Source organism: Calonectris borealis, chromosome 6, assembly GCF_964195595.1.
Source record: "Calonectris borealis chromosome 6, bCalBor7.hap1.2, whole genome shotgun sequence".
Taxonomy (NCBI): domain Eukaryota; kingdom Metazoa; phylum Chordata; class Aves; order Procellariiformes; family Procellariidae; genus Calonectris; species Calonectris borealis.
Window position 1 is genome coordinate 39,286,005 of NC_134317.1, and position 576,716 is coordinate 39,862,720.

At 43.1% G+C, this 576,716-nt stretch overlaps 1 protein-coding gene across 1 annotated transcript; it reads right to left on the reverse strand.

Annotated features, from left to right (window-relative positions):
- Positions 1-56,943: 56,943 nt before the first annotated feature.
- Positions 56,944-452,607, reverse strand: ERBB4 (erb-b2 receptor tyrosine kinase 4). The gene is made up of 29 exons (XM_075153901.1): positions 452,587-452,607; positions 451,815-451,896; positions 444,997-445,148; positions 356,065-356,251; positions 267,495-267,629; positions 245,827-245,892; positions 237,325-237,443; positions 233,450-233,591; positions 231,828-231,941; positions 230,067-230,193; positions 225,312-225,385; positions 223,744-223,834; positions 222,090-222,289; positions 214,296-214,428; positions 211,728-211,821; positions 210,020-210,174; positions 204,203-204,277; positions 183,152-183,284; positions 180,430-180,552; positions 179,195-179,293; positions 157,387-157,572; positions 90,471-90,626; positions 87,630-87,705; positions 85,546-85,692; positions 83,513-83,610; positions 81,006-81,176; positions 64,022-64,069; positions 62,710-63,001; positions 56,944-60,221 (listed from the first exon to the last, which is right to left on the reverse strand). The coding sequence occupies exons 1-29, from the start codon at positions 452,605-452,607 to the stop codon at positions 59,785-59,787; spliced, it is 3,933 nt and encodes a 1,310-aa protein (XP_075010002.1). The 3' UTR covers positions 56,944-59,784.
- Between the last annotated feature and the right edge of the window lie 124,109 nt (positions 452,608-576,716).

A 576,716-nucleotide genomic window follows, 5' to 3' on the forward strand; every position in this document is an offset into this window, starting at 1 on the left:
CAGTGTCTGAAGAGCAGTGCCTGTTTCAGCAGGTCATCCTTTCCAGGTCAATATTGGGACTCACAGAAAAACGTATTAAAAGAAAAATTACTGATCCTTTCTACTTCTGGACTTTTGAGTGAAAATTGAGGTCATTTACAAATTAATCTGATGTCTTGCATCCAGGTGTCCTCCTCAAAGAGAAGCAAATGGCTTTCCCCCTGCTCAGTGAAATGTGTCCATGTTGAATGTACAGAAGCAATGCATCATCCTAATTTGTGCCTCGAAGGAAAGAACACAGATGCTTTTCCAGTGTGGAAGGTTCAAAGGCCATGTACACGCATATGAATACATTGGGATCAAATTTAAGGCTCCAGTCTTTGCTGCGTTAATGAATAGTCATGCCCTGGTGGTAATGGCACCACTTATTAATGCACAGTGTAAATGCTGAGAAAGGGTATTGCTGGAGGAGAGGGCAGTGGCACTGCTGGAGGATGTTTGTAGGCTGACGGCTTCTGCCTAGAAGTCTCAGGGTGATGCGTGGTTTATTTTGCTGATTTGGAAGACATGAGTTTGAATGGTATGCTATCAGAGGAAGGGGTGGAATTATTCTGAATGCAGGTTAAATAGACAAGTGCTCCCTTGCCACTCAGTGCTCTCTTCCTTGCTTTTCTTTCTTTGCCCACGTTTCTCTCCCTCTGCCTCCTGAGCGAGTCTGGTGTTGTAGAAGTGGTTTGATAGAGCAGCCATGCAGTTTGTGAAGAACAGTAGGGTTTCTGGAGTGTCTTTCTTCTTGGAATATTACAAATTAATCACCACAAGATTCAATTGTTTCAGCTGAACTTCACATCTTTCCACCTGATGGGATAGCAAATAGTGGTCAAAACAGGAATAAAAAGATTAATTTACATCGCACTGGAGTTTCTCCTACGTTCCTTGACCTAGAATTTAATTGGGGCTCTGATAGAAAACTGAGTGAGCTAAAATGAAACAGACTTACCTGGACCTTGTCTCAAGCCCTGGCAATATTACACCCTAGGAAAAGAAATTTGAAGCCTGAGTGTGAGGACAACGCGGAGGAGTGCTGTAGAAATTGGAGAGTAGGCCACTTAGTGTCTGTGCCATGATTATTTCTTATTACAAAGTTCATAGTTTTCCCTCATTCCTGCAGTCTTGGTTAACTGACCCACCTTTTTTTCAGTATTATATTAGTCTCTTCTGTCCCCAGATTTAAAAAAAAAAGTGTTTTTTTTTTTCAGTTGTCCCTTTGGTCTGAAGGTAGGGTGGATAGGCAGGCATCATTGATCTAGGGAAGGGATAGACACTGAAGGCTACAGAAAGCTCCAAGCATCTTTTTCTCTGCAGAAGTGTAAATATATTGCATCTCTACATTCCGCGTCCCGGAACTCTTAAAAGCCTTTATAGCCCCTCTTTTTTGCCATCCCTTTCTCTTGACCTTCGCTCTTGCCCAGGGCTTCCTGCCTGCTCCTGGGAGTGCATGGAGAAATGATGCCTGCTTGGAGGTTGCTGCAGCTGGGGAGCCAAGTGGGGGCCCATGGGGGGATCAGTCACCCTAGGACATCTTGCATGGTCCGTATTGGCTCTAGGAGGGCTGTGGTGCTTGTGTCTCACGGGGCAGCGCCCATCTCCCCTATCCTCCCCTTCTCTACAAACCCAAAGTCGGTGTAACCGCAGCAAACACGAGCAAGTTTTATCAGCTGCGGCCAGCTGGAAATCTGGCTTTGTACCAGACAACCACGGTATATATCTCAGACTGGTTTCCGTTCTCCCCTGCCTCTCCCTCCATGAATTAGTAGCCATAAAGCACAGCTATGGGCAGCAGCAAATCTTTCCATAATTTGTGCCTTCCAGAGCCAGGTAACAGTTCAGGTTTCTCATCATCTCTCTCTCCCCCCCTTTCTTGCTCTCTTTTAGGGACAGGTAACAATAATACTACACATTACATGTCCTCCTTACAGCTAGATAACTAATGATTGCCATTATATCTCTGCCAGAACTAGGTAACTGCAATACTCTTCATTATGTATCTGTCTTAAAGCCAGTAACAGCAGTACTCTAAATTATGTACCTTTCTTCCTTTTTCTCTGCCAGGCAGGTAATTGTTGTGCTCATCTTTATGTGTCTTTCCTGGAGCTGTAATAGTTTTCATTGTATCTCCTCAGAGCTTATTATGGTAATGTTCCTTACTGTATATTTCAGAGTCATAAGCTGATACTTTTTAGAGTCACCTCTGTAGTATTTTGCCTTCTATATTTCTTACAATTTGAGTAATTAAAATACTGTCCTTATAGGTTAACAGCTTTCAGAAGGATTGTGCTTTTCCTCTCAGGAGCTCTCTGTGGGCTGTCTTGGGGTTGGAAGTGTCCTATAAAGTGGCCTCTGCCCACTCTTGGTCCCAGGGCTGGCTGGTGCCATTCGTCTTTTGGATTTTAGCAGTGCTTTCCTGCCAAGCCACCACGACTGTGGGTTCAGCCGTGGAAGATACCGAGAGGGGCTTGGCCTCCCCTGGTACTCGGGGCCCACCTTCAGCAATCAAGTTGTCCTACAAGTCTGCATTTTCATGTCCAGCATTTTGCAAATTGAGATGCTGAGTTATTCAGAGGAACGGGCTGCTCCTTTACAGTGCCAAGCACCATTACTCCTGATTTTGATTTCCGTCTTCTTTCGTATCTCATAATGTAAAATCTGCTGTGCATGGATAACTGAGGCAAGTTTCACGAACTTGGCTATGACTCCTTGATTATTATTAAGAATTATCTTTCTGGGATTTCAGTGTTTGCTCTTCATTTTTTTTCTGACAGTACAATGTCTTCTGTGAGGCCCTGGCGGAGCAGAAGTAGTACTGTGTGTTTTAGGTGATCTTCCTCCTGGCAGCATGTACACTAAACAGGTTAATAAACCAGTAGTTGGTGATCAATTTATGTAAAGTAACTCCAAGCAGCAAACCCAATCTGAAAATCACTTGATAAACTATTCAGTAATAGTATCTGCATAAATAACACACAGGAATAAATTGGAACTGGTTTGAGAGCAGAAAAGGAGGGCTACGTTTGCAGCATGGTTCAGTAAATCAAATCAAACCAATTTTGTCTCCTGTTCCAGCTTTTATTAAAGAATCAAAATTCAGATCAGTCTCATGAAAAGATTTCCTTGTACTGCTTGAATCTCATAAGTAAGCCTGACTCCACTTGCAAGTGAACACGGCCTCTAAAAAAAAAATGGAAACGCTGCCTGCCCATATCCCCAACATGAAATAGCTGAAAAGTAAAATACGTTTCAAGAAACATTTTGTTTGAATTTTGAGATGAACTGGAGTAGAAGCTGCTTAGAAAAGCAATGTGACGTGGTTCCAGGTTAGGGGCATAACATATGGAGATCTCTTAAACTTCATGGGAAGTTAATAGGTATAGCTGAAGTGAGTAATTTCAAGAGCGCAGCCATAGAAGTTGATGCAGACCTGTGAATAACATTACATCCAAGAATTGTGTTATTAAAATTACCACTTTATTGACTGGCATGGAAAAAAATCATAGAGGAAATCAGTCAGCAGTATTAAGGTCTAATCACGACAAGCCAGCAAAAATGGAGGGTATTCTGCAACTTAGAAAGAAGCTGCAAAGTTCATTGCAAAGAGCACTGCATTTAGGAGAAGGGCTTCTAGCAAAGCCAATCTAAGTGAAGTTACCTCCAGCTTAGATGAGAAAGAGATGCTGGCAATATTTTTTCATATAAAAGAAAATTGAATTCTTAGCCAGAATAAGGAGAAAAAAAAAAATTGGAATCTAGTGTGATTGTGAAATTCCCTCTGTGGTAATCTGATCTGGAGATCATCAGCCAGGGGAGGCTTTATCTGTCATTGCCTGACAAGGAGAATTTCCAAAGCAAAATTTCCAAAGGAGTCAGCAGAGGTGATTGCTGTCAGCAGCAAAAGTCCATCAGCTGTTGTAAGAGCAGAGCTGGGGTAATGCTGAGCACCTCCTGTGGCAATAGTTCATGCATAAGCTAATGTCATGAGGTATCTGGTGTAAATTGCTGTTGATTTCAGTGGCTGTAAAACCAGACCTCATAAAGAGCTTGAAAATAATAGATAAGTACGTGCTGCCCGAAGTGCTTCACTTCTCTGCGCCTCTGTTTCTTAGATGAAATGTTTTTATGTCTCATTTCCCCATCTGTAAAACAGGTATGTGGGCACTCCTGCCTTTCCCTTACATAGAGAGGGTGATGGGCGGTGAAAGGCTACCAGATTGCATCATAACTCTAAATGTTCAATTTATCAAATTGAACCAAGGTATGAGTATTAATGTAGTACCTGCAATACAGCTTTGCACAGCCCATCCCAGGCTGGTTTTATGCTCCCCAGAAACTCAGCAGACCATGAGTTCACTGGTACTGGCGGCTTCTAAGATCTGTGGTGTACACAGCACCAAACAAGCAGGCTCCCTGTCTCAGATGAAGTCTTTTTATGTTACACACACCCCCTAAAAAAACCTGCTTAGTACTTGTTATGTTGCATTGACTAAGTTAAAGGAATGATTTCTATCTACCTGCTAATATAAGGAAAAATAAAATGAGCCATACTGTGTGTCTACCAAGGTGTACCAGTCTCAGATAATAACAAGACAGCATAGGCAGCTGAAAAAAAGCCAAGCAACTTATTGACGAGGAGCTGAAGGAGTCAAATTCTGATAAAAAGAAATAATTTACAGTGAGGCGTTTCTTTAATTTGTTTCAAATGAGGTCAAATCACTTGAATCTTTCTTTAAACAACTGGAAAGTTTTTACCGATTTCATAATGTGTTCAAGGTAGCTTATGCTTTTGCAAGAGAGCTGCTTTCAGAGAGCTGCAAATACTTATGTTCTGATGGAGGTGGTACTAAACAAAGAAGAGTTACATAAATGCCTTGTAGCATAGGCGTCGTGTGTTAGGAATATTAAAAATAACTCCTCAATGCTCACAGGGTCTTATTTCAGTAAAGCGTGCTACATTGTCCATGCATGACTTCAACTATAAAACCATTATGGAATTGAAATGTATCTGGCTATCCAATATACAATGCCCCTTGGCAAAACCCATGTGAAAATAAGAGGGCTAAAGAGGGAAAACATAGTTAATATTCATATATGAATTGACTATATAGTCAATACACTGCCTTGCCTTTTTGCTTAGTCTTCAGTTAAGTGTAACTGTTTTGTGTCCAGTTTCTATCAAGCTTCAATGAAGCAGCATGCAAAAAAGAAAAACAACCTATTCCAGAGAAGAGGTCCCAAATGTAAATTTGACTTCCCCACATTTGTGATAGGTAAGATCCACGGTTTGGGGCTTTCTGTTAGGAGACGGGCCCAACTTTGAACACCTAGATCCAGATTTGCTAAGGATTCAGGGAGGGTCTTGAAGCCAGACTCTCATAACTCTGCTTTCCAGTTTTATATGAATCCATACCAAATCTCTTCCTGCTCTTTTAGCCTGGCTTCTCATATGAAATGTCTATCTGGATGGGACAGTCTGTCATTTTTTCCCCAATAACTTTTGAAGTTGTTCAGTTTCCCAAGGGATCAAAAGCCTCAAAACATAATATTCCTACAAGCATAATGAATATGAACAGCTGGATAAAGGAGAAAGAGTGTAGAACTGTTCCCCACTACAAAAAAGAGGTTGCAGTGGACCCCTCCTCATAGCCATCCAGGAGCTGCGAACCACGAGGAAAGCTCAGAATAGAGCCCTTTTCTCCTTAGACTTTTTGAAGTCTAAGGACAAGACACGGACTCATAGTGAAACAGGCTCTAGTTCAGCTATATGGGAACTCTCACCTGTTTTCTTTGCTAGTCTGGGAAAATATTTTTAGGCTTTTAGCATAAGTATTGCTGCTATTTGAGACTGGCAAACAGGATTTGCCAGGGTGGGATAGGAACCTATTACCTTTGAAAATTAATGTGCATATGCAAACCAGTTCCTCAAACACACACTTGACACCTGATACACAGAGCATGCAAGAGCGATTGCAACCAGATTGTAGTCCTGAAGAAAATGAAATAATTTTGTGAAGAGTTAGGGTTTGGTTTTTTGTTTTTCTTTTTTTTTTTTAAAAAATCTAATTAATTGGGAGGAAGAGAACAGGGAATGAGATCTCTCAGGGCCTTTCAGCCCTCTCTGGAGAAGAGAAAAAAAAAACCCAAGCAAATAAAAAATCTTGATTATTAAAGCCATTTTTAGGAGTTGCCAGGAAATTTGAATACCATAAATTACTGACGTGCAACACAAATTCCCATGTTTTTATATTCACAAAGACCTTAAAACTAATGCAGGAAACTAATTTTTCTTAATCTCACATACAATATGTAAATCAAAGAAAGACCTCTTTTAACAGAAGCAGTATTTCTAGCATTTACAAAACCTGTAATAACTTTTGACTGTGTAGAATTTCCCAAGTGCATGTACATCTGCTTTCCTAGGAGGGCCTGTTATCTGTCTCCTGCTAATGGCAAATACCGGGTGTGAGTTTCCAGTTTTCATCAGGTATCTCTGAGCCAAATTGCACTGGGCAGCTGTCAGATTAGATGGTTGGCTCACGTTTAACGTACCAGCAGAAACTGTAATTATATTAATGTTGAAGTTTTAGAAATACAAGGCAGTGTTAATGGGTGTTTCATCTTAATCCCTGCCAGGACATGCAAAAGGATGAAGAATATTGGGGGAAGGATCAAGGGAGTAGCTTTGGGACAGTTTTGGTGGAGGTAGCACTGGGCTGGCATAGTTTACTCTCCATTCAAGCTGGGTTTCAGAAAAAAGTTCCACTGTATCATATAGGTCCAGCAACCTAAAATAAGGCTGAATCTGTGTAAGGGGAAATCTTTCAAGATTAGTGTTGCAATTGAAAATAGATCATCAAGATCTTAGGCATGGTGCATTTAGGATTTCAGAAGGGAAGGAATGAAGAGAGTAGTTCTCTTCTGAGCATGTCGTGGCACACAGAGAATAAGAGACAGGCTTTTTCTAGGGTTACAGTAGACACCAGTTTCCCATGTGTCTGTTATGGTAAGGCTAGGCTTTTTGAAAGGAAGTAATTGGACAAAAAATTTCCAATAATTTTTTTTGTGACCCTAAAAACTAAGCTGGGAAATGGCATTTGTGAGAGAAAATGGCTTTACATGAAGTAAATTGTCATACGGCACTGTTCACTTAGGCTTCGTTTACCTAGCGTTAAGGGTTAGGGATAGGATTTCTAAAAGAAAGAAGGACTTTTTTTCCACATATGTATATATATGTATATATATTTCTGTATGTATCTCCATATATTATACATATATATAAAACCACATATATTTTAAACATATATAAATATATATTTCTAGGTATGTGTTTAGTCTTCAGAATTGTAATAGGAAGGACTGTTTTTCTGGAAAATTTTTCTTGCTATTGATTCAGAGACTGGTTATCATGGTGTAGTTGAAGGTGAGGGTGAAGGGTAGAGCTACCCCTCCAGAAAGGCAAACACAGGGAGGGAACGTTTCTGGTGATGAGTTTACTGGCTATAAAGATAGCATGAGAAACACCCTATGGAAGTGAATGACTACTTGTATGTTTTTGTAGAGGCACTGCCAACCCAGATGTAGTTTTTCCTGGGGTTGTGGTTAGAATGGAAGCAGATGAGATTGTTTTCTACATACTCTTTTATGGCCAAACAAGATCAAATCATTTTCCATTGGTTTAGATACAGATATTCCCATTGTGGCTATGGTTTTGTAGGTAATTAGAAACAAGGTTTTTAAAAGAAAGTGATTTGCAGAGCAGTACATGCATGGTACTGTTTAGAGGAAGAACAGTCCTTGTAGAAGCAGATGCATTTATATATTTTTTTTGTGTAGACACTCCTTACCTGGATGTGGTTTTTGCCAGCGATTTAGAAAGAAAGCAATGAGGTGTGCAGTTTCCTCCTTTTTATTTTATGGCCCTTGGGATTAGTAAGAAGAATGGTGTTTGGTAGGAGCAAGCGGCCTCAGATTCGTTTGGATGCATGAGCTGCTTAACTGGGTGTGGTTTTCTGCCCCCCCAGCGATCGCAGGGACACGTGGCTTTCTGGAAGAAAGCCCTCAGGAGGGTGATCCTCCTCGGCTTCTGCTTTGCCCAGGGAGCTGAGTAGAGGAGTGGGATTTATACGAGCTTTGTTGGTGTAGGGCAGGGGTTTCCAAAGAAGCAGTTTTCTTCTGATTCTGCTGGATTTGGAGCAAGAGGGTTTCTAGGAGCAAATGCTGAATTGCCCTGTCGGTTAGGGAAGGGAGGGGAGGGGAGGGGAGGGGAAGGCCTGCTGTCAGCTTAGGGTCGGCTATGGGAAGGGTTTCATGGTTCTGGTGGGGCAAAAGCTGGTTTGGGTTTTGTTTGATTGTTTTGCTAGTGTTAGATCTATGGTCTTAGAAAGGGAGCTCTAAGTGTGGTAAGTGCTCTCAAATTCTTTCATGGTCTACAGGTTTAGAAAGGGGGAACATGTCTTCAGGAGTGCATGGCTTTGTATTAGTATTGGTGTAGACTCTGGATTGCTTTCATTAAGTTCCATACTCATCAGGTTAGGGTTTCAGAAAGGTGATGTCATGAGGAGTACACTTAAGATTCTTGTTTTCTTTACCCTGATGTTAGAATGTGGAACAATGTTTTATAGAATTTGATAAATACTTTTTATTTTTATAGATACTATTCATGCTGGTACGTTTTGGTCAAAGTTCATGATAGAGATCAGGTTTCAGAAAAGAAGCAAGTAGGAGAATGGTTTTCCACTGAAACTTTGTTTGGCCCACAGCAGGGACCAATTTTGAATGAGACCATGATCTTTATTTTTTGCACACAATGGTTACCCAAGTGCTGTTTTCCTCAGAATTTAGGTTACATGCATTAACCTGTAACATTTTGAAAAGCAAATATTAAGGAAAGACATAGGTCTGGGTGAAGAATCATATTGGAAGGAACAAGTAGTTTTGATTCAGCTGTGAGCAATATACGTTTTACACTGGGTTTATGATTAATTTTAGAGTTTCAGAGAGGGAGCAGGGAGGACTTCATTTTTCTATTGATTGTTGAATGTTCCACCGAGTTATGATAAGAACCATGGTTCACAGGGTAAACAGCATTTGTTTAGTTTGAAGTAAATATCAGCCACTCAGGTTTAGAATTAGTGTAAGATTAAAGTTCTAAAAAGAAAAAAACAAAACTGGTTTCCTACTGCTTCTTTATTGGGTAGGGCATTTGGAAGAAACCTCCTCCCAAAAAATTGTCTTGAGTATATGCTCGAGGATTTTGGGATATTTGGGATTGTTCATGAATTTTACTTTTTTCTAAGTGTTTTTCTTCTTTTAGTGAGAAGGATTAAGGGAATGCAGAGCTGTTGTGCAAGTCTCGTGATTGCACTGCAGTTTGCTGGACGGTCTGTCTAACTGAGGCAGATCACTTCTGAGGAAAAAAGCAAAAGTTAAAACAGGCTGATATGTTTCCAAGGAAAGGCGTTGTGCTTGAGACTTTCTGGCATCGTTGTAGGCTGGGCAGCCAAGGCACATGGAGAACGAGAAACGCTGGTCCAGAGAATGATCTCCTCTCCCCAAAATTCCAAGTCATACTCTCTAAATGAGACACAGGGGTCAGATTAAACGTGTTTGCCCTGTGTCTTTCTTAAAACTGGCTGGAGGGGATTGCACTGCTATCGAGGAGTCCTATGCAGGTGAGCTCTGTGTGCCCTGTCAACCTTGGCAGCGTGCTGAAGGAAAGCAGGAGCACATAGCATCCAAAAATTTTGTGGATGGAGAAGATGTTATCAAGAGTCACTAAGATACTCTGGCTTGTGCCAGAGGTAAAGGCCAGAGAACAGAAAGATGCAAACGTGTTAGGGTCATGGCATGGCTGGACACAGGAGTTGTTTGTTATTAGGACTCTTATTAGATTATTAATTGGCTCTTGGCTTATTAACATGGGCAGTGTGGCTCAGTAAATCCCATCCCATTTATGCAGAGGCTCTCTGAGACCTTGCAAACTGTGTTGCCATCATGCTTAAAAGTGTAGAGGTAGTGAAACTTTCACATTGGCAGTAGGTTTCAAAAAGTACATCAATAAACAAATTCAGCAAAAAACCTGAGTTTACCCCCGTGATTATAGTAGAGTAGCATCAAGATGTGCTGGAGTGAAATGAGATCATAAAAAAATAGCAGTAACTGAGCAGCAGCAGATTTGTCAGCCTGGGGGGGTTGCAAGAACTACAGTAAAGATGGGCAGGGTGATCTGGGGACAAAGCCTGTGATATCTGGAGCTCTCACAAATGGTAGTGATCTTTAATGGGAGCTGCTGGAGCTCGGTAGCACTACAGCTTGTCATTTCAAAAAAATGTTGTAAAGGTAATGTTATACCCTGTTTCTGAAGGAAATGACAAGTTTCCCCTTTGGAAAAGACTCCCCAGAGCCAAGTTGATGATTGAGTTTTGCATAAATTAAAGCATATACAGACTCATTCAGAGGGGTCGCTGTACCAGTGAAGGGGAGGAATAAATCCCTCAGAGACAGAAAATAGCAGAGACAGATGTGGTGTGTGTGAGATTGGCAGCCCTATACAGTGCAGTACAGGCATGTGGCCTGCCCAGAAACGTACAGTCTGAGTCGGAAAGCTATCAGCACAGTCCTCGTCATCCCTTGGAGGTCAGAGAGGCTCTTAAGGATGGAGCTAGGCAGTGGACTGCCTGCCAGCAACATCCTGCCAAAAATGCTATACTACACCGGCTGGCAAGGGTCAAGTAGCATAGCAAAAATATCTCCAAGGGGGAACATCTGAGTAAGGAGTTGAGAGACAAAATATGTCGAACATATAGGCTGTGTCTGAAAGAGCCCTCGGTGGCAGCACGCTGCTGCCAAAGCATGGGGCTGGGATCTGCCTGGCTCAGGGCTCCCTGCTGCCAAGGCAAAGGATGGTGACACTATGTGCCATGGAGGCTCTTGATCCTCCACAGTGGGAAATCGCATGCCAAAGGACCTGCATTTCTGCTTCCTGCTGCACGAGACTTCCTAGGTTGTGCAGAAGGTAATGTGCTCCTGCTGGAGACCGGCAATGATTGTGCCAGGCAGAGTCGGACCCTCAGTGCCAGAGGGAAACACAGTCTGTCCTGCAGTGTGCTTCTCACCCCAGTAAAACCAGGAATTCTGCCTCCTTTCATATTATACTGGGAAATTCCTGTTAGAGATAGCCCTACTGTGTAGATCACTTAGGTGTTTAAAAAAGTGCTGAATACAACTGCGGTCTTTAATACAACAACGTTCCTTTCCTCTCTTTTTATGCATTTTAATGGGAATTTGCAAGGACTGTTCTAACAACACATGAGCAAGGCAGATAAATGTGTCTATGATTACGTGTAGTTGGTTTTCTATAGAGGTTGGATGTTATTTTGGCTAATATTGATTGGCGTTATTTTGCTTTGTGGACTGGCCAGGGTTTTGTAAAATCATGCCTGTGTGAAATGAAGTCCCTCCTTTAAGGCTATGAAGGGCTGGAAGAAATGAGGGAAGAAAAGACATTTGTGCTTTTACTTTCTCCACAGATCTGGAAAGCACCTTGTGCTTTTCTGAGTGGAAAGCTCTTATAAGAGAAGTGCTTTTTGGGGCAAAAGACAAGCCTGGAGGGCAATGACCCAGCAGCCCGGCTGGCTGCTCCGTGGGCTGGTAAACTCCAAGGGGAGCTTTCCCTGAGCAAAGCTGTCCACTGTCCCCAGTGCGGGGCACTCAGGGACACTTCCCCCCTGTGTTGTTCCCCACCCTGCATCTAGTTTGTCTTTTTGCTCTGTGCCTTCTTCAGGACAGGCATAGATGAGGCTCTGTTTTGTTAGACACTCCACGTCCTGTTTCAGCATATACCATCTCAGCCTGTCTTTGTGGACAGGTAAGTATTTTTTACTTCTGGATGGAGAACTCTTTTAGATGTTTTTTGAATTACTGGAAGCTGGTATTTACAGATAATACTAAATGTATTATACCTACAGCCAGTCTATTTCAGAGATGTCTCATTTGGCTATGATCATTTGAGTAACCGCTCTGCGATGTGTACCTAAAGAGTCCTAGAAAATCTTTTATTGGCAAATAAGACATAGCTCTAACCTCCAGCAATTGGGAAAAATGGAGAAAAGAACTTAACAAATATGTATCTTTGTGTTTTTTTCAGTGGTTCTCTTTTTATTAACTCGGCAAAGCAATTTTCAAAATTACATTTCAGGGCTTTTAAATGGCCACAGTCTCTGGACATAGCGTTATCTTTAGGCTATTCAATAAATTTGTACTGTATTTTCTGCACAGTACACATTTTTAGCTCTTTTTTTTTCTTGTTGAGAATATTGATTTATCCAATGAAAGCTAATTAATTTACGGGGAAAAAGTGTCATCCACAAGGGAAAGATAGAGAGCAGGAATATTTGGACAATGCATATATAGTAGAAAACATTCTTTGTGTAGTTGACTGCATTGAGGTTAAAGGGAATATAGTTCCTCGCTGCTCTGGAGATTAATTTCATTGCTGACTGAAGATAGGTGTCCTGAATCTTTTTATACACGGGCAGTGATACGGACATTGAAATGCTGCTGATCTCCTGATGTTGAGCTGTATGTCACAAAGGCACTATACAAAGGTGCCAGATCCAGTCAGTTGCGTCCTTCAATGTGTTTCAGACAGGATTTTAGCAAATATCTTGCGAAGGAAGGAGTGGAAGAAATCTTTCCTATGCAGCTCCTTTGCAGGCTCATGACGTGAAAAGTCGTGACATGCTGACTCCCAGTGCCTGGTCCAGGGTGAGAGATCAGCCACTCTTCTGCACGTTGCACCCACCCAAGCCCCCTTGGGTGGTCTTGCATCCTGCGGGTTGAGACTGCTGGTTTGAGGTTATTCTTTGGAGTATTGTGCCTTCTAGTGGTTTGGGGTGGAATTGATGTAGGCAGGGAGGCGCTGGGAAGGAAGGTTGAAATGGGCTGAAAGCTTGTTCTTGCCTACAGGAGCTGGATGTTGATGCCTAAGACATGGTGGGTGCAGGCAGATGGCTGAATTTAAGATGGCAATGAGGTGTTATTAATCTGAATTATTTATAATGCAAAATTGAGCAAAAAATTTATGGATTTATATACATATGTATTTTAACATACATATATATTTTAAATGTGTATTCTCAAATTTGTATCCAGCTTGGAGCTCGCAAAATAGCCAAAAAGATCTCAGGTGGGACCCACCCCCTGAACTTTAAGGCCTTGTAAACGTCCGTCTCCTACATGGCTCTTGACATGCCTCTCCAACTGGGAGATGACCTCTTCATCTGCATGCAGGAAAGCTGCAGTTCCAGCAAAACTTCAGCACAATTCCTGTTTGTTTGTATCAGTATAACTGGGATTGGCACTGGAGTCAGTATTACCTGTCTGCTTTGGAGGTGTGCATGCTTCCCACTGATGGAATCTGGGAGAAGGATATGAAGAAGGGTCATGAGGTCATGAAAAATCCTGTCTTGAGGCAACTGGGTGTTGGATCCTGAGGCTCACTCTGGTTTGAAGGCAGTAACTGGGTCTACGAGTGCTTTGGGCACAGACTGCCCTTGCACGGTGGTGTGCCTGCCACGCAGCCTGCAGCCCGCCTTGCTGGGCTGGGAGCAGAGGGTGATGTTCTGTCAGGTAAATCCCCTGATCTGCTCCCTCATGGAGTCAGTCTGCACAGCAGGCTGACTGGCAGCTGGAGGCCAGGAGGAAAAATATTCCCCCTGCCCTCCTGTGCCAATGCCCCTGTCTTTACAAGCCATTTCCCCAAATCCCTGCATCCGAGCTACGCAGGTACCTTAGCCGTAACAGACAGTGCTGAGAAAGGAGATTTGTCTTTCATTTTGTGTGTGTGTTTTTTTCTTTTTTTAAAGTATTAATGTTTGTTCTGGTTTTCCTTTTTGAGGGGGGAAATTTTGTCTCATGGAGAGATGAAACTTGACATGCTGCAATAAACAGCCAGTGGGCTAGCTATATATTTAGACAATTTTGAAAACTTGTCATATCGCTTGTTTTTTGGAGTTGTGCTATCTATCGCATCGGGTTAGCAGAGAGCTGAAAGAAGTGCTAACCACACACCAGGTGATCAGATTAAAATTACCACAGTGCCAATGGACACCAAAAAATTTTCAAATGCAGTGTTTTGTGTCTTATTTTAAGGTGACCTCCAAACCAAGCCAGTCTAAAGGAGCATATGGGTTTAATGCGAAGTGCGACTGAAATCAGCAGCTGTTTGAGTGGCTCCTTAGCCATGCCTGGAGGCACCTTAGTGCCCAGCAGTTATATGGGCAAGCTCATCTTCTTCATCTCAGTCACTGCTCTTGAATCTGTTTAGTTTTGGTCCACAGAAAAATAGCAGCCTAAGGGGACTATCTCTGGGATATATTTCATTTTTCTTTCTGAATCCAGACGTATGACCTCTGGAGCACAGTACAAAGATGGGGATAAATTTTCTCTTCTAAAAGATGAGTTATACGGTCTTCATTTGTGATAGGAACAGTTCTTCCTACACTTATCACAGTCCTGTGGAAATATTGTCAACAGCTGGCTTGTATACTGATACCCAGTATTTTGGTGGTGTGCAGAGGATTGTGTTTTACCTGCATTCTCCTGACTCCAAAACAGCACCATGAGTGCCCCACATTCTTCTGCCAAAGTGTGGCTTGGAAAGAAAAAACCTTTTTCATTCCCTTACTGAGATTTCTTTATAGCGCCTTTCTCCAAATGGCTCCCACTTAACATCCCTACAAATAATGAAAATAAAAAGAAAACTAGTTTTGAAACACAAAGGCTAAGGAAAATGAAACAAAACCCATCTGCTTATGCAAAGTAGCCTTGACTAAAGCACATACTTTCTTATGAAGTGTAATTTACCAAATACTTAGATAAACAGCAATAGTTAGTTTATTTTGCAACATCAAAGGCTTTCCTACATTTCTTGATCTTATTTCGGCTAGTACCAACTCCTCTCATTAATTTAAACTTCAAGGGAGTACTTCTCTTCAGTGTCTAGGAATAAGCTTAAAATATTTTAAAATAAATGCAGTAGATCCACTTTTCTTTTTAGCTTTGTGTATATAAGAGATATCCAGTAGCAAGTACCATCCTCCAGATGTGTCTGACCTGATGAATCCATGCGCCAGGTTGAATGCAGCAGCCGAAGAATGGGCAGGGTGCAGTGGACTGGAAATGGTACTAGTAGGAACAACAGTAGTAATGATGCCCAGGGTTTCTTCAGCCTTTTCAGCAGGAAGCTTCAGTGTGCCTCACGGTGCCAGAAGCATCCCCATTTCACGAGGGAAGAATCCAGTCTGTGGAGAGGGGAAGTGGCTTGTCCTGGAGAGCCAGCAACCGAGCCCAGGCCTCCTCTGCTGCTTCCAGTGAAGTTTAAATACTCAACTACTTCCCAGGGGAGAGAGGAGAATGCGCTGGGAAAATAAGTAATTTTGATGCATATTGAGAATAATAATATTTTTCTTCTCTGTGGGTCTAGGCAGCTTGGATAATAGGGAGGAATTGGTGGTCTAGAGCCTAGCTGATGTAAATAACGGTGGCTCTCTTGACTTCAGTCACAGTGGTTCATGCCAGCTGAGAATTAGGGCTGTGTTTGCAGAGCGCTCTGAACAATAAACCAGCCGTCTTCTCTCCATACCGTTTCCCTCTGATGAGAAGCTGTCTCCCAGAGAAGAGCTGGGAAAATCAAAAAAAGTCAATGTATAGCAGGGTGACAGCAGAGAAGGCTGTTTTGCCATCAGTGCAGAGGAGCTGCTCTGTCCTCAGGGGTGGCCGTGCAAGGAACGGGGTTTCTCCAAGGTGAAACATGGTCAAGCCCTTTTTGCCATGCAGGAAAGGGAGGCACAGTCGAAGCCTTTCTCCACATGTTCTTGTGATACAGATAAGTTGAGCTTTAAAAGAATAAGAGGGGTAATAAGTACGTTCAGTTACTTGCAGCAGCCAGCAGCACAGGGGAAGCAGCGGGAGATGAAGCACGCAGATTTGAGTGTATTGTCACCGAATACTCTGCCCTCAATTATGTATGGAGTGGAGAAGGGAAAGCAAGTCTGGGATTTTTTTCTCCTTAGCATGATGAGAGCCTTGGACTCCAGTAATGCTGTTCACCATGCCTTAACATGGTGATGTCAGCACCAGTCTACGCATTAAGATTTCAAGTTTTATTAGGACATCAAGCAAAGACAATAACCCAAACAATTTTTTTTTTTTTTAGTTTAAAAACTAGATGCAAATACCTTTATGGCAGTATCAAAATGTGTTGCAACTATGGTATTTCCAAAGTGGAGGGTGGAAGTTATTTACAAAAGCTTTTTTCAAGGGCTAGGGGCTCTGCACCTATTATCCTGTAAGGTTTCTTAGATGACAAAAATAAAAAAGGACAGTCTGCTTTGTTCAGCAGCAACCTGTAAATGGAATGAATTCAGGAGAGATGCTTTGCTAAGGCAGCAAAGTCCTCAGATGTTACAGGCAATGTGCCAAGTTCAGTAGAGCAATTGCATTCACAAAGCCTACTAGGGAACAAAGATAAATGATCACTTAGTGCACTAGAAGTGCTTATTTTCTCTCTTTCTCCTTCCCTCTCTTTCCTGTGAAGTGTGAAGAAATGCACTCATTTTGTAGCATGGCTTTGAGACACACTTCTCAAAGAGCATGGCGACGTCCTTCTGATGCAGCTTGGGCACTATCAGGCTGAAAACCCTCTGGTTTCAGTATGGGGGAGATGCTAGAAAACTCAGAAGCATTTTGAACTGTCATACGCTTTCTCCCTTGAACCCATAGATTCTGTATGTTCAATCCTTCAGCATGCGGCAAAAGCTATTTCCTCTCCTAGGCAGGTAGAAAGATGGGCCATGAGGCTTGAAAATGTAGATGGCAATTGATTAGGACTGGCAGAAATTATTTTAATTTCTCAGCTTTTGTTGGGTTGGACTAGTGAGTTTTGGTTTTGACCATTAGCAATGAAAGATCATGAGGATTTCAAAAGACAGTAGTTGGGTGTTTGACGCTTTTTGTTTCAGCCCTCCTTTGCAATTACCATCAGGGATTGGTCCATATCGGAGCATGTCTGGTTTGGAGGCTGCAAGAGAGATGCTGACAAGCTGGAGCGAGTCCAGTGGAGGACCATGATGGTGTTTGGAGCACACAAGCCAGCGAAGTGGGGGACAGGCTTGTTCAGCCTGGAGGAGGGAAGGCTTTGGGTATGGGGGGAACTAACTGCAGGCTGTCACTACTGAAGGGGGATCATTATAGAGGCGCTAGGCCATTCCCAAGGGTGCACAGCGACAGGACAAGAGGCAGCAGGCACAGGTTGCACCAAGAGCAATTTTTGTTGGGTAGAAGGTTTGGTCTTGGTTGTCCCCGTTTGGTGCAATTTCCATTCTTGCAGGTTTTGAGAATTTGAGTGGAAGAGGTGCTGAGCAATCAGATCAAGGTTGGAAGTGAGCCCTGCTCTGAACAGGGGATGGACTAGAGATGTCCAGAGGCCCCTTCCCACTTGGATTATTCTGTTATCGCATGATTGCATGCAGTGGATGCATTGCACGTTGCACACATTACAGTTATGTGTGCTTTAGCCTATGGTTACAGACCTTTAGCAAAAGGGAATAAAATCTTAAAACAATATCACCATCATTCCTATTGAATTCAGTTGTATAAATATTTATAAATATTCAGTTTCCACTATGCAGTGTTGTATTTTCCTGAAGATCTCTGATTAGAAACAAAAGCATTAAGAGCTCCCTGCTTAACATGGCACTCTTGGCTTGAAAGCAAAACCTGTCCGTTGAGTGCCCATCTGTATTCGTTCTGTCCTCCTGAAGTGCTAATCCTGTTTGTCCTGTTGCCATAACCTCACTAAGTCTATTTATTTGCTGATTAGCTCTAAGCTTGATTATTCCCTTTAAGCAGTGACAAAACATGCTGAAAACAAGGGGTACACATGGCAAAATTTGGATAAACAGAAGTATCAAGGAAATACTAGAGAAAGTCCAGAACACAGTGCTGAAGACGCAGAGATGTCTGTTCACAGCCATTAGTCTTAGATGGAAATCAAGGGGAGATTTAGGTGAGTAGTGTGGGAAAACTGAGAAATATATAGGTGCCCAACTCAGATTTTTCATCTCATGACAGCTGATCAAACTCCACTTACTTCAGTGGAACTGCACTGATTTATTCTAGCTAAGGATCTGGCCTTGTGGTTTGTAAAATCAGCTGCAAATATGCAATGGGGATGGTTTGGGTTTCTTCAGAAAATCTGAGACCTTTTAAATAAATATTGAACACACTTAATATGTTGCTAGAGGAGGACCAGTTGCAGAGAGGAGAACCAAAGGACTTCGTACAGTCTCATACATTACAGCTCGTAACAATGGTGCCCCGTGGTTTTAGACTGACCTCATGAATAAAACAGCCCATAGTATTTTGTCCTGTGCTCGTTCCTGTGTTAAGCTGATAACCTTTTTTGAGTTACCACAGGGCTTTTAAAAGGCAGATGTCCTGCCTAGTTTTAAAGACATCAGGTGCTTCAATCAAGTCCCTAGGCCAATTGTTTCTGTGGTTGATTACTCCTCACTATTAAAGGAAAATAATGCTTAATGTGGCCCGAATTTATGTAGCCTTATCCCCTGGCCACTGGATCTTTTTATGTCTTTGTGTGCTAGGTTAAGGAATTGCTGGTAACTAAAATGTTCTCCCTGGGTGTTTGGTTAGAGACTGGCAAGAATTGCTTAAACTTTTAGATTTCAGTTCTGGCTTTCTTACCAAAGTTTATGTTTCCCAAGACAAGAGGCTGAACAGCTTTAAAGGAGACCATGCAGCCCGTATTTATCTGGCTAGCTTCCACCTGAACCCTTGTTCCTGCTGGCTTCAGCCACCTCCAGTCCTGCAGAAGTGTCTGATTAATAACAACCACAGACATGGTTGGAGATGGAGTTTAGACTCACTACATCTGAGAATATCTTTAAAGAAGGGTATCAGGGTCTACTCCAAACAGGGTTATCGTAACAGGTTCTGGGATTTCATTTGCCTGTTATTGCTAATTTAGTTACAAATAACAATGCATAAAATCAGTTCATGAGAATATATACAGATGCTGTGCAGTAGTAACGAATTCATATCATTAGTGTGATGAAAATAGCAATTGTGTTAATGAATATGGAAAGAAACGCATTTATTTAATGCAGACTTGGGGTGTCAGACCTCTGAACTTTTTAGAAGTAAATAATACATGTGGGTTATCTGCCCAACACGGTCTTCCATTTTCCGCTCTTCTGGTTTCTTTGGTAACTTTATGGCATTCAATGATTGGAACAGCTTCAGTCTGTCCCGTAGAGCAAAGCTGAACCTTGCAGGTGTTCTGCGTTGCCAGCACCCTGCAAACCTGTCCAAGGGTATCAGTGCATCTCTCCTCCTACACTCATGTTGTATTGTCTGCTAATGCAGTTAACAAACTTTGAAGGATGGTCCCTGTACATGGTCCCACCTCTGGAGTTAGCACTCAAGTCTGTTCCTATTCAGATATTCTTATTTACTGAGTTTTACCTCTGGCTCCATTGAGAGAAGGTTTGAGCTTGTCTTTGTGGGGGCTTACCTTTCATATGATTTCCAAAGTACCATTTTTAAAGTGCTTTTTCTCCACTTTTATGATTTTAAAATGGCCAGATAGATTAAAATTTGGGCACACAAAAATATATCACCTTCAAAGTTCGTCTCTTAGGAAATATAGCTTGGTGCTGGACACGGAGGAGTCAGGCAAATTTTAGATCACATCCAATTATTCACCTTCATGTTCCTGCATGTTCCCTGCACAGAACCAGAGTCCAGGCGCATAGCAAAATTGCTATGAGTAAGGAGCAGAGACAGGCAGGGAATAAATGAGGATTTGCTCCTGTTCCCTCTCATGCTGCATGCTGCCTCCTGAAGATACTGATTTACCATGAGCGTAAGCCAGTGTTGCAAGAGCTAAATAGAGGAAGGAGGTTGTTTTGCACTCTGGAGTTCACTGGACCTTATGTGGGCCATCTCTTATTTGCAGAAGACCAGCTGATAAATACACAATGTATTTTTAGCATCCTGGCACATCGTTCTTCTCCTGTCATGAGTATGAGGCAGGAGAATGCCGATCTGCTCTCTGCACAGCAGTAATTCCCCCCCGTGAATGTTAGGAGTAATTAAAACGGCTTCTCCACGATGAAAAACACATTGTAATACCTAATTAGGAGAACTTTTTAAACAGAAAAAATAAAATGCCTGATGCTGCCCATCTCCCTCTGATAAAGGTGTTACTGTGGGACAGACTTTGCTGCTTTTAAACTTGCATGGGGAAGTCTTTATTTTAATTGTCCAAAGTGTACAGCAGTGTTTTCCATGTGGGAAGCAGCTTCATGCCTTTATTTTGTTTGGGGTCAGTAGGAACCTCTTGCAGCTGAGGAAGCGCTAAGCGTGTGAGTCGTCCACATCCCCTTCCCGGGTGTCCGTCAGTCCAGGAGGCCAGCACTACCACTCACTTTCTCTGCTGGCCTCTATTCCAGCCTGGCAAATCAGGCAGCAGTCTGGCTGCCTGCAACACACAACTTCCTCTAACTCGTAAAAAATGTAGCACAGCGCTATAACTTTGAGTGCTAATTGCTGACACAACCTAAATTATGGAGTCATAAACAAAGAACTTCTACTGTTGCATGGGGAATTATTTACAGTAGAGAAGTATGTGAATACCGAATTCTCTGAGTGATTTCTGGGTGGATTTCACATTCGACTTATGATAACTACCTTGATAAAAGCCCTGGGAGAATAATTCCATCTTGTAGCTTTTTCATGATTGCTATTGTACGGGTTATAGATCTTACACTTTTCATTTAGATATGCTAAATAGGTTTTTTCTTCTATTAATAATGAGAAAATTTCCCCTTTTTTGTATGCTTTTCAGAATTAAAATTAGTATTAACATTATTTGGCTATCTGGTCGTGAAGGGAATTTCAATGATGTGAGCAAGAAAGTTAATTTCATTTTTAGAAGAATATTACTGAGTAGAGAAGAGCCACACAAAGGAGAATTTTTGGGATCAGTCTTCTCTCTAGCAGATTAACGAGTGGTCTGTAATAAAATTATTTTCTTTTTGCAGAAGAAAAGTTTTGGAAACCCCAGCAAGCTCCTCCCTGCCTTAAAAGTAACATCCTTATTCTGTTCAACTCCAAAATTTGGGCTGCCAATGTAAACATATTTTTGTAGACTCTTCAGAGACCTCAGATCAATGGTGATGGAAGCCCTGCCCTGCCCCAGTTTCTCCTGCGCCACAGCAGAAATGAGTGCAGCAGCTTGCAGTGCTGGATGGTAGCATCTCTGCTCCCGGGGCTTTCCAGACTGACTGGGCGTCTTGTTTTGCTGTTCATGTCGTTTGTGTCCCTGTCCTCAGTGCTCTCAACAGGTGCCTGGCTTCCTGTGACGTGCCTGGCAATTGGTTTTAACTAAAACAACAGTTAGCAAATATGGCACATTATGGAGTTTGGATTTCTGGCATAAAACAACTGACACCATCCCCCTGCTCTTTGTTGCCTGGATTCTCCCTTCAACTCCCATATGGGAGCTGCAATTCTCCCTTCTTTTTGAACCTTTTTTGGTCCTATCACAAGCCTGCTGGCTTTTTTTCCTCCAACACCAGCCCTACCGCAGGCCCAAATGAGCTTACAGATATAACACAGGGGAATTATTTCTAAAGGCCACCTTTAGCTTAATAAGGCTGATCTCACTAGGTGCCCTGAATAGACCATGGAGAGAAACTTAGACTCTCCCCAGGGAGCCCAGAGGGGAATGGGTTGTTGGGTTAATAGTTACTGTGTTAGTCCAATGCAAGAGCATCTCTTGTCCGTTCTGAACCCTCCTCTGAAAGGCCTTATCCCATCCATCGCAGAAGTAGAAAACAGAATTTTTACCATAGCTGAAGACTGTTTTCGGGTCCTGTCTTAGTTTTCCCTTTTTAGGGTAAACTATGGAAATTCTTGCAGTCCTTTCCACATAAATTTTGTTTTCTGTACCTCTGATCCTGTTCAGTGCTTGGGTCTAAACTCTTCCCAGATGATATCTGATTTTCTAGAAGTGCAGAGCCCAAATGTGGTGCTTCACCAAGGCCTTCTCCCTGCTGAAGAGAGCAGGAGGATTGTTCCATGTACCTCACAGGCAAAATGAGCCCTCAGTCCCGTTAAAGAGCATTCTGGTGGTTGGGGCTAGAGTTCTCATTTGTTACATCATTTTCAATTCCAGGTCTGTTCTCCAAAGGATCTGGTGCTCTTCCTTATTGGCATCATCTGCAGACTTAGTAAGCGTGCTTTCTGTTTTATCATTCAGATCATTAGTGCAAGTATTGAATAGTCCTAGACCCAGGGCAGCTGCCTGTGGAACAGACGTGTCCATATCGCTATTTTGATGCTGAAACGTTGATAACTGCTTTCCAAGTACTGCTTTGCAACCACTTTTGCGTTCTCCCTGCAATGTGAAACCCCATGCTTCCTTAATTCAGTGATGAGACTCCTATAAGAAACAATGTCGGAAGTCAGAATATGTGACATCTACTGCTGTTCTTCTACCTACAAAACCTATCACCCTCTTACAGGAAGAAATTATATTGGTTTGACACAATTTGTTCTTTAGAAATCCATGGTGGCTGCTACTCAAGCCCTGCTTTCTCCTAGGTGCATACATGCGATGCGTTCAACTATTTGTTCCAGTTTGTTGTTTCTTTTCTTTTCTCAGGGTTTCATGTTGCTTCTGTTTCATTTTTGCTTTCAGAGAAGGAGCCAAACCAAGAGCTGTGGATTTGGAGAAGTGGACACTGATAACACTCATCCCACGTGTGAGTACTGTTTGAGGTAGGGGGAGGGATGGTTTTGTGTGAGGACCCGAGGCAGAAGCTCTCTCCTTGAGGCTGCCACGTTTCCAAGGTGATAAATTTCAGTGACCCAAAGCTCTTCGCAGAAGCTCTGCAGATAGGCCTTCCCTGCTCACACAATTCTCACTTTTTGGGTTGGTTTTTTTGCACTCGTACTGTGAGTCAAGGACTACTACTGGCTGAAGAGCTCAGAACTGACCCTGATTTTTAAGTGTGATTTAGTTTCAGGTATAAACTTTACAGGCAGTTACAAAATGAAAGCTATCTGTTACAGAAAATGGTGTTGTTTTCTCTCTTTTCCTCAATTCCCTCCCCTATAAATGAGGTCAGGAATGTTATGAAGCTAACATCATTAATGGTTGCAAAGTGTTTTGAGATCCCTGAATAGAAGGGCTTATATAAGCAGGAAAGTCTTATTAGGATAATTATAATTGCCAACTATACTGGCACAATATAGATCACTTAATGAATTATTTGGCTTTTCCTTTCTCTCTCTCTCTCCCCCTCAGCTCCCCAAAGCAACATAAACACGCTGATTTTAATTGGCAACTTTCATTTCTAGCAAATGGATTTTTCACTGAAGTTCAAACTCAGCAGCAACATTTAGAAAATGCAAGTTGGTTTCAGATCAATTGGAATTTGCCAGGCCACGGTAAAGAGGAAAGTCTCTACGTTCTTTGAACTAGAGAAGCACACACTGAACCTGCCTTTTGAATTATGAGCACTTCTCTCTCCGTTACCTTGCAGTGTGTTCCCTGCAAGAGCTGTGCTCAGCTGTTGACAGATGCTTGTGACTAATATGATGAAGGTGAATTGATGACTTAGGCTGGTGACTAACATTTTATTGCTAATGGTCTCTGTGGAGGGAAAGAAATCCCCTTTGTAGTTTGATCTCCCACTGCTGTGATTTACTCTTTTGGTTTTGCCAGCATTTCACCTGTGTTGGTTTGAATGTGTGGTCTTCTGGAACTGACCCAGAGATGGGATGAGGAAACCAGCTCTTGCTGTTTCATTAGGACTTAAAGGACTATTGATAATCAGCTACCTTCCTTCCCGTAAGACTTTTTCTCTCAGCTGCAGTAACCACTCATGTTCGTCCCTGTGAGTGAGAAGTGGCTACTTAATGCTCTATAAAAATGGCTTAAGAAGGCTATTAAGATTTAGGAAATTATGATCTCTTTGTAGGTATTACTACCTTACACTCAGTAATATCAATGCTTAAAGCAGTAGGGGGTTACTTCTTGTTGAGCCCTGAAAATTGTATCTAATATGCAGTGTGGACCCATTTGGAAATGGCAAGTGTGTGACTGAGCATATAGAGCATATATGCCCCTTCTTTCCTTTCTTATTTCTTGTGGGTTCCTTAGAAGTGATCCCAGAGGTTGTTTGCCCGTGCATTGAAATACCATGCATTTAATTTATACAATTGCCATAATAAGTAATGCAATACTTTATTATTATTACTGCTATACAATATTTAGCTGGAACTCGTACCTACAGATCTGTCCCTTTCTGCTAAATGTTTTTCAAATATACAAGGAGTGAAATCTCCACCCTATAAAACAAATAATGTAGTACAAAAGGTTGTTCCCCAGCTTTTCAAGTTCGCCTTCACTCCTGCTGTCAGCATGGGGGAGAGACAGCTCTTACAATACAAACCAGGGGCTCCTGAATCCTAGTGTCGAGGAGAAAGTGCCTTTGCTCAGCTGTGAAACCAGGGAGGGATTGGTTACTTGGTTAGCCGTCACCTATCTGGGCTTAATGCTGAAGGGGCTGTGAAAGAAATCCTCAGTGAACAAGAGCAGCCCAGAGGACTGTGCAGCTCTGCTCTGCCCATGTTCAGCTGCCAAGCTGAGAAACCCCCATGGAATACCACAAAGTGAGATGACATGCAAATGGGCATATTTATGGCAATGTCAAAGGGTGGTGATGATAGTTTTTTACATCATGAGTGAGTGGTGTGGCATAGCCCTGCGGCACTGTATTCAGTTGGGAGGAAGACAAGTCCCAGTATGTATTTGCTGCTTCATCAGTATTTTGTTCTGCATAGTGCTGATGTCCATACTACTTAGCAACAAAACAAAGCCACAGCTACTACTAAGTTCAGCTTTCGAGAGCAGCTGAAGTTTTTCGTGCGCTATTCTTTAGGATGCTGTGTTTACCTCTGGATAAATCACCGTGGGCTGGATCATCCTTTTAAAACACGGGAGAAGTCAGGTGCGTAAATCCTGAATTGTATCTCAGCATCCTTCTGAAGCAGCAAAACAGGCTGGGTTCTGCCTGTTCCCCTTCCCACCCCCCCACATGCCTGGTGGAGAGAACCGCTATACTGTAGGGCTGCTGTCAGGTTTTTCCTAGGACAAGTTAAAAATTTAAATGTCACTGCCATCCTTACTAAAGATAATGCTGATATTTACAGCCCCTGGAAGCACTTAGATACATGTACTATGTCCATATTGCCTGTCTTGAATCCAAAATGTTACGGCAGGAATCGCATCCCATACAAGACTATCAGCTATAGTCTTGCAACAGCAGAGCCCTGTTCTGCGTCTAATTAGCTTTGTATCTCACCTGTATATATGTGCGCACGCGCGTGTCTGTGTGTCAAAAACCACTCTGACATTAAAGTGCCAGAACATCACCGGGTCTCTGAGGGCATGTTGCCTCATCTCTGCTCTCTGTTCAGCCTCAGACTTCCCACCTTGTGCATAATACTCAGTATAATGTTCTTGGTCCTGTTGAGCTTCACCCTTTGGCAGAGTCTAGCTGAACATTTCAGGTACAGCTCTGGGGACTCTTGCTTTGTGTGCCTGTTTCTTCAGTTAGCTGTTGTGCCGTCTAAGCCCGGGGCTGGGGAGATGCCACGCACTGCAGCATGCTGCTCTGCACCATGGCTCTGCAGAAAGCCCTAGTCTTAGTTGGTGCTGCCCCAAGAGCATCCCTCTAGACCTCCGCAGCTCTGTACAGGTACGTGCATCCGCATGGCAGCCCGAGGAAGAGTTTAGGTATCTTGAGATACCCAATCTGAGATGCCCTTGTTCTGGCCAACCATGCCAAAGAACAGGAGGAAAACTAAGACTAAAAACTCCAGTTCTGTTTGCCTCTCGGAGGTGTGATCTCAGTATGCACAACATGGCTTTACCTTCGCTAGGACAACCAGCCCAGCACCCGGCTCACTTCTAGGGGAGCTTCAGCCACTGCTTCATCTTCTGTTACTAGTCAGCCTGTTTCCATACAGACTGGGAGTATCAAGGTGGGATGCAATGCCATAAAAGCATCAATAGCAACACTGTGCTTGGCACAAGGAGCATTTCTTTGTGTGAGAAGTTGCTAGTTGTGGTGACAGCTCTCATTTTTTCTCAGGGAAAGGTTATTTTTAAAGGCCTTTCCCTTCATTTAAAATAGAAATTGTTGATATTGAAGGTACGTTACAGGTTTTAGAAGCAGAGGGAGAAAATGCTCAGAATGGCCAGCAGTGACATTTTCCACTGTAACCAGTGCCACCAGTCTCCGCGTTGAGCAAGTTTCCATTAAACGCTTCATCTCACGCTACCTGACAGCTCAGCATCGTGGGGACTTGTGTGGTGGAGCGGATTGTGTGGTTACAGGCTCAGTGCCATTCCTGAGGGCTCTGGGTGCTGTGAGTGAGAACGAGGAGGCATTTATATCATTTTGGGAACATTCTGCCTTTCCTTGGCATGAAATATTCCCATGCACTTAATATACTTTTTTTTTTTTTGTACACCATAGTTCTTTCACTGAGAACTCTAACACTTTGAACGGAAGATTTGGTTTCTGCTATTCTGCGGAGGGGATGTGTTTATAGCATCCCTCCTCACTTCTTTCTCCCAGCTTTTGCGGCTTTTAAAGAAGGAATTGGACCAGGACTGTGCATCAGCTGTGGGTGAGAAGGGTGCTGGCGGGTGGCAGGTCCAGGCAGTCCTGCCTGCTGCTGGCTGGAGACTGCCCAGAGTAGCAGTGGGAAAAGCTCTTGACAAATAGTGAATATATCAGAAAATGGAAGAGAACTGACATCACTTACTGGTTCAGTGGGGACCCGGCAAGTCCTAATAGCCCCAAAAGGGGAAAAGAAAAGTTCTGAAATTTAAAATCTTTCTGATTTTCCCCTTTTTATTTATTAATGTTAAAGAAATAGGAAATTCTTGACTAGTTCATTCCTGTGGTTTGCAAACTTGTTCATTGTTTTGCTTTCCTTTCAAAAAGGCATTTCTTTATTTAAATATTGACCTACTGATTTAAAAGGAGAAGAGGTTTAGAAAAAGGATCAATAATCTGAAAATGAGGTGAAGGATTTTGTGTTGGACTGAATGGAGCATTTTACCCAAAATGACATTTTGAGGGTTTTTTCTTTTTGTTGGCTGAAAGGTATTTTTATTTGGACTGGAGTTAATTGTTTTGTTTCAGCATTACAAACTGCTGCATAATTCCAGAGAGACACAAGCAGGGGAGACTTCAATAATTGTTTGTTAGCTATGGACAGTGAAGCTAAGGGAATTAATTCTTGGACTTGGGATTTTTTCTGCTATTTTCCCATGCTTTATGCGTTTGGCTAATCTTTGCTTCTTGCTCCCTTGCCTTAACCCTCCTTCTTTAAGCATCTCTTTAATTGTGAATCTCGCAGCAATTTTTTGTTTTCTCTGTGTGTGTCTGTTTTATTTTAATTGCTCCACCTACAAACTGTTGAAACTCTTCAGGTGTCACCAAAGAGCGGGAAGTGTGGATTGGGACTGGGCCAGCAAGCGCTGCAGGCTCAGCTGCGGTGTTCCTGAAGGCATAGCAAACAGGAGACATGGGCTTTTAAAGTAAGAGAAATGATGATCAATAGGTGTATTGCCAGGACACTTAGGTGCCAAAATTCAGTTCAGGGCAGTAGTATGCCAACCACTAGTGCAAGAACTAATCCCTGCTGAGAACATCTCGTAGTCTAGGTAGATACGCTGGGATTAATAGGTAAAAGCAGCATATTCAACAGGTCTCAGGTGGAGTTGCAGTACCAGGAGATGGAGGCGCTTGCTGGGAATTAGGGGACCGTTGGCAGTGCGACACTGGCTGCAGGGACCCGAGTGTGTACCTGTGCCATCAGGAGGGATGTGGCACCGGGAAGGAGCTGTGGGAGATCCCCGCTGTCCTCACCGGTTGTGAGCAAAAAAGCCAGAAGGCAGCGTGCCATTTCATACAGTCAGCCTGCTGTTATCCTGATCTAGCATGACAAATTGGTGTTCCCAGAGTGGCAGCAGAGTAATCAGACTGTGACAAATGGTTTACTTAAAGCAATTTGTTTTCATTTTACTGAAAATTTCCGCAGTCTTAACAAAAGGTTCCCCCCTGCCTCCTCACTCCCACCGCCTCCTTCTTCCTTTAATGGCACTTGCATGACATTGAGAGAGGGACTTGGACCTGACCTGTGGCCGAGAGGGCAGCGTGGCAGCTGGGAGATGGCGTTTCTGGGGACCTTGGGCTTTTTGCGGCTGGAAGCGGTTGCTGGAGGCAATGCGCTGGCGGGTGTGAAGCTCCCTGTCCATTAGCCGTAGGGCTCTACACGTGCTTTTGCCTGCGTTTCTCATACGGGAGCTGAGCTACCTCTCACCTTTTGCAGGTTGGTTCCTGGTAGATGAAGGGTGTGTGGGAGCATGGGTTTTGCTGAGGGTCCGAAAAGGGTGTCTGTCAGTCTGGCACCTTTCAACAAGCACTAAAAACCAAGCACAGCACTATAGCAGTGATGCAGCTGGGAAAGGGGAGCTGTGTCTACCTGAAGCACTGCCAGCCGTGTCTGCCCCGTGGGTGACAGGGCAGCTGTGCAGCCCCATCCCCATTCATGGCACAGCTGGATCCGTCTGCTGTGGCACACTTGCAAAAGCCAAAGGATTCAGAGAGAAAGGAAAAACTGCTAAAAATGAACCAACACCAAAACCTGCTATTTCAACTGCTTAGTTAAAATAGCTGCCTAGGAATTTGGGAGCGTTCATGTCCCTGTCATGATGGTGCCTCCAGCTGGCGCTGGGATAGGGACCTCGCTGCCTTTCCCTGCTGGAATATCAGCCCAGTCTTGCACGGGGCTTCTGAGTACCGCAGTGCCACTGCAAGGTAAAACTTGGGTGGATTCACCTGCTTGGCTTTCCTGGCAGAGAGATGAGAAATGGGTAAACTGCATGGCTTGTTTAGCAGAGCTCCGCCCTGCCCTACCACAGGGCAGCAGCCAGTGCTTTCCATGGGCTGCAGAAAAGGGAGATGGGCACCTTGTGTAAAATAAAAGGGTAGTGGTATGCGGGGGTTGGAGCCAGGGGCTCTGTGCTGTGGGGAGGAGGGTGGGAGCGCAGGGAAGAGTCAGGCTGGTGGCAGGGGAGTCTGCGGCAGTTGGCCAGCAGGCCTGTGCCATCCAGCACATTTTGGAAAAGGCCAGTCATGAAAGAAGCCAGAACTGAAAAAGAGCTGGATGGGCTTCTTTCATGACTTGTCTTTTCCAGAAATGTATCGCTGCCCAGGGCAGAGTACCTGGGGCTCTACAGATGTGACACATGCTGCTGCACTCCTTTGAACCCACACCAAAGCCAGAAAAAAATTATTTGGGGCCTTCTGGAGTGCAAGACTTGCTTCTGGACAAATGGTGGGCCTGGAGCGTTAGAGGGTGAAGTGATGGAGTCAGGGATTTTCTCCGTCATGCTGCCTGTGGCTGCTACTTTTTTATATCTGCATGCAGTTGTTTAAAGATTGCATCAGTACAGGCTAACGGGATGAAATGCTCAGGCCACTCTCATATGGAAGGTTGGACGTGACAGTCTATAATGCTCTCCTTTGACTCCGAGGTCTGCCCATTGCCTCAAGGGCTTGATTTGGCAAGCTGCTGCATTAGGTGCTGGTACTACATCTTGCATCCTTTGTGCTATTGCACAAATACTCATCAATGTGATGCAATTTACTGCTGTGTCCCCCATCCAGCCACCAGAGACGTCCATCAAGGTCTGGGGAGCAGCCAGCCCAGCCCTCTTCCTGCACTTTGTTGCAACGGCAGTTGTGTCTGAAAATAGCGCAGTGCCACTTGGAGAGCCTGGCAGTGTAATGGTTTTCCTTAAATGAAATTCCCACTCTGTTGGCAACTTTGCTCTTTGCAGAAGCCCTTGGAAATAGCAGAGCAGTGTGTAACTAACTGATGCCCGCTGGAACATATCCCTGGCCTTGTGTGGAACGAGCTTTCTGGTATATGCTCATACAACAAAATTACTTAAGTAAGACCATTATCACAACATGGTTTTCATAATGTATTAGCAAACATAATAAAGCGATGGAAAATTACTTGCACTAATCGGACATCCATAAATAGACTCAAATAGTATGTTTGACTCTCAATTGGAGTGAATAATTTATCAGCTGATTAAATCTGATCATTTTGTACAACCTGCCAGTAGTTTTCCAGTGCATGTTTTTACTGCCCATATATCTCCATTAGATTGATGGATTTGGGTGGTTCAGAATGGTAATAGTCAGGGAAATGCCATGTGTAAGTAAATAAAGCCAGATTTACAGCATTGGGGCACCACTCTCAGATAGCTAACACCAAAATGGGGTGCTGTCACATATTTAAATAGTAGCTGCTCTGTGCCTCACAGATGATTTCTTAAGACCTAGGGAGAAAGAAGAAAAAAAACCAAATCCTCAACCGCCAAATATAACCCTCTGGATGTTGCAGGTAGGGCAGGAAAGCTGCCCAGAGCCCCCGCAGCACCTTCTGGGGTTGCTCAAGGAGAGCGGTGAGGTGCGATGGCAAGCGGAGGAGATCACAGCACTCAGTGTTTCAGTCCTGCTTTGTCAGGGGTGGTAAGTCCCAGTGGTGACCGCCCTTCAGACACCATCTTACCGTCTCCCCGCTCCTCTGTCCATGTTTCCTCTCGCTGTACCCGCTTCCATCCACACTTGCATGCTGTCTGCACCCGCATGGGGATTTTCTGAATGTTTTGGTGTTTGCTTTTCTACCTTGATGTTAAATACTAGTTCTCTTTTGCTGTTTGGATACGAGACATTTCCCTTGATGACACAGTAAAGTCTATATTTGGGTGCAGAATCCCACATGGCTGCAAAACTTCCAAAGAGATACGCTTAAAAAGAAATTACAGTTGTGCATAAAATGAATATTAGATGGCTGCGGAGGTCTTAGGCAAAGTCTTCCGGGAAGCGCGGTATTACTGAAGGCCAAGCCTGAGAGCCTGTGCTCTGGCTTGCTCTGCACAGTCACCTCGTCCTGTGCCACACAGGCCTGAAGTCGCTGCGTCCCACGCCTTTGGAGGCTGGTGCAGGATCCCAGGGTGCCGCTCTGGTGCCCTACGGCAGGCAGTCCGGAGCTGGCATCACACCCTGGCCCCGTTGGAGCCAGGAACTGGGCCGCCACAGGGCCAGCAAGGGAAGATGGATTCCCACTTCTCCAATAAGTGCAGGTCGCATTTAATCTGTGGAAGTCAGAGGACAGTCAGTCGAAAAGGGTGAGCTTAATTGCTCTTTACTCTGCAAACAGGATAGGTGTGCAGAAACGCAAATACAGATACTCTGGGTTTGTTTGGCTGCTTCTTTTGCACGAAGGGAACATGCCAACAACCTGTCGTGAACCAAGCACCGGTTTCAGTGCTTAGCGTGATAGTCCCAATTCTGCTCCCCTTTGAGAACCGTCCCAGTGAAACTCCTGCTAACTTCCCTAGGAGGAAAGGGAGGAACTTGGCATCAGATGATTTGCAGGGTTGCTTAGCAGTAATTTAAAGGAATTAAAATGAAAAGCACCGAGGGGATGAACCAGTCAGCCAGGGAGTGTTCGTAGGGCTAGCTGTGTGTGAAGCAGGGATAATAACTGTTGCCTTTTCCCTTCAAATTCGTAGCTGAAATGTCCCTGTTATCCCCAAAGACCATCAGTGCATTTCCTGACTAAGGAAGAAGGACAATTGAGAGAAAGAGGCAGATTTTCAGTACCGGCTCAATACTTCGGGCAGATAGAGGTGTAAGTGTAGAATAAGTATAAAAAATTACTATATAGCAGCATATAAAAGTAAGCATATGAAATATATACCTTTGGCAAGTCAATAAAGTTAGTATTAGTGGTGTTACTTTGAACTGGAAATATTTCCTGTGTCTGTCTCAGAGTGGTGGCAGGTTAGGATGCATAATTAGCAGCAACTTATAGGAAAAAATGCATTTTTTTTCTGTATTAAATTGCTGCAAAATTAGATCCCAGCCTGGATTGGCACAGAGCAGTGAAACCTGGAGAGTGCCTAAGAAGACGTAGTGGTTTTTTGAAAGGAGAGAGGGTCTACATACACCAGGAACACAATCGTTGTTTTTCACTCAATGACAGCGTTGCTTGTAATTTAGAAAACTAAAGCAGTTTCTGAAGCATGTCCTCTTGTCACTCTTCAGGCCAGCCTGGGCTCAGCACAGCGTGGGTGAGGGATGTGGCCCAACAAGGAAAGAATGGCCAAAGCTTTGGATTTGGCAGGGCTTTCTACTGCTTGCATTTCTTGAGCTCAGTCCTAGCCGCGGCGTGTCTGTGGGAGTACTGCCGCTGCCTTCTGTGGGACTAGCTTTTGTCCAAGCCTCTGGATAATCAGCACCGCTGGCAGCATTACTCTCCTCAGATACACTCAGCCAAATAACACTGTTGTACGGCACTGGGCTGGCAAGCTGGGACATGCTGGGGGTGTCGTTCGGAGGCTGGAGCTGTGTCTTGCCTCTTGCCAGCCCTTGCACAAGAAGAATTTGCTTAAACCCAGGTTCACTGGTTCAGGTCTTCTGGGAAGGCACAGAAATGCTGATCTACAGCAGTTTCTGTTCTAGCTTCTTCAGGTCTGTTTACACTAACGAAGCTGGTGATGATGTTGGCCCTAGCAAACACCTCTGTGTCTTGTAGCGCTGGCCACGATCACTGTGATACAAGGACTGGTTCTTCCAAAATGTCTTTCTCGGCTTGGACTGGGCAGTGTGATTCATCTCTTCCCTCTCCCTTGGGGATAAAACCCAAGTTATTCTTGTACAACTTGTTGAATGGAATGGTGTATGGGAGTACATGCCAAGCTTGTCTTGAAGGATGGCATCAATATTCAGGACTGGGGTTCACAAAATCCAACATTTTCTTTGCATCGAGTATCGGTCTTGAGGACGCTCCCTGGGTTTTGTTGTTTATGCATTGCTAAGGTGACATTTTGGCACTTCAAGTAGGAAAGACAAATTGCAGTGTTTGGCAAAGCTGCTAAATGTTCATCAGTTAGTGATGAACTAGTTAGTGATAAGAAATTGATGTTCAGGTATTTGGGTAATATCCAAAGCAAACAGATAGGGTCAAATCCTTTACCCATCTGCATCAGCATCCCTCTGTTGACTTAAGTGGGGTTAAGACAATTTACCAGCTATGTACCTCAAAAGAGTACTTATTTCCTGGTGTATTAGCAGCAAGATCAGAGCCTAGGAGAGTTGTTTAGCTGTGAATATGCAGTATGTTCAGTGCCGATTCCCTGCAGGCTCCCTCGTGCGTGCAGGCAGAGCTCACTGCTTGCTTGCTCGCTCACGGTCAGCCTGCTCGCCCTTTTGGACCCGGCATGCGTTTCAGTATTTGTTGTGTGCTTTTCTCTTTCAAGCCTAACATGGCCACTGATGATTTTGTGTGCCCCTTCTCTTCCTACCCCAAATAAGGAGACCAGGAGCTTCTTAATCAACAGTGTTTCATTGTCATAATTTTGAAAACAGAGAGTAGCTGCCGGTAATGCCACAGAACTTTCTGACATCATTTTATATGACACCATTTGCAACTGGAACGGAAGAGCGTGACGTAAGGGAAAGCACTAGGTTTTACTTTTCTGCATCATCTCACCCAAGGAAGATATTCCTTTTGAAACTCGAGGAAAATGTTGCAAATTACTACAGCCGTAGAGCACAAAACCTGAGCCATTTAGCAAGGCCAAAATAACAAACTCTCAGGCCTGAGACAGAGGAGGCGGAGTGCAACCCGTCTCCCCTCCCCGGGGCTGTCTAGGGATTGTAGAGAGGTGGACCAGGGAATGGGGATATGGAAAAACGTATCTCATCCCAGTTACACCCCAGTTATCTCTGACCCGAGAGCTGCAGCAGTGCACAAATGTGTTTGTTCCAGGGACAAAAAGAAAAGCTACGTTTTCGGAGAGCAGCATCAGTGCTTTTGCCCAGCGTTTGCTACGGCAGGGCTCTGGCCTGCCTCTGATATAGTAATAGCAGGAAAAGGAGATTGATGTTTATTTTCATTCGTGACCTGAAGCTTAAACTGTTTTCTTCAGCCTTGTACGTTTGTCCAGTGTATGATCTACACCCTGACCCCGCCAGTGACCTGTTGATGGCATATTGGCTTTAGCGCAGCATTGCCATCTTTTAACATTGTCTGACGTTCATGGCTGCACGAAGCAGGGATGGGGGATCACAGGAAAGCCTGATTTCCAAAAACTGAAACAATATATTATTGGAGAGCTCTGGAGGTAACCCTGGTAATGATCAAGTCTGTGAGTTTGCTGTTTGAGCCTTTACCCACCGAGATGTTTGAGTATTCCCAGCAGGCAAAAGCAGCAGCTGGGTATGCAGTCGGGGTTTTGTGTCTCCTAAAGATTCATGAACAAACCAACCATCAAATCCAGAGGAGTATAAGTAACGCTGGAAAATCCAGACAGATATTCACCTTCATTCCCTCTAAAGTGGGGAGGACTGACTGTGTGAAATTCCATCTGAAAGAAAAAACCTTCATTTTTACTATTTATTACAATAAAGCTGAAAGCAGCCCACATTGTCTCTGAAATGGGAAGCATGACACAGTCAGTATTACATTTTTCTTTCTGGATGCAAGAAAATGACCTTCATAGCTCACTTGAGGCTTTGTCTCTTTAGAGTTATGGGCCATTCCCTTGTTAGTGGTAATAAACTGCATTATATTCCACTTCACACTGATGGGGTTTTTCTACATAATGCCAGGGAACTTAAAAAAAAAAAAAAGGAAAGAAAAAAGGTCAGTGAGTTTCAAAATGTGCTTTATTAAAAAGGATATAAAAGGGAAAGAGCTCATATAACTTCTCAAATGGTATGTGTTATATTAATAAGCCATTATGTTTTAAGCACTATTTGTAAGTGTTGTGCACATGTAGTTTGGGATGTTATTATACCGTACAGGAGGGCGCCAGGTGCTCAGCACAGAGAATGGACTGGGACGAGAATCAGAGGGAGCCTCGGAGAGGGTGGCTCCTCCGCTGCTGAGCACGGCTGAGGAGCTTCACCTTGGCCATCTGAGCCAATGGCAGGTCCCAATACCTCAAACCCTCCCAAAGTTTTGGCTGTGTTCTGAAATAACCCTACCTGAATAACAGAGACCAGGACACTGTGTTAGTGCAAGTCAGAAACCCCGTTGACGTTGATGCTGTGCCTTTAAGTAATGCTCAGAAATCCCCTTATCTCCCCTCTGCACTTTTGGCCTCCCGACAGGCCTGTAATTAGCACAGATTTTTCGCATTCGTGGATAGATTGGAAATTTGGAAGCACTTAATGAAAAAGGTCAGTTACCTTGACCAGGCTGAAATTGCAGTTAGAGGACATTTGCTTGCTCCCAAGGCTGGCAGCATACAAATACATGAATATTAACGTACTGCACGCAAAAATGCAAACACCGTGTGTAATGTTTGCAAGGGTAGGACCTTGTATTCAGTGTGAGTGCAGCCCCGAAGGCTTTCTCGTGTTTTGGGGGCATCTCCTCCTAGACTTACTAAGGCAGGGTTTGCACACAATCCCCGTGTCTAGGGCTGGATTGGGACATGACTCCAGGTTAACTAGCAATCCAGATTACCACCCTCCCATATAATTTGAGCCAAAGGCTAGGTCCAAGCCATGTATTTCTTTCATGGTAAGTCCAGCACCTCACCCACCGCAGCTATTGCATTTGGTGGTGGTGCCAAAGCCTGTGTTTCCAATAGGTTTTGTCTTGGGGAGCTAGTTTCGATAGGAAACTGGGTGGTGTTTTGGTTTAGGGTCAGGACCAGGGCCTCAAAGGTCACTGCCCATTTTGGTTTTGTATTCCTGAAACAAGGAAGTGCAGGAAACACCCCACCTGCAATCTTGTGGGCTTTGGGGTGAGTTAAAAAAATAACATGAATAAAATAACACCCTCTGGATACAGGAAGGGAGTGCCCCTGCGGCAGGGGACTGGCTGGTTTTGCTCCCATGGCATCTTTCAGGGACATGGTTTAGTGGGCCTGGTGGTGTTGGGTTGACGGTTGGACTCGATAATCTTAGAGGTCTTTTCCGACCCGAATGATTCTATGATTCTGTGATGCCTCCTGTTCGATATTTGTGGGCTGGAGGATGACAGCGGAGGTCAGAGGAGGCTGCCTCCAAAACCTTACATACAGGCTGGGAAGTGATTAAAGGAGTCCTGTGGAAATAGAAAAAGATATGTGAAGCATAATATGATTTTCTGTCTTTTTCTGTAGTTCGTGATTTCTAAGACACTGGGCAGTAAGTGCATAATGCATTTTTATTTATCTGTTTTAATCTCTCAGACTAGGGTAAATTATGACAAAAGTAAAATAAGAAACTCACACAGCAAATCCTCCAAACAACTGTTAAGTTAGGAAAGCTCAGATCCTTTCATTTCTGGATCTCTTAGGTGCAGCTAATACATAATGGGAGGAGAAGAAAGTCCCTGGTAATAATTACACAGTTTGAATTGAAGCTTATGGTCGGTAGCAGCAAGGATTCTTACAATAATGTGCAAAGCAACATGTCCTATACTCATAAAAAAAACCATGTGCCTTTTAAACATTTATTTTTACTGTGTGTGTTTAATACTAAAAGTGATTATAGCACATTGCTCTTCACCTTAATTGTTTGGCAAATGTCAGAATGTAAAAGCAAATCCCTCTCTTGTACTTACAGAGTACCATGGCAGTCTCATGCTGCCAAGAAGCCCCTGCAAGATGCTTACGAGAGCATCCTCCCAGTAGCACAGTTTGTGAGCATTTCATAAACCTTTCTACACAGAGCATCCCTCAGAGATGAGGAAATTATTTTATTCCTACTTCTTTACACCTGGGGAATTGAAGTACAGAAAAAGCCCTAGATCCCCTATGGTGCTCAGATGCATAAATCCCCCTGTGACCGAGTTCTAAGTTCATGCCAACACCTGACTTTCAGCATGTGGCTGACAGGAGGGTTGTGCTGGAAGTTTAGTTACCCTTAAAAATCAGTCCTCAACCACCAGCCCACTTTGTTGGTCCCCTTCCATCTCTCTGCATCCCTAAAGCTGGCTTGCCCACCAAGTGCAGAGCTGGATCTCCAGCAATGTGTGGCCAGATTTCCAAAGGACGTCAGCGCCGATTATTTGATCTGGCACCATTTGGATCTAGTGTTTGTTTGGTTTTGTTTTTAAAAGAAACTGGGCCCTAGCATGTGCACCATGTGTTCATCAGCATTGAAGACAGACAAGTGTGATGAGTTACTCTTACCTAGGAGTAAAGCAGAGCAGAGTAAGACTCGCAGCTCAGCACAGCCAGGGCTGTCAGGGCAGAACTGGCGCCTCTGTGATAAGCTGGATGGACAAGGCAGGGACAGTTGGGTCTTCTCCAGGACCGGCTTCTCCTCTGACTGCCCGTGAAGGTGCCAGTGGTGAGACTGCAGTGGTACGGCTAGATCACCACTAGGAAAGGAAATTCAGGACCTTCAAACTTGTTGCATGTGTGAAAGTTAGTGCCTGGCTGCTGGTGCTCTTTGCTGCTGTTTGCTGGTTGTCATTTATAGAATAGAGCAAATAGAGCTATCGGCATCTCAGGAGATGCCTGATGCCTTGCAAGATCGGATTCTGGAAATAAGGAATCTACTTTCTATCACAGTGACTGTCACCTGCACTCTCTGCTCCACTAACTGGATTTATTTTAGGCTGCTTCAAATAAATGGAGTCATAAGCTGCACTGTCCCCAGGGCAACTGGATGAATTAAAACATCCAAGACAATGACGAATGCTGCCAAAGGGTGTTGATATTGGGCTGCTGGACCTGTGGTCTCTGGCAAAGCCCAAGAAACAGTCTTGTTGCAGGGAGAGTCCAGAGTTATCGTTCCCAGCAACAGAGGGGAATTGGGTTCCTCTTTCCTCTGTCTTTGCTATCAAAGGGGCGGCCAGGCTCTGTGATAAAGCATGCTGACTCTCCACACTTTTGAGAATGAAAAGCTTCGTATCTTCAAATTTAGCTTTCACAGGTCTCATCACCTCCTTCCCTCCACTGCTCCAAAATTCAGCTAAATAAAATATAGATCAAAACATGCAGCAAAATATTGTGGGCCCTGTGCAGCTCCCGCTGAAATCAGCAGCGGCAAAACTCCTTGTCATTTCAATGACGTGAGATCAGGCGTATGGTTATACATTTTGGCTGTGCATTGTTACAACATTCTTTGCGTGTGTCCATGCACACGTGTTTTATGTTACATATGCTTATACAGGTATGTAGGAGAGATGAGCGCCTACAGGCAGCAAATATGTGGCTATGTACGTGTATATGTCTGTGTGTGTGCTGCTAACATATGTTTAAACTGGCATAAGATCAGGACTGTGTGTCTTTGTAAAGTGTGTATCCCCATATGTGTATGCAAAAAGCTAGTCTGCTTTCAAATTGCAGAAGCCAGTTCTAGATGTAAGCTGTAGTGGAGACCTTTGATTTATAAGACCTTCTCTCTTGGTGGCTCTTTGTGTAGGATACCCGTGTGATGCAAAATCTGAAGTTGGTGATGGATTGTTATCTGCTGGGCTGCAAGGAGAAAGCTCCACATGTAACCCTGTCAGGTACAAGCTCCTTATACGACGCCGTTTTATTTTACAGGTGGGCAGCCATCCGAGGGGAAACTTTAATTTGAGAGACTCTGCAGTCCAGAGCCCTGCCATGTCCTTTCCATCAACCCCTTTTGTTCCTTTCTAAAAAAAAATGATCGGGAGGCCCTTCACAGGGGAGGAGAAGTCAAGGAGGGTAACAGTATATCTGCTTGCGGTAGCGATGGCCAGCCCAGCTCTTGGCTGACTGCAGCCTTGTGCTGACAGCCGGGCAAATGATCCCCTGCTGGGAAACATGACAAAGGAGAGGGTTTTTTGGCAATGGCACCCTCGGGCACTCCGCTCCCACAGAGGAACTGTGACCCTGGGGAAGGCCAGGAGCGGGCTGTCTGCTTGGGGGAGGAACAGGGGTTGTGCATGGGCCCCGGCGCTTGGAGGGTGACTCAAAATCAGAGCAAGGTACGCGGTGCATCTGTTCATAGCCGAAGAAATCCATCCATTGCACCTACGTCAGCTGTACCGAATCAGTCACGCAGCCGCAGCGACCCGGGGCTGCATGCTCATACGCAGAAATTATACAGCCCCATCTCCAGCAACCCCCTTCTCACCTGGTGCACATCTTCCCTTTCTCCAGCGCCATCCTCCCGTTTGCATATTTCTGTCTCCAAAGAAATCACTAAGGGAGAGATACATTTCTTTTCAGCATCATGCTGACCCCCTTTCTCCTCCCCCCAAGCCCTGAAATTAATTAAATGATGTCACGCTTGATTTTATCTGATTTGGAAGCAATTCATCACCCTTTTGCTGGTTCTATTAGTCCAAGCGATCAGCACATTAATTCATTTGTGAGACTAAGCTCAAGGGTAATTACAGTGAGGAAGCTTAATGCCTAAACGTGTTAATGTCTGTAATCAGAACTATTTTCTCAGTGCGGAACAATTGTTAGACAATTACACTTGGATATGATTGCCCTGGTAGGCAACAGACGCTGTGTCAAAAGGGGAATAGCAGAAGCTTGTTTGCAAGTAGTGTATTATCAGCAAATTCGACTCTGCAATCTCTCTTTTTCTGGATTCTGCGCAACTCACCCCTTCCTCAGGTTTTGCATTATTAATTAAGTTGAAAAGTCATCTCTCTCTCTTTTTCAGGCTGGGTAGTGTGGGGCACAGAGGAAAATAGATTCCTCTGCTTTTTTCTGACATAAATGTCAGAGGCTTTTGCTTTAGTGTCCTGGTTTATGTCCATGGAGAGAAATTATGAATTTAATAGGTGGCCTTTTGCTTCCCAGTAGACCCAATTTTTTTTCTGTCCAACAATCAGTGCTTTCCAGTCAAAAGATGTCTAGGACCACATGGACTTTAGGATTGAAATTCTCCCTCTTTTGCGCATCTGGAGGACTCTTTGTTGACCTCACGGTGGGGAAGTGTCCTGCCAGGGTGATTCTGGACTTATTTTAAAGGAAAAGTAGCTGCTGATCAAGGGACCCATATGGGCACAGTGGGAGCACACAAGCATAGCAGGGGGGCACAAAATCTGGGCAAGTTTGTTTCCTCTTGCTCTCTCCTCTTCTGACTGAGCTGTCAGTGCCCTTGGGTGACCAGAAAGCTTCTAGTTTTATGTCAGGTATCCTAAATATGTCTATTTTCTTCATGCCTAGCTCCAGAAGGAAGTGAGAGAACTTACAGCTAAATGTACAAAGTTCGGCTTTTAATAAAAAGGCACCTGCCCACAGAATGTCAGGAAATATCCCGTCCGTGCGATCGCCCTGCTTAACGCTCAGCAATAATCCCACCTGCGCTGCACAGCATGTATGATATGCAGTGGTGACGTCTGCTAACACACGGTGACGTGGGCTGAGCAGGCATGCCGCAGACTGCCTGGATGCCGTCTCTCAAAGGGGTTTCGGGGAAGGATATACCTCTGGCTCCCGCCTGCGCGGGGTGGGCTGTGCTGGAAACCAGTGTTGCTCAGCCATACGGAGGCTGTTGCCTCCATGCAGCAGGAAAAGGACGGGGACACAGCTAGGGGTAAGGACCAGGAGTGTAGTGGTGAGCACGACGCTATGGGAGAAGCAATCACGCCCGCAGTGTGGACCAAGGGAGGATGAGGGCCGCCCAGCACCTGAACCCAGTGCTGCTGGTTCAAGGCAATTCAGCCTTATGCGACTGCTGATCCCTGCCCGCCTTATCCCTTCCTCCAGCTGGCGTGTGGCATTTGCAGGCAGGTTTTGTTCAGCCTCTTCCCTCCAGATATCTAAGCCCTCTCAAAGTGAGGATGGATTTGCTGCAGTCTCTGTGAGCTGGATGGTGCGTCCAGACAGAGGGACGGCCGGGAACCCCGCAAAGCCATTCCTCTTCCTCCCCGGGCGGCCACAGTGACCTCTGCTGTTGCCGAGCGAGTCCAAGCGCTTGTGCTTTTCAGCTGTGGAGAGATTTTATTCCAGCTCAGCCTGGAGGTCCTCCAATGCGCAAGGCACTGTACCTTGCAGAAATTCTCATTTGGGGTAATGTCCCATACACCGCTGGTCTTGAAAAATGCATTTCTTGGTATTTGAAGAAAAGCCTCTAGCTCTGCTGGATTGGCAGTGTCCTCAGAGGCCCCTGTGTTAGTCCTCAGCAGCAATCCCAGCCTCCTGCCACAAATGAGGCAGGGGAGGAAATGAGTTTGCAATGATGTGTTTTGCAGACACGGTGAAGCTTGCGCCAGTGACAACCACAAGAAGAGCTGTCTGCTCGGATGGTTTCAGAAGGCTGTCTACACCCAGAGGAAGGTAAGAATAAATCTAAAATTTCTGTTGTCATTAGCGGTATAGATGAAGAACAAATTATTTCTTTTCCTTAAGAAAGCTATCCTCTCTGGTCTCCAGCTGGACTTGCAAAAGGAGCTGTGGCAGTGACCTTCTCCTGCCTCCACATCTGTTTCAGCGGGACTGGTATCTGCACCTCCCTGCTTTCTGCAAAACCAACAAAACCCTGCTGGGGTGCCCCGGAAAGGTCTAAGCCCTCTCTTAACACCACAAGAGCAGGGAGGCTCTGCAGGTGGGAAAGACAACGTGGCCTGGGCAATTGTGAACCAAGTGCTGTCCCAGCCACTGACTTGGTTCAGTGCGACCCTTTGCCTGTTCGGCTTGTTCCTATGCCAGTCCTCGGGTTGTTTCGCTTGGGAGCTTCTCAGGAGAGAAAGCCAGCATGTGCCGAGGGTTTCGTACAGTGCCCAGCATGCCAGCGAGAGCAGCTTCACGGCGGCAGGGTGGGAAACCTGCCCAAAGGGCTATGAGGGCAGGGGAGCGGCTAGGGCTGGGCAGGCTACCTGGCGACAAGACAGGCAAATTTCTCCTGCTGAGGCAGCCCGGGGCATGGCGATGGCTGGGTTTGCTGTCTGTCACCCCAGTGCGGTCTTCCGAGGTCTTGCTGCAGGTTTGCCAAGAAGCGTGGCACGGCAGGTGGATTTTGACAAAATGGTGTGAAAACCAACAAGATATCTCCACTATTGAATGAATTAAAAAATAATGAAATTCAGGGTAATCTCACATCTGTTCTCACCCAGCTATCAGGTCTGACAATGGGGAATGTAAGCACAATAGGATGTTATGTGAAGAGGTCTGAATTTTGCTTTGTTTCTTCTCCTTTATGCTGGAATACCTTCTTAGCAGCGTAGAAAACCGACTTCTCACCCTTTCGCTTTCTCCTGGCAGATCTTCGAACATCAATGCTCTCACCGGCTTCTGTAAGTTGAAGCGATCCGTGCTGGGTTGATGAGGGTTGTAGGACGCGAGTGGTGTTCCTCTGCCTCCCCCTCTCCCATGCAGGCAGCAAGCAAAGCCCCGGGGCTGCAGTGGCATGCCGTGCCGCAATACAGGGCGCTCGCCTGCTCGGCAGGGACCCTGACCTGGGAACCAGGAGGTTGGGATTTATTTGGCGGCTGTGGCACTGGCTTGCAGGGAAGCTTAGGCAAGGCGTCTCCTCCCATCTTTTGCCTGCCTCGTGATTTTAATCCGAAGTCCCTCCGGTCCTTGCTCCGCTGATGAGGTCGAAAGCACGTTAACTGTGTTATTCAGAAAGGCACTGAAGCCTGGGATGGCTGAGCCCATTGTACCGTCCAAGGCCCCCGAATTTTCCCTCTGCTGTCCAAGCTGCAAGGAGCAGCAGGAGGCATAGCCCATCTGTGGTGTTATGGATGTTACTCCTCAAAATTAGTCCCAAGTTACTGTAGATATCATTTGAAACTATGCTATTTGAACAATAGCTTCTAAAATATTCACCTACTCCTCCTTTTTTTATCTTTATTAAAAGCTATAGAATATTTCTAATGTGACAGGAAACATGCTCCATTGTTTCTCCACTATATTTGACTGAAATGAAGCTGCTTCCCTGCACAAAGGTACCCACCTCTGAATAGTTCGCTATTCTGAGCCCTGTTAAATTTGGAATCTAACTTATTTTAACTATTGCAGTCTCAGAGAGCCACCTTGTAAAGTTCTTCCACACCATTAAAGCTTGATGGGGTTTTACCCATCAAAGAAGGAGACCCAGAACAATACGTGGATTCCAATGAAATACAAAATACAATCAGTTGAATCAATTAGGAGATAATTTCTCCATCCTCTCTCCTGTGTTTGGTGGTTGGATGCTTTGAGATCCTTTCTGCCCACTGGTATGCAGTCTCCTTAGCCATGGGTGATGGGATAACAGATGCAGTAAGAAGAAAAAATTAAATTGCCCAGGAGATCCCAGACCCCGGGATCAGATCCCAGTGCTCCCAGCGAAGCCTGCCGAGCCCCGCTGTGCTCCGTGAGGCTGGCGGCAGGGCTGGGGTGCGAGGCTCGTGCCACAGCCCCGTCCACAGACACCGCTCGTGCACCAGCATCCCCCCACGGGCAGGGAGGTCTCCCCGTGCATCACTGCGGCAGCGCTGTGCAAATGCTTTTGGACCTCTCCGTCCCATCTGCAGTGTTAAGGGACGGCTGCCTGACGCTTTTCCCACAGACATGCCGGTCAGGGAGGCAATGGACAGGTAAAAGCCAAGCTGCTGTGTGGGTATAGGTGACTTGGAGCAGCGAGTTTTTGCTGAGAACGAACTGGTGCATGTCACCATGATTGAAGAGGTGAACACTTGCTGTTGGTGTTACCTCTCTGTTGAGATCGAGGGGGTAGAGGCAGACCTCCACAGCGCCGGGGGTATTGCAGCTTCACAGCCGCAGGTGTTTCAGCCTCTGCGCTGCAAAGCAAATAGCTGCCTGTATTGATTCACATTGCAAATGCACAACTATAAGCCACCAGCAAACTTCTTTGCAAATTTGTCTGATTGCAAAACCCATCAGAAGAACAAAACTCCTTGCTCACAGATTTTGGTTCCTTTGCCCCTGGTTATGGCTTACAGAACCAAAGAAAACAGCCTTTTATGATGCAGGAACAGTAAAGTTACTGAGACTGAATTATTTTTCATTGTCACACAGCTGCGAGTGCTGGAGGACTCCACCGGCATCAGTACAGAAACACCGCTGGGCCAAAAATCGCTGCAGATCACAGGGCTGTGGGGAGAGGAGCAGCGCTCAGCAGGACGCCTGAGGTCTCCTCCAGCCAAAATGATCCATCACTCCTGGCCTCTCCGGTATGCACACCTTCGCACTCACCGAAGCTGCCTTAATGCATCTGTCCACATACCGTTCGGTGTGACATAGCGACGTGTCTGCCTGCACCTGCGCCCTGTTCCCTGAAGTCACTGAGCAAATGTGGGTGCGTTGGTCTGGGCAAGCCAGGGCTTGCCAGGGTTAGCTCATAGTTCTTCTGCTGCCCTTGAGGACTTGGGGGCCAGCTCAGCCATGGTAGCTGTGCTGTGGACCAGCACTGGAAAATTACTCAGTTGTTACTCCTACCTTCCATGCATGATCATTTTCTCCCTTACGGTTATAAATACGTTCAATCAAAATGAGCATGTTTTACTCTTCTCTGTAAACAATGCAAATGCAATGCAAACATTTCACTGTCTGCTGCTCGGTATTTCTGCATAATCTAGCAATCCTGCACAGAGCAGATAAAACGGTAGAGAAAGAAAGTTCTTGCCTCATTTCTCTCTTCTGGCCAAGACAATACATCTAATGGCAGGACACGCAACCTGTCTGCCCCAGATACACAAACATTTCATGTCTAAGTCTGGCTGATATCACCTCTGCTGGGGTCCTGGGAGGCATTGTGGTCCCCCGTTCCTGCCACAACTCCTGGTTCCTGGGTGGAAGCCATCATCGCCCCATCAAACGCTCTCATACTAGCAAATCAGCAAATTCAGACAAGAAAATATTTCTTGAACAATTTCTCCTTTCCTGCTCCCTCCTCGGGTCATACGGGCCACGTTGCAGAGCATGACAGTGTTTCGGCAGATGGCTTTGCTCGTGGGCTGGTGCCCACGTGTGTGTACGTGTGTGCATTTGTTTGCTCAGGCCCTCCCGAAACGCCTCCTTCGGCTAAGTGAATCACTCTGCTGCTGGGTGGCTGTAGCGTGCTCAGCGCATCTTAGGAAGCGCAAACTTACCTGCCTGCAAACTTGCAGCAGAGAGGAAGCACCCTGACAGAGACAGGCTGGGGTTTCTGCTGGGTTTCTCTGGACGGTCAGCGCAGCACATTTGTAAATGACGTTTTATAGACAACTGTGCAGGTGGGGTGGCCTTTGGGTAAGACCGGTGTCACTATTCAGCGTTAAGTCATATTAAGTACATATTCATTAACTATAGTTTCTTTTCCTTGGTTTGGCAGGATTCGGGGGTGCCGCAGCTCCTTTGAAACATAAAGCAATGAGGTGGCATTCGGGGCAGCTATCAACCTGCCCTCTGCTGTGTTAGAAAGTAATAGAAGAAGGAAACAACTCCTCATCTGTGGAAAGCTGCTCCCATACATAGGAAAGGAGGAGCAAAGGGCAGGTCCTTTCCATCCCCAGGTGCTGCTTTGTGCTCCTCCGAGCCGACGGTGCGCAGGACGGCTCGCTGCTGACCGACGTGGTGCTTGAGTAGTTGGGGCCCATTGCCGCAAGCAGGATTTTGCTGGAGCTGTGTCCGTGTTTGCTTTCCAGGTTGCCCTCCCTGTGCCGTGCTGCAGCGTGTGATGCCTTCGGCCATGGTTCAGCTGCCGAGGAAGGCGGGGGGAGTCCTGCAGTCCCCAGCCCCAACCGGACCAGCAAGGTAAGAGGGAGAGAGGCAGAGAAACAGAGAAAGACACAGGTGCCAAAGCAGCAGGTCACGAAAGAGATCAGTTTGCTTTTCATGCAGTACAGTCGTTTCTTCATCCCTCCCGCCCTCCCCTGTTCCCATCCCCTCCCCAGTCCTGGTCCCTGCCTTGCCAGCAGCACACTTCGGTACAAAGGTCTGAAAATTCAGGACCGTTTTTATTCTGTGGGAACAAAAGGTTTCCTTTGTTGTAATTTCTCTGTTCAGCTCTGCACAAGGCTCTCGCGTGGGGCACAGCAACACGCACCCTGTATGACAGGGACAAAAGCAGATTACTGTGGGGATGCTGAAAGGAAACCATGACTCGTTCCGTTGTTGCTACAATCTTGTTGACTTGCCGGTGCTTTGCAGGAAGCAATTCATGCAGATTTTCTTTGCATGATAATAGTAAAGGCTTTTCTTGGCAGGAAAAAAGCAGGGTGTAGGGGGAGGATTTATCACAGGGACAAACACATCCTTGCCAGAAACATTTTATACCATTTATGCAAAATGAAATGATCACTTTCTGCTTCCCAAATGTTGCCTCTCAGTGTCGTGGCCCTGATTCAGCATGGTGGAGAGGGTGACGTGAAGGGCTGGGGCCTCAAAGGCCGTGTTAAACTCTTATTTCACTGCTGGCCCATGACAGGAGAGTAGAGAGCTGCAGAGAGAGAGGACAGCAGCTGGGCTTTGCTAAGACTTGGTGTTGGTGTTTGTCTTTTTTTTTAACAACTTCTTTTTGCATATATTTGGAAAAAAGTAGGCCTGTGTTGAAGGTCATGATTAACATGCACTTGACACCTCTTGGACTTCTGCAGCCCGCTCCTGCTATCTGCGTCTCAGCCTGCTGTCCCGGTGCCTCTGCGGCCACTCTGGTGCCCTCCAGCATCGGCTGCTGGGGGGCGTGGATATAGCAACAGAAACACCCACGCTACAGGTGTTCTTTTTTCTGAGGTGAGGAAAGGAGGCTTTTGCAGTTGTGCTGGCTGTTTGTCAGCCCTTCCTTCTGGAGAGGTGAGCAGGCACGACAGGTTGGGGCCACGGAGCGGGTGTCCCTTTTGGAGGGGTGGCTGTCCCCTTGAACAAGGACTTTGGCAGGGCTTCAACGGTCGGGGTTAAACCCAACGATGCCCTGCGCTGGTGTATGCTACAGCCTTGCAAAAGTGAGGGGGGAAGATGGGTTTGAATGGAGGGTTGCAGACAGCATGGAAACAGTCTTCTCAGTATAATCACTTAATTTTTTTTTTAATAGTGACATGTAAAGACTCATGCCAGCTCCCTGAGTTGGGTTGCGGGGTGCCGGAGGACTTCACCCACCTGCCTGTTCCCAGCAGTGTCATCTCTCGGAGGACGTGGAGGCTCCCTGCGGTCTCAGGGGCTCTTCCAGGGGCAAATTGCTCTCACAGGCATTCACGACTCTGCCCACACAATTGGCCTTTATCTCCCCTGTCCCCCATCACGTCATAACCCCCCTCTCCCGTGTCATTTTTCTCTGTGGCTGCTGAGACAGTCTAGGTGTTACATGGTGGCCCACAGACTGGGACATCGCCTTGGTGGCTACGCTGGAGGCTGGAGGGGGCTCAGGCTCAGAAACAGAGTCCCTGGGTGAGTGAGGAATGAAGGCCTGAGCTGTTTGATGTTTTTGCCTCCTTTCTAGCCAATCTTCAAAATCAGTTTTGCCCTGGGAAGGAACGAGGTGTGCCTGCAGGAGAACAACAGATTACCCCCTCAGGGCAGGCGGGAGGGAGCAGGGAACGCGCTAGGGCTGCACCAGCGCTCCAGAGTGTTCCCAGGAACCTGCCTGGGGGATCTGTGTCGGGAGCTTAAAAAAACCATAAAAACCCCACAAACAACACTCTCCCCCCCCCAAACCCAAACAGAAGCCAAACAAAAAACCCCCTACCCCTACACCCCCCACACCAAATTTTCAAAAGGCTCAAGCAAATGTTTCAGTTGACTTAAGCCAAAATGCTCCCAGCTTTTCAGCAGGCAAACATTTAGTGAAGCGGTCTTAAAATGTCTCGGGAGGACATGTTTCACGCTCAGCCTTCCTGTGCAGTGAGAGGACTTACAATACGAAGCGCTCAGGCAACAAATCCACCTTTTCAGGTAAGATCCCCACCCCCAGCACTGTTCCCAGCTCTCTCTTACAATTCCATGTGTCCAGTCCCTTTTTTCACCCATCTCCACACAAGCTAGTCCAAGGATGGTCAAAAGCTTGAGCGCCGCGGTGTTTCCGGGCTGAGCTCCTTGCGCAGTCGGTGTGAATGCTTTGTGCAGCCTGTACCTGCTGGTGTGATGAGCGCTTTGTATTCCTGGCAGGGAAATTAAGTTGAGCAACATTAAAGGAGCCAAAGGGAAGGTCATTTGTTGGGCTTTACCTTTCTGTTTTGACTTTTTCTAGCTTCTGGCAGCAATTTCCAAAACATTTGCTGGCCCAGTTTGAGATGCGGTATAGGAAACACGTTCAGCTACTGCGTCTTTGCAATAGTCACAGCCGCATCAGTGGAGCTGAGCTGAGTTTTATCTGCTGATGGTTTTTACTTGATACATTCTTTAATGCGTGGGGGGTTGTTTTAAATGAGGTGTTCACTGGGCCTCTTTAGTAGCTTTACAATCCTAGTATGGTTTGCAAACTGAGTGGAAGCTTTAATTTGTTTGACTTTTGGGGCTCATCCAGTATTACTGGAACTGGTAAACCAGCCTCTCCTGCCTGGAAGGTCCCAGGCCCTAACGGAGGTGTTGCAGTGCCAGCAGCGGCTGTGTATTTTGCTTTTGGAGAGAGCAAAAACCATCCCCCCTGCGCTCACTGCACAGGGTTGTAGCGGTGGGACAAAAATGTGCTTCTGGTGGTGCGAGCTGGCCAGTTTTACCACTGCAAAGCCAAATAGTGTGCAGTCGTGGGCCAGTTTGTAAAGTCTGGTGTTGGTGTGTTAGGCCCTACCATCCCTGTAAGGTTTTTTTTTTTAGTGCAAGATCAACTTTCTTCAGAAATGAGTCCTCAGGTTTGAATAATTTCATATGCGCGTGCCCATCTGGTTCACGAGTGACACAGAGCTGCAGAGAACTTCATCGCCATTAGTGCAGCATGAAACTGCTCGCTGAAGCTAAATTGTGCTTTTCAGTAGCACCTGAAGTCACTGGCCTCTGCTGAGCTTTTCTGAATGAGCAGCAGAGGGCTTTAAATTTATAGTGTTTTACTGGAAAATAGTTGGTTGATGAATCTTTTCTTGGCCAGGTAAGTAAAACCCACTTGGGATGGAGTGGAGGGGAGAGGGGTGTTTAGTGTCAGTCGTCTCTGTCATGTCTCTGGATTTTATTTGTTCTGAAGCATTGCTGAAGTTCTACTGTGACCCTGTCACTAGTTTCTATGTCAAATTGCTGCCTTTGCATCAGACACCATTTTCTTTGTGCCGTATTAAATTAGCTGCAGCCTTTTGCGGTGTGCGCGTCCCTGAGTGCAGGCCAGCCGTGGTGCGGAGGTGGAGGAGGCTTCACCGCCGCCCTGATGGGTGCTGGGTGCCCTGCTGCGAACGCCTTCCTGCAGAGCCCGTCGCCCTCCAGGGAGAGGTGGGCTTGCAGCAGCGCTTGGGTTTGCTACTGACCAGTGCTTCGCCCCCTATGGAAAATATAGTTTATAATACATACAGTTGTAAAGCGTGATATTGCTTAATAATGTAAAACTAAGAGCTTTGCAGCAAGCAGGGCTGTTACAAACAGCTCGTGCTCCTGGCACTCGCTGGCTGAAGGCCGGCTGCTGTCGTAGCACTACCCGAAACTAGGAGGAAAAGTTAACAGCGAGGCTCCAAGCGAGCACCGCACAGGGCCGTTAGGAGAATTGTATATATCTGTGCAATGACCTTTCCAGACTACTGGGTATAAAATGTTGAGGTCATTCGTGAAACAAATAGTTGCAATCCAGGGAGATTGGAGTGTTTTAAAATGCGCCTCAAAGAGCCAAATGACCTTTACTGTTTCTCGCTAAATTTAAAATGCTCTCCGGAGTCCTGGTAATGCGGTTAGCCAAAGAGGCAGATTGGGGGCGGTGAGAACATTTTGATTTAGGGTGCATGCCAGACCCCATGGGAATAACCGCGGCTTTTGAAGTGACTGCCGTGCTGGGGAAGGGGCCACGTGCTCCGGCTGGAGCTGTCCGTCCTGAGGTTGCGGGACTGTGTGCAGGTCACAGGCTGAGGGTACGTGGTAGCACCTAGAGGCTTATTCAGCCCTTTTGGGGGGTGGGGGAGGTGGGCAGCAGCTGCACATTTTCTAACTGGATTTAAAGGTGCATCTGCCAACGCCTGAGTAACAACTGGCCAGGTTATGGTGATGGGGGTGTTAGGGTGAAGGCACGAAAGCTTGGAGAGCATGAGTGCTTGTGCAGCCTGGAGGATGCATGCTTGCATATTGGGCGTTTTGGTTCTTTTGTTTAAAGTTTATTTATGGCATTGAATTTTTGTGTCTTAATAAATGTTTCCCCTCCCGCCATGCCCTACCCAATATCCCCTCCAGCAACGAAGCTGTAAATCATAACCTGGCTCGGGCTGGGGCTGCCATGGGTGAGTGTGGGTTAATGAGCTGCAGCGTCACCAGGTGAGTGAGTCGTGGGGGGGCACAGGGCGATGGGACTGAAACTGTTCATGGCCTTTTTGTTAAAAGAATAAAAGCTCAGAATTGCACAACCCTGCGACATAACAAGTTATGGGGAGTACGACACACAGAGGTGTGGGGATGTCAGTGTTCAGAAGAGAAGGTGTTGCTGAAGGCGCTAACTTCAGTGCACTTTAGTATGGAGCATTGCTGCCCATGGGAGCAGGGCAGTCCTGGGGTGCCAGAATTGGGGGTTCGGCTAAGCTGTGCTCCCAGGCTGCCATGGCTTTGGGGTCTGCTCAGCCTTTGCCCTCCCCTCGTTGACTCTTCTGGTGACGCCCAGCTGTGGGACAGCTGGAGCAAACCTCCAAGAGCTGACGAGCGACACCCGCGTGCCAGCGGGATGCTCTGATGTGCGCTGTCCCCCAAAGGCGCTCCCCGCCTGCAGCGAGGGGGCCGCCCAATGGCTTGATGGCCTTTCCCTGGCTCGGGGCCACCCCGGGGGTGCGGGGCGCTGCGGCTGTAGCGGTGGGGTGGGGAAAAGGGGAGGGGCTTGGGGTGATCTCCCCGCAGACCCCAGGGGCACTGCGGGGCCAGGGCATGGGTAGATATGGGTCAGGCTGTCCCCCCGGCCCAGCCGAGGCGCCCAGCCGAGCCTTCCCTGAGCAGGGTCCGGGGCCACTCGCTCTGCCAGGATACAGGGAGCCCGTGTGGCTGAAGTGCTCGAGCCCTGGCAAGAAATTTCACACGTACGCAGAGACTTTGTTTCATATTTTATTGAATTTCATTTATATTAAATTAAAAATATATTTCTGACAGATTCATGTAACAAAAAGGCAGAACAGTTCTCAAATTGTTCAGCTGGGATGAGCGTGGGTTGATGCAAGGTGGGTCGCAGTCTACATTTGCCTTAACAAACAGATAAAGCTCTACCCCAAGGACCATGAGGAGAAACTCGGGACTGCACACGGGGGGAAAATATAACCACACAAAGAGAAGATCCACAGGTTCTCCCCAGCCTCCAAACAAGACAAAAGGGGAGGGAAGGAAAAAAAGAAAAAACAAGAAACCGTGAAAAGAAGGGAAATCAGGCTAGGCTAAATTATGTACCTAATATTAACCCAGGTTGGTAAGCATTTTAACAGTGCATAATCCTCAATAGCTAAAATATGAGAAACGAAAGGTTAAAGTAACGTTACGCCACACACAATTGGCATACCCTACTGTGTAAGCAAGTGCAGAAAGTCTGAACACACCACAATAGTGCTAAAACACAGAATCACACAGAATGCCAAAAATGGGACTTCTAACCAAAACCAGAGGGTGGGAAGGGAGAGAAAGAAAAGGGGAGGAGCGGCTTAAATCACAAGCAAATTACCTATATACAAATCAACCCTAAGGACAATTATGTTCCAAATAATGGTGTCCACAAGGAAAATAAAAGCAACATTATCCTTATTTACAAATGCAACTAGCTGTGTCTTTAACAAGCTATAAAAATACTATTCACATTTTCAAAGTAACATACAGTAGTTTTTGTATTTTTTTTATTTTTTGTTTCAGAAAGGCAGCTAACTCTGAATGCATCACTTTGCAAGAAATGAGTGTCTTCCCCAACGTGCTGATGCTTCTCTTCTTCTGAAGGTACTTCGTAAGGCAGAAGTGTTGTTGTGTCTCTCTGCACTTCGAGAACACGGAGAACTGGCTAAAACCCAGACCCTCCCTGTCTCTCCCCGGCCGGGCTGGTTCCTCTGGGCCGGGCTGGCTGCAGTGAGCGCGGCCCATGGAGGTGGCCGCTCCCGCGCATCTTGCAGGAGCTCGGTGCTCTTCCTGCGTCACCTCCCAGATGGGGCTCGGCCTTTGGTTTTGAGGGGACAGTAATGTCATCTGCCGGGCCTGGGAATTTGAGCCTCATTGGAAAAGACAAAGTCGATAGTTCAAGACTGCTGGGTCAGGAAATACATTTTGGATATCTCTGTTTTCAGAAAGAGATTGCTTTTCCCTCTCAATTTCCCCAGCCTACTAGGGCTGCTACCTCTTTAGAAATTCCAGTTTACGATGTTGGGGAAATTGCAAAAACTGGGTAAAAAAAAAAGGATTAAAACCATAGTGACTAATGTATCGATTATGTCCCATTTCCAACATTAAAATGCTATAAAAAATTCACGTGTTTCATTGACCTGCGTCTTCCTCTTAACATAACATACCCCACCACGAACAGACAAGTACCCAGTAACTACCTTCAGTCCCTGCCTTCAAAGAAACAGTGGCTTCGTGCATTCAAAGTTAGCTACCCCTTACACAGCTGCTCAGTTAATAATCGACCCATTTAACAGCAGTACCAGTTTATGCTACATATGTCATAGTACCTTACCTCAAAAGAACGGCATACATATCTACACTTACTTATAAAATACCAGTCACAGTTTATTACTGTGGTTATCCCAAAAGGGTTCAGTCTTCGGAGTGCTATGGACAATGCAGTGTTCTCCCTAAGAGGGCTCAGAGGTTGGGCAGGGCACAGGGACGGTGGCGCCGCTGGAACCAAACTGCTGGCGAATGGTGCAACGGCCAGCGCATGGCAGCGACAGCGATGGCTCAATGTACGTGTGCGCCCTGGTCACACCTGAGCCATCAGCGAGAGGTGCTGTGCGGGACGCACCTTTGCCCTGGTGGGTTCATCCACGACGCGTCTGGAGCACGATTTCATGGCTTTTTTATTGGGGAGGGGAGCAGAACTGGGACATAGTTACTCACACTGTGTAACACCCTACAAATCTCCCCTTAAAGCCCCTCTCTACCAAGGTCCACAAAGTTCTCTCTCAAAATTAAATTAAAAAAATAAGGGAAGAAAAGCAGCTTTGACTCCTCGTTTCCTAATCGGGATAATGGCCTTGGGTTCCCCTCACACCTTTTCCTGGCTTGTGGGCACAGACCCCAGCTGGAGGATCCTCGGGTGGCAGCACCTCTTCAGTCTGGCTCCGGTTGGGAGATGGGCTTGGCTGCAGTCCAAGCTAAGTCCCACCACCACCACTCAGACCTGAGCACCCACACGCTCCCCCGACAGGCGCTCTGCGTCGTCCAGATCCCAGCCATCACTGCCGCACCACCGACAACAGCCTTACCTGGCAGTAACTTCCCCAAGAGCAATGAGCTACCAGCACAACAACGTACTAATCCACGCACCGGTACAGGAATATGACCTTGTGCTAAAATAAAATTAAAACAAAGGTGAAGATGTGATGTTTTTGGACATTTTAGAGTGGTGCTTCTAACCACAGAGCCTTATTTTTGTTATTTATTCCCAGTTTGAAAGCCCCATCTGTACCAGTGACCTTTTCTACCTGTGTAACGCTTAGCAAGAGCCAGAAAATAAAAAAAAAAACACGAGGGACGCTTGCAAACACAGCGAGACTGCACACAGGCTGCCCTGTGGGACGACCGCGGCTCCTCGCCCATGATGGAGTGTGGGTACTACAGCCAGCCAACCCCGCCCACGCAGCCTTGGCTTCCTAAAAAAAGATTTGAACCCAAATCCAAGGTTTTACGTAACACCAGACGAGCTGTTTTGTCAGTCAGCAGCAGAGGTCTAAGATCCATGGGAATGAGAGTACTGCAAGTGACAGAGCTGGAAATGACCGGGCACGCAGGCTTCACGTAACTGCCAGTCCCACCAGTCCCACCACCTTCTGAGAAGTATTTGCCGAAGGGAACTCGAGGCAACGCTGTCCCCTTTGAGGTGCTCTTTAAGAGCCAAAGAGGTGACTGATAACCAGCAGCCCCGCTCTGGTTCATGCTAAGGACCCTTCAAAGCAGGGCAATACCTACCTGAGCTTGGTAGTTCCAAAATGCGATTGGGAAATGGGGGTGGAAGCCCCGATACGCCAGTTGTGCAAAGTGAGGGAAAATCCATCCCGACAAGTGAGCGACGCCCCAGCGGTCACTCCCTGGGGCATTTACGTTACTCCCATTCCCTCCCCCTAAAAGGGTGGGTAGACAGAGGGTGCGGTGCCCGTGTGCGTGTGCAGGTGGGTGCTGCAGCGCTGCCACCCTTCCCACAAAGAGACGCTGCCCAGGGTGCACAGGGCTCCCGGGGAAGCAAGGCTGACCGGGACACCTTCAGTTATCCTGGGGAATTACATGACCAACAGCCTAATCCTGACTTGTGCCAAAGTCTCCTCATCTCCCGGGCATATAAAGGAGCCCAAATAATCCCTTCATTCCTTTAGCTGCCACCATGACGCAGGACACTGCACAGACACCCCATCGGGGAAGGAAAGAAAAAAAAGAAAAAAAAAAGATTTTTTTTCTTTGATATCCAAGTTTCCCATATAGGTCCATCCTCAAAAAAACCCCCAGCCCAAGCTATATTTCTGGCCTGACTCACCTCACAGCTCGTACTTCTCACCATACTGCCCAGCTCTATCTATAGCTATGGAAAGAATGGATCCCCAGGGAGTCGGGGCCAAGCTGGTCTTTCAGAGTTGCCATTTTCTTTGCTTTTAGGCTGGGACTGGTCGGGGTGGGGGGTGGGGGGTGCGGGGAACGCTCCCCTGTAACGCCCTCTCAAATCTTTAGTGCAAACAGATATCGGAGCTTTGGGGCCCGTGTACCCCAGCACCACATCTGCACAAGTGCCCTTCACACACAGCCTCTGGGCTTCCCAGCTGTGGGACAGGAAGGGAAAGCTATTTCCCCATTAATCCAGGAAATAAATGGAATGAGATCATTGCATACAATTCCTGCAGTCAAGAAATGCATTTTCTACCAAATAAGTGGTACAACCAGGGTTAACGCAACCTTTCTCTGTAAAAAGGAAAGGATTTCTGGGCTGAGCTTAAGGTACCTGAAACAGACCCACACGGTGGCTCCTACTGCTGATACTCGCTCGGATTTATTTCCATTGCTTGCTACCTGTGAGAGATGACCTGTTTGAAAGCAAGTTGTAAATACTCTGCTACATCTGAGCGAACGGACATGTAAGAACCCCTCCTGGCTATTTTGCAGAAAAAGAAGAATTTGAAAAGAGCTGAAGAAGGAAACTTAAAAGTAGCTGGTTTCAGTCAATTACATTACAGCAAGTCAATCAGATCCAGCATCCGCATCTGTTTGAAATAACCTGCAGGTAGATAATAACATCTAAGACAAGTATCGCTGAAAGAGATTAGGAAAAAATAAGCCGTTGTTCTCTTTCATTCAGCGCGTTGCTTTGTGCCTTGGACAATGGCTGATACACACTCGGGTATCTGCTCTTGAGAAGTTAGTCACTGCTCTTCCGTCATGCAGGCTATGATGAGGGAAAGGAAAACATTTACAAATAGGAGACCGCATTATAATATCCATAAAAACTGACAGATACCATTGTAGAACTAGAGAATTAACTACAGCCAGACAAAATACTTGTGCTGATGCTCTCACCTGCTGCTTTGTGCTGACAAAATGCAGTTTGTGTGTGGAAATACTTGCTTTTCTCCCAAACCTGAACTCATTCGTTAAAAACCCCGACCCTCATCTTCCCCAGCATAATCAGTTGAATATGTGCATTTGCCCAACTTCTTTCACCACGCCAGCAGCTGCACCCACTAAGGCAAATCTGCGAGTTAGGGCCAGCCAGGTAGTTCTGCTGATCAGATTAAAGCAGCCAAACTGAGTTCTGCTCTCAGTTTTGCTTTTTTTAACCATGGTTAAACTTTCCTTGGCAAAGAGACAAAAATCTGCCAAAGTAGCTCAGAGGCACTACTCTTCCAGAGGAAGCGCGCACATTTTGGGGCTGTGTTCACAGGACTGCTATTCTTACGGGGAAAAGGAGCTGGTTAACCAGGCGCTCAGCACCACGCAGGCCCGTACACTGCAACAAAGGTCAACTACTGGCACAGCAGGAAACATAAGGGCCATCTTTGGCAATGGCAACTCAAACCAGCAGCTCAGAAAAAAAAAAATGCCCATTTGTGAAGCTGCAGTCTGCTGAGCTTGCCATCATCACAAATTACTGTGTTCGTTAACCCTTGGTTTGCCCTCTGCTATTCAAGACACAGGTCACACGGCTCAGCACGGCTGCGTGTCAGAGCCCCAGCGTAAGGTAGCTTCTGTTCTGGCCTTCATGTGCCTCACTTCAAGGAACCTCTGCATTTCCACGCTACTTAATATATTATATCACACCCACAATCAACAATTAAAATTAATAAATAATTCAAGTTTTGTAAGAAATAAAATGTTAAATTGTTAAAAACCACAATTATTTACATGTTGATTATTTGACGGGCTTGTTTCCAACACCGGTACTACTTAATTACCAGAGAAACAAACAGGCCTCACCTTTCGTTAGCAGCTACATCCCACCTGGGTTTGGAGGTGTGCGTGCTTCTGCCCCAGCAGCCTTTGAGTGCACCTCTTTGAAGCTGTACCAGGGTTTTATTTTATTTTTTCTCCATTAGGAGTTACTCTGTTACAAGACTTGCTCAGGGACAAATCAACCCCTTTCTCCACCTACCTATGTAACCCGAGCTGCTCCTGCGCTGAAACAGGACATCCACAATCCTGTGCCGGTCTTTGTCCCCAGGCAGCTTGGCAACTGGATCCCAACCTGGCAGACCTTTGCCCGTGCTTCAGTGCTTTGCCCTGTGAGCACTACCGCTGGCAAACCTGCTCTGCAGAGGCGTCTCCAGGACCTCAGGCCACCCCTTTGCGCCCCCAGCCCCTGCCCCGTGCCTGCCTCTGTCTCCTGCCAAGATCATGAGGACTTACGGGAGGGCACCAGGAAGAGACAAGGCCTCTCAGGTGCGCGATGTTTTTGTAACCATCTATCCCACTTCAGTGACCTGCTGGTCATTTCGTTCTGCCACCACAAATCACCTTGGTACCACCTGACCCAACATCTCCTATTAATAGCTTCAAAGGTCTGTACTTGTTCTTGCTGTTTTCTGACTCCTCAGCTACGTCCTCTGTTCACAGGTTTCATACCCGCCCCGCGGCTGGTCCGAGCTGGCCTGAACACCTGATGCAGAACCAGGTGTTGGCTGAACCAACCTTGACCTAGTGGTCATATACAATTTGTTTCCCATCTACACGCATACCAACCAACCCAGGTTTGAAACCTCTTCATACCTTTATCAAGCTGACTCTCAGCCACCAAGATCTGGGTAACTATTGCTTGTTTCTTACTCCTTCCTCCGCTTCCCTACAGTTAAAGGTGGCGAGCTGTTGAGATGGCAGGAATTTGGAGGAGCTTGATGCCATTTCCAGACCACTGGTTGCTGCTGGTTTTGTGGCCAGCTTAGCTCGCCCCAAAGATTTCGACTTTTACCAGTACTGAAGCGCATAAACTGAAATACTGTTGTATCACCTAAGATTGCCAACCACCAGGTATTGTTTCTTCCCCTTTAAAAGCCTTGATGGATAGAGACATAGGCAGATCTTCAAAGGTACTTAACCTTAACAGTTCCTTAAGATTTTTGGTGGGAACTAGGTACACAAATGCTCTTACACACACGGGTCTTGGCGTGTTGGGAGCAAGCCATCAGCGTCTCTGGCCCTTAGGCCTCCCTTCCCAGCTCCATCTGCCTCAGGTTGCTAAAAACGTCCAGAACTCTGGCTGAAAGATATTTCCAAAGAGGAGCAGGCCAGGAGGTGGGGTGGGGGTGTCTGCCTAAAAATTGAGGTTGATGAAAGCAGAACTAAGTGCAGGGAGACTGACTCATACTTATTTACATTTTTGACGGGAAGCTCTGCAAGTCATGCACATTTTGACTTCTCAAACCTCATATGCATCGTCTTCTGTGCCAGAGTAATCCTCCTTTTAGAAGAAAGTATTCCGTACTGTGCCACAAGCCAGAGCAAGACATTTGTCTCCTCCGATCCCTTTCAGGGCTTGCTCTGCTGTCCTTCACATGGCAGCAGTAAGAGCTGGTTGCTCTGCCACTGTATTCTCTGAAGCAGCCAACGCAACGGCCTCTCAGAACTGGCAGACATTGTTCCAAAGACTTGATTGGCTTCATTTTGGCATTTCCACAGTCATCCTTTACATATAATTCATTTTTTTTAACTTAAAATTATTATTTTGTATTTTGCTGGTCACTTCCATATTGCTTCATTCAAAATCCAGAAAACAGTTCAAATAAAATCGGAGCTTAAGTGCAAACTAACTTTCCAGTGAACCACTACGTGCGTTTTCTCCAGTCCAGTGCCTGTCTTCCAGTTTAAAGGACCCTTCCCACCACCACCCGCAGAACACCAGCAAGACTTCATGACCCATATCAAACTCTCCAGTCCTCCATCTTGTCCTCAGTGTTGCCTGACAGCATCCCCAACTCCCTTCATGATCACGAAGAAGAAAAAGAGGGAAGAATGTCTTTGGGTCTTTTCATGTATCTATAGTCAGCAGGTATAAAACAGGAAAGGAAAGCAAAGCTTTTTGCTTACAAATCTTGGGTTTCTTGGCCTGTCTTTTAGCTTCAAAAAGAACACGTTGGAGGTGTGGTTTTGTTACTCTCTCCTGAAAGGGTTTTTGTGTTTAAAGCGTTTGTCATGCTGGCACATACACAAAAATGGTCGCATCATGTACCAGTTGTGAGCTGGAGTCTCTGCGGTTAGGAATTGGCACAAAATCATGGTGTGGCTCAGAAAAAGGGTTTAGCCGTACATTAGAGTCACATCATCATTTCTTGGAAAGCCACGATGAAGATCTGAACGATTATGAAAAGCCAGGTTAGCCATTTTCAGTTGCTGGGATAGAAAGTGTTAGAGAAAGAAATTGGATTCTCAATCTCAATTACTATGCTATCACACATGATATAAAAATTGTCCATTTTTCCCCCTAATGGAAACTGCACTGAGATTTCCAGGAATGCTGTACAGACTGTCATCAGCTCCTGCTGAAAGAAACAGCCGCTCTGTGGCTTCCCTACAGCGTCTGGGTTGAATCACTGAGAACTAGCTCGACAGCAGGCTACACTGCCACTGGCCTTTACTGGTACTGACTGGCCTCTCTGACCGTCCGACCCTCCGGATCTGCGGAAAGTGAGAAACGCCAGGTTGTACACACACCTCCTTTCAGTCCTTTCCTTCCTTCCGTCCAGGTTCCCAACCCAATCTGCAAACGACTCCAAGACATTCTTTCACTTGGAAATATCAAAAATGAGCGAACTGGCAAGAAGAGGAAGCTCATGGGAGAAAGAAAGGGAGGGAGGGAGGGGAGAGAGAGAAAAGGACAGCGAGAGAGAAAGAGTGAGGCAGCTAGAAGGGGTTGCCTTTCCACTTCCGCAAGACCGCAGTCACTACACCACTGTATTTCGGTGTCTGTAGGGTGGCGGGGGCAGCACAGTGCCAGGCTTCAGGGAGAACTCGGAGAGGTATTCAGGATTCTCTGCCACAATGGGCCGGATCCGTCCATTCTGTTTGTAAAAGTATTTTGTGCTGTACTCTTGCAGGTAGTCCGGGTGCTGGAGGGTGCTTCGTGGCGGCAGGCTGTGATTCCAGTAGTCTGGGTTGTCAAAGGCCTTCTTGGCTTTCTCCGGCAAATTGTTCTTCAGGTACTCGGCATTTTCCAAGGTGTTTGCAAAAGTGTTGAGGTACAATGGCTCGTTCACGTACTCATCCTCTGCTTTGGGCTGCCCGTTCGGAGCGTTGTGATACTCTGGGTTGTCCACAGCTTGGAGATCTCCATTCTTTCGTCGGGAAACAAATGGGTTCTCTTCCACTGGGTTTAGGTAATCTAAGGAAAGATTAAAAATAAATCGGCAATGAGAGGGAGCAATTCATCCATGTAGCAAGCATCGTGGGTGCGTTACTGCCAGGCTGTGCCAGAAGCAGTACTCGGACTTGTGCATCCTTCCACCCCAGCCACACATTCCAGCAAAGCTGGAAACTAAACTACAGCTCTCGCTGAGCCATAGCCCGTGCGCCTTGTTTGATCCCGAACTTCCTCTCCGAGTATGACCTACAGAGCCAAACGTGCCGAGTGACTTCTGCCTCTGCTGCTGGCTCTCTCGGCAACCTTGGACATATCAGTCAAACCCTCTGCTCCGCAGTCTTTCCACCCAGAAAGCTCTACAGAAATCTCAGTTAAGCCTCTCTGCACAAAAGCCATCCCCAAGGGCTAACTTCTAAGACAGCTTCATTTCTAACAGAACAATTTGACTGATTAAAAACCTTCCATCCCTGAAGGACAAAGGGCCTCGAAGCATTATGAAAAAAATGATTCAAATGAGCCCCGGAAAGAGTACAAGAGAGTCTTACATCAGCTCCAAAACAGGACTTGGAGCAGGTTACAGTTGCTTCAAATCCCTTCCTGTGGATTAACACCACAAAAAATTGTAGATGAATTGCAGAAAGGTTTTAAGGCATATGGAGCTTGCATGGAAAGCTGGACAGGGGGTGGGGAGGGAAGAGAAAGACGAAGAGACTGGCTGTCCCAGGTTAAAAACCTTAGTAAGCTCCCTCCCACGGTCACACACAGGCGATGGATCCGTTGGGTGTCATGTCCTGGCTTGCTCTGTGTGTCATGAGGTCTCGCTGCAACACACAAAGCCCATCGGCCGGGGCAGGAAGGAGGCTGCCGACACCGCAAGTGGGCTGCAAAGGAAATGGCTTGGAGGTGGGCTGGGGACAAAGGGAACTGGGGCTGGGACCCCTGCAGCAAGATAGTCAAAAGCATCCAGTTCAAGGCTGGAAATGATCAGATCAAACCCACTTCCAGTATTAATTCTGCCTTTCATCTCCCTACAAAACAGGGTCTCCAAGCCACTGCCATCAGTGAGGGACGACCTCTCAGCCTGCCTGCGCTGCTCAGGGCTGCTAACACAAGACCTCCATCTCCAGTAGCATGGCCCTGGTCATGGGCTCTGAGGACACTTCCACACAGAGTCCTGCCCGCAAGGAAACAGATCCCACAGCCACAGAGTGGCTGTGGTCCTCGCTTCAACTCCGGTTTTATCCAGGAAGGGGCCAAAACTATTAAATGCAAAAGGTCAAGACTTCGTGAGTGCCTTTGACCACTTAGCTACAACTTTGCTGAATCTGAGAGGTGGAACAGGCACATGTGCCTGCACCAAGAGCATAGTGGAAGCATTTTTTTTAAGGAATGACAACCAAGTAGTGCTTTGATTTGAGACCCCCCCCGAGCTGACAGAGAGCGCGCAGCATCGTGGCCACACTGTGACACCCCTGCATCCGTGCCCAGTGAGACAGGAAGGCGGTGCTTTCTCCTGAGCTGCTACTACCGCATCCCCGAGGGCTCAGGTAGCACCTGAGAAGTGCTAAGCTCCTGCAGAACTCCGAGGCTCCCCAGGGTGAACCTGTATGTGAAGATATGTGTGGGCTCACACTGAAGCAAATTCACAGCATCAAACCTCTTCTGGAAAGGGCTGCTGCTGAAGAGTAGGGCCACGAGTGCACTCCCACAATTGCTACTGCCATGGGTCAAGCACCAGGACTCCCTCCATTTCCACCATGTAACACAAAGGGTAAGTGCCTTCCAAATTCTGAAGCAAACCCAGTAGTTCCTTGGCATTTACATTTGCATTAATTAATTTCTCCAAAGCTAATGCAAAGGTTTGAAAGCAAATTACTAATGACACATCCCCTTACATCAAAATGACTGCTGTCACTATTTAAAAAAGGAAGAAACGAATGACGGCAAACTGGGAAGTGTAGCACTCCGAGCTGGCACAGATCTAGGCAAACTTCACCTTGCGGTGATGGTCTCTCTGAAGCACATCTTGTTCTTTCAATCCTAAACTTCTCTTGGGTATAAAATGCCAACTGTGTCTATCAGTTCTGTGATATGTTCGACATGACATTTACCAAGCACAATGCCATGAAGATAAAGAAAATCAATAAACAAAGCAAAGTGGAGACTATGGCTGGCCAAAGATAGATCCTTTTCTTGGAAATAACTGAAGATTTGTGTTTGGATAAGAAGGCCGTTTGGGTTTTTTCATTCCTCTCTCGTTATCTCCCAGAAAGAAAAGTTAAAGGGGGAATTACCAAACTTCACATTTTGGCACATTTGAGCTTTTCTAAGTGGCAAATTAAGCAAAGAAAAATGAATCTCCATGCAAAGAAATATTAACCAAGTCAGAATGTTTCAACCTTACTGGGTTATTCAATAAAGTCATTTCTGGTGAAAAGCTGCTTGTGTAGAGAAAGAGAGAATGCAGTTAGACTAGAGCAGGAGCTTCTCCAGAAAGACAATTTTTTACCTGTTTTAGGTTTGTCTCGCATCGGCGTCATGTACCCGTCCTCATCCAGCTCTCCCCGGATGACCCGCTCAGGTATGAAGACCGTGGGATCGGCGCTGTACCTCTGGGTGCTGCTGTCCTCTTTTGCCAGGGTTGCCACCTGCTTTCGTAGTGTGCCATTACAGCAAGTATCTTCAAAGATCTCTGCTGTGGCCCCTTGAGCAACCGGGGCTTCTGGTATTATGCAGCCAGGAGCTCTATATGGCATCGGCACTTCTGCAGCATAGCCGCCATCTCTATAAACAAACTGGTTCTGTCGGAAAAAAAAAGGCAGCATGAGAAAGGAGGCTCTGAAGGGAGGTAAGATTCAACAGCAAGTCAGCTCTGCGGCTCCTGTGCTTTTCCTGCCACACTTGCTCAATGATGCATTTCACCGGGCAGGTGAAGCCTTGTCCATCCTGCAGACTACTGCGTTTCCAGCGCTGTGGGATGGGCAGCAGAACAGGCTCTGTTGTGGACCGGCAAAGCATCCGTCTGCCTGGTGGTGCTGAGCCAGCTTCCCCTCCCAGGGAGGCACCATCGGTGCAGCGAGGGGAGCAGGGAAGCAAGCTGGCTGCTCAGGGCTGGAAATGGGGCTAGAAATGGGGCAGGAAAACTTGTCTCCTACCTAGACATGTGGAGGTTGGATATACACAGCTGCAAGAGGCAAACACGGTATCTCCTCTTCTATTAGTTTGGCAATCTCCCCTGATTTCTGAACAAAACCCTTAAACCTCCGACCTGTTAGGGAAATCCTCCTCCCTACCTGTTAGGGACATCTCCTTCTGCAAAGGGGACTGGGGACAAAGGACATCATCCTCTCTGAACTCTGTTTATTCCTGGGGGGTCTACTTTTAGGGTGTCCTGCAGTGACAATCACACGGTCACCCAAACACTATGTAATTCCATCAGGTAGCGCATTTCAGGCTGGTGACCTGTGTTTGTACTGGTACCTCAACTCTATGGTTCAACTCAACCTACTATTTTGCTCGTCAGCAAGGGCGTGCAAGGAAATTTCGACATCACGACCTATAAATAGGAAGGAAAGCCTGTTACCTAAATGCTTTTTCAAGAAAAGTTGGCAGTTGGCAGAATTTTGGGTGTAGGTCCATAGAGCTTGTACACGAATCCAGGCTGAATGTAGAGATCCTGACTATTTGATTGCTTACATATACACTTCATTCACTGTAGGCTTTTGGGCCATTTACGTAGGAAAAAGGGGTTTGAAACAGAAAATACGTAGTGAAGGAAGGAGGAAAACCTAAAGGATGAAGGTTGAATGTGAAATACTTACTCCTGACATAGGGGTGTAGGCAGGAGGAGGGCTGTGTCCAATTTCACTCTAATAGGAAAGAAAAATGGAATGATGGATACGTAATAAGAGGTCACATGAATGAAACAAGTCACATGAGCTGTATGAGCTAATGGGGAGAAACATGCACATCAGTAAGATCTCCTAACTGAATCCAAAATTCAAAGAATTCAATCATGGCAAACGTCTCAGCAACGTCAACAAGCTGTGTGCCAGTCTTAGGGAGGGCTACCGAGTTCCTCTTGCTGGGTAAGGGCAAGTGCCCCGTTACACCTGCTGACAGCCGTATATCCTGCAAATGTCTCGTGTCTAATTTTTGGAAAGGCAGATTGTACAGAAAGAATGACAGCCGGTGCACTCAACTTCAGAGGAAATACAGGGTAGGAGAAGTGCAGAAAGCATCCAGCTCCAAGGCAAGGCTTCCTTTCCCAGGGACAAAGCAGGAGAGGGATAACTGGGGGGGCAGGAGGGTGCAGGACGGTCATTAGACTGTCACAGCTAGCTGAAGTAGAAAAACAGTCCCTGGGCTTTGGCAAACCCAAATAGCACAGCAGCTGTGGGGGAAAACAAAAAAAGTAAAAAAATTAAAAGCAAAGACAACACGCATCCTCACATAGTGAGGATTGGATGTACTACAGCCAATCTTTCCCTTATAAACTTCTTGCCAAAACATCAGGATGGAGATGATGGTCGCTGTCAAATATCTTACTTTATAATGGATTGTTCTGTGTTTAAGCAAAATACCTGCATCAGGAAAAACATTAAAAACAAACATAAACTCTTTCTAAATGCATGCTGCCTGTCTGAAGACCCTTTTCTGGCGATCAAAAATATGCCCATTTCCTTCTATTTGAAATATCCCGGCAGCCATTTTGTTACTCAGACCTAGTGCCTTGTGTTTGAGGTGTAAGTGTGGTGATGAGCCAATAGTTAGAGATACACTTTTCTCCAGCCCCATGAAAATTCACCCATATTTAGCCAAGTTATGACCTAAAAAAGCCTCCAGGTCGCAAATTACAAAAGTGCAGGAAAACCTTTGTTAGCTGAATTGTCTATCTGCACCATCCGTTAGCGAGGCTTGAGCAGGACTCTGTAGCTGTTTTTCCCCAGGGAAACTAGGTGCTGGAAGGAACCACGGGAGAGGATCTACCCCACGGTCCCAGCGACCCCCCTGCCGGCGGGGGGAGGAGGAGGAGGAAACGGCAGTCTGAGCAGACTCAAAGGAGTTGAGAGGCTTGCAGGGGAAGGGGTGCTGGAGGAGCTGGCAGCAGGGACGGTCAGGAGCCAGGGAACGGTGGCTCTCAAAGGAAGAGAGGACAACGGCGAGTGAGAGAGACTGGGAGGTGCAGGGAGGGAGAAGGGGCTGGCGTGTGACAGGAGGCTGAGTAGGAAGGGAGAAGTGGTAATAAGACCTAAACCTGACAGAGAGAAACGGGAGGCACAGGGACAATAAACAGTCTGAAAGCACTGAAACAGCAGCTTCTCTAGAGGCTGGAGCTGAACTCGAAGCTCCTCTGCTGTCAGCAAATCGCTGACAAATCAAATGGCCAAATGCAGGCCTGCTTCAGCTGGTGCGGAGGGAGCCGAGCAGCCGCCGGTCCACCCTTAGCACAGAGCTCTGCCCTGTGCAGGCAGCGGGAGCTCCGACGCTCTGCGCACCGGTACGAGGGCTGAGACACCACTGAAGTCTAGGCCAACCGCGACTGATTTCACTAAGCGTTCGCCAAAGAGCTCGTTATGTTTGAAAAGCAGAGCTTAAACTTAAGCCCTAGGCCTGGGAGCAGCTTCGGCCCCTCTGACCCAGCTGTGGCTGCTGACAGCCGGAGAAGCGAGGATGATGCCAACTGCAACGAAAGTCCTGTCTAAGGCAGTACAGAAAGAGATGGCAGAGGGCTTGGCTGGGTCAGCCTGGAAACTTCCGTGCTGCCCCACCTGTGCGTGGTCTCTCTCTTACTCAAGACAAGTGTACTCGTATCCAAAAGAACAACAGCCAAGAAAGGTTCACAAGCAAGGGAAGGAAAAACCTGTCAGCAGTTGCCTGGCTGAGATGATCACACTTGAGAGAGAGGATCTTAACAGAAGAGGGAACAGAACACATTACTTCTTTTTTTTTTTAAAGGGAGCAGGCATCATGGTCCTCAATACACATCTGGATACAGACTATGCAGCAAGCTTGTAACTTGGCAGTCTTCTGCAAGAGGCTTTTTGGGGACAACTAGAAAGGTCCCTTTAAACAGGGAACACCGTGGAAACCGGAGATGCTCTGATTGCGGAGGTCAGATCCTCTCTGCACCCCCCCACCTTTCTTTTGTACCACAGATTTACTGTCACCTTGTAATGACACGTGGACAGGTTACAACCCAGAACGTGTTAGACAAATGCATAAAAAACATCCCCTGAGCCTGCCAGATGCTACTTTGAAGTCCTGCTGATGGCCATAGGATGTTGCACTGCAGGAGACTTAATCTGCCTTCTCCTTGCCCTCTGATCTCGTATTTACTTGCATTCAGGGAAGCTTTCTGTATACTCCAAAAAGACAGAGAAGGAAAGACTGAAGACAGGTAAGTAGTAAACTATGGTCCATGCAGGGTGGTGAAGATTTAGGCAAACTGATGATTACAGGTAGGATGCAGAGAAGAAACACAAAGTGGTGACTAAAGAGAGTCAACTCTCTTAACAGAGAGGAATCCAAAGCTCTGCTGGGAATCCTCTACCTCCTGGTGAAGCTCCCCAGCTTCCTTCCCTCCTGCCTGCAGGCTGCGAGACTCCAAAGAGGGGGTTCACTTCTTTTGGTTTCCAAGGTGGCTACAGCCCTCCAGATTGCACGAGAGTGAAAAGACCTGCAGCAATACTGTGTTAGTATTATATGCAGGGAACTGGAGTTTGCTGCCGTCTGCTTTTCACAGACACTAAACCAGTGACTGTAACCACTCCTTTTCTATTCGGTACTACACCGTGCTATATCACACGCCTTTACTTTACATCTTTCTATTTTCACAGAGGCACTCCCATGAATTTCAACTTGTGGTTCATTGATTCTGAGTGAATAAGGGGAGAGCTGTCTTGAACTACTTTTAGTTCACAGCCCACGGTGATCTCTTAAGGGTAACTTAGAAAAGCAAGTCTTTTGTCAACAGGCTTGGCTTCAGTTCACAGGGCTACGCTCCTCTGCCTGTAAACGTTTAGATGATTAGCAACTTAAGAAAATATTGCTCTAGGATGGCCACATTATCTATCCGTGGGCATGCTTTGCTCCACCCTCATCACTAAAGGCTAAACCCACTATCCTATCTTTAGACCTTCTCGGCCGTGACTAACATTTAAATACATACTATGCAACTATAACAACATAATAACAGGCCCTCTTAGAATAGCCCTGTCCCATGACGTCAGGAAAGAATGGACTAGCATTAATGCATTTATTGCTATTTTTGCTGACAAGACCCTTCCCAGTCAGTGACTTGCCAGCTAAGATCACAGTAACAGTATTTTCTTCATGCCTCTCCTTTAGCTCTGTACTAAACATAGCTGTCTTGCAACACCCTTAACACAGAACCTTACAGCTTGGCTCTTCTCCAAACCACTGGTGTCTGCACACTTTTTAAATTATTTACTGTTTTTCCCCATGAGTTAATACCCTGTGGCCACTGTTCCAAAAAAAGGAAGCAAAGAAAACAGCTGTGGTGCCAATTAGTGAGGCTGAAAATGTGATATAATTGTTTAAATGTCTTTAAATTGCCTGCTAATTGCAATGTGATGTCATCATTTTGTAGGTTTCCAAGACAAGTAATGAAAGCCCCTGCCAACTCTTATTGGTCAGGACATGAATCACACTGTGAGCAGAAAATACATTTGGACCTTACCAAGTAAAACTTAAATAGCTTGATTTGTATGTGTGATCCAATTTACTTTGCTGATTTTTTTTTTGGTTGTTGTTTTTGCATCTTAAATAATATCTTGGAAAAAAGAGCTGATGTTCCTTTACTGAGAAGGTCTAATTTCTGATCCTGAAATTCTGACCTGAATGATCAAGATCTCTAGCTTGTTGAGATGGACAGAGACTTCAAAGGCTGGTTGCTCAAAGACCTCACTACATAAACCTACTGAAAAAGTCTCAACTTGCATACTAAAAAAAAATTTATCAATAATCACCCCCTTTTGATAGTGTAACATGCATTATACCCATTAGCTCTGGAGTGCACACATCCATCGACATTTAAACTCTAAGCATCCTCCAGAAGGAGCCTAGCCTTTTTAACTGCCATGAGCAGCCCTAACCAGAAATGCCTGAGATTTCATTCTTTATACCACACGATTGAATTTTAGGCACAAACATGACATCAGGGAGAAAAGATAAAAAACAAGCAAATGTCCCCTAAAACCTTTTTAGAGGCCCTTTGGTATTAAACACTAGTGACATATCAGCTATTATAACCGCTAACGTTTGTGTAAAATGAGCCTTGATAGAAGAGAGGTAAATAACACTTTTGTGAATATTGGCTCATGTTATTGCTTTCTATTCATTAATTTCATTTTCCAATTCCTTGCTTCTAAAATCTCCCAAAGGTAAGTATATCCTCCTTTATAGCAGGGACGTAATATTTTCTGGCTGCATGTTAAACTGTAATGAAATCAAAGCCTTGTTGGGTTCTGTTGCTCATATTTATGTAGTTGTGTGAATATGCCTCTGCCTTGCCTCTTTTCATTTGACTCTTTTCATTAGCGTCACGCCTGCAGTATGGCACCCAGAGCTGTGTTCCTCCCCTGCCTGCGCTACAGCTCATCCCACACCAGCCCTATGGTGACCACAGCTGCCTTCAAAGCTGCACTCACAGCAGATTCCAGGTGGAAGAAATGCTGAAGGTACTCAGTGATGCGATCTTGCTGTGGGACTATGGGTGGTACAGGACTATCACCAAATAGGAAATAAATAAAACTTTATTCTACAGCATGATCCAGTAGCCCCATGCTTTGTTTGCTAGCCCAGCATCCCGACAGCACCCTCGCTGCTGCAGGGTGGTTTTCCTTGTCACCCGAGACGTGCACACACATTTGAGGGTTGCATAATTATTACTGTTTCTTGTTCTTAAGCACCCTGCTAAGCTCATGGGACTGAAAGATTTTTCTTTACTACAGGCAAGGCCCTGCCAACATCAATGTACACACACACGCGCACACACGTTCGAACCCACTCTGATACTGCTCCTATCCACATGAAAACCCAATTCCCTTTCACTCTCCTCCTGCTCTTGTACACAAAAAGCACCAAATCATAAAGCGGGAGTAAAACACTCCCACCTTCTCACTGGGATGCTCCTCACACGTCTGGTACAGGGGCGTCTCATGGTCCATGCTTCAGGCAACTCAGTGATTATCTGTTTTGATCAAGCTCTGCAACACTTTTTTGTACCAGGTCAGTCCTGGGCTGTGTGCCCCCAGAAATAACTCACTTTTCCTCCTTCCCCTAGAAACCGTTTGAAACCAAGTCAGTATCCAGGCTTGAGTCACCAAACCGCAGCCTCCTAACATCCCAGGCTGAGCAGATCTTGCTGCAGGCACCAAGATTTCAGCAGTTCTCTAGGAAGAACGGCTGATTTATGCGAGTCGATCTGAATAATAAGTTTGGGATGCTCTGGTGGGGCTGCAGGCAGAGCACACAACACAGAGCTGTCCCACCAGCCCCGAGCAAACTCCAGCTACATTTCAAGGGAGCAGCCTGGTATTTACAACTGATCTGAACTGAAATTCAAATAGGAAAGACCACCCCAGGAGAGCAGCCACCTCTGCTCAGCAGCAGCCCTGCTTGCCTCTGACCACGGAGCTAACCGCTTACTCTGCCCTGCTTCAGCGAGCCCACAGCAAACATGTCTGAGACGAAAATCAAAGGAAAGAAAAAACGTGTACTATGAGATTGCTGTGTAATGTTAAATAGAAATGAAATGCTGTTTGTATAGTAATAGCTAGAAGGCTTTGCAGACCTCTGGAGGTTTCTGGTCCTAGCCCCTGCTCAGAGCAGGGCCATATATAAAAAGAAAGGATTAGACGCCCCTCTATGCCATTACAGTTAAAGCATATCCATCCCTACAGCTCGCAGCACCTGACACAAGTCTGGCATTCCTCACACTCTCTCTTCTGTTCAGCCTGGGCTCCTGACCCTGCTTAAGAAAACTCCATTCCCCACCAGGCACTTTCCTCTAGGGCTATGAAGAAAAGTTCCCATCAGCATCACTGCCAAGTGTCATGGCTCGGCACTAGGTACGGGTCATTGCTGGCACCCTGCATCATTTCAGCACTCAGAAAAACAATCATAGCATACTGGAGATGTACATCCTCCGCAATTGGTTTGGGATATGTGTGTGTGTGTCTTTTACATCACCTATTTCAGGCACACAAACAGCAGTGTGGCCCACCTGAGTTAATGTAGCAAGACAGGACATATTTTTCCAGTGAGAGGAAAGGGGAGCCTATTATTCAACAACAAAAATAAAAGGTAGGAATAATACACACAGTATTATTCCTGTGGACAGTAGCTGTGCAACAATTTACAATGCCCTTAGTTCAACGGCCATAAAGTTCCACTGGGGATCGATGAATCTTTATGGGAAATGATGAAGTCCAGTCCCTTTTCCAGCATTACCCTTTCTCAGAATGTGTGTAAACATTTTAACTTGAATGTTGATACACAAGTATAGAAAAGAATGCAACCACCATCCTGTGTTAGCTAAAGAGTTTGCTCCAGTCACTGATGACTGCTCCTTCCACAATCAAGACACAAAACACCCAGTTTAGATCAGTGAGGGGAAAAAGAAACATAGATGAAACTAGGAATAAGTCTTTTCTGCATGCAAGTTTTTTCTGCATCTAAGTGTTTTCTGGTCGCTGTTTGTCAGAAGAGAGGTAAGATTTGCAGGCAGCCTGAGCTCTAACTCGGTTCACAAAGGCTGCCTGTATCTTCTGGATGCGCCAGATCTCGTCCTGGCAGTATGGTGGGTTTAAGACATCCCTGAACTTGTTCAATATCAGTATGGACGTTTCACTGGTGACCGGGGTTCAGGTCAGTACTGACTTACTTCTTAGCTTCAGATGAGTCATTTAAGCTTTTCTCTTGCATGATTTTCTCTCCTAACAGCTGTCTGGGTTTAAACTTACAAACTCTTTTAGAGCAGTCCATACGCAGTGGGATGCCCAAATCTGAATACTGCCTTCTAAGAGTAATTTAATCTGGACTGTGAACAATAAATGGCATATATCACAAACAAAACATGCCTAACAATCTTGGCAGAGTGGTATAGGAAACGACAGACCTAAATATTGCACAGAATATTTCCTGTGCTGTTACTGGAAAATACCAGACATATACCATATATTTTCAGTCTAACACTTCACCAAGTAGAAGAGTCGAAGATTACAAGACGACCAATGAAAATAACCTGTTAAGAGATGCACGATGTGGCCACAAAACTCAGTATCCAGGCACGCTGACAGGGAAACGTAGGTGAAATGCTTTTCCATAGACTCATCTCCTATATCTGGGCTGGGAATAAAAGCATTCTCCTGCTGTATGGCATCAAAAACTCCCTGGAAACCCCCCTGTCCTCTAGACCTCAGAAACCTTTGTCCTTCCAACTTCAGAACGGCTGGCAAACAGACTTCAGCTGGCACAATATGTAATTTGGTCCAAGCGTGACACAAGAATGAAGATGCAAGAATTCCTTTTCCCTATTATTTTGTGTTAACGCACTGTGAGTGTCAGACAGGAGAGCAGGAAGAGAGAGCTTGCATGCGGCTATCTTTTCCTTTCAATCTCTTTTACTCCCATATCATTCCTGTCACCCATGACTAGCTTTCTGTCACTCCTTTTTTAATACACTCTCCAAGACGTTTTATAGTAAATGGCACCTTCTAACACTGGACCAATTCCCCATAGTTTGGAAGAGACAACATACCATTTCCTAGCTACTCTAACAGTTCCCTGGGGGAGAGAAGGGTCAAGGTGCTGCTCCTGCTCATATGCTGCAGCATCTGTCCAAAACACAGGAGCAGCAGCAGCTCCTTTTCTGTACAAACCTTGAGCTTCAAATCCCAAAACAGGGAAAGGATGGGAAACGGGACCAAAACCACAACAGGGTCATGATTTGTGATTGCGACATGGCAGACAAAAAAAAAAGCACAAAAGAAAGTTGATGAGCAACATGCGGAGCAGCAGCCCCCTCCTATGCCGCACACTGCATTGCCATCTTCCCCACTCTGTTTTATACAGTAATCAAAGGATATTCTGAGCCTCTCAAAATGCCATCAACCCTCATTGAGAATGAAATAGAGCACATCTCCACTGAAGCCTTTACAGCAGTAATCATTACAGCATGCTGGCCTGAACAGGGAGCTCTTACAGACAAAGATGGGTTTTAAAAATAAAATAAAAAAGCCTTCCTAAAATCTGAATAGAAACTTGATGATAATCTCCCAATTTTATTATGCAAGGGGGAAAAGAAACCCATAATTGTGCACTCTTGGTCTCTTATAGCAAAGAATAGGCTTCTTGATGAAATGCTGAGTTGATTTAGAGCAGGGCAGGTTCTGGTGGCAATAATAGGCTAAAAGAAATAACTATCCAGCTGATTTGGATAAAATAATCATTTTTTAACATTCTAAATCTAAACTTCATCTGTGCCTCCTCCCACTTCTCCCCACCGCGTCTTTTGGAGAGTCTTTTTATAGCTTTGGGAATTTTTTTCCCCTCCCCTACCACAGCATTTAACAAGACCGACAGACTCTTTACTCTGGCTAACAAAGGACATTTTAGGCTGTGCTGGCATTTATCCCCATTGCATGTGTGTTTAGAAAGTACAGTATTTGGCACAGGATGCTCCAGAGCCCTCCCGTCACCTTACGTGCGAAGCATTATCACATTGCTAGGCTGGAAGCATTACACCATTGCCAAGAGACACTGTGGACGGCACCCTCCGGCTCGTGAGCCCCAACCGTCGCGGGCAGACGGATCTTCAAGTGACAACTCCTTGGAGCCCTGCCAGGTGCATTTCCAAATCACGGCCCCTTGTATTTTCAGGTGCTCTTATTATTTTAAGAAAATTACAAGTATGATTCCTCAGAAACGGACATTTTTCACTAACAATTTCTATTTCAAATCTAGTCACTGAAGGAAAATTTTCTCCCAGCTCTCATAATTATTTCCTGACTCTTAGTCCACTTTTCCATCTACTGAATTATGTAGAGTTGTTTAGCTTGCTGTTTTCCAAGAATGCCTCATCAGTGCAGTGTAGAAATATTTATTACTTACTCTCTTTATATCTATTGACTTTTTTTCTTTTCAGGAGAAAAAAGAAAATGGATCAGCTGTGAGCTCTCTTGACTGTTAACACAGCCAGCAGCTATTCATGGATTAAGCAGATGCTGCCTGATTTTAAACCAGTTTACATTACAGCTCAATAATTTTACATGTCACGCATCGAGGTTTGAAGCAATATACAGCTACAGACTCTCCCACCGATACCACTGAGCGTTAACTTGCAGTAGGTCTCACCAGGAAGTACTGTGAGCTGGTGATTTGTAATTAAATACATATTACGTTTGTAGAAACCAAAATGCCATAAAACACTTCTGGAAAGCCTGACTCTAAATCTACATGCCTGAATTCAAGAGCCTGAAGATGACAGAAAACAGCTAATGCATTAAAAAATTCCTGTTTTAAGGCACTTGACCTGCAAAACCATGAGGCAATTTGACAAGTCGGTCCTGATAATCTATTCAGGCTGAGAAGGGCTTACTCCTTGAGAAACACCACTGATTTCACCTGGCCTGGCTGCAAAGCAAGAGACTAATTGCCATAAAGCACTTTCAAAGAATTCTCTGTGAAGAGCAGGGCATCATCTATTCTGTTTGAGTCCTCCATATGAATTTTCTTCCTTTTTCCTCTGGCAAACTCGGCACATTTTAAAAAGGTATTTAAATACTCATATTCTAAATATACATATTTTGTGAGACGCTTTCCTTTTTCATGTAAATTAATAAGACTGAAATAATTTTTCGTCTAATGTATTTTACAGTGTAGTTTTGCATGTTTATTCTTCCTACTTCAATCACCCTGAGTAATGAAATTAGGCTGACTATTATCAGTCTGGGTTCACCTCCTGCTTTTCATGGACAAAGATGGCCTTATGCTGTCTACATTACCAACAAGGACTAGAAACAGACACAGAAGAATTTCCCAGAATTGAAAAGTTACAGCAGGTAAAATATTTGTGGTGGTCGACTAGATACCAACAAAACACTAACAGCTGCTGAGAACTGCTTCCTGTAAAAGGCAGAGCAGAACAGAAAGGAGCCTCCTACCACCAGGACGTCATTAAAACTTAGGGAAGCAGAAAATGGGAATTTGAGATCTTGAAAGAGAGCTTGGTGGGACTTCCAGAATTACCCTGAAGGTTTGATGGCAGCAACTGCAGTATCCGGTACACTGCTGCCTAGACACTACCAGGAAAATACACAAAATGTAGTATTCAATGAAAGACATATAGAATGGATTCATACAAACCTTCCTAACTAATCAAGCAGTTTTTCAAGAAGCAAGAGAGCTAATATAGAGATAGTGTCAGTGTAATCTTCTGAAATGTTATGAAACCCTTTGATACAATGTCTGGTTAATTTACAAGTTCATCTGTTCTGGCATTGGAGATTTCATTGCAACACTTGCATGAGGAAGCGACAGAGTCCAATAGAAAGGCAAAAAATTACTACTAAGATTTTCAGAAAGTTTTTGATCACCTTTTAAGGAGAAGGAATTAAAGAAATGGGATAGAAATAAATAAAGAAGTCCACAACCTGACAGGCTGCAGTAATAAGCATCAAATTTATGGAAAGATTTGGTCATATTATTTTTGGGAAGATAAGTGCTGAAGCAGAAGGGTGGCAAACACCACAAATAAACCAAATAAAAAGAAGACATCAGTGTTGTCCTTCTGTAACAACAAACACGTACAAATGGTACTATCCTACTCAGCCCCTTAAGAAGAAGAGATTTCTGATAACTGGCAGCTCCTTAATCTAGCACAAAAAAGGGTGCGTGGCGGACAGTAATAGGATCCAAACCCTGCTAAAGAGTCAGCATTAACTGCCCAGTGAGACTTTTTCTACACTGTGATGTATTTTCCATCCCACCTGATAGAATCAAGATAATATTTCTAAAAGACAAACTCCACCTCAAACAGAATTTCTGCACTTGATGCAGAAATTAAGAGACAAGAGACTCTGGCCTATGTTATGCCAGAAGGTTAGACAAAATGCTTGCAATGGCCCCATCTAGCCTTGATCTCTCTTCACACAAATTATCTACTGACTTTAGAATGAAGTAGTTTTACTGCCATCAGCCCCACATGGCCAGGACACACCTGGAAAAATAACCAGCTTGAGAGCTTGGGCAGGAACAGTTAACTGCCTTTTCTTCCAGAAAAAGACATGGGGACCAGGAAGGCACCGACTGCTACTCAGGCAAGGACACAAGGAGAATCATGGACAAATCATGACTCCCTCCTGCTGCCGTCTTTGCCAAGAGGAAAGGATGCTGTAACCAACGGCTAGCTCTCCCCGCCTGCCATGACAGTACCTCTCATACCAGCTCAGCTGCACTGACCCACTGGGAAGTGCCCCTCCAAATTCTGACTGCTCTCCAAAATCCCTCCTTCCAGCTGTAACTGAAGACGGCAGTGCTTACAGTCCCCCACCTTCCAAGTCTGCTGTATTTCAGTATGTAAAGGAGGTCATATTAGACCTCAGATCTGATCTTCTACCACTAGAGCACTGCAGGTGCCTAAGAAATTCAGCCCTGTTACTTAAAAATCTAATAAAAGTCACTTAATTGTGGTAGCGATCCCACTGGATGAATAGCCCCCATTGTCCATGATAAGCTTTGGAAGGAAAGACGCCATACGCCACACTGATGTGAAACATCTGAAAATCACTAACAGCCATCTCCTTTGTAATCCTGTGATTTGAAAATGGCTACCGTTCAAATTTAGAAACCAGGATAAATGAATCATAAAGATAACTTCTTGCCTGGTTTCCCTCTGGAATAATCTTGTTATATGCAGACATATACAGTTGTTCAGCCATGAAACACTACCAGGCCTAACGCCGCACCAGGACTGCTGCAATGGCAAAACAGCCACTACTCAGGGAACTGAAAACTGGCTTTTGGCGTACCTGAGTCTGCTTTAGCCACGCAGAATAGTCTCCCTGGACACATGAATTAGACATCTCTGAAAAAAAAAGCTTGATATTTAATTGCAGGGTTGGCAGGTGCTTCCATGATATATAGCATATGGAATAAAATTACAGGGACAGTATCACCAAGTAATAAAGACTATAGACAGTTTTTAGCAGGAATTAGCCAAAGAATTAGAGCAAAAAGCATCACGGGGTACACGGAGTGCTTTCTGTATTAGTATTATCTCTGTGCACACAGGACAGTACTCGTTACAAATACCTGAATGAATCATCTAATGGCTGTGAATGTAGGACACTTGAGCACTAGCTGGGGTCCTGTGCTCATGGAAACACTGTCGGGGATTCAGCTTATCTCTCCAAAGCACAGAGCTTCTAAAACTCCGTATTTCTAGAATATCTCTAAACAACGGAAAATAAAAGCTGGAAAAAGCTAAAGAGCTGAAATTGCAACTGAAGAGTTTCAGATGCAATGAAAGAATTCAATTTAGCTTAGGATGCTAATTTTTATTTAAAAGCTGCATCAGTCTCAGGCTGGACTTCGTAACAGAGGGCACTGTTATGGGCTAGAGCGTGTGCAGGCTTCTGCTCCTGGCAGTACAGGTCCCAAAGACGTGCTAGTATGAAGCCAGTGTGGGTGTGATGGAAATGATGAAGCTGTGTCCGAGCCTCGCAGCTTCATAAATCTCGGTAATCCCTGGAGGAAGAAGGATGTGACACTTCCCGGGGAGTTGGAAAGTCCCGGAAGGCTTCCCTCTTTCCAGGCTTCTTTCCATGGGCTGCAGCCCTGTGCTATTAACTCATATCCAAATAGCTTTTTTCTTCACATGGGAGGGAGAAGGCAGGTAGTCCTTTACGCAAACCTCATCCAGTGGTGCCTCTCCCCAGCAACAAGCTGCAAGGATTTAGGACCGAGAGCAGCCTAGAGAAACTTCAGAGCTTTCCTTAGAAAGTAAAAGCTCTTGCTTTTCTTTAATTCCCTGACTTCAAAGGCTAAGTGTGAGGAGGCTCACAATCTCCCTGCTTTCTTCCAGCAAACTTTTGTCCCCAGTAGAGCTGCGCTGCTGGAACATTCAACTAAAGCTGTCAGTACAACACGCCCAGAGAAGGAGCGCAATACTCTGCCATCACATAACCGACCCTTTCTTCCCTAAAACTACAATCAGAACAACTTAGATGGGAAATACGGTATCTTTCATGCCTCTGATCTCTGAAAATCACATGAAGTTCATGTAGCTCTTTTCTGTGTGTTTTACTTCACCAAATTGCCTGGCAATCTCCCCATAAAATTTAATTTGCCAGACACAGTGAACACAAACTACCTTAGCTGTATCAATTCATTTGGCATCTATGGCTGTGGCAGCACCATCATGAGTTGTGTAATATTAATATTCACTACACCAAACAAGCATAAATCACAAACTATCCAAAGGAAACACAAAGACAGAATCAGACAAGTGCAGATAGAGAGCTCTGACAGCATTTCAGTTCTGTGTGATTCTTGTAGCTGACATCCATCTGTACTGAACTATGCACAGCAGATGCATTATTACCTTAAAGGAGCTACTGTGTATTTTGTTTTAAATCAATACGAATCTTCACTGGAAGAATAGTTAATGTACCAAGAACCTGTGTGCTTCAGAAAAACAACAGACAAGCATGTAGCTTTCTGCACAGAGAGGAAACAAATGTACTACATCCAGAAAAAACCTCTCTGCAAAGGAAACCAGGAATGCTAAGATGCTATGGGGCTTTCAACTTGGCCCCAAGCCCCTCCAGCAATAAGGTGCTGTGGCCTTCCTGCAATCTAGATGTACTCGCCTATATGGCAGTACTAGCAGTACATTTAGGAGATGAAGAATTGTTAGCAAACAAAGCTGAGACTGAAGCTAAGCTGAGACGCTGGACAAGCCTCAAAATTCTACCGGTAATCCTGTTAAGGGACAGGAGTCAGTCTCCAACGATACCAGCAAGTGCTATTATAAATCAGTTGGTTGTTCAATGGCAACTTCTTTGCCCATCTCTTCTTTTGGCCTTAAAAATGACCCCTCCATAAAGACGCTCCTACAATAAAGAAAAACACTATGAAGATGGAAGGGGTGCAAAAATACAGAGCTGGGTGCAAGAGCTTTCTATCCCCCAGCTGCCCTCTCCGAGGTTACCTGGGTCAGGAAACTTGCTCAGAATCTGAAAACTTTTGACAAAGGGTAATTCCAGATTTAAGTGTTAGATTGTCATATGATGCCAGAAAAAAATCCCAGCAACAGGCGTTGCTGAAAGAAGGATAGTCTCGCTACTGTCATGAAGTTGAATTGTAAAGCAAAGCTCCCACTGACTTCAGTGGTACAAGATCACAGTCTCAAACCAAGACGGGAAATTGTGAGCTGCGGAGAGGAGACATCGCATCAAGAATGTGACGGAGCCTCTGTGTGGCAAAAATAAAGGCACGGGGTCTCTTTCTGCAGCTCTGCTGACTTCGAGGGGATCACATGTGTGCAAGCAGCTGCAACAGTGTGGTTTAAAATTGGGCAAAGGCTGTGAGAAAGTTACTTGAATTTTCATATAATAATAATAATTATAGTAATAATAATAAATGCCTGTGTTTGCTTTCTGTGAATATTCCAGTGAGCATGTTGGCTGCCCAAACAGCACATTTTAAATAAATAACTCTTTCAGAATATTTACTCTAGGATTTTTGTTGGAATTAATTCCCTCAGCTCTAGCGGACTCCTCTGCTCGGCTGGCACTAAAGACAAAGAGCAAAAGGCACTGTTGAAAAGGCAAGTACATTTTCCTACTAATCCTTTCTCCATTAAGTGTGCCCCAGTGTTTCCAGCAAATATGGGAGTGAGATGAATACAGCAAACCTTATGGGTCTGACTCTGCCCTCTCAACCCTATGTTGGTGTAAATGGTAGTACTCCACTGTGTAAAACTAAGCTACAGTGATTTACATCAGCGTGACAGTGAGCACCGTTCAAAGATAACTATTGTCGTTTCCTTCGTTTCTCAGAAGTTGGCAGCAAAGGGAACAGAACCTTTCCAGAGACAGCTAGGAGTAAAACTGACTTATTTCAGATCAGCATCAACAGTAAAAATTAACTCTTGTTGCCATGAAGAGTAAGTTTCTTGCTTATTGCTAAATCATGCATCATCCCCCCTTCACTGCCTTTCAGTGATACAGCAGAATCGCTATATGAATCCAGCTTAGCCAGCGGCACTACAAGCCAGCCTCTTCCAAGGACCTCGCCAGTCTCCTTGCCTTCAAAAACAGTAGCAATTTCCTTATGAATTGACTGGGTATTATTTAAGATCAGATTTTGTCTTCCTTATTCCAGAAAAGCACTGCTTTACTCAGGAGCGGCGAACGAACTTCTTGCGGTGTACGGTCAGAGCAAGAATATACACATCCCTGGTTTATACACTCTTAGCTCCTTCGCTTACCTCTTCCCTGCCTCACATGGTGTAACCAGTTCAGACCAGGATATTCATTTGGAACTACCTCGGCTAAGGACAAATGTCCAAAAGGTTTCTAAAGCATGAGAAATAAACACCAACATTTCAATGAGACTCCACTTAGTATTTAAAATGTGACTTTCCACTAAAAGGAGCATGGAGAGAAGACAAACAAACAAACAAACAAACGAAGTCCCTAATTACTAAATACATCTGATGCTTGCGCGAATGTCCTCACATTAGTAAAGCATTTCACCATCTCTTAGTTTTGTGAGAAGGGGTGGCGCCTACACTGTTAAAAAGACAGAGCTAAGTGGAGGAACAGGCACAGGTCAGAGCTGCGGAGAGGGAGCTCAGGAGTGAAAAGGAATTCCGGAAACCTGAACTCAGGTCCCCACCTGCAGCAGGGCTCCTGTGGCACTGAGGCTGAGGCATTTAGGACAGGATTCAATTCACCAGAGCTCACGCACCACGTCTGAGACTGCTCTGGAGCTGTCCGTAGTCAGCGGATAGAGAAAGACACCTCCAGAAAGTAACTTATCCCACTGTAAACGTCCAAGGCGGGCAGCAATAATCACCCACTGGACGCACCTACTCTTCTCCAATGACACGAAATGAAGTCTAGATGAAGAGCTTAGATTATATCCCTATCCTTTTGATGGTTAGAGTTATGTGACTGAATTCCACCTGCACACTCTCTGTTCAGAGCCTCAGCTCCCCCTGTAAAATGAACAGCATTTCCTCCCCTGACAGGGATGTTATGAAGATCAACATGCTAACATCTGTGACGTGCTCAGCAAAAACACATGCTTGTGAAGGAGCATCACATACAAACAGGAAAAGGGGCTGGGTCAGAAATCTGGCTCCAGGCACAAAAGCAGCATTATCTATGTATTCCAGCTGCCCTCAGTTACATCAGTGCCAACCCCGTCAAGACAACAGGATTGCAGGGATGGGAGAATCAGAGCTATGCACTTCCTGGCCAGGATGGTACGCAACTGGAAACAACACTGCTTGACTTCACAAGCCTCAGCTGTGCTTTCAGGACAGGCAGTTCAAGTCGAGCCTTTGTTCACTCAAGGCTGAGCTATTAATTTAGAATTCACTGAGGCACAATGAACAGGGAACCCAGTGACAACATTTTTATAGTCACTCTCCTTACAATGGGAGCCTGTAATTCCCAAGGCAACTCTGGCCTGTGTTTGATTAGTGTACTTAAATCTCCACCTGTGCTTTTATAATAGCCAGTATTTTCTGTCAGAGCTTGCTCTTACCCTGTTGGAATCAATTCTTGTCCTGGAGGTGTAGATGGGAGGAGGGATGTTGAAGGCTTGAGGAACAAGATACTCTTCAGCATCCATCATATCTTCCAGGTCTTCCTCATCGAGAAGGTTTTGGAAGAACTTGCTGTCATTTGGGCTTGGGAGCTTCATACGATCATCTCCCTAAATAGGTTGTATTGAGAGAGGAAAATGGATTAATTTCCCAAACAGGGAACGTCAGCCTTCTTCACGCCCTGGCAGCCAGGCTGCAGGGACCACACACGCTGCTTTGTTTGTTCTAAAACACCACATCCACATCATTTGTTTAGATTTCTTTACTGGGAATATGATGACAGAAAGGGAAGAACTGCATAAATCAAGCAAAGTCATTTTTTTGGCGTTCTTGTGATCGAGTTTTTATTCTTTCTTCTCTCTTTTTCCCATGGGAGTTCAGTTTCTGACCCAAGTTCTGTCAAGGCCTGATGTATTTTGTGAAATATCTCAGCTATTTAGGCTCACGTGGAGGTGGGGAGGGGATAACATAGAAACCGCTGTGTCTGGGTGTTTGCTTTATTTTCATTTGTATTTTTAGGGACTTAGAGGCTAAATTTCCCTCACATCCATATGGAAAGTTCTGCAGAACGTAACAGAGCTGAAAGCAATAAAAATCAAACCAGGGAACAACAGCAACAACAATGATATGTATTTTATTGAATTAGCATCTACAAGCTGCAGAGGCAAATCAGGGCTGCACTTTGCTGGGTGCCACAAAACATCACAAAAGGCAGCCCATGCCCCAGACACCTAACAGCCCACAGAAATGATGCTAAACTTAACTGCATGGCTAAAGAATGGCCTCCCAACTCTGCAAGAATTATCATGCCACGTGTGGAATCCAGCAGGGAATGATGGCTGTGCTATGGGGTGCATACAGACCGGTTTGAAAGCTCAACAGCAAGTTTGTCATTCTTGATTGCATCGGTGGGGAATGGGGAGTCATAATGGCAGAGATACCACTGCAATGGAGTTACCCTGGTTTCTGCTCAAGAAGCACATGGCCTATATTGTCTGCAAGGATCACTGGAGAAGAAGCCTCACAGGATGAAATACCCACCAGACCATACAAAGGGGAGGGAAGAGGTATTTGGAATGGGGAAACATGTCCTATCTAACGAAGTAATTTAATCAGACTGATTTTTCCAGAATCACTTGTATAAGCTGAACTTACAATTTAACACAGCGGGGAACACTGCAAGAGAAATTCCACATTCAGCACCACAAATCCTCTTGACGAGTATTTTATTTTTCAAATATATTTTACTTCTCCTCAGGCTGAAGGAGAGTAGCGTACGTTCACACTGTGCAGTAATACACCATCAGTAGGCTAGCATGTCTACACGGCGACATGAAACACCATACGGTGAGACTAGCACTAGACCCAAAAGCAATCAGCAGTGACTGTACTTCTGGAGGCTCTTCAGCTAGGAATTCTGGAATTCTTACATCAGTGTGAAGCTAAGGACCAGCTGGATGTATCCCTGCCCTGTACTCCATGATGTGGAGCAGATATAGCACGAGATACAGCATGAGAGTATCGTTACCTGGATCAAACTAACTCCATGTTTTGGTCTTTGGTGTTTCAACATCACCTTACTTCTTTTAATTTTTCATTTTCATTTGAACTGCTCACACACTGGGACCATCTAAGGGCCTTACCAAATAGCCGGATTCATTTTCTGTGGCTTGAGTCTGAGTTGTAATAAACACATAGTTGTAATAAACACAATTCTAGGCTTCTGCAGAATGTAGGAGTGAAAGGACAAAAATTTCCACGTACGCCTGTACTCAGGGCGCACACAGCTCCAGTTAGATATAGTCAACGGATACGGCTATCCTGGTATTGCCCTGCTGCCACAGTGTAGTTTCACGTGATGAATCACGCTGGTGTGGCTCCATCGCAGGGACTGTGAAGCACTACAGAGCCTACACAGCCTAAGGAGAACACAGAGGGAAGCTCCTCTCTACCGTGAGAGGTACCAATGTGACACAACTCCCTGTCTTCTGAGAAACCTTTATGTTTAGGCTATGAAAAGAAACTTTCTTATGATCTCAGCAGTGCAGGGAGAGTCTCTTCAGGATAGTCCCCTGAGATTCAGCCTAAGCAACTGTAGAACCAAGCAAGTCCTTGGTCTAAAGTAGGTCCACTGTCCACTGACAGACAAATCTTGTCCCCAGTTGCATGAGAGAATGCAAAGTACTGAGCAGCTTGCAAAGCCAGATCTTGTGTATGTGCTCATAATTACAAGCTTAGGAAGTGAATTTCAGATTATTTTTTTATTATTATTTTTGAGATACTGACACTGACCATTCTACTTCATTCTTGTGTAGTACTGTGGTCACTGTTTGCTTTAAGTTCAAGAGCACCTTGAACTTACGAGATTCAAAGGCAACCCCCTTAACAGTCAGATTTGGCAGACAGAATTCTTCTTTTTTTCCCCTGATGTTGCAGAGTTGCTTACCTGAATTACTAGGTATCTCTGAGGGTCTCGAGCCATTCTAGAGAATTCAGCAGCCAGCTCCTTAAATTTTGGCCGACTGTCAGCATCAATCATCCAGCCTGAGGACAGATGAAAGATGAGAAAGAAAACAGTTAATTGTCAAGGGAAGAAATCATTCAGTTTTTAAAAATGCACAAGTTTGAAGTCCTTGATGTCCTTGATAGCTCTGGCCTAAAGAAAAGTTGCAATAAAGAGCCCAGAAGAATGGAAAGCTATGACGCGTCTAAAATAAAAAACAACTGGTCTTGGCCAGAGAAGACGAGATTGTTCCACACTGCATGGATTTCTTCTTAATTTGCTCTGAGCTCCTGTTCCCCATCCCCAAAACAGAGACAGTAACAATGCCTTGCAATTTTCTGTGTCTATCTTGCCCATTTAGATGTCAGCTCTGACTGTCTTCTATTATGCATGCGTCCAACCTCTAATATAACGAATCTGTTCTCAACTGAGTCTAGTGGGTTTATTACAAAGTTACTACTAAATACAATTTTACTTTAACTGACCTACTGTTCCACAGTGACTTAGATTAAAAAGAGCTATTCAACAGATCTACAGGATGACTGACCTCGCAGCTGCCTTTCAGGTAATTCTGCATTCACGTGTCTGCGTCATTAACACAGACCTCACACAAGGCATTAGATGCTATTTTAATTGAGTAAGGGTGATTCTTTTGTCCTTCGCTCTCCAAGAAACATTCATTAGGAACAACAGTTCTCAATCCCTGCTAATGCTTTCTGCAAAACAAGCAAGTAGTATAGGCAGTCACCACCAGCAACTAGTTTATCTCAGTGTCAGCTGTTTCTAATGGAAGATCCTATCAGCATTTTCCCAAGTACATGTTCTCATTTGCCAGGGTGGCTAAACGAAGCAGGCCTTATCTCCTTCATGCTGTTTAACTGAAGAAGCAACCAACGCAGGAAAAACAAAGCTACTCCAGCTTATAAAGAATTTCACACAAACATTACAGGACTAAGTCTGTATGTCTAGCTGTAACTTTCCATCTTCCAGAAAACCCCATCTACGAGGACTTCCTTCTGTCCACTGAGATTCGCCTCATACTCATTAGAAATCCTACCAGATGGAACATTTTTGCACTCAACCAACATGAACCCCTTGCACTATTCAGACAATTTCCATACCTGCATGCACAGTACAACTGTTTTCAGAAGATACGTTATTTACCCCTTCCAGTTTTATTTTCTTTCTTTCAGTGTTTTTGTGTACAAAGCAAAAGGGAAATGACTATATAAGATGGATGAGATGTCTGTATGTTAATCTCACTTAAATTAAGTCAGAAACACCAGAAAGATGTTCCTAATTCTTTTTAAATTAGAAGCATAGCCTTGGAGGATACTGTCACTAGTGTGGGTATCTTGGAGATAAAAGGGTAGGAAGAAACCACGTGCAGACTGTTTTCCTTTTTTGCTAAAGTAAAAATATTCATAAATTATGGTACTGGACTAAGAATGATAAAAAATATCCTCTCTGTAGCACTTCTTGTATTAATTTAATTTTACTTTTTATTTCTACTATTGCAATCATCATTCTTGTTACTAACAATAAAACATTCATGCTTTCTTTCCTCAATATTTGGAACCAGCATTTCTCCTCACAACCTTCACTGGCTGGGTATCCATGTACCATAATTATGTTTAATACTATCTTTTTTAACATCAGAATCAATTGTCATGGAAATGACAAGGGTTTTACAATAACAATCACACAATTTTGACTCACAGCAAGAATATGAGATCCAATCTGACAGTAATAAGAAGCTGAGCTAACTGAACCCTTCATGGCTAAATTCATATCTTTCGCAATTGCAAAAAATGTGCATACAGTATTTAAATGGAATTTACAGTATCTTGGGAAGCTTTTGTTTTGAAGCAGCCTGCCCTATTACCCAGCCCTGTCAGAGACTATAGATGCAAATGTTCTAAAACAGTGTCCCTCTTGCACTGAGCATAGGGATATTAAAAGCGACAATTACTTACACTTCACCATCACCATATAAACATCAATAGTGCAGATTGGAGGTTGGGGCAACCGCTCTCCCTTCTCCAAGAGGTCAGGGATCTCTCGAGTTGGGATTCCATCGTATGGCTTCCCACCAAAGGTCATAAGCTCCCAGATAGTGACTCCTAGACAGAAGAAAAGAGTTAATATTTGAGGTCATACTACTCAGATTCCTTCACAATTTCTTACAACGCAGGTATTCTGGCCCAGTTCTGGACTGCAATCTCTTCTTCATTACCAGTGCCTGTAAAAACACTGAAGTTTGGTCTGCCATTTAAAAAGCTCCAGAAAATGGTGAAACAGCACTTTGTGTTAATCTTCAAAGCAACTTCCCTCATTTTTATTGGTGTAAGAAGCAGCATGATAGATCTGAGGCACAAGAGAGAGGTCTAAGACAAATAAATGGTGGTAAAGTAAATGGATGCAATAACAAAAGAATGCATCGCACTCTTTTATCATATCAAAAGGGAAAATGAATGGCTGATATACTCTATTATTTTAAGGGGAAAAAACGCAGATGTTCCCTAACTTAGAGCATCAATTTCCCACAAAGGTACAGCAGTGAGTAACATTATGTCATTGTCTTTGCTTTCTAAGTCATTCACAGCCACTTGTATTATTTTTTTCCTTAAATCACCTATGGATTTGAGTTATGAGAGTGCTGTGCTTCAAAACCAAGATTCTCTTTTTGAATAGCCATAGGATTTGTTTTGGCATCGGAGCTGGAAATAAAGATCATTTATCATAACTTACAGAATTCATCCCCCAACAAAATCTTAAATATTGAAAATGCTGCTCTCACATCAGTTTAACTTTTATTTTTATGGCAAAGGTCATTTTAAACACACCTCCAGATCAGTAACCATATTTTGCCAGCTGTCACGCTAATGTGAAAGGTGATGGGCAAAATTACCATATGTATAAAACGCATATTTATTTTGCCCTCATTCACCTCTTTGTTACTTGTTCAGTAACTATAACTTGCCAATTGTTTTTGGTCTTGTCCTTTCTGATTATAGATACTCTGGGCTTCCTGCATTTAAAATGAATTTCATAAATGGAGGCATATTTTTTCCTAAGTGATACGGGGTATACAGAATTTGAGGACAAACAGCAGCTTTACATGATTGATTTAACCTTCCTATGTTTTTCTCAGCTGAATAGAAGAGGGCAGCTAACCAGTCACAGCAAACAGTGTCTTTTGCTGCTACCCACAGGTAAAAGTGAGTAATGAATAGAATTGTATACCTTTTTGTTTCAAAATGATATGGCAACAGGAAATGCACATAGGAGTCCACAGCCCTAGATACTGCTGAAAAATTCCACTTACAAAGGTATGTATGATTTTATTAGTAATAGCTATACTAGATGAACAGGCAGACAGCTCAGCAGATGTGGCACAATAGCTCATCTGGGTAACAGAATTAACAACAGTAAATGAACATCTCATTTCTCAAATGCGACTTTTTTTTTTGGTGTGGGGAGTCCACATGCGCTGACCTGTCTAACCAATTCCCAAGTTATCTGTGAAATTAAACGGATGCTTGTTTTAGTTAACTTGGAGAACTCATCTCTTTCTCTTCTTTCTCTTGCTCTGTATTACGACAAATTCTGTTTTATGTGACTGGAGGTACAGAAAGTCCCATAAGCCTGAAAATGTTTTTTGACATTCATGGCTTTTAGAGTTAAGATTTTCAAAGGACTGCTGAAAATTATGACCTGCAGCTGTATTTTTATGAATCTGTGGCTGAGCTGAAAGAGGCCTTCTTCTGTCATAATAATCAGCCAAACTGCTACCAGCCCAGACCTTACGGCAGTCATCCCAGCAGGGACATCATGATAATGTATTTTAGTGAGCAGGGAAGAAACACAGGAGACAAGTAACAATTGCTGTTTAGAGTTACACATTTAAAAAAAAAAAAAAGACGAAAGGAAAAAAAGGAAGAGCAAAATCCACTATTAACTTCTTTAGGAAAAGAAGGTATCTTTAACATAGTAACAAACAACTTGGTTTAATGTTTTACAAGAGACAATTTTTTAAACTAATCACATGAAGAGTTACCATAGCTCCAAACATCACTCTGATGGGTAAATTTCCTGTAGTGTATGCACTCCAGAGCCATCCACTTAATTGGCATCTAGGGACAGATGAAAGAAATGTAACCTTAGAACTTAGAAAAATAATATTAGAACAATACAGATAGATCCTGTATGTAGACATCAGCTTCCTCCCTGTTTCCTTTTTTAACTGCAAGCTTAAAAAAAAGCAGCAGTACCCAGCAAAAGAAATGGTTCTTCCTGCCTTCTAGAATGGGGCTTTGCCTCATAAAAGATACGGAGGTGAGAAATACGAATCAGTTATCTGCAGAACTTCTCAGACCACCCAAATTTTACAGATTCAGATGTAGTGGAACAACTCACTTTTTCATCATACCTGTGTAAAGATGGGACCAACACAATTACATCCAATCTGAAGTGCAGCAGAGAAGGTGGAATACAGCAGCTCTTTTGCTTCAATAGTTTGCCAAACCAGACACTGCTATCTTGATTGCTCTCTAATGAGGCTAGCTAATAATGCAGTGTCCATAATACCTCACAGTCCACATAATTATCATCAGAGTAAACAGGCAATGGGGAGAATTTACAGTGCTTAATTTCTAACTCCTAATATTCGTTAGGAACTTGGCCTTCCCAGTTCTCTGTATCATTACTGCGGTGAGAAAAGTTGCTCCTGAAAGCAAGTCAAAAGTCCCAACACAGCCTTTGGCTCTGAATCACCCTTGGGGAGAGCTCATCTCTTCTGACAGAAAAGGCTGTGTTGCAAACCTAGGTTTGGCATCAGGGTTCGCCCTCTTGAGTTCGTGTTAAAATGAGATTCACGGTGTTTCCTATGCCTGAGCTGGGCCTGTGAGGTACAGTCTTGCAGTCCATTAATTTCTAATGGACAGACGTTAAAAACAGATTTTTACCTGGCATGGAGGTGTATGGGTCGCCTCTAATTTGGAACTACGGAAGATGTACTGGAATAAACCAGAGAGATACGCAACTGCACGCAAAATCTGAACAGATGGTGGGTGTAAAAGCAGAGGATGTGTCTTCATTCGAACCCTTTTGAAAATACCTTCCATGAAGTTGACTAATGAATATAACCTATACAGTTATAGCAAAAATAGCACTCTCTATTAAAGGTTGGCTTAGCACTTGCAAAGACAGTTCATCCTCCTCCACTAAACTCTGCAGAAGCGTATCACTTTCATTCCATTAAATACGACTGGGTCGTTCCAAACTTGAACAATTGCTGAAGTAGCAAAGCTGCATTGCTCATCATGGGATAACTCAGACTGGAAGGGACCTCAGGAGGCCTTTAGTCCAAACTCAGGCTCAAAGGAGGTTCAGCTATGAGCTGAGCTCAGACCAAGTTACTCAGGACTTTATCCAGTCTCGACTTGAAAATCTCCAAGGATGGAAACTGCACCACCTCCCAGGGCAACCTGATCAACCGCTTGATTGTCCTCACAGTGAAAAAGTTTTTCCTTTTATCCAGTCTGAATCTGTCTCAGCATGCTCTCAATACAACTTCAAGCTGCAAACGTCTTCTGGATTTCACAGGACGCTTCTCTGAGAACTGGGAAGTGCACATATGACGTGCAAATCCTGCTCCAGAAGTCCCAGCAGTGTGATTGGCCTCACAAGTCCAAGACACCATCTAACAGCTGCCAGGGAACAGCCGGTTTGCAAGGACCAGCTCATTTTCTGTCATTCACTGACTGATGGAGGGAAGAGACAGAGGGGTTACTGAAGAGGCGATTAGAGAACTGAAGGAATCGGGGAAGACTGCCAAAACTCCACCTTCCCTGCCAGGAGGTCTCTTTACTGGGGAAGTGGGAAAGCACCGGTGACTCCTTTCAAGCTCTTCACCTCATCGACTGAAATGCCGATGCAATCCATGCAACAGCTGCCAAGGGCAGCAGCCACACAAATAAAGCAGCGGCCCATCCAGGAGAAAAGCACGCACGGGCAACAGCTGTTTGTCCCAGACAAGGGCATGAGTGAGCACAGAAGAACACAGATAGGAAGTAGACAGAAAGCAAACTGAACATTCAGGAAAAGGAATGACAGGAGAGGCAGAATCCCTTGGGATTTTGTGACAGGTTGAAATGTGGAATTTCAAGATGTTTAGGGAGCAGCCAGCAGCAGTATGTACTTACAGCCTTTACCTACAGTCTTCTGAATTTTATAATGCATTAAGCTGAAGGCATTAGAAATGAGGTGAGGCACTACATGGATGTTGTGCAGTATGCTGAAAAGCAATATGGGAAAATGTCTGGTTTCAAAATTACCCTCAAGCTAGCTTTTTCTGTGGCCTGGCATTCAGCATGGTATTGGAGACTTGGATGCAAGAAATAGCATACGCAGGCTCTTCCAATGTGATAGAAGAGGTGGCTCTTTGCTGAGCGTATGTAAACTCTCATATGCTACAAATACAAACATGTTCTGTGGCCTTCCTTTTTGTTTTCTGGAAAATTACTTGTCTGGGAAAATGGGACTGCAAGTCATTGAGGTCCATACTGACCAGAGAAAGGGGCTTGGCAGAAATGCCTTAGAACATCCATCACTCGTTGAACTGACTTCAGAAGTCTTTGAAACAAGACACAAAACGGAGCATGTGAACAAAACCTAGTTCCGAATGTGAAAACTGTTCAGACAATTACATCTTGGCACCTGGAGAAGCTCACTGAGCAAAAAATGAGCAGCTTGTATGTGTGCTGTCACAACACAGTTTGCTAAGTCACTGACAGACTTTCTTACATAGATAAGTCCCAAAGGGATAACTGCCCTGAAGAGTGACTTCAGGAGGTTTGTCACAGTGGTATATTTACTTCCAGACATGTACAGCACTCACCTTCCCTCCATCAGCATTATACTCCTTCTCATCCCCTTCCAAAAGTCGGGCCAAACCAAAGTCAGTGATCTTCACATGGTTTGGTGATTTCACCAAGACATTACGGGCTGCCAAGTCCCGGTGGACAAGTCTCCTCTCTTCCAGGTACATCATTCCCTGAAGGACAAAGAACAGTAAAATAATCTTAATGAGTCTTACATGATTTTTTAGAACTACTTTTCACTGATGACATGTAAAATTTCTGGTTCCCTTATTAGTATTCACAACAAGAAAATGGCTTAGAGGGCAGAAGTTCAACACTGCCCTTGCTCTGAGCAGGAGGTGGGATTAGATGACCTTAGGTTCCTTCCAATGTGAACGATTCTATAAGATTCTGTGGTAACTGCCAACGGGAAAAAACCAACAAAAACCCACACAGATATCTCCTTTGCTCCAGCAAGTTTAAAATCTGGAAATGTGAGACAAAGAAAAGAAATAGTACAGCCCTCATTTTTCAGACAGGAAATCTGAAGACCATAAAAAATAATCAATTTAGCCAGAGCCCCACAGAAATTACGCCAGATTGGGAAACAATCCCAGCTCTTCTACGTTCCAGGCAAGTGTCTTCAATTCAAGATGAAGCTTCTTATCCATCTCCAAACGCTTTTAAGTTGGACACAAATTTTCACTCCCCTCAGTGGATTAGAAGGAAAACAATTCTTTATTCCAAGTGCTGCAACCCACTTGCCTTTTCACTCCCTCAAAATTTTGCATTATAGTATTATAATATAATGTAGTATTATAATAAGACACTAGATCAATGGCCGTTTTTTTTATGAGCGTGTATATTCTGTTAGAAGTACTTTTGTTAACAAGCCCATCCAGCTGCCGTTAAAGATAAGGTAACATATACTCAAGCTGCCTGGCCTTAACCTTATTCTTACTCTGATGAGAGACTAACCATCTACCATCATTTGGAAGTTTACATGATGCTTTGTGACACTGAGATGAACACCAAAGCTTGGTCTTATTAATTATATGACACACAAAGGATAGTCAGGCAGGGTTACAAGCCTATAATTTCATTAAAAGGCATTTATGACATTAACCATCATTATAAGAAACTACAGATGAAATTACACACTTGATAATTACCCTTAAGGTATCTCTTAATATATTAGCTCTGTATAATATATATGGTAATTTTTAAAAAGTCATTGTTGAATACCGAAGAGATCATATTATCCCATAATACAGATGATAATTCAGAGCGTCACAGGTAGTGATAAAAATAACCAGATTACTCAGTGTCATGGACAAGATTTTATTCCCTTTCACAGCATAAGAAGCTCACACATACCGATCCCCATACATACCAGGAGGACAATGTGTATGGGTAGCCACCACTCATGGTCACTGGGCCAGATGTAGCCCTTTCTTGTAGCCCTTGAAGACAAAGTGGATGTCTTTACAAAAAGCGTCAAGTGGAGCTCTGAACTGCTGTGGGTTTTAGGCAAAAAATTTCAGTGGTAACACCGCTAAAAGGTTTGAAAATATGTGGGAGAACATTTGGCCTAAACACTACTTCATTTTGCATGTGGTAGGCTTTGCTGCAGTCAACACGAAGGTGGTTTGAAAGGGGACACAGGGACTCTTTGGCATAAAGCAAATGGAATTAATTTTTAAAAGCACTGCTGGTTGAAGCAAACGCACCCTCCTGCCAATTGCAAATCAATACTTTTGGCTGTTGAACATCAGAACTGTAAGCTTTGAAAGCATAATGGTTTTGACATCAAATTAAAATCTGTAGGAAAAGGACAAATAAATCTCATGGGTCAAACAATTGTGAGTCACACAACAAACACACCATGAAACCAGAGGCACCATGACTTAGCACAAGAATTAACATCTGAAGAAATCCAACCACAAAAAGACAACACAGTCAATAGCAACGACACTGTGTAATAGAGGAAGAACAACCACAAAAGTGGCCCCGTAAAATTCAGACAGATTGGGAATTCATAGAAATCCTGTTTCACGTCTCTAACACTGAACAGGAACCAGAAAGCACTTCAAGGCAGTGTCAACACTGCTCACACCAAGTACTCTGGGATGCAGGTGGACTACAGCAACCTCCCAGTCTCATGTCCCTGCCTTTCACCTGGGGGTCTTGCAGCCAATCTGATGAGATGGCTGCAGGTAGGTGTCAACCAACCTGTCTGGACGTGCCTCAGAAAGCCACTGAGAGAGCACCATGCCTGTGCTGTGTTGGGCTGAACAGCGCGTGCAGGCACGCAGGGCTCTGCATGCTTTGCGGAGCAGCCTCTGGCTCACAATCACACGTCCAGCTTTGCTGCTCTTACAGATAGCGAATCTGAGCCTAAGGGTGGCTTCAGGCTGCCCTTAAATATACCGCGGAGTCATTCCTCACACATCCAAAATTGCACTGGTTCTTTGCAGTTCCTGAAAGTGCTGCCCTTGAAGCCAGGCCTGCAGTCACATGCAAACAGACAGGCGCCTTGTGCTTCCCCCAAACACTTCTCTCCTGCAGCTCACACTCTCCTCCTCCAGCTTCCACGGGAATAAGCACCTCTCTTCAGCCTTGCATCTCGCACTGCAAAACAGCTCCTCCCTGAACAAAAAGTCTCAAGGTGCTGCTTACACTTCCTTTCTATTTAGTTTAGGAAATATCTCAAATTTTTAGAATGAACAGAAATACTTCTAAAACTTCATAGATTTGACGTAACTTCCAATAGCCTTATTTGCTCAAAATTCTCATACCTCAGAATACGGGGGGGAGAAAAGAAAGGTCCAAACCTGCAAACAGATGTTTGTGGGCAGAACCTGACGAGGACACAAGAACCCAGAAAATCTGATGAGAGAGTTCTGTTGGTATCAGAACACATTAGGCCCAAATAAAATTGTTATTTTTAATAGATTAATTTGCACCTATCGGTGCAGATTTCTTTTGGCAGAAATGAAGAAATAGAATTTCTGTCTTGTTAAAATCAAAACAGATGACCTGTACCAAGGCTTTAGCCTCCCTTCTTCAGCTAACGATGGTAGGAATGGATGGTAAGATGTCCAGAAACATCCTTCACTGAAAGAGTTAAACAATCAAACCCTTAACTGTGCCTCCTTGGTCTTATTTTATCTTCTCTACATATTTAATTTCCAAGCATTTTTTACACATGAAGGCTAACACTTTAGGATGTTTCACTGTTTATTCTACTCATTCATTTCCATTTATTTCAATCTTGTGCTATGATTTAATATCGTCTAAGTAAGGTTATAATTTATTCAATCTAACCTCATACTCTCTTATGAACTAGAAAGATGTCTAATCACCAACTTGAACACTGCTCCTAACCAATACCACACCTGGTTTTCTTTTCTATCCAGAAAGAGGGTAGAAATAGCTGTCGGTGTACCATTGTACTTACAGTTTACTTCACCTCTGTCAAACAAGCTTCTCGGGGCTTCTTCCCACCTGTGTCATCTGCAAAGCTAAAAACAACCCACGTAGGGTTGACAGCTACAAAATCCTCTGCAGGTCCATGACCTGCAGAAATGTAAATCCTCTTAGGAATACCCAGTGTAAACACGTTTGATTTTCCTGATATCCTACCAACAAGTTTTAAAGGTGGATGGTGGAAGTATAAGAGAAAAGGTATATATATGTATATGTTTTCAGTAAATGAGATTATACATGCAGAATGAAAACAACCTAAAAATGGGAATCCTACAGTATTCACTGCAGCAATACTGTCTAAACATATACTATGCCAAGAATCATCATTTGAAGGCATTTTTGAACCTGGCAGGAAAAGTGCTCTATATGCATCTCTAATCTTTTTACATGACACAGAAGTATGATAACAAAAAAATACCGTCTGCATTACACAGCTGGTGCCATCACCACCCAATAAGCCCATGATTAAATACCAAGAGGACATTTTATGAGAGCTACAAGACAGAATTACAAGTGACCCTAGACCCTGACAATGGAAAGGGATCTGTTTGTAAAAATGACACTTTAAAGCTTGATCCAAAAGACACTATGCTGTGCCATTGGAGGTGAGGCTGGGGAAATGAAGCGGCCTTCAGGACTTGTCCAAATTAGAGCTATGCAGATGCCATATAATTATCGAAGCATAAGATGTCCAGATAATAAGAAACCCCACACTTTGTATATGTATTAGAACATCCACAATAGGCTGGGACTTTTATGCTGAAATCATTGAGAGGAAAAAGTTCAACATTAAGCCATTATGGATCAGTTGTCCCATTATCTCTGAGCCCAGAGTCATCTCACACAAACACAAGAATCAGCCATGACCTACCCGTCACTGATACTTCCTCATCCCAGTCATGGCAGAGGTTTCCTCACAGAGAATGTCATTAGAAATGCAATTACTGCTAGGATCCCTTAACATAAAATCACTCCCTGAATCAGCGCCTAATGCTATTAAGAATTCAAACAGCCACTGCAAACAGCTATAACACAAATAAGTTGAGGAAGTCCCTTTGGAACTTCAGGACGAGTGAGGAATAGCCTTTTATCTTTCACAACTGTGTCCCTTATCCTCACCCAGTACCAGAGTCACGCACGAAGACAAACATGGATCTTTACCTAGACATACACAGCCGTAAAACTGCCCGTAGCCTAGATCCCTTCTACCCGTAGCAGTAAAACTGCCCGTAGCCTAGATCCCTTCTACCCGTAGCAGTAAAACTGCCCGTAGCCTAGATCCCTTCTACCCGTAGCAGTAAAACTGCCCGTAGCCTAGATCCCTTCTACCCGTAGCAGTAAAACTGCCCGTAGCCTAGATCCCTTCTACCCGTAGCAGTAAAACTGCCCGTAGCCTAGATCCCTTCTACCCGTAGCAGTAAAACTGCCCGTAGCCTAGATCCCTTCTACCCGTGTGATTACGCAACCACAAAAATGTAAATTCTCCTTTCAGAAGCAGACACAAATGCCCTTGCCAGGACTTCGGTAAGTGTTAAAGGTCTTTTATCCTTGCCTACACAATTAGTAGGCTGACCTGCCCACGTGTTTATACATTTCACAAAAGGCTTGCAACAGACCAGGGAAACTAATAGCAATGCTGAGGGTAGAAGAATAGGCTTGTAATAAGCCAAGACAGCTTTGTTCAAAGAAGGGAGGTGGACAGGAAAGATGCAAATGGCCAATGGCCACTAGGAGCTTAACTCCAGTAAGAATTTCCTACCCGTCACTTTTCAGCCTTGATAATTTTCTATGTAATAACTCGGGGGTGGAAAAAAATCAGCAGTTTTACTAGCTGAGGTGAATTCTGCTCTCTACTCACCAGTTTACTCTTGGAGCTGGCTAGAAATAACAGAGAACAAAAATTATCTTGTTGAATAAACTAAAAGTTAGTCATTAAGAGCTATAAAAGAAGAAAGTCTTTTCCAATTTTATTATGGAGCGTTTGTGAAGTCTCCAGGACTGTGGATGGACAGATTCGGTATGGTCATTTCAGGTACGGTCAGGTATGCTCATGCTCTTTTCACAAGAAAAATGACAGACCTGAAAATTAGATAACATGTGCTGGCAACAAACTGACGTGGGACAGTGGAAAGGAGACTTTGTGTCAAAAAATCCATGGGAGGAGAGAAGACAATGAGATGGGACAGCTTTCTGATCTTTCCAAGTGCTGAACTGCAGTAGAAAGTATCAAATTAGGTTCATAAAATATTAGGACTTTCAGTGCTGCCAACATCTACAGAGAAGTAGCATCAAAGGCGGGCTGGTGGTGGAAATAAAAGAATAAAGCATTTTTTTTAAAAAGCAAAATGAAACTTTTCTAGAAAGTTATGGGTTTGACCCCTGAAATCTCCTGCCTTTAAGACGTGGTCGCAATTTGCTGCTTTCTTACTTTACTACCAGCGTTACTTTCTGCTGCTGTCATTTGTCTCCCAGTTCCTGAGGGCAGTTTTTGAGCACAGCCTCCATTTGTACAGCTCAGAGTCTAAGAGTTGCAAGCACAGACTGTTTCAGATGCTATTATTTGATATCCTTCACTTTTCTGGACTTTTCAGAGTCCCACCTCCCCGCCGAGGATGCTTCTGGGTTCATTTCAAAGGTGGCTGCTGCTGTTCAGGGAATATCTAACTCTGAATTGCATGAGTCTTGTCTGAGTGCCTGCACCTCATTTCCAGAAAAAAGGTATTCAGTACTCAGGACAGAATTTAAGCAGGTATGTACATTTCATTAAATGCAAAGCCCCTTTGGGATGATTACCAGAGATGAACTGAAGTGTGTTGAATCACTAACTGAAGTATATACTCATGTCTTTGCAAGATGAAAGACATCATTCTGCAAGACTATTCAAATTAAAAAAATAAGATAAAGACCTTCACCTGCCCCAAGAATTTCAGCAGTACCAGCAGACGGCAGATGTACTATAAACACTTTTTTTTCCCTGTGTGACTTTTTGCTGTTTTCTATAATAAACATTATTTTCTCCCTAAATAGAGGGAATGTTGATCTTAACCCAAGAAATTAAGAGTAGCCTGCCTTTCTTCGATAACTTCCACCCACCAAAGCCAGCACACATGGCAGATTCATCAAACAGGTATGTGAAGGAAGAAAATTTCAAGCCCAACTCAAATCTCATGGACATTAATCTCCAGCCTTGGAGACTGCCCTCTTTTCATCCGAATAACTGGAGGCTAGCTTAATAACAGGAATCACTACAGAAAGCTTGAAATGATCATCTTTTCCCCTGCTTACCCCACGGAAAAAGTGTAATTTTACCTGGGGCTAAATACGCTTTCAAGGAAAACGCAGTGCCCTTTGTTGTCAGGAGCAACCAGAATCATCTAAGTAGCTGTTACTCCAAGGAGAGCTGTGGGAGGGAAAAACCGACGCTGCTCTGAAATACACTGACTCAGCTGCAGAGGTGTGATTTGTTAGGTAGGTCTGCTTGGGAGCGAGGACTGGAGGTCATCCTCACAGCCGAGGGGGAGCGGAGGATGCTAACAATTTCAGTCCAAAGCTGCCAGACTGAGCTGGGGACTCACACCTTGTGCTATGCACACCCCCACCAGGTTAGTTGCCAAGGGCTTCCGAAAATGTCTGGAGTTCATCCAACTCCAGTAAAGCTGGCAAGGGAGGTCCATTCCTGCATCCTGGGCTGGGTGCGATCCCAAATATTTAGGAGTTCAATTACTTCAGATTTATATGGGGCAAGTTATTAACTCTCTCTTTGGTACAAGTAGACAAAGAAAGCCTATGTGATAGCAATGTACTTCTTCCCATCTCCTGTTCCCTTGAATGGGCTATTCACACTAACAAGCCATATCTTGGGGTAACGGTGCTTTTATCTCAAGCTGGCTGTCTTTAAATGCAGCCTTGGGATACAAAGCTGACATAACTAGCTGGATTTTCCTACGGCTGCTTTGGGCCTGTCCACCTGACCAAGACAGGCACTCCAAGCTGGTGTGATGGGAGCAGTGTGGATGCTGTATTCATGACTGCTAATAAATCCTTTTTCTCATAGTCCTGTTGTGACGTTGCTAAATGGCTTCGGACTAAACAGTTCAGAGTACACAGAAGCAAGCCCAAGACTATCTGTATGTGACTTAAGAGGCAGGATCCCAGTGCAGTTGGATTCATACCCCTATGGAAGGACAACCAGTGCAAATACAACTCCTGCACAGGTAACTCAAGCTAGTTTTGTTGTGAAAAGAGTTAGTGGTGATGTTTTACACACAGGTTAGACCCACATCTCTCCACTTGTGGGTCACCCAGAAGTACAAATGCTGTCTGCTCACACATGGGAGAGCGATCTCACATTAGCTGACTCAGCTGAAGCACAAAATCGAGATGAGCTGGCTTCATACCAACCACCGGAGGACACAGGCTACCTGTGGCAGTATAAAAATGCCAGTTACCGTCAAAAGAACAAGTCTGGGGGAAAAAAGTCTACACCAGATCTTTGCTCTGCATCATGCGGCTGCTGCAGTATATTTGTTCCAGTAATAGGAGTCCTAAAGCCTGATTTACTGCGTTGCTGAGCTATGGCCCAAGACACAAAATAAAAAAGACGCTAAAGCATAACAGGTCAAAACAAAGTCAGGAAGCAAAAGGGAAGGGAAAGAGGCTATGAGGCTAAAGTTTAGATGAGAATTACAGGAAAAATGCAGGCTACTCCAAAATGACAGTGATTCATAAAGGGAGAAAGAGTAGAAAGAAATGAGAGGAGAAGCAAGTTCATAGGATTATGACATTTCAAGACTTAATTGACTGGACTGAACAGACATTTTGATGGGCCCAGACCCACCGCAATCCTAAATTAAAATCTCAGGAGTGCCTTCTCACCCCTTCAAAGCACAGATAAACGGGTCACTGCTGAACTGACTGGTTCACGGTTCTTAGGTTGTGGGGTCCTTAAAACGATGCTCTCTATCTTGGGTGGGTGTTGAAGTTCCTCAGGCATCACCAGATGGGGAGTTTGTTCCACCGTCATCATCAAACATGTCCTTTGTCTGAACTACTGCAAAAAGCATGAGTTGTCTCCCTGGCTCCCTCAAATTATGCAGATATCTAGATTAGGTGGTGCTGAATGTAAAGAGTCTGTGAAGCACTTCATGTTCTTCTGATGAAAGATGTTACATAAATATATTTAGTAGCATAAGCAATGAGATGCAAAACAGGTATTTCAATACTGCCCATGTATATTGTGCGTGCCTCCAAGTTGTGGTCCCACCTCCAGGCACACCTGTGCAGCTGCTACATGGGCTGTTTAGGACGGGAGAAAAAAAATAAAGTTCATTCCTATGCATGACATTCCCGAGGGAGGGAGCTGTGGAGTTGTATCTAATCTCCATTTTGCAATTAACTCAGACTCTTGCCACAGTGCTTCCTTAAGACAGCTGGACGCAAGGTGCTCTCCTATGCCAGCTTTAGTGCCTTCAATGGGCAAACTGGCTCATATTGGCTGTGTTACCACTTACTTGGGCCAGGTGTCCCAGCCTCCCAGACTGTGTGGACAGAGGCTACATCAGTCTCCTGCAGTACCTTCTCCCTATTCCTGAAGTGCTCAAAAGGACAGGGATGTTCTCCTATCATCTCTGACGAAAATCACAGCTCAGCTTACAGTACTGCAGCCCAAAGAAGCGAGAGAAATTGTAGCTTGTAGCTGTGCTTATAATAAGCATATCACCAGTAAGGACACCATAACCTGGATACCGCTTTGCAGCTCCTCTCATAGCCTCACTAGGCCAAGACAGATGCGATGCACAAATACACGCTGCAGCAGAGACACACCAAGAGAGTTTCTGACCCTCCAATTACTGAAGAGGACCAAGAGCTGTAATAGGAAAAACTTAATAAAGTCAGGGACTCATGGGTAAAGGGTCACCCCCAACACTTTGATAAAGTACTTCGCATCCGATGCCTCCCTGCTAGCTCTGCAGTATCTGCTTCTCACAAGGGCTTCTGAAGGTGAGCGCACAAACAGTCAGGTGTTTTCAAGAGACTGTCTTTTGGGTGCATTGCCCCACGTAGGAAGAGAAAAAAGCAAGGCAGAAATCTACTGACGGTGCCTGTGTGAGAAAAAGACTGACTGTTCAGACGCAGATTTCTGTTCCACCGCAGGGATGCCCTTCGCCAGATGTACCACGGGGCTCTGCGAGTCAGAATGTAATGCTTGCTCTGTCCGCTAATGCTAACACAACTCACCTTTGTCCAGGAAGCACAGAAGTACTTAGCACTGTTTTGGCTGCAACCATGGCTACGTGTTGTCGGTATCTTTTTCTGTAAAAGAAGCCTTTACATAAGAAGTAACTGCCTAAATAACAAACTTATTACTGCAAAACTCTCCTTGCTGGGCAATAAACACTCATTGCCAAGTAACTACAGTTAAGAGGCTGGCAGGAACACAGTCCTTATGACAAAGACTGTGAATTATTATTTCAAAAGCAAATCCTAGTAACCTGTGCTACACATGCCAGCAGGAGGAATGTACCTACCCTCTGATTTGGGGAGTGCTCAGAGACTCAGGTTTCAGCTCCCAGTGGATCACAAACTCCTGGAAAGTGTTTGATGCTTTTCAAAGTGGCAACCAAAGAGAGAGGTATCAGCGCATTAATGATTTGAAAGGGCTTTTTGAATGCTATTCTCTCTTAGATTAATTGCTACAGTTAGACAAGCTCCAGCTCCTTCCTCTGAAGGGGCAGGCAGGCTAAATGTGTCCTATAAAAGAGCTCCCAGTGCAACTTTAACAGTGGAGCTGTGACCAGTGCTTTCTTAATACTCTGTAGTTATAAACTGCCCATAAGGGAGATAACTTGGCTTTCTTGAAACAAAGCCTGCAGAGAAGCCTGCGCTCGGAGGGCCAGCAGCATACTAAACAACGGGCTACCCTTCCTCACCCCAGCCACTGACCTCCTGCCAATACAATTACAATCGGGAGAGTATATTGGGGAGTGCATTCACTCTCTCCAAGAAAGTGTATTTAAAATGGATTACTTCTGCTCCTTAGGCAGGCGATCAATAGAGATATGGACTGCAGTAAGTACAGAGATGTCTGTGGGCTGCAGCACTTATCCTCTGTGTCTCTTCAGAAATTAATTAAAAATCAATGAAGTGTGCAGCCTATTAATAAGGAACCTCCAGATTAACAGATACAAGCACAGCCTTCCCTCAGTTTCAGAACGAACGCAGCCACAGCGCAAACACATTAGAAATTCTCCACCACTTCAAACAATACCTTTGTATAACTGTGACCTTTCACGGCTATGCCCTGCATCTGACTGAACTGCAATATTCTCAACTTTATGCACCCTTAATAAATTATATGCTATTTGTTTCAAGTTCGTTAAACAGGAGGACTTGGGGTAAGCATTTAGAGCCTTCAGAGTTACTGCGCTGGCTTTCTAGAAAATGGTCTTATGACAAAGCAAAATCACCAGCATGAAGATCGGATCCAGCAAACATCTAACAGAGGGATAAGTGCACTTCGTAACTCCGGGAGGTCACTCTCGGGATTCAGCAATAACTGACATTCAGTTATCTGACTTCTCCTCCAACAACCTGAAGACTACACCTTGCAACCTGACGAATGCTTAGTTCCTGTGAAAGATTGAATTTGCCTGGGTTTAGAAGCAGCTGGGCAGGCGCTGGAGAAAGGCATTTTTGTTGCTGGTTTCTGTCAGTCAGGACCCCCATCCCTACTACCCTTCCGCAGCCCAGTAGTGTTAGCGTGCAATGCACAAAATACAGAGCAGCTTATAACACACCTAGAGCTGCCAGCCCAGGTCAGGGCCCCTGCTGAGCAAAGAACAGCACGTACCCATAGCAAGAGCATTCCCCTGCTTCCAAGAGATGAGATCCTAATAAAAAACCCCACTCTGTGTTAATAGACATAGTAATATAATAAACAAATAGAACATTTAATAAACAAAGCTGTGTTTTAGAAGGAGAAAGATGAAATGACTTGCCCAAGATCATTGGTGTCGGGACAGAGGCAGGGACCGCTCCTAGGTCTCAGCAATCCCTGGTCCAATACACCACCTAACTTCCCTTAGTTAAAACCCCACCTTTTTCAGAAAGCTTTCGTGAGAAATGAGTACTGACCCAGTAGCAGATAATAATTTTCCACTGGAAGTGCACTGATAAACTGACATGTCATGCACTGGATGCAAGGTTTTCCAGTATTCACCTTATGTTGCATGTTATGATAATAAAATACGTGACAAAACAGGTCTTTCCTGTACTCTGTGTACTTGGCTGGTTCAGATGAGACAATGTTTTTGGACAGCTGAACTTCCTATTCTCCCCTTCTCCTGGGCAGTGCCCACCGCGCATACTGGGAACACTGCGGTGGCTACTACCTTGTGCGTTCAGATGAAAATCCTACAAAAGCACACAGCAGCTCCCTGCTTTGCAAAAGGCAGATATGTACGTAATCCACTGATCCCCCTGAAACACTTGAGAGGGGAAGATTTTGACCTCAAGACACATAGGGCACTTTTGGTCCAATCGAAAGCTCTTAACATTATCCTGTGTTCTCATTAAATTAAGCGTGGATGATTTTAGTTTTTTTCTCAGCAGACAGCATGATTGGGGCTGAATTTCTGAGGTAGGCACCTTTACTTGAAAGATGCCCCTGAAGCACACACAGCCTCAGGGCTCTGTATGACCACTTTTAAAATCATCGTATCAGTGTAAATAGGAATACAACAGGACAATGGAAGCACCGCTTCTCCTAGAAACCACTGCTTTCACAAGCTACTCCACTGCCAGGGCCACCGGGCTCCGCAGGAGAAAAGTCAAAGAAGGGCGTATTTACCCTCTCCCGCTCCTATTTTCTTCTCACGTGAGCAGAGCAAGCAGTCGGTCTGTATGATGGCTTCTGCTTAGGACTGCAATATTGTTCTACAAAAGAAAATGTTCTAAATTTATTCTAAAGGCTTTTGATACTCTGATTCAAGAGAGTTCTTGAATAAATTAAAGCTTTGAACTTCCAAACTCTGTTGCCACTAGGTTTCTGAGCACTTCTTAAAAACCCACATCACAGGTAACCATAGTTACCTATTTCATACTTTTTTTTCCCCCTTTTCTAATTGAGAAGCTTATGACAGCTGACAGAACAGAAGAGGCCAGCCACATAAACCGAGTGTGCTAGATGATAATGGCTGGAGAAACCTGCTAAATAATCCATTAACCTTATTCAATAAATCCAGATGAATGCTAGAGTGGGGTGGGTGGAAAACAGAAATCTGGTTTCAAGAGACACATATTTCTCCCCAGCTAAAACGTCACATTATTATTAATGGTTCAGAGCATCGCTGTGTTGACAGTGAGAGCCCACAGAGTGTGAGTCAAACCACCACCGTGCCCCACTAGCTACGTGCATTCAGACTGAATAGCCTTCAGTGTGTGTGGGGGGGTTAATCATTAAATACAGCCTGTCACTTTTTTCTTTTCGCTTCATGATGCTGAGGAGGATGTTTAGAACACAGATAATTTATCCAAGAATATCTGAAAGGTCCATATGCCCCTTGAGTGTATGGAAACAACAGCCAGTGACTTTGCACTGGCAAAGTAAGGGAGAGCTGAGCGGTGCCCGCTGCACTGGAGTGCACGACCCGTCCCCTTCCCTGCTCCTCTGCGCCTCAGCTCAGCCCGATCTAGAAGTAACACCGACTCCACGGAGACGTGGGGATAACGCATCCCAGGCAAGTTTAGACAAGCCCTTGCATTACTTCATTACAGGTTACTCACACAAAATAAAGTATAATTCTACCCTTTCAGGATATGGACTCAGATAATTATGGAGCACTGACTGCAGTAATATTTTGTGCTGTACATCGGTTCAGTTGTCCTGCAAAGCGGTTCCACAGTTTTACCAAGGGACCACAATCGTACACAGAGAAGCTAGTTCTGAAGTTGTAAATGCCTAAAAAGAAACCTTCATTATGTCCTCAAAACAAAACCGATTCTTCTTTTTGCCTAGATCCCAGAAATATCTAAATGTGGTTTGGCTCAAGCTTTCAAAAGCCATTAACTTTTAAGGTGAATCCCAGTGCTGGAGGTTTCAGTTCCCAAACCTGAGAAACTTCTCAGCGAGTGAGAATGGCTGTTTTAATTGATCTCTGTACACTTCCCAGCTACAGCAAATACTTCAGTTACAGCTACATTTTTGTCAAGCTGTCTCCGGAGCCATGGATGCCATGATTTATTCGAAAAGAAAGAAAAAGACTCATGACTTTGACATCTCAAGATTTGAGTATGTAGGTGGGTGAATACATTGGAAATTTTGAGAGCTGCTGAGCTGAAACAGGTGACCTGAGTAGAACAAAGAGGAATCGGGGCAGGTGTATTTCCACTGATAGTAACATCTCAAGCGTCTTAACACTCAACTCCTGAGTCACTAAACTTAAAGGGAGTTTTTCCATTAATTACAACTGAGACAGTTTCAAGCCTTGGGTCAGTGCTGCTGCCACTGCAGAGCACCCAGCTGGAACCTCCAAAGTGGCTGAAATGGTTTTTAACCATTGGCAAAGTAATTCACCAGGGAAGGACAGGAACCTAACACCCTTGGGCTCCCCTAAAATCCCAAGTCTTCTTTGAGAAGACTCACATTTGACCTTTCTCCCCAGCTATGAACCCATGCCTTTTTGCCTTTAAACCACAGCCATGAATTTTTCTATGATTTACAATGACAAACTGCTAGCCCTGGCTATGGAATATGCGTGGGGCATTGCCTGGAGCAGCCAAAGGCCTTTTAGCAGGAATCAACTTCTTCCTCTAACCTGTGACCAAGACCTTCCGGGGACTGGCTGCTAATACCCTGCCTAAGAAGTTGTCCCCGTTCCTCCTGTGGTTCTGCAGCAGCATTTCCATGCTCAGACTATTGTTCCAGCACTGCTGATTTGCCATATAGGCCAATTGTATTTGCAACATGAACCTTCTTCTCCTTAGTATTGAAATGAGATCCATAAAAGAAAGAGTCTGCTAATAGGAAAATCATTGCAGTGAGTAGAAAAGTCTCCTGTTGATTTTGATTCATTTGGATCAGATCCAAACATATGAGAAATCTCCGAGCACAGCTTCCACATGTCTCTCCGCTGGAATTTTTCAGCCATACCTCCATCTCTTGGCTGCTTCATTCACAGTTACTTCCCTCTCTCTTTTAAACTGCCTAGATATTTCAAGGGCTCAGTTGTAGAAACTCACCATTTCCCTAAGGACCCAATCATGCTGTGTTTTTTCTCTCCTCTTCAATTAAAACTAACTGGCACCAGGCTTAAAATGTTTCTGTATCTTGACTGAAACACACTGATTAAAACATAGGCAAAGGCACAACATGACCCCCAAGCAGACATACCTTTAAAAAGGTCTTTACAGTAAGGGTTCTTTAGAAACATGCCAAGGAGAATCAAGCTGTCACTGAGGAAAGCATAAAAAAACCAGGTCAATAAATGCTGCACAGTCGTCAGGTGGTATGGACTGTAATGGAAAGAACTTTTCTAGAGGCACTGAGATAATTGAGGATGCTTGGGATCACATATGGACACCTATCAACTGGCTTCTGGCCCAGAGATTATTGCTAGAACATAACACATCCATATATAATTCTGGCTCTGCCTCTCCGGAAAACTCACACAACTCCTCCAAATTGCACCGCTATGAAAATTACTTTTAGCACGTCAGCACACACAGCACAGGTCATGTGTGCAGCTCCAATCCCAGATTCTAGAAATACTAGAATTCATTTATAAATTTCTAGCCAAGCACATACAGAATGTACAAAATCTATACTGCATCTGCTAAGGGTCACGCCAATGGGTTGGGATGGGATGCAGTGGCTGCAATTCTTTTCTATCACAAGAGCTCAGAAGTGACCATCCTCTGTTTTCGTTTGAATTGACATTTACTTCCCGCCCCCTTTAATGTATTTTTAACTTGGCTCCCTAAGGAATCAGGCTGGTGCAATCATGATGTGTGCATAGTTATCTTTCCATCCTTCTCTAGTAATTTTTGATGCTTTTGATTGTTTTCAGCCCAATTTGGCACTACACTTGTCTCAAAAGTTTTGCATTCTTATGAGTTTCCTGAAAGCAGGTAGGCAAGGAGAGGAGAAAGACTGTAACAGTTTTCCTGCTATTGTGATCGCAGTCTGTCTTGGGCACTAGAGACTCCACGTAAGAGAGAGACATTATTGAGGATACTTTAACTAGCACTAGGAACATATTAAATTCCAGATAACCTAATCACTAGACATAAATCATAGGCAACCAGCTCTCAGCAGCTCTACTACTCATAAAACTGCTTTTCTAAAGAGCTCCAGGGGGCCTCATTGATCACAAATTCCATGAAGTTCTACCGAAGGAAAAAACGCAGCCCTATTTACATACACTTATCTAGACCAAAACTAGGGCTTGGTGCACCCAATCTGGGGAGCTACAGACCAGCACACAACTACCCATGGGATGCTGAACCCTCTTTGCCTTGAGTTGCTAAATGACACTAAAGGGCAGCTACAGAGATGCTGGTAACGGGGTCAGAGAGACCTTCAGGAAAACTACTGAAAGTTTTGTCCTTCACGTGGAAATTTCTGTGACATAGCCTCATCCAACTTAGCCCACGAGGGGCTGAAGACCACCTGGCCTCAAACTTACAATAGCCATGGTCCCCTCTGTGGAGGAGTACCCTATGGACCCCTATTTTCCTATGGTGTTCAGGGATGGGAAAGACACAACCAAGCACAAGTTTCCCCTCGCTAACTCTGGGGCTGGAAGCATAGGGTGGGAGATGCAGCTCAGGAAACCCTAAGCTGTCTGCACGTTGCAAAGGCCAAGGTTGGATGCACTGCAACTGTTTTACCCTCACATTGCATGTAGGTATGGAGGGAGCCCAGGTTTTCTCAACCTGGAAACGCCACGGCAGCAAGCCAGGACATCGCATCTGGACCAAGCTGCTAAGCCCTGTGTGGTGCCCTACTGCACCGCATAGTCCCGCTTGCAGGTCACAGGCTCCCACTGACTTGTACATTTCTGCCCTGTCTTCCAGTCTGCAGTGGGGCTATGACCTGTAGAGCTTGCCTTGTAGCAATGACGACATCCCCAGACCACAAAAAGGCTTCATGAAGCTTAACACAGACTAATTTACTCCTCCTCAAGGACCTTGAAGCCTCTTCCAATACCAACTGAAAGCCCGCTCTGAACTTTAGAGGGCTTGAGATCAGCTAGTTTTGACGGAATTAGGCAGTTTTCCACACTGAGCTCTCTCTAAAGGTCCTGATGTGTTCTGCTGATGCCGCAGGTGCACTGGTATCCTGCTCTAACAAAAAGGCAATCCTACTATAGATACGCACAGAAAAAAGACATGGGTTCATTTTACTTAGCTGCTCTCACCACTGGGATGCTGGGCAATCTGAGTGGCAAAAGCAATGGAAACAGGAGCAGGCAAGACTCTCTGAGACAGCCTGAAGGCAGGTTTTCTACGGCAGTCTCCCACATGGACTCTCGGCTGTTTAATAACGTGGTTGAGCCTGCAGTGCCTTTTTTTCCTTTAGCGGGAGTACTAATCACAGTCTCATCTATCTAGACGCCTATTTTTATGAAACTCATACAAAGATAATATCTTTGAGACCTTTTCTCCCCTGTCAAATCTGAATAAATTCAACCAACATTTTGAAAAGTTATTGCAAGGGAAACTGAAGACAGACACAGAGATTGCAATAAGGCTAATTTCCATAGAAAACCAGGCTAAGTCCAAAAAGTTTTAAGAAAACTCAAGCTCTTACACGCTCCTTTCTTTTAAAGGAAAATAGCTTCCCTTCCATTTTTTAAAGGAGATTTAAAATAACCATCCAGCCCTGTCCTGAGGGGGAAAAAGCCTGAACTACATAAATACCCTTTGGGCCTTACTTTATGGATGGCAAACCTCACGTAGCTCTGATAACTACCATCTGCTTCACCTGAACTGTGAGCTTTTGTTCAGGAGAGAGACCATACCGGAGCATCTTTGTATCACAAACTGGACCACCAGCGCCCTGCCACATCTAGGCCAGCAAGCTTGGGCAGCATTCAGGGTTTTTTTTGCCAGGGATATCTTTCTGATCTTTCCTGTAAGTGCAGCAATACTGTAATTCCCCAGCAGCCAGGCCGTCATAGAAGTCAGTCCCTCAGTACTCCAAAAGGTTCACCAATACACGTATCATATGGACAAATTTCATGTCTCGGTAGGCAGTGGAATTACAGCCAACATAACAGACGCAATACTGCCAACCTTAAACACTGGAAAATCAAGGCCAGAGCATCTAAAAACCCCAGATGTTTACTTACAAAATTCTGAAATTAAAAATACTTAGGGAGTTCTGTTCTTTTTTACCCTTTGGCCTCTGAGACGTTAGGGTCTACTTCAACCCTGTTTTCAGGCTCATCCATTCTTTGATTTTGATTTAAATGAAAGTAGAAAATCTCATAGTCTGACTGGAGCTGGAGTTTCCAGAATATCCTGAGGAATGTGGTTTACAACACAACCGATGGCAAGAGTGTGGATGTGCAAGAAGACTTGGACAGCGAAAGACATCCCCCAAACAACTGACTCTCAAAGGTCTAAAAGTTTAGTTCATCTTTTAAATCTATTATAATTTATACTGCAGTATTCATATTATCAACTTATAATTTATATCTCCTAGACCCTCCGTGCTAGGCAGCCTTCTTCTGCCAACAAAAATAGAATCCCAAGCCAATATCAGTGCATGTGTTTACATTTTCAACACCCAAACAGCAGAGTCTTGGTATGTGTTGAACAAACAACAGGTGAATCACAATAAGCAGCTGACCTAGCAAACACCAAATGTTTTGGAAACATCATGCTGTGTGTATTTTAAGAAGGAAGTTGGTTTTGCACATTTCTTATGAGAGAGTTAAGAATGGCAAAGGAAAATGGATAATATCATCCCAGGAGTTGTGTGAAACAACACAGAACCAGGCGGGAGTGAAAAACAGCTTTCATTCAGTACGAGTGCAAAAAGGGCTTCAGTCTGCTGAATGGATCAGATGGCTGAAGCAAGAGAGGCACCCCCAGGAGCCCAGCCAGGAAGCTCAGATGTCTCCTGTGGGGTCAAGAAACAGCCGTGGAGAAAGGGAACTGCCTGAAGCCAGCTGGGTGTCCATGTGAGACTAAGGGATGCTACAGGACGACACGCAGAAAGAAGGACAAAGAAAGTTAGAACAAGACTTTTAGCACAACCTGAAGGAAAACCTGAGAATGACGGCTTCTGCATTGAATTCAGGCAGGGGGAAGTCAGGGGCTGTCTCCAGGGAAGGAGGGCTTTTCCATATATTCCTAAATTAACTAAAATTCATTAAGGAAAAACTTGAACACATTTTCTCTCTGCTTTGCTCATGGAAACAGCATAACAGATCTCAATTTTTGGCCGATTTAGGGTAAATCAGTAATTACTGGTGTTCAATCTTTGCATGTCCCTGTGGTTCCAAGGCACCAAGACACAACAGGAGACACTTTCTTGGGAGAGGGGACAGGAACATCTTTCAGAGACAAAAGGAACAAACAGTTGAATACAAACAGCCTGAGCTGCCAAAATTTATGGGATTTCTCAAATGCAAACCCCAACTTCACAGTGAGCTGCTATTCCCTGTTCTGATGACACGAGCGGGGCAATCCTAGCCCCTTTCCCCCAGCTTCACTGACTCTCCCGCCCTGGGCACCTAGACTCCTCCGGGTCCTGCCATACTGCTGTATCTTCTGCTGCAGGCAGCCCCAGCTTGCTTACCCTGCGAGGTGCATCAGCCCTTTGGAAATGGTGAGAGCTAAAGAACTGGCAAACAAAAGGAGGGGGGAGAGTTCACTGTTTCGGGCAGAACTGATTTGGCTAGAGAGATGTGGTTCAGTAAAGCCAGCAGAAGAGATTGTAACTTTTACTTAAAAGTTCCTAGGTGAAAAGAGAAACAGACGAAAATGGGAAGGGAGACAGAAGAAGATGAATTTACAAGGGCGGTGCCCTCAGTTTTCCAAGGACCTCAGGTAAGGTCATATTTAATGTTTGCCATTTTGAAGGAAATTATCATATTTTCTCTTATAATTAGCCGAGCATTAGAATCAAAGCTATACTACTTAGACAGTTGCAATGTGTTTACTATTCTGGGTTGCAGGTTTTTTATACGTCTAATGCAATTTTAATACTTTTATCTTTTATGGCAGGACTTGGTTCAGACCAAAATAATCACTGTATTAACATTTTCTTCTCACCCACTCAAAGTAGTTCAGTTCATTACTGCAGAAACAGCAAGTCTCCCCAGTCCATCATTAATTCCTACTGTTTTAATTATGAGAAAGAAAAAAAATTCTCTGTGGAAGACTTTGTGCATAATGACACTGTAAATACAAATCTTAATGCAAAGCCATAAAGTATAAACCAGACAAGTCAGTTGCTAAAGTAAGATTCTGGTAAAGATCACATTTTATTTGGTAGGAACTTAATTTTTCACTCTGCCAAGCCATTCTTATGTTGCTCTAAACCCACTGAAATTAACTGCATCACATCTGCCTGGAGAAGAATGAAGCCCTTAAAACTGTCCTAACAATGAGTTCAAACCATCTTAATTTGACAAAGTTCAGGGAAATGTCAGCTCTGAATGGTGTAGAAAAGACCTATTTCTATAATGAGCGTGAATTGGGATTCTAATTCCAAACAGCTCTTCAACGTGGGGAAAGTTTTGATGAAGATCTGAACCTGGACACATTTCTAGTTTGGGCTAGTTTCTTCAGCTACTTTTGCAACAGAAGCCGAATCGATAAACCCACTGCTTGCAGACAACATATATAATAATACAGATAAGCTACCCATCTAAGATGGATGGGATTTTCAAAGGTATGAACAGACTTAATTAGGACCACTTTGACCTCAGGGCTTTTGGATCTCAAACTGAAGTGTGAGACAAGTGCCACTGTGGTGGTGCATTCACACACCCCCTCTCCTGGGCCGCTTGTTGATCTCAGAAATTTCCATGAGACCTCGGCCTTGGTGTACCGAGTCTGGCAGTGGAGCGCTCCTTGAGCGCATCAGAAACCCTGCATAGCTGAGGCTGGGAACATACTTCTACCGCCTGGCCCAGATCTCATCTTATCTGAGTCGTAGCTCAAGTAGAACACCACTGAAACCTTGAGAATTTTTAGTAATTACCACCTGGGACTGTGGCCAGGATGGACATTTATGGATGACCAAAGCCAATCATCTTGCGAACCTATAAATGGTGGTCCTAAGTGAGACCCTTTGAGCTCTCTGGGACCGCAGCGGGCTGCGCCCTGTATCTCCCTCTGAGTGGGACGCCTCTGAGAGCTCGCAACGTCTTGCGCTAACAATATCCGGAGGCCCGTCGTCTGACGGGACCTGGGCTGAAACTCTTCACTCCTCGAGGCTCAACCCTTATCGTTGAGAAATGCCGAGACATTTTATGTGAATATTTCTTCACCGAACTCGAGGGGAATTTTTAACAGGTACCTTTTGTACATTTGTGCATATATATATATATTTTTTTTTTTCCTGTCTGTGCGTGTGAACTAATAGTAAGCATAATCTGTAATTAAGTCATGATTATAGTAGACTCTACTAACACTTACTTCATAAATATTAAACTAATGATTAAGTGCTGCTAAAACTGTGAATGAACCCTAGACTGCTGCTAAACACATAGAATCCCTAAGATATAAACCCTTAGACATAACATGATTTTTCTTCATATGTTTCAGCCGTGTAGTAAGTAATAGAGTGAACCTTGCCATCGAACTCTGTTAAGTCGCACTTTTATAAATCACTATTAAAATCACTTTTTGCTAATACCTTTGACAGTGATTCCTTAAGCGGCCTCTAAACCACTCATTTGTGACAGCCACAACTCGGAAACTGCATGTCTGCATTTCCAGAATGGAATATTTAAAGTTCAGTACATACATACGTGGCACCTCAGAGACAAGTTTGCTTCCAAACTAGGAAATTCAGGAAGCTTAAGGTGATGTGGATGAATGCACTATACATATATATCCAAATGTGAAAAGCTGGACCTTTTTTTTTTTGAGAGTAAGTGGCATAAACACTGTGATATTTCACATTCAAAGTGGTGAGAACTAGCTAAAAGAAGCTAATGTGAGGAAGAAACTAAATGTAAAACACAATGTTACGCTGAAGTCTAACAATTCCTCCAGGTCGAGATTTCGATAAATACTGTTCTCTTTTTGAATCTTGGAAGAGGTAACATGAATGACCCTAATTAACATGCAAGCCCACAAGATAAAGATGCAAACTGAAAGGATTTTTGTGTCCGTTCCTAATCCAGCCCAGAGACTTTCTGGCTGAGAGTTACACCTGACTCAAATTCATTTGCTTCCAACCACCAAGTCCTCCAATACTGGGAAATAGATGTGGTTAGACAAATAGATAAAAAACTCTAGGGATCTTGTTAATGGTCAAAGTTTCCTGCTTTCTCCTGACTATTTTAAAAGAATACCAATAGAAGCAAAGAGAACAAGAACACCTGACATTCATGCTAATAATAAATTCAAGCAAAATCAAATCACAAATTAAAGCAAAACCAGGACCAGAGAAATAGATTCTTCTATTAAAAGAAACAAAATTTTCTTCTACTAACCCACAAAAGTTAATTACTTTTTACAACTAACAACTGCTTTCACATCCTCATTACATTATATTCAGTTCAACTACTGAATGATCTAGCAAGCATATTATTAGATGTAGTAGAATCTTCTTCAGGTGACAGAAAGGGAAAAGCTTCTTGCATGTATCTTTGCTGATTAACAGATTCTAGCAGTAATATCTGGAGCAACAGTGACCATTCCCAATAACTCACTGAATAATTATCTTCATATATATACACGTGCAAAAAAGCAAATATGCAATGTTTACTGTGATACAGAAAATCTCTTGAGAACCTGACCTGACATCAATAAAAAGACTTTTCAACTCCCACGGCCTTTGGATTAAAGTGAAAAAGCTAGAGAGCGGCTGAGAAAAAGCATAATGTACGTTCACAATGACCTTCAAATACTGCATAATCATCAGGTTCAGCTTTGACAGATCAATATTTGAAAATAAAAAAATCCTCAAATTCTGCATTGCTGCTGGATACTTGCTGTCAAGTCCACAACAGATTTTACCTTGGGGCTTTACCCCTCATAAAAATCATCATCAAGCTTGATTGTAACACCAGTGACCAAAACCATTAATAGGAATTGCTGCGTAAGGAAATGAGCATCTTCACTGCTTTTGGCATCTTTGCTGGCTATCCAAATTGCATTTGGACTGTCTGTACTCTGCCTCTACCCCTTTGGCAAACCCTTCAGGAACATGGGCATCAAGACACTTAAATCCCTACTGGACAGGTGCAAGAGCTCCAGATATCGATCATGTCTGCCAATTACCGCAGTGGTACCACAGGTCCTTCCTTTGGCTGCACGGAACAGAGCCAAATTAGACCTCAAGCCACTTCTGCTTCTACATAAAGCCCAACTGGAGATCACTAACGGACTGAAGATGATGCATAAAGAGTTTCATTGAAAAAATGGGGCAGAATTAAGGTCACGTATGCAACTTTTCCCCGTATCAGTTAAATATTTATGTTTTCTCAACATATTTTTCTTAATGAAATCTCAATATATATTAACATATTTTAGTATGGATATGCATATGCATTGCATACAGCAAAAGACAACATGGGGACAGAGAGGGTAAGGAGGTATATGACTTGCAGAGAGAACATTGTTTGCGATGTCTTAAGCAAGAAGTGACGAGCTGACCTGAGTTTCACTTCAGGCCTCAGGCAACTCTGAGCAGTAGGGCAAGGTCTGGCAAGCACTGAAGGGCTACGATCTGCACGGAGGCTGGCTGGTGTTGGGCAGGATAACAGCTTAGCCTGGCAGGACTGCAGTGGGATCTGCTAGTAAGGACCTCAGAAAGCATGTCATGAAATGGATGTTTTGTAACAAAAACCAATTTCTACAGAAACGTGAGCCCTGCTAGGGCTGGCCGCCTTTGGTTGGAGCATTACTCTCCTTCCTGATCCCAATTCCCTGTAGTTATTCTACGATCAAGAGGCTGATCAGACCCAACACCCAAGACTTGGAAGACACGCGACTGCATTTCCAGCACGGATATAAGACCAACTGAAATCATGGAACAAAATCCATCCCCTACTGGACAGAAAACACAATTCCGCAGCCCAGACTGATTTCTGGACATTACTTTTTGTGGAAAGTGGATGATAGAGTTAGTATAGAGACTTACTACAGAAACAGCAAGAGTTTGTAGAGTGAGACTTGGTGAGAAGCAATTTCTTTTTAAAAAAACTGTTCTGGCCTTCAGCTGTCTCTGCCTGCCTGCCTTTCAAACAGCTGCCCACCTCTTTCCATGGGCACCCTGTTTCACAAAATCTAGTGAGGCTGTTCACAAATAAGCAGTGACTGGGAACGCTGGTGTGGAACAAAACTTGAAAGAGACTACTTCAGAAACCCTGAAGCCTGAGGTATCAATAGAAAAGGACCTTTTTTTTTTTTAAGACAGTTACAAACAGCCCACAGTTTTTCAGCCACAGAGAAAATTAGCAAAGAGAGCCTTCCATGGCCTTATTTATGAGTACATTTACTAAGGTACAACAGTTAGAAAAAGATGTAGACTTTCTTTTCATCTTTCTCCTGTAAAGTAGGTTTTTCTTTCTTACTTTGTATTTAACACCTCAGGGCTTATGACCGATTTTCAGCAATGTGAAGAACATTGGCTTCCCTTGTGGCTGTCTACTCCTTCCCTTTTCTAACAGTAGCACACAGCTATTGTGAAGATACACCAGACTAAGGACTATCACAGACATTTAAAATGTGACACACTGCTCATTTCAGCCAAGGACGCCCTTTCACATGGAGTGGGATTATGTGTAAAATAAGCAAACTGGACACGTGCTGGTAGGCTATGGGTGTTAGACTGCTCAGGGGACACCCTGCACATGGCTCTGAACAAACAAGGCACCAGGCACCTGCCTTATGCTAGATCCAACCGCAGCAAGTACCGCCTGACAAGTATTTCCCTGCCCATTTCCATTTCACATGGGTTTTTTTTTGTAGGTTTTTGTTTGTTTGTTTGTTTGTTTTTTTCTGGTTTTGAGCTGCCATTCACAAATGAACATGGGAACAGAGAATTTAAAGGCTGAATAAGCCAGCAGGAAAGGTAACAGACCAGGATTTGCTTATTCATCTCAAACGAGCTCCTCTTCTCCCCTTGCCCCGGTTCTGATTGGGACCATGGTAATTGCTACCATTTAGTGGGGAGGGGTCCTCAGGAGCCCCCTTAGCTTTCTTAGGATGAATGGCAAAAGTAATCACTTTAGCTATTAGGCAAACAAAAAGAGCTGCCAGTTCTCACAGGGCTTGTGAGACCCACTCGAGCTGCTCTGCCCCTTTCCCTTGCTTAAGTTATTTGCTGGCTGGCTGGCAGAAGAATGCCATCAATTTTTGCTAGCTGCTTATAAGACATTTTTCCAAAGGGAAAAAGTGTGATCCCTTCACCTCTTCCCTGCCACTGCCACCCCCGCACCCCCGCCAGCCATTCAGCTGCTCAGCTGCCTGCTCTCCTCCCTCCCGCCCCTCTGTCTGCCTCTCTTTGACTGTATTTTAAATCCCCTTTAGTGTGTTTCCTTAATGCACTGCCACACATTCTAATTCCAGTTCTTAGCCTGTCAACAATGAACTCTGCCAGCTAAACAGAGCTGAAACTGCTTGCAGTTGGCGGCAAAGATCTATTGAAGTGGGGGGTAACATTTTTTCAATAGCAGGCTTTCATGTAAAATACTAAACTGTAGTGCAGTCTTTCTACTATAGACTGCGATTAAACTGTAATTCCCTGATAGACTTATAACCATGATTTCCTACCAGCTGGCCTGGGAAATTATTTCTGTACTTCACCCAACAGAGCTGTTATTTAGATGGCACACACAAAAAATGCACATTCAGATTTGCAGGGCTTGGAAGGGAGGAACGCGGCGCAGCTCCAGCCGGGGCAGGCCTCTACAGTAGATGGCAGCACTCAGGAGCTCTGAAGCTTTCCAGCTGGCCAGGCTACTCCAGCGGCCCCCTCCTTCTGCGGTCTTACTTAATTTCCACACATTACCCACAACAGGGATGTCCTCCTCCTTCCCCGCCCTGCCCCGGTGTAGTAACCGCAGCTTTCCTTCCAAAAGCCTGTCTTTACCTCCCCCCTTTTGGAACAGGTGCTGCTCAGCTTGTTCTGCTAAAACGACTTCCAAGCTAACTCTCTTATTTGACAGTTTTATTTCACCCCATAAAAACAAAATAATATGACATAATCTTCAGGGCACAAAACTTAAATGGGCTTTGTACTTCACTTGCAGCATTTGTGGAGTGAAAGCAGAGGAGCCGTAACAGGTAATGCTAACAGATTACAGGCCAAAGGAAATGAGATGCGGAGAAGGAATGAGCTCCAAGCAACCGTTCTTAGGTTTGCAAACTGAGAGCACAGCATATGTTGTCTTTATTATTCTCCCACTCCGGCAGAGAGGCACCCTGCTACTTGTTTGTGCCAGGAACGGGGCACGTTTCCCTCTGTACCAGCTCCGGGTCTTTTCACATGCTTCCCTCCCGGCAGCGGCTGTGCACACCGAGGCCTCTGCTCCAGCCTGCCTTCAGCGGCTTGTTACACCTGCGTGACTCGCACAAACGCTCCTGGATTTCTCTTGGGCAGAGGAACAGTAACCACCACCTTTCTAAACTCCTCCAGCCAGCTTAGCTGATTTAGACTAAACCAGGTCTGATTTAAGACTGAAGCCAGCACAAGCACCACAGTGACAACCCCAGGGGAGTGACCTCTTCAGACAGCACAAGCACAGCCGAAGGGGACAGTGTCCCCCAACACCCACACCTTGGCCGTTGTGGCTGGCATGTCAAGGGGCAGGGCAACCGCTCCGGGTACTGCATGTCCGCTACCACCTACAGCAACACCACGGATGCTGCCCTACGCGCTCCGCAAGTGGCAGTAGTACAAGGGGTCATCACATTCCCCCAGAACATCACTTGTACGTCTTTAATATGGAGACAGGAGTACTCAGGTCCTCCGAAAAAGAAAGGGATGGAAGAAAAATCTGCAGAAAACATGAAGATGAGCTCACGCTTCTCATGAGAGAGAAATGACAAGCTATGTTGCTGCAGAGCAATTGTCTGTTGGATGCCTCTGCACAGGCAAGGGGCTATAAATCCAAACCTACAATGAACCATGGCATAGCGAACAATGGCCCCTACGTGAGGCAGACTTAGTCTTAACCAGAGAATAAAAAGACCCAAAACTGCAATTTAAAAAAATTAATACTTACTTATCCTGAACTTTTCCTAATACTTCCTTTTCAAACCTTGCTGCCTTAGTTCATGCTGATTTGGCCACAAAAGTGTTAAGGAGATCTGCAGTGGCCCTGATACGTGTGTGGAGCAACACAGGCTGTTTTCTTTTTCCTCCAGATTTCTGTGGTGGCACAATGCACTTGAGGAAAGTATAGTACGAAAATATGAATGGGGAGAGGGTTAGTACGACCTCTAGTACTATCTTGCAATCACATTTCAGTGTGTGTAAGCTGATTTCGTAGTACAAATGCAGAAGCCATTGCTCCTGCAAATAAAGACCTGGGATTGTTTTCACACTGGCCACCTGATGATTTAATTTTAGGCCTTATATTTTGTGGGGTGCATTTCTAAGCCTTTTTTTAAGTGCCCAGACCTCTCTGTTTTGCCTCCTGCATTCAGGGGTGGTACAGTAGAGACCGAGGACAAGGAAGAAAGGGACGTTAGCACTGTTTGCTGAGGCTTTCATTCTGCTCCATTCCCTTTCCCAGATGAATGCAATAACTTTCACTGCCACTTTGTCAGTGAGACAGAAATATGCAGTATCAAACATGCCATGTTAAAGTGCTGTCTGGGATATGAGCTGAGGGAGCTTGAGCCTTTGCTTGTGTCAACAGCATCTTTCACATCTCACAGGCATAGGGAGATGAAGGTCACTGAGGAAGAGCACTTGAATCAACACAAACCCAACTGACAGTGTTAAGCTTGAAAGAAAAAATTGCTCCTGACTTTTCTTCTCATTTTTGATCAAAAATAATAGGAGGAAAAAGTCTGCTTAAAAATATCATATTGCTAACAGCCACTCACCCCCAAACCACCTGCACCTTTAAGATAACTATAGTACTGTGCCTCCCCAGGACCTTAGCAATGTGAACGCTCCCGACGCACTTGCCATTTCTGGCTTTGTCCAGAACTGAGTTCTGGGACTGGAATTGGCTGTTCCCTCTCTTTAAAGCCACCTTGCCAGACAGACATTCGTTGCCACTGGGAAAAGCCCCTGCATGAAATACCAAGTGGATGAGCAGTAAGTGACAGAGGGAGAGAGAAATGCACATTGTAAGTCTGATCCATGCACCATACCAACAGTGAGGGGCAATCTGAATGAACTGGGGATCAAGCTCTAGCCTTTTTCTTTTCCTGTGTGCATGGAGGTGAGTTTTGTTTTGAGATGAGGCTCCAAATACATTAAAATACACAGCAGATGATTTCATTTGGCAGCAATACTATGCTCCCACATAGTCTTCCACAAATGAGTTCGGAGAACATGAAAAAACCCACCTAATGAATCACTTTCATCATGCCTATATATTAAGTAGGTAAGGACTTCCACTGGCATTGCACAGAGGAGAATATGAAACGCAGGAGGGATTAGGAGGCCTGCAAAAGGTGAGACAGAAAGTCCACGAGTTAATCAGAAACACTGCTCCCAATCTTGTGCTGTTGTCACTGAAGACATCCCGTGCTTGCAGGACACTACTATCTGCTCTTGATAGAGCATGCTGTTAACAACATCAAATCAACATCAGGGATATCAGACTTCTAAAAGATCGGGAGTTTAGTCCCCTACCTTAAAAAAATCAACACAATAGCTACTTGAACGTAGCTGCAGACACATTGAAAAGATGGTGAACCCTGCCACGCTATTTCAGGAGAAGGCGAGATCAAGGCTAATAAAGAAACAATCCAGGACATTGATTTTTCAGACAGAGCTGGCTCTCTGGAATTTGGCATCTTGTAAGACTTCAACATGGAAATAATGTACAGCCTCTGCCACATATTCAACTTCAGTCTCCATGGTAAATTTTTATGATGGGAGTGGGAGTTTGCATTTTTTTGCATTATGAAATTCTTCATTTATCACAAAACCAGAAAGAATGAAATAAACTCTATATAATGTTGCCCACAGCTGGCAGTTTCCTTTTTGTCCTATACTGCATTCTCCTGCAAGATTCGCGCTGACTGGGAATCCAACACTGGAGAAGGCATCTGAACTGGACAGACGGCCAGGGGTCCCCAACCAGAATCACAGGCGCTCCTGTACCACTAGACAGAGGATGAATAGCAATTCCAAACCCCCTGGCTTTTCGCTCCCTTTGCCGTAGGAATACGTGCCAAAGTACAGTTAATCTTACTTTTCCCTTTTGTGTTCCTTAGCTAAGTAGTAGCTGGAGACAGGAAGACAGAAAGGAATATACTGCCAAGCCAGTTTCATCATCAGGGCTGTGTCCCAACACTATTTATGCCTCATCGTTATGGTTTGTCTCCCCTCCAGATGACAGGAAAGCACAAACAGCCTCCAGGCATGAACTCACAGCCCCTTTGTGCATTCTCACCTGAAGGAAAATTCCCATTGCAAAGAAATGCCAAGTTGCAAAATAGTGGGAGTTTGGAAAAATACTTGGTTCAGATAGTGGGAATCTGTAGCGTCCATTTGAGCGCGACATTGAACAGCAGTCAGCAGTGCACCACTGTAGTCATGAAGACTAACCAGATACTGAGCTGTACAAGCAAGAAATAGCCAGCAGCTCACGAGAAGAGATTATTCCCCTCTACTTACTTGAAACTGCATATGAAACCTCATGTACAAGAGACATGTCAACAGACCAGAGAGAGTCCAGCAGAGGACTGCTAAGATGGTTAGGAGAATGGACTAAGTAAAATACAAGGAGAGGCGGTGGAAACTGGGTTTTGTTTACCCTGGAGAGGAGGTGGCCAGTGGGGACATCTATGTGCACACTTCCACTACCCACAGGGAGGTTACAGAGGCAAGAAGGCAAGTGTCCCGAGGCAAGAGGCACAAGTTGCAAGAAGGGGAATTTCAAGCGGGTAGAAGGAGGCAGGCAGGTTGTTCGCATTTTCTGCGTTCGCTACCTTTCCCTTGCAGATTGCCTTACTGGTGAGAGGAGGGGGGTTGAAATGTTTAATCCAGTCACTTAATCCCATTTTCTCATCAACAGAATGTCCACCAAAAAATGAGAGGGAAAAAAAGAAAAACAGCACATGGCCCTCTAAACTTCCTTCGTGTGTGATTAACGTGGAGTGGGGAAAAAACCTGTCCCTCGTTTCTGGGACTAGCTGTGCGTATTGGTCCCCTACAGTCAGTGTGAACCGGTGTGGCACGGTGCTGTCAATCTGCAGAAGACCCCTGAAGAGGGATTCTTCTCACCTGCAGGGCTACCTATTTTTAACAAGTTTATCAGGTAATTTAAAAGAAGATATTATCTACCCCACCCCTCTCACCGCCCATTCTTTCTCTTTGTAATTTGAGTCATTACGGACACTTCCCCTGAAATATCACAGGCTGTCCTAGCTGCAAAACAAGGAGGCTGAAGGCTATCGTGGACAAGGAACCAAGCAGGCTTCTTTCTGCTCAACCCAGCCTCAGTATTCTGCTTCTACCCCCCACCCGGCATTAAAACAGGACATCACACTTAAGCCGCAACACCAAGCTGACTTTGATATCACTTGAATTACAAAAAGAGCAATACTGCAATGCCCAAGTTATTGCAAGTGAGGAAATTGCAGATAAACAATAGCTTCTGACACAAAGGAGTGATAGTCAACATGTGAACCTTTAAAAGTATCAGCTTAACATTCTTATTATGAACCAAGCACCCACTTTCCACTTCTATGTAGTACGCTTGTGCATGCTACTATCAAAAACGAACACAAGCATTACACTTAAATCAGCAAACGGTAATGAAATACTCCGCAGAGAGAACCTGTTAGAAAGTCGGACCTGTTAGAGTTACCAGACTGGTCAAATGATAGCCTACGCCAAGAAAATGTGAACTCGGCAGTGCACTTCAGCTTTCCGCCTCTGAGGAAGGATATTTCTTTGAAATACGAATATTCTGAAAAGCAACGGGGACCCCCAAAAAGCAACAACAAATGAAGATTTTTTAGTGACAATTTCAGACTTCCCTGTTTACAAATGCAGCTTCAGACAGTAAAGGTCAATCCCCTTTTCCTGGGAACCCTGCCCTGCACAAGTACTGACCTGTGCAAAAGTGTTTTCATGACATTTGGCTAAAGACTGAAAGCTGCAAGGTTGACTCATATGCAAGAGGATGGGTGATCGTAAAAGTTTGTGGGGGTTTCTTCCCATCTTTCCATGAATAAAAAAAACCCAAACCATGAATAAAAAAAAACCCAAACCACTTCTCAAGGGCTTAGCAGCCCTTGAGAAAGATGTATAAAACCTTTACACAGAATTGCTTTCCTGTTATAAGCTGGCATTGTTGTTCAACACAATAGCCTTCACTTAGCAGGAGGCAAGGGTCAGCAGTCATTTTGTGATAGGTAAAAAACGTGCCTCACGGCACTACAAGGAGTTAAGTAGATAAAACGTTTTAGCTGAAAGAGAAAATACCTGCTTGCAATGACATATGAATGGTTTTATGCCCTGCACTTCACGTGCAGCTGTAATGCAACTCCGAGGTCTTCTGAACAAACCCATTCAGAGCTTAAGAGAAGGGAAACGGTGGGTCTGTAGCTTCCTCGACTTCATAGGCTCATCTCAGCTGGGTCTGAGGTTACAGAGTCAATGCACGGTAACTCTGCGAATGCAACCAGGTTCGCCTTTGCCGGCTCCTCCACTGGGTCCCTACAGTTTCTGGGGTATAACTAATCATCTCCTTGTCAGTAAGTGCGAGATTTGACAAGGCCTTGATTTCACCTTCTATTTTTGAGCAATTTAAGTTTTGTTCTGTTTCCACTTACAAAATCCCTCAGTTCTCAGAATCAGGAAAAGGAGAGGCTGAGGCCATTATCACAATTACACTTTGGGGGAGAAGACATAGCTTTTTTAGCTGATATCCCCTTATGTAAGCTTCCTCTGGCTTTCCGCAAAAATGCACTAATGCATTGAAATAGCATTATACCGGGTATGCTTGTCCCTTTCCTAGGCAGAAGATGGCTATCAACAGGCTCCCTGAACAGCTGACTAACCTGAAACAGTTTCTGAGTTTTGCTTCTACAAATCTGAGCAATCTAAGTAGCCAGTTCTGCAAAGAGTTACAGCATGGAACAGCATCTTCATTTCAGCATTTTCCCCTCCCTTCTCTTCTTAATTATTATACTCTGGTCCCAAGCATCTGAACTTTGTAAACACCCCACAAAACGACTTGCCTAGACAAGAGTTTGCATTACCCACATAAATGTCTATTAGCAACTGAAGTGACGCACCAGCAGACAAGAGACTTCCCAGAGACAAAAGGCCATTAATTCTATTTAGTTGCACGTATAAAATATGCAGCAAATAACAAACATGCGCACGTATATAGCCCTCCCAGAGGACACAACTCAGAAGTAAAAACCAGGAATGACAGAAAAAAAGATAGTATTGCTGAAAAACATCAAGCTTTAGAAATAAAGATCAAATGTTTGCCTGTGAGAACAGGAAAAAAAACCACAACAGGATCAGAGAATGCCCTGTGTGCATGGGATTCCTGCCATGATATGGAGCAGGGAGAAGATGTTCAAATAATATGGTTATTTTGACAATAAGGAGTATTGTGCTAGTAAGCGTTTCATGTGAAAAGCAGGAAGTACTCCCCAAATAACAACAATAATAATAACTTCAGGTGTCTGGTTGATAGCACTAGCATTTTCCCAGATGCGAAAGAGCACATGGATGTCTGCTTTTATGGTTATTTGTTGAGCAGGAGGGGTGTCTATGATATTCACGGATAAAAAAAAGTATCCTGTAAGAAGTTATCATTATACACCAAATGACTAGGAAGGTTAATGATATTGACTAACTGATTAAAAATGAGATTTATAAAAAAAGAATGAGATTAATAGCTTGTATACATGAAATACTGCAAACAACAGATAGTGCACCAGAGGATTTATTACTAAAACCAATTTGATTTTCTAAGCCATAGGTAATTTAGAACCTGCAAGTGAGTAAGAAAAAGGCTGTTCTCTAGCAAATATTTCTTCTGGAAAAAATAGAAAAAAAAAAAAGACAAGGAAAAACCTGCTAAACGTTCTCCCCCAAAAAAACAAAACAGAAAAGGAAATAGGAAAAAAAACCCCAACCCTTAAGGTAGCAGAGCTCTATGCTTCATAACTTCATGTACTGCATTGTCAACCAGACTGGCAGATATGAGAAAGCTGACAGCTCTCCAGAGGACCCCGGCTGAAGCCGCTGTGCAGAAGTCTGGAACGCACAGACCTGATCCCGCATGTAATGAGACTGAAGAGAGCTGGAAGGTAAACTCCCTCCCCCGGCTGCAGGGAAGGAGCAGACAGGCTGTCTGCCAAGCCTCACGTGTGCCCCTCCGCGTGCACAAAGGCACACAGACAGGCGTGGGCCTTCCTTCCCGGGTGGCTTTGCTCGGGGGAGGCATCCTCCTGGGGAGGGGGAACCGAAAAGTAGTAAAGGTTCTGTTTGCCATAAACGCACTGCAAAAAGGCATTAAATAATATTACATTTAAAAAAACCAGCTTGCGCTCAAAGTGTCTCACTCATGAATCTAGACAATATACAGTCAAATCAAGGAAATACTGACATATCTGTGCTCCTCTTTCATGCCTCAGGTTAAGCACACTGGAAAAGCCTCATTAACTGGTGACAGTTTTAGCTGAAGGTCTTGTGCACCAGGCTGGCTGAGAATATTAGGCCTCATTAAATTAAAAAAAAAAAAAAGGAAAAAAAAGGAACAAACATAGCTGCTCTAATACTCCATTCAGTTTGTCTAATTCCACTTTAATTGGTATCCATGTAACTGATCTCTTGCTTTCCTCATGGAGCCGTCCCAGACACATGCACTTCACACAACTGAACACAGCAAAAACAACCGATCTGTTATTTTGCTCCCACCGATACCAGCCCAAAAAGGCTCTGGAGGAACACAGAGACTTTTTACAATCTCCGAGCAGGTGAGGCAATCCAAAAAACATGGCTGTGGTGGCAACTTGGAAAGTGCATGGCTCAATGTGAGATGCTGGAGGAGCGGTGGCCCGTCAGCAGCTAGTAACTTACCGTGATCATTGTATGAGACAACGAACCAGTGCTTCCCCATTTACTGCAAATTCATCATCACCTACAATGAACAATCAACTGCTAGCAACTCTACGTGACTTCTCTTATTGAACGTATACCACTACCATGTTGAGGTCAGCTCTCAGCAAGTTGAGGCTCTCTTTGATCTGTATTTAAAATAGATGCCCTGCCTCTACAGGCCATTTACTCTGAAAACCCAGAGTAAACCTGCTGAAGAGATTGAGGATAGGACTCACGGCAAGCTAAAGAGATAGCAAGCCCAAAGATGACACTGACAGTTGTGTCTTTGCTGCCTATGGCAGGAGCTATCCTGTTGTATCATCACATCATTTACGACTTAACAGGATGAAGGCTCAACAAAAGAGACTGCAAAGGACAACCGCCATCCTAATGCAATGCAGATGTCAGATTATTCCTACTTCAGTAAAGCATTCTGTATTACCGGTGGTATGCTGGTGTAAAAGTGCAGAATGGGAATGGGTTTGCAATCTTCACGTTCCTTTCCGACAGTAATGCAGAACAGAGCTTGTTTTGCAGGATGGTCGTACCGCCTCCACATATGATGAAATTAATAAACACACAGGTGTACATTAATACACACATATATGTATATACACAGACCCGGAGAGCACCAACACAAGACAGAAAGAGAAAGAGCAGGAACACACATCTTGCTCTTTCCATAATATTCACAGATGTGACTTTGGGTTGTACCTGCTCTGACATGCAATCTCTCTGATTGCATTACCAAGTAGCGGTAGTTTCCTTCAAGGTGTGTGAATTCCTTAGGAAAGGCAGTTGTGACAATAAGAAGTCTAAGTTGTCAGCATCAAATGGAGATGCTGCTGGCTTGCAGATTTTTAAAGGAAAGTATCTCATTGGCATTCCTTTGTGTCCAGTATACTTCAATTAAAATCAGTCACTGTGCAACAATAAAAAAAGAATAGAAAAAAGAATGATTTTATAGCCTGATGCCTATGGTGAGTAGGATATGTATGAGGATTATGATAATTCTGACAAAATTAATAGGTATCATCACGCTATAATTTGCGGAAAGACAACGTACTACGGAAGTATAACGCACGTGACACTAATAGACCATGCTGGCATCTTTTAACAACAGACAGAAAGATTATGGCCAGGTCTCTGCTTCACCATCAAACGCCTGCGGCTGCACTGCAGGACAGCTGCTCTGACCTCGCTGACGTGGGCTGCCAAACCCCCGGCACCTTCTCACCCCAGGCACCTTCTCGTGAGGTTCATCTATCAAAAGTCTTTAAAGGCAGTGGGAGAAAGAGTCCTTTTATTCATCAAGAGTTTAAGTTAGTAAAGAAACGCTTGAGAAAGAGAAAGGATGCAGAGCTTCACTTTTCAAAGTGAGACCCTTTTATTCCCTTTGAAGAGAGCTTTAGCAGCATTGCAGGATGACTTGGAATAGGGGAGGGAATGGGAATTTTCACTTTTTGCTCAGCCTGAAAAAGACCTGAAAGACCTAAGGCAGGTGACCCAGCACACACTTTTTACTGCATGTCATGAAACTAAACCCCACCGCTTCCATTCACATGTCCATTCTTGCTCTGCTCATTTTTGCTAACGTACCATGTTCTCTTTTTCTGCCCTGCTGTTCTAATGTGGTGGTGTTTCCTTTTCCAGGAGATACTTAATGCATGAACTATAGCAATCAGAATACAAACTAAGAAGGAACAGTGCGTTGGAGAGATATTAGTTATTCCTTTTAAACATCAACCTGCATACTAATGTAACTTTCACTGGTCAGAACCAGTCTGGCCCCTGGAACTTGTTCCAAGAGGACACTCCTCTAGAACACATGTTCCCTGGGGGGCTCTACATGGGAGAATGTGCCAATGGTGATGACAATGTTTTGACAAAGAAAACGCTTCCGTGATGTCACCATCCCCTATGGTCACGAGATCTCAGGCACTCACCCTCAGCATCCCCCAAACCGATCACAGAAGTTGTAATATGCTCGTCCTCTTCTCACTTCCATGGCATCCAACCAGACCACCTCTTCCACACAGGAGTGTTTGGGCCACGATGAGTGAAATTCCCGGCCTGTGGAGATCATGGCTTATTCCTCACCTCCACCACATGGTTCTCTGCCTTCCCTTGACTTAGCAGGTCACTCACAAACGCAGACAGTTTTTTAAGCTGATTTCTCTCTCTTTGCTTTCCTCAAAGCCAGCAGAGACAGGCACTTCCAAAGGACTGCTCAGAGCACGCCTCTGCTTTCTGTTCCTACTGCCCCTCTGGAAGTATTGCCTTTCTCCACTAACTAAAGAGGGGCAAGAGAGCTATAGGCCTCGACGTGAGTTACCTTTTCTGACACCCTCCTGTAATCTTCGGGAACCTGCACAGCTGCGTACGCTGTGATGTGCCTCTCCCTTCCCCACTCCTCCATAGGCAGGCATGGACGCACAGACACACATGCAAGCGTTCCCAAGGCTTCCTTGCTGCAGTTTAGGCTGATGAAAAGAGCAGCTTTATGCAAAACCCCTCTGGGATTGACTGTACATTCTGCAAAACTGCCTCTACAGCAAGTAAATAAATAAATAATGTAATCCTCGTTTTTGATTTAGACTGTAATTTCCTTTTTAATAACTATCTGCTTTCACAGCACACTCACCAACTCAACGGTATTTAAAGGAGGCTTATACTATTTTCAGGGGACTTCGGTTATGAATTAGACTGTAAACTTCTTCCTCTTTTTGTTTTTTATTTCCTCTAACACTTTACTAAGTGGCAGTGTATTCAAATTCCTCTTCAAACAGATGTATTGCTTCAAGTTTTTACATTAGGGAATAGGGCTATTCTCTTCCTGCCTGACTCTACTGTTCTGCTCATGGCCATCGGATTAAAAAAAAACAAAACAAAACAAACAGAACAAAACAGCATGCTAAAAAAGCCCAGGCACCAAACAAACATTGTCCAAGATGAATCCTGTGTTTCAATTACTCGATGTTCCTTGATCTTGCTACATACAGCATATTTGGTTGAAATAAATAGAAACACTTAAATCTCACAGTCACCTCTGTCCATTTTAAACAAACACATTTGACTTTGTAATGAACTGCAGAGCTGTTTATATAGCCTCTATGTTTTAGAATTAAGCAATAGTCCCCATGAAATCACTCATTACCATCAAGTTTGCTTATTAGAGCCTCAGGCAAGTGTAAGGGCAGTTAACTCTCTAACACAATTGCCAAGTCCAGTAATGACTTATTCCCTGGTCTTTCTTCTATTGGATACGCCACTCCTTACAGAGCAGAGTCTTTACAAAATGCTTTAAAAGATACATCTCTGACTGATCATTCATTAATAAACGTCAAAAGTAGATACGTGGGGTAAAGTTACTGGGAGGGGGCCAAACAACAGGACAACCTTGGTTTAGAAGTCGGAGTCACAGCCTCTAGGCCAGTAACAACAAGCCTGGGAAAGGGGAAACGCTGTCAAAGAGAACCAACCACGACACATTCGAGTTTGGCAAGAGAGGTCAGGAACAAAGTGATGCTCTCAGACCACTGCCAACGAGAACCGGCTAGGCATGATGGGGAGGCAGCCAAATCTTCTGGCTTTCCACTCTTCCACTCTGTCAACAGCAGACACAGAAAGCAAAGAAATTCCCAGCCATTTCTGCTCCTCTGCATTGCTCGCATGTCAATGGTGATGGTGTTCCGCCGATTGTCACTTTGGAGGTCAAAGTAATAACTCTTACTCTCAGCTTAGGAAGAGGGCAGAGATGTATTCTGATAATGAAAATGAAGCAGAGTTGAGTTATGCTTCAGGAACTCATACACCATGTGGTCCAAGCTTTGAGAAGGAGGGAAATGTGAGAGGGCGTCCAGCAGCATCCAGATGATTAAAAGGGACTCCGTCATCATGAGCCACGTGGTTGGACCTGACTGCATCTAACAGGCCAAATTCAGACTGGATTTTTGAGGATGAGAGTCATACAAGACAAACAGAGATGTTTCTGGTTGAAGTCAGTCTGAATTGAGTCCCAACTCTTCCGGAATCATAGGAATTTTGATGGCAACAAAGGATGCTGGCTTCCTTGCAAAGGGCAATTGCATCTATTGTACCACTTAACTGAAGGGAAGGGCTGGGTTTCCCACGGCCCTGAACTTCAGTCAGTCATTGACAAGACTGCAAAACTGTATCCCAGTGTGGCAGGATACTCTAAATAAATCAAATATGCCTTGATTTATCGGCCTATATTTATTAATATATCTGATTAGCCTGTGAAAATGATACTGCAATATGCTAGGAAAGGGGGGTATGTCCTGAAGTCTACTGGACTGTGAAGTGGAGGGGGAGAGGCCATTCGTGTCTTCAAGAATGGAGGACAGAGACTGCTGACTTAACTGTAAAGCAAACTCCTGCACCACAGATTTACAAGATTACCTCCAGAAAAGGATCACAGGCTACTTCAACATGGTTCTAAGCAGTGAATACATTCAATAAACAATTTTTCTCATTTTATGTTTAAGTTTGTAAGTATAATTATACCCTGTTATGTAAATATTTGGGTATTTATATACTCTGTATATTTTGTTCACAAATCTGTTACAAAAACACTCTGGCTTAAGTTTATTTAAATCAGGAAGGAAGACTGGCTTTTCTACATATTCAAAATTATTCTTCTATTAACATAGTGTCTGAATGACTCTGATGGAGAATGCTACAACTGGCAAGCTCTTAAGACCCTGGTTCTATGTCTGCAACTACCAAGCTGTTAAGACCATGGCTCGACGTAAGTCTACTTTTGGTTTTTCTGTTATACACCCAGAATCAACCATATTTCACACAGTCCTGATACAAGCGTTCAGACTTCTTATCAGCTGAAAGTTTAATATCACACGATAACATCACTGAGTGCTGTCAATGGAGTCAAAATATGAATATATTGCTAGACAGCAGTAGGATTTATTTTCATCCTCTCTAAACAAACACAGGCACAGATACATGTATCTGTGGTACAGGGAGGGAGGGAGGGAAGTGAGCTTTCCGAAGATACAAAGAGAAATTAGTTGCCCAGTACTTTTCCATTATACATATACACATATATATTATACATATGGTAAAAACATACCTGTGCACTTAACTGCTTTAGAAAGAAAAAAATATATATCATTGCAAAAAAAAAAAAAAGTTATCTGTAACACCTGCATTGTACTAGCACTTTCAAACTTCTCTGCTAGGAAATGAAGCTGAGGTAGTGGGAAGTTGAAAAAATTGCCTATTTTTACTCTGCAACTGACATGGAGAAGAACCACTGAGAGCAGAAATGAACCCACACATACATGTATACTTCAAGGCAGAGACAGAAACAAAATTCCTTGAAGATGTCTTTTTGGTACACCGCAACTTCAAGGAGTCAGCAGTATTAACTGATGTTCATACCTTTTTCCCAGTTAGGAGCACAGGTTGCCACTCAGGCGTATGCTGTTGGTCTGGCAGCCGAGCTTGATAAAAGAACAACGGCGCCTCTTAATTCCACGTGGGCCAAGCTGGAGCAGTAAGAGAGCGTTATGCTATTACTGTAAATTACACTGACAGTGGAGGGCTGCTGGGGTTACGTGGGATAAGCAATGCTGCACAGCCACCAGTAGTAGAAGTAATTAGCTGGTGTAATGAAGAGCGAGAAAAAGGAGAAGAGCGTTGGACAGCAGAGTGTTGTCAGCATTATCATTCTCCAAGGCTTCGGCAGAACAATGCAGTGCTGAGCCTCTGGTAATCTCTACACATGGCTACCCATGAAGACAGTAATTAAGAAATGTCATTGCCTCCTTGGGAAAATACCGTTGCGTCTCAAAAGAATGATGATAATCTCCATAACAGCCCTGTTCTCTCTCTCTCTTCTCTTTGTTTTGGTGGGGAGTAAAAATGCGTGACAACGCACTCTAAGCTAAATGCGCTTCTGTTCTTCCTTTTGTTACACATCAACCCAAATAAAGCGCTGTCGGCTGAGCCAAAACAAAGCTAGATTTAGAAGCAAGTGCATGCACTCCCAAAGTCCGTATTACCAGGCAAAGCCAGATCTGCGTTGGGCATCCCTACTAAAAAGAGTATTTAAAATTCAAGTGTCTGGCACAAGAGAGGCAAAACCTTACAAAGTAAAGTTCGCAAAGAGCAAGGCTTTTACAGGAGCCTCTGGATCTGACAAGCACTGAATGATTCGGTGAAAGAGGCAGTGCTACAGCCCTCGTCCAAGGGCCAGGGAAGTCAATGCAGGACTGCTGTTGCAGGTCCAGCTCCAACTGAAGAGCAGCATTCCTGCAGTGGTGTGCAGCTGTGTTACCTAGGACAAAGATCGATACTTCCAGGCCAACAAGACAATGGCTGTTTTTCCAACACTGGGCCAGACTCATGTCACCCTTCACTAGGTGACCTTTGTATCATACTCATTCTTTGTCAATCAGCCATAAAAGACTGGCCCTGTTAATTGACACCGTCCCTGAAAATATATACATAAAACTGACCTTAAAGATTACTACCTACAGTTCTCTAATAAAGATTTTTCAGAGAACTCCATAATGCTGGGGAGCAAAGCAGGACACACTGCCAGAGAGCAATGCAAAGGCCATTGCCAGGAGCCACTGAGGAAGCTAGAAACATCTCTGCCATTCTTCTTCTCCCTGCCTACTAGATGTGTATCACTGGAAATGCACGAGAGCTGAAAGATACCTTGCTTGTCACAGCTGTACCTGCGTAAATACCAGAAATCCCCTTACAAAAGGCGCGATTAATTACACAAGCAAGGATTTCAGAGAAAGAGGGCTAGTGCAGCAGTCTGCTAATGAGGCTGATCAATTCAAATACTTTTTTCCTTCCCCAAAATTTCATTCCAGGTTGTTTACTCTGCTCTCTGAAATTAAGCAGTTGTGTCTACACAGCTAACATACCTTTGATTCTCCAATTCACCGCACACTTGGATTGTACTGGAGGTAAATATTTGCAGCTGGAAAGTAGACCACTGAGAGTTTAAATGTAACAATTGCTATTTCTGTTTATTCCAGCCTATTTCTCTGATAAAATGGAAAGAATGAGATGAGAAACTTCCATGTAAAAGGTGTCTTTTGGGTTCTGTGTTACACAGCGCAAAAGGCCCAGGTTTCCAACTTGGGGTTCTCAGAGACAAATACAACTCATAGTCACTACTACTACTCACATGTTTTACTCTGGAAACCTTTAGGCAGAAATACAGCATTGATTAGTGTGTTCTGAGAGTCTGAGCAATTTTTTCTGCAAGCACAATTACATACAGAATGCTGATGCCATGCTGAAGGAATAAATGAGGGGAAAATTAAAAAAAAAAAAAAAATTTTCTTTTCCAGCCTCCACTGATTATGGTAACTGCCATTCTCCAAAGGAGCCTGATGGGTCCCTGTTAGCTATCTCTAGCTTCCCAATTTCAAGACATTATCTAGTGACACTGCTGGTTTAGTCTGGCATTCCCCCTCAGGATACAGCTGAAACCAATCAGGTAAGTAACTAGGCAAAAGATAATCACAGCAAGGTTAAAAATATAATGGAATAATGAATATTTAAAAAGAGCTGAATACACAGTTTGGAGAAAATGGAAATGATGCAAAAGTGACAACTCCTCACGGGCAGATTCAGAAAGCAGGGGTAGAAAAAAAGTAAGGCTTTTTTAACGGCTACTGGAAGAGGGACTAAGTATTTTTAATTTTGACATTGAACTATTGCAAGAATAGCAAACAAAGACTAAAATCTGTTAAAAGTCCAAATGGAGAATTACCTCTGCAGTAGACACATAACCTTGCCTGATAGAGTTGCAATCCCTGCAAAGGCTGTATTAAGAGTTTTGGCTTTTCTTTGCCTCTATCTACACCAATAGACATTTTTTTTTCAGCTATGGATTGGTGGGTTTGTACAAATACAGAAGGCATTTTCTACGTGATTCCTATACATTCAGTAATGATGTCCCTAAGTCTTTTGAATGAAAGTTGCAGAAAATATAGGTATGACAGGGACGTATTCAACTGATACAGCCTGAAAAAGCTGCAAGGAACCTAAATCTCCTTTTGATTTCATGTACAATATAAATTCTGAAGCAGTGGGCTATGTTCCTTTCTGCCCATTTATGTTGGTCTCAGTTGTTCTGTCATTGACTTCAATAGATCCCTAATCTTAATCCACAAACATCCAAATATGACAAAAAGATGACCAATTCTCCTTGGTTTATCAAGCCTGAAAGTGAAAAATCTTACCAAGAATTCTTGTGTATAAGGTCCTGAACCAGGTGCTGACAGCCAGCCTGGATAATTTGGATGAATACTTATGAAGTACATCTGATCAGGAATCGTTTTCAAGAGCAGCGTTCTTCATAATAAGCAAAATGATTTAACGCCATTGATATGGCTAACCTCCCAGATTATTTTTATTTAGCTTAAACAAATCCCCATAGATCCTTTGACTTCAATGGATTTGCACCTAGAGGGAATTCGCTTATGTATTTTCAAAGGGATTTAGAATAAAATGTAAAGCTCTGAGTCTATACTATTTTGACTAATACCTGACTGAATGGGAAGATACCACTTCCTTCTTATCTTTCTCTGAAGCCACTGCATTTTCTAAGATGGCTCCCAAAGAGCACAGACCTTCAAAGCAATGGAGAAACACTTGGCTGAACACTCGGGGCCCCAGTAAAACAGACTTATTTTGTGGGCTACTTTGCTATGATGCTGTAAAATGGAAAAAGAGAGAAGGGTAAAAAATGCACGTGGTGGAGGGAAGTGGAAATTACATTTAATAGGGCTATAAAATTCTGCCTGACTCAGATCAAATGCTTCTGTCATTGCTGTCAGGCAAAATTATGGCAGATCAGTATTAACGGTGTGTTCTTTTGAATCTGTAGTCCTGCTTCTCATATTGATTTGTGGCAATGGGTCAATGCAGAATCCTTAAAAAAGTACACATATATGCGTGCATATATGAGTGGCAGCTAGCGATGCTAAATTTGTGTGTGCACGCATGTGTGCATTTCATTTCATTTTGCTCCCATTTGCCACATGAACGTCTTTTCAAACACATTCATTATTGTGACAACAGGTTGAATCTGCAATTCACCATCTGCCTAAACAACATTAACCTTCATGCAACCTCATATTATTATTGTTAGGCTTTGTCTGAAATTTAAAATCTTCCTAATATAGGCTGGGGGGACAACCCTTAAACTTAACATCATCTCTTCTGTTACACCCACAACCATCCTTCTCCAGGGCAGTGGGAAACTTGTATTTGAGATTGATTATTTACTGAAACACACTAGACTCTTTTAAATCAGCACTAGTGTGTTAGTAACTGCCTTGTACCACTGGACAGTCTTCAGACCTACACCCACCCCTCCGCACCCCTGCCCTTCAGCAGCTGCAACTTCTGAACAGCGCTGCGGAAGTACAGCGCCAAATTCCCTTTTCTCTGCTTCTAGAGACACAGGTACAAGATTTGCCAACCACTTTAAATACCACAATGCTATTCCTACAGAATCCTTTCAAAGGACTGCAAGTAGTTCGGGATGTTGAATTTCCACTGAAAAACACAGCAATGTCCCTCTAGTGGGAGTATTAACACAGCTTGCTATTGCAACATAAGCACTGAAAGGCAGCGGCACCACATTCCAGCACTTGCTTCTTGACAGCAAAAGTATGGAATGAGACTAAGAAAGTTCAGTGAATGCTGAATATAGTGCACATTCATCCTACCGTTTTCACGAGAGCACAAAGCCTTTCCATACACCCAAATCTAACCCTCCTGACAGAAAGCTGATTATACATACACTTATAGCACATGCACAGCTGAATAAAGGATCAGCTTTATTACTTTAAAAAAATACCTTGTATTAGAGAGAGTATTTTAAATCAAAATCCAATTCAAAAACTCTCTCCTGAAAGTATGTCACAGTTTAATAACCTAGGTTACAGCATCTCTCCGTTGCTCTTCCAGAGAAGGAGGTAGGTGTCTTCCTCATTTCAAACTACCAGCATGTGTTTGGCTCAGACCACAGCTGGCACATCTGTTTGCAACTGGCATTCACTCCAAGCACCAGTCAGTCAGGAGAGACTCCAGTTCAGGAAAACTTCCCTGAGTGTGAAGGGGCATATTAAGCACATGCTTAAGGCCCTTTCCTCAGTCATCCAAAGTCAAAACTCATTTTTCAATTACCTGATTTAGAGGTGCCTGAGGTAGGAGCAGAGCTTTCACTGACTTTCAGTCAGCTAGAGGGTTCAGAGCCCCACCTTCATGATTCAGGGGCTGTGCACAATCAGACGGTGACGGCCCTGCACACCGCTATCTGCTACTGTCCACTTATTTCCAACTCAAGTTTCTTAATGTCATTTGGGCAATGTGTCTCAAACAGGACCACAGAAGGCACAAGAAAAGAAGCCCATTAACCACTCACGGTTCATTTCATGGTTTCACTCTTGAAACCGCCAACAGGAAACTGAAGCAGTTTTTCTGAGATTTAGATTTTTCTGCAATATTAAAGGTATCTATATAAAATATATACTTTTATACTTTAAATTGTTCCTTTCCTAGTGGCATTAACTTGCATTGTCTGTCAATTAGATACTCAGCTATACTTAGATCCAGAAAGGAGAAATCTAGTTTTGCAGCTAAAAGCATTTTGAAAGATAATACTTTGCTATTTTTCTTTTTATTATTTCTGAGAACATGCTGGTTCCCTGGCTTTCCAGAAATGTACAGTCTTTACCTTCCTATGTTTCCCCTCCTTACAGACCACACTGCTCTATATTGTTAGTCCTCTGCTCAGTTCTGAACAGACCTTTCCACTGTCGCTACCAATATCCATTAGCAAAATATTTTTATATACGCTGTACAATTTACTTTCATTGTCCACTACCACTCTGTACTTAACATTCAGAAATTAAGTTGGCAGTGACTGGCCGCCATGCCTACCACCTTTCAAATCTAATTTTCAGCATTTTTTTTTAAATCCTTGGATGGATTTTTTGCAGTGATGAGGTGTGAGCCCAGTTGCTCCCATTTTACCCTTTTTCCCCCTGTGTAATTGCATTGGCACAAGAGAAAACTGGTATGGAATGAAAAGAAAAGGTAGCTACTAGAATCAAGCCCCCAGACATCCTTGCATCTCTGGGAAAGATGCGTCTGAATTCTGAAATTTCTGCTTCTCTCTGGTCATGACCAGGGCTAAGTCTTCCTGCACTCGAAGTCATCACACCTACCAGCAATAAGTGCTGCACTGGGAATGCTGGGGTGCCATTCCTGCAGAGGCTGAATGACGTACCTGAGGATTTAGATGCCAAGGATGGCAAAGATGCGTCACTTTGAAAATAAACATCTTTGTTCTGTTTCTGCATGCTTGTTTGCTATAAATGCTTTAGCTAAGCGTCAGTAGCTATATTTCACTGGGAGAATATTATCTGTTGACAATTATGCAATTCTATTAACATCATTGCCTTTTTAATCTATGAAAGGTTACATTAAACAGAAAGAAGGCTCACAGGAGACTACAGAAAGGAAAGTACCTACCCTTTTAGGAAAAAAAAAAGATTATTCAAATGATCATGCTGACATTTATTTTTATACGAAGGAAAATAGAACAAGAAACATAACAGGGTATTTTTGTGACCTGAATACCAACAGAAAGTAAATTAAAACTCACACAATAAATGCAAATGACAGGACAGATTCTTCCCTCTGCTCAGATATGTTTACAAGGGTGGGGTGAGTAAGATTAACTGGGAAATGGTTATTTCGTGGACTTGTCTGCACCAGCCATTGCTGGACTGCCTGACAAAGCACAGTGAATATTGAAGAGCATGATCTAATGTATGCTACCTTCCTATAGACGCTTAGCTGTCTAAAGAATCTAGGAAAACCAAAAGCAACCACTACTTTTGAAATATTAGTAGCATATGAAGCCATAGGATGAAACACATCTGCCAACTGACATTTACGCTCAGCCCTGGATGAAAATTCCAGCACAATTTCCAGAAGCCAAGCTATTCCTGTTGCAGGGGCCTTGTGGAAAGCAGAGCCGCCCCAAACTCACCCCTTCCCACGGGCACAGCCCCGGGAATGTGCATTCCAAACCCGCGCACCCAACGGAGCCGCCTGGAGCAAAAAGGAACTGCAGGCTTTCTCTGCATCTGGAGGTGGAGTATTACAGTGTCGATGAAAACATGACAGGTGGACAGAATATGCTTATTTTTCTTAATTCACAAAGGGGAGGGAGGGGGAGAGGCCCTAATTAATCTAATAGGTTATACACTCTGAATACTGTGCTCAGTTCTACCCAGAAGGCTCCCTCCAAATCAGGACTACAACTCAAAATTGTCTCTGTGTCCAAACGTACCACTGCTTTAGTTGCTTCCAGAGTGTCACCTTCTGCCGGAGTCGCTGGCCAGCAGCATACTAAACTCTGGAAGTTGGTAAATGCTGCTCTCACTTACTGAGTACTTGCAGCTTGTGGTTTTTAATTAACTCTGGGAGAAGGGTGGGCAAATACGGGGGGAAGAACCGTGCATTCTTCTTTTCAAACTGAAATTAATGCGCATATACATTTTTCATCAAGCATAGGTAAAGGACAGTTGAGACAGCAGAGAATTTACTGATGCTTAGGACACTGCAATTGACTGACTTTCCTACCTTAGAGAGCCCATTAGTTATTAGTTAGGAGATTTCAGAAAACCTGTTTACAACCTGTTATCTGTTCAAGTACATCTGGATGGGCTTGTGACCTATAGTTAACTGGCTCTTTGCATGACTCACGTACTCTTCCCTTTCCAACGCTATGCTGCCTACTGCATATAGTGTAGGAGGGATCTGTAATCACAACCCAGAAAGTAGAGAGAAGGAGATTATTTTTTCTAAGTTCTGTTAGTGCTTGAAAGGTTGTACATTGAATGGAGGGGGCACCTGAAGCAGAAGAGAAACATGAGGGCATCTTTCTTGGCAGCTGACGCTGTGTTTTACAGAAGTTGAACGATGGCAAAATTGCTAAAGAATTCTAGCAATTGCACCCCTATTTGACATTAGGGCAAAATCACTAAGAGCCAGATTATGACTTCCTATGATGGACAGCACTTTGCTCCACATGTATGAGTAGAGGTATTATGAGCTGGTCCTTGGAATTCAAACTGCTACTAAGGAAATCACATTTCCTATGAAAATGTGCGTATTCAGCCCTTAGATTTTTCACTGTTCCGCACTTGCTCTTTTCCTAATTTTCATCTTGAGACTTATGCTCTGCACATGATTGCTGTCAGAGGTAAAGAAAGATTAGTAGTTCAGTATGCAGAGCCAATGTAAAGTATGAAAGTACAGGAATACTTTTTATACTTTATTTTGTAGCTATGATAATATGCATTTGTAGTATTTGAAGTATTTGCTTGCCCTTTACTAAACAGTCAGAATTACTCAGTCTGGAACTGCACTTTCTTACCTGTCTTTACCTTAAGTGAAATGACCGATTAGAAAACTGTATTTATAATAGAAGTAATGGGTAATGCCTGCCACCACTCTGTATCTACAAGGACTTAACACTCAGAAAAAGCCTGTACAGAATCTTATTTCATTTGTGACTGGAAGGGATTTGGGCTTAGAATAAGGCAATTACACAACTGAGAAATTTACACCAGCCCACGTGTTCTCTGCGAAGAGCTGTGAACAGACATAGAAACGTTAGTTACAAGGGACCTCTGGAGGTCACCTAGTCCAACCTCCTTCTCAAAGCAAGACTATCACCAGTCCTGATTCTAATTCTCCAAGTATTTTAAAAACAAACTGGTACTTTGCAAACACTGTGTTTTCTAAACAATTCATTTCTTCATATGCAATGAGTAAAAGATCTATAAATAAAATCATCCCTGCAGATAGAAAAGATCACACTTCTCTGTCTAGCTAGAGAAGGCCTTTCACCGGATCTGTGAGTTGACCAATGGTTACTATTACTTTAACTTACACTGAGCTCAAACCATAAACCAGCCTCCAGCTGGCCTCCTTTAATCACAGGGAAAGCTGGTCATGGCGCACAACTGCGTTCGTGAGAAGACAATCCGCATTTCTCCATGAAGAAAGACAAGGCTACGCCACTGAGAATTTCATATGTTCTGCTCGATCGCTACCAAGCAGATCCCCAGTAAGTGGTTCAATACATAGTGGGCTGTTTCTATGAACTTAAGCACGATCTCTATGAAAAACAACGCTCCCACTTGCAGTCATGTTATTTCTACCAAAGTCTGCTCAAAATAAAACTGAGGACTGAAACAACTGGTTGCACCAGGACGACAGAGCAACATTTAAGTTCAGAATGCCACATTTTCTGTTACTCTAGGCTGAGATTAAGTCTAAGCTATTTAGGCACTAAAATTTTGTTGAAATCCCAACAATTGTGTTAGAGCAGTGTCACTAACTCACTAGCATCACCTATACATGCCAATGGCCAATAATGATACACTTAGGCAACATTAATACAGCCAGTAACTGCAGTAAAGATAAATTAGTCCCTGTGGGGGTATTATGGGCTGTAATTTCAGTTCAAGTTTCTATGACAATACAAGCCAAGACACTGAAGTCCGAATCACACTGAACCTAATTAGAAATGGCAAGCTTTGGAAAGCCATCTATAACTTTCCTTTTAAATGGCATGCTGTACTAATAAATGAAATGGTTTTACACGCCTTTTACCAATTTCCACTAAGGCTAGTTCAGTTTCAGAGCTCATTCTTTAATTGTGATGTTATCTGAGAAGAAGCCTTTCCAAATGCCAAGGTAAATCAGCATCAGCAAGGTGATGGATGAAAAAAGGAATGTGCTCTGTAGATAGATATCAGTATATAGATAGAGGTTCAGTTAAATGACATTCACCTGGGCTTTTACGTTCCAGTCCTGTTATTAGATCACCATACTTAAGCCCAGACACCTTCAAAAGATTGTAGCTGGCCAGGAAAATCCACTTCCTGGAATGGGAAAAGCTTTGGATACATAAACATTCGGATTAAGTTTTCCTCTGATTGCTAACTAGAATGAAGAGAAGTGCCATCCAGCTCCATATGGTACCCAAGCACATCAGCAGCCTTGAAGTAGGATTACCAGACTCATTATATGGCATAGCAGAAAGTGTGACTCTTCTGGAGATTGCTGATGTTAAAAATGAAGGGCTGTCTTTCCTTTGTTTTTTTGCTTGTTGTATTTTTTTTTTCCTTTCTTCCTAAAGAATCACAAGAAGTACCTGGCAATAAGTCAGGGATTCCGTTTTAGAAACTGTACAGAAGATGCCTAGAGAGAGATGTGTTTTCCATTATTGAACCTGTACTGACTATTAGAAACTTTAGAAAAAGTAGTGCGTTACAGATCTGTGGAAGCTAAAATACCTGCTGTTCCTAACAATCTCCAATTTGCTGTTGGGCTCAAAATACCCGTTAGCTGTCTCTCTTCAGGCCAGTGAAAGATTAGATTATCAATTATAAAACAGACTGCTTATGAGTCTCTGCTATCCATGTCTGGTAAGTATGTTTCTTTGGCTTCATAAACTAACAATAGGCCATAAATGATGTGTTGTTGTCTGTGTCAGCTGCATCTGGAAAGCCAGAGGATTTAAATTAGATGGTGTAACTCCACAGATACGTATCTGTGTTCCTAATCATTCTTACTCACAGCATTTGTGAGTATTGCAACTGGCTCAAACACTTTTGACTTTGCCAAGCAATGCTCCTGGTGGGAATAGAGAGATAATGAGATTTTTAAAAATGGTTAAGATGGAAATAAAAGTATGTCCACGTAACTTGAGAAAACCAGCCATGTGGCACATTCAACGCAAAGATTTCATCCTGGCTTTTATGCATATTCCACATTTATTTAACGAAATGTTACCACATCTCAGACTTACCACCTGTCAGCTCTGATTTGATAAAACATTGTGAGTGCATGCTACAATCCACTGAGAATGCACAGTAAAACTGGTTAACATAAACCACATTTATCTAAAAGTTACCTAAAAGGGACCTCACATAATCACATTATTGTGCAAGTAAAGAAAGCTGTAACATATAGTTGGTTACTGTATGTCAGCTGGCAGGTGGAAATGTATTAAGATATGCCAATTCGCATACTTTTAGATAACCACAAAAGTGAATGCTTTGTCTGAAAATCGGAATCTAACTATTGCACTTATCTTCAGGTTAACGTAAATACACAAACCTGTGACAGGTTGGCATATGTAATCTTAGGAAATTCTCTCAATTTGAAGCAGTCGAGCAATAACACTTGGCACTTGTATAGTGCCTTTCATTAGAAGACCTCCAAATGCTTTATTTCATCAAGGGCTGCAAGCCCATTTGCTGAAAAGTGTTTAAGTGATGTATCAAAACCTCATTTAAAAAAAAGAAAAAAAAATCTATGAAAGAGCCAGGAATAGCATCCAGCAGCCCTTTCTAACCCCGCATCTTGTCTTCTACTATAAAAACAGGGACTCCCATTTGAATCACTGCCTTCTGAACTAACGTGGAGTGCAGGCGCCACTGAAGAAAGAATGCTAGCAACTGGCTAGAGTAGGTTTTTGCTTAAGAGTCAATGGCATTTTGTCATCTACTGCTTTAAATCGTAAGTGATCTTTTCCTCACCTTAATTTATTCTGGGGCAAACATGTTCACGTTCAAGATTAAAAGTGTATCTCTTCTCACTGCATGCAGCCTGGATGAAATGAAAGATTATCATTCGTGAAAATGATGAGAAACCAGAAAGCACCTCCTGACAGGTTCTGCACACAGACTGACTATGAAATAAAAAAAATGGTCTGAGGTTACCTTTACTGTAAGTCCCAGATGACTTCACATGGTTGACTCTTCAGTTGCAAGCCACTATCCACGCTTCTTTAGCATAATTCCTACCCTGCATAAGCAGGAGGCACGCACTTGGCACTTACGCAAATTTCTCTGCAGTGCACCTGCTTTTCTGCTTCTCATTTTGCAGATTTCCAGTTTAGATATATTCATCATATCAAGCAGCAGAACATTGGACCTTACCAAGAAAATAAATTCATGAATGTCATGTATAACTTCTCTCTTTCTTTGCTGGGCAAAATACCAAGAGGCCTAACACTTTGCTGCCGGTACAGAAATGTGCATGTACATGCACTTAAAAAGGAAAAGGTAAATGAATGCACCAGAAAAAACCCACAGGTTGATATGTACAGCTAATTAGAAAGTTATAAAAGGATATGAAGATAAGCTACATCAAAATAGCTCCTGGAATCTACCGCAAGCATTTTAATGCACTTGGACTCCCATGTGTCCATCAGGATTTCCAGGACAAAAATACAAGCAAGTGTGCTCTGGAGCACATTTATGGTAAATCCAATGGGTCTCGCGTGAATTGTGCATCATCTGTGCATGCTCAGATCATCAACACCGTTGGTTTGACGTCCTGAATATGTTGCAGCTTTGGGCATGTTGCACAGTGTGCACGTGCACTGAAGTGCAGGATTTCTGGTCTCCCAGAAGGTGGAGATGAGCGAGCCCCGCAGAGCATCAGTCTGCACAGCATCTGAGCACTTCAGCCTCCCCCAAAACACAAATGCAGGTTGTTTTGTTTCTCCAAGCAGCTTTTGATGTAATTATTACAACTGTTCTGGAACATGTTACATCAGTGGTAAAATCCTGATATTAGTCCTTCATACAGTAGAGCTTCTAACTTTTTTTTTTATTTCTCTCCCTTTCCTCAAATAATTGTATATTATTTTATATTGTTATGACACATCTACTCCTGTAATGTGTCATAATGTGACACTATATCATGATAAAATACATAGTGAAGGTATCAATTTCTTTTTTATAAACTTTTACAATATTAACAAGCATTAAAAGCAGCTATTACTTAAAGAACACTGCAACAGCTTATTTCTTTGATAAAAGCATCTCCTCCTTCATGTTGCAATGAAATAGGCACTAATCAGAAGTATCTTCAAAAGTTTTTCAATTACTGAAATTCAGGTAACTGAACGTTTTCCTCAGCTTGCTTCTGAAGGACTGTATTACAACAGTTTTCCATGAAGACAAAATAAAATTTCCTAAAAACTTTCACCTCAAGATTAGTTAAAACACAGTGAGAAAGACTACAGTAAGGAGTGATTCAAAGGTAAGTAAAGACTAAAAAGAGATTAACATGATTTAACTAACACACTGAAATGGAGTCTGTGATTTAACTAACATAATCATGAAAGGAAGCTATGATGAATGAAATTAAAATAACAAGACAACACTTTTTGAATAAATGCACTGTTGCTCTTTAATGATCAATTTGGAAAAAGGGAAGAGCTTAAAGGAGGCTGAAGATCTCACAATGCCTGCTTTACAGCAGAAGGTTGATGAGAAAAAGCTTCTTAATCTGTCACAAATCTCCGATTCAAGTTGGAATGTGCTCCTAAATAAAGCATAATACCTTTGCATAGGTACCAAACATTCCTTCCTGTTCGTTAATGTCCTTCTGCTTTTTTTTCTTCTTTTTATGTTTATAGGAACAGATTTAAAGAAAAAGTGGCTTAGTTAACTAACATGCATAGGAAAAAACCCTGAATCCCAGCCCTTCAGGTAGCACCACTCAGCGCAGCTCCATTAACTTCAAAGCCAATCTGCCCCAGCTAAAAGCCTTCAGAACCACGTGGACGACAAATGCAACAAACAGAAGCAATGACCACTTAAACTCAACCCCAAACAAACCAAAAACCCCCTCAGGTGTAGGAAGCCCATTCTAGATGTCCCACCTTGCACAGAAGCATAATCCTGTGTAAAGATTGCCAAGAACTGAAACCTCCATGGGCAAGAGAACACACAGCTGCAAGCAACATCTCCTCAGCTGGGAACACCGATGGGGAGCAGGAAGGAGAAGGCCGGGCAACGAGAGCCGTCTGGCTCTGCGCACCTCATGGGCTTGCTGGCCAGAAAAGGGAGAGCAGCCCTGAAGTACAATAACAGCTCATGCACTGCTCAACAACTGCCTGGGACACTACTGAATACAACACACGGCAGCGTCCCCGACGTGATCCATACAAATGTCGGAACCTAGCCCCTCGGCAGCAACTTCAAGTAACAAGACCAAGTCAGTGTAAGCTACTACGGGATCTGAAATACCTTCTCAACTGTTAAGATCTGCTTCAGAAGCACAGGACTCGATTCATAGTGGGTTGTTTTGCTTTGTTTATCATAGTGAGGACTACAAATGCCTTTGCAATTTTCTATGAAAAAAATGCCACAAATTAAATCTATGCTTACCTCAGTCTGGGAGGCAAAGCAAAAAAAAACCACAACAGAGTACCAATATAGAGCTGTCAAAACAAAGTTTTTCTACCGTTTCTATGATTAAATTTCCTTTCTTTCTGACATTCATGGTTTTAAAATGAGATGTAAAAGAATTATTATTAGTCTTACAATTCAGGATACACAGAACTGTATAGAGCATAACACCATTATTAAGATTTTAGACTTAAAAAGACAGAACAGTATATGGGAAAGAAAGTCAAGTAAAAGCAAAATTGGAAAGATTACAGAGAGGGAGGTAACAAGCTGTACTTGTAAGAAGCAGAGTAGAAAAGAATTCGTAACTCGTGGGAGAGACGCAAGAACCGTGGCAGACAAAATATGAGATATTAGTCTGTGAATTCTGGTAGTCCAAAAAGACGTGTAGGTCTGAATATCTCATGAGCAACAAAGAGAGTTGGAAGGCAAGATAGATAGGAAAAGACTGGGAGAACATGGAATAAATTCCCTCTTCAATGAAATATTGTCCAGGGAGGTGAGCTCTGAACTATAATGAAGTATTTTTAAATGTAGCCAAAATCAAAGATACTGTTATTTCATCTTTTCCTTGAACCATCAGTTTTGCAAAAGAAATGTTGCGGGTCATTAGTCTCCAACACAAACTAGAACATTTATGTTTAAATGTAATAAGGTCTTCATTAAATAATTCCATTATGTGTGTTTTCCATCTACTGTACACATACCATGAATTTCTGATAGCAAGCCCAAGGCAAAGGCAAGAGGAAAAAAGAGAGCTGAAGTGAAAACTTCGTTTTTTTTTTTTTTTTTCTTAGGGTGAAGCAGGCTGAATACACGAGATTGATTCTGATATGTTTACTCACAAGAATAGCATCATCATTGCATGAATAGGCTTGCTGATTTCAATGAAAACTCAGAGTAATGCATTATTCAGTTCAGCTAATGGAATCAGAATCTGATTTAATTTGAATTAAGAATGAGTAAGGTGAGCAAGTAAGAAACAGAAAAACAAAAAACAATCTAAAGTGCAAAACACAACTCGATCTCTATCTGCAGAAGCTCCAAATTTCAGACCTGGGCTGTCTCCCAGCAAAGCGTGGGAACGCTTCCTTTCATTGTTTATTCTTGCCTTGTTACTCAGCTTTGAAACAGGGAACTAAAAGCAACCATGTCATCAAATTTTGCCCCTTGAAAGCAACCATACCATTCAGTCCAAATCTGCTTCATAAACTTATCAAGCTCCATCTTAAAAGTCATTCATTATTTTACCTCCATTACTTCTAGTTGAAGGTTTGAGAACCTTACCACTTATAGTGGCTAATAACCTTCTTCTAATCTCCACTCTAAATTTATTCATAGCCAGTTAAGACTCACTCATTCTCATGCCAGTGTTGTCCTTTACCTTACATACTTGTTTTCCTCTTGGGTATTTAACCATGCTAAATTTATAGCTAACACTCAGCATACAAAGCTTCATTTAGCTAAACTAAATACACCCAAACATTTAATCTCTTCTCATACGATGAACTTTGCATACCTCCAAACCACTACATCTGTTGCAATTTGATTTCACTTTTTGGGTACAAGTGGATGCTTTTCACTGTTATCTAGAGGAGGTAAAGTCAGAGCTTCACATAGTGATAACGACACATCCTGTCTCTAATGAAAGTGACCTGGCTTGTTTAGACTTATTCTTATCTTTATGTGGGACTACAAAGTTTGTATTTAAATCTGAAAATGTGCAAAAAAAACCCCCAAAACAGACCAATTGCAGAAAGAGTCATCTATGTTCCTTCCAATTCAGAAACACCAAATCTTCTATTCCTCTTGTGTATATAAATAGCGTTTATGCCTTACGGAAAGAAAAGATTGTTCAAATGTTAGGAAACGAACCCTAAATTTTGGAAAATAAAGACATCTGCTCCAACCTCAGAGTCCTGACACATCACCTGGTCTTTTGTCTCTGCAGTTCCTCATCTACTAGGACAATGATATTCCCCTGCTTAGCAGACATTAGGAGTCTTAGGACTGCAAGGTGGGAAGATAGTACCATTTTGAGGGTGCCCGAGTACGACAGGGGAGTGCAACAATGACAATGTAAAGCACAGAGTGAGATGATTTCAAGCTGCCTTAAGTGCAACATTCAGAAATGCTTGCAGCTGAGTCCCAGCGGCTTCACATCACAGACCTGCAAAGTTCTTTTGTGACTTAACATGCACATGTGTGTAGGCAGCAACATACCAGCAAACACAAAACAGGACTCCACACCCAGCTTTCTCACCAACAGAACCAGTGGGGCACCTAAAGGTAATGCACCAGGATCCCAGCATCCCCCACTCTCAGGGAGCGCGGAAGATGTAGTACTACGTGCTACACCACGCATGCCCGCAGCCTGAGCTGACGTAGTAATTCCCAGGAGTCAGTGAGGCATGGCAGCATACTCTTATTTGTGCCACCTCCAAAAGCCTTAACTTAAAATCACTGTCACCTATCATTCACAGTGCGGCACTGTACTGTTCCAGTCTACTCACAATGTCAAACTCCTCCTTCAGTGACGCCTAGCTCTTAAACTATCTCCACTCCCAAACATACGGAAATTCATGTACTTTCTGCCTTTTCAAGTCCCCTTCTGATAGCTTATGTTTCATTTCTTTCTCCCCATCCACTATATCATGGTATCATGCAATTTGGATTGGTTCACTGAATGCTGACGTGGGAGACATTGCTGTAGGCCAGTCCCTACGTAAAGGAATTCATGATGCACGTAATGAGCCTAAACACAAAACCAAATTGTATTACAGTGTAGCATTTTAGTTATATACACAGGTTCCTAGGAAATGTTAGTCAAAACAGTTTTTTTTGAAAAATAAAGTTGCCTTCTCTAAAACTGACTTTGGTTATTTATATGTGTGAAACAACCTGACAAAATACCATTTTGAAAAAAAAAACAGAATAAAAATGTTTATGCAAGTCTGCTGTATTTTTTTTGTTTCAAAACAATTTTAACAGTTTTAAAATTGATTTAAAAAAAAAAAAGGTAGTATAAATCCAAAGACATTTCAAAGGTCTTGGAAAAATGTCTTCATTTGGAAAATTCAGAACTCTTCAGAACTGGTTCAGTTCAGGGCAATGCATTCTTTTAATGCTCAATATTTTTCATGGTAGATAACCCAATCCTGTCTCCCCTCTAATCAGAAGATATTAACGTGTTGCAGGACTTCAGATTTAAGTCATGCACTGTGCAGAATATGATCCCCTCTGTTTGCTATCATGGACAGTTAGTAAATAAAAATAGAAGCAGCGAGGATTTTACTCTGGCCCACAGACAAGGGTAAAGTTTAAGGAAGCACGAAGGTCACAGGATGAAGAAAGAAAACCAAACTACAGTGAGAACTGCTGCATACTGAGAGCCAATTTGCACAAACAGGCTAGACAGAAACAGATGGGATGTGGGAAAGCGGGAGAGTGTTGACTAATGGCACCTGACTGCCAGATGACCCTGTAGGTTTGAGGGCTGGCACGGCACCTGAATCGGTGCCAGCAGCCACTTGGAACTGCCCTCTCCCCTCTCACATTTCATTAAGCAGACTCACCTTGGTCGCCTGCACGGCACAGGAGCGTACACAGAGATTACACAGCATCCCCGCGAAGTGCATTCTTTCAGCTATACTGCCCTTCTATGCCCAGTTTATCGAGGAGCTGTTTATAACTGACTCTGTTCACTGCTGCGGGTGTATTCATGGCTGCGGCTCAGGGGAATTCAGTTCCGGTAGATTTTCTGTATCCCATTCTGGTGTTTCTGTAAAACTTTATTTCGGGATGGAAAGAATGTATCAGCAAAGCACCAGGATGTAAGGTGCTATCTTCAAGTCTCGTTTATGGCTTGAGCTATACCTCAGCAAGGTTTCATAAAGGGGTATCAAGTGACTGCTGTTCTTGTACTTTTTTCATGGGCCCCTGATACAGCAAGTCACGCTAGGACAGGGAGACAACAGGCTTCAGTCCACTGCTACTCCTGGCTCCCACTTGGACACAGAAGCAGTTACACATGGAGAGCGGACAGTTTTGTTTAAGATACATCTGGATGTGGGACACGGTCAGTAGCTCTTCTGCTAACAGACGTCTGCTAGGTTTGATCTCATACTCATGGACCACAGCCCTCATGTGGAACAGCTTCTGCCGAGCATCTCCCTTCTCTTTCAACAGGCCAGTTCTTTTTTCCTGTGCAAAAGGCTACTGGATTTATGCCTGAGCATTGGATTGCACAGGAGAGTTTGGGGATCTAGCTAATTGCAAAAGCTAAGCTCTGTTCAAATATGGGCACATTCTTTACAGCCCCACAGCCTTTTGCAAATGGCCTTGCAGAGCTTCCTGAAGAATCTTATGTAGTTTTAGGAGCCGGTTTTTGTGGGGCATGTGCATACTGCGGTACTCTGCAAAAATGTGGGGGTCTTAACTTTAAACATCAATGCCTTGGTCATCCTTTTTTTTTTTTTTAGTTATCCAAGCAGGATAAGTTACATTATAAAATAAAATGTTGAAAGAAAGGCATTCACTAGGGAAAAAAGCATTTTAATTTATGGGTATATATAGAGAGAAATCCAGCTTTTGTTTCTGAACTCCAGCAACTTAAAAATAGCCAAATACATATATTTCTTGAATAATATTTAAAAAAAATGCTTTGGGCTGAGACATTTTATGCCAAGTCACAGTCCAGAGCAGAATTTTATGGTCGAGTTATAAACCTGAAAAATATGGGCTTATAATGGAAATCCTGACAGACTCTAGTAGGTGCTCCTATAATATCTTGAATTTGATTTAGGAGTGGTTTTCAATAATGCTTTCCCAAGCCAGTCTGTTGGGGACTGCTAGGAAAAATCGAATGTTTTTGCCCCCCCCCCCCCCAGCGCAGCTCAGTGTACTTGATGAGAATGCTGGTATGTTCAGGCAAAGCCAGCCTTTGGGGCTTTCGTAGCCTGCGGCTGTCAGGCCCCTAATATCAGAGACCCTATAAATGTCAATGCTAAGTGCACCTTTCATTTAACGAAACAATAAATTGTCTATCTCTGTGCAATAAATTGCTTATTTCTGTGCCTTTGCAAAGGCCGATGTAAATGGCTGAAAAATCTGCCTCTTCCTGTTTAACAACCAGGAACCATGGAACTGTTTTGAGAACACTGGATTTTTGGGGGGAAGGGAAGAAGAAGCCTAGATAGTCCAGGAGGAGTCAGATTGAGACTGGAGAAAGAGTGATTACTACTCACTATAAATCTGTCCTGGTCACTGACAAGCTGAAAGCAAGTTTACATCCCTGCCAACAGGACCTTACGCAGTACAGAAGGGTACAGCTCGCTAACGCAATGTGTACCATACTGTGCAGAAAAGAAATCCAACCACACTTGTGTTAGTAGTTCCGACCTTAGCTTAGTCCTCCAGTACCTGCTTGTTCCAGATTCCCTGTGTGTCCTTGTCATCACCTGCACCCTTCACATTTATTCCCCTGTAAATTAAGCTGTCAGAAAGCTACAAGGTTAGTCTACGCTTGTCTTCTAGACAGCGTAGTCAGTGGAGAGAGATAGTCACCTTCAAAGGCTGAGTCATTCCACCCAGTTCGAGCTAATGACCAAATACATATATACACACACACACACTGAAGACCATAAACAACGCAAATACTATCATACTGAGGTTATTATAGCATGCAGAAAAGCCTTAGAGAATCAGAGGTCAGAGCACAAAGCTGGAAGACAGATATCTCTATAATTCTTATATAAACCTAATCTTACATTTTTTTTCCTGTGGTTCTGATGCAATCTTCCAGATTCAAATATCCCTCCACCACAAACTAGAACAGCACATGGGGTTCATTCAGTCATCAGCCAGCAGGTATTAAAACCCTCGAAACCAAACGCATTATTATGAGAGAAAGGAGGAAACTGAGGTCCTCTCCAAACCCTGTAATGAGACACAACAACATAAAAGCTCTGGTGGGTGGCAGGCATGATGCTCCTGTGCTCTTTCAGAGCACTGAACAGGTACCAGCTAGAGGGAGCCAAGCAGCCGGAGAATGAAGGAGAAATGATGACATTGAAGAAAGAGCAAGAGGAAACAGAGGTTGATGCAAAACAATGTGAAAGTAGGGGAAAGACAGAAGTAAAGCAAGCAAAGGACAAAATTACAGAGAAAGAAAGAGTGTGAATTTGGTGAGCAGACAGTCAGTCTGAGATGAAAGGAGAAAGAAAGAAGGGAAAGAAAGGAAAAAATACTTGTTCAACATTTAAGTTGATTAATTTTATCGTGCGTTCCTTCATTTTAATGCTTTTCACAGGAAAATTGTGTGGACAACTGGGTTTGGTAGAAAAGATAAAGAAGTTACTATACCAGTATAATACTCCAGATGAAACGACTGGTGAAGAAAGGAGGGGAACTGCATGAAAGTCTCCATAAATAGGTACGTAACTATGCAGGAAAGCGTGGAATACTGTGCCCGCCAAGGAAACATGCAAAGCACGGAGATACTGTAATTATTTTTAATAGGATCCAATTCCCTGATTTATTTAGAGAATTATTTCCAGCGACGGCAACTAACAGCCAAGGGAAGAGTCGCCAGGTCCCGATCCTATGTCTAAGCATACTAGCAATGGCTGCACTCAACGTGCCCATATTCATCTGGGCATGGCAGATCAGACACAATGACCAAAGTCCTAACATTTATTTCCTGCCCTGCCTTTGATGGAAGAAAAACCTTAATAACCAAGGTGATGAGAAGAAACTTCTTCAGTGTCTCACAAAAGCCGAAGACAGTCCAGTTAACCACAGCAGGAAAGAAATGTGTCCCCTTCCACCACTTAAAAGTTAGGATGCAGAATTCTACAGGATCCACCTGAATTTTGTTGCAAGGGCTTTTCAATGCAACCCTGGGAGCTGCCCAGCAGAGTACCAAAAAAGTCCTTGGGTTTGGACAAGGTGGGGTAATCCCCCTCTGAGACTTGATGGCATACCCTCTTTCAGGGAGAGCTCTCCAGAAAAATGGTCCTTCATTTCAATCTGCCATCTGTGGATATCCAAGCTTTCCAGGAGAGGGAGAAAAATAGTCATGATGAATTGGAGTAAGTAAAGAAAACTACACAGAGGGATTCAGGAGAGTAAAATGATATTTTCCCCACCTATTTCAATTTTGCTCCTCCACACAATTTAAGTCTTGTTTCAATATGGCTTTAATTTCATAGTCCTTGGTTTAGATCCTACTCTTCTATACACTGCACTTCCGAATAGAGCAGCCCCATTAGTAAACTACATTTATGCTAACGTACTTGCTTACAGCAATAATTATCACAGCCCTTAGCCCTGGTCCTTGCCAGTGTGAGCACGTCAGGAGGGGTTGGTATAGCATTATAATTATACAATTAGCCTTGTCACAGCAAGGAGCTCTGGGAATAGAGACATCTTGAAGCTTAAAATGTGGACAGCTGATAGATGACTGTCATTAAACTCCTTTGTTCACTCCATGATGGAATAGTCACTGAGCTATAGGGTAGGCTTCTTTAATGAAAAAGAAAGACCTTGAACCACAGCCACTATCCTCCACCTCTTCCCAACCTCTCCAGTTTCCTCCCACTGTACACAGCTTCTCTCTCATCCCATCTGCAGCAGAACAACAAAAGCTGTCTCTAAGAAGACATTCCTAATCCATCAAGTCTTGATGGAGGAGAAAGGCTCCTCACCTCACAGTGCAGCCAAGGGGACCTCACTCGCCTCCGGCCCTCCCTGCTCAGAGCCTCCCTCACTCCGTACATGAGGAGCGCAGGCCGAAACCCATTTACTTTAGGATGTGAGGTGAGCATTGTACCAGCTTCTGGGGCAGCTTCTCAGTGGCATAAATCAACACAGATCCTTTGAATTTCACAGAGCCTGCGAATTTACATCCAGTTGAGAAGCACTGCCCTAGGCAATAACAAAATACACCTTTCTAGAAAGCTTGGCATGGAGAGAGGCTTCGGGAGCAGGCCGCGGACGGGCCCTCCTTTTTGCCAAGAGAACTGCAGAAGGGCACTGAGCCCTGTAACGTGAACCAGCTAAAAGGGAGGCAGAAAGAAGCAGTAAGGAGGCTTTGCAAGCACCTTTGGCTTGATGGCTCCTGGAGACTCCCAGCTGCAGATCTACACTGCTGGCAGAGAATCCTTAGAGAGAGCAATGACTGCAAGTGTGCTGGAATAATACTCAACAGACTTGAAGATGTGCATCTGCTTCATTAAAATGCGATCCCCAAGTTCCTATCTCTTTTTCTTTCCTAGAGTGTTTTCAAACGCTGTTTTCCTGCATACCTGGATAACTGATGCTGTGCAGGGCTTCAGTTAAGGTAATTTGAGAATTCTTTTATATTGAAAAGGTATAAAAAGTAATCCCCTGAAGTACTTGATTTTCCTTCCATGACATTCCACTGTATCAACCTACTTCTGCTTTACCTCGTTAGTATTCTGAGGGGTTGTGAATGAATTATTATAGTTCAGAACGCAAAAACCAGATCTGGCAGCCCCTGGGGGATACAGGGCAGAACAGAATGGGGCACTGGCTATGACTCAGGAGAGCTGAGCTCTCCTCCACAGGCTAGGTGATCGCAGGCAAGCTCCTTTTTTTTTAGGAAGATTGCTTTCTCTCTCACTCTTCCTCTGCCTTGTCTTCTTCGGGGCAGGAAAAGTTCCTCTGCATTCCAACACTGCTCAACAGAATTGGTGCAGATGTAATGCAAATTGACAGTAGCAGAATGAAACCATAATTGTACCAGAAAGAACAGTAAAACAGTAGATGGGGCTGCCTGGGTTGAACTTCTGTGTTGAATTTAGCATGTGTTGTATGCAAAGTTACAGAAGCAAAAATGCATTTCTATATGCCCTTGAGAGAGACAGAGCCTAGCACAGCACAAATAATTCCAACAGAACTCAGGCTAATTTTTTCCACTAGAGTAACAGTGAGAGGATACAGCCTCACATACAGGTGCCTTACAGTTAACCTCACCTAGTGGCAGAGTGTAACCAACTCTTTCTGACTAGAAACCTCAAGATGTTTTTTCTCTTCTTGAATGCATTTCCATAAGAATGTCCTCACCCTCACACCTCCAGGTTGCCAGGGAGTGTGTTTGGGCAGCCCTTGCTACGAAAAATTACATCAAACACATTGAAATACCAATGCACACTGTATCTTTTTTTTTTTTTTTGTTAAATCTTCGTGATTTACATGTATCTGTCATACACTGGCTGACAAGGATGTAATTCATCTACCGAGAATTCACTTCCAGGCTTGTGCTAACCTTACAAAATTTGATTCTCAATCCGTTTCTCAAGTAGCCAACACTATGGACGTTCATGAAGTATTATTCCATCCTTCTATACCCTAAGGTCACCAAGCTTGTCACTCTTGCTCCCACTCTAGGAAGTATCTTGATACGTCAGCATAGTTTACTACGTTACTGGACATCAAACCCCACAAAAAATTGCTGTGCTGAACTCAGAGCTAAAAGGTGACACATTCAGTCCCTAAGTGAGACAGTACACATCGAAGTGAGACACAAGGAGATGCCTCGTGTATCTAAAAAGCAGAAGGGAAGAACCCCCTTAGACACAGCTGCTGTCTAACAACCATGTTTTATGCAGAACGCTTGGGGGCTACTCTATTTTTGTAACTTTCATCCATAAAATAAGAAGCTAAAGCTTCTGGAAAGACAACACAATTACCCTATGATGATATAACAGTCAGAATAAACTCAACACAATCTGTATAAGCAAAATAAAAAGCATCCAAGCTTTTTTTCATTTGGCAGTAGATAATATTTAATAACTGCCCTATTGTCAACCTTCAGAAATGATCTCCAGAGCCATATGCAGGTTGGCAACCAGGCATAGCACCTAACTAGATTTTGCATCTAGTTGTACAGAAGTAGAGACATATGGAAATGAACAGCCTGGCAGAACAAGTGAACTCTGAAGCAATGACTTCGATAAATAAATGCCTGCATGTTGGCAGATGGAGAAAAGCGCAGTAGGGAGGAACTGTATTGCAGCAGCAACTTGATTTTAAATGATTCGTAAAAATCAGCCTGAACTTTGGAATCGACGCATTTCCAGTGCCTTCAGTTCTCTTCTTGTTGGGGAAAATTCTCACCGTAAAAAGAGGGAAGGTGAGGGTAGAAAGATGTATCTAACTGAAGATACCAGAAGCTGCTTCTGGGAGCTGAGAATAGGACTGGAAGGTCACTGATCATTTTTACCTCTTATTACGTTACCAATCATGTTTTTAGTAGCTTTCAGAGAGAAAGAAATTATTCCCAAAAGTCTAGAAAAGCAAGATGTGGAGAGACATTCTCAAGCTGTATGGCAGAGCCTGAAACGTGAGCACAGCGGATACACGTACGTGGGATACACAGACCTTTCCTGCTGTGAATGGAAACTCGTGCTTGATACAATAGCCACCTTCTGCAGTCATTCCTCTGGACACGATCTATTTGTAGGCAAATTGAATCTTTCCTATTTGCAGGCTGCAGACTGATTCCTAGTCACTGTTAAATGTGACAGATGAGTGGAAAACAAGTATTACTACTGCCCTGCTGCTAGCAGAGGACCAGCACGTTTATTCCACTTTTTGGGATAAGGGGACTCCTTGTCTGGCGATCCCAAAGATTCTTCTTCCTACCAGTTCTGAAACATTTTCCTGTGTAGGTCCTCTAACACCAACTGACATTAGAGTCTGAGAGACAGCAAAGGAATAGGCATTCCTGTATCCCATCAGAAAGCACAACGCAATGCAGAAAATTCTGTGCAAAATTTGTGTAACTCTTATACATTACGTGGTGTGCACAGCCTCGTATGTCCCTACCTCTTTCCTCTCTTCACTGATAGCCTCCTATATAATAATTAAGATATGTATCTTTATGCATAGATGCAACCTGACGGTAAGATTTTTAACACACAACTGTCATTCAAGCTCTCCAAAGACAAGAAGAAAATAAAGAGTTAAAGGTACATTTTAGTTCTTTGGAGCCTACTTCTGCAATAGAATTGCACCATACTGGCATGGTATGCAAGTAGTCAGCACCTGTGGCGACCTGCTCAGTTATAACAAACGATCCCCTACTAAATACTACTGATATGCACGCAAACACAGCAAAACCCAGAACTCCCTGTCAGACACGTACTGATTCTCTCCACGCCCAGTACCAACCACTGCAGTAAATATAAGAGAGAGGAAAGAGACACATGAAGAAACCGAGGAGAAAATAATCCAGACAGACTGTGATGGCCCAGAGTTCACAGGTCAGCCCTACGTGCCAAGTACTGCACTTTCCCAAGAAAACAGTCGCTTGCTGCTGTCCCCTTTGTGGGTAGCCAAGTGGATGAGCTTCATGCTGTAACGTGAGGCCAATGCAAAATTAATCTAAATATTATTGTGATGCAGAAGAAGATGAATTTAATTAAACTTTAATAAACTAAACTTCACTAAACTTCCCCTCAATAATAGGCCACCTTTTGTTATAAAGAATCTCCCTTTCTCTTCCTCACACTTCATCAGTTAATATTACACATATGATCTCACTTCTTTGCACTGCTTGGTTACTCAGAACTCAAATATCTGTAATACCTCATCTTCTCCTCCCACATCACATGGTGATCAAGAAAACCTGCAGGCAATGTTTTTCAAATGAGTGTACCTAAATCCAATCCCCACATTATGCTGAAACCATTCACAATGGAAATCAGTTTAGAACCCGTTTCACTTTGATAAGAATCCCCATGGGAAAACCGTGACGTGACTTGCCTTCCACAGACCCTCCCACAGATCTGTCAGCTCTGTAAGCCTCTACTACGGACCAGGCTATTTGCTTCACTAAATCAGCTGCCCACATGAAGCCCATAGCAAAGCAAGTACAGCTATTAGTCCAATGAGTCAACGGCCATATGCACGCATAAAGTGAAAATAAAGGTGTATTATCTTTTCACGTATGCCACTGTGTAAATGTTTTGTAATAAATAATAACGGCCACTATCAATCAAGGGAGTGGAGAACAGATGGGAAGGAGGTTGTGTTGAGAGAAAGGACTCGAACAGGAATATGTATTTTCTCCCCCACCTTCCCTGGTCTGTTAACAGCCCTAAATAAACCCTTGCAGTTACAAGCAATCCCCATCAGTATGTTCCAATATTCTATGCAACTCTGGCTGCTTTACCACCACAGCACAGACGAATCACAGATATTAACACATCTACAAAATGCTGCAACGTCAGAATGTGGGTCTGAGATTCCCCCCACGCCTTCTATGGATCAACCCCTCTACCCAGCATTATGGTCATTTCAACTACTGTCACCTTCAGGCAGGTTTGACAACGGATCTGACCCTGGAAAAAAAAGTCGCTATTAATGATGAACCTCAAACTCCTCCTCTTCTTGAACAAAAACTCAGGGCTAGCTGAATTTCGCAGTTTTCTTACTTTTGTAAGAAAATATTTTGCATTTAAGTTTTTAAAAGAAGCGGATGTTTACTTGATGGCTGCTATTCTGTCCAGCAAAACAATTGCTGAATCTCCAGGTTTCTCTCCAGTTTAACATTACAACTTGAATTAAGATATCTTAATGGATGTTGTGGCAAATTCACTTAAGGTTGCAGATTTAATATAAGAGGGCAGTCTGTGGCACACATTTGTACATAACAAGCATTCTCACCAAAATAATTTAAAACTTTAAATAACTTCTAAATAACTCCAAATAAAAAGTGGGTTCCAGATTCTCATTCGTAGTACCATCATTGTACACAACTCTGGTTGCAAGAGCCTTTAAAATGGAAAAAACCTATGGTCCCCTACACTCCCAGATCTTGTTAGTCTTTGCAACTAATTATCAATAACTTGGTCTTAGGACAGCACTGAATATCGAAACATACCTAAAAATACATGTAAAACCTTGTGCAAGGATTACATTAGGGCTGCATTTATGACCTATACTGTGTTCCACCTCAGCTGAAGTGCAGTCTGTATCTGAACGATAATGGCTTCGCTCTTGTTCCTAAAACCCCACAGGAAGGCAGAGAGCATTACACCATGGCAAGCAAAGCAGGATCCAGCCCTTGAGATTTCCCATTCTGCAGAGATGAGCGGTATTACCCTCCAGCCTCAGCTGTTGTGATAGGTCTTAAACACAGCAGAACCGCGGTGGTTCCCAAAGGAGTGACATGAAGTGAATATTTATCTTCTTGGCAGTGTGGGGGCAGACAATTGATGGCATATCAGAATTTAACTGGCAATGCAGATTCGGAACGGCTGAAAACTACAAGCAGGTTAAATCAGTATCTATGAATAGTGAACAGTAGGAAGAGGCTGAAAAATCATTCTGTGCTCAGCTCCGGATGTCACACAGAGGGCTTCTTCCCCCACTTCCCCCTGCTCTCCCCCTCCGAAAGACCCCCCATTAACACTGAGTTGGAAAAACAGTCAAGAAAAACACTTTGGTTTACATATTAACAACTAATCTATAATAGTGTAAGCAGCCAAAATAGTGTGTTATTTCCAGAACTACTCAACCTTCTTGAAAACAAAAACACGCCTGAAAAAAACAAACACAAACAAAATCCAAAAAACCCGAACAATTTTTTTGTATCTTTTTTTTTGCACAGCATGTTTTTCAGTTAGTTATGAAAATGACAAAAAAAGAACAGCATGAACTACATACCTTAGCTATTTGGACACACCAGTTTAGCAGAAGCTGGGAGCCAATATTATCCTTATGTTCATGAACATAATCCAGCAGGCAGCCATGGGGCATCAGCTGAGTGACTAGTTGAATGGTCGGGCTCAAGCAGACACCCAGGAGCCTCACCAGGTGCGGGTGGTCCATGCTGGCCATGATAAGAGCTTCCTGTAACAACAAAAGTGACCCAGTCACTCCAGTGTGCTCAAAGAGTCTATGCATAGGTTTCCCATGTCCCATAGGGCACCTAAAGGGGATCAGTGTCCCCTAAGTACCATGAATTCCTGTGTTGTCTATCCAGTGCTAGGCATACCTAGGCCAAATCCAGTTGGATGTAACATATGCTTGATGTAATGAGCCCCAAGCAATGGGTCAGACTATCTAAACAGATCCAGAGAAGGCTCAGATCAGAAATTTTGAACTGCCCTATATTCCCTGAACTGTTACAGCCACGGAAACGAAGATGTAAGTGTGACACACTTGACTTTGCTTAAAGGTCTCATTGGTCCTGTTTTACTTCCCTTAATTTTGTTTCTTGAATATATTTTACCAATTTGTGGTCAATCCATTGGGCATCAGCTTTTTTTTATGCAAGCGAACTATGCCACTCATGTGTAGTTAGGTGGTCAGTTAGGCCTCATTTGGCAAGATATTTGATTAAGCTGTGCTAAAATGCCTTACTAGATCAGAGATTTTATGCTTAGTATTTTACAGGCTTAAGCATGTAACATTTATATGTCAATTGAAGCCTTCCCCCAAAGTTCAACCTGCAAAGGGTTAAGAATCAGGAGGTTTAGTGTGGGCTTCTCAAATGTGTCTGATGCTCACAAGTCCTACTGAACATCAGATTTGTTAAGCCATTAGGATATGTCCATGCTACCATCTGTATGGCTGTTGTACAGCAATAGCCTAAACTAGTAGTAACAGTACAGCCCAGCTCCAGTAGCAGTCCTGCCTGTCTCCTGATGTTGCCCCAAGCAGACCACCACACAAAGCAGCAGCCTTCTGAGCTGAGCCTCTTGGCTCAACTCCTGATTCTTCCAAAGTCCTCTACCAATAGATCTTGGGTGAGTTATTTCGTTTTTTCCATGCTTCAGCTTCCCACACAACGAACAGGAGATAATATTTCTTTCTTTCTTCTATACTTGATTTACCTTTTCCAGATTATAAGTTTTCAGAGGTTTTCAGCTAGCAAACTAGGTTGTCCCATACCAAGGACCAGAATCTTGGCTATGCTATTCGGCCCTAAAGTTCGTATCACTGACAAGTAGCACAGGAGCTCCTTATAAAAAACCTACAGATCTGTTCTTAGAGGTAATGCTGCCATCACAAGCAACTGGCATTCAAAAAAGGCAGGCAGAAAGCTTTTCTCTCTCATTCACTAAGCTGAGTCCTCCATTTCAAGACCACTTCATCATGGCAATGGAACAATGAAAAGTGAGATGAAACTGCGGCTTCGTAAAGCTATTTTGGTTCTCTCTTTTTCTTAAAAAACCTATATGACATCTTTCTGACAACTTAAAGAATAACAACTGTAATAGTGCCAAAGAAAGAAAGAGAGAAAAAAAGGATGAGAAAAAGTTGGCGTCAGAGGAACATAGCATGCCCCCCTAACTCATAGAAGTTTTTTTTTTTTTCTTTTCCTATATTAAGGCAAAAAAACCATCCTGGCAAGTAGGCTGAGTTTGTGTTAAAGGAAATAGCTCTTCATAGTACAAAGAATATTTGAAACCAAATTGCAGAGTATTTGCATAATAGTGCTCTCTCTTTCTTTCCCCCTCTTTTTTTGTTAAAACGAAAAGATGAACAAGACACTAATTGTAGGGTTCCCCCCCCCAAATAAGAAAAGAGCAGATGGCCTCCGTTGGGGGGAGTATCTCCTTCCTTTTTCTTCCTAAACATATGTGAACAAATAAAATAAATAAATGAACAAATAGCGGCTATTTGATGGGATGACTGGAGGAGGAGCTCTGAGGAAGATTCCAATGTAACAAATTAGAAAAGGGATCTTAACTGAAGTAGTTTTGCTCACATTCAAATTAATATAGTTCGCACTCACTCAACTCGTATGTACGGGGTCTCCTTGAAACAATTTTAGCCTCTCTTCTGCTGTCACTAGAAAATGCCACTGAAGGCCACCAGAATAAATACCTGTTGACAAGTGCATTATCCAGTTTCAGAGCACAAAATTACTCTGCCTCATTTTTTCTTTTTACCCCATTCATTTTTCTTCTGTAGATGCATAAGGGGATAGTACTTGTTGCCCTCTCCCTCTCTGAGTAAAGGTAAGAGTTTCTCCAGGAACTTGGAGCGCAAGTACTTTTCTTTATAATGAGGACTGATTAGAACATAGACAATATATTCTTTTTGCTCACCAAGGGACCAGATGGAAAGCTTTGAAGCATGTGCTCCATTAGTCTCCAGCTACTTGCCATTTACAAGTCTATCTGAGTCCAAAGGAAAGACACTTCTGTACAATAATGAAAGCAAGCAGTGCCATTTGTCTCATTCTGATGTTATGGGAAAGAACATATTCTTCCAATAGTTTTGGGCAATGGTTCCAGAAAAAAATAAAAATGTTGTTAATAAAGTATTATGGACTGCTCTGTAATGAATTGGGACACACAACAGAGAGCAAGGAAACCTTCATTATAGATCTAAGTCACTAATGGATACTAATTTAGCACGAATCCTGGCTTCACATAGTTATTCTCATTAGTAAAAGTATTGTTATTTTTATTGAACTCACATCTACAGGAGAACTAAATTCAGGGTTATGTCTACCCGGCGCAGCACAAACACAAAGTAAAAGAGATTGCAATTGTTCTGCCAGAGCCTAATTAGACAAAACAGACAAACAACAACAACAGAAACATTATGACTTAGTAGCATTTTAAAAATCTGTTCAGCAAATAAGGAATACTAGTCCCCATTGTAAAATCTGTTTGGACACGAAAGACCCTAGAGCTACAATCTCCATGGCACTTAGGCACTCTGCAGCCTGGTTCCCAATTAAATTTTCTAAAACATTTAATCAGGTAAGGCACCTAAACTCACACACTTGGCTGTCTGACACTGGCATCTTTCAAAACCGGCCTCTGCAGTTTCCCATATCTTTTGGTAGCCTTATGTCTGCAGATCTTGTCTCTATACTCAACAATTACACAAATTATTTTAAAATTCTGCCTTTTCTAACTTAACGGAGAGGAAACTGAGGTACAGAAAAGCACAACCTACTATCCTAATCACATAGGAAGCCTAGAGCAGAAGTGGGAACTGGGTTCCAGATCACTTTATCTTTCTCTCCTGAAAAAAATCCTTTGAAGGTTGAAATAAAAAAGGGGAGGAGGGGAGAGAAATTACTAAGTTACAGTACTTTATCTTTCCCCCAGGAGTCAGAGTCTTTGTAACATCATGTGCTCATACCAGCATCTGAGAAATGACAGGAGTGGTGACAGTTTTGAAAGGCTGGACATCAGACACCCTCCTTCATCTATCTGCAGGAGCAAGAAGTCTTATCACAAGAGTAACTCCCCAGCCAAACCAAATCTCTTCCTGGAGTTTGCTCATGCTACTGTCGCTGCTCAGGCATGAATTATCCAGCAGTGCGTGGCAGCCATACATAAGACAGCTATAGGCCAGCCAGCTTAGACACAGGTAGCAGTTGTGGAGCTCAGCTTGCCCTTTCCTCTGAGATGTATTTTGCAGTCTACCGTAAGCCCTGACCAGCTGAGGCTAGGATACCACAAGATCTCAAATGAGTTACTTAAAACCAAGGCTGTGTGTGTATATTCTATTCACAGCACTGCTTACAGTGTTAATATATCCGAGGGGAAGGCTGGTGAAGAAAGACCGTGATGCAGCTAATCCCACAGGTAGCTTGGCAGGGCCATTGTTGTGTCCCCCCAGCCTCGTCACAGAGAGAACAGCAAGTGACTTTAATTGAGCCTTCCATGTTCAACTCAGTGTTATACTTCTCAGATATGCTATTTTGCATAAAGAAATCATATCACGTTGATCATTCCTCTCTTCTGCCCCTTTTGAATGTGGCTGAATTACTGCCACATTAAGCTCAACTCCCATGATTGATATATACAACCCTATATTAAACTATTATATTAAACAATGACATAAATGTTATTTCAATGCTTTACGCTGATCTGTCTGTTGTGCATTTAGTAACACAACAGCATACCCAAGAAGAAGAGTGAGTCTGTAGGTCCCAGTGAGCCGTCACCAGACCTATGACTGGGGTTTCTGTCAGCAGAGCTATGTCAATAGGGGTCTGAGGAGGTGCAATTGCTAACCCACAGCCAGAGGCCAGAAGAAGCCCTCAGAGCACCTGCTGTTAGACTGCCAAAACATGCTTAGACAGGTAGAGCGTATTTAAGTCACGAGAGCTGGCCGCCACTGTAATGATACAGCACATAGTTACATCCAGGCTAAAAGCACTTGTCAACACAGATGACAAAGGGAACTAGCCACTCACTTCTCACAGGTCACTTAAGTCACCTTTATTCCTTAGATGGCTTCGAAAATCCCACTTAAAACTGTTTCCTGACCTATCCATACTCTGCAGTTATGTTTGAAATGCCTTTAATTTGACTGCTGTTTCTGAAAAGTAACTTAAAATCCAACTAAAGCAGGATTTTCATTTCGGCCTTCCGGGATGAGGAAGAAAAAACAATTCTCAAGACTGGGAGAAGAAAGGGTGCTCTGAATAACACCTACATCTTATAACATGGTGTTTAACTTCCCCCTTTCCTACTTTGATGTGTTATTGCTAACAATCACAACTGAACATAAATATTAGCCAGCATGATGGTCCCTGAAGATCATCCTTTGACACTGGTTTTGTTTCTCTGACCATTCAGTTTGTAAACCAGTGGACTCAGCAAGGTGCATGTGCCACTAACAGTAAAATAATGCCATTCTTATGTCCATGTTGAAAATTCATTCTCCACCCAGAGTGGCCCAGGACACAATTCCCTTCCAGCACATGTCATCGTTAATTAGTACACCAGTTCAGTACATGGTCAAGCATCCCTGGCCACACTGTTCCTGAGATGCTAGAGATGGCATACAGGCAGCTCCTGAGACCCATGGGGTCCTGGAACCGGGCACAGCTGTCAGCAAACCATCACCCTGCCAAGTCCAAAACCATGCTCTAAAGGAAATCTGAACATCAGAATCGGAGACCTCCCCTCAGCTGCTTACAGAGGCTCTGAAACACGGTAACAGGTTGTGTCATTAAGAGTCCTGTACCGGATCCCAGGACCTTCTAATGCAGTGCTAGATAACCTCATCATCTTGTTGCTGAGGATTTCACCTAACAAGAGAATTAGCATTTGAAGCAATATTAATTATCTCCTTATATCAGATTTAAATATCTGGCAGAGGGGAAAAGATACTCCTTCTGAAGGCTTGTTCTTTAACACGTGAGTTTCCTGAGCGCCAATGGCCATACCACACAGAGCACCGGGAGAAGCTCACGTAGCCCATGTCCCCTTCCAGTGCTCCACACACACGTGCTATCCCTCAGAGCCAGGGCAGGAGAAACACGCTGCCTGTTCCAGAGAAGTATCACAGATTTGCTGCCCCAATTCAGCAAGCCCTGGTTAAATCTTACTGCTCCAGTTAAGCCAGATGGACTGGGGGACAAAGTTTGAAAAATCTTCGGTTTCCTAACCTTCTGCTTCTAACAGTTCTTGCCATAAAACGAACTCAAACAAAACAAAAGAAGCCAGGAAAGAACAATCCACCTGTTTTTCCTAATCATTGTCAAGTAAATAAATGTACTTAAAAGCTGACTTCATACTGTGCTGTGCATTTTTCAGAAAGCACAAGCTGTGCTGTGGTAACAGGAGAAATACTACAGTGAATACACTGCTTTTTACATTAATTTTACAATGCTTCTAATGGCTTGGGCAAACACCTGTCTGGAATGCGTGTCTGACCTGCTTCAGAGCAGATCCAATTACAGTCCAACATATTTTCAATGCCTTTTGTTTGTCTGCTAGGTCTCACCAATTTTTTAGGTTATAGCCGACTTAGCCTACGCAGCCTCCACAATTAGTTAAGCTGAGAGACAGCACAACATGTATACTCAACAACATACTGCTCACATTTATCGTATGACAATGATACCCGGTGTTACATTTCCCCTGTACTTCCTATGCAAGATGCTGTTTTCAATTGCTTTACAGCATTGCTATACTTCCAACCCTTGGGCTGCAATTTTTCACCACGCGGGCAGATACTCTCTGGAAAGCTTCTGTTGAAATGTCTCAGCCATTTCTGAAAATGAAATGAGAGATGCAGCTATAGGGACCAACAAAGGATATCAGAGTCCCACAGTGGGACAGTAGCAAACAGAGGGAGGACAGTAATATCATAAACTGCCACAGATGTTTTTCCAGGAACCGTTTTATAGTCATTAGGAGCAGACACATTTAACAGGGCACTTTCAGGCAAAAGTCTTATTTGGGACTTGGCAACAGCTTCTATAACCAATTTTACTGCTCTGTAATACAGTGAACAACACTTGAATGCTGCAAGGGCAGATTCAACCCTGAGGTTACTACTGCAGGACTGAGCTACACGCTTTAATTTGGCTCATGTGAGTATGGTAGCATATCCCATGTCCTGTGACGAAACAGGTTTCTGTCACTGTACCCTCCTGAGAGACGGTGACAACACCTAGGTTGTGTATAACAAATTCTCTCAACTTCTCACTGGAGAAGCACGACTCAGGACCAAATGAAGAAAGGTATTTAAAAAAAATAATAATCTTTCTATACATCCACATCCATACTCCAAGCATAAAGCAAGACGAATACTTACAGAAGGTACAGTTTCATCAATGGTTGTTGCACAGAAGTGTAACAGTGCACATACAGGTCCAAATCCTATATGCACTCTCACACAACCAATCGCTTTTTCTTTGGGGAAACACTCGAGTTTGGTGGGCACAGCAAGAAATAACTAGAGGTCTAAATCAAGGCCCTGTTATTAAGGAAGTCTAACGGGCTGTTAGCCAGAGTTTTGCACTAATCACCATCTCCTTGAAACTCCCTCCATGCTTGTTTTGCTTTAGGAAGCCGTGTTAAGGAAGCTATACGTGGCCAAACAGAGAAGATAACAGTATGAGTCTTGTTAACATATGTTTCCTCAGAGCCAGGACAAACTTTTATGATTAAAGAGATTACAGGATTTGAATGGGTGGTTTTGGACTTTATCTCTTTTGGACATAAGAGATTTGAGCTTTTTTGAGTTCAGTTTCCAATGAGGAGTTTGGCCAGAGGTCCATTGGTTAGTAAGTGGAGTCACTGCATACCTAGACTGGAGTACAAGTGTGCTGCACCATTAAATGGTGAGATTAACTTATGCCTTCAGAAAGTTCTGGAAATCCAGATGCTAGGAGTGCCACTATACCCAGAACTTTCTAGGATAAAAACTAAGAATGAAAAAGAAAAGAAAATAAAATTCCACAGCAGGGACCACACACTGTGGTCTCTCGTGTACAAATGTGATGCAAACAGCATCAGGCAAGTACCGCTCACTTGGGTCTGACCAAGCTAGTGCCACTGGGAGAACCTGGCTCCAGGTCAGTGTCCCACCCTGCACCCAGGCTGCAGCCCGGTGACGAGCGAGGCATGGTACAACACTAGAGTAATGTGCCCTCCACTGTCCAGGAGCAGAGCTGGTCTCCGGTTAGGCCACTGCTAAGCGGGTGCACAGCCTTTTCTGGAGGTGGTATGTGTCTTTAAATGTGCTGCATTTCTCAGAGCGGGCATACCCTTTGCTTGTCACAGCACTTGCACACAGCAGAGGGTATGTAGTCTTACTGACTCAACACTGCAGAGGCACAGCCTGCATTGTTGACACTGAATTCAAATGCATACGATTGCCCCATGCGATTCAAATGCATGAGAGAGATGCCCCACTTTCCTCCAAACACGTACTAGAAACTAGCACCATTCAGGCATTTGAAAGCTCTCCCTCTCAAAGGTGATGCTTACAGACTGCTGGGTCAAACATTCCGTGCTCACCTTAGGGAAGTAGTAGGTCCTATTCATGCAGGAATAGATACCTTCATGCGCTTATAGAAGCAAATCTGGCTCATTATATATTCTGGAGCAACCTAAAATAAATTTAAAAACAAAAAAACCAAAAAAAAACCAAAAAAAGCAGTACTGTGATCCCTGTCCTGCAAACACTGAGGGCATGGGTAACCATGCTGACTCCAACAGGGTTGAAGTGCTTAGAGTTAAGCACAGGCTTAAATGTTTGAAAGTGTAGGAGACAGATTTTGTAGAACCCACATACCATATGCTTCTTACTTCTTCCTGCTGACTTTGTACCAATTAAGTCTCCCAATTCATCAGAGCCTGTGTTAGACAGCTGAGGAGGAATCTCAAGTCTAAAGGATCAGACCTCTAGTGCACAACAAGCTAAGTGAAGATTTTCCCTCAAACATCCAGACAGGGGACAACTCCCACCGCCTTTCTGTGAACCTTGCCTGAAAACATTGATTCTGCTGACGAGAAAGCAAAATCTAGCCCATTTTCAGTTCACTTTTATGCATAAATGGCCAAGAGTTCAGGACCTCCGTAACCAGAAATGTTTCCACTGAAAGCCATCAAGAGAAGTAACTGGGTTTCAGACTGGCCATCCCCCCTTGCAGATCAGTTGTAAGTGGTTTAACAGCGTGCACACCTCATTGTGAAAATATCGTATCATTCTGACAAATGTTTTACTTACGATTTGCGACACGCATCATTATTTCAGAATAGTCTGTCAAAAGTGATTTGTTTCTTACTATTTTGATGCAACTAGCAAAAATGTTTGAAGTTTTAAACGTACAGTCTAAAAAAGCAATCATTTCAGCATTATGTGAACAGGAGGGCAAACAGACCCTACCACTGACCAGTTTCTAAACATTTTCAGCCTTAGCTGCAGATTCCTTTCAGAAGGAGGGAGTTATTGCTTTGATTTTTGATTTAAGATGAGTGATGGCAAGGTCTCAAAAATGAGTGACAGAGGAAAAAAAAAGCCATCAAGTTCTCACTTCTTTCTCAAGAGTCTTAGGGCATTGCTTTGAAATGTTCTGGTATCACAGAAAAGGTTGACTTTATAATCACACACTCAAAGCTCTCTCCTCCTTCAGGATCAATTTAAAGGGACAGCATCAGATTGAAACCTAATTTCATCAAGCGTACTATCAACATTAAGAGTTGTTTTAATCAAAGATACATTTTGCCCATAACCCAGGTATTTCATCTCTCACAACTGAGAATTCAAAATAGACTCATCTCCATGTTTCCCTCATCTGTATTCAGCTGCGTAAGAGCATCACACTCAGGACTCAAGTACTGCAAAGGGATGATGATATTTAAACAAAAAAGGTTTCATTGGACTGTTTGGTTCACTGTTAGATTTTTTGTTTTTTGACCAAGCTGGCATCAGTGAACCACAAAGTCATCAAAAGCTGCCACACATCTCCCGTGTTACAGCGCTTTCTTCCTTTCAACATTACTCTACCTGCTATTTTCTCCTGAGTTTCTACAGTTCTTCCTCCACCCTTTTCTCCTCTACTTTCTTTGTTCTTTCTTTTACCATCCTGTTGACCTACTCTTATCCTGAAGATAAAATTAAAAACCTCTTAAAAAAAAAAAATTGAAAGAAAATCACCGCCACCACCAAAATCCATACACCTCCCGTCTTCTGCGCACTGCATCGCCTCTCCCAGCTGCTGGGAGGCCGGGCTCTGCCCCGCGCTTCCCCTGCCACGGCAGAACCTCGATCCTGGCCGAGTCCCTCTGCGTCCAGCGACGTGGCCCTTACCCCTGCGGCGGGGCAGATACCGCCCGGCTTTAGGATGCTCCTAGAACGGCCAATCTTGGGAGCACTGGGTGCGGATGGCAGGGCTGCGGCAGCAGGGGTGCAGCAGGGGAGGCCCTGTGGAAGAGGCGGGGGCTGCCCGAACCGGACGCAGCCGGCTCCAGCCAGCCCTCGCCAGCAGCGACCAGCTGGGAGCAGAGCTGTCGGGAGCTGGGCCAGCGAAGGGGGAGGGAAGGTGGGGATTTTCCACAAATGTTTTAATGTGGGGTGGTTTTTTTGTTTGCTGATACCAAATCAGCTATTAAATATTTATGTTAATTGGCAATAAATTAAGTTCCCCAAGTCGAGTCTGTTTTGCCTGTGACAGTAATTGGCGAGCGATTTCCCTACCTTATTTTGACCCAGGAGTTTTCTCTCCTGTTCCCCCCGTCTTCTCCCAGTCCTGCTGGGTGCGGGGGGCAGCGAGTGGCTGTGAGGGGACTTGGCTGCGTGGCTGAGAGCCGGGGGCGGCTCCTCCGCCCCCTTCCATGGCCGTCCGTGAGATGATGCCCACCCAGTTCAGTAACCTGGCTCTGAAATGTGGCCAGAATTTAGGAAGTCAACGCAAAGGAGAGCAAAGGTAGCTCATATCCCTAGCCTGTCTATAGGTAGGTTTCGGGGGGTTCTTATAAACCTTAAGACTGGCAGCTTGTCTTATGCTCTAATCATAATGTTTCATATCCCTCCCTACACTTTCACAAGATTTGAGCATGTCCTACTGTCAGGGTAATACACACACATACATATATATAAAATATAATATATATAACATATTTATTATAATATAACAATAATGAATCTTTTTTTCATGTTGATAAAATCTTGACATCTGCAATAACCCCCACATCAAATACTATGTCTGATCTTCAGTGCGTGGGCGTATTCAGGTCCAGACTTCTGTCAGGGAGAGCCAAGCAACTCCAAGAACAAACCAGCATGAATGAGTGGCCAACTGTCTGCTACCAATTCAAAAGCCTTGCTCAAATCAATCAATACAACTGCATTTATTAGTTTGCATTTAGAATGGCTGTGTAGACATTCTCATAAAGACAAGATCTCACTGATGTATAGGAACCAAGAACATAAAGTTACGGGCAAACACCACTTAAACTCGCAGTACTGCAGGAGGGAATGCCTATTGTATAAGTAACCTGTAATTGAGAGTGGTATGAACAGGGCAAAATAATAATTTATGTTACACTTTCATCCTCTTTTGTGAGTTACCACAATCCCAAGAACATTTAACTATGCTAGTATGATGGCATGGTATCATAGATCCAGAATTTCCAAAGGACCATTCAACTAGAAGAACTCTACAAGTCAAAACCCAAACCTCTTTTCCTAGCATTTCCCACAGCAAACTGCAACAAGGCTGACCGGGGTAAATCTGCTTTTCAACAGCCAGCCGTACCTTGCAGCTGTCTAGGAAAGAAAGTGAAAAAGGCTCTTTCTAAGCGACACTGCCTGGGAAACTTCAGGCAAAGGAAGCACAATTAGAAAACCTGGAACCCCAAGGCACTACCGCTGTGCCAAAGTTACTGCTAGAGACATATTCACAGCAGCTCTATGGATGTGACATACCAAGAGCAAGCTTGCTTTCAGATCTGAAGCACAGTCAATTTGCACCCTGATTATAAAGCAGTAACCCCATCCACACTGCAGAGAGTTTTGACAGCTAGCACCTATTTTGCATCTTACTGCGAAGCTCGGTAAGTCAAGGAGTTGACATTTAATAAAAAGCAGGAAAAGGCATCCATAGCTGTTACACCATCAGCCTTTCTAACCAGCACAATTACCTATTTGGGATGACTTCTTTATAAAACAGAAGTAGAGTTACACATAATTAATCCATCCTTTCTATTCCTTGTTGCATGCGTTTACATTTTCATTTTCTAAAAGTTGTTTTTAAAGACCTACACTACCACGACAGGACATCTTACTGGGATCAAAGAATATGCTGTGCCTCTGAGAGGCGCACCGTGAAGCTCAAAATGACACCAAGTTGCCGGTTCTTTGGTCATCCTCCGCAGACTTCTGTGCCAGTGACATGCCAAAGCCACAGCAAGCTGTTGAACATCACGGGAGGCCTTAGAGGAGTGTTCCCTGAAGGGAGGTTTTGGAAGTAGATAAAGACAGCGTGTTTAGACTGTGCTGTGACTATGTAGAAAAGGAGAAAATGGGTATCAGTCACCAGCTATGGGCAGGCCAATATGAATTTGAAAGTGACCTGGAATTTCATCTCATTTATACAGGCAGGGGAGTGAGACAGACATCCCTGTACATTAATGCGTCTTTCAGGGCTGGGCTACATAAGGATATTACATGATAAGAAAATGCTCTCTCTGTGTGACACTTTTTATGTCCACATGGAGCAGTGAGTGCCACTCACTTTTTCAGCACCAGCTCAACTGCAGACTGGAGAGCTGATCTATAAGTTTTAGTTGAGCTAGAAACATTTATATGGTGACACAACATGGTTTAAGACACTTTCTGGAGCTCTAGGACACTTTGAGAGCTTGCCAAGCTGTCACGTAAACATTGACAGCAATAACCTTCGGTAGTCTAGAGTTTCACTCAGATCTATGTTCTCATCTGAATGACAGCACTGTCAAGAAGATAAATTGTGCGCTCACCTGATAGAAGAGATTAGTCACAAAGGGACCAGAAGCACCTCCCCGCTCTGCTTAAAATCAGACAGGACACAGCGTTCAGATCCTCAGAAAAGACCTCACACTGGAGAATCCTTTACTCAGCTAAAGAAAAAATTCCCCAGTCCTCCCACTCTTCTCTCCGCAACTTAATCACAGAGGAAAAAAGTTTAATATTCCAATTTGAATTTGACAACATTCCTGTCTAATAAACATAGTCTGACTTTTGAAACAACCAATGACTTGAAAAAAACAAAAATCCAAAACAGAAAAAACCCCAAAAAACCAAACAAACAAAAAAATAAAAATCCAAAACATAAATCCACCAGAGTTCATTCAGAAAATGACAAAACAGGTATTTCAATCACTAACATATTTCTAAAACATCTTCTAGCTGAGGAATTCATTGGAATTTATCTCCCACTGAAAAGTTTCAGCAGAAACTCTTCCTTTTAGTTCTAAAGTTGCCAAGAAAACATTTCACCAAGGAAACTCACTTTCCTTCCCCATTTCAAACACTGTTTCTTTCCAAACCTCCTCCAAACACTTTCATTACTAAAATAACTTCTCAGAGGACTTGTATTTTTAGCAGATGACTCTAGCCACCGACCTAAACCAACAATACTTCATTTTTTAAAAAAACAATTTGCTTGGCTTCAGAAAATATACAAAGAGCTACATTCTGCTTTATATGCATATACAAATCATCCCACTGAACTCCACCAAAGGGCACTGCCTAGCCAGCAAAAGCATCCTCAACACCGGACGACGTTTCCAAATAGATTCAACCTGGGGCTTGCCTATCCACTGACATTACCTCCACTCAGTAAATCGAAGCCTGAGGAACTGCCCATAGCTACTCCCTGTGCCACGTGCCCCTACTTTATTCAGGTCTTACATTTCCATCAGATAAACTGTTATTTGACTGTACCTCAGCCATTTCCTACCTTTGCACCGATCCAGCTCCATATCTCAGGATTTACCTAAGCAAGTCAGTAAATTAATGCCTTTGAAGCTAGTATTAAGCAAATGCAACACTGCTGCCGTTTGTCAACATAGCTCAACAATCTACATAACTGTATTTTCTTAAACGTTTTTATATCATTTGTCATGTAAAGCATTAAGATAACAACAGGCTGTGGTCCATCTGAAACCTATTTAGTTGTATTTCGTACAACGCATGTTTGTCTATGCAATTAAAAACATGACATTCTATATAAAGCAGAAACCTTCGGGACACAACTGCAATCACCTTATAAGTAACTAAGAGGTAAGAATACCTGTTGTCTCTCTTCTGTTGCTAATACACAATTTGCCTTATATCAAGTGTCACCCGCCCTCTTTAAAATACCTGACTTGGGGGCAAGCACTGACTGATAACAAGAGGTGTTTGAAAAGAACATTTTAGACACATTCTCAGTGGGTAATTAGATAAAACAGCTTTGTCTGAAAACAAACCTCGCATAGTATCTGCTTTTCTAAGTAAACATTCCACGCCAATTTAAAACCAGAACATAATTAAAAATAAAAATTAATAAAAAACATTAAATAATTTGCTTAGAGTTTATGAGATCTATATTGCCATTAACAGAGTCCCATCTATAAATGGGTATAACAATAATCATTCCTCTAGCCTTGATCTGTTGTGTCTATCTTGATTGAAAGCCTTTCAGGGCAGGGACAAGCTCACCATGTTTTCACAGCACAAAGGTTTTCTATTCTTAATAGGTCCAAGAGATGCCATATATTACAATGAGAAGCAACACCAAAGTTAATATGGAAAATATTGCTCTGCAAAATCTTGTTTATTTTTGGAATTACAGTTTCAGTATTGAAGAACCAAGCATTTCAAACCAGCAATTACTGCTCCGTGGACTGCCAGCCACACTGTGACCTCAGCTCTATCTCTGTTTATCCTAGTTATTGCACTGAAGTCGAAAAGGTATTGGCAGAATATTACAAAGATTATCAGCAAGCCAGTCATGTACCAGATTTCCCTGTCTTATTTCTTCCATTACAACTATGTGACAAGCAGCGATAGGGACAGTTGACTATCACTTGTAAATAGTATGTAGACTATTAATACAAACAGATGCTAATTATATCATTTTTATAAGCCTGTGACAGTTGCTGATGTAGCAGAGGTGTCTGGACCAGCACTGAGACATGGAATACACTTAATTTTTGAAGGCTTATCTGCAACAAAGCACTAAGGGAGAAGTATTCCAAACCACAGTTTCTCAAAAGACTTGAAGATAAAATATATTTCCACCGTGATACTTCAAGTTCAGCTTCCATAAGCCTGTGCTTCTGTACCCTTAAATTTCTATTAAAAATGGACACAGTGTGAGTATTTGTATGTGGAAAACCGTCTTGGAGTTTTTTTCCTAAAACAACACAAAAACCCTTGTTGTCCCTTAACTTTAAGTTGACTTGGCACTCTGGCAGTGTAAAAACAAGTATGACAAATACAATGCATTGATCCTCCAGGGCCCTTTGCCCTTGCTCACTTTCTGCATTGTTGCTGATCTGTGAGTTGCAACATGTGCTGGAGCTCACACACAGCCCCATCAGCCTGCTTTCATGAAAAATCTGATCTGTAATAGCCTACCCATCTGGCACTGAACTAAATCACAGACAAGCGTACTTCAAAAATGATCAGCCAGCACATACATACAGTCTTACAGCCAGCTCCTCTGACTTAAATATCAAGACATTTCTTCTTCAGTCTTTCCCTCAAACCTCACTAGATGCACTGTTAACCTCAAACTACTGATGGCTTGTTTGGATACATTACAGTTAAGCCTGTGGAAACAGCACCTCTTTTTTATTAACAGAGGTCCCATAAAAACCCGCATTTTTTATCAGTGTGGCAACATTCTGGCATACGCATTGCCCTTTAGGAACTTAAACATTAACGTGTGCCTATTTTATATTGCTAACGTGAGCTGGAGGCACAAAGCAAAAATGCAAAGCAATAGGAAGTTTCTTAAATACAGGCCCTCAGTTTCTTTTAGTGGTAAGTCAGCACTAGTTGCCCAGTTCTTGGTGCCGAAGTTTGCTTTAAAACCGGGTATCTGTGTCAGCTTCTTCTCGTAACATATCAAGCATTACTCAATAATCTTATCTTCCATTTCACTGAGCTTCGTCAGGTTTTTTTTTGCACTTTGCATGTGAATGTCAGAAAGACTCTGCAAAGAATGCCAGTGTTCCCAGTCACTCTGCTAATGTTTAAGGAAGGTTGTTCCTCATGTCTGTAATTACAAGTCTGTCAGCTATAGCCTACCACTCCAGCAAGATCTGTTCCTAATCAGATAACATCTTCCCCTCTGCCTTAAACCACACCATCCACTGGTTGTGCAGATGAAAAGACTAGCATCTGCAGGCACTACCACACTGGGAGGTGAGTCCCCAAAATTCATGGCCTTACAGTATCCAGTAGAAAATTTTATTGGAGTGCATAAGATCGCTGTCCTAAAAGCCCACATCCAGATACAAAGTACGTAAGTCCCGGCAAAATACGAAGCTGGAGGAGAGCATTCTGGCTCAAGTCCAGATCTAACATATAGTAAAGGGTGGCAACATATAGCGCAATGCCAAGAACTAGAGACCCACGGTACTGTAAGCAACAGAAAGCTCATCATGGAAATACAAATCCCAAGAGCTTCTGATTAAGTCTCCTAACTATACTCATAGCACCACTTCTCTGCCGTTTTAATTTGTTTTAAAATTCTCATCCTTTGCCTGTTCAATTTCTAAACACTTTTTCAAAAAAGCGCTCTCCTACTGTGTCCTGATAAAACAGTGGTAACTACGGGATCCTGACCTTCATAACAATAACACATACAGCTAAGCAAATAACTGACTTCATATTTCAGTTACCAACCTCAAACGTACACTCCAAAGCAGTAAGTATCAACCATGTTATTGGTGTACCTCATACCTTTAAAAAGAAATCATAATACAAGACATCAGTTCAAAATGTTTCCTTCACAGACACGCTCTTTACAGCCAAAACTGCTTCTTGAATTTGATTAGAATTTTTTAATAGTTTCAATTAATCCACAGTTATGTTTCCCAGTTGAATAAACTAACACTCCTTCCTGATCTTCTCCCCACACACAGATTTACCCAACCTTATGCAGGGTTTCCAAGTCATAATGCAATACAAATTTTAAATAAGGAGTTCTGCCATTGCCATCAACAAAAAGCTTCTGAATATACTTCCTAACTCATTCAGGAATAACTCGTAACATCAGTCACTCACTAAAGCATGGGATTCTCCCTTAAACCTGTGGCAGACTTCTTGGAAGGATGACTCCAGAGGTGAAGTCCTGGCCCTGCTGAATTCACTGGCAAGTTCACAGCTCCCATGGATTTCAGTGGGGCTCAGATTTCCCCCATTACCGGTAGCAGGCAAACTCTCTTTCCCTCACTGTACTTTCCAGTTAGAGTGTTATGCCAGCAGAACTGTTTCCAAACAGCCTGGCTTGTCTGTCTGTGCTTGTACTTCATCCTTTCTCTGTATATACTTTCTCCGTACAGCCACATGCTCTTGCATATGGAAAATTAACACCCCCCTGCACATACACACACATCTTACCCTCGCACACTATGGAAAGAAAAATTACTGAAGTAAGCAAGCATTTAAAGAGAAAATTATTACTTAAGATGGAAATATCAGAAATGTGGCCTTGCAACAGTTAATCTTCAGATGACTAAAAGCAGTTAACCTTCAGTAGTGATCAGATTTCCAGCTTCTGTAGAGGCTGATGACTCTTGGGCTTGTGCATGGTATGCAGAGTTCTCAAGGACAGCTTGATTTCTGGCATCTCTGGACAAGTTGGAAATTGTAATTGCAATCACAGTGAGCTTCTGTGCCTGGAACTGACAGGCAAACAGTTCCCCCTCCTAAGTGGCTGTACTTACAGTGTGCATAAGTGGGAGGAAAAGGGGAGACTGCACAAAAAGGAGTCTACAATCAGATGAGTTAGGTCACCCCCTGCCCCCCACCCCCAGCAACTTAACTTGATGGAGTGAAGACCTGTTTGAATCGCAGCTGAAGCACACTGCCAGGCAGCGCAGCAACACTGCTGTTCATTATCAGCTCTTCTTACAGAGACCCCTTATGCCAGTTGGAAAGGGGGATGTTTACATAAATGACAGGAGACGAGGATAAGGAAAAATGTCTTACTGCTGCCATAAAGGATTTCACTTGATTCTAAAGCTGCTCTTTAAACTGAGGTTCAAGATTAACTCGGTTGTATTTCCCAAGCAGCCATGTAGTCAGTGGAATGACTGTGGGGTGCCTGGATGTACTATCCAACTACTGCCAGCAGTAACGTCTTTTCAGACTTTCAGAAGCATCTACATGGACTGTTGAAGACTTGGGTCAAACACGTGGCTAGGTAGCATTAGATGTGTACCCGGAATTAAAAATAATTCAAGGGACAGACAAAAAGATTTCTCCAGTCACCTACACAGTCGTATAAGGCAGGATCTTACAAGGAGACTCAGTGTAAATGCATCTGTGTTACTGAGAAACTGAACATCACAGAGTGTTCCACAGGGAGCCCCAAGGGCTCCATGAAAGCTGCTGTGTGCCAGGGAAGGAACCCAAAAACTTGAGCTTAGAACCTTCCTATATCTAACGCCAATGGTGGAAACCAAGAAAAGGTAAGTCTTCTCTCACCTTCCCCACCTGACTAGCTAGTGGTATCTCCAGCGTACCTTCCACAATGGCATCTAGACATATCTGAAGAAACAAAGAAAGCATCTAGACCTACCCAGATCTCTTTGAGTTTTCAGCTGAACAGGAGATAAAATTCTCTTTTGCTGATCAGCTACATGATTTTTTTCCTCTTGAAACTTCCGAACCAAAGGTAAGTTCGATACGTCTTGAGGACCTGTCTTTATTGTAAGACAGGCTTACAATTTAGGGAAAGCTGTTTCTCTTTCTTTTTGCAGTACAAGACAACTGACTGCTTTATTAATTTAGTTAATTAGGCCAGACATAAATAAAAGATGTGGGTATCAGCCCCCTATACGCAGCTTTAATTCGTTTGCTGCATGCCTGGTGGAGGTCATTGTCACTTACTACCTTTACACTTCACTTGACAAATGCTCTCCTGCACACTGAACGCTGCTCCTAGAGACAGCAGGGAACTACAGTAAGCCCAGGCGAAGTCAAGAAGCCCCCTAGATCTTAATTATAAAACCATAAAAGAAACCAACTGCCTCTGAAGCTCTCTTACCAGGAAACAAATGAGAATGGGAAATTTATTTCCAACCATAAATCCCAAACCTTTCAGTTTAATTTTTCCCAAGTTAACTTTCTCACCTAGCTAAGCAGCACTGCCTTCTATTATTAGCTTCTGGCCCAATATCAGCTGACCACCATCAGTCAAACTGTCTTCATCTCAATGAGCTCAGGGACTCCCAAGGAACTCTGTGTATGCAGACTTGTGCTTGCAGCCTCTAATTATTTTCTAACAGATAATGGAGCATTTAAGTTCAGAGAGGATAGATTAAACTTGTAAGTGGATGAAAACCCTGGCCAGAATCACAGCTCACAGGATTACTTCCTGGAAACACCAAGCTTAGAGGGCTAGAGAGGAAAGGACCTCATCAATTGTCTGTTTCCCCATGACACATTAGTTTAAAGATACATTTTATTAGCCTCAAAGATGGTTTGCTCTGCTTTCCGACTGCAGCATGACTTTGGAATGTATTACATTATCAGTCGAGCAACTCGTTTGATGTTAAGCCATCTGATCAGGCCAATGCTACTTGACTTATCAACAATCATAATAGTCAAATAATTTGAGGCTGAAGAGGGGAAACTGTTTTCACAAGTGAAATTGTAAGTCCCTGTTCTACTATCAAGTAGCCTCTTAGCTGCGTAGTTGCCTTTTTTCCTCACAACAAGCCTCCCTTCCCTCCCTAAAACTCAGGACCCTCATATATTCTGTCACCAGCCTTAGGGTGAGGAGCAGGATACCCTTCCCTCCTGACACCCGCTGTGTCCGCTGGTGACTCCCTTCCCAGACACGCTTGCAGGCAGACCAGTAGCAAGAAAGCCTGCACTCTGAATTCAAATTCCAGCACCCTTCTGGGGACGATGAAGTGTGACCAGCCAAGCAGGGAGGAGAAACTATGCCCCATGACTTAAGCACCTAACCATTTCAACACCTGAGGGGAAATTCTTTAGACTGTGAATTCATTCCAGAGATAATACATATTCAGAAATAGATGGAAAAAAGGTAAATCCACATTTTACAAAACAGTAGCAACAACCTCAGCCGGGTGAAAGCAAATCCACAGCAGTCCACATGGATTCTGCTTCTGCCCTGGAGAAGGCGGTACGCGTTACTTAGTAGACTTCGTCTTGCACTGTTGTAACAGACACGGACTACTGCAGTAATAAAAACCATGTAAGAAAGCAGGGAGCAGAGTAAACGGAAAAGAGCTAGCTGGGAATGTGTGGAGAAAGCCCGGAAAATAGACTCTGCTGCAAGTCCCCGAAGAAAAATTCTAAACAGGAGATGTACTTTTTGATGATAGCCAATTCTTCATCCCCTGATGGGAGGAGGGTGGGAGGTGTTTGGCCATAGCAGGTGCTAACATCATGCATTATATCATTACAGTCATTACAGATCCATTAGTAGGTCTTCAAGGTGCTGAAATGACAGCCGGTAGCCAAATGGTTGTTCTTTACTCTTTTAGCATAACACTTAGCAGAATTTCAGGAGCTTGCAGAGCACTTTTAGGCTTACACTCTCCCAACATTAGAAGCTTTAATCAGAGCCTATGGACAATGTCACTAACATCTATACCAGGTATTTCTGTAGACACTGAAGTGTCCCAAGTACTCTCTCTGTACACAAACTGCTATTTACAAGAGGCTTTACGTTTTCCAGAGCCTCTCTAAAAGGAATGCTGGGTTTTACTTGCAAGTACAAGGACATACACAATCAAATAAGAAGTAATTGCTGACAAAAGCACACCTGTACTTGACAAGTACAAAAAAATGAAAGTCAAGTGTGACTCATATAATGACACATCCTTTCCACCAACCTCCTCTTCCCATTCATAACCAACATGTCAGACACTTATTTAAGAAGAGTTAACCCCCACTATATTCGTAATGGCACTTAGCCACCTATATACCTTTAAAAAATCTGATACAACTGCTTTTAACCAACAACTATTCATAATACTCTTTTTACTGAAATCACAACTGATGCATTTTGCTTTCATATGTACACTTAAATTTTCCTCATAAAATAACACCAGTAAACAGTATCAAGTTTTATCAGGATAGTTATACTGACCAAAGCCTTGGAGTGAGAATGAGTAAAACGCTTTTCTGCGATAACTTACTCTTTGATGAAAGGTATTTATCTCCTCATAATAGCTTAAAATTTTAAAAAGTTTAAAACTATGTCCTTTCTGGGACAGAGAGGAGCGATCACATTAAAACCATAAACAATGCCTGGGTTAGGAGGTGAGGATGGCAGGAACATCTGTACGATTGCATGAGCAATTATTTCAAAAGAATTAAATCTTCTTCTTCATCAATGCAGTACAGCAAAGGATGTTACAGACCACTGCACATACATCAAATGCAGCATTGATACAAAACATCTTATATCTCCTTATTGTCACGTACATCAACTGATGATGAAGTCCAATTCTTTTTTATTATGATTAAAAATAACCTTTAAGTTATTATTAACCTCTAGGACTAAAAATAACCTTCACTCTTCTCTCACCTTGTTACCACTGTTACTCATGGGTCAGAGACTCATGAGCAACAGTTATTTTAAACTAGTGTGGCTGTACCTTACATAGTTAAAATCTCTGCAGTTTCCAAAAAACCTTCATAATTTCTGAGCCATTTATCAGATGTTACGATGCATACACTGGAGGGAAATGTGGTCCAGTGAATTAAGTCAGTGGATCAAGCTGAGCTATGAGACCTCAGAGAAGTAACTTTGTCTTTTAACAAGGACCTTATGTTTTTTGCGTAGGAGGGCAATGGCCTACATACAAAATCTCAACAGCTGAGTTTTTCTAGGGACATGATACTGTGGCACTTGCTGAACATCAGCACAATATCAGTTCTGTGTACAAGCCTCCTTCTACTATTTAAATATAAGGAAAGAAAACTGTCAGAAATTCCTCTTCATGATCTCTGTGGACTGCAGAAAGACACCCCCCCTCCTAAGACTCACAGATGCTGATCATCTCTTACTTACATCCATAAACTCCACATTGGCTTTCGGACCAGTGGTCTCATTAAGGATCTTAATGGCCACAGGAATCTTTACAGTTTCTCCCTCGGGGACCCAAATGCCCTAGAAAGATAAAAAAAAGTGACATAAGACAACAATCATAGAAACTTCATTCAGAGTTAGAGTTCTTTTTGATGCATTTTGTCACATTATGCAGTTCAGTTACAAACCTCAGAACTGAGTATACACAAAATTATAAAATAATAAAAATTCCACAAAACTACTTCTTAACTGATATCGGAGAATTAAAAGCTGAGATGGCTAAAAAGTACACTTTAAATTTAAAATTCACAAACCCTGTGTCTCTTGGGCTACTTTTCCATCCTTCTTGATTATTGCTGTGTTCTTGGCAACCTCATGGTACCCATCTCTATCACTTTATTATTGTCTAAGTATATTCAAACTGATTATTCAAAAATGTATTCCCATGACTTTGTAGCTGTAGTAACCTGGTCTGTACTTCCTCCATTTCCTCCCCAGTTTGAAGACAGATGCAGTATCTATCCTCCTCCACTGCTTTGACCTACCACTTTAATTTGGCAGGTTCGCACTGCTCCCAAAGGGTTGGGTGATTGGTTTGACTTGCTCGTTAAGCCCTACACTTCATGCCTTTGAGATCTGGACATGGCCAACAGATCTTAAACAAATCTTTAACTGAAGTATTTTTTCCCTTGTGGGTTTGGCTCTTACATCCTGGTTGTTAAAGGGTGCGTTGACATAACTCATCTCTCCTATTTAAATGGAAGAAACAAAAAGTATTACGGTTTAGCTAATGACAATACTGTTTTACAAGATACGATTACTATTTCAAGACCCATGTGACACTTGCGAAATGAGGGACAAAATTTATCTAGCGTTCCAAAAGTGTACTGTAAACCCATTATGTGAAAACAGAATGCAAACTTAGATACTGCATTTTAATATCAAGACAGCCCAGCTTGTGTAGTCCTCTGGTGTACAGGAATGCTTGTGGCTGACACTCCTTTTCACCAAGAAATAACATCTGCATGTCTGATCAAAACTGAAGTTAACATTTGAGCCTGAAGATGTGCTCCTCCCACACAATTCCACTATCCTATGAGTTTCCCAGACACGTAGGGCTCATGAACTTATCCACAGTATGGGATGCTTTGCTGCAATGCAGAACTTGACTGTTCAAAAGTTAAATGAGGGAACTCACTGGTATTCAAGACTCTTACCTTGTATACAGTTCCAAAGGCTCCAGAGCCTAGAACCTTGACTCTTTTCAGCTCAGTTTCCTTCAGGATACGAAGCTGTGCTTGGTTGGGTGCTGTGCCACTTGGAGTCAAGGGTTCCACAAGCTATGAAGGAAAATCCAACAGTCTTAAATTTTTGAAAATGTGAAGACCCGTCAGAAGTTGAAAACAACCAATCCACCTAAATACTGGAATGAGACAGTGGTGGAATCTATTGACCATCGACCTGCCAACTTGTGCAGCAAATGAGCAATGCTAAGAGATCTAATAAAGAAAATCCTCACTCAACATGTAGTAATTTCCACCAGGAATTGCATGATGGAATTATGAACTGGAAATTGAATTGGTGTCACCATAACATACCCAAGGACTTTTGCTAATGGAGGCAGTATAAATATTTTCTACATGACAGAAATACAGCATTTATTATCAGTGCACCACATTCTATTTTTTCCCATTTTGGTGCCTTTTAAGTTGGCCATATTTCTTTTTAATAGCCCTGATTTAATGGCTCATCACGTTCTTATTCTGTTTTGGGGAAGGGACTATTTTTCTGAATTTCTGTTATACCACACAGGAGGACACCTTTATGGAGAAAACATAGCAGACCGCTAATTTATAACAGCCACTGATTTACTGCAAAAAAGGCACAATTAAACAATTTGCTCAAGATGTCCCAAGAAACTTTGTAAATGAGCCACAACGGCACATTCAGTTAAAAATGCTCTCAGATCTCAATGTTACAACGTCTCTGCCAGAAAAAAACAATGCTTCTTTAAAAATAAATTAAAAATACATGAAAAGGACAATACTCTAAACAATGAAAAATAATCTGTTCCTTTACAGGATGAGGAAAATAATTCAGCACTACTCCTACTCAAATTGGTTTGAAACCACTGCAGTATTTCAAAGTTGTCTGTTTACAAGGTTAAATGCATGATGCTCTGCAGTTTGAGAACTACTTCTATGGCTCTTTGAGCATCATGAACTACTTAATTAGTTGACCAGACTACTTTGGTTCAGGTAAAAAAAAAAAAAAAAGTATCTGGAAATTACTGGAGTAAGAAAACATAACAAAACCAAACAGCAACAAGTCAGGTTATCACAGAAATAATTTGTGAGCTGTACTTTTTTTTAGAGTGATTTCTCTTTCCTCCTTCCCACTTTAGATGTCCAGTACTTACATGGTGAAAGAAAGAAGGTTTACTGTAAAAGAAAACTGGACAGACTGGCGGTACACTTCTGTATTTTCAGTTTGTGAAGCGTGAAAACAGCTTCTGTGCCACAGTCCACCAACACAGGTATGGCAGGGAGAGGTGTTGTGGGCGTCTAAAAACTGCTTGTAGAGTTTTACTGAGAATGATCTACAGAAAAAATAGGCCTGTTACAGCCTCCAGCTAGAAACAGAGACGTTAGCTGAAGCTATAGTCGCTTGCGTGTTTATCTTGGGATGCTCCTGATTTAATCTTCAGTATCTAAGCCAAGACAACAGCTTCCCCACATGTTCAGTAGATGACCTTGGTCCCTCGGGAACTGCTGTCAGCCACAGCTTCTATCTGACCAAATGGAGAATGAGAGCTGGACTTCATCTCTCACATACAATGAAAACTACCTGCTTAAAACCATCTATGCTTAAGTAGGGGCTGATACAATGGCAAGATTTACCTATCTAAAGGCACTGAGTATTGTTAAGCTTTCTATACAACTGAACAGTATTTAAGAAGCAACACAAATTCTAGCCAAGCATAAAGATACTTAGGCAAACAGATTGGGGATGCACGTATCATTTGCTCCCAGGCTCTAGAGTGGAGATGAGTGGGAGCAGGACTCTTGGAACAGAACAGAAAACAGCATTGTCAAAAATCACTAGCTAACAATATTCCCAATCTTTATTATCTTACAAGGGAGACCCTAATTTAAAAACATCATCACTTGCAAAGTGCCTCAAGCATAGGACTGAGGAGATGGTAGTAATCACCTTTGCTGTAGCTGACAGGTAAAGATTTAATGTTATGTTTAAATATACTTCCTGGATTGCCCCCTCCACTACTGGCATTTCAAAGAGGAGGACGGAGTGGGCACAGCACTCCATCCTATAGCTCCACTACATATTTTTGCCAGTAGAACTGTGAACCTCATTTGGTTAAGCTCTGGGAGGTATCTTGGCTTAATAGAATACATCATTATTACTGATCATGACTACAAACTGATAAAATCTGGACCACAAAGCCAATACAGGCACTGGGAACAACAGTAAGTGACAATCTCTGCATTTAAGCATTCCTGACGAGCTTAAGTTTGCATCAGAGCTTGCTGAACTTACTTCAGTCTTAAAAGTTGAGCCCAGTATGCACTGGATGAAAACCTGTAATATTTAAGCATGAGAGCTGCTAAATGTGATGAACTGAGATAGAAGTTCAGTTGAGAGCAGGATGGGAGTTCAAAAATCTGGTGGAACATGACTTTGTGATCATGTGGATCTTTTTTGGTCTTCAAAAGCCATGAATCTATACAAGTACAGAAAACTAGTATCTTGAAATAGCTTCACTCATTCCATCAGTTCAGTCCTGCAGAAGTTAGCAAAAGGATTTCTACCTTCGGTAGACCTCTCTGGTAACTGGATTGAAGACCTGAACATCTTTAATATAAAAGCAGAACAGCTCTGCATATCTCTTCAAATATTCTGTGGGAAGCACACTCTCACCTCAGTCTCCAGGAATCTTCGCAACGCTCTCTTCTTTTTAATGCTTTTGCGCCGAACATACACGGCAAATGTCAGGCCGACAATGACGATGATGAAGAGGCCACCAATAACTCCCGCAGCAATCAGAGGGGTTCTAGCAATCAGAATCAGAGACTTTATTTTTAGGTCGAGTGAGAGACCAAAGAATGGTTGGGTACATAAAACACAATCACTTGGAAACTTTATTAACTGTCTTATGACTAGAATTTCTAAGTCAGTCCAAATGGGAAGTCAGGGGAAACACATTAACATATGGTATGACTTTTCTTGTTTTTAACCAATATACCAATTCTACTTTTTTCAAACTGCCATGCACATGTGAGGAGTTGTGTGGACAAGGAGATACAACATGCACTTTGATGGCAAACGCAAATCTGCAATGGCAAAATGAGGATACAGGTATCTGCAGTTTTCCTGCAAGAGCTTTAACTATGCTTACTCTTTGGCTCCATCTAGATTAACTCATGGGCTTGCGCATTTAGAGGAAAACAAACTAATGAAAAATTCCCAAACTACCAATATGATGTGCCTTCCTGAGTGGAGGAAGTGAGAGGCAACTTCAAACATGGTGTTTCACAGACAAATCTGAAGGCATCATACTTATACGCCTTCCTCAAGCGGAGGATATTTATATATGAACAATGTAATTCATGACTAGAACCACGCACCCTCTTGGAATTCCTGGTTCATTACTATTACACACAAACATTTTGGTCAGGGGTTATCGTTGCACCCATCTGGTTTTGCTTTGGCTTTTCAGCACAGTCAAACCCCAGACCAAGAGGCAAAAAACTCCTGTGAACAATGCCAAGCGAGGCTCAGCTTTTGCACAAGGCCTGTTGTCCCCCCAGTACTCCTGTAACTCCTTCCAGCTTTCCAGGATCTTGAGCAACGTGAGCTACAATTACTAATTTGTTTTTCCATAGTGATAAGATAGAGTAGGCTGGCATCACAGTAGATACTATACAAGGACAAAAAAGGACCGTCTCAGAGAGTCACTCTGTTTGACTCAGGTGCCCACATTTGGAGATCGCCTACACGGTCAGAGGAGAGAAACAGGCTCCCTCTGAAGAAAAAGTCAAAGCGATAGGTGCTCTGACTCAGTTTTCTTTCTCTCCCTGCTCCGTCTCTGAAGGGTGGGTAGCAGCCTCCAACCCCAAACCTTAAATTAGGCATTTTCACAGAATACCAACAACTTTATAGCATAAACACACTCAACAGCATTTAACATCCCTCCAACAATGGCTGGACAGTAGCTGGAAAGAGGGGTAAAAAGAGACAGCATGACAACTGCAGAGTATAAACGGTGCTGAAACCACTGCCTGGTAACTACAAGAAATAGGTTAACTATTGTCAAGATTGTGGAAGTACCACTGCTATGCTTTAACTGCCTTCCTCATGTCTGAATGATAATGAAAGACACATTATGGCCTATTATAAAAATGTACCACACAGCTATTGAAAATTTAAAGGAGCCTCCCACAGAAGTATTAATTGTTTTATCTGACCCTTTACTCTTCTTTTTATGTCCTACCACAAAGCTGAGCAGTGGGAAGCAGTGCCATCTAACCTGGTTTGGTATATTAAGGTGTGTCTATATTACCGCTGAGTACCATTTTGAAGCCCATCTCTAAACTGTCCTAACTGTCCCTTGTCACGGTCTCAAAGCACACAACCTGGATTCATGTCAGATACCAACCAGAAGATGTGTTTCTGAAGTGCACTTAATGTGCTCCAACCTCTAACTGGCACTAAGGTCCACAGGATCAAACTAGAGCTAACCCAAAGAAAAATCCCTTGCAGCAAACACAGCCTAGACATTAGGACCATTACCTATTTCATCCTCCAGATCCAATCCTATTGTGTCACTCGCTTCATGTTAACAGAGACAAAGCCTCATACTCCCACACCTAGTTATTAAAGCACGGTGTTTAAAGCACCGCTATCATATTTGCCCAGGGAAAACACATTAACATTACACAACACTGTAAGGCCTATTATAGCTCAAAGACTTTACGATGGAAACAATAAAGCCTGCAAATAAAGGAAGCTGAATGTTGTCTGGCTGTGAAATGGATTATGATGTTTGGGAAATACAAGTCCAGTACCCCCCACTCCTCAGGCAGAGACACTCCTTCATCTAGCTTGGCCTTAAGACACATTCCCCTTTCTAATCCCATTGGTTACTCTGTCGATTTTGAGTGCAGAGCTCAGATTGAAGGACCTGGCGAATCCAGCCAAAACAACGCTCCTCTTCATTTGTGTGTGCTTTCCATGATGCTGATGCCAGAAACTCTTTAATAGGCAATTATGAAAAACACTGGACATCAAAAGACTTCTATGGAGCTAGTACTGACTAACGTTCTTGAGCAGAGGAATTTTTTTTTTTATGCCGTATGAACAATCATATATTTTTTAACAAACACCACCAAACCACAGACTGACAAAACAGGCCCGAGATCTCTCAGCTTTAAAGTGCATATTAATAACTATCATAACAGCTGTTAAAATAAATAATTATAGTTTTATGGTACTGCGTACACTAAAAATGGCCCAAACAATATTTACATGATAGACCATAACAAGGAAACAGTTCCAAAGGAGACATAACGACTAGTGAAGAAAATAAAATGAAGTTACAAATTCCTTGCAGCCCTTTTATTGTGTAGAGTACAGGGCTTGAAAATGAATCTTTATGATCCATTTTGTCAACTCTCATTGACTTTAAAAGAAAGTCCTCATCATTTTTAGGAGTGAATTGGAAAAAAGCAAATAATTTTCAAAAACTTCACCAAACAAGCATTTAGTCATCCATGTGAAATATGCTGTAATCGCATATTATATCTGAATTTTCAGGAGATACCATCTAAACACACTATTTAAGCAAGCTTAAAAAGGGAGTCCAAGAGGAATAATATAACATGTGAGGGGAAAAAAACATATTTAAATGCTGAACAAATAACTGTAATGCAGAAAAAGTTTTATTTTGAACTCAAATAGTGATCAGCTTCCTTCACTCATAAATCCACTATCCTCGCATAAAAATCATGACAGACACAAACATCACAGACCTACACGGATGCTGTTATATACTGTACAGCTTCTCCTCACTCTGCTACCGAGCTAAACCCCAAAGTCAACAATTGTGTTTTATTCGCTACAGTACCAAATGACAAGTCACTGCCTTCAGTGCTTTCTGGTATCATCAGTGCAGTTCACTGTTGTTTCCAACCACACGTAGATTATTTTCTAAGCCCAGTTTTCTGGGCGTCACCTACTTCATTTGGGTTATTTTTACTTATGTTCGTTAGGCTGAGTTTGCTTTTCTATCTATTCTGCTAACATCTTCAAGTCTCCTGTATCATTTCTCTACTATTTCCATGTTTCTAGTGCCTTATATTTAATACCCTAGTGAATTTCATTAACATGTTGTTTACCTTTCTTTTCTTTAAGGTTGTTTAACATGGATCCCTGCAAGGTAGTGCTGATCAGAGATGCTGCTGAAGACACACAACCTTTCTCCCATTTTGTTTTTTTTAATCCAATCCTTTTTTTGCATATGCACCTAACCAACAGTTCAGCTTCACATACACATGGACACACAAATCGCCTTATCTCCAGTGGCATTAAGGGCTTAATCCACTTACATTTTTGTTACATTGATGTCCCACAACCACCTCTGTGAATGCAATTCTCTACATTTGACCACCTCAGACTACTGCCCACTTAAAACTAATTCCATGAAAGTCAACAAGAGCAGTGTTGATGCACAGACAAAAATTTCACTACCAAAAAACCCCATTTTGTTAAAGTCATTTTTAAAAGTGTGGAGGCCCTATTCTTCTCTTAGAGCTCAGAAAGGCTAAAGTCGCGCAAAGAGAGGTAGTTCCATGTCAGTCCTGCCTGTCCAGCATAAATAATGGACAGCCAAAAGTCGACCCTAGCTCACATTTCTTTCAGCTCCACTACGAACCTACCAACCGGAAACTCCTGATACAACCACTACTTTCCTTTACACACTGAAAATCTACTACAGAGGGCGAAAAAATCTCTGCTAGGTGTTTCTGGACTTTTATGCTCATCAAATTAGACTTAGCAGTCCAAGAAATATGGCCCTGAATCATAATTCAACCCCATATAACTAATTTGCTCTCCCTCACCCCTCCCTCAGCTGAGGACAGAATACCCAATTAATGATTGGAAAAGGCAGCAGCAAGGGAGGCAGTGGGAGGGAAAAAAATCACAACATGTGAAAAATCCTGCCTTTTAAACTGGAAACTGTGTATCTGTGGCTAAAAGTTGAAAGTAAGATTGTAGTATTCCCTTAGGAGAAATGAATAATACATATTTCTTTTTAAATGTGTACGGTGTTTTCATATTTAGAAGCACGTAACACCCACTCCCACACACCAAAACTGAGACAAAAAGTTCAAAGTCAGTACTCCAAGATGGACAAGGATGCTCAAGAGGGGGGCTCGTATCATTCCATCCACTCCAAAACATCAAAACATCTGCAATTCCCACAGTGCTTTGAGACCAGGTATTAAAGCCTAATTACTGATTTAGATGAGTACACGGTCTCATGCTCTTGACTGGAGAGTGCAGCAGAAGGGTGAAAGGAAATAGAATTGTGGTCCATGGACTAAAGCTGAGAAAGAACACCTGTTTTTCTATCTTTGGCATTAACCCACCTAATACAATATGTAAATAAATTGAGCTTTGAAGCCGAGCTGTTAGAAGGCTTTAAGTTCCTGCCTCAACCTTCCCCACCTTCCCCTCCTTTGAGTTTTATTTATATATCCAAACAGGATTCATTACAACCTTGAATACTCTAAGTAACTACTTGTAAATTTTCATTATCAAGGCATTATTTTTTCCTGATGGACAATTCATACATTCTGCATTCCTTGCCCCTTCCATCAGTGGAGAGTTCAACCAACTTTGAAGCTGCACTTTTAGAGATCTAACAGATTCTGCTAATCCTAGAATGATAATCTTAGTATTTAAAATATACAAGATAAACAACCAGACTGGGAAGCAAATTTGCGTATATTTTAATAGCTTTTCTCTGCTGTGAAGCACTCCCCTGGCAGAGCTCTACAACCACAACTTCCAGAGTGCCTGGTGTTCACGAAATGGTGCTCCAGGAGGGTGGGAAGAATTCATCTAATGTTATTCACATTAAGACGTGCTTTGCTTTGTATTTTTCTTTTTCAAGAACAAGACTCCCTTTCCCCTCTCCTCACCTAATCTGAGGGTGTTTGAACACTGACAACAAACACTAACAATATCACCATTTATGTACAGATTAGGAGTTTTTATCACGCGTAAACACAAATTTTAACTCACAGCTGATCTCACAATTACTACCAATTCCGCATTTAATCTAGATATGGGCAAACTGCATTCCAATATACTGTCAGCTAGCTGTAGTTAAACTGTGGTGGCAGGTAGTTCTAGCCACAACTTTTCAATATGCAAAATGACCACAGTGTTTCAGTCTACGTCCATTTAGCAGCTGAACATCAAACACAGTTTTCCCTTTGGACAAGGCTAATGCTAACAAACAGATATCTATAGTCAAAATTGCTTTCTCCTTACCCCCACTGGTTCCTATACTGAAGCCTTCCTCAAGCAAGTATTTAAGGACGTTTCTAGATCACTATAATCAAGTTATCTGTATACTCAGAGCTTTTTCACCAGCTTTGCCAAATGAGAAGAACATGTGCAGAACAGTGTACACCCTTTCCTCCTCTCGTATACTGCTAACCAAGATGTGTTGTTGAGAGCAACTGTGCTGTTAGGATATATCAAAATGTTTAACATATGGTGACATCATTTACTGAAGGTTGGCACATATTTTGGTTATCAGAGTGTTTACTGAAAACGAAACACCAACAAGACGCAAACAGATATATTATGTGCATTCATTCCTTAAATTGTAAAAGTGTGTCCTACTCATGCCTCATTTTTTTTTAAAAGGTAGGATTCCTCATTTCACTCTGCAAAATAAATGAGGACAAAATAAAAAATATTAAGTATAACTTTGAAAATGAATATAACCTAGAATTCTAGACATTAATATGTATTGATTATAAATTTATGACATCTTTATTATCATTAAGCACACATAGTGCACAATGGATTTCTTTAAAACTAGTTTTAAATCTGAATGGCATAATTTAGGTGAACAACCACATTTCTGTTACGTTTTCACCATAAATTACTAGGGACTCTCAATTTTAACTCCCTGTTAACACAGTTGACTGGAAATAAACACTGAAATCTCTGGGATTATAGTATCATACAGAGGCTTTTCATGGGCTTCTCTCCCTATAAAACTGAAAAGCCCATCTGACATCTCTTGCACCCCTGGTATTTTTAGGCTGAGATTTTTCTTTTCTGCCACAACATAAAAAAGGAATGCTATTATTAAGAACTTGCACAGTGACTTTGTTTTGAGGCTTGTGCTTTAAGTAAACAGATTAATGTTCCTTGTAAAATATGCCAAGTCAGGCCCCATATAATGTAGATTGATTTATCTGTGACAGAAAGCCAGTTAAATTCACTAGATTGGACACACAGGTGAAGCCAGTTCATCAAGTAAAAGAACCACCCTCTTTATAAACTTGTCCATATTTCCCATTTTCTTTAGGAATAGTAATATTTTGCTTTAAATAAAGAAAACTAGATCTGTAATGACCGTGGGCGCTGATGGATTGCTCTGAAACTAAAACCATCAACGTTAGCTCAAAGAGCTTCTCTCCGCATAAAGCATTCCTGTTAGAAGCAATAAACTCAGCCTGCTTCTCTGCAACCAGTTGCAGTAACTGGCTCTACGATTATGTCTGTGTACATGAAATTATTAGTAAGAAAACATGCTTTTCTCAAATGGAAACATAAAGTGCATTTTCCTGTATGACATTATATTATTCTGAGAGACTACTTCGTCTGGTAGCACTGCTTTCTACTCATTAACTGTCAAATCCAAAAGTACCAGAGCGCAGCACAGTCTGAGGCAGAGCGCGTTACATCGCCTGAGGAGCTGGAGAAATACAAGGTAGTGCCCATATTAAATCAGTAGGTAGCTAAAACGTTCAATGGGAGCTGGCTCATATAGAGAATACAAATCCTAGCATAAAATTGGCCATTGAAACTGAGCAAGAACATTCCTTCACTCTGCAACAAGTGTTCAGGGCAGGTTTTTATAACCTTTTCTTCAGTGCTACATTTTGGTTCTAGCAGACGTGGGCAGGGCCATTACCTTCACCCTACATCCTGTACAACTTCTCAAGCAGAAGGCTGAACTCAAGCCTAAATGGCTCAGAAATTATTTCAACCTGCCTGCAGCTTTGCTCCACCAGTGATTGTACAGACGAGTGAATACTGCAGTCAGTATTAATAGGAATTCATTAACATTTCAGGTGGCAGCTTGATTCAGTCTAATGCATGCCATTTTTTCTTTATGGTTAACAAACAATTATGTAGATAGGCGTATGCGCCAGAGTTTGGAAAAACAATCAGATCTCTGAGGACACGTATTCATGATGAATTAGACATTCACTACTTTGTTCTCTAAAATTTTTGGTACCCAATATTTGGTACAGGACACAGAGGGAAATTCACTTCAGTTGGGTGATAAATCAAACCATAAAGAATAGAGAACAGGAAGGAATGTTCGGGAGTATTTTAAATAACCAACAGAAGGAAACCTGTTTGAATACTGTGCTCTTCCTTCTGCTAACTTTTTTAAGCACTTTCCAAATTCCACTGGTGGGAAATGCTTGTAAGTCACTTAAGTTCCAGTTAAGTGTTTGCTGAAATTGAGCTATTCAACATACGAAATATCCAACCCCATATGTGGCTAAGCAAAATCTTGCCTGTAGGACTGCACAGGTGGTTTGCCTGCCTTTAAAGGAGCTGCAAGAGGAAGGTTTCTCTACCCCGTGCCCTTCATTTTTACTTTACTTCACAAATCACCATCTTTCTTTTGAAAATGCATTGATCTCTCTTTTTATACCTGCCCCTTTTGATTGTTTTTTGGAATGCCAGTCTTTCCTGAGAGTAATCGTTCAGAAGATTTAAGGAGCACAGAGCACATTTTTTGTCTAAGCGGTTGTGAACGCTGGACTCTTTCCTGTAACAGCTTTGAATCACACGGGGCAGCGAGCGTTTGCTTTCACAAGCTCCAGGAGTATTTCACAGCTGGAAACCTTCAGGGCCTGTATTTGGGGACCAAGTCTGAGATTCTGTCTCCGTCTCCCTCCTTCTGAATTCTTTATGACTTTACGTTTCTCCTTTGTGAGAACAGATTCTGCACATCAGAGCGCCTTAACTTCTATCAGACCACTTCTGGTCCAGCTCTGCATCTGCACTCCCACGAGCCATCTCACCAAGGTGAACAAGCCTCCTCACCTGCGTGAGCGGTCAGACGAAGGTTCAGCACTGGACACTGGCAGAGGGGAAGAAAACCCCCATCAAAACAAAATGAGACATGACAAACTGATGAGAACAGAACTGTCACGCTATGTTCTCGATCTTCAAGTTTCTTGCCATATCCAATCATTTGTTTTGTGGTAAATATAAAGCTTACATGGGTTTCATCTCATTTTTTTTAACAAGTGGTGGCATTAAAGCATCTTTTGGATCTATGAGATTAAAGCTAGAGTGCATGGAGGATTTGTGGAAGAATGCGTTTGGAAATATGCACCCATATATTGTGCATATTGTATTACATACATTCATACATATATATACACATACGATTAAATTTTTTTCCTTGAAGGAAAAAGGAAAAAAAATCAAAATCGTAACACTTCATTCTATGCTGGTATAAATATATATATAAATATAGCATTTGAGACATTTATTAGAATAGTAGTAATGGCTATGATGCTGTTAACTTCACCATACATTTTAGCTACTCCTCATTTGAGTTCTAAATATGCAGAATTTATATTTGTGGAGCATAGCAGGGAATAAATGTGGCCAATGCTCATAAATATCGAGGAAAATCCAAGGCAAATAAACAGCAGAGTATAAGGAATTTATTTCTGAGTATGTCTGATGCTGCTTTCGGATTTATCACTATTATTTTACAAGGATAGCATTCTGTCTAAACGCCCTACACGAATTATATGAATCATTAGAAAACCCCGTTTGATTATGGGGAAAAACTCACATAAAATTGAGATCCTCCTTCTGACACAAGACTTATACAGGATCATCTCCTATACGATAATATGCCCAAAAATTCTTCTATGTCCTTATCAGTCATCTCCCAGCAGTTCTTGTATTACCAAGCAGAGCAGAGAGAAACTCTGGTGTATCTTGCAACTCCTCTTAATTCTAGTCATCATCCCACTGCCAGCATTTCCCCAGAAGCCATTCAGAAAAAAGAAGTTCAACTTTGAAGCTCCAAACCCACCCACCTTCACTCCTCTCCTCCCTGTCCACAGCCACCCAAAGGGAATCTATTTCACTTCACTGGCTATAAAGCAAGCCAAGGGAAACCAGTCTTTGTGAGTATTACCCTCATCTTCTATTCTCAGCTCTACTGATGATTTTCTTTGCGTCTATGTACACAGCAACCTCCTATCATCTTGATAGTCACAGATGTGACTTGATTAGAAAAACAGCTTGTGTCCACGGTAAGGATACTGCTCAGACTAACCTAGATTCTGCAACAGCTGTTTTATTATAATTATTTGGCAGTACAGTATGGCCCACAGAAAGGCAAATGATAATTTAGTAAAACAGCTCTTCCTTCTCCCAAATTTCAGTATGATAGAACATTCCAGAATTTACTGCAGATATCGCCTTATCTATGCATCTTCCAAATAGTTAAAAACACTCCTCTTCCAATAGCTGCTAAACTCCCGCAACAGAGCAGGCCAAGCATCTGGGGAAACGGTGATCCAAAAAATCTCTTTTTCCTCTTTCAGCCACAAAGCCCTTCCTCTCCCCCCGCCACCGAACCCCCAAACCTAAGTACCAGCCTCTCTGGCAGACAGTGGATCCTGCTGACTTTTTGTGCCTTTTAGGTCTCACAGCTTCTGAAGCTCATTAGGGCTCAAGAAAACAAAGAGAGAAGGCTCAAACATCATTTTTTCCTGCCTCTATCATACGGGAAAGAGGGACTGCCTCTCATTCCACTTCAAAAATATATGTATTTGAAGTATTTAAGTGAGAAGAGGACAAAAAGGTTGATGAACCCAGCTAGAGGGAATACACACAAACATACTGCTACAGGTATGGGTTTTGGCTTGCTTTCTTAGTAATTGCCTTTTTCTCACTGGAATTTTCCTGGAAAGGGAAAGAGCTCCCTTATTTTAAAAATCCGTTGATTAAAAGGTGACTCAGGTATCCCAAAGTTTGGAATTTGGAGCCTGATCCACTGGTTGATCCAGGAAATCAAAGCAGAGAGAGTTCATGCAAAGCTGAAGTGGTGAGACAGCAGCGAACTTAGCCTGCATCCAAGTCATTTACATGCAGAGGATATCGCTGCCTCAAGGGAGGGAAAAACATATCTACAGGAGATGGGACTATTTTAAAGCTAGAATATTATCTCTTCAATCTGTTCTTTGTCTATTATCCTTACTGTGATTGAGACTACGCATATTAACAACTAGTGGTCCATTTTTAATGCAGGAATACTTTTTACTTGCCCCCTGCCCCCCACCAGACCATGAGGGGCAGGGAAGGACGTACTTTATTTCTGAAATTTACACATTTTCAACCAAACAAAGCAATGCCCACTGATACAGAGCCCACTGAAATGAACTGAAAATTTCCCAATGGCTGACTCAAGCCTACTGGGAACTCAGAAGAGATCAGTTTGGCCGCTGCCATACTGGTGAATTGCCCAACTAGAATTAGTCCTCTTCCCTCCAGTCTACCAGGTCGTCGCTGATTCTTTGCTTCTAACCAACCAACCTACAGGATCCATATATCATGGTCCATGCTCCCAGCATTATTTTCCGATTAATTTGCAGATTAACATGTGATATTGCCAAAAGTAGGGATCACAGTGTCTTATCTCCTCTTCAGCATGACCTGTAAGACTATACTCAGCAACACTGACATCAAGCCTACGGGTTCTAACTTGGCTGAACCTTAACAGCATTAACCGGAGCAAAACAAATGGTAACAAATAATTAAAAACACATCCTCTGTCCTTTTGTTTGCTTCTACTTTTCCACTGTTACCTCTTCTTTTCACCTGCCTTACGTTGCTTTACAGCTTCTGTGCCTTCTAAGAAATATCTATGCTATTTAATTTCAGTGACGTATCTAAACGTCATTAGGTTTACTACAAGTACACAGCTATGACTTAAAATGGAACAGTGAGTAAAATAAGAACATGTAATGAAAATCCAAGCGAGCATTTTAAGAGGCAAGTAACACCTTGGTGTATTGCTTTGACGGCCTATGTTTCTAATGGACAGACTACGTCACAGGCGGGGTATTGGGAGTCTAATACAAATTATTTGAGGAAACAGTTCACACTTTGTACTTAAAAGGTTGATTGCATTTCAGACAATTTTCCTGCACGTACTACAAGAAAAGTTTCATGTAATTTACAAATCAGGGATTACATCATGACTAGACCATGTTTAACCAAAATTTGGCCTTTGTCCTGACGACAAGGTTTAATTTGTTCTCAAATTTCTTCATCAATGCCACAAGTCTTCAGGATGAGGGATTACCAGATCTGACGAGAGATGTACCAGAACAGGCAAATACACAGTAAGCGCCTCACAACTCTCTGCCAATGAAAAGCTCAGTAAGAACTAGCCAGCACCTGTTTTTCACATTATCCCACAATCTTTCCTTGCCTATTTGATCATTTGCTCAACCTCAGATAACTACAGAAATTATCTGCATTATCTTCTATTGATTAAACAGCCAATACGTCTGCAAAAGAGCTTGTTCACCAGTGTGTGAAGATGGTGCCATTAAAAATTTACATGAAATTTTTTGACAGAAGTACTGTCATCCCTAAAGAAAACTTCACTTTCAGAGGCTACATACAAATAAAAAAAACATCCAACATCTAGATACCACACTTTCTAAAACTTCATGGTACCGAAGACACACCTCTACCAAAGCATCTTCCAGGAAAGGAAGGGAGGGACGATAAGAAGAGGGAGAGGAAAAAAAAGAAAAAGAGAAGAAAAGGAAGAGTCTGCACTGCAGAACAATGTAAGATACTTGGTACCTCACTAGCATCTAAGGCTTACAAAACCTGATAGAGATGGCTGAATTAGACCTTCAAATTTATGTCATTAGTGGAGAAACTTAGTCATGGGAAACAATTTGCCTTCATTTGTGTGACATCAAATAAAAATGCTGAAACACTAACACACGAAAATGCTACTATATTTATTCAAAATAAATCTCTCATTCAAGTGAATACAGGCATGATGCAAGAGAGTTCAGTCAAACAGGTAACATCCGAACGAGCTTCTCCTCTCCCCTAGCAATGGCCAGTCTGAAAACTCAGAAGTTTAACGGACCTAACTGCTAATGAACAAGAATATGTCAGCGTAACAGAAACCTTGTGTAAAGTCACAAGCTCTCACTGCCTGCCTCACCAAAGCTGACAGGAACCAAAACCCAGTATTCAGCAGCTAGATTTGCTTGTCTGTGTCCAACTTGATACCAGCAATCAAAATTCAAAGGAGGAACACTGGGTCCTAATCTTAGAGCATGAGCCAAGAGCTGATCGTAGCTGGGAACTATCATCACAGACATGAAAGTGTCACGTCACACACTGTGAACAATGACAGGAGGAACCAGTGAAATCCTCTGGCCTCAGTACCCGTATAGCACAGCCCACAGGCTTGGCACAAATTCATTGTGCCTGCAGGAAACAGTTCCAGTCTTGACTTTACTAGTCTCATGCTGGAGAATTGAACATTATCAGGGAAAATCATTCCAGGGATTATTAATCCTCATTAGAAATGCACTAGCATTTTGCTGCTTTGAATGTGTCTTTCTTCAGATTTCATCCATTTAATTATCTCACAGACACTCATCCCACCCTCCTTTTCAGTCTGCTAGACTAGCGCCATCTTTAAGCAAATTTTTTTCCCTTACTTATGTACTTTTAGATGATAATCAGGCTCTACACTTTAACCTTCAGCCAAAATAAGCTTTAGCTGTTTGAGCTCCCGAACTTTTACACTACAAGGCACAATGCACAAAGCTTTAACTATTCCTGGTGGCTCTTCTCCAAAGCCTCTTTAACACACAGTCCTGAGAAAAGGCAGTCCTTCTGAAGGTACAGGGTCTACATTCTTGTTCAACTCTATCCACTACCATTATAACGAGGTAGAAAAGAGGCAAAATAACCTCTGCTTTACAGAAAAGAGATGCAAAGTAAGCTGAACTAACAGAGAGAGGGCATTGCATGGAAAATGAGTTTAGTATTAGGCCCCCTTTCCCACTACAATTTGAATGTACTTATTTGAAACTCTTCATACAAAAAGCCCAAAGGTACAGGTAATTTATGTGACATTTTCCCACCCTGTTACTTCACTTTACAGCATGACAGGAAAAAAATTACAGTAAGATAAAGTAATTTGGTCTGATGGCTTGATTTACTAATGCTCTATTCCTGCATGGTTGCTGGTATTTGTGGTAGTGCTTCCGCCTTTGCTAACTGCTGCAGTACAAGTTTCCACACGTAGCACCAAAGGACAGAAGCTTGCTAGTTCCTGCAAGCTTATAGCTTGTTTTATTAGTTTATCATTGTGTGTTTGCAGGCTACACACTGGTAAAACTGGAAAAGTCTTATCAAATTCAAAGTTGGTATTTCCATTTCTGCAAAAATAAATGAAAAAGATCGTGTGTGAATGGTGTTACCATCATTAACAAGTTATCCACTATTTTCGATCTAATGCTAGAAAAGCTGTTGCAAATTAACTGAGAAGTAGGACGTACACTTTTGTATGTAAACCAAAAAAAGGTAACGTCATTTGCAGACTTCAAATACAAATCCTCATCCGTATCAAGTGTTCTACACTTGATCATTCCAGCAAATATTTAACTAGTTTTAAATAGGCAATGGAAAAGTGTCCATGGGGGGAAATTCTTGCCAGATTACTTTATAGATACCAGAAAGGAATAAATCTATCCCAAACCCAAACGCAGACCTCACGTACAGTAGATTACATGCCTTGAGATACTAACTTTGATCTGAAGAGATCTAATTAAGCAGACTTGACTGTATACATGCTTACAACACAAGCACACCACTACCAATGTACTGTTCTAAAGAACCCCAACCAAGAGCTTCCCATTTTATGCAACAACTGCAGCTCCTTTATCGCCTGACAGGTCACGGTAAGTAAGCCAGAATGCAGAGAATTAAGTCTTGGCTGGACTCTAAACTGAATTACATTTGTCATGTAAATTGTCTAAATATGAAAGAGCGACAAATCCTGCATTACGCAGGTAGATTGGATGTAAGACCGCAAGCTTTAGTTCTGATTTATTATATGTTAAATATTAATGAATTATTAAGAAACCATTCACTGAGGTTTAAACAAGTCTACATCTTACATATTTCTAAAGCTCTACAACTGTATTTTTAATAACAGATAATTAATTTATAACAACATTAAATCTAAATTAAATCCTCATTTCAAGCCATAAAAGAAACCCATTGGAGAGTGGTGAGATATATACTGTTGCTCTATAATAAGGTCACTTCTTCATGGCACAATTTTATTTCTGCATCATATATTATTTGCATAGCCAAACCAGTACAGACACACAGCACAAGGCTTATGTAGCCTGACGAGAAATAAAAGCAGTGACCTCTGCAATAGGGCTGTGTGTTGTTTTCCATTCTAACAAACCATTTTTGGTTTGGAATTTCCTAATGCTTCTTGTCTTTCAGCAGTGACCTATCGTGTTCAGCTTAATCACTTATTTTTTCTGCTCACAGTTTCAGTAAAAATAACGTAGTCAGTTTTCTGAACAAAGAATTTTCTTATTTTAAATGTATTTGAAAATTTATTTTGCAATTTGTGGTAACAAAGCATAAAAACCCCCAGCTTTTATTGAGAAGTCTCTGCAAAGAAATTTGGTTATGACCTGACAAAACTCCAGTGCTTGGTAAATATTATGTTTAGTGCATTCTGTATGTTTTCCACGACACTCTTCATAAAACCGAGAAGCTTGCTGTTAAGGTGGGGCTGAACATGTGCATACAGCTCACCAAGCTGGACCTCGCACTCAAGCCACAGAGGGGTAGGACTTAATGAACACTTGGCATGAAGTTCAGGGGTAACAGAGGTACTACGAATTTGTGCTAAGCAGACCAAATCCAAGTCCCCGCACATTCTGGGACAATACCGAATGAGACAATAGGGACTGCCACACTTACCCACAAGGAGACATGCTAAGCCAACTTCTATAACCTTGTTTTGGCATTTCTCTGTTTGGCGTGCACCACTGTGCAATCATGAATATTACCCAAAACCATCAAACGAGCACAGCTGCTGAGAAACTTGGTCTATGAGTATCAGCAATCTCAATATACTGCAAGAGCATTTCGCTTGTATTCCTCTCTTTGTATAATAAATCACTAGAAACATCAGATTTCTGGCCTTATTCTACCCTGTGATCCTCAAACTACTAGAGCCACAGAACAGATTTTAAAAAGCACTTGCATGACAATTGTTTCTAGTTCCTTCACTCTTCCAACTTTCTTTATTTCTCTTTATAGTAGCAGATCCTACCAAATCCTTCCATGCTATGAGACCAGACCAGTCAACCCTGCCGAGAAAAGTAGGGTTGACTAGATGAACTAGAACTCCCCGCAGACCCCAGACAAATCTTTTTGAACGTGTTATAGAACAGAAGTTTTAATACAATGAGAGCTTTTTTACTGTGGTCAGATCTGTAAAGCAGAAAAGAAGGAAACTCCCCCTAACCCCTTTCCTAAGTAGACCAGTCTTACTAAGTGGGAGTGGTAAAAAGTGGGGGAGCTCAAGACATGACTGCAGTGACTTTCATTCATGTCACAGGAGTACTCAATGTATTCCTCCTAAAGCTCTAGGCAGTGAAGTGTTCTTGTGACAATAAAAGTGCCCACAGCATATGTCTGTTCGAGAACCAGTGCAGTAGTAGCAAGTTCTCACACAGAACAGGGATTTCTCTATCAGTCTGTCCTAAACAGATCAAGCGTAAGCTCTATCCAACCCACAGAGGCAGGACAAGAAACTGCCTGTTTTTCTAGACTTGATTCTTAAAAGATAAAAATAAATCTGTTTCTTCAACTGCTCTGTTCTGATACAGCATCAGAAAGCTCCATATTAAAAGTCTCTCAAGAGTAGCATCTTTTACCAGTCAAGTAACGTAGCTTAGTTTGTACTCACAGATCCTATTTTTCCTCTTATTTTATACAGAGATTCTCTTCCTCTTCCCCTCCAAAATGACTATAATTATTCTATAAAAATACAGAGCATATGGAATGCTTTCCTCCAAGCAATGGAACAGAGTGCCATAAAAGCAATGAACATCAGTAGTTTATTAGAGGTGGTTTCCCTTCCCCATCATCTACTCAGAGCTGCTGTGAAATTCTATTGAAGCCATACTGTTCAGGGGTACAAAACAGCTATGAAAGGATTTGCCTGCATTACATAGGGTTTACTGTTAATTAGCTCTTGTATACACACGCAGTACATAAAACCAGCTTTTTTGTTTAGGAAGTGATGATTTGTTGAGAGGATGTCCTCTGTTGATATAAAGCTAGCATTAGGATTGTAATTTGAGTTAACATCTACACATCATTTTATGTAACCCCTTGACAACCGTGGTCCTGGCTAATCAGCTTCTGTTAGTTAAACGGGAAATGTGAATGAAATTTTCTTAGGGCATAAATAGAGATATCGGCTTACTCAGACCAGTAACACCACGGTGCTATTTCTTTCCTATCACATCCACCACATGCTTCTGATCACATCTTCAGATTTGCAATCTCTCACGCACCGGAAAACAGAAACTTCGCTCCTCCTTTGATGATCTCTTCTCTCTTAGTATTAAAGTGAATGAACCATAGGAAGGATAAACACATTTAAAATTCATACTTTGAGTAAAAACTTTGTTTGCAGCCTAGCTTCAACAGCTGAGTTAGCCAAACTTTTCTGGTGGACTTGGGAGCAGGGGAGCTTAGAAGAACCAGCCTTCCGTGACTGCCTACAGTAATTTTCTTAATGGGCGGCAGAGTATCATTTTTACAGTTTTTTCAACCTTGCTGTTAGGCAATGGTTTAAGCAGGCATACTCCTCTTTTCGCTCTTTGTTCCACAGCTAACAAGTATGCTATTCCACTCAAAGAAACCACCACCACCAATTGTCAGAAGGTATTGAAAGCAGGAGTGTCATTCTAGTAAGGGGTGGGAAAAGAGGACAGCTAGCTCCTTTGGGCCCCCTGGGACATTCCAGCCTCCATCTGCTTTCCATCTTTGCTTTGGTGATTTCTAGGGAAGGTTGACGTAGAAGGGGGAACCCAAACTGAAGCCTTACAGTAATAATCTAGTACCTACTCCCCCCACCCCCAAACGGGAGAGAACAACAGGAAGAGCTACGAGCAGCTGAGAAAAGCTGGGACACAAGGCTCTTGTCTCCTCTCTGTTCCTGGGGCTGAGATTCTCAGCACGGCAGGGAAGGAAGGAAGACAGAAAGGAGGACAAAGAAGCAGTGATGTTAGTTACATGCCAGCTAAGGACTCCACCTTGCATGGGGAATTCTCTGCTGGCAAGGCCTGTCCCGTTCCTTTGGGCCTCTGTGTGATCTGAGCAGCCCGAAGAAGTCAGCCAGAAGATCTGCTCAGCAAACTGACTCTGAATCATACGAATTACAATCAGACAACGTTGTGATAGGGACACTATGAATTCAACATGATATAAATACAGACAGAATATGCCTGAGAATATTCCTCACAAATGTGAGGAAAGGTTTTCCCTGCCATATGATTTCAACTACAGTAAATCACGAGCTATAATGACAATAACCAGAATTTGCAACTAACCACAAGCAGAAGAGGAGCTCACTTGTCCTGTGACTTCTAGCTCCTTTAGAGTTTGAATTTTTCCTGGCAGTTAAGAATACAGTGAAAGCCTTTGTGAGGATAAACTGAACACACTGAAAATAAACATGGGTCCTCACAGGGGAAAAAAAAAAGGCACATGAGATCCAGAAAGTAACCCAACAGTCATTTGAAAAATCTATCAAGTAGTCTAGAGGAAAAGGGCTAAAATAACCCTTATACATGGCACTGAGCTAGAAACGGGAAAAGAAAAGAGTTTCTTGCATCCTTTTGGACAGAACTCTATTGAAGGTAAAAGTTTTAAAAAACCCAAACACCTATGCAGAAAGACATGCAATGCCAAAAGTAAGAATTTTTTCCACAGAATTTAAGGGACCAAACATAAGCAGAAGAACCTGAAGTTTCACCGGTCATCTGGAAAACAAGCCACGTGATGCACATCTGATTCATCTTTATCAAACACGACAGTAAGAATTCTTTTGCTATTCTACCAGACTCTTACAAAAGCCCTCAAGTCAATGGATCATGGCAAAACCAATTTGCAAACTGCAAAACTGGAAAAAAAAGCAACACTGGTATGAAAATGGAAATAGATGAAGATGAGAAATATCTCGTTGTTCGTGGTTAGAGCCCTGCTCTCACTTTCAGCTGCCTGAACAGCAGAGAACCCTGCCCTTCAACTCACTGCTAATTCACATCAATGGAAGAATCTCAAGTCAATGGATAAGGGTAAAACTGATTATTATTTATTTTAAGGTCTGTAAGTCTAAGGAGGGCATGCAATTGCTAAAGGGACACAAAGAAGGTTCTATCTAAAGTGAAACACATCCATTTTTGATTTGCACCCCTACTGTAATAAAAAGTATCACTTTTGCCAGTGCAGTTTTGCCCATTTTTAGCCCAAAGAAATTGAACCATTTTCACCAAAAAAAAAAAAGAGCACAATTTCACTATCTAATAAATATAAAGGTATGAAATGTCCTTCTTTGGCTTGAAAGTGAAAGAATACATACATACTGACATTTAAACACAGTGCAGTAATTTTCCTAAAATAAATTCAGCAAAGTTGGAACAAAAAAAAAAAAATTCCATCAGCTCTAAAGGAAACATTTGAGGGTCTTCCCCCTCAGACTGAATGGAGCAGGAAATTATTCACTTGAGCAGAGTAAAATAATTGCTTTAATTTCCACTCCCCTTGATAATTTGCTTTACCACCTTGATTCAAGGAGACAAACCCTATGATTTACACAACATAAAAAACAAAATAAGCATTGGCTGCTAACACATGGCTTAAACCTGGCGCCTTACTAGACAACACTTTCTTTAGTGATGTGTCATCACATTCGAGGTTCCACTCCTTTAATTCCCCTTTTAAATACAGGGTCCAATCTAATACCCACTGTGATTAACAGGAGTCTTCCCATTAAATTCAGTGCGTATTTGGCAGTACCTCCAGAGACTTTGCTACTACCTGAACTTTTTCAATGCAAAGGTAAGTTTTGGAGTTACACCACTTGAATTAAACAGTGAACAAGGTCTGACTGGGCTAACAGAGGAAGTTAAAGCGAGCAGCCTGTAACACTGTAAGAGAGTTACACTACAGCCAACAAGCTGTCTTCCTACTATAAAGCTCTTAATGTTCCCTCAAAAACTGATTAAAAATCCAATTGATGAAATACATGTTATTTTTACATTGGTTACTAAAGCAAAGAACTTCAGCATGGCCTTCACTCTCTCTAGCTTGGTAAGCCCCTTAAACTTATGCAAATAATAATACATTTTCTATATTTGAGCTTTGTGTAAAGTTGACAAAATGGAGACCTTTAAAACTGATTGCTTGTTTTGGGCAACTCAGTTTGGATGAGTACATGTGAAAATGAGTCCCCCACAGAAGTATCTCAAACTGGATACCCCAGCTCAGAAAGATTAAAAAAAAAAAAAAAAATTGAAATATTGAAAAACTCAAGTCTTCTTCTGTTGCTTATTCATTGGTCCATGAATTAAGTCAGAACTGATATGGATTTAATTAAACAAGTATACTATTTGACAGCATTTATAGAGTACTGTTTTTCAAGTCTAAACATGTTCTCCCTCAGCAGCTAGAAATAGGAATATTCACATTAGGTACACAACTAGGAAGGAAAGGAAACCTTAAAATCTTTTTTTAAAGACAAGGAAAAAAACCAAAGTAAAATCCTCAATGAGGTGAAGTTGATTGAAATGAACATTTTTCATCCAGCCTTAGCTCATGACAGCAATCCCAAAGCCTGGAATTCATACTAACCAGTTTGAACTTAAAAATAAACAAACTCAATGGCAATGAAGGGCTTTCATGAAAAAGAATGCAGAGTATAACCGGAATGCTTTGGGAGTCTTCCTGCATTGATTTGTTTTGATCGTCATTACTGAAAAATAAAATTGCTGCAAGGTTACAATTTTTTTTTTAAAACAGAAAATGGAAAAAAAAAATCAACTAATAGTGTTATGTGAATTAAGGAAGAAATTCAGTTTTGCTGAAACATTTACTTTTTTCCACAGAGATGATGTATGAAAGAAAAAGCTTCATTTGCTTTTAAGATCTGTCTTAAACAAAAACCCCAACAAACAGAAAAAAATCAAATTCCAATTAAACCACAGTTTTCACCATGTTTCACTAGCAAAATTTCATCAAGAAACACGTATTTCTGCAGAAAATTTCAGAATTGAGCCCTTACTGATTTAACCTAGAAATAATAAAAAAAAGGCATCTTCTAATCAGCCTAAACGAGTAACATATTTAATTGGCTTTCAAATGGAAAAGTAAATTTGGATGTTCAGAGGCATATCTTACTTAAGGACAAATTATATTCTCCCCATAATTTGTGTTTCTGAACAAACTGGATAGTACAGCATTCCTATGGCAACCAGGGAAGGACCTTGTGTATAACAATGGAAAAGTGGTGGATGTTACCTAGCATGTTGTGGTAAAGTGGACTGTCGTGTCCATGGATAGTAAATGCAGTCATGACTAGCGGGACCTCTACACCTGCAGGCAATTACAGAACAAAAGACGTCATTTGCCATTCACAAGGACATGCACACGCATGCGCCCTTGTCCACACGTGGAGGATGGAAGACACACAGGGAACGATCACTCAGCAAGTACCTATCCATCAGGCCGATGCAGTCCTCAATACGTGGCCCTATGCACCTGCAGCAAATCCAAATTGAAAATAGGGAGAGAAAGAGAGAAATCTGTTATTTACAGATCCAAGAAGCAGGAATCCCCTCTTTGTGCTACATTCTTAATTATAATTCTCAAGAGAGACCTGAGTCACCACAGAATTATAGCTTGTGACAAAAACAAGCTTGCAATGGGAACAATAATAGCAACATAAACAGCACTCCAAGGTTGGACATATCTTGGCTCAAACAACACTTACGGCAGGTTTCACCTGCATACGTGGGAGTCCTGACAATAGAGTTGCTTTTTCTGGATGTTGATCATCAAACCAGTGATTACTGCACAAAAGCTGTTCATTTGCAAGATGAGACCTCAAGGAGGACAATGCAAAACTTTTTTTCTTTCTGTAATTGATGCAATTGTTCATTCTGTTCTAAGTTTCTAGCTAGGGCAACTGCAGAAATATTTTGGAAGCTGACTATACTTTTATCAGGGAAATTCAAGGATGAATTTCCATCAACAAAAAAACAGTGCAAAACATTGTCTGCCGATTCAGGCATTTTATTCTGCTTTCCTTAGATGCTGCCAAAAGTCCTCCACCTGCAAAATCAGCAGGTGCTCACCAAAGGCAATGGAAATACAGGAAATCACTTTATAAAGCAGCACTAAAGCACAACCATGGGGAAAGAGTCTGTTTGCAAAACATGGGTATGTGTGGGTTTTCCTTGCCCTCATGAAGAGCAGTAGGTGAAGTGGCATCCTAGGTCCTCTGCATTCAAATAGCAAGTCAACTACACATTCACATAGCAGTCAGGATTCTCAGAGACAGATACCTAAAGTTAAGCTTTTAGGGGTTAAGACGACCTGACACCCCTTAGTGCTGAATGCCCAGCTAGTCCCTCTGTAGCCATGGGGAGTATCTAGCTCTCAGCATTTTAAAGAAACCAAACGACTTATTCCAACTCTTTAACAAGATCTCAGAACCATTTTATTAACAGGCTCTTTGGCCGCACGTCTACTTGAGGAGCAGATGATCTGACACATCGGTAGACTGAAACTCACTTCTGTTGAGGCATTTTAAATTTAAGGTATGATCCCCAACTCTCTTTTAAGTCTTCTGCTTTCAGTTTGGCTTTGATAGAGGAATATGCATGTCAAAAATCTCAAAGAGTTCAAACATGCTCCCATGAGATCTTCCTTCCACTTCACCATCGCTTGCCACTCATCAGCTTTTGCTGCATTTAAATTAGCTATCACTCTGCCATTATAAAATAAATTCAGCAAATTCAATTTCCCCTTACCTGCCCATCAGGGAGAGCAGAGAGATAGTGAACCTTACCTCTTGTTTGTTTGCTTTAATTTTTATTTTTACATAAAAACTGTGACATGCAAACACAAATTGTAAGGATTTCCTCAAGAATGGTTTCCTTCAGCAAATGGACAGACATAAAAAGGATTCATTAAATACCCAGGTGGCCAGATAATGCATAAATGGAAAGGGTAAATTTAAATGCAGTTCAAAAACTTATTAGAGAGAGCTCTTGATGGGTATTTTTTGAAATTTCAGCGGTCCTGGGCTTCAGGACTTCAGAATTCAGGACTGTCTGAAATCTAACCAGCCTCAAACATACCCAACATTTCTTCCTTTCATGGCATTCTTAGCAACTTGCAGAAAACCAGTTCAGTAATGAAGGAGGCTGAAAAAAAGTTGTTCAGCTCTTCCATTTCCTAGCATGTCAAGAGAAGCTGAGCTCAGACTTTTGCTATAAATAAAAAGAAGGCCCTCTTCAAATTAGAGGTCCGAGAGCCCATTACTAGTTCAGATAACTGGCAGACTAACATAAAGAGCCTATTGTCTTGGAGTCACTTCACATCTGTACATTTATTCTCTCAGACTTTTGGAGAATAGGACTTGAATCCAAGAAGAGAGCGCTGTTTGGACCTCACCCACTCCAAGTTGAAATACCATTGATTTTTATTTAAACCTGTAATCTTCTTCAGTGGATTTCCCAGCCCCAAACAGAAAACTCTGTCCAGGTGCAATTTCTATTACTCCTAGTCACGTTGAACAGTTTCCTACCCTCTGACTGGCTGTCCTGATTACATGCAGTAAAGTACAATACTGTGTGAGTAATGGCAATATCTATTAACAAGTTATTTTGCATGACCAAGTTATTAGTTATTTTTCCTCTGGAAGTAACTTCCTTGGTTTCAGGCGTTTTGACACATATAAGTACAAGCATGACACAATCATACATCACACTGGTACTCCATTCACCCCCAGGGTTCCTTCTTCTGCTTGGAGTCTGGATGATATTTTCATTTCCAAGTTCACTCTGTAAAATGAACTGGTTAACTGATACATGCCAATTTATTAATGATATATTCAGTACTTTACAACAGTCCAATACAGCTTACACAGAAAATTACACTTGGAGCTCATCCTAGCTTTACAGATAATCATCCTCTGGAAGAAAATGACGAGTTAAAACAGTTTTGAAAATTGGATTAACAACTGTTTTTTCCTGAAACAATCCTTTTTCCCTCTGTCACAAATATTGTCTTTCATCAATTTTCCTTAAGATTGAAAGGTGGGGTCTTAACTGTTCACAGGTGTGGAGTAGCAAAGCCATTTCTAGTCAGATGAATTCTCAAAAATCTTTGTCATTGGAAACAAACAAAACTGATTATACAATGGCATAGATGGATTAACTCTGGACAGGAGAAAACCTTAGTTGTGGCGATGACCTGGTCATCCAACCATTGCTATGGAAAAAGCCAGATAACTCAAAACCAGGGGGTTACTTCGCTAACAGGAAGTGCGTACTGATGGTGATAGTAAGAAAGTTGAACGGGGGCAGGGGGTAAGAGGAAATTTTGCATCAACAAAATAATAACAGTTTCTTATTCAGAGTTTGTTACCATTGAATTTGCACTATCGTTTCATCTAGAATTCATAACGCCTTCCTAAAAATATACCTAAGCTTTAGGGGCAAGACAGTCCTTCTGCCTTCAAATCCCTTCTGGTCCACACACATGTTGATAAGGCTCCCATGACTTCTCTGGTCTTGGCTTAGAAGGAAAATAAGGTTTTGGTGAAGAGTAATACACTTCCTTCAAAAAGTTGTGTGAGAAAATGCCTTTCTATGATGAGGGGAGGTGTCCAGTGAGATCTCCCATTTGCGTCTTGCCCTAAGAGGAAGCAGACTGTCAAATGCTATTATATAATTAGTATTTCATGACTGTGAAAGTGTTCCATTTTGGCTAGCTCTGCAAGAAGAGGTGCCAAATGCTTTCTGGCTTTCTTGAATTAAGTGGGATAGCTGTTCCACGAGCCTCAGACCTGCTCCAACCTGGCTTCAAGTAGCTGATGTTTATCATGGGGATGCAAAGCCAAGAGCACAGTTGTTGCATCCAAGGAAGTCACTCCTTGATAGTTCTCTTAGTCAATGTAAGATCATTAACAGGGCTGGATAATTACACACCTATTAACAGAAGCAGTCATTATACTTGAAAAAGGGAGGAGAATGGTGTTACCAAATCTCACGCTCTGGGGTGTAAAGCAATCATCTGCAAGTGCCATGACAAAATTGTGGCAAAGTGCTCAAGGAAACCCAGAAGTGAGACGGATATCTTTTTTGGTGACAGCAACAGGTGGGGATGACTAGAAACAACATATGAGAACTAAGAATCCATTTTAGCAAGCACCCTGATTCAAAGAGAGCAGCACTGCAGGAATGAGATAATACCACACTGGGAACACTGCTTTGCAGCAGCTCAACACTTTTTGATGAGTATCCAAGCTGTACTGCGAGAGCATCAGTTTTATTCCAGCAATTGATCTGAGAGAGAGGAGAACAGACATGCCAGATGAAGTAGAATTACGGTTTCTCTGTACCATTCTGTCGTGAGCCAAATATCAAGATGTGTTCCCTCCACAATCTATTTCACTGAAGAATCCTGACTGAGCGGAATTTAAATATTAATTTCTAAAGGAAGGGTATGAAACTAGAGAATTCAGTATTGAAAGAGAAAAGGAGAGAGTGTAACTGATCCCCCTTCTCTCTGTGGGCATATTTAACCCTTGACAACATTGGCAAGAAGATGGACAACCCATAAACCCCAAACATCTGGGGCACTCATTAACAGTTTCATTAACATAATCACATGCCAGAAAGTCTTTAGGAACACTAGAAAAGAATACCCATACTTACCCAGATTTGGGGAGTGGTGGGGTGTTGTTTTTATGAAGGGTAACAAAATACCTAAGAATAGACACATTAACTCTTTAATAAGAGGATGAGGATTTCTATGAGGAATAGTACTTGACTCATGGCAAAGGGATAGCTCCTCATCTGGGAGATAACCATACCTTTGCGTATGTAACCCCAGAAAAGAGGAGGGAATGGGAAGAGGGAATGTCGCATCCTGGTCTTCTGAGAGGCCAGCAAAGCTGCAAGGCACTTCTTATACAGGGCAGACAGTAAATCTATCATCCATAGCTGGGCTGGTCAGATTCGATTAGAATCGGCACCTTCACCATCTATTAAAGCCAGGAGCAGAGCTCCTGCAGTGAGTTCATCTTTTCATATTGTTTCTTCTTACACTCTTCTTCCACAGGAGCAGCATTTTTCTTATTGTGTAACTGATTTAAAGGGTCTGAGGGGAAGACAAATCTGTAACAGATCCTGGCTGTGTCTTTGCGATCTCACTTTCATTTCCCTAATGGCTCTATTGTAATTAGATTTGCAAAACCAGCAAAAGGTCTCATTTTGAATGGCAACAGCTGTTGACATCAAGATTACATTGAATAATTTACTGGTTTAATTTTAGCTGCTAAACAATAAAAGCCTCTTGTCAAAAATTATTTCACTGGCTGAAGTTTTCTCTTTTTTCCCCTGGCTGCCTCTCCATTCCTTTGTATGCTGGACACCACCAACCGTCTCACTGAAAGACATTTATAACTTACGTGGCCCATGCAAAACAATAGTTGTGTATGCGACTACTATTATTTTGTTGCAAAGATTCTTAATTCTGGCTCAGATACATTGGCTGTATATTTCCAAATGTTACAAGTGATTTTGGGCACTTAGACAGGACTTGAGAAATTCATGCTCAGACTCAGTCTGATTTCAGACAAACCCTTTGCATCAGTTCCCATATGAAAAAGAGGGCAGTAACACTTTTGTCTCATGGTAGTGCTGCCAGGTTAGTTTGTCAATACCAAGGAGCAGAGATGAAAATTCTGTCAACAAGTAAATACTAAAAATAAAGTCATTGTACAGGCCTACACTTATATAAGTGTCAATGGCAGCATTTGCTACAAACTAGTGCTAGCAAGAAGGAAAGCTAAGAGCACTGCTGTGAAAAGTTGCTCTGTATGGTTTTCAAAAGGGGTGTAAGCTGTTTTTCTGATAAGCTGCTGGACATTCATGACTGGAACCTGAATGTCATGAGAGACCTGGAAATCAAAAGTTACATTACTGCTGCACACACCCTGTTTTCAGGAGTGGGACAAGTGCTTTACCAAACCAAAGTGTATTTAAGTCATGATGTGCTATAAACAGTAAATAGGATGGCTCAGTCCACAGAATTTGCACTTACCCTTGGGTGCAGTTTGGATGACATGGATGGCACTCACGATCCTCATCAGCGTATTTGAAAATGAAGCTGTTGGCCCCCTGTAAGCCATCAGGACATTTTTCCACACAATTTGGACCATCCTTAAAATGGAAACACTTCGTGCAGTGGTCAGGTCCCTGGAGAGCATAGAAGAAAGTTCAATTGAATGAAAGAAAATTCAATTCATGAAAGAAATTCAAGTTACTCTGTCTTTTCCTGCTGCACTAGAATTGCAGGTCCTAGCACGACAGCACACTCAGCAATAACTGTAGTAGCATTTCTTTCCCAACAAACAGAGAGTGAGCTGCATGGTTCCAGTCTCTGGTAGAGCAGCACACATGTAAATCCTGGTGCTTTTGGCCATAAACTTACTCTGTAGAGCTTAAGACTAAATTCCAGCTTCTAAATAGGTTTCTCAGTATCATTGGTGTGCTTAACCCAAAGGACTTCATGCCCACCTGAGAAATTTCCGGCAACACTGTTCAATACTGAACCGTATTTGAAAAGCAACTGCAATGGCCTTTCGGTGGGATCCCCTACCTCTGCACTCCAGAATTACTTTCCACACTATGTTTTCCCTATGGTATCTGGTCACAACGATACTGAAGAACTGCAAGGTCTACTTCTTCTTAATACATATGTAGACTAGACTGTTAAGAACTATAAACCAAGGTTCCTGAACAATGTAAAAATAAAATTTTAAAGCTGTGATGAAAAGCCAGCATATAACCAAATCTGGTGTTCAGGTTGGGCACTGGTCTAGGATTTTATGTCCATGAGCCCTGCTACAAATCGAAATTTCCCTCATGGGCTGAGCACTTGAAACATTAACTTCTTGCTTTATGGTTGTGTTGCATAAAACACAGTATTGCAACAAAAAAAGATGATGAGAACGATTGTCAGTGTAATGCCTTTTTTTTCCATTCAGTAAGTAAGTCACAGAAATAAGGAAGTAAGTTATAGGTTAAATTTTCTCATTTATGAAGAGCCTGAAATACAACTCCTCATTGCCCAGGATACTTGTGACTTTTCATCTTGGCAATATACAAAAGACTAAAAGAAAGAGACAACTTCTATCTCACAAAAGAGCAATAATCTCTGAAAGAAGACTCACTGGCCATTATAAAGGTGACAGCCGCAGTTAACATTCATTTAGGATGCATGAAAAAAATTCGCTATCAAAACAACCTAAAAGGCTATCCTAAGTAAATAAATCCAAACAATGTATTGCTTAAGCTCGCTGAGATACTGAAATAAATTCCTACACTTTTTTTTTTTTTTTTGGGGGGGGGGGGGGGGAGGAAGGGGGAAGTAACTGAAGTTGTAGTAGAACAGGACAGAAGTGAGTATAAAGAATGAAAACAATGATAAAAGAGGGCACTCAAATTGCAACTGAATGCTGTAATTTAAAAACTTTGTGCATCTGTACCACTAAGGCATTAAGACAACTCAGGAAAGAAAAGGACATTACTTTTTAAACCATTTTCTTAAGGAGGCTGATCCAAAGAGGTTTATTCCCAGCACCAATTTAACATGAGCAGAATTCTTTCCCTACGTGCAGAATATGCATATTTTCTGCTTTTGTTAACATTAATTTTCAATAGCCGCTCTAAATTCTATAAGCAGAAAATGCCTGTGCTTTAGCACACTTTAACAAGCTAGCCCATAATACACCAAATTTTGTTCTTACCGGCCCATAGCACGTGATCATGTTTTCTTCCATCTTTTCACACTGGGGATCACACTCCACACAGACAGAACCATTTGCAAATTCTCGGAATTCCCTAGGAAAATATTTTGCAGGCAAGTCAGGAGAAAGCAAAAGTGAGACTGAAACGGAGATAAAATGGCTGGCTCTTCACCTGGTGGAAATCACTTCAGCTTCACTAAGGTCAGCAGACTGTGCCAGCTGAGAACACTTCTCTTAACGACACTATGCTGCTTAACACCAGCTGAAAACCAGGCCCCATCAGCAACCTCATTCATAGGCAGGTGAAGCAGTAGACATCTTGTTTACCAGTATAAAACTAGAGTGTTTCTTCTCCTCTTTCCTTAAGAAATAAGGAGAAATTAATAGGACAAAGCAGCTCATTTCTCGATTTTATCTTTGGAATTGTCCCTCGTGGCTCAGACTCAGGAAGCCTCTTGTTACATGTGAGACATCACTATCAGATAGGAAAGGATTAGAAAGCGCATTGATCCCAGTGCTGTTCTTGTTGCTTTAGTTAAGGCTCTGCGCACACTCCTGTTTTAAAGCCCGTTCTCCAAAAGGCTCATAACTTTTTCATCAACAACAATTCTAGACTGAGGTCTGAATCTATAAAATGTAAAAAAAATCCTTTTGCTCATTTATTTCATGTATCCACAAGAAATTAGCACCCGAGTGATGTTTTTTTTTATATTAATCACTTATAAGGGGGGAGGAAAGTAGTGGTAATAAGTGGGATTTCTTCCTTCAAACACCAGATGTCTCATTTCAGCTTCCAGTTGCCACTCACAAAAAACCTCCCAGCACCTTCTCAACACAATTCATCCCACCTTCTTCTAGGCCGAGATGAATTAACACCTGGACAGGTCACTTCTCTCCCACTAACCACAGAGAGAATCTATGTAACTAGCTCAGACTGGACACCTAAGCTTTGCAGATGGATCCCATCTTGTTGCACTAGCCAGTTAAAATATTTGCATTAAACAGTTACAGATGTGCTGCACTCATGTTAGTGGCCTCTAGTGATATTCAGGTAAAGGTGAAGGCCTCTGCCCTTCGTTTATCCACGTTCTCCCTCTGCTCCTCTACAGCCATTAGGATCTATTGCAACAATACAGCTGAGGAAAACCTAACTTGACCATGGCAAGTGAGCTCACCCTTCTCTGGCTTTGGAGATAGAGCTTTCCTGTTGAGGGCTAAAAGAGAAGTCAAATACATCTGACCCTACCCTGAAGTACTGCTGTTGCCCTGTGAGATGAGCATGGAGAGCTCTCAAACAAACAAACGGAAAACTCCTCCCCAAGCCCAGGTCACAAATCACTTCACATATTTAGGAAAGAACTGAGCCTGTGGAAAGTGTAAATACCATTCACTAACCAACACAGATCAGAACATCCTGATTTGAGGGCTGGTCATGAGAGCCTCCTCGTGATCTGACTGTAATAGGCTTCATGGCGACACCAGCCACCAAATGTGGTCCAATATATTCTGGTGCATATGAGAACACAACTGTGGTCTGGAACTCTTTTTCTTTTTCTTTTTTTTTTTTTTCTTTTTTGGGGCGGGGGGAGGAGGTGGGCTTTTAAGCATATAAAACTGTACTCTGACAAGATTTTTTTTGCATGCGTTGTCCAGACAGAAGAGTTTAGAATATTTTTACATATATAGGGGAATTCATTCAATACTCTTTCCATAACAGTTACATGAGTTAGTACCCAAGGCAGGAAAAGGAAGAGAAAGAAACCATAGAGTGATCTCATTTTCAATTAGTAGTTTGAGCTGAAAAAGATAATTAAAATAATTCAGGTTTTTTTATCTTGACTTTAGAAGAGGTACCAGGGACCTTCCTATCCTGTTACACAGGAAGTGAAATTCCACCTGCTTCCCTTCACAGCCTAATCATGAATTTTTCTGCTGCAGCTAATATAAGCAGTTCAGCTCTATTTTTCTGTCATAAGCCAGACCCAGCCACCCTGGCTGTGCCGTATGTAGGTATTCCCCCACCTATCCTCCAGAAAAGATGATGCACATGCATGAGTGGGAGAAGGCAACGGGGGAAGAACTCATCTTGGTTTTATTATTTATTTTTGTGTGTATACGTACATAGTGTATTATGAAAAAAAAAAAAGAGAGTGAGTTTTCCTACTTTGAGGTCCTTATTCTTCATCACACGCCTAAATCTAACTAATCTGGAAGAACATAATTGTGTGTGTTTCTGAATAGGGGTGTCAATATTCAAGTAGGGCTAAATGGCGGGTTTTTTAGTCTTCATCTAAATTCAACTGTTCACATCATCAGGAATGCAAGAGGCGCAACAAACTTCTGATGTTGGATGAAAATTTTAGTCAGCAGAATACTAGGTAAAGCCTTCTACACAAGTTCAGATTTGGAAATACTTGAAACTTATCCCACAATGTATTTCACTCAAAATCAGTAATATTGGCAATGGAACCAGATATTGATTAATGTAAAACCAAAATATCTTACTCATTAAAGTCCTGAACAATGTAGTCAGCAACTTTAGGGAAAAGTGCAAGGGAAATATCTTACCCGTCATAGAGGTTACAAGAGTCTATGCAGGTCCTTCCCCTGATGAAGCGCTTGCAGGAGAGACACTGGTCTGGCCCTGGCCCCCAACAGCCATCACTTGAGCATAACTCATTACACACCATTCCATCGGCAGCTGCAGAGAGAAAGGATACTATCATTAATCTACATAGTCCCCTGAAATCCAAAGGAAAACATTTCATTCAGCATTTTGCCATACTCAGAAAAGTAAACTGAACGTTCATATATGCTAGAAACAGAATAGAGAAAAACCAGAAAATTATCATCATACCACTACAGAAACACACTGTGCACTCACAGTTTGAATACTATACATGCTTCTGGTCTGTTCCTTTCAGAAAGGATATAGTAGAGTGAGAAAAAGGTTTAAGAGCACTGCAAGGATGCAGGATGCAGTGCTTCTTCTCACAACTAGAGAAGAGCTTCTATACCAGGAATAAACAGAAGAGTAGCCTTAGATATGGGTGAAAAAGCACATGATAAAGGTCTATAAAATCGTGAACGGCAAGAAGAAGATAAGTAAGCATGAAACAATTGTTCATTGCTTCTTCCAAGTCCCTCATGGGCATTCAAAGAGACAGGAACCCAATAGGGTTCAAAACTGAGATTTTTCTTCATAGAAAGTATAGATCAAGTTGCAGAATTCTCTGACACGGGACATGGTAAATGCCAAAAATTTAAAGCATTTGAAAAAACCAATTGTCCAAATTCACAGAAAGGCTATTAAACTAAAATATAAAACACTACCTCTAAATTGAGGACTCCCTGAAATAAAACTTACGATGGTGGGGAAAAAGTTGAAGAAAAGTCATTAACTGTGTTTTTAAAAATTGTTTCTTGCAAAAGCACTTGAAGAGCCAAAGAGCCTTTATATTAAAACCCCCAAAACACATAAAATAAACGATGGTCCCTGTCTCAAAACCAAAATTCAGCGTCAATAAACAAAATGAACAAAGGGTGAGAGGAAAAGTTGTTTCAAACAATATAATTAATTCTGTCTTTTTATTTTATATAAATCTTTCTCTACATAAATATCTAGATGACTGTGACAGATGGAGAATATAAGCAAAGAGCAAAAGGAAACACATCATCTCTTCAGCATCTGAAGAAAGTCCAGTTGCACAGATTCAGCCAGACCGTGGCATGTGCAAGGGTAGATCTCTTAATTTGAATTCACTCTTGCATGATGAAACGTTTTATGCAAATGATTACACAGTAGACTGAGTAGATTAAAAATAGGAAAGATCTGAAATATCAGAGATGGCAAATATATAAACACTTGTGGTTTTTTTTTTTAAACCACTGGAAACAACTTGAGGGAAGTGGCAAATAATAAATTAAAGGTAGGTTTGTTGGTAGAATTCTACCCCCCCCTCCAATGCTGTAGCAAAGATGCCCAGTCAGGAACAAATACACACACACACACTGAATACACGTATAAAACAGCAATTGCATATGCGCAGCACACGTTTAAAGAGGGGCAATAGCAAAATCAACAAAAAACCTTTTCGCAAAAATGCAAAAAGCCCTCTGGCAGCTTTATATTAAATAAAAAGACAGTAGTTCTTTGCGCACTATTTTTCTACACTTCTTTCAGTACAGCAGCATAGGTGACTGGAAAAACCAGCCCTGTTTTCATTTCAGGGTACCGGATGGTCTTGTCTCCACTGTCAAGACTGGAACAGTGCAGTTAGGTACTGTCCATTGCAATCTACTGTAACAATTAAAGACTATACTGAGTTTTATTACCCAAGAAACACAAAGCCCTTCTAAATCATGAAAGGGTCAGCAGAAAGATGCTTTCTGCTCTCCACAGCATGTTTAAACACTGGTTATTCTGTGCTATGGTGTATATAATGTCTCACATTTGAACCACTGAATATCTGTCATAGCAGCCTACTGAACGGGAGAGCACGCTGCTTCACACAGCGACTCTCTCCTTAACTGCTCTTTAATCACCGCTTTTCATCATGCAGCATTGTTTGATGTTGGCACCATGTTTGTCAAACCCATCTTTCTGATCTATACAGCATGCCTAGCCTGCGTCCTCTTCTGTTTCCTACAAGGCAATTCCTGCACCTCCTCTTGCCTGCTGACATGCAGGAAGTTCATGTCACGCTGGCAGGCTGCTTTCCTTTGATATACACTACCCGTCCCGTCCCTCCTCCCACTGTCACCCTGCTTTCTGACCACTGAATTTATCAGAAAGCACTTCTTTCAGAAAAAAATATGCAACAATTGTATGCAGTGTTTCCTTCTCCTAGCCCATGTACCGCGTAGGCAGGAGGAGTGCAGCTTCTTCCATATTTCCTTTCTTCTTGCAATAGGACATTTTGCTTTATCGGGATCGAGAATAGCAGATTTTTATCTACTTGTTTCTTTTTCTGCCTAGAACATTTTCATAATTCAGTGCCAAAAAAGGACATTTCACCTTTACAAGCAGCACAGGAACTAATCAAAGATTTCATGTCCTCCAGCCCTTGCAGGCAAACTGATCCAAGAGCAAGAGATTCACCAGCATGCTTCCTACTTGTACAGCGCTGTGGCTGACCCTGCATGGCTCTGCTGTACAATACATGTAATTCAGCAGGTAGATGAGCACTGTCTTAGTCAATACAATACCACAAATAACCTCAGACATGAAAAGTCTGCACACTCATGTCTTATCAAGGCTGGAATGCTTGAATGCGTATTTTTTTTTTTTTTTTTATATTACATGTGCTTTCTTAATGACAACATCTAGGTGGTGTTCAGAAGTATCTTTTTGGTTCTTCTTTTGCCTCAAAGGTCAAATCAGGTACAGCCAAACATAAAATAATTAAATTTAGGAGTAATTCCATGTCTTCATTTAATTTACTTTAAAGCGCACTAATTCTCAGAGATTCCAGCACACAAGAGAGACCTGAGCTAGGTCAGGCTAGCATGCCATTACATAGAGATGTCTCCTCTTGCCCTGAGCTCTGCTGTAAATCAGGAGTCATTCTGCTGCAGTCAAAGGACCCACACCACACAAAGCCAGTATGAGCAAAGATTAAAAATTCAGCTTTTCATTATCACCCTAACCCTAACTTTTTTTAAGCGTGGAAACATTTTTATAACAACTACCAGATGTCAGTAGTTCTACTATGCTGCCACTGACTTCATAGAAATCAAAGGAACTAGGCAAAAGCTTTGCATTAGCAAATGCTACATGTGTAGCCCACACAGTTTCCTTTTTCACTTACTTTTAGACATTTCAAGTATATCTCAGTCTAATGCTGGCTTTGTGCAGTACAGTTCTGGAGGCACATTGACTTGGTATTAAAGGCCAGTTTTGGCCTATTTCACGTTCATTGCCTCCAGGAGAGCAGCCAGGAAATAAGTTCTGGGTGATACAGCTGGTGATTTCGGGGGAACCCCAATTACGCCTTCGGATTTAGAGCACACTTGAGGGCTCCCTCAGAGCAGACTCCAGCACTTCATGCCTGGTCTGCCAATCTCCCTTGCTCTTATCCAGTCTCATGGTGACGTGTGACTGACACTGACCAAATATACGAGTCCTGCCTCACATTGCCTGCCGCAGGGACACCTGGGATTAACAGACAGCTTCAGGGTCAAACTGTATCAGCAAATAAAAAAAAAAGAAGGGAAAAAACCCAAACCCAGAAACTATCACAGTTCTAATTAAGCAAACTTTTTTGATGAATAGTTTTATTTTCTAATCAATGACTCACTGAAAATACTAAATAAAAAAACCCCACCCTGCTTTGGAGATCCCTTTGTTCTCATTTTCAATCTTAAGAATACTAGTAATTCTTCTGATTTTGTTTTACACACTCTCGTCATTGAAAGGCAGTTTCCTATTTGCTTTCTCACCTTTTTTTCTAACTTGAAATTGTGCTTTTATTACTAGTGATTTCCTTTCTTTTCGCTGTTCTCAGCAGTCCAACTACTCTGGGATCAGAATTTATTTACACATACACGCACACAGTGTTGCACTAAAATATCCTTTCAAATAGTAAGTGACACTATTACAAGATAGCTCAGAAAATATACTGAGTAACCTTATGCAAATAAAATGAGAGCTTTTCAGTAAAGAAAATCATGATTACCATATTGAAATCTAGCCAACACAGTGCCTGTAGTCTATGAGAAAAGGAACAGAAAAAAAAAAAAATCACTATTTCCTTCTGCTTATTTCTAAGTCATAAAAATGTTTTCATAAATGAATCTTGGCAAGAAGGGAGTGGTTTTTCTGACAACTTATAAAAACCCATTACGCTTGTCTTTCTTCCTCTTCTTTAATTATAGGGATAGCTAAAGAAATGTTTCAATTTTAGACACGTTATTTGGCATTTCCATGGGCTGAGAATGTTCTGAAGCTCCAGTATATCACATGGCTATGTGTGGAAGGAAAGAACAATAATGCTTTTGACAGGAACCCATTTTCATCAGGAGTTTTAAAACGAGTGTTCATTCTTTATTAATGGGGTCACACAGGATAGAAGCAGAAAGGTTCAATGTTTTTCCCCAATTTAGATAGAACACAAGAAAATTAGCTATGTAAAAAAAGAAAAATTGTTGTTGTTTTTCTGTACACTTATGGGCCTGATCCAAAGCTCCGTGAACTCAATAGAAAAGCTCCCACAGACTTCAATTAGCTTTGCATCACACCTGATAATGAATGTAATCATTTATTCAAGTTCTTAATTGGTGGCTAAATTGGCATAATTCATAACAATCACATTTATAACAACCTTTGCCTAGAAAGGTTTCACTCTACACTGCAGGTGTCACTAAAACGGAAAGGAATTATTTAAATAACTGTGTATAAAAGAACATTTTTTCTACATTTATTTTGTGTGCACTCATATTTAACATGAGTCACCTCTGACTGTTCCATAAAAAACCCATGCTGGGAAAAAAGAAAGATTCTTCACTTCAGCATGGAGCAACGGTAAAATGTAACTACCAGAGCACATTCTCTAGCGAATAACATTATGGTAATTCATTCTGCATTAATAATATTCATAATGAAATAAGTTTTATACACAAACTGTGTTTAACATCACAGTTTATAGTAGTAGACAATTAAAAGTCCACATTAGATGACAGCTTCATGCACTGCATTTTGGATAAATGCTCTCCAATTAATTTCCACTTGGCTTATCAGTTTGAAGATGCCCATTTGCCATCTGAACTCTTAAACAACCTTGGGAGACACTATCAGACTGTGCTAAAGGTGCAACGGCTGTTGAAGCCTCAACTTGCCTCTTGCCCTCAAGTCTTCTCCTGTAACCTGACAGGAGAAGCCTAAGCGTCTTTTAGGGTCTACACAGTTCAGAAGTCTCTCGCTGATGATCACATACTGCCGCCCTTTCCCTGGTGTTCAGCCTCAAAGGTGCCACTTTCTTCTATGTTCCTTGCGCACACAAGCTCGGACACTTACATTTCTATTCCTGAATGCGCGTAGGGAAGGTGGAGAAGAGAGAGGTCGCGTTCCTTCCAGGTACCCACCCCCCTCTGGCCCTTCATGGGACAATATTAGAAAGACAACACAAGGCAATAGAGCTTTGTGGGGTTTATGGATTTTTTTTTTAAATTAAAAGAATACATATGTTTTGCTCCTGTATTTTCAACATTCTACAAACAAGTGAAGTCTGCCCTAGGCTTTTAACCAGCTTTTGGAAAAGTCATCTCAAAGGTGGTAAAATATTTGGTGACTATTTTAACATTGTTAAGAAGTGGCAGAAAGAGCAAGATGAAATAATTGACGGTGTCAGGAGTATAAAGTATATTTTGTGTGTTGGATAATTCTGTAGCATTTTCCACTGACTGAAGTCTGTTGTCTTTATCTTCCTTATTGAAAAAAAAAAATATCAGAGTTCTGCCAAACCCTATAATGTCAGTGTTATCTCAGAGATGAAGCATCACTATAGACTGAACTTTTCAACAAATATTTTAGTCCCTCAACAATTTTTTAAATATTTTCTCACTGACTTATATGGTGAACTGAACACAGCATTAAAAGGTATGGAAAAGATATCATCATCTTGTGATACATCCTAAAAGTCACTTAAATATGATGCTGACTAGATCTTGGAAGCTCTTACATGAGTTTTAACAAAAGCTACACATGGATATTAAATGTTTGCTGTAACTTGCTTTAAGCCATTAACAATCACTAGGTAGTGAGGAAAGCAAAACCAAGCTGATAGTGATTCAAAATATACAAAGGAATAATAATAAACATATCTGAGAGTGGCTGTAATAATTAACATGGTCTAGACTGGTTTCTTCACTGGAAGCCATGTGAAAAAAAATCTTTAATGGATATTTTTATTAACAATTCACACCCCGCTAGTTACCATGCAAGCAGACAGTACTTCCACCATAGAGGATGGATTCCGATCCTGCAAATATTTACTTACGCATTTCCCTTCCCCATTCTGATTAGTCTTATTTGTCACTCAGAAAGGCATGGGCATATGCCCAAGCATCTGCAGGATCAGGGTCTAGAACAGGCAAAATAACTGAAAGTAGAAACTGAAACCCCAGAGGCTTGCCCTCAGATCCCAAACATTCAGGCAGTGGAAGATTCAGAGAAAACTCTCCTAAACCTCAGTTTGTTGGCCTATCCTGAAAATCACCGATGTTTCAGAGGATGCTGGAGAAATGCACCTGGCTCTAAGGAACAGTTCTGCCTTACTCCAAGTAATTATGAAAATTTTAGTTAGACACCTAACCTGCTGCGAAACCCATTTAACTCCAGAGAGGTGCTGACTGACAGGCAGAGTTGAAGCAGCAGGATAGCTCTGCTCTTCTCATCTAATGCTGACTCTCAAAAGGCCACAAAACATTAATCAATTACTTCACACAGACGTGTATATAGAGAGAGAAAACCACTGTTCCCTGTTAGGATTCAGGAAGTCAGCTGTCTAAGACACGGCCTTCTGATTGCAGTAACTTGGCTCCTAGCCTACGTTCATTATATACAGTCCATTTAATGAACATAGGTTAGAGTCCATTTTTAAAAGTAGTCCCTTGGTACTGTAGCTTACATTGTGACTTCATAAAATGAAATGAGTGAGATTTGTTTTCCTCATGAAGATTCCCTTGGTGTTAAATTTCATAAAATATCTTTAGGAGTATTTTTCTTGCTGGAAAATAATGAGTCTCTATTATAACAAATCCTCAACTAGCTCAGTCCAGGTATTGGCACACAAGCTTTCCTGAAAGACAATTAGGCCCAGTTAAAAGTAATCTTCCTTATCAGATAGGTCAAGTACAGAAGGAGAAACATAGTGATCAAAACCAGTCCCAAAAGTCACCATTCTGGATTAAGACAGGGCCACTTTGGTGAAGAAGGGTAGAGGAAGCAAAAGATGCTAATCTCACTCCATAAGGAAAGGGCTGTAGTTTTCAAATCTGTAAAATCAGTGCCATTCATGAACAACTACATTCACACCACATTTACGGCATTCAGAATTCATATTTGTGAAACTGGATCTCTAATCTGGAAAGTTCACATCCCAGTAAGGAAGCAGTGCCCTCTCTCTTCTCCCTTTCATCTGCTCATACCTTAAAACATTTCATTTGCCTCTAAATCTGCTCAGAGGCAGACTGGGCCAAATCCTGTAAATGATCATTGCTCCACTGATGTCCATGGAGCTCCAAGAGACGTCAGCCGAGTTTCTGGCCTGCTCACTACACTGTATCCCGTCAGTAGTTGTATCATTTTCCCCCCATGTGAACTAATCATAGGCAAGAAGATTTGCACTGAGCAGCAGTACTTACTGCAGTTCTCTGCCTTTTTATTTCGATGAATCACCGTCTTTTGACTGGATGTGCTGAAGAGGCTGGTCCAGTTGACAGTGTGGTAGTAGCACAAATTGCTGTTGTCTGTTATGTAGATGTTGCCAGCACTGATTTGCTTCAAGGACTGAAACTGCAGAGAGGTAATGGCTTGTTGCTTCAGGATGAGTAAGGAAAGGCCACTGTGATGAAAACAAAAGTAAGAGAGAACAGGAATTAGCTCCAGAAGACAGAACTTCTTAGAGCTGATTGGGAATTTCCCACTAGAATTAGTTCCTAATGTCAAGATGATCTTTCTGGCAAAACTGAAATTTGGTTGGAAAACTTTTATTTTGGGGTGACACAAATATTTTATGAGTCAACATCCAGTTCTGTTGCCTAGAAAATTATGAGCCCTGTGAGACTTGAGACACCACAAGCTGTGATGCTCACAGCGCTAGGCCAACTGGGTCAGCAAAACACCTCAACTAGTTCCGTTTCATCCATTAACATGTTTTTTGAGATAAAGTGCTGTTGAGAAAACTGAATAAAATCCAGTTTTTTTTTTTTCCTAAGAGGACAGAATTAATACTATGATAGTTTATATGCTAAGGACAAACTGACAAAATCATGCAAAATGTATTAACATCTTCTGTCAGGCATCAAATTAATGTCATTTATAGTAATACAGGAAAAAATTCTTATTTTCAAGGAAATTTTTCCACCCCACTTTCTACATTTCATTTTTCTTTTGTTGTAATACATTCGTATCTCCTTCCTTCATCAAAGGAATGGTAAATGATTGTCTGTGTAACACGGAAATGGCTGCACATATTTTATGACTGAAGATTAGTGAAGACAATATCCAGTTTCTGGGCATCCTTTAAGTTATTGTATTTTAATGGTTATAATTGTTTTCCAGCTGTTCCAAATAAAAATTGCTGCTTCCAAACAGAATGCTGGGCTGTAATTCAGTCTCAAGGTTTCACTGCTATTCATAACTGCTTGGGTTGCTGTTTAAGATGCCAGCAGAATCCCATGACATATTTACACAATGGAGAACCAGGGGTTGCTGTATATATCATTCAGATGCCTTCTTGTGCTTTCCTCATTATTTCTCACCACATTTGCTTCTCTTCAAACCAATTCCTCCATATGAGTTTTCATACGGAAACACCTCTGGTAAAAATGGCACTACAGAGCTAATGTACACCCCACCCGCGAGGTACCTCAGTGGTGTCAGTGTTCTTCCATGTATTTATCTTTTACCATTTCCTAAGACCACATTGTTCTTTGGGCACGTGAGCCTGCACTTCCAATCGCAATCACATAAACTTCCTGATAAGAGGGCTAAGTTCTACTATTAATGTCTTTTAAGTTACGTTTCACATTCACAAGGTATTTTAAACCATAAAATGTACTTTCCAGACAATGAGTTAACAGCTACAGCAGTGAACCAAGATGTTTTTTTTTTTTTAAATCATTATTTTCAAAAGGTATTACCCATTATAAACAACTGATTAGCAAAGACACTGTTAATGAATACCTTGGTAACAGAGAAAAACATATCAATTTATGACGCCCTTCCCAAAGGATGTTGCATTCTGTGCTACTGAACAAAGAATCATTGAATCTGTCAACAGAGGAAGTACCTTACCTATAGAGAGCTCTTCCACCGATAGTAACCAAGTTAGAAAACACCCTGAAATCTGTCATATTCTCAGGCCATGACTGTATGTTCAAATACCCTGAAGGAGAAAAACGCAAACATACGCGTATTAATGACTTCAGCCATAAAGACTGCTTTATCACATACATGAATTAGGATAGGCTTAGCCTATAAACGAAAGACAGTGCTGGTTTGAGAAAAAGAAATAAACAGGTAAGGAATGCTGCAGACTACTGTCTTTGAATTCATCAGGCTGCTCACCACTGTCTCCTCCAGAAGGCAAAGGAGGACTCCAACAGTCACAGCAGCATTACGTCCACTTTTAACAGCCACAGTGAGGGTGAACCTAAGCACAGGCTGAAATCTTGCAAGGCATCCCAGCCTTTTCTAAACAGCAGCAGCAGAAAAAAATGCAGATTTGCCTGAATTAAGAACATTTAGTTTTAAAAGGTGCTAGAGACTTAGGACAGAAGTTGAGAGATCTGTTATGATGCACTAAAAAATGACAAGACTTTCCTAAAACAAAGAACTTGCATTTGTTTCCGAGTGTGTGCGTGTGCAAGGACTGTTCATTGCCAGAGAGCATTCTCTGCGCAAGTATGTGGGACTACTTACTTCGTGCTACACAGACCTCTACAGAGTGCAGTCCCCTATGGTTTTGATTCAGTACCGGACTGAAATGCAGTACATCTTTAAGCACAGGGGTAATTCCACTACGTATTAGAGCTGAGACTGTCAATTAGACAGTGTGCTTAAGAATAGCAAATTACAGACACCCAGATGCCAGACTATCTTTGACATTAATAAGGGAGAGACTTAGAGCTTACTTTCATTTTTTAATCCCACTGGTTTGCTGAAATACACAACTTTTGAGAGGTGAAGCACGTGGGAGAGAACTCATTTCAAATGCCAAACACTTGTTGAGCTCCACCCAGCTACAATCATGCTGTAGCATCCAAAGATTTCTTCTTTTGTGCATGAAACAGAATTTTTTTTTTTTTTTGCATTTCCCTATCTATACATAATCAGCAACCAATCGAGAACTCAAAGCTGTAGTACCTTCCTCCCTGTCCCCCAAATGGTGAAACAACAAGAAGCAAGATGGAAGAAAAAGAAGTACCGAGTTCCAGCTATATGACCCCACTGAAAAGCCATGAAAGATGGGAGGGAATACCACCCCGCACATTATACATTTGTCTTTAAATTACAGAAGCTAGTTTGCAGCAGCATCTGCTCTTAGACCAAGAGCCTTGTCTGTTTTTTTCCAACACATATTTCAAAAGCTTTCAAGTGAAGACCAAGACCCCTCGCCTGCTCAACAGTAAGGTCTTGGTCTTCTGATGCTTGTGCACTCCAAAGGTAATGGGTATTCTGTATTCATGAGCAAAGGACAACACATTGTGATACTAAAGTTGCTGTGTATTAAACTTCTATGAAGTTTACAGCGTGGGAAGTTTAAAGAAAAAAGCACGTTGTATTCTTCAGAAAACCCAACAAATGACAACCATAAATGCAAAATGAGAAGTTCAGATTACATGAAATCAGAAGTGTGTTACCTGTTATCTCTCTCACTGTTTGGAAGATATTTAATTTCTCCGGATTGATTGCGGCTATTGTGTGATACGGGTCCCTGAAAGATTAAGAGGAAAAATGTGATACTCAGAATAAAAAAGATCAGGTTCTCAAAGACATACCATGTAGAAAGCAGTATTCAGGAGGTCAACACTTTGCTTTTAGGCAGCATATGCTCCAGATTTCTTCAGACTGTTTCCATTTTTTCAGACTGTTGTTCCTGCAGAACCTGTGTCTAACTTCTCTCAAGTCATCTTGAAGGAAAATAATGGTGCTTAGCATCTTTAAGGTTCAAATCACTAACGTTTTAGCAAATATTTATGCTCATGGAAAATTAAGGGGTTCTAAACAACCATGGGTAACGTCCCTAAAGGAAAGATATATTTTCAACATTTTTTTCAGGAATACTAGCTCAAATGGTACAGTTGTGATACTGTAGTACCAGGACTAACACAACTGTTGCTGAAACGAGTGACAAGCTATAAGCAAAACAAAACTAAGAGCTTGCCAGCAGTTCCTAACCGATGGCATTAAAAGGGTACACTTTTTAGAAGGTGTTGGAACAGGGAACACCAAAAAAGCACAGATCCTTGCCAAACAAGTTTGTCACCTGAGAAATGAAATACCCTCAAACATTAAAATCTCAAAGTTAGGTATGCTACAGTGTAAAAAGATGAAGCTGACCTGGATTTTGTGAGTGCCATCATTTAGTAAATAATTCCGACCCCTTCTCCCCCCCCAATTTTAAAGGACTAAAAACTGTCCAACTATTTAAGAAGCCGACTAGAAGCCTAATCCAAACAAAAATCCTTTAAAAATGCAGGAAAAGATTCTTCGGTAACACATTGGTATGGTATTTTTGTGGCTTTTCTGAGGATAGGAAACATCCTCAGTAAATGTGGAGCATGCATTTCCACCTCTCCTCCTCCCGCTTTCCAAGAGACATCGTTCTTGGAATTGGCACATGCAGGTAATCAACCAGGGTGTCTTTGGGGACAGGCCTCACAAGTCTGTGTGGCGACAGACTGATGGGGTCACCTCCAACCATCCTGGAGGTGAGTCCAGGTTAGCAGCAACAAAATGAGTTCTCGAACCTCAACATAAAGCCCAGGGGATCACAGAAGCATCATATACACTTAATTTTAACAATTTGGGGCTCTCAGGAAACTAGATAACAAGTTTTGACTACCTAACAGAAACACAGCATTTTGCTTTTACAATGCATTACTATTAAAAAAGGAAAATCCTTGCCTGTCCTAAACATGAGGTTGCTGAATTTCACCTCCAAATCCTAACATAAAGTAGTCTTTAAAGATACAGATATACATTTAAGCCCCTTAAGAAGCCAAATGTCTGATATGTTTTATCAACATATAAAACTGTAGAATAATGCAGTCATCTTCTACCATTCTTATTAGCAGAGCCAAGATTTTTCAGTAGAACAGGCACAGCTGAATTTTACAGCTCCAAGAATGAGAGTTTCAGCTCATTGTGAAACTGGAGATGGACAACTAAAGGGAAGATAAAAAGCTGGGGTGCATTGAGGGCTTGTTGCTCCTGCTGCAAGTGGGGAGAAGAAGGAGGCAGCATTTGCTGCTAGCGGGGGCTGTCCCATCCTTAAACTACAGCTCTCCTTGGTATATCCCACCCCTTCACAGGCAGCAGCACAAGCAGAAGGCAGCTTGGCTTTTTAGCACCCCAACCAGAAGGAAACAGTAGAGAGAAGGCTGCATCCAACCTATAGAGGTCCTACCCATTTTACAGCCGATGTGTTTTCTGACCCTGTCTCAGGCAGCAGGTATGTATCCTAACGAAGATCACTTTATCCATACACTTCAGCGGAGGATTACCTTAGAAGAATGAGTACTACTGACTTACCAAAATTTTGGTCTACCTTCATCCCACTTAACTTCTGGACACTAATTAAAGCCAATTCATAATTATCTAATTTATATATAAACTATTATAAATAATTGTGCATAAAACCAATTCATAATTTTACATATATATCTCTATGATTTTTATATAAATTATTACAAATTCACAAAGACTTGAAGTTCAAGTACTCAGGAAAGGGAAAGACAGGCTACAGAATCACAGGATCAAAAATGTGACAGGATCAATTGTAATGGCACAAACAAAAACAAACAAAAAAATCCACTCAGCATCTTTCACTGAAGTTATTCTCTGCCACTACAAAAAAATCTTTCAATTCCCAACAGAGAGCTAGACTTTAAGTCCCTACAATCTGAAAGACTGAAGAATCATACTTTTAAAAGCTGCAGTTCACTCTGAGTAAACAAATTTGTAACAGAAGTTAACTAAACGTTGGGAGTGGAAATATGTATTATTGTTGTTGCTCCATGCTGTCCATTTATATGATAAACTACTTGTGTAGCTAGTGTCATTTTTTTTTAAAATTTTCTTTCTGTATGATTGATTTGCAAAATGTAACAGAAATTTTAAACAAAAAGCTGTTCCAGAAATTTAAAGTTATTTTAATTAATTCTCAAAGCTGCTTCTCTTAATATATACTACTGTAATTTATGCTGTGGAAAAATTTAGGGTTGCAGAACTCAGTGTCCTCATACTTAAGACTTGTTGGACTCAGTTTTCTTCATAAAGAATGAGAGACAAAGTGCTATACAGTTTCAACATTGCATGTCCTAGGCTTATATTCTTCTATTAAAATAGAACAAAATATTTTAACCCTCTGCTTTTTAGTCCATAATTTAGATATTTTTCAGATGAATACGGTTTTATTCAAGGTTGGTTTTGGTCCCTTTAATTTAGACAGATTTTTTTAATGAGACTCATCTCGTAACTTTGCAGCCAATACAACTTTTGCAACAAAAGCAGTTCTAATACTCAAAATTACATTTCACGTAATGCACTGGAATAATCCACACAAAATTGCTCATGTCCTCTAGCTGCTTGTCTTGCATTTGCTAGATTACTTCCTGTCCTGTGAGACTGAATAGATTTACAGCTAGCCTCTTGGTCGGTCATTTGGCCACACAAAAAGTGTGACGGCCTGAGCGCCGACTCCTGTTTGACCTTCTCCAGGATTTCAACAAGTTCGAAGCAGCATTTCCTTAAACCACTTGAACCAAAGTCCTTCCTCCTCCCTATGCTACACTAACCTTTCACACCGTGCTCCCTGCTGGAGAGATGAGAAGACCAACTACACAGTCAAGTTGTTGTTGACTACACAGTCAAGCAGATGTGAGGCCTTTTGAGAATCTGCTGGCCTTTTGAGAATCACTGAGCTGCAGGGCCCCACTGGAGTGGATTTTCAACTGTCCTTCTCATGGCTGGAGTCAAGTTGTAGGTGAAGTATTACAACAAATCACTATATCAAATCAAGGAAACAAGTCGTTTCTTTCCACCTCACCTAGTAGGGAAATTTGAGCCAGGCAGCCTAGTGTCAACCACTCTACACGTATCTGAATCTATAGAAAGACTAAAGAAAAGTCTGCTGGCACTACTCATGCCAGAAATCCATTACAGATCAATCCACAGACATTCAGCAAATCACATTTTCGCTATGCCATAAAGCAGCAAACATGGAGTTGGTTTGAGAACTGTGTTTAAGACATCAAATCTTGACAACCAGTTGCAAGCAGTGTTGAAAGCTCCGAGGAACCTAAAAAGCAAGTTAAAATTGGAAGCCTGTGCAGCGGTAGAAGCAATTGAGTAATTTACACTGTTAACGTACCACAAAATATCTGCATACTTATTGCAACAAAGGGGCAAAAGGGTTTAATCTTATTTGTGTATTTTGAGGATTTCTCTCATTTTAATAGGTCCAGAAATACCTCAAAGTGTCACATGTAATTCACCATGGCTGATTACAACAAGAAGGCTTGAATTAGTAAGAAGATAAAATCATATTTGTGTTCTCTCAATGATGGAAAGAATACAATGCAAGAAAGCGGCTAGTTCCATTTGACCTCACCTGACCATCAAAACAGAGCGTGTCTGTCTTCCCTGGACACATCCCACCCTTGCAGCACGTGCACCATGCATTCACCTTTGCTACAATGGCAAAGACGCAGTTTGCCAAACTATAAACAGCAAGGCACTAGTTATTTGGCTGGTGTATCTTCCTTTAGAAGGAGACATTGGTGAGACTTTTAAATATTGGTTCTGTACTTCCACATCTTCAACCGTTACTAAGACTTATTCAATATACAGCCACATTTAAACCAAAATACTGGATTTAAATACCAGTGAGTTTTGTGTATCTCTGCAACTGAAACTTGAATATATACTTCAAAACTGATTGACAAGACGGCAGCTTTTTTGCATGAATATGCAGTGACAGCCAGCCAGGCTGTGACAATTGATGCTAGGTGACGCACTCTCTCTGCATATTCTGCACATTGGACTGCCTGTTGTATGAAATTTAAAACAAACTAATGGAAGGTAACTTCCCTTTCTCCCTTCTGTTCTCTAATCAGCCATTACTGCAAGCCAGTTTCGAGGATCTCATAAAGTAACCAAAGATCACAGTTGTCTTCCCTCTTTCTAGTGCAAACAGTCGACTTCATCCTTTCTTTTCCTAGAGCTTGAATCATAAGAATCAAGGCAACAGTTTCCTTCATAACGGAAGGCAGAAAACTAATTTATCCTGGATCTGCTATTCCGTAAAAGCAGCCTGCGGCCATCATTAAGAGGTGGATGCAGTTCGTTTCAGCTGGCACCATGACATAACGTCCTAACATTTTGTCACTTACCCATGAATCCCAGTAACAAGGAAGATGAGGTTGCCGTTGATCTTGGTACAGTTTATGAACTTGTCAATGTTGCTGGAATCCACTGTCTGAGCTGACACTAAACTCCCTGTTCCAATGCCATCACATGCTGCCAAAACAAGGAGTTTGTGTAAAGAACTAGGAAGACCAACTGCTGAACCAGAACATGTTGCCTTCTAGACACAAGCGATCATTTCTTTCAGAGATAAAGCAGCAGAGAAGTGTTAAAACGGCACCCTTTACCCATATTCCCAAAGAAACACGTGCCAATTTAAAAGAAACGGTAAGCTAAAGTACCTGCCACAGAAGGACATCCTGGCACACAGGTTAAGGTATTTCACACCGGATCTAAAGGCAAGCATGAACCACACAAAATCCCACTGAAGCCAGCTGTAAACAGTCCGCTGATAACTTAACTCAGACTAGCCTGGTGGCCATGCCATTTATGTGTGCACTACTCACTGCAGAAACTGAGGGGTCCTAACATTGCTAGCTCAAGAGGTCCCCTTTGCTCTGGTGGATTTGTGAACTTAACCATTCACATGCCATAAGGTCCTTTAGAAAGGACGTACAAATAATTCTTTACTCATCATTCCACCAAGTAAATTATTGGGGCCTGGAGAAACTTTGGTACCCAGCGAGGAAACTTCTCTGTGTAGCCTTTCTATGTAATTTAGTTGCATTTTCTGGCATACATGATACATACAGGAACAAATCCTTCATGGCTTCCATCACATAACATATCCTATCTCCCTAACTGGGCTCCCCTAATGGCAACTACCAGCAGTACACCTGAACCTTTTACAAACATGTGATCACTTTCCTCCTCACAGAGTAAGGCCAGGAGCTTGACAGAAACACTACACATGCATTTTCATGCATAAAACTACCTATCCAGCAAAAAATTATATACTGCAAATAGGTTAAAGGGCTGGACATTGCCTTCACTTAGAATTCAGCATGTCAGTACCCTGCCTTGGCAGAGATCTCTCTGTTTGACTGTTTCAGCCATGTGGAGTAATGGTTGATTTACAGAGTTTTTCAGTAGCTTCATTGTGAATTCCCTTCCAGATATGGCTTCCACTGGGAGTGAAAAGTGGCATAGGCCCACATGGAAAAACTGATGGTGCTTTGCTTCCGAGACCTTCAAGCAGGGAGCAGAAAGTCTCCCTAGTGGAGCTTGGGACAGCAAAGTAACCTATAGATCTCAGTCTTCTCAACAACACCAACACTGAAAAACTTCTAGTCTATTTTTTAGACACTTTGAAAGGAGGTAGAAGATTCTGAGAAAACAGAGACATTTCTAAAAAACGGAAGTAATAAACGGAAACCTAATGTTGCATTGACAAGTATGAGATGTACCATGCATTGAAGCCAGGGCTTTAGTATGGCCCCTTTGGAATGACAAAAGGACAGCTCTAAAACACCTCTCCAGGAAATACGTGTCATTAAAATAACATAATAAAGAATTCTTTCCGATTTCTCTAAAACCAACAGAGAAATCCCCTTCATTTTTACCTATTCAAGAGTAATTGGTTTGGTTATAGTACCATTACAGCTTAATAAATTTTCATTCTATTGTATATACTTCACACACAGCCTACATAGTTCTGTGGCTATCCAAAGGCTATTAATATTCCACATCATACTCATGAAGGGTATTTCATGCCAAAATAACACCCCGCTCTGCTCTACTACAGTGTAGACCACATTCAAAAAAATTTATACTAAACTACTGCCTACCTTTAGGACAAATGTCAGTGCAGGGCTTGCACATCTTAATACCATTTTCTTCAACCTCCATCTTGGAGCTCGGACATGCACGGACACAAGAGCTGGAATCTACCACAAAGTTGTCTGAAGAGAAAAAGAAGATATTGGCAGAAAGCAAACCACTGGACTAAATGATACTGGATACATGTTTATGGACTCTGTGTCAATCCATATTATTAATTACCTCAGCACTTCCACACTGACATTAACATTTAATGTTCAGTGTTTTCAGAAGAGTGTAAGCAAGCAAATCAGGCACGTTTTCGGAGACTTATTAAAATCCATGAATTGTCAGGTCTGATCCCCCCTCCTCCCCCATTTGGTTTTACCATTATTTGTGTGAAAAAAAAACCTACAGTAAATGGAGAGAAATAAACCAAGATGCTCTGCCCTGTCTCTTTCATACATACACAAATATATACATCTGGGGTAAAACACTGCACAAGACAATGACAAGTATTTCAATTTCGCCATGTAAATCAACTGTGAAAGGGACATAGACCGATCCTACTTAACTGAAAGCTTAATAATGTCAAGAAAGGCAAAAAAAAAAAGGAAAAACAAGTTAAATGAAGTATTTGGACAAAGAATCATACCCCTTAAGTAGTGCATGGTATACCAATTTTGTAAAAAAAATTAACTTGCTTCAAAAAACCCACCACTTATTAGAGACAGAACTAAGCCCTGACAGTCACAGTCTCAGCCTACTATCAATTTGAACTTCTCCACAGAGATTCAAAATTTGGATTTTGCTTTGGGTTGAATTACGGTTCCATTTATTATAGATTATTCATCCTTCTTATATGTAATTTATGTATAAAATAATTAATGCACAACAGAACTGTAAACCTTGGTGGAAATGAAAGGGAGAGAGAAAGAATAGTCTCCCCTACTTTTCTTTCTAACTAAAACAGCAGTATCAAAGACTATGTAAGTGATGACCCTCTAAATTTTTCTGTTACTTGTCATCATCTGTCTGGCATCTCAGAAGCATGTGTTTTTTACATGCATGGGATTATTCTTTTTTTAACTCCCTCCTCCCTCTAATTTTACTCTGGAGCTTTAAGACTGTATTGTTGTCAGTATTGCATGTTTTTTTCTCAATGGGACAGAACTGCTCAGAAAATATTTATGGTAACGTTCTGTCAAACCAAGTTCAGAAAAGGGCATCAGTATCATGAAAGCATTTGGTGCCAGGTAGTACTGGTGGTGGACTGTTATTTTTCTGAAACAGAAATTTCTACCCTTTTACAATCCCACTAACTATTTTAACAGTTCATTCTGAAATTTACAAATGCTGATCTAAAGCATGAATGTAACAAGTGGTGGTCATGAAAACAGAAACCTAGTGAATTCCCTTTCTTTAGGAGAATCACTAGAGAATAGGATACTTGGAAAGCATCAGCAACCCAGAATGTCACTGTCTTTAGTTAACACATGACTGAGTTATTACAGGCTGCAAGCACATGTGGAGTGATTTGAGATACTGCTCTATGCACTTAGTTCTCATTCTCTCATTATTTCGTAAGGCTCCTGAAATGCAACTCAAACTTTCCATCACTGCAGGAAAAGGCAGCTAACACAGCACTTACGCGGGCACTTTTTGACGCAAAAAGCCCCGTAGGTGTACTTGGCATTGTGATTATGCTCCAGTTGGAAGGTGGTAGGATTGTATACAAAAGTCTGGGGGCACTGCGTGACACATGCACCACTATCATTGAAATTCATACAGGCCTGCAAAACAAGGGAGAAAAAAATATTAAATTAAATCATATAGCTCCTTTTGGGTTTTTTGAGTTTAAAATACAGTCTTGATTGTTCAGACTTGCTGCAACAGTGAGGAATGTGATACATAGATTTCTAACCTTCATTTTAGCTACTTAGATTTCTTGCTAGGATCTTGGCAAATACATCACTTATAAAAGGGGGTTCATGAGCCCCCTTAATTTGAAACACAGTTGACTGTTACAGCACTTCCTACAAAAACGTAACAACACTGTAATTTGTTTCATAATTATTGTTACTACTAGCAATCAACTAATTCACAACTCGATAGGACATTTTAAAACTGCCAAGAGTGAAACAGCTATTTATCATAGTCAGTCTAAACAAATGCTAATGACTTTTTCACAGGTCCAACCTTTAGATTTCTTACAGCATGAGTCCATCGTCCAGCTGAAAACTGAAATTCCCAATTAGAAAGCAAGAGGGATAAGAACTTCTTTTGAGCTAGCACAGGAGGGGGTCATTTCCCTAAGTGGCGAGTTTAACAAGGTCAGTTGCTTCACACACTGAGAAAAGAAAATAGGACTTTGTATCACTTAGCATTCAAGCTCAGCCACCCACAGCTGACAGAAGACAAGGCCCTGACAAATGAAGAGGCAAGTGTGTGGATAAAGAAAGTAATGGTATGCAGGGAAAATAATTGACCGTGCAAGGTTGATAATTAGTAATAGAAAAAACCCACCGATTTTGACATTCCTGATCACCACATATCGTGTCTATGGTTTTAACCACAGCTTATAAAAAACTGTTGGACTAATATTCACAAAGCATACCGTAAATGTCAAATTTCATATGAATATGAAAACTGTAGCCTGGCTTGGATTCCTCTAGCAGCTTAAGCAACCACTGCTACTGCATTCCGGAAGCCAGGTTGCTTTAGAAGTTTTAGTCTAGGGATGAATCCTTCCGGTCCTTTTGCAGGTTGTAAAAAATACAGATGGTTTTGAATCTTTAAAGAGTCAACAAGTACACCAACATGTGTGTCATGTCCCCTCCCCTCGAGGGCTGGGACTGAGAGAAAAGTGAAAGAGATTCTTTTGCTCTGCTGCTTTTACTAACAGTCCTTATCTCCACTCAGATCAGGACCAGCAGCACTGAGGGAGGTTACTCGGCATGTCAGAAGATTTCAGAAGGGAGAGGCTAATAACGTAACCAAGGGAGAAGGACAAAATCTGCTGCTGAAAGGGTCAAACAGGGAGTTCCAGGATGAAGGCACTGTCCTATATGGAGCATGAGCTAAGCCAAACTGCTGACCCTGTCTTTTCTGGTTCTTTAAAATGCGTATTACAAAAACGGTCAGTTTCTCACAGAACCAGATTTTTTTTTTTGTCTTACAAAGATAATACAATTACTTCTTTACCAAGAACTGGATGGGAAGTCCATCCTACAAATAGGGTTGTGTCACTTTTCCGGTTCCATTGGGCACTCAACCGGCCCTCCTATGCATTTCAAGTTTTAGATCCAGTTTGGTTTTGAATGCAACATAAGAACATCTTTAAAATTTTGTTTTAGCATGTTTGCTTGCAGTTATGTCAGATGATGATTATTGTCTTGCTTTTAGAACTGAATATGCAAATGATTGTATGCAGCATATGGAGGAGAATGGGTGAATTTTACCTAGAAATATTAAAACCATATTTACCACAGGATGCTGTTGCAAGCTGCCATAATACGCTAAAGGATTTGTAATGCTTCATAAACTGTACTTTGCTTATTAATAAATACTAATTCAGTTTTTCTCCTCAACACATTTTTCAGATCTGCTGTTGACTTAAAAGGTACTCTGTCATGTACATGACAATCCTCTGATAACGGTTTAGCAAATTCATGAAGCACACCAATACTCTTTGGAGAGATGGCACTTCTCAGAAAAAGCTCATCTAGAAGATTTGGGAACTTTTAATTTATGACTGTAATGCTTTGTATACATTTGTAATTGCTTTGATAATGTATACAAACGTCTAGCATTTGGTGCTAACTGCCACTAATTTGTGAATGAAAGCACAGGAAAATACACAGGGAAAAAACAAAGTTCTGTATCTCATCTGAAAGCTAAGCACAGTTGTCTATAGCCTAAAGGGTTACACTTTTCACCCAGTGTGTACTAAGCAAGCAATGACTAGTCCTGAAAATTGCCAGACCCCTGCTGAATTTCTTTTACATTGCTCTCGGGCTAGGAGTGAATGAGAATAAAGCCCTGGGTGCTTCTCTGCTGGATCAGAACAAACACGCTAGTTGATTTTTAGCATACATATTTCCATAACTGCCACAATTCAGAAAGTCTAACTCATTTTCTTTCAGGCTGCAGTATTACAGACCTTATGCTGCAAATAACTTGCCCTTAACCTTTGAAAATGGACACACATCAACAGATCAGCTTTGAGGAAGTTCCTCAACAGTCATACGGGAACAATAAGTCCATTTTTCCTCTTTCCTTTACCTATTTAGATTGTACATGACACGGGTAAGAATGTTATTTTCCCATATCTCTAGTCCAAAGCCAACACAGAATTTCCAGTGAGCGTTGGATCAGGCATACCCCGTGTGCTGAATATCTACTTGTCCAAAGCCCCAGCCACAAAGAACAGCTTTAGTAAAACCTGCTAGCAGTTAAATCAGGCCATCACTGCATTTCATCAGCAGCAGAAGTATAGCATTTAGAACGTGTTTTTGAAGCACAACACCTACCACTATCAAACAATATCTGAACAGTGAGCAAGTTTCAGGTCCTGCCAGGGAAAGATTCATTTTTGCCAGTTCATTATGATCCACTTGCCTACGCTATCAAAACATCTGCAATTTTCCATAGCATAAGATCCCTCCTCCCAGTCCTGTCTGGCAGATTTTAAAAGGAGCCTACCCAACTTCGTAGATATTTGTCTCTTCAATCACTTGGGTACCTTTGAAAATCCACTTCTCTGTGCATGTTCCAATTCTAGGCTTCTTTAGCCCTAGGTTTGCTTCCCCTGAAAACAGCAGCAAAACTTGTCTCTGCAACCCAGTGTGACGAGCTACACTTTTTTTTTTTGAGATCAATGTTGGGTTCTGAAACTACACTATTATAAATAACAGACTACAAACGAGACATTTGTATAAAGGCTGTATGTTCAGATTGTCTATTTTTTTAAGGAAAAAGTTAGGCTTTTCCTCTTTTCATTTTAAGCACACGCAGTAGCATGCATTTGAGGTAAAGCATTTCGGAAACCACTTTCCTTCCACCTCCACTAGGAAGCATGCCCAGTACAAAACCTGAATTTAAATCAAGTCTGACAGTAATAGGGAACACCTTTCACAGAGAAGCTAAATTGTATTCTTGACTTTCAAATAAAAAGCACACAGAGCAGTAATAAAAGCCATGCTCAAATGTAATGATAAATACTTCTAAAAATTCCCTATCACCTCTAAAATTTAATTTTAGAAAAGCAAAAGATAAAAATCACAGAGATTAGCATATTAATGGTTCCCAATCTGTATTTACAAATCTCATAAATCTGTTAATGGGTAATATTAAGTAGATAAGTGATGTTAATATAATGTGAAAAATATTAAATTCGCAGTCTAAATCTGGGAGGGTGCATGCAATACATTAAAAGGGACAAAATTGTGAATTTCAAGGATTTAAGCATTAAGAATTTGCAGTGTGACTGCCAGGAACAAGAAAAATGAGAAGTCTCACACATACAAAGCAATCAGTGTCTTTAGGTCCGGAACAGCCTCCAGCGCATTCCCGGTGGCAGCAGTCGCTGACGTAGGGCCCATAGCACCGTCCATCACACTGCTCTGCACACACTGTCTTCGTTACTAGGAGGAGGCAGGAAAAATTATCATGTCAGAATCAGAACTAAGGAGAGAGCTCTTCAACTGCACACTGAAGAGAACTACAAACCAAACAGCATACTGAAGAAACCCTCAAGTTTTAAGGTAATTGCTTCAAATGGTACTGGCCACTCATATCCTCCAGAATACCTTCACAATACCCTCTTTAGGAACATATATATTGCTTGAGGACTGCGGAGGAAGAATTTTTAAAGTGTTTGCTCTTACCCTTGGAAATTCAGGTGGAATATTATTTTCAAATTATTAGTTTTTGTAAACAGCTGATGGAAGGATATGAAAAAAACCCACAAAATAACAGAAGAGCCCACCAGTTCCGTGTGAGTTTTCCCCCACGAAGAACAGCAACTGAGTAAATGAGTGAAATTCGGAGTGCGGCCAGTAATCTCAGAGCCAAATGCTTGATGGCAACCAATTTGACAAATAGGCAATGAGATAACAGAACAGAAAACAACCTGCAGATTGGAACACATTTGGAAACACCACTTATCTTTTCTAAATAACACAATCCAGCCTTTGTTCACAGGGAAACGACTATATTCTACCAACTGGAAAGCACAGTGATTTAAGTGGTACCACACTACTGTACCTCAGAGCTTATTCTTGTGCAAAGAATGGTCAACAAGTGGAGAATCTTCCTCCCTCTCTCGGCTATAGCCTCCATCTTTATTTTACGTAAAAATAAATTAATATTATCTGCAGGACTATACCAACCGCTGCCTACAGAATGCCAGGAAGCTGCGCTGTCAGCTGTCTTTTGACAAAAGCAGGGATGTTACACTTCTGCAATTAACCTTTACTATTTATTTTGTTAAAAGCATTTAATTACTTTTCTATGGAAAACACTTTTCAAGAAGCCAGAGAACACAACACTCCATCCAACTTTCTGCTTGATTCTACTATTTAATGTATCCATAACACCTTTATAAGTACTTTCCAATCCAAATTCCCTCCACTAATTGCCGGAAATACTTAAGGTAATGCCAAAGCTTCTTGATATATACAATATTTATTTAGGACATAAAAATGTAAATAACCAAAGAGAACTCATCATTTATAATCTACGGAATAAAGCGATGCACTTTTAGAACAATTCCATCTTGCCGATACCAGAGGCAAACCCGCAGACAGAAAAACTTTCATGCCTTATGCAATCTGATTTAAGAAATAAGGGAAATCTCTGTAAATGCACTTGCTGTCAACACTGCTAGAGAAACATCTGTTTATTTAAGTAACAGTATTGATAAACATTAGGACAGAGATATGAAACAGTGGCATATGATAAGCAAAACCACACACGTCGCAGTATGCCACCACCACACCATTAGCTGATAGGGACAGAATCATCTAATGGAAATGAATGAAAACCTCATTTAGTCAGTGACTGCATATTGTTTTCTGCCAGTTCAGAAATTGGTCCATAGCACCTTGATTTGCACTGGACCAGGCACTATTTGCTTTGACCTCAAAGGGAGGCGAGGCCCAGATTTATCCTGACTTGACGGAGGACCCTATTTGCCAGAGGCTCCCCCTCGGCCATCAGAGGAGAGGCACAGAAGCAGAGGACATTCATTTCATTCCGTCCCTTGACCCATATCTTCTCTGTTTACCTGTGTCACTCCTCAGACAAGGAGTTGGCCCCCGAGCGAAGGGGGCACCATCCAAACGCTCTGCCTCCCTTTTACACAACGACCGTTCGTGACCATGCATACCTCATTTTTTAAAATGGCCGCTCCTCTGCCACCACTTTCTGCCCTTCTGGCTGCTGTTACCGCTGCGAGCAGCAGGGCAGGCCCCGAGGCCACACCCTGACCCACTCCTCGTGGCACCAGCTTGGGGGGCACTAAAATGGCTGCCCCTCCCACCGAGCACGCTCAGTGCGCCCCTCCCCGCCGCACAGGCTCAGTGCCCCCTTCTAGAAAGTTCCGCAGGCAAAGGTGAGGATTCCCCTCACCAGCACTACCCCACCTATCACACCATAAAAAATTACAGTGCACCAGCAGCATATTTCTTTTTTTTTTTTTTTTTTTAATTGCACCAGAGGCAGAGAGCTTAGGAGCCCAATTTCAGGTGGATACAATCAGCGCTGTTACCACAGGAAAAGAGAAGAGGACATACCACACCTCGGCCGCTCACCGGCAGGACGCTGTTAAAAAGCATTCCTCGCTGTTGCTCCACAGCAATTTAATGTTTTGTTTAAACCTGGGAAGTTTTGGTGTAAAGCACCTCTGTATAGACAACTAGTATAAGCCACCTAATTAACTCAATTATAATTTATTTACCTCAGTGCCAGCTGCTGTTGGGAGCAGGTGAAGACGTCCACCATCACCATATAACCATTGCTTCCTCGTGGAGGAGGTTTCCTGGCAGACTTTTAAAAGGGCAAAGAGGCCAAGGCCCAGCAGCATGTCCCATACCATCGGCTGCAAGGGGTACTGGGAATCCTCCATTGCTGCTTCCCCAAAAACAATCCCGGAGGAGGTGAATCCCCTGCCTCGAGGGGAGGAGGGACCTGCCTCCCCCGTGCCCACAAACCACACTGACAACCCCGGGCGAATTTAGAAGAGGCACGGTCTCCTCTCGACTCACGAGCTATTACTTTTAGCGAGCCAAGATCGGTATTTGCAGGATTACACACTTCTTTCAAGCCGAGCCGCAGATAATAGCGCTTCCCTGGGCTGCGTAGCTTAAACAGCGGTGGAAAGGAGCTCCAACAACAGCAATGGATTTAAGCAATTCACTGACATCTTTTCAGCAGTTTTCACACTATTAGGCTAGGACAAAATCATCTAAATTATTCATCCTCCTCTACAGCCCCACAGTAAGGCTTCTGCAATGTATAAAGTTACAAGTTTTTGTTATGTTTTTTTTTTTTTTTTAATTCCCTAACTTTTTAAGAGACTACGACGATTTATTCCAGAGTATGTTTCCTTTTTTAAAAAAGCAAGAGCACCCCCCACCACACCAGAGCTGATCTGGAGGGACATGGCCCCCTTTTCAGCACAATACTTAAACAGAATGCCTTCAAAAAGCATACTCTGCTTATGATTAGGCACCGGCTTAATGAGGGCCTCCACGACGCTGTTCAGGATAGGGGACATTTTGAGTTTTCCTGAAGACTAGGAAGTTATAAAGTGGTTTGCAAAATTTACAATTACAGCAAAGGTTTGTCACTGTTCTTCCCTTATTGTTTATAAGGGAAAGCAAACAATGCCAACAGAAATGCCAACATTTCATTCTAGGAAAAGACCACAACAGACCATATTTATCTTCCAGTTCATTGCATGCTGTGTTTGCATTACAACTGCTGTTGAGGGTCCAGCTCTGAGGAGGACCTGTCAGATAGCTTTAGTGGCACCACACACCAAGACAGAAAAGAGCTTAGTGGGCTCTGAATGTTTTTAAGGACTCATACTCAAGACAGTTTGCAATGAAGGGTTTTCCCCAAAGCAAAGCAAACACAAGGCAAGACTATGTATTTTTTGAAGTCCCGAAACAATCTGATTGTTCAGATTCCAATAACCATAACTCAACAGTTCAGCTTCCTACAATCATTATCATGGGGTAACCCTGTAGAAAATGTACATAGCTGCACTGGTTTAAAAAGATAACAAGCTTTTTCCCCAAAAACTTTCCTCCAAATGCAATCAATTGATTTTATAGCTGTGACTCAAGACCTGTCCGAAAGAGTGAAATGTAAAGGTAAATATTACCCAAAATATCAAGCTATACATTTAGGCTGATGAATGTTGGTGGGTGGCTCCTAAAGGGGACACGTGGCTCGAGATGGTGCTGAGAGTGGGGACAGACGGTAGGGAACTGGGCGGCAGCTACAAACAGGCAGTGTCAACACAGAGCTGAGAGAAGAGTGGAGCGATACCGACCTCCTCCTCCTGCTACCTAGGTGGAGACTGTTCACAGGGGAGCTGGTGGACAGGGGTGACCAGAAGTCCTCACATCACATCCTTCTTGCAGCCCAGACACACGCGTGAGATCCAGAACTTCTGGGCTGGGACCCCAGAGGAATTTCAGGTGCCAGATACTCGTTCCTTCACCCAACATAACTGTGAAGAGACCCTTCACTAATCACAGCTGAGGCCCCAAGTTTCGAACCAGACTTTTGAGGATCAGCACAACTACCCGCCCTGACGCCTACTAACCCTCTGTGGAATCCCAAGAAATCTAAGGGTTCGGTTGCACAGAACTGTCACAGTCGGGGCCAGGACAGCAAAGGACCAAGGTCTTGAAAAAACGTGCCATGTGTTGGGACGGGTTTCTGGGGGAGTACAGAACAGTCAATCTCTACTAGTATTTCACTGCGATATAGCAAGAAGCTGTGTTGGGGATGGGGTGGAATGGACACTTCATATATGTGTGCAATTAATCAGTCTCTCTTATTGTTTCCCTTAATCTTTAATTATGTCAGGGCACTATAAATCTATGAAGGAAAAAATGGGAAGTAACTGAAATCAATGAAAAAGTCTTAGGAACATGCAAAGTTATTAGAGAAATACAAGGATTTTAATTAAAGATGCTGGCTCCAAGCAAAAATGCTGGGTTACCCTGATTGATCTCAGCTGCTGGTTCAGCTCTTTCTGTCTCCCCCACCAGGCTCCTGCTTGCCTTTTGCTGCTCTAATTGGGTACTTACTGCATCGGCACCTTCTTTTTCTCAGCAACATCAGCTGCACAAAGACTGTATAAATACAATTATGCTCAGGCCAAACTCCTGTACACGTACACAGTAGTCCTGGAGCATTTTACATTTGCTGAATGTTTATGTTTTGGGTTTGATTTAAAGGCTATTTGCCTTTTTTGCATTCCCTTAGTTGGGCCTATATTTTAATTTAGATTTTTCTCTTTTGTTTCAGTTACATTCCTCTAGGACAAAGTGCATAATCTGTCATTTTAATAAAATAATGTATTCAATTTGTGAAAGTTTCAATTTCTTTTTATAGGAAAAGTAAAAAAACCAAACAAACTCTTAACGGACATCAGCAGCAAAAATAGTAACAACCTAACCATAGGTTTTTCAATTTGATTAGTAACTTACAAAAGTGTTTGTTCCTGTGGTTTTTTTAAAGCGGTTTACATTCTATTTAGTGCGTGCCCAATACCCTTTGAAAAATAGATTATTTTTAAAAGTATTTCCACATTAGCCTTTCCTGACACTGAAACAAAGAATACCATCTAGCTTTTACATGTTCAATATTAATATTTACTAATATTTTAATTATAAAAGGAAAATGGATTGTTAATTGCATAAAACAGTACCCTGAAATTACATCTTCTCTACCTCCTAATAGAACAGCTATTTTAAATTTCCTATTAATTGTCTTTTTAAATACATTAAGTTTTCTCATCACATTTAGAGAGACATTAGGACAGAGTTAGATGCAGGTAGTATTTCAGATAGAGTTGGAAGTACAGAGAGACGTTGCTGGAAGGCAACATAAGAAGCAGCTAGGTAGATGATATTCATGCAAAAAAAACCAAAAGGATTTTGATTTTTTTCCATATGTAATTTGAAATGAAAGACACGGATTACGATCTTTCATTTTTTATCCTTTCCCAGGAAAATAATTTAAATCTTATTTTGGGAGGGGGGCTCATTAGAATTTTTTACTTCAGTGACTGCATAAAAAAAAAAGAAATTATTAAAATGCAAATGTGCCTCTGAGTTGTTTCTAGGAACAAAATAGTTTGACACTGGGATGAGTACTGCTGAAGTGTTTTCCTACATGCGTTTGAAAGACGTGCATCCCCAAGGTGACTAGGTTAAGGTATATACTATGTTTGTGATACCATTCATCCTCCGGCTTGTATCTAAAATAACATTTACGAGCTTGAAAGCCAGGTATGTTTTTTAAAGTTGGAAACGAACGCAGCAAAAGCACAACACCACTTGCATTTTTATGTTTGTAGTGCCTGCTCATATACCTGGCTTCAAACAGTTTGCAGAAAATCACATTTTGAGAAAGTGCAGTGAAGAAATGCCTGTTGCCAGCCTAATATTCAGTCTTTTCCTTAAATCCGGCTGTTTACCCAAGGTGCAGTGAGGTCAGGGAGGCAAAGAGGAAGTATACGATAGAAAATTAACTCCTGTCCCTGACAATCGGAGGCTGCAGAGTGTGTTCGAAGGCAAAAGGCCATAGAGTAGCTATTTCAAATTAGAAATGTGTGATCTGTGTATCTCCCTGGAACTTAGATGGCATATGTCTTCCCATAGTTTCTTATTTTAAATCCACGGTTGTGCCTTAGCCTGTCCCCACTGTTTGAATTTAAGAGGGCAGTCACTGTGAACAGAGAGATAGCTGTCATTCCTGGAGCAAACCTACCGTGAGCTCTGCTAAGCTGCTGACTTCACAACACTGCAGATAAGTTTTTCTCTCTCTGATATTACAACGTTACAACATTAATCCACCAAATCAGTTCACTTATCAGACAGCAGTGCTTTGTAGAGGTTGAGACCATGGGAGCTGATCCTGCCACGTGGACTTCTGCAGCCACAGAGAGTCCAGTTGGAGCTTCCAACGTTACATGAGGCCGGAGCCTCTGCCTGCTGGAGCCAAGGCCTGGGCCAGGATCACGTCATCTTTATATAATGTACCTGTCAAGGTTTTACAGCATTCTTGGATAAGCTAACCATGTAAGGCCTGAATAAGTCTACTCAAGTTTGGATGAATTACCCAGGTTCTCACAGAGTTACTAGTTTTAATAGACAAACAGGCCTCTCATTAGGACAGAGAAAGAACCAGCATTAATTAATTCTAACCATGATATAAAATAATTTGGTCAGCTAGGGTTTAAGTCCCTTTCCATTATCTACTTCAGCACATAACCTTGATGTAAGGAGGCCTTCTGAGCATGGACTTCTTTGGGGCTTTCATAAAGACTGCCAGCAAAGAAAGGAGACGTACTAGCTCGATTCAGACAAAGAAGAATCTGCTTAGCATCACTGTACCTGGTTCATTATACAGTTATTCCTGCAACCTGTCCTAAAGCATTTTTAATCACACCCGCAGATGAAGCTCAATACGAAACAGTAATATAAGAACATGCTAACTTTAGCAGAGCTGTAACTGTAATCAGCTTTGCCAGCAACATTAGCTGATGCTCCTCAACGAAAAGCAGCGCCTGGCAGGGTGGCAGAGCCTCTGCAGGCACGCAGCTCTGTTGCCTGTGCCCCTCGCTTTGCCACGGACAGGCGGTCAGCTTGGATTTCCTGCTCATGCTCACTCGTACAATGTTCATGTCAAGCTGTCTGCCATTTCAAATTTCTTCTTATCTCTTGCTCCAAGTAGTCAGAAAAAAAAAAAGGCATAGTTGCACTGTTCCTAATATTTCCAACAAAAAAGGCAGATGACATTGGGCTATCATCAGTTGAGAGAGTTAGTTGGTGTGCTCGCTTGATAGCGGTTAATTTGTCACAATCCCTTCCTCCTATCTACAACTCAGCCAAGGAAACAAGCACAAGCTAGAGCAGTGCTCTCTGGGGGAGATATCAGCAACCATTTCATTTCCTAGGAAGAGTGACTCCAGTAAACGCAACCAATTTCCACCCTCCTAAATTTCAAAGAAAAGAAATGTAAAGGATAGCTCTATTCCCGTAAGGGGGAAAAAAAAAGAAAAAACTTGTAGGAAAAGACAGCTCTCAATTTTCTCCTCTTTTATGTTTGCTAATATTGTGACTGCACTTCTAGCTCTTTCGTGCCTTTCTGAAGGAGCTGAAAGCACACAAGGAAGAAATTCTCTCAATATAGTTCTTTTTTATTCATTTTAATGCTCTCTAAATTCAAGAGGACAGACAGACATTGTGAACAACCCTTCACTTACTACTTCCTTCATTAAAAAACTATTATTCTCTCTTTCAGTACAACGCAAATTCATTCTGAAGTTATTATAAAGAGAACAATTCTGCAAGGTAACTAATATTCCCAGGCTCCCACTGAAATTAACAGAGTATTTTGGCATTAGGAACTTTGCAGCGTCAGGCCGTCATTAAAGATCTCCAAATCTGCCTTGTAGTTTTTCGTATTCCTGAAGTATTCATTTCAGTGTATTCCAAAATAACCATGGAGCCATGCTCCATGTTGCCGCCAAGAAGTGAAAAGAAAATTCAAGTTAGCTTAAGCATTTTTAGAAAGCATAAGGGAGGAAAGAAAAACATAAATTCACAGGGGTGGGAAGAAAGCAGATCATCTGTTGGTAAAGACATACAGAAAAAAATTCAAATATTTTAGAATTATACTAAAACCAGAATTTATAGTATCCTTTCACAATTAAAAAAAAGCAGGATGCCCGTTACATCATTTTTCAGTCCTTTGTTTCTCAGAGTCTTGCATACTTACAGGTCTGGCAGTGATTCTCCGTGGGTCCCCAGCATCGGCCTGTGCAGGACTTGTGGCATCGGCCACCTGCAGGACAGACAGAAAGAGAGAGAGATTAGAAACGTGGCTTCCTTTCATTTCTTCAACATACAGCAACTGCTGAAGAGGAGGGTCCATCTTGTCTTTGGAGGGTTTTTATGCTTTACCATGGTTGAAACAGTGCCTGTAAAAAAGGCCCAGATAAATAGCCAGAATTGGTGTCAAACATATATAAAATATGGCTACTTATCTAAGTGCTTTATACGCTAAATACCTCTCTGCTATTTATAATGACTGAGACATTTTAAAACAAAAAAAGATGAACAACTTTGGAGGACTGAGGAACAATTTCATCACCCAGAGCTATTACAGTTGCTCTCTACGTCCTATGTAAGACCCACTCATTCCTCCACAGGAGAAGAGATGGCTGTGCTAGAGAGGATCTCTCTCTCTCTCTCTCTCGTGTTCAGTGTCATCTGAACAATGGGGCGATACACTCAATGCCTTTGATTAAAAGCCACCCCTCACCCCCAAAAGCTTGCATAGTCTTCATGTCCAATGTCACGGTAAAGGAAATGTGCCCTGTGCAATCACTTCACCCCAGCGACAGCGAAGCTTACAGGACCTTTCCTTTTCTGGCTGCTGATTCTCTAGTTGCCTGCGGTTGTTCCTTCAGAACCTAGAGGTGGTGCTCTACATTGTCCTTCCACAGGCTGACAGGTTTAGTCCCTCGAGAAAAGGTGCTTTCATTGTAAAATACAGATAGAGGAGGAGGAAGACTTAGCAATGGTAGCTTTTATAAACTACCTAGTAATTAGTGACTGAAACCCGCTTAGACTGAAGAGGGAGTTGAGTTCACATCTCCCATTTCATGGCTAAATGCTGACCACTGTGCGAGAAAATGGAAAGCAGGTAGAAGAACTGGCACATTCTCCTCTGGCTGCATCCTACGTTATTTGAGAAAACACTCGGACAGTCCCATGCCAGTCCTGACTGTGAGCGAACAGAGACCTCATTCCGCAGCTCCCACCCAGACGTGGCCAGAGCTCGGTCACATTCTGCTCTTAGTGCTTCCCCCTCCTGAACGCCGAATGCTCCCAGAGCACGCACGGAGAGCCTGCCTTACTGCACCCTGAGCCCCAGCTGCTAAAACCCAGCTGAGGTGTAGGCAGCCAAGCCCTTTACACCAGCCAGGCCTGAAGGGATGAACTGAGAAACACAACGTAAGCATTGTTGAAGACTACGCACAGTCCTTATCGCTGCTTTTTTGACCAGAGGAACCTAACCTCATCTTTGATTAAACTTTTATTCATCACTGAATACTGCTGAGATTCTATTAAGCAAATTTCCCCTTTGAACTTGATCCAGAAGCTTACCTTTCAATCCTGTGTTAACAGCAGCTGCTGTTAACGCTGCTCCATTACACTACATCAAATACTTCCCACACGCCCTGATGGGAGATGGTGTTGGAGAAAATGCAAAACATCTCTCAGCGAAGGTTGGATCACCCCAAAAGAAAACACTGCTCCTCTGTTAGCAGTGTGCTTATACTACACGACGTTATACAGTTGAGCACTGTTATACTGTATACCACTGTGATAGTTGTGTACAGTTGGACTTTCTGTCACTACTTTTTCAAAGCTAGCGTTCTTCCCTCGGCACTTGCACAGCATTCATGGCGCTATTGATGATGTTGTATGGTAATTACCACACTGTATGCCAACTACCTTGTTAAAACTACCAGCTCCTTGCTGCATTCATGTTCATTTAAAGCAATTATACTCGGGAAGCGTTGTTGCTGACATCACCAGCACATAATTTGCTGTCACATTCTGCCATCTGTTTATTTAGATCACAAATGTACTATAACTACATAATGCAAACTCATTCTGGCTGACAGGGAGGGGACTCCATCTGGCATGAATAATGCAACTTTAATCAGTAATAACGATTATTATGATTATTAAGAGACTACTGGAACCCTGTGCAGAAAGCAAATACATCCATATTGATTTATAAGAATGGAAGTTTAAAACGAAGGTGAGGTAAACAGCAAATTAAAAGAATTTTAACAGAGGAGACTCAGTAAGATACAGTTTGTTTGTTGGCTTTGGTGCTCACCCAACTGAATAAAAATGATCCCCAGGAAGTGGGTTTTATAAACTGGCTATCTCTGACCAACAGAAGAAGTGGGAAGGAGAAAGGGTAGGGCACCGGATGCCCATTCAGATAACCTTTTCACCACTTGCTTTGCTTGGTCCTCATCTGAGCAGGAGCATCCCTGCTGGGGGCAGCCAAGGAGGAACCACAACCCACGGACAACAGAGCCTCCTCTTGCAAGACCCTATTTTATGCCCGATCCTTCCTTGTGGTCAAATCTCATGCCTGTCTAGCTTGAGGGGTCTGGAGTTTAGGGAGAAAGCCAGAAGTCTTGCAGCTGGCTGCAGTAGAAAGCACTGCACAGATCACTTGTAACCACACACTCCTGAGGCAGAACAAGGCACCAGCCTTCTTCCGCTTTCTATCCCTGGATTCTACCCCCTTACAAAACATATTGTGTGCACTGGGCTTTCCACTGCAGTACATGCAATGAGATAACACAGAAAAAACTTCAAGCACCCGTCCAAGTGATCTCTAACTAGAGTGGTTGCCTACACTTCTGCAAAAGCTACACTTAAAAATCTTCATATTTGAAACTCCTCGGTGCTGATCTGACCCTTGGTACACAACCAAAAATGTATTCAGCCAACCTACTCCTCCTGGAAATAAAAGTGATGCAGCATCTTCAAAAATAATTTAAAAAAATTTTTTAACTTGCACGCCCGCTTCCTGGTACATGACTTTGTTTGGCAGTGTCAGATGATCATTTGCATTTAAATAGAGATATTTAACAATATAGCAAGAAAAGGCTGCCAGTTTTCTTTTTTCTCATTGGGAACTCAAAGTATCTGCTTCATTGTTTTCACGTTTTCTCAGCTGCACAGACACAACAAGGAGCTGAGCTTGTAGGCAGCACACCTCTGAATTGCATTGTTACATGTCCTTTTGAAGGTCAAATATACTGAGAATTAAAACCAAAAAAACTCCCTCCAAATAGTGTGTCTATATTGGTTTCTTTGTTTAAAAAGAAAAATAACTAACTTTGCTGTCAGTATGAACTGGTCCAGATTCTGCCCTCGCATAACTCAGTATTTCACCTGTTTTTTCCCCACTGTAATAAGGAGAGATTGCTACCCATTAAAGATCAGCTCTGTAAATCTAACACAAAAATAGTCCCATGGAAGTCAACATAAGTAGCCAGGAGCATAAGGAGCATTCATGTGAGGAACAGGCCTCACGATTAGATCTGTATGTCAGGCTTAAATGATAATAAATCTGTTGGCCCTAAGACTGAGAAGGTCCTTGAAATAATGATACTACTTCTCACAGATCTTTCTGTATACATTTCTTGGGATTTTTAGATTGTAATGAGCCAACAGATTTGAGAAAAATTTATCAAACAATTCTTGGCATAAAATAAATTATTCCCATTATTCCTTGTGTCTCTAAAGTATACTAAAATGTTCCAACATAAAGCAGTAAGGACTAAAAGAAACACCTAATGAAGAAATGGCAAACCATGAAACGGCAGAAGTGTTCTTCCCTTTGTTTCGATGCAGCAGAGAGTAAAGAGGTAGAACTCCTTCCTATGATTTCCTCCACTGGTTCTTGACATCAAAAGATGCTGAGTGTCCTAAAGTCCTGGTGGCAATCCGTGGGACCTAGGAACACTCAGGCACAGTGAAACAGCCCATCTGTAACAACTCATCACCTATGTTCTTATTACAATCAAACAAGATTTTGAATTCAAGAATTAGCCAGAATTTGGCAAAAAAAAAATTTCTGCAGGGCTCTACCTTGTAAGCACTACCTTGCCTATTCACTTAATTCTTGCACGTTAGTGAAGGCACATAAGTTTTTTTTTTATTTTCTAAATGAGATATGGAGAGGAAGAACCTGGAAGTCTTCTGCCTTGTTACAGATGTGATGCTAGAGTACATTTCTGCTCCTGAACAGTAATAGCATTGTTTTGCATACACGATGACATTTTATTCGTTAGATTGCAGAGGAGGAGGGAAGGAGTTAAAAGGAGGCTTACATAATTTTTATATAGTTTGTTATGAAATCAAAGTTTAGAAAGGGCAGATTCCCACTGGAACATGAGAAGTAATTTTGCTTTGGCAAATTCGACACAGAAGACCAATGGCTCATCTCCTGGCTTATTAGCCAATATTACCGCAACAGATCTTCATTATGGACTCTGGTGCAGAGTATCATTGTTGTAACTTCCAGGATAGAGTTTTATTTGCGGGAGATGCTTCTGCTGTCCCAGCCGGGGAAAATCAGCAGCAGAAAGCGTTTGCTCACTAGCTTGGGAAAGACCAACTTTACTTCATCCTTGTGCTTTCCTGAGAATTGAGAAGGGCTTTCCTTTGGCTCCAGACTGACTTTATTATTTCAGGAACAGTAAAACTGCAAAGGATTAAGTTACTGACAAGACAAGAAAAATGAAGTCCTCCTCTTAGCTCTAAGCTCAGTGTAGTACAGAGAAGAAACACTGCTTCTTCCCCATCAGTTATGCCAGCTGCCTCAAGCAGACCTCTCTCAGTAGGAGAAGGAAAGCAGAAATAAGAGAAGAAATGGTCTCACTTTGCACAAAGCTTGCATTTACAGATGGTTTCTACCAGGTTAATAAATCATTAATAAATGTTAGCCTATCTGCAACACATTGACACTGAAGTGCGAATAAACACAGCCAAAATAAAGTGGCTTTGATGGTTACAAGCCATGGTTATAAGTAGCCTCTTTACTTATCTAACAGTCTAAAATAATTGATTAACTATCAAAACATCTATAAAGCATTTATTAGCTTCTGTAAGCTACTTATAAACTCATCCTTCACCTAAAAAATTCACTCCTGCAAAAATGCTAGAGATGCCACATAGATGTTTCTAGACATAACTAGCCCTAAGGTCCAAGAAGTTCCAGGTATACTTTGCGGTAAGAGTCCCAGTCTCTTCTTTCCACTGCTTGGATGGGATAGAAGGTTTAAATACGTTTGTGTGTTGTTTTTCTAGGCAGCTAAAACTCCTTAGATTTATGTATGAAGAGATAACAAAATGAAAATATAATTCAAACAGTACAGCACAGCATTAACGAGAATTAAAGATACTATTGTTGTGATGGATTGTGCCGCCTTTATCAGGCTGTAATGCTTTCCATGTCCTTGTCTGACTATTCCTACTGTCACACGTTCATTCAGTCAGTCACGCTTCTTTGTTAAGTAAAAATAATTTTGCATTTTCTACCAGCCCTGTGCTAACCTTCAGATCTCTTCTATTGATTTGAAAGTTAATTACCTAACAGAGACGCACACTTTTCAGGATTTCCTTTCTTCATGGCAGGAGAGACACATGTCGCAAGAGAAAGTAAAACTTTCTGTAAAAGAAGAAAGTGTCTTATAGAAATATCTAGTGCTCATTTTCTCTTCCTCTCTGTAGAAGCATTATGGGATGCAGTAATCCAAAGGGTCAATTACTCCACTGCTATTAAACTATGTTGCTTTCACTGATGTCAGATGAGTTCACTTTGGGATCTATCACCAAATAGTTTTCCAACATGGGATTAGTCCCATAAAATTCAGGCTTTTCTTTAACAAGCTGTACCTGCACTGATATTGTTACTTTTATTGTGGTAAATGGCAGTACTTCAACTGACCTTTTTGTCTCGCATCTGTATTGTTGCTTCTACCCCGAAGTCTCCATGCCCAATAGAGGTACCCTGCACAAATATTAACGGGATCCCTTTACGGTGAAAACTCGCATAGTGTTCATTAATGATGAATACTTACACTGTGGAAAAGCACAGCGCCTTTTGTGGATGCTACCACCATCCATAAGTCAAAGTTTTCTAGCGTCCACCCCCTAACTGCCAGGTGTGTGCGCGTCCAGCGTACGGGGACCACTGGGGCTCGATAACGGTGAAAGCAAACCCCCTCTAATGATCGCTTCCAATAGGGACTTCCAACGCTGCCATTCAACACCGCTATCTTCCCTTCATCTTCCTCAGTAGATAAGAAGAGAGACGCACACAAACGGAGAGGGACTCAGACATAGGCAGCTGAAAAGAAACTGGCATAGAAATAGGTCTGGGAAATGAAAACAATGCAAGAGATATGCCCTGAAAGACAGGCACAGGGAGAGATACGGGGACAGTGCGAGGGAGAGCGGGGAGAGGGAACAGAGATAAAGCTGAACCAGCACCGAGGAAAACAAAAACTGAATACCAAAGGGGGACGCATTTTCTTGAGTCATGTGTGATGGAGACAACCCTTGTGTGTGCACGGGGACCGGGGATCTGTTGAGAACTGCGAAATTACAGAGTATCGCAAGATACGCTGGTGGCAGACAGTTTTGATTTTAAGAGAGATTGGCCACCAGAGGTAAAGGAATAAATGGAAAGTCAAGAAGAGCATGTCAGCCGCACCGAACGGGCTCAGGCCGGTGGATTCCTATCTATCGCTGACAGCTCTGAGCTGATAGGAAGCTCGCTGTAACGTTACTTCAGCTGCTACAGAAAAATGTCTGCAGGCCACAGTAATGACTACAGAAAGGGACCTGAGGGGGGTAATGAAGACACCGGTTATTTTTCTCTGCCTGGAACTGACAGCACTGGTAAGGCTGTATGACTCGATACATTAATTGGGGGTTTAGTCATCCACACAAAATAAAAACCTTCACGTATGACATAGTCTAAAACTTTACACTGATTAAGCAATTAGGAGCTATTAATTATCACTGCTTATAGCTGTTAGCACAGAGCAATGTAAGTGAATTCCCCCCACTGTGGTGGTGAATTAGTTCCAATCAGCATCAAATGCCTTTCTGAACACACACACAGAGATCCTGAGCAAATGGGGAGACACAGCTGGAAGGCTAAAAGGATAGGTCAAGTCATACCTGCTGCTTGGCAGGCTCATCAAGAACAACAAGCCCTCAGGAATCTTTCCTTGTAATCATTACTGTTGAAAAAATACATTCCCCTCCAGTAAGCCATGGATAACTGCCCGTCCTCGCACACTTGCAGCAGGACCTCTGTTCCTGAACAGCAGAGCAGGTCTCTGTCTAATGGGGGTCTACACTGGGGTAGAAAATGAAACACCTTCTCTCACATGGATCGTCCTCAAAGCACACAGACCAACAACCTCGGACCCCTTCAAAATTCTTATTTTCCCTTTCCTTTGTGCAGAAGGAGAGGGTGATGTTCCACCTTCTGTAGATGTTAACACTCACCTAGGATGTTGGGTTACGCATCCCGCTTTCTGTTTTCCTTAGTGTGATGAAGACTCTCACCTCCCAGGACAGCAACCCCAGAAACAGTCTACAGGCTGTTCTCTGGAAGGGGGGAGCGCAGAGCAGGCACCCATCCCTCCCGACAACGCAGGAAGCTCGCTGGCCCCAAAGGGAGAGAGCTGGACAGAGCATGCAACCATTCTTGGCTTCTTGCCCCAGAGCTCCGTGGTTATGATCACTGGGGAAGAGGCACATCTAAGGATCAAGGACAACGATCAATGCCCCAAGGACTGTTTCTGTACCTTACCTGCTGATTACTGAATACTCGAAATTTCAACAGAAGGAGTAGAAAAGGCCCTAACTCAGACCAACCTGGAGCAGTTTCCACTGGGGGGTGGGAGATAGGAGGTATGGGATTGAATGCCTTCAGGCAAGGTAGGAAACTGAAGCCTGCTCTCCCACATCCTGGGGAACTCCTAAGCTGCTGATGTATTTTGTACAAGGGGAGAAAAGTCCTTCTTATTGAGGAAAATTGAGTGTGAGCAGAAGACAGGTCTGTGAGGGGAAGGCAGCAGGCAGGTAAGCAGATTCCCAGCAGACAGAGACCATAAAAAGCCAACATCTTCTATGCCTTTATATTAATTTCAGTGTTTCCCCCGGTTTGCCCCTGGCAGGTACTGTTTTAATGGGCTCCCTCCTCTGCATGGGGTGTCCTGAGGTGCATGAATTTCATATGTAAGAAGCAGCCATTGCGATGCCTAACGCTTCCCTGCCCTAGGACACTGCCCATTAGCTCTCAGCTCAGGTGCTTTTTAGTCTGGCTCACAGCAACTGGTGCTTCTGTTTGTGGTGTGACAACACATGTAATTAAAAAACACAAACAAGCCAAGCAGCAGCGACTCCTACTGAACACAGCAGTCAGATGTGCACCCATATCAGTACCTGTAATAGATCTTAAGCCAGGTATCTGTCCTCAGGCGCAGCAGCAGACTTACTGCCCGATGCATAATTTTGGCTGAGAACTGAAGGATGCAGATACAGGTTACTTTTTTGGACATAATGTCCACTGTGGCGAGAAATCTCTGCACTGTTAGAGGAGATTTTCAAAGGAGGTTCTCAACAAACTCAAAGACACACTGAAAAGTAAGTGCCAAAGTTGGGGGTGTTCTTGTGCTTGTTTAATACCAACTCCTCCAGCCCTCAAACAGATTAAGTCAGTCAATACCACATAAGTCAAAATAATGTCCTGTAATAATGTTCCTGTAATGCTGCCAAAGTAGTAATAAAGTTCGAACAGAGGGGCATACAGTTTTCATTTTTTAAACAAAGTAATAACCTCAAAGAAAGGAAATGAGAAGTTGAAATTGAAGTGGCTTTTAAAATTAATTTTACTTTTTCTTGATGCCATGTAATATTCCTACAGTCTGGCTGGGTGCAGTTAGGTGTGCTAATGTTTTAACCAACTTTTCACTCGATTAGATGGAAATACTAGAAAGGAACTCCCCATTCCCATGGAATCTGGAGTCAGTTTTAGACAAACTTTGGATAAGTATCATAACATGCTTATTCAAATGTAATTGCTTATTCAAAATGTATCTCTGGCTATTTGAAACAAAACTGGTTATTACAACACAATACTTGGACAACAGAAGCCTTTTCTCTGTTGGAAAACAATGCTTGGGCATATACTCTGATATTTAGATTCAGTGTTTGCTATCCACAAATATTCAATAAAAATAATCATACAAACAAATTTCAGACTGCAATTTCCTGGATAATCTTCAGCTATCAGAGATCTGTGTAGAGGTGACGCTGCGGAGATTCTCTGACTACCATGTAGGCGTAATATGATGAATTCGGTACAAAGTTGTTTTCATATGTAGCAATTTGTATAAAACCACTTAAAAACCTTGGGTTAAGTATCTTACTCTGCAAATATTCCCAACATTTCTCCTATGCCAGAACACTTCACTGACGATGGCTTTTATGAGGTTTTGAAAGTAAATTACAAGTTCGTACAGGAGGACCAGAAAGAAGATTTTGAGATGTGAAAGCTCCTTTGAATACTAGCCCGAGGAGATACAAACGTGGAGATCCTACACGCAGGGACAGAAAGCGTGAGGGATTGCAGAAGCATAAAATACACTCTTCTTTTTTGCTTTGCTACTTCCTACACCTTGTCCGTTGCTTAGCAGACATTAACTTCCCTTCTAGAAGCTTCATTTGAAGCCACAGCACTGTCCTCTTCCCTGCAGGAGGTGTGAAGGGATCAGAGAGAAGCCCCCCAAACAGCCCTGGGTTTGAGCAGACCAGTGGCCAGAGCTCTTTAGCCAGGCTGTCCACAAAAGCAGGACAGGAACTTTAGTGCCAGTTCTGAGAATTTCTGCCAAAACAGGCATGTGTAACAAAATCCTTAAAAAAATGCAGATATGATAGCAATGAAGGCTTGGGGTGGTTTTGTGTTTTATGCAAGCAACAGAATAGTCTGCTGGGAGAAGCCCCTCATGATGCCGGCTGGCTAGTCCCAACATTGCACCCACCCACTGCCGCCGAGCGATACACCCACCCCCGTGCCCTGCTCAGCAGCACCAACCAAGCCCACTCTGAGCGGGTGGCTGGGATGTGCATCTTGCAGATCTAACAACCGACAACTTCAAAAGGGTGGGAGGCACACAGCAGCTTCAAGAACCAGCAGATGCAATTAAGCGGCTGATTTTGTAGTCTTCCTTTTCTTCCTCTTTCCCTAAGCGGGCCTTCAAAGGCAGCTAGCTAGAGCAGCTGGAGCTTGCTGTAAAAGACCAATTCCACCCACCCACCCACTCACTACAAATCTGCCAATTACCGTTCAATTAGACTATTTTAAATATTTGGAGTATTTGGGACTTATTTCCTATGTTCAAGGAACACTGGTGTTTGTGATAAAGCAAGCTGCTTATAATGGAAAGGGATGCTTTCATCTAAACTGAAAGTCTCTCCCTTGTGCAATATAGTGCTTAAACATCAATCTGCTTATAAACAGGTGGTATACAGTAATACATTATACACACACAGGTTGCCATTAAAAGATAAGCATTTACCAACAGGTGCCACACGCTACTATGTAGAGCACTACTTACATTCTGTAGCTACAGAACTAGTGCCACTTCGTGATATTTTTATACATCAGTATGGTAAACTGTGCCACTTGGTGGGTGATGCCACCCTGTAAGAAGGGAGGGAGATACGCAGTAAAACAAGGTCAGCACTTTGGCAGGGAGGGGGTTGGTTTGGGGGTTGGGTATTTTTGGTTTATCTTTTTGAAAAATGCATTTTTCACCGCAAAGAGATGCCCATGTCAGAGGTTCTTCAGAAACTGTTAATGCTGGCTTTCTCAGTGCCCTCCTCTCTGTGTCCACAACTCCCCGGCTTTGAGCAGTTCTCTTGCTAGATCCCTGGATTAGGCTCTGGCAGCCTAAGGAGTTCTGTCCCTCACGGCATTATTTATTCGTATTAGCTAGGTACACTTGTGTTTGTTACTTACTTTTTATTCACTGAACTCAACTGTTAGAGGCACCGTACTTCCACTGAATGCCACATCTGCCTGCCTTTCAAATCTGTTTCAAGGGCATTCGCCAATTGACAAATCCCTTCTGAAAATGCTGGCTGAAGGTATTTATTAGGAAACTAAACTGATTCCCTTTATTCAAAACTCACTGTTCTTGAGGAAAAACATTACAGGCAACTTCAAGTAGTCCAGCTTGCCACACCAATGCAAAACAAGTTCATTTATATCACTGGATTTCATGTATTCCTCCATCTTCAGTTACATATGCTTGGCAAAAACTATTCTTTAAAATAAATTTCTTCTGTTACTATATTTGTCTTTCAATTCCAGGTAAATAAATAAATTCTGTCCTGACTAAAGATTCCTTAATGGCAGGAAAAGCAACCTCCACGTATACGGGAAAAAAAAAGCGGTTGTGGGACTTGCTATTCAGTTCTGATATAAATTTTCTTTCCAAGTGAAATATCCATGAAACTGTAACTGCTGCTAAAATGCCATGCTGCAAGCCCTTGAAGTGTGTTCCACACAGAAGGAGCCTTCACAAAACAGTTTAGTTATTTGTGGCTTTTTATCGAAAAGAACAGCTTATCCTCCTGGCTTTGCCACGGTGACACCGGCGGCAGGGAACGTATTCTGTACTAAGACCACCTGTCTGCAGAGGCCCCGTTCGCTGGTCTCCAAACATGCATTTAAAATGTTAATCGAACTTCAAGTAATAACCTCAATGAAAGGTTATAATTTAACAAACTCTGCAACAACAAATGTCTTCAGTGCATACTTTCTGGAATGCCATTTTCTCTGTAGGTAGTTTCCAATTTAGATGTACACCAGAAATGATACACTAGCTATTCTGAAAGTTGGCTTTAAGCGTGAATTAGTCACTTCCCTCTCTTCTTTTCACCAGCACCCATAAATACACTGCTGTTACTCTGGCCTTCTGCAGAGCAAAATCCCTGTGCTTTGGAAAAGCACAAAGAATCCTGCAGGAGTAACTGGACAAAACGCAGTTAGCTCACCTGTGTCTTGGTACTGAGGGCTGGGGGTTTGATTTACACGTATCCATTATTTACACGTAATTGTCTCCTGTTACAGGAGCATCCACTGGTCTAAAGGAAAGCTTTCCATGTAGTTGTATCTACACCATGTTTAGCTCTCCTGATTTTTTACTAACTGATGGCATTTTTACTGTGGGAAAGGACTCTACCCTCTCTCCCACTCTGATCCAAGACTCCCCACTTCACCAGTGTGGCTTCCTGATGGTAGCAGGACTGGTCCTGCACAAGAGCCTGTTTTGGATGCTTCAGCTGGAAACACTGGTGTGCACACGTGTAGTACCATTGTATGCAATTTAGCCACAGCGTAACTGAGAACTGGTAGAAGGTTGGGACTTCTGGGAGAGATTGCACGGATCCGAGGAACCCCTATTCTTCATAACTATCACATAATTACTTCAGAATTAAATACCCAATGGTTTGGCCCGAGTATAAATTTCCAGATAAGTCACGATGTGTAAAAATGATCCTTTTCTAATATTGCGACTACTGGTGCAAAAAATGAGTTACTGTGCTCTGTGAAGAATTAGAAGGCCACTACTGAACATTCGATCAATGGGCTGGCTACCCGTCAGACCTCATTCTGTAGCTGCAACAAATGGCCGTACACAAATTCACCTACAACCCTTGCCAGCAACTCCAAACACAGATTGTTAACACCCAAAGGAGAACAAAGCTTATCACTTATACAAAATCCCATGCGAATATTAACTTATGCTTTTTGTGAAACACACTACAAGAATATACTATGTATGCTGAAAGGGATGTATGTGTATCCACATGGCCGATTTTAAAAAATGTAAGGAGCTTTTGGCCTTAAACTAGTCTGATATAAAGAGACATTTCTACTAAACTAAGTTTCTACCAAATTGTTTCCATTTCTGCAATATTTTAAAGTAGTATCTTTTTAGAAACTGTATTACTGCTTTTGCTAGCATGTGGAAAACTTGCAGTAGAATATGGCCCAGCAAACTCTCAGTTATCAGGGCCAATGGGGTAGCAGGTTAACCTAAATAAAGCAACTCACAAAGACAGTGTAACGAAGAAAATGAAGGAAGGAAAAAAAAAAAGAAGAAGAATATGAAGCCAGCACTGACTCACATCAACCAAATACACACTATACAGATAAGTATGTCAAACTGAGCTAGAATGCTTCCAAACACACCTGCACCCAGGTAAGGTCAATCACAGCCTGGATTGTCTGCACCAGGAGAACAGAGCTGACTTCATAAGCAGCTGTGCAGCTGGCTAGTCCATTTTCTGTTCCTTTAATTAAAATGCAAAGCACTGGCTAAATGGTAAACATTTAGTTAGATTTGTCTCTACGTTTCAATAATAATAAAACACATGAAAAATGCATTAAGAGCCAGCTAATTGGGGGCTCTCCAGAAGTAGCAGTAGATGAGCAGTTATAATACAATTGGGGTGTGGTTCCCCAGGGATTGTCGCAGGACTGATGTTTTTTAATATTCCAGCCAAAGGTTTAGAAATTATTAAAAAATCCCAGGCAATAAACCATATAGATGACAGGAAGACTGAAACCCCAGCAAATGCCAGTGAAGAGCTGGCAGTATTAGAGAGTGAGCCAGGCTGGCAGGTAAGCTGCAGTCACTTACACCCAATGTCTTTTATAAAGCCAAACTAGGATCGCATGTTTCGGAATAAAGCATGCACGCTACAGTTTCTGGAAAACAGGGAGTCTCTAAAACACGCAGATGTCAGAACTGCCTGAACATCGGGTTCCTCATGCGAAACTGAAACACAAAGGATACAATTTTTACTTCTACAAGATACTGGTTAAATCAGTAATAAAACACTATGCATGTTTTGGTTTCTGCCTTCTAAAAGCACATTGAAAAATACAGATATTCCGCATTGAAGATCAACTGAAATTATTTTAGAGCTGGAAAGAAATTCCTCACTGTGAGAGGTGTGAGACCCTCTATCTGTTTAGCTTATGAAAAAAAGATCAAGAGGTGAGCTGATTACACGGTACATGCCATTTCTGCAGGGAGAAAATGCTGGCTACGACAGAGCTCTTTGAGAAGCTGGAGAAGGTGCAAGAGGCAAACACATCTGCAATTTAAAACTGTGTTCAAATTAGAAATAAAGGCACCTAGTATATTTCTCTTAATACTAGGGAAATAACCAGCTTCCTGAGGGATGGCTGCACTTCTGCAAAGCTTCGGACCAGAAGAGCATATGGAGGACCGAAGCCCCACACTCGCCCACCCGGTGGCTGCGGGAGCTCCAGCCACGCTGGGGCTGGGGCTGCTTCTGAAACTCAAAGCCGGGTTGGAAGATATGCTGTGGTTAGGAAAGTTACCGAGCTCAACGCCAGGCAAGAAGATGATACTTCAGGGCCTCTGCGTACAGGAAATAAGAGCTAATGATGTCTCCAGGCTTCTTTTGCCTTTGAAAAATCTATGAATCAATAGGTAAAAAAGAGGGAAGGTGTTTTAAAGCAGTGTTTCCCTTGAATACAGGGATTTATTGAATCACAGGTACACAGCTAAAGACCAAGCCTTTTCTTCCTATGCATCATGTAACAACATAGAAGTACTTCTGCACAGCTCAGAAACTGGGTGGTTTTACATTACTAGGTGCAATTAGATACAAAGCAATGGCAGAGGAGTACTATGTTATGAATAGCAAGTAACTGAAGTTGTTCTGCTTGAAAAAAAATCTTGCTAAAAATTCCAGCTTTTTTCACAGCTAATGGGCTCAGTTGAAAAGCCAGATCATGCCAAGGGAAATTTTTCCACAGATCTCACTGCACTTCAGAGACTGAGCAGAAATTCCAGTTCAGGACAATACTTTAAAATGGGCTTAATTTTCACAGAGTTCAGTTTTCACAACTCTGGGCATGTGCCAACATGTAGTCCTGCATTTTTCTTGAATAATTTCTTGAAAAGCAGCATTTTTTTTTTTTTAACTTGGAAATGGAAAGTAATTTTTTAATCTTTATTACCCAGTTACCAGCTCCATCATGAACATGCATCCATGTAGTTTCAGTATTTTTAAATGCATTATTGATTTATTTGAACCTATGCTATTAGCTATGCAAGTGATCTCAATGCAATAACTCAAACCCTTCAGGCTTTTCTGTGAAACGAGATCTCCGAGTAAAGCTCCACTGAAAATTCTGATTTAATACTACAGTCCTTGTCAAATCTGGCAAAAGAGCTCACCTGGCACGATCAGGCACTAGTCCAGTTCCTGCTAACTACCAAACCAAGAAGGACATCGAGGACGCTGAGGACACGGATCAAAGCAGCTGAGTTTTTGCTGTGCTTTCCCTAAAGCTGGTCAGAGAGGATTGTCTACCAATTTAGAGTCGTTTTAAGCAAGAATTCTAATCCTTATTTCCAGCTTTATTTCTTGCACTATCGCTGGGAACTGCACCTTGGGTTTCTAGCTCCGAAGGGCAGAGCTCCAGCTCTTCAGTTAAGGGACTAAATCCAACAAGCCGATGTAGTTACCAGGGAATATGCTCTTGCAAAGCGTGGCTTCAGCAAGCCTGGCTAACGCTTGACTTCATGGCTCATTTTTGGAAGGAGAGAAAACAGATATTCAGCATTGCAGAAACAAATTCAGTAACATATACTTAAAGGGAAGGTGTTGTTCCTTAGACAGTTAAGCACTTTTGAGATTCCCACGGCAAGGTGCCCAGCTTAAAAACCCCAGGCTGTGCATTGATTTCAGGTAAATGGAAGAGAAGGCTGCTTTCAAATGACAATTAATTTTAAAAGCTTCAGCTGCAAGATACAGTATGGGAAGGCTCTGCAAACAGTAAATATTAGTATTATTTCAGAGTACGCGTCAAAATGCCAGGCACAGAGGTATCTGTCCTCGGGGAGTTGAAGTACGCGTGGTCCCTGGTACAACATTTGTTTATTATATTTTGGCGGTACACGCTGAGCTCTGTGCCGGCAGCCACTGGCTGTATTCATCTTAACAGTAAGACCGTGTAATTCAAAGGCATCTAACATGAGCTTTTCTGCATGCATTTGATCAGAACATGAAGCAATGGGTAGAATGCATTTCAGGCTAAAGAAAAAGAAAAAAAGGAGAAGCAGCACTTAGGATTCATATGTCTGCAGTATTTCTATCATAGTGGTTAAAATGCCACAGCCTTTTCAACTGGCTTCTTAACACTGATGGGACGATGAAAGCCTGCAAAGAAGGGAATCAGAAAAGCATTATCCCCAGAGTTCACTGGCCATATTCTCTTCTGTCTAGCACTGATGTAAATGAAGGGGATTGCCAGAGTTGGCAGTTCCAAGGTATGAAACAAGCAGAGGCAGGGGGACTGATTTTATTTCAAAGCATCTTCATTTCACTCCGCCCTTTTGTCTTCCTCCTCTGCTGATTCCTTTGGAGCAGCAGGGAGGGTTGCAAGTGAAATTATCCCTGAAGTGGGACCATTACCAGCTCTTCTGTCTGGCTGGGGAAGAGAGCAGCACCGGCAGCTTGCAGCGTCAGCTCCCTCACGGGGGAGCACGAGCAAGGGGCACAGCTGAGCCCTGAGCGCACATGCATGCCAATGCGCGGGTGCTCCCAGTGCGACGGTGCATTTATATCAACCCGCTGGAGCCCACCCTGGCATCAGCAAAAACCTGGCAAGTGTTGTATCTTGGGCTCTTCTCTGAAGGTGGGCCCTTGTTCTTTCGGACATATAGACACCTTGGGGGAGATTTTATGTCTGCTACCAATGGCTGGAAACAACACTAGTGATGCCAAAACATCAAACTCTGGTTTAGGCTTTAGGACCTGCTGGAATGATGAAGTATCTGATTCTGACACTCATGGCAGTTCACAGCCTTTTGTCCCCAAAATATTCTCTGCCAGGAAGCACTACTGAGGTGGTCACAGTGAAACAGCCCTAACAATTCCTGGGGCATAAGCTACCCTCCAGTCCTGGCAGTCATGGCTAAACACAGCACATAGGCCAATGCATCTACCCAGGTCTTACATGACTTTCCTAAATTACTACTAGTATGGACTTTGTTGAGCTTGACACAGAAGGTTTGGTTGGTTTACATTCCCAGATTGATGCAGCCTCTCTGACAGACCTTCTCCCTCTCCTGTAAAGGTTTTTAGATAAGCAGTAAAACCCGCTCATTCTTTTCAAGATGTTCTGACATGGAAAGTCCCAAGAGGGCTTTCCTTGACATCTCTTGCACTTAGGATATTCTCAGTAATTATAGAATCATAAAGGTTGGAAAAGACCTCTAAGATCATCGAGTCCAACCGTCAACCCAACACCACCATGCCCACTAAACCATGTCCCTAAGCATCTCATCCACATGTCTTTTAAATACTTCCAGGGTTGGTGACTCAACCGCTTCCCTGGGCAGCCTGTTCCAAGGCCGGACCACTCTTTCAGTAAAGAAATTTTTCCTAACGTCCAATCTAAACCTCCCTTGGCGCAACTTGTGGCCGTTTCCTCTCGCCAAGCACCGTGTACTTACTCAATTCCAATGGACTTAGCCAAGATTTGCATTTGATAGGAGGCACCTGAGACTTCAGGCAATTTAATACAGTCATGTAAAATAAATGGTAAATACACATACATGCTGGATCCAAAAAAGCATGAGTCACAGTCTATCCAGAAAAGTACCAAAGACTTTGTAATGCACTGAGCATCATTTGCAGCAGTGGAAAAATAGCAAGGCTGGGCCCAGCAAGCACCCACACTGCCTAGCAGATTATGAAAAGTGACATGTGAGCCAAATTTGAGAAGCATATACCTTACTTAATGATACTCTATACTGATTTCCCTTCTAGGGTTATAATTTAATGTTCATTTCTCCAAGTCCTTTCTGCACCAGTACAAATAACTTGTCTTAATTCTTTCGTAAACTACCAGTGTAGCACATTCCCTTTCTCCTACCTCTTGACAGGTAGTAATAAGGTTCCACATTTGAGTGATTTCATTTGAAGGCTTTATATATATATACACACCTATATGTATGTGCGTGTGTGTGTAATACATGTGCGCACACACAGACAGCTATTGAATTTTAGGCTATTTAAAATGGTGATTTCTGTACCTGAATTCTTTGTTTCCCAAAGCCTTAACACCTTTGTAAAACCATTTTAGCTGTTTGTTGGCTTTTTGTACAGTGGGGTTTAGATTTTCACCTATGTAAGTTGTGAAGACAGAAATGGTTTGGATTAGCTAATTTAATCAAATTTCACAGGACTCATGAATAGTATTGAGATGGAATCCAGTTTCTTGCAGAAGGAGACTTGTGTTTATTAAATTAAATACAGTCCAACTGGGCTCTGGTCCATCCCAAATAAGGAAAAATAAAGTAAAATTCGGGTGGCTATCTTAATGAAGCTACCTTATTACATAGCCCTCAATCATCATGCAATAATGCTTGACAATATCAGGTTTATCAAGCACAAATGACAAAGAACAAATTGTTCCTTCCCTATGTTTCAAGACAACCCAAAAGGAATGAAAAAATGTTTTAAGAAAACTGGACTTAGGTACATACATTCTTTCATCTTGCTGTGGGAGCTATGTTTGCCTTTATTACTTTCAGGGTGTGATTCCAAAAGTACTCAGCACAGATCTTGTTCCGATTCCTCTGGAGTCACCAGTAAAACTTTTGTTAGCTCAAAAAGATAGTATTGATGTCGGCTGCTTTTTTAAAAGAGCTTATTACCTTGGTGTTGCAGAAGCATTTGTCTTGAAGAACTGGCAAAGGTTAAAAGAAAACCCCAATAACAGAACAATACAGAGTAACAACCAAGACTTTTTCTTGTTGAAGTAATGACTCATAAAATGGTACAGGCATTCCCTAACCTTCAAATGTTTTATCAGTTCTGCTCAGAACTGATCATCACCAGTGACAAGGTTTTTTTAATATGCAAATAAGATAGCTGGCTGCATTATAACTATGTCAGGCTTCCAGCCAGAAGGCAGAAGAGATGAGCCTCAGCTCCGGAGTCAGAAGATCGAGGAGCAGTGGAGTTTGGCAGGTTCCCGGAGGAAGCCATATCTCAAATAGCTGCGCTCTGTTTTTGAGGGTAGCAGGTGAGACATACAAAAGCAAGTCAGCCTTATATAAAATCTATTATACCACAAAGCACCATAAAGCACTTAAAGCATAAAATACATGTTGCTGTTTAGAAATTATGGGGACTCATCAAATGGTCTTTACCCACAGTCTAATTTTTTTCTTTTTTCTGAATTCCTAACATGCAACTGAAGAACTTAAGTTGTTTCTTGGCTGTAGCGGAAGCTAAAGAGGCTATCAGATTTATACATCCTTGAGGGATACCTTAGGATGTGGTAAGCGATCCAGAATGTCCCTATATCCAGAATGCTCAGAACAATATGTCCACTGTGGTGTCACTCCTGACATCAGATATAAACTTCTTCCCAGCCTATACCTGAATTTCAATGTTGATACATCCTGAGGGTACTGTTTAGTAGCATGGTATTCATTTTGAATGCACTTTACTATATTATGGAATATTTTACCTAAACACTTTGTATCACTGTCACCCCATTCACTAGAATTCATTATTGATGCAAGAATCATCAAAATACTGCTGAAGGTGAATAACTCTAGGGAAGGGAAATAGAGAAATGAGCTAGCGAAGTGCTCACCAAGCCACTTCCAATCATTTATCAGCAGTCCTGGCTAACTGGTGAGGTCTCAGTTGACTGGAGGTTAGCGAATGGGATGCCCATCTACAAGAAGGGCCAGAAGGAGGATCTGGGGAACTATAGGCCTGTCAGCCTGACCTCCGTGCCGGGGAAGGTTATGGAGCAGATCATCTTGAGTGCCATTATGCGGCACGTACAGGACAACCAGGGATCAGGCCCAGTCAGCATGGGTTTATGAAAGGCAGGTCCTGCTTGACTAACCTGATCTTCTATGACAAGGTGACCCACTTAGTGGATGAGGGAAAGGCTGTGGATGTGGTCTACCTAGACTTTAATAAAGCCTGTGACACCGTTTCCCACAGCATTCTCCTGGAGAAACTGGCTGCTCACGACTTGGACGGGCATACTCTTTGCTGGCTAAAAAACTGGCTGGATGGCCAGGCCCAAAGAATTGTGGTGGATGGAGTTAACTCCAGTTGGCGGCCGGTCACGAGCGGTGTTCCCCAGGGCTCAGTATTGGGGCCGGTCCTGTTCAGTATCTTTATCACCAATCTGGACGAGGGGATCGAGTGCTCCCTCAGTCAGTTTGCAGATGACACCAAGCTGGGCGGGAGTGTTGATCTGCTCGAGGGCAGGAAGGCTCTGCAGAGGGACCTGGACAGGCAGGATCGATGGGCCGAGGCCAATGTATGAGGTTCAACAAGGCCAAGTGCCGGGTCCTGCACTTGGGCCACAACAACCCCAGGCAACGCTACAGGCCTGGGGAAGAGTGGCTGGAAAGCTGCCCAGAGGAAAAGGACCTGGGAGTGCTGATTGACAGCCGGCTGAACATGAGCCGGCAGTGTGCCCAGGTGGCCAAGAAGGCCAACGGCACCCTGGCCTGTATCAGAAATAGTGTGGCCAGCAGGAGCAGGGAAGTGATCGTGCCCTGTACTCGGCACTGGTGAGGCCCCACCTCGAATCCTGTGTTCAGTTTTGGGCCCCTCACTACAAGAAGGACATGGAGGTGCTGGAGCGTGTCCAGAGGAGGGCAACGAAGCTGGTGAAGGGCCTGGAGCACAAGTCTTATGGGGAGCGGCTGAGGGAACTGGGGTTGTTTAGCCTGGAGAAGAGGAGGCTGAGGGGAGACCTCATCGTGCTCTACAACTACCTGAAGGGAGGTTGTAGCGAGGTGGGGGTTGGTCTCTTCTCCCAAGTAACAGCGATAGGACGAGAGGAAATGGCCTCAAAGTTGCACCAGGGGAGGTTCAGATTGAATATTAGGAAAAATGTCTTCACCGAAAGGATTGTCAAGCATTGGAAGAGGCTGCCCAGGGAAGTGGTGGAGTCACCATCCCTGGAGGTATTTAAAAGACGTGCAGATGTGGCACTTAGGGACATGGTTTAGTGGTGGACTTGGCAGTGCTAGGTTAATGGCTGGACTTGATGATCTTAAAGGTCTTTTCCAACCTAAACGATTCCATGATTCTATGATATGGATCAGACAAATCAATCAAAGTACATAGATACTCCAAGTTTGAAATCGAGAGCATTAAAATAGAGAGAACATATTAAAACCAGATAAATATTGGCTATATTGTGAAGAGCACCCCATCCTCTGCAAATTTGCTGTCTTTCTTCACAGATACACACAAGACAACAGGATAACTATTTCTCATCTAAAGTCAGAATATCCGTAAGCTTGTACCATAATTACTCCAGCAGCTAATTCTGATGCCATAGACAGACTATTGTGACTCAAGGACTAGACTGAGCAGTAGGAACAAATGCAAAGCAGACAGTAACGTCTGTGCTTCCATGGCAGCACAGTGGCTTTAGCAATAAATAGAAAAAAGAATACGCAGAAGAGAGAAAACAGATGAAAGAAAATTCAGAAAATGTATGATGTTCACAAATATTCTCTACAGACAAAGTGTTTTTAAGATTAGACTAAGTGTTCCTACAAGCAGCGTACAAACTTTGAAGAATGCAGTGTAAGGGCAAAATTTACAAATACAATTCTCCGTAACAGAGGATCAGGGAAAACTTGTGGTCGTATTTATATTGTTTCATGCTGAGTGGATGACAAGGATAAGAATAAAACTCGTACTTACATCCTGAGCTGCCATTTGTTGGAACCAAAGTGAAGTTGGAGGCCCAGGGGTTACGCACGATATCCTGCCAATGTATGGTGTCTGCGAAGCAAAGAAATTTGTTCTGGCCAACATACACCCCTCCGTTCAGTATTTCTGCATAAAAGAACATGAGAACATACTTGTAAGATTTTAGACATACAGCTGATTAAATCTATTGCTGCTTTGTGTACTAGAAAGAGAGGGCATGAAGTTTAAATGCAAAAAATTCTCACTGTAATCTCACTTAATACTCTGAAAACTGGAGGACAAGCAGCTTGCAGTATTTGTAAATAGGAACCATTTACTTATATGGAGAAGAAACCTGATGAAGACAACCACACAGTTGCTAGATGAGTTATTGGGTTATTGTTGTTCCAGTGTAATCAAGTATGGAACAGTACTGTAATTTGTGGGTAAAATAACCTTCAAGACTTAACTGACTTTAAAAACACAAGCAATCAGCCACACTACGCTGTATTTCATTAATACGTATCAACGCTTAAAACATACAATGAACTAATGTGCTCCGCTGGGGTAGGAATTTTCTGAGCCCACAGTACATGAGAAGGGTCCAGTCATCATGATGTCTGGAAAAGCATGTTTTCTATCAGACTGTGCTGCTGTAATACCACGATCCAAAATACTGTAATACTCAATATCTATGATCCAAATCTCAAATACTATGATCCGAGACCACCATTAACATGGCTTGCTGGAAGCTTTGTGTCAAAGAGAGATGGCTTCTGAGCAGATAAAAGTTTGGTGTTTTTTTTTTTTTTTTTTAATTTTCATGTTTATATCAGTTGGTTTTAAAAAATGGCTTGTTCCCCTATCTCTAAAGACTCGATTTGTCAAATCTCAACATGAAAATGATCTTACAGTTGTTGGGTGTAGCACCAGGGTTTCCTCTGAAGCAATAACTTTTTTTTTCACCCTCTAAGCTCTTGTTCAAATTCAAAATTCCTCTTCTTAATCTGGCTCTTGCATTTCCAAAGCAAAGGACAATCCATGTGACTTTCACTAAAGTTAACAGGAGCTATGCAGCTAAAACCTCCTGCACCGCTTAGTGTCAGAGATTCAAGCCTCAGCAAAGAAATGTTGAAGGTTAGTTACTAATGACACCTTAGAATGACATTAAGTGCTGCTATACAGCCAGGAGTGTCACACTTCTCAGAGAGACATTAAGAATAAATCTTGACTACGGTAGCAATGATTAAGGTCGTCTGATAGTCCTCATCTCCCAAGAAAATCTTTAAAAGCTGTAGTGGGAATGCTAATGTTGACAAACAACAAGGAAGGAATTACTGCATATTTTTCTTTAAATTTCAGGGTTTACAGGCCACAGCATGTAGAGGAGGTAGCCCCCAAGAAAATAACGTATTAAATAAAGGATCATCTGTTAAATACATCCTTCCACCATATTAATCAGTTCAGAGTATTACTGTTTCTTAGAAACCTCTAGTTTAAAAGCTTGGCTTTTCATTGAAAAGGGGCTTAAAAATGAAAACAATAATAATAACCTTAGACAGAAAAGAGGCCGGATTAAAGATATAGCAATGATCTGTCTGTATAATATTCTTATGATACCTGAAAAGACCCATATAGCATCTGTTAGCAATTCTGCTCTGGGGAAAAAGCGGGACTTAGAAGAACACTTGAAAACATGACCAGTGATGATTTCTCTGTGTTGTCCCACCTATACAGGATTACATAATCCATTATGGCCTAGATTTTAATTAAAAATAACATCTAACAAGCCATGAAAAACTGTAAAATCTACATTCATAGCTTCTTGAACACTTGCACACGATTCCAAATAGTGTCACTATCAGTTGGTACATCTGAACACCTGCCACTGGCATAATTTCTGGTTTTTAGAGCATTCACTCATGACAATACCTATCAAATTTTCTTTTCTGCTAGGAACTTTGACGCATTCTCATATAGCAGGCAGCATCTCACTCTGAAAGTACTTCTAATAGTTTCAATTTGTGGAGACAGACTTTTTTCAGCATAAGTGTCTTTCAGAAAGTGTCCCCTCTGTACGGTAAGGAAAGCTGACAGCTTTCCCTGTGATTTACTAAAAGCAAACATGGAAAATGCTCTGACTTCCCTCATCACTGAATAATAAGCATTGTTCTTGCTGCCCTTCCCCAGAAACATGATGCAATATCTTTATTTGCCCTGCACTGTACCATTTTTCACAGGTGACAGGATTAAAGTTTACAGGTCTATTCATGTGGTGAGGCGCTAATAAACCTGAGTAATAATATCAAAGATGGGCTCTTACAGATATTAAATAACGCCGAGCTCAAAGTTTAGTACAATCTTTAAGTACTCGTGCTTGACTCTTCCTGCTCTGTGGGATCCAGATTCATTCCCTTTCTACCTTCCCGATCCAACCTGCTATCCTCCTTTTCTTTATGCTGACTCCTTGGCACGTGTAAATCAGCACAGATGCATTGGCTTCACTGACTTAAACTCAAATGCATTTTGCACTTCTCTGCCCTCTCTTAGCAAGAACAATGCCTGGAAAGACCTAATAAACCCTGTTACATGTTAAGCAAATGAAGCACAAATGTAATCAATATACAATAGAGTTACTGTATAATGAACTCATCATCATAAAGTCATCATCTCATTTTAATTTACAGCACTGAAAGTGAGAGATAAAGTTAAACAATAAACAGGAGGAGAAAGGCAGGCATCTCTGCCTATGCAGACGAGCTAGCAAAGGAAGCCAGGCAAAAAGAGCTTTCTTCTCCCGGGTGCAACACCTGAGGTGCCTCTTTGCTGAACTCTTTCCGAGGCTGGAGCAGGAAAGAGAATAAGTCCCCTAATGAATTTTGTGATTTCCACTGCGAAGAAAAAAGCTAGTTCCTGCCAAAGAAGCACTAAAAAGGACTGCTCAGAGCAGAACGTTTTTTAAATACCATTTTGGGGAGAGTATTTTTGTCTTCTAAAACAATTTTTTGTGACATTGGAAAATTGTTAGTCTAAGTACAGCACTGCTGCCTGCGACAGGAGGCAGAGCACTCGGCTCTATCAACTGCTGCCTGAAATACCTACCGTGCCGCACCGGCAGCAAACGTTACCCTTGGACTTCTACGCTGCTCAGGGACACAGAGTTCAAACGGGATTTTGAAGCACAAGTCCCACTAGCTTTCATTGGGAAAAGAGTTCCTAAAGGTGTCAGACAATTTTGGATGCCTTCCTGTAAAGTACTGATGGCCACACTTAAGAGTATCACGATCTCCCATTTTGGCACCAGGGCAGCAGCGGGTGCTCTGAGCAAAGGAGTAGCTCCAACGTCTTTGGAGCTTGATTCACTTGATTCTGAAGTGAATGCAAAATCTTATCATCCTCCTTATTAGGAGGCTTAAAAGCAATATAATTCTGTAACCAAAGCTATATGAAAATAAATCAGCAAGTGCACTCGCCACTGACTTCTGTCATTATTTTGCTTATTGCTGCCAAATGATTGTGGGGAACTTATACCTGCATATTATTAAAATTCTATTAAATGGTTATTTATTCAGGAAGCTAAATCAGAAATGTATTATCTGTTATATGTACTATTTTCTTGCTTTCATTAGCCCAGTGATGAAGCAGAACCATTACCACGTAACTTTGGTAACCTACCATACAATACTTGCTATACTAACAGGAGAAATGGAAACATACAGGTCTCTGGCAACCACGAAACACAAGTATCTTACGCTTTCCACAAAGTGCCAGGGAACACAGATAGGTACATCACACACAATTTATACTTAGTCTGCTAAGTTCAAAAAGGGGCTAAATTCATAACATTATTCTAATAGAGTGAGTTTGACTGGAGTCAGTGAAAATGCGTTACCAGCCACCAGAAGCTTAAGATCACTGTAAATAAGGTAAAGGGACACCAGCTCTGCAAGCATGTTGTCTGTTTAGACGGAGATGGAAAGAACTCTTCTTCATCCATCTGTTAAAAGGGCATTTTCTTTACCTGACTTTTTCTTGTGCACAGTGTAATCCCTCACGGTCTGTTATCTAATCTCTAACGTGGATTAAATTGGCAAAACATGTTCACATTCTGCAACGTATCCTGAAGTGCAAGTAACTCGTGTGTGTTGATATGCAGTGGGGGCTGTAGGCACCTACTTAGCAGTAGCATCTGGTTCTAAAATTGTTATAAAATTGGTTATGAAATTGCTATTACTACTCAAGTTTGCAAATTAAAAGCTCTTCTCCGGTGCTATGAAGCCAGCTGGCACGATGAACTGGAAGAAGGCATAGTGAGAGAGAAAAGAACTAGCTCTAAAGTGAGCAGAGAAAGGGGAAGGAGTTAATTAGGAAAAACTGTTGGGGATGTCCACTATAACCACTTCAAAAGCAAAACAGAAGATGTCTTACACCTTCCAAGCTGATTGTCTGCTAAGGAAACAACTGTCTTTTACACTACACCATATATAGGTATACTCTGCACATATACATTATATAATGCATGTTGATGATACCTTAATTTCCCAGATCAGCCTCCACCAGAGCTGAAGCATCTTTGCATGCTGACAGTGCTGCATCTTCACCATCATCACCCAGGTGATGGGGATCTGTTGTCAGATACTGTATCACTCTCCAAACACTGTCATATTTCACCCAAGATGCTGAATGCATTATCTGAAAATGGCTTTGGCCTGGGAATTTCATGCCAAACCACGTCTTTTGATCTCTTAGCACAGTTGATTGCTGATGACCCACTGGGAAAGCACTTCAGGTCCATCATTAATAAGCTATGTCTTAAAGGGTAATGAGAACTGGGTGCTTTAGGAGACAATAGCTCATCCATCATCAATCAAGATCTGAAGTTTTTATACAGATGATTTAAGAAGAGTTGGACTGTGTAAAATTGAAATGTCACATTTGTATTGGGAGATGGGGGGAGCTTGGTAATGAAAATGAGAGTTTTAACCTTCTCCATTTCAGCTCAATGACCATACTCAAAAGCTCATGGATGTGGAATCTGTGTACCAGCTAGACGCCCCGGACAGCCTTCGATCTCAATTACACAATTTCAAGTAAAGATTATTTGGGTCATTAGGTGGAAGTCGGTTTCAAGGCTTGATGGTAACAGCAAGATATTCTTTATTTCTATCAAAAGCAATCAGTGTTATCCGCAGCTTGTGGGTCTGTACTTCCAACTGCTCAATAACTAAGAACACTGGATTGTAGCACCTGAGCATAAATCTTCCAAATCTAGTTACCTATTTTGCTGCTTAAATAAAAATGGCGTCATTTGATTACCTTTCACTGAGTTTGATGGGGTAGCCTTTTCACCATTTCACTGCAAATGTTTGTGAAGATGGGCTCACAGGGTCCGTGCGAGTCATTTAGCTACTTCATTAAAGGACAACAGGCTCTGGTCAACTCTTTCTTTAGTAATCTCCCCAAAGGGAGTATCTGTTTCATGAATGGCTTCAGCCATATTAAACCAACTCAAAGAAGACATTTGTGTCTCCTCGGATTATTCCTCTGTCCATGCATGCCCTGAATGCTTCCTTCTCACAGCCTTATTAAAATTAAGACATGAAATCATTTAGCTCATTACTTTGTAAAAGGAAACAACACTGCAAATTATCCCAGCCCTTTGCGGTAAACACGCCAGAGTTACAATATATGTTCCATGACTCCCTTCTTCTCGGGGAAGTGCAAGTCGGTGTGTAAGTCTGTCTCAGGCTAATGGGCCCCGTTTCACCTTGCACCCTGAGCAGTTACTGAGAGCACTGGGCACATAAAATGCGTCCACATCGCCCCAAAGGGTTCAGTGCACGAAGAAAGTCATCCAAAATACTATGGAAGAGAGCAGAAACAGCAGCTGAATCAAACAAGTAACACAAAAACCCCTCACCCATCCAAAAGGGAAGAAAACAGTTGGGTATAAACTCAATTTAACATGTGCTTCTTTTCACCAGAAACGGTCCTGTTCTTAAGTATAATTTTTTTTACTCAACACGCTTGGCTTGTGCGAAAGAAAATGGTCTCTCTCCATAATCCAGCTAGATTCACTTGTCCTAGTGGCTGCTCAATTTAACCCATCTTGCAGCTTCTGCTTGCTAGGATCTTGATTCCCCAAAGCGTTTAGGCCCAGGTTCACATTTAAATCATCTCCTTCCCCTCCGTTCTGCTCCTGTAATAATTACTCTGCTTTCACAACGGAAAATAAAAAGATTCCAACCAACACTACTTTCGTTAACCATACACCTGCCATCGGTATCACATATCCTTGATGTTAATTAACAACAGGGTAGACATAAAGCTGTATGACCAGCCTTAGCTCCGGCATTTCCTTTGCAGATGTTAACTGCAGAAGCAGCAGTAGCTGTGTACAATGTTACCCACCTCATTTGTTTGCTTCTTTTCCCATCGCTAGCTTTTGAAAGCTGTTTGACCCCATTGACTTCGCAGGTGAGGGGCTTTCATGTAATATGTGAACTGTTACAGGGATATTAATTTTCAGAAGGAGATGCTAATTGCCTCACTTCTTTGTCCAGTCAAATTCTGATCTTGATGTTAGCGGCCAAGTGCTTGATTTACTGTTTTCTTAATATAATTTTGGGGAGTGAGAAGTAGATTAACAGATACAAAACATAACACTCTAACAATCCACCTGGCTTCCTGTGGGTTTCTCCAAACCAAGGAGAGAGGCAGAAAAGGGCCTGGTGGTCCTTGTGGGTGGTAAGATGGACATGAGTCAGCAGTGCACCCATGCAGTGATGAGGGGTGATCACACGGTGGGCTGCAGAAGCAGAGTGAGCAGGTGAAGGAGGTGATGATGCCCATCTGCTGGGCACTCGTGAAGGTGCGTCTGAAGCACTGGGTCCATTTTGGGCACCCCAATGCAACACAGTTGTTGCCAAACCACAAGAGAGTCCAGGGAAGGACCACTATGGTGGTTAGAGGCTGGAGGACTTGTCACATGAGAAGAGGTGAGAGGACCTGGGCTGAAGAAGGGATGACTGGGATGGGGGGACACCTAACTGCAGACTGCCTCTACCTAAAGGAGGGCTATAGGGGAACACAGAGCCAGACTCTTCTCAGAAGTGCACAGCTGAAGGACAAGAGGCAATGGGCACAAGCTGCAACATGGGAAACACTGATTAGACATCAGAAAAATATTCTTCACAGCAAGAGCGGTTAAGCACAGGAGCAGACTGATGAGAAAGTGGTGCTACCTCCACCTCTAGAGATTTTCATAAACCACAACCTGATCCTTGTCTGAAGTTAGTCCTGCTCTGAGCAGAAGACTGGACCAGATGACCTCCAGATATCCCTTCCAACCTAAATTATTTTGTCCTTCTACAATTACTAATCATCTACTGCTACAGTACTTACAACACTCCATAAGCAATCCATTCTCTCCATCTTTATAAAAGCATACTTCATTTTAAACTTTTATCTACTGATAAGCATTTGGTGATGCAAAACACCCATCTGGAAGATAACATATATTTAAAAGCATGTCACATGCATGTATAAAGAAGTATTTGAAATACAGAACCTATGTCACCATAGATTGTCCCCCATTTCATCCGGACTAAGAACCATTACAGCTTTCAGTATGAAAGAACTGTTGCCCTTCGATCTTTTGATTTTTGTTAGCAAAAAGAAAATTGTATTCATTTAAGTCACTGTAATGAATCACTGATGAGTTTCAAATTACTGTCTATGGAGAGCATGACACATCGCTAGCTCACCCCAGAAGGCACACTCTTCAGCTCAGTAAGAGCAGCAGTAAGCCAACAGTCAGAAATGAGCAGTCATTTCACTCACAGGAGCCACGACTTAACATTCAGGTAGCAGAGCACTACCTGATGGGGATATCTGCGTCCCGGTCAGCAGCGACCGTGCGTTCAGGAAGAGGTGAGCCATTTCTGCAGTGCGCTGGTATGTGCCTCTTCAGCGAATCCTCTGATAACGCACCATCACTTGGCAGTGCCTGCCTTTCAGTTGTTCCAAAAACTGTACTTCTGAGTGTGGATTTCAGCAAGGAAGCACAAAACCTGCTGAATCCGAAATAAAACATCTCTCTTCTGCCCTGTTCTTATTCTTCAGCCGAAAGGCAGCAGAAGGTGCAGAAGGGGAAATGATGTGCAGCGCGCTGGGTGCACCAACAGGGCAAACAAAGTCTCCCTCGTGTCCCAGCCGGCTCCAGAAAGCCTGGAGGCTCTGACGGATACCCCAGTACTGGAATTCATTTCTGCTGTCTGGTCATCCTTAATGGTGAGCATCTTGTGGGACATAATCTGGTGTAATAACCCAAAGCAGCTCTATCGGCGCTTGCCTTGCAGTCTTTCATGACACAGCCCCCGCTTTCTGTGTCAGGCATCCTCCAAATTTGTTCAGTGAAGACTGAACAGACCTCAGTGTCACTTCTTCTGCCCTCTTGAAATGCTACCCTGTAGCTGCAACAACTCCTTCATCTGTCACACTGATCAGCCTCTGCAAAGGTGCACAACCAAGCCACCCTTCCTGGCTCACCATGATGGTTTCACATTCATTTTTCCTCATAACTTCTCTAGAGCTTCTGCTGTGATTGAAGCGTTTCTCCAGATGAATGGTTTCTGCTCCCGAGGGGCAGTATGTTTATTTGCCAGTCCTACAACAGCATGAGTGGCTTCCAGCAGTTTCCTAGTGCCTCCAGGACGTTTCCCTTGGCGGCAGATTGGCCCACAAACTCTACAGAGAACCACCAGTCAAGGCTTCCTGGGGGTAAGATTGCAGACTGATGCTCCAGCCATCCTCCTTCGCCTATGACCAGCTGTTCTGCCAGTTCTGAGTCCTGGAGCACAATACTGGGACCTAAACCTTACTGTCCCCTGCTCCAGCAGGGACTCATCCCACCTCCTTCCTTCCCTGATCTCAAGGGCCGGCAGCCAACAATCAAGGGAGTCTGAAGGAACAGGGGGCAGCAGCGGAGAGAGTGTCCTATTCCAGGCCAGAAACAGTGGAAGCTGGTGCTCGGAGCCACCTAATAGGTATGAGGTCCATTGTGCCAGACTGAACTCTTAAGGAAACCAGCTCTCCGCTGAAGACTACCTTACATTTCATATCATCTATGTGGGCCAAATTTGTGAAATGGCACTGAGAGTACTTATTTTTATGTTTTCCCCTAAACTTTTTACAAAGTTCTCTCCTCATAGGATGTTCATATCATTTCTCCACCCAGGATGAGGCTGCGTAACTTGATTGATTCACTTCTGTGTTGCCAAGACAGACACAAGCATTTTAAATGCCTCTCCTTGTCAGGATATTTGCTATATAATATTTTGATCAAACCTGTAATGTTTCATGTCTGCTGGTGGAAACTCTCAATTTATCTTTTCCATCTGCTGAGATATGTAACTGTGAGACTACCGTGGCCCTGTTCTCCTGGCATCAGCTCTTTATAAGAGGCATCTTGCGAGTAAATGTTGCATGGCAGTTTGTCTGCGATTGCTGCTGCACCCTTTCCAAGTGGGCTTTTCACGTGGAAGTCAAGCAGCGGTAGGAACAGAAACCTCAGCAGGGCCAGGGGCATCTGAATGCAGCAGGGTTTCCCTGCAGCATCGCCAGGAGCTTCAGCTCTGGCATTATCTGGTGGTATATTTTTCAATTCTTTTCATACAACCACTGACAAGTTCAAGAAGCCTGCTTTCTATCCCAAGCACATCTGGCACTCAGGCCGCGCACTTGGCAAACAGACTGATGGCCTTCTGTCTTGGAGCCATCTAGTGCCTCAAGTACATCCTGATTGGCATCAACATGCAGAAATTCCTTCTCCCTTCGAAAAAAATAGTTAAGATCTGGATGTAGGGGTAATTTCCTCCATTTTCTGAAAGGCTGTAAAAAATTACTGGCTCCATAGAGCCCGTCTCTTTCAAAACTGTCATAATGTGGCTTGGAATAATCCTGGAAGGGTGCCCAGACCCACGTCCAGCTGCATCCTGCGTTTCAGTACAAGCATTTGCATACGGGCTGGTAATTGGCATGCAGCTGGTTTTATGCCAGCTCCAGCAATTGCATAACCTAACTAATCTTTTTTCTGGGCTCGAAAGAGGAGTCTGTGTCCGCTGAGCTTAAAATTTCTATATGGGATCTGTTCAAGTACGCTCTCACATTTCTATGCCACGTTGTTAACCTCTCCTGAGATATGGTGTCGACTCTTCGAAGAGGAATTTTAATTGAAATTTGTCTGAGGTGGGAAATGCCTGTGCCTTTCCCTGGCTCTCCTGTAGCGAAACTGTGCGAATGACATGCTGAAAATCCTCCTTCCGCACAGAGGACTGTGAAGTGACTCTTCTTTGGCTCCTACGAGTCGTACGGACCTTGGATTGCATTTGCTCTCCCAGCACTGTGGCTGGGGACAGTCAGATAGCCAAAAGAAGGCCTGTAAACTAAGGAACATGCATGTTAATCACAGCAATCAGTAAGGTCTTCTTTGTAAGTTAATGAGTTTGATTACGTCTGAGCCTCAAGTATCCCAACTCATATTTCTTCCCCTTTAACTGCTATAATTGCTATGAGGTCACTGTCAGTCCTGCTTCTTGCTTTTGCATGCACACTTAATAAGAATTATAAGGCAGAATTATAATAAGAACTGTAAGGCAGTAGTGAAACAACTAAAATGTCACATAAAAAAAATCCGGAATTCAGGCCAGTTTTCCTTAAACTATTAACCTCAAACCAGATGCTTAGGTGAGGCAAATAAGCACATGTGAATTCATGCCAAAATAACCACTTTGGACAGTGGGAGTTGAAGGAACGAGTGACAAGGTCCTAAGCACAAGAGATAGTTCAGGGTTAGTTCATTCATTTTTTTAAGACTACCATCTCTCTCCTCAAGTGTTCCCCAGTTCTTCTGCCCGCTCTTAAATACAAGCCCTTCTCATCTCCCACCAATCCTAATTTTAAAACCACCTCATCCTACACATTTAGCTTTTTAAAAGCCACAATGAAAACACCCTCTTCTTTCTTTCCATCAATATTTTGATTGTAACCAACATGGCTGCGAACATTCTCCCAACATACATCTTTCTTTTCCCAGCAGATGAATTGCATTGAACCCCAGCTGCTCTCAGTTACGATGCAGTAGATCAAGAGTGACGCTGTGGCCTGGAGTGACATGGAAGTAAAGCTGCAGCGAGATCTGTGCCTCCATTAACGAGGACATACTCTGCTCCCATTAGTGGCTTGTCACATGGTGGACAGTCCCTTTTCTAACTCTGTTCTGTTCCCTGGCAGGAACAAGGGTTGCCTTCCTTGTCATATTTGATAGCAGAATACACTTTCTTCCTGGAAAAAGGACCGGTTTGCTTCCAGCATTTTACCGCTCTGCAGTTAAACTAGTCCAAACAGTTTCTGTCTGCAGGCAGAGAAAGCGCACAGTTTGTCCTTGTCTACACTCTAGCTAAACGGCAGCTGGCACTGATTGATGATATTTATTTCAGTGAGATCATTTTTAATAATGTAGACAACAGGAGGGAAGAGTAAGTGCCCAGACCCACTGATTCTGTCGTACTAACTGCTATCCTTCGTATTAAGAACGAGGCTTAGTAATTTTTTGCCAAAGAGCTTCCCAAAAAACCCTACTCAAGAAAGGGAGAGCACACGAACAGACCACGGGCTGTGAACGGAGTCGCTGAGGGTGAAACAAAGCAGCTGTTCTCCCGGCTTCAGGGCTTGGCTCGGCAGGGTTCAAGCCTGAATCTCTGCCCCTGCATTGCCCGTGGTTAGCTTTGCGGCTTTTCTTACCATAGCCTTTTAAGGGTGATGCATCTTGGACACAGATTATAAATAAATAAATAATCGTAAGAGAGATCCTGAATGATAATTTCTCTCTCAGTCCACTGAGTGCTGTGCCCCAGAACTGAATAAATGTTGGTAAAGGGATGGGAATATTCATCCAATCAAATATAGGGAGAAAAACACATTCTTCTGAGTTATTATATCTCCTTATTGGGCTTTAATAGCTTGTCTTTCTCTTGAGCTTCAGAAATTCTTGCTCAAATTGCACAGGCAGTCAGTGTAAGGCTGCAGAAGTTATATACCTGGCTATTCCTGGTCTTCAAAGGCTACAAAACATCTGTTGGTTGGCAAGAGCAATTAATTAGCAAAATTGAAAAGACTGTTCCTTTTTACAAAGGCTTGGATGAAGCAGGGGAGGGGGAGATGACTCGGGGAAAGTCAAACCTTGTGAAGGCCTGTAAGCTGTGTGCCTCTGGGCAAATTCCCAAGGCTGAAATCTCAATGAATTTAACGGTTCTTAATTCCACAGGATTTCTAATTACAGCCGAGAGAAGGTAATCAGATGTGATGTAAATGTTTAAATGGAAATAAAGAAAACAAAAAGCCTGTCAAATTTACTAGCCAGTCTCCCAGACACAGCTTCCTGCACGCCGAATGCCCGGGTGGGCGCTGAGAGCAACTAACCGATTCCACGAACACAGTGACAGGAGAATAAAATAAAATGGCTCCCAAACCATCCTCCCCACACCTCGTTAGAGGCTGTCTCCTAACGAAGAAGGCCTTCTGTTTCAGTCCACCTCGACAGGTCTGACAAACTTCAGTGGCTACAACAAGCTGCATCCTGGAGCCTCCTTCCCATCCCAAATCTCCCTGTATGCCAGCTCCCTGCTCTTCTCCAGCGTCTTCTCCTGGCTTTGGAGCTTTGGGGCTTGCTCACAGCCTCCCTGCCTGCCCCACCCTGCCCTCCGAAAGCACATGGGCGCAGCACTGGGGGCTCTCAGCCAGGGCCATGTCGGTCCCAGGGCGCTGCAAGGAAGCAGCCTTCCTCCCCCTGCCCCACCACCGCCTTCCTTCCTCCCCCTGCCCCACCACCGCCTTCCTTCCTCCCCCTGCCCCACCACCGCCTTCCTTCCTCCCCCTGCCCCACCACCGCCTTCCTTCCTCCCCCTGCCCCACCACCGCCTTCCTTCCTCCCCCTGCCCCACCACCGCCTTCCTTCCTCCCCCTGCCCCCACTGCAGCCTCTGCCGTGGAGCACGTGGCACCCACATGGGAGCTGCTGCCAAAGCACCCTCCCCTGTGTCACCCTGCACGTTTCTGCCTGTTCTCTGAGCCGCAGAAGACAGCAACAGCCTAGTGGTCTTGCCCGCAGAGAAGAGAGGGAGTTTGTTAAATGCCATCACTGATGTCTCACCCACCCTATTAAAAGCCGTCATTTTCCTGTTGCAAGCTGGAGTGAAGATTCCCACTCCTGCAGGGCGAGGGGCCCCACAGTAATTTGGGGAATTCCAGTGCTGCAGAGCCTGTCAGACAAGAGGACAGAGCGCAGGCGGGTAACTCCACGGAGCACTTCGCAGGGAAGGGATGGGAAAGGGCAGTTAGACTGAGCACTGTGGTGTGAGCAAAATCTGTTCCAGAGTTTTAAGCCTGTTAATCACTGCTTCCATTTCTTAACATACACAAGGATCCTGCCCTTCCCTTTTTCCCCTGTTTTACACCATTTTAGAATTAAATTCTTAGAAAATGACCCATGCGTCAGATGGAAACATCTATATATCACTGGCAAGGGACAAGCAAACAATCCCCTGAGCACCCACGATCTCTGCAGACCCAAGCACCTGCGGAGAAATCCCACCAGGGGCCAAGCCTGGGGTGCAACACGCTGGCGCAGCATCGCTGGCCACCCCCACCGCCAGCCCAGGCAGCGTACCCCCATGGCGCGGCAGCTTGCAGCACTGCCTCCGGCCCCTCTGCCCCTGGGCTAACCCAGGAGGGGAGGAAGGAGGTAAAAAAGGCTCCAAGAGGCACAGCATAAAATTCGACCTTGGTCTTCTGGGCAGAACCGTCAGTACAAATCGCAGCCTGCGCGTGAACAGAACCATCTCCTCGCACACAGAAAGAGGGGGAATTCCTAACACATGTAACACGTACGAACCTCTGATGATGTACCAGAGCAAGAGGTACCATGCGCAGAGGCAGAGACATGTCTGAGTGATCTCTGGAAATGACACTGCTGCTATATGTGCACTTTGGAAAGAGCTAGTACTCTCAGATGAATTGGACCAACATCCACTTAAAACCATATTGGTAATTATGGACTTAATTATAGGTTTGGGGATTTTTTTTGGCTTTTTAAGGCACTGATTTTTTTGCAAGCGAAGTTTTCCCACTGCTGACTGTGTCAGTCTCCTGTCTCAGCACCCTTCTAACTTAATACCAACTCAATGGTTCAACAAAACTCCCACAGGGGCACTGCGCGGGGTGCACGGGTGTTGCCAGCTCTGGTCTGCAGTTTTCAGATGTTCGGTTGTTTTCCACTCAAAAGCTTCCAGGTGCTTTCCAGGGGAGCTTACGATTGCTAAGAAGAGCAGAAAGAATTATTGCAAACAACAAACAATACTCCTCCTCACCCCTTCCCAAGGAAACACCGTGGTTTGACGAGAGGAAGCACGTTCTTTACGGTAGGGCTCGGTGCTCAGGCCTAGCACAGCAGCACTGCGCAGGTCGCAACCAAAGCAGATCCCAGCTGAGGCCGTGCAAGAGGGGAAGGGCATCATCTCCACTGCCTCCATCTCTCCTATGAATTTGCCTTGTGCGAGACTGTCTCTGAGGAGGTAGGCTGAACAACTGGGGAAGGAAGAGTTGGGCCAGAGCAAGAATTTGGGTAAGCAAGCTCATCTCAGGCTCATCTCCCTCCTCCAGCTCTGTAAAGCACTCCACCTGCGTGAACGTCAGCCTGAGCTAGCTCAAGCCTTGCCCCTTCCCGTAATGTGAACAGAGGAGAAAATGTCCTTGACTGCCTGCCAGCACTTGTCACAAGAGGGACAAAGTACTCAGGACTCCAGCAGGCGCTCTGAGATCTCTGGATTCACACATTTACTCGTCTGGGATGCAAAATATAGCTCCGGGCAGCTCCAAGAGTATGCTGTCAGCGTCATCAGGACCCAACGGCCACTGCCATAGGTGCTGATGCCTCTCTTGCACTTGCTGCTCTTCACCTGATTCTGAGTTATGGAGGTGATTTAAGTCCAAACAAGTTTGAACCTGAAGTTTCTGTTCACAGTTGCCTAAATCTGACATGGAGATGATAGCTGGTTCCACAGAGAAATGCAACCGCTGAAACACCAGATGCTTCTCCCAAGTACAGCATGTGCCATACTGGACACAAACACTGCAGCAGGCTGAACTCTCCTGGATGCTGCCCGCTCTCCCTGTACCACACAGTATATTGCGTCTTACTGAGGAGCCAAATCCTCTACCTTACCTCTCTGGCAGAGCAGATCCAAATCAGAAGTCCTGGCAGCTCTTACCTGCATCTAACTCTCAGCATGCCCTGTTGAGACTTGAACTCGCATCCTTTAAAAGGGCAGTGCCAGCAGGCCACAGTAGCACCTATACTGTAAATTAAACCTACCATATGGCATATAGCTACTTGGAGGGGTCTTAAAGAAATCTCAGTTAAGAAAAAAACATAAAGGTACTCACTGTACTCATTTTTACAAGAAGACAGGAGAATATGACCACACATCAAATACACAGAAGAACCTTATGATGAAGAAACAACCACCTATAATTACAAATTTAGCAATTTTTTTCTTTGGTGATTTTGATTCCTTTTCGGGAATAATTAACCTTTCCTAGCATATGAAATGTTTCCTGCCAGACAAGAATAAACAGGAGACTAAACATGTCTCATGGGAAAAAAAAATTCAGATCTTCTGTTCAGTCATGGGGTTCCTGTACACTTTCCCTTTAAGCCCATAACTCAGTTTTATATTTACTTTGTTAATTAAAACTGAGATTTATTAAATTTGTAACTTAAAAATCCAATAAAGAAACCACCATAGGCAAAAGCATTTCCCTTGGTATAGCTGTTACAGTAGGCTATCAATCAGCTATGAACATGGGTACACAAATTGACTGTGCCTATCAGAAAATGATAAAACAACATCCCACTAATGTAGGAAAGTTTTGCTTATCAGCGGCATGTGTCATTATTCCACAAAATACAGAACGATGTTCCACACAGGCAAATTCAAGGATGAGGTCTTTTTCCTCTGAGGTGCTCCCTACGCTGTATTATTATTATTCCAGTAATACCTATCTCAGAAATTAATTCAATGCCAGTATCCTGGATGCAGAGAAGTTGGAGTAGATAGCACTCTATACATAAGGGATACCAAAAACATGATGTTCTTTACCTCAGAATTTTTTCCAATAATTTTGAACTGTTCATTAAATAACCAGTGCTCTTTGCCTGAACTAAAAAGAAACCCTGAAGAGAAATAGTGCAAACCTGCCCCGAGAGCTTTCACGTGCTTCCCATTGCTAAGGGGTACGATGAGCGCTTGTTCAGGATGAATATATCACCGGGCTCTTCTGAAGAGCCTGTTGGGCTAGACAGGAGGTACGGCGGAAACTGGATGAATATATCACCGGGCTCTTCTGAAGAGCCTGTTGGGCTAGACAGGAGGTACGGCGGAAACTGGATGGGATGTTAAGATGCATTTCTTCTGTGCTCTTCCCTCATTGTTTGAAAAATACATAAGAAAGAGGACCTTTCACTTTTAACCTTGCTATCTATTTGCGGAAGGATGTACGACTTCAGAAGTTTCTGTTTGTTTGTTGATTCATTCTGTAATTAACCTTGTGCTTACAACTCAATGAATTGCTAAAAACCCCTGTGTATGTGTCAGCGCCTTTCTAAAAAAAATACATTCAGGGTTCTTAAATGGTATTGTACTAGCAACAGTAAAAACCAAAGCCTGGCCTAATTATACAAATGATTACAGTAAATATTTAGGACTGAGTACAGCTTTTGTGTGGTACTAAATAGTGGTAACATATAAGAGAAGAAACTTGTACTGAACCTTACTCATTCTCTTGCATGAAAAATTAACTTTTAGGCTTAGAGTTTCTTCACTCTCCATGCAAGTGAGATTTCTCAAAGACTGCACACGTTTTCTGTAGCTCCCAAATGTTTTCATTTATTTGCTGTGATTGTTTGCGCAAGTAAATTCCTGCTCAAGAGAAAACCAGAACATCTCCGATATCCACATAAAAGAGCTTGCGAATCACTTTAAACCAGAAAAATCCATGTGGATGACCTGAAATGTCTCTCACTGTCTATTTCTGCGTATGGGAGTTTCAATCACTCCACCAAGGACCAGAAATGAATACCGTGATCAGCATGACCAGCCACCATGCCCTCCAAATAATAACTAGATTTAACTCCACTGCAATGGTTTTATCAGAAACTCCTAGATAAACCTGATCAGCAAAAATATCTATTGTGTTATTTTGACCGAAAGATAAAATCATGTTAAGAAAAAAAAAGTTTTACAGCCATACACCAACAGGGCATCAACCCGGCTGCAAACTACTCCGAGCCGCGGCTACATCAAGCTCAGGTCTTTCAATATTCTCGACCCACTGGGTCTCACGCCTGTTTGCGCAGCTGAGGAACACACCCGCTTACCATTTCAAATGTTCTTTATAGTATTTTGATTTGAAACGAAAACAAAATAATCCTGGGTCATTTGAAAGTATTTCTACCACCACTGAAGTTTTTATTTGCTGAAATGTATCAGTGCTCATATATATTATTAATATATTACTTATTAGTACAAAATGGACTTGAAGGCCAATAAATGGAGTAACCCATTTAAAGGCCAATAAAATGCACCAAGGCAAATAAAAATACAAGAAACTCATGTCAATTTTAAAGTAATCAAGGCCTTTAGGAAAACAAATTAATACCCAAATAATTGTCATTCCTGAACTGTTTCTTAGCCAAGATAACTTAGTGACTCAGCTCCCAGCCTGGCAATTAGAAATTGGCAAAGTACTTGATTGATACAATAACAGTACTTAAATTAATGAAGCAGATAACGCCTATAATCAAGGAGAAAAACCTAGAAAGGGTCTAGGTAGCATGTTATTACACCACAAAAGAGTTGATTTGTTTTGATTTCAGTTGTGCCTCAGCATGTTTGCTAAATGTGGTTCATTTTATAGGGACTTCCATCTCTTTATGCACACAGCAGTTTCCATTAAAATGCCAACTTGGTTAATGATAAATCCCAGAGAGTTTGCAGGTTTATGGGATGTGAAACCTATAGAAAATTTCAGTTGCCTCTCCCTAAAAGCTGTTGCTGACTGTTTAGTGGCAATCAGTTTGCAGACCCGAATTTCAGAACTGCTCAGATCTGGCGCAGGTGGAAGATGAACTGATGGATTTATATGTCAGAATGAGCTCTCTGGAAACTGTCCCCTTTTCCCAGTGACTTCAAATTCTATTCTCAATTTTTTCTGACCACTCAGCACATTCACAAATCTATGAAAGCACGCAGTATTTTCATTTATGAAGGATTTTACACCACGCCGGGTGACCCACTAGCACCGTGCCTCTTCTCAGGGATGGGAATTTTCAGTGGACTCCGGTGGAGCCGCAGGCTCTCGTTGGGGAATATTTCAGGGCTTATTGCAATTGGCCTTTTGCCAGCTTCCCACAGAGAAAGCTGGACTAACTGGAAGATATATCACCAGGCCCTGACACTTCATATTTCTCCATCACTGGCAGGACCATCATCCTTCAAAAGTCCATTTCCAACTCAGCTGTCTGAGAAGAATGAAAAATCATTCTTCTAAAAAGTCTAAGCAAGTAAAAAAAAGATAAATGGATTTGATCTAATTTAAAAGTTGTTGAAGATGTAAAATGACATGAGAAGACACAAGTACTAGTTTATTTAGGACAGCAGCCTAAGGCACAGGCTTAAATGCCCATCTTTGGTAAACGCAGGCGAGCGGCCTTTTCCAAAGCTTTACTTCTACATAGGATTCATATTATAGAGATAACCTTGGTATAGATATCATGTCCTTTGCTCTAGCACCTGTCACAGATCCACTTTCTTGTCTTGCCAAGCTCTCGAGGGGCATGCCTGCTCTCTGGAGTAGCAAACAGAAGGCATCTGTCAGAGTGCCAGCGGTTGTCATTAAAAACAAATGGAGAAATAGCAACAAAATGAAGAAACACCTAGTGCTTGGGAACCACCGCCAAAACCTCTCCAGTTTTAGATTTCACTATTGCTGTAACAAAAGGACTAGATGAAACACAGTTATACATGCCAGTGCTGCTACCTTCATAAATTGTTGGATCAATTGCTGGTTTTATTAATAATCTAGTGCTCTGCTGTATTCAAAGAGTAAATAGCACTGCTCAAAAAAAACCCCAAAACTTCATAAGCCCTGCTAAAAGTGTATTTTTCAAAGGAGGCAAACCATGCCTTTTATCAAATATGTAAACCAAGTATGACACCTAAGCCTTTAAAATCAAATGTTGCACTTTTCTTTAGTTTATTTATATCCACAAGCGTAAACAGCAACCCTCTATCTACCAAAAACAAAGAGGGACAGAAAAGGGCAGTTGTGCAGGCACTTGGAGCTTTGAAAGACTCCACATTTATCTTATGCAGAGAGGAGAAACCCACAGGATTCAAACTCTAACACCTCCCCTTCCCGTAATCCAGCCAGATTACACGATCAACACACTGCAACAGAAATGATCTATTCAGATCACATCTGTCCACATTTTGGACACGCACAGAACCACACAAGCTATTTGATCTAATTTGCATCTTCTCTTGCCATCACTCTGCTGCCAGAGGCCAACTAAGAGCCCTGGCACTCAACTAGCTTTGCCATGTTGCTCAAGTCCTCCCTCCGCTCTGTACATCTCCAGCAGAGACCCGAATGACCGAGGCACCCAGCTCTACCGGCTCGTGCAGAAACACTACTGTGTGCAGGCTCCGCCTTTTCTGGAAGCTGCTTTTTCCTCAATGGATGCAGAATGGTAGCTTTAAAAGACTTTAAAAGATAAAATCTGAAGTCCCTGAAACACATCCCAGATGCTGGAGTCAATGATACAGTCAATAATAAAAGACCCAGTTTCTCCTTCCCTGCCAGTAACAGGGTGTACTTTCAGCTCACCACGCAAGCGCTGCCACCTCTCCTCACATGTCTCAGATGCAGTTCCAGAATAAAGCTCCCATTGATTCCCACTTTCTACAGACTGCTGGATCAAACACTGTACGTATTTATTTATGACCAGAGGTTTTTAGGTAAAAGTGAAGCAAAACAAAACAAAACTTAAAAACCATAAAATGTCCTATTTTCTCCTTCTCCCTTATACACACTCACTTAGCAAAACTTCAGCCCAGGGAGATCTGAAATCCATTCCAAGTATCATCGAAGACAGCGCTTTTAAAATGGGAAAGCTACAGCTACAGTATTCAACACTATAAGGGTTTTTGCTTAACCCTGGTTTTGGCAAACTTGTGAGGTTTCTAGTCCAGAAGCCAAAACCGGCAACAATTTGCCCATGGTATTTCTGGTGCAAAGACCACAAAGAACAAGTTTTTGGTGACATGAACCATGACAAGGTGATTTCTAACACCACCAGCTCTTTTCAGCGTTCTTCTTTTCATTTCGTAGTACACACCGATCAACAGCGAAAGAAGTTAGAGCTGCAGGATCACAAGATCATGAGAAAACACTGAAAATCTACAAAGAGCAGTTTCCCTTCTCCCTCTACAATTCAGATTACATTTTAAACTCTGAAGCAATTAAAATAGCCTCCTGAAATGTCAGCAGTGCCAAGAATATGGGTGTGCGTATAGTCAGGAACTCACCTCCTCATCAAAACGAAGCCCCTCGTGGCAAGTTTTATCAATAGGTGATGTACATCATTTTCCTAATGTTATAGCTGTCTGAAGTAAATAAAGCTGATTGTAACCTGTAAGATTTTAATTTCTTGATTAATCACAGGCATAAGTAGTTATGGTTTGCACTCTGCTTTTATCCTTTGTTTAGGACTATGCATAAGAGAGGTAGGAACACAAGAAACTAGTAACTTACTGCAGCTCAGAAAGAGGTGAAACAGCTGATGCATTCAAGGAACCAGATGTTCTTGAAAGTACTTATAAAACTGAGTTGAAGCCATCTGGTCTCAGTGCTTTGCCACTTGGAAGAAGTGATACTGCATTCTCTATTTCCTCTCCCGATATCACTGATTTTAATTGAGGTTTCTAGTCCTCCGAGGGTCATGGGGTGTTAAGTTTCTCCCAGAAATTATGCTCTGGTTTAGAAGTGACATTTTTCAACGTAAAATGAAGTTTAAATAAAAACTAACAAGGGCCCTGTCACCTTCTCATTCCCCATATGCCCCAGAGCTGGTACCATTGGTGAAATTGAAAAGGGATAGCTAAATAACAATAACAGATTGACTTTTTCTCCAAAGCTCAAAGTCTGCTTTTGCACTTCAGTTACAGTTGACACTTTGTGGTCTTGACACCACGAGGTTGGGAAGCAAGGAACTTTGGTTTGCAAAGCCCAGAGAGTTATTTTAAGACCTTCTGCTCTGTGTCTAGGCCGCCCTTGAACACTTCTGGCTGCCAGGGCTATCCTCATGGAGGTTATTATCTTGTACCAGATTCCTCTTTCGCAGGGATTCCTCGTGTAACAGTCCCAGGGCAGCCCTACCCTTCACCTTCCCACACACCCACTGAGGGTTATCACCAGATAAAAGGGCTGTGGAGATGACTGCTGTGGCTCGCTGGGATTTGGCTACCACTGGGCCCATCGGAGGCCATCAACATGCAGCTTTAATCAGAGCATCTCTGAAACCAGGAGGACCTGCATGCCCTTATTTTATCAGTGCCGGGGCCTTAGCATGGCTGAGGATCACATTTCAGTCTCTGGAGCCATGCTGATTTACAACATTTCCAAATTCAGCCTTACACCTTTTGCTTTGCCATTTAAGCACATATTTTTGCCTTCCAATGTACTCGCCGCCCTTCTCTGTGATAGATCACAAGTCACCACTCAAGAAAAAGATGCTTCGTCAGGATAAATGCCAACTGCCCTTTAGAAATACTTGTAATAAAGCAGCTTTCATGCTGGATGTTCCCTGCATTCGTTCTGGAAGCGGACTCTGACTCAGGACTGCGCTACACCATACCTGGTGACATCGGAGGCAGTGCTCAACAGTTTAGTTTTTTCAACACGCTATGCTGGGAACAGCGCTTTTGATTTCTGGTTTTTTTTTACAATTGAATGGGCTACGCAAAATAAGTGTCAACCTAATGATTCATAAAAACACTTTTCTGGAGAACAAACATTAACTGGTCATCACGACTGAACATGAAAAGCTCCTGCTTTGGATGCACACAGGCTTCATATGCAGTGTTGCACAGAAAGGCCATTTGGAAGATGGAGTTTGCATCACGCTGCCACCTGCAAAACACTTCTAACAGTCCGTTCCCAAAGTGCTTTGTCTGGGCTAACTTCAAGTAAATTGGGACAAAGAATTTTTGACGCTTCTGAAGTCTGTATCATAGCGTAGGCAGGCTTTATTATTGCAAAAATTTTCCTACCAAATTTTTTCTGTGCCCAGTTTATTCGGTTAGTTCTAGTTACAGTTCATTCCCTGTGCCTGGGCTTTTTCTTTCTGAATTAAAGCAAAGAAACGAGCTAAGCTTTCATTGCTGCAGCATTCACAACCCTCCACAGTATTTCGTGCAAAATTGAAGACCTTCCAAATCTGGATTCTTTTTGAGTTGGAAAAGTTCTACCAACATGAAGCATTTTCTAATATTCCCTGCTGCCACCCCATTTCTGTAATGGCAGGCTTGCTTCCTTTGTAGTTTCTTATAACAAGCCAGAACAAAAAACACGGCATGTCAGGACTAGAAGTATTGCCCATGTATTGAGAACACGCTGCTGTTCCCACATGAGTGCATATTGTTTCAGAAGAGCTTTGATGACATGGTGTCAGAAATAAACCAGCAGAGAGATTGCTCCTGTCAAGTAATCACAAATACCTAATTTTAGTGCTGCAGGACGTTTCAGCTCTAACAAGCCCCCGGACCAAACAGAGCGAAAGCTGTACTGTTGTAGTCTCTGCCCCTGCAGGGTTTAGAAAGAACAAGGTTAAATCTAAGGTGAGTTGAGGTTGCTGGTAGAAAGAGTCTGTGCAGAGTGTCAGATTTTCGGCCTCTCAAGAGTCAGAAAAGCTGATAAGCATCCCTTGAGAATGCCGTGTATTGTGTGTACTGTGCCCGGTTGTAGCTTTCTCTAGGAAAGTGGGTTGGAGAGGTTGTGGTAAAAGTCAAAGGCCTCGTAACATGAAAATGCTTTTCTTGGATGCCTGTGGAATTTAGCAGAATCCTGCAAAATATCAGGAGACATGGGCTTGGATCTGATGGCCTGTCCAAGGCCTCCCCAGACTCCAGCGGTGCACCATATGCTGCAGACCCCAATGGAAGGGGAGATTTTACCATTATTATGCAGTTCGCGTGCTCACTTCTCATGGCAGAAGGGAGCACATTTGGGATGAAATCCTCATTAACTTTTTCAATGTTATATCACAGAAGATTCAAATCCAACAAATCACTCCGATGACAAGCCACCTTGAGATGATTAATTCCTGAAATCAATTATAACACTGAGAAGAAAAAAAAAGGATGTAGGAAACTTGAAACTCTTAGAAGAGAATGTCTCTCCTAAACCAAGAAATGGAGGGGGCAAATGAAAAATGCTTACACAAACAACAGAAAAGCAAAAGAAGCTGATAAAAAGGCATAATCATACCTACATCCATGTGGTTACATGCTAAGCCAGAAGCACAAAGGTCTAGATCCTCTCTCAGAAATACCAGACCAAAACAGTGAAAGATCTGAGATGGAGAGCAGTGTAAAACAGGTGAAAAAACAAAAAGGCACAGAGTGCAACAGGTACTGCTCTTTTTGGGCTTATCCACATGTGGTAAATTGTAAAGTAAGTTTTGCTCATTTGTAGCCAACAGATGAATTCTAAAATAAACATAACTGGTAACCGGTGATTTATTTATTATACTGATCAACTCACCAGCGATTGATCAGTAATCGACCAATATTAAGAAGGTAGCACATCTCTGGGTACTACTGCAGTACAAATAAAGAAATGGACGTACTTTGCTGGGTGCTTTACAGTGAAAACAGTAAAGCTATAGTGAAAGAACAGAGACACCTACACAGCCAGGCACAAGTCAACACTGACTGCTGGATCCTGCAATATGGGAACAGAAAGCAGGGACGTTTACACAAACCTCTCAAAAGATTTGGCCAAAGCAATAAACCATGCAGGAATTTTATGTGATGGCATTTCCAGGAACTCCCACGCTGGCCATCCCAGCAAGAAATACGGGTATTCTTACTTTATTTTTACTACTACCAACACTGTGTAATTACACAGGGCTCACCTGATTTAAAAACATTAGGAGATACAGGCTTGGCCAAAGCCCCAACAAACTTTAGTGGTGCAGCATGAGGACTAGAGCCCCAAAGGAATGGGAGATTTTTATCATTAGTACGTATTTACAAGCTCTTCTGACAAATCCTGCTGCATCCAGAGAGTGCCAAAATAGCTATGTTAATTCTATTTGCCCGATTACTGTTTTCTGCACTAACTAGTTTGGCCAATGAAGTATCTCCACCGCACAGGACTGAACTGCTGCAGGATGGAGATAAATCTATGAGTGGTATTTTGATTTGGGATTAAATCATTAGTATTATCTGGCCTAGTTTCCCGAACCAGTAAGTGAAGACATGTTGTTTCAGATCAGAAAATAATCCAGCTGTAGAGCTGCTACTGACAGAAAACACGGGAAATGGTTTCATAACTGTGTTACGTGAAGACTGCAAGACCTGTTTTCAGGGGATTTGAAATTCTGAAGTCTGACTTCATTGTCTTTTAAGCTGAAAGTAAAAAATTTAAATTCCTCTGACAAAAAGATCTCCTCCTCAGATTACCTGAAGCATTTCATTTCAGCAAATGTAAATATTTCCTTTTGATTTGCCCTTAGAAAAATTCAATATATATTACAAAGGAAAATATTCAAAGCAAAACATATTTTTAAAATGAAAAGCTGAAATAGTGCATTGTCAGAACTGTCTTGGGAGAGTCAGGAAATCCCCAAAGTAACTTCTGCTGAAACAGCCTCTTCTACAAAATCGATTCAGTTCTGATAGAGGCACGTATTGTCACTGAACACGGTTCAGGTGCAGCTTTGCCAACAAGGTCTCACTTAGACGTGTCTCATGCACTAAAAAAGTCCAGGACAAGCCCTGAAAAGATGTGTCCTTCCATCAATTAGGCTAAAAACATTCTCTAGGGCATAATGAAGAACAGAAGAACATGTTCCCAGCTGAGACTGAAAAAAGAGAAAACTGCTAAAATGGGCTACTGTAAAGAAAGTATTAAGTATATTACTTAATTAGAAGAGTATTTTCTGCTCTTTGTTACTAGTTTTCAGTCCTCAAAATGTCTTGCAAAAAACTGGAGAGTATGAAATCTGAAATGAACAGGTTTTATATTTTCATCATGTTCAGAACTAATCCTAATTAAGATCTTGTCTCAAAATATGCAGAGTCTAAAAAGAAAACATGTATTACCTTGGGAAACTAAAAATAAGCTTCCCCAGGCAATAGTAAGGTTATGCTGTCAGAAAGCTCCCTCCTGCCTTGAAATCTTGACATGAGAATATGATGATGAACGAGATATTAGCAGATGCACAAAACTAGCAAAGATGACTGAAATAAAACATATTATAAGAGAGTCAACCACTTTTTCACACTGCCAGATTGATTAGCAATGCATGAAAAGCCAAGAAATGTCTTCCTCATCATCTTCACAAGAAAGGTCATAAAAGGGCTTCCCATCGTCTTTAAGACAAGAGATGAAAACACTGTATGATAAATTGTTATTGTGAAGGTGTTGTTGATGATATTTGCCTGAAACTTTCATGTCTTTGGAAAGTTTGGCATGTTCACTGTGGGTAAACTCCAAGCCACATGTTACAGATAATACACAACAATTTTACACAGCAAGGTTTCAAGTTTTCAAGGAGACACAGTTTTCAGAACATTACTACATGTCTTCATTATCCCCAAAGCGAGGAGAGAAGCCAAAATGGCTGTCAGGCCAGCTAAGAAAAGTTCCTAATGCTGCCTTTCTGGCCCTAGTAACTTACAGAGTAACTTGTTCTCACTACCCTAAATTCACCTCCGTTTTTACTAAAAGAACAAAAGCTGCAGTTGTAGTCACCTGAGACAGCTGGAGTCACCTGAGAGACTTGGTAGTACCTCCTGCTCCCTGCCACGGTAACTGGAACCTTTCTGCCAAAGGAGGTTAATGAGTAACACGCTTCCTGGATGAATTCTGGAATGAATAATCATTTACACAGAAAATCAGAAAACGCAGAATTCATAAACAGCTTCTGTCTCCTTCCCAGTGTAAACCAAATGATACAACCTCACAAAGAAAACGCAATGGAAAGTGGTGCATATATTTGCACAATTAAATGTGAATTGGGCACCTGTGGGAGGTTGCCAATGTGTCTATTAAGTACCAGAAGTGCCCTGCTGGGACAGACCAGTGGTCCAGCCAGCCTTGTCTGTCTCTCTGCATGACAAAAGGGCTGGTGCTTAGGGAGAGGAGGTAGCCTGGCCTCTCCTCCAGCATCCCCCACCACCCATAGCTATTGTTTTGGGTGTCAGGCCCCTACCTAGCCATTTATGGACCTGTTGTCCATGAGCTTGTCCAAACCCTTTTGAGCCCACTGGCAGTGCCTGTCTCCCCAGCTTCGCAGGGCAGTGAGTCCTGGGTGTTCACCACCTCCTGTGCAAAGAAATTCTTTCTTTTATCTTTTACAAATCAATTGCCTACTTATTTCACCGAGCACCCCTTGTTCTAGCATCCCAGGATTTGGTGGACAATAATTCTACATCCAACTTATCCATCACCTTCCTGATTTTGCAAACCATAATCATATTCCCTCCACAGCCTTCAACTCTCCGAAGTGAAGTCTCAGACTTCTTAGACACTCCTTATAAAGCAGCTGCTCCATGCACCTGATCATTTTAGTCGCCGTTCTCTGTACCTACTGTAATTCTACAATAGCCTTCTTGAAATGATAAGACCAGAACTTACATGCGCTATTCTGTTTACTTCTTAATTATTGCTCTACACGGTCCAGTTCAACTAATTTGCCTTTGAAAAAGTACGACACAAAGTATATCATGGAGCATCTCCCACAGGGCAAATAGATGCAAGTTTCCTGCATTCCTGGTTTTTATTTACTAAAGCCAAACCCTCTCTGATCTTTCTGATAGAGAACCCCATCTCCCGAGTTAAAACCCCAGTTGTTTGCAGCAGGCATTTGGTTTACAGACTCCTAGGCCTCCTCTGATTTTTTTTTTTTTTTTTAATTTACCTTCCTACACATCTTGTAGTTGAGCAACTTTGGACATCATGCTACAAGAGGAGAGGAGAGCTATAATCCTGAGAGCAGAATGTGTTAGTGGCTGGAGCAAGGTCTGGGACCCAGTAGATCCAGGTGTAATTTTCTTGCTATGCCACAAAATTTTCTGCGCCCTTGGGCAAGCCATCCTTGTCCTGGTACCCATACATACAATGGAGACAGCAGCAAGTCTCTGACTCCTGAGGATGCCGTAAAGCTGCAGACATTAACAACTACGAGATCCTCCTTCAGCCGAAACCAGTACATAAAAAAATAACAGCTGCTTCATCAGATAAGCATGGACCGACCTCCTGCCTGGAAGGCTCCCGTTTTAAACCCTTTGTCAAAAGTGTAAGACTGCTCCCTGGGGCCAGGAGAACAAAGAACATTATCTTAAACTCAAATCATAAGGTGCTCCTTTACATTCAGTCTATGAAGATCTGGAGGAAGAAATGCTTCACCGTGTGTGCGACGGGTGGGGGGAATAAAATCAGTCTCCTGTTCTTTATGAAGCACTTCCATATCTATATAAGAACACCTACTAATTATTTACTGTTTCCATTCTGGAAGTGCACGTCACAGTGGCTCTGGGGAAGATCTTTCATCTTCCATGCTGTATATTCCTCTGAGTGCAGGCGCTTTAGTACCACAGTGTCTCGAGACCTTGGTGCTCCCACAAGTGCAACAGAGGTTCAGCACTAAAACAGAATTATTAAGTGGTCTTATTAACTTGCAAGCTTGCTCACTGGCTAAACAACTAATATGCACCTTGGCTCCCTGCCCCATGAGGGATCTTGCTTTCTTCAGTTCCCCAAGAAACTGGTTTATTCATACCCACATTGTTCTGTGAAGGCAAATGTGATTGCTTTTAATATAACATTAATATTATAAAGTTTTGATTAAAGCTAACTACCATTACAGGAAAATCACTGATTTTTTTTTTTTTTTTTTAAATAGGTTGATTACTTGTCTGTGTGCACAGCCTATGAAGAGTGTAACAGCAAGGTATTTTAGAAACTAAAGGCATATTTACTCTCAGTAAAGGTGTTATCAAATTTTTAAAAATCAAGGGAGAAAAAGCAGTCATCACTTTTCAAAAAAAAAAAGTTACCATAAAGCAGCATATGAGATAGCTCTTTCCCAATACCAAAAATGAGAAATAATGCACCTCTTGCACTTTTCGTTAACAAGCAATATCCCCTTTAACTTCCTCTGCCAAACAGGCACCCAGCGTTTCGCAGTTTTTCTCAAAGGCTGATTTCCATCTCAAAGCAGGCTGCAACCCGATATATGCATAAACATTCGGTTTCTGAAGATGTTCGTACAAGGAGTGGAGAAATGCAGGATTATTTACTGTAGCAAGAGGTAATGAAATAAAAATACACAAGAAAACATTCCTTTTATTAAGTTGGCTTTAAATTACGACTGTTGTGCTTATAGTATTCCCTACTCTTTTTTACATTTAGCATGTTTTTTACTTAGTTGAAGGTTTTGAGCTCTTTGGGTTTGGGTTTGTTTTTCTTTTTTTTTTAAAGAATGACGACTGATAGCCTACTTCAATGATTCAGTCCAAAAAATACAGAAACTCCCCTTGAGAATTTCAGAACTTTTTCTTCTTTAATTGAAGACAATATTCTGTAGCTACCCTAGGGGCTAGAGTTTGAAATTAATGCTTCTGTCTTTTTTTTTTCCACAGTTCTTACAGAAGAAATGAACCAACACTCCCAACAGTGTAAATCTAAAATGTTTTTTATTAGTATTATTTTCATGCCTATAAAAGAAAAAAAGGAAAGAAAAGCACTAGATTGGTATAATCTTCAAATAAAAACTGTTACGTTTGCAATCACTAGGCTAAAACAGAATTTGGAAATACAGGAATGACTTTCAGACAGGTAGAATGTTTGCCTAAGAAACAAAAATTGCTCATATATGTGTGTCATTTATAACATCAGTGACTTGCCAACCTGTAATTAAATCCTACTAAGTGTTTGGATTGTTTTAACTTTGCCACTGTATACACAAAATCCTCTGCTGCTTTTTCAGAAAATCAAGAATAATCACAAACAGAAAAATGAAAGAACTAGAGGAAAGAAAACCTCTCCCAACGCAACCCAAAAGCTAAACCACCACAGCCTGTTTGGTGTAGCTCAGTACCATACCTGCTGCATTAGTAAAAACTTAGTGCTTCAGGAATCTCTGTGCTGCTCTAGTAGAAATCACCATATTTACCAACATTATTACATAGTAAGGAGGAGTTATGAGATGTAAGGGGAAGGGAAGTCCCTTCCAAATGAAAAATCCCACTATTTTGCTTCTCTTCTGATTCCTTACCAGAGCCTTACTAGCAGCATATGTGAAATACACGGTGCATGCCATAGTAGCATATCCACAGGAACACCTGTGGCTCCCGCTCCAGCGCTGATAAGCGGGTTGGGATGGTGAGAAGAGCTGGAGGCTGCACAGCCAGAACTTTCCCCAGCTCTAACCACATCAGCGAGACCCAGAGGGTGCCCCTTAAAAGGGAAAGGCACCCGCAATTCAGGTTGGTCATCAGATACACGTATTTCAACATCACAGCCAGAACTGAGTAAGGCAAGACAGCAAATGCTGTAGGCTCAGGAAACACACTGCCAATCCAGGAGAGACACCTCTCCCGCACGGATCTCCTACACCATCCCGCCCAGCACAGCTCTACAAGTTCAGTGCAAAAAGCTTCACCAGCACCTGGCTAGAAGCAATGGTCACTCTGCTTCCCAAATCAGGGATGAAATGCCAGTCCTTGAAGTTACTGGTCCAAGGATTACAAAAAAAAAGGAGTCATTGTGTTCTACACGAATAAACCATTTTAGACAGCAGTGGCGGATTCTGCACCGAGCCCAACACATTGGGCCGTGCAACTGAATTTATCTATCCAGTGAGCCTCAGGAGGACTGTGTGCAACAGCAATGCAGATACTTACAGTGTCTGTGGAAACACCACATCCCAGCAGGTACCAAAGCATGAAAAGCTACCAACCGACAGATTTCAGGAGATATAGTTCAGTGCCAGCAAGGCAAAGGGACACAGCATACAGACGTGTGCCGTAAAACCGGAGAACCACAATTTCATTATTAGTGTTTGTCAACCAGGATGTACTGGTAAAGAACAATGTAAATTTAGAGACCTGCTTCGTACGGCAGAGCACAACGTCCTCTCAGCAGTGCTGGAGCCTCATGTGGTCTAAAGCGGGGAAATACTTTTTTTTATTCACCTAAAGGAATTCATTCAGTACCAATAACTATAATTCACCATCAAAGTAAGTAAACTCTCTGCAAAAGTAGAAATATCACAGACCTAATATTCTCAAGTACACATATTTTCTTCGCAGAGTTATACCCAGATGGTAGAGCAGCATCGTACCATACATACCAAAATGGTCCACTTTTCTTACAAGGACTCAATGAAGTAACAGCCTGCTTTCCTGTGTTTACAAAGCTCGCAGTACCGTTTCTACTGCAGAGCCAGCATCTTGATTTTCTGGTATACACTATGGCCTTGTGAGGTTGGCTAGTTTCTCATCTTGTGTTTTTTACTGTGTTTTCAAAAAGCCTTCATGACAAAAACATTTACTATGGAGAAGAAGCCACCACGTCCCTTGCTGGGAAAAAAACAGGTGGGTTTATGCTGCCCTGGCTGCTGCAATCTGGATCTATGCGAGCAGTGGGAAGGGGTGCCTCAAGGCTCTCAACACAGGCCCTTTGGAAAAGCCTGGCATCAGCTCGACGTGTCCCTCCCCATGCAGACGCCTCCTAACACCTATAGCTTGCCTTTTTGTATAGATCCAAGCATATGCCCATTTTGAGGAGCGTTAGGTCTGTCAAATCACACTCGCCACCTCAATTAGGACCTCTGCTCTGTGGGAGATCAGAATCGCTGATTCCAGACCGGTGCTCTACCAACACGCTCCTTTCTTCAGCCTTGATTAAAGCATTTCTATTCTCTGTAAGTACCTGCGGGAAGAGCTGCTGTGCCTGGAGAACTGTCTCCTGCCAGCCAGCCCAGCGGGAGAGCACAGAACATCACAGAGGTGTTCACCTCGGGAGCTAGTGGCTCATTTCAGAAGGCCAAAACTTTAAAACACATGAGCACTTTTTAGAAAATATACATTCTTCTACTTGAGATGGAACATAAGGTTGTCCTGCCTAATATTCTCATAAGCAAACTAGAGAAAGACAGTCTGGGGAAAACTTGGAGGTGGGTGAAAGCTGGTTGAGTAGCTGTGTGCAGGGAATAGCTACCGCTGGCCTGAGGTCAAAATGGAGCCCTACAGGGAGCGATGCTGAGGAGCCTGTCTGATTCTCTACAACTATAGCCTGGGTTATGGACAAGAATGTATGCTCATACATTTTCAGACAATGTCAAGCTGTGAGGGACCTCAAATAAACGGGGAAATAAAATTAGAATTCAAATGGTCCTGGCAAATCAAAAAAATGGTCTGAAAAGAACAAAATTCACGGAGACAAGTTCCGGGGACTATCCTTAGACAGAAATAATCCACTGTACAAACACTGAATGAAAAAAGAGGAGACAGAGAAGTTCTTCAGGAAAACATTTTGATCCACAGCCCTAAGATATTGTCACGAGCCAGCTGTGACACCTTGTCACAAAAAGAGACGAACACCATACTGCAGTGTGCAGCGAGGCACAGAGTGTTTATGAGATAATCCCTTCATGCTGCTCATCCCTGGCAAGACGGCAGCTCAAATACTAGCTGAGTTTGAGCACTGCACTTCAAAACAAGGTGGACCCACGGAGAAAATCCAGAACCCACGGAGAAAATCCAGAGGCAAAAAATGAGAAGTGAGCAGAGACCTACATGGGTAGGTGGAAAGAAAGGGGGTTGTTTGGCCTAAGGAAAAGAGGATTGAGGAGAACGGTGATAAAAGTCAGTAAAGTAATTCCTGTAGAACGGAAGGGCATCATCTCCTCCCCTGTTCATGGTGAACAGACATGGAGTAACAAGCTACAGCAGAGGCAAGAAAGGTACAGAAGAAGTGAAGCAAGGGGACCAACTCCAACTTGCCTTGAGGAGTCATCTGGGATCTAAGAGCTGCTTTCATTTGTAATGCTGACACGGTGATTTCCTCTGTGCAACCCTTGTTAGATCACTTAGCTCGCTGTAAGAGATGCTTCCTCAGCCCACCAGCCACTTCTGCTGTCCAGGGGACTCAATACTCTTCGCTGAAGAGATGCAATGCCTGGCTAAGAGGTGTGCTCTGGAGATGGGAAGCACTTCGCTTCCCATCCTCTTAAGCTTAAAATGTAGCAAAACTAAAGCAAAACAGTGTTTCCAATGCATGAAACCTCACCCACCAAAAGATCAAAACTCATTGAATCATGCCATCTATAAATAAAAGATAATACAAATTGACTGGCAAAGTCAGGTGACACGTTCCTTTTTGTTCTATCTGGAGTCCTCAGTACTTGCAAATAACAAAATGAACGACCAAAGGAAACTAATGGATGCAGAGCTAAGGCAGCTTTTCTTACACATCGTGTCAAGGCCTTCAAATGAGTTTTTGGCAACTACCAACTATAATGCCAGCCAATCCTGACAATACCTCTGCACAGCCAGGAGACGAGCGGCAGGTTCAAGGAGGGTGTTAATTACAGGACATAATTCACGTCCCTTACTATTATATGCACCAAGTGCAACACCTGATTCAGCACAACCCACACTCAGAAAGGTTCGGTCTCCAAACCGAAGGGAGACTGTCAGGAGCACATTACGTAAAAGGACTTTCAAAGCCACCAGCAATAATGTCTTTTTCTTCCCTGAACTTTATTCACATTTAAATTAATTATTATTTGTCTGGTTAATTTCTTTTCCTTAAACTCTTTTGTGATCAGAAGAGCTTAAGGCAAAAGTCTCCCAAGTGTTTAATACCCCTAATTCGAGCCAAGGTTTCCAAGAATTCTTGTTTATGCCACTGGGCCAAGATTTTCAGAAGTGATAAATGATATTGGAAGGGGGTAAGCTGACATATTGAGAAAGGGACCCGTTTTTAGTGGGAAAATAACCAGTGCTCTTAACTCAGACCTCCAAAAATGGAAGTACCTTATGAAAACAGAAGCCTAAAATAGGTCAGTGTGTTGAGCCATCTGCAAAGACGTATTTTCTGTTTCATGACAGCAGACATTCGCTGGATGTTTCTGAAAAGAATAGCTGTTATTTACGTGCCTAAACAAGAAAGGAAATCTTTTGTGAACCTGGCTTCAATTCTGAATGATGAACAGCTGATACTCCAGGTGCAACAATTTTGAAAATCACACTTTTACAACCATTCCTTTAAATAAGCAAGCTCAAGGTAAGTGGGGCCGCAACCCACGGTATACAGCAATATCACAATTCAGGCATAGTAATTGAAGCAAATCATACAGGACTTTCTACCCACCTGTAATTGTTTTTCAACAGTTTGCAATGAACCCTTTTAGGGGATCAAGGCTAGCCCCTCAGAAAATGTGGGCTCCAACACCTCCTCTCCCTGCAGCAGATTTTTATCCTGAATCAGGATTCAGATTTAAACTGAATCACATTTAGGACCAAAATACGCTACTTGTGGAGCAGTTACGAGCACATTTTGTATTGAAGCAAGTTATCATAGAAGCAAAAGAAACCTGCCCATGAGCAAGATGTCTGATTAATCATATCTATAGAAGAAACAAAGGCTTTAAAAGAGAAACCAGTTTCCTGTAAAACAGTGACCAGGACTCTTAAAATATTCTGATTCCTGGACATTTATTATTTCCTGGTAATTAAATGGTCTTCCTTCTTTTCACCCCAACTGTATTGTAATTTGTGACATAAAAAGACGTAAAAAAGGGCAAATACTGCGTTGCCTGCCATAGCTGAGGAAAAGGCAAGTTGGAGAAAAGTTGTTTTGCAAAGCTGATGTTTTGAAGATCTCAGACTACATTTGAGGGTAGGCATCAAATCTGCAGAGAACTGATAGGCACTGCTACCTCCTCCCTTCCCAGTGAGGCCGTAGCTCCCTTCCCTTCTCCCACAGAGTTTCTCCTCTGGCCTGCTTCATCTCCTCCCTTCCTGCTAAACAAGATAAGCCCAGGGAGCAACAATATCCATTAACAGGGTTAGCAAAGCCAAGCTTAACTCTTCAGTATAAAAAGGCCCCCAAACTCCCATGAATGGTTCAAAAATTCGAAGGGTTTGGCTTTGTTCTTTTTTGGCTTTTCATTGAAGACAGATTCTGTTTCTTGCCTTGTTTTTGAGCTTTTGAGATATATGGTGCTTTGTTCCTTCTGCACCAGAAAGCCTGGTCTTTTTTTTAATCCAAAAGCTAAGCATCATCACTTGAGCCCCACAACTGCTGCCTGGGCTTCGCTGCTACGACCATATCCCCATTTCATACCTGCATAAAATCATAGGGTCCAGGCAACAAGTAGGGGGGGATTGTTTTCAGAAAGCATTTTGAGACCCAACTTCACAGTTCTCTTACAGCAAACTTTGACACGAATATATATATCACACTGTTTTAAAACTGCATTATTTGGGCACGCTTCCCATGCTGTTCCCCCCAACCTTCAAGTTTCCATATGAAATTAATAAAATGCATTCACTGACTTCAATGATCTGTGACTCCAAATTATACACTGGGTTTACTTGTTGGTTTAACACAAACATCTAATTATATTTATAGAAAGTTTAACATTAGAACATTAGCCTGGGCAAATCTTAATTTCTAAGTCACAGTGCCAACTGTGCATTCTGAACCTATTAATGATTATTTCACACAGCATTAATAACTGCAGTAGGATCTGCAGTATTATTTTGAACGGAAAAAGTTCAATTCTTACATTTGACCACTATATACTGTAAATTGCTTATTACCAGCAAATTGACGCAGAGGGAATTGGCTATTTCGAAAGCAAACCTATCTGACCCATCAGAATTAGGCGATTAGCTGATTTTGTTTGCTACATGCAACTGCTGCAAACAGAGTGAAGTTGAAGAGCAGGCTGGCTCCTCAGCCGCGGAAGCAGGGGGGATCACTAAGCTGGCTTTGCTCTGAGCATGACAATGACAGCTCGATTCACACATACTTACTTCCCAGCATGGAGCAACACTCTCAGTTATCTCCCATTTCTGCCCTTTCTTTTCCGTCACAGCAGAGCAGAGAAGAGGTCAAGAAAGTGCAAAAAGCTCGCTAGAAAATTATTGCCGAAGGACCTCAGTGATTTGCTTTTGTGACTGCCGCTAGCAATGAAGGGATGGTAGGATTAATGGATTTTTTTTCCAGGCAAAAATAATTATGATCTTGTATTTTTTATCCTTTAGCTCCTATGAATTACATGAGTTCATTTAAATACATGGGGCTTAAGGATCTTTTTCTTGTAACAAAAAAAAAGATGCTAAGCTCCATCTCCATAAGCATTATCATCATAAACAAAGCAGTGACAGACACAAGCAAATCCAAATATGAATTATTAGAGCCTAGCAGAGGACCGTGGCTATCCACAATTGCATTCTCAATGATTTGTAGAGCTTTGACTTCATACTGCCCTGTCTTTGCATACTGGTCAGTAAAACCCAGACAGTTTCACCCCTGTGTTGGAAGGAGAATGTATAATGAGGAGAAAAAAAAGTAATGAAAGAAGCTACCACTTTTTTTTCTGTTGTTTTGTTTGTTTGTTTGTTTGTTTTTAAAATCTTTGCTCATTTGGTCACAGAAGAGACCAGTGCAGGAGGCTAGAAGGAGGGCTTCTCCAGGTGCTACCACTACCTTGATGGCATGGCATTTTGTCCACTCAAATAACATGAAAAAATGTTGGCCTTTGCATGTGAAGCCCAAAGTTTTCTGAGCTGATTGCTTACATCCATCAACAACCTCAAAAAAGACGACCAGAAATGCGCCCAGAATGCTGCTGAACTGGATCCCCCTCCATATCCAAATGGAGCCGAAAAGGGTCAATCCACAAGGCCCGGATGGCAGAAATGTGATTAGCGTAGATGGCAGCTCTTAGGCCGGGATATAACTGCTGTGGATGAGATTGGCAGATCAAGCCAGGCCTTTTTATTCCTTTAATTTGATGCAGTGTTTGCTGCAAACAGTTTCAAAGGCATCCTCCACTTTCTGCTGTCTATAGATAAAAGGACAAATAAAGAATCCAAGTGCCAGTGCACTTTATCAAACAGAAGGTATCTGGTTAGATACAGTCATACCTGAAACACATTCACAGCCCAGGCTTAGCTTGGTTCAAGACTAAGAGCGCACACAGAAAGCCATTTTAAATTCTTGCACTTGGCTTGGAAAGTCCACAGAAACCAAGACTGTCAGACAATTACATCATTTAAGATTCCAGTTACAACCAAAGCAGTCCCTTTTTTCGGGGTATATCTATCTTTCTGCTTCTGCTGCCAGAAGATGACAAACGAGTCTAAAAAACATAGCGTAGGGACATGAAATTTGCCTAAAGTCAAGTGTACATGGAACGATTACTTCAGATGGCTCCATTATGCACAAAAGTCCAAATTTCAATCCAACTCTAAACACCTCACAGGATTTTTAAGAAAAAATTGGAGAAACAGACATGAAATCTGCAGCTCTGGTTACAGGTTATGCCCAACTTGAACTGTGCAGAAGACTAAAAATGCTTCACTCCAGCATGGTTGTAAACCAAGCCAGAGGTTTCATGCAGGCACCAATTTTCCCCTTGCAATGTTTCACCGCTCTCTAGATCTAATGCAGATTTCTACCCCTGCCCCCATGTCTAAGGGGCTGCTTTGTCTTGAACAAAACCACTTTGGAGTTCTGGGGAGATTTACCTGCCTGCAATGGATTTGGGAAGGCTGGTATTTAGAGATACTGCAAACCTCATCCACCTACTCCAGACTTGGAGAAAAAGCCTCCCCCCAACCCCATGTTGTGAGTCTAATCAAAAGCACTAGATAGAAGAACTAAGAAAGTTCTTTCCCTAGGCATTTTTTTCCAATGCTGCTTTTGTTGTTCAGCTCTTTAGTTCTGTTCTCACTTTTAATGGTTTGTGAAGCTTTGACTAGCACAGAAATTATGCTAAGCATAATTTAAAGCTACCTACAAAATATTATATTTACGATTTTGGAACACTGGAAATAAATATTGTTTGTATCATTTCAGAACAACAAAACAATTACCACTTTATTTTGTTAACACATTTCAGCCAAAACAGCACGTAGTAATGTCTTGCTCACACAGATCAAAAACCACTAGCCAAAAGCCATTCCCCATTAGCACTGCTGAGTTTGCCTTTTGCTTATCATGTATCCTGATCACCCTGGAAGTCATTTCTTAAGATTTCCTTTGAGGTTTTGTTCAGCTAGGAGAAGATTTTGAGAGGCAGCCAGTATTTGGTAAAACATGCTACAGATTTGGGAGAGCCTGTTAAAGCCTGAAAGACCTCCCTTGATGTGGCAGTGCTTGGTAGGATTTTTTCTGTCCTTGGGGACTTTGCTTCTGTGTGCAGCCAACTTTAAGAAGTTCACTTGCTTCTTTTCTACACGCACATACAACGGTCATTTGGACCTAATAATAAACAGCATTTTGCACAAATAGACAACGAGTTTCCAGTCAGTACCAGAGTTTCACAGCTCCCCATAGCTGTGTGTGTTTATGTGTAAAGCGGAGCCGCTTTGCCCTCTGCCTTGCCTAAAGGCACACCCTGACCCTAAATGACTTCAATCACATCCCCTGGCTAAATCCACCACTTGCTCTCTGTGCTGAATGTGCTTGCTGGTGTCCTTCCTACCTCCACTGCTGAAACCCCTTTTGCAAACACAATTGCTGTCTCCGTGTCTCCTGCAGGAACCTTATTTTTAGGAGTTAAATGCTCCAGCGTGTTGCCCACACTCCTCACCACTAAGGGAGAACCGAAATGAGTGACTCTCATGATCTGACTGTATGCGAGTTACTGCTCACTCTTTCCACCTCATCAGAAAATTAAGAGAGAGAAAAAAAGAAAAACCTCATCCTCCCCCATAATCATTTCAGATGAACTCTTTTTTCAATTACAGCACTGTTTCGTTCCAGCTCTTGCTAATACCCTGCAGTTTGTTCACCTGTAGAAGCAATTGTCCCTTACATCTCTTTTCTCTTGTCCCCCTTCCCCTGGGCTATTTTGGCTTAAGACATATTGCTTGCTAGAATATACAAGATTAATACAGCTTTCCTACCAAATTTAGGCGAGAATATTCAGATGCTTTAGCAGCTGCCTGGGCTTTTTAAGAACTCAGTAATCCTTTAATCTCCAGATACTTTTTTTTTTCCCATAAAAGATTCACAAGCAAAACAAATGCAATATGGATCAAAAATTCAATCAGAATGCTTAAAATGCAATTACATTCATCAGGGTGTTCTGTTAGGTTGGGTATTAAATCTGGGTTTTATTCAATATCCTCCTTTTATTATAAAGCAATATTTTTCCACTCTGTAAATCATCTGATCCCTAGGCTAAAGTCCTCTTTGCCCAAAACATATACAAAAAGTAGGGGGAGGAGGAAAAAAAAAGAAAGAGCTGGTTAGAAATTCCTGCACAAGACCGCTCCAGTGGAGACATAAGAAAGAGACAAATAAGACAGTGAGCAAAGACATTTCTACTGAAGCAGGGAGGCTAATTTCAGAATTTGAGATTCTGCAGTTAGGGCTTTAATAAGTAGTTGTCAAATGAGTTCCTTCTTCAACTCCATTTTCAAAGCAAATCCATGTGTCTGCTTGCACCTCTCTGAGCATTTCCCCCCCATCTTGCAGTTTTAAAGGAGTTCTGAAATTTAATCACATTGTTTTGCACCAGAGCTATTTGGAAATTTTCCAACCCAACAGATTTTTCTTGGGGAAATGCCAACCTGTTTAAACCAAAACTTTGTGAAAATGCAGCTTCAACCAAGTCTTTCAGCACAGACACATTTCAGACTCGGGAGGGAGCTCCTGGGGGGAGACCCACCCTATTCAGCCAACTTCTTCACAAGTAGTTCATGCCCAGGCTTGGGTGTGGGGGATTTGGCCCTCTCTTCTGCGACAGAGCAAGAAGTGAGGTGGTCCCACATTCAGACCATCACCTGGGCCATGGAGCTATCAGCTGTTCTGCGGAAGGGGCAGTACATGTCCCCCTTCACTCCCTCTCCTGCCCCCCTTCCTCCCCACATTCCTCCTACCAGAAAGGCTTTGCTTTTATTGGCATCTACAACCCAACGGAAGCCTGAAACCTCTTTTCTCCTCCCACTGAGAGGTAAAACTGAAGCACAGATGCCCAGCAGGCCATCACCATTAGCTTCCCGCAGAGCCTCCAGCGCAGCCAGCCCCAACCTGCTGCGCATACAGTTGCTTTCCTGTCCTGCAATTGAGTTCCTCAGCATTCGAGCACAACCAAAAGCTTGCAAGTAAAAGGCTGGTTTTCCTTCCTATCAGAGCACACAGGTCGCCTTGCACCACCTTTCCGCTACAAGGAAGGGGTGGTTCTCAGTTGCTGGGTGGTGATTTAAGACAACCGTCTCTATTGCTTCTCAGATGTTAGCTGATAGACCTTCAGCAGCTCTTATCATGCTCAGTGCATCGACAAAGAGGTTCAAGCACTCAATAGCTTGCTGTGCACAATCAGAGAAGGCCAGGGATGGCACCGGCTTAATGATTTGGATAATCTGCAAATTAGGGCTCAGAAATTAATCTAATTAACATTGTATCAGTCTCTTTAGTGCTTTGAGACAGACTGGCTTAGTGTTTTTACGACTGGCTTGGACAACATCAAGCAGAGTATGAGTGGGGTCCCCCCTGCATATACATTAAGAAGTCCATCATGATTTGAGTTGTGCAGTGGTCCAGAAGCTAGAGGCAATTACTTGCAAAGCCTTGGTAGCTCCGCACACCGCCCTCCAACTGTTTCTTTACAAAATTAAGCTGTGATGCTGTTAGGTGCCTGAAATTTGCTGTCTTTTATGACAGCTGGGCACAATTCAGTACTGCTACATGCAGCAAAGTACAATGGTATTTTACCAGCTGACATTCATCTGAGTTTGACTGACAGCTGTCACAATCCAGTGTCTGTAATATCTCATCTTGGCACCTCGGAAGGGAGTGGGATCTCTGTGAAATATTTGTGTCTGAGCACACTTCAAACTGCTTCCATTCCTTGTACAAGCCACTGACCAGCAGTGTTGCCACTGCCATTTTTGAGGCACAGAGTATCAGCGTCCTAAAAGGTCCTTCAAAAAGCTGCAGAGTCATATTTTCAACTTTTCAGATGGACACTGACGTACCCTCTTCCAGTTGAGACAACGTGCACTTCTCTTCCTGGGCTGTCTACTGTAACTCACTACCAACTGGGACTGGAATAGAGATTTCTGAAGAAGATTTTAGAGGTTTCCCAAAAATACACCATTAATGTGATTAAAGGTTTTGTGCCGAAATTGGAAGACCAATTTTGAAATAAATTATTTTGAAATAATTTTGATACCAAGTGTTTTGTTAACCTGAGTTAAGATTATTGGCATTTCCATTTCATCTACTATAACAACTTATTCAAAACCAAAGGTCATTTTGGGTGACACTCATTTTCTTCATTTGAAATACTTGTTGACAACAATTAAATTCCCTCAATTAAAGAGGCAAATCCATCAAAATCAACCCTAATCTACATAAAATTTTGATTTGATCACACTGACAATTTCGGTGGGGACACTGTGTCACCCTGTTCCCAGGCACATTTCTCTTCCAGCTGCAGGGAAGGGACACACAGGAGCTAGCCCAGCACAGACCTGCCCCAAGCCCCTGGGAGGTCTGGGCTTTCTTGTCAGCTCTTCTGTCGAGAAGGATGAGAGCATTCTGCACAAAGGAATCGTGACTCTCATTTCCAAATGAGCAATAAACGATAAAAAGGTGTCAATGCAGCCAGATGGAACAATTTGTACATTGCTTCCAGTTAAAGAAACTAGTGCTGTTCTGTAATTCTCTTCTGTTTTTCATTTTTTTTTCCTTTTGTCTGTTCCAGAAGATGCAAAGACACTGAATTAGAAAAAGAACTTAGGTCTCTAGGCAAACAGCTCTGCAAGGAGCATAATAAAGACGCTTTTCTCTTTTCATAGCTGAAATCATACATAGAGAAGATGGAGAATGCTTGCTTTCCAACACATATGTATTAGTGATCAGTAACAGTTGAAGTGAAATGCAGAAAAAAATAGTATTAAGTATATATCTCCCTGCATGTTTATAAATGTAAAATATAATGTATAAAAAAATCTGTTAAATATGGAAAGAGTTCTTTGATAAACTGGTTCCTAGTAGGCATAAAACAATCTTAGCTAAAACCAACAGCTCAGAGTCTGACTTCTTTCCCCTATGACAAAAATTTTAACTTTTTTTTCAGTGACAGGTTATTACTGTCACACATGGAAAGGGCTATTCCTGATTTATAGACACAGTAAAGTACTTATTACTTCTAAAAAATTGCCTTGCAAAAATAGTTAATTTTTTTAATTAAAAAATTAAAATATTCCATGAATTTAACTGAAAGTTATAGACTTTTGAAAACCATATGTAAAATAGACTGTCAGAAACATGAATATCACATTAGAGCTCTTCGATTAGGTTGGTGGATCGCTCATGTAGCACGACCAATTACAAATCTTCATTGAGTTGTTAGGGGAAATAAGGATGCCTTGGAACAGCTAATGCTTCAAATGCAAGGATTCATATCACGGAAACCCCTGTAGCGGGGCTTCAGGCCAGTCTCATAAACCAGAACGAAAGGCCAAAAGAACGCATTCGATGTCAGAGCCAAGTCAAGGGGAAACATTCGTCTGAGTTCAGTGAGAGGTGATGCACCAGTACCTAATTTGCTATACTGCCTGTCTCACGGAGACAGATAATACTAATGGTTTTAATATGCATGTTTCCTACACTGCAGCTTTAGCTATTCACCTGCATAACCCCACAAGATGCTGCAAGTTGCTTTTGCTTCATTTTACCTTTGCCTGTGCCATTTCCTCCTCTGCTGATTTACAGTAACATCAATAAGGAGGCAATCAAGGTCCATCAAGAGGTCAGCTGCTCCACTTTCCTGACCCCTTAAGTAGGTGTTTCCACAATGACCGCAGAGCAGGCAATTGGGCAGCACTTCAGGCCCACTTCACACTTATTTCAGTGTGATCTAAATGTGCACAAGGTCAGCTTTCACATGCACCACAGCTCTGTTGCTCACTGCCCTCACTCCCGTAGTCATCCTCAGCTCCTGCAAACTGGAAAATGTTCTTAAACCCAAAATGCAGCAGCCACGTTAGCTTAATTCACTGCCAGCAAAAATCACTGCACGAGATGCAGGACAGTAGCGGTCCTGACCCAACAAGCTGTTCTTGCCACAAAGTCCAAGAGGGGAGGGGGATTCTGCCATCCTCTTGAAAGCTGGTCTCCAACAGTCTCCTTTCCCCGGCAGACAAGTTTACACCACTCAGAGATATTACGATAGACCAAATGGGCCATGCAAAATAGCCTCAATGTTAATGACAATTGTACTTGTTAAGTATATAAGCAGATGAAGAATGAAATCACATGCTCCCTGGAAAACTAACTTGCTTAGATTTCACCTTCTGCGGCCTCCAATTTACAAAAAATTCCTTTATACTGTGCTTTATTTTCACATACCTTGCTTTCTCCTGCCTGAATCTTTCTCTTCATTTCCGTCAGGGTCATTGCTGAATTCCAATTAAATCATAAAAACGAGTGAGAACAAAAGGAAGAGCAACATAACCAATGCAGACGTGAGCAGGTGACAACTGCAGACTGGAGCTATCACAGAAGGTAGTTTAAAAGTATCATGTCAAACAAACGAACTAATTACAACATGCCTTCAGTGAACCGGGATAGTATTTCATGGCAGAAAAACTCTATGTCTAACATAAATCTAACGGCAGGAAGAATAGCTTGTACCTGAGCTAAACATTGCTCCTGAGCTATATCTGGAAAACAACCTCGCTTCAGAGTCAAAGGTGCACTCTTAGAAGGTCAAACACAAGTAAATGCAAAAACTTAGTCACAAAACAGGAGGAGTATACGAGCACAAAAGTAGACAACCCAGCTCAGACTAGGTTTTCTTCTGTGTCCTTCCTTCTTCTGTTGTTACACAGTGTTTGAAAGAAGTGTCCATTTTTAAGGAAAATGGATTCCTACCAGTGGGGAGTTGCGGCAGTTCCATGCTCTGAAGAGCGCTATAATGGGGAAAGCTGGTATTACCTGTGCCAACAGCTGCCCCGTTACTCAAGCCTGCTACGCTCCTGACTGCAGCAGGTATTGCAGCAGTGAGTTCCACAAATCAGGCAGCTGTCTACAAATGTTATTTATTATTTCTTGTTTCATGCTCGTGGTGTTAGTCCTTCTCATCTGTGTGATGAAAACCTATGAAGAGGAGAGTTATTTTTATGAATTGTTATGAACAATTGCCCCAGTACTTCCATTGGAAACCTCCCTCTGCACAATTTTCTGGGGTCTGCTTGGTTCATAGCACAAACCAGAATGAAATACAAATCTTAAGTCTCCGTGCAAAGATTTGTCTGACGTGCCTGGAACAACGCACACCATTCTAGGGATGAGTGTGCATTTTGGGATGGTACAACTGTTGCACAGCTTGTTACAGAGCAGCAGTACTTTCTGAACTACTTCAATAGTTGTTCTTTATACACATCTCAATATTCTTTTCTTAGAATAGCTTTGGGTAAAAAAACCCAGATGTTTTCATTGAATTGTTGATCCTTTGATAACAAAGCAAGCGATTTCTGGAACAGCCTCAGGGAAATTCACGTTGGTTTTTAAGCAATAAAGCAAATTAGTACCATAGCTTTAAAAGTTAACAGACAGAATAATCCCATCCAATAGTACGGGAAGAAGATGAAATGATTAAAAAAATCAATTTGTTGCTATGTTGTGATGTTGTTTATTATCAATTATAGTATGAAATCAGCTCCTCTGCATTCCATAAAGACCTGATTCCTGCACATAGGGTTACGCATAACAGTCTCTGCCCTGAGCAGCTTGTACAGAGGATGGACAAGGCAGGTGAAACAAAGGCACGAGGCACAAAAGGGCACCGCACAGCGCGACAGAGCGGCAGGGGCAGCACCGCGGCCAGAGCCACAGTCTTTGGACGCACAACGCAAGGCCTTACCCTGCGGCCCACCGACCCTCTCAAAGACATCCAACAAAACATAACTGAAATCCCCCCAAATGCCTGTCTCGCGTATCTGCAGAGAGCAGCGTAGTACACACCAAATGCTTCTTCCCTGTCGGACAGCATCAGAAAAGATTACGTGGTCTTTGAACGTAACACAGAAACACCCGCTTCTCCCCAGGGCTGCCGGCAAAGGAACTAGCTCACGGATACCACGAGCTGGCAAGCTGTTGCACACGCAGGCATTTCAAATGGGGTAATTTACTATGTTGCAACTGCTAGGCTGTGCTTGGTAGCTAAGCGTGTTCATTTTGAGCTAGTTTAGTTACTTTTCTGAGTAGGTACTCCTCTGATACAGATAAACAAGCTTTATCCATGTTCCGAGTCCCCTAAAAGCTATCTAGCTGCTTTAGCACAGTGCTAGTGTGGGCTAATACATTGTGACGCACAACTCAGCACGGTGTTACTGAGGAGAGACAGCTCAGACTCACTGTGGGCATGAGCAAAGCACACTCATACTGACCCGTAAAGGACTGCAGACATAACTTCAACCACCCTGCAGTTAGCAGTGTAAGCAGATCTCCTCTTAAGGAGTCAAGTTTGATTAATTCTCTAGCACTTCTTCACTGAAACACCAGGCAGAAAATGAGACAGGGCCATTTTCCTCTGAAAACCATATAACACCCCCCCACTACCCAAAACACCTTCTGAGTATCACCTCCCATCACAAACAGACGTACCTACCACCGCAGCCTCTCAGAAGATAAGGCACATGCACAACAACAAAAAAGAAGGAAGAAACACAAATGCTAAGAAATCTCCCTTTTTCCCTGGAGCCCAGCAAACACACCCTAGAGCAGACCCCCTCCTTTTTCCCACCACAGCTCACAGGGGTTTTCTGACTGTCAAGACAACACTGAGTTCACATCTCCTTTCCCTCCAGGCCCCTAAATCTTCCTCCCCTTCCACCAATAAGCACTTGAAAAAGACGACGGGGCACAGAAACCACAACACCGGCCCTCCACCAGTTGCCACAAGGCTCAGCTAAGCCACCTTTCCTTGGCAGCTTTGGGCAACCAGGACGGAGATAGAACAGAGGCTGTCCTGTCTTATTGCTGTAATTGCAGGCGACCCTCACCCAGCGCCTTGCAGCGCCTGGCATTTCCTAGCCGGTCCCTGCGTGCTGACCATGCTTCAGCTCACTGCACTCGGGCACTGATGAGGTCCGAGCCTGAGGGGCCACAGCTTCAGGCGGTGCAGCAGCTCCTCTGTGCCACGATGCTTCCGAGATACCAGCTTAGCAGCTTCAGAAATTCCCACTGCTGCTGGGGCTTTCATTTATTTCGGTCTCTTGGCAAGCACTGCAGGTCAAATTGTACAGAATATCATAATCTTAATCAGACTTCGGGCACTGACAGGCCCTGGCATGGGGAACTGCAACACCTCCGTGACACAATGTCCCTTTAAGGCAACAGGTTGATGCATTTTTTTTTCTTCAGCCAAACAACCAGTGGTCACAGAATTACTGGTTGTTTACTAGTCTCCAGGTCAGGGGTTTGAAAAGCTATCTTGTCTGGAACATTTAACAGTCTGGTTTTCCACATGGATGATTTTACCACATCTGAGAACTGCTTGTTCCATCATCCCACAGCAGCTTGCAAGTCGCAGCGTTAAAAGAAAGTTATTCTCTTCCTTAATGGATAAAATATGCTTGTCCTGAAGAATATGTTTGCATAACACAAAGTACCAAAACATGCTTTCTTTTCCTTTTTTGGATTTATTTTTTACATGGAACGGATTACTAGCATTGCCCCATAAGATGGAAAGAAGAAAGAAAGAAAAAACGGAGGCAAAGAGAGCAAAAACTGCTGCAGATGGGAGAAAAGAAAATGTTTCCTTTGGTAAAACCAAGACTAAGTGCAAAGAACAAGGAAAAGATGAATGACAGATCTCGAAATGCAACATGATAGCCATGGTGACATAGCTTATAGAAATTGTTAGCTTTAGGAATGGGAAACTGCCAGGAGTCTCCTCCAGCTCCACACCTGTGAATGAAGAGAGTTCAAAGGCGGTTCGCTGGTGGTTGTGGGTGCTGGACCATCCTCTGTCAGGTCCCTTTTCTGCCTGTGATGTTAAAAGCTGCACTGTAGAGGTAGGTGAGGAGTCCCAGAAAGTGAGAAAGCCTTGAACAAAACAGCACTGGGATATACAGTTTAACACCGTCTGACCCTCTTTCACCTCCTCAGTTTGGACACTAAGCTGTCTGAAGCGGGCAGAAGAGACCAAGAGTGAGTCAGTGGCAGCTGATTCTCATTGAAGAGACTAAGTTGCCCTGAAATGGCTCTTACTTGCACCAGGACTCCTGGCCAGCCCACGGGCTGCTGAGAGCAGTGCCCCAACTTCTGTCCCTGGTTGTACTGGGGCCAGTTTGGTATCTCACCATTCCTTCTTTCTTTACCTTAAGGCTGTCTGCAATGAGACTTGCATACTTGGTACTCTTCTGTGGTGGGATCCTGCATGAAAACACAGGGTTATGTGCTCCCTGTTCCACTAGCACACCTTCAAAGCCTTCCACATCAAAAGATGTCGAGAAAGCCTTTTCTGAACATGGGCTATGAGACAAACTGCCTTCATGCGCCACCTTCTATGTTTTCATTTCAGCTACTATGCGGAGTATAAAGAAACCAAGCAGTAGTTGGGTTCTTCCGGCACTTTAAAATCAGTGGAGTTGAGATGCCCTGCTTGCATTCACTGTTTGTTCCAGAAAGACAATATTGTGATTTCTAGTATGGAAATGAAGGTAAGGATTTCCCAGGTGAGAAATTGTGTATTTGACAAATCTGCAACAAAAAGCCATGCCAAGTATTGGTCTACTGCTTTTGTTTTTAATATGTAATGAGTAAACGTGTTAAAAATTAAAACACAATAGGAATAATGCAACATTGCTAAGCTATCTTTTTGCCATCTGTCAAATTTGCAATATTTTCAAACTACTCGCAAGCGAATTACTAATTCATCACAACATCTCTCTTCCTGTCATATGATAAAATAAAATACAATGGCTAATGCAGTACATTTAACCCCTGTCAGGAGTTTGTATATTTGTGTGGAACCATAAACCGGTTGTTAGTGCGTGCCAAAGGCTTCTGGCAGCCTTCCTAAGGATTTGTCAAAAAACAATCTGGATCCCCATTGCAACAAATGTGGAGCCACAGACCGATTGTTGCTGTACGTCACAATCTTGTCAAAAGCAGCCTTTGCAGATAATAAGAATCTAGGGCCGGTGGATTTATCGCAGTGGACAAAAACATCGTGTCTTTTCCAGCGTCTCCGTGACTTGCCAAATACCATACTTTTTTCCTCAATTACCCAAATTACCTCCTGATCGTTTGGCAGGTTGCTGACTGCTTTACGGAGACCAGGCAAGGTCTCACCTCCTGCTTTACATCTACCGAGATGGCCGGGGAATGTTCTGATTTACAAGCCGTCCGAGTGAGACCTGAATCACACCCATTAAACCTCGAGCGGAGGAATTAAACAGGCATCCTCCGTGGAAGAAACAGCTGAGCATATTGCGTTTCATTTTCTACCTTTTACATGAAACTAATGGAACCAGTTTATTTGTGTCCAATTTTCGATTAAAAAAAGATTATTCTTTTTAAGTGTTAACAAAGCGAACGCAGAATGAGTCACCCCAATTACTGTTATCTGTGGATTTTACACCGTCCTACCCATCTAAGATAAATAATTAACTAACCCTTCTATTCTGTAAGCTCTTCACACATCTTAGTCTGCAATTTTCTGCTTTTCTGCCCCCTTGCTGATACAATTTTATCTTACAAGTTTATTGACAGTAAATACCATAAATTTTTATTTTCTCAGAAGAAACCTCTGGTGCTTTGGACCCTGCTAAAGCTGTGGCTCTTCAGGATGATATAAACCTTGCATAATGAGTTACTATTGAATATTAACAACTGAAATATTAATAATTAAAAGAATGCCAAGCAATAGCAGCATTTTCCAGATTATGGCCACCAAGAATCACCACTGAATAGAAGGGAAGTTTGAGCTTGAATAGAAGCTTGAACAGAAGCAAAGCTGTGAAAATAAAAAGGGTGGAGAAGTTCAGAAGGGAGGGAAAATTGATTCAAGGTAATAAAAGAAAAATCTGGCAGTGTGATTGAAGGAGAAACGCAAAAGCTAATTTGATACAAAGCATGCTTCAGTTGTGCTTTAAACACTCTAAACCATAAGGGCATGCTTTCTTTTGGTACGCCCACAAATGCTTTTATTTCTCACAGTAAGAGAAACTGTAATATATTGCAGGTTATGTTTTAACTAAGGAACCTGTTGGACTGACAGATATCAAAACCACATCTGACCACCGGACTAATACAGCAGCCAAGACTGTTTCATTAGTGAGACCAAGAGGAGATGAAAACAAAAGTCCATGTGCCTAACCGACAGGGCAGGAGGTGCTAAAGCCAAAACAGAGTTGAGTTGGAAACTGAAGAAGTACTATCTTTATTGAAAAATTGGCAGAGGGCTAAGATTAGCTAGCTTAAGGAGTGGGAGATGGGCAGGAGGTTGCTGAAGATTGAAGCCAGGCCTGGTAATTGAAAGAAGAGAGTAGAAATGATCAAGTTAGGAACAGAAAAAAAACAGCTAACATGGATGTCAAACATTAGTCTGCTGCTTTTAGTAAAGTGCTTTTTCATCAGTTAAGGGTCCGGTTCAGAATTTCAGGGTCCTGAATCAAACGAGCCAAATTTATTCCCACCCTCAGCGCTACTGGGCATCTTCCACGGTAATGTCGTCTTAGGATTTTAAAATATATGCGTGTATGTGTATACCACCACCGCCACCACCCCCCATGTTCTAAATCAGCTTTTTGGTCCCTGGTAAGCTAAGGTCTCTGCAGCCTCCTCAGCCTGAAGACGAAGAGAGCTCACCTTGCCTCTGCGTTATCAGGACAGCCGCCACTGCGTGGTGGAACCACAAGGAAGAGGCCACTGGTTTAAAGAAAACTGCTTTACATTGACTAACAAGCCCCCAAAGCCCAGCGTACAAATTTCTATCATTCCTGAGATCTTCCAAAAGCTTTTTCAAAACACTTCAGGGCCCCAATACGTTAAAACCACAATATATTTTCAAATACCATCCAGCCTGCCACATCACACGCAGAATGCAATGCACAGGAAAGATGTCACTGCACCAGAGGGTGCAGAAATGCAGTGCTAACATTTAATCCTTCAGCAGCGAAGGGGAGTTTTGCAAGTGAATTTCAAGGGATGTGGAACTGACACTCGTAAGAGTACATGCAGGAGCTTCACCCCTGGGGCATAAATTAGCAAAAAAACAGAAAAACATATTTGTTTTTAAAGGGACTGATAGATTTTGTGTGTGTAAATGTCTGTGGGCTCCTGAGTTTGTTACCAACTCTACCGTTATATTATACTACCTGCTCGCGGCGCTCTCTCACCAACAGAAATTTTTCTTTTTTTTTTTTTAAAAAAAAAAGCCAATTAATAAAAAAGAGCAACCCTAACTTGTAATGGCACTAGCTAAGGTAGTGCTATTCCAGCTAAACGCCTGCAGTACTATTCAATGCCACTTTTTCCATACATTTTTTAATGCCACCATCGCCGCCTCCATGTTGCCTCTGTTCTACAGGCAGCATCCTGACGGGTAACTTGTCTGGTTCTTCCAACCAAGGTTACCAAAAAAGGTGTCTGTGGCAGCAGTTGGCTACCTGTCAGCCTGGAAATGGAGTAATGTCAGCAACCGGCTTCCTGCAGGAGCAAATGATGATGGGGACGTTGGGCTGACTGGGGCGGTAAAGACGCAGGCACCACCAGAGAGCACTGGCCTTCTGCTCACTGCTGCCCTGGGGTGAACCTGGCACAGCTACTGAGAAATAAACAGCTCTCTTACTCTCCCTTTGGCCTCTAAATGCCTTTTTTTAAATGGTGGGCTGCATTCTCAGCAGATATAAATTTGCATAGCTCCCTTATAATCAGTGAACCATGTCTATCTACACCAGATGATCATCTAGTCCTACACTTTCAATGGCTTTCCAGTTTTAGATGGGCTGGAAAATCAAGATTTCTCAGTTCTAAATGCATTCCTGAACCTCTCTTCTTTCTAATGTGCCTACCCCGCCTCCTTCTCCCTTCCATTTTAACCTACAATTTTTCAGGTCATTTAGTTCAGAATGCAAACACAGATGAGTTATTAGGGGTTGAACATTGCCAACTGTGCATGTAATGTGACTTTGTTTCACAAGGAGTAATAAACATATCTGCACTAACAAAAAATAAGGACTCACAGTTCAGGAATACATGATACAACAGGAGAGGCCTCAGCAATCTAACAAGTAAACACTCTTTTGCCTAAAAACTTGTTGGAACTTTTTCAAGTACTTTCAAGCTGAGGATATAAGCTGAGAGTAGCAGAAAGGACTAGGCCAGTGGAATTAGCTATAATTTTATGTGCTGCCACCACTACATCACCAGGATAAAAAAAAAGATCATCCAGAGGGGAAAGGGTAATAATGAGTGTTCTTCAATATGTCAAATATAAAATACTGCAGAAATGTTGCAGCCTGGAAAAGGGCTAAGCTAAAAGGAAAAGGGTGACGGTCGCACAGGATTGGAGAAAGTAAGAGGTGACCCCTAAAAAAAGTGTCATTTATTTTAGACAAGCTGATCCTCCAGGCTCTGAATTTAACTTGTTTTTACTGCTGTTTTATTACTTTTTCCATTTTGCCATGACAAGCTAATGATTTTTTCAAAAATGTACCATGACAAATCTGCCCCTGCAGGTGGTTTTACACACACTACGTTCACGAAAGACTTTGATCCCTCTTCTCTTTTTAGTTTTTCTCCTTGTGTTGTGTTTTCAGGGGCTTTTTTTCTTCCAAAGAAAGATTAAAGGAGAGAAAAACAGACACCGAGGAACTCGTAGGTAGGACACAATCCAACACAGTCCCACTAAACCAAGAGATACAAAGCTAAAGGAAGGTTTGCAGCTGACTTTCCTCACATCTCCACCTCTTATAACTGCAGTGGGTCATTTGTAGGCCCGCTTGCTAGTCAAGGACATTCAGTATGATACTTTGATGGTCACAAGGCACCAAAGAGAGGAGCTACTCCCTCCGAGGAATCACGATGCTGACATGTCACTACCATGGCACTTTAACGCTCCCTGCCCTAGGCTGTCCTGTGTGCTGTCAGGAATAGCTGAAAACACTGGCAGGACGACTCTCGTAAATGGAGGTCATCTTTAGGAAATCTTCAGGTAAGCCCTTTTGTTGCAAGAGCTCTGACTGTGAACCCATTTAATGCCCATGTGCATTTCTGATTTCTGTGCTACACACACACACCACACCATCACCTGGGCTGCAGCACTCCATCTCTGAAGCTCCATGTTGCATTGCCATCAGGAGATGCAGTCCAGCTTCCTACCGTGCCCGGGGTAGCTGAGCACCAACCATGCCAAGTCAATGGGAGCTGCCCACCTCCTCAGAAAAGTAGGCTTTATTACTCTGTATCACATTCCCTAATGTGATAATATTTATAATAATTATTACCTGATACCTGTGAATGGGAATAACAACAGCTGTTGCACAGAGGCTGGGAAGGGAAGACGGGGGGTGAGATGGACTTTATAAACACTTACAACTTCTAAAGATTATTCCTTTTGAAGCTAGACATACATTTTAATCAGCTACTTTCATCATTATTCATGAATGAATTATTAATTAGTCCTCTTGACTAAAAATATCATTTCCCACTTGCTGCAAAAATACACACACACACAAACATGAAAAAATAATACAAGAAAAGGAAGATATTCCACATCATTAGCACTAGAGTAAAGGCTGGGTATTTGATCTCGGTTTAATTATGAATGCCTAGTTTGAAAGAACATTTGCACACCATCAGTCAATAACGCTGCTGTGTGCACTTGGGTGTAAGACACGTTAAGAGGCAGTATTGGCAATGGCTTATTTTTCAGCAGCTTCACTCACTACGTTAATGGGTGTGTGCGCATAAGTACCTGCACAAATACATCCCTTGCTAAAATCCCTTTTGTCTTGTGACTTCATATTCAAAATTGGGAAAAACCCAACAACTCAAGCTTTGTGGCTATTTCTGATTACATGGCAATCCAAGGCTTCAGCCACTGTAAGAACCCTGAGGAAGAGACAGCCTTTGTCCCCCAACTTATGTGGGCGCAAGAAAAAGAAAAGGAAAATCCAAAGAGGAGTACCACCATTTTACTTAACAGATGGGGAAACAAGGTAAAGATAGTAGAGATAACTTAACCATGTCAGAAGTAAGGTCTGAGCCCCGACCTCCCAAGGCTGCATCATTCCTTTCACTTACTTATCTATCTATCTATACCATTCAGCATGGGAAAACTCTCCAGAACGTGCACACATTCATTCCCTCTCTGACCTCTCCTTTCCTCAGACTGTCATCTACAGGCATTTGGCCAGCTGGAAGCACAGTTTTTCCATGAGAGTGCCCAAGATGGCTCTGTAATGACCAATGTCACGTTTCCTATCACATACCACCATACAGTAAGAAAGCATCTTCATGGTGGTGTTGCTCACGATGTTGCTCATGGTGGTGTTGCTGGAAAGGGGAGTGTGGGAAGAAGAGAGCAGAAGATGACATCTGGGAGCCAGCAGCTACGGAGGACTCTGATCAGCTTGCAGGGTCTTTTTTTCCCATAACGACAGAGACAACTAACAATGGTGCCTTTTTGTTACGTGAATTGGTTTCCTTGATGAGCACATCCCTTCAGAAGCTGCTGCAATGTTAATTTCCTCAATGATCAAAAAGCTTCTAAACTACGAAAATGCTGCACACTCAGGGAAAGAGGGGAAGGGTTCAGAGGAATTGGAAATGACTCGTTATTCTTCAAAAATCTGGGCCATCCTCTGTTATTTTTAAACAGTTCGTGTTTTATGTACGTGGAGGTACGTAAACACTCACAGAGCTAATAAGGTTGAATGACTCCGAAAAATTCTTGTTTTGCCAGAGGCCTAGCAAAAATTTTAACTAACAGGTTTCACGAACCTTATTTGGGCTATTTTAACTGTTACTATATTACGCATCTGCCTCAAGCCTACTCCAGTCCCCAGTAAAGTGGCAGTTTCTTAACATGTATTTATCATGACCGGGGCAAACGAACTAATGTTACCAATGGAAAACACGTCCAAGACACAGCTTTCACCTCAACTTACCTGAAGAGGCCAAAGTCAAAGATGTACCGTGATGAACACACCAAGGAGAGGGGGATTTGGCACTTACTGAGGAACAGCAACTGTTCACCTGCATAGCACTAGGGGATAGATTTTTTAAAAAACAGGGAAGGTGCTTGAAGGGGAATCTAATGAACTGGGGTACTTCTGTCATCTCAGGACCAAGATGGGCTTCTTTGGCAGTTCCACCTCTTCGAATCATGTTTACAGCTCTGTCCCTTTTTTCTTTTCCTCCAGACCTCCACAGAGATTTTGTTCACTTAGGTTTAATCTTGCCTGGTGTGCTCTTTTAGGTCCATTTTCAGCTCAGCAGGTTTGTAGATCTTGCTTTAGCTGTGGATTCCTACTTGCTAACCCAGAAGAGTCCCCCCAGGGACGCTGCGCTCAGCATGCCCAAGGCAGTGTGGGGCACACACGCTCTGTGCTGACGTTTCTGCTCACAGAGCACAGTAGGGCAGAGCACATTCAGGTCAGGCTTTTCCAAAGCGGAATCATACGCATCGCTTTGGTTGTTATTAATATTTCATTAATTTCCCAGCTACAGTAGTTTTCCCTTGAGAGATGATTAATAAAATACCACCCAAATAGCAAGAAAACAGGCAAAGTGACCGAACTACAAAACAAATTTAATTACCTTAGTGTTATACCTTTGTAAGCGCCAGCTTTAAATTAAAGAATTGCATAAACTAAAGCTTTGATGATGATGAGATCCATTGCTTCCTATGTCTTGTCATTTTAATTACTCCTCCGATTTTCCTCCACTTCCTCTATTTTGTTTGGAAAAAGAAAAAAAGTGCCTGTAGACGTTAATGGAGGGTTGCTGGGAGGATTTGAGCAAAACTTCCCTGGCACAAATCACCGACAGTGGAGCCACCTCACCAATATGCAAACCTCTCAGTGAATTCAACGCTGCCCAAAGCGGTAACTCTTTCAGGGATAAAGAAGAAGATGAGATTGCTCAATTAGCTAAATCCTATTTCTTCTGAGGTTAAAATATAAATTTTGCCAATAGGTAGTATCGGAGATTTAAAAGTAACCCAAACAAGTAAAGAAGCAAATAGCATTTTTGAGGTCTACTCACAGAAATGACATGGCAACTAACCAATTAACGAACATGAGCTACACAAAGAACTAGAGCATGGGGATGAAGCAGCACAAAGATGACAGATGCTTAATGTTTCCTTAAAAATGTATGTACATAGTGGCAGTGCTACACACAATGTCGAATCTGCAAGAGATACATGCTCCTCCTGGCAGGCTTTGGACTACGGCATATATGAACACTCTTTATGAAACAGAGTTGTTCACGTGAATCCAATCAAGCATGTACAGAAATGCTTCAACTCTCTCTCATTTCTTTATCTGCAGATGATTTTCCCGAGTTTCCTCCCCAGACTGCTCTCTTCTCCAGTTGTAAAATAAAACTTATTTAATGCAAAAGTACTTACCTAATGTGTTACTTCTATGGCTCTCCTACGGATATTTTCATGTTTTATTTTTCTGAGGTCCATCTACTTTGCAATACCCCAAATTGTATGGGCTTTTGTCCAAAAATAAACTACACACTACCTGCATTTAAAAAATAATTCCAATGACAATGATTTCAAATCAGATCTACTAATCACTAAAGAAAACATGCTAGCACTTTGTTTTCCTTAAGATCCATTAAATCCTCACAATGCAAAATACCATCAGTATAAACAAGATCATCAAAATTTGGCCCATATGGATTCTAGCACCAATTCCTTTTGTGAGAAAATAAGCAAGGGAAATGCATTTCACACTTTTACACTGATTACTTTTAAACTTAAAGTAGGAGTTTTTGTAAGTACGTGCATAAGTACATAAGAGTACGTGCCATGTGCATGTGTGTGCATGCCTGGGTGTATACGAAGTTTATTTTATAGAAAGTTCTGTTGAAACTACAACAGAAATAAACATGTAATGTTGAGACAAAATCATGCCTATCTTAATTCTTTTTGAAAAAAAAAAAAGAAAAGAAAAAGAAAAAAAAAGTGCAAACACAGATGTGTATATCTTACTCTTAAAATTTCTTTCCCGTTGAAAGTGTTCTCAGTTTCAGCCTGGAATTAATTTACGGCACAGTAGGCCCTACCAAACTGTACTCTTTTTAAGCCTAGCAAAGGAAAAATGAAGTAGATTTGTTACACAGAGAAGAAGCTGAAAGGTAAGCACTTCTTCTGCCAAGACAGAAAGTAAGTCAATAACTGATTCTTTGATGGTTCACTAAAAAAGCTGAATCTTTAGTGACAGAATGGTGAAACCATTTTGAAAACATACAGATTTAAAAAGAGACAGCTAGAACAAAGAACAATAAGAGGCTGACACATGAAATAAAGAAATAATTGTCGTAATCTTCTCTAACGCTTAGTATCATAGAATAGTTTGGATTGGAAGGGACCTTTAAAGGTCGTCTAGTCCAACCCCCCTGCCGTGGGCAGGGACATCTTCAACTAGATCAGGTTGCTCAGAGCCCTGTCCAACCTGACCTTCAATGTTTCCAGGGATGGGGCATCTACCACCTCTCTGGGCAACCTGTGCCAGTGGTTAGAACCACCCTCATTGTAAAAAATTTCTTCCTTGTATCTACTCTGAATCTACTCTCTTTTAGTTTAAAATCATTACTCCTTGTCCTGTCGCAACAGGCCCTGCTAAAAAGTTTGTCCCCATCTTTCCTGTAGGCCCCCTTTAAGCACTGAAAGGCCGCAATAAGGTCTCCCCGAAGCCTTCTCTTCTCCAGGCTGAACAACCCCAAAACTCTCTCAGCCTTTCTTCATAGCGGAGGCGTTCCATCCTCCTGATCATTTTTGTGGCCTCCTCTGGACCCGCTCCAACAGGTCCATGTCTTTCTTGTGCTGAGGGCTCCAGAGCTGGACGCAGCACTGCAGGTGGGGTCTCACCAGAGCAGAGCAGAGGGGCAGAATCCCCTCCCTCGAGCTGCTGGCCACGCTTCTTTGGATGCAGCCCAGGATACGGTTGGCCTTCTGGGCTGCAAGTGCACATTGTTGGCTCACGTCCAGCTTTTCATCCACCAGTACCCTCAAGTCCCTCTCGGCAGGGCTGCTCTCCACCCTTTCATCCCCCAGCCCGTATTGATACCGGGGGTTGCCCCGAGCCAGGTGCAGGACCTTGCACTTGGCCTTGTTGAACCTCATGAGGGTCACAAGGGCCCACTTCTAGAGCTTTGTATGGCTTTGATCATCTTCAATAACTCTTGTGATGCAGAGCAAAATCAGTCCCAAAACAAATTTGCATATAGGAACTTTTCTACAGTGCTCAAGGTGCATTTCTTGAGTCACACCAAAAAGAAAAAACAATTTAAACAGGACGGCAGACAAACATGGTACTAACCAAGCGCAAAGAGACACCAGCAAGTAATTCTCTTTGCCCTTCTGACAGTTACATTAAACTTTTGCCTAAGCAAAAGAGAACAGTAACTACAGGGCTGCAAAGTGCTGAACCCCACCTGGACAACCAACAGTCTACCACACATTAAAACCTGTAAGATGGTTCAATGAACAACTTTAATAATGTCAAAGCTGTCAAAGCGTGAAGAAGCGTGGCTCTGTGCACAGAGCGGGCAGCAGGAAGCCGGGCTCTCAACTCGGGAGCCCAACACGGGCTCTCTGGTCAGTGCTTCAGCTGAAATGGCTGATGAGTAGGTGCTGTGTTTGGCAGCAGTAGGACCCTGGAGCATTGTGTCCAGTTTTGGTGACAAAATCAGAATAAAGATGAACTGAGTGAGGTTCAGAAATGAGCCATAATGATTAGAAATCATGATTTATAGTGAAAGGCTTCTGAATCTCCATCTCTTTTCTTTTCTGAAATAGAGCTAAGCACTGACCTTATCACAATCCGCACATGCCAACACAGGGAATAGACACTGGAGAGTGTCTCTTCATTCTAGCAGACAAATATCCTGGACATGACAAGAAATGCCACAGGAATTCAGCCAAGAAATACTGCATGTGCTCTGAACGGGAAAAGTTACCAGCCAGTCCAGCAAATGGCCAGCGCTGAGCAAAGCTCCTTCGTGGAAGTCTACCTTCAAAAGGCAGACAGGCCAATGCCAGTACATACAAACCAATGGACATTGTCTGGGCTGTTTCATGCAGGAAATGTAACTACATAATCACATACCCTTTTCAGGCTTCTTAATGAGATGATCTTTGGAAACTGTGGGGTCTAATGGGGCTTAGTCCTCTAAGAGCCTGAGCATTTGGAATAAAACATGCAAATAATAACATGGAAATCTATGAGCCTACTCCTAGAGGCAAACTCTTTGCTAGATTGTGCTCATACTTTGCAGGACTCGCTGGGGCTAGCACCCATACATCCCCACACTATATGAGTAGGGTTTTCAGCAGGAATCTAGTGAGACTTTTCACCAATGACTTCAGTGAAGCAAAATCCTGCTAGTACACCACCAACACTGACTGGTTTAGAAAATCCTGCCCTACGTGCATGAACATTCATTTGTTTCATCCCACTTTTGCTATGTAACATGCCTTAAAACATTGCCTTGGGGAGCCTGAAAAAATACTAAAGCGATTACATAGTAATTTATGCAAATTGCTATGTTAATTTTGAAATTACTTAATTCTATAAAATGCCTGCAGTTTTTAGTGTCCTGCTCTGAGTTGGCTCTTGAAACACTCCTTCAGAGGTGCGAATAAGCAAAGGTGTTGGAACAACCCTGCAGCACAGTCTCTTGCACAATGTCGCAGAAGCACAAAGGGAAGGAAACGTGCATCTTCAAAGAGGCCCAAAGCATTTCCAGAGGACAGGTAGCCGTAGCTGCTCGTTAGGGTCCAGTAGTACAAGACAAATGAATAGCAACAGTACGGCATGCTGGGAGCAGAAGCGCATGGGGCTTGGTGAGTCGTCTGCTGTTGTCACACAGCAACCACCACAACGAGGTGGCATGGGTGGCCAGCTACTTCTCTAACAGGAGAAATTTCTTTTTCTGCACCTCTTCCCATTAACTTCCTAACTCCTCTGGAAAACTAAATTCACCGTTTGCTAATTTGGACTAGAAGTCAGTGAGTAACAAAAGCCTGTACCTCTGCTATCCTCAAACCAGGTCTCATAGCCAACTCCACAATATGTACTGCAGGAGCATGTGCGTAGGAAACATGTTAATATAATGCACTGAGATCTACCTGTACAAAATGTGTTGCCATTTCTGATATGAAATATTTCCTGTTTACATAATTCCCACTCCCTGGAGATACTTTCAAAGGTTCCTCCCTTTGGTTTCAGACAGGTTTGCTGTTAGCCATTGCTCATCCAAAGGTAGCCTATTCTAGGTCAGCACTGAAGCAGGATGGAAAGAGGATGGGAGTCCACGCTGCAGCGCAGGGGAGCCAGTGAAATCCTGGGTGAATGCCACTCACACAGAGAGGAGGGAAAACGTTTGCCTACTTTCACTGAAGGAGGAATGAATTATGATTACTTATGATTGCCTTGATGGAAAAGACCTCAAAGAATGTAAGGAGCATCTACAAGTTTTGAATAAATCAGTTAAGAACAGAGATTTTATTGAGTAGCACATTAAAGTGGATGGGCACAGCAGAATAAGCTTCCAGCCTTAATTAGTAAGGAAAACAGTGACCTGCTTTCAATTTAAAAAATATACACAGTAATAATTTACAGGATACAGAGCATACCATGGCCTAAGTAAACTCCAGGTCTGGCTGACTGTGAACCACCAGTAGACTATGTCTTGCTAATGCTCAGAGTATGCTTTTAATATGCTAAATGTATCCCTAAAAGGGTACTAAAAGCCTTACATTAGCATATTCTGGATGATCTTTGAATATATGATCAGTGCAAGACAGGCAGAGACTCGCTGACATGGCCTAATTAAAAACGAATAGTGTAGCATATTGACCTAACAAAAGTAATTTCTTCATCTCAACTTACTTCTCCTGTTCTTTTTAGTCCTTTGGCTGGAGCCAGCAAATAAAGTCGAACTGAACTCCCTCTAGTAGCCAGCAGCTTTGGGGTGCTAGCTTTTAATCTCAAACAATCTTCATATTTTGCTAAAACTTTTTTTGTGTAAACAGAATATATTGTGACTGCCAGTGGGAACAATACTTAGGCCACTCATCAGATACCTTCTGGTGCCTGCAGCACTCAGGAATGAGAAGGTCTTCCTCAGCCAAGGATCAATACTTGATCTATCCCAGGATAGGCGTAACAGATCGCCTCCGAAGTGTCTATGCATCATTATAAATGGAAATCGAATTACATATGGCTGTCAAAAGCAATTCACCCCAAATTATCTAGATGCGGTTTCTCCAGCCAATGCAAACAAGAATGCTTAAGTTATGGCGACCAAGCACAACTTTGTACTTATACGACTCTCTCAACGACAAATTTGCTAAATCTACTAATCCACATGGAAGGAAAACCCCATGAAACTTTCGTGTGCATCCCACTTCCTCGCTGTGTGTTTAACTACAGCGATGAGGGGAACTGCAGGGAAGCCACACAGAAGAACCAACAGTTTGCCTGCCCGTTACCCCAGATGCGCAAAAGGATGGAGCGAAGACCATCTCTCAAGCTTCAGCTTAGCCTTAGCTCTACCACATTGTCCCTAGCCACAGGTACATAGCTCACGAGGGGAAATATCCCTTTGCAGTGACAAGATGGGTGGTAAAATCAGGTCCCTCATTTGCCCTGGTGACATTCCCCTTCTCTCCTCAACTTCCCCCCTCCCCAAACTATTCTTTTTATTAAATTATAAAACAGGAACGGTGAAAAAAGTAAATCATTACCTAATTTATAGGTTTCTACTAACACGATTAGAATTTGTAACTACTTCCTCTCCATTTCTCTCTTCCTGTACTTTTCCAACATGCAGCCAGCCACTTGCATCTTCATTACACACCCGTGGAGTAGAGGTTTAAATCTCTGCCCTCAACAGGACAGTAACAGGGTTGTGTATTTTGTTTTTCTTAAAAAGGGCCTTGATGCAGAGGTGTATTATGTTTCACAGATGTCTTATCAGTCCCTGGCACCTTCCATAACTTTGTTTTGAAGTCCAGTTAATTTAAAAGTCAGTCTTTCCACTTGCATTAAGTATCTAGTGATTTAAGAAACACTGGAATGAATGCTGACAGGCAACATAAAGGAAAAACACGCTGTCACAAACTCATTATTAAATTACTATTATATACATGTGTGTTTGATTAACCAAAAGCAAGTCACCAGTTTTTGCTAAGCGACTTCTTTGCCGTCCTGCCAAGAACAGTGCAGCTAAAAGCTAGCGTGTACCATGATCCATGTAATTCAGGTCTGGCTGTATATGCTAAACTGCTCACAAGGTGTTGCAACTTTGGTGTAGCAACTTAAGCTTTCAGGGATATTCTAAAACCAGATCCCAGGTTTCTCACATATCAGAGTTGGCTGACAATGAACTGTTCCCTTCACAGCTCAGAACTATCAGGCACAGAAATCACAGCCAGCTATAATCTTCAACCCCTGGCAGAGAAAAACACATTTTCAATTCCTGCTAAAAGTACTACTTCTTGCCAGTATGCCAGAAACGTCTCTGGCAACTGACAATGTCTTGCATACACTGAGTTGTTTTCTATTCTATTTTAAAATAAAAATTTGCCAGCTTCCTATGTCTGAAGAAAGTAACACCTTAAAGGGCTCAATCCTGCTCAAGTAAGGCAAAATGTACATTGGATTCAATGAGTCAAGAGAGGACCTCTAATATTTAGGTTCATATTCTACCTGACCTATGTATAGGTACCTTAGCTTTTTGTCGTTTCAAGCCTGAAAACCTACCAGGCTCCCTGCATGGTGAATGTGCAAACATGCCCCTCAGTTCCACTGCACTGTCTTACACTTAAGCACCTTCCCATACTTAGATGGTTTTACAAAGGCAGCTGATGCCACTTTCAGATTCAGAAACATACCTAATCCAGCCTTGCATGCATATATATATAGGTCTCTGGCTTGCTTAAAATTAGAGGTCCAGAGCTCAACTGCCTGGGGATAGTGACACGGAGATAGTGAAGACAAGAAGTCTGGCTCTTCCCACTGTGGTACGCAGCTATCTCAAGCAGTGAGCAGATGCATCTCCCATCACAGGCAGTGACCAAGGGAACCAGGCGTTTGCCGACCTTACGCGTTTTCCAGAGTCTATTTCTGATATTTGTGTGCAATGTAGCAGCACTTGATATGCAATATCAAGAATGACCCAATACCTGTGATGAGGAATAGGAAAGGCAGATGCATTTTCTACAAACATCGTCAAGCCCCCAAAGAATGAACTGCTTTGAAGCAGGTGAGAAAGCTGGGGAAGTCTTATAGTTGTAGAGATATTTTCCCCTCTCCCTGATACAAGGAGTTTGGCTTGGCTGGTTTGAATTTAACAGGACCTGCCAATGAAGTACAAAGCTGCTGTTCGCACTAGAATTGCCTGATAAGTGATTGGGCTTGACATGTCACGAGCGATGAGATGCAGACACAAACTACGAGCAAGACGCAGACTCCACAGTGGGAGGGGTGTCCACGCAGCACGACCACGCTGGCTTTGCTCCGGTTGGCCTTGGGGGAACTCCCCCTCCTGATCTTCGTTTTTGCGAGAGCAGGTTTTCACACGCCATCCCTTCCCCAAGCCGCTGTGGTTCAGCCTGCGCTCCAGAAGGTGCTGCTCTCGCCCGCCGCTCCGCTGCGGCAGGGCCCAGGGACACCAGCCTGACCACCAGCAACCACAAGTGTCCTTGGGCTGAAAGTGATCTTGAAAACGAAATGCCTGTGAAGAGTGGGAATTCCTGAAAAAGACCCTTCTCTTTGCTTAGCTCTCTTGTTAAGTGGCATCTATTTCTGGACAGATTACAAACACTGAAGACAGTTGTTCCCACATTTAAAAATAGCCCTGGAGGAAGGCTTAACCTTTCCCTGACCAGCAGCAAATTGTAATTGCTATTCCTAGATCAAAAAGGCAATTATTTAGCAGATCCTATAAAGGAATGAAGGGATCAGGAACATCTCCACATGAGATTTCTTCAGGAGTTCCTCACCCCACCTAACCCTGAGTCTGCACCCAAATAACTATCCCAGCATCCGAGTCCTGGAATCAAACCCCCGACTTATTACAAGGCCGCAGCAACACTGATTGTGGTGGTCCACCACTCAGGCTTCAAGTATTTATAAACCTACAAGAACAGCAGGAAAACATCCTTGTATTTGAAGCCCACAGGAACTTCCATTCACCCGATATTTTACTGTGCATCTCATTTAAGCTGTGGCTTTAACGCCAAACATTTGTTTTGTAATCCCTGCTTACAAGCAAAAGGCTTTATCTGTCTTAAAAACTAACGCTTAGTGGAGCTGCACCACAGCGTATTTAGCAAGGGCAGCATCCTGACTAAGGGCTTGTATACGCACATTGTGCTAGCACCATTTAAGGTATGAATTTAAGGTGCTATAATCAAACCAGTCTCTGTGGAAGGTCTTACACAGATATACAAGTAGTGTCTTTCACTCGCCGTTTAAGAAATGAGGAAAAGTGTTCATTTGTTAAATAAACCCCTCTCCTATTGAAATTTAAATGATCACACAGTCTTATGAAACTCTACCTCTAATAATTTAAAAGCTTATCCAAGTTACACTAGTCACTGTCCTGAAAAATTTTACTTCCGAGCTCAGTGTCAAGCGCTCGGATCACATTTACAGCCGAGCTGCACACTGTGTACGGTTACACGCACAAGTGCATCTGCGCAAGGTGGGAACCGAAAGGAAGCATCTCCCAGCCCCACGCTCTCAAAATTCCTGTTAGACTCACATGATGCCGCTTGACCAAACAGTTAAACCCAACTCCCTTCAGCTTGTTGTGTGAGCAACTCGAGCTTGCATCTGCAAGCCAACACTCCATCTTCTCTGCTCTTCTGGCTCTTCACTTAAATATAATGGAACTGTACACTGAGGGACTATTTAAAATACCTTTCCAGGAATAGTCTCAAATAAATGCTTCCCTTCCTATGATCAGATTTTAGAAAGGCCTTTTCAAACCATGGGGTTTAGAAGCTTAGTACTGCCTAACGCTAAGGGAGGTGCAGCTTCATGGCATGTGGGTGGCTGGCAGGGGCATAGCGTGGGTGCCAAATGCATTCCCAGACGCATCCCACCCGTCAGCACCCACCCCAGCCCCGCACAGCACCCAGAAACCAGAGGAAAGCGACTTCCTCACAAGAGAAATGATTAGAAAACTAGCAGCAATACTTTAAACAAAAAGCGATGGGAACACCGGCTAGCTGTAGGGCATTCTAGCTTTGGAAACTTCAGGTATACACCCTTTCTGAGCACAACTTTATTTTGCATTAGAGCCTTCACATTTCATATACCTATGGCTTTCAGAAACAATATATACAGAAAAAGGGAAAAACTGCATGTAAAGCATGTATGCTTTTAATACATATAATTTTTTAAATTTAAGTATGATCAGTAAGACAAAAACTTTAAAGCAAAACCCGTGGCTTTAGGCTGTGTGTGTGTAGGCACATATACACAAACCTTTCTTTTGGGCAAATGTTCATCTTATTTGATTCATGCTGTAATAATGCGCAATTTTCACAGAGCAAATCACTAAAGGATCTGATGTTCTATAAGGAAATTCCTTATTTTCATTTTAAATCATTCTTTTGTCATGGGAAATGTAAAACAATTTATGAAATTAAAATATATACCAGACTAATGATGAAAGGTCTCGTCCAACGTCAACGAAAAAAGTAAATGCACTTCATTTTGTTTTGGATTTATCTCAGATGTGTCACTCCGTTTCAGGATAACTGCCCTGCCGTGAACAAAGAAACAGAGGGCAAGGTGTGTGCAGAGGGCAGCGGCCAGGGCAGCAGGCAGGGCAGTGCTGGTGCAACCAGCCCAGCCCAGGCCTAATGGAAGGAGGTTCAAACTGGATTCGGGCCATTTGTAGGCGAGACTTGCTGGCAAGCGAGTTCTTGACACAAAAACTGACCCAGCTCAAACTGGTTTCTCTAAAGAAAAGCAACTGTAAGCACAGCAACCTGTAAGGTAATGAGCTCATATATATGCCAGGACACTAACTACAGGACCTTACAGTCCCAAAGACTGTAGGAACATAAAGAACCCTATACAAAGCAGGGGGAAGTTTAAGGTAAAAGATGCAAGGAATCTTGAAAGCAAGAAAGTTCTTTGAACACACGAATGCCATGGGCAACCAGAGACAGCTTTACTACACTAAACACAGAAACACTCCAGAAGTGTCTCTGTCTAAAGACAGCATCAGACGAAAATCATGTCTCTGATCACAAAACGCCTCCTCCGTTCTTAATATCCGTGCATTGCCAGGCCAGAAACATGCAAGCATGTTGCTTTATACCTATTGAAAGCAAGTTTAAAAGTAAGCTCCTCTCAAACATGAATTCTATAATCAGTAACGATAATGAAACATTGGTGTGGGGCTCAGCTACCCACTCCCTATCCTGAAAACGCTATCAAAATACTGCCACTACTTTCCTCCTGCCAGGCAGGACAACATCCCACTCCAGGAGCTCATGTGCAGACAGGAATGAGAAACTGCCTTTTCAGAGCAGAAGCAAAGTCAGAAAGGCAGCTTTCTGCTAACAGTAAGGACAGTGCTACAGGTGTCTGAAACCGCAACACAAGCCAGAGACTTCATTTCTCTGTGCGACTTCAGTGCTATTCTGGGACAGAGCGTATTGCTCAGTAATAGCGCTGGTGACATGCAGGAAATAATTTCCACAGCAGTAATCTGAGCAGACTATTTGAGTGGGGATGCTACTTTTGTCCTGCTTTTGAAGGTAAGTCCACACTCTGAGATACCAGCATTGAAATATATTAGGCAGGCTGCAGGACAGCATTGGATTAAACTAGTTTTGAGCCATTTGTGAATTTGTAATCCCTTTGATAGGGCTGTATGTATCCTCTCTTCACACTGCTTTGGTAATTGAGGAAGGTTTTGTATACTGCTGTACATTTTTGGGAAAACTCTTATAGCTGGGTGCCACTTAATGTGTTTGTAGGAATAAGCATGGCAATATGAATTCAGGAGTACCATAAAGGAAACATACCATTGTCATTAACTACTTGCTCCACAGAAGGGTGGTCAGGGCCCACACAAGGATGGTACCCCCCTGTGCCCTAGGTACCTCACAGGAAACTTGCTTTTAATAACTTACAGGCTAAACTTATTCTCCTGGCTGGGAGATGGGGATGGGCAACATAGGGCACAATAAAGAGGTGCAACTTGCCAAAGGTTGTACAGGAATGGGGTGCCCGTACCTACAACAGCAGCCACGTCTCCAGAGCCTCAGGCCAGTGTCAGCCACCTGGAAGATGCTCCCTGACATATCTGATTGCAACCCTCTGCACAATTCTTGACTGCAGGTGAGATGAATCGTCATAGTACTCTAAAGTGGCTATGAGCATATATGCAGGCTTATTGAACCATAAATCTAGGAAGCAATGTGTTCAGGTGATTTCCAAGTTCACCTAAGTTTTATGAAACCTATTTTTTAGCCAAACAACTGCAAATGAGCAGTGCTTGGTGACATTTTATTACATTTTCCCTTATTATGCCTTAGTGGTAAACTGTTCTCACCAATCAGTGTTGCAGTATCAGAGAGACTGTTAAAGACAGTCGCCTAAAGAAACTAGAGATAAAAGATTTGACTGACTGTCTCTACAAAACGGGCTCCTTTTCATTTTTCAGTGCAGCTTGAGAGTGCTGATTAAAATAATAAACCAATACAATGATCAATTAAGAGAGTGGAGAAGCAGATATGCCAGTCAAAACTAGCAGCCATACTATAGGAATAAATCACAGTAACAGCAGCACTGAGAGAGAAGCAGTTTACCCTGAATGTTGGACCAAGTATTCTTGAAATTGATGTTTTACAGCGATGCTTTTAAGCGTGTTTACACCGTACTAATGAGGAAGAGAAGACCATCAAGGATTTTTCTTTTCCAATTACATTCAATAACAATATGAGTACCTGATTTATTAATTTACAGTTATCCCAATATCACAGAAGAGTGTCCGCCCATGGAAACACCCATGTTTTTATGGTGCTATTAACGAACAGCACCTTCATAAAGTTTTCAAAGACTGATGAAAAAAACAGGAGCTTAAAAACAAAGCATGTTCATATTTCCTTCCCATACTTTTTGGTTAACAATGTTGTAAACATAATTGCCCAAGAGCCAGTCAGTAGAATATGCATTTTATTTCCATTTCTAAGAGATTACCACAGGGTCAGCCCACTTCGCCACTTGTGACTTCTGTGGGCCCGCTTAATGAATACCAGAAACCTATTGCCATGTCCTCCTTCTCTCTCATACATTACTTATGAGTTGGCAGGCCCTGTTAACTATTTGGAAAGCAGGCCTACTGTGAGGTTAGCAGCTCATTAAATGCTGTTCCTCAGAGCTAATAAACTCACATTAGCTGAATTCTACATTGCAAGTGACTGGCAAAGCTCAGACCTCCCTGTTGCATTCCCTGGCCATCACACAGCACGGTGCACTACAGTAATTAACATGAAAACGCATGCTAATTCTGTTGATATTCGATATAGAGCAGTGTTGCCTCAAAGTGGTTGTCAAAACCATGTTTGCTGATAATAAACGGTTCCTATGCAAGTGAATGTGGCAGCCTCCAGCCTTGGTGTTTATCATATTACAGTGTTATGGGCTCTCAACTCTGAATATTCATGGTGGGAAATTAAGCCGTAATTTTTGGATGCTGACAGTAGCCAATGTTTAATGTCATTGGGTTTTGGTAGTGCTTTAGGTTGTGTGAGAAATAAAAAGCTAGACACATGATCCATTTTTAAAGTAGCAACTGAAAGGCAGCCTCCTAAAAGGTCACATTTAGGCATCAAAATAAAAGCCACATTCAAACAACTGCATACTTGTAGGGTTAGAAACAAACAAAACACTCTAGGGCCTAATTCTGCAAATGTTTATACACATGCTTCTCTAAATATTTGGGAAATTACTATTTTCTGTCAGTGCCTCACTTTCAGCACTTAGTTTTCTAAACCTTAGCCCCACAGCCTGTTGAAATACTCCTGAGCAAGTAACAAAACAAAACAAGAGTATGGTAGTTACTCTGGGGATGGGTCTATGCCCTGCTTATGAATCAAAGGGTCCATCTTCCTCCAGGCTTGTGTTTGTTAAATGCTCCAAAAAGATTCACTTACTGTTTTCAACAAACTGTGAGCAGGATAAACAGATCTGATGCCTGAAACATCCATTTTGGACAGAGTCACCAGGGAGAAAGATGGCACAAAGAGCAAAGAGCTGCAGTTCTCCGCAGCAGTCAGAAGAAGATCAGGGGAGGAACATTCCCAGGAGAAGGGCTTTCGCACCTCTCTAGGACGTTTGACAGATCAAAATCAGTGAGTGGCTGGTAACTATCCTACACCCTCTAAACACACACCGTAGATGCACATACAATGAGGTTTCACCTATTTGACTCAGTGTCAGTCACCAGATGAGAGCAGAAGTGGCACAGTAACAGGAAAGCAGAAAACAGCATGGTCCTTGAAAAGCCTGAAAGGAAACTCATGAAAGGCACAAAGTTTGCCATCCATTTTATGTGCCTCCATCAGTTCACTGACCTTCTGGTACACTCTTCTTCCACTGGGCTCTCAAAGGAGCTAAAATATCATTGCTTACAAACAGCCAAACACTAATTAAAATTAGGAAACAGAAGCTTTTCATAAAGCAGGCTCTCTAGGAAGCCTGTCCCATCCCATCTTGTTCTTCTCCCTGGTCCTCAATAACTAGTCCTGTACACGGTGTTGCTTTACAGAGCTTGCTGCTCTGGTATTACCCCAGAGCAATGAGTCTGTGGCTTTCAGTTGCTATGCGATTTTTAATTGTAATAAGGGACTCCTTTCTGGCATTCTTATGTTGCTAAGGTAGGTATGGTTCTTACCCCAGACTGCAGTTTCTCACAGCAATCATATATTCCCTTGGACGAACATGTTAATTAAAATGTCATTGTAACATTTCTTTCTGCATGAGATCACGGTTTTGTTTTTAAGAAGAACGCAGCAACAAGGTGGGAGAAATGCAAAGGTAGGCTACGGGAAGATAAGAGCATTACTAATTACATCTTCCACCTGCCTGCAATCCTGCAATACTGCTGAAAAGTAAGCACGAGATCCAGCACAAGCATCAGGCTGCAAATAGGATTCTGGGCACTGACCAGATCCCCCTGTTCCAGTAAAACCGATCTCGATGACTTTAATAAGTTGTTCACGCCTTTCAGCTCTCAGTTACTAGGCTTGGACAGAAGACAGATTGATTTAACAGAGAATGAACGTAATGCTCTGCAAGTAGCTTAGACTGCACCAATTAATCAATTATCCAAGTACATCCACTTTAATACATTCATTACTATTCTAAACTGTAATCAACTGCTTGTTCCACGCACTATGCGGTTCCTGTGTTTCTGCGCAAAGTACAATATTCACTTTGCAAAGGAAAAACACCGCTTTCAGTGCCAAATGTGAAAAATCAGAATTGTGTTGACCGCTGTATAATGTGAACAATCTTGTAAATAATGGCTTACAGACCATGCTGGCACTTGCTGTAGCTTTGTTTGATACACCCGTTAAAAATATTTATTGAAGATTAGTAGCAGAAACTGATCTGAAGAATGTTTTCACCTTCATGTCTCAGCTTGGCACATGCAACTGAAACTTCTACAACCAGCTACTGAATTTCCTAAAGTCAGAAGTGCTTTCGAGATGTGATTTGTTTTATTTTTTTGAAAAGGAGGAAGAAAGTTTGAAAACTGTTTGCATCACTTCCAAGTCTTCAGCTGTATTGCTACCCTCTCACCCGCTCTTCTGGCTCTAGTGTAGGGTAACTACATTCCCAGAGGAGACAGCCCACCCCAGCAAGGCCTGATCCAAAGCCCATTTAAGGCTGGAGAACCTTTCCCTTGACTTCAGTGGTGTCAGAGTATGTCCATAACACTCTGGGACTCATTTTTTGATCCACTTAACCTATAAATTGAGGGATCTTAATGTGACCGCTTCAAGTCTATCAGTCTCTTTGCCTCTATAGGAATTTCACATATTTGTTCCAGTATAGGAGAGTTTCTGCCAGAAAGCGCTCTGAACCCCCATTACCAGCCAGGGGCTGAAGAAGGTCTTTCTGTAAGACCATCTCTTCATCACTGTGCCATGAAGGAGTCCTGGTGACGGAAGACCAGGGGATGGGGTGGAGGAGGAAAAGCGAGATCTTGGGTTGAAGGTAAAAGTGGATCAAAAATTATCCGCAATAGTGAGAAAAATGCATTTGTTGATAACAAGTCCGGTGTTTGATGTGCATACATACTTCACTATCTGATATGCATACATACTTCACTATCTGATGTGCATACATACTTCACTATCTAGCCTTTCATCAAGAGCCAGAGGATTTATCCTTCAGACATGAGAGATGGAACAGCTTAAAATGGTCAGTGACCACAGAAAGGATTAACACATTATTATGTTTTTAATCCACAACATTTACTTTTTCAGGATTTATTGGAGCTAATACAAAAGTGATTAGTGTTGTGGTTTTGCCAAAGTAAGAGGTTGTTTATGACTCCATTCCCACACATGGCCTGTAATAAACAGATAGTGCTGGCTGGAAAGTGGCCAACAACAGAAAGTTTCATCATCTACAATATATTCACAGAAATAGAAATGACTTGTGCAATTCCTAGTAAGTACCTGGACCTTCTAAAAGTAAAGCAAAAGTATGTTACATCCTGCGAGCACACAATAAAAGCTGGCATGGAAAGTCCTTCAGCTTTTTTGCCTTTGCTAGACATGTGCTATTTTTACAAATGTTGGATAACCAGCCCCCAGCATTCCAGGATCGCAGTCAGCCCCTGAGAAGTCATGACTAAAAAATGCTGAGATGTTAAAAATAATCAATGTTATTTTTTGTATGTGCATTCTAGCTTCTGAGAATTCAGGATTCCTATTTTTCATTTTCACTCCACATTTGATGGCTGGAAATGGATTTATTTGTTTTTAAATGGAAGCTGAAATTCTCAGGCCATCACAAAACTTGAGCACCTCAGGTTTTAAGAAGAATCCTCAAACTGACTTTCTCCAACCTGTCTATGTAATTTAAGATGTTCAGTCTCTTTTTCAGAACAGCAGAGGAACCTGAGACTTCAGGATTGTGTGTCCCACCCTTTCCAAACTGGACTTGTGTTCCTAGAGTGCCTACCATTTTAAAAGGTATTTAGATGGCTAGCTTCTACTAATTTGAGTTAGACGCTTCTCTATTTTTAAGTATGTGGCCCTCGCCATATTTTGAAAACAGGGCTTATTATTTTAGGTCTTTGGCTTTTGAAAGATGTACTTAAAATATTGCCACATTAGCAAAAATGTAGAAGAAAACACTGGTAAGCTGAAAGGATGGATAGACGGACACATGTGGAGAGGTAACAAACCAGAAAACTTTCTTCTTCCCATCCTCTTACTTAACACTGATTAAATTTGTTTCTATCTGTGGATAGAAACTCTCTAACACTTAACAGAATCAAACCAAACTCCGTCAGTGTAACAACTGAATCCTGCCAGTCTTTCATATAAAATTTATATAAATTTTTAGCTTTTCAAAGACAGAGACATAGGAATGCCCTTTAGTCTTGCAAATGGCATGAAGTTATACAAGACAAATAGTACAGCTTACTCCTACCCTAGACTGTGATAGCTTTTTGTGTTGCAGTCCATCCTCTTTGGTCTGTTACAAAACCAGCAAGCAATGTGTGCCTTCACACACACACAACCCAGCCAGGATTCTTACTCTACTCAGTATTTCAAAACACATCCCAGGCCTTAGTGTATTTGCAATGAATACCTCTACTAAATCTCTCCAGCCCGTAAATGTTCCTTTCTTAAGAAACATGCTAAAATCAAAGGTGAAGAAATTTAACTGTGGGTTGATTCCTCTAGTTCTTCATTCACCTTGAGGCTGAAAGAACAACAGACAAGCTTGTGAGAGTTTTCTTTTCTTCCCCAGTTTGGACTGCAGATCAAATGTGAACTGCTACAGAACTTTGAAGCAGATTAGAATTTCAGAATGTCTTTTCTACTTTAAAGTTTACGTCTGCATTGCAATCACAATATCTCAAGTAGATGTTCTGGGCTGGCTTCAGACCACTTAGATCTCGTACTGTGAACAGTGTGACTTGGGTAGCATGGAGATCGTTTTTGGCCTGCAGCCCAAATGTTTACTTAGTATCTGGGGAAGCCTTCGTGGCCTATGCTGGGTTCCCTTGCTCCACTGCCAAGAGCAGCTGAGCCAGGCAGCTAGCTGGGGTTTAAATCCCTGGCTTCCTCAATGCAGACCTGCACTTCAGCACTTGTGCAGACAAGGCAGAGCATACATCCACCTTGCAGCGTCAGGCCACAGAATTACTAATTCTTCACACATTAAAGTTGCCACTCTTACCTTTCGTCTGGCCTGGTGCTTTGTGAGGCAGCACCTGTGTTGTGTGTGCTAGACGTTTCGTGTGTGAACAAATACCTTTGTCAACCACACACCCTTGTAAACTTGGACACGGTGCTGGATTAACACTCGGCCGTTGTGCTGAGACCACGCTGCCCGCTTGCACCAACCTTCCTTCTCCCTCCCCGCCTTGGCATTGGCGAAAAACGCCTGACCCCAAAGGGAACTAACTCCCTTGTGCTGGGCAGCTGACAGTTCACCCCACTCTGCGGTGCCAGAGCAGCCCAAAGCGGCCAGGGAAATGCCAGAGCTGTCCCTGTACATCTACATGTAACAAAAGTGATAAAGGATTTAAATTATATTTAAATCAGTTGTCACTCTCCTTCCATTCCCTGTATGCATTTCATACCTGCATCTCAGTTTCCATTAGGAACGTTTCTTATAGAGTGAGGCTTTTAAGACAATAGTCCAAAAAGCTCTCACAAGGATTCAGGTGATATACTTCCCAATCATATGGCAGACAGGTGGAAAACATAAAAGGAAAACAGTCAATAACTGCTTGCTATCTCACCCCCTCTGAACTGCAAAAATTTCTTAGGGAGCTGTGAATTACTCCCCTATTGTTCTTGCTACATTATTATTTTGAATTGGCTCATGCCTGTGTTCTTTGGTTGCCTGCTTTGTCTGCCTTATCAGTTTGCTGGGTGATGTATAATTAAAAAAGCCCTGTTTTACCACCTCACTCACAGATCCCTTTAGATAATACAACAAGCGTGATAGCAAGAAAAACACAATATAAACTTCAACTGCTGCAGCTTCCTTGTGCATGAAACTCCCCTTCTGGGATACGTGTCTCTCATCAGAAATGGGTCTGTGCGACAAAAGCCCATTTGTTTCCTGGTGACATCTGTGAGCATGACAGTTTGTTGACATAAGAAAGCACGGACTCTGATAGCAGGTGAGGCTGGACAATCCTCCCCAATCGCTCAGCATCCGCAGTTCCTGACAAAACCTTCTGCAAGGTACTTAGCATGTAGAAATACACCTGGAAACGGCGATCGCAGATTAGAGCTAGACAATACATTTCTAAGTGCCGGGCTAGATACTCCACAAATGTTTGTGGCAGAGAAAAAAATGCTGCGCCTCCTCTCCCTCTGCCCTTGCTCTTTCAGCCCCAGCCACTGCAGCCGGTCCTGCCGACTGCCCCAGCGATCTGGAGTCCCTTCTCCTTTCACCTACCCCTTCTCCAGAGTCTCAATCTGTGTGACACAGTTGACACCACCTCTGTTCTCTCTTTCTAACACGGCCTTTTTTGTCTATCACTGAATCTAGAGCTCCTGTCCAGGCTCTGCTCATGTCTTGACAACAGCATCTCTCCTTTAAGAAGCGATTTCGCCCTTCTCCGTTTCCTTCCAAATTCCACTGTGTGACTACTTCTCCAGCTCACCACTCTAAATATGCCTTTTTCTTCTCCCCCCATTTCATGCCTCCTCATCACATCAAATAAAAGCAAATTTTATTCACTTTCAGGATCTTCCAGAGCTATTACATTATACGCTATTTATGTCTTCTCCCACCTTCAATAAGCCCATTATGCCACCTTTCATCAAACACAAGATACAATTTCAAACAACTTTTATTCTTTCTTCTATGTTGTAGCTCAAAGATGTGGACGTCCAGCAAGTTATCTCATTGACCTCTTTCAAATCCTTCCCCTTAAACCTTCTTTGCCTTCAAATAGAAGTGAAACTTGGCTGCCTTAGTAGCTATGGATGTGCAGAATCGATGCTCCCCATAAGAAGCTGCTCTGTCTCCCTATTTTTGCTTCACCCACCTCTCTGGGTCTGCTGGTGGCCTCCTGTCTTAACCACACTGAGCTATTTAGGGCAGGGGCTATTTTTCTCACTCTTCTCCTCTGAGTTTCTGAGCCATGACTGGGATGTGCTGCTTACACAGATGAGTCCTCAAGTAAACTGATGACCCTTGTATTCTAAAAAAAAGTATCTCAGGTCTATACATTAACATTTACAAAAGTTTACATTTACTTGCAAACTCATTACTTAAAACATGAACACGGCCCCTAATTTAGAAATGCCTACGCAGAAACATTTTTTTCAACAGGTAAGAGAAAGTTCAATGTTTATTGAGAGTAGTTTCAGGAGATTGTGCTGTTGCCGTTTAACACAGTCCCACCATCTAAACCTTGGTAATAGGTCCCGTAAACCTATGTAAAAACAAGGCAAAAGATTCCTGTAATCCATTTAGGGTGCAAAGAGCATACACATCACCAGGTATCACAGCTCAACCGTTGAGTGATAATTTATGAACAAGTGACTCATGAACCTGTGGTAACCTGCAATCATCTCCACATCCTATCTTCACGAAGGATTAAAGGGAAACCATGGCCCTCGCTGCAGGCCCAGTGACCAGCTCAGGAAGCAGATGGGTTAGGTTTCAGTTCCTTTCCACACTGTCAGTGGAGCAAAGATTTGGTCACAAGTGTTAGTTTGGGCACTTAAGATTAGCTCTTGGTGGCCGAGATAGAAAGAGCCTGTCAGCTTTACGGTTGAAGGAACTCTGGTATATAGCAGAAAGAGACACCAAGCTCAGCCAAAGCTGAAAGATGCTGTCTGAAAAGGGAAATAATGTCCCGTTGCTTAAGGGCTCTTAACTGTTCTTGTTTGGCTTGGGGGGGCATTAGGCAGGAGGGTAGAGAAGTAGGTCTGTAAGCCTTTTGTTCTTCTTCCTTTCTCCAGATACTAGGTAACAGTGCACCTGGGAGTAAAGGGATTAAAAAAACCATGTTTTTCAAACAGCTGCCTTGCAGAAAGAAGGCTGCTACTAAGGTATTTAGGCAATGCTAGTATCACTTCAAAGTCAAAATTAGGGACAAGGTTAGTAGGGCACCCCAGCATTACAGTCAGCAGGGCAAAAGACACCTTTTCCCCTAAGTTGTCATGTTGCTCTTGGTCAAACCAGTAGCAACAAATAAGAAAGGCCTATTCTTCACAGAAGGCTTGCATTGGTTTAACTAAAATCAGTTTTGAAGTCGAGTCAGTTCAGCAGGTATGAAATCCCAAGTGAATGGACTTAACGTAGTGCACAGACACCATTTAGCTCATCTGAGTTACTGAAGGAGGCTAAATCAATACAAGGCACTTGTAAATGGATTTAAAAGGACATTCATGTGGGGCTTGTTTCAATTTAACAAGTCATGTTAAGGAGCAATTTTAGTTAAACCCAAGTAAGGTTTCTTTGTTGGCTATCCTTAAACCCTAGATCATGACACTAGTTACCCAGATAAGCAAGCACAGAGGAAAGCAACCCTTGTATCTCCGAGCAGGCTACCCCGAGCCTCTGCATCAGATCCCACAGAAGATGGATGTGAAACTGTCCGTCAGAACCTCGTATCATTAATCTCCTATTACTGGGTCAGTGAAACCACCACCATGCAATGCCAAAGCACGTGAACACCAGTCACATGCTGATGCCAAGAGAGCACCAGCACCTCCTTCAGTGACCTCTGAGATGCTGCAAACAGCACAGCTTCCGTCTTCGAGGCTACACCTCTGCCGCGTCAGAAGCAGCAAGGCAGCTTTCTCATGCTGCTCATGGAAAGACCTCAGACTCGACTTGGATACCAGGCACAGGCACAAAAGAGTTTTGAAATGGCCCTGTAAGGCATAGGCAAACAGCCCCTCTACCTGGTTGTAAGCCAGGAGACACAACGCTGACCAGAACTGCCTCTGCAGCCACGCAGCTGTCAGGGGGCCACGTGGCACGCAAACTCGCCATCCCAGTGGAAAGCGGGAAGGCAGCTGCAACTCCATTTGCCCAGCTTCCTCCTCCCCTCCATAAATCCATGTCTGGCCCTTGAGAAAGTTGTAAAAGGATTATACGTGCCACAATGCTTATCCGAACTCAACCAGACTGAAGGTAGTCCCTTCCAGCCCTCCTTTCCTCAGTGACAGGATATGATTTCCATGTCCCATAGTTTCTTTCCTAGGCACAGTAAGGTAACCTGTCACAACCTGTCTCCATACAGACAAGCTTTCTCTCTGCCCAGAAACACCAAAGAAAAATAAGATGGAGAGCAGCCGTCTCCAGAGAAGGATGCAAGAAAGAAGAAGAGTTATTAAACAGGGATGTTGGAGGATATATACCCAGGAAGCAGGTGCCCCATTTGGCTCTCCTGCTGCGACCAGCAAGCAATAATCTGCCCCCCACCCAAATACTGTGGGATGGAAAGTCCCCTGAGCAGAGAAGCACACAGGCAGCACTGCCACTTCTTCCTCGGAAGCGAAGCAGTAGGGTTGGATAGGTCCACTGACAAAACAGTGATTGCAATTATATGTTTTTTCTATTTATACCAGAGGCTAAATTAACAGATTAATGTTTACTTCCAGCCACTGCTACCAGCCTGAAGGGGAAATGGAGCAGAATGAGGTCAGCAGAGGTCACAGCTCATTCAGCCCATCAGTATAGTCAAATTTGCTCAGCAGAGCTTTGATTACTTTTCCAAACTTCAAGGCTGGTTTGTGGTAAGAAATTTTTTTAGAAAGGGAGGAATAAAAGGCTAAAACTAAGGCCATGTTAAGATATTAATAAATCTCTCAACTAGCAAAACTATTATCTTTATTTGGGAAACTGAATGCTTCTGAATATTAAATCAAAACCACTCAGCTCCGAACATCTAGAAGTCTTGCTCCTGGATGAAATGGGGGCTGTAGTGAGATTTACCGAGCTCGCGCAGGGCTAACTGTACAGCCCATGGGATTAAGCTGTTACGCAGTCACAGCCTGTGTTAAAATATCCCTCTCAGCTCTTCTTCTGACACACACAGAGGAGGATGCTGCCCTTGCAACCTTACCCTATGCATATTTTAGCTCAGTGCCTCCTTTTAAGACATCAAGTCTCACTTAAAGATCAGCACTCTCTAAAGCAGAAGAGCCTCCGAGTCCAGCCGTTGCTGAAGCGTTTCACAACTGTCACTTTCACCTGACAGCAGCACCGCAGCGCACACCTGGAACTGGCCTGTATCAGCACTTAAGTGTGACCTCCAGAAGCACAGCTACCACAAGTAATAGTTAACTCAGCAGAGGCGAAGAAAACCACTGCCGTGCAGTCACAACAGCATCATTTCAGAACTCCTACACACCCTGCGTAGGCAAAGAAAAAAAAACCAAAGGAGACTCGAGTCCTGATCCGCCCAGTTCATCTTGTACTTGGAGCATTTCAGAACAATAATCCCTTCCACCTTTGACCGCCTTTGCCGCTTCCCCGACACAGTGTCCGAGGGGGGAGCTCAGACAGCCCGAGCTGTCACCACTATTCCAAGCTAGCTGGCTGCACCTGCGTGTTACTGTGAGCAAACACCAGCCGGGGGCAACTCTCGATAGCGGGGCTTTGACATTTAACTGAAGAGTAGCATACGTCTCCTCTTAAAGAAATAAATAAACAGTGCTTTGGTCTGTAAATAGAGCCAGCAGTGTGCTTCCTTCTCAGGGAAAAAACAATAAATAAAAACTAGGAAGCGTAGCATCACCATCTCAGAACAAAATGCAGTTCCTGTTGGGTGCCAGTGAGGCTGGCAGAGAGCACCAACGCTATGGATATGCCAGACTTTGGATGTCCTGCCAATGGCGGTCCATGTCCAACTCTCTCAGAACATAGCTTGTAACTATCGATTCAACAGGAGGAAAGATCTTTTATCAGCCCCCGTAGGTTTTCTCCACAGCCTTTTCTTACACAGCCTAGGACACATTCACCTCAGCTTCCCCATTGACCACATATGGGACAGGGAGCTTTGTCTTTACCCTCCCTGTATTTGCTTACCCTCTTCTGCTTTACAACTTTTTTATTATTTATTCATGTTTGCCCCTCTTCTGCATTACATTTTTTAATAGTGTTTGCAACACTGTGCTCAGGATAATGGATCTTTAACTGGCTGAGGCTCGTAAAGAGTTCAAGTATTAGGGGAAGATAATCATTACTATTGCATGGAAATGAAACTCAGTTAACTCCACCAGAGATGAGAAACCCATCTCCTGGGCTACACATCCACTTTGATTCTCATACAAAACTAGTGAAGAGTAATTTCAGTAGGATCTGGACCGACCCCTCAAGCCACGGAATTAACTCAGTCATGACCTAAAGCTCGCCGCAAAGCTTGCCACTACTTCAGGTGCACTTATTTGATGTTGCTTTGGCTTAAAAAAAAGGAACAAGCATGCTTTTGTAAAAGAAATTATAAGAACAGTAAACCGAGGGCACCACTCCAAGACACCATGTGCTTCTGCATTTAATTCTCCACTCCAGAACCAGACAGAGACAAACTGGGAGCCTGGAGTGCGTCATATCACATAAAAATTAGCAGAGGTGCACAGAAGCTAGGGCTATGCATCCAGCGTGACCTCAGAAGTGATTGCTGCCTGCTTTAGGGACATCCACAGTAGTCTGAAGCTAGTATATTGGGTTAAGTTCAAATATGGCAGCAAGCAGCTCCCGAAAAAAGACAATTTACCCTGCCAGGAAGCAGGTAGCTCATGTCAAACCATGTTAACGGACCTGCACCACAACCAGCAGCTGAGCTCATTTATTTACAACTTGTTCTGCAGATCTATTTTCCATTGGACACACTCTTACAACAAAGGAAGTATCTTATGACTGATACTGGGATGAAATATGAGCAGAAAACAACTTTTCAACCCTTTTTAAGGTTTTTTAAAGCCTTTCATTTCTTAGACCAGGTAACCCAGCCAAGACCAGATACTTCAGTGAGCTGAAATCTGATGGAAAAGAAAATTCAGTCTAAACCAGATTCAATTATTATTGTTCAAACAACACAAATTATTTTGATTTGTTTGGTTGAAAATGTGAGTTAATTTATAGAAGAAAGCATAAAAAGCTGTTAAATATCATAAGCCATATATTTTTATTTTTAAATGAAAGATGGTGCCTGACAATTTCAGCACTTTTTCCCTTGTTTTTTTAAATTACTCCTTTCTCACGGAAAGCTTCCCTGTCAGACACTTTTCAATTTTAAAAAAGTTCTCAAAAAATCTGCTACTAGCTCTAACTGAAGTCTACATATAGGAGATCGGAGCAGATGAGCTTCTTTCACCCTGTGCAATAGTCTTGGCAAGAGCATCTTGAACCTCTCCACGTAAACACAGCCTCTGCACCCTGCCCTCGGGTACCCGTGTCCCAGAGCCATTTTCGAAGCTGACTGACTCTACAGCCCCTACACTGTGACGGAACCAGCTCCCAAAGTTTTCACAGCCTTTAGCATCAATCCGAATGCATGCCCAGCTGACCAGTTAGAAAACAACAACACCAAAAACCCCAAAAAACAACTCTATAGTCTCCTCTCTCCAGCATGGTAGACAGCATGTCTTTGATTCTGCCCTTCCTTCTGTGCCCCCACGTCAAGAGTACCCACGGTTTCAAAGCCAAAACATGTGGCTATGCTATTTCTGACGGGCAGAAGAAGCAGCCAGCTCCCGGGGGAACTCCAGCGTAAGCACGACGTTTGTATGATGATTGGACGGATGGATGCGCTCTCACTTCTAAGCCTTGAAGAAATGAAAGTACATCTATGAAAGTTTCACCAAGGGGAAAAAAAGAAGAAAAAAAGGCAAGGCAAAGGGGTTTCAGAGAAGACAGCCCCTTGAGCGATTTCCAAACATCAAAGAAAAAGGCCTCCAGCGTGTTCTCCTCATCTGATACCTTTGTTCCCCCACTCCATGCCTGCAAGGCACATTCCTAGCGATGCACAAAAGGCTCCTACAGCCCACGGACAGCTCTGCGTCCACATGCATTACCTGCCTCCCGCTCCGATTACCTGACGCTGTCACTTCAGACCAATCAAAGTTCATTTTATATGGAAAGCGGCTCTTGCGAAACTAGGTGGGACTGACTGGGGAGTCTCAAGTCCCAGAGAACTCCAGCAGTTCTGTATCAGACACGCTCCTGTGCAGCCTGTCTGCTCCTTCATCTGTAATGCAGTTACAGTTCAGGTGAGTGCTTCTGCTCCGCCATTAAATTGTGGGGCACGTACTTGGGTGTTTCCCGCTTCCTTGCCTCTGTTCACACGGTGACTTTGCTTCTTCTACAGGTCTGCACTTCTATTTTTATGTTCCTCTTCTCCTGCCCATCTCTGCCTTTGCCTCAGTGGCTTTGCAGAGATGCAGGGCAGGTGGCTGCGTGTTTCAATGTTTACAAAGCACACTCACAATCACAGCGCGTCCAGCTGCCCAGAACTGCTGCCCTCGAATGCATTCCTGTCAGCACGTCCACTCCCTTGGGGCAGGGCGTGGGTAGCAAACGAGGCAGGCTAGAAAGGGTCTCTGGAGACAACTGTAATGGTTGATCCCTCTTACTTCCCTCAGTCACATAAAGAAAGCTCCTGACGGTAAACTCCTTGCTCCCCATCAGGAACTGCTGTTCCCTGTGTGCAAATTCAGAAGCAGTGCTCATGTGGGTGAGCTAACAAGAGTTTTCCTCACCCAGGCAATCGCAGGCAGGACCTGTCAGCGTAGCATTGCAGATGGGTTCAATCTGTTGGAACTTCTTTCATAGACTAACATACAACGCATCCTTATAACAGCAGCATTTCCCTTTCGCATCCCAACATACAAAGCTTGTGTGATCAAACTCAGTTTCAGATAAACTTTTAATGAACTGCTCCTCGCTCCTGGCGCTGCACTGCTGCGTATCCAGAGGCTGCTGCAGACCCACTCAAGTTAAAACTACCCCATGTTGGTTTTGACGAGACTAGTCCCAGTGCTGGTCAGGCCAAAACTTGCAACGCTGCAAGAAACAGGTTTCTGTGCAGGCAAGGAACAAGCAGCCTGGGATGGAGTTGGCCAAGCGGAAGGTGGGAGCACTTGCCTCTGTCAGCCTGCAGGTATGTGACAGTCTCGCCCCTGTGCCGAGTGTCTGGGAGGAGCCCTGCAAGGGCTTCCCTGGACCTAGATGTAGTAAATAAAACAGTTTTTGGTTTATTGCCTCTCCAGTCCCTCCATATAGAGTTTCTAGGGAATTTCCCCCAGCAGCAAAAATGAAAATGAACAGGCATGAAAATATCCTAGGAACACCAATTATTTCCACCATGTAAACCTAGGGGTCTGGATCCAACCTTCTTTGAACTCAGTGGGACTTCTGTGTTTGCAATGAATGGTGTCCTAAACCCCAAATCCTTATTCCTATAGGTTGGCAAAGAAAAGCTAGAAAAGGGAGCTCACTCTTGGATTTGGGTTTAAATTCAGGTCTGTAAGCCTAGGCTGCCTTGTAGACGTATACTGCTTTGCAGACATATACTGCAAAGCCACTGAAATGCCTTTGCTGAGCTTTAAGTAAAGGCACTAAACTTGACACCTGATCCCCAGAGTTTCATGCCATTTTGAGCCCTAGACGTCAGCAGCCCCACGCTGCGGGAGGCTGGTCCCTCTGCCCCACCAGTGGCTCCCAGCTCACATCCCTGTTGCGGGCGCAGAGAGCCCACCACCCCGTGGCAACTGAACTATCTTGTTCGGTAACCTGCCTTTTGCTAGGGAGTGCTGACAGGTTATGTTCCCCATGTAACACAAGACTTTAATTATTTTACAAAAGCACAAAATTCCTTGTCAGCTGTAGCCTGTCAGAAGGAAATAAGAAAATCAATGAATTCACAAGACTGTAGAGAGAAAGAGGGGAAAAAAAAAAGAAAAAGAAAAAAAACCCACTGAAATTAACGCTTGTTTCATTCATCTGAACTGAAGAAGATATACTACTGGAGTAGTGAGGATTTTAATTTCTAAAATACCTAGTCAAGACCAGAACTTGGCCTGGGCTGTGGAGTACAACCCAGCTCTTTCTTTCCTTTCCAAGCAGGTGGGGAGCTGGGATATATTTTTTCAGCAGTGCTGTCGCTATAAACCATACGATTTCTTCCCAACTGTAATGCTTATTGCATTTTACTTAAGTTATAGTTAGCTCAACACAGACCTGTCTGCCAAAGTTGGATATTTTGAAATGCCACCCATTCCTGACCCGTGTGATTGAAATGGAGGGATTACTCTGTTCAGATGTTTAACTCCCTCTAAAGCATGTGGTCAGAGAAATCCCTGTGCTGCTAAAGCTCTTGAGTCACTGAAGTCAGGCAAAGCTACTCTGTAACTAGAAGGCTTCAGTATTACTGGATTTATCTTGATTGCCCATACTTCTGAAAAGCTAAAGGATGTTTCACACCACCAGAACATGGAGAATTTCTTACTTCATAATTGAAAAATGCACAGATAGAGAGAACTGCAGAGAGGTGAAAAGGAGAAACTGCCAAGAAAAAGAGAATGAATCGCATTATTATTTTACATGGCATTATCAGGTGACAACGGCACCATACCTGGATGTATTTTATAATGACATTGAAAGTAACATTTGTCAGTGTTAAAAGTTGAATTCCACATCACACCAGATGCTCTCTGAGTAGCATTTTCCTACAAAACTCTCAAAATTAGTCTAATTAAAGTAGGCAAGCATTATTGGCTCTGTTGTAGAAGTGGTGATTCACAACAGAAAGCAGCAGAGGCACAGGTTACCACAGGGCTAGGAAGGATTTCCTCTATCTACGCTAGACCCCAGTCCCTCCTCCCAGTCCACTACCCTTCTTTACCCAGCAGCCATATATAATTAACACCGTGAAAGCCCAGGACAACTTGCTTCTGTTTGCAGAGACCACAGTTAGACAGCAGCGATCTGCTGTGTCCACCTTGCCGGGTCATTTAGCCCAAGCACAGGACCCAAGTGGCGTGGTTAACACTCTTTCTAAAGCTAGCTAGGCTCGATGCTAGCTCAGGGATCCCTGTACAGAGCTCTGCTGCGCGGTGTAGACATGCCTTGAGTCAGCTATCATTAGCTGGTATTAATCCTGACAGAGCACCCTGAACACAGCATCCTTAAAAGGGCTTAAGTGGGAGTTAGGCACTAGTTAACTTATAAATTAAAGTGTGAATTAAATTATCCACTGAAGAAAGTAAAGGGCAATTTAAATTTCAGTTCATTATGAAGCCAAAGCAAGTAAGCCAATTTACACCAGTTAAGGATTTGGCCTAGTTTCTCCTCCCCATGATTTTAAGCCCTGTTTTGTTGCAGGAGAAGCTGCGCGACGTGAAGTTATCTTGCTGCATGACATTGGAGACTCATGACAAACATTCTGCGTATTACTTTCAAAAAACTGTTTTACACCATTTGCAATCCACTATATGCATTTCATAGTTTATGTGAAAATACTGGAGGGCAGGGGGACACCAGCAAACAACTTTCTGTGGGATCCTTTGAATTTCCAGTTAAAAATATTTACCAATATATCATTATTATGATGAGCTTTTTGCTTAATTCCTTGTCCTAACCATTCCAAACAAGATTGCGCTTTTCTAATACTAGAGACAGAACTGAAAACAGTTTTTCTTTGAAATAAAAAAAACTGATCATAAATTGTTGATCAACAAGTTGCAAAGAATCACAGACATTAGTTACACAATTTAGCATGACAAAAGCATCCCCAAATCCTTCAGAGAGACTGTGCAAAATTCTAGCTTTACTGAAATTTAAAAAATAATGTCTCACCCTTCTTACTGAACGTAATAAACTCATGAGTACAAATCTCATGGGGCTCAAAATCAGTATTTATTTCTGGCCATATACAGTATACCTATTTGCCTTGATACCACCTGTGAGCAATTCTCTGCTAGCTGGAGGCAGTTGCTCCTCAGCCTGCAGGTCCCTGATCTGGGATTCCCTGAGGCCACGTCTGCAGCCATAAGCCGAGGAGTGTCTGGAAGCGTTCCCAGGCACTGATGCCAACTGGCAGGGAGCAGCCTGAATCCGCGCTAGTAACTGCCTCTGTGCTCAGCACAGGGTGGCTGCATACCCACTGCCAGCAGAGATCGGTCTCCAGACCCTCCTGGCTGTCAAATCACACCTATGATGTCTGAGGAGAGCAGTAGCTGGAATGGGGCAATTTTTTCTCCAGGAAATAGTCTAACAGTGTCCTGGGGGAGAGGATACAGACGTGCGCTAGCAGGCACACTTGCATTTATGAGCGTGGGGGCAGACACAAGCCTTGGCCCTTCCTTCCACAGGGGAGAAGTGAGCAAGGGGAACCCGTGCCAGGTCCTGCACCGTGCTCCCGAGGTCTGTGCCAACACGCAGGAGAGCCCTCCTTTCCCAAGGGATGCACAGCCGTGCTCAAGGTGTTCCTCCCTTTTCTCCCACCCACCGGCAGGTCAGCAAAGATGTGCTGGGATGCAAATGCCTCTGTGGTCCATGCAGCTCCGAGGATATAGGCAAAGGGGCACTCCTGGGCAGCCACAGAGCCACTGCAGCTTCTTCTACAGGGCAGATAACTCCTGCAGCAGCCCTGCACGCAGAGGGTACCAAAGGGAATTTTTTAAACAAACTCCTCGTTCCTCCCTGTATCCTAGCAACACCTCTCTGAGGTTAGAGATGCGATGCCTTGCCCACCTGTTGCATAGGAAGCCTGAGGCAAATTACATATTGCTTTCTTCCCAGCTTGCCCCGCTAGTACAAAACCGCAGCGATTAAGGAATATGCCACAATCAGCATCCCTCCATCTAGTCCACTCAGGCCGGGTATCACACACAGGCGTTCGCATCTCTAAACACCGTGAACCCAACAGTGGCTCATGCAGTGTGCATGTGGTCCAAGGAAAGGTCTTGCTGACACAGGCTGAGGGCTTTGTGATCAAGGCAATAAAAAGGAGGTGGCCATAATCCTCTGTCCCCAAGGCCAATAGGGGAGATGAGGTTATCACTGCTCAGTCAAAGATTCATCGTTTGCTGTAGATCTCTCTTATTCATCCTCACTCAGAGGAAAATATGGGATACTTCATAAGTGGTTTTGGCACTTGTGAGTTATCCCTCTTTCCCCACTCATGAAGATAAATGCCGTAATGAAACGCAGCCATCAGATATTCTCTATATTTGGAGTACTCAAAGTCTGAACAATGATTATGCCCTTTCATTGGATAAGTTAAGGTTGACTGCCTAGCTACCTGGGGAAGACAGGAATGATTTGCACTAGCTCACAGGCAATGAATGGAAGAAGGTGACATACCTTCTCCCTCAGCATCGGTTATTCTGCTAATCTCAGGCTGAATAATATGCTCAGTATGTCAAACCTTCCTTTTTACTTTAAGGCTACTTGGCAGCTGAATCTGCAAGCTGAGATGAGTCCAGCTGAGATGGCAGCAGCCACTTCATTAGTTCAATGTCTGCTCGTTTTTGACACTTTTGTGGACCCATCGACTAAGTTTTTATAACAAGTGAGAAAAGGATTTTTATAGGTAAGATTTTTTGCAAGTGTCACATGAATTTTAGGACGTGGTCCTGGCCTGCGCTACACAAACAAAACTCCCTTTTGGGTTGACAGACATCATGAGTGAGGACTGGATCATGTTTTCTGTGCAAGATAAAACATCCTTCATAGCTGTTATTTTTTTTATAGTGTAAGGGAGGAAATTTAAGCATTTAAAGTTACATTTACATATGAAAACCTGATAGACATATCTGACAATAAAAACACAGCTGTTAACAACACTGAAAATAATGCAACAGTACTGCACAGGAGGCTAAAACCCTGTCTCTGGTTAAGTCTGAGGATCATCTGCAGGTGAGAGCAGCTTCCTCATTTATTTAACACAGGGAGTAGTGTTTGCATTTGTATATTGTGCAGTACTGGGCAGAAATACGTTCAGGATCCCATCATCCACACACTGCACAAACAAGAACAGAACTTCCCAAACTTCTGTGAACAAGGCATAAGCCCTGGAAAGACAGTTCTTCACACACAAGGCAAGAGTTATGTTTGTATTTTACTCAAGTGGAAGAGATGCACCATTCAAAGCCAATCCTTTGCAATCTGCAGCAGACTAGAAGCTTGAAGGATGCAAGCTCACAGGGGCTGCTTCATCTTAAATTTAATGACAAATCACTGGTTGTTTCTGATGTAAATATGGAGCAGTTGGTAGGCACAGGATAAGTTCAGACACAGCTGATCTATCACAGCCTTGCAACATCACTGACTCCCACATCCACCAGGTATTTTTATGCAGCTACTAATGCTAAATATGTGTTAGGAAAATAAATTAAGTATTAATATGCTCCAGGGAGAGCATTTGCAACAAGAAGCAGGTTGTGGGTTAAAAAAGCCAGGTGCATCTTAACCAGAGACTCATGAGGCCCTGGCACATGCTATCTAGAAAATATTAAGAGTATTTTGAAGCACGCGTTGGCTAATATTCAGCACCCAGAAGCTATTTTAAGCGCTCAGTGGAGACAAGCTAGTGTTATTAGGGCACTTTTCCTCCAAGAGACAACGATATATTTTGAGCCAAATAATCCCATCAGAGGGCTTTGTAAACACCTAAATCAGATGAAGTGGCTGTTATGATCTCATGTTGGGAAAGATTCAGAGGCTGAGTTAAGGCAGGTTTTCTTACGACACTTGAAAAGAAAGTCAAGCTATTTGCGGGGCAGTTTTGGTGCTATGCCTATCACATAAAAGCAGCTCCCAGTGAGAATCTCCAGAGTCAGACGAACTGCCTATTGGCACAGGGCAGCTCGTTCACGAAGAAAATCTTGAGCTGGAGCCTACAAGGTAAGTTCTTTTTACCTTACTGAGCAGCAAAGCCATGGCTAAACAAGCACTGAAAATACAACCCTTGCTTCCTGGCAGAACAGCAGCCTCAGACTCAAGAGGAAAGGGTTCCAGTTCTCCTCTGGCCTTGGCCTCACCTCACCTCTCTGTCTCAGTTTCACCCAGCCTAACATCTTTTACAAAGCATTTTGAGACCCACAGACAAGAAAAAGTATATGAAGAAACAGGTAATGCTATTATTACCTGATGCTGTGGCTCTGTATTACGTGAAGGCATAGACAGTCACAATGAACACCCTAAATCAGAAAGATAGGAAGAAATGTGGGAACAGAAGAGGAGGAAATTGGATTATGACAGTGATAGAAGAGTAGGGCATGGCAGGGATTTAGAGACCTTGGGAAGCACTCTGATATCAGCATTATGGCCTCAGGAAAGAAAATTGTTAAAAATATGACCAGAAGAAAGAGCCTGATCAGAATGAGTCAGCCAAACCTGTTTTATTTTGTAAAATATTTCAAGCCTCCTTTTCCCTCCTGCTTTTGAAAGCTTAGCTGTATGGCATGGCGAGGCTCGAGGTACAGGGAATTGTAAGCACTTGTGTGCCACTCTCAATACTGTGACACAAAAAAAGCAGAGTGTGAAGGGTGCCTAAATATAGTTCAGAAGGCTCCCACCTCTCTGTTCTCAGGTTCAAACTCCACATCCAGCTCAGGTCAGTGATTTTCAGTCAGCATTTAGCCACTAGCATAAATAACGCCATTTCACAATCACCAAAGCTTAGGGTAGAAATAACACAGCTGATGAGGAACCAGGTATAAATAAAATACTTCCAGTGAACTCCCTAAAAAGAGCTTGCCGCTGCCTGCACTTTATTAAGTTACAGTCCAGTGATATTTAGCCAATTTTTAATCTCCCAAACCACTGACTGTAGATCCTCAACTGGGAGAAATGAAATGTTGATCGACCCCACATTGTGATCCAGCCCTGAATTTACAGATGAACATAAAACCATGGACTTGGCTTACATTTTTGTCTCAAGAAAATAAGCACTTTTCTCACTATATATAATACACTATTTTTGCTCAGAAAAGGGACTCCTAAAATTAAATACACCAAAGATACAGTCTCCCCCTCCCATCCCCTTCCTCTCCCCCAGCTCTTCCAGTGCAGCAGCAATGGTGACACAGCCAGCAGCAAGAGCAGAGGCAGAGGGGATGCTAAAGCTAAGCTAGCTTGGCAGAAAATATGTAACACCTGAAGCAACATACATGCAATAACCAAGGATCATAAGGAAACCAACATGCTCGTGTTCTCGAAACTAAGAAAAAAGTTCATCTACTCTTTCAACAACTATTTTTGTTTTGAATATGCTCTTGGCATGAATTCCATACACAGCCTTTGATCAGTACTGAGAAAAGTACAGTTGTGAACCAAAAAAAGGAATGAAATGAAGTACCAACGAGCCTCTCAAACAATGTACAACTGCCAGCCTCTCGCGGTACCTCTGTGATTTGCAGAATGCAAGTGTCTGAGGGCACTGGGGCAAATATTCAACAAGCTCATTTTTTTTCTTGCAACTAATCCGTGATATTTGCAAGTTTCACTTACCCGTCAAGTTCTTCAAGCCAAGTTCCCTGAGTCCAAAGTTACCATCCTTTCTGTAGTTAAGAAATATCGCCAAAGCATATCGCTCTTCATAGAGTTTGGTCCCACGAACGATGCGTAGGTTCTCCAATGGCAGGTATTCAAACTGATTCAAAGCCACCAAAACATAGCCTGTAACTTCTCGGATAGACTGAAAGACAAAAATTAAACAAACATTAGAGATGGTCCATTTTTAATTGTTCTGAATTTTTCATACAGTGGATGCTTTAATATGAGATACTGGTACCCAAGAAAAAAAAAAAAAAGCAACTTTAGAAAACAAATTCTGTGTCAACTTATTGATTTTAACCAATTTATGTTTCACTTTAACTGAGTTTATTAGAGATACTGGTTGGAAAACTAGAAAATAAAGAGGTAGACATTCTTTTCAGTTTTATTAAACTTGAGCAGAAATTCACAGTAAGTATTGAAGATGCACGAAAGAGTGACTTCGCACAACTCAAATCAGAGAGCAGGTCAAAGGCCTCTGCAGGACATGAGCAGAATCCACTGGGGCAACGCCACAGTTCAGATAAGATTGTCTGGCTGCAAGTTACTCTCTGTTGTACAGGGTATTCCAGGGTGAGACTGAAGGGACACAACATGGGGTAAGAGAGACACCTCTGGAAGAGCTCACTATCAAACAGGAACAGATGGCAGAAATGGGGGGCAGGTTTGGAAGAATAAAGAAAGACAAAGCACATACGTATCAACACCCACTTTTGCACTTCTAAATGAAATCACTCACTGAACATTTGCAAAGATTCAACTTCAAGTTTCATTTGGAAGTGCTGGAACCATACGTGCTATATATCCCAAACTTTGATCAAAACCGGTATCAAAACCTTCAGCAAAATGATTGCTGCATCTTTGGGTTGACTGAAATCTTTGTTTGCTTTAGATGAACTACTCAATAACCCTCCTGCTTATACTCAGGAACTGATTGCCTGGGTTGTAAAGGGAAAAAACACCCCAAACCCCAGTAACGAGAAACAGTTTTTCAAAGTCCAAAAGGTTAACAAAACGTTTTTAGAAAGAAAAAAAGATTTAAAAGTATGCTTTTTTAGAAAACAGTTCATTCTAAGCGATTTAAATAAACGGCCTAGAAATCTGCAAATGCCTCTGAAAGTGTCGTTTCAACACTCGCATAGAGCCCCACCAGCCCTCAGCAGGACTTTGCACTGGCTGAGGGATGGTCCTGCCCAGAGCTGCTCCAAGAAACAGGACTTCCATGTTGGAAACGGTCTCTTGAATACGGTTTTCATATGTCACCTAAATCCATGCTGCGTCAGCCTGCAACCACTGTATACGCATATATTTATGTGTGTATGTATATTTAATGGACAGAAATTGATATAACTACTTATGTGCTTAAGTGGATGCATGCACTTTTTTCTTCCCTTTGGCAAAGTCAATACCTTAAACAATACACAGAAAGAAAAATTCTGCTTAGAGTAACATGCTCAGACTACAACTAACATGATGGGGACTCCTGTCAATATCGTAGTAAAAACAAACAGGCAAACAATAGCAGGCATTGAATTAAATGTGTTGTGTATGTATCATTAATAAAGAAAGGCAAGATGGATTTGCAGCACAAAGGACAGGCTTTTGCTTTGCTGGTTCAGCGCTGTTGCCATGATTTCATATGTAAGCGTGCAAGAGCCTTTTAATTAGGTTTATAAAAGTTCATAAGATTATTAACAAGTGTGGCAGTATACATAAGGAAGGATTTATATGCCACAAACTCTAGGCACTAGCTGTCCTCCTAAAGTCAAACGTTTCTACTCAGCTGAAGCTGCTGAAAAAGCTCTGGGGCTATTTCAAGACTTGCTTGGCATCTAAACAGAGCACAGTGTCATTACAGGACTTTGATGAGAACCCAGTGAGTTGAGCTAGGTTGAGAAGTACGGTTCAGTAGCTCAATATTAAATGTAGACCTGCATTATACCCTGGGACACTGATTCCATTATAATCAGAAGCTTTCCAGCACTTTCATGATAGCTCTTTGCTTTCAGACATTTCAGCTTAGCTAGTTTGGTTAGGAATTTGTTTTTCATCGTACGCAAAAACTTCCTTAAGCTGGCTTTTTTAGCCTCCTTTCAGAATTTAGGAAATCTTAAAATTATACTCATGGCTTCAATTTCTCCACTGATATTCTAGGGATACTGTGATTGCTCTAATTAATTTAAAGGGATGTTTAACTTGGAATTGAGTTGAAAAAAATTAAAAGCAGTTCCAAAACTGCATCTGACCAAGTCCTTCCTGCCAGTTTTTTCACTAAAACCACGTTTTCTATTTTTAGGGTATGTCTTGTTTACAGCCATACAGCAAGTCCACCTGGAAGGGCCCTAATTCAGCATGACGCTGAAATTACATACACACACTCTCACCAGCAAATCTTCACTCCAAAATTGAAAAAAAAAAAAAAAAGGGGGGGGGGGAGAAAAGGACAAAGTTTTGTTGTTGATAATTGTGAATTGCCACCCCCCAACCCAGAATCCTTGGTCCTTTGTTTGTTTGGTTTATCTGACCGAAATGACAAATTATGGCAAATATTTTGACAAGAGCTAGAGGGTCCTTTCCAGTCCCATGGCTTCCATCCCAGCCCCATGGCTTCCATCAGTTTTGCAACCCCTTTTTATTTGCTGGAGAAACTGCCATGTTAATCCTCGTAAAACAAAAAGATGAAAATAAACCAAAGCGTTTCTAATTTACTAGAACATAGCAACCTGACTATCTAGTCTATCATCTAGTGGTCTGTTATATTAATTTGGGTGTGTTTTGTTTTTTTTTTTTTTAAATTCAAATTTGAACGAGAAAGGCAGAGCAATAACATGTTTTGCAGGATGGTGTGTTTTCTGTCTGGTCCAGCTTGAAAGAAAATGTACTGGGAGTGCAGCAGGCAGCTCAGGTTCTGTCCACTCCTGGATGACGCTGTCACTTTGCCAGTCACTGCTAGTTTTGATGTGATTCTTACTGAAAATGGACACCTGCCCACTTGGAGCTTGCTCCAAGCTCTGTTGGAATCACTGCAAAGACGCCTGTTGGCTTCCACGCAGACTCACAAATCCTCATGCCAGACGGGATCAGCCAGCCTGATCCTCTGCAACTCATGCCAAGGTTAGGCAAAATTCAAAGCTCCCATCTTTTATATGCAAGGCTGAACGCTTTCCTGTTCAGGTATCCTGAACTCAGGTATAAGCTTAGATATCCTAATGCTCTATTTTAGCTGCTTTTGCTTCAGCATTAATCTGTGTCCCACCAAGAAGGTGGAGTGGCTCACAGCAGTGGTAGTTTGAGTGTCACCTCCTAGTTTGATTCTCCTGCTAGGGCTGGAGGTCCTCCCAAAAATACATCTCCCGTGAGTCAGTCCATCAGGAAAGGGAAAGGGAGACAAGGACACAAATAACTGCATTTCAGTTCCCATGATCTACAACTAGAATGGAAAGACACAGATTAACCGCCACCAGACTTAAAGCTGAAAGTTTCCGACAGGGAAAAACAAATGAACTCTGGCAACCTCCAGTCTTGCTTGCTGACCATTTTGATTTTGCGGGACTGCCCCCGCCCCCATTACAGCATTATTTTGACTGGGAATTCCGGGCCAGCATAATCCTGCCTTCCCTTGTCACCTGTCCAGCTCTTGAGACATGACCTGTCATGTGAAGAAGCCATTGAGTGAGGCAGCGACAGGCTCAGGCTCATGTAGCGCTCCTGCTACTTTGGTAAATGCATTTTGGCTCCCCGAAGTTGTTTGCGTACAGCAGTGGGAATGAGCGTATAGATTTGAATGAGGACAAGGCTGAAACTCCTATGGTCCCCATCACAACGGGACAAGGGACGCTGTTCATTGAGCCCTCCGAGCAGAAGCCTAGCTGTTTGAAAACAGATGAAGGAGACACCTCTGAGCATTCAAGACCCAAAGATGTCTGCTCCTCTGACTGGGCCTGTTAAGCATCAGATCCTGAAATAAGAAAGGGCCTACTTCTAGCAGAAAAGAAAAGCAGTGGGGAAAAAAAAATAATGTATTAATCCTTGACAAATCTAAAGCCTCATGAGCTGCTTTAAAACCACAACAAGCCACAGGATTCAAGTCTGACATATTTACCAGAGAAAAGCTCTTCATCTACATTTTCGGACAGGAGATGAGTACTTGTGCTCCACCGCTTGCTGTCCCCAAGGCCCAGCGCTGGCCCGCGCTCCAAAAGCGGGCCCAGTAGCCTATAAACCAGTCTCCTACCGGCCTCTACTTCCCCTGACACAGCCAATTTTTTGTTTTTAAACCTAAAAACACGTTACCCTTTGATGACAACAGACCCAGTGAAGGCCAAAACTCCTCGTGCCTCGAGGCACCGCCACGCCCCAGGCAGCTGCTGCGCCTCAGGGGGCTGCCACAACATGGCGGCCGCTGCTCCCCTCAGCCGCGCCGGGGCAGCCACCTCGGAGGGCGCGGGTGGGCGTGCACAGGGTGAACAGAGAAACAGGGTCCCAAAACAGCACCAAAAATAAAAGGGTTATTTTCAGAGGTTCTTTTTCAGGTGACGAACTGTAAAAATGAGCTCTAGACAACCCGTTCCCTTAATTACAACTAATATTAGCTGAGCACAGGTAAAGCATTTTAAGTTCCCAACAGCAAAGCCAGAATTATCCTGTCAGCTGGGAGTAAAAGGCAGATTTTTCCCTGCCGTCTTAAATCGTCCTTCAGCTCCAGTCAAACGAATCTGAGTGAAACGGAGCAAAAAAACAGCGAAAACTTCATCATTCGGCCCAGAACAACAGATCCATGAACGATTAGGGAAGCTAATGTTTCTCGTGAACACTACCAAGTCTTCTTAACGTCTATCGGGGAAGGTTAGACTGTGGCTAAGCACAGAGAGCTATATTGTGGGGTTCCATTTCAGCTGCAGCGCACTATTTATCCAGGCATGGACCTGATCCAGCAAAGCCCTCGCTGCCTCTCTGACGGGACACGCATCCCTGGCACGGCAGTCGGAGCATCGGCAACCTGCTGCGGGGGTCAGCCCACGCTTGTGGGACCCCAATTGAGTATCTTTTAGGCTAATTTTGCCCTTTTCCATAAAAGCTAAATATGCTTCAAGTCTGCTTTGATCTCACTTTGAAAGCGACAGTAAACGCAAGTACAGGATGTGAGGATCACCTGATAAATGAGTGCTTAATCCACAAACTCTAACACAGAAGAAGTATAACGAATATCTATTCAGTATATTCACTCAAGAGACAAAGACAAAAGCCTTTGCTTTTCCAGCACTTGTTTGCAGTGAGACAGAGGTGCCTTGGTCCCCAGGGGAAGTCAGGGTGCCGCCCCGGGGTTATAATGAAAGGCAGCTACTGGGAAAAATCCGGGGAGGCACAGGGGTTTCCATAGGGAAGGGGTTTCTTCTTCTTCCACCACAAGGAGGGAAGTAGAAAGGGCAAAGAACTTTAAATTAGATATACGCCAAGTGGACACTTTTCATCCCATCTGTTGCAAATACAGTCATTTCTATTATCAGGGGATATCCATTTCACGAGGCAGCGGCAAGGCTCCTCGCGCAACTCAGCTGCCAGCAGGTAACAGACGTCTCCTGACCTGATCCAAGGAGCGAGGCTGACCCTCCAACGTGAACCGTGCGCTTTGTCGCAATACATTAAATCCTAAGAAAGTCAGATTTCTAAGTGATACAAAGGGGAAAATACTTCCTAAAGTGCATCATCCTTTTTTCCACCTTAACAAAGGTTAACATGCCGCAGCAAAGTCATGATTAAAATAACGAATAGTTACCGCTGCGTCATCTCCTTCAGAAGCTTTTTACATCTCGACTTGACTTGAACAGAGCATTTCACTTTTTGCTTTTTGATCAATTAAAAGGTACGCATTTATATCTGGTTAGACCTGTGCAACACCCAGCTGGTCAATTTGTTTCCTGTTTTTATTACGAGGAAAAATACCACAATACTGCAAAGACAACACTTGCTTAACTTTAAACAAGTTCACAGGGCAATCCTAATATCCACCTTCACAAAATTCAGTCTGGCATGTTTGTGAGTGTGCTGGTAACCTAAAATACATCAATTAATTTTCATTATTTTTTCATGCATTTTCACCCAAGCAATGCAATACATCTTTCATTGTCACAATTAAAAAATTAGCATTTACTGAATAACCACAAAGTGGCCTCTAAGCAGCTACAGCACTGGCAATGCTAACTCCAAGGGAAACGCTAACATCCAAAATGTGGAAATAGCTAGCCTATTGCAACTTACGGAGCTCAATTAGCTGTTCCATGCATTGCTTGTTGATGGTTATGAACTTCTAATGACACGATAAACTGAGATTTTCAAAGGCGTTCAGGAGGCGTATTTACGGGATTCAGGCACAGGGCTGTTGCCAGCTTCTCTCAAAGCTCCATCCATAACCATGAGAAATATGTAGTACACACTGACATTTCTCATGTCTAAGAGGCCGCTCCATTTAGAGACAATGTCAAAGCTAACACAGAGCACGCACGTAAGGAATTTTGTTCCACAACAAGCTCGTGCCTTGTCTCCTTCCACGCTGTGCATCCTTCAATCATGTCAACACTTGTGAAATTGTGATGTTAAGCCCTTCTGAGCACCAGCGGTTTTCCAGATACGCTGTACAAGCTTCAATAAAAATCCCTCAAGTTTGAGCACACTGATGAATATCAGAACATAGATTGTGAAAAACATTTTCCTGGTGCCTGATCCAGAAGCAAGCGGTGTATCGTAGCTAGAGTTGCCTTGGCAGCTGCAGAAAATTTATTGTCCAAAATACTGAAGTTGCAGTTTAGATTCAAATTGTTACCAAAAAAAGAGGAACTTCTGGTAGTCTTTCAGTTTGCTTTAAGATGTATTAAAGGCAAAGGAAGGGCTTGGTTGTAATTTTGTTAAGAGCTGTACCTGAGGAGCCTTGTGCTGCTGCATGACTGCAGAATTGAACTGTGATTCAGTATTTAAGACAGCCGGTAGAAACTTTAAATCATACTCTCATCCTCACAGATTTAGTCGTCTTTGGTAATATGCTTACAAAATATTAATAATATCCTGAGCAGCAGGTCAACGAATTGAACACAGCATTTGATTTCTCAAATTTAAAGTAGCAGTCAGTTAGATGCATCTTCTGTTAAAGGTGTTGGAAATTTGTAAGCGAAGATTTTGCCATATAATTTAGAGAACCCACCTTGGGAGTTGAACTAAAATTATGTTTTGTGAATGGTTGGTCTTTAAATTTCGTTATTCCAAGAGTAGGACTTTTCATACACTAAAACAGAAGAATTAGCTGTGTAGTTATTTACCAAGTTTGATGTAGAAATCACACTGTTGCATACATGAGGCAAGTGAGGCTGAGACTGAGCTAATACACATAACAGAATGGTCTAGGGAGGTCTTGGAGGCAAACCAAATGCCAGTCTAGAATCCATTAAACTGCAGATCAATGCCCAAATCTGGCATTTGGAAAGGAAGCCCCATTAATAACACATAAGTGATGGTGATGGACAAAAACATGGGGAGCCTTTGAAACGTGTATCTTGAGTCATTCTGCAAAGTATTGCTGGGAAAACAATGTGGGATGTGAAAAATAGAACAATAATATACAAAACAATAAAATAATGTAGGAATGGGAACATCAAATAGAATTAATAGGTAAATAACAGGACCAGAAAAAACCCTTTTGCTTTCAAATTTTGAAATACAGTTTGTAAAGACGTATCCAAGTATTCCTCCTGTTGACTGAGTTAGGCTTAAGCGCAGGTGTCAGCTTGCACCATGTGTCTATGCCTATTTTTCAGTTAAAAATATCACGTGAATAGCGAAACCGATCAGGCTTACATCAAAATCTGAGAGTCCTCCCAATGTTTTCTGTCTAAAACATAATTCCTCTGCTTGTGTATCTGCTTAGGCAGTGTCTAACTGCCAGGTACACAGCCTGCCTGAGTGCACACAATAAATCCTAAGCAGTTTACGTTGAGCAACATTATGACCTAGACAAAGTCTCTACTCCGTAACAACCCAATCTTCACAGCTAACATCTTTCTGTCCTGAGGAAAGCTATGGATGATTACATATTTAGCAAGTCAGTAAGAATTTTGACATTGTATTTGTAATACCTGATTGGCCTTCAACATACTTGCAGAGTGGTTTCCAGGAGAGTTTATTGTACCATCTCCCAAGGGAAAACTTAGTCATAAATTAGATCGGAAAGACTAAAATGAGAACATTATGCTGTTACAAAATGCTTTACCATTTGGCCTGTTTAGTAGTAGCTACATTTTGCAGAAACTCAAAGCACATCAGCTTATAGCTGCCCAGTTACAGAATTTCCAATGGGAGAGATTGATGCCTTTTGCTTTCTCTGCTTCTGGGAGCTTCAATCAAGTAAATCATGGTTTCTTTCCAGGCAACATAAAATTGCACAAACTGCTACTTCATAAACAAAAGAATATCAACACTCCGGAAGGATTTTAGGAAAGTAATAACCATGGGGAAACACACTCCCTTTTATCAGTTTGCCTTCGACAGCCATAGGCGGTGAGAAGCTGTGAGCACATTCAAGAGTCTCGGGACGCTTTCACCAGGACAGACAAAGCGAAGGCTGTCTTACCAAACCGATGCCTGAAACTCCCTTAGAGAGGCAGCGCGGGGCAGCAGCGTGAGCACTGCATTGGGATGTCTGCGTCCGCTATCAGCTGTGGCGTTCCTTTTTCGTAATTGGACGGTATAGTCTTTGGAGCAGAGGTGCTTTCCTAACAACACAAGGAGCCTTGACCCCAGTTGTTACCTCCACTGCACAATGCTTCATGGTCATATTCACCTAAAGTGCCGACTGCACTGCCACAGGCATCCTGAGATGTCAGGGCACTGAACCAAGTTGGTGTATTTATTTTGGCAAAACAAGATATCATCTACAAAAGAAAAAAGCATTTGGTTCCTCATTGTTGTTCTTATTTGTGACACTCTAAATCCCCATGACAGTTTTGCTTGTGTCTAAGCTGAACTAAGTCTTGGGAGGCTGCCTACTTGGTCCTCCAGATCATGAAACTGGTTGCAGCATGCCAGGGAGCCCATCCATGCCCAAGTCTCCTTCCCATGGAAAGAAAATGGAAGAGGAGGAGGCGGCGCAGGACCGGTGCTCACAGTCTCTCCCAGCTCAGGAGCACTCCCGGCTCCTCCAGCTTACATGCAGCCTGAGACAGCAAGTGGATGATACAGGGAACAAAAAGGCGAGGTGGAAAAGGATGTCTTTCCCAGGATGGTTATGAAAGGTCAAGTGTCTGATCAGAAGTCAAATGGAAGAATACACATGACAAATGCAGCGCCGGCTGTAACAGGGTGTTACAGACCGCCGTAAGCAAGCTGCCTGCGAAGAGCCTAGGAATGTTTTCTGGGCATTTAACAGTAAAATGAGGTTTTATTTGTTCATTTAATATATGATAAATGACAGGCTTTGTACACCAGACATTGTGATTTCTTTTTTCCTAGTACACAGCCCGGTTAGTTGGTATGAATTACTGGCAAGTCTGTAGTTAGCCAGATAAATTAAATGCATTTATTAAAATTTCTCCACCATCTACTGTGGAAGCAATGGGAGCCCTTGGCTGGCAGAACCCTTGGAGCGATGCAGAATGAATTAAACACCCCGGAGATCTGGTACAGAGGTGGAGCTGAACAACAAGACTTCTGTATTTTTCTATTCAAGCTGCAGGTGAAGGTGTCAGGCCACTCCTGAAAGCAAAAGGCTCTTTCTATTTCTGAACACAGGAACTGACTACACATAGTGAAATGTGTTAACCTTGCCAAATTTCAGCTTAAACAACCTCAGCCTGGGCTTTTGGTCTTTTGCAAGAAGCAAATGTCTGGCTGTCCGATCCTGACAAAGAAGTTAACTTATTTTGGAGAGCTTTGCTTTCCTTTCCCAAGAAAATACTTCCTTAAAAACATACTTTCAGTTTGTTTCGTATGTGCAACAATCACTCTTTAATGAGTATTTTAAATGCATTTCCTGGAAGGAACCGACTTTATTGGCACTCTAGGACATTTTTGCACACATAAATTAGTGAATATTGGAGGAGTTGTTGACTGTATGTCTGGTTTCATCGAAAAGGAGAATCTTCATCCAAATACTGGATTTTAGCAACTCTTATTTCTAGCTGAGCATATACAAATACACCATCTGAGTTCAACATCACACCTACCTATTGAAACTATTTCAGCCTTTGTAACTCTAATCTCTTCAAGAATAGAAACCCTGGAGAGATTCATTAATCGCTGGCTTTTGATTAGGTTTATTTCCATTAAGATAAAAAGTGAAGAGGCTTCTTCTCGTTTTTAAAGCTGCATTTTTTGTTTTGTTTATCTAGAAGCTGGAGAATAGCTCTGTTATTCAGGCTTTAATAGATTGTTAAAGTCTCCTTCAAGGATAGATCCATAATTTATAAGATGTGAGCAATTAGTAAATGCATCTGATTTTCAAATTCAGAGGTATTCTTTCGGAAGGCCACGTAAACTCCAGATTTGGAGATTATACAGGGTGCCACCAGCCAGGAAAACAACCTCTAATCTGCAGTGACTGAACTAACCATAAGATAAGATTTTTCTCTGCATTAATTCCACTACTGTTCTTCAAGGGGGCCTGTCAAGAACTTCTCCCACTCATTATATTTTCTGTGTGGTTCCTGAACTGAGCAAGACATACAATCTTACAGGAGATGGGAGCTTTTTTTAATCATGTCCAGAATAACCAGACACCTTAAATATACCATTGTTCCTACTGCAGTTATTGAAACAATGAACAAATTGTGGTTCCCTCAAGGTTCACAAACACCACCTTTCTTTGTTTGAATTATAGGTGAGTTTAGGGAGGGGGTGTTGGAAAAACATAAAATTATTTCTCTCTTTTCCAGGAACAAGGCTAGAAAAAGTGGTTTGCTCTTGCTACAAAAATTCTAAAAAGCTTAAGAATTAAGAGTCCAGAAGAAATGGTAAATTTTATGAAAAGAAAAGATGGGGAATAGGGCAAGAGATCAGAAAGGAAAGGGGAACTGCTCGTGATCAGGAGCAGAAAAGGACAGAAAGTGTCTTTCCTAACACAAGGCAGGTTCAGGCCGTCGTCATTCCGGCATTATCTAATTTCTGAGTGCTTGAATTTGCAGTCTTACCGCTTTATTTTTATATCATTTTGTTCTTTTTTTAGGGAAAGCATGGCAGGAAAAGTGTAATACTCTGTACAAGATATAATTTCCTTCAATATTTATCACCAGCAAATGATTGGACAAGCAATCTTTGGCCAATGGCTTAATTAGAGGAAACCTCTATATTTAATAATGTTCCTTAATGCACTGAACCACACACAATAGCTTATTGAAGTAGAAAAAGCAGAGTGGTTATTGTCATAGCTAAGGATGGAAGAAGGGTTCAGTCATTAAAGCCATCACAGAAGCAATATTATTGACTATACAGGAATAATCTCAAAGGAGTTCCCAGCCGATTGACAGTGATAAAATAATGCGGCAAGCTATAAAAGACCCTTCTCTCCTCACCTGTTTTTATTAATACCCTTATTACCTTTCCCTGAAAGACAGCTTTTCAAGAACTATTATTGTACTTAATATTAAATAAAATTAACCACAGCAGATTTTGAATTATGTCTTCTGAACCCCTAAACGGAGGGTGCTCACCCGGGCATCCCTCAGCTGGGATGTGCCCTTCAGCAGGAGCGGGGTCCAGTGGCCAGATCCCCAAAAACTCACGATCCACTTGTGACCCTGAGACGCCGAGCGCTGTACCCGAGTGAGCCAGGCTGTGTCTGGAAACCAGAGAAAGAGCAAAGTCTGGGCTGAGTGGACTGAACTTGTCCACTACTGCCTCCTTAACCCCACTGACCATGCTGGGGACGTATCCTCCCTCGGAAGGAGGATCCCGGGAGTTGAGTGGTCATCCAAGACCCCAGACCAGGCTTTGGCATACCCCGCAGAGATTTCTCTTCCCACAAGGGCCTTCTCTGCCCGAAGTTGGCAGCCGGATGTTGTCTTGAAAATGTGGCCTTGAAAATGTGTCCATCATTCAGTATTTGGGGACACAAGGAAAGAAAAGACAGCTCAAGAGAGAGAGAAAAGGGAGCGCTCAAGGACCCAACTCCATCAGAAGGCCGGCAGTGGTATTTCATAGCTATTAATTACTTTACAGTCTGTAAACTATACAGAAAGTGGCAGCTGCTGTGAGCTAGGACCATCAAAGGTCAGATTACCATGAAATTGTTACAGGAGAGGCTGCTTTTACTTAGCGTATAATTGCTGAACCTAAGCACGCTCCATATAACCAATAGGAAAATGAATTATTTAAATACTCTTCTTTTAACAAATAGTATTACCATTTTAATTATACCAGTATTAATTTAACTCTAAAAATTACCTGAGGATTTTGCAGAATTAAATTTTGCCACTCTGGAGTTTTCAGGAATTTCAGATCTTCTGCATCACATACGTGTGTGTATGTATGTATATATACAGTTTTTACACGTTCACAAATATACATATATGCAAAACAACAAAAAAGTGCGTGTGTTTGTATTCCTGCAGAATTTCTTGTCTTCAGATACTTTGGGTGTCTAAAAATGCAATCCTTAAGTAGTTTCTTCACTGAATTGCATGCTGCTGTGAGACAAGAGAAAAATCCTGGCTTAAAATGACAGTGTTTTCTCAGTTCAGCAAAACCAGTTCTCATTCTCACAGCACCCAGCCTGACTTTAGGGCTCAATCAGCAGGTATAATATCAGGTTGAAGTTGCAGGCATTTCTGGCTCCAAAGGACTTTAATTTTTCCTTTTTACCCAATTCTCTTCTACTTGTACCAACCAGTGCTTTTGAGAGCCAATTGGGAAAACAGAAGGTGGCATGTCAGGGGTATTTTACTCCTAGAGATGGAGCATATAGTCAGTATACGCAGCGCCAGCCCCCCCGTACCCACACACGCTATTTCCTAAAGTACCACACGTTTCCAGACGTTGCAGCCAGACAACTACTCCCTCCATATTGCTCTGCAGTCTGTTTACCCAATTATTCTCCTCCTCCCTCTTTTCTCACATGGCCCTAGACAGAAGAGACACTTTGATTTCCAGTAGCTCATTATTCCCACCTGCTCTGGATTTCAGTTACTTTCTTGCATGGTCCCACTGGCCGAGGGCTGTGTTTGCCCTTGCCTCCCGACCCACTCTTCCCAACCTGAGAACTCCCTACTAGATGCACCAAACACACCTCTTAGGCCTCAGAAACATCTTACTGAATGAATAAATGCATTCAGTTTCATTGGATTAACTCAATAATTTTATTTATTGAATAAATTTATTTCGAGAGCATTAAGTTGGACGGTGTAAGTCCTGATCCTCTGAAGTCAATAAACATGATTTCACAGGCTTTGAATCATGTCCTTAACTGGTCAGGGCATGCCCCAAAAAATCATTTGCTCCTACAACCACCTTGCATAGACATTTCTAGGATGTCTCAAAACCAGCCTTTTCTGTCCCTTAAGCCCATGAGAAACGACGCACTTGTTATGTGCAGACCACACCTCACATGCTTCAACATTTGGAAAAGTCTATATATGTACCTATATAACCTGCCAAACACTGGCACCTTTGGTTGCCTGCTCTTTTGAAATATTGTGCGTGTCTGAGTGCGTGAGCTTGCACACGTTGCACTTCATACTCTGGAGGTCCTACACGCCGGGGGCAGGAGTGGCTCATGTTCAGCTCTGGGACTCACAGGCGTAGCAAGATATTTACAGTATTTTTCCTAATGCCTTTCCACGGATGGCTGACCTTTCAGCTGAATACTTTAGCATCCTACTTTGCCAATGTCTGTTACAATACTTTCCTATCCCTATTTGACCCTGTCAGTCCATGAATATTTGATACTAAATTAAAGCATTGCAAACCAAGGGATAAATTCTGTCCAGGATGCAACCCTCGCAGACCTTAATTACATTTGCCGGTGTGAATGTTAAAGGCCTGTCATTGCAAGAGCTTTGGGCTTTGGCTTCTGTTGAACCACAGCTTGAGAAGGAAGGAACTGTCACCTGCCCACACTTTCTCAAAAGCAAAGGGGTTTTTATTTTACTTGACATTTGCTTGTGTGCTGGCGCTGTCCTTCAGTTCAAACTGCTCCCAGGTATTGAGAGCAATTAATACGCCGTTTGAGATTTTGTTTTGCTACTACTAAACAAGCTAAACTCAGCTCTTCTGTTCTCTTCTTTTACAGGCTCTCTATTCCCTTCCACCAGCCCAGTAGCTCATCTCTGCTTCTCCTTTCCCCATCTATAAGAAAGGTATTACCAAATTTTCCTTTGCCTTCATAAAACTGCCACCTTTTTTTTTCCCCTCTCTTGTCCATTTAGGCTGTAAGCTTTCCAGAAAAGGGAAAGGTCTGTGTCATACAATGTCCTTACACTGTGTAATGGAATTCTTAATTGAAATAAAGTTGCAAAGTCAAGAGTAACACAAATTGTTAGCAGATACAGAAAAACAGCTGTGATCTTCGCAAGTCAATGCTTAAAGCTTAGTTAAAAGAGCTGAAAAGTGGCTGTTCCGTATAAGCATTTCTTTCAAATTACTCATTAAAACAGAGCCGATGATAACGTCTGCGCACCCCATACTACAAATCCCAGCAATCCTGCCATTCCCAGTGAAGGTTCATTGGCTTTTCCGTCTTGTCTTTCTAACAATTCATGTTGGGTTCATGTGGAGCCCAAAAACTAAGGTTAATCTGCCTCACCAGCATCTGAAAATCAGCAGGCACTCCCTAACTAAAGAGATAATTCTGCCCTGGCACTACAATGGCTTTGCCTTGCCAGAATATTATCAAAACGGTACAAATGGCTACATGGGACTCCAATAACCCGAGTGACCAGATTCACAGCAAACTTCAGGGAACAAAGAACTGACCCTCTGGCTCTCAACGTAACATCATGGTCCGCTGGAGAAACTTCACTATCGCAGCCTTTGCCACCCTCACTGCAAATATTAGACTGAAGATACCGATGAGACGAAGATCTGGAAGGTACTGGAGGCTCATTCTCATGTCACTTCACATGCTGGTGTTTCCAACAATGAGGCAAACTGCTTTTTCCTTTTCTGCCAGAATCAAAGTTAACTCACGGGACACCTACAAATTAACGTGTCCTTTGCTTTGGCTCTTCTTGATGAGATTTATAACTAAAGCTGAATCAATTAAAACAGACAGGACTCTAACAAAGCATTGCTCTAAACCAGAATTTAATCATCCCTCCCCTAGGGGCCAAGAGGTGGGAGGAAATACCTGAGGCCAAATTTACCTAATTGTTCCACAAGAAATACTTAAGTTTAATCACAAGCTGCTTCAAAGAAACTCCCAATAGTTTTAATTAATTATCTTCATGCTACGTTCTTTCATAGAACTGAAAATATTCCCCCACTCTTATCTTTGCCAGCAAGCCATCACTTTCAGCACTGCAGGACACCTGAGAAACGGGACCGGTTAGAGCCAACGATGGGATTGCAGGTGCCTATGTATGTGTGCCTGCGAAGGGGAGGGCTACAGAATGGGTGGCCGGTCAAAGAGGTTTGCCTGCTTGCACGGCTCCTCACAGCAGGTATTTTCCTTCTAGGAAGGCTGTGCTGGGATTAATTTCAACTGTACTGACAACACTGAATGTGTATTTCAATATTAGCAGTTATGAGACATGCCAAGTAGAAGGAAATCTTTTCCTTTTAGAGTAGCAAACAGGCTCCAGGCTGATCCAGAGAGCTCCTGAACTGCAGCATGAGATCAGGAACTCCCTTTCGTGTCCCCAGAGGCTTTGCTGTGCTTACCACAGCTGTAGCCAGCTCCCCCACGACCATGTCCGTCTTCCTCAGCAGAGGCTCGGTCTCAGTTTGGGCAGGAGGACAAAGAACCATGGTAAGGCCAGCTACAGCCAGGGGACTTCAGCTGAGGTTTTCACTGAGAAAGACTTGAACTGACACTCCAGCACTTTGGGATGGAGGCACACACGCGTGGGCATGGATTGGAAAAACTCAGCCTCGCTCTGTAAGCTAAAGCATGTGCTTAAATGCTTTCTGAATTCTGCCTTGAGGAATGTGCTCCAAACCATGCAAGTCCTGGGCCTGCCCCTGCTCTGCGCAGTACATAACCACATGCAGCTGCTGCTGTCGTAACACAGACGGAAATGTCTTCTCTTCTGCCTCAGGAAGTCCTCCCTGGGTGATGTCAGCGTGTCAAACTCCATCATCCTTTCCAAGCTAACAGCATTTTGAAGGGAAAATGATTTAGTCAGAAGAGCATCTTCGGGTAAAAAGTTTCTGGTACCTTTCTCTGAAGCTACGCTTCGTGCAAAACTCTGGCTGGCTCATATTTTCGAGGCCAATGTCTCTGAAGACTGCCATGGTGCAGACGTTCGGGTTTAGTCCTTTCTTGCCTTGTCGTGTTTCCTGCTTTGTTAGCAAGAAATTCTTGGTGTAACCCTTGAATGAGTCTAGATGGCAGCCCTGGCTTAAGGCATGGAGCATCCCAAGTCTCCCACCTCCAGAATCTGACTTATCTAGTGCTGGAGAACTATTGTCTTACTCCCTGAAAACCAAAAATTAATCACAGCATAGCGCAGTGCATTGTGGTGGGTCATAACCAAACAGGCTCCACCTGAAGCAGATCAGGACGGATGATGAAGTTTTGCCAGGGGTCAAGGTGTTCGTAAGTTATCAGAGTGACAAGCTCTGCCTTGAAGGCTTGTTCAGAGCCTAACTACAGCATGACCAGCTCTAGAAATTACTGCATGGCATTAAGCTCTCTAAACATCCTAATCACTAAGAATCAGGCGACAGTGGTAGATGATTGGGGTCATGAATTGCTCTCTGCTCCTTGGCTCCCTATGCTTACCCTGTTCAGCGTATTCATGAATTTTTTGAGACAAACTACAAAACGTGGAAATTGCCAGAGGAGGTTTGGAAGTGCAAATGCACACTCTAGAAAGATAGTGTTACACCAGGCATGCGTCTTCATCTTTGACAGTTACTGACTGCCTTTCCTAGGTCCTGCTTTTCTGAGCATTAGTAGGAATCTCTCTGGCAGCTGCTGAGGAGCTGATCGTGCATGGGGTGGCCAAATATTCTTCCTGCTATTCATGATCTGATTGAACTTTTCTCCTCAAACCACAACACGTGACTAATCAGCATCATTTACATTTCCATATATAACACTTGCTATTTCTGAGACACAGAAGTAACTAAGAAAGTAACTCTTTATCAAAGCTACTTATGTACACAAGAAAACTCAGCGCAAGAAAGACAGGGGTAGGATAAGGAGGGAGGGAAGGAGTGCTGCCTTCTAGGTGGGCAAAAATGCTGACATGACAAATATTCCCCCTTAATCAACTTATTTACCTTCTTGAAAGCTCATGATGACAAACTACCTGAACTGGAGCGGCTTGGGAACTGATATCCCTCAGCGTCCGCAGCAGTAAATTATTGCCTGGCTCTGCTGGAGATAGAGAGAGGTGACAGTGTTCCATAACAAAGGATAAATGGTAATATCCACCATTTCTTTCCACTCTGCAACCAAGCTGCTAGTACAGAGTGCTTAGATTAGGAAGTCAGTGCTATTAAAATAAAATGGCTTTCTGCCTTTTTTTTATTTTCTCCCTAAGGTGAACAATGGCTATAAAAAAGCCATATATTTCCTAATAAATACTAAACTGTGCTAGAATCAGATAACTGAGTTTATGCTACATTCTAAAATGCATTTTTTGGCAACAAATAGTCATTCAGATATCAATAAACATTGTGCGCTTCATCATCATCCTGCTGGGTTTTCATCTGGCAAAAGAGCTGTTTATGTTATGTGTCTTCAATTCCCAATTTCTCAGTACCCCGCTGCTGCTATTCCCACCCTCTCCTCATCTCAGAGATGACTTCTGAGGTGCACGTGTGTTGCTACTCAGACAGCTCTGCTCCGTGGTACCGTTCCTGCCTATCACCTAGCAGATAAGCTTCTGCTCCCCATGTCACAGACGCAGGCTGGGGACAAAGCATGGTAGACTACGAACAGTTCCTACTGTCCTGAAAATAGTGATATAACTAGTGGTAACTCCACGGTGTGGTTCCACTTTGGTAGCAATGGATTTAATTACACACTCCAGAAGGACACAGCCATTAGCATATGCATGAAATGCAGTACACAGCCTTTTACTTGATGTCTGTAACTACTGCAAGGCGAGAAACATGGTTCAGGGAGTGGAGCACAAGGGAAGAAGGAGGTCGTACCAATGCAATATCAAAGTAGCAAATGGAGACAGAGCGAGGGATTGAGATGCCTCCGGTCTGCAATGCTGCACTGAGATCAACACAATAAATAAGATGCTGTGAAAACGTTGATTAGAAGCAGCGCATGGCTTCTGTTTCTCAAAAAACAAACTGGTGCTTACTGAGAGCGAGCTGAGAATCTGCTCACTTTGCATAATGCAGGCAATCAGCAGGGGAAAAGTGCTGGAAAACCGCTTCGATCCTCTGCTGTGTCAACTGTGAACATCTCTTGGAGTCGGCAGCTACCCAGGCAATGCCCAGGTGAGGGACTGCCCAGGACACCTCTCACTTCCCACTGCCTGCGCCACGACAACTCCCTCCCTACCACCTTTAACCCTCCCGAGTCTCAGCGTGGCAGCTCCTGGCAAACCCAGAAGAGGATTACATTGGCTTCCTTTCAGGGAGCGCTCAGCCCTCTTCATGGAGGAGAAAGGCTGCTGCTCGCCGACACAAACCAGCTCTTTCCACGTGCTAGGCAGGTACAAAATCATAGGGACTCTCTACACAGAGCAAAGCAGAGAGCAAAGCAAATGTTGTCAGTGATGCTGTCACCTCGGACACAGCTACATTTAACTCTTGAGTGTTCTTAGATTTGGACAACTCCTCATTCAACTCACTGGTTCCCAATTTCAGCAGATGATATGCCTGTTTATTCGGTACTATGATGCAACATACAACTCCTACCCTTCTCTGGGGGTGGTTTCATTTAAGCAAGAGATATTTAAACTGTCCTGCTCACTTAACTCACCTCATCCGCCACAACCAACCTCTTCCATGAGTGGCACAAGCCAGATAATGAGAGCTCGGGAGGCTGCAGGGCTCTGTTCAAGGGCCAGAGGCGAGGGAGAGAAGCAGGTTCATGAGCAGCAGCAAGCACAGCTGCTGGTTTTCCCTAGGGCTTCCTGGGGGAATTTTCTTGAGACTAATAGTATGGTGTCGCTTGAGCTGCAGCGAATCCCTATGGGGAGGCACTGACTTGGGTCCCCGCCATCTACCCTGTGATCATTTTCCCAATCCTTGCTGGAACATACTGTCATCGGAAACTCTACCTGTATGACAAATTTGGTTGAAACCAGACAATGAAAGTTAACAGGGAAGGAGACTGAGTAACAGGTACACACAACCCTTGAGTGCTTAAGCTTAAGAAACCTGTCCATAAAGGGACTAGGTTCTGGGACCTGTCTGTGAAGAGACAGGACTACAGAAACAGCAAGTTTATTCACCCATTTACCTCCTCCCTCCTCATATTCAAGCCAGAAGCCAACACGTACTGGAGTGAGCTGACTCAAGATCATTTATGAATTTGACCTCCAGCTTGGAATGAAATTTAAGCAATGGGGACACCACGCTAATGATGCAGGAATATTAACCCCCTAAACCGAATCTCCTTGGACAATGAGGATCAGCAATCCTGGAAAACTACTGAAAACAGACGTGGATGACCTGAGTCAGGGCTCTGAACAATTGACAGTGTTGAGAGTGACGAGATTACACGATGGAGGTCATCCAACTTCTCCTCCAGACGCTTCAGACAGCAGAAGGCTGGAGAAACAAGGCAGGACCAGGAGGAGGAAGACTCTGAAGGTGACAGGCCTCTGCCTTAAGCATGCTCTGGAGTGGTGAAGGGACAGCGGCCGGACACGCTTTTAGTGTCCTGGGTCCTGATGAAATGTGTGCCAGCCTGCCCGCAGAACAAAGCCTGGGACAGGCCTGGCCCCAGGAACCAGGGTGTCCCCAACCCTACGCTTAACACCACAGGCCCAGCGGGGAAAGGTAAAACCACCGCGGCTGAAGATGGCACAACACAGTAACACAACGTTTTACACAAGTCGAGGGCAGAGACAGAGAAAGTGCCAAACTCTGGCACCAAAATGTCAGCGCAATAATAAAATGATTACATCCAGCGTATGCCTGGCACTTCCATTCCTCAAATGCTAGATTTACTCAGACATGTTTTAAAAGCGTTGACTATAAAATATGTCAGCGTGATTGACTGACCAGAAAAGTGTAAATAAAAGAGCCCTAAATTGCATCATTTGGGTAAATATGTATTTATACAGTTTGGAAAGAAAAGCCTTGTTATTCAACTGTTGGACAGCAGCAGCGACACAGGAGCTGTTCTGGTTTATAATGCAAATCATGTAATTTGGGACACGCATTATGTGTATTAAAAATGCAAAGTAAGATCCATGTGAAATGCTGTTAATTTGCAGTAGCCACTTTTCAAAGTATAATTTCTCAGGCATTTACATATTTTTTCAGTAAAAAAAAATAAATTAAACAGTATTTAGAACATTTGCCATATCTCATTTGTTGGACCAAGATACTTTCGAGCTGCAGAAACATGAAAAAGGCAATAGAAACTGGTAAATCACTAATTTCCTCCTTTTTTTTTAAATCAAATATAAATTAAATATAGGAGTCTCATATTTCTAATAGGCCAAACATTTTTAATTACAAACAATCTGATCTCAATTGAATTATATGATCAACTTTGCCAACTCCTGGCCCTTGGAAGAGTATTTATGCTGAGACACAGAGGCACAGAGCATCCAACAGTAAGAAACTCCAATTTGAAGCAGAGTTGCGCTCTGCGGGTCAGCCCCGCATGAGCTGGGCCTTGCGCAGGGATCAAGAGGGACGGAGGACCAGTTTTGACCTCCCTAACAGGAGAGTCCGGTTGGCCCTACCAGGATTCTCGCAGCTGCTTTAAATCTTTGCTGTAATTCTGCATGTTTTGACTCTGTTCCTCCCTCTCCACGTGCCCCCCTGAAGGAGCTTCCAAGGACGATGGCTGGGAGGTGCACACATCCACGACACACGGTGGTTGCACATTTTTCTCCTACAGTTACCTCAACAATCTCTGAGCCTTTCCATGCCAGGGACACCCCCCACTGCTGTGTCTCCTGGAGAGGGGGCTGTCTTCTCCCTTCCTACTGAATTGGCAGATTTAATCCCTAAATTTGCAGATCCTTAAAAATACCACAGAGATTCTTCTTGGGGATCCAGAGGATCACTCCGTGCTTGTCCTTGCAATGTCAGCTTTGCTAGGCTGCTCTCCCTGGTCTCATGAGGGAGCCTAAAGTCGGGGTGTGCTCCCCAGGCGAGGCAGCTGGCCACAGCACGGAAAGGGGTGTCCAGAGAAAATGAAGGACAAGTAAGTGAAAACGGTATGTTTCCACTGCAGTGCCGTTCCAGGCCACCCGATACTTAGGACTGAAATTTTGCATTGCCATACAATGTGAAAACAACTCATATATGTAAAGTTAGAAACAGAGATTTTACTTTTGAGTATTTTTCTTTGCTTTAGTTTTACTGGAATTGCTCACAACCTCCCACCTGAACAAGCTGGCGCTCGGGCCCGGGCGGCTCTCGGCTGTAAGCATCCTTCCTCTCTTACAAGAACTAAAGGGCTGTGACTGCCCGGGCCCTCCCTGCAGGCACAAGTAGCCGGAGGCTGGTAGTTCTGCTGCATGGTACTAATTCCCACAGCCGAGACAGAGCCTGGAAACGGGATCTTTGGGTCCGAGCCCTCATCCCAGCTCTGCCGCAGCAGGGTCAGCGCATAACCCAAGGCAAGCCATTTTGGCATGTGCCCCAATTGCTCGCTCTCTAATCCAAACCCCACTGTATGCACTGGGGAGCAAGCGAATCCACAGGCTTTAACGACGTTTGGATCATGCCAAGTAATACTTGGTAGCACTCCTGGAGGTTATCGCATAGAAAGTATTATTTAAACCTAGCTACTTTATTATTTTCCCAGCAGCGTGTCAAACAACAACCCTTGAAGTGGTGAAGCCAAGCCACAGTTTTTGTCCGATTAACCTTCCTAGAGGCCTTCTAAAATCAATTGCAAATATTAGCTCTGAAGGACCAGGCAGATAAAAAGCAGTTTCTATCCCCCCCGCCACTAACTTTCATTTCAAGTTGCAAAACTAATCCACAGTCCCATTACAAATCAGATCTGAAAAATGCTGCTTGATTATTTTTTAAAGAGCTCAAACTAGGTCACCAAAAATAGAGTCTCTAATGGGCTAAATGTGGAAAATGACTGCTCAAAATTAACAAGTTCCTGGGCTCCAGGACTACACAAAAGCTTTTTGAGTAGATTGCTTGCAACTATACAAACTGTATCCTCTGCCACACATGGCAGAAACCCAGCCTGCCAGATGCTAAGCGATCATTTGTGCAAAGTGTAAAGTAGTTTTCAAAAAACCATAAAAGAATTTTTATTCTTAGAAAATCACTCTCCAGCTTCTTTTCCCTTCATTAGGAAGCACTTTATAAACACGGCTCCTGAGGCTGGCTGGCTGGGCCACCCCAAAGCCGAGGCTTTCAGCTCCTGTTGCTGCTCTCAGACTTTTCTCAAGCGTGTGGCAGGGGACAGCATTCGACCCCTGGACTAATAGACCCACCAGAGGTTTCCGTAAGAATCCACCTTCATAGGTGACAAGAGGCGACACGGGGCAATTTTGCTGGGTAGCTCTGATCAGAAGCCCCCATTAAACGGCTAGCAAGCCCTACCAGGCGGCCTGCTGAACAACCACGCAGAAAGCCCCATGAGAAGTCAGAACGCAGAGGAATATTTGCCTTATTTTCAAAAATAGGATACCCTCAAACAGAAATGCCCTCCAGCCAGTGACTGCTAAGAGCCAACGAGCATACATCAAGATGCTTCAGAAACACTAGTGAGTGCCAGTGCGTGAGGTTCGCTGTGATCTTGTGCTAGCTACTTCGGCATCAATACTCACAGCATTTCCATAAGTCACAGCAATGCACATACAAACCTTAGGATCTGGAGAATTATAGGAAACGTGCTGTTTTTTTTCAGAGCCACTATTTGACCCACACACACCAAAACCAGTTGCTAAACTCTAGAGGAACAAGCAGGACCAAAGAGTACCTACCCTGGCCATGACACACCGTCACACTCCCTCTCCGAAAACCAAGGAACAGCCAGCCCGTCACCTCGACTCCTTGCAGCGTGGCCCCATGCTTAAACCCAGCATTATTTTCAAGGGAGATAACGCAATGAGAGACATCCTGCTCTGGGGACAATCTCTGGCCCCCATTTCACTAGTACCCCTGCAATGATGCACAGCACCTGTAGCTCTCCTACAGGTCTCTTGCGTATCTCCATCCTAATTGGATTTAATGAAGAAATTATGATAAGGGGTCTCGAAGCTGTGGTATGTAAATAAGGAGAAAACCATTACGTATCTTGACTGCTTTCTCCCAAGAACCTTCCATCTTTTGAACAAACATTTCCATGGATAAAAGCAAGTTCTGCCAGATGAATGGAAACAGATAGAGAAAACATCCTTCTGGCAAGTACCTACAGGCCTCGGTAGTAAACAGATGTGCTCATGTTTTGGACATGAGTCACCCTCTGCACAAAGGTCATGAAAAATCGGTCAAAGACAAGGACAGTCTTCCTTGTCTTCAAGGACATACATTTTGGTGACTGTCTAGTGAGCAGATGTCCGAAAGCCAGGGAGCTGAAGTGGTACTTTATAGCCCCACCTTCACCAAGTGGTTAGTCAAAATATTTCATCTCTGCCTGTTTCATCTCTGTAACACGAGGATTCTGCGTAACACCTGAGACCCTTGGATAAGGGATGCTTCAGTACGTGCCAAGCAGGATCCTGACTCTTCTGCCTGCTGCCACCCACACTGGGGATCTGGCTTGGAGGTTTTCAAGGCTGGGTTTGTTTGCTCGAGAGCACAAGCAGGGCTGATTTGGTTTGTTCTGCATTTTGTTTTTGCTGTACATGCCTACTGGGTTGCATCTCTCATAGAAATGTCACTTTCCTGCAGACAGACTGACCTTTGAAAAAAGTGAAGCATTTTTAAAAAAATGAAATCTATGATTAAAGCCCAGCCATATGGTAGAGAGAACTCCATCTCTTCAGATTTCCCACCTACACAGGGAACACCTTACTGCACTTGTCCTCTTACATTACACTACATGACATGATGGAACAAGACATCGATAACAACCTGATGTGAAGTGTAAAACAAAATGAGAAAGCTCTAAACATATCTTTCTTTGAAAATGCTCGTTTTTGCAGAAAGTGCAGATCTCGGGGTACCGAGACACAGAGCGGTTTCCCACTTCTGAGTAGGCATGAAAACAACCCGGGTAAGCAACGAGTAAAATGTGGTGCTCTCCGATCTCAGCTCAGGGGTGGTAATGAAGTGGCAGACTGCGGTGATACCCACGGGTGAGTCCAAACTAACCTGCTTGTTAACAGCCTTGCAGCTGGTCTCAGGAGGATGGGCAAGGAAGAAGGCACGTATCATCTTCTTATGCCTACTGATGGTATCTACGCGCAACGTCTGCGCTGAATGCGAGGAAGACTGCAGTACAGCGGCCACTGCTGGTACAGGCTTTTCCACCTGGCAGTGGAAAAGGGACGAGGACGTGGGCGGGTGAGACTTGCTTTGGTCTTTTTATAACAGCGGTGGAATTAGAAAGGCACTGAAAATAACAGTTTTGCTATTGGTTTTAAGGCCCATCACCAAAATTGCCTGTTAGCTCATGTTGCAGTTTTATTTTTAATAGGTCAAGAGAAATACTGTGTTATTAAAATTACATCGGTATGTTTTACATTGATATGTTCACACACTTTTTTCTTCAATGCCTTCAGTGCAGTCAGCTGTCTGGCACTGCACAGTGTGTAGGAGTCCGGACAGACTTTCCCCACAGTGAACATGAGTGTGGCTTTCCAGTGTGGGCAGCCTACTGCAGAGGTCTGCACAAATTCATCAAGGCTTAGTGTGATAGAGTTCCACCAAAAATGTCTGTGGGATCGACATAGTTTAAACTGTAGGCACTAGCGTCGTTTCAGCATACTTGTACGTGTATGTGAATACTGCTTAGCTGGCATTCATTTTCTGTACGCGGTCGTAGGAGTTTGTACAGGGGGAGATTAGTTTTACAGGACCACAGCCTAAAGTCTTTTCAGGCAAATCGCCTGCTGATTTCAGAGAGAGGATTGCCATCATTTCAAGATTTTTGCTGAAGGACCTCCCTGTCTTTATGTGAAGCTGATACCTTTTAACATAGGCTGTGATATCCTTGTTGTCACATCTAGAACTTTTTAAGCTTTATAAATAACAAGAGTTCATGGACATGATACAGCAAGTCTAAGAGAAGGTGGATGGAGGGGATCAGGTGAGGACTCAAATCCTCATTCATTAGGGCAGGGAGGGAGAGCACAGACTCTCCTTCCATCTTCCAAACAGCATTTCCCTTCCTTTAAGCAAAAGGACCCCCAACATCTTCCATTTAATGGCTTCGCACAAAAGCTGCAGCTTAAAACCTCGATGCAGACTTATGGCACAGAGAAGAGTGGAACCACAGATCCTCAGTCAAGCTTCAGGAAAATTCATGATTGATACTCTGATTTTACACTTCAACTTACACAAAGCGTTACTGTGCTCAGTCAACCAGCCTGTTGTAACCAGGTTATGGGCACAGCTCTTAAGAGAGGAAGATGGACTTGAGTTTAGTCAGCCGGAGTACACAACTCACCTGGTAATTCCACATGTGGATGTTAAACTGGTCATAACTAAATTCTACAAGGACCTAGAATCAAGAGTTATGAATCAAAGTGCTCCTAAATTGCACATCAGGAGTGAGACTTCAGATGGGGACCCATAAATATGTAACGGTATCAGAACTGCTTGTGAGACGCAGGGCACGGTAAATTATAGCAATTACTCTGTTCTGTCAACTAGATGAAAAATGAGCAAATTTTCTATTGCCCTCAAGTAGTGGATCACAGATCCTGCTGGAGAGAGCTGCAGCTGTAGCAGGCGCGCGGAGGGTTTAAGGAGAGGACTGCAGAGGGCAGGACAAGGGAAGGATGGGGACAGCCAGGACGGGGTCAGTAATCAGCCATTTCATCATTTAGTGCTTTGAAACAAGCTATTTCTAGCACTAAAGACTTGAAAAAATGCAAGTTTTTACCACATGACCACACTGCCAAGTGCTCACTGAACACTTGTGAGCCCTTCCTTTACAGCCGTGCAGTGAAGTTGCACTTCAAAGTCTCAAAAAAGAGACATGGGGAGAGTGTCGGTGCTTTCATTAGCCATTTTACTCGCAGGAACACTCATCAATAGCTGCACAGTCAGTTTTGAACTTGGGCAAAGCATGCTCTCTCCACAAAACAGTAAATAAATTAGCTTTTCCATCAATGCCTCTTGTTTTCTTGCTTGACAAAGAGTAGTTTTTTGTTACTCAAATTGCTTTGTGCAGTAGTTAATGAAGTCCCAAACATCAAATTCTGCTCATGAGTTCGAAAAATTCAGTCCAGATAACTTTTCTTTTGCAGCCTTTTTTTTTTGTCAGAACAGAAATGGTCTTTCGCGTGGCTCTATTAGGCAGATGCATTACAGCACTCTCGCATCTCCCCGCAAAAACCACCCGCACTTTGGAAGACCCGCATCCATTTCTCCTGGCTGCCGTCATTAACCAGCAAGCAAATCATTTGATAATAAAATACCAGCATCCAAAACACCTGCATGTTTCTGCCACACACCAGACATCCACGTCCTTTTCTAGACAGCAGTACAACATCTTCCTTTCTAATGCAAACTTCCACCCACCCACATACCACACATAATGACTCAAAAGCAAAGGCAGCGGATTAATTATGCCTCTGATGTTCTCCAGTTTTTTGTGCTCACCATTATCCAATTCTGAAAGATTGGCATCCCTAAATTTGCAGAAGCCTCTTTCAGCGGATGGCTGCGTCCGTCAGATGGGCGAGGCAGAAACACCACGAATGCCAACAGAGCGGTGCCGAGTTATGCCACCATGAGATCTGGCCCTCAATTTTTGCATACTGTCTCTTCAACCACATTTCTACTGAAAAAGTTCAACAAAACTGAATTTTCTTGATTTTCTTTCTTCCCCTTAGAAACCTGATTACTCCAAGATTAGGACCAAAACTACTCTGAGTTTGTTAAACTAGCAGTGCGGAATATAAAGCAGCATGTTTTTGTTTAACAGTATGATGAAATATTCGAGATCAAGTCCCTTTAAAACATCCCTTTAAGTACAATAACCTAAACACTGGAAAACAGTGATTTTTCTTTCTTTTTTTTTTTAATTAAGGTGAAAATAATCTCAGAAATATGCAGATAGATAGAAAAACCCCATAGCTACTCCTGTCCTTTTCAGCTTCATTCATGAACACCAAAAGCTTTCTTCTCCTTCGCAAAGAAGCTTCTGCTTTCATGTTTTTGCCATGGGCTCTAATTTTTTAATAAAAATAATAGCTAATTCAATCTTAGTGCTGAACTGTTTGGGGCTGCATTTCTTATTAGAGACTAATTTTGGAGTTTTGCCATAATTTTGCTGTGTCTACAGTTTATCTGATTTTTATCGACTACTTTAATTAAAATGACTTGCAGTACAATACTAATTGATTTTGTGATAAAATAATTAATAGCAATTAATTAATTTTTTAAGTAATTAGCATATGTGATTTTTCCTCCAGCTGTCGTTCTTTGCCTCAGAAGCCGTGCCCTTAGGGCAGGAGAGGTAAAACAGTAACGTTTCTTTACCCAGATGTCCACAGAGGATGCTCATCCCTTCCCCTCATCTCGGTGCCTTTTGTGAAGACTCTTTGGTATTCTGATCCCTGCTTCATCAGCCCCAAATAACAGCTGTATCGCTACCCAGGCGAGCTCCCTCGCCTCTCTTCAAAAGAAATGCCGAGGTGTTTCATAGAGGCGTTGCCCAGGAAATGCTGAGACGCTGCATTTTAATTAACCTCTCTTAAACTATAGTCATTTGCCTACTGAGAGCATCATACGCACACTATAACATAAAGGAATTTTTTCCCCATTCCCAGCACCTTTCTCTCTCCCGGCCCTTCACTTTGGCATACACAGCGTAAGTCTCAGATCAAGCACGCATCTCTGTGAAGCACGGAAGGATTTTTCCGAAGAGAGCTCATACAATGCAAACTCACGTCAAGTGCTTACTTTTTCCTACGGGCCTAAAATTACCTAGGGCCTTACGTCTTATTTTCTGAGCGAACTTCCCAATTACAACTCAAATAACCTTTGGCTTCCAACTGAACTCAGGAGCCTAACTCCTTTTGAAAACAGGAGCTGCACATCCCGTGGATCTGCAAAGGCACGCGAGGAGGGCAGGAGGAGACGCGCTGCACGCTGCGCGATACCCAACGCGAATAACATTCAAAAAACCATTCTGTCAGTCCTGCAAGCTGTGAAGCAGTGACCCCAGTGCAAAGATAGCCTACAAACGCTGGGTAAGAAAATTGCTTTAGAAGCGCACGGCACCTCTTAATACAGTGTCAAACACAGGGACCAGACCCTGGCGCAGCAGGCGCTTGAGGATTGTAAGTTTTCCATTTGAAAATCTTTTTCTGAGGCAGCGGCCGAGAGAGATTTTGCTGCTGGTAGGTGTGAAGTGGAGCAGAACAGATTTTATAGTCTTCACTACCTAAAACCATGCATCCTAAGTAATCTTCTAGACTACTGAAAAACACCAAGGAACTACCACCTAGGAACCTCTATCCATCGCACCGTAAAAACTTCTAAAACTAGCAACACGCTGAAGGAGGAAGAAGGTGACCTGAAGGTGCAAAACAGTCCTTGACCTCTGCAGCCGTCAGTGGAAGGAATTAAATCCATTACCAGGTCAGCAGGAATTGCCCTACTGTGGTGCAGGAGAAGATGCTGCCGCAGAGGCTGCATCGGGCTGCGAATGCGAAGGATGGAGAATAAATGCACTTGGTCCCCCGGCAGCAGCCACTTCTTTAGAGATTGGTGGCAAGGCTGTGATCCCCTTATCGACAGCATCCAAATCTGACCCCCTGGCACATCATTGACCTGGCAGCGCACGATGAGGCAAGATAACTAAAAGCAAAGCAAATTAAACGCCAAATTTAGTTCCTATGGTCAGGATATCAGAAAGCTTTATGTACAAACGTCTTCCTTTTAACTGTTCTTCTACCTTACTAACCGTTTTTTATTACACATTTTCGTATATTCTAAAAATTTGTTTTCAAGCTGCTACTGTTTCATTTTCATTGCAGTCATATTTCTATCTGTCGCCTAGATCTAGAGCTGTCTTTGCCTAATATTGTGAACTTTGACACCCGAAAGGTGAGTTATAATTGCTCTGGGAACTGCTTTTCATACCAGCTCAGTTCTTTCCACAGAACTTGTAAATTCCCCTTCTGACTGCTTTTTTCAAACCTCCTTATGTTTGTGTCCAGTTTCCAGCTGCTGGTACCAGCTCCCTCGGAGATACAGATGTTTTTAAAAGGTAATCTCCTCTAGAAAACTGCTTGCTATCAGCAGAATAGCTGCCTTGGAGGACTTCATCAGTGACCCCTGATTTATTACACAAGAATTCACAGCCCAAAGAATTTGCTTGCTGTTTTAGATGGGCATAACCCGGAATTTTGGGCATGTTTGAATTCAGACAGCATGAAAGCAGGCAGTTTTATACAAAACTAGAAAATCCATTGTCTTTTGTTGCACAAGTTTTGTATTTTCTCATTACTTCCATCTTTGGAGGACGTACAAAAGCTCTAGAGCCTGGCACTGTGCGGTCTCTTGTCATTTTGATGGGGGAACGAACTTTCACCTTCCATTTCTTACCTGTTTCTGCGCAGTTTTGACTCCCTCCTAAATATTCCTGTGAACAGTAAGTATAAATAAAATCTATTCCTGCTTTGTTACAGATTATGTAAAATAGCATGAGAGCGATAGAAACCTCATACCCTGAAATTGCAGCAACCATGGCACAGCTGTTTAGCCCAGAAACGACAGTCACAGCTTTCCTTAAGGAGGGAAGAGGCAGTGGAGATGGATTTCAAGCTCTGAGCCAGAAATGCTCCACTGACCCAAGCCTAGCTTCCTGGCAGTGCCTCTTTCTCTTCCTTTTATCTTTTTATTTAACTGATAATATTTATTTTCTAAATTTTTTTTCTTGTGCAGTAATTTTGGAAACCCCAAAGGAATAAAAAATGTTTTGGTTGAACTCAGACTGAAATATTTCTGATGAGCTGGACACAAATAACCTGGTTCAGTTCAGTTCAACCTGAACTTGTCAACGTGTTGCTTCATGGCACTTAGGATTTTTTTTTTTTTTTTTTTTTAAAAAAATCAACTTTGCTGATGTTTAAGCTGAGCTTGCAACTCAGACAACACCGTGGTGCAGCTGGTACCATCACACCTCACAACACAATTCACTTTGTCATTGCCAATACGTTTCTGCGTGGGCATTTAATTTTGCCAAAGTTCTGGCTATTTTAACTTGTCATCCCAAATCAGGATTACCATAAATGTTGAAAGAGCAGAATTTTCCCATAAGGCAGGAATACCACCACTGCATTTAGCCTTGCATTCTACATTGCTACTGTTAGTGGAAAAGTCTTCTGCGGCTGTTCAATAGCTCATTATCCAAAATCATTTGGCACTGCATACTTAAAAGTAAAAAAAAGAAAAACCAAAATAACCCTGCCAAGATTGAATGAGCAAAGAATTGAAAGAAAAAAAGCCATTTGGTCTTGCTGACCCTGCAGCTAGTGAAAATCAACACCAAGGTGATGGCAGGAGGAATGAGTTGTGACAAGATGAGAAAGTACCTCTACCTTAGTTATAAAAGAAAATCTATGAAATGCTCAAGGAGATAAATAAAATCTGCTTCACGCAAGAATTATCAAGGCCTTATTATGTCAGGAGAAAGAATAATTCTCTTCTCCTTACCTCCTTTTCTCCACCCTGACTGCTAAATACACGGAAACACAAGCTACTGATGAACTGACCTGAAATGGAGAGCTTCTGGCCAGTTCAACAACCAGAAGTATTTTAACTGTAGTTAGACTGACCCAAAACAAAGATTTCTTTTTCAGTTTTCCAAATTAGTCTTTTACGAGATTACAGGAAACAAATGGATTTTTAGACTCCTTCCATCAAGCAGAAATGGCATTAAAAAAGAAACTGTGAAAATTACACAGACGTTCTTGTCCTCCTGCCTTCGCACAGCTCCCTGACCAAGATTCCTCACCAAAAATGTAGAAATACCTAATACAGCTATAATTACCGTTACTGGGCCTTACTCAGTCATCCTTCTTCAAGAAAGCTCTCAGCGAAGTCACCAGGGAGCCCTGGACAAGGGCCATGTGGATATTCCTAAACCTGAACCACACGCTGGCAGAGAAATAGCGCATCTTGGAAGAGGCAAGTACATGAGGAAGATGAAGTTTTGCACAAGACTAGTCGAAATAGATTGAAATAATTAAAAAGGGCTGGAGGGAGAAAGAGATTGAAGGGAATATAATGAGCCAAGGCACTGGATGTCACTGTCGGTGGAACAAGACAAAGGCAGAACAGCTGTGCAAGACGATGGGATCGCTACCAGCAAGCTGGAAAAACATAAAATTCATGCGTCCATAATTTATTCACCCTTTGATTTAGGTTCAATATTACCAGGCAGCAACAAGTGAATGCCAGTCATTTATTTATGTCACCCTTCAATACAGAGCTAAATAGATTGATTTACAGAGAAAGTTTGGCAGACTTAGTTGTGGCAACTCTCTTAGGGGAAAAATAACAAGCTTGTAGCCAGCCCTCTTGGGCTCTGCTACCAGCCCATACGGGACCATTTAAAAGACAGGGTCTGTAATGCAGTAGATGGTGCGAGGTATTTAAATCTACATTTACAGGCTTAGAAAGTCACTGAAATTTTAAGGACTGGAGCAACTTGAAAAGCTACTGAATTTCCCATTCGATGCTCAATTAAAAGATTAATCAACCTGTGTGAGCACTGCTAGCGGGAACCGTTCCCACACCTGGCTAGCCGCAGTTGTGAGTGCTTGTGCTTCAAAGTGCTCTGCAAGAATAATTCAGTGTATTTGTATGTACTATACTGCAAAGATGTGATTTCAGTATATTTATACGTGCGTGGCCTTGGCACAGCCCCAGCCCTTTTCTCCCACACAGGATGCCCCAAAACCCTTCCCCAAACTGGCAGCCCCACAAAAATCCAGTTCAGCCCTCGTGGCCCCGCAGCCCCTTCCCTGCAGGAGCTTCTCCAGCCCCAGCAGCTCCCTCGAGCCCCGCTCCAAGGGCTGCACCAAGCCCTGGCTCCCACCGCACTGCGGCCAGCACCAGCCGTCCTGTTTTCCTGACAAATCCCTCACAAAGCGCCTGGGAAACCGTGCGAGGCGGTGGGCTGATCAGCTGGGCTGATCTCAGAAAAACACCCTGAGGCTTTTATCCTTAGCACACCCTGACCTCCTCGCTTTCCAGCCCGAGTCTGGTGGTTGATCACCAAACTTTGCACCCAGATCTCTTAGTTGTTTTGCAAAACCTGTCTCATATTATCCATACTGGACCCCTCAAATAAACAGCCTTTTCACAGGTCACATCAATAAATCAGCACGTTTACGTGGCAGCAAACGTGCATAGCCATAAACCTGTTGGATAGCATAGCTACATAAACACCAGGTGTGTACAGAGTTCACATTCAAGGTACCGTCAGCAATTCTGACTGATGGGCAATGTCAGATTCACGGGACACGGAAGAGGAGCTGCAGAAACGGCAAAGCACAAGAGAAGCTGATCACTTTGTATCACACCTCTCTGAGAATCAATTTGCAACTTGGCTTTGTGATTTCTATTCCTAACAGTGGACACAGTTTAAATATATAATGAGATGTTCGCACATAATTTTGTGAATTATAACCATGAGTTTGATTCACCTTCATTTATTGAGTCAAGTTTTAAGAGTATTTGAATAATGCCAAAAAAACTATTTGCATACTTAACAGTTACATGAGTTTTAGCATACATGAACCTCCATTCGATGATTCATATGATAAACATTATTTGTCTTCAGCAATTCACGAAAACCGTTTTAAAAAATTAGTTCCAGTCACCCAGTAAGAGAACAGAAATTATTAAGGAGGTCATATGTAGATAGTAGCAAAGACTGGTGTGATTGAACACACCTTACCGGCAAAAAACAGTGAAATATCCCTCAGAGTAGTTCATCGCCAACTTCATGGTACGGGAAATATTTTTCCAAAGTACAGTAGATGGCAAATTCTTGTAAATACCAAAAGTGTGTGAAGAATATGAAATCAGCCATCAGCAATTTGCTAACCACATCAGGAGCAGAAACCTCAGACCATTAGAAAATGATCATTTTAAATAAGCGAGTGCTTAAGTTCATCTTTATTTAGCATAGTGAAGCATGTAATCAAGTCCCACAAGCCAAAGACACTTACCCACATGCTCTGAGTCAAATAGAGGTCAAAAAGCTTTGCTGGATGGTCTGCCACAGAGTCCAGGCTGGAATCTACAAGACGGACTCCAGGTATGATCAGTGATGGGAAATAGTAACACAGTGACAAATATGTGAAGAAAAGACAACACGCAAAAATGGTGTTCAAGAGCTGAATGTGTTGTACACGTTCCCGGCGATCTACATGATGATCTACTGCATCTCTCCTTTCTAAACCACATCTAATTCACGCAGAAGCTTTAGCTCCATGTGATATAACTCTTAGGTGGACAGAAAACATTTGGGGAGTATAGAAGCTCAAAACTTGCAGGCGTATAGAAGCTCAAAACCTGAGAGCTCTGCAAGTCCTGTGCTTTATCTCTGGAGTTTGTCCCAGTAACACGCGGGAGCTGACGGCTGTGCAAGCCAGCTGACATGCTGCAACAGGAAAGCTCTTTCCACCTCCAGAAGAACTGCAAACGGGGAAAATCCTTCCTCAATTCTACTTTTTCAATTTCTGGACATTTATGCTCAAGCCCATAATATAACCTGGAGCCTTACAAAGTGTGACTTCCCGTGGTCTCCCGGTCCAGCGCAGGGATCTCATGCAGCATCTCAAGGAGCCTCGCAAAGGTCAGTAATTTTCAGCAGGAGAGTTAAAGCATCAAGGTTTCTTGCTCTAGAGAATACACGTTCTCCAGAAACATATGCATGTTAATAAGAAAGTACTGTATCTTGTCAGAAGTAAGATGTTCATTTTGAATAGTATTAAAAATGCCTATTGCAGCTCCACACTGTGCATTCCCAACTTCTCGGGGATGGGGCGCATCTCCAAGTAAGAACACAATCCTACCGATTTAAACCAGTAGAGACTAGCACTTAAGTCCACAGCTCTTCATAAATGCCTCGAACTGCCTCTCAACACTATCATTTCCTTCAGGCACCGTAAGGATCACCAGCACAGACTGGGGAAATGTTGGCTGCCTGCAGGTTCTTTGAAATATTTCAAGGCACTACAGTTGCTCAATGAATTTACTTTCTGGTTATTTTTTAATCTGTGGGAAAAGAAAGCTTTCTTAAATGTTTTGATATTAAGCATGCAAAAACTGTTTATCTGTGTCATTATAGCACAGCTTTAAAGTTTTTGCCTTTTTTTTTTTTTTTTTAAATTTTAACTAGGGGAGGGTGGGGGGGAAGAACAACCACCAACAACTGGATTTGTAAGGCTGGCATGGATTCAAAGATAGAATTGATCAGAAGAAAGCTTTGAATATAAGACACAATAACTAAGCCAGTCCTGTGAAGCTTTTGATAGACGTGGTCTTCCCTCAAGCCACGTAATCCTACTGGAGAAACTTCAGCTTGTCATACCCTTTTAATAAATATCCAAAGGCTCCCCAAGCCCAAATCTTTTTGGAGTGATTTGAGAGCATCATCCATGCTAAGCGTTATCATCTTCTCCATGTCTTAAACTTGAGCTACTTATCTCAGTGAAGCAAAAGAGGCACTCAGACATGAACACCAAAGTGGAAGGCAAACAACTTCCCCGGGATGTACCTGTGAAACGCTGCAGCAGGTCACGTCAGGAGCAGTCAACTCCCCTTTTATAGTTTTAGGGAAAGAGTGTGCTTTCCTAAACAACAAGAGTCCCTTAGTGCTAAATTCCTTCCAAGTCCCCAAAATTAGCTCCAGCCAACAAATAACCCAAGAGCAACAGCTGGGTTCATTTGTATTGATTTATCATCACATATAACAAGTCCTGACCTAGACCCACTGCAATCAGCCTAACCGCTGCTGACACCAGACCATATATCTTTTCCCTGGGTCTTGCCTTAAAGTCTGGAGGCGCTTTCCTTTGGAAAAGAGCAGATTTGATTTTGATCACAAATGTCTTTGCATGATTCACTGCCACTTCTCACCGACTCCTGAATTCTTCATTAGTTTGCAAGACGAACACGGGTAATCGCATTTTATTTTGTTCATAGCCTTGTTAACTTATTACAAGAGTATAAAAATGAACATTGGCAGTCCGAGCTATATCCCAAGATCATTCAAAGTCATACACTTTCTCTAGGTCTCAAGCTTTTTTCACACGAGTGAAACAAGGGCAAAAAGTCTCTCTTCCCATTTATCTCTGAAGGGACTGACCTGAAAGCCTGTACTTGTGCCCATGTTCAAACCCTGACTGAAATACCATAATGACCAGATGTTTTCTTTTCACCTCGGTGTATCACTTCCAACTGCCAGAATACAGATGTAAGGGTAAATAATCTCACTTTTCAGGATCCTCCTGAGAAGTTTGGTTTGAGGTCAAATTAGGAAGGCCTGGCCTTCCCCCGCCTGCCATTTGTCCAACTTTGGTATGGTTCTGGCATGGCTAGAATATCCCCTGTGGGCCTCTCGGAGACTTGCTCACTATTTGCTCCGCTCAGAGCACAAATACAAAAGGCAGCTCTCATGCTTCCACAAGGAAACACGTTCAACCGAGTCCTAGAGAGTACATGAAAATGCAACACAATTTGGAGAATTTTAGCCCAAATACAAAGCCACTTGAACTACCTGCCCGAGCAAAGGGAAATAAAGTCAGTGACACAGAAATCCTTCCTCAAATACCGTACGATCAGCCAGTTGATGGCTGCTGCTTGTGCTGAGCTCTAAGTTGTCACTAAAGCCAACCAGGCAGAGGCCAGTGAAGCTGGGACATGGCACAGGACAGGCGCAAGATGTACCTGTGTAAGCCCTACCGGAACTTCCTCTGCCTAGAAATACACACTCCGATTTCTGCACTGCAAAAGCCAGCAAAAACAGCAGGGATGGCAAATGGAAAATAAGGCAGCTTTTCAAAACATCAAACACTTGGGCAGACCACACCTTCACACAGAACCTGAGAAACAAGAATAAAAACCCCAGCAGGTTCAGCCAGTGTTCGCTACCCCCTTCCAAGCGGTGGCACCACTCCCTCTTTACAGAGCCGGCTGCCCTGAAACGCCTGACCAAGCCCGCGGGTTAGTAGGGTTGACCCCATGGGAGAGCACAGGCTAATGCAGCCTGTGCCCTCTCCAGTAGTCCTGCGGTTTTAAGCTGAGGGCAAGTCCCTGCAGCCGTCTGAGGACTCATTTTGCCAAATCTGTGGAAAACTGGAAGCAGCAAAGTTGACTGCCCCGGTCTCCAAGGCACCACTGGCGGCTCTGACAACCCAAGCCCATAAAAGACCAGCTGCTACCACGGACTCCAGGGACAAGATCTGCGCCTGAGCTGACATTTGGCTTGGCCTCGTGAAATGGGGCTGCCTTGATTAGGTTTGCACTGACCAGAGCAGTCTTCTGAGACCAGGCAAGAAATAATATAGAAACCACTTTCACAGTAAAGCACATTGTGCAACTATTTGCTGGTGGCTTGGTTAAGTAAGCTCTTATTTTTTATTTTATTTCTTCACAGGGATGCAAGAGACCTAATGCACAAAGAAGGTGTATATAAAAGAAGAAAGACTAAAAAGAGATTTAATCTATAGCTCACTTATTCATAGGCTGATTTATCCCCCATAGTAGAATGCAGCTTTTGCACTGTTAGTGTCCATTGGAATAAGATTTCTGAGTAAGTCCATGAATTCTAAGGATGCAAATTGATTAGAGAGTGAATTAAAGTAGCAGTGGGCACAAAAACATCACAAAAATTAAAATGAATTAGAAAAGCGCGCCAGAAGTGGGGTATTTTGAAGGATATTCAAACTGCCTAACAGGACCTAACATAGCTGGTCTGCATCTTTCCCGAAAAGAACACAACCTCCTATCCCAGGCACATCATGCAGGTATCTGAATTTGCTACCCCCAGTACTCTCTTTGGCTTGGTAACAAAACCAAAATCCGAACCAAAAGGGAGTTTTATAAGAACCTTTGTTTTGTTTTTTTTTTTTAAAAAAAAAGTTTCACTGAAAACATCTGGAAGAAAAAAATCAACCAGGTGGATAGTCCTTATTTTTATCTTGGTCATTAAAATCAAGATCACTTGATCAGCTTGAAGCACGTGAACCGGGCTATTTTGGAGATGCTGAGCCACACCGCAGCTGACGGTGTTGCCTTCTACCCCACCAGCTGCCTCTGGCAGACCTGTTGCTGGGAAAAGTTTGAAAGCTTTTCCCCACTCTTTAGCTGAGGACCATGGAAAACATTTTGTATCAAATGAAAAAAATCAGGATCAGAAGGTGCTGCCTGCACTATGAAACACTGCAGTATTTTTTCCCAACTGCCCAGCATCAAAGTCCATCCTCTATAAACAGAGACCTTGCACTTGCTTAATCTGACACCCTGAGCCTTTAATTGACCCTTTTTTGTGATTACTTGCTGCCCTCTCACAGGTTCTAAGAAACTAATCAAATTTATTGCTTTTGGTAAATATTTCTTACCCACCCCGGAAAGGACAAAAGTTAAGTGCTTGGAAGAAGATGATCCTCTCATTACATGACACCGCTACAGTGTTTTCTCACTGTTTATCCTCTACACAGCCCTACTCTCTGCCTTTGGAAAACACGAGCTTTTAAATCACACCTTCTCTGCAATTACTAGGTTCTTGTTTTGTGTGAGACACAACCCTGACAAAGGAACATTTTATAAAGCAAGAGAAACCCCAGTTGTCACACTTGTCTGTAGGTGCCGGGGTGGCCATTTGGCAAGTGGCTGCTCACAGCCCTCCTCGACCCGCAAGTGTAATAGCTCAAATCTCGCTCCCAGCCTTCGTAGAATGAGTAAAGATACACAAACAGTCAGAGAGGAGGAATGTAAGGAGTTACCCAAGACGGCAGTGTTTCAGGTGAAGGGCAATACGATTTACCATTTGCTTGCAATTACTGCCGCACGATTCAGGTACCTCGCAGCTCGTCACTGCTTCTATCGTCAACCACTTTCCCAAAAAACATTTGCTGGTGAGGCTTAAAAAAATTGCAACAGGCTGGATGCAGATGTCTGTTTAGGTACCAGCCTGTAACTGAAGCTAAATGGATTTAAACTGGCTCGGTCACAGGCAGAGGCACGGAAAAGGGAAAGGTATCTAAAGGCACAATGGAAATTAATAGAGAAATTCCCCCGGATGGCTCCAATGCCACGACATTTGCACTGGTAAAAGCAGCCTGGACTACGGCCATGTGCCACACCAGCCTTATCGCAACCATGAAATGGGATGGAGTAACAGCACATCATCTCGCTCTGCGCTTTCCTTTATTCCGGCACTTCTAAATATTTACTGAAACTGATAGACCAGGCTTCAGCTGCTGCATGGCCAACTTTATCGTGCTGTTCCACACAAGAGGATGCTAATAATTAGGATCCTTCCAGATTTTGAAAAGAATTGCAAATCTCCAGCATACAGGGCTAACAATAGCTTTAAAGAAATAGCTATAAGCTACTGCTCTCACACCAGGGATGAGTTTACTCTACCGAAACCTGATGTTGGCTGATTCACACGAGTAACAGGTAAGCCGCAGAGCGGTTCAAAGTTCAGCGAAATCCCTGTGTTTTAGATGCTTACCAGAATTACCCTGGCCTCTTGTGTCTGATGGGCTGCAGCAGAAGCTCTTCACAAGCAATCTTTGACATATTTCTGGTACTCTTGATACTTTTTACTCTACCTGGTATTTTTTACAGGTACAGATGAAAAAAAAAGCAACCCTCCACTTCAGCCTATTGCTGTACGCTGTATTTCTCCTGGATGCTATTTATTACCTGCACTGCAGCAGCAGCTGGGAGCAACATCGACCCAAAGAGAAAGTTCCTCCCTTGGGCAACTGATAGCCAAACTCAAAGACATGAGAAAACCATGAGATGCAGCAATCTCTTGTGAGAAGCAGAAGGAAAACTGAAGGATGAACCTGAAACGCACCATCAGCTGGGGAGAACGTGCTCACGCTTCCCCGTGCTGAGGGAATTGCTCTGCCGGTGGGGAGTGTTCAAGGGAGATTGGGATTAAGGCCAGATTGCAGGTTTCTGGGCTTTCATCAAGAGCCCTTCTCCCACCAAACTGGTGGGAGGCAGCATCTGAAGGACATCTGGATAGAAGGGCTGACAGGTTACATAGCATAATAAAGTGAAAAATAATGGGAAGAGTGAGGTTAATTAAACATTTCTAAGCCTTTAAAAAAGGCTGGGGTCCCCCCTTCAGCAGAGGAAACGCTTTGGGACAGAGCAGATGGCACCTCTCCCACTAACAAACTGGTTTTCAGCCTTATTTAGCGTTCGAGTGAGTTAATTTTCCTAAAGCATTCAGCTACGCAGCAGCACAGGCACCTTCTCACATGGCATGTTGTTCTACCAGATCAAAACTCTGTTGTTTTTAAAATCTCATTAAATACATATTCAGCTGTCAGACATTAGCGCACATTACAAAAATGAAATTGATGGTTGAGACTGAAAATCCAGCCTGATGTGCTGTCCCTAATTTACCCCAGCTATTTCCGCAGACTCTTCGGAGTGTGTGATCCGATACAGCCTATTCGCTGTAATACCAAAACACAAAAATGGATGAGTCAAAGGCAGAATGTCAGGTCAAATTTTTCAGGCTTAACTCAGAATTTAATTGCATTTAGAGGTTTAAGTCAGACTACTACAACCGCCTTTAAGGTAATCTCCTCAGGTGGGAGGGAGTATATATGTCCTACACCCAGGTACACCTGCTAACCCTCTCTGCTGGTAACCATCGCTGGTTAGACCCCTCTTCTCCTCATTTTTTACTGACTGCTGCTGAATAATTAGTTTAGCCTGTAAGTCAGGAAGCACAGGCATTGCTCGTGTCAAGGCACGGGACTCACCTCCAACTCAGCTATAGAAGCGCACAGAAACTCTGCAATAGGGATTTCACAAAGAGAAAGACTCAGAAATTGTTGAAGTCGGGAGCTGAAGTTTACGGGACTAAGGCACCGTGAGTCTCTGCAGGATTTTGTGTGTCTAGTTAGGAGTCAATGGCTAACGTGAACATGTTTGAGAGCTCAGCCCACACGAAACAAAAGGAACATGGCTTGGATCCTGGCTGTGGGCTCGCCTTCGCTGGAGAGGTACGTACTGTTAGTATTAAAGCCAGTGGGCATCATATGCAAATGCTTCCGAGGAGGGATAGTGCACTGGATTTTCATGCTAATACCAAGTCAGCGGCTCAGTGCAAAGGTTGCAGAGGGACAGGCAATCAAATCCACCACTGGAAAGAAGAAAGTGGAGGCAAAAGCACCTAGAAAAGCAGCAGGGGACTTAGCTGCTGCTTCGCACATAATACACAAACCATAAGCAACACCACGTCTATTGGTTAAAACGTCGACATTTTAAGCCAGGCTCCCACCAACGTACCTCGGTGGAGATGTACCTGTCCATCTTAACCCTAACGACGGCTGTGCCCATCACACTATCCGTTTCCAACCACAGTGCTGCCATCCTCACACTGACCCTATCCATGCAGTATTTAGTCAGTCCTCTCCCAGTGTTTGCTGACCTTCCCTCCTACCACTCACATACACATGCTCACCTATAATAAAAATAAACAATAAAATAAAGGAATAAATAAATAAACCCCCTCTTTTCCCCAGTACTGCAAGTTCATGACTCCTAGACCAAGGACCATTTGGTGTGGGCAGCAGAGGACCAGCCTGGACATTCAGACATCCCCTGCAAGGTCTTCTGCACATCTCAGGCCCTTCTCTCACTATTCCCCAATGTCTCCGACTCCCTGGACTATTTAGACAGAAATACCGCAGAGCAGAACTCTCCCTTCCAAAAAACAGTTTCTTGTAACGATACTCAAGTGAGGCTCTTTGGACTGCATTATCATACAAATACTTATAGACCCAAGGTATTGTTTTGTGCTTTCTTTCAAATTTAAGAATCCAAATTCTCCCACCCAAAGAGAATTATCTCATTGCTTATAATAAAATTAAGAAAAAAAAAAAAAAAAGACTGAGCCTTCTTCTTCGGCTGTTTGGATCAACTAGTTCAGCAAAAAGTGAAATTTCTTCTCTCAATCTTCAGATAGCCTTTGAATTAAATACTTGTTGCAGCAAGAGAGTTTGGTTTGTTTTTGTCATCAGATTTGAGATCAAGAAGAGATGAGATGCTCTAGGATGAAAAGCAGAAATGCCAGATGAAAGACTGAAACCCAAACAAGATTTAAAATAACTGCACAAAGGTGCTGGGAGAAAAACACGGATAACTCCCCAGTGCCGGGCTTGGTCCCAGCATACGTGCTCTCTCGGTGCCTTGAGCTGGAGGCAAATAAACACCAGAAAAAGTCAGAGGGTTGGTTGTGCAGTGTTGGTTGGGATGGAGGCCACCACCCCCAGTGTCAGCATCGGCCCTACCTAACCCTAACTGGACGTTTATGGTGCTTGTGGGGGATTTCTAGCAGCAGCCCTCTCTTGCCCTTTGGCAGCCCATCCTGAGCAAAGCTTCTATTGCAGGTCTCAGCTTTCTCCTTTTTGGAAACAATCCTAACCATGCGTTAGCTCTGAGGGGAGACTTTAGACCCTCGGGTGTCCCGGCAGAAGGCCCCGCTTTGCTTTGGCAGCCCCTTCTCGCCCCTCTCCTGTGCTGCGCCTTGGGTGGCCTCTGCTCGGGGCCCAAGGGAATTAGGGCTCCTTCACAGATACTGCTGTGTTACCACATCCACCGCAACCGCTACGCTGCACATCAGGAGCCGCTTTCTCTCTGGTCCAGCCTTTACTCCAAAGTTATTTTTTTTGGTTGGCTTAAACAAATTCAGCCTGGTTGCACGTAGGACGCTGCAGATGCAATTATGCAGAGCCCGATTACATCAGTGATAAAACATGCCCCGTCTCATTTCCTAAGCCCAAATTTATAAAGGGAGTACAGCACAAATGTCTTTTAATCACTGAATATTCTTCTCATGGAGAACACTCTCCATTTTGGGGCATTTGTTTTACAGTTCATTTTTCAATTTACAAGCCCCCTACCTACTTTTCATCAGGATCACATCAGGGGCACCCTCGGATAATCAGACAGAAATGGGTTCAGCATAGGAAGAGCTCCGACAACCTGTGGGAAGTAGGCTAAAATCCCTAATAACCACGAAAAACAAACTCAAATCAAGGTAAATCAACAAAAATCGTAATAGAAAAGGTGCAGACTAGAGATAATCAGCTATTATTGCAGAGAAACAATTTCACGCCAAAGAAAGAAAGGGAAAGCAAAAACCAACTTCCAACCTTAAAAGACGCAATTCGGTTCGTGTGGGTTCAGCATCTTCACTGCTGACACAGATCTAAACCCTTTCTCAGTCTGGAATAAAACACACTGAAATTGCTTGCTAAGGTCTACAGCCCGTCCGAGGCGGCTCCAGCAGCAGATGGGTGCTCACAGAAAGCTGAACTGGGGCGCTCCAGATAAAACTCTGGGCTGGGGATTACCGGGTCTGAAACACCTTGCAAGTATTTTTTCCATCCTTTGATTTTTATTATACCATAAACCTGTTGCTCTGGAATAATCACCGAAAAAATTACCTTGTAAGACACCCAAACATTCATCTTTTTTTGTGTCTGTGCCTTTTCCCGTGTTTCATTTGGTAACATTGGTAAATTCAGTGGAGATGCCTAAGGTGCTTCAAAAAAACCTGCAGTTAGGGTGTCGAAAAGATCAGCCCACACTCTATTTCTTGCAAAACCCCACTAGCAGAGAGAACAACATGCCTAAGGGCCTACTAATTTGAATTTAACTAAAGAAGTTAAACAAACAGCTTCACAGCACCCAAATACTCTAACTTATGAGCAAACAAACATTATAGAATTAACAAAGAGGTGCCAATCTAATTAAAATCAATCCACAGATATCTCTAAACACCAAGGGAGCCTGATTAGTAACTGTTTATACTAGCTGCTTAAGCAAATTGTGGAGGAGTAATAATTCTGATCTTGTCACTTGCCAGAAAGATTTTTCTCACCTCCAAAACATTCCTTCAGCTTCAATTTATTTAAAGTTGATGTTTTAAAACAAACCAGCATCTTCTGTGGCATAATTCCTTTTAAATAGTGGTTTTTAGAAAATGCACGTTATAGCAGTGACTGCTTCTTGCGCGTCGTCACATGCTCGTGAGCATCGTCACACGCTCGTGAGCACGCACCAACAGTTTCTTTTGGTAGAGAAAGGAGCCAGTGGCGTTCAAAGCTGCCCAGAGCCAGAACTGCCCGAGACTGGCACTAGTTTTCTCAATTACGCTGCCTCATTGCAGCAGAATTGATTACAAATAGGCTCTTCCGTAAATTTTCACGGAGTGTATTTATCCAGATCTCCCACACCTCTCCCATCAGCTTGAGTGGCACGTTAATGGATCCCTGTTGCAAAACAGACAGCAGCTTTCCAAAAGACTTCTGTAAATATTTGGGGCAGGAGTGGCAGAGGTGAGAGAGACTTTAAAATACAGGAAAATGTTTCCTCCCCTCTTGATGTCCGCAGGTCCCCCCTGCAAGCTGCCCACATTCCTCATTCAGGCAGGTGGCCCTTCTCCTGCACCCCGTTGCACCAGCCCAAGAGCCTTTCGGGGTGCTCTGCTCTTTCATCTGTCTCGAGTGTTAGTCGCCCATCTGTGAAATGAGCAGTACCAGACATCTAATAAGGGGGCTGCAAGGAAAGAAAATCCTGTAGGTGCTCCAGTTAGGCACTAATTATTGCCAGGGAGAGACCCAACAGAGAGAGATACAAAAAGTGAAAGGGAATAAATCTCCTAAGACAAGATGCTCGGATCCATTCCTGTAGACGGGCTACGTACATGAACGGCGGTGTCGGTGCTGAAGAACTACAGCACCTGAGCATATTTGGCTCATCGGGAACACAGGACGCATCGCACCCTAAATAAAATGAAGGTTTTTTCTCCAGTTCTTTTGAGGGGTTTCAAGAATGGCATTTGCCAAAGGGAGAGAAGACAAGAATCAAACATAGAGATCTGAGAAAAGAATGAAACTGGGGCTGAGAGATAACACTTTGAGAAGGAAAAACCATTTTTCAACTGGACACTCAGTCCAGGTTGAGAGAAAACTGGTTGCTGGACAGAGATACTCTGTAAGTCAAGAGGAAAATGATGAGCCCCAGGCAAATTTCTAGACATCTTGAAGATCAGTAAATCCTGAAAGCTCCCAAGAGATGTGACAATGCTGAGATCGAGCATGGGGTGAAAGTGTTTCTTCCCTTGCATGACCTGCGTATTTCATGACTAGCCTGAAGACAGATTATATTAAAAGCCCCTTTGGCAAAAGCACTGAAGGGAGCAAAAACTGAAATGGGAGATAGAGGTCATGCTAGATCCTCTTCAGAACCAAAAAATCCTTAGAAAAGGTGGAGATCAAAACACAGCAGCCTCAGGATCGTCTGACCTGGACTGTCTGGAGATTTCACAGGGCACAGCCGATACACGGGACCTTCTGGGGCTGTGACAGACACCGAAACACGAGACTCCTCAGTGCTCACATACCCTTCCTGCTCTTGAGTGCAAGACCTTACAGTCTAGAAAGTCTAAGCGAGAGGAGACGGCAGAGTTCTTCCAGCACACGGACCCGCTCTCACCCCTGTAATTACGTATTTGTGTCTGAACTATTTTATTTCTTATGAGTCCCCAGCAAGGTGCCTCTGGAGATGCCCATCTCTACTCTCCTCACCTTCTCCTCCCTCGGCCAAGCCCAGAGGTAGCAAGAGCAGAATGTGCAACCTCAGGCTGTGCAAGGACATCTGCAGCCCCAAACAATACCCAGCCGAACAAATCACTCCCTGTTGCTCTTTCAGGCGCTGAGTGGGAAAGCGAAGTCTAGAGGCTCAATCTGTGGGTGCCGCCCCTCCCCTGCAAATGGCACAGCTGCTGAAATGCATTTGTTTTTAGAAAGAGGAGAGAAAGAGTTTTTTCGGTATCCAATTCACAGAGCTTTGCATTTTCCTTTTTTTTTTTTTTCCCCCTAATGTGAAAAGTGCTTTGTGAATGGGCCAGCTAAAATTATGTATAATGAGCTGATTTCCATAAAATTGGGCTAATTAATTTCCATGCTGCCTGATGAAAATTGCTAACATCGGCTTTTTACTGACAATCGAGGTCCTGCAGGCAGTCTCACACCCATCTGACTGGAAGGAGGTCCAGGCTGGATCCTCAACTAGTGGAAATCAGCAGATACCTACTAAAACAAACAGAGCAGTGTGCTCATTTACACAGGGCCACTTCACAGCTTGTATGGGGGTAACAGTGTGTTATCTTCAATTAAGTGCATATATAAATAGAGAGGCACAATGGAAAGTTTGTTCTTCAAGCTCCTGAAAGCCAGGCAAACACTCGGCTCAAGTAAAATGCCTTTACCCTCCACTGGATTTAGGGAAAATATCAGTCTTGTGCAGCAGTCGACAGGGAAGTGAGAGGAGGGGTAGCTCAAAGGGAAAATGAAAAATAACCTTACGGGAGTGCTTCAGTGCCTTGAGGTTTCACAAACAGCCAAGGGATATGTGTGCTCCAAACTGATTTGCATATGAAAATTGCCACTAAAGGGATTAATATTACCCTTTTTAAAACCATTTCACACAGTATTAGTGGACACAAGTCCAGCTATGGCTAGTCCTGCCGAGAACAGTTGACTTTGCAAAACAAAACGGTGACGTCCTACACATCAACGGGACTTCACAGATATAATTAAAGGCAGTATTTGGCTGGTCTCAGAAGCAGGAAAGTGCTCCTCGTTGCATCTTTGTGTTGTGGGCTACACTGACAATATTTTCTAAATCACGTTAAGCTTTAAGTCCCTAAGCCCACACACCAGCAGAGGCAACTACTGTTGGCATTTAGAAAGGTATTACTGAGTTGTAACATGGGCTTGAGATGCTTCTTGGACTCCTAAGAAATATTCTATCGATATTCTCTTATTATTCCCATCTGAACTCTTTCCCGTAAGCTTAGAGATGTAAGTTCATGACTGTCACACCTCCTGTAATGTCAACATCCACACCTCCGGCCTCCCTGACAACACAGACCATCTTTCCCAGATAGAAAAATCTTTCAGGTTAACATTTTGGATCAACTTGTTTATTGTACTACAGTAAACATAGTAGAGCAAAACCGAACAACTTGTTTTTCATGTCTAAATACTGCTAAATGATACTGTATCAAGCTAATTTTGCCTTAGGCTTATTAACACAGAATGAATTCGGCACTAATCAGATACCAAGTTGGTATGCAATATGGAAATACGTGATTTGCACTGACTGCTGTAAAATACAGTAATTGTATTTACAAGACATGTGTCTTGTAAAAAACCCACAATAATTAGTAGTCACACAATACCTGTAACTTATTGGATACTGCCTGAGCAATTTATAGGCTCTTGGCCTCAGGCCTACACTTTCAAATGATCTTCATAAATTAGAGGGCAGATATTTCAGCTTTTGAGTTTACCCCGTGCCCCCTCACCTTCCAGACCTCCGGCTCTGCACAGGAATCTGCAGCTTCCAGGATCCTTCTTTCCAGAAATATCATGAGAAACATGTGGCCGTCTGACTGTGGGCTACCATGGTCACTTCTACAGCGAGGATCTCTGAAATACCCCTTGTTGGTCAGAGGGATCAAGCATGGCAAGTCTGTATGCTGAGGTGTACGGGGCGGGATGATCTGCCCTTCTATGGAGACAGCACCCTGGGCAAAGGCTGCCCCATGTACAGGACTGGCACTGCATGTCCTCTACTGAGCAACGTCTGCCAGCAGCTGCAACATGGTGTCCACCTCCAAAATCCAGATGGGCAACCATGCAGGGCGGTGTAGCAGCAGGAAGAAGGGGTGAGGGATGTTGTGTTGATATTCTGCAGCCTCTACACACTGCCCTGTCTGAAACAGGCCCAGCTACCCTAGTGCCTCCGAGGGAAATACTTTAACCCATGTGCTCAAGGCTGACATCTCTTCTTCAGCTTAGCCTACCATAAAGGCGGACATTTTTGTTATTGATATAAATGGCCAGTACTTCTTTGCAAAGAACAACCCATTACAAGAGGACCAGAGATACCTATTGCCCTGTGATACACACATATACATATATTTAATACATTGCATTCACAATATTTTTAAAGCATTGCATTAAATGCTCAGTTTGAAAGTGTTTTTAGAGCGTCCTCACCAGGAGGAAATGCAACTCCATGACTCCTGCAACTTTGACATCCAAGACTCATCCCCATCTCTGACAACTGATGGAACCTCTTTAAGAACTCATTCAAAGGCTTCATTTCTATACTGCCTTTATGCTCCCTATTAGTTGAACATGCGTACTAGGCACAACCGCAGTACAGATTTATGTGAATATATATATAATATAGCTAAAACCTTGATATATGTCAAGCTAATATCTCTTTTTCCTTTTATTTCCACTCTTGTCCTTATAGAGGCACTTTATTCTACTGAAATATTAATTATGATTTTTCTTTCCCTGGATGTGCCTACATTTGTCTTCTAATTCTATTTACTGCTTCGTGACAGCTCATGAAAAGACAGTCAATAACTCTGTTTTCCACTCCCAGGCAATTTGAATGGATGACTTGCAAGAAAAGAAAAGAAATTAAAAAGGTGTATGGTGCTGGGGAGGAGGACACGAATATTAGGCCATGGTTGTGCTGGATGACATTTTCCAAAGGGGCTCCTCTAATTGCTTTTTAGTTTTTAATTCAGCGAGGCATAGTCTCAGCCTGGCTTTGCTGTCAATAGCAGAATGAATGCTCTTTTAGAGAGGGAAATAAGGCCCACCGATGTATTTGTATTTCTGCCTCAACACAAAAACTCCCAGGCTGAGCTTTTAAACTCCATGTATGGATCAATGGGGAGGAAAAATGGCTGGAACGCAGCAGTACTGGGAAAAAGAAAATGTTTTGATTGTCGTTACCTGCAAAGAAAATCTCAGCGAATGCAGCCACAACAGGCAAAACCCCCAAAGATTTTCAGTACGACTCTGGGTGAAGTCCTGAAAGTTTGCAGAATCTATAATACCCCCCAGCCCAGGCTGCCTTGCAAGGCATGCGGGGTGGAGCAGGGATGACGGTACAGCAGGCGAGTGCATATACAGCATGAGCAGCGAGGTTACGGACAGAGGAGACGGGCACGACTTCATATCCACCTCAGCATCTGACCGGGGGTTTTCATTCCCTTTTGCAAATGGCAATCAAGTACTTCTGAACAGATCAGCCCTGGCTATTATGAAAGGTATAACCCCAGCTTTAAATGCAACTAGCAATCAGAAAAGAATGTAAAATATTAGAAGGATTAAAGGGAAAGCAAATACCAGAGAGATGCTGTAACACACTACATGTATAGGCAGTCCGGGTCCATGTGGGACATCATATTCATAACTAGAAAGAACAAAGCCAAAATAAAGAAACTCACAATAAAAGGGTGACTGTGGAAAGGAAGAGGAGAAATGATAAAAATACTCTCATGACTAAGTGGTGGGGAGGAGGTGGATTGCAAAATTCTGTTCAGCCTCCCTCCAAATGCATAACCGTCACCAGACAGACGTGAAAGCCACCAAATTTAAACCTGATAAATGGACATAAAAAATTAATTCCAATGCCCAGTTAGCTGTGGCTCTCGCCACTTTAAGGTACCATTAAATTCAAACATTTAGAAAAGGATTTCAGTAAGGATTCCACAGCTCAAAGGACGACAAGAGTATTCTCAGGTATAACAGCAAATCTTTTAAAGGTGTAAATATAATCCCCCAGGCCTGGGGCACAGAGCTGTACTTGCAATCTGGGCCGAGAAGGAGCTTTGCCTGTGGGACAGGATTTACCGACAGCAGCAGCCGACGGCAGACCCATGGGCTCCTGCTCGGTCCAACCCCATGGGCTCTGCTCCACTGGGCTGGCAGCCCCTCGGGAACCACCTTTCCTCTGCTGCCCCACATTTCAATTGCTAAGTTTGGCCCAAAACCAGAAATGTAGAGGTAAAGAAATGAATGATGAATATTTTAAAAACAAACAAGTTGAACCCTCCAGAAAGAATCCATTCAAGTTTTGAGAAACGACTCTGGGTGGATTACCAGGAACGCTCCTATCAGCTGAAGCAGTTGCAACGCGGCAGCCAGCTTCACCCCGTTAGGATTTTGGGACCCCCAGACTAGGAGCAGACCCTCGAGTTGAGATAAGCGGCGGCAGTTCTTGAGAGGCCCCATCCTGGTCAGAGAACTGGATTCCCCCACTTGGAAACATTGTCCTGGGTTAGTCCTGGGCTATTTGCACAGTGACAGCCACAATCCAGCAGAAGATTTAATCCAGCTTCATACAGGAATGGTCCAGACAGGAGGTGATACCCTGTGGCCATCCGTCATTACTGCACGCTCACGGACTAAGCTTTCCTGTTAAGCTTTCCTTAAAGGAACTTTTATAGAGTGCAATTCATATTACACATGGAAACCTAAACAGGCTTGCTAAAATAACACATCGTCTATGCCTGCAACAGAGATGCTCGTGGAAATACAGTGAAATCCTTACAAGACAGAGAAATGAGCTTTTTATCAAGGAACCAACTTCCAAAACTTCTAACATAACAGGAAAGGGCCAACCAAAAGAATACATCATTCTGCTCAATAAATGTTTTTTCTGCAAACCGAGGCAAATACATTCTAGAAAAATATTAAAGTGTATTAGAATCCTTTTTTTGATGCAATAGCTTTATTCCATTTTGCCTATAATTTGTTGCATATAGGATGTGTCATTTTAACTGTATTTTAAGGCTAATTTTTTCACAAAATATTCAAAAGATGTAGGTGTCTGATTTTCATTCATTTTTAAGAGTAACTGAAACTCTACTCAGCCATGCTGAAACGCTCAGTCAGGAAGCATGCTGCGCTGGGTTAGTATATATTCACTATTGAAACGCAGCACGCTGCTAATACGTGAACTTGTCATACACTCTGTTATTAAACAATAATGAATCAAGGTCCTAAACGATGGCATTTCAGATGAAGATATAAGAGACTTCAATCACATTTATTTACTTTGCCCCCAAGGCAGAGTCAGCTTAACACACCCGCACATCCCAGTGCACAGCCACTGCAAGAGCTGCAGCTCCTCTCTCTAGCCCCATCAAAAAACCAAAAACACCAAACGTTGTCTGCAGGGTGCATTCCGGTTGTTCTGGATCAAGGTGGAACAAGGTCCCTTGAATGCAAAACCTGAAGTAGTCTCCTCTTGCTGGCATTATAGCATGTAATCTCCCTTATAAATTTAACAAGCTCCAGCCTGAAACTCCACTTGCCGTTATGATTGGAAGGTTGCTCCAAAGCCTCTGCCCTCTGATACTCAGACCTAAGTTTTTTAACCTAGACTGAGTCCATTCACCCTTATCTAACTGTCCTTTTAGCCATCATACTGCTTTTTATTCTTTTGGGTTTCTTCCTTCCCCACCAGCAACCTTATTTCCTTCCAGCCCTCTCTTTACTGCACTTAAGTGAGTTCAACTCACCTAAATCGGTTCCCGGCTCGCAGCCAGCAAGCGCACTGCACTGGCCATCTTTGCAGCCAAGCTCCTAGCAGCTCAGCTCATCCAAATCTCACTTGCTTACACTGGTCCCACCTTTCTGTTACCATACAGTACCTACTTCCACATCTTTCACCAGAAGCACAACATCCTCCTTTCTGCTGTGTGACATTATTTGCCTTAAAATAACATTTTAACATTTCATTCGTTTCTTACTGACCAAACACTAGGTACTTTAGCTGGGCATAGTGCTACAGCATTATGCTTGTAAAGCCTGCAAAAGGATGCAACACTTAAGGCATAAAACTGAACTGCAAATCAGCACATCACTAAACGAACTGACCAAACCAGTCCCACGGTTGCCCTCATTTCATCAGAAATTACGCTGTTGGTGATGACAATCAGTGTGAGGTGGTTTGATTTTCAGTAGAAAACTATCCTGAGGTGAAGGAGGTAAGTTAAGTCAAAAATAAAAAAAATATGCTGTCAACAATATCATTAGCTCTCCAGGGAGGCGTGCAGACTGCAGCCTTGCAGAAGGCGTCGGTGCCGAGGGTGTCCTGACGGACCAAGGACAGGGGACAAACTTGCCCTGTGCTATTAGCCAGTTCTCTCTCTCCACGTGCCATGGTTTTTGGTTTAGACTTGACTGGGTGATATCTTGACAAAAATTATCGATGTGTCAAACTCTGCACATCAAGATGGGAATAAGATCTTACATGGTTAGTACAGGCACATGCGTAAGTACATGTTCAAGGTCAAGTGCACCCACGTGTTTACAGCACTGGTCTAGTAACTTGAAGCACTCCTTTGGGATGCGGGAGACCGGGAGAAACTCCTATTCTGTTGTTTTGGGGGGGAATAGAAACAAAGCTGGATGTTTAAAAGTAACGTTTATGTTGCCATAACTTGCGACCCAAGATACAAGGGCTTCTTTATTAGTTTTGTACAAAGCTGAAACCAACAGCCAGTCCGTTTCACCAGCAAATGAAAAATCAAACTCAGATTCATCAACCCTCCTGAAAGCACTGTTCCTTAATCCTGAGCAGCTTTTTACTACAGCGTAAGTCAAATTGCACAGGCAGGATAGATCTCACATCCCTCTTCGGGGCACATCAATATGAAACCACCGATTAGTCCTTAAGCCGTACGGCAGCAGTTCCCCACCAGCTGCGGCTGCAGCCTTGCAGATCACGGTGAGTTACGCTGCCGGCTGCGGATGGGGGTGTTGCCAGGCAGCACCTCAACACCTTCCCCGCTGGAGACCAGACTGCTCGGCACAGGGTGGATTTGATCAGATTAAGCAAAAATCCCAGCCCGGGAGCTTCGTAGCCAGAGGCAAGCTAGTGCCACTTTTCCCCGGGGCTTTGGGGGCAGCAGGAGCGAGATGCGGGCACAGGAGCAGGAGACGCGCAGGGCAGCAGCTCTGCACCCCCATTTGTGCCCCTGCAGGGATGCCCCCAGCACCCCAAAAGCAGTCGCACAGAGACAGGAGAAACTCGAATGCACTTTGGGCAGTGGTTTCGCCCCAGCACTTCTCCTGTGAATCCGTTCTGCCCATGCTGAATAGGTGTCTTTGATCGGAGGTTAATTTGCAGCAGCATCTGCTGCCCTTTAGTCCCAGATACCCATCCGCAAATTGATTGCCTCCGCAGCAAGGAGGATCAGGGAGGGTCTTCAGGACAAATGGCTTAAAATAACGATTGCCACACTGCCGGTCTATTTTGCTGCACGCACCCCAACAACTTTCCCCCACTCGATAAAGTATGTACAAGGAAATAAGAAAATAACAGTATCAATACAGAGTATCACCTTCTGCAGCAAATGCAGGAAGACAGCCCCGGAGCGGGGAAGGCATGTCCTTCAATATTTAACTTCTTCACTCTTTGTTCTCTGTCTCAAGTTGAACAATACGTTAATTACCTGATGAAGCGTTATAATTACTCTAACAGCTCTGCTCTTAGTTATAATTACTGCATCAACACTTTCTTTTTCATATGCTTCAATCTATACCTATTACATTGTCATGATGAAGACACATTAACATTATAATACCATATAATTAGCTGATGAGCAATTAAATTATTCCACTGCTCTTGTTCCTCTTTGCCAAGAGGTTGCTTTCCAAGTGCTATTATCTTCTTTTTCTCTGGTTTGCTTCAGAGGTTGGGGTTTTTTTCCTCCATTTTAAAAAAGGACGTCATATATTTATTCCAACAATTTCATTTAAAATTCTGAGACAGTACGGTAGTTAAGGTCCTAGGAGAAGCTAATTTGTTTAAAATATTTTAAACTTCTTTCCTCTCGAGTTCAAACTGGTTTTGTTTTCCAAAAGCTGCCTAGAAATAGGAAAGCAGCAGAGAAATACTTGTGTAAAAAATAAATGAATCATTAAATGCTCCTTTACAACACTTTGAGCCGCATCATGGTATTATGCTAATAAGGAGGAAACAGAAAACAACAAAAAATTGTTTTTGTTTTTATCCCCATATTTATGCTACTTTATACCTGAAGGAAAATATCAGAAGTATTTTTTGCACTTTTTTTGTAACATCCTGAAGAAAAATGTTGATAATAAGCTCAGCGTAACTGTTCGAGAAACCTGACTCAATCTACACAGCAGCATCGGCAAATTCTCGCGGTGTATAGGAAATCTCCTAACAAACACTGCATGGTACACGATGATGCTGTGCTAGACTTTATCTCTAGCACTTATCTTGATTAGTAGCCTGCTTTGTAGGTCTCATTTGCTTTGTCCTCTCACTTGATTTTTGTGGCTGAAAACTGCTCATTTGGTTTTCAATCAGCGCAAGTGATTCGTATGTTATTGTCTAGCCTTTCCCCTCTCGCCCTCCTGGCTAAAATCATTTTAATATGGTTGTAAAATATCTACAGCACTGCATCTCTGGAAATACCAGATGCATTGGTTTTACACGGCACTGGGCTGCCTGGTTTCCATCCTGGGATTCTTTCTTTCTTTCTTTCTTTCACAGCCACGCCTTTCTGTCATGGCTGTTGCTCTTCAATCAATACTTTGTAATCAAACAGTTCTTTTGATGTAGTAACACAGAAATATGAGCAAAGCGCCTTGGTACGACGACAGGGCAGACCCTGGTGACGCAGTCCGACCCCAGACACTTGGGGAGCAGTCTATTACCAAACAGCACTGACTTTCCCCACCCACCTGCCCAGCTTTCCACAAGGTTTCTCCATCGCTTAGTACCAGAAACTCTCCATTTCCATTTGAAGAGAACTGCTTAAAATCATGTCCGTCATTTGCTGCGTTGATGAAATTCCTCAGATGAAATTCAGTTTCAGACCTACCCACTGAGCCCTCTGCCATCTACCAGAGCAAAGCTGGATTTCTTGTCTTCATGCTCAAGCTGTTACCGGGCAAAATTCCTCATTAGCTGTAGGCACCAGCCCTTGAAGTGCTCAAGCCTGTGCTTGCATTCATCTCTACGCAAGAAAATGCTGAAGGACCTGACTACATTTATCCCAGTGAGGATATCTAAAAATGTATGGCATCTAAATAAATATCCAGAGGATGGCAAGTTGGCATGAAGGAATTTTTTTTGACTCTTTCCTGAAGGCTCCCTGTCTCTGCAACACCTGCATCCACCTCACTACTAATAATGTACTCAAAGGTTTTCAGCATCCATCCCCTGAAGTCTGCCTCGGTCCTGCTCATCCACACCCCTGCCACCCCAGCTCTTTGCCCTCCAACGCAGGGACAGGTTTCCACGGGAGCAGTCTGCTCACATGAAGGGTTGGAGTTTGCTCGCCTCCTCTGTGTTAGTCCTAACGCTTCTGGATGAGGTGTGAGACTTCGAAGGCTTTGTCAGATGGGAAAGCACCAGGAAAATCAGCATTTATCCTATCTGATGCTACCGCTGCTTCCCGTGACTGCGTTAATCCCAGACAGAAGGACTGACGGCTCAGTTCTCACGGCCACTGAAACACGTGATTGGTTTCGGAAGTTTCTTTTCATCTATTGGCAACTCTCCTGCATTTAAGTTATTTTTAAATCATACAGATCAAGGTTGTGTTATTTGTTTTATCACCCTCTTATTTTCTGTGAAAACTCCTATTTATTTTCTATGAAATTCCTTCCTTGCAGAGATACTGCGAGAGCACAAGACAGTGCTCCAAGTCCATAAACAGAATTGAAAAGAAGCAGATGGGGGCTGATGCCTTCCCATCCTTTGATCCATCCCCACAGCCCCATCTCTGCACACACAGGTCGCAGCATCGCTCACACATGGCCGCATCTCTCGCACCGCGACCCCGGCGAGCTCCACGCCGGCCCCGAAGGAGCCACGGGCTGGTGTTGCCCTCTAGGCACCTGCAAGCTGCCTCGCACGTGAATAAGGGAGAGCAGGAGCATCACAAACAGGCAGCGATCAGCACAGTGCTTTTTCTTCTTTGATATCTCTATCTGCTGGAGCAGGGATAGAAAGTTCAACATCTTGGCAACATTCTGTTTTTTTGGGCTTTTTTTGGCAGCGCTCTTTCCAAAAAAGCCATTTGGCAGATGTGGCACACAAACATAGCCAGCCAGCTCATTTGTTTAGCCTCGATCCTTATTCATCCTCCAAGGACTTTGCACGAGCAACATACGCGCCTCGGACAGCCTGGCTTTATTACTGCAATTTCACTTTTAGCAGAGCTTCTGGAGAGACTGCCCCGGCACACGGAGCTGGCACGGGTACATCCTGAGCACCAATGGACCTGGTGCCTTCATGCAAAGGTCTCCCCACAAGCTGCCTTCAGAAGAAAAGCTCGGCTTTTGAAAGTTTTCTAGCCTCCTCCTGCAGTGAACATCGCCCCAGCAGTGCTGGGGTCCCCCTCTCCCAAACCATCAGGGATATGGCTTTTCTTATAGTATCGGCTGAATTCAAAAAAAGATTTACAAGCACGTCTCGGTGCCTGCAGGGGTCACCACCCATGGCTGAAGAGTTGAACTTTATGCTTAATTTTTGGAAGAAGGGTCAGCTGCAGTCTCTGCAGCTACGCTGGACTGATCTGCCCTCTCCCCCCCTCCCTAACAACATGCTTCTTTTCAGCGCTCACCGCTTTTCGGCTTTTAAAACCATCTCATCATTTTTGCCCATGCCATTTATTTCCCAATGTTGTTTTAAACTGTTTGCACATGGCCCCTGGTATCTCAGCGGGTAAGCACTTTACAAATAAAATGATGAGGAGGGTTAAAAGGATGCAACTTGGTAATTCACACTAGTAGCAGCCAGATGTCTTATTGCCTTAGAAAGAAACAAAAAGGAGAAAACAGATCATCCTCATGTGGGTTTAGTTGTACATAGAACACTTTAAAAATGAAAGCAAAATAATATAGCAGATGCAAAAACTGAAAAGCTTAACACAAGTGAGCTGAAAACCAAATGTACAAAGAAACGACGAAACATGTGCTCCCTCATGCTATTCTCCATCGTCGGTACCCACACTCAGTAAGGTTTTGATAGTCTAAACCTCTCTTCAAGCAAAGCACTTCTGCATACTTCTTTGCTAAAATAAGATAGATTTTTCCAGTTGCTAACGAAAAATAGGACATGCACACCTTTGCGGCATGGGTTACAGGAACAGAGAGACGGCATGGGAAGGGCAGATCCTGCCTTAGTGCACTTCCCTGATGCTCCTGCATTACGTTCACTGAAGAAAGCTGGGTCTATAGCTTGTCTTTGCAAAGAAAAAGCAAAAAGGGAAGAGAAAGCCACGGGCTGGATAACACAGTGCTCCTCTTACAAAATAACACACTGCCGTACTATGACGTTTAAAATAAAATTATCACACGCGATATCAAGCTAAGTACTATTAGAGCAGAAAGGGAGCTCCAGACCCCGGCTCTCCCACGCTGTTGCGGGTGGGAGAAGCAGCAGGCACCCGCGCAGGGGCTCCAGGCTCCAAGGAGGGGAACCAGAGGGTTCTTTGCATTTTTACATGATCCTCTGACACTGAACTGACCTGGAGCAGCAAGAAGTCTCATTTTAAGATCATGTAATTCAGAATCATTTGATAAAACACATACCAAATGATTTAAAAGTATCACTCCCCATTTCCAATCCCCAGCTGAGCTGCCATTTGGGTATACCATATATGATATTCAGGGTGTCTCAGCCCCCGTTGGCAGCTTGGGAGAACTGTGGGCCCACTGGACCCTGGAGGACTGGATGAAAAAATCCACCTCTCCAAAGACCCAAGGCAAAATCAGACCAGGCTGCAGAGCTGGCCATCGCCCCTGCGTGCCGCCGAGACATGCACGCATGCCTGGGCGCTGGGAAAAATTACACTGCCATCTCACACTGGCAGGAGAAACCTGGTGCAGACAAAAATCGTGCCAAAGGCTTTGCAGAAAAAGATCTTTTCCTTTATAGGAATGTGAAATGCCATAAAGCATTTCCAGGAGCACACATCTGAGAGAGCGGCGTTTAGCTGTAAGGCATGGAGGGGGAAGCAGCCATGCACAAATCTCGGGACTGTAAATGGGATCACCTTCTAAAACCCATCTGCAGCCTAGTATTAAGCTTAAATCTAGTTCTGCCTCAGTAGCAGTAAATAAAATAGTAAAATACTCCAGGTAGCAGACAAGTTCAAAATTGTAGGTAAAATAAAAAAGTGACTTAAGTATCTAAAGGTGCTCTTTTTTTTCTTTTCTCCCCCCTCTGTTAATAAAGAAGACAGACATTCACCGAGAACCCGAGTTAATGCTCCTTGAAGCCAATTTTCCACTGAATTTCACAAAGCTGTGGATTTTGCTCCTGGTAAACTTGGTGGTAGTTTCAAGAACAGTCTCTTCAAATACACACAGGTTGAAAGCTTAAGTGTGCCTCTGTATTTACTTAACCCTTTGACATGACACAGGAAAAACTCGGGTGCTGACTGTCAGCGCTCACAGATGCACAGGGACCATGTTCCCTCTGAAATCACTCTGAAGGTTAGTTTGCGGGGTCGCAACTCCAAGAAACCAGCTGCTTAGCCGATAAAACCTTGCACAGCACCACCGGCATCAGTCAAGCTCAGCTAATTTATACCGGCAGCGGATCTGGCCTTTAGCACCTAAAGGTATTTACTGAAATTCTAGAAATCATTTCGTTTGGACAGAGTTTGTATGTCCACTATTGATACTAGGAAAGGGGTTGTCATATATACAAATAAAATCAGGATATCCATTTCTGTGGTTCTAGAATTTATTTAGATTGGACAGAGTTAATACGCCTAGTATTGGGATTGGGGTTATTAGACACTCAAATAAAATTAGGAAACAATTCTTATGATTCATCCCAAAAGGATTTTGATAAAACGGTAAATTTTTGGCTTTTTGTGCGTGTCACTCCAGATGCAATACCTGGCCGGGGCCCCCACAGCCAGCAAGGCACTAGTGACTGATCCAGGCACGTACAGATACAATACTAGAGCTGGGGGGTGGGAGTGAGGGGTTTCTAGGGTTTTGTGCAGGTCACCGGGAAATCTCAGTGGGGCCATCTCTTCCCTTACAGCTCCAGAAAACTGATACACCCAGAAGACGGGCGTAGTCTGGAGTGCTACCCGGGCCATCCGCCCCCCGAGCAGCCCGGCACATCCCCAAACCACCACAACTCTCCTGCTCGCCGGGGGTTTCCCACAGCACCTACGGCAACCGAACCACATTCCAGCAACTCCACTACCTGTAATGAAGGTCTCAAGGGGCATGCATGAGCCAAAGCAAGGACAAGAAACAGCTAATTACGCTGAGGTTAATCACCGCTAGAATTTTGCGACTCCATTTCGGATCAGAAGACAGGAGAAAGCACTCCATGCAGAGAGGTTCAGTGAAGAGCGGGGTAAGCAGCACTTCAGCGGCGTAGCTGGCAATTACACGGGTATAACAAGTGGCAAAATGAAATCCACCCTTGCACCAGTCCTTCCTCCTTTTACGTCCTGGCTACCACTCCTTCCTTTACCTGGAAAGAGCGTAAACTGCTTACTGGCTTTCTTGGTCATGGCACCGTTTCTTTGACAAGGGCTGCGGTCAAGCAAGAGAGTGCCGCGCCAGACTCATTCCAAGATTAAATAAGCCAATATAGTTTTCAAAGATGACACGTACGTACGCGTGTGCTCTGTCCTGAAGAAACAAATGCAATGTTGAAATGGCTTCTACCTTTTATTGTAAAGCTGTAACTGAGGAGTAGAAGTAAGTGAAATTGTCAACAGAAACCCCGTTTACTTCTTCGTGCATAACTCCTTCGAATAACCAACATGGGAGAAGGGGGATTCCTCAGCCCTGCCATACAAAGGGAGTTTTTTTTCAGCAACACTTCTCATAGTACTATTAATTTAAGCAGGAATCTCATCCTTTACATAGCACACGAAAAAAACAGGCAAAATCTCAACCATCTTGACACAGACACCGATGCTGAGCATTTAGCATGATTTCCACCAGCAGATCAAGGCCTCACCAGTGTGCCAGACACTGTTATTTTCCAAGGCCCATTCAAGTCTACGAGGTTGTGCTGAGAGCTGGAGAAAGAGGCAGCTGTCACTGTCGGGCATTTCTCTCCATCTCCACCATTTAATGCATGGCAGTGTGCCTTGGCCAATGCCGTACCTTCCAACTCCCTCCACGGGGGAGGCAGGAGCCCTGGAGACAATAAACGCTGAAACCGGTGGGGACAGACGCTGCCCCTCCTTTGGGATAAACGGGAAAAGCAACTGGGGCTGGTGAGCAGAGCGTAGCAGATGCTGCCGAAACAAAAGGCACGTCCATGTCTCGGTTGCGTGGGGGGAAGGTCTGCCAGCGCGGTGAGGGACAGCACGTGCGTGGGAAACCAAAGACCTCAGAGAAACCGAGGAGGCAGAAATACAAGGCAAGAGCCCCTGTAATTGGAGGAAGCCTGACCCCATGCAAGGACAGCACGCGCTGGGCTGAGCAGCGACTGCTGGGTGAAGCTTGGAAGAGTAACTAAAGCAATTACCTCCTCTGATTTTTTTTTAAATTCCGTCTGCGTTCAGAGAAAGAGGGCTTTGGGCAGTGACAGATGGCCCCTCGTGAGTCTTGCTGCGTCAGTTTGAGGCTTTGGACGTGTCCAGCCAGCCCTTCTGTGCTACGGCCCTGCAGCAGTGGCGTCAGCAGAAGGTGACCAGGGGCCAGCGCTCACAACCCAGACACATCCCAGGTGGAGAACGCAGGCTCTTGACTTAAGCTGCCAACGCAGGTGGGCTTTCGTTCAAATGTTGGCCAACAAAGCAGAGTACCTACAGCCTGAGCCTAAGGGGACTTTGCTGGCGGGACAGGCGGGACACGTCTTAAACCAGCACACGGCAAAGCACGCCATAACAGGGCTACCTAAATCCTCAGCAATTTCCATAAAAATCATCGGGAAATAAGCATTAAAAATGCCCATCTTCAAAATCCATCTCTCTTCTTGGACAAAAATACTGCTAGACAGAAGTTTGGGCAATGGCTTAGATTAGGAAGGGCAGCAATACTGAGGACGCACTCTAGTGTGCATTGACACTGCCCAGGCACAGAGGAAATCAGAAGTCCAGGGAGGAAAAATAACTGTACTGCAAGAATTGCATCACAGAGCAGCAGCGATTGCATCATACCGCAGACATGAAAGTGAAACTAAAGCAGCGGGGGCCACCTTTTTTCTGGCACTTCCAGACTTGAATTCCTACCTTTACCCAGATCTCCTGGAGCGAGTTGCATGTGTGCGTGGATGCACAGGGGTGCACACACACCGCAGCGCTTGCTTTAAACCTGGATGCCTTTGGGCAACGTTATAAGCAAAACATTCCACTTAATAAAGCTAATAACCAGGCGCTTAGCACCTATTTGAACCTACCACGTTACTCCCTAGCCAAACAGTGTGCCCTAATCAGCATTCTTCCTGACAGGTTTATACTGTAATTGATAAAATTAGACTAAGTACTATTGTGCCAAATGGCAGTATAATTTAAATTCCCTCTATTTAAACAACTGCTAGCTCTTGCACAGAAAGTACTGTACTTGAGGTAAGCATGTTACTTTTAATTCCCTATTTTCCCACTGTGTCAAGTATTTTCTTGTGGCTAAGCTGACTCCCAGGTCTATTCTGTTCTGTAACCTTTCTTTCATTCATCACCATAAATCTGAAACGAGGCCCTTGAATGTCATATTACTCAATACAGCATCTTCGTTTACGCCTGCTTATGCATAACCCCCAGCAATCTAAAGAACAGCCCTCAAGTAAAATATACCAACACACACCTGTAATTGAAAATGCAATAGTAGAAAACAAAAAGAGAACTGACAGCGCCCAGCGTCACAAAGCAATAGGAAATAGCCGAAATGCTAAACTACCTCCATGAGAAGCACGGCAGAAATGTTGCCTTCGCCGTCAGTGCTGGGCTGGTAACAAAGACGATACTCTTGCTTTCCCGGGGACCAAGAGGAGCTCCGTAAGTAAAACCTCGCTACAACTGTCAGCTCACCCATACTGTGGGGAGAGTAACAAAATTTGCACAGAAGCAGGGACTAACCAGTAAGGAATACATGACATTGAGAAATGGCAGTCCAGAAAACATGTTGTAAGGAACAACATAAAAAACGTATAGCTGTACACTCTGAACGCTCAAATTTAATACAAAGGGATATGTTAAAACCTGCCCCAGATTTTAGCTTTTCTATCCTCCTTAGCCATCCACTTTTGAGTCTTGCCTACACTGAGAAATAAGTGTATTTCACATCATGCACGTTAATAGCAACGTTAAAAAAAGCGACCCAGCATACCTCACTGAGTTAAGTTTTATAGCCTTTTCTTGCATTTTAACATCATTTACCATGATGTTAGTGCTACCTTCATATAAGGTAATGTGAATAGACCTGGCTGGAAAACAGTGTTTCTATTTTTCAGCCACTTGGAGACCAAAAAAATGAGTTTTCCGTTTGCACTGGCACAAAATCTCCAGCCCATATTGATAGGTTTCTGTGAAAGATGCTGACCGGGCAAACCCAGCATTTCCTAACAACAACAGAAGTTTAAAAAAATCCCTCATTCACTACTTCATGGGAGGAAACAGGAACAGCAACAGCCTCCTGGGGAAAGAGCAGTGGGCATGGCACCCCAGGAAAGGGACTCTGAGCATGTGATCTGGATTTAGGAAAAAATGGGGGAAAGAAAGGGAAGACCCTTTGAGGCTAAATGGAGGAGCCCCCTCCTTGGGGAGGATCCACACTGACCAGTGGCGTCAAACATGTTCAGTGCAGTGGGAAGGAAAGATAAAACTCTCCGAGGTGCAGATCAGCAGTTCTCAAGTTTCTGGTACGTGATGTCTGAAGGAGAGGTTTGCTGAGATGGGTGATCCTACGGGGATGGGACAGATAAGCTGCTTTCCAGCAGGATTCACACGTATATACTCTACAGGCACATAGATATTCTCTTAGTATTGCTTCTCCTTGCAAACAATTGCTGCACATACCTCAGGCACGCATGGCTGTGATCACGTATCCATGGCATCAGCCACAGGACGTGGTCTAAACCTTCCAGAAGTCATACACCACATTCAGCAGGAAAGATTGGCAACTGTTAGAAAATGTTCATTGTCAGCCCACTCACTGAAACAGCAATGTCTTTTCTCAAAGGTATAGATAAAAAACGAATTTAAAACTTAGCTCACAAAACTGTAGTTAAACACACTGTTGGGCCTATGTCTCTTCCTGTGCCTTAGCACCACCTTCTCGTTCAATTAAAAAAAAAACACAAAACAAAACCAAAAACATTTTTCCTTTTGGACTATACCATCAATATGAAAACCCTGGCTGAAACAGCTAATTTTCTGTGATTTATTGCTCCTTACTTATTCATATCTGGCTGATAATTTATCTAAATGAAATCTCTTTAGGACACTTGGCACTAATGCCAGAAATCATGCATTACCATACATCTTAAAAATATCTGTGAGTATAAAGTTTTCAACATGGAAACGGTGGCCGAGGAAGGGTAATGCATCACCAGATTGCAAGTAGAGCTTCTGCCCATTATCTAACATGCAGCAGAGATGATCTAAATTTTCATCTTTCATGAACCTGCGAGGAGCAGAGCCCGCAGATGATCAGCCTCGGCATGTCCGCATGCTTTCCGGAAAACCAAGGGGCCTGGCCCACCCGGACCAGCCGAGGAGCTGCCCCTCCGACGTCACTTGGCAGTTCCCTTGCGATCACTATGGTTGAGCAAAGCTACCACACCTCCGGAAAGGAAACCGGGATTTTAATTTCGAGACCAACTTGCGCTGGTGTTTGAGGGCTATGTTGCCAGACCTCTGGAGAAGGAGCAAAGGAGAACAGCAAGGCAAAATGCAAGGGGGGAGAAACGGATTAAATGCTAGATTTACGATGAGAGCAGTGTAAGAGAGAAGAGAATTACCAACCTGAACACAAATTAAAGTCAGGAGGACAAAGGTGACCTGGCTTTGGCCACAGCAAAGGCGATCAAACCAGAGTTTTGGAGCCAAGGAAACACACGATTCTTTTCTTGACTCCCTGATGATTATCAACTCTTTTTTTAAGGGCTATGTATGCTAAGCATGCACTACCTACACACACAGCATTTCCATCCCACATCTCTAATTGGTCTAATCATGCATTTCATTATTAAGGCAGTTTCTAATGTCAGACATTGCATTAACTAAGTCTTTCAATTTTTTTTTCTTCCCCACTTTTCTCAGCTAATAAAAGGAGAGCAAGAAGAAAGGGGAAAGAAACTGCCCATGTTCAACACTGTTAATATTTAAACGCGCCCTGCGTAGGCTTTTGAAGTTCACACCACCCAGAACGAGGGCAACTTGAATTCATTTTTAATGTGGCTACAGATTGGAAACACTTTCTCTAAAGGTGGGCTTATAGGGCACCGGGACACTGGTTTCCAGCTGGATGGCTGCAAATGGGTGGCCCAGAAATGCATACAACCTCACTAGCTCCCTGCAACCTGGCTAGCTGCGGTCCCTCACTTTTAAAGACCATCAGAGGTGGATAAGTAGTTCAGTTGTCACTCATCATCAAGGAAGGGGATCCCAAGTCATGAGGCTGATCATTTCCAGCCTGTAAATTCACTAGAAATACCTTCCTTGCCCTTCCCCTTCTCACAAACTCCACAGTTTACTTTTTTTTAAAGGATTTGCCTGTTTATTTGCTGTCAATTGCTACTCATCTTGCACCAGGACCTTATTTGAGCAGAGGACATTGTCCTGTTGGCTCAGTTCAGTGAATCACTGCAACTGATGGCTGCTTAATTTGGTTGGGAAAGCAGCAGCAACTAGCCTGCTAATCCAGACAAAAATAAATCCCTAGGGCAAAGTATCAAGGGGGAGGGGCTATAACCAGATCTGTCCCACTCTGAAATTGTTCGGGAAGCCCTTCTAAATCCTTGGCAAGTAGCATAGGGGCATGCTGCAAAGGCAAGACCCAGCCTGGAGCAGCAGCCACCGGCCTGCAGAAAAGGACAAGGTAAGCCCTTGAGATGTCCCAGCCCGAATCCCTGCAACAGTATGCTGGCACCTGCACAGACAAAAAGCTCTCGGCATCGCTGTAGGTCTAGATAACTACGCTTTATCCTGACTTTATTGTACGGTGGTGACATACAAGCATGGAAGAAAGCTGAAAAACAGCAAAGTGCTCTTTTGTAATCTTGCTGTCTTGCTAAGGACACTTCACTCTAAGTGATAAGACGAGATCAGTGGTGAAGGTATTCATAACTGAAACCAAACATCCATTATCTGGCTTTCAGTGACTTCCTCGGCATGTCTGTTATGTTTCCTAATACCTTTACAGAGCTCAGAGCAATTTAAACTTAAGATGCTATTTTAAGCAATTCGATGCTAAACATGTTTTTGCCATCCACAGGAGTCTGTCTGACACGTCACAGCAGCTGTTAGAAAGGTTTGTCCCTGCCTATACTGACCGTAAGACATACAGAATAGCAACTTAGTTCATATGATGAAAAACACTCCTAATTTTCAACTGAAGATAGAACTTCACTTATTGATCGTTAATAGAGCAGGTCCCTTTCCCACTGATCGGTGTCAGAAGGGACCATTAGCACTGGACAGCCAAAGCTTCATTTCACCCAAGCCTTTGTGAGCATCGGTGGCTGGACCACTCACAGCATTCACTTTTGCTCCACAGCTGCAGATTGCTGCATCCCTTTCCATCCCAACGCCCCGCAGCAGCAATGTGACGTCCCACCGCCAGCCTGCAGGGCTTCCGCAGGGCGATGCTCTGCAGGCGAAATGCTGGGCTTAATTTCCACTTAGTGCCCACCACAGACCAAGGTGCGTGCCTAAACACTAATTGACTATATTTTTTCACACCTTTGGAGAACGGGGGTTGGGGGGGGAGAGAGAGAAAGAGACAGGGAGAGACGCGAAGACGAAATGGCTGCAATTGCTAATAGCGACCACACATTCAATCCTGTGCCCAGCATCAAGGTGCCAGGCAGCAGAGTAGACAAGGTGGGCTAGGAGAGCCCCCAAATAGTAAAAACTAACTGATAGCCCCAACGCTGAACCAGAATAAAATTGTGCATGTGCTGTGAAATACAGCAAAAGGTAGCTAGAAGCGTGTAACAGGATAAACTTATTAAATAAGCAGCTTGCTTGGATGATACAGGTCTCTCAAGAGCATCATGCATGATCCCATGGGCATGATCCTGCCCAAGTCCTTGGTGCTAAAACCTTCCCAAATACTAAACGTTGCCAAAACATGGATAAATTTAGGTGCTTGAATTGACTGCTTTTTGCCACAGAATGACTGACAGCTTACAGAAACTAGGGAGAGAATTAATGTGTTTAAAAGTGCCACAATAATCACAATATATTTACATTTTTCTGACACATTAGTCAAACATTTATCATTTCTTAAAATGTAACTATGATACTTTGTCTAAACTGTCATGAGTCACAATGTAATTACATGGTAATCATATGGCAATTAATTTATATGATATTCATTTCAAACAGAGAAGAATTAGGCTTGTGATAGCATGCAAAATTAACAGGCACACCAGACAAGGAATGGAAATTAAGCCACTGGAAAAAAAAAAGAGTAGGAAAATAAATGTTAAAATCAATGTTTAAACAAATTGCTCCAAGCTTTAGTGAAAAGCTATGAGAATAAACCATCCAATTTTCTGTTTCTGAATTTCTGAGACAACCTCTCAAAGTTTTATTTTTTAACTTCAGTTTAACCCCTTCCATCCATCGTAAAGGATCATTTTAATCTGCCTACAACAATTATTTTAACAGTTTCCAACCTGAAATATATAAAGAAAACAAGCAAACATGAGGCCGACAGGCTAATGCAAAGGACCCCTACACTTCTCTGTGCCCCATTAGGATTTCAGGTCTCCAGATCACTGTCAGGACTTCTGACAATGAATGCCACGATATGGCATGTTTCAGTGATGCTCACAAGCTAATAGTAAGTCAGTGGCAAGACTGAGCTCTCCAGCCCTGCAATCTCTTCTTCTAATTTATTAGATAACTCCAGGTCAAAGCTGGCCGCCTTGGGTGCTGAGCTCTGGTCACTGAGCTGAACCCTATGGCAATGGGAAACTCCGGGAGGGACGAGGCCAGAGGGAGGCAAAGATGGTTTGGGCACAATTATAATATCGTCTCTGTCCAAAACCTGTGAGCGGGACAACGGACGACAGGGGAGCAAAACAGACAAGGTAAAAAAAAAAAAAAAAAAAAGGAGGGACCCACCAAAAATGAAGTTCTGAACTTACAAAAGGCTTTTAACAGCAACAGAGAGTAAATAATAAAAAAATGAAAACCATTTCACAGTGAAGAAAGTGAAGATGCTGTACGTGGTGAATTATTCCATTTACAGCTTCCTTTTAAGAAGTCATACTAATTAATGACTTCAGCTAATCTCATTCTTATTCACAAGACAGCCTGTATTTATTTTGCAAAGAAAATGTTTAACTGGAATAGCCTATTGAGGTCTTCCTAACTCATCTTAAGCAGTTGTCTTGGGAAACAGCACTGTAGTCATATTTAATACATGCACTGTGTACAGCAACTTTGATGAAAAAGGGAATAAAATTATACAATTATTGCATTAATTATACATTATACATTTTTGTTCAGTGGCCCTCGGTGCTTTTCAGAATAGCTGGGTCACCCGGAGAGAAACCATATCGCAAACCTTTCTCATTAACATTGCAAAGGGGATGCCTCGGACACTGCAAGCAGCTGGTAAGAACAAAACCCACGTTTACTTGAAAATAAAGCCCATAAAGTAGGTGAGATGGGGTACAGGGGTCATGCAGACGGCTGCAGCGCAATCTTCCCAGCAATCCCCTTAGCCTGCGTGGGTCAGTGTCCTGGAAAAGACTCCAAAACCCAAACCCATGCCAGCCCTCACCTTGGGATGCTCTTGAAGCACATCTGGAATCGCTGCTTTTTTTACAGCAGTTTAAATTGAACTGACATGGTGCTGCTGTAATCTCCCCATCCCCTTCGTCCTCACCCACTCTCAACCGATCACAGCGTCTGGCTCAGGAGCTCCCCTGCCCTGGGAAATGGGAAGCACCACGTTTTGGTGGTCCCATTCCCCAAGGAGCAATGTGTAAGTCTGAGATAACCCCACCCCACAGGAACATGTTTTCTCCCCGTCACTGCAGGTCAGGGAGCAGCAAATCCCAAACTACAGAAACCATGAGCTGACACGGGGTCTGAAAGCACAGAGGTGCAGCCACCATGGCAAATGTGGTGCCAGGAGCAGCACTGTCACTGCTGCTCCTGGTCCCCGAGCCCAGTGGCTGGCCAGGCCACCCACCACTGGGCTGTCCTTGGCAAAATCACCAAATGAGCCAGTCTGGAAAAAAAAACCAAACCTCTTTTTGAGGAAAGAGCAGAGGAATGGTGGCTGGTATTGCCCTGGGAAGCTCCAACCACAACCACCACCAAAAGATGGTGGAGGCGGCACTGGACGCCATGTGGGACGGGACGCTAACAAAGACGCAGGGGACCCTGCAAAACAGGATTAAGCTGGGGGGTCACAGCTACTCAGGCCTTTCATATGTGTTGACTTATAACTTCTTGGTGCCTCACTTGCACACATGTGAAATGGGGCACGAATCGTTTCTGGCCATCCACCAGCACGGAGCAGAGGCGATCTCGTTCAGGCCACAGATGACAAATGACACTCAACGGCATCCTGTCACTTCATATATTACAACTTCATTGTTAGCTGTCACACTACAGAGATGCTCCTGGGCTCCTCCTCTGTGCTACGGGGAGGAGAATGGATATTTCAAGCTCTTGATCCCATTGACTAGTGACTTTGGTATTTGTGTGGGGTAAATACACCAAGGCTTAGGCAAATAATGAAAAAATAATAATTACCTAATGAAGTCTCTGATTGATTTGATAAATGTTCTCCAAACAGAGAGGAAAATGGAATCATAAATAATGTACTCCTCCACTGATGGAAACAGTTTTGAATAAACTCACAGGCGTCTGGCAGTATTTGCTGAGATGGCTCCCGTACGTCCACAGGTACTGCGCCTGCCAGGAACCACCCAGGTGAGTTTTGGTGTGCTGCTACTCCGTCTGATGCAATGCCTGGTGTTTTAGGAGCAAGGTGGAGGGTGCGTAAAGGAGCTGAGGCAAAGGGATCTCCTGGTCTGAAGAGGTGAGATAGTTGCACCTTGTATCCCTCAGCCTCCATGGGAACAGCATGCACATGTTAAATTGCACGGAGTTTGTGTTTACAGATGGGCAGAGAAAGACTTCAAGTGGTTTTGCATTTTCTAAAACCTGAAGTCTCATCTGGTTCAAGCTCAAACACAACAGAGAGCTGCTGTGTCCAGGCACAAGCTGGTACCCCTGTACAGCACCATGCACGCACCTCTTGCCCGAACAGGTCTCCCCGACACCCGAGGCCTTCTCCAGGCTCTGCAGCAGACCCATCCTCCTCTCCTTGGCACATGCCTGAGGCAGCCGAGCTCACAGGAAAGGCTTAGGCTGAACTTTGTGTTCGCTTCTCGCTGCCCTCCCTGTCTGCAAAGCTAACCTCCGGGAAGCACACGTTCAGCTTTCACATCGTACCTGTGTGAGGTGCATATAGAGCAGGCTGGGAAAAGTGTCAGCAAATAAATTATTTATCATATTACTGAGCGGGTTTAGCTCGGATGATCAATATGAAGAAACATCCAAATCTCTGAAATGCTTAACAAGGCAAAATCCTTGGATCCACCAGATCAGTACACCGGTCTTTGCAAGGACTGGATTCTTCTCCGGCATTTGGGGGATTTCAGGTTGGAAATAAATTATGAGCTCTTCCACCTCCCATGCTTTCTGCCACCTTTCCTGGGTGGGTGACTTAACAGTGTCACTTCAGCCTCACAGGGGGCAGACGCACCGCACACCTTTCTGCCCGCAGGCTCATCTAGCAAAGCAATACCTCTCTGCTGCGCTTTACAGCTTCCAGCTCTTCCTCAGCTCTCTGAGAGAAACCATAAAACCTTCTGGAAGCAAAACCAAAATACTGCATTTCCCAGGTTTTCTGGAGAAGGATTCTCAATGCATGCATATATATATGTATGTATGTGGGTGTGTAAAAAAAAAAAACTAACATTGCTGACTTCTTTTGCGCAACTCCCCAGAGCTTTGCCATGCTGGCTGGCTGTGGGTCAGAAGAAAAGTATTTTCAAGACTTGCCAAAACTACATTTACCTTGTTCCTGCTTTATATGCCCAAAACAGTTTTCACAGATGACACTTGATGGAAAATGCTTTAATGGACTATAAATCCTGCCATCTCTTCTACGTCTGCTCCAGGCTCCAGTTAAATATGGCAAAGAAGAACTATTTGTACATAAATAAATTATTCTTCTGTGGATAAAACTAGTCAATGTGGGAGATCGAATCCAGTTCAATTAGTGCCTCCATGACAGTAATGAGAAAAATACTCTACCATGACCTACTGTAAATCTAGGAGAAAAGGCTCCAGTGGGGACTTAGCAATTCCTGGGCTAATTGTACATAATTAAACAATGTAACAGCACCATTTAGAAGAATTTCAATGAAGTTCAATGATACACACATTTACTAACTTTATTACAACATCTGTGATCTTCATTTTGTTTCATTTATTGTATTTCTTATGGAAGCAAGAGCTCTTTTCAGTACAACAAAAACTGACCTGCATTTTTATGGATAACTTGTTTCCATCAAATTTTAACCCAGCGAAGAGAAGGCAAATTTGATAAAATGCCATGAAAAAAATCTATCCTTATTAGGTTGAAGAAAGTTTTCAAAGAATAAACATATCAGCATGAGGGAAAAAAAGATCAATTTTTGGTTGACCAAAGTAAATTGAATATTAATCTTGAATATGGCAAATAGCTCTGGCTGGGAATGGGAAGGAAAAACACACTTGAAAAATCAAGCTCATTGCTTTGTAGTTTACCAGAATGTATTATTTAAAACTAATTAAGAACTTTGAGCTGAATAAAAAAAATGTCAATTGTCACAAAGCAACATTTTCCCGTATTTTTGTTTTGATGGGGGGAAGGGGAAGATTTCTCACTTGTGTCGACCCCAAATGACTTTTCTAATTCTTTCCTAGTTCAGTCACCAAGCTGAAGTGTCAAATATTTGCATGGCTCTGGTTTTTACAGAAGTTTGCTTCTCTTGGTCACAAATCCTCCTTTCCCACCCTCCTCACCCAGGTGACTGCTGTCACTATTAGGTCTCTCATTTATAAAACATTGTCCATTACCTTTTTCTCCTTATTGCAAAAGCTTTATCATCTACAGCAGGACAAATACTGATGAAACATCCCTTCACTGCCACCAAAAGAGCACCCACACCCCAAGCTCCGCTCCAGCTTAACAAGATTAAATCACATCACAGAGATGCCACGAAGCCATGAGCAGAGGTGTTCGTGCTCATCTCTCCAGCACGTTTTTCCCCAAAGGTGCTGGGCATCGCCTCGGTTTGGCCTCATTGATGACTTTCAGCTAACAGCCCCATCAGGGGACAGGCCCCCGAGGCTCTGGCGTGTGCATAAAGAGCTCAGTTTTAAAGCTAAAATAGAATAATTCATTTGACTTTTACCAGGGGAATAGGATTCCCCCATTCACTGAAATACGTGGTTGCTGTATAGTGTATATCTTTCAGCCTGCATCAGTGGTCCTCAGAGATGCTAAAGAAAAACAGCCTTCTGGCTTCAATTTGCCACTGCTCCAGTGGGTAAGTTTTAGAGGTCTCCTGAGAAAGACTTAAAAAAAAAAAGGTAGAAACCCCTGAATGAAAACAAGAAGAATTAAATTAGGAAACTTAGAGGCAAGGATGATTATGCACCTTCTTACATTTCTAGGATGAAAATCTCTGCCAGGCACCCAGAAGAGCAGTAGAGATGAAACAACTGTGTACTAAAGGTGAATGGGTGGCTTGGGTGAGAGCCAGAACGAGATGGGGAAAACTGGATTTCTGCTGCTAAAAAGGCTTTTCAGACCCCAACACAGGCAGGAGCAAAGCTGCCTGTTACGCACAGTCAGATATCAGGTTTGCTGGGATCCCTGGGAGAAAAGTCTCTGCTCGGCCATCATCGCATGCAAACCATGGAACAATCCAGTAAATGCTCTTTGGCAGAGGGGTCTCACGCTGACAGCCCCAATATAAGGGATTGGGGTTTGTCCCCCCTTGTATTTAGGGAAACAGCACTGATGTCCTACCATTCCTCCTATCAGCCTTGTTCCACAGCTTGCCCAGTTTATTGCCTCTCTTTGAAGAAGGCAGACCTCTGGGGAAGTGTATCAAGAGCAAATCGCAGTCAGTCTTCATAAAAAATAACAACAATAAAGCAAAAAAGCAAGACTGCCCACAGCAGCTGGCAGCTTTTCCTCCTACGGTTACCTCTATCGGCTGCACCATGCAGATCTTCCACTCACTCTCCTTATATTGTGAAGCAAGCCAGTAAAATGAGGAGACGTCGAAGAGGAGGAAAGAGAAACTGAAGCTCGGAAATAATAGGCAATGAATCTGAAATTTGAAGAACAGCCTTTTTTTTCCTGGTAGTACTGTTCCAAGCAGCATGGGCTTGTAAAAGTCTAATCACTTCCCATCCGGCTCATCAATCACACGAGGGAACCGGCCCCTCGCACAACAGAGTGAGCCTCAAATTGGCTCCCACCAATAATAAAAGGTAGCGGAGAAGGACAATCCCTTCAGAGGATTGTTTAATAAATCTTGTCTAGACAGGGAACACAAGAGAAATGGAAAAGATTTCTTGGAAGACCATGGCCATTCAGTCCCGTCCCGCTTACATTATTGATAGGCGCTTGCTGCAACTGATACTTTAACGTGAATTTTCATATTTTGATTCTTGTTATTCAGTGTCATCCAAAATTAAACATTAAACTTTAAATATTTAAAAGCAGGCGAAGGTAGTAATTGAAGCTGATGGAAATTGCACGCTGGCACTATTCCTGCTGCGTGTGCTTGCCTGGCTGCAAAAATGCCAAAGAGACACTGTTGCTACTCCTCTATTTTCAGCAGTTGCTGACATTTACTGTAATTTATTCTCATCTTCTCCTCTTCTTCTTAAAAACAACAACAACACTACTATTCTAATAATAAACTGACAGCTCTCACGTCCAAAAGGCCTTTCCGCAGAGGACTGTTTCTGCCAGCAAAGGGTGCCTAAGCTCAGCGCACACGGATGGCTTGCGGAGCACGTACTGTATAAAACCCAACCAGCTGATCACCACGTTACGCTCTGCACTACATTACCCTTTGGTTTCTTAGTCGTAAGTTTTTCTTTCGGTAGTCTGTCCTTTCCAATGCAGGGGCCCAACTGTCAGCTACCAGCAAAAATCCCATTCCAGCCTGTATTTGGTGTATTTTTTGATGGCTTCCTCCTCCACTTTCATCTGTCAGAAGCACTAAAGACTCCCACAAGCCATAAAGTGTTTCTGACATTCATGGCTTTTAGATCCCAGGTTTCAAAGAACCGCTGAAGGTTATGTTGATTAAGCCCAAAGACGTATTTCTAGAAAGCTGTAGCTTAAATAAAAAAGGTGTTTTGCTGTCACAGTGATCAGCCAAAACTGTTACTGAACCAGAGCATATGGGAGCCGAAAGCCATCAGAGAAACGTGTGATGTTCCAGGCTGCTAAGATTTGCTCTCTCCAGCAGAGATCAGAGGCAGCGGGAAAGCAGAAGAGGCATTTAGCTCAATTAAAAAATAAACAAATAAAAACAAAGCCTTGTATTGAGCGAGATGACGGCTGATTACCCGCCAGTTAAGCGAGGGCTAAAAAAAAAAATCATTGCCTCTTAAAAGTGCTATCAGACAAGAGCCCTTTTTGTTTTGTGAGAGCCCCAGAGAGGCACTCCGAGATGCCTCTGGAGGATGGAGCTGAAGACATTTATTTAAGGAAACAAGAGGAGCCTTTACTGGGAGCTTTCCTGAAACCCAAGAAGAAGGCCTCCTTATTTTGCTTCTGAGAAGCCCCTGCTAATCAGACACAACAGGATTCATCCTTCTGGCAAATTAACATCCAGTGGACGCTGTCTGCAGCAGATCTGATAAATATTTGCATCTGCTATGAATTCATGGCATGATGCAGCATTAAAATTTCATGGGAGAAAAAAAAATTAAAAATTGCTTAAGGAGCTGTCGGGTTTTGGGCTCCTTGCAGTTGCAAGGATAGTTACAGGCAGCAGATATTGTAAAACTGCCAGTTGCTTCACCTAACAAAATTTCAGCCCTTATTAGACATAAAAAGGATATGTAATTTCCTTCCAGAGGTCAGTATTAAAACCCAACACTTTAGGTACAGCAGTTCAGCAAGGGCTTTAATGAACAACTAAAACTTTAAAAGGCGCAAAACCAAAAACCAGGACTACGTCTCACAATCTGAAGGCACGTTTGGAGAAAGGTGACCTTTTGTGGGAGGAGCTGAGGTGCAGAAACACAATCAAAATTACTTCTTTCTAAACTGAAAACTCAGGGAGTGTGTGAATTCTATTCAAAGTCATTTAAATAAATAGGAATTTTATAAGTCCTGGCTGCGGGCTTAGCTGGCTCCAATGTATTTGTGCAAGTGTGCGCAGATTACCTGATTTGAAATGGTTTCCATTCGGTGCTGATCTTTTCGCATTTATATCATGAGGCCAATCGAGCTGAGGACACCAGCCCCAGGACTAATGAGTGCCGTAAGGTCTCTTGGAAACAGCTGCTTCGCACCTCCCAACACAGGGCCATAAGAAACCACCCTTACAATGTTCCCCTCTCCCACCATGCTGCCTAAGGAGAGACAGAAAACTTCCTAACGCAGGTTGCTCCAAATGCCACCTGAAAAATCCTTTTCAGAAAATAAATATACCCGCAGGTAGTTTACTCCTCCCTGGCGCACAAAAGCGTGCAGGCATTGGCAACGCATCCACAGCGGGATCTCTACTGCGCAAATCGGGTATCTCGCACTGCTGTGATGGAAATCCAACAAGAACAAGAAACAATATAAAAAACATCAAATCAGGTGGAAAACAGTTGGACGAAGGGGAATGTTTCCTGCCTCGAGCTGTTCCCTCTCCATCCAGCCCCTGGGGCGTGGGTGCCTGAGCTGCAGGATACAACACACACCCCCCACCCCAACGGAAGACAGACCCCATATGCCAGCTCCCGGCGCTCCTCCTCGTTCCCAACAGCACCCTTGGGTCTCCTCACACACTGGTTTCCCAAGCAGGGCGTTTCTAACGGAAGCTGGAAAAGGAGAAGGTGACCAAAAGTGCACAGAGCTGAGTGCACAGAAAAGCACCTGCTCACGCCAGGAACCACACGCTTTAAACCTCTGCGTACTGAAAACGTAATATTGAGGTAAATGACATAAACCCAGTATTTCCCATCGACACTGAATAAGCGCTTCACTCCATCTTGGGAACACCAGAGGACACGACGAGCGTATGGGGTTGAATGCTCGTGGCAGGAAGAACTGAGGAACTTTCTGACGGTAACTGGCATGCGATACCTACATCGCTGCAATCCGCTAGGGGAAAAGCATACTTCTTAATTACCTCTTCTATCAAATAAAACCAACACATTTTGATCAAACACCTGGATTACAAAGCCAAATCAAAATGGTATTTTAACATTTTACCAAAATTTGCCGTATTCAAAAAGCTTCCACCCAGCTCTATTTAGCCCTACGCTGCTCAGCCGCACATCCACCGACACAAGCTGAATCGATCCCAAAGCAGGCAACAGCAGGACTGCTGCAAAAGATGCAAACATATTGATGTTGGTATAGATTTAAATGTGCTGAACCTACTCTGCTTAAGGAAATGCTGGCCTGCTTACTAGGAACACCTGTAGAAATGCCATTATTTCATGATTTTGGGACTTTGCTGTTTCATCAGCCTAGTCTAGGCGTGTGCTGGCTGAGCACGCGCCAGATCGATTTGCAAGGTCAGGGGTCTTCACTGCAAACGAAGCAAAATTTCTCCATTTCACTGGCCAGTAATGGAGAAATTTTTGATCAAAAGGCCGTAAGAACTTCAAGGAAAAGATCGTGTGAAAACACTTACTTTGCAATGAGTGGATTTCCTTGCACAAAATACACAATGCTTCCCAACAGGTTCTAACCATACGTATTTGATTTTACATTTGATCAGTTTGAGTGATTTTGGTGTCACCCGACCAGGGACACTCATAGGCAGTGCGAGAAATAAATGCCCTTTTAATCGCATTTTATTCTTATATATGCATTGTTCTGCTAAAATAATTCATTGTATCCTAATGAAATGAGCACGACTCGCTCCAGGAATGAATGAATAGTCACTCCTTGGCAATGGGTATTTATGTGCAGGGACGGAGGGTCTGTAATGGAAGATCTATCGTCAGCGCCTGAACCCATTTTATCTTCATTTCACATGATACGAGTGAACTGAGTGTTGTTTTGGGGGTGTAATTGATCTATAGCTGAAACAAATCAGCTCCGCAGCTAAGTGAAGAGATCAAGTAGTGGATAATCTGTAGTTTAAAACCAGCTGTTCTGCTGAGATCGAATGATTACTTTGGCACTGAAATGATTAGCTGACAAGGGAGCGTGTTTCAGCATCCGCCATCATTACTGGGCACCACTGCCGTAACCTCCGGCCACACTGATGCCGGGCACCGGAGCTAATTGACAGCATGGCTGGGATCAGCTCGCAGTTTGCTAAATTGATGGACCTCACCTGGCCTCAATTACAAATATCAGCATTTTCAGGAAACAAACAGGCAGAGGAGGCGGGGAAGGAGGATACCCAGCCACCGGTCAGATAACTGTGGCTGCAACAAATGCCAGCAAAACGTTTTAGGTTTAAGCTGCGCAGCTGTCTCTGCACTCTACAGCAGTTTTAACACAGCATAAATATTTGCAAATGTTTTCCTCTTATTTCTCTCTGCTTGCACATCTCTGACAATTACTGAGAACTGAAATTCACCCCATGCCTTTCTGCAGTGCCCTTCCGCAGGGATTCCTGCAATGGCTGTTTTTAACAGGTTTCCCTATTTTAGGCAAGGTACCACCTGCTCATGAGAACATCACACGAGGGGAACAGAAATGCAGGGAGGATACAGGTTTGCAGTTGCCTTTTCTTTTTCCTTAATCATCTTCTGCGCTTTCAACTGCAAGAGCCTTTTCCAAATAACCTGAATATAACTGAGGTTGCACAGCAGATGAAGCATAAACATGTTCACACAACCAGGCTGCAGAGACTGGCTACCACAGCAGCAGGGATGTTCTGCAGTGAGCTTGCCGGCTCGGAGAGCGGGAAGGTAACCCATCTGCAGAGTGCACTTCCTTTCTTCTTCCTTTTACCTAAAAATTCACCAGACTCCAGAGAGATTAAAAATGGTATTTCAAAAATTACAACAATCTGTAAGACCTATTAGGTCAGGTTTTCCACACCCAAATCAAAGCAAGACAGCTCCTCACAACAGATATATTTTCTTCTAGTTGATCACTTAGCGGGTTTGAAAGGAATCCAGTAACATCTTCTGCCTCCCCCAAAGAGGTTACTCCACACTTTTGCAGATAGCCATTAATTCCCTGATATTCATTATGGATTTTCCTGTCTTAGGCCCTCACTCTGCACTGTACTTTTGAAGGATGAACTGTCATTATTATTCCTGAGGTATGTATTACACAGGATTGTTGCTTTTGATTTACAGCAGCAATACGACACGTGCCTCGCCATCCCTTTTACTCTCCCCTGCCCTTCGGCCCTTTCTGGAGGGGAAGCCGATGAGTACGGAGCTGGGGGGTTGTTTTCAGAAGCCCCCTTCCAAATTCAAGGCAGGAGGGGTCCTTCTATGTATAAACCAGCAACATTGGTATGAAAAGGATTTAAAGCAATGATGTTCCATATCTCAAGCTTCCCCGTTTGGAGGCAGCAATATACCTGCAGGTAGCCGTGTGTGTCGGTGGGTTTCCTTGTCGGTGTTTCGCAGGTTGACCCCTGCAGCAAGACACAGATACTTCCACCATCACCATGACTATGCAGAATTATAAAACAATTTATAACGTTTTACAGCTTCTTTGCCGGCACTTTAGATTCTGAATCAATCCCAAAACATCAGAAATCAGAATGAGTGGCGACATCAGGCTCTGGCCACCATTCAAGCTCTTGGACCACTTAGCCATTCAACCACTTAGACCACGTCCCTTCCATCCTATTCAAACTGAACAGCAATTACTTTGAGGGTCTCCTCTCCTTCTTGGGCTCATTAAAGTTGTTTTCTTAAAGCATGAGCATAAACTCTTACGAAATGTATTTTTGGTATAACCTCTCTCTCCAGTGAGCAACATTAAGCTATCACCATTATTTTTTCTGCACAAAACAGCACAAGTTTGTCAAAATCGGCATGATATTTCTACTTTGCCTTTTGACATTTTCAAGTTTATTATGTTCAGGCAGCACCTCAAAGCACTTAATTCTTCCTTTCTGGTAGGACTAATGACCACCAAAGGGGGAAAAGAAACACTACACGCTATTCAATACAGCATGCAGATACTATTACCCTTCTACTTAACTTCAAACTTGAGTACTAGAAGTTGATGAAACCAGTTGCGCTTAACCACCTGCAGAAGTACTGCCTTGAATGAGGTCCTCGTCACTTTAGCCAAAACCTCCTGATTCCACCTTTCCGTGATGATGTTTGACATCCCACCTGAGAAGTCAGTGGTACTTGATTTCATACCCATAGGGTTCAGCACTCAGAGCCAGCTCACACTGTACAGCAAGACGCACCGCACGCAGTTAACAGAGACATCCCTGCTGGCTGCTCGTCAGGTTGGGCAAACCCATCCTCGATCCCAGAAGGACACATCCACCACCGCCGCCTGGCCAGCTCCAGTCTCCCTGGCTCCTCAGACCAGCCCCACACAACGGAGCAGCTTTCGCTAGGACACATCCTTGTGAAGGCTCCCTTGACATGCTATTTTTGAGGCAGATGCTCAGGAAGGCCAACTTCTCCCTCTGCCCCAGCCTTCCTGGGCACCTACGCAGGCTGCCTGTGCGACACACGTGGGGCCGTAATTAGATGGCCCAGTGCTAGTAGCAGGTTTAGGGGGGGAGTGTTGCTCTTGCTGAATGCTGCAATCTGCACAATTGTGCTGACATTTCTGAACTATAAAAGCCCTCCGGCAGGCATCTACAGAGGAAACCTTTAAAATTGATCCAGTTTAGCACGAAAACTGTTGGCTAAGCCTCCATCCGTCCCTCTGCTCCTCCACCCCTTGACACAGCTTACAGCAAAAGACTTTTGCTTTCCCTTTCATACGGCTTTAACAGCAATTCAAGCCCATTGATCCAAGACTGAGTCAGTGTATTACAATGCAAGATTATTCAGCTCCCTGACAATCGGTTTGTTTAATTTCATTTTATTCCACAATAAAATGGGATTGGAGGGAGGGAGGGCTACAGAAAAAATTGGCAACGTATTGCCTAAATGCTCAAGAAAACAGAAGAATGTCACTCAAAAAGAAAGCATAAAGTACTTACACTTGGCACAGGCTGCTATACCACAATTACGTATGTCTCTATATCCCTATCTACACCTCGTCTGTGCCTCTAGACTTCAATCCCTGCTCCGCAGAAAGATTTGAGAGGGCAGGGGGACAAAGAGGAGAATAAATAAGCCTTAACGACATCTGAGCAAAGCTTGTCAGTGAACAGCGTGAAACGGTGGAGTTTATACCATCTCCTAGCTAGGGTTAAAACTAGGCTTGAAAACTCATTACACTCACCATTTACACCAAATAACCTTTCTCTCTGTGGTTGGAAGAAAACTACTCATTTGCTTTATAACCTAATAAATCCATTTATAATTTAAAAGTGCTTGCAACTAGTTTTTTTTTCTGTTGGTTAGTTTAACTTTACTCCATTGTTTGCTTTAGTCCAGCTTCAATTAGGCCAGCATTTCCAATCGCATCCGTAGGGGAGAGGTTTACATTTACAAGAGTAAGATCATTAACAGCATAAGGTGGTTGAAAGGGAGGGCATAATTGGTTTCACTCACCTAGAGGGAAGATCAGCTTCTAAGAGAAACAACACCTAATTAAGAAGGTTTGCACTGTTTTATTTTTCATAATGTCCTCCCCTCCACTACCAGCAGCTTCTGGGTTCTGGCTTAGCCACACGTATTTGCAGACACACAGGAGCTGACAGCATCAGACCCCTTCACGGACAGACAGAAGGAAGAGTTTGATGAGACGCTAGACAACAGGAAAAGAAATAAATTAATAGTCTGTATTTAATAAAAAAAAAAAAATCAAGCCTAGAGAGAGCCACGACTCTCAACAGTTGCTTTTGTTCACGTTAAGAATTTGACTCCTGATCTGCATTTTCGTCAGTGGATAAGAGTCAGGGTGCCAGGACCAGCTGGAGAGCACAACCAGTTTGTCAGACACTTGGCTGGCCGTGCATGGGCAAAGGCAGGTCATACGGCGGACAAGCGAGGTGACAGTGCTGGCCCAGGAGCTACCCTGGGTCGACACGGGGCAGCGCGGGGAAGGAGGTTTACCTGCACCTCAAAGATCCCCGGCAGATACCGCCCAAGGAGTAACATGCTTCCACCAGCACGCATTGATCATGAAGGGAAGGGCTGAGGTCAGCATGTAGCCCCAAATACAGCCCCTTATAGCAGGCTGTTAGGAAGGGAACAAGATCTGTGTTAGAGAGGAGGAGGAGAAAGGTCCTCCTAGCTATTGCTGATGCTACACGACCAAAGCAGAGGGATGCATCCTTTTCACAGATTGCTCAACAGTTCAAGCAAAGAGCCCCCAAACCCGACTGTGACATTCCCGGTAGACTTTGCCAGCTCCTCCAAATGCTTTCCCCTACCATTAACATCCTCCACACACTACCCAGGCTGAACTGCCACCAGCCAGCACCCATCCACCGCGTTACCTCTGCCAAACCTGGAAAGCACTCCACCTGGAGCGGTGAACCCTGCACCCTGGGCGCATTTTTGGTACTGCGGCCTCCTGCACCTCAATCTCCCAGCAATGGGGCTGGGAAGGGGGTGGCAATGCTGTCGAATGGCAAACACCACTTGCAGCTGTGGCTGGCACCCCGTCACAAGCAGAAGCACTCCCAAGCCGTGCCTCCCACACCCACCTGGGCTTGCAGGCACCCCTGCAGCACCTAAAAGCTGCCAGAGGGGCTTGTGAGGTTCAGCAGGACCAACAAGAAGGACAGACCCCCACCTCAAATCGTGAGGAGGACCGGTGCAGCCCCTGGGCATGGGGGAGCTGCCCCACATCACCTCCCCTCCGCTCTGCTCTGCCTAACGAAGGGCGGCTTCGCTGCAACCACGAAAACGGGATAGCAATCGATAAGGGTATTACTGGTCTTGAGCATGTGCGTGGGTCTGGGTTACTCTGAATAATTTACATCAGGCATCTTTTACCTCTTTCCTGCTCCGGAGTTGCTACCACTGCCACGCACATGAATCAGACAGGCTTCCCGGGCAGCTGGAGGTGGGGTGCCTCCTGTACCATGGGAGCTGAAAGGGAAATGCTGGAAGACAATTTAAAGACACTCCCTCCTTAATCATCCTGGACTGCAAATCTTTACCTCTCATCTCCACGTGTGATACAGCTACAGGATGCTCCCCGCAACTGAAGGGGACACAGGCAAAGGCTGCGGGAGAGGCTGGGGAAGCTCTTGGCCGCTGCCAACACAATGAAGCGGGAAACGAAGCCCCAGGTTCGGATCCGTCCCCATGGGATCCCGGCGGGGAAGCCTCCCCAAACCTGCTAGTCGCTCCACACAGATGACAGCACGTGTTTTATGCAGCAAATCGATCACAGGGATGTAGACACAAGGGAATGTAGCCGCTCGTGCCTCTAGGGGCTTTGGCAGCACTCCCGAGAGCCAGCCCTGCGGCAGACGGGACGTGAAGAGCAGCCCGGTAACATCCCCAGCACGCCCAGGCTCCCCTGGAAAAGGGCATCATCTGCAGCCCTCCTCCATCACAACCTCCCCAAAAAAACACTTCCTGGGAGGTCGCACAGCACCTGGCACACACAGAGGCAAAGGGCAGCTTTACAGTCCATCCTGCGCCAAAACAGGAGCCTGCATTTCCGCAGCACGCGACTCTCCTCCTAAACACAAGTGGTTATTTCAAACTATCTCTTTCATACAAAGTCACCAAAAATAATTGCTAAATTAATGGGGCAATAGCTAATGTACATATATTTGGTTACAGCTTGGCAAACCCAGCTTGAGGATTAATTGTATATTAATTCTCTTCTATGTTTGTTTTGCAGAAGCTGAAAATTTAATTCAAGCAGAAGAGTATCAACTTGCAGAGTCTTTAAGTTTCTTTAAGCTGAAAGCAAAGCCCAAACTCGACTGCAGAGCAGATCTGGGCTGCTCGCTGGTGTTGCATTGCTGGTAGGGAAAGGAGGAGAGGGGAAAGAGAGGTTGCGCAAGTGGGTTTTTCAGTTTATTTTAGGGACAGGAGGTTGGTGTTGTGTACGGAAGAGAAAGGAGCCTCCTAGCCCAGTTACTCTGCCTGTTGCAATGCCCAGGACAGATATAAAAATAAAAGAATAGGGCTGGGAGGAGTATAAAACCTGAGTCAAAATCTGGCTGTGGGGAGCTAGCAAAAACATTAGCTGCTTAGAGAGATGAAGCTGCCGGGTTTGTAAACAGTGTTAAAAAAAGGCTCTGCAAGAGCCAGACAGAAATAGCTGTGTGGCAAACGGGGCTGTCACGGCAGGGCGAGGAGGAGGTGAGAGGTGGGGAGCGGGCTCGGGGTCACCCCTCAATGCTCTGCAGCTCCACCGAGGTCTGGTGGGAGGGAGCAGCTGCCGCAGCGCAGAGGCAGCACGGCAGGCGCAGGGCGGCTGTGAGCCGCTCGGGATTATTTGTGCCCCCGAGTAGGCAAGCGTGGCCAGTTGCAAGGGGGAAATGTTGGCAGAAAGGCGGGGAGGGAGGCAGATGGGAGGCTGGCAGCCCCCCAGACAGGGGGGAAGGAAGGGGAGGTGCGAGCAGGGTCCCTATGCTGCCACGTTGCACCTAGCAGAGGAGATGCACCAGCAGCGGTTACAGGCTTACACCAAAGAGGCCTCGGCAGAGGCACAAATCGAGCGGTACCATGTCCTGTAACTATGAAAAATGGGCTGAAACCAGACAGGCTGTTAAAAAGGGGTTTTGGGGCATCCGAGGAAGGGAGGCAGAGAGGACGTACCTGCGTTACAGATGCCTGACTGGGGCAGCACAGGAAAGCAGACACCGCAGAGATGCAAATACTCTCCTGTCGGCGTAACACGAGGGGGATAAGCAACTGCAGCACAAAACCAATGTAACACCTCCCAACACACATAGGCCAGAAAGCACTGGATGCCTTTTACCTACTAGTTGGGAGACTCTGGGAGCAGTGGGGTCAGAATGGAGCTGGGTGAGATTACGTTAGGGACTACGTGGTGCGTGATACTCGTCTTCAATAGCAGGGACTGACCACCCCGGCGCTGTCCCACGCATCAAGGGACGAGGGCAATGTGAACACCAATTACTGTAACAGTGCCTGGCACGCAGCTACTCACCGCAGCCATGGCTACCATTTCACTACCTGCTTCTCAACACAGGAAAGGTCTGGAAGACCCTGCAAATCCGGGCCATTCCTCACCTTGGCAATCAATACTCCCTAGCCATTTTGAGACCACTTTAAACTACTGGGATTATTTTAAGCTACTGTTTCTGCAAAAGCAACAGGAAATGGCAGAAGAAGCTGTCCTCGCGGAGGAGAGCTGTATCACACGTGCTTTTTGCAGTTAGCCTCTGCTCCCACTCCACCCTCTGAGTTTGGAATCCAACTCACTTTAAGCGTGGCTTGAGTTCATCCAACACAGTTGGCGGCTGATCACGGCCGGTGTAAAACATTTTGTCCATGCCAGAAGCACGGCCCGGCATGCCGCTGGCCTCTTGTAACCCACCCAGCACAGCCGTTCTGTTTATTGCTGCGTGCGCAGGATGCCCTAGCCAGGTTTACACAGCAAGCTGAAGGTGTCCTCTTTCCACCTGGATTTGTGTGGGACACACAGCCCTGCCACTCACGCTGCTGCTGGCACACCATTCCGGTCTTTATACTTTGTTTTCTCATGGGTAAGGTCCTGGCGGGGGGGCAGGGGGGACAATGACAAATAAATACATACACATATTTGATTTCCAGGTCTGTAACTGCCTGGAGGCCACTTTGCCTCCTGCCAGCCAAGGACACCACGTGCTGGCAACGCTCTCCTGATGCAGCTCACTTCAGGACAAATGCTACAGGGCAGCTTTGCCCAGCAAACCTCCCCAAACCCCCGTGTGGTGTAGGGCCGGACTGCAATGCTTTCCAAGCACTTCTGGGGAAAATCCCCCTCCACACAGGCAAAGCCACTCTGTAGCCTGTCTTTCTGGGGACTCCTGACAGACACTACCCCACATCCCGCTCCCCTTCTGCTGAGCTGGGACCTTACTGAAGCCTGTCAGCTGGGAGTTAAGATACCATTTTGCTACAGAGGAGGATGCTGTGCTGCCAGGCCTTCAGGAGCCATGTGTATCACCATAGCGATCTGCCGAGCGAACTGGACAAGGCAACACCCTCCTGCCTCTGCGCTGCCCTTCCTGACACGTCTCCGTGCCCACGTCTCTGCTGAGCTCTGCCGCCGGAGCTTTCAGAAGGGTCTGCTTAGACCCGTTTTGCTATAAAAGACCAAAAAGCTTTAAAAAAAAAAAAAACCACAACACAGGTTACTTTTGTTTTAACCAGAAGCAGCTCCAAATGCCTACGGGCCAGGCAGCATGGTTTGCAACCAACTCTTCCCATGGCTGCTCTGGCAGCCCTCCCCCCTCGGAGGGGTCTGTCCGACTCAGACTTTCTCCAAGGTTATAACACAGAAGCAAAAATACATAAAGCCCAAACCCCCAAATTCCACCTGCCACAAAGTCTAAACATGATTGTAAGCAAAGCAATAAGTACGGGCTGGCGCAGGTTTTCACCGAGCACGCAGTTATGTATACTGACAAAGGGAAGATGGGGCTATACGTCTTTTCAGTAACTGCAGCGGCTGTAAAGCTGCCCACCGCGAAACGCCCACCCTGCTAAATGGCAGCTGCCAACGTAGCCGTGGCTGAGGGTGCTACAGAGGTGCTACAGAGGTAAATGAAAAAAGAATTTATAAAGCGGTGGTAGATAATTTTCGAAGGCTGTTGATTGTGGTGAGAAATAAGTTTCATAATCATTTGGGAGAGTTATTGCAGGGAACAGCGCAGAACTTTGGTCATGTCTTCAAAAATAAATAATCTGAATTGGTTAAATAAAATCCAGGCGCAAGAAGACAATTTACTGATTGTGAATTGCTAAAAGCCTGGGGATTAGTCAAAGATAACTCTTGTTTACCAAATGTGTTTAACAGAACAAGAGTGCTTGCAGAAGATACTAATTGTGTATTTTATTTCAAAAATTGAATGCAGAAACGCTATTAAGAAATAAGAACTGTCCACAATACAAACTGTCAGCTTTGCCAAGTAAAACTAAGATAGGTTCTCGCTTCTGAAACCAAACAGTCATTTGCAATATGAACCAGTGCATGATCTGAGCTTTTCTCAAGATTTTTTCTGAAATCCAAACTAGAGAAATAAATCTCAGCTCTAGCCTTGATGAGACTCAAGACATGCTTCAGCTCAACCAGCTTATCTAGTTTCATGGAGCAAGTCCCAGTGCAAAAACCTGACCTATGCAGTTAGTTGAAGGATGCCAGTGGGTTGGGAAGCAGTGGGAGATGGAGCCCGCCCTCTTCCCACCGCCACTGCCGACTTGCTGGGTGAGCCTGGACACGCGACAGGGACAAGGGAGTTCTCAGGGCCTGTTTTCCACCCCATTATTTGTCCCGCCCAGTTCAATCATGCTCTTGGAAACAGCAAGTGCCTTTCCCTACGGCAGCGCCTACACCAGTGGAGAGCCTGCCTCGGCCACGACAGGGAGGTGCTACTCCAGCAGCAATGTGCTGCATTAACCTAAGCCTCATTTCATGGCCAAAGCTTGCAGTGGTGGGACTCCAAAGACTGAATTATCCCTGCGTACATTTTCTGTGCATAGGTTGAGCCTCAGAAGAATAACAAAGAAATTCTGTCAGCCCACAGTCAGAAACCCGTTGTCTTTCCCAGCACTCAGGCTTGGGCACATTTTTTCCTCCTACCGAGCGTTCCTTTCCTCTACCAGGACTCCTGTTGTGGCTGCAGTGCGGGGAAGCACCAAGCGGCAGGAGCAGAGCTGATGGAGCTGGAGGATAGCACATGCAGAGCACGACTTCACACTGCAATTGCTCACCCTTGTTTTGGCCGCCCATGGGCAAGCAATACCCAGACTATAACACACGCAGAAGCAAGAATAAAATACGTAAAAACTAAACCAGCAGATTTGTACTCCTGTTCTGCACACTTACGAAAATGCTAGGAAAAAACCAGTAGTATATGCAATGCCTTCTTACAGGAATGAAGCTCCTCATGACCTCAAAGCCATACACTCGCTTGCAGGCCTGGAAGTTTAAGTGGTTGAGCATTTCGTTCAGGTGATAGGCAGCCCTTTTTCCCTTAATCAGCAGATATCCAGAGACCTAACTCATTCACATAAAGCAAATCTACTTAGGGAATAAATGTCTAAATAAATATGAGAGATGGGATGCTGATCTTTTAATGTTCCTCTGCAGGGTAAATAAAATTATGGGGTTTTTCACTTCAATTCATTTATGGTATTAGTTTATTATTGCATGATAAAAAGGCTCAGCATGCCTCACTCGCTAGGTCTTCCCTCTGTCCTGGAGTGAGAGGCTGCCCAGCTACGCTGAGCACTAACGAGAAGGCAGGTGGGTGGCACACAAAGCCATGGTACTCATCAGCCGGACGTACAGATAATCCAGGGATATGTCAACTGCCTACCTGAAGTCCGTTTGGTGGAGAAACAGGGCAATTATTGCAACAGAGACTAAGGAAAATTGGAGCAGGCTGGAGGAGCTTCATCTTGCATGACGAGTTCACCATATTTAAGTCTGAGAGACAAATAGCCTTTCTTTTAGTTATCTCCCATCTGCCACCTTCATTTGGCCATTAAAACCATTTTTTAAATGATAAAACAAGTAATACTGCCTAACTAATGAATGTCGAATTATCGGCGTAAATATGCCAACATTTATTTATTTATTTGCCTACCAAGAACATGTTCTCCTCTGTTTGGTTTTCTACTTTAATGACTACAATTTATCATATTAACTAGACTTCCAGTTTGCTGGGTTTTGTTTCAAGTTCTGCTTTTTGCTGAGACATCTGTGAGAGGGCAGTCTCAGGTAAGTGAAGTAATAAAACTAACAAAAAAGCAGTAGTAACTGTCACCAAAAAGCACAAGTGACTGAACCACCTTCATTTACTACACGGGGCCCTTCTTTCTTCGTCTCATTTGCTGATTTTACTGCCCACTTTCCACCAATATTTTACTCTACTTATGGCAGCTCTCTGCAAGGGACGTTAATTCTCTAATTTCCAAATAATTTGCTTTCCCTACCTACCAGCAGGCAGCATAAGAAGGAAGGAAAGAGAAAGCGGGAGAACCATCCGTGATGAATTTGAGCCATGCACGATGGCCCAGCTGGAGGTTTCAGAAGTCATCTGAAACTCCAGCGATGCCCGAATCAGTGTGGGGATCCTGTCCGTGCAGGAGGTATCTATCTGCTGCCTGTCTAATGTGGTGGGAAACGTTTGTCCAGCTGCACCAAGGCTACATATTTCACAGCACAAGCATATGTGTTTTCCCCACCTGTCACAACTGTGAAACGTATAGATAGCATTTACTTCCTAGGCATTCGTCGCTCAAATTAACAGGCAACCTGTTAGTCTGAGTGCAATTAGCACCCCAAACTTCACTCCAGACGTATCTGGTAGCTGAATTTTGCTTGCAGATCTTTTAGCAGCCTGGTGTACGCTTTGAGTAAATATAGGCCAACGTATAGAATGGAAATCCTGTGAAATCCCCAACAAATTTAACATGAAGCAAAGCTGAACATGCTGTTGGAGAATAGGCTTTGCCTTCGTTATAACCCATAATGGAAAGTTCACATGTTTACAAACTGAATTTTACAAACTGAAACTAGGTTCACCCGACACCCGGCAAACTGAACGACTGAGTGTAACACAACCTGCCGGGGTTGACTCCTGCTGCCAGATTTCAAGCTGCCACTCCCCCTGCGTGCTTTTTATGAAAATGCCAGTTACATACAGACACGCATCCTGAAACATGACATTAGCATTTTGCAGAAGTATACGCGAGCGATGCCATATGATACGAGCAGTGTAAACCCCTAGCTGTGTCATGGCTTGACTTCCTCTATTGGAGAGTATGACCAGCACAGCCTGCAACCACACGGTCACTGCCTTTTCTACCGTGGCCCTCATACCTACACACCAGTTTCTTCCATGCTGCAGCTACATCGTCTGCATCGATGCCCACCTGAGTGCACCGGATCACTCCTTTACTGGGGTATTTCTTCAAACATAATTAGTTTTGGAACACCAGATAACGGTGGGCTTAAAGTCTTTTAATTCAGCATTCACCTTTCCCTCCTTGTGGTTGCTAGCACATTAACAGGGAATGCATAAACCACACTGAAATATTCCTTCACAAACCCAAAAGCATGATATTTACCCAAAATTTGAAGTCAGGAGGGCTGAGGGAGCACACAACCCAGGCTCCACGGTGGCAGGACAGCCTTCATCTATTACAGACCTCCTCTGGATGCTAGAGATTCAATTAGGCTCATAACTCCAGTTTCGTACATGAAGAGGGTTTTATGTTCATTCAGCAACCACCTTTTTTTCTTTTTTTCTTAAATGCTCCGCAAATCTTGCCCAGAGTTCGTCCCTTGCTTAGTCTATCAACCAGTCCATATATAGCATTTTATTAGGATTAGCTTCTCCAAGCTTCCAGTGCTTATGTGCATGACTCTGACCTTCCTAAACCTTACCTGCTCCGAACCTGCTGGCAACACACAGTGATAGAGACCTGCAAGGCGTCACCGTTCTGCATAGTGATATGGCTTTCTCCCCCGAGTCCTGGATAAACCTAAACGACGCATATTCAGAGCATCTGTCACAGCAACAACATTGCTCTTATGCTCTGCACACCTATGACGTTTAGTATCCTCTTACACTGCAGTGGAGCTGGTGGGAAAGAGACCTGCCGTTCTCCAGCCTAGCATCCGGGGCTACTTCCCACAAGAAAAGAAGATTGCTTACCCGCAGGAAGGAGAGGTCTCGGTTGTGCTCAATGCTGGTGATTTCCAGGTTGCCCATAACTACCTCGCAGTTCTCATAGTACTTGCGCAGGGCGCGGTACTGCTGCTCCAGGTCAGAGAGGGAGCTCAGCTTGTTCTCGGTGCCAGCACACACTGCAAGAAACCACAGGACACACAATCAGAACCAGTACAGAAGAGGGCCACAGAAGCAGAGGAGGAAATAACGTTTTTATACAGGGATACAGGTAATTGTAACAAAGTCACAGGATTGGGTCCTGCAAAAAAACCCAGCACAAGTTACTTGAATATCAGCAGCAGAGGTGGGAAGGTACAAATATGGTCCATGATAATCTCAGCCATTTAAATACATCTCACCAAATGGGATGAAGTGCTGGTATTTACTGCCAAATGTGCAGAAAGGCTGAAAATGCAGAAATGCAGGAACAATGCAAGACTAGTTGACCTCAGAACATATAGGGCCAAACCCAAGTCTCAGCAAAGTCCCTACTAGTTCTGCCAATGACAGAATCGGACACTGAACAGGGATGCGCCAGTCACAGACTGAAGGACATAAGGTTATTGACATAAGTCTATCCCAGCCTAAACCAGGACAGGCTGAAAAGACCCGTGCATCCAAGCTGATCTGGGTAATCCAACGTTTTCCCTATTCAGCTGATGCTCAGAAGGGAATGTCACACAAGCCAAGAGCAACCTGACCAGAAGGCTTATACTCAACGCTGTTTTCCCCATCACTTTCCTTAAGACCCTAGCTCTTTCCAGCTTTATGCAATTAAATAGGAGAAAGACAATAGCAAAAAACCTATCGTCTTTCCACAAGTCACCAGACTGTGACCTGAACGTACAATGGAACGTACAAAGGAACGTACTCATCCAGATGAGTTAGGAGTTCGTTTTCAGAAGATGCCCTTCAATATTATGCTACTCTGTTCTAAATTTTGAAGTCCGGTTCAAAGCTACTGCAGAATCACAGCTCTGCTCAGCCTATTACCTTGCCGTGCATCAAGCAATGACAAAAATGAATGCGGAAAAGAAACACAGAAGCAGCATTTTATAACAGCAGTTTTTCAGGCAGCTCTCAGCCTACCAGGACAACAGTGCTACTTAAATAGTCAAGTGTAGGGCTGGGCTTTTTTTGCATGCATTTACTTTTCCTGATTACCAACACCTTGTGGGTTGTTCTTATCTGCAAGCAAATTAATCTGAATATATCCAAACTTTTGAAATGGGCACTATATTATGCAAAACATGAGCCAGACCAGAATAGCATTTCTGGAGCCATTCCCACTCCTGGATTAGATCGATACAAACAAAACTCTCCATGACTGGAGGCATAATCAGTAAAATTGGCTAAAAAAATGCTTTTTTGAATGATGCGGGTCCTTTTTTTAAATATCAAAAGTAATTAGATTTTTTAGTACTACTATTATTGAGTGTTTACTTAACTACATGCCCCCCCCCCCCCCTTTTTTTTTCTTTTAATAGAAACGGGAACAATTCTCATCTCTGTTCTCCGCTGCAGTCTCTCTGCTGCAGAGCAATCTGCTCTTGTGCCAGGGCGATTCGAGCTTCAAGCAGCCTCTTGGCGAAGGGCTTCGGGAGGCAGCCAGAAACCCACGACCTGCTCAAAGTTTTCTCCCAAGGAAACTCCCTCGGCCCTAAAAATGGCAGCAGAAATCTGTTCCTCCTGAACCATAACTCCCCACCGGGGAGGGATAGCAGGGACTGGTTTCATGGCAAGCCATTCATGGGATGAGAGTTTTATCAGATAATTTTCGGGTTTTGTGTTTCCAGCAGCTAAAGAGCATGGACCAAATCTGAACAGCCACTTCGTAGGACTGCTTTTCCATATACATATTTGGTCTAGATACCAAAGGAAATATTGTAAGGGATGTAATTTTCTTATTTCTTTCTACGACCTGTTAAAAGTAAAATTTCAAAGTCCTCACTAAGTTTAAAAACTTGAAATATTTGACATATATTCATTATATGATGTTGCAGAAAAACAAAACTGGTTGGTTTACTCGGGTTTTAAAATAAAAACTACCACCTCATTTCAAGGCTTAATTTAAAGCACAAACGTTCACATTTTGAAAGTTTTCTTGTAAAACCTTACCACTCAGAGTAAAACATATCTAAACAAGATTTTGTTTAAAGTATTTTTAATAGCCATTTTTGAGGATTCCCAAGATGGAAAGACGTGTCCCACTGGGACCTGACGCAGCTCTGCTGGACTGGGAACACCTGGAAGAATTGACCACTGCTGCCAGGGGATGGCACCTCTTTCTTTTTGAAATACAAAGCCCTGTCCTATTATTCGGAACAACCTCGAGATCTGCCATATGAGCATCTCCACCCTTCAGGGAGACGCACGCCTGCCCCTGCCAGAAGACTTGAAAAACATTTGCTACTGATCACAAAATCAGTTTGTTTGCTTTTTCCTTAAAAGCAGCAGCATCTATAACAACAAGATTGACTGTGTTTCCAGCCGAATAAGTATTATTCTGTCTTAAGGCTCCTGAGGACTAATAAATAATTTCTGTTCCATTTCGCAATCGGTGCTAAGGATCAACATAGCTCAGAAAACAATTCCAGCAGCTCAGCTAATAAAGCTATATACTGCAACACTGGTATTTCATGTTGCACACCCATTAAACATTTCATGAAAGCTAATTTAGCCATTTGTTGCTGTAAGGAGGCAGAACACCTGGAGCCTGCTCTTGCAAGAGGATTCAACGGGGGTGAAGCCAGCCCAGATGTAAGGTGGGGCTGCAAGTTTTATTCGAGTAAGATTAATTTTGTACAATGAAACCATTGCAGTAACTACTCCCAGCTTTTTTTATTGCTATGGAAATCAATTCTTACGGATGAATAAAATCTTAAAAGCAAATTTCGAAGAAATCATGTTGATCCTTTAAATTTATCTCACAGTAACTCCAAGCATTTAATTTCTGTCTTAAAAAAAGAAATCCCCTCTGGTCCTCTGTTACACAAAACACCTCCTTGTTCCAGCTCACACCTGGGCCTCTGCTGCCTGCCTGATACGTGGCAGAAGCTACGTGCAACCCGGCTCCTCCCAGCCTGCTCTGCACAAAATTTGGGAAACCAGGAAAAGTCACTGCCCAGCATCAATCCTCCCAACCATTGCATGGTCTGGCTCAGCTTTTATGGCTCTCTACTGTCCTGACAGGTCATCTCCCCTCAACAAAAAAAAGAAATTGGTTACAGATTGCCTCAAATCAAGTCGTATACCGAAAGTGAGACTATCTTACATCAATTGGGGGGTGCAGCAGTGCAGATTTTTTGCCATCGGTACCCAACCAGCAGTGCAGCCAATGCAGAAGCAGTACTTGGAGCAGGAGGGAGCCCCAGCCCGGGGAACAAGTTGAAGTCCCAAAGCAAACGTGGGGATAACCATGGATCATTAATAATCCATTATTATAATAAGCCATTAATCTCTCTGTGCCTCAGCTTTAGAGCACAGGTTTTGAACACATACTTTCTATGCACCTAATAATTATGCCAGATTCAAAATACAACAGAGAAAACTATGAAAGTATTTAAGAAAAGCAGATTAGATCAATCGTCGCTCGCAGGAGGATAGAGCTGGGACAGCACATCCATCCTTCGCAGAGTCCTTTAAAACAGAGAGATTAGATATGCTGTCGGGGGTTTTTTAAGGCAAAATACAACTAACAGGTTAAAAAGCCATTCCTGCCATGCGGGAGAAATGCTGCTGCCATGTACAATTACAAAGGTGCTCCTGCTTGCCCACACACAGCAGGGAGCCAAACGTGGGGGGGACACAGGCCAGAAAGCAGCCTGTGAACTCATAGTTAACAATAAAATTTATGCCTCCATTTTGAGCCACAGGAGGCAATTCCCAGCTGCTCCAGGGCAAAAATAATCGTTCTGGGTCTGACTTGCCAAAATAGTTAAGAAGCACTTAAAGTAACCACGTGCGAGGTGGGAGCTGAGCAGGGATCGCACGGGATCCCCAGTCCCTCTGCCCCCCAGCTCGACAGAGAGCACAAACATTTCTTGCTCATCTCTTGGAACAGCAACAGGCACCTATATGTTGTAGCAGCTCTTTAAAATTAAGTGCCAAAACAATGCATATTTTCAGGGATGCTCCAGCTGTATATAGGCATGAACATAAGCACAACAAAATGTATTTCCTTCTCATGCCATGCAAAACCACCATAATCTATATTTCATAAACTCTCTTCAAAGCACTTTTTATATTGTTAGACATGTTATTTTATATAGCCCCAGAAACCAATGAGGGGAAAGAAAATAAAGATTGCGCATTAAAAGCAGTCCCTGCAGCAGAACCTCTCCTGGTTAATAAAAAGTACTAATTCCCCTGCCTCTAACAGAGGCCAAAAAAGTAGTAGCTTAAGATGTACCTCCCTGTCTGCAACTTCTCTCACTGTTGAGCATCTCTGAGCAGTATACTCCCGACCTGCTCAGAAGGTCTTACAGAGGCGTCTCAATGAGGGAAACCCTCGAGCACAGTTTCAATGCATGCCCAGGAAAATCTGACATCCCTTTATGTTTTCCCTGATGGAAACCCCAGCGAGCTGTTGACTGACAGCGTGTACCAGGTTACCGGTGTGACATAAAGCTTTCAAATACATCTCTGCACCATCACACGCTTGGCCATTCCCCTCTCTTTCCATATTCTGGCAACAAACCTCGCAGAGCATGCATGTGTACGTGCCCAGAGACACCCACCACTAGAGTTAGCCCGAAGCTGAAGGATGTGCGCCTTCCCATCTGGGAAGCCCCAAATCGGCGGTGATGGTGACCAGCCAGGCTGCCAGCCTGTGGCCGCTTCTCATCTACACCCAAACGTGGGTGATTTTGGGTGGGCGCTGGGGCAGAGCGCTGCTTGGCCATCACAAAATGGATTTCAGGTATTACCCACACATTCACACTTCACATTCGGTCGTTTACTTATTACCAGCTACCTAAAGTGACAGAGAAGAGCTTCAGCTCCTAATGGCCCCAATTACAGCAGTAATAATCGTATTGAATTGAATTTACGTTTTTCATCAATATTCATGCACATGACTTGGAAATTAATTTCCCATTCACGTTTTTTTCATAACAAAGCCAAATCATTTGGATGCTCACTCAAAGGCAGCAAATAGCGGAGGCATTTAAAAATGTCCTTTAGCTTCTGCTTTTTAGGGCCATTATTTTGCCCTGCTCTATTGATGATAAATCTATACGTTAAATTAAGAAATCACATTTGACTCAATCTAGTTCTGTTTCTTATAATACTAACAGATTTTATAAACCTCCCAGCTCAACAGATGAACTAACTTTTGGAAGGAGGTCAACTTGTTTCATTTCTTATTCAACGCCTCTCCGGATCTGCCTACATTTGGAGTTATTCAGGAAGAGTGAATCCCATCATCTCCAGCGTGGTCACCCCCGCATGAAATACCGGTGTCTCGCTCTTCTCCCAAAGCACATTCGTCAAAGCAGCAACGAGGCATCCTCGTTGCCAACTCCAAGGGAGTTATCTCGAGCATCTGGATATATTCTTTTGAATCATAAAACATTTATTATCCCTTTGGTGAGGACACAGGACAGCAGTGTGTTTGCCCCATACCAGCCTCCGCCTGAATGCAGCACAACCTCTCTTTGTCGATGGGTTTGTCAAATGGGCCAAAAAAGCAAGATGAGGCTTAAACACTCAGACTCACTGGTTTCAGGAGAGGGCTTATGAAAAGAGAATCACACGTTCCTTCATCCCGGTCAGGATGAGCCCAACAACAGTCTGCACCTCTTTCTAACACATCCTTTTCCCATACTTCCCACGTACTTACTTAATTAGCTGTGTTTTTACAGACAATGCCGTCATCAGGGTTTCTTGAAAGACGGTTAACGTAACTGTTTATTAATAATTGCAAACACTCGTGGCAATTTGTTAAGGCCCCCAGATGGGGGGAAATACTCGAGCTCCTTAAGAAACAACTAATTACCAGCAATGCCGCAGCAGTCCCCATTCATTTCATTGCGCTCTGCGCTCTCAGCAACAGCCTGGGCACCCTATCATGTACGCACACAGGAGAAGGGGTAAACACGCTTAATCCTTTCATTATTATTTTACAGCTCTCCTTGAATGAGCTGCAAAAGCCCCAAATTTTCTTGCAATTAGGCACGTCCTGATGAAAGGAGGGACTGCCTGCACTTACAATCTTGCAGATGTCTCCTGGGAGAAGGCAAAACACTCCTTGAGGTCACCAGCCGTTTTCCTGTAAACCCAGTGGTTTTGGAGAGTATTTTAAAATTACAGGCTGGCTTTCCCTAGGTGAGAAACTGTAATGAAGGAGAGCATAATTTTCTCTGTACTCCTAATTAAAAGCTCAGCTGGCACAAGTGTTTTCCTTCCGTGAGGTCTGCTCTACACTAGAAAATTATCATCCCATTTGAATCCAGTTGCATGCAATCAACCCAACTGCCATGAACCCCTGGACAGCCGCACGGCCAGGAGCGGAGAAGCTCAGCATCCAGCCGCCATTCAGTCTGTCAGGTTGTCATCAGATGAGGTGGCACAGTACAGGCTGGCCCACGGCGGCTGTGATCCACACCATCACAGCTTTAATCCTTTATATCTGCATGCAAACGGCCCAGAAACGCAAGCCTGGGAGTGCTATTGTTTATTTTGATTTCCAAGTTAAACTCTCCACAACTGCTAAATAAAGTCAAATAAAAAAAATTAACTATAATTTTCATCCAGAATTTAATCTGCAACGCTACAAGGACACTCTGAAACACCTCCATAGCCTTTCTTCTCTTTGCACGGAGAAGAAATCCCTGGGTTGATAGCACCAAGGACCAAAAGAATTAATTCCCTGAAATTTGCTCGCTAAACCCCCAAATATCGTTTCATATGCCACTGTAAAAGCTTCCCAGCACTTTCAGAAAAGTTGCAGGAATGTGTTTTATCAGGGTGGTCCCACCTCCAGTAAAGGTTCATCAGATACCACCTACAAAGGGAAGATCTTTCCCCGTTTTATGAACAGGAACACAAATAGGCACAGTAAAGACTGACAGTGATTGTAACTTCATCAAGAAGGATTAGTTACGTGTGATAACACTTCCGTGAGCTGATGGCACCCTCTCCTTGCACCGAGCTCTCCAAAATCTGTTTGGTGGATGCTACGCAGCATATTTTACCAATGTAGCACTCCTGTTCGTACCAACCAAAAAACAGCATCAAAATGTTGACTAGATTTATACTGCGACATTTCAAGGATAATTGCCTGTGCCGACCATGTCCAGCCATTGTCATCTGCTTGCGTGATGCCAATACTTCCACCATTGTTTCATTTTTAGTTTCCTCACATATATATTATGATACAGCAACTGGAAAGGACAAAATGGGAAAAATGTACTGCAGGACCTGTATCACACAGCTACCACCAAAAAAAAAAGCAGAAATTAACATAAGAATCTTTGCCAATGGTTCTTCCCCCCTCAAAGCCGTTGTACCAAATTATTTTCTCTGGGTACTTCTCCTTCCCTTTTTCTCCCTACTCTTCACAGACACACACACATGCACGCTTTCTTTCCTCATTTCGTTCTATTTTGAAGGTAAATAGTTGCTTCTTAACTATAATGTGAGTACCGGACTTGACAAGCAATTAAAGCAAACAATTTCCACTCATCTAACTTTGCCAAATTAGTCATCTGCCATCTGCTCTATCATCTGGCTCTCCTTGAGGTCTTGCTGTGAATCTGGAAGCGCTCGCTCCGACGAGGAGGCAGCAGATAAGCCTGGCAGGGAACCCGAGGGACGGAGGTGACAAGGGGGTGACACGTGGCCCCACTACCACCCTCATTGTGCCAGCTCCAAGGAGGTGCCCAGTGGCTCCAGGGGTCAAATTGGCAAATTACCGGCACGCAAGCTGTGATAGAAAAGCATTTGAAATTAAAGATTTATTTTATGGCCACTTATATGGCATGGTAGCTTAGGAGGAGTGTGGGATTTTCTTACTGGATGCAGGATGCAAAAAATAACTTACTTTATTGAAATGTTTTCAGCATTTACAATTTAGTTCCCAATGAGGTACATAATCTAAACAAGCAATTAATAGACATTATCTAAAAGATTTGTGTAATCTCTGCTTCCAGCACCTGGCTTAGTTCAGGTAAAGCCTTGTTTTGAGAGAGTGAAAAGGTTTTCAAAAAGCTCAGAAATACCACACCAGTCTCCTCTGCCCTCCAACTTCCTAGCACTGGCAGGACCTTTCTCGATTACCAGTTTCCAGTTTGGGCTCCTTTCTGGGTCTCCCAGTATGATCAAGAATATCACCAGCACCCCTTTTCCTGACCTACCTTCCTCCTCGAGGAAATTAAATATCTCTCCAGAGTGCAAGTCGGTCCACGCAAATGTTGCTGTTGCTCTGAACCATCATGCAGAGGAACCGCTCTCCGTGTTGTTGGTGAAGCCCATTGCAGACCACCTACTCCTGCACTAGTCTCCAGTTTGGCCACTTGAGTGCAGCATCCAAAATTAAGCTTGTGAATCTAACCCTTAATGCCAGGAACCAAAATCCTTCCCTACAGTACAAAAGTATAGACCATCACCAACGCCTTCTAGGATTAATAAGTCTGCAGATAAATCATCATGAGTAATACAAGGCCACGTGTTCTGGGGCAGTTAAACGCAAAGCAAAGTGCCAAGCTGAAGGCCTAAGAGTTTGCAAATATTGCTCTCCCCGCTTTCCAACCCTCACCCTTCCCAGGTCCCACTCAAACACAGCGGTAACAGTTCATCCAACTTGCTTCCCTCCACCACTGCATCACGGTGTATCCTGGCTCCCTACCAGGGCAAAGTGGTGGAAATCTCCGCAGGTCTCAGCAGTGGGAAGGATTAGGGTTGCTTTTTCAATGCCAGGGGAAGGAGTGGGGGGAAGATGATGAAGCACAAGCCACAAGCACCAGGTGAACACACGTGCACGGCTGGGAGCAGGGGGACCAGAGGGGGCCAGGCACTTGGACTGGGTTTTGTACATGTGCCTTCAACACAAATCAATTTAGCGGGGGACGCCAATAACATCTGCTGCGAGGTTGGCCCAAAATCAGTTCTCAGCTCACAAACCAGGCTGCTTTGCCGGAGACACGAAGGGCTCCTTCCCCGCCGCAGTGCTCTCCTGGGGGTCCGGGGGTGCTCAGCTCGCACAGAGCATTGCAGTGGTGCTGCGGCAGCAACCACCTTCCCCAGCAGCTCCTGCCGCTCCACCGGGACTCATGTCCCGGCTCCACGACAGCCGGGGGCCTTTGCCTGCCTGCCTTCCTTTCTTTGGTTTCCTTCCCCGAGGGCCCCTGAATACCGCAAGCATTCACTCAACTTAAATGCATTTTAATTAACATTGTACAAACACACTGAGTTTGTGCGTGCACAAGGGAGCGCATTCATTCAGCTTCTGCCTGATTCTCAGCCTGAGAAATCCAGCGGGAGCGCTGGCAGCCGCTGCGATGGGAACGGGATTGCAGTCCTCGCTGCCTGTCCAATATTTAAAATACACTTGGCAAAATGCGCACAAGCCCTCAGATCCTACTTACTACTATTTAAGCACCGTTTATGTAAAAGATACAGCTCAGGGTAGGTGGGACAGGTGCTTTTTATCTGCTAATGTAACTGTGGGTAATTAGTCACCACTAAAGCACACAGCGACCGCCACGTCATTACAGGGTAAGCACAAGCCACTTGCGACATTTAAAAAAAAAAAAAAAAAAAGGTATTTCCCCAAGGTCTCCCACAGGAATTTTTCTCACACTACCCAATTACCACCTAATAAAACAATTACAATAACTATGAAATTTAAACACATAAAGAAATGGACTGCTTCGGCGAGAACGACCTCCCCAAATTCTGGCAACCCTGCAAGACAAAACTGCAGAGGAGCTTAAACAAAAAGTCCCTGAAAAAAATATTTGTGAAATAAAGGAAACCACCATCTCACGGGGAGCACCTGAGATGGCCATGCTGGGGCTTGGGCGTCCCCACTGACCAGGCAAGAGCAAACCCAACATTTCAGAGCCGATTTGCCCAACTGCTTCAAGATGACTGTGCAATGCAGGAGAACGTGATTAAATAAACTACCCAATTTTAGCCAATATGCATAGGTCTATTAAGTTGAAACTGCATGCAGTTTATTTTTCATTGATGAAAATAACAGACTCTCAATCAACATGATAACCTTGTCAAGCAGACAGGAGAATTCAGCTTGTGTAAGACAGCTGAAATGGTAATTATTTAAACTTGGAAGTACTGCAGATGGGGGGAATGGTGTTGCAGTTGCAGGGAGAGGCAGGGGCTGCGCTGAGGCTCGCTGGGCTCGTGGGGTGGATGCCGCACTTTGTCCAGAGCCAAAACACGCTGGACCAGGGAACAGGGACCACGTCCTGGGGTCTGTGGTGGTCATATACATTAAGGTCATCGAGTCAGAATTAATCTAAAGTGCTCTCTTACACAAGCTTTCCTTAAACCGATGGTTGTATTTTCCTAATTGCCTGTGGCTAAACTAAGTAATAAAACCTGTATGTTATTAAACAAAGTGCTTTCAGATATCAGTTTATAGGCAGGAAAAACAAACTTTCAATAACTAAAGTCTATACAAGAACCTTTTTACTTCTATATGCTATGTATAAAAACATACAGCCTAATCTTAAGCTAGTATCACCTGCCACAGGCAATCCTTCATCTATTGTAGTTCATGGATGTTTCACACAGCTTCATACGGGTTGCTGAGCACGTACGGCATTGCTGCCGGGCACGCTCAGGAGTGGAGGTGCACGCGAACACCAAACTCCCACCTTCTCAAACCTGCATGTTTTGAACCAAGTCCTGGATTGCACAATTTAAATTAAACATGATAAAAATAAAAAGCTAAATAAAATCAGCCTATCCTTCACACATGCTAAGCACCTAATAAATTCTGCCATATAACACCAATAAATTTTTCCACGTAAAACCATACCTCTACCACTGAGATGTTTTTCCCATTGTTAAGAAAGTAAAGGGACTACTTTTGAACCTCACTGAGACTGTTGGCACAGGCTGCTATTAAATCTGCACTGAGGGGACAGATGAAGGACTTGTATTTGACTTGATAACCTGATTGTGTATGAGCAGTATATTCAGGGCAAACACCTGCAGGGCTGAAGTTTCTACCTATTTTACCTGGGAGGTGAGGACTGCGTGTCAATGTTTGATGAGCTTCTTGGTTTGTCTCATTGATTCTTTAAAAATGAGCAAGCCGGCGGCTGAAATCACAGACTAACTTGCACCTCTTCATGCAATTCCTACTGAGCCTTTGTAAATGGTTTCACTTTCTAAGGCTGCAAGGGGGCGTGGGGGGAGTTAAAGTTGCTGTGAAATTGCTCCTCAAATGCACTTCCCCTGCAGTTGAATCTGGCAAAGCAACTTCAAAATCTCTAATTGTTTTCCTCACCCAACCTATTGCTGTGCTGGACTAACTACCTAAGGCATATGTATTTGTTATTTTTTGTTTCATGTCCTTTCAGAAATCATCCCAAAAGGTAAATTCTAAGTAACCGTACTTGTCAAAATTGTGTATTATGAATTCTTTATAAATCAGTTTGCTCAAATATGGTCCCTGTTAATATTGTCTGTTCTTTCTGTGGACTTTCTAAAATGCACTCTCTATATATTTTATAAATGTTTGGTGGGTTTATTCCTGCCCCGCCACCCCAGAGACTGCCCTTAAACTTCTGTCCATTGATTGTGACGGTATCAATTTGTAAAGGTCAACAGAAAGCGTCTCTGACAGCTGAACTCAGAAAGCAATTTTTAAATGAGCTGTTTCTCTTCCTCTACAAAGCAAGATGCCAACAAAATCAAAACCCAAGGTCTTTATTTCACTGGCCTGACCAGTGGCTTTGATAGGCTTTGGATCTCTGATGGCCACTGAACACTCTTTGGAAATCTGAGCTTGTTTGAGGGTCTTAAAAAATAACAACATGTAAAAAAGCAGGTTTATGAAGAGAAAGAGAAGAGAAGAACATTAAGTTGCTGCTCCTCTGAAAACCTCTGCAGACCTGAAGTAACAGCGCTCCCAGGGATCGCCACACAAATGTCACTGCTATGTGGGTTTGACCTCATGCATTCTTTTATCCTACATGAATAACTTACATTTTGCACTAAAACCCCTCCCCACAACCAGCTGGCTAGTCAAGAAACAGACTATGCCAACTTATTTTGATGCTTGCTTCACATTTGTACTGAGAGCACAGGTTTACTCTGTCTGGGGTTGTGATCAAAAGCCTCTTCAAAAGGCTTCCGCCCTCTCCCCCCATCCCACAGTTTACTGAATATCTCAAATTCATAACCATTGAAAGTAGGGCGGCACAATTTATGGCACTGTTATACATGAAGAAAACCTACCATAAATCAAAGAAAACAGTTATATAAATGAGCATAAAAGTGCAGGGAAATATCACAAGATAGCAATAAAGTATCTTCCAAATGGTAAATCCCAGGAGCAGAAGCACCATTAGTTTCAAATCCTCCACTCGGCAACAGCGAGACTGGTTTATCACTGGAGTAATCAGTACTGGACCTTGCCTCCCTTAATAACTGCGGATTCAGGCAAAACTGCAGACCCTTAGTGGGGAATCGGGGAACGCAGAAGGAAGCAGAGACAGCGAATACCCATCTGTGCTCGCACCACCACACAAAATGGTCAGAAGTAACACTGCGGATCCCACGGGTTTTCCCCTGCTGCTAACTCTACGTGGAACACAAGAGCACATTGCATGTAGTTATTCTCACATATATACACTTATACATATATGTAAAATATGGTTGGTCTTTTTGGAACCTGGGTGGCTATTTTCTTGGCCTTTTTTCACTGAAATACAGAAACCATGGAGGGCTGATTCTTGTTTTACCTGCAAGGAGAGAGATACCCGCCTCACGGTGGCCAGCCAGGTCTCCTCTGCAGACATTGCAAAGAAAGCTGCTTCAGCAAAAAGACAGCAATACAGAACGGGCACAAACCTTGCCTGGGGAACGAACTGCGCAAATCCACTGTCCAGACCTCCCCCGGAGGGATCAAGGAGGCTATGGCGAACACAGCAGTCCTGGGAGAAAGTCATGAGACTCTGGGAGAGCAGGGTGAGGGGTTTAACCCAGCAAACGGCCATATAGCCTTTTACTGACTTCCCAGGCCCCAGCTCAGGCTGCTATCTGATATTTGGTCATTTGCCTGCAAATGCTAGCAGCAGCAGAACAGACACGTAACAGCAAAATGCCAAGGAATTTGTTGGGATGAAGGAAGGGCAATGCCTTGTACAACACTGGAGCTGCCCCAGGAACAGCGGTGGCAGCACTGGGAGGATCCATGGACAGATTAAAGCTTCAGCCAGTAGCATATGGAGAGGATGGCAGGAGAATATCGCTCTGAGACTGAGCGTGGTGCAGAAGACTCCCACCCTGACCACCTGTGATGCTTCTCCAAGGGATTCCTTTTCCACGCTGCTTGCTCCAGTGAGGCTACACCTGAGCAATCTGGAGCAACCACCAGCCTGTGCCCCTGGGCTTATTTCTTATGTCTGTGCACAAGCCGTTCCCTGATCCTTTTCAACTCGGAAAATTCCCAAGACTATTCCCGACCTCTTAAGAGGACATTTACGCGCACCTTAATCCTGCAAGTGGTAACCATTAGCTCACTGTTAAAATAACATGTCCCAGTGATGTGCCAAAATAAACTGTTTTCTGGTTCTTAACCCAAGGCAAGGGGAAAAAAAAGGCAACGACACAGCAGATGGCTGGTTGCTTTTTTCGAAGACGTGGATGACATATTCCCACAAACCAAACGCAGCTTCATATTCCTGCCTCTCACAAGAAGATGACAGCGCTTCTGCCCAAAGACCTCCCCACCTGATTTTATTTTCATAAACAAACACTGAGAAAAGCAGATGAATGACAGGCACCTCGCTCCTCATCACCGACTAGAAAGCAACAGGCACATTATTAGCAGCCTCATTAAGAAGAAAAGGCCAAGTAGCAATTTTCCCAATGCAAGCCCTCTGTGAGGAGGCTGCTCCCAGGGTCCCCATTTCATTAATACCTTCCCTCTTGCTCACTCCACGCCATGATCCGGTTCAGTTGAACCTGGGAAACGGGAGGGAGGCGGGAGGGGGAGCCCCGGCAGGGGGCACAGGGCTCCCGGCATGTGATCCCGGCCAAACCTTGTGCTGGGGGCTTTGGCCATGGCCACGTGTTTAAGTGATGCAGGAGCACGTGCGGCCGGAGCAGCTCAGTGCAAATTTACCTACTGCAAAATGTCCTTGAAGCTGCCTGCCTGTGACGGGTAAATGGCAGCGAAGGTCAGTGAAGCTAATTTGATGGTAACGAGCCTGGTTCTGCACCACTCACTGATATGGTGGCCCTGTCCTTAAAAACACCCACACCCACCCCAAAACCATCTCGCAGGGTGCAGAGAAGTTCCCAGGAGCAGGGCTCCCTTGTTTTCCCCTCCTTAATACTGTGCTTACAAAATGCATTCGCTTTTTATTACAACCAAAAAAAAAGCACAACCCAGCTAGGACTGCTAGGAACAGCTTAATTGATAACAATTAGCTGCAGCACAATTGTGATTCAGGTGGTGTTTTGGAGCATGAAGGAGAAACTTGACACTTTTGCTTGTGTGCACGGACATAAGAAATTCCAGGCAAAGTTAATGGAAACTGAGCGGCTGAGCGACGCTGAAATTCAAATGTACTGTAAAATTACTAAATTATTTCAATGTCACAGGAAGGCATCGCGCTATTTCCAGGATTATTAGCCCTTGCAGAGTTTTAATAATATTTGGTCAAACACCTCAGGACCACATCACTGGGATATTATAAAATCACTGGGATAGTATAAAATACTTTCGTATTTTAGGAGGGGGGAAAGAAATCCCTGTTTACAGCAAAGGGGAGGTGACAGCCCTGAAAAGACCCCCGATGGGGTGAGATGCCAGCAGGTCGAGGGATGTGCGGGGTGCCAGCCCCACGCTCCCGCAGCCACCCCGTCCCTGCCTGGCGGCGGGTGCCCCGGCGGGGGCCTGGCGGCCCCCTCCTTGCCAAGGCAAAGGACACTTTATGAAATTGCAGTTGTCTGAAGCGGTCGAAACACCTGCCAGTCATGGCGGGTTTATTGGCCACGCTCCCCGCAAGGCGGGCTGCATCTGAGTGCCTCCGCCTTAATTAGTGTCACCGCAGTCAGATGCAATTTATGTTTAACTATACATAGGGAATATGAAGACAGTCCCAGCGTCTACTTTCAAACCAGAGGAAAAGGTGGAGGCTTCAAAGGTTCTTCCTGGAGAACAAGGGAAATTCTTAGCTGGAGAATGAGCAAACCCTACTATTAACAGAGAGTATTTCCTGGCTCCAGCAAGGGCTGGCTTCGTCTTACTAAAAACAAACAAACAAAGGATAAAGTGACCCTACAGGATCAAGTTCTGAAAGCACAAAAAAGCACAGAAACATGCATTCAGTTTGCATGCTAAATGTGAGCACACAAAGGGCGTTTATGCAAGACAAGCTAGGCAGCTCCGGGTATGCTTGTGAGACTCAGCGTGAAAACCACACACACATGCTTAGATTCGTTTTCACAGGCTTCTTGTAGCTTTGCATGGAGCCATCGTCCTGATCTCAGGGAAATAAATGTAAAGTACATGTATTTCCTGGCAAAAGAGAACATACTGTAGCCATCTTGCAGGCAGAGGGAATTCCAGGTGGCAATGCCTGGCCAGGAGGGAATATGTTTGGAGGTTGTTGTGATACAGGTGTGATGCAGCTTGTTACCAACAGTAAAAACGGCATTTTCTAAAGTAGGTAGACCAAGAACATGTGGGCTAAAACTGGAAATGAAGGAGGGCAGCCCCTGCCCCAAAGCCATGCAACAAATCCTACCTCAGCAGAGCACTACGTCCCAGGAGAAGGCTATCATAGGCTCAGTAACATACGCTTTGCTTATATTTAAAAAACATCTAAGCCATATTGTTGTAAAAATGTGTCTCAATGTACGAAAACAGTTCCAGGGCTTCTGCCAGAGCCTGCAGATAGATGGGCCAAAAATATGCCTCCCAGCAGCATGAATCCATCCTAGTTGTCCACAGCATCACCATCCTGAGAGCACACAGCTGGCTCGACGTCACCGGCACTACCTATTGCTCAGCAGCCAAGAAAATAGAGATCACCATGTCATGAACTTACCGCTTATCTCTGCGCCTTCTTTTTCATGTGCAGCTAGAGCATAGCACTGGATTTTTATTTTCTGTTAGGTCTCTGCAAGATCCCTCATTTTGCCATGACAAATTCCCATCAAACTTAAGTTTGAAAAACACATCATCAAGAGAACTGGTTGCACATCAGCCTCCCTCCCACTGGTAGTGCTGGACAAGAAAAACCAGCGTTTGACAAACAGCTTTGGATCCTATTGTGTTACCTACACCAGGCCGAAAGGTCTGTGGCTCCCACACCCAAGGAAAGGAGACAGTAGAAGAAAAATATACCTTACAGATCATTTGGACTTAGAGAAAACTTAAGAAAACCTCTCAGACACCCCTCAAACTCAAACCAAGGCCTTCTGTGAACATACTACTTGCATGTCTGTAGTCATTAATGTGGGTCATACTCCCGCTTAAGAAAAGCATCACTTTTGGCTTAGCTGCCTTGCTTGTCCTCAAATATGTTCCTTCCCCAGGAAGGTAAGGTTGGGCTTAAACCTGCAACTACTTGCCCCTGTAGATTTCGTTCTTAATGCTCCAAACCTAAGTTCAAAATCAGGTTTAATACTTGCTCAGTTTTAGCCTGAAATGCTTCTTCCCAACAGAGATTACAACTGTTTGTCATTTAAAATACAGTGGCCCTACTCCTCCTGAAAGGTTGCAGAAATCGCCCAATACAGACACCACCACGCTCTGCAAATTTGCCACTGGGGAACTACAGGCACTTCCTGAAATTAATGGTTCTCTATTAGCCCTGCTTCTAGATGAAGGGAGAGCAAATCTCTTCCACTGGGCTTGGAGATAGTGGGAAGCACCACCCGGAAAAATATAGGGCCTGGCAAATCCACCCGAGAGGGCACCCCAGCCTGGGGGTGCAGAGGATGCACCCGGTCCACTTGGGAATGGGATACTCATCCCCTGCTCGAGCAGAAAACACCTCCCTAAGTCAGATACGTACTGCGCTGAATCCTTCCTCACCTTCTCCCTCTCCCCTTTGCTCTCGCTGGCGCTATATGATTAATATCACACCAAATTTGTCTTTGTACAATATCCCACCAATCTTTCTTTGTGTAATGTTCGCTTTACATCAGGTGACAGTTTTAGTGATTCCTCCTTTATTTGCATGTCCCCTTGAAAAAGCTTCATTTCTCCTTCTAATCAAGTCATTAATTTTCACAAAAATCGTTCTCACCCTGAGATGGCTGGATTCTAATTTGTCTCTGTCACACAAATGACGAGTATCACCTCATTGCCATGCTGTGATGTTCCTCCATATACCTGGTATTTGAGTAGGAAAAGCACCAAGATTATTTTTCCACGGCCGTAACTGCTTTTCTCTGTGGCAGTTTGATTCTATCACGATCCTTCCTTCAGGTACTTTGTAGTAATATTATACAGCTGCTTGCTTTTTATTTCAAAGCAGATCTTGTTCATGATTTTTTTGTAATGGGAGAAGTGGAAATGACGGTGCCAAAATTACCTTTCTTTTTTCTCTTCTCTGCATCCTGTTTACCAACAGTGCTGCCCACCTGGGCTGACAGCGCATACCCTCCTGCTATCAGATTGATGCATCTTTCCGAAACCTCTTCCCCTTTCCCTTCCATAGTGTTCAGCACATGGATTTTCACATGCTTTAGTCACAAACACAGCCCTGTAACAAAAGCTAAATGCATCATGGTAAGGCAGAGTTTATGCAATCTGAAATCCCACCTGGGCAGCTCCTCCCTTTCCTAGTCGTCTTCCAATTACATTCCTTCCCGCTCCTAAATCTTTTTTTTTGATCCAAAACTGTCCTCCCTAATTCTGGGCCACGAGTCAGGAGAATTGTTAAATGCTTTCAGAAAAGCTAACATGAAGTGTGGCTGTAAGGGATGACGGAGGGCTGTACAGTTTGCAACTCACTTCCTTTGGCACCTGCCTTTTGTAATCAAAACAACAAAACTACTAACTACAACTCTGGTTTACTACAGCACTTACACATCTCAACCTTGAATGTACCAAGAATATGCAGCAGAGAAATCAAAGACTGCAAGTCAGATTTGGCAGACTCCTGCACCTGCATCGTGGCCACTGGACCATCCTCACTCTCCTCCTGACCATGAAACTTGCTTCCGACAAACAGCGCTCTGCCTCCACCGAGCCTGCCTGACTACGAACGCCGACTCTTCCAAGGGAAAGATCTTACTTCATGACTCACAGAATATCTGTGATTTTCTTCTGTGCCATTTACTGTAAGGCACTAACTTGATGAAAAAAACTGGCCTCTCATAAATTTTAAGAACACTGATCGAATTCTTTCTCTTCTTGCTGCTCTTCTCCTTGTGGAAATGTACTTGAGCCCCAGAACCATCCCCAAAATCATATTTGGAAAAAGGCTGGGGCTGCAACTCCTTCACTAGCTATTCCCAGCACACAGGATATTAGATATCAACAAATTCCAGTCCAATATCATTGAATAAATCAAATCTTTCTCTTAAACACAGATTACTTCAGCTTCATTAAAGCGTCAGGGTTGTATGCACACCCTCGAGGATTGCCCTGCCTTTTTGCTTTCCTTTCTGTTGTTGTGCTTACCATACCGCCTTGCGGAGAATACCACCAAAAGCCATGGGAGAAGAAAAGCGGAATCATTCACAGAGGATCTGAAGACCTTGCAAGGTTTTTTTTTTGTTGTCGTCAGCTCAGCAGATAACTTTCACCAATGGGTCTGGATTACCTGCACATATATTCACACAGTGCCCAGGATACATGCTCTTGCTACATGGTAATACTGAGCACAGCATTCCGGGGAGAGGCTTATTCACCAGAGCAATCGCCTGGTCCTTGCCCTCAAAGTTTTTCATAGCAATGCCTCCCCTTCCTTACCTGGCCTTCTCCCTTATCACCTTTCCTTCTGCCCCTCCTCTCCCAGCGACCCCCCAGCGCCGGGTTCATCTGCATCCTCCACATAGCCCTCATCTGCGAGGCCACCCCTCGTTTGTTCATACGTCTCCTAAAAGCCCCCATCTCCTCTCGCGTGGAGCCAAATCCACTCACGTGAGGTAAGAGAAACCTGCTGAACAGCAACTGACCCAACGCACCCCAACTGCGCAGCGCGTCGGGAGGGAGCGCTCTGCCACAGCTCCATTCCTTCGGAGGGGAATTCAAATACCGCGCTGGGGCTAATTTCAGTGCTGGCAGGAGCAAGCTCCAAGGCACCAATTCAGCAAATTACAGAAGCACATATTCAATTGCAAGTGTTCAAGACTCAGTTAATAGGGGTGAACTGTGACTGAAATGATTGATTTTGTGCAATACCATCTCCCTCCCTCTCCCGCTCTTATAGGCTGTTATTACGTTGTGTGCAAATATTGGTCACATTTTTCCAACCTTGTAATTGCACAAATCAATGAAATTCTCAACCATAAAAAGGCAAAGTAGCAGAGGGTTTCCTAACATGTTTCATCGTTGCTGAAGAAATCAGAGAAGATCAAATGAATCACTGTATTTGAGTACCATTTCAAACCCCAACTTAAGGAAAGAAATTAATTTTTTTCTTTTAAAGTCGGAAATAAACAGACAACAAACGTTGTGGTTTGCATTTCTACTGTGAAATCCTCCAAATGCATTTCAGTGTTTGCATCGAGATACAACGCAATAGATGTAAAGCATGAGCACAGGGGGAAAGCACATGTACTTTTTAATCATCCTGAAATAAAACCTCTACAAGTGGCAGCTCACAGAACAGCAGAAAAGAACTGATTTCTAGATCTGGAGGTAATGCCATTATTTGTAAAGGTTCAGCTGGTCTTGAAAAAAAGTAAATGTATGAACTTTGGAAAATGTCTTTTTTCCCAGCTGGGAGAAATTGTTACAATTCTTATAAAGTCTTGTAAGAAATAATGTGAAACAATACTGAGCAACACTACCGGGCAAAAATTCAGATTCATTTTGTATGATGGATTTATCTTGTTGGTCCCCAGACTAAAAAGTTTTCATTCAGTTCTAATTTACTCAGCCAGGTTCCTGATTTTATAGACATGCAGCAAACTCGACACAGATGAATCACCTTGCGAAGAGCAGACCTGGAGTACAAGCAAATGTTAAGCCTTTGCTCTGATGTAAAAGCAGACAGGAAGAGAGATTTCCATGTTTCGCCGGCCGTTGCATTTAATAAAAAAAGTTTAACTGAAAACTTGGACATTTTCTCTTTCTTTTCCATCAGATTATTGTTATTGCTAAATCACTTGATTCTAAAAGAGTCTACAGCTTAGGGGAAATCACCTCTGGTAACACTTTTGTTCACCTTAGGTGTATTCTGGGTTAACAATGTCTGCTAATTGTATTTTGCCTTCAGTCTTCAGGCATCCAACTACAGATTACTGGGACCTTATGCTGTGTGTCAATGCAGAATCGCTGTCTGACCAGGGCTGTATGTCAGAAGACAGCATCTCACCTGGGACCAAATTTTGTGCTGAATTCCAGCTCTCTCCCCAGATAGCTCACGCTTGTCCCCCGACTGCTCAAATCCACCTCTGCTCCTGAAGCAACCTCAGTGAACCCCCAATTTCAAGTGCCCTGAATTCAGGTCTCCAAAAAAACTATAGAAGAGAGAAAGCTACTGCAAAGGGGAGACTCACAGACCCAAAATCATCATCTGGAAAAGAGTTCAGAGGGACAGACATGGGATTCTCAATACAAAATAATCAAAGATGTGGGATCTGCCAAGGCAAGGAGGAAAATAAAAGCCAGTGGAGGAATACCTAATAAGAAAACAAGCAAGATAGCAACATGGCTTTAAGGTCGAGAAGGTGCAAGACACCACCAAGTCTTAAATAAATTTTCATTACTGTTTTTGAAGGCTTTTATTCAGTGGCCTGGTAATCAGTAAGAACAACAGGGTTTCTTTTCTTATTTTAAACAGCATCAACTAAATTAACCTCCCTGTAAGAATTCACACCTCATTTTAAAACTTCCAGGCCCTTCTTTGGGTACTTAAGGAGCAGTCAGGCATTTAATCACTGCCTGGATTTCAGGTAGCGCAAAGAGCTGCGTCCCACAGATTGAAGCATGGTTCATCTGAAAATACATTTGACAGAAAGCAGGCCACAATATCGATTTTTAGGTCCTATAATTAAAATATCTGCCTCAGACTGTCAGATCTTAAATAGTTATACAGGTACAAGCACTTTCCAAATGCGATGGAAGATCTTAGTGAAAGGAAGGAGACCTTTGAGAGAATTTGGGGGTCAACCCTTCCCTGAAATTAAAAAAAAAACAAACCTGAAAACATTAAGTCTTACTCTCCCTTTTAGGGAGGAGATAGAATTAGGTAAATGCCTGAAAATGTTCCATTTGCTGAAATTAGTGACAAAGAAAAAAATCCAAAATATATCTCTCAAACAACCCTCCCTGATTAAAATACATAGCATCTTCTGTTCAGGTCTATAAGATGTTTCTTGAGGATTAACGTTAGATTGTGTTTTGTGAATTCCCTGCTATATATCATATGCATATATGTAGCATTGTAACAACCATCAGATAAGTAGGACCCCTTCTATCTTATTTTTACTTCAGTTTGGTGAGAGGATGGAATAAGCAGTTTTTCCTCCTCCGAGAATAATAATAGGAAGAATACAGAAATTTTCATCTTTGCTTGTGTCTGCATTTATGTTTTTTTACTTGCTTCTGGGATCCCACAGCAGTAACGTTCCCTCAGATTAAGTTGCGAGCCCTTCGTTGTTGGTCATGATTGATTTTTAACTCCACCACCTTCAAAATTCCCACGCCCTAAAGCCACTGCTTTTATGTTTTCTTCTCTTCCTCAGTAGAAGTTGTCTGGGGGTGAGAAGAAGGACGGGGCTGGATTGAGATTGATCATCCTCCCAGTGGCATTTGAAGATTCAAGCTGTGCCTTGTCGCCAGGCGCAGCAGGGAGGATGCAGTGGCGGCAGCTTTGCAGACATCAGCGGGCGCTACCTGTTCGGCTATCGAGTTTCCATGGGTTTTAAACGGCTTCTGAGCACTACACATTAGCAGAACAGGTATCCTCCACTGCAGTCCCTCTGCAGTCAAATAAAACCAACATCTCAAAGAGAGATGTAACAGCACCTGCCAACTTTCACCTGTTTAGGAGGGGATGCAGTAAGGAAAAAGAACAGACAATTGCGACTGCTTTATTCCTCAGACAATGTTACCAAAATGATCTCGGGACACTGATGATGCTAGTATGATTTTTTGGCTTTAGAGGAGGACTAGACACCAAATACGCTCAAATAAGGTAGTAGATTTTTCAAGACTTGCTCCCAAACTGAAAATGCACATTCTTTTCTATGTTTCCAGTTGAGGGAGAAAAGATCTTTTACATTTAGTACTTGTTGACTGAAGTCACCAGGAATGGAGCAATGCCTAAAGCCAACCACGTTGAAGTGTTTTGTTGAATTGGGTCATATAGCTTTGAGATGAGCTTCCCTCACCAGATACTGCTGAGAGTCTAAGGGAAGACGGACTGAGAACAAGAAGAATATGAAGTGCATAAAAACTTTCTACTATCAGTTTACTTCAGATTATTTCCTAATAAATCACAGCTCCCCCTGCTTGTCCCAGAACTTCATTAAGCAAGAGTCTATATCTAGCTGGAAGGTGTCCATACTAAACTGCCAGATTCAGGGTTTTAACACCAGTTTTGAATAAACTGCACACCTTCCAAACCCAACAGTTTAAAACAAACTGCTCCAGTATTGTTTATAGTCAAGGATATCGTTTACAGTCAGCAACAATAATTCTATAGCCTCCAAGTCAGAGACACGAGGAAATAATATCTCGCTCATCTCTGTATCAAGGACAGAAGTCAATTTGTTCTGGAACAGCACATATTTTCATTTTGTGAACGTAACAAAGGTGAGTACCCTTGAACCGCTGCGAGCAAAGCCTTTCCATTTTGAAATTTAGATTCAGACAAAAACTAAAGTGCAAGATTGCTGTATCTTCTAAATGATCCTAAAGTTCAAGCATACTTTTATAAGAGTATGAATGTCTCAGCCTGCGGCTTCTTAAGCCAGTACCTTGGTGAAATGAAGGAGACAGAGGCACTCAGCACTAAGGTTAAAGAGGCTGTTTGGGCAGACACAGAAGCACACAGAAAGCAGTAAGACAAGCAAAACCAGGGAATTTTGCAGCAAAATAATTCTCAGGAAACTTTTCATCACAGCATCAGAAGAGCAGGTCTAGAAGAGGCGCTGGGAGGTCACAGAGCCCTTCCCTTTGCCCAGCCACATAATCCTCCCTAATATAATTTAAAATTCTCTGTGTACTCTCACATGCTTATGAAGACCAAGATGACTGTTGGATATAGTTCATTATATGGCCATATGACTACCTGAGAGCACCAAGTCTACTGTTAAAATGAACATATATGCCCATGTGTCTCTGCTACAATCCTGCCACCTTCTGTTCCCATCTCATTTGCCCCTATTTACTTGTTGCTGTCCTAACTGCTACGCTGCAAGATCTTGAGGACTCGGACTAACTTTACATTATTTGTATAGCACCTGTGACACCTATTCCCTCAATCAGTTCTTTAACGTACCATAGTATATGACAGTAGAGGAATGGTAACCAAACGAATTCTCCTCTTCCTTCTGTAAATGTGAAGGAGAACACGCTGCTTTTTCTTCCCCACCCCACCTACATGGCTTTTCCACAGCTGACTTCTTACCAGTGCAAAAGGAACTTTCTCCTGCTTTTCTGGTCACTGGGTTTTGTAAAGGTGACTCATTACTGCAGATCATACGCAGCAGCTAAGGACAAAAGGTGTCACACACTTTGCACTCATGGTGCTGGTCAACACCCCTCACCTCTTTGCAGCAATCCCAACCGAACACTCAGCATGGCAGTATCAACTACAGGGTCAAGACCAGCTCCTTGCTTGAGGTGGGTAACAGCAGCAGACCAGCAGCTGGCTATGTACCCAGCCCTACATGGCCAGACACAGCCCTCTATTTTGATGGCTCTGGGGTGCATAAGGATATGCAAGGACAGTTTTGTGGTCCAAAAAAATGCAGAAGAAACCGCTTTTTTCCTTCCTATTTCAAATGAATTTAGTGTTTGTTAATAGCTTCAGACCCACACTACATAAAATCCTTATCTGCCATTCAGTTACAGTCCCATCCACAGTCGCCACTGTGGTTTACCCATGAGAAGTTCACCCTTCCCCACAGCTCATCTGATTCTTTCTTTTCCACCCATTTAAAACCAGAAAACTCAATCCCAGGTAAGTAACGCTCGGGTGAAAGTAGGGATTGCCAAGGTGTCTCAGCATAGCTGCATTTGCCTCCCAGTGCAGCCTGGTGCCACACCATGACAGCTAATACTCTAAATTCTTTCATGCCAGGCCAGGACTTTTCCAGGTTGGAGCCTTTTTGGAGAGTAAGAGGTGCGGAGAATCTCACAGCTGACGTCCGCTGGTATTTACCCAAACCACCTCTATTTATCATTCACTGAAATAAAGAAAAACAACCCAAATCACCTCTATTTATTAGTCATTGAACTAGAGGAAAACAAACGCACAACAAAAAAGAGTGACAGGCTACATCCGAGCAAATAACTCGGAGACGAAGGATGCAAAGGCATTGCTGGGAGAGCCTCCAGGAACTCCCTGACCACTGCTGGGGGGAGCCAGCCTCCCACCTGCAGTGCATCCATAAACACAGAGGATGAAGGCTGTGCTCTGACCGACACAAACGCGAGTGGCTGTGCCTTCCCATGTGCATGGCAGCAGGCGGAGAGGGGGAACAGCGCAGTCGAGAGAGCAGAACGGCATCAGAAGTCTTTCCCAGATAGCCAGGGAGATAAAAGACGACAACTACAAAGCACGCAGCCTGAATGGTGCAGGTTAAATATGGGCTCCCACTGCCATTATTTATCCCCTGAAACAGCTGAGAAACTTCCAAAGTAGTTAATATATCACAGGAGCGGAGGAAGCGAGACCGACTGTATAAACACACCTCGGGGCCTGCTACTGTTCCCATTAACTGCCTGTCTCCAAAAAGGTCTGCTATTAGACAGCCTCCTGCTGCAGCCGCTCTGATTGAACGCTGCAGGTAGGGCAGGGAATTAGAGTGAAACACATCTCTAAAGATGACTCACAAGCGGTTTTTCAGGGAAACAACATTTACATGGCAATTTTGGGAGGGGCTGAGGCCACTCACACGCTCGAGCTCCCATTCTCTGCGTATCCCCCTGCAAAGCTGCCTCTGTCACATCAGCTCTTGTGCAGGGAGAGACGCAGAAGAGGATGCAGTTGTGCATTAAACAGGGGAAAAATGCCAGCCTATTCCAGTAAGGTTCAAGCTGCAAAAGGCAACATGGAAAGGACCTCATTTGAGTTCACACAGGATGCAGGTGAACCCTGAAAAATTACCAAGGGCTGCTCTCCTAGGGGCCAGAACACGTCAGGGAGAAGCGTGCTGAGGCTAGAAGTCTATTAAAAAAGTTTTATGGGTGCAAGAATCTGAGACAGCTGAAATACCTTTTCTTGGTGTTACCATCATACTGCCTACAAGGAAAGAGGGACAAAGCTGCAGAGCAGTTCTCAGTTTGGCTTTACAAGAGACGAGGGCTAACACTGCTGCGCGCTGGAGCTGTGAATGCAAACACAGCTAAGGTGAAATAGCGAGTTTTATGTCCCTTGGGGAGGAAGCCTGGTAAGATTATTGAAAACTGTCTGGTTTACCTCATACCATAGCCTACAGTAGGCATCTAGTGTCAGCAAAAATGCCTGTCCCAGTCTCTCTTTTTTTTTTTTGGGCACCCCAAGTATCATAATCTTTCTGTTGAGTAGTTTGAGAACAAGTGAGTCCATAGGCCCACTTGACCAAAGCTGTTTATAGAGACAAAATGCATGGTGGTAAGATATTTAAGAGAAGCACAAGCAAATCAGATGAAGTCTGGAGATGCTGGAGCTGTATGTCTGTCCAGCCCCTTGCCCTGGGCAGCTCCCAAGCAGCACAAACCACACAGCCTTAAGCCAGTGGGTCTGTATCTGCATCAGCTCTCTTGAGGGCAAATCGGCTATTTGACTTGCCCAGAAGAAATGCCTGAAACAACTCAAGCTAAAAGGAAAATACTACGGGGCAAGGTTCAAAGCACCTGAACCAAGCAGAAACCTTCCTGCAACCTTAACTATCACTGTCACTGTTATATTCAGGAACAAAATGTAATGCAGGTGGTAATACAACACATCACAATTAGGGTACGTCAGACAGATGCCTTTGAAATGAAGAAATGGTGATAATTACAGTGTATAAGCAAAAAATCTGGCTTTACTGTTCAGAAATCTTCTCTTTTATATGGGGGAATGTAGCATCTGCTACTAATATAATGCACCAATAATTGAGGCATACAGTGTATACTCACGGGAACCATAAGGCTGTTTTATTTATTCTTGGCCAACTGCGAAGATAAACAGATTTCACCGAAAGCGGTACATATGGAATCCTATCTTCATGGAGAGCCTATATATTTCTGCAGGGAGGTAAGTACTGAAACACAATAGAGTCTCAGTTGTGAATGCTAATGGAACTAGCAGAAAATAAGGTAGTACCATCAAGTTTGACCTTGAATCCTCCCCTCTGCATGGAGGAGTGGCATCGAGGTTAGCCAAGTACCATGGAGGGAATGGTTTTATGACTTCTTAAGAGCCCAAGCTCACTGAAACAAAAATCAAGCTGCAAAGTCCAAAACTACTGTAGGTGCTTGCTTGAAACACAAGCAGAGGGATCTACATTAAAGGTAAATAAGCAAAGAGTGAATACAACTCCCATTCCCTGCCACGACACCTTGTGCACAAACAGTGTATTCATACACTGCCTGATCCTTACTACAGATGACTGGGGGGGGATTGGGGGCAAAAGGTATTAAAATATGTACACCCACACAAATAAATGCAAGTTCATAAAGCCAGGCAGGTGATCAGTACTACAGACAACTAGCTAGCACTCATATCCACAAATTTCTCTTGCACAAAGGTGTTTCATTTTGGATTTGACAGCCAGCCAAAAGTGGACACATTTTGGAGGGATCCCTCACCGTTGTTGCACAGAGAGACTGGAAGGGAGAGCTCTCCATGCCAACCTGCACTCATTACAATAATCCTCCTTCCTAACGGCTTTAGCGTTGCAGACAGATCTCTCACTTTGCTCTCTTGCAATGTGGTTATAAACAAATCAGTCTGCTAAGATGCACAGATCTTTCAGACAATAACCCTAACACAGTATTTGCTCTTCCTCCTCTCTCTGCTAAGCTAAATGCTGCTGTCTTCATCCTTCAAGGAGAGCTGAAGACGATGACAGGAACTCCATCAGGTCCAGCCTTTTGATTAACTCCAGCATGTAACATTTCGCTTCTGGTGCGGTTTGTAAGCAGAGAGGGAAATGACGACTTTGCCTAGGAAAATGCTAGATAAAAAAAGTCCTAAAACTAGTATTTCTATTGACTCCATAAAAGAGCTGTTTGGCTTTGCACAATCTCGAACTCCACTGAGCGCAGTGAATCGAAATCTGTGGTAGAAGCTTTGCAAGTACACACAGGAGAATATCCGTTTTTCTTCCTGGGGTTGTAAGCAAAAGATATATATCAGCTTTAAGAAGAAACTGCATCTGCTTATGAATGAGTACAGATTACAAGCAAGGCTTTTTTGAAAAACCTGCCCTAATAACTCAGCTTCTGTCACCAACTAGCTGAATGGGAAGCAAATCATGTCTCCCAAAAATGCTCATTGGCTACATTAGAACAATCTCAAAATTATTTTATTAACCTGTGATGACTCTTAAGAAACTTTAACGTGGTTACCGCGGTCCATGCCTGAAGTGAGAGGCAGTCTTTTCTAAACCACATGTTGCCCAGGCTATGTACCCAACCTAATCGACCTTTACCCCTACAGGGTTTCCGACACAGACATCCTGCATCTCTGAGCAGAAAAGAGGAAAGTCCACCCTGATTCAGGGAGGGTCTGGAGACAAACACACAGCCCTGTTTAAACCATTTCTGTTCCTGACGTCTTCCAGCGGTGAAGATCCCACAATCTCTCCAGCTAAGCTATTGCAATGCTTTGCCATCTTCAGCATTAGAAAGATTCCCCCTAATACTTAACTTCTGTCCCCCTTGCTGCTATTTAAGACTATGTCCAATATCCTTCTTCACTACATCCTTTTATACACATAACACCAGTTGCCTCTTTCCACCCTAGGTCTCTTCTACACCAAACTTTTCCTCTCTCCCCCCCCCCCCCCCTTTTTTCCCCACTCTGCCAAAAACTGGGTGCAATGCTATAGCCAACAGCTGACTTCACATCCTCCCAAGAGATAATCTGTTTATAACACCAAATACGATGCTAGCTTTCTTTGCAGGAGCTCATGCCTAGCTTTCGGCTTATGATTCCCCAGTAACATCCACATTCATAATGGCTGTTACAGGAAAATCCTTTCCTCTCGCATCCATTCCAACACAACACACTAAATGTTTTACAGCAAGGTCCTGCCACACACAGAATTAGGTTCCAGTTCTGAAATTTGCTCTATATAATGGCTTTTAGATCTGAATACATTTGCAGTAGCAGTGTCCGAATGAACCACTTCCATTAATACAGTAAAGAATGTAAGATAAAGAGTTTACCAGGTGAATCCCCCCGCGAGTGCTTCAAAAAATGAGTTTGAGCTACCCAGTTTAGAGATGATGCATTTCCTCCAGCCTCACCTAAAAGTCAACAAGCTCCCCCTTGCCCACCGGCTGACAGGCTCCTGGTGCCGGTGAGGGAAGAGAAAGCGGAGAGCAGCAGCGTGGCTGTGGGGGCTCGACGAGACACGGCTGCCATCACTCGCAGCCGCTGGCCTCCTCTCCCCTGCTCTCGCCTCAGCTCCATCCCTCTACCCTCCTACCGGCAGGTCTTATCTGATTTACTGATCTATTACCCATTTATATTAGGAGCTTCTTCAGGACAAAATTGAAGCCTCCGTCTCCATGAAAGGCTATAAAGAAACCCACACACATTCAAGAATCATTACAGGGTGATATTTTACTCTGTTAGCCCATTAAACAACAGATGAAATACCAGGCTACTGAAATCACAACAGCGGTGCAGTTTCTAAGACACAGCCCTTAAAAGACCGCATATCTTTTATTCTCGGCATTCTCAGAAACTATATTTTTTTTTATATTCCAGAAGCCATCATCTGCAGGAAAGACTTTATCTTATCGCTTGGCAATGGCAAATCTATTTTCAGAAGGTGTTCAGAGGCTACTAGTATCGCTCACTACTGCTTGCAAACGTTGGCATTACAACTGTAATTTCTTCTGAGTGGAAGGATGAATTACATTTAGATTAATAACTGAGACTCCAAAAAAACTTTAAAATGTATTTACCAGACATTAGTTCCAAACTGGGTTTGCCACTTGGATTTGTTCTCCGTTCCCTGGAGTTGTGCATCAAGGCCTGTCTATGCTGAGGAAGTGCTTCACGCTAAAGTAGAAATAATTTAATGCAGCCTAATTGTTTCATGGAAGCATCTTTAAAATGATGCATAGTTTGTTTCCCAGAAGTCCCTGGAAAATATTTCAAGATAAATTGCACTGCTCTTGTCAACGCAGACCAGGCAGGCCCCACGCTCTTCAGTACCAGTCTTGCTTCCACCGCCGCCACCGCAGGGTCTGGTGAGCCCTCGAGCCCGTGGTGAGCTACGCTCGTACCCCTTGCTGTGATCCTCGACATGGGGGGCACTTTGAGCAGCTTAGGGGGACCCATAGAAAACAAAGAATTTGCGTAGCCTGTGAAAATAAAGAGCCATTTTGGCTGCAAGCAGCCCCAGGTCTCAAAGTTAACTGAATTTTGCTCTGCAGCCCCCAGTATATGCCAAGCCTTCAAGAAGCTGTATAGCTCTGCCATGCTTGTAAATCACCGTAACCAAGGACGCTTGGAAATTGGAAGTATTTCCCGTTGAGGGCAGGACTGGTTATATTCACAGCCAATCCAAACCATAAACACATCATGTTCTTCACCAAATTCCTGCTGGAGGTCCCGATGCTTTAGAGATGCTTTTAAACTGCTGGTTTTACATCCCAAAAAAGGTAAAGCCCAGGAATCCTTAAATACCTCCAGCAAGAATTTATTTAAAGAAGTTTTTATACAAGCGACCTTTCTGTATTTCCTCTCTCCCTGCCTCCTGGAAACTTCTGTCTGCTCAGATATGTTACAGCAGTTATGTTTCGTGACTGACAATTATCTCATAATGAAAAACAAGTCACAATTAATAAAGCTCAAAACTAATACCTGCTAAACTCATTTAATGATTTAATGAAGTAGGAGAGAGTCTTATGAAAAGATTTTAAAAGCAAGGGACTCAATTTCCAATTAGAGCCAACAATCATTCGAGAGCCTGCAGGCTCCCAAGGTAAGAAAGAGATGGGGAAGAAAGGAAGGGAAAAAACACACAAAGATTTTTCCAGGTTTTTTTCTTTGTATACTTCTGAAAGGGAAGACTCTGTCCTCTATACTTATTCACGCTGAACTGGCCTCTCCAGGTGGGACAGCGGCATCCATCGATTTTAAGAGCTCGACAGAAACACACAGCACGTTGCCAGGGTTTGCAACACTCCCGGCTTGTCACGTGCACTTGCGGCATCTGAAACAGGGACATCCGAACCAAGCTCTCGCAGTAAGCATGGCTCAGTAACGATACGGCACATTTCTGAGATGTACTGAGTGCGCTAAAGGGAAATAAAAACAGAAACCTAAAAAGCGCTGTGCCTCTGTTCTGGCAAGGGAACCGTACCGGCATTGGTAGGAGGCGAGCCCTGCCGGGAGGCCCTGCTCTGGCAGCAGGGAGGTGACCACAATGAGCTGCTTCGGCACACGGCCAGCCCCACGTTCAGAACGACACACGCTGACCTGCTCCCAGTGCAGACACCAGTGTCTGCCCGCGCCCATGCCCACATGCGGGATGCCATCCCCACTGCCAGGCTGCAAATGGACAGGGCGCTGGGTGGAGGACAGGTTCACGTACACCAACGGGACCAAATGGCGTCCTACCAGCTATAAACCCCGGGGGCAGGTGCTGCAACGAGCAGATATTGACTCTGCAGGAGCAGGGAACACTGTGCTAGCGAGTTGAAGCAAATTGCTAGATCACATGTAACTCCAAAGACAATGCAAGTTCAATTTACAACCGTAAATTTGATTCTTGAATGATGATTCACCTTTAAATGTTTTTGCACTTGACCAGCTCTGCTAATAAGCCTAAAACTAATTTAATGTTGTGCTATTCATTAATCACTATTATGGAAGAGAAATGCTGAAAGCAGGGGGCACCCTACAGAGGGGTTTTCACAGTGTTAGACTTCTACCAAGAGGTATGCCACACCACCCCAAGCACAACAGCCTAAGCATCAAAAAAGTCTATCATCATTTCTGAAAAAAAAGCAGGACTGAAGGAAAACACCAAACAGCAAGCTTTCAAACAACAGACAAGAAAAATGATAGTTAGGGAGAGCATTTCCTCCATCATCAAAATAGCCAGATTTTACAGAAATGACATCAGACCCCAGTTTGGTTTATAAGGCACCTACAATTTGGGGGAAAAAAAAAATCCCAACTTCAACAGGCTTTGCCAGAAGCTGACAACTGCAGGCAACGAAGCGGAGGGGAGACAGGGAGCTTGAAGCCAATGGATGTGTATAAGTCAAATCCAGCTCAGCACCAAGATTTCATGCAGAATGGAGGCATTTTTCTTTTTCAATCCATTATACTCACAAGCACACTATCTGGGTTACCCCTTTTTCCATCTGCAGTACTAACCCTAGTATTTTTCTATTCGTTTTCCCCTAAAAAAACTGGCGACTACATAGTTCTAATAATTAGATTTTAACACCTCATTTCTAGACCTGTCAAGTGGCACCTCTCTTTGATGTCTTCAGCTCTAGTGAGAGTGACACTTTCCAGCCAAGCTCCAGAAAGCTAACCTAAGACTGTACACCCATAGGACTCCCCTGTGACTTCAGAGCAGCTAAGCAGCCGAATCCCTCTTAGTTATCCATGAAACTCTCAACCGCCAGTAGTTTTTAAGGCAAAAAATCCTACAGTTCATGCCCAGGAAATATAAATCTAAGTCCAGGAGGATTTACAAATGAATTGCAGGATTTTACCACGGGTAAAACACTGCATACACATAAATTTGCGGAGAGTTGGATCAAATCTCACCTTCCGTTCTGAATATGCTCACAAACGTCTCTGTGTTTGCAGCTTATCGTCAGGCTAACGCTTCTGTACCGCTGTTCCCACCCTCGCTCTGAACGCAGCACCTGGACCTCACCAGGAGGTAACCGCTCACTTGGGGGATAGGGACAGGTAGGACAGAGGAGCACACTGCACAGGCAGGAACAACCTGCAGGGTTGTTAACACTCATTTCTCCTCTCCTTACGGTTTTTCAGCAGTGATACCTTATTTTACATTATGTCCCCCACGCTACAGGGACAAACGGACGCGGGCAAGCAGCTGACAGCAATGGGAAACACTCCACAGAACAGCTCTCGACTGGGATCATGCTCTTCACTTGCCTTACGTCCAGATGAGCTCTCTGCCCATCAGAGTATTATATTTATTATCCATCTGTATTATATCTCATAAAATGAAAAACCATTTGACGCTTCTTCATTTTGAGGCTGCTAAAGGTCACCCTGCCCTGAGGGCTAAGGAAATCCTGGAAAGTGAAATAGAAATGGCACATGGAGTACAAGGTGCTCCCTGTCCCCACCGGCCCACCCCCATCCACCTTCTCTCTCAAAAGAAAAGATTTGAGAAGTTCACAACTCCTCCTCACAATGAATATTGGGACTCCAAGCCCAGAGAAAGAACAGGCTAGCCGCCTGCTATTACGAAGCTGAAGGAATGACAGTGCTTCTTACAGATCTGAGGGTATCAACTGGCAATTGAACCAAGCTGTAAATTGCTCAAACTCCATTTACTTCGATGGCTCACGTCTGGCTCAGCGATGATTCACACCGGCTCCCATCTTGTCAAGTCACACAGGATTTGTATTTTATTTTTACTGGACTTACAGGAGTTTCACATACTTAAAAATAAAAACGCTCCCATGATTTTGGCCAGTGCCATGTATGTGCAGCTCCTGTACATATGTATTCCCAAGGCAAAGACAGCCTGTTCCCAAACAAACCAAACTGTGAAGCTGGAACCACTTTGCCATTCTTTCCACTTACATAATAATAACAACAACGACTATTACTATTATGATTATTATTAGTAGTAGTAGTAGTAGTATTACTTTCACACCCAGGGCTCTCACAAGGGTTTGCAGTATAAGACAGAGCTGCCAAAAAAACAGGTTTAATCTTTTTCAGTTTGTGGGCTCCAGAAATTTCATGGTGAAAGCTTGCAACGACATACAGAAAATTTATGCCTGTTAACAGCAAGCCTCTTCTCTTACTTGCGTTTTATGGACCCCCTCAGAAAAAGCACATAGGCCCCTAAGATGATAGATCCCAATCTAAAAATCCTGAGCTGTTTATGGAGGCACGGTCCCTACATACTGCATACCTTACATACGTAACCTTTATATAAAGTGCTTATTTCAGAATATAAAGCCCTGAACCCCATTTTTCTCTCTGAAGCCAGATGTTCTCCAGAAGAAAAGAACTACAAGCAAATTCAAAGTCTGTTTCCCAAAACCCCCATGAATTTTCTCAGCTGATTCAGAAACTCAGCTCCAGGTACTACTCTGGATGGTGGCAACATCAGATGTCTTGGACCTCTCAGGCTCCACAGGAGAAATAATCTCCCCCTGCACAGTCTATGACAAATAAGACTCAAAAGACTTCACATGGCTAAACCACATCCTTATTCCACACGTAGGAGAAGAGAGCCACAAAACTATACTTTGCCAGAGGTCAGGCAGCGTCAGAAGGAAACTGCGTCACAGCTCCCGGTTGCAACCAGGAGCGTCTTACGCTCCCTTTGCCAACAAAGGAGGGCTGGTCTGTTCAGCGAGTGGGAGATCAAAGGGGTTTTCGCCCCGGCTGTCACTGAACACAGTGTAAGACAGTACCACAAAACTCACGTGCAAGAGATCAGCATCGCCAATACCCTTCCACCATGCTCCAAGCTGCTTGGACAGGGGAAGACCATGATTTTAAACTTCACTGCTGCAAAATATAGGTATAATTTATCTAGTGCTTAACTTCACAGCTTCATTGAATTGCTGAACCAGGATGGATTTAAGTCCTTACTTAAATGGTCTTGCTTAATCAAGGTCTATATTGGATTGGAACTATTACAGAAACATTTCTGTGGTGCCTAAACCCCCTCAAACGAAAAGTACTGCCTAGATCTCCCTATCTTCTCTTCCATAGCCTGCCTGAGGAGCAACAGGGAATATTTTAAAAAGTTATTCTCCTTCCCTTTTTAATAAAATGTTCTCTCCCTCTATCCCCAAATCAAATTTAAATACACAACAATAAAACACGCATTAGTCTTCCTGTCAAAAATTGCAATCACATCTCAGGTAAAGAACACTGACTCAGCCCCAAGGCTGTAGTTAGCAAGGTTTCATTTGACTATTACCTTCTCCAGGAAAAACAGAAAGAAATCTATCTATGCTGACACAATCAAGATTGCAATAGCCAAAACACCACAGCTGTTCTTTGAGTACTTCAGATAATACTCTGCCATCGCTGATAATATTAGGAGCGCCTGTCTCTTCCAGTGCTCTGCTACAATAATCAGCATGCCAATAGGAATATCTGCCACCCTCCCAGCTGCGGAGGAGCTTCTAAAGATTTAATTTGGGCTATTATTTTCTCTCTGCGACACTGTATTTTTGCATCACAGGCACTAGAAACAGGGGCTGCTCAAGAGAAATGAAGAATTTAGCTACCCCAATGTCACTATAAAGGAGGGCAGCTCTTGGACTCCGGGCACTGACCTCTCAAGACAGCAAGGTGTTCCAGCATGTGCTTACACTAAAGCACGTGAGTAATTCCACCAACTTCAAAGGGACTTATAGTGTGCTTCAAACTAGGCACACATTTAGGCCCAGATGCACTTAGTATTATGTTCTATGAAAAGCAGTTCTGTATCTCAGGTGCTGTGTTTGATCAGAGGGTGGATGCAGAAAGTATCAGTTCACACATTTGTGTACAGATACCATTATTAAAACTGGTCATCTATTAAAAATTAAGCTTTTCTTTTAAAATAAAACTGCAGGTGTTTTTACTCAAATTAAGAATGTTAATTAAATGCTTCCAGTTTAGGGATTTCTGCGCCTCTCACCCCCAGTTTATTGTGGAAAGTAAGGGTGTATGCCTGAAATATCTTCCTCTTTTTCTGTCTTTTTATGCAAAGGCATAAAAAAGGTGTAAGATATAGGGCTTGTTGGTTTTTTTTGTTTCTTCTGCAATACCATGGTCAAACTGAGAAAAGGGGTAACGTGTTAGAACAACAAAAGGAAAAAATTTTAAGAAATAATTTATTATATTGCCCTTCACTAACAAAGGAAAAGTTAGAAAGAGGAAAAGTAATGATTTCCTATCTTAAAACAACTCTATAAAAACTGATGCCATGAAAACTAGATCTTCAAGATGACATGTCCTTACATCAAGCATTTTCAAAGGCCCAAGTCTTTGGGACATCACTGATATTTATATAAGTCCCATCTGACCTACGGTATCTTTCCTAATAGCATGCAAAACTTCTTATCCGTGGAGCTTTCAGAGACCCAGAGAAGTCTGAATCTTTGTCTTGAAATACCATGCTGTAGTATTTAGAAATGTGCTGACAGCACGGACTGAACACACATGACCAAAAAAAAAAAAAAAAAAGAGGTTTAAAGAAACAGTTGTGTAAGATGTCTTCTTCAGATGTAAACCCTGGCAGCTTTCAGTGAATGATACTAAATTGCAACGTAAGACCATTTCCCTCAGCTACTCCCTATTGCACAAATGCCAGTGAGTTCACTGCATTCATAACAGCAGATTACAATATTTAAGCATGCCTTAAGAAACCACAGAAACCCCATAATAGATTACTATAATCTATATAAAGCCTTCAGTAAAGAGGTTAATTATGGATTAAACGGTCATGCTTGCTTGTGTACCTTTAGGCTAGTGATTCTTAAAATGCAGTAATACAATCAGAGAGATCTTAATAATAGGAAGAGTGGGATTCCTCCTATGCGTTTCTAGCCATCCAAATGTGCAACACAGTGCCATTAGCAAGTTTTGCCTAGAGTCTAGGAGAGAGCACGCTACTGAAAGGGGCCAATTCAACTTCAAATGATTGTTTCAGTTGGGATAAAATCACCCTTTGAGGTATCCATTGATGAGAGAGGGAGCCTGGCATGCTATCTTAGTACTTAAGCTAAATTATATTTCAGCATCTTTTAAACCTAATTGAAGTCAACCTTCCTAGTTTCTGAATACACGTTTATTTAGATTTCAGTTCTTCCTTGAAAGGCATAGATTCAAACCATGAAGTCTGGCTGTGATGCCACAGCATCACCGTACATCTTTGTCGTTTTATTTCCTTCATCAATTTACAAGACCATGTGTAGGGAGGAGCCGGGTTCAGCTCGAGGGAGGTTGTCCTGCCGGGAACACACCAGCCTGGAGCAGCATCGGCTGAGCCCTCAGGTCAGCCTTTCGCTGCATCCTGAGCTACTGAGGACCTGAACTGATCTGCACAGGGACATGAATACCATGGAAGTCAGGTTGCTTTAATGAGTTTATCAGGGTTTTATAGTAATTTGTAATTGATTTCATGCTCACTACAAATCATTAATTAGTATCTTTCACACAGAACTTTCCGTGGACTTGCAGTTGACTAAGAATACTTTCCCCATAAGCTGATTTAATGCACTGGTTTGATGTTCATTACCAGACTAGGAGGAATCCTGCATTCAGCGGACTGGCCACTGCTTCAGTATATAAAATCTCCCAGACATGTGCTCAGCCCACAGAAATTTACATTTTTAGTCTGGGACACCACAGTTTCTTTCCTGGTCAAGACAAAGATGGCTTTCATCACCCTGACGTTTTAACTTGGGATTCTACTGGCAAGCTAAAATACCAGTTAAAATAAGTCGCGGTTTCAGTACTGGCAAGCTGAGATAGAAATAGAACAAGTCAAACAGTTAAAAATTTCCTCCTTGCCTGGAAGACACATGACACTTAGGAGAGAAACTTTGGTTCCAGTGGGTTACGGTCAAGAAAATACAGGAGCCCAGTGCCACCCAGGTGATTCAAATTTCTTTAGACACCTACAGCTGGCCACATTCATTCTCACAAGAGAAATTCATGCAGCAAAATCAGTGCTGCTGTTGTCCTACCCCCAATGCATTTTTCCTGAAAACTATCCCTGTGGGCTGGGAAGGAATGTAATACGATACGGAGTTAACGGTGGAGGACTAAGCACTCGCCTTCATGAATCGCTCATTAATAAATACCAGAAAGAAAGTCTACAGACCTTAATCCCCGAAAAGCCCAGCGAATGACATGGCTGTGATCTTAGGAAAGCTCTTACCGCACTGTGCATAAAGAGTGCATGCAACAAATGTTAATAGTAAAGTGTGTATCTGGATATCACAGATAGGTTCACAGGACGATTCCTGTGGTCCTTCTGCTGCTTTGCCACAGACAAATAGTCACCCTTCAAAGTAACACCAAATTTCTAAACCCGTCCTCATATCGAAGTAAAGTGTTGGGAATATGCTGGCTGACACACTGAAGTAATTTTGGAGGCAGGTTTGCAAGAAGAGACGGGGAAATATGTTTCATAGCAGGATGTAAAAGTCTAACCTTGCGGAGTAAATAGAGACGAAACTCACAGATTATTTTAGAAACCCCAAAGCAAATTACCCAGGGAACATGTTACTGAGCCCCATACAACTATTCCATGTATTTTAAACATTCAGAAGGTCAGCTGTCCTCTTTTTCCCTCAGCATTTTCCTTGACCTAGGGCTAGGCTACCGGTGACATTTCAGTTGGGATCTCTCTCTTTTCGTGACTTGTGCTGTGTTCGTGGGTGGATTTCTTGAAATTGGCTTGTGACTTACCTGAGAAACTGCTCTGATCTGAGAGTGGGAGGGAGATGAAAAGAAAACATTAATAGAAAGAGAAATACAACAATGCTATGCTAGGAGAGGCATCCACTGGCTGGCATTAACTCCCTTCCTACTCCCCCGAAAGCAAGCGACTGTCTCATTTACGGAGGACCCGTCACGGGTTGCCCAGGAGGGCTAAGAACGACGCAGGTACCGGCTTGCAGAGAGGCTCTATTGATATTCCCAGCTAGTTCACCTGTTTTCTGCAAATTTTGCAGTTACACTGCAGACAGATCAATTCTGTGATTTGCTTTCAGCGGGGAGGTGGGAACCCCCTCTGGCACTTCCTATTTTTAAACAACTGAAGTTGTTTTGTATTTCCTAAACCATATTGATCCACATGGCTAATGATAGTTTTTATTAAAGCTCCCTTTTGTACGCTCTGTTACAGAGGAAGCCTTGAAAATTACAATTAGTGATACGGAAAATGTTTGAAATCTGTTTTACTGCACAAGTCTGCTGCCAGCTCCTGCTATGTGCAAAACAGAACAATAACCACAAATTCTGTCGCTCCCACATGGAAGCATGGATGGATGACTATACAAGCAATGGAGAGGGCTTATATAGGGTGCAACAGCTACCACACACCTTTAATTTACACCATATTGTCCATTATATGAATAAACAATAAAAATAAAGACCGGCATAATCCTACAGTCCAAATGTATTGAAATATATGCAGAGCTCCTCCCCAAAGTAATTTATTCTTCAGTTTGCAATGGAATGAGAAAAAGATTTTTTTTAAAAAATAATTCCCCATCCTTAGGGTGTGAAAAAGTCAAGATCAGTCAAAATATTTGTTAACATAAAAGGCATTTGTCAAATAAATTTATGAGTAAGGGATCTCATCTCTGACAGACAGACCTATAAAAAAAAAAAGAAAAGCCCACCCAACCCATGTGTGAACCTGGCCAAGTCTGACGGAAAACAGAAGAGACCGAGCAGGTTTGGGTCACCAAGAGGCTTTTTGTCATTCACTCCCGCTGCACGCATAGTGTTCACGCCTGCCCAGCGCTCAGTCATGTTCTCTGCCAAAAAGGACGACCCTAGGTGCCCAGTCCTTGTCACCTTGTGTTGTCACCTCTATCTGTCAAAAGCACTTGCAATACTACAATAAAACAGTCACTTTTGGGGAAGTAAAAAATGAAGAATTACCCCCTCCCCTTGTTAAAAAAAAACAAACAAACACAACCAAAAAAAAACCCAAAACCAAAAAAAAACCAAACCAAACCAAACCCCAACCCCGCATTTTCATCATCGGGATCTAAACCACTGTTTCTCCTCTAGAAAATAATGTAATACGTATTTCCATAAAATGGTACTGCTGGGAATTAACAAGCTAATAAAAAGGACTTTAAGGATGCGTTAAACTTGGGTTGGGGAACTCTCTTGCATTTGCAGCATAAATGCTAATAAAATTATAAATCTGTTATTAACTTTTTATATCCCTGCCAAGTGATAAAGACTTAAAAAAAAAAAAAAAGGATGTTAAAAAGGCTATAGATGTACGTTTTAAGATGAAAAACCGAGTAGTCCATACAATGCAAAAATTACTTATACCATATGAATTCTTCATACAGACCTAAAAAAACCACACACTTGTCTCCCCAAGGCAATCTAGGATTGATATCTGATACACTGTGAGGGCAAGGAAACAAAACAAAACAAAAAAAAAAAAAAAAAAAGAAAAGAATTTCACTTTCCCTTTAAAAGCTGATTAAAGCAGGATCCCACCAGCGTGTGCCCGAGAGCTAGGGCTTCCCCAGGCATCGTTTACCCGACAATAAGCCGTTTACGTCAAGCCCTGGCTGACAACATGCCACGTTCGCCCATTAGAGCCCTACAACTTTCTCGCTGTACTTAACACACCAACCTATTCAGTGCGCTCATTGTTTCAGCCAGTAACAACCCCCAGCTAATTGCTACACGTGGAAGGGAAATTAAAAGGATGGTCCTTTGAGACTGCTACGTCTGCTTCCAAATGAATTTAATTAGTAGAGGAGGGGAAAAGATTGTAATTGCTTCAGACTTAGTGGTATAGGAGGGATTTAGGGATTAATATTTCGGGGAACAACCAGTCTGCCAGCTCAAGTGTTTGGGAATGCAGAGTAATGACAGGGAAAGGACCTTACATGCAAAACCTGCAATCCTTCATGGTGGGAAAAAAAGGCAAATCGTCCAGAAACAGGACCATAGAAGCTTGTTGGGGAGATGACCTCCTGGCCCTTTCAAGAAGCTGACATCAATCACCAAACACATCAGAGGGAGGTCCCAGCCCCTCACAGAAGCAGGTCTTGAGGTGTCTTGTCCAATACTGGAAAAAACATGTTATTACAAGAGATGAGGGAGATGGCACAACCTTCTTTCCAGCACTGAAAGACCTCACGTTCACGTTTGGTAGCGTAGGTGGCACAGAGACAGGCATGTTACAAAACCCAAGACAGAGGCAGTTCCAACAACAGAAGACCTCCTTTCTGCTGCAGGAGGTAGCAATGCTTTCAGCCACACTAAAAAGCTCTCTTTCTTACAGAGAAAGAACTTTGCTAATGCCAGGGTTTGCGATATTGGGCTCATGGCTCCTTATCACCTCGTGCAGAGTCTCACAGCCCAGGGGCTGGGGAGCTTAGTTCCCGATGGGACCCCTCGCCAGCCAACTGAGCCACTCGTCCAGCTCCAAGCCATTGCAAGCGCATGCTTTTACTTTCTCCCGTGCCATGCTGCTGCGAAAAAACATTTCAGAACACATTCTCAGATGAGACAAATGCCTATTTAGGTAGCAGAATAGAGAGTTGTGTTTTTTAAAAAATCCTTATTAGCAGAGAGCCATCTGAGATCTGGGAAGTGCTGAGAGCCATGCAATTTTGAAAATTCAGCTCCTGTTTAAGTGAATTAATGGGTGCTGAGTAGCTGTTCAGCCTGAATTCAGTACTGTGTGCTAAGGTTTTCACTTCTGCCCAATAGTAAAAATAGCAGTACCTTTAATGGACCGACTGATAACAGCAGGAAAAAGCAGACAACCACTTGAAAAAGGAAGGCACAACCCAAAAGATTTGTGTCCATTTTCTCTATACTGGCTCCCTTGAAATGTTACCTCCTTCCACAAGAACTGTTTCATTCATAGCCCTCAACCAACACAATTCACTTCAAAATCTGCATTAGAAATAGCACTTTCATTAATTTATTTGGAAAATTAGTTAAATGGGATTATTTTACTCTGCATTTCCCCTCCTGGTGTCACTTGAACCAAGACCCATAGCATGCTTCAGTTACTCCCCAGGTATCTGTCTCCATATAAGCCATTTGCCTATCATGTAAATCTAGCTTAAAAACCAATTGTGCCTAAAGCTAACTTACTTTTTATTAGCTTCACAAAACCTATTTTTTGCCCAGCCCCTCACAGGCACAACGGGTACCATTTCACCGCAGATCTCAGGCCACACAGGGTACGTTGCCATGGAAACACAAAACCAAACGAAACAGGCAATAAATGCTCACATGGTTACAACTCCCCTGGTCCACCCGTCTTTCCTTCACCTTCCCCTTCTTTGGAAAAGAGGAGGAAAATGTGCTGCTATTATGATTCAGCCAAGCATGGATACCTAAAGCTGCTCCTCTCCGCTCCCTGCTCTTCAGAAAGTCCCCAAACTTGCTTTGAGACAAGTCAATGTCAAGGAGGCAGACGCAGCACCAACGAAGGACTCCTTGAAACACAGTCTGTCCACGCCGGTGCACCTCCAGCCTTTCCCAAGGGCAGGACACACACCAAAGTCTACAAAAGGTGTAGCACGAGGCTCCAGCACCTCGCCTTACCCTCCTGTGCAGCCACCATGCACCTGGATGGCTCCGCAGCAGGTCCCATCAGATCACGTTTCTCCAAGGTTTTAGACTCTCGCTAGGTGAAGGGGCAAGTACTTTTTGTCCTCGAGTCTTCTTCAAATTATATGTATATAGTATCACTCTTATAGGAACATATACGTGCTTAGAAAACTCTGGAAACAGAGCAGCATAAACAAAAGACAGACATGGATCCTCTTCAGCACTCCTGTGTCTGTTTTCCATTACGATACCTTAAAGACTTGCCACGGCACCAAATGGCTAGGGAATTAAAGGAGGACTACATTCTACATGCGCTAAGTTTCCGTACATAAATCACGTGAGAAATCAAGAAGCCACCGAGATCAACAGGACTCTCCCCAGCAGTTTCAACGGGCCTCAGGTCACCACCCTCACAGCGGTGCAAATTCCTACACCAACGACTGTTGTGCATTAAGACATTTTAAACTTTCTGGTTTTCTCCCTGTTGAGTGACACCACTGAGAAGTGCCAGTCAAATTGAATTTCTCAATTAAAGATCTTCATATAAATGCACAGCTAAAGATTGCAACAAAGGTGACATAACTAAGCCAATAAATGATTGCTTGACCTGTTTTTATGTTCTGTGATTCTAGATCATGTTAAATCTCTGGTTTCTTGTCAAAAAAACCCACAAAAAACCAAAACTCCTGCCTCGTTCTGCCTAGCCCCCGCTAGCTGATTGTCCCATCTTAGTCTTTTTTTCAACAGCCTTTGAAGAAAGCAGGGTCCAGCCCCAAAGTGTTTTAATATCTAAAAATACCATTATTTTCCCTCGAGACTGAGTAAATGGCAAACTGAATAGCTCTTCATAAAACCATGTATTACATACGCAGCAATAGTAGATTACCATTTCAAAGTGCCACAAAAACTTATGAGTTACATAAACCTCATAGACCTGTAGTAAATAAGGAGTTTGGATGGATACTCATTTTAAAGCATCAAGCAGTTGAGCTTGAAATGCTACGTGGCTTTGCAGCTGGATCAACTGGTCTTAGGGACAAGAACTGAGGTACAGCATCACATCTCCTCCTCCCAAGCACCAACTCCTAACGACGACATGGTCCCTGCTCTCCCCAATGTCACCCTTACTGATGGGTGATGCACAGGTCAGTGCCTTCATACAGCGTCACCCTTACTTTAAGCTGGCCCATTTCTTTTCAACGTCTTTTCTTTTAATTCACAATATTCTGCCAGGAATGTTTCCTCTTTGAATTCCTAGCAACTGAGGCTGAAAGGTAGTAGAGGTCACCAGCCCTCCATTTAAACGGCTGATTGCCCAACATGGTATCTGCTGTGCCGCTCCATGCCGTCCCCACAAATACAAACATAGAAATGGACAAAATCTACCTGCTTTCTGGGATTAAATTAACTGAAAAATCAGAGTTCCATGTTGGTAAATACTAATTACTTACATAGGCTTGGTGTTAAGGGGAATACTTTTCTGTAATACACAAAAACCCAAATTTTCAGCTTTGTATGTTTTTAATCCAATCTAATTTCATCTACAGTCTTTGTTTTACCCTGAAATAAGCAACTACAGGAAGCCAGAATTAAAACAAAACAAAAAGGACAGAAGACTCTTGATTTTCCTCCTCAAGTTCTCTCTTCACTTGTCATAATGTTTAAGTACCTAATGTCTGTTGATTAATTCCCCTCTTTATCATCAGCTAATCAGCATGCAGCTCCTACTACGTCAAATTACCTTAAAATGATAAAAATCAATGGAGCGTGTTGTTTTTCCCCTTTACAGTATACGAAATCCTACCTGAGAACGACACCAGAATGACTTTGGAAAACACTGGAGATAGTCACTCAGCACAGAGGTTGATATTATTCATTTTGATTCTGGTCATGTTTTGAAAAGTCCTTCGACTAAACTTCTCAAGAACAAAAAAGTAGCTTGGACCAAGTTGTTTGGGCTGACTTGCTTCTCTCTTTTGCTAAGCTCTGAAGCAAGACGGGATGTGTTATTACACATATCATTCAGATTTAAGTAATTCCATAAAGTAAATGAGAAATAAATATACTGATGTTGGGAAACTCACTGCAAAACACACAACAGCAAAATTTCCTGGTGTTCTTGCTGCTGCAGCATTGCAGACCTCGTTTTGGTATCAGATAAATTGACCATAACTAATTTAGTTATTATGCTAACTCTTCTATTTTAACTAATTCACAGGAATAGAAAAGTAACACAACTCAAATTAAGAGTTTGTTGGCAGTGCTTTCTATTAAAACAAACTGGAAAGGAGCAATATTCACATTAATGGGATTTTATGACAGATACATATTCTTACACAGCTGACAAATACAGAAGCACAATTAAAATTACATTAAGGTTATGACAAAAAAAAAAAAGAGAAAGCAATACTCAAGACACTTTCAACTCCGTTGTGGGACTCAGCAATGTAGTGCACTCCGTGGACACATTTCAGATGTGACGAAGGGACAGCTCTAGAAGAAACTTCTACCACTGATGATCATGGCAAAAATGGAAGGCATTAAGCTGTAAACATGCACTTTTCCTAAAATACCACAGCTTTTCTCTCTCGAGAGGGAAAATAGTGGCATTATGTCAGATGCTGCCAGAACGCGACTGGCTCTCCCAGTGTTCACCACAGCATGAATGAGTCACATGGCCGGCGTCAAACACATCCTAGGAGATAAACCCCTGAATTTCCTCATTTCTTCATTGCTTTTATATTCCAGGACTAGCAAATGTACTAGATCTATAAATGGCATAGCATTTGATCACAGTTTTCCTTTACTGTTTGTAACTCAGTATCAGACGACCTGGCTGATCTGCAGAAACCTGCACAGATGCTTACACCAAGCATTTTTTCCAAGATTGCTGATAGTTAATCAGGACCAGAGGATGGTTATTGCCCTAATATTATATGTTTCCAAGCACATTTCATGAAAAGAATATAACCAAGGAGATTTTTTTAATATACCTCAACAGCATATACTGTATCCCATTGCCCCAACAAAGCCACAGAGAAGTGTTGTGGACATCGCACAGCACACGCTGGCACAATCCTAAGGTCTTGGGGCCAGCTACCTATGTCTTTTTTTAATAAACACTGATTATCTTAGGAGAAAGGTTTAAATGAACCTAAGATGTTGTTTGCAGGCAGCCATTACATTTTTATTTCCCCAGGCTTGTGGATTTAATGGACTGTCACCCATGGACCTCATTAGATAAGGCATGCAAACCTCCATCATGCAGTTCCTACGTTGTGATGCCACTTTTGCAACCCAGAGCTTAGGTAGTGCGGGAACACTTCTCCAGGTTCACTAAACCCAGGTGAGTTTTGCATCCAGGTATATATACTACATATATCACTGGGGGGGGGGGGGGAGAGAGAGAGAGAGAGATAAATCTTCAAAAGCAGTCTAAAAGGCTTACAAGACTTTTCCTAGGAGCGCTCCTGCTTCCACACTTGCAGCTTGCTAAATCTGTCTGCCCAGTGTCTGCTCAGAGATTAATTTCTCCGGTCCACATCGCCAATTCCATCTCAGTCTCCATAACCACTTAGCCAAAAATTTAGAAGAAAACCAGAGTAATAGAAACAAATAGGAGTGTGCAGATGACATAGGAACTATAAATCATTGCCAAGATACTTGCAATCACATAGTCCTCATGATTTCATCATCCCGACTCCGAGCTAGTCCTTGTTTTCAGATATGCTGTGGACCTTGCCTTTGGTGTCCTAGCCAGGTTATTTTGGCAGGACTGGGTCTGGCTCAATGCCAAGGCATCACTTGGCCTTGAGATCAAGGCAGAACGATATTTGTTTTTCTGCCATGTAGTACCGGCTTAAAAAAAAACAACAAACAAAAAACCAAAACACAGACAAAATTTCTGCCTTTTTCTAATCACATGAAAACAAGCAAAACTCCCACATAGATCCCACATGGGACTTCACAGGTTATTAAAGACTTTGCCTTTTGTTTTGCTTTTTAAACTTCTTTTTCTTTTCTGTGAAAACAACATCATCTGTATCAACAGACTTTGGCCAAAAGCAACCGACTCTGAAATCCTTGCCAGTGTTTTTTTAAACAACATTCTTTAGATGTTACCTTGCTAAGTGTGACACTCAGACTGAATTCAAGGACCAGGGGTTAAATGTGATGGTAGACTTCTTACCAAGGATAAAACACTCTTCCTCTGCATCTCCCCTTTTTAAGGATGTCCTAATACATTACAATTTGAAGACAAAAAAATGTAAGTAACATCAGATTACACGCAGTCATCATCTGCCAAATACAGAGAGAAGAAAAATTAGATGGGAAAGGGTAACAGACATGGTGCGTTAGACACCAAAATGATTCCTGCAATGCCAGGCCTGGTGTGCAGTAAGGCAGAAAACGCACTACCGGCTCTCGTCCTCCCAGTTTGCAAGTCTGGAAATTAATCAACAACGAACTGGGAAAGGTCATTAAAGAAATAACTATAAATTCTTTAAAAGACCTTAATAAACCTCCTGAAGCAGCAGCTGCCAGAAACTGTAACACGTGCAGCTGCTTTATTGGGATATAAAACTGGACAGGGGTCAGGGCAGAAGGTGAGAGATGGGGTCGGGATAAGCAATGGCAAGTGCTGCTATTTTAAAAAGTCTGGTATTTTAAAATTCTGTTTCTAACCATTTCACTGGTGGAGCTTTTGTGCACTTGCACTAAATACAGCAGATAGATTTCATCTGTGGGACTCTGGAAAGCACCGGGCAGTCTGGAGGTCAGGGCTTAAGGGCTGCTCAAGTGCTAGAGGCTTCCCATCAAAGGTCCTGAGCCCACTGCTTCCAAGCTGGGTCTCCCCATGGAGCTGTACACTCACCACTCCGTATTTCCTCCATATCCATCAATAAACCACTGCACAAAAATGCTGGGAAAATAACTACCCACTTCTAGACATATTTGATTAGGGCTGGTCAGATTTACTTGAACAAAGACCTTACAACTCCAAAGCCCAAACCTCTCATTTGAAACAACACAGGTTAGACTACTGGGAATTTCTTACGGAAATGGCAAGCTGTTTAGTCCCAGGGAAGAAAAACTCTATTAAAAGCTGCCAAATCAGGCAAGCCAGAAACCAGAACTCTGGTGCCTTCTATCCCAAACCCTTACTCAGGTTATGAAAGCATGTTTACTTCCAAAAAGTTTTGTGGAAAGTCTGATGCCTCCATAAAGTATTTAAGCTTCAACAAAATGACAGATAAAGAGACTTCTAACTACACATGCCTGAGGAGCTTTTGAGGGGCTTGTAAGAGTTTATAACAGAAAGAAAGGAGAAAGCTTTATGGCTCAGAGGGATGACATCTACAATTTTTCTGATCTCTCAAGTACAAGAGGACATGTCCTTTCGGAAGCGACCAAATCAGCATCTTAGTTTAACCTGTCAACCTGAACCCACCAGGTTTTTAATCTGACAACTGGCAATGTTTTATTTGACTGACAACATTACCTTTTACCAACTAATTTTGGCAGAATACAGGTTAAATAAATCTTGACTCTATTTTGAGCTTGTTGCAGCTAATGACTTTGAACTTAAAGGTCTGTTAACACTAAATGACTATCATCAGGCAAACATGCTAAGTTACTGCAGGAAGTAGAAGGTACCTTGAAAGAAGAAACTGCACCAATTTATGCCAAGAAAACTGGACATCAATGAATATTGTTGGACTGTTGTCTGCAACACCGGGTTTCTGGCCCAGACAAACATGTTTCTTGTCTACAGTATTTATCTCCTGCCAATATAAATCCAGCCAAACTGGCTCCATCTAATTCTCATTCAATATGCCCTTGCAGAAACAAACACAAAAAAGAGAAGTCTTTATCAAGAAATAGTCCTGCATAATGCAGAGCAACTCTCCTTTCCTGCTAGCTTGAGGTAATTATCTCATCATTTCAGATACTTTGCTTTTATCGTCAATTTTAGAGGCACTGCTTATAGAGAAAGGACTGATGAAATAAGGACTGTAACCTAACAGATACCTAACAGATTCTCAAACACAGCCAAAATCACTTAACATTTGCTGGAAGCTCTGGGTCTTTGAAAGATAGCACGAAATGTGGCCTCATTCAAGACAACAGGAATGTTGCCTTTTTTTTCATTGAGACAAAGGTTTCATGCACAGCTCTTGGAAGAAGTTGAAAATCTTGTGGATCAGGAGAGGGACACAGCTATTTTGCTGTCTGGTGACTTTCAGCCAGGACTGCAGTTGGACGGACGGCACCATGTGTGCTATGCAAAGACAGACTTATTCAAAAATAATGCCCAAAAGAAACATGGTTCCATTCCGCACAAAGGTGGAAAGGCTCAACCAATGTCTAAAATACATCTTCAAGACATTGATTCAAATTGTATCTCAGTATTTACAAAACGCTAAATGAAAGTAAATGTTTCAATCCGTTGCAAACCCATGCAGTACGCGACCACGGGTGCACAGGAATGATGTGAAGTGTGAAGGCTGAGCTTTAGGTGACATGTCAGAAGTGTTCCTCTCCCCAGCTCAGCTGTGTTTTTCTGAGTCTGAATCTCTAGATTCTGAGAAATGAGAAAATACTGAAACCCTGTCCATGCTACTGAATAAGACGGTATTTATTTCTATTATACTTTGTTAAATAGACTCTCACAACCAAGTGGTTGCCATCATGAAAAAAAGTAACAAATGAATCCCTTGTGGATAAACAATTCAGCCACAGGAACAGGTAAACAGAAACTGCAAATTAAATAAAATTACTTCCTCCTCCTCTCTTAGATCTATTTTTCCTTTAAAGTGTAAAAAAAAAAAAAAAAAATTTAGATTAGGCTTGGGTTTTGCCATCTTCGTTAAGTCCTCCCACAGCAGGTAGAGGGGGCAGCACAGCAATAACCTTACGTGTGGCAACATTCCTTCAATTACCCTACGCCTGAGACCATGCCAAGGATTTGGGGACTCAGCACCCTTTTTTTGAAGCCACCATCCATGTTAGTCATTAGAACTGACATGGCAACAAGGATCCCCAAGCCTGTGTAGATTATGAAATATTTTGTTTCAATTTTCCTGGTAATTTCTTCCAGATAGGTGGCTGTTTGCCTCTTCCTATGGGGACACATTCAGTACGCTCTTTGCTGTGCTCTCACTAGTGGGTCCCCGAGAGGCTTCAACATCCCAAGGGTTTGGGAGAGACTGGATCCACATTTGTCCTTCATTAGTCATCCTTGCCAGCAAGCAGCGGTCCAACGCCTCACTGGACATCTCTCAATAGAAAACACAGAGAGCTAATGCTTACATCACCTGTAGTGTCACCACATTTTAATGAAATGAAACACGTCCTGTGATTTTATAACAGAGATCACTACTCACAGAGAAGTTTTCTGCTTTATAACTTTGCCGCCACTCTCCAATGCCATGCTTTACCAATACTCTGTGAGGTTAACAGTGAAATTGTTAGTAAGTGGATATAATACATTCCGGGACACGTACTATCGCTGCTTCTCTTTGTGGAGAGGCAAACACGATTTTTCTGCTGGAGTAATGCTTGGAAGACTTTCTGAAAAATCTTACAGCAATTAAGCTAATTTACCCCTGCCAAGCAGATGCCAGAAATTAAAACTTGCAAGAATGACAGACTTGCATGATAGCTAAAGACAGAAGAAAATTGCAAGATCCAAGATTATCATTCTCTTGTCTGTATAGAAGTGATTGTAATTATTGTTTGGTTCTCAACTATTCTGGGGCAGGCACCAAGGAAAGACATCTATGAAGACACTTGGATTCATTTAGGCACCCTGCTCAAAGGGGTAATAAACGCTGGGCTAAAAATACCATTGACATTTCAATATTAATAATGATGTGTGCTCAAGTATCACTGTAGTAATCCTTCTGCAATAGCTTTGCGATGTCTCTGCTTACTGCGGGCTTGCGTTTACCTTCCAGCTTCCTGAAGGTGATTTCCACATTGTTCTAGTCTGAGCCACTGGCAGTCCAAAAATTGTCACTTGATCAAATTCCTGAGTACATAAGCATTTTAACTTGTCTGTTCCCAAAGTCTGCACTTTACATTAGTAATGTACAAGATTATAAGACATTAAAAACGGATTCAAGAAACGAAAGCGGCTGCTAACAAGCTGAAGATTACTTAGGGTTCAACCTTGTACAGCAACATAAAGTAAGAGAAAGCAAAGATCCCAGTCCTATTTGCTGTTTAAAATTACTTTCAAAAGCACCTATCTTTCATTCAGCTTTCCCTGAGCTTATAGGAAGCATTTGGAGGCTGCTACAGAAACTAATTTCGATATACACTGCTTGAGCACTATATGCAACTGTAGCTCCTATTTAAAAAAAACGCCCCTCCTAACAGTTTAATTTCATTGAGTCCTTTCACAGTATCGCCCAGCACTTGGCAAATAACAAATACAAAGATACCCATCCTCAACAGACCTGCCTCCAAACCTCTGCAGTCTGCCTTACATTCTGTGCATTAAAAAATGGCAAATACATTTTCACAGCTTTTCCTCCTTGCCTGTTTTACGAGGTCAGCACATCCAGGAGAGAATAAGCCAGACCCACCCACGAGGGTGCACCCAGCAGTGCACCTCGGCACGAAGCATCTCCTCTCAAGGTGATACCGAACGGTTGGAGGTTAAACCCTGACACTCCAAAGTATAAATCTCCCTCCTCCCCTCCCAGACCTGAGCACATTTGGTATGGCAATCGTCAGGAAAGTGTCAACATAGAGCTTGACGCTGCCACTGTCTGAGCATCACTTCTCCATGTACAACGGCACCCTAATGAAGAAGCCCCTGGACTTAACGTAGATTGAAGAGTTTCTAGAGCAGGGCTGACAAAAGCGTGTTTATTCACCGCTGCCTTATTTTAATCTCTGCGTTTCGCAAATTCTTTGTAATTATGTACGCAGGTTGGTTTCAGCTGTATCACCCTCTCCCAGAGTTGTGAGCATATTAATAAAAATAAATAAGCCTAGCTTGCTAAAAGAGCTTTAAAGAGGTGGATGTCCAATTAAATTCCTAGGCTCCTTTGAAAATCCTAGCATTTTTCACTGTCAGGTGCCATTAGAATAAGAAAAGGCACAGGCAAAAAGGGATCTCATGTAATTCTCTGTGAAGAACAGTCCGCAAGCAGACAGCATTAGGAGACGCGGCAATGAATGCTTCCCAGCAGAAATTCAAAGTTTGCTTTGCAAAAAATATACTCCACTGCTAAATTTATTTTGGTTACAGCTAGGTGAAGAGAACAGCAAAATTTTTTTGAACATTTTCAGAAACTTTTGCCTAAAAATTGTTCAAAGACAGACCAGCATGGGTTGTTTCTTTAACTCTTGTATTAACAGGCACAAAGACAGCACAATTCAGCGCCTCTCCGTATGGCACACGCTCGACAACCAGGAAAATAAATGTAGATGGAAACAGAGACAGGAAGACAGATGTTTTGTATTTTAACAACTCCAAGAAATGCTTCATGCAACCCGATCAACAAAGCCCTATGGGCTGTTTTTATAGTGTGGATCTATCTAGAAGGTTAAGTGAGAAAATTAGCTTTAGAAATATTACTTATCAGTGTACTGTCACAGTGCAGTTACCGAGGAGGATTATCCTACACCAAACAAACAAAATAAGCACCAGGAGAGAATCCCATTAGTGACTGAAAACTCACGGCCTTGTTGTGGGTGCCATTTGCATATATTAGAATTGCACGACGTTTAAAAACTGCAAATAGGATTTCATTTTCCCCTGGCTACCTGCCCATTTTTCTTTAAATTGATTTATTAATGTCCACTGTTGCTTTGCAGTTTTATCCTTTTAGCAATAATAGATGTAATATATCACAAAAACAAATTTTTAAGAGTACATCATTAGAGTGATGTAGCACTGGTAATAAACCCCTTCACACTTGGATGAACTTAAATCAGTTTCTCTTTATTGATTTTTGGTCATAACATAATTTTAAAGTTCAACTCAGTTAATAAAAAAAAGATTTGCTCTGGTGTTGTGTGTAAAACACTTGTGCTGTAAGTTTTCATGTCATCTGTTGCAAAGGCTCTTACGGATTTATATGTTCCCTCAAATGGTGGCTCGTCATTATATAGCCTGTCTTATCTTCTCTGCTGACCCGCATTTATCTGCCTATCTTTATTGCCACACGACTTAGTGCACAATAGATCTTTACTCTGCGACCATCTATCCGAACACATGCAGTCATTTTATCTTTCCAGCAGCATTTTGAGTAATGGTGATTTGCATTTTACCAAACTTTCTTACTTTACCGTGTTCTGCATTGACAAAACCATTTGCACGACCATGCCTTTTATTTTCTTCCAGTGGAAAAGCAATAATTTACCTTTTCCACTTAGCTTTTTTGACACTGTATATTTAAAAAACTAGTAGAATATTTGCATGCTTGTTTTTTGGTTTTGTGTTTTGGGTTTTTTTGTGTGTTTTTGGTTTGTTTGGGTTTATTTTGTTTTTTAAATACTTTTTAATCTTCCAGAAGCACAGAGTCGCACAGACAGAATAAGTTAACGACAGCTGAGCTTAGGGATTTATTGGTTGAAACTGCTTGATAAGGAAGCATATGATTTACACAGCTATATAATCACTCATCTCCACTTTTCTTGTCACCCTGAAAAGGTATAATGATTATGGTACAGAGTAAAGATGTGGCTTCCCTGTCATCACAGTCTTCAAAGGACAGTATAGACGCTCCCAATCCTTTGGCCTATTGGCATATCTCCATAGCATGAAGACCATGGAGAAAAGGAGTGGCCAAACCTACCAGATGAGGCCAAGTTACCCCAGGCTGAGGTGACACATCTCTGAAGAACACGAACTGCTCAAATTCTTATGTTTTTACAGGACTTGCCAAATAATTTTAGGAATAAAAGACAAAAACCTACCAGTGCAATAGTGCTTATGAGCCAGTTGGCCACCTGAATCTACTTCACCCTACTTTTTATGCCATCATTTCTTAGGAAATCAGGGAGTTAATTGCCTGGCTTGAGATCTTTGATAAGGGATTGTGCTTTCATCCAGCATTTGTGCAGGACCCAGCCCATCACAGTCTCGAACCATGACAAACTGCCAGAATAATCCAAATAATTGGGCAATGGCAACTCTGAGCAAAACTCGTGGTTCTTCGTGCTCTTCCCCTACCCCACTCACCAGCAGCTCTGAGCTCTCACGTGGGGACCTTGGAGCCCTCCCAGAGCTTACTGTAACACTGGAAAAGCAACCTGCAAGCCTGGCTGTTGCACAAAATACTACCCAAACATTTTATTTAATCGTTTTTCATTTTCTCTCATTTAACAGGTCACAGAGTGTCTCCAGAATGGTCTCCTACAGACATAAAAAGAAGGTGACTGGTCCTGGAAAAAATCGTAAAATTGGTAAAGGCCAATAAGATATGTAACAGTTGGAAAGAAAGATAGGTCAGGCTATGATCCCAGATCAGTTCAGATAGATGCTGTGCTACAAACTTTGCCTACAGATATCTTTACGTATTGGCTCACTCCAGAAACTTCAAAGAAGTGAACCAAAATGAGATCCCTTGGAACTGGTGGCCCATAAAGACTTTATGACTAATGAACAGAACTGTTTGCTTATACCCCAGACGGTGAATTAGTCTTAAAAATCAAAGAAATGAATAGGTGAATCATATCACAAATCTTATGTGCTACCCACCAAAATGAATTGTTCTTGTAACAATAAGGAAATTCTTACTTCAGTACATTATCACTGACTTTGACTCAAAAAGAATAATTCATTCCCCAGTAAGCACTTATTTCTGGTTTTCTTTCGCTTTAAGGGCTGCTTGTGTATGGTCTTAATAAAAACATGCCCATGCATCCATACACACTGAACAGCTGTAGGCAGGATTCAGATTCATGCCATGTCTATGCAGTGACATACAGGGAAACTCTGTGAAAGCAAAATAGGTTGTTATGACTAAGTTGCCTTGACTGGTTAAACAAAGACAAGAAAAAAAGGAAGAGGTTTTAAGTTTTATCATTTTAATTCCCAGTCTGCGCTGCTTTTTTTTTTTTAAATGGATTTAAGATTCATTCCTCTCTAGCTCTGTCCTGGAAGATTTGCATCAATAGCTACTTACAAGAAAAAAATTAATCCGCTACCTGACACGTACAGTACAACAAGAATAAGCAGTTCAGATTTGGCCTTACAAAACAAATACACAAGGCACCAACTCGGAGCATGACTAATTTCCTGAAAACAGAGCAGTACGTTTTCCAAACCCTGGGCTCGGCCGCATGCTGAACCATAAGCACCGGCACAGCCCCAAGCCGCTCCGTCCACCTGCCAAGAGCTCCACTTCTCACTCAGCTCTATTACAAGGAAGCTGCTAATGAGGAAATCCATAACCTTTTCACAACAGATGCTGTGAAAAATTCTTTCTTGATACATAATGGTGTATTGATTTTTAATTTCAAAATATGCAAACATGACATTTGCAATAGTGACTCCATACACACAAAAGCTGTATTTTTGGACTTTTCGATCTCTACCACATTTTGCAAGCATTTGCCATCAATAAGCACGCAAAAGAAACCCAACCCTAACCATGAGGGGTTGCTTGCCTGTAAACATAGTACAACTATGGATTTCTCCCTGAATAAAAATCCTCTTGTAAACAGCTGCATGTAATGTGTTGTCAAACCTCAAGGTTAATTTAATGCCACGGTGATAGAGGTATTTTGGATGGGGCAGTGCATCTACCTTGACTCTACAACTGCTCTACATTTCCTGTTGTAAGAGTGAATCCAATAGCACGGCTCAGGCTCCAACCTCCCTTGCTGGATGCATGCCTCTATTTTTCTTTCTTCTGAAAGGGTGATGGTGGAAATACCAAAACAGATCCATCATTTACAAGAATGAGATTTAAGACAAATATGTTTCGTGTCTGTAAAAATAATTCTTATGACTGACTCATTGAAAAACTAGGAAAAAAAAAAATTAGCACCACATACATTTTCAGGCATAGGTCCTTAAGACTGGGGAGGAGGGAGATCGGAGAGGTCACTGCTGCATCAGCAACGTGTTTTCAATTTAAAAAAAAATAGTTCTGGCCATGCTGTGCAGCACAACCTATGCCCACTGGAAAGATGTACCACAATTTGAAAGAAACTATTGAGAGGGTCAGTCGCGCCATGCTTGCCCCGCTCCTTGCTGGACATGGGCTCCTTCCCCGAGGGCTGCCGGGGTGCGAAACCAGGAGCACTACAGCCGCAGGGAGAAGGGCTGACCAGGGGCAGTGGGCGGCGGCAGGAGCCGAGGAAAAGGACCATGTCAGGGAAGACAAATCAGAGGCATGTGGCTGGCAAGGCAGGGAATGCACAGTACCACTTGCAGAAGAGATGGTGGGTGTTCAGTCATTTAAAAAGGCTTCACTTGGCCACTTCTTTTGCACATACAAGCCTGGGTAGAGCAGGAGAGGCACAGTCCCAAACCAATCCCCTGTCCCCAGCGGATGGCCAGCTGAATTAGAAGTGGGTCACTTTTTCCATGGCTAGGTAAAACTTCTATATTACTGGGAAACCACTGAGGAAATATCCAGTAATTCAATTCATTAGATGATATCTTGATTTCTTACGAACAATCATTATTAGTTCAGAGACACATGGGGGAAAAAGGAAAAAGAAGCTATTCCTTAATGTAGCTCTTGTCTCTGCCTACATTGGAGAGGCAAGTATTTAAATCAATTTTTGAGTTCCCCTACAATTTTAAATTACTGAGCCCTCTTCTTTTCCTCAGATAAATACAAATTTTACCTGTGGTGGCAAAACCAGCTCTGCACTATGGAGATACGGAAACCATAGGGCACATCTCCAGCTGGGATAAACTGACATGGCTTTACTGACTTCAGCGGAGTGACACTGATTTACACCAGTTCAGACTCTGGTCTTACATTTATTTTTCAATTCGTTCCTAATGTACTTAAAATATCTTCTTGGAATCAATGTCCTGTAATAAAATATCATCCCAAGAGTACACACACTGAATGTCAAGGAGAGGGGAAAAAAAAAAAAAAAATACATCTTGCATCAACTTATGCCATGTTCATAATCATTCTCTGAATTTTTAAGCAATTCAAAAAGAAAAAAAATGCTGAATATTTCTCAGGATGTACCCTATAATCTTACAACATATTTAGAATAGGAAATTAAAGCTGAGCTAAACTACCAATTGTGTCAGCAAAAACAGCCTTTCATGGCAAAATGACAATTTTCTGTCTTTGAAAGCTGCCTTTTCCAGTTAAAAAAAAAAAATCAGGCAGGAATGAAAAGTGGTTTGCCCTTTTATTGTGCAAACCAGCAAAAATACATTCCTCCCTGCAAGATTTTTTTCCAAATTAAATATGTATTTTTTATTGTAAGTTTCTTGGAGATCAGTCATTTGGTAGCAAAAGATTAAAAAAACAGCATTTAACGAGACAACGGCAAATAATCAAGCCATCAACATTTTGAACAGCTACAGGTTTATCCAAACATTCAGTGAGTTTATTTTTACCACCTTCTAAACACTCTCACTGTATGCAATTTTGACCCCATTGTGTAAAATGGCACGAGTCCATCTGACTTCAGCACAGCTCGCGTATTTGTAAGTCACGGTCCCTCACCATAAGGCATGTTTAAGGACTTCTTTGAACACTACAAAATAAAAGGCATCAGCATGGCACAAGCAATTTAAAAGGAGCATCGCATTACTTTACCTGGTAAATCCCTAATTCTAATCTCCGCCCCAAACTCCTATGGCACTATGAACATTTCAGTGCACGCCTCTAGGCTTTCATGACTTAGCGGGGAATTTAGTTTTCTTTTTCGTTCCCAGGATACTCTGGGTTATTTTGTATGAACACAGACCCTCACCCCCCCTGCTCCTCCAGGCGCAGGACCTTCAACGGGAGCTACAAGAGGACCTTTTGGTAGGACAAGTTCCCCAAAGTACCTCTTCGATTAGCTTTCTGTACAGCTGGATACTGAAATTACTCTCACTTGAGCTCATGATGTTTTCTCATTTATGTCCTAGCATACATACGCTGTCTGAATCACAGAGCCTGTGAACCAGATGCCTACCTACGAGCAAGGTCTGGTACCGGCTTTGCACCTGGTTGCACTCTTTAGGCACCGGTGGCTTTAAAGCAGAACGTGTAAGCACAAGTAAATGGGACATCCAGTTATTCATCCTGTGCAGCTAATACTGCAATAGGCTCCTGTAAGACCTGAGCAACAACACTTCTACCTAAGTCATTAGTCCGTGACAATGGAGAGCAACTCGATAAAGCCAAGGCTGTAGATATAAATAAAAATAAAATGACCTTAAATTGCTAGCTCAGCACAAGAGGGCATAAAAATTGGGGAGAACAGAGACCTAAGTGTTAGCCTCTGCCCAAGGAATAATAAGAAAGAGAAAAGGCAAAATCAGCACTCAAATTTTGCTGGCCTGCCAGGGCCCAGCAAGTAGCTCTGAGGGGCCAATTAAACCACAGCAGTGGGAGAGGCAGCGACCATGGCAGGCACGCTGCCGGCCGGAGAGGTGTAATGAAAAGTGGCAGTGATGGATAACCCACCTGTGCGTGCCTTTGAATAAGATGCAAATCCATTAACAAAGCAGTGGTGGTGGGGGGTTCCCCCTATGTGCTACGTACTAGATGGGTCGAAAGCAAAGCACCGGGCTCTTCCCTTCCGCTTCCAACCCAGAGTTTTAAGGTACACCAAAGTGCCACACTTCGGGAAATCGTGACCTCTTGCGCTTTATCGCGGGCTAGTGGATTTGCTACCATGCCTGCCCTGTGGCGGCAATGTTTCCGTGCCCAGTAGACAAAGCAGGAAGCGAATAAGCTTTGTACCTCGCTCTGCATGGGTCCCCTTCAGCTTAATGCAGAGTCAGAAAGGTCGGGCCCTAATAAAAGGAGATACTTCTTTGAATGGCATTTACTCCTCTCTTCTATCACCACTTAATGATCCACAATTGAGACTGTGAAGCATTATATGGGTCCTGAATGCATGCTATGTCTGAACTGCTGGAAACCATAAGGAACAGCAATATCACTTCGTACTTGGGATGGGCTCTGCTCCCAGGGCTTTCCTCAGCTTCCCAACAGGGAGGGTATGCGAGCTTTGTCTATTCTGCCAGCTGCACTTCAAGATGCAAACATCAGAAATGCCAGAGTGGCAGATAACAGAGGAAAAAGAAAAGCAGTTTCAGGCTGTTGTGTCAGTAAGTGAATCCTGAATTTATTTTAATGACTTGCTGAAAACTATAACATTGGGGAGAAAGAGTCATATCAAGGAAAAAACTACCACCCCAAAATTGCAGAAGTGAGCTTTAGCATCATGTTGCATTCATTAAAAATATCTCAGTTGAGCACAAGTGAAAATAAGGCTGGCAAACTCAGACCAAGTAGTGGTTTCTACTGGGAAAAAGTCATACTGAAACCAGAAACTCAATTAAAAAACCCCAATGTCTATGACACATCATCAACTCTAGGGCGGGGAAAAAAAAAAACCAAAAAAAAAACCAAAAACCACCACACACAAAAAACCCACTTCACTGATACCAAATCGAGAGGAGGAAAACTCACCAAGATCTGTTCACACTGAAACCTCCTCATCCAGCCGAGGACCCTTCTCACAGGTTTACAAACCACAACCTCTCTCAAACCTGCCCCTGCCAGCTATAGAGAACAGCAGCTCCGCCGGCCCAGTGTGGGCAATGCTTGCTGCGCCGCACCGGAAGGAACACCGCTTCTGTAACCTTTTTGTGCCACCCAAGCAAGCACTCAATTTTCCAGTAGTGCTTGTAGAAGACCCTGAGGTTCAAGAGCAGCTCATGGTGAGCATGGAGATAATCCAAGGACGCATTTGCAATTGCAAGATAAGCCAAATCAAAGGCAAGAGAGCACTCACCTTTCCAGAAGTCTCTGGCTGGACCATTGTCTGCTTTTTCTCCCCAGAAAGCCCTGTTACCCATTGCCCCTCCATCGCTACCTTCCCTGTACCCAACAAATCCCCAACCTCAGAGTTTCCCCACCTCAGCCTCCAAGTTTGCACAAGGTATTTGAATACTTCATTCCACACATCCACACTGTACATATGAAAACAAAAACTATATGGCAAAAGCGACTTCTGCTGTACCAGATAGTATCACAAAAATTAAAACTCGCTCCACTGCGTTTGAGCCATCTTACTGAACAGCAAAGTTTCAGAGTCCCCTGTTCTGCTGAATACCTTGCATTTAAAGAGGGAGATTTGCTGCTGATTGGATTATAACATAAGTGAAAATTCATGCGTATTAATGATAAAATCCATTATTAGGGGTAAAGACGAATGTATAGTCATGGGGCATATTAGTAACTAACTTTTAAATGGAGATTATTTCTCCAAATGAAAAGCCAGAAATAAGCCTCTCTAAACCTGCTTCATTTTTAATACTCGCTGCCAACAGCTAGATCTGCTTGCTTCCATTCCTGCTATATCGTAAAACCTTACAGCTTGTAATATATCCTCTGTGTATATGTCACATCACTTACCCAACAAAGAAAAAAGACTAAATCCAAACCCGTAAAACTGAAAATTGGAAATCACCTGTTAAAAGCTGGTGATCGGGGGAGGTCCCTGACATCTGGGGAAGGGCTGATGTTGCCCCCACCCTTAGGCAAGGGAGGGCGTGGGGAGTGCTGGGTGAGCCCGCCGGGAGCCCGTCCTCCTGGCATCTGCCTCCAAGCAGAAGAGGAAATTTGGCTAATATCGGGGCCATCATCAGTGACACGTGCGTCGACACTGAGCATGCCCTCTGCAAGTCTGCAGGTGACATTATACCATGGGAGGTAACAACCTGAGAAACAGCTAGAGACCAACACTAGAGAGACCCTGGTAAACCCGAGAACAGGGCCCATCACAAATCTTGTGGGGTCTGATAAGGAAAAGGGTCGACTGCTGCCCAGGGGTGCAGACTAACCCCATGCAGCGACCAGCAGCCCCACAGGGAAGGGCTGAAGGGCTACCAGGACACCGAGCTGTCTATGGGGGTCCCAATGCCAGAGGACAGGAGGCCACCAGCTGCCCACATCCATTTTCCCAATGGGAGGCTGGACCAAGCTGCCCAGAGGACACACACCCCACTGTGGATGCAGCGATGCTCCTCAGACCTGCGTAGGTAACCTGCTCTGGCCCTGGGGTCTCCCCTGGAACGGGAGTTTGAGCTGGGTGACCTCCCAAGGGCCCCTCTGGTGGCATTTCTGTCATTCTGCAGCCCAAAAACTACAGGTAAAAGCTTTAACAGCATCTCTGCAAACTACTTATCTTTCTTACTCTAGGACTTACGCTCTCTATCACAGTCAGGCAATAGAACGAATAAATTTGCCTTCCGTCAGGCAGTATCGAAGATATGAATAAAGCATTACAAGGCAATTTCAGTAACGCAGATCTTTGAACTGTGCTCTGCTTTCCCATCGCTACGCCCCTAACCACAGCAGCAAAAGGAAAAATCCCTATTCATCACACTGGGACCTTCTTTTGATGTTGACTAGAGATGAAAGAAAGCGTGCTCAGACACTATGGATTATTGGTCAGTATATAAAAAACTCCTTATGAAAGATGACTTCTGCCTGAAGACCTGCACACGGTGGTGCAGGATAAATAGCAGCAAGATTTACAGCGATGAGCCACCGTGTCCTTTGACATTGCACTGTCAAAGCAAAAACAAGTGAGATTCAGTGGCTCCCTGCAAGTTCGCTCCAGCTAAAGGCCATGCCACACCAGTCGCGTTATTACACTGATGAAGAGCTTGTATAAAAACAGGGAAAACTGTCCATCACTTACTTCAATCTCTGTCTAAAACTATTTACTCCTCCTAGCCTTTGCTCTCATTCTTCCTAATATTTTTCTTTTTCTTCCTCATCTCCTTTTTCTTTTAGCCACAGTTTCCAGAAACAGTTACTGACTTGCAGTCCTTAGGATCATACACATTAAAGAGACTGAATGTTTAGTTCATGGTATGCTCAGAGGACTTCCAAGGTGGGACCCACAGATGGAGTCACCCCAAATCAAATGCTACTTTTCAGCACACCAGTCTGACTTCCAGCCTTTTTCCTCCCTCTTTTTGGAGCCTCATCCTGCAACAGAGTTCATACAAAGCTACTCAATGTAATAGGATCGCTCACAGAAGTGGCAGCCTCAGATACTTGTTTCTTATTTAGACCAGGTTTTCTTTGAGGTCTCAGTCCTGTCAACACCCAAAGCACGTGAGCAGTGCCCTTGATTTCTGGGAGCTACTCACATGTTTAAAGATGTACAAATGCCTCGGAGCTGGCAAGAGCCAGACGTGCATATGCATAGAGCAAGCTTTTAAAAGTGGAAAAAACCGTTCAGTTAATAAATTACTTGTTAACTGATCCTCCAGTTCCAAACAGAACAACTCGAGTGATTGAACTCCAAAAACAACACAGAAGAAAACGTGCATTTAGAGTCCAGCCCTGCAGGACCCCCAGCACCTTCCCTTCCCAGTGACTTCCAAGAAGGCTGCACGAGGCACCCAGCCCGATGCACGAGCAGGCATTTACTGCCAAATAAGATCATCCTTTAATTTTCTCAATTACCTCAGTGACCAAAAAGCACGCATCTAGAGATCTGCCATATTTCTGACATTAAGTAATGCTTTTTCTGCAGTAAATTCAGTTAGTTATTCTTCACAAAAGAATTGTTTTTAAGGACATACGTTTTATTTGTGAGAGTAAAAGAACTTCTGTCCTGGAAGTTCTCGGTGAAATATCTGTGGACATACAAGACAATACATTTTCTAATGTGAAGACATCTTTTTTAGTGAATAGTTGCACCACATTTTATACGTGACCTTGTAACACTTTTAATTTGACCACATCAGCATCCAAAATCATGGAAAGGACTTCCTCAGAATCATTTATGTTATACACATATGCACACAGATATATATAGATATATAAAAAAAATAAAAGCTAGAGTTTTCCTTGGCTTGTTTACATTTTCCTGTTTCTCTCCGATTTTCTTTTTATCAAAGCTGAAATTCTCATAAATCACACAGTTCCTGGAGTTTGGGGTTTAGGAATGCAAAACATCACAACATCGATTTTAAGAGGAAATAAAACTCCAGCTGGAGTTAGGGGAATCTGCAGATACTCAGCATCTGAATATTAGACGTGATGCTTTGGGATGACAGAGCAGAAGTTTACACAATAATTCTGCAGAGTTAAAAAAAGAGCTCACATGTGGTACCTTGGAAATAAATTTAAAATAAAAAAGCAGCTATTCTGCTTCATGGTTGTTTAAAGTTACAGAAACTTTTATCACCAGAGCATCGAAACCTTTCCTCAAACAGTTAGGAGTTTTTCTGACCGTGAAACGACAATGTCACCTCTGCTCCTGCGATGGCAGGACCAGCAAACACCGCCTTCCGTAGGAGCCAGATTCCCTGGCACGCAGCAAAGCAACCCGACCATCTCTGGCAGTCAATATTTCTCCCGATCTCCTTGACTTTCATCAGCATCCTTCCTAAAATCCTACATTTCCAATGACAGCCTCACTCATCAATAACAGCTCAGGGCAAATTCTTTTGCGTGGGAAAGTCAACCCTGTTTTTATTGGCAGTTTTGACAAGCTGAAAGGTTTTCCTGAGGGAAGGGAGTGGTGGGAAAAAAGGCCCCACCAGCACCCATTATCTGAAAATAAAAGCATACACCAGCCATTGGGGGAAACGATAACAAAATGCTATTGAGATTAAAGCCATGAACTCTTCGAGACGCTGATTCCCTGCCAGAAACCCGTGAAAGAGCACAGTGCAGCATTATTTGGCCATTCGCTGATCTTCTGAGCACACAAGGCAGCACCCAAGCACCCAGCCCGCGCAGCAGAGCCCTCCGTTATCTTCCAGTTTTTACTGTATCAGAGGAAACAGCCCTTCACGTCTGACCTCTACAAAGAGCAGGGAACCGTCCCTAAAATTCTAGCTAATACTAGTTTCTCATCTGACCAGATGGGTTTAATGGGCGAGACCCCACACCGTCTGTCATCAGTAGCATTGTTCTGTGCTGTCCTCTGTTCCTCAAGGGAGTGGGCTTAATGGAAAGCCCTTCTTATACTTTCCATTTCTTATCCTCACCCCACCCCTACAGCCCTACGATATATTGACGAAAAAGTATATCAACATTTTTCAGTAAAACCCCTACAATTTTCTTCCAAAACACCCCCCCCAAAATTTTTGCTTGCTTTTAGTAATTTACTTTTTATTTTGATAAAAGTCTGAAAAATGTCTATTTGTACATGAAATTAAGTTGTTGAAGAAAAGTAAACTAAAAGAAATGAAAGCAACTTTGCCATGTGGCATGCAATAAGCAGCGTTAATCCTTCACACCGACACACCAGCACTCCTGCACGCCGGCACAAACACTGCCAAAGGAGCGTTTCACCCATCACACAGCAAAGGGACAAGGCGCCTGTAGCACTAACGGGCAACACAGCAGCACCAGGTGTAGCTGAGAAATAACATAAAGGTTTCATGCTACAGGACCATATCTTCTTAAGTTTCCTGCGTCAGAAAGGACAGGGTTTTCTGGCCATGGTTTTTTTGTCCACCGCGGCACCTCCCTGGCAGGGTGATAAGGATGAAGTGACTCCCAAACTCCTTGTCCCCATCACCTGAAGGGCCAGAACCTTGCTCCTCTCATTCCTTCAATTAAATAAAATGCCACTTAAGGATAATAAAATCTTACTGTAGCGCACAGTCTCAGTGCCTGATTATCAAGTATAAGAACATAATATTCAGCCTTAAATAGCCAACCTCAGTTTGTAAAAAGCATTGCCAACAATAACCAGAAAGCTAAGTTTAGATTTTAGAGCAAGTATTCTTGGCAATTATTTGTGGTAATTGTGTCTCAAGCTGGTACGATTTCATAAACAAGGAGATCTCATGCAGAGCTAGGAATAACGCTTTTTTTAATACCCCTCATGCAAACATGAGTGAAGAATTACAAACAACCTCCAAGAGCTAAACTAAGCAAAGATAATACAAAGATGTTGGAATGGTAAAATATCTGCAATTAAACTGAACACCTTTTTTGGGGAGCTACACAAAAGGCTCCAGTAACAAACCCTAAGAGCATGACAGTTTTGTTTGCTGGAGGGTCAGAGCTCCTGTAAGACCTAAGCAATGGCACAATTGCATAAACTTCTCAAAAATACGTAAAACAAATTTGCAGCCATAAAGACGCCGCAGAATACCTCATCTGTCAGTGTTATACTTGGTCCACCCATACATTTCAAGATTGAAACCACAGTGAGAGCCTAAGGACCATATAGCAGCAACATCCAAGTCTCCCTCGCTTCTCGCGCAGCCCCATTCCCTCTCTTTGATCCTGTGTTTTAGTTTATCGGCTAAAGATAAGGGAGAGCATCCAGCAAGTTTCCTATGCCATCTCCTGATGTCTGGAAGAGCTGGGGTATCTCACCCTGCGGTCCCAGAGCCACTGGCAAGGCGGGATGCAGCACCCGGAGGGTTGCGCTGACTCACTTGGGAACAGGGCTAGCACCCAGGGGACTCTAGGATCTGCCTTGCCATCATGATCACAGGACCTGGTGTGGCCAAAAGATCATCCAAGACAGCTGCTGGGGGGAGTAGAATACAGACTGTCTCCCCCCAGCCCAACGCAGACAAATACAACCCACTTTGTATAGACTGGTGCTAAACAACCTAACAAGCTTTCCTGCTTGCTTCAACACCTGTTTTCCATTTAGCTACTTCACAAAAATAAAGGAGGTGGCATTGCACACAAAGTTCTTTAGCTGCTTACCAAGCCCCCAAAGGAGCAGGTATCTTTCCACACATCTTTAAAGTAATGTTAATTACATTATACACAATGGCAAATATACACAGGGGACAACACTATATCTTTTAATTAAGTATTACTATTGCTTCTACTGTCTCTTACCTTCATTCTCCTCAGAGGATGAGGAAGCAAGGTACCCTGACAGCTTCTCAAGCCTGCCCCCCTGCTGTGCTGCAGCAGATGAACCTCTGGGTCTGAGCCCCTCCAGGAACCTGCCCCTACCTGACTGTGGGCACCAACCTCTACATTGCTATTTTAAAGAGGTTATTCTCCAATACTAAAATCCAAAAACCCCATGCCATCTTAAAAAAGTTTCCTGGGAAGGGTTGGCTGTAAGATGACAGCGCTGAAGAGGGACAATCTTTCACCCAGTGCCCCTCGTCTATCAACACTCATGGACGCATCCGCCTTAACAAAATACACACCACGTTCACAGCTGACATCCCCTCTCCTCTCTGCTGAGCTCACCAGTTCTCACTCAGCTGATGGTGCCTCTAAATCATAAGCATTTTTACTTACCCGGCATTAAGTTGTAAGCACAACTTAAAGGATGTTCAACAAAATTAATAATAAATACTATAAATCCCATAGTGAACATATGTAGTCATATCTAAGTTATACATGATCATGAAAATTTATTTATACATGCACATATGCAAACAATTTTTTCAGGGATTACTCTTCTAATTCTCTTATAAAACTGGAGAGTATCTCTTCTCCATCATTGTTTCTTTAAATTTATTAAATCAAATGCCTGCAGCAGATCATAAGGATGGGTTATAAAACCAAACTGAGGTAAATTTTACTTCAAAAAAAAAAAATCAGAGTACTTTCCAATTTCCAGTGTAATTTCTGAGCTTTCACGGTAGAGCCCAGTCCTACTCCAGGGGTAGAGGAGAAGGCACAGGAGTCCTGCCGCATAGCGGCGCTCAGGACGGCAGGGTGGAGCTGGATCCTGGTCACAGGGCGCCAGCAGCAGCAAGCCATTTGGTGGGCGCATGCCTGCATGCAGAAAGATCCCTCTGTCCCGTGGCATTTACAGCTGACATACAGGAAAAAAAGCCAAGGGGAAAGCACTGTACAACCACTCCTCCACAGTGACCTCGGGCAGGGAGCCCCTGGGTGCTCCTCCATCCGCCCAGGGCACATGGGTGCAACCAGGCGGCTCTGCGAGGACACAACGACAACGTGGCTTGGAAAGTTCAGGTGATACCCAGGTGCACAGATATCAACATGTGGGGACATTTTAGATACTCTCAGACATCTTGCCTGGCCTCCCCCTGTCACTGAAGGTCTCCTATGGACCCATGTCACATTTACTGGCACTCGGCAAGTGTCTGGGCCACCCTAAAGTGTCTAATAGGCAGCAGAAGCTTGTTTTAGCCTTTTGAGTCTCTCCACACCCAAAAATAAGATTTGCCTAGGGATGCTCCAAATCTCTGCAGCTACCTACATCAGCTGTGGGGAGCAGGAAAAGGACTTGTTTTAACCGGGCACTTCTTGCATGGGGTCAAGCCACTCCTTAACTGTATTTCAACTTCTCCCATCCACATGCTGCAGTAACGGCACAGCACTACAAGAACACTCCTCGATGATTTAGCTGTTCCACACTGAGAAGCTTGAAAAATTGTTCTCCATGCTATTTATTTGAAACAGTTTTAGTCCAGACTACAGACATAACAGGGTGGTGAGTTCAAGTTAACCATCCTATTTGGGGAAAAAAAAAAAAAAGCCTGGAAGAACAAAGGACCAAACTGAACTATCACAATCGTGCTTGAGCTGAGCAGAATAGGCACTCTTCTTCTAAGTAAAACACTGTTTACCCTCCTTACTCAACGTGTGTTTATGCAACCAATTCTGTACAAGTCTATTACAGAGAGCTTCGCAGGCCAAGATGACAGGTACCACAGGACTGATGATAATAGGCACCGGTGGGTGTGTCAGGCTCAACAAATCCAACTACGTATCTCACCCAGATACAAGGGCCTGAAGAGATTTTTTTTTTTAAAAAAAAAAAAAAAAAAAAAGAAAAACACCACACAAAATTCTCCTAAGCCAGCCTACTTTCACAGGACACCAGGATACTGTGCAGGGGTGGAAGAGTGCATGCGCAATGGATAATTTAACTTAGGGTTAGCATGCTCGAATTGAGCATGTTTCTGCTTAGCAGAGAGATTGCTCGGACTGGTTTAGTCACAGCACACTGTTCTTCAACTAGTGGGAATATATGGAAAACATGCAGAGTGCATTATCATTCAATTTTCAGTGGAAATATTACAACAAATTAGTATCAGTAGGAATCAACTTACGTTTTTACATTTCAAAAGAAAAATCTAGCTAATTTATCTTCCTACTAATATAAGGGGAATCAAGCTTGCACGTACCTTGATTAGTGTCTCTCTAGCTCTGCACGACAAACCCTAAGGTAGTCCATACAGCAAGCTCTGTCGGATCTCATTGATAGCAGTAAAGAGGCAATGCGTGAGGTGCTATAACATGAGCTGGTGCTCCAACTTTTCTCCTCGTTTGCAATATACATGCACAGTTTGGGGGCAGTAGAGCCTGTTACTGCAAGACAAATTCAGAGCTAAAAGGATATGGCAGCCCTCCACACTGTAGTCTGATTGCATTAGACTGAGCACAGCGCAAGAAATAAATATTTAGACAGGGTAGATGGCACCCTGAACACATCAACGTGTCAGTTCTGATCTCCGACAAGTGAAAAGCACCCTCCTCTTCCTGCGCTCACATGAAGCTCGCCACCTCTCGCCATCATCCAGATGGTGTGCGGGCAGCGCTCTTCTGCTTCATTCCTAGACAGCTAAAAACCACAGCCAATCTGCCATGTTATTTCTGTCTCCCTCTGCACTAGCTCATCTATCACTGCCAGTGCATCTACTGCAGTACACGCTCCTTCTCTGCTGCTGTTTACATTAAAAAGGAAAGAAAAAAAAATATCCTTAAGTCCTAAATTACAATTGAGCTTCAGCTGCACAGTAGGTAATTAAGAAATTTGGGAGCTTGCAACTTCCCAGGAGGTAGTGGACTTAATTAAAATTAAAGCATTTCATTTGAAGAGGGTGGTGCGACCCTCTTTCTGCCAGACTTCAGGCCCATGGAAACCCCTCACTGGTAGCTATGTAAGCTGCGAGTATTAGGATAAATGTTTTCATATGTAAATTGAGCAAGCATTCCTCAGCGCCCTGCCTACAGAGCCCCTTTATTGCTTCTCCCATACAGTTGTGCCCAGCAAACAACAAAAGGCAACCTGTGTTTATAGGGCACTGGCCTGACATTCAAGAAATCTGTGCTCAAAATACTCAGCTGTGCCAAGTGTCAGCAATGTGATGTGGGCAGGTCAAACACTGCTCTGTCTCATAGTTCCCCCATCAGGAAAAATGGAAACAATCTGTACTTCTCTCCCACTTAACCTATAAAAAACCATAAACTTTTCAGAACAGAGATGGACTCTAATTACACAGAAGCACAGCAGCAAACAAGGCAGGCACCCTCTCCTTGTCAGCACCATCTCACACAATGGAAAGAGCAAATAAAAAAAACACTGGACCAGGTGCTCCATCCTCTCCCTCCTGCTTCTCGGGTTGTCATAAAACCAATTCACACTGGGTACGTCTGGTCAGTGCAACATGCGGTCCCAGCCCCGTCTGGGCTCAGCAGCCATCAGCTGCTTTACGGCGTTTTGGACGGCAGCACGGGGGCTTTGCCGAGAGGGATGCGGGGAACAGCGGTCCCGTCTGTGCTGCAGCGTTTGACCCAATTACAGCTGCTGACAGCAGAACGAGGGAAGAAAAGTTAAGCTGCAAATTGTGACAGCAGAGCTTCTGCTAGATTCAAACTAATTGCCCACCATTAGCCGTAATTGATGCACATTCTCCAATGCAGGCAAAGCCTGTATTTGTTTTACAAAGAGAAGCAACCATAGCTACAAGGGGTGAAGTAGCCACACGCACACTCCCTATAGTAACATCAGTCAGGGCAAGCGCAGCATCCTCAAGGATGCTACACCAGTGCCAGCCACGCTTCCTCCTCCGCTCACCCTGTGGAGGGCTTCATCACCCAAGCAGAAGATCAAGCGAAAAGTTGTACCTCCTAAAAACATCAACTGTGATAAGGAAACAAACAGGTAAAGAGCTAAAAATTCTCCAGCAATGCAGGTGAAGCCCAGAGCACTTTAAGGCAGCGCATTGCCTAAAAAAAGCATTGGAGAAAGGTGGCCAAGTGACCAATGTCTTGTGCTACAGGATGTATTAACAGGATGCGATCAAAAAACACAAAGGAGGCTAACGAAGCACATGGGAAAGGATTTTCACGAGGCATCCTGCCCGCTTAAACACGATACAGCCCAAAATGGAAGTTTACAGCACAAAGGGAGAAAAAATGATCACAGTGACACAACCTGAGGTTGTGGCTGCCCAGCTCCTGTTCTGACATCTGAAAAAGCACTGGCCCACAACAGTGAACCAAGACAACTTAATTGCTGTTTCAAGACAATTACTATCGGTTGGCTGTTCCTTCTTCAACCACATTAGCCCATCTGAGCTGTTTAAGTTCCCATTTGCAGTCTCCCGGACTCTCTACTACTGCCCCATTACAGCTTAGCTAGAACAGGGTTATCTCAAAAACCATGGCAAAGCAACATGATCAGCCAGTGCTGAAAACAGTGGAATGAAATACCCAGCATCCGTAATGATTTTTTCTATGCAGCTTTTGACTGTCACTCAACTTTCCCGGCAACTGTTCAAGTGTTCTCACAGCTCAGCTATTGCTATGCAAGAGGCTGAGGCTCTATGGTGGGAAGCAGAAAAGATTACAATCATTGGAAAAGAGGATAGTCAAGTTAAACTTAAGTGCTCTAAGTATCAAGAAATTAGAAAAAATCCAATACCAACATGATTTGGAAGTGTGAAGGAAAACTGTAACAGAAGCAGGGTCTTCTCCTAAATTAACAGCGTTGGCTTCTTGCATCTTCTAGAGTTGACTGCAGAAATCCATCAGTGCATGTCCGTCCTCAGTAACAGCAGCATGACACTGCCAGCATGCTGTTTGCCTTTCAGGAAAAGACCACTGTTTTGGGTAACCAAATATATTTTGTCCTGCAGGACATGGGGTGTTTGCTTGCCTGGTCCATACACACTCTTCTAGGCATTTTGGAGACGGGCAGAAAGACTAGATGGATTCTTTGGTTTGACCCAGTACAGCTGTTCCTACCCCACGCCACTGAAGCACAGAAAATTGGCACCACCAGTGGACATCCGAGTGATGAGGAATCTCCAGATAGCCACTGCTTCTAAGGGGTGCAGCTTCTACACACCATTACAGAAATCAGTAAGCTCAGTTCTCGCTAGGAAAATAGGGAGGTTGCCTTCTCTTTCCCAACAAATTACAACTAATTGCTCAAGTTGTCAGGAATAGTCAGAGATTCTATATATCCATTTTAAACATCTTAAATACACCAGAACGTATAGGAGGTTGTGCATAAACCCATAACATAATAGTGGAAGAAACAGAAAGAAAAACGGCTAATTTATACTAATAAAATAATTCAAAGTAAGCAGGTAGGTGCCAATTGCTCTGTTTAAAAAGCCCCTATTAAATGTGGCAATTTTTCATTTGAAGTGGTTTGATTGTGACTATGCACAATGGCACCTGAATTTCTGCAAAGATGAAACCATTGATTTTGCCAGTGTCTGCATGCGAGAAAGAAAAAGGAAAAAACCTTAGGTTTTCTTTCTTTCAGTCTATTCCTACTCAACTAAGCACTTCACAAGTGTTTCAGAGCACTGAAGTCCTCTTCAGTCTTAATTAGGCCATTTATTCAGTGAAGTTCCCAAGATTTTTGGTGAGAACACTTTTCCGGCATTGCATTCTGCTTTCGAAGGGTTGCACAACACAGACACCGTCTGAGAAAATCTTCCAGTGGCCCTGCGAGCCACAGCATGCGAAGTGATGCCGCTTCGGGGACGGTTTGATCCCACATTTTCATGTGCTTAACTCAAGTAGGGTGTTTTCATGCTATGTTTTCCCTTACCGACTGAAGTTGGAACAAGCCCAAATCACAAAGCAAGTTGTCTGACAAGGCCACGTCTTCCATTTCGGTCTCAAAGCAGTTCATATAAAGCAAATTTGACAAAATTACAATGGGAAATCCAAAACTCATCCCCCAGGTATGTCACAGATACAGGGAATGTTCAAGGACGAATTTCTGACAAAACAGCACAGTTCTGCCCGGTGTTTGGCTGTAGATTTCAATAGTTTCCAGCAGAACTGCTGCGGGGCTGCTGGAGCAGGAGATTTCGAAGCTACCAGGCCAGAGGGAAGCCTGGATGAGTACCTGAACAGAGGGCAAGGATTTATTTCTTGCCTAAGGCCCACTTGAGCCCTCCAGCTCCAGCTGCTTTGTTCGTCCAGCTATTTGCCTCCTCTGAGGCACTGGAGTCAGTGTGTGTCTCCATGGGGCTACAAGTGTGTTAAAGAGCAAGAGACAAATTACTAACTAGTGTTAATTCTCCTTACCTGCTTATAATTAGGAGAGTTTGGTTTAGAGAGATAAAGAGAGTTGCTTTAAGCATAGCTATGACTGAGATCCGGTGCCTCACACTCGGTCTTGATCAAAATCCTTAAAATGTAGGGACAGACTAGTGAGGCAGAAATGCAAAACCTGGTCAGGAGCTCATTTACAAGGATACCTACTTCAAATCACCGGTGGCCCCAATGAGCCCACACGCTGAGGAAACGTCTTCAGAGAGCAGATCTTTTTTTATCGCTGTCTCCAAAGGAGCACGATTAAAAGGGTTCGGGGTATCTTTGCCACAGTGGGAGCATCAAGTCAAATGTGAAATAAGTAGGGAAGGCAAGCGGATCACTTATTTCCCCCGAGAGAAAATTATGCACACTGTCAGGCCGATAAAACCGCTAAAATCTGATCCTACTAGCCACATGGCAGGGCCAAACAAATCCGATGTAAATCTCTTCAGCGTTTCCCACAGCTGTACAACAGGCAAAGCAACATCAGGTAAGGATTAAATGAAGAAATTAACTCTCTGACACTGTAGGAGCTGAACGCTGTAACATTTTGGAGGTCTTTGAAACATATTTCCCCACCCAGGTCTTTAAAGCCAAAAATCCCTCCCCAAGAAGTAAGCTCTAAAATACCAGACATGAATTCACAGACTGGAGAAAATCACCACGCAAGAGGAGGTCACCGTAAAACATTAAATAAAGATGCGGCTCTGCAGATGGAAGATGTTTCATTGACCAGACTGAGCTTTCCCACGGCACCGCATTCGTGGCGATGAACACAGGAGCACGTTAGCAGAGGTCTTTCCAGCCCACTTGAATGGAGACGGAGCCCATCCTCCTTGGTACCTTGTCATCTGCAGAAACAATATTTCTGCCCTGGTTCAGATTTTGACATTTACAGAGCAGCTTAGAGGGAGGTTGCCCACCTCTATCAACCACACTCAGAATTTGTTTGCCCTGTTAAGGCACTTGGGTTTGGTCTCTATTTGCACCCTTACCACTGGCTGAGACACAGGTGCCAGCTATGTACTGGTCCACGGGCCCAATTCGGACCATGCTGCAGGTCTGAACCACCTCAGCCTGTGGACACATGCCCGAGGCGAAAGTGACTGTGCCGAAGCCCACGGTAGCAACCTGCCTTGCTTGCACGGGGAGAGGACATTGCTGCACTGCCTCCTTGCCCACTCAGGAGATGCCAAATACAGACGGCACATTTCATAGCTCGGTTTTGCCGCTCAGCAAGTGTAGGTGAGAATTTTTGGCCTCCCCCTTCATCTAAACCTCACCATACACAGCTTGTTCCTGTGCTGTTGCTCTCCCAACTTTCCAGCTTTACAGTCAACTCATTAACTGCTTTCATAAAATCAATAGCAGCATTTCACAGATGCCAGCACTGGATATTCCGCAGAAAAAGCTTGCTCCTTGCTCCTTCTGCAAGACTCAGGAGCCATGAGATCTTCCCATTTTGGGCCTCTGCTAACCACAACGAGAGAGGGAACACAAGTTTGGCACATGCCTCAGGAACACTGAAGCCCTGAGCCATGCACGCAGGGTGGATGGGGCGGGGCAGGGCAGGACAGTCCATGGGATGCTGGCAACCTCCGCAGAAACAGCCCTGTCCCCTCAGTACAGCTATGAGGCACCACCCACCGTGTGGGCATTTGCAGGGTATCCAGGATCCAAAAACTCCATCCTTGCATCAGACACCCGAATACTGAGGGGCAAATTCTGCCTGCAATGTTAGGCAAATTGCCTGGACTCTGTGCCTCTGGTTTTTGGTTCGCCTTCTGACTAGTCCACAATGTATTTCAGATGGAGACTATCTCCTCCTGTGCAAGGAGCTCGCATCTCAGGGTGCTTGCATGTTATTTTTAAAACAGGTTATAAATCATATTTCAAATTCTGTGCATTTGTCTTACCAGATTCCCAAAACCCACCCTTGACTTGCTAAGCTGGCAGGTATGCAAGCGTCACGGACAGGCAGTGCAGTCATTAGCCATTTGCACGGCTTGGATCTACAATGAAGAAGAAACCCAGCCACGAGCTTTCAGATTCCTGCTCTGCAAGGAGCAGCAAGTATTTATTTAATTTCTAGCACAGACCCCTGCAGCAAGCACACCTTGTCAGAAAGAAACCCTTGCAGTGGAAGTCGCACGCTTCCTCTGTTAAAGTCTGTGCTGTGAATGTGACACATGCTCAATTTTCAAGGAACCAAATTGGCTGTGAAGGCTGAAAGCCAGGGCCTGCAGCTCAGCTGGAAGGGCTGGAGCCGAAGCCCTCGGATGAGGAAGCACATATGCATCCGAGGTTTCCTCGGCCTACTCTAATTTTTCATAGTCAGACTGCTGAGCAAACTGGACACCGCCGCCTTCTGCGCAAGCTGCCAGGGGAGGCTGTGTACTTGGCCAGCTCCTAAGCACAAGCAAAATGGCACCGGCCAGGCGAGAATCAAAGAAACACAATTTAAAATGGATTTTTTCCTTCACTGCCCTGAGCGCCCTAGCAGCCTTTCCTGCCCCGTCCCCACATCCACCGACGTGGTACACTCATGCCTCTCCCTCTCAGCTGGCCTTACTAAAAGGTATAAATAGGAGCATCCTCCTCCTTTCAGGCAGATGCAAAGCTACAGGACAGGGCAGGAAAAAACTTCCCTGGAACTCTTTATAACAGGTCCCATAGAGTCCTTCCCGCTTCACCTTGCCTCCCTAAAAACCCAGACAGCCTTTTAATCCACACGCCTAGTGCTATGTGGCAACATAGCACACAACTAATAAAAAAACATTTCAATTAACTTTTTACGACTTCTTGAAAACCATCTGTGTAATTTTGCAGCATTTCCTTTTAATCCCACTGACAGAATTATGTTCATCTGCCTGAAACACCGCATTTGTTGTGACTATCACAAGACCTCATTTGGTGGACGTCACGGCCCATTACCTATTTTTAATAGCAGGCCAACGTCTCTCCAGTTTGTGTGTGCTGCAGCAGACTCTGCTCTCCTGCAACTGTTGGTAGCAGCCCCAGCCCCCCCGCTGTCCCACAGCCCCTGCTTGGGAGCACTGAGCAGCAGAGAATAAGGAGGTTTTGCTTGTACAGCTGGGTACAGGTGGTTTCGAGCTATGTACCTGCCTCCCCATTGTTTTGTTCCTTTGGGCAGCTGTTTATGCCCATGCAAAGGGAGTTTTCAGCATTTTACACCCACTTTTGAGAAATGCTGAGGAGTGCACTGGGACCATGGCAGCCTGGCACATATCTGAATACATTTGGAGCCCGCTAAGCCTCACCAATATCCCGTGGGACAGGGCAGGACCCCAGGGGAGGGCTGCAAGCACAGAGCTTGCAACCTACAGCGCTAGCGGGGCAGCCCCCTCAGCCCCTTCACACGTGTGCCGGCACAGGGTCTCGTTGTCCCCCGCTGCCCTGCTCCGGGGAGCTGGGGCACCCCCTTCCCCCTCTCCCTGCTCTGCCTTTCCCTTTTCACGTACCGAGCGTGCAAGTGCTCCGAAGCTGTATTTGCACAGCCCTCGGCACTATGTGTCCCTGTAGCGCAAGTAATCTTGTCATAGAAGTTGGAGAATGGGGCTGCCTCCGCTCCCTTCAGCTCTCCTGCTAAAAAGGCTTCACCCCCGATTTAGCAGATCTTTAAGGGACTGCTTTTAATTTTACGGTCCTCTGTTGAGTTTTTAGTCTTTACAAGAGACTAAGAGCAAGACAATAGTTTTGAAACCGTATTAATGGGGCAGCTGCGCAGAATCAGATCCACCTGCTACTCCAGGAGGCATTTTGAGCATTGTTAAATAACAGGGATGGCAAAAGTACCACTGCTAAAAATCCAACCATCAGCTGACAGAAAGAGTTAAAAGACTGATGTGGGCTTCGGCTGGTTACGGGCTCCCGGGCAGCTCGTCAGAGCGTGCCTGACACCCTCTGATCAGCCCCATGGTATCCTCTCTATCTGCCTGTCACAGTAAATATCGGGATGATTTTTTCAAGCGTCTGTCTCCCCCGCTTGCATAATCACACAGGGGCTTACCCACCAAAAATTAGGTAGTAGTTGTTGCAGTGTGTAAATGTTTGAAATGGAGATTTCTTGGGAAAGTGAGGGGTTGGGGTTTTTTTTTCTTTCTACAAATCCAAATGCTGTTGGAATGGCATGTCATAAAAATCAGTGATAAAAAATTCATAACAACCCCTCCAGGCTAGAAGAGCGGCTGCTTATTGTATTTACTAAGCCACTGTCTGGGAGCCTGAAGCCTGATTTCACACCAATCCACTCGTTTAAACATCTAGATCAACATTGTACAGATTAGGGTGAAGTGCAAACAGCAACACTGGATCTGCCTGCAGAGATCATGGCACGGAGGAAACAAAAGCCGTATGTGTTTTTTCTTAAAAATCACCCTTTCAGCAGTACCAACAAGTATCTTGCTCCTCCTTGCTGTGTTCTCCCTCACCTGCTCTGCTCTGCCAGGTTTCACTGGCTCAGTCCCCTCTGCTGAAGGATCAACAGCTCGAACCAAAGCTGCAGGTGACAGAATCGGAGCCAGCCGAGGACACCGCTGTGTGGCACGTGACACTGATTTGTCATGAATACACAATCTCATTTATTCCATAGCGCGCTCACAGGAGAAACCACAACATACTATTGACTGTTAAGTTGTTTAAACTGTTTCTCTTGCTAAAGAGGAAGGACTCCTCACTGAAAGATGAGGACTGTGTGGTTTCCCCTGTGTATGTTTTCTCCATCTTAACGAGCTTACATAGGAAAGGTTAAAGCTAGTATCAGAGATATCAATTGCTCAAAATCATGATCTGATAGGGAGAGATTATCACTCTGAAATGGCTCGTTTAAAAAGAGGCAGCTAATAGGTATGCTTAAACCCTGGAAATTCTTTCAGAAGATACAGTATCCTTACACTGACAATGTGCTGGTTTGTTTTTTTTGAAAAACCAACAGCCTCAGCTTGAAACTACTCTGTTTGAGGTATGAAGGGTGTCAATGCTTTGACTTCTATGTTCATGGTTCTGTGCTTTTTTTTTCCCCCCTCCTCTGTGTTGCTGCCGGGAAGACCACAAAACGCATAAGGAAAACTAGCTTGGCCAAACTGCTTACACAGAGAAGAGCGAAGCTTCCTACACCCAAGGATCTCCAGGACTCTCCTGTCCTACTTTGCCTAGAGAGCAGACTCTTTGCAAACCACAACCAGCACAGTGGCAGAAAGGGAGCCCGCGTGCTAAAAACTGAGAAGGGTCAATAAAATTAAATGATATATCAGGAGCATATTTTCTCATAAAAAGACCCAGTTTTGTTTGGTAACCTAGTGTGTTCAGGGTGATGAAACATCCACAACAAATGGATCTCTGAATTGCCCACATCTCTAGTATTTCTAGCAGCTGCAACACCAGCCAGTTCACAGAGCAACTTTTGTGCAGGATCCACCCACCTTCACAATGCTCATAAGCCTCCATTCCCACAGGAGCTCAACAGCTCAGTCCTTAAAGCACCGCTGTACCATCCCCTCCAGCACAGTACAGGGCTGCTTGTTCTCCTTTGGCTAACGAAGGCCCAGAAAGGCTTTGCAGCTCTCCCAAAATACTAGAGCTGTCCCTCCAGTTTCCACGCTGAATCCTCAGCCACTTGCAACCAGCAGTGCTCTCTTGATCCATGGTAAACTGGAGTATTTAAACATGCCAGGGATGGGGCAACTTGGTGCCCAAGATGCAAGATCAGGCACCCTTTGCATAAATTCATAGTCACGCATGTCTTTGCTCATGCAAGTGGAGAAAGGGAGCAGTTACTTCCATTGCAGTAATAGCTACAAACTCGATGCCAGATCATGGCTCTTTTGTGTCAGGTACACCCCATTCCACTACACACACATATAGAGATACAGATATATAAAGTCCTTCTTCAAAGAGCTTTAAGTCTAACTATGGGACTAGTGGGCTGTAAGCAAGACCCTGATATGAAGGGATTAGTCCCTTGAACAAAAATCTGCCGCATCAGGCATTAGCACGGAAACCTGCAATACAGCCCAACAGAGACAATGCAACAGCAGTCTCCTGCCATAAAAATAAATAGATCAATGAACGCTTCAAAGAGCGCAATAAAAGCAGAATGATAATCCAGGTTTCCTAGAAACCCATCTCAGAGCCCGGCGCTGGCAGAAGCGTTTCACACAGCCGCATGGGAGCCCCAATCTAAGCGCCCTCCCAAGGGAGGCGCCTCCGAGGGGCCAAATCCCCCCCGCCTCTCCTGGGAGAGGGGCTGGCAGCCATGACCAGCTCTCTGCCAAGCCTCGTCCTAGCAGCTCCTGTCCTCCCATAAGCTTCTGATGCAATTTTGAAAGAGAAAAGGAGAGCACGTACCACGAGTAAACAAGGGCTTTGTTCCAGCCCTTCTTGCCACCCTCTCCCCCGACAAAATTTCTCTGAAAACCAGGAACAGCAGCTGTTCTCTGGAAATGCTCTGCAGCAATCTGCCTCATTTCACAAAAAAGCTCAAGCCTTTTGATTTGCAGCACTTTCTGGGTATAGGCTAAAACATTTTACACAGAAGAGTTCTCCTTTTTCAGACTTGAGTTTCTAAAATGCTCTAAGCATTTAAAAAAAAACAAAACAAAACGAAAAAACCACACCAACAAAAGACAATGGCCACACTGCTTGACACTGCACAGCTGAGTCTGTAACTGGAAGGAGAAAAAGACTCAGACTCCACCTCTCTCGAGTCCCCATCTCAGGCACCACTCACACAACAGATTAGCTTTTGCAAAGAACAGATCTACCCTTCCCACATGTTTCACAGCCTTCGGGCTAGCGATGGACATCTGGCATTGTCTGAAAGAGCAGAAGGACAAGATGCATCTCCTCCTTGGTAGCAAGGACATCAGCTCCTTGCTAGGTATTAAAATGAAAGACCTCCATGTACTGCCAGAGGTAAAAACCCTATTTATTTGTTGGAGACTTCAGCCTCCAGATCCTCCTCCGTCCCTAATGGTATTTGTTTCCACATTTGTGCTTGTCTGAAGAGGTGTGAAATAGAACTCATTATCAAGATAAATGACCTAAACACAAGCCTACACAAGTGACAAAAGCAAAGGTTACACAGCACTGTGCACATCCAGAGACTCCAGTGCACAAATCCAGGTTAATCTACCACATAAGAGAACTCGGTGGCAAAGAAAGTCCTAAGTCATTACATCTCTGGTGCAGAAGAAAAGTTGACATGGGATCTTGCAAGCCGGCTCACAAGAAGCAGCCCTGCGATGTTTACAACAATCCCCTTCCGTACCATTACCAGGGTGGATAAAAGCAGACAAGACTTCTGCTGAGGTTCATATCCACCGCACTCAGGTTCAGCGGAGGCGGCATTTAGCCATCCCAGCCCCAGGCTGTCTAATTAAGCATGACCATGTGCTGCTCCGAGTCCCTGTTGTGCAGCTCCAAGAAATGCAGGACTGCGTGGCTTTTGAACATCTCACTTTTTTAAAAAATCAAGCTGCTCATATTTTTAGGAGAGCAGAGAATACTATTGATTCAAGAACCCAGGATTTTTGGAGTCACTGCTGAGATTTACTTTTATTTGCACTGAGAAAGAAAAAAAAAAAATAAATACAGGGATACCACCAGTAGGAAAGAAGCTGAGTTCTCCCAACTCCACAGTGAAGGAAATGTCAAGTAGAGTACAACATAAAGCTTTTTCAAAGTATCTGCAATTTCCCCCCCCCATCTTCTTGCTCCTACAATTGCATTTCAAGTCTGGATCAAACACTCTCCAGCAAACTTCCATTTCCCCCTTGAGCCATCCCAACCCATGCTTTTTGATGCAGGTTAAAACCTCCTGCCACACAGGCATTGGCCCCTGCTGCATTTGAAGAGGGATATTTTCCTTAGACACAGCAAAGGCCTGGCTCGTCTTCAAGCTCTGGGTAAAGACTGAGGTTGAGTTAAGGCAGTTCATATTTCCCCTGCACTGGCTCACCGTCCCTTAGTCATAGGAGGAATGAAATAAACTCAAATCACCATTTTATCTTACAAGTCAATGGAGCTCTAAATTGCCTTTAAATCTGAGGTCTAGTCTACCACCCTCCACACAGCAAACTGCCTTCTCGCAGCATCTGCAGGGGCTGGAGAGAAACTGTGCTTCTGCTTGCTTCCCAGGTCAGGCTACTAGTATTAATACCCTAAATACAGCTCAGCTTGGCCCCTTGAAGAGTCCCTCTTACCTCCTACTCCTCAAGAGCTCAGGAATTTCCTCACTGATCACTCTTCCTGAGGGCCCCCAAGCCCAGCAGCAGCAGAGAGAGTGAATAATTACTTCAGAGCTACTGCTCTTCATAGCTGAGGTACAAACCTTTGTGCCGACGACTACCAGAGTATATTTTGACAGAGGGGAGAGGAAGGTTGGTTGTGCCTTGCACCAGGGCTGTAGCATGGTCAGCTTTGAAAAATCAGGCACGCTCGACCTTGTTTCTTCCAGCAGCCTCCTCCTAGTGACAGGGCTACGGATGCGAGAGACTCTCAGATAGCTTTCATCCAAAGGGAGATCAATAAAACCAGCAGCCACAGCCAAAGACACACATAGAACGCAGGTATGACTTGCATGTATTTGGGATTTGCACGTTCCAGCGAAGCACATGTTCAGGTGAAAATAACTTGTGACCAGTGACACATCACCTCCTAAATCCTGTATCCGAATACAAAACAGGACACAACTGATGTACGGGCTTTACTCTGAGGAAGACGCCCGTCACCTGCACCCCAGGAGTAGAGTGGTGGCCCACCCTGGGACGGTGGTGACTGCTATTTCCCTATGTTAAACTGCAGCATCCAGAGAGGGGGATCTCGGACAACAGGTCTGCCCATCTTGACTAATTTCTGCAAACGTCCGCATATTAAAAATGAGCACAAGCTCCGAGTGAGCAATTCAAAGCCCTGATCTACAAATACCAGTTCAACTGGATGCCACGGGTGTGGTGGATGCAAGAGGTAAATACGGGCTTATGTGCATTTTGGGCTAATGTAGGGGGAGAAAGGGGATTTGGGCTAAACACCAGCTTCTGGGGTGTATCCAAGAGGATCCAGGGCTGATCCCTGTCTGCAATGGGACACAGGGCTGGACGGACTCAGCACAGAAAATGATGACTGTCGAAGGCAGTCCCTAAATCATCAAAAAAATAATTACAGACATAACCCAGCCCTTCTTTTGTTTTTTTCTCTGTATATGCCCTTATTTGGCATGAAGGCAATGACATTCACTTGTTCAAATCCTGAAGGAATTAGGTAAACGCAAATCTTTTGGTTCGCTGGCTGTTCTAGCAAGTTGAACACCGATTATCACCGCTGGAACTCCATGCGTTTCCCTGCCAGGTCTAGTTATTAAAGAAATTTTACACATTTGACGAAGGATTTTTTTTCTTTCCCCCAGAAAAGATGAAATCCTCTTTGTAGCTCATGTCATTTACATGTCTAATCTGTTCAGTTCTGCCCATAAGCTCTGCCCAGCATGCCCATTATAGCTGAAACTCCTGGTCAGAATAGCCAGACTAAATACATTATTTATGATTTGGAAAATTCAGATTTCAAACCTATGGCTTTCCTCAACACTGTTTTCTTGCTTGTTTGGATACACAGTAAGAAACACAGCTTCAGTTTATATTTTGCTGCTTGCCATTCATGTTTTTGTTGCGGTTTAAAGAAAAAAGGCAGTGAGAAAAATGGTGTTCAGTCCTCTTGCCTCATATGCGATTAAAACATTGGCTAGAATAGTGCAGAGATGTGATTTTATACTCAATTTATTTTTTTTTTTAATGAAACGGTACTATTGAAGGTAATTCATGGCATATGTTTTGTTGTTTTGTTTTACCCATTGTGAAGAGCGCTTATCATGGCAAAGTGACAAGCAAAAAGACCAGGTAACCTGGTCAAGCCTTCCTGGTAACACCCAGGAGATGCCTCCAGTCTGGGCTCAGTGAAGGATTAAGAATGATTATTTCAAAGTATTTGATGGAAGAATGGAAGAGATTGTGTGTGTATAAACAGCATGTGGAAATAAATGAGGAATCATGACCCTTATAACAATGTTCTCCACCATAGACCCTGTGTAAGCAGGCTGTGTATCACTAGGATGTTCGTGTACCTATTTAAGCAAATGCACACATACACTGATGTCTAGTCAATGGGTTTGCCAATAACTTTAAATGCCTTGCTGAATCAGAGCCTGCCCAAGAAAGAAGTTTCTCAGGAGAAAAGAATCATGCAGTTGAAGACCACCTCAACATTGCATTTGAAAAAAGACAAAATTAAAGCTCTATGGTCAATGCAGTTTCTCAAATATTTTCCAAATGCTCACCACCGCAACCCTAATGCTTTTTTAATAAGGTTTGCGGAGTGTATTTGTTCTATTACATACCCTCTATCCGCTCAATGAACAGAATAATGCAAAAAACTGTCCCGGCATGATTTATTGATTCATCATCCCCGCTTCAAACTGTTCAGTGAATGCTACGGGACCAACCAAAGTAATGGTTTCTTTTCTCTTAGCAGGGATGCCCCCAGGAAGGCAGTATGTCCACATGCAGAGCAAGGGGGCCAGTGCAGCACCCTGCAGCTGAGTGCTTTTATCCCTGCAGCACCTCTTGGAGCACCCAACAGCAAAGGCAGCGCAGCTGCAGCGCTATCCTACATTTAACAGGAGGTGAGACCATGCACAGGTCTCAACTGGCAATTGACTCAAAGTACCTCCCACGCTCCACGTCCAAACCCGTATTTACTTCAACAGCACAAAGTTCCTCATCCTGTCCCAAAGCAAGGATGGTGGTACCAGTTTTCAGCACACAAAGGTCTCCCCCTCAATCTTCTAGACCAGAAGTTTGCAGGAGAATACATTACCATTTTCCAGATCTACCTGTCACAGAGAAAAGTACCGAATTATTCTGTAAGGTAATTGCAAAGGTTGTACTGTTAGGAAAAGGAGTACTGTCTTCCAGAAATAAAGCAAAAAAATTCTGGTTACAGACTGACCGCTGCTGGCTTAAACCATTGAAAGAGAGAGTCATCCATTCTGGTCCTGTCCCGAGGGAGGCTGCAACAACTATCAGCATTTTACAGGAACACAATGTTCCAAATATGACAGCAGCAAGGAGGACTGGAGTTCTTTAACAAAATTTAAATATTATTTGTTTTCAGGAATTGTGACTCAGCCAAATACCTAAGTTATTAAAATTTCTTAAGCCCTGGAGCTTTTTATGGAGCCGTGGTATTGCAATAATTTTATTTCATTAATTTTATTAATAGCCATTGTACTAAGAAGCAGAAGTGACAGAAAACAATGTCCAAAACTTGAAACTACCTTAAAACGTTGGGTTTTTTTTTTTTTTCATTGTTTTGGGTTTTAGCCTTCTGTGGGTTTGTTGTGGGTTTTTTTTCTTTTTTTTTTTTAAATAAAAACAAACAGAAATCAAGTGCCTGACTCCTACACACATGCACAGGCTGACTACCCTCATCCCCACAAAGAGCCCAACGTTTTCCCCACATCAAAAACAAGTTGGTAACTACGGGGCTCATGCCATGTCCCATCACACACAATTGAGAAACACTGTAGCTTTACGTTGCTTCCACTCCCTCACAATATTAAAAACATTCACTGAAGATCAGCTTGCTCAGTAGATAATTTTAATGACCAGACCAGAGGATCTATAGATTACAGAATCACAACAAAAAGATCAATAGGTCCATTGAGGTAGGGGAGTGGAAAGAGGAGGACTTCTCCCAAAATATTACCAATATTCAGACAAATTAGCATTGCGTGCTTCAGTAGGACTAGCTCTATATCGAAAAAGCAGAGCGTGACCCATTGATTTTGAAGCTGCTGCCCCGGCACAAGAAAGGTCACGTCCACTTCCGGATGCATCTCTTCTCTACACAGTGCAATGCCTTCTGAATGCAACAGGCAGAAAAAAGCATATACTGGCGCAATTAAATCAATTACAGCATTTGTGTAGCAGTATCACAACTTATTCTGGAAGGCTTGCAAAGGGCTAAATGTCAAAAACATCTCTGCTAGGAAATTAATATTCAAGCAAGTATTAAAGCACACATTAGCTGTATACAGTTACTCCCCCCTGCGCTTATCAGCAGCATTAATCAGGGATGAGAAAAACTTCCCTGCAAATAAAGCAAAGCAAGCCGGTGCTGCTCATGATCTGATTTGTTTTGACACAACTGCATTGTTGAACATTTGCCATTGTGCTTTTGTACGACGAGGCATTTAGCACTGGGCGCACTGGGCTCGTGTGCCCCCGCCTTCTCTCCCTGACGTTACACTGCTGTTCAACAGAAAGCGAGCACTCTCAACAAAATGTTTAATTTGCAGGCACGTGTGATTCCCTTTTTGATTATCCATCTCCCCACACAATAAAATCCAGCTGATGCAGAACTCTACAAGTGCTGCCAAGTCAAATTGCAGGCAAAAGTTCATTTAGCAGTGCAGAAACACCTCTGAAATTCTCATTTATTGGATTCTGCCACCAATCACATTAATTCCAACACAAATGTCAAAATAAGATTAAAAGAAAGTTGCCTGATTAAAGGAGTGAGCAACAAGGAAGGCTCTCTGCATATATAAAAAAGGTCGGTTTAAGTGAAATAACTCCTTTTTCTGCATCTGCAGGCACATGCAAACTCTTGAAAACAAGAGACAATTATTTAGCCTGGATAAATCAGCAAGAACTCAGTACCAACATCAGCTGCTTTTGGTAACTCCAGTCCCAGACAAGAATTTTTCTGTGGTGTTTCATTCAGTCTTACTAAAACAAAAAGGAAACAGACATCTATCTTCCCAAGCAGATATTCACCTCGTACACCCTCCACACCCCAAGTCCACAGACCAAAACCTTAATGCCGAGCTTTACTTTTGACGCACACGTGGCCGACCAAACACAAGCCAGGGACTTGGCCAAATAGGCAGCAACTGGAATCCTTAGCTTGGTGGAAAAGGCACCCACCATGTTGCCCACTAAAACAGGAAAGGAAGGAAATGGAAAGGGGATGAGTCTCTTTTGCTGGCAACTTACTCATTCCAGCATGCTCCAGACATCATTTTACCTATACCATCATTTTATACTTTTTTTGCTTTTTTTTTTTTAATGAAAATTTTTAATGCATTTTCGTGATTTTTAACATACATTGGGTCACTGTCCTTGTGACCTGGAAAACGCAAGAAAATCTATTCCTGAGCAGAGACTGCTTGCCTCTGTGCTAGTAAAATCTGCAAGAGACAGCCTGTAAACATAGCCCACCACACAGATACAGAGTGTAAATAAGCAGTAGAAGCATTTTTTCAGATACATAAACATATATATTTACTTTGTATTTTATTATTCATGTCTTTTACATGTTTTTACACATGTTTTAATAGATACTCCCTACTGGAAAAGACATTTTACTAAGGTCAAGCCAGGAAGCGCTACAATTAACATAGCGCATCCAGCCATGATCTCTTCCCTCTTCTGCATATATGTTCTGATACTCTCTCTGCTAATAATATCAAACCCATTTATAGGATTCATTTTCTTCATCTGCAAGCAGGCTTTGCCCTAACCCAGAGCTGCTCAGGGAAATGATCCACGGCTGCTCAGTTTTCTCAGATGTACATGACCTCGCTGCACGCACAGAAGTCCCCTTTTCATCTGCCAGCCTGCAGACAAAAACAGGCGGACACAAATCTCTCTGGCGTACAGAGTGCCTAACCAAGCACTTCTCCTGAAGTGACATCTCTCGGAGGCTCTGCGGGCCATCGATTGCACGTCATGACCGAGATTTGGCTCCTGATGCTCGCCACGCCTGCTGAAGCCCTCTGTGCTTGCACCTCAGCTCAGGGATGCGAGAAGATGATGGAAGAGAAGAGGCTTGTTAGGTCATCTGAAACATCTGGACCCTGGGTAACTTGCACCAAAAATAACTTGCATTTGCATGAATAACTCGCACAAAATCCAAAGCGACCTTCCCAGCTCTGAATAGTCAGTTCGAATAGAACTGAAGGCCCTTGAGTCCTCTGGGCAAGTCCCCGGCAGGACAGATCATCAGGCTACACAATCTGCCTCACGTTTTTCTAGCTCACACGGAAACCTGCCAGGACTCCTCTTCCCAGCACTCCTAATGGGAAACCGTTCCAGCACTTCACTCTCTAGCCAGTGAAAAGCCCCCCTCTATTTCCTAGCCTAAACTGAATCACGAGTCTTTAAAACGGATTTTTCTTCTCACAGCTATTTCTTATATAACTCTTGTTTATGATCACAAGTGAAATCAGATTTGTGTTATCAAAGAAGATGACAAACTGTTCACAGAAAATACATAAACAAAGCTTCGATTTGAGCACAAAATTCCCATCCAAGTTAAAGGTATGCTTGAGGCAGCTCTAAAACAACCACCACTCTTTAAAAAAAAAAAAAAAAAATCAGATGCCAGAAGGGCAATTCTGATCTCCTCAAAGAAGTTCACAGCAGTACTCTGGCCCTAATTTGGGATCATCAAGTTGTTCATGGGCTGAGGGCTCGCACTCAATACCAGGGTGAATTGAACCAGCCTCTGAAGACTATACAGTGCCACCCCTACCCGTAACAGATGCAGCATCTTGCATCCGTATCTAGAACCCTGCTGCCTCTGCTCCTCTCCAGCCTGTTCAAAATTAACCCCCTTCCCTCCCTCTCACCCATGTATGGCAAGGATCAAAGCAGGCCATCACCCAGACAGTTTTGACTAAATACATCTTATCAAGGGAAAATAAAGCTTCCTACGTCACAGCTGCACAAAAATGCCATTCAACAAAAAACCTCTGCATTGAACTGTCCGACTAATCGATTGCTGTCTTTGCCAATTAAGTAAAACTCGAGCTCCTCTATCTTTTAATATAATGGTAACTGTGAACCACAGGGGCTCGAGCAACTCTTAACTTCTCTCACCTTCATATCCTATCTTACAGTAACCACTGAAGCAGCATTTGCTATATAGGACACACAGAGCCATCGTGCTAATCGGTCCCTGCAGACCTTATAGTGCACTTTGCTGCAAAAGCAATTTTCATTTTTTAACTCCAACACCCTCTAAGTGAGCAACGCATTTTCAAAATCATCTCATGGCTCGAAAGACTCGGAGCTGGTGGCCTTTCCACTTCCTTCCTTTTTCCCCTCCTTTTCCTTGAAACGCTTAAGCTTGGCACATCTTTTCACTCCAAGAGCCAGAAAAGGCACCGTGGACTGCAGCAAGCATTTCGGCAGCTTCTCCACTGACAGCTTCCCCCAGACTCCCTTTTGAAATAAAGACGTGGCACCAGAAAAAAGGTTGACTTTATCACCAGGGGGGTTGGGTAGCAGGGAGAGAAGTTCCCACTTATAAGGGCAAGGAGCTCTGAAAGAGTCAGTCAACACAGGAACATGTGGTGGGCAAAGAAAAGAGCCAGACCCACCAAGTTTGCTCACAGGCTTTTTGACACAGAAATAAAATTTTAGTTTAAATGAAGCAATTTTCTTCTTTTAAACGTGCAATTACTGCACTCAATCAAAGCAGTAAATTAGTTGGGTAAACAGAGAACCCCACAAGACTGAAAATTTTCAGTGAAAAATAACGGCATTTTAAAGCACATCTGTCCACACTGCATTTGCACTTGATTTTTAAATAGTTCAGCTTCTACCAAAACAAGGCATTGCATTATTTCCCTTTCATTTTACAACTGTTTTTCCTGGCTTTTTTCCTCCCCCCATCCCTTCACTTCTGAGAAATGCAGGTAGGTCAGGCAATGAAGTCAATGCTTTTGCTACAGTCTTCCTCCAAGGGCCACCATGATGGATGCTCACATGCTCACCAATAATCTTTGCAGCAAAGTCAAGAGTTAGGAGGAGAATATATCCAGCCCAAATTTCTGGTAGTCGGGCACAGGGGTCTGGCTTCTGTGGGAATGATTGCGAGAATATGGTCATCTAAGCCTGTCTCTAAGTGTCTTTGCAATAATGTTACTCACAGAAACAAGAAAGTGGCATTTCTCCTCGTCACAAAGCTGAAATCCAAGCTGTGTAGGAACATGTTAATTTCACCTTAATAAATCACTTTTTAAAATAAAGCTCTTTCCACTAACACAAGCTGGTATCACAAGAGCTTCCATGCTCTGAAGTGTGCCATTAGGGCTGGATTTGTCATAGCCATGTTTATCTCATAGACGTTTTAGAGGAAGTCATAAATGTGCGGTGACACAAGCTATTTTCACTATAATGCTGTGATAATGCAACAGCACAGATCATTACTAGATACCACACTTCCAGTTATCATGTCTGGGAGCAACTAGTCAGGTCCACTGCAGACAGGAGCTTTCACTAGAATTATGCTGGCAGGAGACTGAACTTGAACAGAGGTGATAACATTATTTTCAAAACACTTTCAATTAAGCTGCCTACGTACACATTGCAGTTGAATTTAAAACAATATTTAAGGCTTAAAAAAATAAGTGTTCCTTGGACAGTCAAGTATAGGAAGTCTATTGGCTTAACAAAACTTAACATTTATCTTTATTTTATGTTAATAAAATGACAGCAGTAATTCCTGTGTTACTGGTAATTGCTAACATCCCATGCCTACCTTATTGACCCAACGCATAGACGCCAAAGTGACAGATAGCTTATCTGCACCTTGGAGCCACCGACAGTTGATGGAGTAACTGGTAAGTGATTCACAGCCTACATGGGAAGGCTTTTAGCAATTTTAGTTTCAGACTGAATAGATTAGTTTTTCAAAATATACCAGAGCTAAAGTTTTGCACCTTACCACTCTCTACAACTACCTGAAAGGAGGTTGTAGCGAGGTGGGTGTTGGTCTCTTCTCCCAAGTAACTAGCGATAGGACAAGAGGAAATGGCCTCAAGTTGCGCCAAGGGAGGTTTAGATTGGACATTAGGAAAAATTTCTTTGCTGAAAGAGTGGTCAGGCCTTGGAACAAGCTGCCCAGGGAAGTGGTGGAGTCACCATCCCTGGAAGTATTTAAAAGACGTGTAGATGTGGCGCTTAGGGACATGGTTTAGTGGGCATGGTGGTGTTGGGTTGACAGTTGGACTCAATGATCTTGGAGATCTTTTCCAACCTTAACGATTCTCCGATTCTATTCTATGATTTTATGATTTTTAAAAGGTCAGATATGCACCGCCTGCACTTTCCCTCTTAGTAGGAAAACACCCTGTGTTACATGTGGCACTTGCATTAATTACCAACAGCAGGGAAATCGAGGCAGGGATCCCCAGACCCTGGCAAGCTCTGTGATGCCTGAAGGTTCAACTGTAGCAGGGGTAGCTCAGGAAACCCAGCTAGAGGAGACACTGTTCATACAGGACTACCTTCTCACGGCAGTAGCTTTGACAGGGGAGAAACCTCCATCAGCACAACACGCTTCCGCACTCTCTCCCGTTTGAACCTCAGCCACAAACAGACTCTCTCTTCTTCGTGGAGGGTTTTGGCCAGCACCACAAGCACATGGGTGCCATAAGTCAGCAGCTCTGTGTATGACGCTGGAAAAAAATTCAATTATTCTCGTTACCTCTTCATCAGGTCCTTTGTCTTTGCTTAGCGGGCTTGGAAGAGAGTGGGCCCTGTGTGTTATTCAGAGCATGACTGCTTTGCTCTGGTTGGCTTTCTGTGCCTCACATAATGCCCTTCTTTATGAAGAATACTTTTTCTTTTATTTTTAAAACATTCTTACAAGTACTAAAAAGTAGAGGGAGCACAATTCTCTAATTTAGCCCTGGTTGCAGAAATTTTAAGACCTGACTGGTATTCAGAGCATGCAACCAACAGATAAACTTGTCTCATCTGCAATACTCACGTTAATTTTCATATACTGCTGGAGAAAGGAAGAGTGCGCCATCTTAGCAGATTTCAGGTAGCTGCTACCAATCTATACCAGATACCTAGTTTCTCTTTTCTCATGGTAAAGTTTAAGACTCCCCCACTCCCAGTACAGCAACAAGCCCAACTGCTCTGGCACAAGCCTTGTTCAGTCCCTTTGGAGACATTTATTTTTATCAGTAGATAGAAATTAAAAGTGGTGCATTAATTAGTCCTATCTGATTAGCTTGAAATTCTCCTCCCTGGAAATCCAACAGAGGATACTCAGACAAGAAACAAAAATCTCTTTCAATGTGGCCATAAAGCACAAAATAAATAAAATAAAAATCAAGGTCAGCCTTTTCCAGGCTGCTAAACTGAGCTTGCAGATGGAAAGAAACAAATGTCCGAGAAATATTTCTCATAATCTCCTAGATGTAGAAGAGAACGGTTCCCTACCCCAACAGGAGCTTTACCGTGGCAGGACGTAAAGCTATCACTGGCACACTGCCGCGGGACTCTGCTATCCTCTCTCCCCTTCCCAGAGCCAAGGGAAGAAACATCCAGAAACTCATGGGAGCCCCCTGTCAACAGATTCCCCAAACACTGACTTTGCAGTAGAGGATTTTAACTTCCAAAGGAAAAATAAAATAAAAAAATAAAAGAAAACAGGAGAAAACCCCAAGCTTGCAGCCCTTTCCATTACAGACCCTGTGACACATAGGAAGGCATGCGCATTTATACCATTAAAAGGAAGCACCTAACAGCCGTGCCCTGCAGAGCATCTCAGAAATGATGGTCCTGCCAGCACGCCCTGCTCCCTCAAAGCCTACAGCACTGAAGAGCTAACCCCAACCCTTTCGCCAGCCCTCTCGGCCCTCCCCTTCTGCCCTCAGTCCCGGGCAGGCTCCTTTTCTGCTTAATTTTTTGTTTTCACTATTTATTTAATTTAATTTCTTAGAAAAGCTAGGTCATAAGCCATCTGATGACTTTGTAAATGCAAAGGGCCAATGTTGTGGAACAGACAATCTAATGACATAGTGTTTAGTGTTCCCTAAAGCAGGAGACAGATGAAGAGAAACGGTGAACCGGCAACCTTAGCATAATTAAGACAAGCCTGAGTGCTTGCTGTAGTGCCATTACATTAATCTCACATCGGTGGCACCTGGCTAAAATTTATGAGATATGTAAAAAGGACCTTTCTGACTGACCTTGATAAGACAGTGTTATTTATCACGTGAGGGAGCAGGCAAGGATGCTTCGTGGGAGGGGGCGGACAAGAAACGAGCTAGGAGGGAAATGAGAAGCCATGGACTAAAATCTGCTTACACCTGAAATTTTAAACAAGAGTACACCTGTACAGTAGTCACATCTGGCAACTATAATCAATCAATACAATTTTGTATTACTAGAACACCACAGAAGTGAACAGTGGAGCAACCCAGGCAGGCATTCGGCACAGCGCAGCTTTGTGAAGTCAAAACTCAAAGTGGGCGGATTTTTCAAACTGGCAGATTTTTACATCCAAGAATTTACTCTTACTTTTCAAAATTCTCCTGTCACGAAATAAAATTTAGCTTGTACATAAAATTGTGACCTCACATTGGAAAAATATCTCTGCACTAAAAATATATAGTGTATGTAACAGCACAAAATTAACAAAAAAAAAGATGATCTGATGCATTTCATGATGTTCTAAAAGTACAAAAAAATGAGGAGGATGAAACTAGGACAAATATTTACTTCCTATAGAAAAAAATCCATATAAAACCTCAAAGCATTGTCGTAAAACAAATTGAGAGTCCCCAGGAGCCTGCAATAGCCAGTGTCTGTGACTGCAGACACCGACTGTATGCAAAACTGGACCCAAGATCTCAAAGCACCTCCCTGCCAAAACAGTATCTCTCTTTCCATTTCACCGAATGAACAGAACCAGAGGTTACTTCAGTCCTGAAGGGTGTCCATCCAGAGCAGGACAAGATTAGACATTATGTTGTTAGAGAAATCGATCTGTAAAACAAATGAAGGGGATCTAGGCCAAACCTTTTCCTACCCAGTAAAACAGAGCTTTAAAAGTTGGGTTCTGAAAGCTGAAAGTCTGCAAAACCACCATTCTTAATTTTGGCTAGTGCATTTTCAGATTTCAGAGAGGGCTGTTTAAATAAAGCCTTTCGGACAAGGCATTCATCAATAACAGCAAACGTTAAGAAGCTTAAGTGCAAAGAGCAGGAGTTGCTCTTCATGTCTGGTCTGAAACATTCGTGAGATGTGCAACACGTATGCGTTTTTGGTCACAGCATAGAACAACCGATCCTACGTCAACACAGCAATGCTATTAGAGGGCAAGCAAGACAAAATATTCATTGCACCAAGTTCAGAGATGGTAATTTCTTCCAAGAAACTGTCATTGGACAACTCTGGCTTTTCCTAAAAACCAGAAATGAAAAGCACCAAGCAGTGTTTCTCAAGCACTAATATTTTTATCCACGTTTTCCCAGCAAACAATAGGAGATATATTTGTTGTTGTGAAAAATGTAATTGTAGTGAAATATGCTCAGACATTTTGAGTTGCTGCTTTGCGTTCTTCAGCTGAAACCCAAGAAACAAGAAAATAATTTGCCAAAGGCTTTATTAGGACTGCAACAAGGTAAAAGGGTGTGTGATTTTTATCCTTCTGCAGTCAATCACAAGCCTGGTGACAGTTACTAGCAAAGTAATAACATATGCTAAGGCTTCTGCCAAATTTACGCTGCATGACTAGTGTTGTCCACTTTTATAATCTATTATTATTACAGCAACAGATCTGTCAGATTCACCACATAACAAGTTTCAGGTTCTTGCCTGTGGATTCTTTCTTCCCTGCCATTCGAGCGTGGGCACCCTTCCCCAAATAGAGTTTCTTCAGAGGATATTGCCTGAGGACTTGAAAAAAGTGAGTGCACGACCGCCATATCCCAGAGACCTCCTCTCTCCACCAGTATCTTCCCTTCAGTCACCACTAGCACCCCAGCTGCTCCCTAATGAAAACCTAGTCCCATCGAAGCTTCCCTGAAACGCACAAGCTCGCCTTTTTCTTTCTATTAGAAAACAAAGAGAGGGGAGCAGAAACGTCCCTGTGCTTTTATTGTTGGTGTCAAAATGCAGACCTTTCATTTTTAAACTGTAATCAAACTAACGTGAAAGTCCATCGTTTCCCACAGACCTTTTCAAACACAAGGATGCTGCTCTGATGCAGTAAAGGCAAAGAAACTACTTGTGACCCATACTTGTCAGAACACTAAGCTGGAAAAAAGAAGAATGTAATCCATTTCTGATGGGTAACTACCACACCCAGGCCAGGTTACTTTCCCTGGGGAATGCCTTTTGCACAGATGAAATTAAAAAAAACCACCACATAATTTTGAGCCTTGCAGCAGTATTACTCCAAGGAAAGGAGAAGGCTGTAACATATCGTGTAACTTGAGCCTCTAAGCAACATGGATTTTCAGCATCACAACAAAACCACCAAGTTACTTAAAAAAACCAACCAAACAAACAAAAAACCCAACCAACAAAATCACCTCTTATAGACGAGTTCATTATGGGCCACATGTCATACCCCAGTCTGTATTCTTACCAATGCAAAGATGGTATTGAAACGTAGGGAGCAGGGGGGAGAAGAAAAATCAATCACCTGGACCCTACAAAGCTAGGGCTCTGCTCCAGATCATCTTCTGGGGGAACTTGTTGTTTTCACTGACTACAGAGGGAGCTGAGGCACATCAGCTCATGGTAGTTGGGACTGGCCCAGGTGAACATCATCTTCCCACTGTCCTCCACCCTTCAGTTTTATTCTGCATCAAAACAGAAGTGTTTTGAAATCTTCAGAGAGGAAGAGAGTAGTACGTACAATCATCCTTGCCAGGAAACCATACCTCTGACAGCTGAGGGGGTCTAGCTGGCATCTAGAAGACACTGAAGCATATACTTCAAATCAGTAAGATTTGGTAGCTGGGTGAGAGCCTGGCTCTTCTGGGATTTAAGTGTGTTGTCCTCTGCTTTCTTCTCACCTGTTTTAAGGGTAACGGGAGGAAATGCAGGAGGATTTGCTGGGGTAGCCCTGTTAGGATGACCTGCACCGAGCTCACCCCAGGCAGCAGCACGGAGCCCCAGCCTGAGCCAGGTCTGCAGCCAGAGAGTCATCTTCCCTATCCCACAGCTCCAGGACTCGGCATGGGCTCCAGCCTCCTGCCACAAACGCAGACATCTTTCATCAAATAACACTCCCTGGAAGATAAAATAATACTACCTACCAGAGTCAGCATCTCCGAGCAAACAAGACAAGACTCTGCAGTATATTTCTGTTGAAACTAGAGCTACCTTGTCAGACGCTTCACACACTCAGAGAACCCTGCTCCTATTTGATCTGGCCTTCAGAGTCAGTAGATTTGGTTTCAGACAGAAATTTGTGCTCAAATTTCAGGGAAAAACCCTGAGACACCGCACTATCTTTTTCCTGCTTCACCAACCCCTTGTAACAAGGCTTTATGGCTCCCTCTGAAAAAAATGACACTTTCTGTCAGATAAACCAGTATGGTTTCTGGTCCCAACTCTTACATGCTTATAATCCCAGCTCCGCTGTCAAAAGAGAGAGGACAATTCTCCCATTTTAAACAAAACCCAAAAAGCACAAGGGTTTTTCTGATTCCCTCCAAGTATAAGCATCATTGTGCAATATCCGCCAGCAAAATTCAGCAAAGCCCATCTATTTCCAGTGCAAAGAAATAAAAAAAAGCGAAAATAAACCCAAATCGGGATTTGCCAAAGATGGTAACTGAAATGCCTGTCAGGCGGTGGCCTGTCCTGAACATTCTATAAATGTAAAATCACAACAAAGTTACCATGTTATTTCTTATCCAGAGGGAGAATTTCTTAAGCTAGGCTGGAAAAAAAAAGTTATGAAGATTAAACAGAAATTATTGAAATACCTCAGCAATTGATTTTTTAATGATTTTGCATGTTTCCTTATAATAAGTTAATTTTAATCCAACCTTGGTCCCACTGAATTTCAGGACCAGCCTTCATGAACTAAATATATGGGCGTTTTTATTTAAACAGATATTGCTTCCTTCATCTGACAGTAGGAGCCTACACAAGGCAGTAGCTGTGCCAAATGCAGCGATAATGGCAAAGATACCATAGCTGATTGCACGACAGGCAAACAGGATCCTTTACGTGCCAAATTTATGCAGTCTGCCCTTGTGCCGACAGCATCATTTTCACCTGATCGCTCTCCACAGGGGTGCCTTCCTCCCATGCATGCATGCCTGCGGGGAACAGGAACGACCTAAACCTTGTCTTCTCTGGTGCCGCTCTCTAGGCTTCCTCCTGCTGCTGGAAACATTTTGGCCAACGGCTGTTTTTAAACCCGTGTCTGAGAAAAAGGCTGAACAGCAAATGGAAACATTATACCGTGATGAAAAAGTGTATCAGAGGAAGGTACCATGAATAGCAAACCGCAACAAAGAGGAACCATTTACACAGAAGAGGGGTTATCAAAGTTGCCATTCAACTTCTGTTAATCAACAGGTTCAGATAAGACTAAGTCCTTCTCACGGGACAGGCTCCATCAGACCTTCCAATTTAAATAACCTTGTTTATAACTCCTTTTCATCGCCACACAAAGACTCCATTTTCTCTCTTTCTTGTTCTCCTTCTCTTTGTTGGTGCTGTTTACTCCCAAGTCTGTCTCTGAACTCTCTGTCTAATTAGCTCTTGATAGATCTGCTGCCCTGTTTCCACAAACATTTAATTCTGCCGTCAGTCCCATTTACATTGCAGCATGTTGCATTGTCTTTTACCAACCTAATTTTGCTTGAGTGAATGTAAATCCCATTAAGCAGTCACTATGTACCTATTAGACTGTGGCATATAAACTCAAAAACCCTCCTTATTTACAAGGGCGAACATAAGGCCCAATTCATAATGGATTTCTAGGACATTGCAATTTGTGCTTCCTCCCAAACTACAGAAAATTTTTAAAGGCTGCAAAACTCTTTTCTTCAAGGTAGTATTGTTGAACTACCCAAAACTTGACATGTTCCAACCACTGCATAACCGACAAAAATGCTTTTATAATTCTAATGAGTCCCCAGCGAGTGCTCACTAATTAGAGCAGTGATTTCAAGTTGTCATTACGAGTTGCTCTACATCTACTCTGGATTTTACTTCATTTTTTTGTTTGAGAAGAATACTTGGGTAAGCTGCCCAACTGTAATGAAACAAACCCTGACACATCACTCTTTTTCCTAAGCTAACTACCATAGCATGAGGAAAGAAAGGTCTGTATGAAACTCATGGAGGTGATCAATACGGTTTTGAAGTTTTTCACCTGGAGTGAACTTTCATTCTAAACACAATCTCCCTTTTGCCAAAAATCTTAACACTCAGCTGGAGTCAACTCTTGTCTGAGTTTTTCCTTAGGAAGGGAAATGTTCCCTGCTCGGTTAACACAGGGCAACCCAGGACATTCCCAAAGTGCCAAGCCCAACCTGGTCATGCCCATTTCCTCTGTTCAGAGACCAAACCAGCAGCAATATTTTGCAATATGCCAGAGTCACAACCTGTACAACCTCCAGCCGCCTTGTCAGTCCTCACCGCGTTGGCCTTGGGCAGAAAGGTGACATGGAGTCCCTTTGTGGAGGGTGCAAAGGTCCCTCCCAGCAAAGCTGAACCAGCACGCATGTGGTGTCGGCAGCCTAAAACTGCACTAAGTGAACGAGTGCTGCTTTTTAGCATCATATGGATGCTCGGTGCTGCGTGCCGGCAACAACCTAGAGTCTCGAGCACTCCTCAGTCAACAGTAAGGCACTGTATACTGCATACCTAGAATAGAGCAAAACCTTGGCCGAGGTGAAGAGCACATGCTGTGAAGCTGCCACTCTACCCTTGGAAAGAGTGGAAAGCACGGGAAATTATTAAATCAAATACTACACAAAAATAAAGTCCTCTGCAGGGACAGGTCAGTGTAATTTAATGGAAATACACCAATTTATATAAAAGTCTTACTCAGCAAGTGCAAAGCCCAAACAGCAATAATATTCCTGCCAGAGTAATCTGGGAGAACTGGTTTCATCAATCGACACTCTTCTCACACTGTAGCACAACCTCCAAATCAAAAGTCAGAAGCAGCTAGAGATAAAAATATTCGCACAGATAACTAACAAGTTCTAGGTACTAAAGAGTTCAGTTCAGTCCCAAAGACAGCACAGGGGTTTTTCTTTTGCAATTTTGTCCCATTTAAAAAAACAAAACAACAACAAAACCTGTCCAATGCTAGTCAATTAAAATTGCAAAGTTTAATAAAAAAAGTTTTACTATGGCCATTGAAATAGACAAAAAAGTTCCAGTTAGCTGCACTAAAAATTAGCTGAAAAAAACAATTTCAAGTTGAATTAATTGAACAGCTTTTTGGGGAGGGGGGAAAGAAGGAATTGTAAAATCGCCAATACGTTTCATGTAAATGATTTTTAATTTTCTAAGTACTGAAGCTTTAAGGTATTTTTTAACTAATCGTTGGTTTATTGGGTTTTCTTGGAGGTTTTGTTCATTTTTCATTTAGAAGCTGCCATATTTAAGGAAAAGGTAAGATAAAAGGATTAAATAACTTCATAATGAAATAGCATCAGAAAAATAACTGACTCTTAAAATTAAGTAAACTTTTCCTTGGACACTGAATGGAAATTCCATTACTCATCCACTTGTGCTCAAAAAGCCAGAACAGCTGTTCAAGTGTTTAAGACATTGGTATTTTCAAGTACGTCATTTAGATGCGTGGTTCTTATCAACCTTCCTTAAGAGCAAGACGCACAACTCCTTTCTGAATAAAAGCTTAGGACAAGCGCTTTCATGATCTCTGCCATCACTTAAGTGATCCGAAAGGGTGATGATATGAGTTGAAACAATAACTACCATGCCAGTAACTATACAGGATTTGCTGTACCATTTGCTAATGATTTTGTCTATGGCTCGCGTGCCATCAGAAGTACCATTATGTAATTAAACCAAATGGAACGTATAGTTTTCAATGTAGATAAAATATTTCATTTCAGCATTAGAAATAAGCAAACGAGCTCAAAAAGAAGTTTTGCATCCATGTCCACGCTTATCTCAGGCAACCCATTGTCTAATTTTGAAGCAGGGAACAAAAAGCAGAGTACACCTCCAGGTGTACGGTACAAACCTGCATTTCCGTGGCAGACTGCTAATTTCTTTGCCACATATGCTTTAATTTTGGATAATGGCCTGACTTGAAATTACAGCTCACATTTGATGGATCTGGCTGATCAGCATTTTCCCTCTGTTTATTCTGTGGATAGGAGGCAGGAGTGAAATGGAAAAAACAAATAGGAGGGAAGGTCATTTCACTTGCAGGATTCCCAGGTGACTCAAACATAATGCTTCCCCCTCATGCCCACCTGCTCAGCTTGGGAACAGCCGAGTATTTATTAACTCCTACCTGTGGTTGACAACTCTCCCCACTTTTCCAAGACTACAGCTGATTCTCACACTCTCCTGCACAAAGATCTTCAGCTGGTAAATGAAATACCAGGACTCGGAAGCACATCAATGACAATCCCGATGCTAATTGATCGTTAATGTCCAAACAGGCTGTTGATTGGCACTAACTTGTTAGCTATAGATTACCAAATCCTTTGGGATACTAAATTAGTGTGATGTACTTCACTGTGCTATAACAGCACAAAGTCTTTAAAAGGTTAGCTAACCCTGACACAGCCTTCAAAAATGTTATTCTTAAGAGACAGTTGGTCAGTCAAGTAATACACGCAAAAGAGGTATATTGGAAATCTTACAAAGAAACGTATTTCAATGCCTCTAAAAGCAGATTTAAAGCTGTTTTTACATCGTATCTGCAGCTCCCTGCAAGTGACTCAAATGCAAATGAAATTTGACACCAAACCCATGGTCAAACCCACCTCTACACATCCCATGTTGAAATATTCAAGAATCCATAAAAATTAAAGCCTGCAACTTCCATAGCAGTTCTAGAGAGGCACATAACACGCAATATAGCTCAGAAAGATGTCCTAAATCTGCTCCCCGCTGCTGTAGATAGGAAATTTAATGCTGATTTCACTTAAAATGGAGTTGAACTACTGCTATCTGCTTCCATGTCATGTTAAATGAAGAACTTCATAGTATATTCAGGCAGGAGTTTTCTCCACTAAACAGTTACCCAGCCCAATGAGATTCTCACTTTTGGGGGTAAACCCTCATGAAAACAGCAGCTAATATTATAGGAAACATCCATATCAAAGCCTTTCGCTATAGTCCTAATTTGGAAAATAACTGAACTTGAATGGCTCTTCAGTCTACCTTTTGTTATCATTAACCTTACAAATAGCACAAAATTTTAAAAAGTAACACCTAAACAGTTTGGAGCTCCAGTCAACTGAAATCCTGCCACATAGGACTGGGATCGAGACACCATTCTCTGTCATCCCTTGAATACTGTGAGCATCGTGTTGCAAACAGATATCCACGTGTTCCCTGCTCCAAGACAAAGCAAGCTGCTCTCCAGGCGCAGACAGTGAAGCGTTGCTCACAGAAGAGATCAGGGATAAAGTAAGTGGGTATTTTCCCAGCGCTCCCTTGGTAGGGTGATGTTTCCTCCCTCCCAGTTCACACACGTCCCCCCAGTTGGTTACCTCGCCACAATGTAAGAGCGTTACTCTATGACAAACTGTATTCTACCTTATTTAAATTACGGCTTTAAACAGAGACACAAAACTCCAGTTTTTCTGGTCTAGCAGCTTAGCATCAATAAAAGCTAGTCCTAATCCCATCACCACTTCTTAGACTCTGTACCTGATGTCGTAAACCAAAATACATTTTAAAGGCTTTCTGCACAGCAGTTTGTTTGCAGCAAAGTCAGTGAAGCTCTGATAGAACAGTAAGAAATTATGGACCTCATATTTCCTATGCTTTAGAAAAAATAAAACTGTTGTATTTTTACTGGGATCATACCTTGAAATACTAAGTTTCTGATGTGAAAAATGTGTTTCGTCTACCAAACATAGCTTTTAGCTTTCCACCTCAGACCTTTCCTGTCTGACTGCGTTCCAGAAAACGTTTGGGTTTTTTTTTTCCCTTTCCGAAAGCATTTGAAGTTCTACTTCATCCTCTGTTCTTTTATCCTTGCTATCATCTACGTATAATTTAGACTGTCACTATATATTGTCTCTCTACCATGTATTCTTGAGGTTTTTTTCTGCTAAGTATTAAAGATAAACGTTTCAAAACAGACACCTTTCAGTGATCCCTACTCATTCTCTAGCTTTCAAGAAATGCGTGCTATGTAGGTGGGTTTTGCCTCTTGCCTTTTTTTTTTTATCTCCACATTTGTACAGATGCAAAGCAGAGGACACTACAAGGAGACGACCACACTCTGCAGGCTGCACATGTGCACGTCGCGCAACTAGGAAGAAACTCTTTGGTTACACTCACGCGGCTAAAAGAGAGAGGTCAGCAAGTGAACAGCCAGAAGGGCATAGTAGGGTGCTACGTCTTGGAAACCTCTTAGAGGCAGTCTTTTAGCAGATTGATTTTCATGTGCCTTCAGGCTGACACAAAGCCACGCGTGAGAACTCCTCTCAGTTACCCAGTGAACTGGGTCATGTGTGACAGTATTAGTTAGATGGTCCTAGGATGTGACAGCAGAGAGGGAACCAGCTGTCCAAGGCTAATGTGCCATCTGTGCCTAAAATATTCTGCCAATTGTGCTGGCAGAACATAAAAAGTGTGTCCCTTTATCGGGCTATAAATCACAAGCAGGTCTTGCATGTTGTCAATTAAATGCTGATATATTAAGTGGCCCGGATGCTTCATTGACTTCCAGGCTTTTGAGTGTGACATTTGGTGGTATGACCACTAACAGAGGTCATTAGCTACAAACTTAAAGCACCAAAGCAGCCTCAACAACTCCACAAGTGACAGGTCCATGGTTTACTGCCATCCAGGAAAGCATTCAACAGTCCCATTTGATAATGCGTTTAACGACTTGGGGCGAAGAAAAAAAGCGGCATCCATGGCAGAACAAATTATTATAGATTTCATTATTATATTTTCCTTACTCCTGGGAGACTGGATTGAGTATTTTTCCATCTTTCTAGTTACAACCATAAGCAAAGACACCCATCCCGTCTCCTCACAACTGGTGTTTTGACGGAACAGCCGTCAGTCCTGCAATCAGAGGCTTGAGCCTAGGTTGGCTGGACTCAGCTCCTGGATTACTGTAAAACTCGGGTAAGCAGAGTTTCATAAACTCCATCCCATTCTTCCACCAAAGCCTTACCAGACCCTACTTCATGCAGGTCAACACGCGCATTAGAAAACCATGTGGTACAGCTGAGAAAGCAGTGACAGCAGAGGTCAAGCACCACTACCACTTACTGAAATTACCATTACACAGCAGCCTCTGTACTGGGTCAGAAGAAAGGACCTGCTAGCCTTTGCCTAGACTCTGACCACAGCTGAAGCAGATGCTTACAGAGGACTAAGAGTATGGCAAGCAGAAACAGCTCTCCCTTCACAGTAGCCTCCCAACGAATCCCAGCCTCTGCAGCCAGATGTGAGTTTGCATGCATCTTTCATTGCCATGTTATGGCGTGTGATCACCACCTTCCACCCAACTCTTAGCACATAATTGGCATAATCTGTAATATGATACTCAGATCTTTCCGAACAGAGCAATGCTGTACCTATGGATTCACATTCAGTTGCCAATGCAAACAAAAAGGAGGAAAGACCGAAGACTGAAATCAGTTTCTACGAGACAGCATCCCAATAAACAGCTACTGACTGGGCCAAAGAAACAAGATACTGCTACCTTTTCAGTTGCCAAACATGGTACATTAGATAGATAACCAAATAACATTTACATCCAGAATGAAACACATTTTATGGCATTGTCTTTGCAATTGTCAATGCCATAAAACATAGGACCAAAATCACTGATCCTTAACTTGGAAGAGCTGAATATCAGACTGATTGGCCAATCTGTCTTTTTTTTTTTTGTAATTTGCTGATAGACAGTGCAATGTCATCTCATATTCTCCTTTTTAAATAAGGAAACAGCACCAAGTCATTCAAAAGTAAGTTTGCAGTATTACTTAAGTCTTGCTTTAATAGCAAGAAATATTTTGATATATTTTGTAACCAGTTCCCTAATCCTCCTTGTCTCTCCACACGCAGAAGAAGTGATCAAACTCAAAGAAACACATTTTCTTTAGACCCTTAGAAACTAAACAGCTGTACTGCGGATTAATGTAAGATACTACTTTTATGTTACTATGTTGTGAGCTACCGCTAAAGAGAACTGGCATCAGTAATTGGAAGAAGCTTTGATATCTCCTGAGAGAAGCAATTTAGCATACATCAAAATAAACATAACATGCTAGTGCCTTTTTTTTTTAAAAAAAAAAAAAAAATCAAACCTTCAGGTACAATATACACCTGATGATTCCAATCATGTTGTTTCTGGGAACTGAATCGCCACGGACCAGAGTCTCCAAGCAGAGGGAAAAGCCCCTCACATTTACAACTTGAAGAAGATTCGTAACCAACCAGGGAGGTGCTCTGCCATTCGCACGCACAGAAACTGCACAAGCACATTCAAACAGCTGCTGGGTGTCGGGGTCTCACGGGGCAAGAGGGTAGAGTTGGGGGAAGAACTCTGGAAGGACAACTTCCACAGTGAAATCTCAATTTTTCACCACAAATCCATAAATATACTTTTTATCATTTTGGTGAGAACTAAAAAGACAAAAGGAAGATTCCCTCAAAGACCCTTTCCAGTTCAACTGCACGTGCACTCACCCATGTATTAAATGCACCACAAGTCTGAACAGAGATTTTCCCTGGGGATTATTACACCAACACTGGTGAATTTTTTGGAGTACTTGTATTGCAAGACATGAAGACAAAATCATCGTTACATTTAACCGGTGCTTTTCAAAAGCCTGGCCTACATCATCACCACTAGGAAAAGAAGCAAGGCTAATTTTCCAGATATCCATTGCATTTATATAATTCACTGTGGACCTCCACTGTCTATCTGAGAACAAAACAGCACTTTAAAGCCTATGTGAAACACTCTTCCCCAAAATTATTTCTGAATGAGCTAGCTTTTCCTGAGGACTTTTTAATAGTCATTTCTAATTTGCAGTGCCATAGTGGGAGAGGAGGGGGGGAAAAAAAGAAAAAAAAAAGAAAAAAGAAAAAAAAAAAGAGCTGTATGTCACAGACTTGACAGTAAGGGTAGGAAATTCAGTAAGCATCTAGCCTTCAGAAGATTTTCTTATCAAAAGGCAAGATAGAGGGAAATTCATAGTAAGAGACATGACTAGAACAAAATAAAGATCTATTAGCTATTGCTGGAAATGTCATAGCATTTTTCTTTAATTTTAATCTCTATGCCTGAGCTTGAGCTGTTCACAGCAGAATCACAATAGGGTGTTGGGACTCAGTAGCAAACTACTGAATGTGCATTTTCAATCCATCTTTCAGTTTTCCTGTGTGCTCATTCTGCCAGCTTCCTGGTCTTCTCATGGATTTAATTCATAGCTCTCTGCCAGCTAACATTAGAGTTGCAAAAATGAAGAAAATCTGAAGAATAGGATTAGGGATGAGTTTACAAAACATAATAGCTGTATGGGCTTACAACACCTACAGCCAAAAATCACTCCAGAGACCTAACGTTACAATGCTGTCTGGTATTCCCCAGCTAGCCCCTAGGCTAAGCGCAGGGAAATCTCCAGTAACGTCACCTGCTGGCAAACAGAAAAACCACAAAGTTTTTAATTGAGAATTAAACATCACCGAATACTGCAGAGGTTGCTGAGAGGTCATCATCATCTTCCGTATGCCAGGAGGTGGAGGAAATCGGGTTCCAGAAGCAGAACACTTTTCAAAGGCTCGCTCACACGAGGTTAACGCGTGCTTTCTGATTTTTCCTGTGTAACTCAGCTAAGAGTAGGAAGAGAGGGTGTATTAATATTTGGCTTTTCTAACACTGAACCAGAAGCTGTAGTGCTTAATCCTGGGTAGCTTTGTTCTACTTCAGAAAGAAATAGATATGCATATAATTTTGTTAAAGAAAATACATTTAATGATGGAAAACAAAAATACTAGTGTTACTAGTTATACCAGAGGATGGCATTACAAAGAATTCTGATTACAGTTATTAATGGCATTAGTCACTGAAATGGAAATAGTCACTGAAAGAGCTAAGCAAGAGATACTGAAAGTCATTAAAGCAGATGTGTTTTTCTGAAACAGGTGATCATTTCAAGTTAGCAGGTCTCACTGGAGGATATTCAATAATCCCAGGGAGGTGTTCGCAAAACTACGAATGGTACCTTTTGGCTTTATAACCAGTAGGCACAGTAGTTTCTAACAAAACATTGTGTTGAAGGGCTCAGTTACATATCTCCATCAGGAGGCTCAAGTGCATCAGATAACCCCATACACTGATTTTAGTCATTCGAGCCCACCACAGTATTTAAGGAAATCAAACTATCCCAAAATAATTTTGTAAGGATTTGTGAAAAGGACAAAACGGACTGCTCCTTCAGAGGAGCCTTCAGTTGACCAGATGAAAGAAAAAGTTAGATTCATTTACTATTAAGCACTGTTTCTGTGGAAAGACTTCTTTTAAAAGGGACAAATGGCAGCTGGGCACCGAGTCCCTACTGGTACTCGAGCTAATTCTCAGCAGGGCATATGGAAATCTCCCACATGACTTCTTATGCTGGACTGCCAAATACTCCTTTCGAGTTAATTTTCAGATGAGCACATGGATTTTCTTGCATTCATTACTAACAAAAACCTCACAATGTAAAAAGAAGGCGGCCATTTACAGACAGTTCACAATCAGAGTTGGCTAGAAATGCTATAATGTACATCTCTGCTTAGGTCAAGCATGAATAACCAGTAGCATCTGCCTAAAACGTGCTATATGTTCACTTATTAATTGCAGGCCCTTCGCAAGATACTGAGTGATTTCTCTGGAGAGCTCAAATCGCGGCTCATTATTGCCAGCTATGTGAAACAGTGTTTGAGACACAGCAGTAATGACATTGCATTATTCAGAGATAACATCCCCAATAACATCAGTGCCCAATCACTGTAGTAAGCCACGAGGATGAACAGTGGGCTGCAGAAATCCCAGACTCCAGGCACAAATGAGCAGGGATAGCTGACAGACATTTCTGTTGTGTGAAGAGATCACACGGTATTTGCGGTAATTCTTTTTCTTCCCTCAGGAAGTATGCTGCTCTTCCAGTTGAGCTAACTTTATTTACAGTAGTTTCTTTATACACAGTATAACGTGCTTGTTTTTAGCCTCACAATTGAACTACAGTAGGTCCTAGATTAGATCAGCCTGATTGCCACTCGCATTTTGTTTACAGATAACAGCTTTTCTCCTATGCACGCATGGACTCTGCATCGTCTATCTCAGCTGCTGGAGCAAATTGGGGGATGTCTTTACATCAGCAAATTGTTTCACCTAAGCAGCAGCCTCAAAAAGCAGGTTAATTTGCACTGTTCAAACGTAATCACTTTAAAAAGGGAAAGGACTCATTATTTTAGTGATGTTTCCTGGTCCACTGCACCATTGTTGGAAACTCCGTCAGTAAACAAATTACATCTAACACTGTGCCCTTCCACTAAACAGATCTCCTGAGAATACCTTGTTATACATAATGCTTTCTTTCTCCCCTCTGTACCTGGCAGAAGAACACAAGTATCTTTCAACAAATAGTGGATACTTTCCTCCCATATTTTCCATCAAAAAAAAAAAAAAAAATGAAGTGGGGAATCACTAAAGCTTAATACTGAAACTTTCCTTTCAAGTGGCAATATCAAAGAAAATTATTTTTTCCTATAGTAGCAGCCACTTTTGGTACTTTAACCCACACAGAGAAAAAGAGAAAAAGGACCAATCTTCAGAAAGTGCTCAGGATCCCCTGCCTAAAAAACAAATAAAGCAGATACTTTGTAAATGTCTCCACATTTGGGTGTTGCAGTATTTGGGAGTATTCACACATTTCAGAACCACTAACTAGATCAAACTACCAGGTTCACCTGAGGAGGAAGCTAAATCCCAACATTACAGGCAATTTTCCTGTTAACTGACAGCCAGGACTGCAGAAATAGTTATCTTTCTGGGAAGCCATCACTGCAACACTGTACTATTATAGTTTGAAGATGATTTTAAAGGACAGATGGAACTTGCAAAACATGCTGAAAGCTTTGTTGGCAAAACAATAATTCTTGTGAATTACATTCACTATCGAGTTGGAGGCTTCCCTCCCCCCAGTAAACCCTCCTCTCACTTCGAGGTTTCTTCAACAATTACTGAATTTGTATACTTTTTGGTATATCGAAGTTATACCAGATAGTGAGAATTATAATGGACAAATTTAATTTCTTTCTACTCCAGTGGACTTATACCATCGCTGCAGTTATGGCTATTTAAATGCACTATCCCCTGTGGAGTTTTACGTCAAATCAACCATCTCCCCAAACGTCACTAGACAGATGTTACATAGGTTTACATACCCCATACCCAAGGTAACCACAGAAAGCCCTGGTGATCCTCCTGCCTAGCACAGCAGGGCTCACCTCCAGTGACCAGTTGTTCTCAACAGGAGCTGTGGGATGCCAAGTGCTTTTGGACGTTCAGCCCAAACAACCATCTGTTAACCACTAGTCACTTTAAAATGTGAACCCCAAACAGTCTGTAAAACAAATGCGTGATAATAACGCTTCGCAAGAAAAACGTATTTTTTCAAAAACAAATATATTGGAAAACTCCCTTCCCCTCCCATTGCCTTTGCACAGTATGCCTTGATTTCAAATTAATAGTATTTGCCTGCAGCCACCGCTGGCATCACACAAAATACAAAAACAGAGTGTATGCAAGTCAGGCATGGGGGAAGGGAGAAATCTTGTGAGGAAGCATAATACACACTGGAAAATAAAATGATTAATGCAGGTCCTAGGTAAGAAAAAACAAACTTAACTTACGAGGAAGAACAATTATTGAACTACAAACTTTTCACTATATGATAGGTAAATATTCCTATTATTTTGCTCCCCAAACCCATCCTTTAATTTTGACTGGATGTACAGCAGGAAACCATGTGGTACCACAGGAATCCAAGACCTGCAAGAAATGGAAAGGAGTTTGGAAACATTATAGGCAATTCTGGCCAGAACATTAATGCAAGGAAAACTTTAATTTAATCTGAAGCCCTGCTTTGAGGGTTCAAGTGAGACCCAACACTAGGTCTAATGTATGGAGGAGAACTCTGCCCACAAGTGCAGACTCCAGCAGAGTTAGCTGTCTGCATTAGTGGCAAAGGAAGATTTCAAGAGGAGAATCTGTCATCAGGAAAAAAAGTCGGAGATTTGGGAATGAGAACCAGGAAAGTAAGGGAAGGACAGCAAAGGGCTGGCTGTGGCGCAGAAAAGCTGCTTTGCCATACTTAGCAAGTAGGACGCTATTAGAGGAAGCACAGACAGAGCAATGAAAACACCACTTGGAATCAAAGTGCTCCTATGTAGAAAACAAGAGGGGCAAAATAAAAGCTTAGGCAGAAGAGCCTGATCAAAAAGAGGTGCATTTAACTTATATAACTCATTATTCTAAGTCATCAAGGACAGCAGTAAAACATCAGCAGGTCTTCATACGTTTTTTTTCTAATCTGCCAGCTAGCAAAGCATTTTGAGCGACCCTTCAGTTTGATGAAATCTCAGGGAGAGCTTGTTTTCCAGCTATCCTTCAATACAGAAAGGATAGCCCACAGTAAACTTCATAAATGCTTGCACAAATTCTTACAACTTCACCAGGCCCAAAAAACTGCAAAAATCAGCAGCAGAGTGGCAGGAACTGCCAAGACCCCCCGGCTCAGATGCCAGCACAGAAATGAAATAAGAAGTGATGTTCACAAACCAATGTGCAATCACCTGAGTGTGATTTGTGCTTTGGTTTGTGAAGCAAGCTTGAGGCTTGGGAGAAAGTGAGCTGCTAAACAGTATTATTACACCCACATATAATTTAGAACAATCTGTTATAGGGCTTAGAAAGAAAAGAGATCAGACAGGACTGAGACAGGAAGGAAGGATGAAATTATACCCCAAACAGACCTTTTTACATACAGTGTTTTGCCTCTAACTTTTGAAAATGAGAATTTACGTAATTAACAAGTCTTACAGCAAAACCCACTCATGCAAAATGAGGAAGGGGTTTCCTACCCACTGTTTTCAACAGGTTGGTTACAGCATCAGAGGCTACTCTCGAAGCCCGTCAGGACCCGATCCAGAACCTGGGAGCATTGGCTGACCTCGCTTTCTGTCTGCTCTTTCCTTGACACCAGCAAACTTTGGTGGACAGCTGATTTTGCTGACATAAACTCCAGCTGGATGAACTTTTGGGAAAGACATCTTACCAGGTATTAAAAAAAAAGAAAAAAGAATAAAAACGGGGAGCTGCAGCAAATGAACACTTTGTGGTGTTGGGCAAGACAACATAGGAAATTAATGCAGCATCATGCAAGTGTTCCCCAGTGGGTTCTTACATCACGATCATCATCAGCTTTGTTCCAGCCTCAGGTGTGTTTTGGAGATACCTATTTCAAGGCAGGCGTCAATCATTTTTAATTCAGTCAGGCTTACTTACTGACTTTGTACTTTGTACTTTTCTTGGACAAGTACGTTACTTGAAACAAGAAAAACTGAAAAATGCTGCCTTTCTGATATGGTGGGTAATACTGCATATATTCATAATGTATCCATCCAATTTTTCTGACAAGACACATTGACACAAAAGTAATCAAAACATACAACTGTGTCCCTTAACCTCTGACACCGGTCCTCAGTTACATCTCAACATGTTGTGAGCTGAAAATGGTGAATGCCAGACCTATGAATGCTGAAAGGATAACTAACAGTAATAGTGAAAAACAGGACACATCTGAATATGAATTGGTATTCTCAAATTAAATAGCTCTAATTTGGATAGCTTGTAAACATATTTGTAATCATTCAGATGCTCAAATATGTGCTTCTAGTCCTTGGATGAATAAACATGAAAGCTGTGCCTGTTGATAAGTACTTACACATTCATTTCTCCAGTTGGAAAACAAATCAAACTTTTTTTTTTTTTAAACTAAATGGGCTAGAACTCTTTCAGCAAGTCTATGTCATTGTAACACCACCACTGACTATGAATGGTGCATGAAACCATTGTATACGATTCCACCAGTGTTCTGACAAAGGCCTTTCACACAGAGATAAACCCTCTTCAGTGCATTTGCTACTTGGGTTGATCAACAGTCTGGTTAATTTCTTTATGTTTTGTTTTTTTTTAAATGAAGATGCATTCTCAATTCAGCATGTTGTTTATGTACAAATACCATATTTTGATTATATCCACAAAGAATAATACCAGCTAGTGTGGTTAGAAGCCTGGGGAGGGGAGGGAAAAAAAAACCACCAACAAACAACCCACAAATCAACCAACAAACAGAAAAATCAAAGAAAAAGGTAATTAATTCTAATTTTTAAGGACATGTTTTCAATGGTTAAATAGCAGAGCAGGAAAAAGGAACAGGGCATGCAGCATCTTAAACCTACAAGCAGTTGGAAGAAGAATCACTTGGCATGACACTGCCTTCCTCCAAGTCTGAGCAGGCTGAATTTTACCTCCTGTTAGTTTTGGAAGCGACAGAACTGACAAGGGAGGCAAAATATAGCTATCTAAGTACATATTTGGACACAATAATTTATCTAAGGAGTCGAACATAAAAATGCAATTGCTTTTACAACTGCTCCAAGATCTTCTACGAAGGCAAGCAGAGGAAGCAAGATCTTCCCATGTGGACACCCACCTGCCCAGCATCACTAACAAAGCTGACGGGTGCCATCCGAGGTGCTGGACCCCTGCTCCCAGAATCAGATGATCAGTGCATGAAAGAGGAGCTGGCGAGCACTTATTGTCAAAGACCTAAGAGGTAGAAAAGTGCTATCATCCTCAAGAGTCAAGAGAGAGGCACCTTACCCAAACAGAAAAAGGAAAAACTCTGGAGGAGCTAAAAACCAAAAGGTACTTTACAAAGCAGCCAAATGACGCTCTAACCACTGCAACATCCTCCTCTTCACTTTCATGAGAGCTTAGGTGCTCTACCCTCTCCCCTTAGGCAGGTATTTAATTGGAATTATGGTACCTAAAATTGCCCCTCAATATCTGACCCTGTCTGACTTCCTAAATCTTTGGAAGAAGTGTGCACGTTGCTCAGTATTATGCAATAATTGTTGTACTACCGAGAGGTTTCTAAAGTCACAGTCTTACAAATACACCCAGTACACAAAGCAGGAGTCAAGCTGTTCAAAATCAAACAAATAAAACCACCAAATTGACCCTAAAATGATGAGACTGGGGGGGAAGGGGGAGCACGCAGGGGGGAATCACTGAAAATATTAGTTTAGTTCTTTCATAATGTTTTTCTTTGCCATATGGTTTTGGAGCCTTTCATTTTCACTTCTATTGCATTTTCCCTATGAACGTGAAGTCCAGAAATTACTTTCAAGAAATTAAATTTAAAAAAAAAAAAAAAAAAGAAAGGAAAAAAAAAAGGTGGCAGCGGAGACTGCCACGTAGATAAACAAACCCAAGAGCAAAGATTCTCAAAGAAAACTAAATATCATAAGATACATGAAAAACAGAATGGGAAACACCAACAATACATATGACTAATATTTAGTTGTAGCAATGCTAGCGTAACACTGTGATTTGCTCAAGGATGCTTAAATGGGAACCTCCTCTTCCCCCACCCCCAAGTATTAAACCAACAGTAAATCCAGAATAGGTTTGGGCTTGCATCACTTCTCTTTAAAGTTCCTGGAGGACACCAAACTCCACTGCTACTTTTTTCCCCTCGCTCACGCCACTTGACCCGCTCACGCATGTGTCTGCAGTTGCAAAGTACATGAACACATACAGCTCAAAAGAGATAAGCATTTCACAAATTTAAACTGGCTCTGGTCTTCTGAAAACAGCCTCTCACTCCCAGTCCATGCACACCAACAGCAGACCCTTCTGTCAGGAAAACTCACGCCAGCCTCAGATTTGGCCCCGATGGGACTTCTTTCTTTAAGCAAGAGGCTCAATCAGAGCCACAGCCTACATAGAGACAAGCATTCTTTGCAGGCTCATTCTTCTTTCTTCAAATGGCATGATTAATATGAACATAAATGCAAAACTTCACAGTCTAAATTAAAATTCAAGAGGAAGAGGGAAAATGTGACACCCTCTATTTTAAAGCATAATATGATGCAGAGACTGGACCACTTTTACCAACCAAGCAAAACATGACATGAAGTTTAATAAATATTCAATAAAAAAAAAGGAAGAAATACAAATTTGATGAAGTTTGCAGGCAATTAGAGCAATTTATTTCACTATTAACATGACAGACCAAATGGAAATCAGCTATGGGTGAAAATGCAGTTTTACTGCCCGGCATTCAGACCGCTGTGTAATTAAATAATGAAACGGGTGAGAGGCATCCACTACTGACTTCTCTAGCAAGGCAACCATCCATCACAGCCTTGCCTCCTGCCAGCACAGTGCTGAGACAGGATTTGTGGGGGGGTGTGTGCGTCTGCCTGCGTGTAACACTGCAGGGGGGATTTCTTTCCACTATGCAAAGAACATTTCCCACACGGCTAGCTTATCCCTGCTTCTGCTGCACTGAAATATGCCAGCTGCAGTTATGAGGTACCAGGTTTAGTTTACCGCTTGTTTTCTTTATTTAAAAAAAATTAATTAGACATTAAAGAAGTCAACATTTTATCTGATTCCAAACTAAAAAGCCATGCCATTCTTTCCCCTCACCATGGACACTCCTTAGGAAACCAGGACTCTCTTACATCAGACCCTGCAGAAATAAGGAAAAATAGTCTGTGCTTAATACACCACATGCGGCTCTTCTACCCTGCAGGAGGTTTAGAGCAGGGGGGGCACAGATATACCAGAACACGAAGATTGCTGCCATTCTAAATTTGAGCATAAGTACTCCAGTATTTCAAGATAAATTTCACTACTTATGTACGTTAACCAATGCCTAAATATTTCCTTACCCTTTCAATAACAGGTACTGCTCCGAACAGATCTAGCAAGTTGGTCTCAGTCACTGAGTTGCTGTGCCTGACAGGCTCTCCAGCAACAGAGTTAAGAGTCAGTTGTGTTTGACAGATTGTAGATCTGTTTGAGGTTAATAAAATGCTCCCTTTCTAAAATAGCTACTTTGTCTGACAGCACATACAGCGAGAGATGCAAAATACTTGCTCTAAATAATTCCTCCTGTTGACTAACTTCCCCAAACACTGCCTTTTTGCAAGAGGATTTAAAAAAAAAAAACCACCACACAAAGAAACTTCAAACATGTCTGCTTGCAAGCTTACATCATGTATAAAAACTAAAACAGGCAAGTTTGGAAGGTCTAATTTTTAAGATGCTTTAAAGGAATTTCCTTGCAGGAAATCTGCACAGTATCTAGGACTGCACATAAAATCTCTTTACAGTGGCTCCAGCTGGTCACCCAAAAATTGCAGATACATTTGAAAATCTATTACTAAACTACTCCATCTTGCAATATGTAACACACAACTTGGCTATTGCTACTTAAAACTTCAGAGCTGGTCCATCCACTAATAGCCATCACCATGGGAACACGGAAACAAGCACCAGTGAAAGGGAAAATATTTTCTTAATCCTTGAAAACCTAGAGATGTGCCTACCTTTCCTCAGTTGCATTTCAGCCATCAACTTACTGCTGAAGCAACTGGGACTTTCCAACACCAAAATCAATGGTATTCCACCTAAAATTAAGAACATTTTTATGGATCAGAATTTCAGTTTGAATAAAGATACCCATGTTTGTTTCAATGATAGGAAACATACTTTACAGATCAATCTCAGACTCAGTTTCAAAAGGAAAAAGAGGGCCCTGAAAGCTTTGATCTGGTAGACCTTGAAAAAACAAGTATTCTGTAGTGTCAATATTCCCATTTATTTCACTATATGACTACAGATTTTCAGGAAAGAAACCAAGAAAAGGAAGGAAACAAGAAAGCTATCCCAATTAAATCTACTCCAATGAGCTTAATTACAGCTATGCATGTAACAAATTCACCTATATAGCAAATACTACAGCCAAGTCAATGCAGCATCAATTCATCTTTAGAGCAGACACACTATTGTGTCATCGATTTACAAGATATGACATGGTTGACTTAATCTGCATATTGCTAAACAGAGTAGCAAAGAACACACACAGGATCAAAAAGCACACGTACATTTTAACAGCGATGAGCTAGCATACTAGTTTGTACTAACAAGTTAGATAACATCCTGGCCCTATTGAAATCAACGGAAAGCTTACAATGGTCTTCAGCATGGCCTGAATTACAGCCCGGCACATTCTGCAGAGGCCAGCATGGTGCAAAAACCTCCATCATCTCCTAAAATTAGACAGGTCCACTTTAATTAAACCCACTAAAGGAGCAAGAAAAGGATTTGATGTACAAACAAAGTCATGAAGGATCCATGATACTGATATTAGACACAAAGTTGTACTCTAGTTTTAAAAGCATGTGTGGCACTGATGCGCTAATTAAAGTAAAAAGAGAGAGAGACGGCCAGCCGTCTTCTCTATCAAGAGGAATACCTTGATCCTGACTTGCAGCTCCACTGCCTGCTAGCTGGTATGTTGTTCCCTTGTCAGGGCATCAGAAGGCTGCCTCAGTAATGAGGAGACTATAGCTATTAATTTTTCATAGGGAGTACGTATTGCCACAGCATTGTGAGGAGTTATTGATAAGGAAAAATGAGAAATCAAAGAGAAAGCACAGCATCTTTAACCATCGAGATCCCCCCCCTCCCCCCCCCCAGGTTGAAAACGGAGAGCATATCACTAAGACAAAAGCAACAGGGCACAGGCACTGCCGCAGGTGGATTCCCCCGCCAGGGCCCAGCCAACTCCACAGACACGGTGGCGATGGTGGCATTACGGACAACAGGCACACAGCCCAGCAGAACACCACGAGCCACTATTAGTGGGGGGGTAAAGAAACACTCTGCCTGCGGTAAAACAACACGCACCTGCTCTCTATGGTCTAAACAAATCCTTTGTCTGGTTACCAAGTATTTTAAAAGATTGCAAGGGAGCAGCACAGGAAAACTACACCAGCCCTTTTTATATCAACTGCATATGAGCATAACTCATTAGAAATCTCAGGCATTGCCACTCCCCCACTATTAACAGAATGCATTAATAACAACATTATTTTAATGCTTTTTCAATTTGCATTTATCCAAATGCCATCATGTTAAGCAGTGTTAATTACATGGCTTTGTCTCGGACATCACGTTTACAGTAGCATCTGTTGAGCTACTGACATGCGAGACCTGCCACATTTGAATTTTTTCTGACAACCATCACACTAAAGAGCTGGTGATGTTCATTAGAGCTTCCCTGAAGTTTCAGCGACACTGTGGCTTCTCCGCATGCCCTGCATGTTTCCTGGAGCCACAGGAAGAGCTACGTGGAAACACGGGCTCTTTTCTCCAAACCCCTTGGGGTTTTTTTGGTTTTTGGGTTTCTTTTGTTTTGTTTTTTAAATTTGCTCAATATATGCTCTCCGGGATGAACTCAAAAAGTTTCTTCCCCCAGTCGATAAACATGCACGGTTTTGTTACTGGGCTCCAGTTTGTCTGTTGTAAACCCAGTTCCCCAGAGCTGCCCCAGCCCACGGGCCGCCCCGTTTTCCTCAGCACCATGCCCTCGGTGCAGAAATGCCTCAAAAAGGCCCCAAAACCTCCGGGGCCCTTTGGGGGACACCAACTCCCAGCCACAGTGATGTCCCCCCCAGGAGGAGGGGGCAGCAGGATGACATTTTGTGTGGCCTGGCTGAGCCCCTCAGAGCAGCCTGTCCCTGAGGCGGCGGGGGAGCCAGCCACCCACCACAGCGCGGCCGCCATTTCCTCCCTGGGACCCTGTTTTCCTGAGCGGCCCTTTCACAGGAAAAACCAGAAGAAAAAGGACTGGGGGACGTACCTGAAGAAGATATGGAAAGCTCCACAAATGGTCCCAAAGCCGGTGGAGAGTCCTGGCCTGCCTTGATTGTATATAAATACTTTGGCGGTTACCGCTGAGGCAGCGGCAAGCGCCCACAGGGACTGCCCAGGTACCCGCCAGAAAACACAAATGTCACCCGGCGAGCCAGGCACCGCCAGTAGATTCAACCCTCTCCCTCGCCATTTTGAGCCGAAAATGCTTCCTGAGGAGAATTAAGTGCCATCCCCGAGGCAGGGTACCTCCTCCCTCCTCTCTCGCAGCTCCTCGGTGAGGGGAGTGCCTCGCTGTCCCTCACAGCAGCCGGGTCCCTGTCACCACCCCCAGAAGGGCCAGGGGCATCTTTGCAGCAGAAATATCAGAGAAGCTAGGTCTAGCCTAAACAAGTTTGCAGGCAGCATGAGACCACGCAAGCAGGGTGGTATTCACCAGACAGTGGTGGAGGAAGTTCAGCATGCGACCTCAGCACCAGCAGCCGCTGTGCCAGATGATGGCAGCTGGCCAGAGTGAGTCCCAGCCCCAAAATGGAGGTCCTGGGAGCCGGAGACCACCGAGTCCAATTTCCAACCCTGCTAAAATGGTAGAGTTTATTACAAAGAACAAAACCCCTGGTCACGCAGATAAGCAAGATCTTGTTGGGAAAGAACTGGCATGTTTTCTATAAAGGGAAATCTTGCCCCGATAACCTGGAGTTGGATGAGGTGGTCAGCTGGCGTGTGAATGAAAGGGATTTGCAAAATAATTGGGTTTTCAAAAAGCCTTTGACAAAGTCTCACACTGAAGCTTATTAAAGAAACTAAGCTGTCGTGGGCCTGAAGGAAAGTCTCTTTTATGGACCAAAAGCTGGTTAGGAAGCAAGAGGTTTTGGGATGAAGAAAAGCTAGCACCGGGGTCCCCCAGCGATACATGTTCGTGAGGATTTCCTTCAATACCTTCATCAGAGACCTGGAGAAGGGAGAAACTGTGAATTCTCAGAGCCTGCAGATGAAACTAAACCATTTTGGGTAGTCAAATGGCACAGCAATGGTGAAGAACACCAGCAGAAAGTCAAAAAGCCGAGCAAGTGAGCGAGGCGGAGGCAGCTGAGCCTCACTAGATAAGCTTAAAGGTAATACATGTAGGGATAACAACCTAAACCATGCCTACGTGATGCTGAACTCATGGGAGTCACAACGTCAGATCTTGGAGTCATTACTGACAGTTACCTGAAATCATCAGCGAATTGTGCAGTGGCCTCCAAAAAAAAAAAAAAAAAAAATCAAAATGCTGTGAATCATCTGGAGGGATACTGTGAAAGGGGCAGGTGGTGTTTTGCCACCACAAGCCCTTGGCATGTCCCCATCCTGTATGCAGTCCTGGTCTCCGAGAGGTTGCAGCAGTTAGGCAAGGGCAACTGATATGATAAAGGTGATGGAGCTGCCGCCTTGCACAAGGAGAGAGGACGAGGGTTCAGACTACCCAGCTTGGGGAGGAGAAAGCTGAAGAGCGATTGCAGTTTTAAGGTTTACAAAAACATGGATGCAGTGGATAAGCTTAAGGAACTGCAGTTTGCCAAGTGCTGCAGAACGAGAAGTAAGGGGAATTGGTAAAATTAGGAGGAGATCGATTTAGGAGAGAGAAAACAAAGAATTTCTTTGCAGAGGAGGTGGTGAACACCTGGGACTTGCTGCTGCACAAGGCTGAGGAGACAGGCAGTCTCAAAAGGGGTTGGATAAACTCATGGAAAACAGGTCCACAAACAGATACTGGGATGGCAGGCAGGGACCTCACATCCCCAAAACAACTGTGGGTGGTGGGGGTACTGTGGGAGAGGCCAGGCTACCTCCTCTCCCTAAACACCAGCCCCTTTTGCCACGCAGAGAGGCAAAAGACTGGACTGTCTGGACCACTGGTCTGACCCAACAGGCACAGTGACAGAAACGCAGAGTGCCACACAGAAGGACCTCATAAGGTCCTTCAAAATGCCAAAAAAAAATTTTCCATTTGCTAACCAAATCTTTGCAAAGCCCTGGAATATTTTCCAGTGTTGATGTGCAAACAGTACACTACTATGTAAGGGCACTTTAAAAGTCCCTTGGGGCACTAGGTGGGGTGAGGTAGAGGAAAAGCAAAAGGAGAAGAAAGAAGAACAATGTCCAAAAACGCCCAAATCATTAGATCGTTCCAAATGTTCAGCTGAAATCTCCGGCCAGGTCTTCAGTGCCCTGAGTGCTTTCCCCATCCTTGGTGTGTCAGTATAAATTATCATCAACATTAATTCTTTTGTTTCTTCCCTTTCCTAACAGATGTAGTAATCACACATTTGGACACTGGCAATATTTCTAATTGTATAATGGGGACAGAGATAGAATTAATTAATGATCCAAGTTAGACAGAAAATCTGAGTTAATTTCTTGCAGGTTTTTGAGGGGTTACTAATGGCTGGAGGTGTTCTTGCGGGCTTCCACCTTTGTCACAGGACCCAGCTATGCATGTCAATGAGAAAACGGGCATTTTGGAAAGAGAATAAGCCGGATATTGAAGGACCCACTGCCACAAAAACTACTTGCTTAGTGGCAACAGGCCTCAGATAGTAGCTGGAGTCAATGCAAAGCAGTACCGCCAGAAATTAAAATTTCCCTGCTGGGAGCACGGCAGAGTGATTCCATTTGAGTGTTTCTTCGTCTTCACACACACCCTGTTTTTCCTTGCCTGTTCACTTATCTGATTGCTTCCTGCCTATCAAAAGACAGCTGCTTTCCACCAAGGAGAACAACTCAAACACATCACACACGCACAAAAACACTGAATATTTCAAGGACAATGAAAATGATCAAGGCCACCCCAGTCTTCAGGCAACTGCATAAGTGAACTGCGAAGTGGGAGAGATGAGTTCCAGATCTAATGTGGATCCGATGCCCTGTGCCTGTCAGGGATGAGTATATAGCACAAATTATACATTTTGCCAGCAGAGAGACAGTCACATAACACCTAGCTAATCTATTCAAGCACACTGCAGGCTTTTACAGGCAGCTACTTACTGGAGGTATTGTAAATTGTCACAAAAGAGTCCGACACAAAGGAAAGGGAAGGAGCAGAGCAAATATGAATAAAGCTTGTTCGCAGTCAGGATCGCAACTCCTGTTCTACTCTGGAAGTTTTAAAACTTGTTAAATTAATCCACTATAAATTATATGCACATAAGGTTAAATGTCTAGCAAAAATGAGACTATTCAGCTAACAATGCAGTCTTAGATGGAGTCAGTAAGAGGCAATAATTCTCGATGAGATTATCATGTTTCACAGCTTTTGAGATTAATAATAAGATTTACATTTTCAGTATCTAGTTATTTTGGGTGGCTTCAGTTTGGGGTATGAAACTTACCCACGAGACACACTTTTCTGAAAAAGGTTGTATGCCATCTCTGAACTCCCCGTTTCTAATTCACTACCAATTCTCTACACTACTCTCTAATCTCCCAGTCCAAATTCACTACCAAATTTTTTAAAAAAAATGCCTCCTGCTACATTTTTGCATGCGTTTGCAAAAACAGCTACCCAAGCCCTCTAGAAGAGAAAGACACACACGTACATAGAATACTGCAGTACAAATAAATGACTCTACATCCATTGTAAAGCTGATCTGGTATAACAAGGAAAGACTGTATGATCCATCATCATCACTGGAGCTATAATTATTCATTAGTCAAGAACATTTAAACAGATATTGGGGCAGCGCAAGACCAACGCAAATGCCATTTCTCCATGTGACCAACACAAGAAAGGCCTATCCACAGTACCGGCACTCGTACAGCCCACGCTCGCAAGGTACAACCTTCATACGAGAGAGACCAAACCCAAGGCGTCTCCAACCTGCAGCCGGCACAAGAGCAGGAAGCCTCTAGCTAAGCCGATCTCAGCTCCACGTCCTGGAGCCAAATCGAGCTCAGTTCTGTACTTAACTCCAGCCCTGGGAAACAGCATTTAACGCTGCTAATGTAGCGCCAGTCATATGCGGTAGTTAGTGACTAACTGAATCAACTCTGAACACGCACAAACCAGCTGGACTCAGCTTCTACAAGAGATGCAAGGTCCCCTGAGGCCTCTATGTACATTTTATTAACCAACTTCTCTAGTTCAAGTCTTGAATTTTTTAAATAAGCAAAAGCTGCGCTCATATCCTTGCTTAGCAAACTATTGCACTTCAATAACTTTCACCATGCCTCAACTTTTAAGAAAAACACGACTCGGACACCAATACCACCTCTCTTGATGGAAATCAGCTGGCTGGCCTTTTGCTACGACAAACATCCAGGCTCCCCAAAGTTGCCCTTTCACCAGATTCAGTGATTGTATATTTGCAGCAAGCAAATACATACTCCAATTCCCACTTCACACTCTTTCTTTTATCATTAGATTTCTCCTACTCGGTGTACACAAGCTGCACGGTAACTCTCATTCACACTGAAACAAGCTTTCAGGCAAATTTACCTTGGAGTCCCCAGCGATTGTGAGCAAGTTCCCCATCACTCACTCTCAGAATTGCACCCACACTGCCCCCGGCATTTGGGTAAAAGTGGTTTGTCAATAAAGCGCTGAAAGAAATTGCCTGCTTGGAGTATGTAGTGTCAGCTGATGGACAGGAACTGAGCAACTAGCTTATCCTTACAAAAATAGGATAATTTAAGTGTCAGGAAAGAATTCAGGCCCAGTTGGTTTCTTTTTGAAAATACCCCCAAAAAATTCATTTTTCCTTCAGCATTCCAGCTTGGCCTCTCTTTAAAGAGAAGCAGGGTATTTTTTGGCTTGAAAGTGGATGTTGATGTTTAACAGGTTATATAGCTCCAGGCATTATTATTCTTCAAGCTACTAACAGCTTGAATATGCCTTTTCTTTAACTGTGGCATTCCAGAAATTCCTAGCTCTAATCTTACATACTGAGACAAAAGCCTGGTGTCTTTGCGTTAACTCCACTGCTCCAGATCTACAGAGTCAAGGGGCATTAAAAATTAAGGTTACCATGTCATCTGACCACAAGTCTAATCAGGGACAGCTTATTGTCTCTTTATAATTAGAACTGCCTAGATCCCTTGCAAGACACAACCTGCAATTTTGGGGTTTGTTTTGGGGTTTTTTGTTTGTTTGTTTTTAATCATCGTTTCATTTATCCTACATCTATATACACACATTAAGTGTATGCTTATACACACACATACATGCAAAGGTCATCTTTTTATTGTCGGTATTAACAGACCACAGCCAAGAGTCTTGTCAATACAGGATCTCACTGATTTTAGGTACTTGCCACAGCGAGAAGGCGACTCCGATATGAACGCTAGTTGTCTTAGGTGAGGCAGACAAATGCTGGCAGAAATGACATATTATACCTCTTCAAACTGGAAAAAATGAATACACAACTACATACCAAGCAAGACATGACTGAAAGCATCAGACCTCTAAGGAACAGCTTGTAAAACACACGGCAGGATGTGGGAAAACTTTTAATACAAACAAATACAATACAAATCTGAAATTAACCTGATTTTAAAACCCACCGAGTTGCCTCAGATAACTGAACAGGGTTAAGTTTGTGCACTTCACTCTAGGCAGCACCATGAGGAAGAGCGCAGCTCCCAGGATTTATCTCCTTAAATCCTGTAAGATTTATCCTGCTAAACCCCATTTAGCCAAAGCAAAACAAGTGAATTTTTAAGAGTAATGAACACCTCTTTCCAACCCCCACCCCACTCTGTCCTTCAGTTTTACTGCTGTACTTCTTTCCATCACGCATATAGTGCTTACTGTTAGAATACAGAAAGTGAACAGTCAGCTAAATCAACATCTACCTGTCATTAGGCAGCAAGATGACACTCCCTGTCATACAAGAAATAAGGGAAGATATGTCTCGATGGCCATCCTTCACCCCAGCAGATGCCAAAGTCGGCAGATGGCTGGAAGGGCGATGGCTCAATTTGCTTTTGATCACCGATCCGAGTTTGGAAGAACAGCTATGCCCCGGCCCTCCTGCATTCAGATGTGGGAGCTTTGAACAGAAGAGTCACTTGGTGATTTGACAACACTCGTCTCTCCCTTCTCTAACGGATGTGAAAAAGATGGATTAAGACAAACCTTGTGCCAAGCTTTATAATGCACTTCTAACGACATATGCTAGAAATCAATGCTTCTCCAATGGCCTGCCATTTCCTTGGACTTGCCAGTGGAGTGGAAAGCAGATATTCAATACTTGACACAGATTATTTCTGAATGCCAAAACATACTAACAAATATATTCTGTTGGTGTAGGCTACATATTCAGTTTCTGGTGTTTGGTATAAAAAACACACCAGTGTGTTAAAAAAAAAAATAAGAGAGAAAGAAAAAAAAGGAACCACAAACTAAACACCCAACTGAACTCCACAGTCCATCATTAAGTTCAAGTGTTTTATGCAGAGGTCTGACACAACCACGGACGACATCAAGGAATTCTTGGCTGGCCCGATTCATTTTGTTAGTCCCTTTATTTCAGCACATGTAATTTGTTCTTCCTCCCCTGCCCTCCCCCCCAGTCATGCCCCTTCCTACATGACATACTTTGTCTAGCTTCTAAGAACAAGACAGAGGGGTTTTTTCTTTTAAAGAATGCTGCTGCCAGCCCTAAGAACACAGTTCATCTACTCTCTAGCGGTCAATACATTAGAGCTAGGATGGAAGGAATGTAAAGTTTTCTTAAACGTAAAGTTTTCTTAACCTATCATGACCTCTAAGTCTATAAATCCAGACTGTGCAAACCTTTCATTCCTCCATTAATTTGGGGAGTCACAGGAGTCCATCACACGAAATCAAAGCCAGTTTCTCCAAACAGGATGCCAACTCCCATTTCAACAAGAGGGTTACACTCAGAGAACTGCTCTGCACATGGGTTTTGAGACCACTACTGCCAGTCTTAAAATGCTTATCCACCAGCCTGAGTCAAAAACCACATGTACAAGCAGGCGCATCTTGCACAGGCGTGCACATTATTGCAATCCACACAGAAACAGAACTAAACCATCCAAAAGGTTAATTCTCATAAAAATAGTGACCAGGGAGTGGGAAGCCGTGGGGTGCTGCCGCGGGCAAGGGGTTGGCGGTGCGGGGTTAGGTCAGCAGCTGGTGTGGAGGAGAGCAGCCAAGCAGCTCAGATGTCTCCTGCTGAAGGAGGAAGGCGACTGCGGGGACGGAGCAGAGCCAGCTGCCTCAGACGTCTCGTGCTGTCGGAGGGGAAGGTCCCCGGGTGTTTCAGCACAATGCCCCCTTCCCAAGCTGGGCCAGCAATGGGGAGAGAGCACAAGGAAACAGGAGAGACCTCAAGATCACAATCACCTTCAAAGCCTTCTGCAAGGCAAGCGATGCTATGGTCCAACAAAATAAAGATTCCACTAAAAAAAACCCTGTAAATCCTCCCACAAAACCATTTTGTAAAGATTGGTAGCAATGGATCATATATACCAACGGGGAAGAGATGTGGAACATACCAAGAAAAACACTGGCATTGCTGACAGAGAGAACTAGGGAAAACCCACTGGCAAAACCAGCAGCTTGGCTTTTGCAGCTTACCCTCTGCTTTACATAAAATGCTACCTTCGATATTAGTTAAATATTTATGATTCCACATCTATACGCATACCTGTGCAGACACAGGGAGCTTGTTCTACCATCCAATAAAGTGAGGCAGGAAACAGAAAATAAATATGCCAGGGATGGGTTGTTTTTTGTATATATAATAAATGTGATTTTGCCAAGGACATTTATGACTGGCAGAAGGGAGGCAATGCAGAAACTGAAAGTGACTTCACTGATAGAAGCAGAAGAAAAGTGCCTCAATATTCAGCCTTTTGTCCTTATACCACATTAAGCCAACCCAGCAAGTGGAAATGTAATAGCAAAGTTGTGGCTAGATACGTACGCTGTATTTTCCTTGGGTTTATTTATTCATATCTGACAAAGATTATTTGTCCTTTGATTTCACCTTCTGGTCCTGCTGCACACCTCAGTACACCACGGTACCTCAATGGGAGTGTCAGGCAACAGCGTTAGATATAGAGGCATACATTTGCCATTGCATAGAGTCGAATTTGTACCTGAGTTAGTAACAGAGAGATCTCCTATTCCAGCATTTCCTGGGGGGGAATTGACCCCTTTCAGCTACACAGCCTGACATCCCCATTTGCTTTATTGCCGTGCAAAATCCCACATTATCAGCAAACACACACAACCAGTCTCTATGTCACTACAAACATAGCTCAAGATGAACGCACATCACTCTCTGAGTAAAGTACCACAGCAGAACAAAGGCAAGCATCAAGGCATTTGAAGAAAGCTGTTTTGTGTTAGAGGGCAAAGCGGTGTTCTTCTTTCTGCACAGACTCCAGAAGTGGGGACCCAAATCCTACCTCCTCCATCCTAGGAACTACAGACAGCATTTTCCATAGAGAAATGGCAATGCGCTTAATAACATGCTTTAACTTTTGGTCAGCCCTGAAGTGGTCAGGCAGTTGGACTAAATGATCTTCGTAGGTCCCTTCCAGCTGAAATATTCTATTCTGTAGACCTCTGATCAATATTAATAGCAGAGGAAAGGAGAGGTCCTGAACAGGGTTTTGCATGTCCAGTTTTCCTTTGAAAAATCTGGCATCTGAAACATCACTCATCTGATTGCCAGGAAGTAAAAGTTCTGTATGAAATGCTCCAGCTACCGGATTACTGTGCAAAGCCTCTACAGCAGCTACTTGTAAATAACAAAAAGCTAACACCACTGTGCTACGTAACTGTTCACATACACCGAATATTTATGGAGGCATTCATCTACAGATTGTGCTATCTTTTATGGAAAGTGGGGGGTGCAGCAAGTCTGAAAAGGACAGATCTTTCATTCATAACTAGCTCTGCATCCCTAGAGTACTTCAGCTCCACTGCGGGCCATATTTCTGATGTCTTTTCTCTCATGTTGATTCAAGTCATTTGACTTCTATTGCATCCTTGGGTCTCATTAAGTCCATCAAACTACAAAACACACATGAAAGGAAAATGGGCCCAAAATGCATTTGGGATCTCAAGAGATATAGATTCATGTAATCCAGTCAACTTCAATGGGAGGTGGCCACCCAGCTCTTCTGAAAATGCAAGACTACACCACTTGACCTTGTTATGAGAGAAAAAACATCCTATCTAGAAATGTAAGACAAGCACCAACTCCGTCTCCCTATCAGGGATCCCCGCTAATTACCCCACTTCACATCTTCTGTTATTTAAGCATCCAATTCACAAAAGACTCCAGTAGGTGAAACGAGGAACAATAACCCCCCAAAAAAATAAACATAGGAGAGTAATTCCAGCAATGTGAAACGCACAGGCCCATTTTTCATCAACTGCAGGCCCAGAGCTCAGCAGCGCTAATTAATAAGGTAGCGCTTAAGGTTTGAAGACCATTCTCTAGACATATCTCGCATGATAACGGCATCTGCTACTTGGCCTGAACATACACAGATGTTCCTCGCAGGCAAGCCCCCTAGGAGAAGAAAGGGTATTTGATATCATCCTAAACTGCTGAACTAAAACTAAACGAACTATTCAAACCAGACTCTAACTGTAAACTAGACAGTATTATCGCTGCCATGATGGATCAAGGTTTATACTCACTGTTATCAAACACCAGACAGCTGAGGCTCTGCCACCAGCCTGCTGCATGACATTGGGGGTAGCTTCATCCCTCTGGACCTCTGTTTTCTCTTCTCCTTTGTTGCTTTGCTGAGCTGTAAGCTCTTTGTAAAGGATTCTGGTCCCTTACTAAGTGTTTGCCCTACATCTAGTAGAAGACAACCTCAACTTCCTTTGGAGACTGGAATGCAACTTTTATTCCAATATGTCCCTTTTCCTCTCAGCCCTCTTCCCTTTCTCACCCAAAATTCATCACGAAAAGAAAGATAGAATGGTAAATGTTTAAAAAAATAGATCTTTAAATACTTATAAAAAATGTAAGGAAGAGATCTCAGAATGCTAAAATTCAACTGAGTTGCACATGCAAGCACATACATGCACACTTTAGAGCTTGTATCATATTCATGGCATGCAGCGTAACCATCAGGGAAAGCTTTATTAGATGAAAATAAGCCTGTTGTAAGAGATTTCCTTGCAATTATTCTGCTGCCATTATCCTGGCCAGGCATTCATGCAGCTTTTCAAATTAATATGCTTAGTCTTCTGAGCAGGAGATCAGAACTGTGGAATTCTATGGGGAACTCAATTACCAAAGAAAATGATTGCTTGAGCATTCAAGAAATTGGAACTACATCTAATTGTGAATAGTAGATTATTATCTGGATTATGGAAGATACTTTGAAATGAACTCAGACATAGAGCTATATACGTCTTGAGGATGGTACCTGCTAAGATTTCTAGGGCTCCTCTCGGGCACGGAGGGGCTCGCTCTCAACCAGAAAACTGAAACTACCAATGTGGTTTTGTTGGCTTTCAGGCAGGAATGCAAAAAGCCAATATCCCTGCTGAGAAGTTAAAAAGCAGAGAACAACAACAACAAAATCACCAAGGGAGTTTGCTTGGGACTTCTTCCTTTCCCATTTTGTATTCCTTTGGTGTGGATAAACATTAGCATGTTGCTGTATGGTTGGCTTTTTTGCTCTTGAAGGCTGTGCTGTCTGGTTGTAGGTTGCTGGTGCGCCCAGGTGGTGGCTATATGCTGAGAGTGCCACAGCTCTAATAAATGAAGGTATCCTCCTGCCTTTGAGCTCTGCTACAGCACAGAGATGAGCTTAAGTGGTGAAACAGAAGGGCAAGAAGAAAAGGGTTTAAACCTAAGAAGTTTGGGATTTTTCAGAGAGCAAAACAGGACACTTTGGTAAGGGAAGAGATTTGAGGATTTTGTTCAATTTCTCTCTGAAGATAAGCAAGCACTACAGGGAAAAAAAGATTATAGTATTGAGAAAACATTTGAGAATTACAACAAACATGAAAGGATACAGGATGCACATTGAGTAAAATCTGGCAAAAATGGTGCACGAAGTATACCTTGCAGATTGGCATCAAAATGGTACAAAGACTAGAGAAGGAGCTGAAACTCAGACAGTGGGAATAAGGATATAATAGCAGAGAGGCAATGTGGACAATTTGAGACCTGCAGGTACTCACGTGCAGATTTTACACAAGAAAAATATATCTGTGGCACCACAAAGAAGTAAAAATCTACCCAGGAAATGAGAAACTGAATTGAGGAGTAAATCTGCTGCACAGGAGAGCATACTGAGAAACCAAAGACAGAACTGCAAGGAAGAAGCGAAGAGGAAACAGTTGGGTTTTTTCACAAAAATATTATGAGGCAGCCAGGCGGTATCGGTCTCTCCAGAGACAGAGAAAGATCTGTGTTAGTGCCTGGTGAGAAAGCCACGGGAACTTCCTCCGTACAGATGGCTTCAAACAGAAAGAACCTGAGAGACAGGCGTGCAGAGTAACCAGGGAGCCCGCTTTCGGAGGGCAGACTCAGAAACTGAACTTATTTAGACTCAGAAAATAAAGATTAAGAGGGAATTTAGTTGTTTACTACACACACGTTACCAAGGAGATAGGATATATTTGCACAAAACAAACAAACAAAAAAAACCTAACCCAAACTTGTTTAATACAACACTGGCATCAGAACAAACGAGAGTAATATAGGCAGAGTAGACTCAGGTTGGCAATAAGGCTTTCTTAAGATCCCAGAAATCCCAGAGCAAAAGCAAAAATGGCACCCTAGCACTCTAAGGCAGGACACGATAAATTTTTACGGAAGGCATTACATGATACAACGGTTTGCAAGAACTGAGGACTAAACTGGACAGCCTTCTGCTCCCCATCAGGTGACATCTCAGATTTTTCCACATATAAACACACTTTCACCACCACAGCCCCAGTTTTGTTCAAAGAAAAAGGCAAACACTGCCTCATAAAATGGAAATCCTCAATTTACTAGTCAAAACTTAGCTCACTCTCCTTAAAAATGCCTTCAGGATGATGTTTTCTATATCACACTTTCCCATATACAGCTGAGTACATGTTCATTCACAGCTGGTCAAAACAGAAATGCATGTCAATACAGACTCGCCCCTTCCAGAGATAGTTTCCAGACTTGGCTTTGTAGTACCAAGACGACTCGTCAGTAACTCACTCCACCAGCCTTTAAAACCCATCAGAGAGCGCTTCATTCTTCTTACACATCTATAAAACTTGAGTTGTGACCAACCGCATTTTGTCTGCACTCTGACTTCAGGTAGTTTGGCCAAGCCGTTTCAGCTATACGGCTTTCTGACAAAGAACTGGTGTTACTCATATGTTTTGAAGGTTACTGCATTGCCTGCCATTTCTTACTGCAGAAAAAAAATGACTTGAGCCTTGAGACTTTAAACCGAGTGCCAATGAGGGATCTCACAGAAGTTTAATGCAGGGGCCAGTTCAGAAGGAAAGAAAAGCCTGTTCATGAAGTTACTCGACAGCAAATGTGTGCTTTGAGGCAAGTTGTTTTGATTTGCTGGGGTTTGTTTTCTATTTAATTGCTGATAGATAGCAAAGCTAGAGACCAGAAATAGGAGTCAAGTTCTGCTTTCATTTCTACCACTGCCCCCAGTTTCATCACCCATCTGGAGTGTAATGAGTTTACAGAGCACAGATGAGTTTTCTGTAACCATACCATGAAACACATATAGTCCATGATCGTGCCAGTTAAAAAAGAAACCAACTCTTCCTCAGGTTTGCAACTACCCACTTGTCCATAGAGCTCTTTGCTCCATAGCTGCTAGGACTTACCTCCAATCCAAGCAAGTCTTGCTTCCCATTTCACCCTTCCCCACTTTCCACGACAATTTTCCTTTGCTTCAAAGCACAGAGCAAGTTAGCGAAGTCTTTTCATGCATTTAGGGAACATCTCCTGGCCTGCTCCCAACCTGAGAACTAAGGCTTCCTAGTACAACTGAGCTGACTTATCTGCTCTCCAGCTCCACCAGCAATTAAAGAAATTGCCCCCAGCTGAGACCAGGCTTTACCCTGCAGCAGGTGTGTTTGAATACCAGTCCTCCTAAAGGGCTCCTCACCTCTGTGACAAAAACACTGTTTCTCCAGCATTTTCCCTTCCACAAGGAAGCTGAACTGGCTGCAAAAGGGAGCTTGGCATGAAAAATGCATCCCATCGACTACTCAGGATAAGTCAAGAGCAGTCTGTCCGCTCAGCCCTGCTCTCGCTTGAATTTCTAGCCCCACAACAGCCACCCACTGCAAAAATACCAGGCAAACCCCGCCCACACATAGCACTTTATAGACACCAATACTGGCCTCTTATTTGCCTTCGAAGAGGCATTAGCAAGTCCATAGGACGTGTCGACGCAGATCTTGAATTCGGAACATACAGAGCATTTTCCAGACCTTGCGAGCAGCATACTGAAGATGTACCATTAAATATTCATTTTAGAGTGGGTTTCAGACACACGTGACTCCCATAACCAACATGCTGCCTCTTCCTCACATTAGCCTTGTATCTCTTCATGAAAACACTGCAGTTTCCTCAGTCCAACTCCAGGAGGTTTGCATCAAATACGTATTTGCGCTAGTCAGCTCTCCACCTAACAATAAAGGCAAAAATCATAGTAACAAACTGGAGACTGACTGTAGTATATTATCATTATAGCAGAAATACGAGACGGATCAAAGGCCAGAGATGAGACAGCCATCGCACAGTTAGGAGTATGGCATCTTTCTCAGATCTACAGGCAGCTTAAGATGACGCAGTGCTAACGCAGGCACATCACTCCAACCTACTGATGAATATTTTAAATGATAATGTTATAAGCCATTTCACTTCTGATTATTTTACTGGAAAATGTCCAGCTCATGCTGTTGTCCCACAGTTGTGAGGGAAGGAAAAATGTAAGCATGGTCGCAGCATCGGCTCTTGTCTCAAGGAGCGCAGGACTGGTTCCCAGCTTCCCCGACACTGCCTTCACCATCTGGGCAATCGCTTGGCTTGTGCCTCGCTCCTCTGCCTGTAACAACACTAGACTCATAAGTTCACATTTTGTAATTATTGGGAGATATTTAGATGTCTCCGGAAACACGTTTTCTTTCTGTTTAAGAGCCACAACCAAGGGTTTCTACCAGGTGGTAGAAGGTCATATCTGGACATTGCAAAAATCTGTGGCTTACTGAAAATGCAAAAAGAAAATACACTGACTTTAAATATATGAATTCAAATAAAACATAATGGCTTTGGTATCAAACTGGATGGAATTAGGTAATTATGCAGATTGTTCTGCTGAACCAAAATGTCTGTTTCTGGACTGAAGGATGTTTCTGCATACTTGTATAAGCAGCCCCAAACTCCAACGGGAGACTTTGTAGAAGGCTTGCAGCGATGGTTAAGTCTAGCAACTACTGGGTGCAAGTGGCCACAGCCACCACTTGTCCATGAAAGGGAATCAGCAGTAGTTTTTAAACGGGCATCTCCACTTCCAGGCTTATCCATTTTTCTTGAAGGTGCAGAGCTGCTCTGCAGTGATCACTCATTTACACTGCCTTTTCCCACGGAAATCAAGACATCCAAACACAGAATGAAAGGAGGGAGAAAGGCTTTCAGTAGATGGGTAACCAGCTGTATGACTTAGAAGCAATCCCGCTGGATCTCAAATCCAACATGGCTCTTTCTACTCGACATTTAATTTTAAAAAATTATAAATGTGCCGTTGTCTGGCTAGAGCTTTAGGGAAACACAAAGGAACTCACAGGCAATAAAGCACCAGCTGCTTCCCTGTAGCTAAGTTTATCACAGTTTAACAACAAACACTTTTTATATAATTTATAGCTTCTGTATATTAAGTCTCTCCAAGTAGACACCTGCTGGAGTGGATGTTTCTAGCCCTTGTGCTCAGAAACATACCAAAGAAATGCTGTTCACTGAACAACAACAATACATACACATGTAAGTATGTATACATACATATGTACGTTTATATAGATGTTTACATATAGATGTTTACATATGAATATGTGTAAATGAATGTATATATATTTATATCTTATATACACACGTGTGTATAAATAAATAAATATTTTTTAAAAATTTCACAGATGGTAGCCAAAAACAAAAGTCTGTGGGCAAAAGCCTTCCATATACACCAGTGAGGATTCCTCACTGGCATCAGTAAGACCCAAGTTTGAGGATAATCTCCCTTCTCTTGAAAGACCATAGCCTATGTGAGCTGAGAAAGAATGAGGTACACCTGGAACAAGAAGTCTGGTAGACCTGTACTGGGATATAGGGCATTTGTTGGGGGTGGGAATCACCACAGCTGACCACAGAGGAAAAACCTGTGCGTCGAAAAGGGTGGCCCTTGAGCCAAGGTCTCAGTTGAGCACAGCAGTTCAGCAATGTTTAATTCCCACAGAGCTCAGTTTGGTTTGCAGATGTGTTCAAAGCTAAGCACAAGCCTAAGCGCATCCCTGAGTAAGAACAGTTGACGATCCGTTATGGGAAGGTTAATAAGAGGTTTGAGGCAGATATAAATATGAGGTGCAACAGGTAGACATCCTTTACTCTTCCAGCACCCATTGGCACCGTCAAGCCGTCTTTGCCAGCCATGTTGCAAGGGTTTATACAATCGCTTACGCTGAGCTCACTTGACAGTTACAATTGCTTAGCAATTACAAAATTAGAAACTGGAGTTAAGGCCTGTTATATGATGATTATCTCATGCCCAGACCAAAATTACAGTTGTCACAGGTGCTAGCTTACACAAGTCGGTTATTTTTATTTTCCAGTCTGTTATTGTTAGTAAACACTGCAGAACTACACATCCCACACGCAAAATTTTCATTCAGCTCTACCCAGGGTTTGTTTTTCAGCCCCTCCTATTAATTTATGTTGGGACTATAAGGGCAGATTGACCTTTAATTTTTCCTTAGACCCAGAAGTACAGACCATACCATGCATGGAGAAGCGCAGGAAGAAGAGGACGAGAGGAAATGGCCTCAAGTTGCGCCAAGGGAGGTTTAGATTGGACATTAGGAGAAATTTCTTTACTGAAAGAGTGGTCAGGCCTTGGAACAGGCTGCCCAGGGAAGTGGTTGAGCCACCATCCCTGGAGGTATTTAAAAGACGTGTAGATGAGGTGCTTAGGGACATGGTTTAGTGGGCATGGGGGTGTTGGGTTGACGGTTGGACACGATGATCTTAGAGGTCTTTTCCAACCTTAATGATTCTATGATTCTATGATTCTAAGAGTGAGGGGTGCTATCAGCTATGGCTGCTGCCCCCCATGAGGAAAGACCTCGATCCATGGCAGGCTGAATTCTAAGCTCCACTTTGAAGTCAGCTAAACTTTTGCCTCTCTTTTGCCTCCTAGCAAGTTGTCCTCTCAGTTTCAAACCTGGCTCCCCCGCCAAATTACTTGATCCTTGCTCTTACTCTTCTTGCAATCAAAAAGATTGAACAGGGATGGGTGATTTGTAATGTGGGTTCCACAGACACAGAAAGTATCGCTCCATAATACTCTATGACCCTTCTTATTTTCTTTGACATATCCCGTGGGTCAGCAGAGCTTATGACAAGTAAAATGTACGCAGGCCCTTATAAATGAAATTGTCCACTGAGATCACAGAACAAGGTCTGAAAGACAACCCAAGAAGTCAACAACATCCATTTTCATGGCTGACAAAAACTTTGCATCCCCCAGAAACAAATTAAGTAGCATCTACTAGAAGTAGTATAATTTTCCCCACGTTTACTAATCCTGAGTAGGCTCTATTCAGTTTTTCTGATGTTTCATACAGTAGCAGTGCAGTAGAAGTGAAGGAGGTCTGCCTTGTCTCACTACAGCCGAGAAAGCATGAGAATTAATGCACTAAAGTAACTGCAATCTCTGTGATGCCATGAAACCTCTGGTTTCCAGCCTATAAACACCGTAAGCCCCT

What these genes read in the sequence shown, in the direction of transcription:
- ERBB4 (XM_075153901.1), bottom strand. Translation starts at nt 452,607, where the DNA reads ATGAGGAAAGAAAGCGTGCAT. An exon ending in TTATATGGTGATGGTGAAGT is followed by an intron (nt 83,611 to 85,545) that starts GTAAGTAATTGT and finishes ATCTGTCCTCAG; the next exon opens with GCTGGATGATTGATGCTGAC. An exon ending in AGAGATACCTAGTAATTCAG is followed by an intron (nt 81,177 to 83,512) that starts GTAAGCAACTCT and finishes CAACCTATTTAG; the next exon opens with GGAGATGATCGTATGAAGCT.